Source organism: Rhinolophus ferrumequinum, chromosome 25 (assembly GCF_004115265.2).
Source record: "Rhinolophus ferrumequinum isolate MPI-CBG mRhiFer1 chromosome 25, mRhiFer1_v1.p, whole genome shotgun sequence".
NCBI lineage: Eukaryota > Metazoa > Chordata > Mammalia > Chiroptera > Rhinolophidae > Rhinolophus > Rhinolophus ferrumequinum.
Window position 1 is genome coordinate 15,129,379 of NC_046308.1, and position 566,442 is coordinate 15,695,820.

Consider the following 566,442-nt stretch of genomic DNA (forward strand, 5'->3'; position numbering starts at 1 on the left):
AGGCAGGTCCTATCACCCACCTCTGAGTTTCAGTTTTCTCATTTGCAAAGTGTGGTTAAAAAGTGGAGATCCCCTGGCTTCGGCGTGATTCAGGGACCTGGATGTGGGATTCTGACATCTTGTGGTCTTAAAAAGCCCCTGCCAAAGTGAGCCGATGACTGCAATTTACTTTGAAATGTATCAGACAAATAAGAAGGATGGATTGATGGATAGATACATGATAAAGCAAGAAAAATAAAATATTAATGGTAGAATCTTTGCTTTGGATAAAACTCTTTCAACTTTGCTGCAGTTTTGAAACTTTTCAGAATAAAATGTTGGGGAGAAAAATCCCTCATTGAGTGATTCTTTTCTGATGCAAATGGTCCCTGTCTGCTTCTTTTATGTCCCTTTGATGCCCAAAGCAAGAGAGGCAAGGCAGGAGGAGGCAGGACGGCTTATCTTTCCAGGATCCCCTATCTGGGGCATTTCAGTCTTCAATGTGCATTTTCTTTTTGTTTGGGAGTTGTCAGGATGAGAGAGCCTGTGCCCAGCAAGGTTCTCGACTGCAAAGGAATGCTGGTTTTGATAGCAAGATAGTGGGAGCAAGGCTACAGGTATCTGGGGGGAGAGAAGAGATGGATGTCACTAGTTGTAAGATGTACCTCGCGGTCACCAGATGTGACTTCTCTGTGGGGCCCACGATATTTCCCAGTACTTTGGACATCAGTTCCATTTATTACCCTTTATGCCTTTGATTCATCTTGTAGGCAGGACAAGTCAGTTTTACAGGGAAGCAAGAATTCTTTTTCTAGCCCTCTGAAGCAGCGGGTTGTTTATTCTCTCTCCCCAAAGGCTTCTGTCAGTTTGTGCTGGATCCATCCAGGTTCATCCTGAAGTGCCTCCCTCCAGCAGACAAAGCCACAGGCAGCTTGAAACCTCATTGGTAATTCACCCAGGCCCAGAGAGAGGAACACACTACAGTCAAAACAACAGGGGTCATGGTTAACTAGGTACCTTTTCACCAGAGGTTCCAGGACATGACAAGAAGACACCGGGCATCCATCTCGGGCTGAAGGGTAGAGAACCAGCATCTCTTCTGAAGTTTATTTGTTCCCTTTTGATGATACAAAAAGTAACTCCACTTCTTGGAAGCAGTTGAATGCCCAACACACCAAACCCAGCTACTGTCTTTAGCATAGAGCCTGACCCATAATAAATAGTCAAAATTTTGAATGAATAAATGAGTGGATGATATAGAAAATACATTTGCCTTCATGAATTAGTAATATAATATTGGATATCATGTATCGAATAAATTGTGTGCTGAATTATGGTAGACTGTTTGCAAAGAGCTCTAATTATTCCCCTCCCTGTATCTATACCCCTTGGCAATGTGACTTTGCATCTCCTCCTGTCAAGAGACAAGTCTATTTTCCTGCCCCTGAATCTTGATGGGCCTTGTGACTTATTTTGGTCAACAGGATACGGGAGAAGAGACAGAGTGCCAGTTCCCATCTTAAGCCCCCAAATGCCTTGTGCAGGTTCCCTCACTGTCTTGGAACCCTGTCACTACCTAGCTAGTGGATACCTAGCTAGTTCGATACCAAGCAGAGCGGGGACAAAGAGGGGCCATCCTAGATCAGCCAGCTGCCCCCAACCCAACCCAACTCAGCAAATGACTGCAGTGGCACGAAGAAGCTGTGACCAGCTGAGATTAGAACCACTGAAGTGAAGCCAGCTCCAATTTGTGAGTTCAGTGATTGTTCTAAGACACTAAGTGTTTGGCTGGTTTTTTCCCACAGGAAAAGTTGACTGATACACAAGCACTCTGTTCCGTACATATCATTTCACCCTTACAACCACCCTCCCAAGTGGGTGTGATGGATACAGTTATTTGTCATCCAGAATGTGTTCTTTCCTTATCCCAAAGCAAGAGAGTTTCAGCTAGGACATAGCCGCCTACATAAGGACTACATTTCTCAGCTCCTCTTGTAGATATGCGAGTTCCTGCCAAAAACCAAAAGAGGGAAAATGATGTCACAACTTCTGCCTCAATCGCTTAAGACAAAATCCCTAGCCTTGGAATTCTGCTGTCTCCCCCTTCCTGCTGACTCAGCTGGGATAACTAGAGTGCCTATTTGTTGGAGGTAGCAGAGCCCTTCATCCTGAATTTCTGAATGTTCCTGGGAAGACACATGCCTCAGACTGCTCAATGGGCAAGAAATAAACTTCTGGCTTCGTGGCATCCTTCTGCCATGGAGCCTGTTTGTTGACCCAACGCAATAGACATTATGATCCCATTTTACAGGGGAGAAAGTAGAGGCTCAGAGAGGTGAGTGACATGGCTGGCCTCTAAAATTGCACTATCTAGGACAGTAGCCGTTAGCCGCGTTGCTATTTAGATTTAAATGAATTAAAATGAAAATCAATCCAAATTCATGTTCCTCAGCTACACTAACCCCATCTCAAGTGACCGATAGCCACATGTGCCTGGTGGCTGCCGTGCGGACAGCACAGATAGGGAATATTCTCATCATCGCAGAATGTTCTTCCTTCTAGACCAGATGGCGCTGGTCTAGAAAGGGCAGAGCCGTGACTCTCGTGGGGTCGGGGCGGCTTCAAGGCTTTGCTTGTCTGCCTGCCTCCTGCCATGCGGAGTTCTTTTCAAGAGTCGCTCCCCTGGCGTATGTGCATGTTTGTTTACAGGTCATTATTGTCTATTTGTCAGCGACACTAGGAACGGGGAGGGAAGCGGGGACTTATAATTAAAGGATGACAGCAGCTGGCAAGAGGATCAATGAAAAAAAACAGGAAGTCATCTCTGAAATGTTCACACACAGTCATTAAGAAAATATCACTTGATTTGCCAACGCTGGACACAAAACAATAGCGATGTCTTCACCTCCACCCTAACCTTTAAAGCAGAGCGACCCACCCTGAATAAGATTAACTGCTTCTTGCCTTGCAGCTGCTCCGGGAGGGACCCATATCGATCTGTCTAGGATAGTTATGGCTGCAGAAAGCCTGGAGGCTCACAGCCGTGCAGCTGGCAGGCACTGCTGGATGTATTCACTGCCCTGGTCTGGCTGGTGAGATGGTAGAATGAGGAGGGCAGGGCGAGCAGCCAAAGAAGAGAAAACCTATGGGTGATGTCCCAACGGAGAAATTGGGCTTGGTGATATGGTTATGCAGCAACATCCCACCGTATCCAGCTGCCGGTCAGTGTATGGCGGGCTGGGCGGGGTCTTCCTTCTTTGCCCCTTACTTCATCTTAAGGATGACCAAGGTGGCAAATACAGTCACGTGCTTTATAAATACTTGTAAGTATTTACTGTGTACCAGGCAGTGTCCCGAGCGCCTTGGGGATACAGCAGTGAAAACCACCTGGTTCCTGCCCTCCGAGCTGTACAGTCTCGTTAGGAAGAAAGAGAAATATATAGAAGGACATGACAGTGGTGTGTGATCCTTTCTGAGTTAGAAGAAGGTGTGCAGGTAGGAGCTGTGGGAACAAAGACTAAGGTAACTGTTACGGGCTGAATCGAGTCTCTCTCAAAATTTGTATATTGAATTCCTAACCCCGGTACCTCAGAATGGGACTGTATGTGAAAATAGGGCCTTTAAAGAGGTGATTCAAGTCAAATGAGGTCACTAGAGTGGGCCCTAGTCCAATAGGATTGATGTCCTTCTAAGAAGAGTTTAGGACACAGATACACAGCGTGACAGGTGCCACCTTGTGAGGACACGGCAAATAGGCTGCCGCCTGCAAGTCAAGGAGGGAGGCTTCAGGAGAAAGCAGACATGCTGACACCTTGATCTTGGATTTGGAGCCTCTAGAATGATGAGAAAACCAATTTTTGTTCCTGAAGCCACCTAGCCTGTGTATTCCGTTATGGCAGCCCGAGCAGACTGGTACAGTCACCGAATTCCGTTTGGAGCGGAAGGACATATCTGGGAAGGCTTCCCGGAAGGGGTGATTATTGAGGTGCAGCATGAATAGAAGAGAGCCTGACAAAGGGGGTGGCCAAGGAAGCTGGCGATTCCAGGCACAAGGAATACCATGTGAAAGACCTTACAGTAGGTCATGGAGGATACCGTGAGTCAAATTGGAGAATCTGCTCTGTTTCCTGGAGGCAATGGGGATTAACCACTGCATGGCATGATCAGGTTTCATTCCACAAGGATTACCTGAAATGCATCCATATGATGGATTTCAGGGGCAAGACGGGAGGCTGGGTGACGGGGTGAGAGGCTGGGCAGGGGCCAGATCAGAGATGCTGGTGGCTTGGACTCAGGTGGTAGCAGCAGGGAGGAAAAGGAGAGCTCAGATGGGAGAGATATTTAAGGAGACGGGCTGAAGGTGGATGGCCATGGTGGCTGAAAGGGAGAGCAGAGAATCTTTAATTGCCCAGTAGGAGACCTTGAGACAAGGACTCTAAAGTGATATCGCATTTAGGAGTCAAGGTGGAAGAGTGGGGGAGGTGAGAGAGGAAGCGAGGACAGCCAATAAAGGATCTAATGAGCGACTACTGAGGGCAGACGGGGCTTAATCCTGATGGGGAGCAGTGGGGACGGTGCAGGACATGACCACACAGGGGTCTCCCTTGGGCAGCAAGGGAGCCAGGGTGTTTATACACCAGCTCCTGCCAGGGTTAGCGGAAGGCTATTTGGGGGAGGGGACTAGTTCCCTACCACATCTGAGCCACCATAGAGGTGACAGGAAGGGCTCTTGTGACAAGAGAAAGCCTCAGGCCACAAACTGCAGGTGCCAGCAGAGAAGTCTACTTGATGTGCCCTGAAACAGTAGGGATGAGAGGTGCATCAGGGCACAGCGTGTGCCCCAGGAATCTAGGGTGTCTCAGCATTCTGGCTTGGGGATCAGATGCAGTCCTTCATGCACTGAACTGGGGAATGGAAGAGGAGGAGGAGATCGTTTTAGACCCACTGCTGTCTATGGTGGTCCCAGTGGGCCATTGGGATGTGGGTCTGGAGATTTTGGGGACATCAGTCTGTGAAGCCACTGGAGAGGCCAGCAGTACATGGCTGGTACCTAAAGCCATAGGAGAGGACGTCATGGCCCAGAGGGAACAAGCAGCATGAAGAGGTCTGGGACGCCGGGATGGAGCCCTGCAGAGCCCCTACCCCACGTGACAACCATGTCCCGAAACTCCAGCCACAGGTCCTGTGCTGCTCAGGCTGCTGAGACCATCCATTAAATGAGCTGCAGATAAAAGTCTCAGGGCAGCACTGGGGAAAGTGATTACTAAGAAGAAGTATCTGAATTAAGGAAATAATTCTCTAGCATTTTTTAATTAAAACCTTCAACCCAACGAGCGTGTTCATTTCAGCTTCGGCAAGTGGTTCTCCCGCCACTCAGCATCCTGCTGCCTGCACACTGTCTGAAGAGGCTGCCTCTGATTTCCCTAATTTGTGAGGTGCTGGCGCTTTGGGTGGCAGGCGGGTGATTATAGCCAGATGGGAAGCCAGCCCCTCCAGAAGCGGACTCCTGTTGGATTTTTGCAGCCAGCTGGAGGCTGCAGGGAATCCTGGGGACTTTCTCATCCCCTCTCTCCACTCCTCAGATTAGATGCATTTGAAGGGCAAAAGGGAGAGAAGTCTTACTTGCAGGGTGATTGACAAAGACTATCGAAACAGGCTGGTTGAGTGTAGCCCACTGGGTGAAGAAAAGAGTAATGTTAATTCCTGATTAGTCTTATGGACAGACTAATAACAGTAGCTAATAATTACTGAGGTCTTTCCATGTGCCAAGCATTGTGCTCTTTGCCTGAATTATCTCATTTGATCCTTACAATAAGTCTGTAAGTTAGATAGTATTATTAGCCCCATTTTACAGATGATGAAACTGAGACTCAGAGAGTTGTAGTGACTTTGTTAAGTTCACACAGCCAGTGAATGACAAAGCCAGCAATCCAGGTTCTAAACAGGGAATAAAAGAAGCACTACCACTGAAAACAAACAAAAACGTTGAGTCTGGAGCTAGAGAAACTAGTTTGGCATCACTTGCCTACATATAACATGCTCCATGAATGTTAGCTATTACTATTATTATGATGGTCCCCAGACTCTAAATGGGATCGAGAAGACTGCCGTCTCAGACATGCAGACATGTGGGCCGATTCACGTTCAATGATATTTACCCCAGCATTACTTATAGAACCGTGAAAAGTTGGAGCCAATCTAGATGCCTAAAGATGGGGCTTGATGTCATAAATCACGGTGGATCCATACAGTGAAATTGCACGGACGTGTTAAAAATCCTATGTAGATAAATGGCTAATGACATGGAAAGATGTTCAGAACACATTGTTAGGTTGCGAGTTCTTTTAAAGCAAGTTACCAACAATAGAATACCTTTTGTATAAAAATTATTTGAAAAATAATGTACGTAATAATATGTACATATCCACATACATATACACATATACTCAAAAACTGAAAACAAAGGCACTCAAAGTCCCTAAGTCACGCAGACCTAGGTTCAAATCCCAAGTCCACCACTTACCAGCTGAGAGCTCAGGCAAGTGGGTCAACCTCTCGCAAGGGAAGCGTTTCCTCACTGTAAAAATGGGGATAATAATACCACCTACTTTCTAGTGTCGCTGTGAGGACAATGAGCTCATTCCTGTTAAGTATCCTTCACGATGCCTGGTAGGTGCCCCAAACCATTAACTATTTATTAGCTTGTTCACGCATACATAAGCAAATATTTGCTGACCATATACTAGATTTCAGTGCTCCAGATGCAGGGGACATAGTCAAGAACAAAAAAGTCCCTGCTCTCCCGGAGTTTCGATTCTGGAGGAGAGACAGACAGTAAACAAATCAACAAGAAATTGTATCCAGGGAGAAGTGCTCTGTGAAGAATTAATATATGACAGTGATCAGAGCTGAAAAATGGCAACCATCAGTGGGGTCAGAGAGGACTGCTCACAGAATTGAGACTGAAAAGAAAAGACAGAGCCGACAAAGGGAATGGCTGTGCAAAAGCCCTGAGGTAGGGACTCAGGGAGCCCAGGAGGGACCCGGGGACCTTTTGGCTACGGTAGCTGGAGTGGAGTGGTTAACAGGAGCGGTAGGTTAAGGTGAGGTCCAATAGGTAAGGTGGGGCCCAATATATCAGGTTTTGAGAGCCAAGGTCAGGAGATTAGATTTTATTCAAAGCCTTCAAGAAGCCTTTGTAGGATTCCCACCAGGGAGTGATGTGATGTGCCCTCCCCTAGGTTTCATCCTATTATCAAGTATTCCACTTACTGATCAACTTGCCATAGCCTCCCCTGTGTCCTGTAAACTTTGAGAGCGGAAACCATAGCTGATTCATCTTTGCAACCCCTTCCCTCCTGGTCCTAGGAAATAGCTCTGGGGCCCCGCAAATATTTGTTGAATGAATAAAGAAACAAAGAAAAGATGGATGGACCTGTTTTCTTTGCATTTGTCTTAAACCTCCTTCTGGTTCTGCAGATGTCTCCTCGGGGAAGGAGTGTCAGCCAGACTCCAGTCCTCTCATCTTTGCGAGAGAAGCCCTGGGGCTGGTGCAGGGAAATTTTTCCCTCCATAGGCAGGAGATGGATGAGCTGGCTCCGAGGCACTGCTGTGTGAGACCCTTTGTGACCGAGCGAGGGATGATTGGGAAACATGGCGGTGGGTGAAATGGCTGGCCATTCTTTACCAGCTGGCAGCTTGTTGTAAGATAAATCGGGTCCTTGGAATTCTAAATGAAACTGCCTCCCTGGATGAAACAGCCTGGGTTCAACCCCAACCCAGAGGTACGGCCCTATAAGGTGTTTCCGAGACTGCTGGTATTCAGGCTCCAGCCACTGCAGGATTCAGAGGGGAGCTCTGTGCAGGCTCAGTCCTCCCAATTCAAGACAAAAGAAACACCCAGAGAAGAAAAGTCCCATTTCCAAAGTGTCACTTTTACGCCGTGCTAAAACCTTTTCATGCTCTTGTCCCCCGTCCTTTTTAGTGCCTCCCGGCATCTGACATCTGCCTTTTATCATGTGATGTTAATGACCTAAGGCAGGGATGGCGCCTGTGTTTCATCTGCTTGCCAGTTCAGACTGATGGACAATGACTGCCTGCCTGTGTTGAGATGGCTCCTGAGGTTTCATCCGGGCTCTGATGGAAAGAAGCTGTGATTGACTAGTGATATCTGTCAGGACATATGAGGGGAGGTAAGGGCCTAGTACCACAAAGTTTCCATCCTTATTCTAAAGCCTAGAAACTGAAATATCTTGTCCCACAAAAAGAAAAAGGGGGAAAAACATGTTTTTCCCATGCATGTGATTTTGGTTTTAATTTTGCCTCAATGGAGTAATAATAATATCTGTCATAATTAAGTACTTAAAATATGCCAGACACTGAGCTAAGTGCTTTATATACATTATCTTATTTAATCTGCATTACTACCCGAAGGTAGCATCAAAACTATCTGACACATAAGGAAACTCAGGCTTAGTTAAGTGACTTGCCCAGGGTCTCACAGCCAGTAAGTGGCAGAACCAGGATTTGATCCCAGCTCTGTGAGAGTCCAGTGACATAAAGATTCCACAGCCTACTTCAGCACCCAGCATCTGCACTTACACACACACACACACACACACACACACACTCATAGTTCTCTCTTATATTTGAACTTTATCCTTCTTGCTGCAATAAAGACACAGTCCATCTGAGAATACCACGATTTAAATTCAAGGTTTGAGGGACCCATGGAGTTGTGCCACCCAATACAATGGGGCTAGTGATACTTGAAATGTGGCCAGTCCACACTGAGATGTGTTGGAAATGCAAAACGCACACATGATTTTGGAGACTCAGTAGAAAAAGAATGTAAAATAAAACACCCATGTTGTTGATTCCATGCTGAAAGTATAATACTTGTGACATACTAGACTACATAAAATATATTACTAAAATTAATTTCATCTACTTTTTCTCTCTTTTTAAATGCGGCTGTGAGAAAATACAGGGTTACAGAGATGGCGCACATCTGTGGCTCGTGAAACGTTTCTATTGGGTAGCGCTGCTCTTGACATCAGCCACTCCTTCCAATCCCATCACTTTTAACAGGAAGGAAATTGCCCTCCTGAGAGGTGAAGTGACTGGCCTAAAGTCATGTCACTTTTGGCAGCAGATAAAGGGCTCCATCTTAGTTTTCTTGTCCCCATGTCCCACGCCCTTTCTTCCTTAGTGGAATAGAAACTGGCTGCAAACCTTTTTCCTTCCTTTCAAACATACTTTCACACTGGGGAGGGAAAAAAACAAACAAAATCTAATTTAGACCAAACAGGAAAACAGCCAATTTTTCTCGCCCCCAATGTCTGATGGAATGCAAGAAACCAGTGGTGGTCACGAAGCCTCCACTGCCTTGGCCTGGAGCCTCCCAGAAACTGGGGGGCTGCCTCTGAGCCCGCCCCACATGGAAGGCAGTTCTGGTTGTGTCTCCTGCCGAGACCCCAGCAGTTGTGTTTCCAGAGACAGCAGCCTCCACAGACCCTTCTCGCGGGCCCTGGGAGTCTGGTGTCTGGGACAGACAGGACTTCGCAGTTAGCTCCACCTGTGGCTACTGCTGAGTCTCAAGCCACAGCAATTCCTGTTCCTACCACATCCTTACCTTCTGCCTTGTGACTCGCTCTGACTGTACCACACAGCAAGGAGTGTGGTTTCCCACGAACTGAGGCCCATGGACGCTTTGAGATTCGATTTGGCCTCTAGAGTTACAGTCCTGGAATCCAGATGTGACCCTGCCTGCCATCCACCTCTCGTGACGCCCCCAGATTGCCTCTCGTAGTAGACACTGTCAGTCCCCTCTCCCAGTGTCCCCCACCTCACCTTTCCAATCCAGTGTGCTTCAGACAATTTGGGATCGGCACTGTCTGCATCTCTCCATCCAAGGGCTTTCCTGATCTCCAGAAGGCTGCTCTGCCTGCTGGGGATGTAGAACCTTACAGGAGCAGCCCGGGACCAAGTGAGGGGAGTGGAGGTCAGACACCCCAGATCTTGGCTCCCGGTGGGATTACTCTCACGTGAGTGATTGACACCATTTCCCAGTGTCTCCCCTGGGATTACGCCCCAGCTGCCTTCTGCTGCTGCTGCCTTAACTATACTCTCTATTTCCTGCCCTGTTTCCGGTCTCACTTCCCCACTCTCCCTCCCTGCTTCCTGGGATCATCTCCTGAGTAAACCACTTGCACTGGAATTCTTGTCTCAGGACTGGCTTTTGGGGAAACCCAACCCAAGGCCCCTCTCAAACACAGCTTCCCCCTCTTGCCTCCTGATTTCTTCCCTTAGGGAGATCCTCCCCAATAAGTGGCAACGCCATGATGTAGCTGGGACTGACTGCACCCCAGCTTCAGGGAGTGGTTGAGCCAACCAATGAATCCCGTCTCCCTGCCTCCCCCCAGACATAGGGATTGGTTAAAAGATGGGCATGTAACAGAAGTCAGTCTAATGAGCGAGAGACAGACTGACGATGTCCGTGGATGTCTCCGAAACTCCCCTGGGTGTGAATAAGGAAACCTAGGTCTCCAGGAAAGGCTATGACAGATCTCTTGACCACAAGGGAAGGCGGTGTTCAGGTTAAGTGGATACACGGAAAGCAGAGAGAGGAGAAACGGGGAGAATAAGATCCTTGGTGATGATGCAGAGATGCTGGATCCAGCTTTGCCTGGTCCACACTCTACTTCTGGATGTTTTGGTTATAGTAGTTCATGCATTTGATTTTCTTTAGTAAATTTGCATCTGTAATGGGGTGTCACCTGCCCACTGCTCCCACTTTGAGGAACTCAGTCAAGCCCCAGATGGCTGATTGGGGAGCTCCTCTCACTATACCCATACACGCCTAGGGGTCTTCTGAGGATTAATGAGTATCCTTAGGGCAGCATTTTGACGAGGTACATGAACAGGACACAAAGAGCAGGGAGGGCCTTGATGACACTTTGCTGGTGGCAGAACAGTCAGAGGGACGGTCCGGAGGCCCAGGAATGGCTGTTTTCCTGGACATGATGGACATCCTGGCTGGATGAGCCATCCTCAGGCCACTGGGCTGGTCCCCACAGGCTGGGCTCAAATGCTGCCCTCACATTCACTAGCAGGGTCCCCTGCTGCCACTGCCCCCTGGAGTGTCTGTCTCAGGAATGCAGCATGAGCCCTGAGGCCTCAGGTACGCCACCCTGCCCGGTCCCTGGGTCCTGCCTTATCCATCTTGAAGCTCCTACTCAAAATTCATCTTTGTCACAATACTTAATGGCATATCAGAAAGTGTTGGAAAGGAACCCATGCCTTTAGCAAGCTATGACACGCCAGGGAGGGCCCAGTGACTGGAACACAAACGCCCGTCCCTGAAGGTGAGAAGGAGTATTTTTATTCCGCCTGGAAGTTCACCCTCCACCTAAAGATTATCCCAAAGCCTGGTTCTAATGCCTTTTAATGGGATGGAGGGGTCACTAGTTTTGCACGACACTCTAACTTTCAATGACAAGGTGGCCCAGCACGCTGGGACCACCCAAGGCTGCTATCCTGGTGACACACATGTATCTCGGCTTCTAGAGGACCGAGTGCTCAGCGAGGACAGGGATGGTGTATTTAGCTCTGTGTTGACCTGACACTGAGCTTCATTCACGGCTCCTATTCAACATCACCTGCACTGGACAAATGCTACACTCAGAAGGGCTCAGGCCAGAGCAGAACATTCTTTCCTACCCGCCTAGACTCAGAGGGGCTCAGGCCAGAACAGAACATTCTTTCCAACCACCCCCCCATGTTCAACACCCTCCCCCATTTAAGCCAGAGACTTTGCAATGCAAAGTTACAATATAATACCTCTCCACCTTTAGAGGAGTGAATATATTTGTATATAGTGTAAATCCTGACAGTTATTTATTTGTTTATTTTTTGTAATGCAAGTGCCCGACTTAAGCTTTGATTGCTGAGGTGGCCACTTCGAAGAGGCATCCACTTCAGTCTCTATTTGGAATAAACACATGGCCAGCCACAGGAATAAAGAGTTAGGTCACCTCCCCCCATTGAGGCTACTTTGTTTTAAAGATCTTGGTTGATTTCAATAACTGACCATTTGGGCCACTTGGTGTTTTTTCTCTTCCCGTGCTTTAAAGTTCTGCTCTCACATTTTAAATTCACCAATAAAGAGAAAGCCCGAAACCTAGACACCCCCACCCTGAACCCCAACAAAAGCAGAACCCCAGGCCTGTGTGCACTCTCTTGCTCTCTCTCGCTTTCTCTCTACCTGCGACTTCGCTGTGTGGCGACAGGTGTGCTGTATAATTTCTAGGTCCTGTAAGTAATAAACCTTTCTGTTTTTCAAAGTGTACTGATGGTTATTGCTGAGGGGCTTCTCACAAGAATAAGAAGAACCACAGTGGCCGGTCCAGCTACAACACTGGTTATTGTGAGGCTGAAACCAGTACAAAACAGTATGTCAAATCCAGAAATTCAGGGAGGCCCAGGACAAGTGGGAATTTACCAGCAATAATTATCGAGCCCTTCCATGGGCGAGGCACTGAGCTAGACGTTTCACATGGATTACATCATTTATTCCTCACAATATGCCAAGGTGGTTATGATTATACTCCCTATTTTAGAGCTGGGAAGACTGAGGAGCATAAAGGTTAGTCACATGGTCCAGGGTCATAGAGCCAGCTAACGTCACAGCCAGGGTTCAGGCCCATGGAGTCTGACTTCACAACCTTCCTTGTCAACCTGTACGCCACACTGGGCAGAGCTGAGCAGCTGCCCCCTTGGGGAGTGTGGTCTGGAGATAAACATGAGCTAAGCTCAGGAAGGCAGGAGTTTCTTTCTTTTGAAAAACTGCATTACACAATATGTTTCTTGCCTGAGCCTCCAAGAGAGAATTCAGCTGAAACTAAAAATGATTCTGGTTTCCTTCAGGGGAAGCCGAGATTTTCCATCCTATCATAAAAGATACTCAGTGGGATTCTCTGCTCTATTTTGGACTCCTTCTATTCTGGTTGCATCCTTACTACAAAAGCAAAATCTGCTCTCCCTTCTTGGCTATTTACTCCTAAGGCCCAACTCAGTTCAGCCACACCAACCATTCTGCCTCATCCACCCATTTGCAAATCATCATTGAGGACCTACTGCATGTCACGTGCTGTTTCAGGCACCGAGTCAGGCACCAGCAACACCACAGCCGATGTCTTAGTTACAGTTCTCCCCTCTGGAGCCAACAACCCAGAGGTGGCAGCTGGTATTTTCACCTCCTTTCACAAAGCATCACTTTGTCTATTTTGGGGGCTGTGCTGAGGGAAGAGAAATAAGGGGTGGGTAGGAAATACTCTCCGTGTAACCCTCTAAGTGGGGGTGGATTAACTGCAGTGGACAGAACTGCAGTAAGGTCAGCCGAGCTGCAGACGGAGGGAACACAGAGTTCTGCAGCCAGAGCTGCCCTCCCGCCTCCCCTCTCGGTGGCACCAGGGTCTGCTGCAATCTAATGACATGGTCATCAGCAACCAGGAACAGAGGCTCCTCTCTGCGCCAGGCAGTTCTCCCAGCGTTCTCAGCACTCCCCAAATGTTTTTCCTCTAGGCTCAGCAAAATGCCTCGCTGGCAGACGGCTAATGGGCCTGGCTGACTGCGGTTCTACCTTTGAGGAATTTGGAGAGGAGGAGTTCCATTTTCAGAGGCTATGGGGGCTGACTTTGGCTTCTGGGGCAGAGACGCAGCTCTTGATGGAACTGTGAATGGTCCCAAATGTAACCGCATCTTTCTAGGGCCTCCAATTGAGCTGAATCGAGTTTCCCTTGAACCCTTAGGGGTTATTCCGCTGTGAGGCTTTAAAGGACAGAGAAACAGGGCTACGATAGTGCCCTCCCCATGGAGTTGCTGTGAGCACGGGCTATGTAGAGCATTTGGCTTGAAACCTGGCAGCGAGAAGTACCTGGGGACCAGTGATCACTTAGTCAGCCCACTAGCTCTCTGAGGGAAGGGGAGGATATCACGTGACCCTGCCTTCACCCTGCTCACAGTTGATTGGACAGCGATGGGCACATGACCTACGGGCACCCAATCCCAAGGCTGTGGTAAGCAACGTGTGCGGCAGCTTCAAAAGGATGAGCGAGTCCAGTGCTTCCCGTAGGGTAGCACAGAAAATGGCCTTAGTTGGCGCATATGTGATTTTAAAAATTTTGCACATATGACTTTAAAATTTTTTAATTGCTAGACTTTTATTTTAATGTGTATAAGGAAAATGCTGGTTCCCATTTATGTACTGATGAAAAAGTCCCTTTATGATACAGAATACTAAAATTCACAAGGAATTGCTTGTTTTTAGATGTATGAAGTAAATTTTAGCCCAGCTGGTGGAAGTCTATTGCAAATAATGCAAGAGTGGAAGGTAAATGGTTGACACGCAGTCAAGTCCCAAGACTACATTCTTCCCTCAGGAATCGGAAATGAGGGAAATGAGAGGCTGAGGCAGCTGACGAGGGCCTGGCGGTGATGGGCTCGGGCAGGGTTGAGTTAGAAGCGCAGCAAACCAAACCCATGTGCAGGCTGCAGCTGTGAGGGAGAGGGAACAAGGAGGGTGGGAAACTGGCTGGCGGTGAGATCGGAGACCTGAGTAAATGTACCTGAAAGAGGAGAGAAAGAGAGAGAAACAATGGAGACCAAGGTGGAGATGGAAAGACAGAAAGACAGACATAGAGAGAAGCCCAGACAGGCAGAAAGGCCGTGAGTTACCCACTGCACACACGTCCTTACAGTGAGTCCTGCTTGTTTCCTGAGATACTTTGAGTGGGGCTCTGGTCACATCAGACAGCCTAACGTAAATGGATGGATAGGAAGCAAAGGTATTTCGTAGACTTTGGGGCACCAGCTATCACATGTAAACCTACAATGGGGAGCCACTGAGGGTTCTTGACAGAGAAACAGGGAGGGATTAGAGTGAGGCAGGTGAGGTGCCCAGGGAGAAATTTAAGGAGATACTCATTTGCAAGCTCAGATATCAAATTGCAGCAGGGGGCTGATTTCTACATCTCTTCTTGAAACTTCATGGAATAAATGTATTGCTCACAAAGAGCATCAGCAAGTATGTGAGTCCCCATTCTATCTAAACCATGGGCGCCCATCTCTAGAACTTGGCTACTCTGGAAGCAAACGGAAAGAACCAGTTGGTATATAATTTAAATTCTGCTAATGTGTACAGTATTTACTATCTGCAACCAATTGTCACCAATCAATATCACAGTTCTTACTTAATGGGTGAAAATTGCAATTCCGGTGCCCCAGATCAGCACGGGGCGGTGCGACTAATTGGAATAGAATTTACTCAGGAGCGTAATGAAAATGTAAATTCCCACACATTAATCAAACAATTATTTCTATAACTGGAAGACAGCTGATCCTAAATCAAATTAGGAAAATAAACAAAGTTAATCAGTGAGAAGACAACACTTACTAATCATATATGTGTCGCAAGGAAAGACGTATTAGTCGATTCATTAAATCATCCCAAACCTCAACCATTCTACAACCCTTAATAAGACAGCCTCCTAGCTTTGAGAAAGCAATATGTGAATTTTTATTCAAGCATTTCTTCTGCTCTAGGGTCTCGGAGGCACTAGAGAACAAAGGAATATATTACCACGTAAAATGAATAATAGCACGACGTTAAATAACAGAACCAAGAGGTGGAAATGTACTTTTGTGACATGGTGGACACTGTCTGGCTTACTTTAATGATCTTCTTCAAGTGAGAGCGAGAAGAAAAGGATGCTAATTTCAATGTCGACATACAAACTGTAAGGCGACGTGAACCAAAGCCAACTGTGTTTCTCTCTACACTGTGCATTCTTAACTTCTTGTCAAAACTGCTGCCTGGTAAAATTTTCAGCCCACACATGGATACTTCTCCTCAACTCGCCTCATCTTCTGATTGGTCCCTGGGGCTTTTATTGTCCTTCATGGCTTTGTGAGGCTCTGCCTGACTGTCACCCAGATCTGAGGATGGTGTAAACCCACCCAGAGGTTTCCAAAGAGACGTTTGCTTTCTCCTCCTGGAAGTAACAAATGCACCGAATGAAGAAATTTGGGAGGCTGCTGGCAGAGCAATACCTGACTCAAAAATTTTCTTAGGAAGAATATGGATTTGGGCAAGATCAAATTGCACAGCTGAGCACAGCAACAGCTAACACGTCCGGTGCATTGTCAGTGAGTTACGCTAGCGCGTTACACATTGCTGTGGTCTGAATGTTTGTGTCTCCCCAAACCTCGTATGTTGAAGTCCTAATCCCCAAAGGTGGTGTTAGGAGGTGGGGCCTTTGGGAGGTGATCAAGTTATTAGGCTGGAGCCCTCAGGAATGCGATTGGTGTTCTTATCCCAAAGACCCCAGAGAGCTCCCTGGCCCCGCCTACCATGGGAGGACACATTAAGAACTCTGCGCCACAGAAGAGGGCCGTCACCGGACTGTGCTGGCACCCTGACCTCGGACTTCCAGCCTCCAGAACTGTAAGCAATGAATTTCTGCTGTTTACAAGCCATCCGTCTCTTTTGTTACAGCAGCTCAAATGGACTAAGACACGTATCTTCCTACGTTTAACCTTCACAACAACCCTATGAAATAGGTACCATTATTACCAACTCCATTGGTACAAACAAGGAAACTAGGCACAGACAGTTCAAGAAACCTGGCCTATCACACAACTAAGAAATGTCTGAGCCAGCATTCACACCTACCTAGGCAGGTTCCAGAGCCCGTGGTTCACTGTTTGTGTTCACAGGCCACGTGGGGTTTTTCTAGATGTGCCATCTATGATCCCAGAGCCCTTTGCGCTTCCCCAACTGTATCATTTATCATTGATGGCACTGGGAAATTATTTTCCAATCGGTAATATTTCCTACAGTGCACATTTCAAAATATATCACAGGTTCTATGATGAATACCCCACTTGCCCCTGCTGCCCTCAGCCACCGAGTTCCCCTCCTCAGAGACTTCCAATGGTTTTACTTTCAACTGTATGCAAGCAATGGCAGTCTTAGTTTGAGTCTCCTCAAAAGCAGACCTCAAAGTAAACATTTGGGTGCACGTAGTTCATTTGGGAGATTATGCAGGCAGCATGGTGAAAGGGTGGGGAAGTGAGACAGAGAAGGGAGGGCATCCACGTGTGTGTAAAGGAGCAGGTTACCACTGTGGATAACAGGCTCACTCCAAGTCTCTCAGTTGTCTTCACCAAGAGGCAAGGGACTTGGGATATTTATCTACCAATGCCCACCCTTATTGGTTGAGGGTAACTTCATGATGTTAACTGTCTGGGAAGAGCCTCTGTGTACATTAAACAGTGTGCAAACTTTATATACACGTGTTTTTTTTCTCTTTCAGTACAAATGGTAAAAATAATACGCACGCTGTTCTATACTTTTCTTTAACTGAATGATGAATCTTGGTGCTCTTTCGATATCACTACATAAAGTCATGTGATATCCTTATGTAGATATACTGTCATTTGTCTAAATAGTCCCCTGCTTTTGGTCATTTGGGTGATTTCCAAGCTTTTGCTATTACAATGCTGAAATGAGTAATCCAGGACACGAGTCGTTTTGTACATGGATGAGTACATCTGTAGGCTAAATTTCTAGAAGTAGAACTGCTGGGTCAAAGGGAATTTGCAGTTCTAATGTTGCCAAGCTGCCCTGCCTCGGGGTGGTACCTGGTTCAATTCCACAGCAATGACCGCAAGTCTCCTGCTGTGCGATGATTAGCAACGTACTGTCTTTCTTTCCTTCTATCCTTCGGGCTTCTTGGAGTAAACCATTTGGGACAACATCTGGCAGATAGTAAGGGCTCCATAAGTATGTGAATGGGTGGAGTGGTGACTGGATGGATGGATGGATGGGTGGATAAATGGATGGGTGGATAAATGGATGGGTGGATAAATGGAATGGATGGATGGATAAGTGGATGGATGGATAGATGGATGGATGGATGGATGGATGGATGGATGGATGACTAGGTAAATGGGTGGGTAGATGGATGAATAGATGAATTACCCAATAAGTATCATTCACGAAGGGACGAAGACCCAGTGAAATGAATGAATGAATGAATGAATGAATGAGTGAATAAATAAATAACAAACTAGGAACTAGAACTTAATTCTGCAGCAGCTTTCCCTCATCGTATACTTTCACAGAACCTTTTGTGCTCTCTGGGAATGGCGGGAAGAAATTCAGCCATACCCGGCCCGAGGCAGGGTGCTCACAGTGGCCGTGTCAGCACAGGCTGCAACAGGTCACATTCCTGAAACTTACTAGGCTGGCCACTGTCAGCTGCTCTGCTGCTCGTTCATGAGAACAGAGCTGCCTGCTCACTCTGAAGTCTGCAGTGACCTTGTCAGGATTTCAGTAAGGGGGCTTCAGTTACACAGTTTTTACTTCAATTTTAAAATGATTTATCAATTCAAATAGCCAATTTTCCTAAAGATGCTTTTATCCACACTCTGCAGAAGATACAGAAAATATCCATTGTTCATATTAAAGAATAATATCATTATTTGGGATGTGGTGTGAGATGATTGGGAAGGTCAAACTGATGCCCCCCCAGCAAGCCCCCACGCTCCACACTGCCTTTGCTCAATTTTCTCTCCGCAGAGCCCCACACCTTCCCTTCTCAAAGCTTTGCATCTTTCTTCTTCCAAGGACACAACTGGCTGAGGGGTTAGATGGAGAATTTGGCTCTTCTCTCTGCTTGTTCCTGAGCAGATCTCCTTAAGGTGCAGTTTGTGTTTGTGTTCTAGAATTTTTGCCAGCCCGGCAGACCCCAGGGAAGAGCACAGGCAAGCATCACAAAGGAGCGTTGAGTCCCACGCCCAGAGTCAAAGCAGCTTCGTTGTTAAAACAGCGGGCAAAATAACATCCACTTTTCCCAGTGGAAATCTATAATTTATATTTATTATGGCAACTTCAGAAAATACCACAAAGTAAATAAATAGGAAGTCAAAGTCACGAGGCCCTCAAACAGAGATTACCACTCTTAACATTTTGGTTAATAATCTCATAGTCTTTTTTCTATGCAGGCAGTCATTTTTCATCACAAAAATAGCATCATATTGTGCAAACGTTGGTGACCTACTTTTTTTACACTTGACTTACTGTGAGAGTCTTCTTCTGGTTTTAAAAGACAGTTCCACCATTTTTAATGACTGCATAATGGTCCATTGGACGGCTACAACTTAGCTGATTTAAACACCTCTTCCTGTTGGCTATTTAAGTCTCCCCCTATTATTATTTCAAATTGAACTACTGGCAAGAATAATAGTCCTTGCAAGAGCTTTCTCTTCCCCCCAATATTTCTGAGGTCTCTCAAGGGTGATCACGCCACAGTTGATGCCTAGCACGGAAGAGGGAACACGGCCTCTCCTACCAAGGGTGACACCTGCTCTCGAGAGAACATGGGGTGCTCCTCCTTCCACACTGGGGAGGGTGGAGCCCATGTTCCGAGGAGAGGTGAGCTGGAGCTTTGCCCCTGCCCTGCTGCCTCCTGGCATTCCGGCCTTCTCCAATTCCTACCCTGACCTCCACCTTGACCTTTATTGGTCTGTCCCCATCTGGAAACAAACCCTTATTTTAACTCCCTGTGGCACAGCCAAGACTAGACCAGCAAGTTTGCTGAGAAGTTGCTGAATGTCTAGGAAGGACTTGCAAGCAAGGATGCACCTTATTTCTGCTGCTACAGGTGGCTCTCTCAGAACCCTCGGGCTCCGAGCATATCCTGTGAGCCTTTACTGGCTGCCCCTTGCCTGGCCGCTGTCCTGCCTCCAAGGACCAGGGGGGCAGCTGATCCTGCTCCACCAGAGGTACAGACCTATCCTCCTGGGTCGAGCTCCCCTGGGCTAAAATGCACCTCCACTGTCCTCCTTTCCTGCCTACAATCTGACAATAGAGATTGTGAAAATGAATGAAGACCATCCAACTGGAAACAACCAAAGACTATTTAGAGCTTGCTATCAAAGGAGTCAGCCACCGTCACTTGTGTTTGGCAGAGACTGAAAGGCAGGAAAAAGAGGGGGAAAGCTTTATAGTGGGGGGAAAAAGCGTAGGCTACAGGTGTGCCTCGATTGGAGGCTGTGGGTGTGGTGAAACTGGAGATGGAACCGAGAAGGGAGGCCTCCTACGTGATCGGTTAGGGAAGCTATTTTCCTTTCTCGGGTCCGAGCTAAGTTGGAAGTAGTAGCAAAAATTAGGGAAGTTGGCAGTTATTGATCAAATCCTTACTGTTTGAGGCTAATTGCTATCAGAAGTTGCGGTTTCGCTTCCTGGGCTGGTGGCTGCAGAGGTTGTGGGTCAGAGTTCTATTTTTATATACAGTCTCGTCATTATCCATTTGTATATTCAGCCTCAGAATTGCGAACTCCCTTTGTGAGAAGCCCCACGGGATAGCAATGGGGAGGCCTGGCCCTTTGGCTTCCACGCAAGGCAAGCACATCAGAATAAAATCACCCAGCACCAGTACCTTTTCTGAAGTCTGAGTCATTCGGTCTCCAATCGTACTGTAAAAGAACCAATTCCACTTACATCAGCACTTGCCTAGGAGATACCCAAACTAACTATTGAGTCGCATCACAAATGGTTGTAACCAGCTGAGGTTGATAAAGGACCACAAGCTCTTAGCGACCCTGAGTGCTAGCCCTCACTGGGAATAAATGAAGACTCTTTCCTGACCAATGGATCTGCAGACAGACCTACGGATCCACTTGTCCTGTCCACAGGGCTACCTTCCAACCCGTAATTAGCACTGCACCGTGAAAATCCCTTTCTACACTCAAACCTCCTGCTGTTAGCCCCTCTGGGCATGATCTGCTCAAAGAAAGTGCTCACCGGCATTCTCTTGCTTGACAAGTTAATAGACTCGGTTTGGGGCTTGTTTGGATGTTTAGCTTTTGTGGCACTTGTATATTTTTGACTTCTCCACCTATATGATCTGAACTGCAGAGGTCAGGTCGGGCTCTCATAAGCTGGACCAGTTGTTTTTGAAGCTGGACTTTCTCGTCCTTCCTGTAGCCACCAGGATTTCTGTGCCCGCTCCCCCTCAGCAACACTCATCCATGACAGGAGTGGCGCGATCCACCATTTCTGATCAATCGATTTTCCTAGTGCATTTAAAATAAGGTTTTAAACGACCTACAAAAAGCAAACGTTTTACATAATATGGGACTATGAACTCCATGAGATCAGGAGATAGATTTATTCATCTCTCATTCACAGAATAATTTCCCTAGAACCTTGATAATAATAGACATTCAATAAATATTGATTGAGTGAAGTCTATTTCTTAGGAGTGTTAGAGGTTAAGAGAAAGATTTGGGGACTAGGTACTCAAGAAGGCCTGAGGTGTGCATGGATTTGTGGAAGGAGAGAGAAAGAGAAGGAGGGCAGGTGGAAGGATGGAGGGAGGATGAGAGAGGACAGGGAGAGAGAGGGAGAGATAGATAGGTAGATAGATGAATAGAATAGGGCCTTTCCATTGCTCTGTGTCCTTAGACAAGAGACTTCACCTTTCTGATCTTGGTTTTCTCATCTGCAAAATGTGGATCACTTCACAAAGTCTTTCTGATGAGCTCCCCCAGGTAAAGCACGAATCGCAGGATTCAGTGCAGAGTAGATCTATATAAATACAAGCTGTTACAAAAAGGACAATATTTCACCACACGCAAGATACTGTTGGTTGTATGAGACACGTTATTTCATGAACCACTAGAAATGCAAAAAGGGTGCCGGTTATTACCCTAGGACAGTACTTTCACATCATTCGACGGTACGAGGCATCCTCATTTCAGAGATGTTAAAATGTGGGGGGGAACGTGCATCTCAGAATCAGTGAACTACACTGTAAAGATAAGATTCTTCTCTTTCTCAGGGACTCTCTCTGGGAGGACAGAACCTCCATAATCTCCAACAGCTCCTCCATGATCTTCACACCTCAGGGAGAGCCAAGGTCACGCAGGCCAGGTGAGGGCGGTGGCCCCTGCCTCCAGCAGGGAAAGTGAGGTGGATATACCTTCTCCTCTGGCCCAGGCTGATGTAATCCTTCAGCCCCCTAATGTGCGTGTTTACAACCTGGCTAGCTGGCTAGGCTTTTGATATTCATCCTCCCAGGTTCAAACTTGTCACAATAAGGAAAGTATCCAGCTTTACAAGATACTCAGAACCTGACTCCACTCTCTGTGATCTTTGGCACCTGCCCAGAGTCTGGATTTTAACCTCCCTGGAAAGCCATGATTCATGCCCTCTTGCTTAGCAGTTGACATCAACCTGCCCGAATCTGCTGAGGCCTCTCCAGTGGGAAATCAAAGCGTGAGGGCATTTCAGAACTGTGTCCTCCTGCTGGTCAGAAACAGGGGCTGAAAATGTAGGCCAGCCTCACCAGTAAGGAGACACGAATTGAAACATCCTAGCCCCCAAGTCTGAATGAACCATGAGTAAAATCCGAAAGTAATGGGTCTGGAGTAATGAGCTCCAACCACGAAAAAGGGTAATTATTAACTACTACTTATTGAAAATTTATTGATTATGTGCCTGATAATGTTCAACTTACTACTGAACATTCAACTTCATACTTTCCAAGCATGACCTCCTTAAAAACCCACACCCCTTTGAGACAGGTAATCATAAGGTCCATTTTATAGATGAGGAAACTGAGGCTTGAAGTCACAGCGCTAGAAAGAGTTGGAATGAGGATTTGAAGCCGGACAGCACTGACTCTTAACCAAGACCCCTGGAGAAGGGGAAGTGACAAGAGATGGGGGGTGGAGAGGTGTCTCCCAGCGTCCAGTGTGGCTATCTGGGGGACACACTTCATGCTTAGCAATAGGAATAGGTTTTGAGAGGGTTCCAAGCCTCTGTGGCCTGAAGATAGTGAAGTTCTCCGTCCACCACCTAAGTAAGCGCTTATTTCTCACTCACATGTCCGTGCGTCAGTCAGTTGGGATTTGGCTGATCTGGGCTGAGCTCCGCTGAGCTTGGCTCAGGCCAGCTTGGATCCACATCTGCTCTACGCATCCCTCATCCTTCTTGGACTAGCAGTCTATCTAACTCAGGAAGCATGTTCTACTCGTGCCAAAGGCAGGGTCAGGAGAGGGCAAACCTAACCGCACAACATCACTTCAAGTCGCTGCATCGAGTCCCCTAACGTCCTATTGGCCAAAACAAGTCACGTGGGGCGGGACACGCCGTCCGCCCTGCAGATGGGCTAGCGAGTGCATGTTTGCTGAGCAATGATCCAACACTCCACGTCCTCCCTGTGGGAGTTCCTCCTTCTGACCTTGTGATTAGCTGGCCATTTTTAGGGCAGAAACCATCTCCCGGAACAGACTAGGTCAGGGTACCCCAATTATGGGTGCATGGTTTCATTTTTCACTCATAAACTTGGTCTGCCCTGTCCAGCTATAAGCCGAGTTCCTCCTCGGAAGGCTGCCCCTCTACACCCACACATCTGACTGGGAAGCCCCTTTTCTTACTAAGGAGGCTCATTTCCGGGGAAGTAATGCTCTCGCTAGGCCTCTCACCAGGTGTGGTCACCTGAGGGTCAGGTAACAGTCACCACCCCCTGACAGGGGACCGAACAGCTTCTCACACCTGGAGCCTATTCACCAGTGACCTCCTAAGCCAGTCTCTCTCTCTGTACCTTGTGGTCTGGGACAGCCTCCAGGAGCGAGATTGACTACTCACTGGGCCTTACCTTGTTGGCTTACAAATACCCCCCTGAACTGGCTACTCCCTGCAGGTGAGCGCCGTCTCCTTGGCCTCTCTCGGGCCCTTTAACGTGCTTCTCTCTGGCTACCCCTGTGGGCTCAGGACTTTGAGCGAACTGCCCCTCTCCGCCCCCTCCTTACCTGATCTGGAAGCACGCGTGCTTTCTTCAAAGAGTTTTTCTTCATCTTTCTTTTTTCTTCTCCCCTGAGCTTAGTTCAAATAGCCAAGTCCCCGGGCCTTCACACAGCCCCTCTCTGCAATCCAGAGTGACTGTGTGAGACACTAGTGTGCCCCCCAGTTTCCCTCTCGGCGTGGCACTTCCCTAGGTGGCTCCACTGAGCAGAGCAGAGACCACGCACTATTTCCCAGCTTCCACAGGCACCACCATCTCTCCCACTGCCCCACCAGGAACCCACTGGAAGGATCTGAACTTCTCCTGTGCTGATGTTGTCCATTGGTCCAGGTTGAAGAGTAGGGTGTCACCGGCTTTCTCGCCCTTGTGGCGTACCATATCGGAGGGGTCTCAGGCCTGCTGCTTGGGCATCCAGCGTCGAGAAGCTGCTTCTTTGCTTTTCCCTATGGCACATGTCTCCGGGCAGCTGGCCTGGCTGGGGACGGATTCTTCCCACTCAGAATCCTCACGCCCCATGACAACTCAGACTTGGCTATGAGAATAATATCACCATGCCAGGCCACCTCTTCCTCCACGGTGAGTTCTCTCCCTGAGGGCCCCTGAGGGGGCCACACTCGAGGCTCAAGCCCAATCCCTCCTTGTTGATCCAACTAAAGTCCATGTTTACATGAAATCGCTTTGTTGACAGGAAAGGAAGTTACAAGCCAATCCAAAGCATAGCCAGAGGAGGGGAGGTCAGGGAACTCGACCAGGAAACAGAAACTCTTTTGCCCAAGTCAGACCCCTGGCACTGAAAAGTCAATCCTTAGATGCCTCACGATTAGATTTCCACGTGGAGTCAACGTCTTTCCAACTGCTGAGAGCTGAAAAGGCCTCTGGCCCAAGCAGCAGGAGGACAGGGCAGTCATCAGCATCATTAATACCCTGTCTGTCATTTCAAGAGAAAATGGTCAGAACCTGCGGGTGAGGAAGGAGGGACCACACAAACCAAAACCCCCACATCCTTTGCATGTGGCTGTGGCTGGCTGAGTGATGTCCCTGTTTTGAAAGTGGCCTGAGTACACCCCTCTCTAGTGCACACGATCGTCTTCCTGCCCAGGAGCCAGGGGGTGCATGAACAGGAAACCGAGGTGATTCGCACAAAATGAAATATCCCATCTGGGACAAGAGCAAACACTGCACTTCAACTCTACTTGACAGACGCCGGCCTGAGCACCACTGACCATTCAGTCGCCACTACGTCCCACCACAGGACACCCCAGCTCATCTGATCGCTGAGCCACAAATCCTATTCTCTCTCACCTGACTGGAAGTCCTAGGCAGGGCATGGGCTTCCAGGTGGGGAGCTCAGCTGATGGACAGACAGACTGTGTCCTTCTCAGGGCCCTGAAGTCGGTGACATACAAGGGAGCCACTTAGAAAAGTGCAGTGCTCACAGCTAGGTGGTTCAGGGAGGGGCCGGGCAGTAAGTAATACTGAAAGAAAGCCATTCCCTTTGGGTCTTATACAGGAGTGAGAGACTCATTCCCTTTTCAGCTCCCTTTCTTCCTTCTGATGAAGTCAAAGAGGAAGTCTCTCTTTGGTGATGACAGGTCTCTAACATGTAACACTTGCTACTCTTGTCCTGACTCAACCGAGAGCCATCAAGCTCCATGGAAGACCCTCAGGCAGGCAAGTCTCTAACAGAATTCAGTAACTCTCTTTTGTTTAAGGCTTACACCTGGAAATGGCACAGCATTACTTCTTCACACGCTTTAGGTGGAAGCAAGTCCCAGGGCCAGCTATAATGAATTGGAGGGGACGACACAAGGGTGTAAATATTGGAAGGCATGGTTCGTTGGGGCTGTGAATATCTAGAAATTCACTGGGTTCTACAGTCTGAACCACCCACTTTTCCTCATGGCTTGAACCTCCTTTGCAGCTTTTAAAAAATACATTTCATTTATTTCATATATTGCTTTAAGCAACACCCACCAGCTCAGACATCCTTTGTAGTATGCCCAGAAATGATTGAGGCACAATCTAAAAGAATTTTGTCCAGATCTGGACCCTCAGCTTACTCTTTGTCTGGACCACCTCCCGCCCCCCCCACCCCCAGGCCCAACGCTGCACCAACCAGAGGAAGGGTCAGTCAGTGTGAACAACAGAGGGAAGGAAGTTGGAAGAAGGAAGCGAGAGGGGCCGAGGCCTGGAAATGTGGGCTGGCGGCGTTCAGAGCCTGTCGAGGACAGACAGACAGTGGCAACGACAGTAACAATGGCTGTGGGTCTATAGTCTCCCGACAAGCCAGGCTCTGTCCTCAGTGTGTCACATACCTTTCCTCGTTTAGTCCTGGGAGCTAGGTATAATGAAGCACATTCTGTGGAGCAGGAAACCAGCTCAGAGAGGTGAGGTGACTTTCCTGAGGACACAGGACTACAGATCAAGTGGATCCTAACTCAAGCTTGCCTGGGTCCAAAGGCTATACCTGTAAATACTATAATATGCCGGGGGAGGGGGATTTCTCTGGCCTTCAGACCCCACCCTTCCACCCCAGCTTTCCAATTGGCTTGATTTAGTTCTCTTACTAGCCATAGCACTAGCTGTGAGAAGCATAAACACTAATGCAAAAGCCCTGTCACACGGGGTCTCTGGTCCCACTCCCCGCACAAGAATGCAGGACATGGTGAGGCCAAACAGGAACACCCACAGAGCCATGGATAGGGGAGTCACACCACTATAGTCTCGCTGGCGGCTGGGCTGGAGACACAGGAAGCAGGAGCCACATGATGCGCAATCCGCCGTTCGCTTCTCTGCCAACCAACCAAGCCCTTTGCCAGTGTAGCCACGGCAGTTATATCAGTGGCTAATGGCTAACCGGTAAGAGCTGATGGCCACCCAGCCACCGCGGATGGCCGTCTGATTACAGCTGATGGCCGTCTAATAACCGAGCCAGCACCTTTCCAGGTGAGGCTGAGAGCCTGGAAACGGCTCTCTGGGACTCTGTCCCCACAAGCCCTTCTCTGGGGCCCCATAGCCCCCTCCTGCCTCCATCCCGTACTATGGACCACGTCTACCGAGCTCATAGCTGTATCCCCATCTCCCAGCACAAGCACAGAAGGCCGTTCATTTACACCTGTTGAAGGAATGAGTGAATGCGCGTGCTCAGCTTTGCACTGGGCACCCCGGGGAATGAAAACTTCGTGTGACAGCCTTTGCCTGGCTTCAAAGAAGTTCCATGTTAGCGCAAAGCTCTAGAGTAGTAGAAATGCTAGAATCAGGGTCAGAAGATTGAATTGTGACTCCTGCCTCCAGTGCCTACAGCCGATTCCGTGAGCGGCAGGGGGCCAGTTAACAGGCCTCAACCTCGAGGTCACCATCTATAAAAGGGGAATGATGCTTTTCGGCTGGGCTCTTGTGGGATCCAATAAGGTAACATATAGCGTTTAATAACAAGTGGGTGAATAAGGGAATGTGGCAGTGAGTGAATGAACGAACATATCCAGAATCTCCTGGGTGTCAGGCATTGGGCAGAGATCAAGGGCCTGCAGAGTCGAGGGGCTGACATCTCAAACCCTGGCGTCAGACTCTATGGGTCTGAATCCCAGCTCTGCCACTCACTGGCCGCGTGACCCTCTCTAGGTCTTAATTTCCTCATCTGTAAAATGGAAACAATGAGGGCACCCTCTCGCCAGCCTGCAGTAAGCATGAGCTGTCATTAGGGATCCAGAGACCAGGAAGTTCTGCCCGGGGCAGTGATGGAGAGACAGCCTGAGCCTGTTCTCCTGCCTCCCAGGGCACCGGCCTTCAGAGGCTGTGTACGCCGGCTGTCTTGGCAGCTACTCATTCTGGACAGTCTCCAAGTAAAACTCAGACCCCGCGGAGAGAATCTACAAATGAGGCCTCCCGGAAATCACAGCTGACCACTCTCATCAGTCGCCTCGTGCCGCTTTCAGTTCCAATAAAGCCAGGCCCTGTGGCCTGAGCCATTACGCCACCCCTCGCGACCATCAGCGAGGCTGGAAGGGAGATGGCTCCGGGGCTCCTGTCTGAGACCCCTGTTGCTGCCGCCTCCGTCTGTAACTGAGTTGTGAAGAACTCACAGGTCTCCACGTGCTGTGATTCTACCCTCTGCCTCCCCTGTCCACTTAGGCCGTTCGTTTCATCTCTCCGATGTAATAAAAGCAGCGTCCTCCCAGTTCCGCCTGGAGACAGGCAGGAGCCCTCCAAGGTTTAAACCAGGCCAGCCCTTAATTCGCAGGCAACATCAACATCGCTTTTTCTGTGATTAGCATTTCAAAGTAAATTCCACATCCTGGGCTGTCAGCATCCAGGAGCCTGGCAGAAGGTGGCTGTGTGCAGCAGAAAAGAAAAATCACAGCACGGGCGCCTGGGGTTTCAGAAACTCAGCAACTTTGCAGGGGCCCCTTCCTCTCAGCTGCTGACTTCATGCCAAGGCCCCCAACTGGCTCCGTTTTCCCCACTCTGTCTCGGGGGCTGGTCTTCACCAGGGCCTGGGTCAACAAGGAGTCCGCGATACCACTGTGACTTACTTACACGCTGAGGGCCAACTCTCCCAGCAGCTGTGTCGTCTTTCTAAACAGGAAGCTGGATACAAAAATCTCCACTTCTGCCTTCTCCTGACACAACGCAAGATCTGGCCACCCCAAGCCCAGCTTTTCTCCTGTGGCAGCAGCGGTGTGAGCTGAGTAGCAGCTGCCCCTTTTAGACAGGTGTGGACTCTGGTTTGCTACAGTCCCCACTGTTCCCTACTACACCCCGCTCTCTCATTTATTATAGGTCTGGCCCCCGTGAAAACTTGAGTTTTTGTTCCCTGTTGTAGGGGCTGGATTGGAGAAGGCAGGACTACTTACAAGAGGGGTTAGAGGAAGAGGCAGGAAATTAAGCCATGGTCCACAGACCATCCAGAGGTGAGCCCAGAGAGGACGCCCTTGAGAAGAGGATGGGAAAGCAGGGGAGGAGTCAGTGGCCTCGGCCTCACGGGGTGTGAAGGGAAAGCCTGGCAGAGGACACAGGTCACACTCAAGTTGACCTCCGGCCCCACCCCACTCTGGCCTTTCTTTCCCTCATCATGAAAATCTCTGAGAGTGGGGGTGGGGTAGAATGAGCACTTGGGTGAGTGACAGGATAAATGGGTCCCTGCCTGGATCTGTCATTAACCCGATGGGTCACCACAGACCAGTTTCTCTGTGCCTTGGTTTCCCATTCTGTAAAATGAAGCTGTTGCACTGGGTTACTGACCTCTGAGTTTCCTTCCAGCTTCTTGTTACTTGTCCCAAATAACCCGAGGGTCTCTGAGCTGTGGAGACTGACAGAGTGACTCTTCCCAGTGGCTTTAGGAACGTCCCCCCCATAATCTCCATCACCTGCTTCTATTTGTTAATATCAAGGAACATTTTCTGCATCTTAGGTAAAGGGCTTTGCTGTGCAGCTTCAAGTCAAGCCCTTAGCCCATGGTTCAGGCAAACTGCACCCCTAGGCGCCTCCCAGAGAGAAATTCTGGCATTAACACAACCCCTGTTTGGACCTCTACTTTCCACTCTGCCAGTCCACCAACAATTCTTAACTTTTCACTCAACACACTTGTATTACATTTGTTTTAGCGTCTTGTGTGAGCCAGGAAGTGTGCAAGCCTCTGGGTGGTGGTGCCTAAGGGGGTGTAGAGAGAATTCCATTTCTGCCCTCATTGTTGTCTGCCCTCCCCACCCACTCACCACGCCCCCGCAGGCAGAGGAGAAGACGAAGGTAGCGCTTAGGAGGCAGCGATTATCTATGGAGCACTTGCTGAGTGCCAGATACTTGACCTGTTCACGCCTCCACTTGTCACAACAAACCTAGAGGCTATCATCAGCCCCATTTTGCAGATGAGGAAAGTAAGGCTCAGACAGGTCACCCAGCTAGAAAACCGCAGATGAATCTGTGTAGTCTCAAAGTCCTTGCTCTTGAGTACTAAACCACACCGGCTCCCATGATCGTTGAAAGAAAAGAAAAATCAGAATCATGAAGACTTCAGTCTTTCTCTCTGGTCCCACTGCACTTAGAAATAAGAACATTTATCACATTGGTCGGTGACTGTTTCTAAGTCACTTTCATCTCGTTAAGAGTACAGATGAACACTTATTCACCTCTGAATCTGTAGAACCTAGGAAAACGCCCAGTATATAATAGGCGCCCAAAACAAGTTGGATGAATTGAATTGAATCTAATTGAATAGAGTCAATGGAATCAAATGGGACGGAATGGAATGGAACTCTTGCCAGGTAGGTGGAGACTAAGATTATGGTCCAGAAGTGCCATATAAAATGCTACAATCCCTTGCATATTGGACCTATATCAGCCAGGAGTCTCTTGGGTCGCAAGGGATGGAGACCCAGTCCAAACTAGCTCAAACAAAACGTACAATATACTGGCTCATGAAATACAAAATCCCAGAGTGAGTTTGGGTTTCGCATACAGCTGGGTCCAGTAGTTCAAACTGAACTCTGCCTTTTTATGTTTCTTCTCTGTTTGGCTCTCATGATGTGACAGGAAATACAGCCTTTGGCAGCCCTGGACTCACTCTGTCCTGTGCGGCTGTCTCAGCAAGAAAAATATCTTTCCCAAGAACTCCAGAAAAATCCTAGGAAGGGCTCTGGTTTCCTGGCTTGGTTCAGGACATGTCTATAGTTCTGGTTGGCCAAAGTGGGGGTCAGCCCAACCAAGCTGCATGAAATGGGTTCCCCCAGGAAAGAAGGGTTTGGACTCTAGAAGAGGGCTGGGAAGTTTCCGGCAGAAATATAACTCTTTCAAAAGTCCACTTTTCAGACCTTCCCCAGACAGCTGTGAGTGAGTCCGCTGAACTCCCCTTTCCAGCAGTTGTTTGAAATATAAACTCCACCTTTCCTGGAGCTTGGCACATCTGACTGTCTGGCCACTTCCCTCCGTCTAGGAATGTCGATACCGTGTTCAATTGACTCTAAATAGAGACAAGAGGATGGAGCCCTCTCTCCTGAAGTAGGTGCCAAAGGAAGACGATTTGTTTTCATTCAAAATCAGGAAATGGCTTCTGATCCAGTTCTTCAGAGCAGGAAGCAGCAGCCTGAGGCGTAGTTCTTTCTGTCTCTCTGGAAGCTAGTGGCCACGGTGGGGCAACTGATTTTGGATTTTTCCAGAATTCCTTCCCTAATTCCCAAGGAACTTCCCAGAGAGGATTCCTGACACTCTCATACTTAGCTATGGGCCTGCCACGTGACACACGTTTTTATTCTTATCAGAGTTCTATCACTTCCTGATTTTTTCATCATTTACTTGGTTATTGAGTGTCTTCACTCTAGAATATCAGGTCTTCGGGAGTAGGGAACTTGTTTAGTCATATTCTCTGCCATATCCCCAGTGCCTAGCACACACCTGGCACATGACAGATGTGCCATAAATATTTGGTGAATGTATGTACAGAAAAAGAGAGACACAGACAGACAGACAGACACACATATACACACAGACAGGGGTGGATGGATGAGTGGATGGATGGATGGATGGATGGACCGATGGACGGATGGATGGATGGATGGATGGATGGATAAATGGACAGATAGTTGGAGAGAGAGACGGACTCCACAGATCAAGTTCTGAACCACCTCCCTGACCTTCATTATTTCCTTTTCGCTTGTTCTCTCATTGTCTCTGCTAGTCTATCCTCATCTCCCACCCTCCCTGTGCTCTGCAGATTGAGTGGACAGAAGAGTTTAGACCAGAGACCTGTTTTCTGCCCCTGCTCTTACTTGCTCTTTTGGGTTTGGGGTCTGGTCTTACGATCTGAGCTCATGGACCATTATATCTTGACCCCTCACTCTGTGTGTCCACCCAGGGCTACCCAGGAGCTTCTGCTGTTCTGTATCAGAGCCCACGAGTGTTAGGCCAGTGCCTCTCCCACTGAGAAGCCCACTCACCATGGAAACCTCCAGATTCAGAGATGGGAGGGGAGGGGTGTAGTGAAATTGAGGATGCTTTTGAGACCTCATCAATGGCCCAGCTGCTACTTGAGATGGCATTCTCTTCCCTCCTTTCAGGCTCCAGGCATTCCTCTAAGATTATTTGCTTTGGCGTCTGCAGGAAGCTAGCAGCATGCAAGCGGTTCAGAAGGCTGCTGGAAGGCAGGGCCAACAGGCAGCTGCTTTGCAAGTGAGCCCAGCTCCTTCCTGCCAGCCTGGAGCCTCCTGGGGGAGGGGGCTTTTCTTGCTCTGTCTCCAGGTCTGTCTCCACTCTGTTCTGCCTTTCTCATTTCTTATCTCCCACCTCTCTATTCTCTCTCCCTCACTTGTTCCCTTCCATTGGTCCATCTCTCTCTCATCTCATATTCTCTTTAGCAAGGTGGTACAATGTGACCTAACAATCTGGGAGGCCTCCAGGTCACTGAACCCGCCTCTCCCCTAGTAGCTGAAGGGTCCAATATTGCTTCACTGTGTCCTTGGAGAATCACATGGATTCAGGGATCTGGGAAACTCACCCCCTACTGTATGTGTATTTCCCTGGGGAAAGGTCCATTACATGTACCCAGTGATCAAAGGGGGCTGTGTAAGAATTCTGGAGTCAGTCAGCTTAACAAATCCTTGATGAATTTACGAATTACTTGGGATAAGTGGTCCCACCCCCAACCAAGCCTGTTTCCTCTTCTATGAAATGAACAGTAGTTACTTTCAAACTTTACTCTTTGGAGCCCCAAGGTTTGGGGATCTGCTCAGATGAGAAGGTGGTTCTAGGGTTCAAGGGCCCAGGTCCCCACCTCCACTTCTACGTCAGGCACTCTGCATCCATCTGAACCATACTCATTGGGCTGCCAGGGCAGGTTTCAGTGGCACAAATGATTCTGAAGCTTTGTAAAAATGCTGAAGTATTTAGTATGAATGTTTGCAATTTACTTTGAAATACCTCACTGATGGAGAGATGTGATAATTCAAGTACAGTAAAATATACTGGGAAATTCTCAGTAGTGGGTTTCCAGGCTGTCGTTCATGGATTTCTCTTCTCCTGCGACTCCTGACTGGAAGGATTACAGTAAGGAGAGAGAGGAATGTCTGGCTCCCACACTGTGGGATCCAGGGGGGCTGGCATGCAAACACGCACAGTAACTGAGATGGTCACCAAACACACAGGGGCTCTACCGAAACCTTTTTAGGGTCAAGAGACAGTGTGTGACAGCATTCATCCGGGACATCAGCCCCTATTGGGACCAGGCAGACAGTTCTGTGGGTCTAGAACATCCACCCATCCGTCTTGTTCTGCCTCTTGCATTTGTTCACCTGGACAAAGGACGGTGCTTCCCATGGATGGCCCCGTGCTCCTTGGCTCCCTCCACTCATGTCACCTGCACTGATGACCATATCATAATGACAATAACGAGAGTGGCTACTTGTTACAACAGTAAGGGGTGCATGTACTGGGTAACAGCCGTGCCAAACTCTCTAGAGCCACTCAACCATTTCATTTTCTGAACAGCCCATCAGCCAGATACTTGTTCAATCAAGTTCACACCATGTACTCTATCAAGTTCACACCATATACTCTCTGTGTGATTTATTTAGTTAGGTTCTCTGAGCCTCAGTTTCCCCATCTGTAAATGAGGATAATGAAGATACCTGCCTCATGAGGCTGCTGGGGGATTTTTCTGTACATGCAAACGGCTTGGCCCAAAGCCTGGTTCATAGAGATGGAAACAGACTCCTCAGAGAGGTTAAGTGGTGTGCCCAGGGACACACAGCCAGCAATCGGGTGCAGGTTTTCCTGCCCCTAAAACAAGTGCTCTCACCCACTACGCTATGCTTAAAAATCAGAGCTCTCTGCAGCTGAAAGCACCAGGAAAAAAAAATCTTCTGCCTCCCCTTAATTAGATTAAAAGATCCATCACGACCATGTAAACCAGCAAGCCATAATCCACGGATGCTGCTGCATTTTAAACAGCAATTCAGAGCAAGCAGTTCAGATGGGACTGAGCAGCTGGTGGCTGCTGATGGCACACACGGCGTCGTTACCCAGTAAATCATTCCCCCTCTATGGAGGGGCATTTGCAGTGGGGTGGGCTGGAGACCATAAGGCCCCCTCCAGGCGGGTGAGCCCCAGCTGAGGTGTGTGCAGACCACCCCTCTTGAAATTTACTCTGCCTGTGAAGGTAGGGAAGAAAGGGTGACTCTCTCAGCTCTTCGTTTTCCAAACCTGGCTGGGTATCACATCACCTGGAGACTTGACCAAAATGCCCCGTTTTGGCCTCATCACCAGACCTGGTGATTCAGACGCTTCGGCATGGGGTCTGAAGGTCTGTATTTCAATGGCATCATCACGTTTTTGAGGCAGCAGAAAAGCACTACGTCATGTCCTTGAAGCCCTACAACATTTCTGAGGGGTAGGCAATTTTAAACCTATTTTGTTAATGAGGTGACGGAGACTCAGCAAGATTAAGAAAATTTGCTCTAGGCCACACAATGAGTCTGTCAGAATTAATTCTACTCTGAGGAGAAAACTGAAAATTTAAAGGTGGCTTAGACAAGACGGTAGTTTCTTTCGCTCTCACAGAACCAAAAACCATGGTTGAGGAGTTCAGGGGCCCAGGCTCCTTACAGCCATTTGCTCTGCACATCAATACAAGGCTTCCTCCTCATGGTTCAAAGTGGATGCTTCAGCTCCGGTCATCACGCCCACCTTCTAGCTTCCAGGAAGTAGGAAAAAGAAGGTGCTTCCCAAAAGCTTTAGACACCACACTGTCTTTTGCATCTCAGTGGCCATCACTTACTCACATGGCCATGCCCAGCTGCAAGGGATATTGGGAAATACAGTCCTTATGCCCAATTTCAAAACTGAGAGCAGGAATTTAAACTACCAAGTGGCTCATGTTTTCTGTTTCTCATCCTAATCTTAGCAACACCCAAGAAGACAGAGCTACTATTAGTAACAGCAGAGCACTCAGCAGCTGAAAGCACCGAGGGAAGATCTTCACCATCCCTTAATTAGATTAAGGGGACGTAACCACTAAGCCAGGGGTCTGCTGCTATTATTATCTCTGCATTACAGATTAAGAAACTAAGACTCGGAAGAGTTAAGTAGCTTGCTCAGATTAGCTGGTTACTGCATGGCAGTGGTAGGAGTTAAACCCAGGTGGCCTTACCCTGAATTCTATGATTTTCCCTTCTCTACGTGAGGCTGTAACACCAGCAGAAGGCAGGAGGGAGAATCCTCTGTTCAACAAGCCTTCACCGTGGCAGACACCATCCACCCAGTTTGGAATCCATGCATTTGAAGAAAAAAACATCGCAGCTCTCCTATCACCCAGGCTCAGGGAGTAGAAGAGGTGGGCTGGTTCGGTAATGTGAACCAACCGACAATACTGGGCAAACGCCACAATGCCATATGTGTCCCACACACTGTTGGGACACTAGGGCCCAGTTGCTGGTGATGGAGACACCCTCCGGCTTTCTCAACCCAAGTGTCGTGTGATCTAAATGGCTGTCCCTGAAGGACCTGTGACAGCGATAATCCTGGGCCAAGGAATCAAATGCTTCTCCCTGGATATCAGTACTTTCTGGCCCCTCAAAAAGGACATTCCTGCCCTCAAACAATCCTGTTTCTTCCCTTATGAAAGACATTTTCAGAGTCCTTTTTTCTCCCCTTCTTCCGGGATCCACACAATGGACTAGATGATGCATATTCCCAGGGGACGTATGACTGTCATCTGCTCTCACAAAGGGCAAAGGGAGAGAAGAGAGGTGTCGTTGATTAGTGCAGGCTTGTGCAACCTTTATCTATAGGGGTTCAGACAGAAACCATTTCAGGTTTTCCAGACTATAAGGTTTCTGTTAGGACTACTCAACTCTGCCCAGGTAGCATGAGGCAGCCATAGACAAAAAGTCAACAAGTGGCTGTGTTCTGATAAAACTTTATTTACAAACACAGGTGAAGGCCTGATTTGCTGACCAAAGTTTGCTGACCCCTGGCCTAGTGGTTATACGCAGGCACTGGCAGCCATTGACACTTCCTGCAAATACCATCTTCTAAGTTGAATGGGAATTATCGACCTCATCTCCTTGGGTCTCAGTTTTCCCATCTCTCAAGTGGGGGTAAATACACCTAGCCCCCAGGATTATGGTAATAAAGTCTCCATTCCCCAAACAAGTTGAGTTTGCTCTGACCTCAGTGCCTTTGCACATACCTTGCTAGCCTTTCTACGCCTGAACGCCCATCCCCTAGCATGCTGGCTCCAACGTACCATTCGGTCTCTTAAGTCACCTTCTCAGAGGCTTCCCTGAAATTCCTGTCCAAGTTAGTAAACCTCTCATCCTGGCACACAGCAGATGTGGAAGCCGACTTGTTAAGAAGACATTGATTCTTTTCTAGGTGAGGAGAGAGATGATTTCTGTGGCCGAGGAACTCCCCACACTGGGAATACTGCCTTTTCCATTTTCCCAGTCTTTAGAGCCATTCACATGCAGGACCTCAAACTCATGGCGAGGAAAATCAACACACTTTGTTCTGACCCGTGCTTTGCAACCCTGGGTACCTCCTCCCTTAATCGGAGTGACAGTCTGCGTGGGCGGATAACAGAACATGAAGGAGAGACTTTCAAGGCCCTGCAGCCAAGCCAAGGGTGTGGAATTTCACTGTCTGGTGACCCATCCCCACTCTGCTGTGGGGCCTTCCATGAGTCACCCAGAATTTTCCACCTAGATTTATGAAATCCATTTTCCCTGAGACAGAGTAAGCAGTTTATAGAGAACCAATATCATTAGGTTAATGATTCCCCATAAATTATTACCCACACAGCCCAGTTAATCCCACAAATGGAGCATTAATGGTGGGGAGTCAATTGCTAGCCGTTCACAGTTCCCTGGGACGACCTTGGCTTAGGCAGATGGTGCCCCCTTAATAAGAGCTTGCTTTTCGGGGTTGAATCCCCACTCCATAATAATCCTCCATCAACCCGTTCGGGGCTTCCACTGCCGCCTGAGTGTAATGCCCCAAATGAACGTCACAGCTGGGAATGATTTTCTGTCTCATTTCACTGTTGGCCGCAACTTTTCATTTCCCATTGACGTCTGATTTATTTATCTGTTTATGAAGCAACCCGCTTGGCTTGAAGCGACAGTGATAGGCGTTTGATCAAATAGAGCCGCAAATCTCATCTTCCACCATCCTGAATTTTTATTCCACCATTACTTAACAAAATAGAATTAAGTTGGTGAGAGAGCGGGCTCTTGCATTATGTATTGGCCTCATTTCATTGGTCTTTAGGCTCACTCATAGGGTTGCAATTTTTCTATGTTACCAAGTATTCCCAGAGGCAAGCAGTTCCATCTCTACTGCCTGAGGAATTTCGTTCTCCACTCTCCTTTGCCTGGGTTCAGGAAGTTGGCAGAACTGCCCAAGGGATGTGGATTTCATGAGTATCACCTTTGTCTTTAGCCAAAGTGGTTCCCAAGGGGCAGCACTCTATAGAAGCGTTGTCCGCAGATTGGCGGAGCTCCCCAAATGCTAACCTCCTTAGAATCAGCTCCGTGTTTTCAATCTGCCCCATAAGCCCTGAGATCCCTCACGGAGTTGGCATAGAGCACAATATCAGTAGTGTCACCATGATCAAAACGATCAGAAACGAATTATCAAGATTCTTGCCAGGCCAGGCACCCTGCTACATGTTACATATTTATGCCCGTTCTGTAGATAAGAAAAGTGAGTAAAAGACAGAACTAGGAGGCAACTTTCATCTCTCTACCACAAGAGCCAGGTTCTCAACAACTGTGTGATGCTGCCTCACAAAGAACTTCTTTCTTTCTTGCCAAGGAGGAAGGAAGAGTAATTAATATCTACCGGGCACCTATGTGCTAGGAAGCTTTCCACATGATGTCATTTAATTCTTAATGTCCTCCTGTGACATATGCATTAACCCATCTTACAGGCAGGGAAGCTGGGGCTTAAAAAAATGGAGATAATCTGACTCTAAATCCAGGATAGCAACGATATCCAGCCAAATAGAAGGTCTTCAGAGGAAAGGTATCATGATGCAACTTCTAGAGCAGGGGGTCTGGGTGAAAGGTCCTGAGATGGCCTCCAGGGCTCTCAGGAATTCTTATTATGCAAAACACTATGCACATGTGCGCATGGAAATGTATTCTAAGGAAAGCCCCATAGCTCTGATAAGACACTTGAAGGGATTCTAAACCCAAAATAAATTGAGAGATAATGGTCTAGAGGACAGGAAGCCACACAGAAGCCAGATTATAAATCCTTGTTTCGACCTCAGGTGACCGGCCATCAGCCCATGTATTTTCAGTACTTACTCTGCATGGGATACTACTGTGTTTCCCCGAAAACAAGACCTAGCTGGACTATCAACTCCAATGCGTCTTTTGGAGCAAAAATTAATATAAGACCTGGTTTTATATTATATTATGTTAGATAAGACCCGTCTTATATTATAGTAAAATAAGATTGGGTCTTATATTAATTTTTGCTCCAAAAGACACATTAGAGCTGATTGTCCAGCTAGGTCTTATTTTTGGGGAAACACGGTATGAAAAATATAAATATTGACACTCCTCCATGTCTTTAAGGAGACGAGATCAGATCTTGTCATTTCCCTGCTGAAATCCCTTGCCTGGTTTTCCATCCCACTGAGAATAAAATCCAGACTTCTCACTGAGGTTCAACAAGAGCGCCCCTAGCCCAGCCAAGTCTCCACAGAGCTGGTTTCTTCTCATCCTTCAGGACTCAGAACGAAGGTCACTTCATAAAGAGCCTGCTTGAACTCACAGGATTCTAGCGTATGCTGGGTTCCCTCTTAGCTCCTGTCACGATCTGTGGTCCTTTGTGTGTGCGCTGGCTTACTCACGGTCTCCCCAGCTACAATGAAACCTCACGCGGGCTGGGCTTGTCTAGCCTGCTCCCCATTCCTAAGACCTGGCTCTGTGCCTGGCACAGAGTTGGCGCTCCGTAACAGGGAATGGATGAATGGGCATGTCACTCATCCTCCCCGAGTCTCAGTTTCCTCATCTATAAAGTAACAGCTTGGACTATGGGTGGTTTCCAAATTACGTCACCAAGCCCCAGGCGCCTCCCCAAGACCCCAGAGGGACAAAGAGGTACACAGAGTGACGTTCCCTCGTCTCCTAGCCCCAGCCCCTTGGCGGTCTCCTAGCCACTTGTAACAGGATTTTAAACATTGCCATGTGTAACCGGATTTCATTTGAATGAGAAACCGTTTTTCAGTTTAAAGGCAAAGTTTTAAACTGTTGGACTGAGCATCTTTCCAGCTCTCAAGCCTCCCACCGTAACTAAGCACAACAAGTGTACAGAGAAGCCTCCAGGGAGGGAAGGAGGGAGGGAAGGGACGCCACCCAGCTGGGCTGGTCCTGGGAGATCTAGACAGAGGGAGGACTTGATCAGGTCCCTGAAGACAAGTGAGGAAAGTACGAACAGGGAGGCATGGACTTCAAAATGCAAATTCTCAGGCTCCACTCCAGACCTACTAAGTCAGAAATTCGGGGGTGGGACCCAGAAATCTGTGCCTTCACAAGCCCGTGAGATGATTCTCTACACACTCAAGTTCTAAGGTTATCAGGGTAAGAAGGGTGACATGTCTGCCCAGATCCAACTGGAAGGCCGTCGTCACAGAATTCTGGGAGGATAACTTGTTGCATCTTAGTCGTTCTCAGTCCTGGACATGCCTTCGAATCACCAGGAGCGCTTTTCAAACTCCTAATGCCCAAGCCACATGCAGAGCATTTCAACCAGAATTGCCACGAATGGGACCAAGGATTCTTTATTTTTTTAAACCTCCCCAGGGAATTCCACTGCACAGACATGGGTGAGAAGCATGGCTTCTGTAACCTTTTGTAGAATGGGTGGTAACGGTGGCCAGGACCCAGTAGACCTGGAAATTCCACCCGCTAAGGTAGCCTGCTGGGGTTTCCCCCAAATGCTGCAGAGAGGCTGGTGGTGGCACTGGTCAGGACGGGGAATTAATGTGTGACCACGGGGAAACGCTTTGAGTTACGTACGGTAAATGTACCTCTAAGTGGGAGGGAGGGAGGGAGGCGGAGGCGGAGGCGGAGGAGAGGGATGATAATGTGGCTCTTTATCTCTTGCTGCTAGAAACAGACTGTATTAGATCAGTCGAATTCGATGAAAAACGCTTAATGACAAAAAAAGAAAAAACGAAACACCAAGGACATCTCAAGAGGAAGGTTGTAGAGCTGAGTTTGGCAGGACGCCATGCAGAAAACAAGGAAAGATCCGATCTGTGTCACAGTGGTCGGGATTATAAGATCTGGAGTTGGACTCCCTGGGTTCAAACCCCACCTCTGCCATTTCATCGCTCTGTGGCCTCAGCCTTGTTGTTCAGCCTCTCTGGATCCGTCTCTTCATTTGTCAAGTGGCGGGGGTGGATGGGTAACAAGAATTTCTATCTCACAGGGGTTTTGTGAGGATGAAATGGGTTAATCTTTGCAACGTGCTTATAGCAGTGTCTGGCATTCCAGACTGGGTCGCTGTATTCATTGTTGGTTTGTTGATAAGAGTTGTGGATGAAAAGAACTGCATTGAGCCCGCAGTCAAGGACTTCGGCATGGAGAATGCTTCTTTTCTTCCCCCAATAACATGACTGTGATTCTTGCAAACGAATCATGTGTGCGGCGATGGATGTTGTCTCAAGTGTTCTACCTGTGTTGACTTCTTAACAATTGCAGTGATTGTCGCTTCCACTGCTCTCCTGTCTCTGGCCGTCATCACAAAATGTCAAATCAGCCCTAAGGGTGCAGGAAGAGCTCAGAGGCTTCCAGCCAATATAGGAGCTGAGCTGACATCAGAGCCCTCTCAACATTCTGACCACAGAGGCATTCTGGATACAATAGAACATCAGAAGCTTCAAATATATTGCTTGGATCGAAACCAACAATAAAGGAAAAAAGAAACCCAGCTGTCAGAAACGACAAGCAAACTCAACGAGCCCAATGGTCCACGTGGGATCAGGACCGCAGACACCTAGAGAGTCATAATACCGATGCCTAGAGAGCAGAGTTTTATCCCCAGGGTGGGAGCTGGTAAAGCCCAAAGCAGGGAATCTCAGAGGGCTTTCTACTCAGGAAAGGGGCACTAGAAAGCTCCACGCACTGGCTTAAGCACATGGCATGCAAAGAAGTTGACCACCCCAGACCACAGGTGGTAAAAGATTCACTGGAAGAAATGTAAACATCAAGGCCTTGCCATTGAGCGTTCCCAATCTTTGAACGCTGGGAATTCCAAAGAAAAAATTCCCACTGTAGATGAGCTCACAGTTAAAAATTATAAAGCCCATAAAAACCCCCAGAAAGTCAGAAGATGCAATGAATGAAGAGATTCAAACCTACAAGCTGTATGTATGAGACCTGTTTATGAGTCTCTTTGAGGTTATTTGAGTATATATTTGATAAAATAAAGGAAACAAGAATTAATAGCAGCTACCGAGCATTAATCATAAGACATAAAACCTGCATCAAGTTTGTGCTGAGCATTAGATTGTTGCCTGTTGAGTTTTGCCTGCTGATTTTAAGGATGTAAGGCAGGGGAGTGAGACGGGGACACTTACAGTCTCTCTAGTTTTTCTAGAAAAGGCAAGTTACCAATATGGATCAGAAGCCTCAATTTTTTTGCACACATTTTGGAGAAAACCACTTTTAGGGATTTATTCTAAAGAAATAATGAAGGATATGAGCCAAAATTAGCTACAAGGAAATTGTTTTTCAGTGCTGAAAAACTGGAAACATCCTAAATGTCCAGCAGCAAGGAATTTGTCCAACAAATGAGAATATAGCCGGATGTTGAGGTTCTAGGCAGGCATTAAAATGGATGCTGTAGGAGAATGTTTAATGGCACGGAAAGATGTTAACGTTGTAGCTAAAAAGGCAGGCGTTTCTGATAATTGCATGGACAATACAATTCCATTTCTATAAATATAGGATAAACGCTGTGCTTTCATATTTAACTGTAGAAACTCACTCAGAAAAAATAAATATATTGGAAACAAAAGTCACAGACAGGATTATCTCTGAGTGGGAATGCACAATGCCGTTGATGGAACGATACCACGGGCCCAGTTAAAAAATGAAAATTGTCTTGAGTGGGAAAGGATATGGCAATTTTGGAGACACTCATATGAAGCAGAAAATAACACAGCCCCTCACAGACAGACGGAGGTTTCCAGCTTTCCTGAAGTACAATAGGAGGATGGCATCTATCCAGATTGTGCGGCGTGAAGGTTCTCCCCATGCATCGCTCTCCAAGCTTCTCCTCTCATCTGCCCCTTCTGAATCTTCTAGCTAACTATCTGCTTGAAATAAGGTAAAAGTCGTTGATGCAAGGCAGCCTAGGACATTGCTCGGCTCACTGCAAGACTGGGTTAAGAGGTGGAGTCTCCCAGGAGCATCCCACAGAGCGTCATGGCCTTCGGAGGGCCAACAGTGCACATGGGACTACAAGAGATTTTTTTTTCTGTCCTTCTTGGTGCTTGTTTATATTTCCCAAATACATTACTCTGTGCATTAATCACCATAAGCTGCAGGGTAACAAAAAACCCCTAAATCATTACTTTAGCACAAAAACTTCCTCCCTAAACTAAACGCCTGGTGCCATCTTACGTCTATGCCATCTAAGATGCACAGCTCTGCAGGCTGAGGCAGCAGGGAAGAGAGAACACGGAGGTGGCACACTGGCCCTTAAATACCTTCGGTCAAAAGAAACATGTACCATTTCAGCTAACACCTCATTGGCTGGAACTAGTCACATGACAAGGCACTGGAAAATGTAGTCTTCACTTGTATCAGAAAGTATACTAAAGTACATACAGAGGACACTGCTAATCCTGACCACCATCTCTAATGAATACTATTTTTAACACACTCACTAGGGTGGGAAATACTGTCCCACTCGAATTAATCTAAGAAAGCAATCTGTGCATTGCTGTACGGGAAACCCATCCACAGAAGGCTTTTGTAAAATAAGAGGATGATTTTCCAAGTCTTGGGAAGCTCTCAACAATCCCTTCACCAGCTCCCTTCCCCCCACACCTAAACCTCCCCCTTTTACGGAGAGACCAAATACAGAGCACAAATCCCGTATTCTGATGGGTGCAGGCTGGTTAGCCCAGAGGCTGCTCCTGCGTGAGACATCTTGGCCTCCCCAGAATTTCATCCAAAGGCAGGAAGAGGCATTTCTCATGGTACATTGACTTGTATCAAGAAAGGACATCTTGGGGCCGGCCCGGTGGCTCAGGCAGTTAGAGCTCCATGCTCCTAACTCCGAAGGCTGCCGGTTCGATTCCCACATGGGCCAGTGGGCTCTCAACCACAAAGTTGGCGGTTCAACTCCTCAAGTCCCATAGGGGATGGTGGGCTCCGCCCCCTGCAACTAAGATTGAACACAGCACCTTGAGCTGAGCTGCCACTGAGCTCCCGGATGGCTCAGTTGGTTGGAGAGCAGGCTCTCAACCACAAGGTTGCCGGTTCGATTCCTCGACTCCCGCAAGGGATGGTGGGCTGTGCCCCCTGCAACTAGCAACGGCAACTGGACTTGGACCTGAGCTGCGCCCTCCACAACTAAGACCGAAAGGACAACAACTTGACTTGGAAAGAAAACAAACAAAAGTCCTGGAAGTACACACTGTTCCCCAATAAAGTCCTGTTCCCTTCCCAATAAAATCTTAAAAAAAAAAAAAAGGGACATCTTCTCCCAGAATTCCCCCACTAGGCATTCTTGCCTTACAACTCATTGGCCGATTGACCGAGACTGTACACGTGCACACATCAAAATCAATCACTGGCTGGTCGGGGTGTGAAATTACCATGACCACATTGAAATAACCAACATTCGTCATCCTGGAGTTGGGAAGGGGGCCATGAGGTATATGAGTGCCCAGTATCTAGTCCAAATTAGAGTTCTGTTAGCAAGAAAGAAATGGCTATTTAATGGGAAATCAACAATCTTCTACAGATGAAATAGGCTCTGCTTGTGGTAGGTGAGGATTCATCTGTATATTCACTCAATAAATGTTTCTTTAGTGACTACTCGGTGCCAAGTGCGATGATGGGTACTATGGAATCAGAGAGAAACTAGACACAGCCCTTACCCTCACTGGATTTTCAGTCCAGTAGAACTGGTCAGGCATTCATTAAATAATCATAGCAGATTGTGATAGATGCACAGATCGATACCCAGGCTATATATGGAAGCATGGAAAAGAACATAAGAGAGAGACTTGAAGGCAATCATGGAAGGCTTTTTGGAGGAGGTACATTTAAGCTGGACCTTGAAAGCTGAGGAGGAGTTCACCAGTTAGACAATGTGGAGAGAGCAGTCCAGGGCAAAGCAGAAATGAACGAATAAATGATAGGATGCATGCACGAATGAATGAATGAATGAATGAATGAAAAAAGACATGAGAAGATACTTTAAGGAAAAACATGGCTGATAAGAGAGGGCAGGGTCAGCTGTGTGAGGCCCTAACCAGCAAGGCCTTTGAGAATGTCAAGAGGCGTCTGTGGGTTTAGTGCCTGTGATTATACGCGCCACTGACTGTAACGTCAAGGCAATTGCAGGGAGAGAAAATGAAGTGCCTTCAAGTACAGGGAGCCACCTTCAACAGAAGTAATACATCTGAAACCCCTTCCAGACACACCTTTATGGGCGGGCAGTATCTTAGGAAGGGTCAAATTCAGGTACAATAGAGCAGGGCATCTTAATGTGGTAGAACCTGTGACCCTTCCCTCCTGTCGGGGGTCTTTCCAAAGAGTTAACTCTTTGGTGGCCTGTCCTCTTTCTGGCTATGGGGGGTGGGATTTGAGAGGTTTAATCAAAGCAAATGGGAAGAGTTAGAGGGGAGAGACAGCCAATGTCTTTGGCAAGTGTCCCTACTGCTATGTCTCCCTGGGAATCTAGAAATGCGTGACCAGAGTGGACTGACTGGGGACTCTTCTGGCCTGCAATATTTTGTCTTTTTTTTTCCCGGAAAATGATCATCAACTGTTTTGGATGATTAAAATACAGACTCACTTGGAGGCAGAGGAATGGACAGCTTGAGCTCTTAAGACTTTTCGTCTGCCTTCCATTGCAGGAGACAGCATGGCAGAGGGAATATAATACAATAAGGGATAAATCTGCTTTGTTGCAGGTTCCTGGCTCGGAGCTTCAAAAACCCTTGCAATTTCCCGAGTAATAAGAGTATCTGTTTTACTCATAACGAGCCCCTTTTGGGGCAGGATAGTGGGCAGCGGGGAGGAGGGCTAGGTAGCTTCAGGATGGGGGTTGCTTGCCAGAGGAAACACCAATGTGATTAAAGGGTTGGAGCCTTCAGCCCTACACTGCACTCTGCAGAGGGGAGGGCGACTGGAGACTGAGTTCAATCACGTGGCTTAAATTCAATCGGTGATTTACTCCATCATGTCCATATAATGAAACCGCGATAGAAACTCTTAGACAGTGAGGCTTGGGGGAGCTTCCAGGTGGGTGAACACATCAATGTGCTAGGAAGGTGACAGACCCTGATCCCAGGGGAGAGCGTATGGAAGCTCCCCACCCCCCCACCACCCTCCCTGCCTTACGCATCTCTTCCATTTAGCTGTTCTTGTATCCTTTCTAATAAAACTGCAATTACAAGTATAGCGTGTTCAGTGAGTTCCATGAGTTGTTCTAGTGAGTTACCTGAAGGGAGTCATGGGAACCCCTAATTTGGTAGCAAGAGCATGGGTGGCTAGGGGATACCTGGGACTAGGGGTTGGTGTCTGAAGTAGGGGCGGTCTTGTGGGACTAAGCCCCTTAACCAATGGGATCCGTGCTAACTCTGGGTAGTGAGTGTCAGAAGTGAGCTGTAGGGCTTCCAGCTGGTGCTAGAGAATTGCTGTTGGAACTCAGAGAACGATGATGATGGCTGATAGTTATCAAGCACTTATTAAGTGCCCTGTGCATATAAAATCTTCCCTGCGCATTTTCTCAGATAAGAATCCAGATCCCACACTAGTCCCAGCATTGATGGCTGCAGAGGGGCCTCTCTTTACGCGCCATGGGTAGATTCTTCCATATGCGTGGCTTTAAATCAGGTCATGCATTTCTTAGAATGGCCTTCGACTGGCCAGAGATTCTACAACTTTTGTTCCAGGTTTCCCTCCCCATCTGCAGCCCTTCCAGCAAGCAGTTACAGATCTGTAAACACTCCAAAGATCGTCCTTAATGACAGCCATTGGTAAATCAAAGAGTGCTTCTGCAACACAAATGGATGTAATCACCCCCTAATTTGGTTTGTGGGTTTCGATTTGCTTGCTGGCTTTAGACTGTTCTGCATCCTGTTGTAGGCCGAGCTTCAACAGTCTCAGCCGTCAGTGGGCTGGCTCTGTCACGTTTTGTTTTGCGCAACACCAGGAGTGATGCCAAATGAATGATGTTAGTTCTTCCCCAGTGCTGTAACTTACACGTCCAAGGGAGCGCTATCCTTCCAAGTTCTCACCTTTGAAGGTAAATGCTTTCTCCTCCCCTCTGCCTTGAGTACCTGGAGCACCCGTCCTCCCACTCTCTTCCCTGAGAGCCTGAGGGGTCTTCCAGAGCAGGAAGCCTGTTTCCCGAAAGTAAGACCTAGCCGGACAATCAGCTCTAATGCGTCTTTGGGAGCAAAAATTAATATAAGACCCGGTCTATATTATATTATATTATATTATATTATATTATATTATATTATATATTATATCTGGTCTTATAGTAAAATAAGACCAGTCTTATATTAATTTTTGCTCCCAAAGACGCATTAGAGCTGAAGGTCCGGCGAGGTCTTATTTTCGGGGAAACATGGAATTAACTATGCCCTTTGCCTTTCTATCCAATGTTACCCATGACTGGATCCTACTCACCCCATTCTCTCCTCTATGGGTCTCCCCATTTCAGTTGATGGGCAAGAATGGAAGCAAAGAGAAGAGGGCTGCAGGGGTTCAGGTGCAAGTGATAGGGCTTGCACTAGGGTGGTGGCAGTCGGGGTTAGGAGAAGTGAGCTATTTTGGAGTCCCCCACTCACTGGAGGTATAGGGTGTGGTACTGAAGAAAAAACAGGTCACTTCTTATAACTTGTCACCCAAATTCTCAGTGACCCTTCAGAGCCCTGGTTACACTTTGTAATCAGTTATTTGTGATTGTTTTTCCTCTTAGACTGTGAGCTCCAACAGGGCAGTGGGTAGCAGAGAGCCTAGGACACAACGGGACTCAATAAATATTTGTGGAACAAATAAAGGAATGAACATCTTCCCCGATAGAAGGCCACACAGAGCTCCCGGATGGCTCAGTTGGCTGGAGTGCATCCTCTCAACCACAAGGTTGTCGGTTCGACTCCCGCAAGGGATGGTGGGCTGCGCCCCCTGCAACTAGCAACGGCAACTGGACCTGGAGCTGAGCTGTGCCCTCCACAACTAAGATCGAAAGGACAACAACTTGACTTGGGGAAAAAAAAAATTGCTTTCTAGAAGGCCACACAAACTTGTTGCCTCCAGTGGCTGAGCCCCAATTTGGCTCTGACACTTGAAAGGAGGTGGAAGCACTCACAGTGCCTCTCAGTCTCCGTCACGAGCAGTCCAAGCACAGAAACACAACTCTCACCCAGACCCAGAAGACATCAGAATCGTGGCCTGATGTATGTACACCTGCACTGAGACGTAGCAATTGTCTATTCCAGTCGTTTTCCAGCTGTGGACATTGTGGACACTTCTGGGAATCTGATGGAAGCTAAAGAGCCTCTCTGCTTCCCAAATGCGCATAGGACAGAACCTCGCACAGCATCAAGCCCTCCCTGACCCGTGGTATCATCTTCCAAGGCTTCAGCTCCTTGCCATCAACCGCAGTCCAAAAAAAATTAAGTGGAAAACTGAGAAATAAACAATTTATGCGTTTTAAATTGCACACCATTCTACTAGTGTGATGAAATCTCATGCTATGGCACGGTCCTGCCCAGAGTATGAATCACCCCTTTGTCCAGCGTCCACGCTGCATATGCCCCCCACACGTTAGTCCCTTAGTAGCCGTCTGGGTTATCAGGGCGACGGTCACGGTAATGCAGCGCTTGTGGTCAAGTCCCCCTTATTGTACTTAATAATGGCCCCAAAGCCTTTCACGTAACTTTGATTACAGTATATTGTTATAATTGTTCTATTTACTGTGATTGTTGACCTCTTAGTGTGCCTAATTTATAAATTAAACTTCATCACAGGTGTATATACATAGGAAAAAAACATAGTATGTACAGGGTTTGGTACTATCCGCGGTTTCAGGCATCCACTGGGGGGTCTTGAAATGTATCTGCCGTGGATAAGAGGGAACTACTGTATTTCAGAGACTTCACGGACCACACATGGACCATCCAGAGTTCTTGGTTAAGAATTTCTAATCTCGACTCTAGGCTCTAGCTTTACAAATGTGCCAAGGAAGGGAAAGTGACTTTCCTGAGATCACACAACTGGACAGAAAGAAGGGGGGAGGAACTCTTCTTTGAGCTGTGAGTAGTCAGATCCCCCTCGTGTTTCCAGATCCCCCATTCCCTCTGGGCAGAGACAGCCAGGACATTCATCCAGGGCTGGACTTTGCCATTTAAACTTCTTTGTTTGGAATGCATCCTTAGAAATTTCTTTTGGACCAAAATCTCCCCAGACTAGGTTTAAAGTTTTGAGGAGAGAAGAGCTACACGCTGATGTGTGTGTTACGAGAGTGGTTTCACTTATTAGTTGGGAGAAGTTATTTATTTATCTATCTATCTGCTTGTTTTTTACTGTTTTCCCATGTGTTTTCTGACTTCGAGGTGAATCGGAGCTCAGTTCTGCTCCATAAGATCAGTTAACAGTCGTGGACAGTTGCAGCATTCTCAGTGGAAGTCAGAAGCCCTGCACAACACTGAATCATTCACACCAAACAGGTTGTGTTTGCTGATGGAGCAAGCAGAATTTTGTGTGTCAAAGAAAGACTCATTCAACTGAGTATTTCAGGAAAGCAAGCAGCACTGGGGTCTAATTTATGGGTGCTGCTTGACTCTGCCTCCCCAAAGTGAGGGGAGCTGCTTCTGCCCACACAGGCAGAGTGAGCCCATTTCCGGCTGTGGCCAGAACACATGCGTCATGAGGGCTTGCCCCAAGCTCTGTCCTTCACACATGCTATCAGCATTTGGATCTTTGAGCCTGCCATGCCCCAAGCTCGGCAGAGCGCAGAAAGACAAGACTGGTCACTTTTTGGATGAGAGCTACTAATTCAATGATGCTATCTTTGTCAGGAATCATTTGGTTGCAAGGAGCTGACACCTTCCCAGATTAACTCAGGTGAAAGGAGGCTGATTGAATGGATAAAGGGGATTCTCGTGGATTTCAATGGTGAAGAAAACCAGTGTAACTTTTGAGAAACAGCAGTCACTGGATAACTATGTTTTCCATCCTTCCCTCTCTTTCCCTCTCTGTCTGGAGCCATATAACAGAATGAACGAATAAATGAATGAATGGAGCAAATGGCTATCTAGGAATCCAAGCGCATCCGTTAGGGCAGGTGGCTCCAAAACTTCTGCTTAACCATGGCCCCTGAACACCCTGATGTAGCCTAACTCGGATGCCGGGAGACAGGCAAGGATACATGTAGCTGTCCATGGTCCTAAACAACCACTGAGCACATTTCTTTCCCTGGCACTGGGACCCTGGTGACCTCATTTAAATTGGTCCAGGACATCTTAATCAGATTTTGTAGGAGGTGTGAGGCTAGAGAATGAAAAAGAAAAAGGAAGCATGAAAGAAAAAGGCCTTAGAGGCAGGCGTGCAGGGCCACAGACCCCTAGAGGTGACAGGAATTAAGCATGACCATTGGATAGGTTATACCAATGCATGCGTGGATTGTTTTGTTGTTATGGCTATTTTGCCTTCTATGCCAATGAATAAATTGGTATTTTTTCACAGTTGCAGGACAAATACAATGACCCATCCTGCTCCATTCCGATGCCATACTTAGAAGTGTCGGGAACGCACCCCTTTGTAATGTCACCTGATCCCATTGGTATAAGAATCTTGGCTTTTGAAAACATTTCTTGGGATGGACTCAATCTGCTCTCTTGTAACCATCCCCCTCTAGTCCCAGTTCTGCTGCCTCTTGCACATTACAGCCCTTCAGACAATTCAAGTCCATTCTCAGCTCCCCTCGGGTCATCTGTTCTCCAGCAGCTCGCTCAGCCTCTCCCCCATTGACCCTGGGACTCCTTCTGTCCTGCATCAGCACATTCTGACAGAGCATCAGGTGGCCCATAGAGACTGAATGAAACTGCTGAGAAGGGAGTCTGCACTAATGACAGCATCTGGAGGTTCCTTTCCAAGCAGCCCCCAGTCCTCACCAGTTAGAGTCTGCAAGCAGGTGCCCTAAATAAGCCCCAAGGGATCACATAACTCAATTAACCTGCTTGCATCCCAGTGCCATTTGCCAGCTTTTATGAATGTTCATGGGCCCGCCCTCAGCACCTGGGTCTTCAGAAGGAAGCCTGCTTGTTCACGTCAGCTTGTCTACAAGCGCAATGCTCCCACTTTCTCTGGGGCCTGCCTCCCAATTTTCAAGGAATACACTGAAAATATTTGAAATCCAGTGTGTGGATCTCGTTTTCTAACTAAGCCTTGCTACTGTCACCAGGATTGTGTGGTCCTGGTCAGCCCCTCAGGTGGGGTCTAAAAAGGGTGGTGTTCATTTGCACAGCTGCTATTCTAGAACACAGGCTTTGGATGTTGACATATCCAGGCTGAAGCCTTGCTTTTCCTGATAAACTATAGTAAATACTTTGAGGGCATTGCCCCCACCTATCACCATGCCCCTCCTCTGATAACGACAGCCGCGTCTGCGCTGTTATTCTGCACCAAGCTCCTCCCTCTGCCTCTGGTGATTGGACCAGGCATGTACACCTGGTAACAGATAAGCCAATCAGACGATCCTCCCAGAAGGCTGGTCAGTCTGTGCAGTGTGTGGCAGTGGTAAAAGCTGGGCAACCAAAGCTGCAGTGGAGAAAAGGGGTCTCTTCCTCAGGGAAGCCAGGCTGCAGACAGACTGAGAGAGAGAAGAATGAAACAGAGAACAGAGTTGGGGCCCAGGAAGCATGTGGCAGAGATAGAAACAGAGAAACAGAGAAACCCCCCTTAGTCTTGGGTAGCAGGGCCCCTGCCCGAGCCCCACACCTCAGGACAATTTGCACTTTGAAATACCTTCTTGCTTTCCTGGAAACGTTCTAAGTCCCTCTCCAAATCCTGGAATCTGCTGGGGTTGGCAGTGCCATCCAGGAAGGGCACCGTAAGACCAGACCAGCATCCATATAGACTCCAGTCTCTGCTCCTCCCCTGCAAGGATTCTTTACCCATGTGTAGGGTTGACCGGATGCCCTAATAGTGGGGTGGCCCTGGATGCTATGGCTTCCTGAGGTAACGGTTCCCACTAGCCAGTGTGATTTCTTTAATGGCACTGAATGCAATGGGGCCACAGAATGGTGTCAACACAACAATTTAGATTCACTCACACTATTTATACAGACAGGAGATCCCCAGAGAACACCTGCCCTCGGACCAACCCACCCTAGGGACAGCTCTGCATTGCAGGACCAGACTCCTTCCGTTTCTTTCTTCCAGTCCCTCTGGAGGCCCTGGGCTCTATGAGCTGTAAATTGAGCTGTTCGCTCCAGCCATCTGAAAGAACTATTTTCTACAGTCCTGGCAGCCCAATATTCCCCTGACTAACGAAGCACTATCTTGATGATGTCCACTGATTTGTGTTCCCAATTATAACATGTAGTCTTTTATCCATACAATGAACATTTCTTAAATTGTTATTGTGGGCCAGGCACAGATAATACAAAGACTCCTAACATCCTGCTCTGAAGAAGCCCATGATCTGGTGAAAGAGGCAGAAATATATCAAAACCAGATAATTACAATAGAATAGTCCTTTGAGATAAGGCCCAAGCTTGACAGAAACAAGGTCCTTAGAGGATTATGGAGAGAGAGGATGGGTGCTACTCAGCAGATAAGAAAGCCTTTGCAGAACACAGGGTATTTGGTCTGGGTCTTGAAGCATGTATAAGCATCTTCTAGGTACTAAAGGGTGAGATCAAGACTCCAGATGGTATTTGGCAGGGCTCACAGGTGTAAGAACGCATGCAATGTGTGAAGAAGGATGGACGGCCCCATGGGGCGAGAACGTAGGATTCATAGCACCATGTTAACCCACAAATAGGAGTGAACCCCCACTAAGGGGCAAGCAGTACAGATAGAGCAGCGAATATGCCAGGCCTGACATATGGCCTGCCAGGCCATAACTTCCTGGAGCCTCTCCTGCGTGAGGGAGGAATGTCAGGAGATGGTGCTCCCTAGATCCTGCCACGGAGATGCCTCCATGACACACACTGCACTCCTGGAGAACCACCCATCACTCTCTGTAGCTGTGGTCTGTTGACACGTCATGCTCTCTGATGAGACTGTGAGTTCCTTAAAGCAGAATGTTGTACTGTTCACCTCTCCTGTCTTCTCTCTGCCCAGAGCAGCTTCTGGCACATCGTGGCCACTCAACAGATACGTGATGGAAGAATAATAAATAAAAAAAGCTGGTTGGGCCAGGCCTGTTTTACCTCCTAAGCCTCTTGAGAGGGAATTGTTACTGTTGCTTGTATTCAATGCAACAAGGCAAGTTCTGTTTTGTTTTGTTTTGTTTTAAAGCAGCGATAATTGCATTCCCTAACACAGATCAAATTAAACACAGCCTTTAACACGAGTGATTGAAAATGCTTTACTTCTCCCACTGTCAGCTCATCTCCTGAGCCATTTTCTTCCTTCACTGACTTCTTATCAGGCATGTCAAGGCCATTGGCATACAAAGCACATTGCATTGGCTCTTTGCTTTCCAAACACTGCAAAAAGAAGTGATTTGACCTTTCATAAGGATTGTGGAACCCCGAGCTCCCCTACATGGCAGATGTCTGGGATTTCTTATCTCTACGTCAGGAGACCTTCTCTCCAACCTGGCGGGAGTGAAGCTGGGAGATAGATAGATGGAGGCGATCTGACACCATTCCCTCAAGAGAAAATGCTGAGGCGAAGGTTTATTAATAGTGCAGACCAGCCCGGCCACAGGCAATTGTGAGGAGACAGGAGGACGAGGGGGAAAGCACTGGCCTCTGCTGACATTTTATTTCTTTGACATCTGTGCAGAGAATCCCAGGCTCCTGTCCTGGGGGATGAAAAGGAGAGCGTGGCCACAGTCAGAAAACTAAAATGGAAAAAACGGACTGATCCCGCAGCCAAAAGGGACAGAGTAAATTCCCTCACGGGAAAGGGCAGGTCTCAGTAAGCATCCTGTTTGGCTTAGAAAGGTAAGAAATATAAATAGGTCTATTGCCATCATCTGCTCATCAGAGCTCTCTTTACATCTAGTAAGAATTAGGAGCGCCTGAGTCCTTGGTGTAGCTTGCCAAGATCACTGCCATTCTTCCTCTCGCTGGGCCACTGCCCTTTGCAGCAGGACGCCGCTCCCTTCAAGGGGTGGAGCCTATTTCTCCACTCCCGAGTCCGCACTGGACCTCGTGACTAGCTTTGGCCAATTGAACACGCGGAAGTGATATTGTGTCAGTTCTAAGCCTGGGCCGCAAGAGACTGTACACGCTCCATTAATTCTCTCCGGGAAATCTTCCTGGCTGCCACGTGAACAGCCTGGGCTAGCCTGTGGGAGGAGAGGCCAGAATCATTCCAGAACAGTTATCTCAGCCCAGGCCTCACATATGTGAGAATTCAGCCAGGATCAGTAAGGCTACCTACCCCACCTGTACCTAGTGCAGATGCAAGAAAGTGTCCAGCTAAGATCGGAAAAACCACCCAGCTGAGCCCAGCCTAAACTGCCAATGGCAGAATTTTAAGCTCAATAAATGGCTGCTGTGTTAAGCCACTCAAATGCATTTTGCTGTATAGTAAGTTAACTGAATAGATTTTTATTCTTGTTCAGGCACTCCTAGAGGATAAGAGGATTTAGCATTTAGTTGAGAAAAGACTAGAACTCTAAGACTAACAGTCCCATGAAGGCAGGAACCGTGTTTTTTTGATTCAACCCAATGGGCACGGCAAGTGACACAGAACAGATGATAAAAAAAATCTCATTGTATTGAGTTTGAAGATTGTGCAGAAAACTGGGCATCTTCAAGAGGATGTCCTCATGAGCATTGACCCAATTTGCCTCCTGAAATAATAATCACCCTGGTTCAAGCTTCAGGAAGAACGACAGGCCAGATCGAGTGAGCTACTTGCATTTCCTCTGACAAGGTGTGGGGCCGGTTAAGGAGAGCCAGCCAGGAGTTAACCATCTCTAGCACACACTCTCCCTGCCCTACCCCACTGCTCCATCTGCTGTCTGTCCAGTTACCAAAACCATGGAGTCATTCTTGATATCCCTCCCCTCCTCACCTTCACTCAGTCTCCGTGTCCTGCTGCGTATGCCCCTTAAATGTATCTCAATCGATTCACTTTTTACCACCACCCTAGTTTTGACTTGAGTGACCCCATCGGCTTTCTAAACTAGCCTCTTAACAATCTCATAACCTCTAACCGTTCTCCCCAGCGCAGCAAGCGTGATCCTTCCAAAGCACCACTCTGACCGCCCCTCCCCTGCTAGCTTCCAGTGGCTGCCCCCTGCCCTGGGAATCAGACTCCTTCCTCAGCAGGGTTTCTTAGCCTGTGTGTGCCCCCTGCTGACTTTCCTCCCTCCCTTCTCCCTTTCTCCGTTTTCACCCAAACTCAGGCTTTTCCTGCAATACTGAACAATTTGCAGTTCAGAAGGTCTAGGACCCTCTAGAGCTGGGACAGTCTCCCCACTGCCTATCCCATTGCCCAGCTATTTCCTTACTTCTTTTTTACGACTGACTTCCTTAGCTGTCATAGCCTCCCTCAGGCTGGGTAAGATGGAAGCATCTCCTCTGCAGTCCCTCAGCTTCCTGTCCATTTCCCAGATCTCACTGAGGTGCCGAGGCCTGTCTCCTGCCCCCCTCACCCCCTGCCACTAGACTATGAGTTCTGTGAGGCCTGGGCTCGTTCTTTCATCTCTGTGTCTAGCACAAACCCGGACTTACAGTAAGTGGTTGATTGAATGAATGAATGAAGCCAAAACAAGAGAGACTTTGAGCAGCCCCTCCTGAGAATGAATAAGGTGTGAGGTTCTCTTATAGAGAGAAATGGAAAAACCAGGTTCCACTTCCAGGTTATATGATCTCCTGGGAAGCGGATCAGAAGTAAGGAGGAACAGCAACCAGTGTCTGTGTCAGGCACAAACATGGAGTACATTCATGAATTGCTGGTTCTCATTAGACTTCAGTTCTCAAAGGCGACATATGTTAGGGACCCATAAATGTTGGTGTTTATCAAGGACTTGTATCACGCACCAGGCCAAGGGCTTTACAAGTCTTATCTCACTCAAGCCAACCACGAGATAAAGTAGGTTCTATCACCATCCCCCCTTTTCCAATGAGAATTCAGAAGCACAGAGAGGTTAAGTAAGTTGCCCAAGGTCACTCAGCCAGTGGGATAAGTTAATTCATTCTGCTGGGTGCAAGGCTATACAGTCTTTACCTAGCCCCTGCTATGAAATGTAGGCTACGGGAGATACACCATTTTAACATATTTTGCTGACTTATGAGTACAGATCAAGAGAAAGCTTTCCCATTTAGATGATTAGCCTAGTCAGTAGAAGAGCAAACAGGATCTCAATCAATAAACATAGTTGTTTTTCTTTCTGAGAGTATAATCTTCAGTGAATGTTTCTTGCCAAGACATAAGCATTCTATTTCCTGCCACCGGATTCCTAAGAGCGAAGAAGGGAAAATTATATGTGCATTTAATGTGGCCAATTAGCACACTGCTTCTCTATTTGTTTCTACATGTAAGATTAATGTTATTTTCCTTCATTAATTAGCCTCCACTATAAACCAGCCACTTTCCCTGCAATCCTATAAACTTCGCCACCTCCTGGGCCTTCACCCACGTGGCTTCCCTTGCCTGAAAGCCACTTCCATCTAAACCTGACATTTAAGGTCAAGTTCATGACCCACCTCCTTCTGTCTCGCCGCATCTTCCTGTTCTGAGAAACATTCTCATGTTCGTTCTCTCCATTCCATCTTGTACCTATCGAGACATCATCCGCTCCACACATGTGTTTTTGTTTGGCCTGCATGATCTGGCTGCATAGAATTTTTTTTAAAAAGTTGAATTAGTTGCCAACTTTCAAAAACCATGAAACTTCCTGTCAAGATCTAGCCTTCTGATTTTTCTTGAGAGGCCACAAGATTTGATAACTCTGTAGCCATATTCCTTCATGGCTACAATTACCCAGAACTGAGTAGCTGCCTCCTTAGACAGGGTACAGTAGATGCTGGTGTGCTTCCTGCACCTCCACACTCGCTCACCACCTACCATTTCTGTGCACCTGGCTGGCCGGCTGACTTCCAGCCATCCACTCATCGGATTCCTTGTGTGAAATGTCCCTCTATCGAGCCCACTCTCATTGCAGGACTGGAAGCGCCAGGGAATAAACACCTGCTCACCTCCCCCTAGAAGCAGCTCTCAACCAACGACTGCAAGAAATGAGTGAGCCTGCCTCATCATCTAAAAGTTTTCAAGTACTGACATCCTGGTGGTCTGTCTGTTATCTAGTGGTGCATAATCACCACCCCAAACGTATTACCTCTCACTGTCCTGTAGATTACCTGCGTGTTTCTTCTGCTTCACATGGTGTCAGCTGGTCCCTGAGTGGCTGCTCTCCTGTGAGGGCTCATTTAATGAGCTGGACTATCCAGGACGGCTGGAGTTAGTGTGGGCAAGAAATCGGTGCTGGGAGCACAGCTGGGGCTGTACTGGTCTAAGAGTGAACGTTCCAAGAGACCCAAGCAGAAACTACAGGCTTCTCACGACCTGGCCTCAGAAACCACACAGCATCCCCCTTCCACCATATTCTACGGGTCAAGCAAGTCACAGGACCAGTCCAGACTTAAGTGGAGGAGAATTAGACACCACCTCTCCATGGGAGGCATGATGAAGAGTTTGCAGCCATCTTTATTCTACCACCTGGTAGCACCGACTGCCATTTCATCACTTAAATCATTCATTCATTCTGTCATTCAACACTTATTGAACACTGGAGAAATGACGTGAGTCACACATGGTACCTGGCCTGGAGAAGTTCATTGGGTAGAACAGTTTGCGACAGTAACAAATTGAAGTCTACCATCCACATTCATCACAAATCTTATGTGGCTACACATTAGAATCATCTGGACCTTGTCAAAAAACAGGGATACTTTACTAGAGCAGTTTACCTTGGTAATCCAGGAACTCTTAGAATACTGTACAGCCTTGCATAGGAGTGGGCTTCAGTGGCACTAGGCATTAAAACCACCTTCGGTACTTGCTAGAATTCAGATTCTTGGGCTCCCTCTCCTAAAATACGTGGATTCATAGTAGCTCTAGGGTGGGACAGAGAATCTACATTTTTAGTAAGGATTTCAGGTGATTCTGGTGTGACCAGTCCATGGGCTTCATCTTGCTGTGTTTTCCTAACTCTGCATTTTAAAGGAAGTGAGTTGTTGGGTAAAGTGTGTGTGTGTGTGTGTGTGTGTGTGTGTGTGTGTGTCTGTGTGATGTGTGTGATCTGTATAAACACCTGTGATCGGCTGAATTTAATTGGACCACAGCTGGTGTTGATTGCATATTTTTAATGTAGCTTTTCAATACTCCCCTAGCACAGTCTTTACGACTGAAAATCAGTATTGAGCCCAACCTTGGCTCTCGATTTTAAGGTTTATTTAAAAACACATGACAGCCGGAGCTGTTCGTTCTTTAGCTAATGATTCTACATATGGATTTAGGAGTTTAGGTGCAGCATGTTGAAAGCAGAATTCCTACCATAATTGGGCAGCTGTTGGTTGGCTCTAAAAACTGTGAGTTGTTTGCTCTCCAACTCAGCTTGGGCAGATTATGTCATGACCCCAGTCCAGCAGAAGATTCTCTATGCTGAAAATAATTATCAAGACTGCTGTAAAGGAGACGCAAGATGGTGGAGTAGATAAACACCGTGCCTGCTTCCTTCCATGAATACATGAAAATCACAACTAAATTACAGAACAATCAACCTGAAGAACCATCTGAAGTCTGGCTGAGTTTTATAACCAGGAATATAAAGAAGCCACGTTGAGACTGGTAGGAGAGATGGAGACGCGAAATGGGCTGGCCCCAAACCTCCGTGTGGTGGTTGAGAACCAGGAGGGATATCTTAGCCACAGAGGCTCACCCCAGAGGAGTGAGAAACCCTAACCCCACACCAGCCTCTCCAGCCCAGAGTACTGGTGCTGGGAAGAGGAGCCTCCACAACAACTGGCTGTGAAAAACAGTGGGGATTCCAACCATCCAGGTGGAACAGAAGGCAGCAGGAAACCTAAGGTGACGTCGTCTTAAACGGCCTGCACACAAACTCTCACTCGCAGGCACTCACCTTGGGCTCCGGCAGAGGGACAGTAACTCAGGGGGTGTCAGAGACATATGAGGGTAGACTGAGGTGTGTGGCTTCGAAGCGAGAGCGAGGGTACAGTTGCCATTTTTCTTATGTGGGGGTCCTTCTTCCTGTGCAGCTGGCAGGCGGGTTCCATCTTTCCTATGTTGAGCCCTCCCCCTCATGGCAAATCTGAATCTGATTGGCCTGGTGAGCTCCACTCACTCTACCCGACTGACTCACTGAGACCCTGCCCTACCCAACTCGCTCAACACCAGAGGTAATTTCTCCGAGAGTAGCCAGCCCTGCCCACATTGCACTCTTTCTTAAAAATCTATCAGAGTCCGCAGGACCCAGGCAGGCAGCAGCTGGCTTCAGTGTGCTCTAAGACTTTTGCTGAGTAGCTTCATGCTCAGCACTGGCACCAAACCAGAGTCTACATTAACCTGTTGACCACAACTCTTCCCACTCTAGTGACTCCCTGAGACCCTCCCTCACCCAACTCATGTCCCTCACTAGGCTTTATCAGGGGCTGAATCTTAAGGGACCTCACAGTTGGCAGCAGGCCTCGGGGTGTCCTGGCTTTTTGCAGAGTTATCCCAGGCCTGGTACTGGTGGCAGCCATCCTCAGTTCACAGTGTGGCCTTTCCCAAGTGCCTCCAACTTTAGCACAGGCAGTGAACAACTGCAGATCACTTTGTAGCTCCTACCAGGTAGTTCCCGACCAATCACAGGCAGTGTCTGACCTGGGCCTGCACTGGAGCCCCTCACAACAGGCCCCAGAACCAACACACTTGGAGGTTGGCTTCAGACCACAGCAGAGCACCACTCAATTAGCCCAAGTAGCACACCTAAAAGGTGGTCTCAAGAGGCACCAGAGCCTACTGGGGCAAATCCCACTCAGGGGGAAGCCCCCTGCACAGCAGCCTGTAAGCTGTGGACATGGCCAAAACCCACAGCCGATCAGCCTGAGGGCCAAACCCACCCAATGATGTGTCAATAACAATCAAGGATCAACTATAACAGGAAGGCACACACAGCCCACACAAGGGACACTCCTGGAGCACCCAGAGCAGGTGGTGATCAGGAACATTGTGCCAGGGCCCCAGTAGGTTGAAGGACCTACTACATAAGGCCACCTGGTAAGATGGAGAAACAGCAGATCTACCTAAACATAGAAACCAACAGAGAGGCAATCAAAATGAGGAAACAGAGAAATACACCCCAAGTGAAAGAACAGGATAAAACTCCAGAAACAGGACTAAACAAAATGGAGGCAAGCAACCTACCAGATACAGAGTTCAGAACAATGGTTATAAGGATGCTCAAGGAACTTAGTGAGAACTTCAACAAAGATATGGGAAGCATAAAAAAGGACATACAAATTTGGAAGATAAGGTTGCAGAAACACCCAATATGAAGAGCAAAAAGAAAAAAAGAATCCAAAAAAAATGAGGATAGTTTAAGAGGCCTCTGGGGCAACACTAAGTGTACCAACATTCACCTCACAGGGGTATCAGAGGGAGAAGAGAGAGAGCAAGGGATTGAGAATCTATTGGAAGAAATAATGACTGAAAACTTTCCTAACCTGGCAAAGGAAATAGACATACAAATCCAGGAAGCACAGAGAGTCCCAAGCAAGCCCACACCAAGACACATTATAATTAGAATGGCAAAGATTAAAGACAAAGACAGAATCCAAGCAGCAAGAGAAAGGCAACTAGCAACTTATAAGGGAGCTCCCATAAGATTGTTAGCTTATTTTTCAACAGAAACTTTGCAGGCCAGAAGGGATTTGGCACAACATATTAAACGTGATGAAAAGTAAGGACATACAACCAAGATTATTCTACCCAGCAAAATTATCATTTAGAATTGAAGGACAGATAAAGAGCTTTCCAGACAAGAAAAAGCTAAAGGAGTTCATTATCACCAAACCAGTATTACGAAGAATGTTAGAGGGACATCTTTAAGATGGGAGGGGGGGAAAGATCAAAATTAGGAATAATAAAATGACAATAGCTATATATCTATCAAGAATAACTCTCGATGTAAATGGACTAAATGCTCCACTCAAAAGACATAGGGGGGCTGAATGAATAACAAAACAAAACCCTTACATATGCTGCCTACAATAGAATCACTTCAGATTGAAGAATGACACACAGAAGGACAGTAAAAGGATGGAAAAAGATATTTCATGAAAATGGCAACAACAACAACAACAAAAGCTGGGGGTAATATACCAAAATAAACTTTAAAACAAAAGCTACAGCAAGAGTGAAAGAAGGAACCAGTAATCACACTTCAGGGTATTTACCCGAAGAAACCCAAACTGCTATTTCAAGAGGACATGTGCATCCATATGTTCATTGCAGCACTGTTTAAATGGCCAAGATGTGAAGGCAGCTTGGGTGTCTGTCAATGGAAGAATGGATAAAGAGGAGGTGGTACATATATACAATGGAATATTGCTTGGCCAGGGAGGAGAATGGGTTCGTGCCATCTCTGGTGGCATGGATGGACCTGGAGCGTATCGTGCATATGTCAGACAGAGAAAGACAGATGCAATGTTATTTTGCTTATATGTGGAATCTAAAGAACAAAGTAAACAAACAAAACAGAAACAAACTCATAGATACAAAGAACATATTGATGGTTGCCAGATGGGAGGGGGTTAGGGGAGAGTGAAAAAAGGGAAGGGATTAAGAGGTACAAATTGGTTGTTATAAAGTAGTTATGGGAATGTAGGGTATAGCATAAGGAATATAGTCAATAATATTGTAATAACTATATATGGTATCAGAGGGGTACTAGATTTGTTGGGGTGATAGATGGGAAGGGTTTGGAGGGCAGGGTATAAAAGGTGAAGGAATTAAGAAGTAAAAACTGGTAGTTACGAAATAGTCATGGGGATGTACAGTAAAGCACAGGGAATATAGTCAATAATATGGTAATAACTATGTATAGTGCCAGGTGAATACTAGACAAGTCAGGGGGACCATTTCTTAAATTATGTACATGTCTAACCACTATGCTATACACCTGAAATTAATATAAAATTATATTGAATGTCCAGGTATAAAAGTCATGGGGATGTAATGTACAATGTGGGGAATATACTCAATAATACAATAATATTGTGATAGCGTGGTACAGTGTCAGATGGTTGCTGGACTTATGGCGATCACTTCTTTAGGTATGACACACAGAAGGACAGTAAAAGGATGGATAAACGTTGAATAACTATTGTGTACACCTGAAACTAATATAATATTGTTATGTTAGCTACTGTGTTTCCCCGAAAATAAGACCGGGTCTTATATTAATTTTTGCTCCAAAAGACGCATTAGGGCTTATGTTCAGGGGACGTTGTCCTTAAAAATCATGCTAGGGCTTATTTTCCGGTTAGGTCTTATTTTGGGGGAAACGCAGTATGTTTTAATAAAAACCTTTAAAAACAAACAAAAAAAGGCTCCTGTAAGCTTAGATGCGTCTCTGTATGTGAATTGGGAAAAGGTGTCTCTTCCCCTCAGGCAGAAACAGCTTTTCCTGGTTTAATGAGTGGTGTGAAGGCTGAAGAGTAAAGGGCGGAGGCTCCTTAAACCAAATAAAACACAACTGGGGTGTTATTACTGAAAAAAAAAGGTGAAAGGCTGCTGAGTGTGTTCACTGCCATTGGAAACGAGGTCTCAGTGTGCTGGCTTTATATATAATCCACTCACCCTCTCAGCAATGATCCCTTATGCACTACACAAGCCATACAAATACATGACAGCCACGTAGGCGTTAACACAAATCTCAGTCAGAGTCCAAGAGTTTGAAGCGCTCTAAACATCAAATTGGAGGCTGTGAGTGCTGATGGAAGAATAAAAACACAGCAGCAAGACTGTTAAGCCAGATGGGGAAGGCCGCTTTTGTGAAGGGTGACCACAAAGGAGCGAGACCTGTGATGGCATTTACCCCTGAGCAGCCATGTGAGTTTCTCCCCAAGGCCACAGTGGATCACGTGGGCTCCACGTGAGAGTAAACAGCCTGTGGAGGTCTGTGTCCAGCAGGCGTGGACACACTCAAGATCCCTTCACCATTTGGGGTACAGATACCCCAGTTGTCCTTTGAGGAACTGCCTCACTTTCTCTCCAGTTTTAATGAATGGGGTGCTGATGACCCACAGCGGCTCCAGAGATGAACAAATGACCCAGGCTTCATCAGTCAGGATAAATCTCCCAAGAACAACTTTGCTTTGGAATTCACAGACTGTGGAAGCAGCTGAAGGGACAGCCCATTAAGAGTGTGGCCACTGAACTGAAATTCCAACTCCACAATTAGCCGAGTGCCCTTGAGTTGTCTTAATCCTTCTGAGGCAGACGGACTCTGAGGTGGCCTGCACAATCACTACCCCTAGTCCTCATGCCTTGTGTAACCCCCTCCCTTGAGTGTGGGCAGGACCTGTGTCTAGCTTCTAACCAACAAATATGACAGAGATGATGGAATGATGCCACTTCTGTGATAATGTTACATAAGACTGTAACATCTGTCTTGCTAGAATATGCTCATTCCCTGGCTTGGAAGAACTAAGTGGCTGTGTTGACAAGGCCATGTGGCCAATAGGTAACAAGAAACTGAGGTCCTCAGTTCTGTAGCCCACTAGTAAAGGGCCACTGCCAACAACCATCTGAGCTCGAAAGCAGATCTGTCCCCAGTTGAGCCTCAGATGAGACCATCAGTCCCTGAGCAGAAGGCCCAGTTAAGCTGTGTCTAGACTCTTGACCCACAGGAATGGTGAGATAATAAATGTGAGCTGCTGTAAGCTGCTAGGTGTGTGGTCATTTGTTACGTAGCAATAGATATCTAATACACCCTCTCAGAAAGAGAACAGAAAGACAGTCATGTGGTTGAAAGCAAGGCATTCAATATGTCAAGTACTCTGTTGATTGTTGTGAGGTTTAAAATAAGATACTGTAGGGATGGGCCTGGCACACAGTAGGCACTCGATACATTTCACTTTCCTTCCTCCCCTCAGTTAGACCACTGACAGAAGTTGGTAACCTCAGAATGACATATGTATGGGAAGTGTTCAAACTGAACCTGGTGCCAGGGTCACACCAGGAAAATGCCAGCAGAAGTTAAAAAGTCAAGCTTCCTGTGTGAAAGATAAAGCCATTTGACATTGTAGAAGAGTCTGTGCACAAGGCAAAAACTGTTTCATAATCCTGTCATGCAAACCAGCTGGGATTTTCCTTCACATAAATTGGATTTTGATTTATATGTCAATAAATGCCCCCAGAAACCTCATCATTTGAAAGTTCATCAATCTCAGCTGGAACTGCAGATACAGCCCGAGAGGAACCTCCCGGGGAAGTACGGCCCTCATTTACCAGCTCCACATGCGGATGTGGGCATGACGAAGGGAGTGGGAGGCAGGAGAAACAGGGTCACCTGCAGGGACTTCGCAGTCAGGCTGAGGACTCCATTCCCCGGAAGAGTCTGAGAGAGCCTGGTGCTTGGTGGACCTGCACAAAGGTGTGGCACGACTGGAGTACACGAGGAGTGGCAGTTTGAGAACAGGGAGCTGGGGCCGGGGGAAGTTATGACCAGCATTGAATGCCAGGACACGGGGTTTGGGTTTTGGAGCAAAAGAATGACATATCAGATTTGAATCTTCAAAATAGCTTTCTCGCTGCAATATGGATTGGATGGAAAGACAAAACTGGGGGCAGGAAGTAGGATACCACTTCCTGTAGGACAAGTTTAGGATACCACTGCGGTCCTTGTATGAGCCACCCTGGTGCCTTGGACGGTGGTGACAGTGAGGACAGAAAGAAGAGGATGAATGTAAGAACTTGGTGACCTGACAGGACTGGGCGGAGAGGGCTGCTAGGATGACACCGGTTTCTGACTTCAGTAAGTGAGAGAATGGTGGTGGCACGTAGAACTGGAATTGTAGAAGAGAAGGAACATTGTCAGTGGCCACCTAGAAGTCTCAGAATAGGCCCAGAGGAGATTTTCACTAAAGAGAAAGGGAAATCTCACACCAGGAAGGCACAGCCCCTAGCTGGGAGAAAAATGCCCCAAATCAGCTACTTCATGCATTACACTGTTTGCAAAGTCCCTGCCATCGACACTTCTTAGACTGTCCTCTCTGGGGACATTATGACCCAGCTACAAATAAGTCACACCATTCCCATTAAACCTAATAAGGTTCTTTCTAGAAATCTTTTGCGGTTTGACTCTTCTGACATAAGGGATTACATTGATTTGGTTGAACGGTTTACAGAACTATGGAGGTATTTGGCTGACCAGTACAACGGACAAATACATGCTATGTGCTTGGGGGCTTGTCAATTCCATTTTCATTGTCCTCCCTTAATTGAGGCCTGTATCAAGTTTCAAAGGACTCCAGTCATTCCGCCCTTCAATCCATCCACTACACAGCCAATTATCCAATATTCTAAGCTCAAAGGGTCATTGTGAGTACTAAATGCCATGACGGGTGTAAGGGATTTAACAGAGTTTTTGGTACAAAGAAAGAACTCAATTTTTCCCATTATTGGCACCATTATTATTGTCAATAATGTCATTGTTATTATAAATATAGTATGGGGCTGATCATACCACTCCCCTCCTCAAAAGTCTTCCATGGCTCCCCAGTGCACAGAGAAGAGTCCAGACTCAGCCTGCCATGACATCATTACACCTCTGCAGGTTTAGTTTCTTCAATTCTCTACTGTCAGTCCCATATTTTAACCATACAATCCTGTAGGTATTTACAGCACTTTGCCAAACAATAGGGAAGGGAATTGGACATAAATTAGACATTCTCTGCCTTCAGGAAGCTAATGCTCTATTTGTAGATTAAGACACCCCTAGACAGAGTCCAGAGACAGTCCAACTCTAGGCAAGGGACAACTTTATAAATTCACTGGGGATTTGATTCCTTACCCAGATGGTCCCTGATAAGCAGGAGAGAAGTCTGTGGGAAAATCTCCTTTCCTAGACCCACAGCAGGGCATGATACTGGGCATTTTACATCATCATCATTCAGTCTGAGGGCCAGGCACTGGTCTAGGCGTTTGGCATATATTACCTAATTTAATGAATCACAAGTCTATGAGTTGTGTATGTTTGTCCCCATTTTACAGAAGAGGAACCTGAAGCTCAGGGAAATTAAATCACTTGCCTAAAGTTACCCAGTGACTACATGGCAATGCCAAACCAAGTCCAGATATTTTTAACAGCGAATCTCATAATCCTTTCAAGACCACTGGAGTGGCTTTCAAGTTCAGATGGTCACTGAAATTCACAAGACACCATAGGCTTACGAGGCACGAGGTTTACTTCACCGTAAGAAGGGATTCAGAACAAGGAGCAGAGCAGCACGTTGGGCTAATGGTATCATAAAGGCCTTGGACATCCAGGGCCAACATCCAACAGCCCAATGACCATCCCGGTCTTTTTTGTTTGTTTGTTTAACTTAAGGGAAACATCATTTAGTCTTCTTTTTAAAGCAATTTAATTTTAGAAAAAGCACGAAAACTTCTAATAGCGTCCGACAGTCAGTGAGACAGGAAGGAGGACACACATGACGTGCCAAGAACTTACACATCAGATCTTCTTCTCGGAAATGAGGTCGTCCCAGATTCTGGTCACTTCACCGTTTTCTTTAGTCTTCTGCCCAACGGTCTTCTCCAGCGAGTGGACATGCACCTACTCCTTCCCCGGGCTCGCCTGGAAGGCCACGGCCTTAGCCTTCTGGGGGCTGGGCGATCTCCTCCTTCGCCAGCGTGAGTTTCTCTTCGGGATGGTATCTCTGGCCTGACTACGTACTCCTCGATGCACTTCATGGATTTTTCATTGTGCGGTAGCCTTCCATCCCCTCCTTCCGCTTCCCAAACCAATGGAAGAAGTCAGAGGAAGATTTTTCCATGGAGTTCAGATCAGCTGTGAGTTGGTCTTTTTCTTCCAGAACCTTCTGGATTCTGGCTTCAGCAAGTTCCCTCTGTTTCTGGGCCTCCTTCATCACCCTGGCATACGATCCCCTCAGACCCGTCCATGATCTTTCCCATCTCCAGGTTCTCCACGTGGCGTTCCTCACATCTGCTCTTCAGCAACAGGTTCTCCTTTTGTGTCTCGTCCACCGCCACTTCCAGATCCTTCTGGCTGCACTGCAGCATGTCCACGAATCAGTCATCGGACACCTGGGGACCAACCCCCGGCGTCGGAACGCCTGACACCCTCACACGTCGAGCTCCACCAGCGACGACTCAGGCGGACTTCCGGCCTGAGCGTGCGATCTTCCGGCCTTCCGGATCGCGAGTGTGCGCATGCGCACTGCTGGTCTCAGGCCGGGGCCGCTCGCTAAGGGCTGTCCTTCAGGAGAGGGTCCAACGCGAGGTGTCCGGACTGTGCCCTCAGGGTGACTCCTCAGCCGAGGACGCCTCAACCTCTCCCAATAATCCCCTCAGCCCGTGCTTGAGCCTCAGCTGGTCTCAGGAGCGCCCCTCACTCAGGCCCGCGCAAGGCCTGGCCCCTCCGAGGCCGAGGCCGCGGTGAGGGTTCAGCGAGCCAGGCTGTGGAGGGCCCTTCCCTGCGCGGACTGCTGGTGGGTGGAGCGCTGCTGGCGCCGCACCACGGTCCCCGCCATCGTCTGCACCACGGGAGTGTCGCCGCTAAGGTCAGAAGCACTGCTGGCTGAGAGCTGAGAGGTGAGTGTTCCGCGCCGCCGCTGGCCCGGTGCTGAGCCGCAGGCCCGGGGCCTGCTGGGGGTGCTCTGGTGGCCCGCCTCCTGCCGTCTCTGAAAAGGTTGCAGTTTGGGTCATCCAGACTGTCCCACCGGGCCAGGTTGTAAGACCCCGGGGAGAGGGAACGGTCCCTTTGCCCACTTCCAGTCTCCTCGAGGGAGGTCGAGGCCAGTCTCTCCCCAAGTTTCCTGGGTGGGGCGCCTCTTACTGGCGGTTGGTCAGAGAAGTCACCTTCTAGCCTCTGGGCCACTCCTCCAAGACTTGAGACTCGTCTATGTGGCCATTGCCGCCTTCTTCCTGAGGACCGGTGGGGCGGGATGCGCAGAACCAGAGGCGTCCCCAGGGGGTCTGGGACCCCCACCGGGGAAGGTCAGTGATGGGTCTTCTCCACGGGCTACATCGGGGTGCATCCTAGGAGGCCCCGCTGAGGAAGTAGAGACCACGTGCGAGCTTCCTCCCGGGGTTCTGTGCAAGTCCTCTGTCCGGTCGGGGGTCTTCTAGGATTTCAAAGGTGGAGGTAATGCTTTTCTCTAAGGAATAAGAACAAACGTTTCCTCCAAGACTTGATCAGGGCTGCTAGACTTTCATCCTGGAAATGCCGTTTGGTTTTCAAGACTCCCTGGGGTCTGGGGAGATCTGGAGAGGTTCAGGCTGGCCAGGGAAGAGTGGGGGGGACTGGAGTGCCTTTGGTCAGACGCGGGTCTCACCTCCCCTGGTGGCAGGTCTGCTTTGGCCACTGCTTTGGCTACTCCATTGACCAATTCTATTGGTCGTTTTGATGTCCACTTCCTTGGTGAACTGGACGCTGGATAATTTGGTGAGAATTATGATAGTGTCATAATCATACTAATACATAATCATGACACTCATCTGATAGTGTCATCCAGAGCAAAACAAGCCTCACGTTTGCTGCTCACGCGAAGACTTAAAATCCTGTGCATGTGTGGGTCCCACAGAGGTATGTGAAAACTCGCCTTCATAGCTTTCACTATGTTCTTGGGTGGCACATTTTCTTTCTGCAACAGAGGAAAACCAGATGATCTGCTGGTGATTCTGGTGGTAAAAGCAGGAAGTAGCACTGTTCTGTACTTTTGTCACCAGTGACATTTTCTGTCACTGAAGATCTGCAGACTCATTCTTCTAGCCTCTGTGCAGAGCAAAGGGAGAGGGAGGTGGAGTCCCCGTTTTCGTTTTAAGGATGAGAGCTGATGTGACTATTGGTCACATCAGCATGGGGAAGCTTCAGGGGCTCAGGTCCCCCAGATTGAATACCTTGCTATGACAGAGAACTTGGAGGGTTGCATGTCACGCTCCCATCCTTCAGCAGTTGCACTCAATAAACTGCAGGTTCTGTAATAAACAAACCCGACCACCCAGTACAGTGTGCTCAGGGACATCGTGGGGTCATGGATGATCCCCAGCAAGACCATCATTTATCTCTAATGGATACATTACATTCCTTCCGTTGATAGCACAGAGTCCAACTTTCATCAAGCATCCCTGAGACTGGAAGATTTACAGTTCACCTGTTCACCTCAATCCCTTCCTTCTGATGATGATGAAAACCAACACTTATTAAAAACTCACTGTGTGCCAGCCTTGTGCTAAGCTTTAATCTCCACAAGCCAATTAAATCGGTCCAAGTATGATTAGTCCCATTCTATAGGTGAGGAAACTGAAGGATACATAGAGAGGTTCAGAACTTTCCCAAAGTCATACCTCTAGAAAGTGATGGTGCCAGGATTTAACCCTGGTGCATCTGACTCCCAAACTGATGTTCTTTTTTTTTTTTTAATTATTTTTTTTTTCAGTTACAGTTGACATTCAATATTGTTTTATATTAGCTTCAGGTGTACAGCATAGTGGTTAGACATTTCTGTAATTTATGCAGTGATCCCCTCGATTGGTCTAATACCCACCTGGTACTATACATGATTGTTGCAACATTATTGACCGTATTTTCTAAGCTGTACTTTACATCCCCATGACTATTTTGTAACTACCAATTTGTACTTCTTAATCCCTTCCCCTTTTTTACCCAGTCCCCCAAACCTCCCATCCTCTGGCAAACATTAGTTTGTTCTCTGTATCTATGAGGCTTTTTATGTTTTGTTTGTTCATTTATTTTGTGCTTAAGAATCCCAAATAAGTGCGATCATATGGTATTTGTCTTTCTCAGTCTGACTTATTTCACTTCACATAATACCCTCCACATCCATCCATGTTGTTGCAAGTGGTAAGATTTCATCCTTTTTTATGGCCGAGTAATATTCCATTGTATATATATACTCCACCTCTTCTTTATCCAATTGTCTATTGATGGGCACTTAGGTTACTTCCATATCTTGGCTACCGTAAATAATGCTTCAGTGAACATAGGGGTGCATATGAGTATATCTTTTTGAATTATTGTTTTGGATTTCTTCAGATAAATACCCAGAAGTGGGATTGCTAGGTCATAACATAGTTCTATTTTTAAGTTTTTGAGGAACCTCCATACTGTTTTCCATAGTGGCTCTACCAGTTTACAATTCCATCAACAGTGCACTAGATAGGGTTCCCTTTTCTCCACCTCCTTGCCAACACTTGTTGTTTCATGATTTATTGATGATGGTCATTCTGACAGGTGTGAAGTAATATCTCGTTGTAGTTTTAATTTGCATTTCTCTGATGATTAGTGACATTGAGCATCTTTTCATGTCTATTGTCCATCTGTATGTCCTTTTTGGAGAAATGTCTATTCAGGTCCTCCGCTCATTTTTTAATCTGATTCTTTGTTATTTTGGTGTTGAGTTGTATGAGTCCTTTAGAAATTTTGGATATTAAGCACTTATCAGATATGTCATTGGTGAATATCTTCTCTCATTCAGGAGGCTGTCTTTTCGTTTTGTTGATGTTTCCTTTGCTGCATAAAAACTTTCTAGTTTGATGTAGTCCCATTTGTTTATTTTTTTCTTTTGTTTCCCTTGCTCAAGAATATATATTAGAAAAAACATTACTAAGAGCAGTTCAGAGAGTTTACTGCCTATATTTTATTCTAGAAGTTTTATGGTTTTGGCTCTTACATTTAAGTCTTTAATATTTTTTTAGTTTATTGTGTGAGAAGGTGGTCCAGTTTCATTTTTTTGCATGTATCTGTCCAGTTTTCCCCCCACCATTTATTGAATAGACTGTCTTTACCCCATTGTATATTCTTGCCTCCTTCGTCATAGATTAAATGGCCATGTAGGTGTGGGTTTATTTCTGGGCTCTATATTCTCTTCTATTGATATATAAGGTCTGACAATTAAGTTCGCAAATTCATCCTAGAAAAAGTGCTACATACCTCATTGCCGAATATCACTACGGTCACCTTTGAAGTACTCCCCTTGGGAAGCTATGCATCCATGCCAGAGCCTAGTCCACCCTTCAAAGCAATTTTGGAACTCTTTTTCTGGAATGGCCATCAGAGCTGTTGTTGTATTACCCTTGATGTCCTGAATGTCATCCTAATGTCTTCCTTTCAATATTTCCTTTCTCTTCAGGTAAAGAAAGAAGTCATTGGGGGCCAGATCAGGTGAGTAGGGAGGGTGTTCCAATACAGTTATTTGTTTACTGGCTAAAAACTCCCTCATAGACAGTGCCGTGTGAGCTGGTGCATTGTCGTGATGCAAGAGCTGCTTCGGGACCATTTTTGCACATGCCTTTCTCATGCCAAGATTTTCAGTTAAGGTTTTCCTAACTGTTTCTCTATAGATGTTTACTTGGTCTGCTATGCTTCTCACAGTCAGCCGACGATTTTGATGCACAAGTCAATGAATTTTTGCAATGTTTTCATCGATTCTGCTCGTTACTGGCCGCCCTGACCTCTCTTTATCAGTGACACATTCTCTCCCCTCAGAAAAACGTTTAGTCCATTTGTATGCTACCGTTTTCTTCATAGCATTATCCCCATAAATTTGGACTAACGTGTCCCTGCTTTCACTTCCACTGTTGCCAAGTTTAACAAGAAATTTAATGTTTGTTCGTTGCTCTAATTCAAGCTCAGGTATTCTTGCAACGGCACACAAAAACACGCAACAACAATAATGAACGCCACTCAGCAAGACACTGCCACACGTCGACATGAACACAACTCTGAGACACTGATATACCAAGGTTATGAAACCTTACCGAGCTGTTGGTACAGTGGTGCCCATGTAAGCGCACGGTAGCAAGTTCGTGAACTTAGTTGTCAGATGTGTCTGTTTTTATGCCAGTACCATGTTGTTTTAAACACTATAGCCTTGAGGTATAGTTTGATATCAGGTAGTGTAATACTTTCAACTTGGTTCTTCTTACTCAAGATTGCTGTGGCTATTTGAGGTCTTTTGTGGTTCTGTATAAATTTTAAGATTATTCTTGTTCTGTGAAAAATGCCATTAGTATTTTGATAGGGATTGCATTGAATCTATACATTGCATTGAGTAGTATGGACATTTTAACGATGTTAATTCTTCCTATCTATGAGCACAGTGTATGCTTCCATTTATTTGTGTCTTCTTCAATTTCTTTCCTCAGTGTTGTATAGTTTTCTGAGTACAGGTCTTTTACCTCCTTGGTTCAATTTATTCCTAAATATTTTTTTTTTTGGATGCAATTGTAAATGGGATTGTTTTCTTAATTTCTCTTTCTGAGGGTTCATTATTGGTGTATAAAAATGCAACCAATTTGTAAATACTAATTTTGTATCCTGCTACTTTACTGAATTCATTTATTAGTTCTAATAGTTTTTTAGTGGAGTTTTCAGGGTTCTCTGTATAATATCATGTCATTCTGCAAATAATGAGAATTTTACTTTTTCCTTTCCAATTTGGATGCTTTTTATTTCCTTGTCTGACTGCTGTGTCTAGGACTTCCAATACTATGTTGAATAAAAGTGGTGACAGTGGGTATCTTTGTCTTGTTCCTGATCTTAAGGAGAACGCTTTTAGCTTTTCCCCATTGAGTATGATGTTAGCTGTGGCTTCCAAACTGGTGTCCTTAATCCATCTACATGACTGGGTAATGGATTCAAAACTGAATTCATCTCTTACAGTAAATTGGTTGTGTGCATGAGTTCTAAATTCAACAATAAACCAATTAAAGTAGGAAAAAAACGTTAATCGAACCAGTCAATTGTCTAATTTGGTCAGTTACTTAACTAAGTTGACAAGTCATTTCATTCAAAATAATTGAGCTAATAATCGTGTGTATCTATGATATCATGGCTTAATTACCATGATTAACAGCTTTGCTCAGTTTTATCATTTGAAAGTTGTATTTCTGAAAGCTTGCTCTAAGGAATTAGAGTTGTGCAGATGTCATGCTATGGTCCGAGACTGGGAAAGGTGGAAATGAGCCATGGTAAGGGGATCACTTTGTTTCAAGAACCGCATAGCCTTGCACAGGATCCCATACATCGTGAATCTCCCGCAGGGGTCAGAAGTGCAAAGATTCCCCCAATCCTGTCCTGTTCCCATGGACCCCTCTTTGGGTGGGAACATACAGTTCCTAGCATATGCTGAGAAATGCTGCCACATCCTTCTCATTTCCATGCTGCTCCTGGTTTCTCTCCTCCCAGAACTGAACCATTCCTTTTGCCCCCATCAGTCCACCACAAATCAGGTCTCAGCTTCCTGGAGCCCCATCTGCAGCACAGCAGATGTCAATAGTACAGTTACCCAGGGGACAGGGTAAAGCATGGGCTTTATATTATGTAGGTCCAGCCTGGCCACTGTTGAGTACATCAGCTCAAAGGAATGGTTTACAAAGGATACTAGAACAAAAGAAATGCCAGTACACACACACACACACACACACACACACACACACACACACACACGCCTATAAATGTTATTGGGTTTCATCCATCAAGATGCCTTTGAACAGATGTCATAAACATAAAAAAAATATTTACGATGGTGAACAATGCACTTTAATATCTCCTGAATAATTTGTGTTGTCAGGAGCACCCATTGCAATATTTTATTATTTTTGTCCTTTCCAGCTACTGCTGACCACTCCGAAAGCAATGAGCTTCCAACTGTATTAATAGCTTTTTCATCTTCCTGCCACTGCTCCCTCTAAATGGCTTGCTGTTATCTATTCATGAAATAAATCACTGCTGCCTTTCATGTCTCCCAAACTCTCCTTGTGCCTGGTGAGATTAGAGAAATCGAATCTCTCCAAGGACCTCTCCAAATTCCTGTGTTTCAGGAAAACTTGGTAAGCCTGGCTCTGTATGAAGCCAGTGGAAATTCTGTAAGTCTGGACATATTTTTGTCACAGGGGAGTTTCCACAGGGCCTCAGAGTAATGTGCTTCAGTTTGCAGGTGTTCACCAGTTGGGTGAAGCCTTCACTGTTTTGTTTCGTTTTTTGTTTTTAAGGAGGGCGCAGCTCACAGTGGCCCATGTGGGGATTGAAACGGCTGCCTTGGTGTTATGAGCACTACGCTCTGACCAACTGAGCTAACTGGCCATTTCCTTCACTGCGTTTTTTAATCCTTTCCATCTATTCCCTGTGTATTTTATAGGCACCCCTCTCTCTAGGAAGCCACATACGTACGTGGCAGGTAAATATTATATCCCCAGAATCTAATAGATGTGAGTTCAAATTCCAGCTCTGTGACTTACTCGCTATGTGACCTTAGGTATGTTGTTTTGTTTCTTTGAGCCTCAACCTCTGCTATTTTATATACACAACAAAGCTATAAAACTTTTTTTGTTACTTAATAATAATTTTATTATCTGCACTTCAAATTTGAGCAAATAGATCCAGAGAAGTTCAGTAGTTCGTTCACATTCACACCTGAGTGTGTGTGACAAGGGAAGGAGTTTACCCCAGTTTTGTCTGATCCCAAAATGTGTGCTCATTGCAACTAAATGGTCAGCACCCAGAGGGCCAGGAGTCTGTCTGTTTCTGCTGTAACCCTGGTAACCAGGAGAGGGTCAGGCCTATAGATGGTACCCAAGTAGAAGTCTCAATGAACTTTTGCAACGTGGTTAGCACTGTTTTAAGCACTTCCTACATATATTCTCGTTTAATCCTTACAACAACCATGTACACTTTGTACTGGTATTATCCTCATTTTAAAGACAAGAAAGTAGATGGATGGATGGATGGATGAATTCCATTATTCTGTTTTCCAGATTAGCCTGATTATAGAAATCACCTGGGTTCTTATTAAAAATTAGATTCCTAGGCTCCCCACAATTTCTTTTAACCCTGGGGATTCCATTTCAGTAGGTTTTGGTGGACTCCAACCCTGGAATACGTGTACAAAAGAGCCTATTCGTGAAGTCTGGTGAGTTATTTGAACTAAGCAAGGGTCTGGTTCTGAAACAAAAATGTGGGTCCAAGGATGATGATAATCATGAAGCGCTGCTGAGCGTGAAGCCAGGTCTTATAATTTGACATGGGCTGGGGAAGGAGAGTGCAGCTGACCTCGGTATGACTCCCCACTCGGACCTTCGTAGCTGTCTGATGGGCACCAAGTCACGTAACCTTGCCGAGTGTTAGTTTCCTCGATTGCAAAGTCTAAATAAATAATCAGTCATCCCTTCCATGAAAGGTTATGGTCAAATTTACCATCAGCATATTTATGATGCCCCCATAATGCCTAGAACACATAGGCATTTAACAAGTGATAGCTCTGATTATAAAACATTTAGGACATGGTATATAGTACAAAAAGGAAGCTTTTGAGCAAGGTGGCATTCATGCGTTTATCAGCAAATATTTCTAGAGCTCTTACTGTGTGTCAGGCACTGTGCTCAGACCAGTGAATACAGCTGTTAACAAAATAAAATCCCCTGTTCTGCAGGGCATATAGTCAAGTAGGGGTGAGACAGGCAACAAAATATATGCATACTAAATAAATAAATTACACAGTAAGATCGTGCGTTAGAAGGCAAAAAGTGCTTTGGAGAGAAGCATAAAGCAGGGTAAGGAGGAACAGGAATACTGGGAGAGGTTGAAATTTTAAAAGGGTGGTCATGTTACATCTCACTGAGATAGAGATATCTGAATAAGACTTTCAGGAAGTGAGGACTGTGCCTTCCATATCTGGCATTGCTCTTCTATTTACTTTCTGTATCATGTTGGGAAAGCCATCTTATCTCTGAGTCTCTATTTCATGATCTGTAAAATGGGAGTAGAGGCACGCGCCTCCCCGAGTTGTCAGATTTCATAACAATGTATGTTAAGTTCTTTGTGCATAAGACATTTTTAAGAAAAAGGGGCAAATAATGGCTAACATTTATTAGGCACTTCCTCTGCCTACCAGGCCGTCTCCTAGCCATTGCATATGTAGTCTCTCATTTTCGTCCTCACCCCAGCTTAGTGCGGTAGCGTTTTATAGATGAGGAGATTTAGGCTCATTGATGTGAAGTGACTTGCCTCACATCACTAAATGAGGACGTGGTACAGCCAGGACATGAACCTGTGTCTGTCTGACTCCTAAATTTATTAAACCCCCTCCCTCACTTTACTGGCTGTGTGACCTTTATCAAACCACCCCTGGAAGCTTTCATTGCTCCTTGTTTAAGAATTTGTTTTCCCATCAGATGCCTTGAGATTAGCATCTTAACTCAATCCAGTGTGGCCTGTATCTGAGGCTGCATGATAGGAAAACAGGATGCCTAAATTCAAAAAGGACATAAAACGCATCCAGACACACTTGGCAAATTGATTTTACCTCTAAATCCAATTTTGATCCCTGGCAGAGTCTGCCTGGCACCCTCTACTGGGAAGGATTTTAACATCACAACGGATCTGAGCAGGTCACAGTGCCACCATCTGTTAATGATGTCTGACATCTATTAGTGATGTCTGACGTGGATGAAGAAGTAGAAAGCAAAGGTCTGTGTGATACAAGTCACTTCTGTTGGTCCTAAATGGAAAATCCAAGTACCCTTGCAAAATTAAAACCTGTCAACTTATTTTCTTTGGTCAAGGTAGAGAGCAGTTTAACTTACTTGAAGCTAGTTACCAACTTTGATAATGGAACATGAATTTAGGAGTCATCCTCTCCATTCTCGGGACATTATCTCGTTCTTGACCTCTATCCTTTAATTCAAATGTCTTTGGCAGCATTGTAAAGAAACAAAACATTGTTTTCAACTACTTTTGAATTGAACATAGAGGGTGAAACCACAGACACTTTCTTGGTCAGAAAGGAATCTGGTTCTTTCTAGGATCACCTAATGAATGGCAGCCCCAGAAAAGCAGAGAAGAGAGTGTTTTTCAAACTGCTGACTGAGGGATGCATGTCTATCTCAACAAGTTCCAAAAGGCTCCTGATTTATAACACTGCACATTAAGGAGGCCATAAAACAATATACCAGCTAGAAAATGCATCGAGGAAAGCATCTTCGACCTTAGGAGAAGGATTTAGACAGGAACTTGCTAAAAATAACTCCCACATGTGACTGGCTGCATTGCATCAGTCACCTCTTAATTATCACAGATGGAGGCAGCCTGGGACACTGGTCAAGTGAAGTAAAGCAAAACCAGCAATCATTTCTATTTAGCCTTGGGGTTCAGTGCAAAGGCTTGAGAATTTCAGACAGACCTGGGTCCGAGTCCAATTTGGGCCACTTCCTGCTGTGTGACCTTGGGCAAGTCATTTTATCTCTCAGATACCTTATCTTGAAAGTGGAGATAGTGACCTATCTTCCCCCTAGCATTTATTGTGAGTATTAAATAAAATAAAGAACACACAGCACTTAGCAGAAGGCCTGCAACACAGTAAGCCCTCTGTCGATGTGAGTTTGCTTACTGTTTTTGAGAGAACATATTTATATTTTTTAATGTTATGTAGACTAATATTAGAGTGAGTCAAAATCCCCATATTAAATTTGAGAGATGTAGTGGGGAAAGCTGCTAGATAAAAATCTAGTCCTCATTCTGTACTCACTTGCTGTTCAGCCTTGGGAATTTTACCCCACTTCTCTGAGACTCAGTTGGCCCACTTGTCACATAGAAAAGGGTAGCATAAGGTCTAAGACGCGGACAGAAGTTTCAAGTCCCAGCTCTGCATGTTCTATGTGACTGAGCTTTGTTTCCTGGTTTGTAAAATGGGGATGATGATAACGACACCAGCTTCCCAGTGAAAATTAACAAAATAAGCACTCAAAAATGTGAGCAATACTAATTCTTAGCTTCTTTAATAATAATAATGTCATATGATCATAATTTTATATTTTAAATGAAAATAAAAAATTTGAAGTAGATTTAAAAAAATTATATCTCAGGTTTTACCTTGCTTCAAGAGGCCAGTGGCAGCAGTAGAGTGGAAGGAGACCAAATTGTGGTGGACAGTTTGCCCCTGATGTGCCACATGTAGGGAGCTGAGAATCACCTAGACATTGGCCAGCAACACCTGAAGACTCTCTCTCCCTCAGACATCCCATTCTCCTCTCCACTCCAAAAGCAACCAAGATGATTCAAAAAGTTTTAAAAATGTAAATGTCTCTTTCTCAGTGCTCTATAGTTCAAATTCTAAGAAAAAGCAAAGCTCTTATATCAGTATTAATTAAACTGCCAGCTAGTAACAGTCCCATTACTCAACCAAATAAATCTAATTTATCTGTTCAGCAGGAATCCCTGAGCCACATAAACCCAGGCTGGAGTTTTATGTAACCTTAAAGAACTCTTGATTGCTTCTGGAGTCTTTCTTCTCCCCACCCATCTTGCAGTATTGAGAAGGTCTATTCTGCGAGTTAATAGGAGGAATAGCTTCCCTCTGTACTTTCCCCATCTGTCTTAATTTTTTAAATTATACTTTTATTAAACCCTTAAGGAAAATGGACTTGCAGAGTTCTCATTAAACAAGGAACTGTGTGCTGCATAAAACAGAGAGATGAATTTTTTTTGAAAGCTACCCTCACAATTTGCCTTAATGAATTCTCCCTCTGCTGCTGTATTACAGAGTGTGCAAATAAATAGAGCACTTTGTGAGTGGTGCATGGGCAAATGGATATGTAAGTAGCTGATAATAGTTCTTGCAGCCTCCAGTTGGGATCTTTCTTGCTAGGAACTGAAAAATATTTGGTGCGTTATGGTACAGTCTTTTCTTCCTGGAGACTGACTGAATGCCAGGGTGGGAAGTCACCTCGTCCCTGGACCTGGTCATGGAGGAGAATTGCTCCCATACAACAGCCTCGGCAGGAATCTGCTCCCGAGAGAATATACAATGTTTATTGAGCACCTTCTCTGACCAGGCATGTTGCTAAGTGCTTTTCTTTGTATCATTGATTATCAGCTAGGGTAAAATGGACTGTTGTTTCCAATTATGTATCCTCCCTCAGTAGAATAATATATGCACCCTCTTTGCCTTGTCACTGGTGGGTGGAGTCTACTTCCTTGCCCCATGTGACTTGCCTTGGCCAATGAAATGTGGGAGAAAGTGATAGTGATACAGTTCTAAGCTGAGCTTCACGAGGCATCGCGTGTTTCCAATCTCTTACACGCCTGCCATCACCATAATAAGGGTATGCCCAACGAGCTGTTGGTTCCAAGATGAGACACACAACGTAGAGTCATACTCAGTTAAAATTGGCTAAACCTTAGCCCAGCTGCAGGCACAGAAGTGAGAAAAATAAATGTTTGTTATTGCAAATCCTTGAGATTTGGGAGTTATTTTTCTCATAGTATTATTGAGGCAGTGTCTGACCAATATGTCAAATGTGCATCGGAAGCACTTGGGGAACTTTTAAGTAATGCTGATGCCTAGGCCCCATCCTAGAGAATCTGATTAAGATGATCCGAGGTAACTGACCCAGGGCATCTCCCCGATGATTCTAATGTACAGTTAAGGTTGCTAGCCACTGATCTGCATTATCACATTTAAACCTCTCTACAATCCTGTGAGGTAGGGCTTCCCCACTCCACGTTACAGATGAGGAAAATGAGTGCCAAAGACAGGGAGGAGCTATCTGAAGGCTTTCCATCCAGTAAGTGTCAAAGCAGGGACTCAAGCAGATCTGTATAACTCAGAGCCTTAAATTAGCTGGGAGAATTGCTAAAAATGTGTTTGGGGTCCCACTAGGCCTACTTAATTATTTATCTGGGGTTTGGAACTATAAGTCTACTTTTTAAACTTACCTTTGTATAGGCAGAATTCTGAGATGGCCCCCAAGATCTCACCAGCTGGTAAACATACCTTGTACCCTCACCTTGAGTGTAGATGAGACTTGTGAATATTATGGATGTCACTCTTTCGATGAGTTTCCATTATATGGAAAGAGTGAAGGGATTTGTAGCTGTAATTAGGTTCCTAATTAGCTGGCTTCAAATTAATCAAAAGGGAGATTACCTGGGTGGACCTGACTTCATCAGGCAAGCCCTTTAAAAGAGGACATAAGGGTCAGAGATGGAAGAAGTTAGATGAGAATAGCAGATATATACCCTTGTTGGCATTGAAGAAGCAAACTGCCATGTTGCAAAGAGGGCCATGTGGCAGAGAAGAGCAGACAGCCGCTAGGGGCTGAGGGCCGCAGTCCTGCATCCTCAAAGAACTCAATAATGCCAACTATCAGTGAGCTTGAAAGAGAACCCCAAACTCCATCTCTGGTCAATACCTTGAGTTCAGCCTTGTGAAATTATGACCACAGGACCCAGTCACTGCATGTCCAGACTCCTGCCCCATGGAAATGGTAAGAATATACATTTGTGGGTTTTTTAAGCTAAATGTGTGGTGATTTGTTACACAGAAATAGAAACTAACACAACTCCCCAGGTAACTTGGATGAAGGCATTTGTTCTTGGGCCATACTTGGAGAAACACTGGAACTACATTTATCTAAACCTGCATAAAACTAGGGACCAATGACATTAACCATACCACAACAAAATCACTTACAACAAAGAAAAATCTTGGACTGGATGGCTTGACCAGTGAATTCTATCAAACATTTAGCATGATCCTTCTCAAATCTTCCAACAATTTGAAGAGGAAAGATCACCTCTTAACTAATTCTGTGAGGCCAGCATTACCCCGATACCAAAACCAGATAAAGACATCACAAGAAAAGAAAATTACAGACCATTATTCCCTATGAATACAGGTGTAAAAATCCTCAATAAAATATCAACAACTTGAATTCAACAGCATATCTAAAGGATTATTCACCATGACCAAATGGGATTTGTTCCAGGAATACAAGGATGGTTCGACATAAGACAAATCACAGTAATACAATGAAAGAAAAATAACTCACATGATTATTTCAATGGATATAGAAAAAGCATTCAACAAAATCCAACACCCTTTCACGATAAAACTCCTTTAAAAAAAACAAGGAATAGAGGGGAAATTCTTCAATCTGATAATATGTATTTATGAAAAACACACATATTATATGCTCAATGGTAAAAGACTGAAAACTTTACCTCTAACATTAGAAAAAAGAGTAGGATGCCCATTTTCACTGCTGACATTTAACATTGTACTAGAAGTTCTAACAAGAACTATTAGACAAAAAGAAAAAAAAGGGGGGGAAAGGTATTTAGATTGGAAAAGAAAAAACTGTCTTTATTCACAGATGATATAATTATATTATTATAGAAAATCCCAAAGAACCCACAAGATGACTTCTAGAGAACAAATTTAGCAAAGTTGCAGGGTGCAAGATTAACACACAAAAATGAGTTGTATTTCTATACATCATCATTGAACAATCTCAGAAGGAAATTAGGAAAGCAATTCTATTTAGAAAAGCACCTAAAAGAATTAAATATTTAGGAATAAATCTAACTAAGGAAGTAAAAGACTTGTATGCTGAAAACTACAAAGCATAGCTAAAAGAAATTAAAGAAGGCCTAAATAAATGGAAAAGCATCCTCTGTTCATGGGTAGGAAGACTTAATATTGTTAGGATGTCAATTCTGCACAAAGTGATCCACAGTTTTAATGCAATCCCTATTGAAATTCCAATGGCCCTTTTCAGAGTTATGGAAAAGTTGATCCTCAAATTTATGTGTAATTGCAGGGCGCCCTGAATAGCCAAAATAATCTTGGAAGAAAAAAAAACAAAATTGGAAGATGCACATTTTCTGACTTTGAAACTTACTAAAAAGCTACAGTAGTTAAAATAATACTAGTACTATTATTAGTAGTAATAATAGTACTAGCATAGAGCAGACATGTAGACCAATGAGATAGAATAGGGAGCACAAAATAAATCCTCACATATATGGTCAATTGATTTTCAACAAGGTTGCCAAGACCATTCAATAGGGAAAGACAATCTCTTCAACAAATAGTGCTGGGAAAACTGGATAGCCACATACAAAATAATGCAGTTGGACTTTCACCACACCCGCTATACAAAAATTAACTCAAAATGGATCAAAGACCTAGTCTTAAGAGCTAAAACTAAAACTCTTAGGAGAAAACTTTGAGGGAAAAGTTCATGATATTGGTTTTGGCAACAACTTAATAAATATGATACCCAAAACAGAGGCAACAAAAGAAAAAAATCATAAATTTGATTTCATCAAACTTAAGAACTTTTGTGCATCAAAGGATATTATCAAGTAAGTGAAAAGCAAATCTGCATAATGGTGGAAAATATTTGCAAATCATATACCTAAGGGATTAATACCCAGAATATATAAAGAACTGCTAAAACTCAACAACCACAAAACCCATTTCAAAAATGGGCAAAGGACTTGAATAGACATTTCTACAAGGAAAATATATAAATGGTCAATAAACATAAAAAGATGTCAGGTTTCAAAGATGTCACATCATTAGTCATTAGGAAAATGCTAATCAAAACCACTTCACACCTCCTAGAATGACCATAATTAAAAAAACAACAACAGAAAATAGCAGGTGGTGAGATGTAGAGAAATTGGAACCTTTGTGCAATGCTGATGGGAATGTAAAATGGAGCTGTTGCTGTGGAAGACGATTTGGCAGTTTCTCCAAAGGTTAAACACAGCACTACCGTATGATCCAGCAACTTCACTCCTAGGTATACATCCGAAAGAATTGTTAAGCATGGACGCAAACAGATACTTGTACAGCCATGTTCATAGCAGCATTATTCACAGTATCCTAAAGGGCAAGCAACCCAAGTGTGGGCAACAAATGAATGGATAAACGAAATGCGATGTACACATACAATGAAATGTTAGTGAGCCATAAAAGGGAAGGAATGAAGCTTTGATGTATCCATGCTGCAACATGGATGGACCTTGAAAACATTATGCTGAGTGAAACAAGCCAGACACAGAAGGACAAATGCTGTATGATTTCATTTATATTAGGTACCTAAAATAAGCAAATCATGGAGACAGAAGGAAAAATGGAGGTTACCAGGGGCTGGGGGGAAGGGGCAGGAGGGAGTTATTGTCTAAAGAGTACAGAGTTTTTGTTGGGGATAATGAAAAGTTTTGGGTATAATCGGTGGTGGTTACATAACATTATGAACCCATTTAATGCACTTTTTGTACATTTCTGAATGGTTAAATAATAAATGTTGTGTTGTGTATATTTTACCACCAAAAAAAAGTATAGGGGGAAGAAAGTAAATTTTCAGAGAGCTTTTAACACTTAGTGAAAAGCTCACAATCTAACATCAGGCGAAAAGACTATAAGAAAAAAAAACTAGGAAAAAATATTAAAAATTAGTGCTTGATCTGTTTAGAAAGAAGCTACACCAGACCTCAAACAAATTATTATTGGGTTAGGTTTGGGATTTTATCATTGTTGTCAGTGTTGTCCTGGTTTGAAATTGACTTGTTTTTGAAATGACATGCTGATGACAGGTTGTTTGCAGAAACAACCATGTCTCTACTAAGGCTTAGACCAGTGTGTCTCAAACTGTGGTGAAGGGCCAGCTTTGGTTTGTTCTGAGCCCATTGTGGACTGACATGCAGTCCTATTGTGCACGACCTGTATCAGTTTACACCACCAGCGGCACCACTGAGTTTCAGCAACATTTGGATGCATTTATACCCTGTTCAGTGAGTCAAGTGTCCTCGGCCACTGTGCGGGGCTGAATTGCTAGAAAATTTTCTAAATGCTGTTTCTGGGTGTCTGATTGATCTTGTCCTGGACTGTTAACAAACAGCTCACAGATGCACAGCTCAGAGACCACACTTTGCAAGGCCCTGTCTTACAAGCAGGCAGGACCCTTACCCATCCCAGCTCTAGTCCTGGGTCGAGTCCAAAAATGATATGGAGACACTGAACACCCCCATATCAGCTACTTCTTTCCATCCTCAGATTTCCCGAAGACTAACTGAGGCAGGGAAAGGCTTCCGATTGTCAGAGATTTAGCATATAAGGCGGGGATCCCAGAGGAGACTGGGGACTAGAGTAGATTGACAATGAAGTTCACGAAGTGTTTCAGAAAACCCCACCTGAATGCACCTCCTAAATAACTATGTCCTTTCATACCTAAGTTTTAGCAATTTTGTTTTTTTAAGTCATCCCAATTATATAAACTTCAGTCTGCCAAAACCAATCTGTTGGGGACTTGGGCCAAACTTCACCAAGCCATTTGGTCTACTAGGTGAACTTGCACATATCCTGCAATTCTGCAGGCAGTGATGCTTTACCTGTACTCCACCTGCCTTCCCAAGGAGGAAGTTTTAGGGCTGTGGTTGGAGAACCCTGGCGTGGAACCTCAGCAAGGCCATCAGCTTGCTAAACTTGGACAAGCTGCTGTACTCCTCAGAACTTTAAATTTCTCCACCTGTGCCATGGGGGCAAGACCAGCATGCATGAAAGTTTAGTGCGGACACAAATTAACGGGCTCAGTGCAGAGATGGATGTTTAACAGAGGCAGTATGTAGTGATTGAACACTTGGCCTCCGGAAGCAGAACACCCAGGTTCAAAAACTAGCCCTGTCACTGACCAGCTGCTTGATTTTGCAAGTTTCCTGACATCTCCCAGCCTCAGCTTCCTCAGCTGTGAAATAGGGCCGATATTGTAATTCCATCCTGTGGTCACTCTGAAGATTAATAAAATTATGCATAAAAAGTAGTAGCAGACTCCCTGGGATAGAAGAGTGCTTATAAATGGCAAAGCTATTATCATTTTGCAAACACAGGTGATGGCTTTCGTCTAAAGCATGTAGGGTGGATATCAGAAGGCTAAGATTAGTGCTGAAGGATCCCAGGACTCTGGAGTTGAGTTATGCCAACAAGCCACCAGGACTCAAACCCACCCACAACCTTGGATTTTGGGGTAGACAGAGCCTGCCCCCCACAAAGCCAGCCTGCCACAGGCCACCAAGCCTGTTTCCCTCTGCAAAGACCTGGCAGCCACTTGCACCAGTTCTCAATTCATTCCCGTATCATTCCCCCTAACATCTCCCTGGGGGCTGATTGATGGCGATGAGAGACAATCTATAGCTGTGTGACAGAATGTTTACTACCAGCCCTCTAGGAAATGATTACTTCGAGGTAATTTTGAACCTCCAGACTATGATGCAGTGTCTCATATATTAAACTGCAGTGAGCAGTGTATAAAAGTCTTACAAGGAGACCTTGTATTTCATAGCTTACTGGGGAAGGAGCACACAGGGGTAAATTGGTTTCAAGGGAAGGCAAGCACAGAGGATTCAAACTCTTTGCATCCAGCCTTATGGAAGAAAGAGAATTAAGCTTTGAGTCTGCATGGCCAAGGGCAATACCCATTTTATACCCCTAGATTGCTCTGGGAGAGACCCTACAGCGAATGCCACTGAGGCCCCGGACAGTGTAATTCATACTACAAAGGCTCCAAGCCCCTGCCACATCTGCCCCCAGAAGCTGGGTGGATTTCTTCTTGCCTATCCCACAATCATTGCCAAAGCTGGATTCCTTAGGGGTACCTCCTTCTTCACAAATCTCTCTTTCGTATGAAAGTTTCTTAAAGGTTAGACATATAGACCAAAATGGAACAAAAGACAGAATCTAGAAATAGACTCACGTATATAATCACCTGACTTATAACAAAGGTTCACTGGAAGCAGAGAAAAAAGGATTTGTTTTCAAATACCGGTGCTGGGTCAACTGGATTTCCATGTGAAAAAAATTCATCTTGAACCCTACCTCACACCACACACAAAAATCAGTTCCAGGTGGATTGTGCAGCTAAATGTGAATGGTAAAACAATATAATGTTTAGGTAAAAACGTGGGGAAATGTCTTCACGACCTTGGGATAGGCAAAGATTTCTTAGGTAGGTCACAAATGTATACTGATAAATTGGACTACAACTAAAACCATGTATCGTAGTGAAAAGATGCCATGAAAGGAATGAAAAGACAACCATTATCAACCAGAGTGGGAATGGTTATTTGCAAATTCAAAGAGGACTTTTATCCAAAATATAAAAAGAACTCCTACAAATTAGTAAGAAAAAGACAGAAAACACAAAAGAAAAATGTGCAAAAGACATGAACAAGAAGTTCACAAAAGACCGTATCCAACTGGCGGATAAATACATGAAAAAGTCCTTAGACATAAGGGAAATGCAAGTTAAAGCTACAGTGTAGTATCTCTCTCTTAACCATGCATAATAGGCTAAAATTAAAAAGACAGACAACACCAAGTGTTGGAGCAATTGGAATTCTCATGTATTATTGGTGGCGATGTAAATTGGTATAAACACTTTATAAACTGGTTTCCCAGTATCTGCTAAAGCCGACCGTGTCCATCATCTTTGACTCAGCAGTTCTGCTCAAAAAAGATGTATACTGGGGCGGCCGGTTAGCTCAGTTGGTTAGAGCGCCGGTGCTCTTAACAACAAGGTTGCTGGTTCGATCCCCACATGGGCCACTATGAGCTGCGCCCTCCACAACTAGATTGAAACAACTACTTGACTTGGAGCTGATGGGTCCTGGAAAAACACACTTAAGATAAATAAAAGTTTTAAAAAAAAAGATGCAGACTTATGTTCACCAATAAACAAGTACAGGAATAGTCATAGCATCCATACTTATATTCGCTACGAACTGGAAACAAGTGAAATGTTCATGTACAGTTGAATGAATAAATTAACTATGGTGTAGCCGCAAGTGGAATACGGCACTAAAATGAGAATCAGGGAACTACGACTACATGCAACAACACGGATGAATCTCACAAAATGTCGAATGAAAGAAGCCAGATGCAAACGAATACATACTTTATGTGTTCTTTATATAACTCTACTTCATTATGTTCCATTCAATTTATATTTCCATGAAAAGAAATCCCATTCATTTCCATGTATATGTATATGACTTTACATAATTCCATTTCTTTAAAGTTGAAAAATTAGCAAAACTAGCCTATGCTTGAGAAGTCGGGATACTTGGGAACAGTTGACTGGAAGGGGGCTCAGCGGGATCTTCTGGGGAGCCAGTGATGTTCTGTGTCTTGTTTTAGGCAAGGGTACAAGACTGTGTTCCGTTTGTAAATATTTAACAAGCAGCACACTTAACGCTTTGTGTGATTTTTCTATATGTATGTTAATTCTTCAATAAAAAGTTTGCAAGAAGAAAAAAATAAATTCCAAGTCTTCCAGGATTGGGCCACACGCTTACAAGTGAATTTTTGGCTTCTTCCTTGGGGAGGTAGTACTCTGAAGAAGGGAAAATACATCCATGAGGAAGAACAGTATGAGGATGTTGGCTGGCCAGAAAAGCATAAAGAAACATTTAGTAGCGCCGATGTGGGCGGAGAGCCGAGAAGAGCTTCCGTTCCAAGTGCCAAGCCCTGTGCTGAGTGGCTCTGCGCACATCTCTTCATCCAAGCCTCACCTCAGTTCACGAGTTAAATACTGTACCATCCCGTGAGGTAAGTTCTGCTGTAAGAAACTGGCGCACAGAGAAGGGCCAGAACACACACCCAGGTCTCAGTGGCTCCACACCCAGGCTCCCAGCCTCATGGTAACCCGTAGCGGCTGTCGTTCTAGGGCCCTGTGTCCCGGTGACCTCCCAGCAGAAATGTGGGGGCCAGGGCTGGCACGGGAAGGCTGGAAGGAAGGGGTGCACATACTGCCCTCGTGTTCAGCATCTGCGTCTTTCATTGGCATGACCTGCTCTCCAACAAGGGAAAAACTTACAGTGTGAACACGGCAAACTGTTAATTAAGACAGCAGTACCTTCAGAGGATTTCAGTCTGGGGTAGACACCACGCCGGATAAAGAAGACATTTGAAGCATCGGAATTGTGCAGTTTCTACACTCAACTGGCTAACGTTCAATTTTATAAAGATGACCTCTGCTTTCTTCCAAATGCCTGCAAACAAGGCCTTTGCCATCTCATAAGGGTTCAGAGTTTGCACTTGGGGATGCTAATAACTTAAGAAAGGGAGGGTATGTGAGGTGTGGCAATTAAGTTCATGCACTTGCTGCAACCATGTTGCTAACCTTTTTGGATATCAGAGGGATTATTCATGGTGAATTTGTACCAACTGGACAAACAGTTCACCAAGTTTACTATTTGGAGGTGCTGAAAAGGCTGAGTGAAAGGTTAGACGACCTCAACTTTTTGCCAACAATTCATGGCTCTTGCATCACGACAATGCACCAGCTCACACGGCACTGTCTGTGAGGAAGTTTTTAGCTAGTAAACAAATAACTGTATTGGAACACCCTCCCTACTCACCTGATCTGGCCCCCAGTGACTTCTTTCTTTACCTGAAGATAAAGGAAATATTGAAAGAAAGACATTTTGATGACATTCAGGACATCAAGGGTAATACAATGACAGCTGTGATGGCCATTTCAGAAAAAGAGTTCCAAAATTGCTGTGAAGGGTGGACTAGGCGCTGGCGTCAGTGCACAGCTTCCCAAGGGGAGTACTTCGAAGGTGACCATAGTGATATTCAGCAATGAGGTCTGCAGCACTTTTTCTACGATGAGTTCGCAAATGTAATTGTCTGACCTCGTATAAGGCAATGAAGGGGATGGTAAAGATGTAAGCTGTCCTGGTTCAAATCCTGGCTACCACTTACTAGCTGTGATAAGTTAACTCAGCCTTTCTGAGCCTCAGTTTCCTGATCTATAAAGTAATAATTGCGTTTTTGATATTATTAGAATATGTGTGTATACACACGAATGTGTATATGTATACACACACACACACACACACACACACACACACACAGACACATCTCATTTAGCGCAGTTGTGGGCATATAGCAAGTGCCCAATTATGGTTATCAGTTATTAGTGGTGTCCTGAGTTCGGCTTTGGGAAACTGATTTAGATGTTGTAAAGACCTTGACTTCAGTTTAGAGAAATTACCTCAGTTGCCTCAGACCACAGAGCTAGTAAGTTTCAGTACTTGGTCAAAGTGAGTTTGGGTACCAGCTGTATTTGACTTATAAGTCCCTCCTTTTTCACTGCACTCAATTTCAGATGCAAGCTGAGTTTAGATCTTTTAGTACCAGCCCAGAAGCCCAGATCAGAGTAATTTGCATGGAGGGCCCAGCCAGACACGGAACGAGAACCCCTGTTGTTTCAGAGCAGATCACCACACTGTTGGTCCCCCTGTCCCAGGGGGCTTTCCACTCTGGCTGCCGTTCTTGGCCAAGGATGAGATAGGTTGTGGATTTCATGGCATCTGGATGGTCCACTAAATGTTGAGACGTGAGAAGTAGTAGGAAGAAGTCGGAATTATCAGACCACCTGAAAGCAGCTGCGAAGGCTCCCTTGGGCTGCAGTCATTCCCTTCCTTTGTTCCCTATGAACGATGAGGTGACGAGAAGAGACTGGGCCAATGCCTTCTAATGGGTTCCCAAGCAAACAAGCCCGGCCCCACTGAGGTCTAGATTCCAGCTGTTTGAGGCGCATCCCTGCCCAGCCCAGCCCTGGCTTCTCTGGATGATTTGATTCCAGCCTTGGGGCTTGGAACTCAGATATGGATTCCAATTTATCTATGCCTTCTAGGGAGTCAACAAGACATGAGCTTTTATCCTCATCCCCTGCAACGTGGACCTATTTATTGCTAAATTACATGCATAGTCCTGTACTCATATGGACGTTATGGTGATGTTATAAGATGTAGAGAAAATACATAATGTGCAAAAGGAAGAAATGGAAAACAGATATAAACAGGCAGTCTGATACTTTCTTCCCACACTCTTGCACTATCGTCCACATGCTTGGAGCCTGTCCCCATTTCCTTCCAGAGAGATTGGATTAGAGGCTGGACGTGGCCACATGTGTGATTCAGGGAGAGAATTCTGTCACCCATGCAGGGCTGGAAATACAGGGAGGACAGTGAGGCACCCACCTCAGGCACGGAATTTAAGGAGAAGTGAAAAAACTCAGTGATCAAGATAAATAAAGATGGGTCAGTACTACTGATCCTTCCTTTTGCCTCGGGTTCCAATATGGCTCAGCAAAGCACAGTTCAATACATCAAATCCTGTATTTATTTAAAATGTTGATATTTCATTCACCATAGATTTGTTTGCAGTAATTAAAAAGTATGGCATTAAAATAGTCTGGATTGCTGAATTTTTTTGGTGTCCCGTTAACTTTGTGTCCTCGTCTAGGCTCTTCTCCCGTGACTTATTTATTCATATTCCAGGCAAAACTAGTCCAAGTCTCAGTTTCTACATTTGTGAAATGGGCATTATAATACCTACCACTCAGAGCTGCTCTGAATGCTAGATGAGATTCTGCAGGTACAAGCCTCGCTTTGTGAATGATGAACTGTGTGACTCTCGGAGGATGTTCTCTGTTCTCATGTAGCAAAGTCACCCCACAATGCCCTGGGCAGATCTGGGAGTCGTGGAGGATTTTCCTTCTAAGCCTCAGTGCTTGGCCACACCGTTACCCGTTCTGTTGCCTCGACCACCTTCTGACGCCACTGCCTACCTGATAAAGACAATCACAGGGTGGCTTATTCCTAAAGAGGTTCCAGGGCCAGAAAAATCCTCCAAGAATTCATTCAAAAATGGCCTGTTAGCAAAATCCATTCTGAGCCAGGCAGTTGAAAACAAACACTGCTTCTTCCCTAGTGTGGGAAAACCATACATTGTGTTTTGAGGCCTCCTGGAGAGGGCTGAAATATTCTTTTTCTCAGGGAAAATGAAACTTGGCCTCTTATGCTGCATTTGGGACTGTTTCCAACCCCAAATTCAGGACATTTGCTGTTCTGATTGTATAAGCCCGAGTCAGGTACACACGCTGGGCCTTCTGAATACATTCACAAGGAAATCAGCATAATGCACAGTTAATATTCAGAATGTGATTAATCCAGAAGCCCCACTCCATATTCCAATTACATCCACGGCTACCCTACGTGGGCCGGTTTTGCTTAAATGCATATGGAGTCAATTGGAGCACCAGATTTATGGAGGCTGCTGAAAGTCTGGCACTCCAACAGTAATAAGTTATATTCCTATTATGTGGTGGGCAATAAAAAATCTGATATGTATTCTGCTGGATTTTGAGAAACTTTTGGAAAGATGCTAGGCTGCTGGAACACAGTGACATATTTCACAAACAAATGTCCCCACTGCCGTCTGACTGTTTAGAGGATCTTGGGCTGCCTAGAAACCCTGCCCCCAAGTACATGAGGAGTCAACCAGCGTCCCCATCATGGCTGGTACTTTACCTCCAAGGCAAGTACCTGGTTCTGACCTGCTGGAAAGGCACAGGCTGTGTGACTGTGGGCAAGACCCCCGGACCTCTCTGAGCCTCTTTTCCTCTATCTGGAATATGGGAATAGCGATAACCACCTCAAAGGTTTACTGCAAGGATTAAATGAAATAATGAAGATGCATATGCCTGGCATGGTGAGCATGCAATAGATAATTTCAAAAGAGGAAATGGAATTTACAAACGAATAATGGATCAAAGTTAATGTTTTCAACTTATGAAGGCACGTATTAGAAAAATATGTCCTCCTTGAAATGTGGTAGCCATACCACTGGGGGGGTCATGTAGGGAATGACTTTTGATGGTACATGGATAACGATATTTATTTGTAAAGTTGTATACTTATTTTAATGTCTTGAAGGGAAATTAACAAACACATCAACCCCTTGATTTCATGACCAGTATTGCTTTGGCCATGGCTATAGAGGGCTGACTATTAGAACTATTAAAATAAGTTATAACTACAGATAGGGTAAAATTTTTAAAGGTGATATTAAACTAACAGGTTTGGGAAGCATTGTTCTAGGAGGGAAATGGTGACATAAAAAATCTTGGGGTTAGAAAGACCTTTCTGAACATTAAAAATAAATTCAGGAACCATGAAGGATAAGAATGAGTCATGTGGGTATTCCAGGGTTCTTCAGAATTCCCCAGCTGATACCCACAGCCCGTTCCTCCCGATTCCCCACCTACAGGAAAATGCATCTGAAAACAAGGCATTAAAAACAGCGCCATTACAGAGAGAGACTTGAATGTTCTAAAGTTTATTTTTTAAGCAAACAGTTGGCCAACTTTGGTATTTCATCAGCAGTTCAGATTATTTTCCAACATCCCTGATAACTCTGGCCATCTGACAGTAATGCAGCGCAGGAATGGAGAACTGCTGGTCTCCAGAACCATGGCATGTGGTTGAATTAACACCACCCTGGGTATCAACAAGCTGAACCCAGAGTAAAAAAAAGAAAAAAGAAAAAGAGAGAGCTGGCTCCAGCTCTTTGCACTAGCATGCCAGCAGCTAGAGCTGCTAAGGCCATTGTCATCTGCCATGCTAATTACAGAGTTCCCCACTGCCTGGAAGAGAAAACCATTTTGGGCTGGAAACTGCAGAAAGACAAGCTGCTGAAGCAGCAAGCATGGGGCGTGGTTGGCTGGGATGCATCTATTTTTACATCAATTTCTGAAGTTTTCTCGTGTACCAGCTCTTTGCCTTTGGCAAATGCTAAGGAGCTGTAGGCTTTTCAGATTCCCAATGGCTGGGGTTCTTACTCACACAGTAGGTAAGATTCAGGAGGTCTGTGGGCCCCCTGAAATGGTAGGCAAAGCAGTGCAACCTGTGTGTGTGTGTGTGTGTGTGTGTGCGCGCGCGTGCGCGCAGGCACACACGGGCACTCACGCATTTCTCTGGGAGAAAGGCCATGGTTTTCATAGACTGTCAGAGGGGCTGGTTTAGGTTCTGTCAGCTGCTGTTTGGAGCTTCAGTGATATTAAATCTTAATGCAAACGGCAGGAGGAGGGAAAGAGGTGCACGAGTTAAGAGTGGGGAGTGGTTTGGGTGAGGCTGTGACAGAAAAGGAGGTTTCAGAAATATGTCTGTGGACTGAGTCCCCTTCACTGTGCTGAGCATTGCAATAAGTGAATGTGAGTCGTTTTGAAATTATTCCTTGGGTTGTTAGGCCGTGTTCTTTTGATCTCAGTAGCTCTCTCAGACTGAGCCATATGGATCCCTGCATCATACGTGTTACAGAGACGCTTCCATCCAGGTCTCATCTCTGCCACCAGATGCTGATCGCCCAGAAGGCGGGGACTTGGGCCAATTACACATCCTATCCTCCTCCGGCTCCAGAGCTGACGTTTGGTAAATACTCGCTGAAGGAATAACTGCCTGTCTTCAGGAGTCACTGCTCAAAAGAGCATGCGCTTGACATCCAAGCAGATGTGGATTCAAATTGTTGTCACGTAGTCATCAGGTTTTCTTGGGCAAGTTACTTAACCACTCCTATCCTCAGTTTCCTATCTGAAAAATGGGGGTGAACATTCCTGGTTTATATGGTTATTGTATGATTAAAGGAGTTGGTGGATTTCATGTGCTTCACACCGTGCCCAGCACACACAAGGCATGCAGCCAGTCATGGTTACTGCTCTGAAACCCCGCTTGTTGGAAAGACTGACCCTACTTAATTGTGTAAAAATCATTTAGGGTCAGCGGCCTAAATCGCAAATGGCCACTAACTTTAATCAAATATTATTTAATCAGATAAAGATTTGCTGAGAGCCTTCTACATGCTTCCTCTGCGGGGCTGCAGTGATGCGATTCTTGCCTCCATAGGGCTCGCAGAGGAGAAGCGAGGGGCAGGTGGACTTTCCAAGCCCAGTGGGTGCTGCCAAGAGGAAAAGGTTGTTGCCATGAGCACTCACCTGGACCTGGGGTCCGAGAAGCCTTCCCAGATGAAAAGCCATGAGGATCTACAAAAAGAGTTGGAGAGTTAGAGACGGGCTGGAAGAGGATTGTAGGTGAGGGAGCCATGGCGAATCTCTGAGGCAAGAAAGAGCTTGGTGAATTCAAGGAACGGGCGAGGATCCTCGTGCAGCTGGAGTGGGATGAAACAAGAAGTCCCTCAGGACGTCCTGGGCTAGGACCACTGCAGGGTCTCCTGTCTGTTCGCCATATTATCCTTCTTAGAGCTCACTTTTCCCTTCTCCCCACAGCAATCGTTGAAAAATAGAACTTGGATCCTGCGGCTCCTTTTTATGGCTCCCTGCTGCCAGCAGGATTAAATCTAAGTTTCTTACCCTAAAATGCTCTGCTGACCCCATCTCTGACCCCGTGCCACACCGGGCTGGCCTGTGTTTCTCCACGCACTGTGCTTCAGTCTCAACTGAATCCTTTCTCTTCCTCTCCCGGGCCCTGCTCATTCCCACCCCAGGGCCTTTGCACCTGCTCTTCCGTGTGCCTGGAGGGCTCTTCCTCCAGGTCCTGGCCTGGCTGCCCCTCTCTTTCCATTCAGAGTTCAGCTCTGCTGTGATGTCTTCAGACAGGGCTTCGCTGGTTTCTCTACAAAGATCCACTGTTGTTCTGTGCCATGTCACCCTGTGCTTCCTTCACGTTACTTACTATCTTCTTGACACTGTTTTATTTATTGGTTTACTTGCTTATTTCTTTTATCTTTGTGTTACAATTAAAGCTCAATGAGAGCAGGGACTTTGTCTAATCCATCACTGAGATTCTTCCACTCACAGCAAGTCTGTCTCCTGTGGCAGAGGCTCAGGTGAGTGTCACCCCCCATGCCGTTTCCCCGCATTGCTTCTCCCAAGAAACAGCTCACTTTTATTGTCATTACTGGCTACACTGGGGGCTCACCCTGGATGTAATCACCCCTCAACGACAACGAACATGCACCTACAAATTGCTGGATCATACTGTTGAGTAACAAACATAATGAATAAAAGCACGGGCTCCAGGGGTAGTCTGTACTGGATTTCAGCCTGAGCTCTGTCTGAGCTTGGACAAATCTGTTTGCCTCTCTAAGCCTCAGTTTCTTGTTCAAGAAAATGGGGCCAGGGCCTGACTCCGTGGCTCAGGTGGTTGGAGCGCCATGCTCCTAACGCCGGGGTAGTCGGCTTGATTCCCACATGGGCCAGTGAGCTGCGCCCTCTACAGCTAAGATTGTGAACAACAGCTCTCCCTGGAGCTGGGCTGCCTTGAGCTGCCGTGGGCTGCTAAGTGCGGCGTGGGCAACCGTGTGCTGCCATGAGTGGCCGGCGGCCAGCGTGAGTGACTGGTAGCCAGCGTGAGTGGCCAGCGGCCAGCGTGAGTGACTGGCTGCCATGTGCTGCCGTGGGCTGATGTGTGCTGCTGTGGCCTACCATGTGCTGCCATGAGCGGGCCATGAGCGGCCAGTGGCCAGCGTGAGTGGCCGGTGGCCAGCGTGAGTGGATGGCAGCCGGCGAGAGCTGCCGTGAGCTGCTGTGAGCGGCCTACCAACAACCGGTGACCGACTATCACAGCCAGGGGGAGCGCAAGGCTCATAAAACCAGCACGGGCCAGGGAGCTTGTGTCCTACACAACTAGACTGAGAGACAATGGCTTGAACCAGAGTGGGGGGGAAGGCAGAGAAAGGGGGGCAAAAAAGGAAAGAAAATGGGGCCAATAATAGTCCTGCCTTACAAAGAGATGGGCAGGAAATGATGACATGGTTCAAAGTGCTCCGATGGCCAAGGATAAGGGACAACCAGGCAGGGGACACAGAGCGCCCTTGGACTAGACTGGGAATGTGGGGCCGGTTAGCTCAGCTTCACACACACTTCAGAGCTGGCAAAATTCACTCTCAGCACACAGAACACACAGAAACAAGAACACAAGTTTGAAAAACTCTGGTCACCAGCATCAACTGTGGTCTGGTGAGGATTTTCACACGGCACTGCTGCATAGCACAGAGCTCTTTGCTGGAAATGAGAGTAGCTCTGGATCCGAATGTGCTTCCCTTCAATACGCCTCCTAAGAAGTTGCAACCTGAAAGTAAAGGGAGGAAATGGCACAGAGAAGAGGAGGGAACATTTTTCTGTTTTTAAACAGAAGGAATTCTGTTTTTGTTTTGTTTTTCTATAAATTTTATTGGGGAATATTAGGGGACAGTGTGTTTCTCCAGTGCCCATCAGCTCCAAGTCGTTGTCCTAGATTATGGAGGGCGCAGCTCAGCTCCAAGTCCAGTCGCCACTTTCAATCTTTAGTTGCAGGGGGCGCAGCCCACTGTCTGTCCCATGCAGGAATTGAACCGGCAACCTTGTTGTTGAGAGCTCGTGCTCCAACCACCTGAGCCATCCGGCTGCCCCTCAGCAGCAGCTCGTTGTCTTCAATCTAGTTGTGGAGGGCACAGCTCACTGGCCCATGTGGGACTCGAACCAGCAACCCTGTCGTTCAGAGCCCACGCTCTAACCAATTGAGCCATCCGGCCACCCGAGGAGGGAAGATTTTGCCCGGTGTTTTCAAGTCGTTGATTCTGTGATGTCCCCAGGATGTGAATGAGTAGAGGTGACTGTCTCTCCATCCCTACTGTGTTTGGGTGAAGTATGTAATCCACATTCTGAGTTTGAAAAAAAGCATGTCATTTTATTAATAGAAACTTCGTTTTCCTGACCCCCAATAAACAGGTGACAAATAAATATTTAAGAACGATGATATAAAGTGTGCCTACTAGGGGTCCGCCTGGGGAAGCCACAGGTCTCAGGTAGACTCGGTGTCAGGCTCCAGAGGCCTAAATGACTGTGAGCCGCTATTGCTATTTTGGTCGTGGTGGCGGCTATTTGATTGGCAGAGCACCAGAGTCATATCTCTCTCTTTAAAAGGAATACATCATATACCCAGAGATGTAAGTCTTTCAGCCCACGGGGTCCAATGGGGAGAAACAGAGCGGAGGCATGAAGTGAGGTATCTGCTGCTCACTAAGCAATCCCAGCACATTTTCAAAACGAGAACACTTGGCTGTCTGAATCCGACCTTTTTGTAACACGTAAAGTAATAAGACTTTTTCTCCCGACTCTGTAGTCAGTGCATTTCTCCAGCTGCATCAGGGCATCCAGGGTATTTGCCCTAATTGCCATGGAAAACTTGATTTCAAATCCAGAAAATCCCTGACTAATCATAAGGTCCAGGAATGAGAGATTCTGATGAATTGAATTTTCCAGTCCGTTGAGTGTTAATCAGAAAATCATTTGCATTTTCACCCCTCTGGCTGGTTATCTTTCAGCACTCGTGGGGGTTGGTTCCTTCAGAACCCTGGCTCTATCCCTGCGGAGCTAAGTGGCCTTGGGCAAGTTGCTTAATGTCGTAGTTCTCTATGGCCACGTCACAATTGCCTCAAACTTATCAGCTTAAAATAACGCAATACCTCCCAGTGTCCGTCGGTCAGTCGTCCAGGCACAGCTCAGGGGGTCTTCCCCGTAGGGTCCCACAACGCAACGTCAGGGTGTCAGCGGGCTCTTTCGGGAGCTCAGGGTCTCCTCCTAGGTCCCCTGGGTTGTGCATAGAACTCACTTCCTTGCAGTTGTGGCTGAGGTTTCCATTGTGTTGTTCCTTGTCACTGGGTCTCCTCGCAGTTCCTGGAAGACGTCTGCAGCTCTTTGCTATGCGACCCTCTCACAGCGTGTTCACTTAACATGAACTTGTTCAGTGTTGGCCGTGATCCTCTGAAGTAGATGCTCAACAAATGAGGAAGCGGAGGCTTCATGAAGTGTTGTCGTTGGTACAAGGACAGCCATCTGGCAAGTGACAGAGCCCAAATCAAAGTCAGTTTGCTCTGGCTTCAAAGTTGACGTGCAGAACTACTACAAGATGCTGCATCCTTTAGGCCATGTCTTATTAAAAATTAGTTGCGTTTTATTTTGTCTTTTTTATTTTATAGTATATCTCTTGCACGGCACATAGAGAGGTTCTCAGGAAAAGGAGCCGTATCTTAGTTATATGTGTCCCAGGTCGATAATACAAGTCCTGGCGCATAGTGGGTAATTAATAATTATGTTTGCTAAATGGATGGATAGGGTGGCTGAATGGAGGATATCTTCATGGATGGATGGGCGGTTGGATGGATGGATAGGTTTGAAGGGGTTGGGGTGGCAGAAATGGATGGATGGAGAATGGTGGGATACGGAGTGGGTGTTGGGTGTTGGGTGTTGGGTGGAGGGATGTGTGTGGCTGGGTTGGTGGTGAATGGGGGTGGGTATGAGATAGGTAGGTAGCAACAGACAATAATTTCTCTCCCATCTGATTGTCATAGCTTCCTAGACATTCTCTACTTTTCCTCTGCATTCATTTTGTATTGTACGTATCATGTATCTATAAGATCAAGGCTGGCCTAAATTCATCATTGAATTGACACCCATAAAAGTATATTCAAATTTAAGAATTCATAAATCTCAGGCTATCACAGGGATTGGCAGATACCGATTTCTTTAGAATAGAGTGCGCTGAATGGCTGCTTAATGGGTACAAGGCAGCAGACCAGCAGGCCGATCCTGGGAGAAATGCCCTGCCCGTTGCAGCCCAGAGCCCTGGAAGGCTAAGGGTGCATCAGTTCCTACCTGCTTCAAAAGGAGAGGAATTTTGCTTTTCCAAGAGCTGGTGGAATTTCAGTGACAGAACTGTGCATAGCCCTCCTGAAACCAGGAGTGGGTAACCAGGTGCTGTGGTGTCAGAGCCTTCTGTGCCACCCCAGCCCCATTCCGGTCACAGTCTTTACCCCGACGTCGTTTAGAAAGTGTGCGGTAACATAATAGCTTACTGAGCATGAGCACAGCACTGTGCGAAGGGCATTAATGCGTGTCCCATTTAGTCCTCAAAGTGGCCCTAGGACCTGGTGCTGAATCAGGTGGAGTCATCTGCTTCAGTTACCCAGCTGCTAAGAGGGCAGGTTGGGCTTTACAACCACTTCGATCTGACTTCAAAACCCTTGCTCTGCACGCGTGTGTCAACTTCTGCCCAAGGAAGAGGAGACCCGGGGTCTCTTGAATAGCAAGAAACTGGGAGAGGAAACTTGTGAACAACACGTTGGAACACACAGTTCTGACAAAGACGTTAGGAGGCAACAGATTCAGAAAAATAGTCCCCGAATCTCCCTCTCAACCATAATCACCTTGGGAACACTTCTTGTTTGGCTGATGGATTGGGGAGAGGGAAAATCTGCAATAATTTTTGGATTGTTCATGGAGGCCCTGCTGGCTACTTCCACGGAGCTTCAGATCCCCACGAGTGTTCCCAATCACCACGCAGAACAAGAGAAAACCAGGGAGACTAAGGAAAGAGTTGGGAAGAAGATGCCCAAAGGGTTGTAGGTTGATGGGACTCCTGGTGCAAAGCCCGTAGCACAGCACCTTGTTCATTCAAGAGGACCGCATACCCGCCTTCCTTCGTAATTGTCCTGGATCATTCCCGTTTGCCGGTCCACACCCGTTCTCCACCTTCTCCACCTTCTCCACCATGCGCTGTGCCAGGGGCCTGACCCGTAGTGGCTCCATCAGTGGGTCCCTTGCTCTCCACTTCTGCTTGAATTCAGTCAGTGGGAGGCACCAGCAGGAGACAGAAGGGAGGGAAGAAGGTGTAGGTGAGCCGTCTGTTCCCCTCTACTGAGGTCACAGCTCCTGTCAGGCAACCCAGTCCAGTAACTGCACCTCCCTGGGCCCCTCCCAACCAAGAGGTGGGCATTCGTCTGTTTTACCACGTCGTAAACAACCTCAACATCTCAGCGGCTACAGGAGCAAACATTTGGTTTTCTGCTCACGGGTCTGTAGGTCAGCTTGGGCACTGCTGGCCTCAGCTGATCGTGGGCCAGGCTGCCAGTTGGGTTCAGATCTGCCTCATGAGTCTCCTCCTTCTGGGGCCATCAGATTCCTAGAGCGTGTTCTTCTCATGGCAAGTGACAACACACAAGAGGGTGAGCCAAGCCATGCAAGCACGTTTCTAGCTTCAGTTCACATCACATTCTGCTTCCTGTTCTGTTGACCTAAGCGAGTCACACGGTGGCGCCCTAATTAATGGAGCGAGGATGTTCGTTCTTCCTAAGTTACTGGAAGGCACTACGAGATCACGTCTCCAGAAGAGAAGTGCTGAAACAATCCCCTTGGCTACTCCGAGGTGGTAACGGCTCTGCACTGGCATTGCCCTGTCTCACAGCACTACCCCAAGTTGGTTTTCCAGTGTCCCGCACCCCCACTTGTAAATAGTGACCATGTATCATTTTAATGGCTATTTTATCATTTAAATATGTTTTTAGTGTCATTTATTTTTTAATTAAAGTCTCCTCAGATTTCACCCAGTTTGAGGATGTTGTCTGTTTCCTGAAGAACACATTTAACCCATCATGCACCAGAGCCAGTGTTCCCTGAGAGGCTCCTGTGTGCTCCGCTTGGAATGGGTAAGAATCAGATGGACAAAAAGAATGCCCTCTTCTTGCTGAGCTCACCCTCTGTGCATGGCACTCATTTTTCTTTATTTGCATTATCTAATGGTCACAACTGCGGTGGGCAGGGGATTCTACGGTTAGTCCAGCACAAGGAAATGAAGGCTCAATGTGGGCGAGTGACTTAGCAAAGGTGACTCAGCTCGAGGCTGAGAGAGGAGAACTCGACTCAGAGCCACCTGACTACACAACCTCTTAACTACTGAACTTGATAGCTTCGCATTACGGTAAAACCCGTGTTTTGTACATGTAGGCTCATTTCATTTACATCTGAACAATAGCTTCAGTTTATTGACCATTTTACACATGAGAAAACCTAGTGTCAAGGAGTGGAGTCCAATTCCCCGTCATACCATTGGTAGAAAATTACACAGTGGAGATACAAATCCCATTCTACCCAACTCCAAAACTTGTTCTCCTTTAACACGCCTCACTGCCAATCAAATCTACTCGCTCAACAAGACTCTGTCCTGAGCAGGTCCCCATGGGAACTCTGGCCAGCTCTGACCACAGACTCCTGGACAGAGGTTGGCTTCCTCCACCTGCTACGTCGTCTCTTCTCTAATAATAGCCTGGCCCCCTCCAGGCTCCTACAAGCTCTCCACTCCCCTGTCAACTGCTTTTGGGGGCCGCCTGTCACCCATGCTTTACAGCCCACTCGATGAAGAGCAAATCTGTATTGATTTCAGAATAACTTGACCTGTAAATTATTGGCCTGGTCAGTGATTTGCTTGGCCACCCCGAGATGAGACTGTCGACTGACTGTACCAGGGGTCTGAATCTTTAAGTATTGTCCCAGGAAATCCAGTGGCATAGTGGCCCAATGCCTGTGTAAAAAAAACCCCACTAATTAGTCCAAGTGCTACCTGCGGAAATACATATCACATAATTTAGAGCTGGCTCTGGTCTTTGACAGATCAGTCTAGCAGCTTACTTTGGCCATTGAATTAAGAGTGAGAACTGACCTCAAATCTTTCGTATTGTTAATAATAGTAATAATAATGACAACAATAACTAATACTCACTGACCACTTTGCATGCATTATTTCATTGTAAAGCCTAATAATAGCCCTCTCTGCCAATTATGAGCTGTGGGATTCTGGGCAAGTTACTTAGCTTCTCTGTGCCTCTGTTTTCGCATCTAAAAAATGAGGGATAATAGTAACACCTCCCTTATCACGACGAGGGAAAGATTAAATGCAGTAATTTATACAAATTGCTGAGATCAGAATCTGCATTTATTCTTACCCTCATTATTCACGAAGAAACAAGCCCAGCAATGTGAAGAGACTTGCCCAAGGTCACATAGCTGAAACAGGATTTTGAGTGGCCCATGGTGCACTGTTTTAAAATGCTGTTTAATTGTCAGCGTTGAAAAGCAGAGCTGATTTCTTGCTTCTCTTGAACATTGGGGGGGAAACTGGCAACACTGGGCCTGCATTTCTTTGTACCACACTTCCAAATCTATTTTCTATTATCAGGTCAGCTGAGCCCAACGGTACCAAAGCCGACCCACAGACTCGAGCCAAAACACCCAGATCCCAGGATTTGGAGGTTGTCTGTAATGCCCTGGATCGGGTGACGCTGACCAGCAGCTGTCCCTGTTATAGGGGTTGTGCTTCTGCTACACCCCAGTGCCCCCCCGACCCCGTGTGCTGCCCTGGCCTTGGCCCATTTCTCTCACTCACAGTGCCTGCCTGCCCCATGTAGGCACCTGAGACTGGGGGATAGGTTAGCACACTCACGTCCCTGAAGGGTATACTGCTACTTAGTTTACAGCTGCAGAAACAAGTTCAAGGAGACGGTGACTTGTCCAAGGTCACACACAGTCAGCAAGTGTCAGAACCAGGATTCAAAGGCGAACGTAGCTACTCCCAGAGCCAGCCTTCTTTGTCCTTTGCTAAGGTCCCTTCCCAGGCTCACAGGCGCAATGGAAGTCTGCAAGCAGAGACACGAAAGGAAAATCAATGTCAGTCTCTCACGCTGGGAAAGAAATATAAAAAGAGAGCGCTGAAGCCTGCCTTCAGATCTCACAGACTCCCCTGCAGGACTTTTCTGAGGACAGAGGGCTGTTTTCCGATGGCTAATGGCCCCGACAGTGCAGGACCCTTATCAGTGACAGCACAGAACTTCCTGTTTTGTGACCATCACAAAAAGCCTTCCACATTCAGTTTGCTGTCCCTTCTTCAGACCTCACAGGAAAGCAAGAGGCAGAGAGGGCTTTGGCTGAGAGCGACCCCACACCCAGCCCCCACCCAGTGGGTGACAGTGCCAAGGCCCCACTGTCCTGTCAGGCACAGTGAAGAGACAGCGCCTCCCACTCCAAATAAAGCAGCCCCTATGGTTGTGGGGGTGGGGGTGGGGGGCAGGGAGAAAGATTTCATTTTCGGTCCTCTTCTGGAGCTGACAGCTTGGACAGTAGCTTCTAAGGAACAAACTTTATTCTCAGAAAGATGGACAGGCCTGAGCTTTAAATGAGCCCATGAATATTTATGGCTTTTCTCCCTGCTTGGGTCTCAGCGTTGGCCGTCATACAAGGTCCCCACTCACTCGCTGCCCGTGGATGGATGCCTCGTTATTGCTGCGCAGAAGCAGCTCGTCTGTGCTCTGAGATAAGGAGCCGCTAGGTGGCGCTGTTGTCTAGTGACTGATAAAGATGCTGCATCTGCCAGTAGTGTAGGGTGTGCGGAGGGCTTTATGTAGGTTACTTCAGTTAATCCTCACAGGGATTCCGAGGGGGAGGCAGTGAGGAGCAGAGAGGCGAAGTTGCTTACCCAAGGTCACACAGCCAGGAAGTGTTGGAGGCAAGATTCAAATCCATACACCAGTGGCAGTTTTCCGCATGTCACTGGAAGGACACCAATGGTCCCTGCCTGGGCAGGACTGTGCTTAAATTCTCTTGAGTTATATCCTTCTTCTTCTTTAGGTGTTAGATAGTCTTTCTTTTATGAAGTTATAGGACAGTAGATGTGTGTATGTTGGTGTTGTTTGCCCTTACTAATCAAAATTAAACATTTTTGCTGTCATGTGTCCTTTTCCCTCCCCCACCCACACCCCTGCCAATCTCCAGACCCCCCAAATCCAAGATCTAGGACCATGTCTCCTGAAGACCAAGCTATTGTGCTGAATTCCCACTGATTCAACCAGAATTACGTTGGTGACTTTCTAGCCCTAGTAATGTTTAATTTGCCGCATTCCAAAAAAAAGAAAAAAGAAAAAGAAAAATCTCAAAATATATATTGAACAATTACTATTCATGTTTATTCCAATAACAAGTACTTATTAAGCATCTACTTTATGCTAGGGCTGGTGGTATTGCTAGAAATACAATGTCAATTGAAAGAGACATAGTCATTCTCTTAAGAAGCTTACAGTTTACAGAGGAGATGAGAATGAAACAGATGCACACGCATGCGTGTGCACACACACGTGCACGTGTCAGCTATGAAGGAGAGGTACTCAGGTGCTCTGAGGGAGGGCCGGTAAGGAGGGCTTCCCCAAGGAAACCACTCACGAGCTGAGATCGAAAGGATGAGCAGGCATCTGTTGGTAGGCTGGGGCCTGGAGAATATTCCAGGCAGAGGAAAGAGCGTGAGCAAAGGCCTGCGGCCCGAGGCAGAACAATGGGCATGAGGTCAGCGAGAAAGCCAGTGAAGCTGGAACAGAATGAGTGGGGGAAGCGTGGCATAAGGTTCAGGTGAGAAGCCGGCAGAGGCCAAGCCTTGTCTCGGGCTTCCCGGGGTTTGCCCTGCATCCCAGGCTTTATCCCTCACACTTCACATAAGGATGGAGTCTTTGCCATTGTAGACGATCCTCTTGCCAGGACCTTGAACATTGGGTTCAAATGTTGGTCCAGTCAGTGTGAACGTCTGGCTGGTGCCACCCAAGGGCCTGGGAATGGAACCCTGGGAAGTCGCTGCAGGGTTTTCAGCCCCTGTCACTGGAGGAGAGGGTCTTGACGTCATGTGTGATTTTAAAAATCCCCTGGCTGTAATGTGGGTAAGAGGCCAGAGGGGCTGCAGTGGGCTGGGGGAGACGGGAGTCCACTGAGTGGTGCCAACCAGACACATCAAGTAGGACCAACATTGGAACCAAGGGTCAAATGGTTCAGGGTCCTGACAAGAGGAAAATCGTCTGGAATGGAAGAGAATCAGTTCTCCTGTGCGGTGTCAGGTGAGCTCGCGGCAGGCTCTCCCCGAACGTCTGACCAACCTGTACCATTGGAAGTAGGAAGATCAACTCGTCCAGTTTGCCCAGGACGTTGGCACTGAAAGTCCCAAGCCAGGGGAAACTCCTCCATCCCGGGCAAACAGACTGTCGGTCATCCTAGTTTCAAGACCATCTGTCGGGGTACACCTGCACCTTGCTCTGTTTACCATTAGAATACGCCAGGCAACCCCAATGAGCTGAGCCTGAGATTTTTGTCTTCATTGGGCCCTGTAGTATTTATGAAACTGCATTCTCTGTGTAATGACTGGGGTAAGGAAGTAGTACTATGAGCAAGATGCCCCGTGATCCATAGAGTTTTCTGTAAATTGGGAGTAGCATGTTTGGATTAGCCAAATATTTTGATTAATATTTATGTCATGCTTTTAAAGGAATCCTACATGTTAAAGTATTATATTACAATAAAAATATACCTTTAAAAAAAAAAAAAGTACTTGGCAAAGCCATATGGTTACATCCTTGAGCTAGAATGCCGGATAGCCTGCGTTCAAATTCTGCCTCTGTCATTTATAAGTCCTGTGACCTTGAGCTTGTTCCTTAGCCTCTCTGTGTCTTGGTTTGCTCATATGTAAAATAGAGATAACAGTACCTACCTCTTAGGGTTATGGTGAGAGAAGGCATGTAAGGTGCTGGGCACCACGCCTGGCATATACTTCATCGTGGCCCCAAAGCTCAAGGGTAGTGATGCTGGCAATTCAGATATGCCGAAGGGAAGCCGCAAACTATCATTGGTACATACATGTGTACAGGAAAAACCATAGTACATATGGGGCTCGGTACCATCCACAGTTTCAGGCATCCACTGAGGGACTTATCCCTGTGGATAAGGGGGTACCACTGTATCTGGCAAACAGTGGTGCTCTTTGCTGTGATTTTGTGCCCTCTGTGTTTGTGAGAGCCGTCCACGTTGTTGCATGCAGATGTAGTTTGCTCATGCTCGGTGCTGTGCATTCCCCACTGTGTGAACAGCCCACGCTTTATCCAGTCTACCGTTGATGGGCGTTTGGATCGTTTCCCGTCTGGGGCTCTTAGGAGTAGAAGTGCTATGCACTTTCCAGTCTGTGCGTATTTGTGAACATGAGTCCACATTCAGGTGGGGACTATGCAGAGGGGAAACTACAGAGCCCCAGGGTGTGAATGGATGTGGGTTTAGGACATAAGAACGTGGTTTTCTAGAGTGGTGTATCAGCTCATCCAACCATCAGCACCGAGCGCAGTTCCAGTTCTTCCCTATCCTCAGCAGCACTGGACATTCCCAAGTTTTGTTTTGGACATTCCGCTGAATGTGTGGTAGTGTCACATTGTGCTGTCAAATTGCATTTCACGGAAGACAATGAGGGTGACCGCATTTTCACTTGAGTTTTAGCAATGGACATATCCTGTTTTGTGAAGTGTCTGTTCACCTCTTTTTCCCGTTTTCCCTTTCATCATCATCATCATCATTATTTTTGTAGACACAAGTCCTTTGTTGGATATGTGTATGCACAAAGCCTTTCCCTCTCTATGGCTTATCTTTTCTTTCTCTTAATAGTGCCTGTTGATGAATAGAAGGTCTTCATTTCAAAGTAGTCACTTTGTTTGCTTCGTGGTTAGCCCCTAGTGTATCCTACTTCTGTAATCTTTGCCTCCTCCCAATGTCATGAAAACATCCTCTTTTGCTTTATTCTACAAGTTTATTGTTCCACCTTACATAATTAGATCCACAGTAAATCTGGCATTGATTTTTGGATGTGAGTTTGAGATCAGGTTCTAGATTTCCATGTGGAAAATTGACCTGGCATTCCTTGCTGAAAAGGATGGCTAAATTTTTGTTTTCATTTTCAAGAAATTTTAGCTGCAGTCATCTTAAGTGCTTGTTGCGTAACCTGCAGCAGTTCATTCATTTATTGAGCCAGCGTTAAGTGGGGTTGTGCCCTGTGCCAAGCTCTGCGCTAGTGCTGGGGACACACAGGCTCTGCCCTCAAGGTTCCCAGGGAAGTGACAAACCACCCACAGAATGGGTGTGTCTTATTCATCTCTGGATTCTCCAAGCCTCATTCAGTGCCCAGCACATAGTAGGAGCTCGATGATTAGCGACTGCTATGAGCAACAGGACAATATTATGTTGCTGGCATTTGGACTTAGACAAAAATTTTATCAAATAACAGCCTGTCCACTTCTGTGCTGTGTGACGCTGGGAAGGTCACTTCATCTCTCTGAGACTCAGTTTCCTCTTGTGTAGGATGGGAACTCACATCACAGGGTGCTGTGGGATTTTTAAGAGCTAATCCAGGAAAAGAGCCTGCACATGCTAAGTGCTCGACCAGTTGTAACTGTTGGAGTTAATATTGTCACCATAATGTCAACGAGCCCTGGTAAACACTCAGGTCTCCATTCACCTTCTGGAAAACGAGGCCAACTGACCACATCACCTCTGTCTCCTCCACGCTGGGACCTGGGAAGCAGACGCGGTGGTTGTCTTAGGTGGGTGTAGAGCAGCATCTAGTGGAGGAGAAGGAAAAGTGACAGGGTCACGAGGACATTCAGAATAGCAAGTTTTAAAGGCTGGGACAAAAGTTGGCAGAGAAGCCAGGAAAGGGACCCACAGGTGCTGTTGTCCCCAGCAGGGGAGATGAGACAACGGCCCCTTCCTCTGAATTCTACCAAGTATTTAAGACAGAAATAATGCCCATCTCACACACATATTTCCAGAGAACAGAAGCAAAGGGAACACACTGCAGGGCCTTCCCCGGGTCAGGGGAATCCTGATACCACCCCAGCCCTAGATGTGACAGGAAGGAGGAAATACAGGGCAACTCTTCTGAATGTTCGTGCCAACATTTCTTACCAGTTATTAGCAATCTAGAGCCAGAGATTTTAGAGAGGAAGGAAACGGGAGTTTCATGGTGGGATTTCCATGGGTTGATATGCACAGAATCCCTTGATGTCTGGGTGCTGCCTGGGAAAGGGGTGCGAATGGATCCAGCCCTGGAGTGGGTGGAATGAACTTGGGTGCCATAGATTAGGAGGGTGTGGGCGATTCTCAAGGAGGGTCTGGGGTGGGGTCACAGGCTGTGCCTAGGGAGGGGTCCCTTTAAGAGGACTCTGTCCCCTGCAACTGCAGGGTCTGGGGTGGGTTGAGGTGGTTGTAGAGCCTGGGTTGTCGTGAGGAGGGAAGGGACACTCAGGGCCTGAGCAGCCACTGCCCGCTCTCAGCCAGGCCGAGTCCAGGCTGCACAGTGGGTCACCCACATCCATCATCAGGGAGACATCGAGGACCACAGACTTAGCTCATTGAACCGAAGCACCAGCGCAGGTGCCACTTTCCTGGTTAATTACATGAACTGCTCATCCACGGTGCTCAGGGGAAGGGAAGCTAATTCTTGGCAGAGTCGTCATGTGCTGTTGGTTGAGAATGTTCGGACTCAGCGTGGGAGGCGCACAGACCTCTGGTCACCCCGTGGTCACCTGGCTACAGGGAAGGCTCAGGGTGAAACAGCTGACAGAGTGAAGATGCTGGGGAAGGGTGGCCACAGGCGTGCACTTCCCGGCCCTTCAGAGGGGCCCTGTTTGGGGGAAACGGCATATTTTGCATTAGGGACTGAAACGTACAGAGAAAAGGCCTTGGGGTCATGATTTGGGCTCTTTTCTGAGCTCAGGCACCTCTTCCATGGCATCAGCGCTCCTGCAGAAATCTTGAGACAGGAGGATTTGAGAAATGGTGCAAGGGAGGCTTGGTTCAGGGGTCCAAGGCATGATCCAGAGGACTTGGGGGTTCAGGGATCTCTGTCCCCAGGGAACCAACTACATTCCTGTCCCAGATCCATCACTCATTAGTGACTCTAGAAAAGCCACTTAACTCTCTACCTTTCGGTGCCTCTGCTCTGTCTGTACCCCAGCTCTCACATGGGGATGGCACGAGACGATGACAGATACTTTCTATGAGCCATAAAGCATCACACCCTGTAAAGGCTGACGAGGAACCTTCCACCCTCCCCTGCCCTGCAGCCACCCAAGTCCCTTCTCTGCAGGCTGCCACTCCCACATTTCAGGAGACACTTAATAACTGAACACGTACAGAGCACTTACGAAGTAACAGTTATTTTCTTGAGGCTTTACCTGTATTTAATTATTTTTAGCCTTATACAATGATAGGTTCCATTAAGGTTGCATAGGACAGTGCAGAGAACTGAGACACAGAGGGGTTACATAACCTTCCTAGGTTTACGTGGCTTCTAGTGAGATTTGAACCCAGGTCATCGGCCACCAGCACCGAGGCTCCCAGTCACTGTGCTCTGCTGATTTTCTACGTTGTCTCATCTGAATAAGGGCATTTGCCCATGCAGTCTGTCTGTAAGTGGTTTTCTCTTCCTTTTTTAAAAAAACTTTTAAAAATTTATTTTAAGTGTGTTTTCCCAGGACCTATGAGCTCCAAGTCAAGTAGTTGTTTCAATCTAATTGTGGAGGGCGCAGCTCACACTGGCCCATGTGTGGACCGAACTGGTAACCCTGGCGTTACAAGCATCGCCCTCTAACCAACGGAGCTAAGCAGTCACCGCTGTCTTTAGGTGTTTTAAGTGCATACCCATCTGTGAGACCTTCCTAAAGCCCAACCTTGATTCAGGTGACTCTTACAGGCAGCTGGTGAATAATGAGATCCAATTTGAGCCGTGAATAAGTTATTACTGATTTCCCTGTGGTCTTCTGCCAGCAAGATGTCAGCCACTCTCTTTATTGTGAATACGTTTCCCAGGATCTTACCTGGTGGCTACAAAGAGCAAATTCGTCCCTCATTTAAGATGTATAGGCTGCCCCCCAAAATCAGGTCAGAAAAATGGGCATCCCGCCACACCCCAGGGTGCATCCTGCAAAGGAGTCAATTGTCAGTACTATGGAAATTTACCCATTAAGCAGATTTCAAGAATAATGATTGAAGTTTACCCAGTGACATAGAAGAAAACTATAAAAACACTAAGCCATGTGTGAAAGTTATTATTTATCATGCCCATCCATAGTGCTATGACCATAGAAGTAAAGACGCATTCACAACTCAAGTTTGGTTCACATTAAATAGTAAACAATGTCCCAAGCTAACGTTTGAATATTAGCCAATTGCTGAATATTAGAGGAAATAGACCTCTCCCTGAAACAGTGCTGCCAGATTATATTTTAATTAATAGACCAGTATTTAGAAGAACTTTCGATTAACATAAAAATTGAGCAGATAATAAAGTTCTCATGTACCCTCCTTAGTTTCCCCAATAATTTAACGTCTTAATGTTAGTGTGGTACATTTGTTACTATTAGTGAACCAATATTGACCCATACTTAACGTTAAGGTTCCCTTTTTGTGTCGTACATTTCTACGAGTTTTGAAAAACATATGTCTTGTGTCAACGAATGAGACTAGCTTTACTGCCCTAACAACTCCGTTTCACCTATTAATCCCGCTCCCCTTTCCCTGAAGCCCTTGACAATCACTGATATATTTACTGATCTATTTTTGCCTTTTCCAGAATGCACTGTCATTGTGATCCTAGAGTATGTAGCTTTTTAAGAGTGAATTTTTTTCAACTAGCAATATACATTTAAGGTTTCCCCCCGTTTTTCTGTGGCTTAATAGCTCAATTATTTTTATCACGGAATAATCCTCCATTTGTATGGATGTAACAGTGTTTTGGTCTGTTCACTTATTAAAGGACAATCCTAGTTGCTCCCTGTTTTGGGCAATTATGGATAAAAGTGCCATAACATTGTTTCATGTGAAACAACGTGAAAGCTTAAGGTCTTCTTGTCTTTTCTAAAGTTGTGTCTTTCCCTGGGCATGTTCAGTGACTTTCTAAATCCCCATGTATGTGTAGTTACTTTTGAATATCTTAATCATTTAAATATCTGGCTCCCAAATGGAGGGGGGGAGGGTAGGAAAAAATGAAGGAGAAAAAGGTGCTTTCCTTTTAAATCCCTAGAAGCCCCTCAGCCAGTGGGGCTTGTAACAATGGTAGCCTGCGTTAGCGCCTACCCTTCCACAACTGAAAGCAGTAATCTATAATGAGAACACAGATCCCCAGACTTTAGAGGGCAGGATTCTTATTGTGGATCCTGCAAGCCACTCTAGGCATGCCGATATAGCTTCCTGCCACAAGAGTGGGCGTCACGTGTTGGGGATGAATGAACCGGCCCATGGTGGCCTGGCTAGCGCACCAGGCAAGCATGTACAGCCACCTACCAATGAATGCATGCACGGGGTATAGAATAGGAAGACCGGTAGCAAAACCAGCATATAACAGTGGTTATTTTTAAATGGTAGGATATCCATGTTTTCAAAACTTCAATAATGGATTATATTTATGACAAAGGATTAATGAACAAATGTTATAGGACATTTTACCCACAATAGAATCTAGTCCCTTAATAAAAGTTTTTCTTTTAATCAACTGTGAAATCCTATACAACAGATGATAAATGCAGTAGCAGCGTATGTGGATCCATGGAGACCGAAATGGCCTTGGAAAAGATCGAGAAGACAGTGTCAGTTTAGCTGGACTTGAAATTGGGAAGGAGGAGGGATGGGACTCGGTCATTGAATCAGGGCGTGTACTTTAGAGCTCGAACATTTCACATTGATTTAGAGTGCCTTGAGCTGCAAAGCCGAGGACTCAGTTTCTCATTTCTCCTCTCTTCCTCTCGTTTGCCATCTTTCTTCCAGCAAGGCAGACGGCCCGACAGCAGCTCGGTTCGTGGTTGGGTTGCTCACTAACCACCTCCATAATTCTAATACTTTGCCCAAGTCAACCAAACGTCCCTGAGTAATTCCCGAGCCACACCACCAGTGACTGACAGTTAAGTTACTCTGGCCCCCTGGGTCCCCCTGACGGCTTATTGGAGGAGCTTTCTAATGACAGAGTAGAGGAAGAGGCCCCATCTAATGCCAAGGTAAGGTGACCTGTCTTTGTCTGAGGTCAATATGTTGCTTTGTTGCTTTATTTCATGTTCATGTATGAAAATCTAATGAGATACAAGTATGATTGATGGTATATAGTTTCCATTGTGGGGAGAGTGACAGTTGAGAGTATCTTACCAACCGATACCTGATCCAAGAGGGCACTGAAAAATAACAGCATCAGCTACCAACTGTGTGATAGAGAGCATTTCCCTCAGGAGCAATTTCTCCTCCTTGGAAAAAGAATTTTGTAATTGCCAAACCAATGTGGACTTGACCCATACGTCCTCCAGGGAAAGCTGGTACCTTTCGGCATGAGTATATTTGCTCCATTCTTGCTTAGGGATTCCCTTGAGTCACTATTGTGTCCCATTTGGTTTTCTACACTCACCAAGAGAACAAAAGTCTTGTGCAAGCAGGATATAGTGTGATCTGATCCTCATAGTGTTTTCTTTTCTGTAATTGCCGGTGGCCTCCAGAACCAGTGAAAAGGGTGCGTGCTGTAGAATCACCTGCTGATGAAAACTCTGGAAGAAAAGAAAGATGGGGCGTTGGTCTGTGAAGTCCTCCCGGCTCCAGCTCCCTGCTAGTAATGAGGAGTGGGGGTGTGGTGTGAAGAACTGCCTTTCCAGGTAAAGAACTGTGGCTGTGTTTCCTTTAGGTGCTGTGGGTCTGTGTGCGTGGGGCAGTAGGGGGCGTGAGCCTGTGCGGTGTGATGTGAGTAAGTGGGCAAGGAGGAAGGATCTATTTCCCACATGGATACATCCCACTTACACATCACGATTGCCAATGTCGCCTGTCTCAAAGAATCTCCCATCACCACCGCACGCTTTGCGTTCGGCCCTCACCACAGTGTCTGGGTTTGGGTTTACTGTCCCCACTCGTGAGAGAGAGAAATTGAGGTGCAGAGATGAATGCCCCACGCTCAGGAGCTCCTACGTGGAAGAGCCAACATGGGAACCCAGGCACAGGACTGCTGCTCTGGACCACGGACCTGCACTCACCCCTCCGCCGCAGATCACTCGTCACAGAGCAAGGGAGTCTCGGGCTCCATGGACGTGTCCACTGAGCCCCCGCACGCTGCCCATCGTGAGAGGGGGCCTCAGTGTCGCACAGCCCAGGGCAGCGACAGGTGCATTTCACAGCGACTTTGGCAGAGTCATTGTTGTGAAAGTTTCATGTAGGGTCCACGTGCTCCTGCTCAGCCCCCAGATTCTAAGAGGCGTGACGCCCGCACGTAGGACCATGTAGATCAGCGTGTCTCAGGCCTGTGGTCACTCTTCATACCGCGGGACAGTGACAAATAACTCAATACATGGCTGTGCCATTAGCCTGGACTCTGCCTCTCACGTCTTTCCTGCTGCTGCCCTTTGCCCTCTGTTGTCCACCAAGGAGGATGGGCCATCGTAACTCAGTCCTTGTTCCTCAGTCAGGTGCCGCCATACACTTCTGCCCCGTGTCCACATCCGGCGGAGCTGGCTCCCTGAGTGAGTCCTGAGCGCCAGCACCCACGACTGACAGTTCCTCGGTGACCCCCGGCTCCTGCTGAGGGCCTGGGGGAGGCGTTCCCCATGTCCGGGCAGAGGAAGAGGCCCAGTAAGGTCATCCTTCTTTGTGTGGCTAGAAACACTGCTTTCTCAGTATCTTTTTAAATTCAGTTGCATTCGTGCACGAAAATCTGAGCACGTGCCTTAGAGATGGTATTCACAGCTTCCTTGTGGGAAGTGTCAAGTCTCTTGCCGGTGACCCTGATTCAAGAGGCTACACCTGAGTGACAGCATCAGCGTATAGCAGAAATTTTCTCCCGTTGAATTACGAATTTCACTGTTGGCAGCCAGTACGGACTTGAGAGATACATGGTCCAGGAAAAGCTATGCCTTTCCCACCAGTGTCATCTACACTGTCTTTTGGGGCCTCTGACTAAATAGTTTCCCATCTGTTTTTTTAAAGTCATCCATTAGACAAAAGACCTGTGCAAAAATCATACCATGTAATCTGATCCGCATAGTGTTTCCTTTGCTGTAACGGCCGGTAGCCCTAGGGGTAAGTGAAAATGGCACGTACTGTGGAATGACTCACTTGCTGAGGAAAAGTGTAGATGATACGAAAGGTAGGGCTTGTGTGCTGGCTTCCGTCTGGAGAGCCACCCTGATTCTGGCCTGCTCCTGGGACTGAGGCCTGCGGGGGTGCTGAAAGGGGCGGATTTTCCAGGTCAAGAACCATGGCCATTTTTTCAACAAGCAGTTTCGTTCCTTGTAGGTGGTGTAGGTTTGTGTACCAAACAGTGGGCTGTTCTCTGAGAATCTGCGTGGTGTGATTCTGCGTGTGAGTGTGAGTGTGTGTGTTCTTAGACTGGTGTCCCCTCCAACAGCACAATTTCTAGGGTCAACTCTAAATGAAAAATCCTATCACCATTGTTCCATGCGATATTTATTTCAAAATTTATCAAATTATACATTTTAAATGTGTGCGGTTCATTGTATGCCAAGTACGCCTCAGTAAACTTGGGGAAAAAAAATTGATTTTATCAGGAATCTGACTCCAGAGATCGTGTTGTCCTGAATTCAAGAGGATGAATCAAGAAAGCAGACGCAGATGAAACAGAACCAGAAGAGGAGGTGTGAGTGTAGAGACGGTGGGAGGAGAAGAGGGCGAATGAGTACACTGTAGGAAAACCCGCACCGAGGAGAGCGCTGCGGTGGCCATTATCGTGCGTGACCATGCAGAGGAGATAAGTGACATTGAGATCAGTGCCAGCCAGCGAAGGCTATCCTGACAACAGATCCCAGGGATGGGTACCCATTCCACAGAAGTGTGCTACGCGGAGCCCTCACCGCCCCTTCGTTTAGAAGAGAGGGCCGTAGATGCCTGTAGGGCCACCATGTGCATGACTCCAGGAGGCGCAAGTCATACTGTGTCCTTTGTGCCAAGTGGAGTGGTTCAGCATCTCACTCTGCGGGACCCAAGCCTGCCCTCCCAACCCCCACGGTCATCAGGGAGCAAGCATCCCACTTAATCACTAGATGTGGTGAGACACTGGGGTAAGCCCTGACCTCCCCTGCCTCGGGCCTCCTGGAAAAGTTGAGGAGGACATAAGCGCAGGGGCTGCTTCTCATGCAAGCAGGGCAGCTCACCTGGCCCAGCAACTCTGCATCTCTGGGTGCTTACCGTGCAGCCCGAAAATAAGACATAGCCGGACAGTCAGCTCTAATGTGTCTTTTGGAGCAAAAATTAATATCAGACCCGTTCTGATTTTACTATAAGATCAGGTATAATATAAAATATAAAATTAATATAATATAATATAATATAATATAATATAATATAATATAATATAATATAATACTGGGACTTCTTTTACTATAATATAATAGCAGGTCTTATATTAATTTTTGCCCCAAAAGATGCATTAGAGCTGATTGTCTGGCTAGGTCTTATTTTCGGGGAAACACGGTAGTAGTCGCAGCATCCAGTCGGGGACACTGCGGGATCCTAACCCACCTGTGTGTTGCCCAAGCCTCGGGGACCCCTCAGCCTCTGTGGAGCCCTGTGGAGGGCCTAGGTCACTTCATGGCACCATTTCTCAGGCTGAGGTTCTATAGATTTTCATATATACATAAAAATCAAACAAAATACAAAAATTTGAAGGAAGTTTAATGCAGTGGAAACTTGGGATATGTTAAGGACTTCAAATTACAGATTACTTACATTATTTTCCAGTTTTGTAAATAAGTAAAACAAATATAACATGTATTATGTTTTTAAAAGTAGTGTCCTCTGTGACCTTTTCTTGCTAGAATATACGAAAGCCACAAAATTTATGATTTTATTATTAAAGTATAATGATTTTCTTTTAATTGAAAGACATAGGCAAAGTTTGGTGGGAGTGTTAGAAACAAAAAGCATTAGGATTATTAGGAGGAAAAGGGAGGATCTCCAGTTAACTGTCCATTTTTACTGTGCTGGTCTTATATGGGTCCTGTTGAGTGAGGGGTGGAGGGGCAGGGTCCCTTCTCCCACCTGAGTCCTCAGACCTCCTGCTCCTCACAGGCCCCAGGGGGGAGGCACTCTGCTTTTTCATCCCAGGGTCCTAGAGCCGCTTCTTTCCTCTGCATCAGGCTCACTATCCAGGGGACCTGTGACCTGAGGCTGTCCCCCCAAGTGTCCAGGTTCCTTTGCTCCTATAGGGCATTTATAGACACTCAGCAGACAGACAGCACCCTTATCCCACAGCAGCACACAGGCCCAGTTTCCTGTGGATCTGACCCCTGGGATGTCAGCGCCCAAGGTCACTTCTAGGTCCTGAAGAGCGTCCCTGCACCCCCTCACCCTCAGCCCCCCCGGGGAGCCCTCCTGCATCTGTGTCTGCCTCCACAGGGATTCTACCTCCTGTGTTTGTGTGGTAGGTCCTGGTTGACACCTGTGAAGGCCATGACCTGGCCTCAGCCGGGCCTCAGAGCGGGTCAGGCTGCCACAGTGTCCTGGTTCCAGCAGGACCCAGAACGGGAGCCGCCTGACTGCTTCCGCTCTCCCAAGGCGCCACCTGACACATAAGTTAGTTATTATTGTAGAGATCCAGTGTTTTTAGTCAAGATATTTTATATTTAATGTTGGAGTTTTTAACATTAAACACTATGTAATATAGTCTTTAAAAGACATTTTTATTTAAAAACAAAATGTGGAAAAGCACCAAAACATAGGTAGAACTTAGTAAATTATGGTAAAGGCACTCACCCTAGCGACCACCACCAAGGTCACTCCCTCTGTCCCCATTTAGACTTAGCTGTCTAAGTCACTGCACATTCAGGTCTCACGATCTGGCCTTAGTTTAATGTCTTCGTAGGCATTTCATCTTCTGAAGGTTGTTCATCCCTCTGGAAAGGATCAACGAAGTAATATTCCCTGGAGCCTCCCATGATGACTTGGCCTGTCAGGGTCTTTGTACCCGAATGTTAGTTTTCCCAAGGGCAACGTTTGTGGCTCACAGTTTCTGTCCTTGAGTAGCTTAGACATGTGCCTCAATTATTTTCGGACACAAAGTATTGCTCTCCAAAAGGTAGATGAATTCTAATTTTCTTTCCCTTTTAGGTCATTTGCACTTTTTTGTCCAGAAGCCCAAAGATTTTTCTGTTTGGTAAAGCCCTGTAATTGTACTAGAAGATGACTAACCCCTTAGCATTAGTCATTCTGAATCAACATTCGGTGTGCTTGCAGAATCTTCCAGGAAAGGGAAATTGAATTCATGGATGACATACAGATGAGGACTGGCCAAGGGTGGGCTTTTATTCCAGTTGCCTCTGTTCCATATGTAACTGTTTGCAGATTCTTCCCCTTATTGGGCCTAAACAGAACTCACGTGGTAAAACGCTTGGTCTACATCACTTTATGGATGGATGAGAAATAATTGATAGGTTTGTCCTGCGCTTGCTTTTCAAACAGTGGGAAGGCCTTGATTGCCCCAGGGAAAAACAAAACAGAGAGAATAAAAAATTCTTGCCTTTTCTGTGGAGAAAGAAAAAATATACTAGATGTGAGCAAGGTGTTACATCCATCAGTCAAAAATGTGCCCAGTGTTGTATATCCAGTGGACTGAAACTAGAAATTAATAGCAGAAGGAAAACTGGAAAATTCACGAATATATGGAAATGAAAAATATTCTTAACCAAGGACTCAAAGAAGAAATCACAAGGGACATAAGAAGACAACATCACATACCCAGCAAAATCCCCAGACAGCATAACCAGGGATTCACGCACAGCACAGTTGGAGGCACAATGCTGGCTGAGAAGGGTCTTCCTTCCTCCAACTCACAGTCCAGAATCCCGGGTCTGTACAGAGTTGAACCTGTTGTTGTCGGTGAAAAGATTCTTGGGCAACTCCCAGGTCCCATTGTGTACTTGTTCCCAAGTCTCCCTCCCGGGAATGGCCGCCAAAGGTAAAGGAAGGAGAGCCCAGGACACACCCTGCCTGCACAGTCGAAATTCTCAGCACGCTCTTTCGGCTTCTGGTTGATAAGCCCACATTGGACACACGACAGGTCATCGGAAAGGACGAGGAACTCACTGACTCTGTCAACATCCAGGGTCACATCCTCTGTGAAAAGAAAAGCAAGTACCTCCGCAAGTGGACAGAATGGAGGCCCATCCTTCACTTGTACTGCAAATTCCCAAATATCTCATTTGCTTTCAATGTTTTGGTTCTACTTTTTTGCTAAATCGGAACTTTTCATAAGGAAACTCTCTGGCCTCCTGGAGTAATTCAAATGATCATATGTATATTTTGTAGCTTCTGTGACTCATATATTGTTTTGTAGCAATATATGACTCACTCATAGCAGGAATTCTTATCTTTACTTATATAATGTGATTACTTACTTGAAGCTTTCTTTCATTTAGAGTGCGGGTGTCTGAAGGTGGATGCCGTGACCCTCCTTTTACCACATTTATGAATGAAAAAAATGATAACTGTAGTTACCAAGGGCACGATTCCAGGCTTTTGTTTTCAGTGTTTAGAAACAAATCAATTCTGTCTGTAGTCCTGACAGGAGATGGGATGTATCTGCAGATGACAATATGGTGACAGATACCATTTCTGGACATGGAAGTGCATCTGGAGACAGAAGGAGGATGCAGCACTAGATGGAAGAATATTTTCCATACTACGTGGGACAAGAAGCCCTAAGCAAAATATTGGTAAGGGGCTCACTTTTAAGAGAAGAGAGAAAAATACATCAAATGTCATTCCACTTAACTCCCATAATTGACTACTTATAGGGAACAAGGGAAGAAGATAAATTGAATGAGCATTTTAAAGCATTGGATATGTGGTTGAAACATGAAGCCCCCCCATTTTAATGGACTCAGGGTGAAAGGCGGGTGGTATGATCTGGCACGGAGCACATCTCGTGTCTGGAGCACAGTGAAAAAGAAAACACTACAGAACATCGTCTCCTTCAAATCAAAAGACGGATGTGATCGCTAGGGATTTCATAGACTAAAATAAGATTGGATCAGGTAATTGCCCTCTGGTTAATGGTCACTTAGTGGGTAAAATAAGATGAGGGAACATTTACAAGGAAGGAGGAAGATGGTGCCAAAGGTGACCGGGACGGAGTGACGCCACGCTCCCGATTTCATGGACAGGATCAGACCTTGCTGGGTAGATGTGTAGACATCACAGTGTTAGAAGACATTGAATGGAAGCCAAGAATGTCAGGGACCTCATGGAAACCCGCCGTCGTTTATGATGTTAATTCTTCGCCCAGGCTGACAATAATCTCTTCATGTGAATGTTCCTTCCCTCCGAGGTGATGGAATCTGATAGTATCTTCTTTAGCCAGAGCCACTCTTCAAGCCCGTGGTACGTGGAAGGAGACCAGGGTCTGCAACTCACATACACTCACAGGAACTACCACCACCCCCACTGAATCCCAAACTCTTCCGAGCCCTGGGGTAAAGTCGTTTAGGGTAAATGGTGCCAACCTTCCCTGCACATTAGAATTACACGGGCGATTTTAACACTGGATTTCTGGGTATCTCCGCCAGGGAGAAATTCAGATTCAGTTGCTCTGAGTTTTTGCTACTCTAAGGGTGGTCCCCCCGCCAGCAGTGTCCGCAGTCCTGAAGTCTCCCCGTTCAGCATCTGCATTCTAACGAGACCCCAACATATATTGCCTGCTCTAAGCTTTTGAGAATCACTTGTCTAAACCATGACATAGACACCAGTGTTTCTCGTGAAAGCTCACCAGGTGATTCTACCTGTTTCCAGGATGCTGAAGGAGCATAATGATTATAGGTGCCAGACATCAGGTGGTCCCCATATGGAACGGAGAGCCAGTTGCACAGGTGATTTTCCTGGTCTCTTGGTGGCAGGGGGCAGGTTGTACAGATTCCTTTCTTTGGACCTTCAGCATCCTTGGGTTCATCCATAGACTAGCTTTTAGCAGGGGTTCTAGCTCCTTGATCTTGGACACCAGCTTCCCCAGCTTCTTGGCTTGATATCCTTCTTCTAAGAGACCACAGAGCAGATGGGGCACAATAAACCTTCCCCGCCGAGCTCCGTCCGCACTGAATTGATACAGAGAAGGCAAGTGATGCATGGACACTTCAGGTACTTTGGTTTTCCAATAGAGGCCTGACAGATGGCACATCCACTCCATTGTATGACTTCAGCCATGCTCACTGCCCCGGGGAAAATGCACATGGAAACTGAATTTGCAAGTCACGTGACTGCTAGTTCCACCAAGTGATAACCTCTGAGTGATTATCCCAACTGTTGTCATCCCTAGAACAAAGCCATGAGAATGCAAATAGTAAAGCCCATATTCCCTGTCTTCAGAGATTGGAAGTTCTAGCTGGAAAGAAAGTCACACATCATTATTGTGCTTTGAGCTGGGGTGGAAGGAGGGTCCATGGTCATCGGGATTCTCCAGCTCTGCCAACAGACCCAGCCTGGATATGCCACATCGGTGTTAAAAACAGTGCAGGGGGCTTTCCGCATATCCTGAAGGAACGCAAGTAAACACGTAATCTGGGAAAATCAGAGATACGTCCTTTCTGCAGCCAGAACGTTTGCCTTTCACTCCTGGAGTGAGGGGATCCACGGTGACTGATTATCAAATAGTCAGCACTCACTCACGCAACACTTGTTGAATTGGTTAGTTACTGAGTTCCTCTCATCCTCCTACGTTGTTCTAGACATCTGAGAATTCTGAACAAAATACAGACAAGTGGACTCACCTCTTCTGGGATGGATTCTCCTCTGGGCTGCAGAGGCTTCCTCCAGTAACTCAGGTCTGGTGGGAAGTGGACACCGGGGGGCCTCTCATTGGCAGGGCCCCTGCCTCTCTCCCTGTTCACCCCCCATCACACCTCCTTAACCTAATCAGAGTCTGATTTAAATATAGCAGAGAATGAGGTTTTGCTTGGTGACATATCTCCAGTTAACAGGAGCTTAAGTAAAATCCTTCATCCTGAGAATGAATATATGTATGCTTTTTTAGTGAGAGGAAAGACAGGAGTTCACAGAAAATTGTGACTCCCTGAGAGTATATATATGTATATATGTATATGTGTGTGTGTGTGTGTATATATATACATATATATATATATATATAATATGAAAATGAGATTACATTGCTATCACTTTAAATTCAACTTTAGATTAAATTAGATTAAACTAATTTCACAAGTGTATTGTAAATATTTTTCCATCATTTGTTAGTCAGGATGGTTCTTCTGTTATACATTATATGCTTTAAGCTTCATTTGTATTACTGACATAGATTATTCAGTATGGTTGTTGTGATTTTACAAAGTAGCTATAAACTCATTTATATACATTAAAATCAAAAGTAATAGGTGTATAAATACCATGAAGAGGTTTTAAATAGTTTGTATTCACTTCCACTGGTTTACTTCTGGTTCTGAGAAATTTGATAATTCATAGGAACAACTTGCAGTCGTGACAAATGACCATTATACTCCCCGTGGGTTGAGGACACTTGACAGAGCATCAGGATGCCAGCCACAGAGTTGAAGAACAGGGAACCTTTCCTCCTGGTGCTTCTGTTCTCAAGTGGAAACCGGTAACAGTGAGGAGCTGTACTTTCTTTTGCATCAACCCTGAGTCTTTTCTTTGGGGCCCCTGCTGTGTGTTGGGATCTTAACAGCTTGATTGGAGATTTCAAATAATGTAAACGTAGTCTTACGATTTCCCCTTTCTCACAACAAATGCCCTCTTTTGCATTAATATTTTTAAAAGACCCAATTTTAGTCTCTTTATATGTGATTTCTCATGGGGTAGGCTGATAAGAAAGATCCAGCCCTTGAGCTAGAGGAATGTTCAATCCCTAAATATCATGGAAGAGACCAGGCTAACGTAAGTGATTAAATTAAATTGTACTTAATTTATGAAATGACAGCTTTGTTTCCAAATTACAAATAACTTGAACATAATCTTACTATATTCCCCCCTAAAAATGTATCATGTGTATTGTTTTTGTCTTTTGGATACCCCTGGTCGTTCTCAGAATGTGAAAGGATTCACAGCCTCAGAAAAAGTAGGCAAGCAAGAAAAGGTTTATTGAAAGCCGGGGTGAAAGTGAGGATACCCGCGCGGCAGTGTCTAGAGAAGATGGCTGCGCCCAGACAGAGGGGTAGAAGGCAGAGAGAAGCACCAGCAGGTGAGTTGCTGGGGGGAGGGCAGAGTCTCAGGCAGACAGCTGCAGTGGGTTCCTGCTTAGCTGGGGTTTTATATTTTTCTGTGCAGGATGTAGGGTGCTTATCAGCTTGCAGGAGGGCTGCTGTTACAATTGGCCTTCTCTGGGAACTGTCCCGTTCCCATCCAGGATGGATGTAGGGCGCTTGTCAGCTTGCACGGGGCTTCTTCCAGGGACCATTCTGTTCCCATCTGTGATGGGTGTTTGTTAGCTTGCAGGGGGTTGCGTTGCAGTTGGCCTCCTCTGGGCACCGTTCTGTTCCCATCTATGATGGATGCAAGGTGCTTGTCAGCTTGTAGGTGCAGTGCTAAGCAGGGGATTCAGAGCCAACGGTTAATGTTTAGCTCGTTCCTGTGAGCTCACAAGCTCGCTCCTGTTTACTCTTTGCCTGTCCCATCCCGCCAGCTCACAAGCTCTCTCCTGTTAGCTCTCCACTTGTCTCATTATCATGTATTATGTGAGTATCCTTTATATATATAAGACCTCATTTTGGACCTGTCCAATAATGATTTATCACGTGATTCGATGACTCCCAAGGACTCAGCATTTTAGCAACGGGAATAAAGTCTCAGGAGCTAGCATGTAAGACGCCAGGCTTATTCTAAGTGATTGGACTAGATGGTATTTCCTTTCTAAAGTCATCATCTGGTGTTTACTTCTTTGCTGGGTTCCTTGGTCATCATTCAAATGTAAAGACAGAGCCCAGCCCTCACGTATTACCTGATTGAGAAAAAGTCAAAAGGACATATTTCTAAAAAATGTGACTGGTGTTCTGTGAGATGGGTATTAAATTGCACATGGAAAAACAAAAGATGGCGGGAATAATGTATCTCTTCGTGTAAGGAAAAGCTCATATAACAGGAAGCAACTCTGGAGCTGGGCTTTGAGTTTTTGTGAAATTTTGTCAGCCAAACAGGCTCATTTGTGGGCTGAAAATGTACGTGTGTGTGTGTGTGTGTGTGTAGGGGGGAGGCGTGTGTATGTAGGGGCAGGCGTGTGTTACTCCTCCTCCAGTGGGAGGAGTAACAACAACGTAGGCTGTGTATTAATCTCGTACATTTAACACGTAGGGAATTGGAAAAGCCCGCTCGCCACGTTAATGGGCAAATGCACAGGATTTCCACTGGGTGCCGGGAGAAGAGCGTTCTGTAACCTGGAGCACCCCCAGAAGCTGTGCTGAGGAACATCTTGCCTCGCGGGCAGTGACGGCCGCGGGGTGAGTCCAGAATTAAGTCACAGCCTGCGGGGAAATACAGCACAAGGAGCTGAAGTCTCGAGCAGCAGTGATGGGGTAGGCCTGGTGGTTACCATGTCCTTGTACCAAATGCTCATAGGGCCCCACGCCGATGCTGAGTCCCCGGGTGAGGGGTCTGGTGAGGCAGCAGTGTAACCAAGGACAGGCTGACTCAGTGTGGAAGTCAAGGCTGGAACCTTCAGAGAATTGGGGCAGGACACATACCATGTTTCCCCGAAAATGACACCTACCCGGACCATCAGCTCTAATGCGTCTTCGGAGCAAAAATTAATATAAGACCCAGTCTTATACTATATTATGTTATATTATATTATATAAGACCCGGTCTTATACTATATTATATTATATAAGACCCGGTCTTATATTATAGTAAAATAAGACCGGGTCTTATATTATTTTTGCTCTGAAAGACGCATTAGAGCTGATGGTCCGGGTAGGTCTTATTTTGGAGGAAACATGGTAGGATTGGTGGGTGAGTGTCTGTAATTCTGTGGCCCCCAGTGGAGGGCTGATGGGATTCCTGGGATGAGGCACTGTCAGGTCTCACCTTGTCAGAGCCAGGGGTGGCCCAGGCAGTGGCTGGGCTACAAGGGGGGCATTGCGGGCAGGAGTAGGGAGGAGTACGTGTGCCAGGCTTTCAGATTTTTATTTCCCCTACACAGACAGGGTGGCAGCCTCAGAACTGCTGACACCTGAGGATGGATAATCCTTCTGTTGGTGGCGGGGGGAAGGTGTGCCCTGCGGGATCCTTAGCAGCGTCCGTGGCCCCTACGCCCAGGTCCACGTTGTGACGAATGGACTCTCCCTCCTGTGCGGAGTCGCCTGCAGTCATTCCCTGGGGTCAGGCCCTGCCTCCGAGCTCATTCCTTCAGTGAGTCCTTCCACTCCAGCCCTCAGAGGCCTTGGCGAAAGGCTGTGCTGGGAGATAGGGACCCAGAGATGTCCAGCTTCATCCTTGACCCTTTTGCCCAGGAGATGAGCTTGGACTCCAGGGAAAGGGGACACAGGTATAGACCACTGAGCTACACAGGGCACATACGATAAGCAGCCTGGCATATCAGAGAAGGCCCCGAGAGGAGATGTGACAGCCAGTGTCCAGGATGACCTCTAATGACCGCTGCCTCCGGTAGTCAGTCACCCCTTGTGTTCACCCCTCCGCCCCCACCACATTGAACAGGGCTGACCTGCATTACTGGTGGGATATTGCAGATAGAAGGGTGTGTAACCCCTGAGCCTCAACCAACCATGGGGGTGGCTGCCTCCATGTAAATCATGTAGTAAAAGCCAAGTGCCCAAGTGGTGAAAGATTTCCTGTTACTTGTGCAAACTTCACCCCGACCTTTCAGCATCACAGTGTTCTCTGGATCCAGGTCTCAGAAACTGACCCTGGCAACCTTCTGCAGATGAGCAGTGTTTGCAGGTTTGTGGGAGACCTCCAAGGATTGAAGAGTCAGGAGACGTACCCCACTTAGAAGAGGACCAGGGATTCTGGAATGAAATCTGTAGTCAGTTGGTTCAAGATAAAAGAAAATCCCAGGAGAGTGTTCTATAGCTTAGTCAGGGAAGGGCACCACCTTGATTGGCCGCCAGAACTGGCTGTGGTGGTGACGTAGTCCCCGCGGGAGGAAATCTGGCTCTTACCAGATGAAGGGGTATGGTCTCTGAACAGTCAGCTGCAACCCCTGTTCCTCTTACTTGGCCTTCCCAGAAACCTTTCCTGTTCCAGTCCTTGGGGGAGGGGCCTCCAGCAGCCCACTTCTGGGTGTTTGGATGGAGTCCCCAGAGGGCATGGAGACCAGCTGAAGGACAGTTCAGGGTGGGATTGCAGGGAAAGTAGTCCTAGCTTACCAATGATGGGGGCGGGGAGGCAGGCCCCCTCGCTCTTCTAGATCTGGGTCTTCCGCAGCTTAGCTTGGTGGCCGCTTAGTTAAGCCAGGCCCTACATTTCACTGAATTCCTTAGGTGTTTAATTATTTCATGCCTCTGGGTCTTCACTCCATTTCTTTTAAAAGAAGCAGAGAAAGGGAAAAATGAAATGTGACGTTTCTGCTTTAATCTAGTGGAAGGCTTTAAAAACCAGAGACTTTCATTCTCTCCCCAATATTCTCATTTCTTAAAATGGAGAAGATGACGTAAGGAAACTACTAGAAACAGCAGCATGCCCCAGAAGTTAGGCAATTATTTCAGGAAAGCTGCCCCTATTAGGCCTTAAAATATTGGGCACCTGGTTTCTAGCAACCCCTCCCTAAGTGAATGTAATTGAATGAGTTCATTCATTAATGACTCACTTATTCATCCCTGCTCTATGTATTTCATGTGTAGCAAATATGTCCTGAGAGCCCATAGTCCTGTGTCACAGTCTGGGCTGTGCAGCTCCCCTGGCGGGAGGTGGTATATGTGTTTCTGACCTTGGGCATCTTTGTGCCCAGGAGCTAAAGGGGATACATTCCCACCCGTGGGACTTTTCTGCTGAAGAAAGTGGGCAGCGGAGCTTCTTGGTTTTGACTCAATTTCGGGCCTGGAGAGTTGGGTTGTGGAAGGTGAGGCCTTTCTCAGGCTTGTGGGTCTACCGACCAGCAGATGGCGCCAGAGACCGCGGTCCCCTGCCTGTAGCCAGGAGCGCTTTCTGATCGTGATATAGGCAGGCTGTCGCTGGGAACTCTCAGATCTGCGCACCGGGCCTGTTTCTCAGTCTTAAACCTTGTCTCTCCCATAGGGCACACCAGTCACACACACGAGCCCCCTCACCTCTGAGCCACACTCTCTTCCACACACCGGCACTCTCCCACCTATACTTTCTCAGATACTTGCTCTAGAGTTTTTTGCTTTGACTCAAACGTGAAATCCCATACAATCAGTGATACATGCAGTAGCAGCATAATTAGATCCACAAAGGCTGAAATGGTCTTGGAAGAGGTCAAAAAGATAGTGGCAATCAAAATGAGCTTCAAACCAGGCAAGGAGACACAGTGGTCTGTGCCATTGAATTACGAGGTCTGACTGTTGGCGAACTCATCCTAGAAAAAGTGCTACATAGCTCGTTGCTGAATATCACTACCGTCACCTTCCAAGTACTCCTCTTGGGAAGCTAGGCACCAATGCCAGCACCTAGTCTACCCTTCAAAGCAATTTTGGAACTGTTTTTCTGGAATGGCCATCAGAGCTGTCATCGTATTACCCTTGATGTCCTGAATGTCATCCTAATGTCTTCCTTTCAATATTTCCTTTATCTTCGGGCAAAGAAAGAGTCATTGGGGGCCAGATCAGGTGAGTAGGGAGGGTGTACCAATACAGTTATTTGTTTACTGGCTAAAAACTCCCTCACAGACAGTGCCATGGGAGCTGGTGCATTGTCGTGATGCAAGAGCCATGAATTATTGGTGAAAAGTTCAGGTCGTCTAACTTTTTCACGCAGCCTTTTCAGCACTTCCAAGTAGTAAACTTGGTTAACTGTTTGTCCAGTTGGTACAAATTCATAATGAATAATCCCTCTGATATCAAAAAAGGTTAGCAACATCAATGCAACAAGTTCATGAACTCAATTGTCCAACCTAGTGTAGTGTGCCTTTTAGGACCCCCTGTAGACTAATTTAGGTTGCTTTAGGTTGCCCTTCATTACAAAGCAATGGACTCTGTTTCTCATTTCTTTCCTGCTGGTCTCCTTCGCCATCATTGGTCCAGCAAGGATGGCCCAACAGTAGCTCCGCCCATGGTTGTTCACCAAACACATCCACACTCTGTTATCCCACATCCACATCCGGCAGAGCTCCATGGGTGAGTCCTGAGTGGCAGGACTGACAGTTCCTCGGTGTCCCTGGAGCTCCGTGGATCATGGTGGATGCGCTTCCCCGTGAAGGGCAGAGGAAGAGTCTTCAGCTAATGCCAAGGTCAGGCCAGTTCTTTTGTCTGAGATAAATGCTGCTTTCTTATTTTCTTTCCTTTTCAATGAAATTCATATATAAAAATCAGCCCATGTCTGTTATAGATATTTACAGTTTTGTTGGTGGGGGGAATGTTGAGTGTTTCTTATTGGCTGGTACCTGACCCAAGAGGGCATTTACAAATGACGGCATCCGTTATACACCGGACGGTAGGGGTCCTTTTCCCAACAGCCATTTTCTTCTTTGGATTAAGAGTTTTATCATTGCCAGCCTAAGGGGATTCGAGACACAACCTCCAGGAAAAACTCATGCCTTTCCACAGGTGTCCCCTACATTTGCTTTTGGAGACCTTGACTTGACCCAAGGTTTGCCATCTGGTTTCCTTAAGTCACCAAGGAAAGAGAAGACCACTGCAAATGGGACACATCGTGGTCTGACCCTCCTAGTGTATTTTTCTCTGTAATCTCACGTGGGCTCAGGTTCAATGAAAGTACTACGTATATTGCAATCACTCATTTGCTGAGGAAAAAAAACACGCTGAATTTAATGTGGAGAGCTGGCCTGATTCTGGGTTCCAGCTGGGATTGGCCAGAAGATGAGTCAACAGGGACGAATGACAGGATCAGGCCAGAGACAAGGAGGTTCCCAAGCCTGTTCTACCTGGAACCAGGGGAGACCAGTTTCTATTTCTCACCTGCTGCTGGAAATCACCTGAAGACCCATCTTTGTCTGCACACCACGGGCCAAGACTTGTCTGGCCCACAAACACATTTACACTGAGATCTCCCACCATGTGGCCAGGGCAGCTGTAGAACATTCGAGCTGCAGAAGGGGTGGAAAGGGCATGGGCCCCAGTGCAGGGCGAGCTCAGCAGAGACATGGGGCTAATCACAGAGTGGTCGCGGTCCTTGCTGCTCTCCGTATGGCCTAGAGGTCAGCAGTTGGACAGTTTCTCTGAAAGCCTTGCAGTTCTCAGGCCAGACCCGGTCTCTCTCACTCACGGGGACAGGAACCCTGGCTGTGGGGACCATTGCAAGGGCGCCACCTGTGTCTTCCTCATACCCCTGACCCCAGTGCTCAGCCCTGGCAGCCCCTCTGAGGCCCCAGTAAATGTCCGATGTGCACACCCCTGGGCCAGGCTCTAGTTCAGGGTTGGAAAGGTGCCCCCTCAGCTTGTCTTGGCCCGTCGAGCCGCACGCTAAGCTGGGGGCCTGCCCAGGCTCTAGTCCAGGTCAGCAGTGAGAAGGGTGGGCCCCTGAGCACAGGGAGGTGCCCCCCCCTTCCACCCTTCTGCTCCGCTGACGTCTGGCACAGGTGTGCCGGCCTTGCTCTTTACCTGCTCACAGGGGCTCCCTGCTGGGATCCGCTAGGACCTGGCATTGCCCTTACCGTTTGAGTGTCCCCAGGACCCCATGTCATGCCTCACGTGTATGCATGTGCCCAGGATGTACCTACAGGTGAATGATCGGATCAGGCAGCAAACTACATCAGTGAGCAGGAGAGGGAGGGTACGTCTTCTTCATCTTTGCCTTCGGGGCTGCGCGAGCCAGCGTGGCAGCCACTACCCAGAGGTACCTGATTTTAATGAATTTAACTCAATCATTATTAGCTCAATGAATTAGAATAAGATAAAATAAAACATCAGATTTCTCAGTCGCACCAGCCTCCTTGCAAGGGCCCTACAGTGAGGCGCCAGTGGCCACTGTATTCAGAAACACAGAGAACGCCTCCATCCTCCCAGAACCTTCTCTCGGGCAGCTGCTCCGAGCCTGGCACCGGCTCTGTTCTCCTCCCTCCTCTAATGTAAAGCATGAGCCTCACGGTGGGGTCTCAGGTTTATCACACTGAGGCGACAGGTCCACGATCCGGTGGGATGGGGAAGGGAGGTGATGAAACAGATGCCGTCTCTCGTTTGAAGGTTACACAGGTGACCAAGGTCTGTGAGTCCACGGAGCCCAGGGAGGGTCTGAGAACCAGGAGAAAGAGCAGGGGACGCTGTGTGAGCCAGCGTGGCCTCGCGTGGAGCAGGAGGAGGGGTGAGCCCTGTCTCTAATAACCTTTATCTCATGTTTGTGTCCCTAACGATTGGGTGGAGGTGAGAATATGTGCCTGGAGCAGTGAAGATGAAGACTCGCTAGGTAAGTAAGTACCTTCCAGGTCGGATCCAACAGGAGACGGTTACCGGTACAGTCAGGTTACACCTGCTGCCTGGAGACTGAGGACGTGGGGTGTGAGATCAGAACGAAAAAGGAAATACAGTGTCTTGTTTTGCTTTCTTTTTTCTTTTTCCATATTTTAATGACATAACGGTAAGAGGTATTCTGGCTATGGGCGTTAAGTGCTCTGAGTTTGTATTGAGCTTTTCTTGCTTTGTGATTTCGGATCAATTCCGGAAGACCAGTCCGAAGCCTTTGGTTCTGTCTGGTGAGCCTGTCTAGGGAGTTGAGCGTGAGTGAGCTTGGATTGGGAGCTGTGAGGGAGGGAACCCGGTGGGACCTCACTCTGTCGGGCGCAGGAACCCGAGAGAACGTTCTCGAGTGTGAGGCAGGTGGTGGGAGGGAAGTAGAGCCTCTCCGCCTACACTTTCAGGTCTGGTAGCAGCACCTTCACGTTCTGTCTCATGTTTCCTCCCGCTGGAAAGGGCACTCCCGGGGTTGGCAACAGAGAGAGTATCTCCTGTCAGCTTCCTGCACGTGCTCACGATTCTTCTGGAGAGGCCAGTGGGAAGACATCCTGGTGCACATGTCTCGCATCCACTCGTCACCCACATCCCGAATCCTGGGACTCATGATAAAACCTGCACTTGCCTCCACCTGAGAGGAGAGAGGCCCGTGTGCAGCTGCCCCCCGAGACGCTCCCTGGCCGGCGGGAATTCTAGAAGCCTGTGTGAAGGGCCGCGGCCCACTTCCCACGCTGCTCTCTATCTCAGTTCCCTGTCCCGGTCTCCTGGGATTGACAGGCCCAGGATGGGGGCTCTGAACAGTTTGTGTGTGGGGGGACCACCGCTTCTCTCAGAACCCCCTCTCCCCACAGCCCAGTGGGTCCCACCCTGTGACCTTGTCAGGCCTGCCCAGGGGCCCGCCCTCCCAGTCCTTCCAGGACTCTGGGCGAGCCTGGAGATGCCATGTATTTCTGTGGCCACACCTGCTGCAGAGTCTCATGGCTTCACTTACAGATCTGGGGATTTGGACAAGTTATTTACCTCTCATTTCATGTTCATCCTCTCTAAGGGGCCCAGGAACTTACGAGGCTGATGTGAGGATGACATGTCTCCCAAATAATTAAGGTCACCCCAGCATAGAATAGTCACTTGTTCTCTGGAGTTGGTTGTCACTCTCTCCTGCAGAGCCCAGCACAAACCCAGGTTCGTGACAGGTACACCTTGGGTATCGATGGATTAGTTAATTGCTCCATGATTGTTTAGGGGCGGTGGCATTATAGCCGTGATCATTCTCCAACGTTCCCGTCTTGGAGAACAACATAGTAGGCAGAGGCTGACCAGGAGAAAGGAAGTGAACTCTAATTAGGAGAGAGAAGAGGAAGGGAGGGAGAAAAGGCGGTGTCATGCACAGGATGGCGTGGCCACACTGCCTGCCTTCCTAGAGGCACAAGATGACACAGGCATTACTTCTGGGTCACACTGAGACAATCTGAGGGCTGGTCCCCAGGCTGCGGATGTGAGCCCCACTCTGCCGGGCAGAGGTGAAGCGATGGAGGCCGTGGGAGAGGCGTAACGATGAAGACGGAATGGATCTTAAGGGCAGGCTTTATGTCTCCCGCCAGGAGCAGCGGGCCAGACTTGGCCCTTTGACTCTGACTCTCCCTTTTCCTTTCCCACGGCCACGCCAGTGTCGTTGCTGTTCTGGTGACTCGAAGACTGCTTTGCTTGGAGTCTCAACAGAGAGAGCAACAGTCGACGTGGCATGTATTTCCTCTTTCTTTTTTATTCTTTCTCTCATCTGTTAGCTCCTCTTTGTGACTCTTCCCCAACCCCTGCTTCTCTCTTTTTACAGTTGTCCCCCAGAAAGATCTGGTCTCATCAGGCCCTTGAGTCCTGGGGATGATCAAAGTCTATATAATACGCGCCACCCCCCTCCAGCCATTCACTGTCATCTCTCAGCATCGCCCTGTCCCCTGACCCCGTCTACACCATTCAATCCTGTTCAGCTACCCGAGAGACCTGGGCAGGGAGCGGGCTGTCACAAGGGCTGGGCCCACCCTGCTGGAGCGCCCTGTGAAGTCTGGCTCTGCCCTGGGCTCCCCACACGGGGGTTTCCTTACTAGGTGGCTCTGCGCATGCCCGATTCTTCTCTTCCTTCCCGTTTTCCAGAAATTTTTTCACATGTGCTTCAAGAGAAGCAGCAGAAGAAGCAATTCAGGAGGAACACAAAACAGAAGAACTTTGAACCTGTGATGCTTGGGATGAAAAGACAGGTAAGTGCGCATGTTCTTGGATGCCTCCTACCTTATTTATTTTGGGGGTAGGGAGAGGAGAACATTTTAGTAAAAGCAACCAAACCGAGGAGAGCTCTCTGGTGGTCTCTATTGCCTGTGGCCGTGCAGGGGAGATGAGGGGAGAGTAAAAAATCAGTGCAGGCCACTGAAGGATATCCTGAGCATGATTCTCAGGACATCCTTTCAGGACGGCCTTTCCTGAGGCCGATTCTCAGGCATCTAAGCTTCTACAGTTGCTGGGCCCGTCCCTCCTCAGCCTCCTTAACCTGGAGGAGAGGACAGTAGGTTCCTGTACGGCCACCACGTGAGTAACCTCAGGCCGTGGTGTTCACATCGTATCCTTCGTGAGAGTCCCCTGGATGTATTTACCACCTCGCCCTGCAGGAGCCACTCTGCACTACCGACCCCTTAAGATCCACAGGGAGCATCCCCAGTGGAGGTTTAACGTGGGACCCTCATCACTGGGTGTGAGGAGACAGTGTGGGGTGGCCTGGGCCTCCCCTACTAGAGGCCTCCTGGGAAAAGGGGGAGGAGAGAGGGCCTGTGGCCACTTCTCATGCAAGCAGTGGGCCAGAGGGGTCTGCATCTGGCCAAACAACAGAGGACATCTCATAAATGACCCAGTTGAAGGTACAGAACTATGTTCATTAAGCTAATTTAGTGGCTCTGGGAAAGTGTCCATCTCTGCATCTCGGTGGGTACCTAGTAGTCCTTGCATCAAGTTGGGGACACTGCAGGATCCTAAGCCACCTGGGTGTTGCCCAACCCATGGGGACCCCTCAGCCTCTGTGGAGTCCTGCGGAGGGCCTGGCTCACCTCATGGCACCATTTCTCAGGCTGAGGTTCTGTAAGTTCTTCTATTTGTAAAAATCAAACAAGCCACAAAAATATCGAAGAAAATGTAATGCTCTTTTGGGATATGGTAAGGGGATAGGAATACAAATTGCTGAGGTTTCTTTAATTTCCAAATTTGTAAATAAATAAAACAAATGTAATTGGTTTCCTTACATTTGCAGCAGCAGTGTCTTCTGTAACCTTTTCCATAGGAAAAGACATACATTGAGCCATAAAACTTATCTTTTTATTACCACTGCATGATGGTTTTAAGTCGAAAGGCACAGGCAGGTCTCGGTCCTATTTTACTGTGCAGGTGTCATGTTGGGTCGTATTGAGTGAGGGGTGGAGGGGCAGGGTCCCCTCTCCCACCTGTCCTCAGACCTCCTGCTCCTCACAGGGCCCAGTGGGGAGGGACTTGGCCTTTTCATCCTGGAGTCCTAGAGCCCCCCTCCCCCTATTTCCTGTGTATCAGTTTTACTGTCCAGGGAACCAGTCACCTAAGGCTGCCCTGCCAAATGCCCAGGTGCAGTTGCCCCTATGAGACTTTTATAGATGCTCAGCTGACAGACAACACCCTCAGGCTAGTGCAGCAAAAGCCTCCAGTTTCCTGTGGATCTGACCCCTGGGATGTCAGCGCCCAAGGTCACTTCTAGGTCCTGAGGAGCGTCCCTGCACCCCCTCACCCCCAGCCCCCCAGGAGCCCTCCTGCATCTGTGTCTGTGCCTCCCCCAGGATTCTAGCACCTGTGTTTGTGTGGCAGGTCCTGGTTGACGCCTGTGAAGGCCATGACCTGGCCTCAGCCGGGTCCTCAGAGGGGGTGGGGCTTCCACAGTGTCGGGAACCTTCCAGCAGGACCCAGAATGGGAGCCCCTTCACTGCTGCCACTCTCCCAAGGTGCTGCATTTAGATCAAGTTCATATTTTATTGTATAGATTTAGTGCTAGTTTTCCATAGATCTTTTATTTCACTTGGAACATTTTTACATTAGTATTTATCTGCTTCCACTTGCTTTTAAAATGTTTTTCTATAAAACGAAACACAAATATAGAAAAGCACCCCGAGCAAGGTAGCCATCGATTATTCTGGGCACTACACTTTGCGGAGCAGGGTTTTCCACTGTGTGAAAACCCAGATGCTTCTGAGCCGCTTCTCTGGGCGCCCTTGCCTGCCCCCACACTTCCAAAGCGAATCCCAAAGGGCCTGGGTGGGTTCCCCCAGCTTTCTGGCCAGATCCACCACCTTTCAACCGTGCTGCCACACTAACGTTGAGCTCATTAGGAGCAATGGTTGTGCTTGGACTATCCCTGGAGTAAGTGACTCCATCCTTGTGACCTGGTGACTCAGGTGTCCTTCTTCTGTCCTAGTGCAGGACGCTGCCCAGATGCTGGGGACATTGTGTGTGTGCTACTGGGTGTTGGCAGCAGATGAATTTATGTTTATAAGAAATCATACAGCTGGACGCTTAAGACTGGGGCACTTTGTGATCTGTAAAGTAAATATCAATTAAAAACAAGAAATACAAAACCTGTTTTTTCCCCAAAGAACTTTCAGGCCCAAGTGGCTTCCTCTGATTTCTACCAAATATTTCACAGGACAGATACTCTCCATGCTAGGGTTTCCAGGCAGGATTTCCCACCCATTCTCGGGAATTTTTTTCGCTTTTTTGTTCCGGAATCCCGAGAAAAGTTGGTCAGAAAATCAGCTCCTTGAACCCAGGTGGTTGGTAGTATCGGCTGTCACTTTGTGGAAACGATTCATTGTGGAGAACAGAAACCAGTTTATATCTCGGGATATGTGAAAACAATTCCTGAGAACGGCAGGAATTCCCGCCTGGAAATCTTACCCCGTGCGCTGTAAAGCATGCTTGCACCCTCCCCTGCCCTAGAGCTATTCAAATATCTCTTGGGATTCAGCCACCAAGTGTCTAGCTTATTCTGCAGGTACTCGATGATTGGACACTTCTAAGGGCAGATATGAAGCACCAGTCAATTTTTTTACATTCTTAGCCCCATCACATACTAATAAGGAGGCCATCTTCTCATTTCCGCATTTCGCAACAGGGCACTGAGGCCCAGCGTCATCTGCATAACTGTCCCAGGTACATGCAGGGCATCTAAATGGGATCAGAACCCAGGCCACCAGTGTCGAATCCTGCGCAACGAGGGTTGTGGGGAGCGAGGAGGGCGGCGCAGGGTTAAGAAAAGACAGTAGCCATGAATAGAGTGAAGCGGGGCCAAGGGACTGCAGCCTCAAGGACTGGGCCCCGAATCGGGCCAACGCATAGCTTTTATTACTTAGGTGGGGAACTAAAGGAGGTAAAGCTTGTCAATCTCAAGAGCTGTGAATCCCATACATTATAATAGGAAACTGATTCAAGCCCATCACCCTTGCCTGCAGGCAGCAGAACCCTAAATCTCAGGATGTATGTACTTCCCCACGGGACAAAACCTTTATGCGTCTGAATAGATGGAGAGCACACCATTGAATCTCTTCCCCTGCAGGTTGTGGGAAGGAATGCAGCCCCAGAGGCAGAGGCTCTCCTTAGCCAGGGGACGGTGGGGGGCTGTGCTCACCTCTGTGAACCCCGTGGGTTCTCCTGTTGGTCCCCACTCGACTGCCCCTGTCTTAGGTTGCTTTCCACGTGGAAAGTCATACTCGTCATTGGCTCACCAGCCATCTTTCTGGGGCCAAACAGGGAGACATAAGGTGCAAGCACAAAGGTGAAGCAAAGTCCCTAAAAGGATCCGTCTCACAGACTCTCCTTGCTTTAGGGGCAGGTACGAGGAGACAGACGGGTAGGCCGCTGCATGACAACACACCAGCACGGTCACTGGGCTTTGCTGCATTTCTATAATGTCTCAACTAAATAAAGGTGTTTGCCCACAAAACCTGTCTGTTGGGCGTTTTAGGTGCACAACGGGCTCCAAGAACTTCCTAGGTCCGTCTTTACTTCTGGAGGGTCATCTGGTCACCTGGTGAATAAAGGGACCAATAGTTGGAACTGGGAATAAATTATTCCCAATTTCCCAATGGTCTTCTTCCAGGAAGATGACAGGCCCTCTCTATTGTCATGCGTTTTGCAGGACGTAGCAGCCAGGATGAGGAAAGTGGTGTTGCCGTGCAATCCCGCCACACCGCAGCCTCCATGCTGTAAATGACACAGGGAAGGTGATGTGGAGTTATGCTCCTGAAGTTAATTCAAGAATAATTTCAGTGTCCCATTTTTAAGAGAAAATGATAAAAACGTGAAGGCATATTCTTTCATTTCATGTGTGCAAATTCAAATGTCCTCAATGGCTAGTGCCATCACTACAGAAGTAAAGAAAGACGCATTGACAAGTCAAAATCTCATTCACCTCGAATAGTAAACTACGTCTGTAGCTAGAGTTCTAGCTCAGACAAAGAATTGCCATGTTACCTTGGGGGTAGATGGGGCCCCTAGACAGCAGGTGATTTTTTAACATCCGCTGAATAGATCCCTCCCTGCTCCAGTGTCTGCAGATTTGTAAAGATGAATAGACGTGATTGAGAGCAGGTTTAGATAACCATAAGGGTTGTCCAGATAATACACAAAGTTCGCATATCCCACACCCCGTGTGTCCTATTGATACCATCTTACATTCGTGCGATACAATTAGAAGTGAAATATTGTGGATATTTTTACTAATGAAAGGCCATAGTTTGCATTATGATTCACTCCCTGTGCTGTGACATCTATGAGATTCGACAAGAGCATCATGTCACGTGTCACCACAGGAGTATCACACAGGTATCGGTACACCAGTGTACATCGCGTAAGTAGGGGGAAGGAGGAGTGATTTGTCAATGGGGACGGAGGTTATGTTGGATACGATGAAAAAGTTTGGGGTATAATTAGTAGCGATGGGTCCACAGCGTTGTGAATGCAGTTAATGCTACTGACCTGTATAGTCACAAATTAGGAAAAGCATTATGTATATTTCATCAGGGTGAAAACGCAAAAAATCCCGTATTATAGACGATGAAGACAGTGGCAGCGTACGTGACTGCATGGACGCTGAAATGGTCTTGGAACGTTTCAAGAAGAGGGGAAATTTGGGTGAGTAAAAATGGGTGGAGGAGCATGAAACTCTCACGGAAACACAGCATGCATTTCAGTGTTTACCCTTTTTTAGATCATTTGAAATAGGTTAGATTCTCTGCAGCGAGAATGCCAAGGGTTCTATTTCTCTTCCTTTCCCGCTCCTCATCCTCCCTTCCTTCATCCAGCACAGAGGTGGGCCTGGCAGCAGCTTAGCTGCCATTACGACATCCTCCCATCCACACACCCTCACCCACGTCCAGTGAGGGCGCGGGGCTGGCAGTCACCAGGGCTGCTGGGCCCTGTGGCGTCTGCTTCTGCCCTGGGCTCCCACGCGGGGCTTTCCCTGCAGTGGGTGGCAGAGCTCCGAGTGAGTGCTGAGCGGCAGCCCCAGGACGGACAGTTCCTCTGTGTCCCCGGAGCCCCGTGACATCGCGGAGGAGAACCTTCCCAGTGAGGGGGGCAGGGAGACGCTCCAACTATCCCCAAGGTAAGCTGGCCCTTCTTTGTCTAAGTGACAGGCCCCAGAAGGGGGCTGCATGTCTTCCTTTCCCCCCGAATTCAGAGGGAAACCTGACCATGCACATGGAGATGACATAGGCGATTTCCTTGTTGGGGGATGTCGCGTGAGTCTCTAACCGCTGATACCTCAGTCAAGACGGCATCCAACATGACGGCCTCAGCGACAGACTGTGCGGTGGCAGCACTGTCCTCAAGAGAACACTCTTCTCCTAAAAAGAGTTTTCTATTTGCCGTGCAAAGGGGCTTGACAGACCGTCCATGAAGAGCTCGAGCTTTGGCACAGGTGTTCTGAGCTTTTCTCCTGGGTCACCGACTCAACCACTTGGTGTCCGAAAGTCACCACGAGAAGAGAAGGCCTGAGCAAACAGCGTCCAGGTCACTCTGATCCTCACGGTGGGTCCTTTTCTCTTGTGGCAGGAGGATGCAGCAGCAGATGAAACATGAATGTATTCTGGAGTCACTTGCGAGGACAAATCGGAAGAAGGGGAGGCTTTCTTGCCCACTTTGGTCTGGAGAGCCCCCCAGATTCCGTGTTCCTGCTGGGAGTGAGGGTGGGGTGGAGTGTAAATAACTGAACGCCCAGGAAAGGACTCTGGCCGGTTCTACAGTCCCCGGATGTAACGACGACATGTAGGTGGTGAAGCTTGTGTGTGAGGTTTGTAGGGTGTGTGTGTGTGGTGTGGTTGTGAATGTGAGTGTGTGTGAGTGCCTGTGGTTCTTCAGGCGATTTACCCGCTTACACAACAGAATACCCGCGACTGCTTTCTAAAGCAAATCCTGTCACCGGTAGGTACTGTACATAATTGCCTCACTGTTCCCTCACCACAGCTGTGTCTGGAGGTTTGTTTCGTGTTCTGTTTCCTCACGTGGAGATCGTGCAGACATGAACGACACAAGCTCTGGGCCTCTCGTGGAGAAGCCAACATGGAAATCCAGGCATGGGTCCCAAAGTTGCTGCTCTGGACCACGGACCTGCACTCACCCCTCTGCTGTGGGATCACTCGTCACAGAGCAAGGGAGTCTCGGGCTCCGTGGACGTGTCCGCTGAGCCCCCGCACGCTGCCCATCGTGAGAGGGGGCCTCAGAGTCGCACAGCCCAGGGCAGCGACAGGTGTATTTCACAGCGACTTTGGCAGAGTCATTGGTGTGAAAGGCGCATGTGGGGTCCACGTGCTCCTGCTCAGCCCCCAGATTCTAAGAGGCGCACGTAGGACCATGTAGATCAGCGTCTCTCAGGCCTGCGGTCACTCCTCAGCCTCTGCCCCAAAGCAGTTAAGAATCAGGGAGACGAAATCACAACAAGCCTTAGAAACAGTCAAACCGTGTGAGCACGTACCCAAGGGGCAGCAGCCACGGACACCTCAAAGTGAACCCGGTGGGGAGCCCGTGCCCGTCACCTCATTGCAAATCTCCCGCCCAAGTGGGGTCGAGACCGTCAGTGCTCTCCCCAGACCCCCCTGATAAGAACTATCTCACTGTCGGTGTCCAGTGGAAGGACGGACACACCCTGACTCAGTGGACACACACGTGGTGTAGGAAGGAAGACTGGGAGGGAAGTATCACAGGAATGATAGTGGTTATTTTAAGTAATGGGATCTCTGTACTTTCAAATCTCGTGTATTTGACATTTTCTTCTGAAACAAAGTTGTGGAGAAATATGATGGCATACTTTGCCTAGAATTGAGTTCAGTTCCCCAATAAAGTTTGCTTTTCATCAAGTTCCCTGATCTTACAGAGGAGGTGACTACACTTAGGAGCGCTTGTGGATTCTGTAGGAAGGAAAGAGCTTGGACGAAGGGAGGGAGACGGGGCGATTCAGCCAGACTTGTAAACAGGCGGAGCCGTCATACGAGTGTGACCTTGGAAGGTAGCGTGCCCGTTACTGTGTCCTCTTTGTTAGACTGACTGTTCAATGGACGGGGCTCCTGTAGCTGGGAGGACAGAGGCTCTTCTTCTCACGTCTTTCCCGCCCTCTCCCGGGCCGCCCTTCATCCAGCGAGGACGAGGGGCCGGCAGCAGCTCGCCTCTTACTTATTAATCACCGCCATCCACACACTCAGGCCCCAGGTCTGTATTAAGAAAAGCTCACTGAGAAATTTATGAGCAGTGTCAGCAGTGACTGACCCACTGAGACTTTCAGATGGAAAGAGAGCACATGAGAAAGAAATGGGGGTGGGGTATTATCTGTCCTCACAGAGCCCCCTGAAGGCCTGACCAGGAGCTTCCCAGCGACAGCGCAGGTGATGTGGCCCCGTCTACCCTGGAGGTTAAGTTCGCCTTCCTTCCTCTGTGATAGGAACGGTGCTTTATTTTTCGGTAAAACTAAGACATGAAAATGAGAGTGAGCCTGAACGTTACAGACGACACAGACAATTTTCTTGGTGGAGAGAGTGTGGAGTGTAAGCCTCCTACCACCTGATTCCTGATTCGAAAGGGCATCCAAGGACAACCTCAGCTGCAGGTTGTACGGGAGTGAGCTTCAGCCTGTGGCAGGTTTTCCTCCATGGAAAAGGGTTTTGTAATCGCCAAACCGAAATGGCCGTGTGAGATACTGCCTCCAGCAACAGTTTTGAAATGAGCAGTTTTGCTCTCTTCTTGCTTTGGGTTCCCTTGACTTGCCAGAGTTCCCATCTGGTTTTCTAATGTCATGAAGTGAACCAAAGAGCTGTGCGAACACGGCCCGGCATGAGCTGCTCCTCATATATATCTGTCATTTCAGGAGGCGTCAGTGGACACTGAAGATAGGACAGTGTAAGTTTACACGTGTGCATCCATTGGATGCCAACTATACCACAATTAACGTGGAAGAACAAAACTCTCACCGCTCAGGGCAATGCTCACTGAGTTCTAAAGGGAGAAACTGTATTTCAGAACCTCTGTTTCTGCATCAATGACAACTTCCTTTAATTATTATCATTGCCTCTCAGTACGGCTCGAGGCATTTTGAATGGCCATGATGTGTCACTGCTGCCACTTCCCTCATTCTCAAGGCTTTTCTATTAAAGGCCTACGAACGACTCCTCACCCCAACTTAGCTGAGCGCTGGGCAGGGCTCCTTCCTTTTGCAGATGGGCCCTGGTGTAGCCCCACGCCTCGTCCAGTTCTGGAGTCATTTGAACCAGGAGAGACTCCAGGAAGAGGGAAATTCCCTGTGGCTTTCTCCACAGAGGTCTGTCATTTACCTTCACACACTCTTGCTAAGAACACACAATGTCATTCTCACGTGGGATGTCTGCCTCCCGTCACTCGTCCCACCTGTGGTTTTCTGTGCGGCAAGAAACACTGTGCACAGTGAAGAGAACCAAGCGGTCACGGTGAGGGCCTGAGCGTCAGGTGGCACTGGGCTCCTGTTCTAGGAGGACGAAGGGCACGCTGTGCATCGCGAGATGAGGAAAGAGCAGCTCAGCAGAGCGACAAGTGCTCTGCCCCTCATGTCCCTCTAGTAACTTCCTTTGGAAATAGGGTTATGCTTTCTTCTGAAGGGCTTTGTCAGAAATCAGGTCAAGGCAGTTGTTTAAGTCGTTATGCATATAAAATGAGACAAATTCTGCTTTGAGTGTCCTTTGTACCAGGACTCGTGTGTGAAAATGTATTTTAGTAGAATTTGTCTAGTAGATGTCAATGTTTCCCCTCCACGCAAAAAAAAAAAAAAAAAAAAAAAAGACTGCTCGCACGTAAAATGTCACTTGTTTATCCCAGAGACTGTCTACTTGAGACAAGTCTGTCCTAGAAATCCTCAATCTCTAGATCATCGTCTCCTCATGGTTCTGAAGGGAACCCAGATGTGTGCGCTGAAATGTCAAAACGAGGCTCCCAAGAGCTGGGCTCCAGGAATTGACAGAGCGCTGCCCAGTGGATTCCTGGTGCGAGAACAGCTCTGAGAGCCTTGGACCCGACTTTGTCATGACGACAATTTAGAGGAGCAGAGGAAGACGCAGGAAGGACACCCAGGCCAGGGGTGACCAAGGGGTGGTTTCAAGATCAGGAGAAGCGGTAGGACACTGTCCCCTGAGCCCAGCCTTGCCCAGACTTAAGATGCTATTTGGCTGCTTCTTGAATGGGGCTGAGAGAGGACGCAGCCATGTTGCTGGATTGCACATTGTGTAGACGTCTTCTCTTCAACCTGGAGAAAGGAGCTCTCCTCCTGTTCCACGGTTTCTTTATCTTCCTCTGTAACAACCAGACCCTTTCTCCTTTGTTCCCTCCCTCCCCCATCCTCCCTCCATTTCTCTTTCTCCTCCCCCTGCCTCCCTCTTTCCCTCCCTCCTTCCATCCCTCCTTCCTACCCTCCTTCCCTCTCTCAATACCTCTTCCCTCTCTCTGTCTGTCCCTCCCTCTCTTCTAGCCTGTCCTTTCTTTGTCCCTTCTTCTCCCTCACTCCATAGTCCACGTTTCTCTCTTTATTCCATTTTTCTTTCTTTGCTTTCTAATTTATTTCACTAATTTTTTTATTGTGGTAAAAAAACATAATCTAACTGCTAAGCGCCTTTTAAGGGTACAAATACAGTATTGTTAACTGCATGCATGTTATTACACAGCAGATCTGGAAGATTTTCAGCTCTCATGACTCCAACTCTGTACCCATTCACAGTAAATCCATATTTCTTCCCCCCCCCCCATTCTCAGCAACCACGCTTCTACTCTCTGCTTCTAAGAGGTTGACTATTTTAGATAGTCATCTAATGGAATCATACACTATTTCTTTTTTTGTGACGGACTTTTGTTCACTTAGAATAATGTCCTCCAGGTTTATTCGAGTTGCTGCAAATGGCAGGATTTCCTTCCCTTTTAAGGTGAACAACATTCCATTGAATGCATACACCACCTTTTCTTCATGCTTTCACCAGTCCATGGACACTGGGGCTGTTTCCAGATCTGGGCTGTTGTGAGCAAGCAGCAACGATCAAGGGCGTGCAGTTATCCCCTCGAGATCCCGAATTCATTCCCTTGGCATGTGACCCAAAAGTGCTATCACTGCATCTTAGGGGAGGTTCTATTTGTAATACTTTGAGGAAGCTCAATTCTGTTTTCCATAATGGCTGCACCATTTTACATTTACAGTAACAGTGTAGAAAGGATCCAATTTCTCCCATTCTTGCCCACATTTGTTATCTTTTTTTTCTTCAAATAATATACAACCTAACATGTGTACAGTGATACCTCACCGTCCTCTTCATTTGCATTTCCCTGATGGTTAATTCTGTTGACCCCTTTTCATAGGTCTGTTGGCCATTCGTATGTCTATTTTGGAGAACTTTCTGCTCAAGCCTTTGCCCAAGTTCTAGTTGGATTCTTCTTCTTTTTTTTTTTTAACCACTGAGTGTTGCAGTTTTGTGTGTATTTTGTATATTAGCCCCTTTTCAGATAGGTTTGTAAATATTTCCTCCTGTTTTGTAGGAGCCTTTTCATTCTGTTGATTGTTAAAAGACTACCCTTTCCCTATTGTTTAGTAATGACACCCTTTTCTTGAAGATCATTTGGCCATAGATGTGTGTGATTTAGCACTTTGTCTTCTGTTCCACAGGTTGATGTGTTTGCTTTTATGCCAGCCACATGCTGTTTGGATGACTGTAACTTTGTCATGTGTTTTCACACTGGGAAGAGTGGGACTTCTGTGTTTATTTTTCGTTCTCCATATAGTATTGGCTACTGGGTCCCATATGTATTTTAAGATTTTCTTATTTTTTTTCTATAAAAATGAGAGTAGGATTTTCAAGGGTGTGGCATTGGGTCTGCAGAACACTTTGGGTTGTGTGGAAATGTTAACAATATTATGTCTTCCAACCCATGAACACAGTGTGTGGTTCCAATTGTTTGTGTCTCCTTCAATTCCTTCAGCGACGTTCTGTCATTTTCCTTGTACAAGTCATTCTCCCCCTTAGGGGGTCTTTGCCACTGCCTTCCCAGGCTCTAGTGCAGAGTCAGGGGCGAGAAGGGTGGGCTCCTGAAGACAGTGAGGTGCCCCCACCACTACTCGGATTCTGTCTAGCACAGGTGTGCCAGCCATGCTGTTCTCCTTTGCTCACAGGTGGGCCCCTGGCTGGGATCCTCTAGGATCTGGTGTTGACATCATTCTTCGAGTGTCCCCAGAGCCTCCATTGCGCCTGGCACATGCATATGAGCCCTTGAACTTCCTACAAATGAATGATCAGATCAGACCCACCAACTACTCTGTGGGAACTAGCAGTGAAGGAGAGGGCACACCATCCACATCTTGAGATCTAGAGTTGGACTCTCCACTGTGGCCGCCAGAGGCCAGGTGTGGCTGTTTATAATTCATTTCACTTCATCATTAATGATCTCAGTGAATTAACATAAAGCATCCAATTGCTCAGTGACACTAGGCACACTCAAATGTGAACATACGAGCTGGAATTCCAGGTTGATAAGTTTGGAGGGGAGAGCAGTCAGTGGCCAGGGGGTAGGAGGAATTAAAAGGGGATTCGTTCAGCATCTCTCTCTGATTTAAATGTTTGCATCTGTGACCAACATCTTGTTCAAAAACTTTCATCCCATGGAGCACAGGGAAGGTCTGAGAACCTGAAGAAAGGTCAGGGTGATGCCGTGTGACTCCCCACAGTCTCACATCAACTGGGAGGAATGGGGGAGCCCTCTTTCTAGTAAGATCACTGCTCATGTCTCTGTGTCTAAAGACTGGCTGATGCAAAGCTTCTCTGACTCTAACAGTGACGATGAAGACTCTACACATAGCTAACGAGACTCAGGTCAATTCAATGGGAGAGAGTTCATGGGAACAGGTGTGTGTCGCCTGCTGCTTTGAAGGTTGAGGAAGGGGGATGTGACATCAGACAGAAAAAGGAAATATGAGCAGAAGTCTGACTTGTTGTTTCAGTGATGTCACGGACACAGAGCTCTCTGTGTCCAGGGGGTTTGAGTGGGGTGTTTCTCATCTTTTCTTGCTTTGCTCTATAAAACTCATCGTTCCTGCAAGACCAGCCCTTTCTTCCCCTTACCCCAGCCAAATCTCAGAGCTTGGCATTGGATTGGTCAGCGCTCCTGAGAATTGTGGACAAGAGACTGTGGCTTCCTTCTCGTATTGACCTACGATGGCCTAAATCTGGTGGACACAATGACTGGCTCATAGGCTCTGCAAAGTGGAGACCAGGGTCTTCTGGTTTCTGAGAAGTCAAGTCCCTCCCGCTTTACGCTCAGGACTTGTAGCAACACCTTCTGCTTCTGTCCTCATGTTTGTTCCTCATGGAAAGGGCGCTCCCAGAGCTGCATGAGTTAAAGAAGAATTCCTCTGGCATCACAGCTTTCGCTCCACTATTGTAGAGCTCACTTCCGCCTCCACAGCCCAGCCAGGGCGGATGTGTTGAATGTGCTTTCACATGAGCTAAGCCTCTGTCCAGCTGCCTCCCCTGACCCTCCAGGGCCGGCACATTCTAGGAGATACACTTGTTCTCACAGCACCGCTGACATGTCTCCTGGGATTGAGCAGGACCAGGACAGGGCCCCGGGCTCAGGACCAGGAGGCGCTGGGGAGCGAGTGTAGACGTGAGGACAGAATGGGTCCTGGGTGTGGCTCCATCCCCCAGGAGCAGCAGGACCCTGGGTTCTCACTTGGACTGTAGCTCTCCCCTTTCCTTCCCCATCGCCACACCTAAACATACCTGCCGCCTTTGTCCCACCTAAGACCGCTGTCAGGACGACGAAGCCGCCCACAGAGTGGGCCTAAGAGCACTTGTAAGTAATTATCTCCTTCATCTCTTTTTCATCTTCTCTCTTTCCTATTCATAAGCTCCTGTGTGTGACCCTTCCCCAGGTCCTCCTTCTCTTTCTATGATTCTCTTCCTGAGGGATCTGGTCTCATCCAGGTACTGGGTTCTGGGATCGTCAATGTCTATCCTCCCCTCCCAGCCCTCCACCGACACTCTCTCAGCATCGCCCTGGCGCCTGACCCCCGTCTACAGCATTCAATCCTGTTGACCAAGGTGAGTAGTCCATGCAGGGCGCTGGGCGGGGAGTCTAAGGGCTGGGCCCACCCTGCTGGAGCGCCCTGTGAAGCCTGGCTCTGCCCTGGGCTCCCCACACGGGGCTTTTCCTGCAGTGAGTGGCTCTGCACATGCTGGATTCTTCTCTTCCCTTTTTCCAGATTCCATCAGAAGTGTTTCAGGAGAAAGAGCAGACGAAGCAATTCCAGAGAAAGACGGACAAAGAAGAACAACTTTGAACCTGTGGTGCTTGGGATGAAAACGCCTATGTGCGCTGCTCTCTGTAGCTTTCTAACTTATTTATTTTTTGTCTTTTAGTAAAAGGAAACGAACTGAGGAGAGCTCTCTGGTGGCCTCTATTGCCTGTGGCCGTGCAGGGGAGACGAGGGGAGAGTAAAGAATCAGTTCAGGCCACTGAACGATGTCCTGAGCATGTCTTTCCTGAGGCCGATTCTCAGGCATCTAAGCTTCTACAGTTGCTGGGCCCGTCCCTCCTCAGCCTCCTTAACCTGGAGGAGAGGACAGTAGGTTCCTGTACGGCCACCACGTGGGTAACTTCAGGCTGTGGCGTTCACATCGTATCCTTCGTGAGAGTCCCCTGGATGTATTTACCACCTCGCCCTGCAGGAGTCACTCTGCACTACCGACCCCTTAAGATCCACAGGGAGCATCCCCAGTGGAGGTTTAACGTGGGACCCTCATCACTGGGTGTGAGGAGACAGTGTGGGGTGGCCTGGGCCTCCCCTACTAGAGGCCTCCTGGGAAAAGGGAGAGGAGAGATGTCCTGTGGCCCCTTCTCATGCAAGCAGTGGGCCAGAGGGGTCTGCATCTGGCCAAACAACAGAGGACATCTCATAAATGACCCAGTTGAAGGTACAGAACTATGTTCATTAAGCTAATTGTGTGTTGTGACCCCGGGAAAGGCTCCATCTCTGCATCTCGGTGGGTACCTAGTAGTCCTTGCATCAAATTGGGGACACTGCAGGATCCTAAGCCACCTGGGTGTTGCCCAACCCATGGGGACCCCTCAGCCTCTGTGGAGCCCTGCGGAGGGCCTGGCTAACCTCATGGCACCATTTCTCAGGCTGAGGTTCTGTAAGTTGTGTTTTTATTCATAAAAATCAAACAAGCCACAAAAATATCGAAGAAAATGTAATGCTCTTTTGGGATATGGTAAGGGGATAGGAATACAAATTGCTGAGGTTTCTTTAATTTCCAAATTTGTAAATAAATAAAACAAATGTAATTGGTTTCCTTACATTTGCAGCAGCAGTGTCTTCTGTAACCTTTTCCATAGGAAAAGACATACATTGAGCCATAAAACTTATCTTTTTATTACCACTGCATGATGGTTTTAAGTCGAAAGGCACAGGCAGGTCTCAGTCCTATTTTACTGTGCAGGTGTCATGTTCGGTCGTATTGAGTGAGGGGTGGAGGGGCAGGGTCCCCTCTCCCACCTGTCCTCAGACCTCCTGCTCCTCACAGGGCCCAGCGGGAGGGACTTGTCCTTTTCATCCTGGAGTCCTAGAGCCCCCCTCCCCCCAATTTCCTGTGTATCAGTTTTACTGTCCAGGAAACCAGTCACCTAAGGCTGCCCGGCCAAATGCCCAGGTGCAGTTGCCCCTATGAGACTTTTATAGATGCTCAGCTGACAGACAACACCCTCAGGCTAGTGCAGCAAAAGCCTCCAGTTTCCTGTGGATCTGACCCCTGGGATGTCAGCGCCCAAGGTCACTTCTAGGTCCTGAGGAGCGTCCCTGCACCCCCTCACCCCCAGCCCCCCAGGAGCCCTCCTGCATCTGTGTCTGTGCCTCTCCAGGGATTCTAGCACCTGTGTTTGTGTGGCAGGTCCTGGTTGATGCCTGTGAAGGCCATGACCTGGCCTCAGCCGGGTCCTCAGAGGGGGTGGGGCTTCCACAGTGTCGGGAACCTTCCAGCAGGACCCAGAACGGGAGCTGCCCACTGCTGCTATTCTTTCAAGGCGCCACATTTAGTACAAGGTGAGTTTTTCATTGTTCAGATTTTATTATTTACGTTTAGTTTTTTAAGTTGTGGTGCTAGTTTTAGATAGATCTTTTATTTCACATGGAGCATTTTTACATTAATATTTATCTGCTTCCAGTTGCTTTTAAAGTGTTTTTCTAACAAAAACAAAATCACTCTCACAGATCCTGTATAAAATTCATGGTCATGTTATGATCATAATACTTCACATTTATATAGTGCCTTGAACTTCCCACACAGTTATAACATATATTACCTCTTTTGGGCCTCTTAATAACCTTGTGAGGTAAGTAAGGCAGTTCTGTTAGTCTTACTTTGCAGTGGAGAAAATTTGGGATTATGCAGATAAAATGACTCAAGCTCAAACTTCAAGATCATTTGGCCTTTATCATTGTAACTTTAGTTTGGGGGCTAACATACAATGACAAAATATCTAGTGATAGCTTCTAAATTATCATAGTCTTTACAGTCTTGCTTTCTAGTTTTGATTTTATTATGCAATCTGGCGATAGAGATGTAAGGGGAACTTTTATGTTTTCAACTGTCTTGGCCAAAGTCAACCAGCATTTTGGGGCTGCTAGTTGACTTCTACATATGTTTTTGATGACACTCTCATCTCCTCTGGCTTTAAGTAGGTTACTGAGTTGACTAGCATGGGTTAAAATTTTGAATAAACATGCTGACGGTTGCTCCTGATCTTTGGTTTACTGTATTCTCTATTAATTCCTTGTAGAGATATTAAAACAATAGCACTGTTCTAGAGAATTGTGGGTTGAGCCATATGGTGCTTTTGTTATTTACAACTCAAATGGTGACCTTTTTGCAAAATAACAGCAATAAATAGAACTCTGTAGTAAATTGCTTAGCTCTGTGGATACTTTGTATGAAAATATCCTTATAAAAATATAAATTTTTATTTTGTTAAAAAAGAAATGTTTTTCTATAAAACGAAACACAAATATAGAAAAGCACCCCGAGCAAGGTAGCCATCGATTATTCTGGGCACTACACTTTGCGGAGCAGGGTTTTCCACTGTGTGAAAACCCAGATGCTTCTGAGCTGCTTCTCTGGGCGCCCTTGCCTGCCCCCACACTTCCAAAGCGAATCCCAAAGGGCCTGGGTGGGTTCCCCCAGCTTTCTGGCCAGATCCACCACCTTTCAACCGTGCTGCCACACTAACGTTGAGCTCATTAGGAGCAATGGTTGTGCTTGGACTATCCCTGGAGTAAGTGACTCCATCCTTGTGACCTGGTGACTCAGGTGTCCTTCTTCTGTCCTAGTGCAGGACTCTGCCCAGATGCTGGGGACATTGCGTGTGTGCTACTGGGTGTTGGCAGCAGATGTATTTGTTTATAAGAAACCATACAGCTGGACGCTTAAGACTGGGGCACTTTGCGATCTGTAAAGTAAATATCAATTAAAAACAAGAAATGCAAAACCTGTTTTTTTCCCCAAAGAACCTTCAGGCCTAGGTGGCTTCCTCTGATTTCTATGAAATATTTCAGAAATAATGCCAAGTCTCCTACAGCCATCCCCCACCATTCTCCCATTGAAGGTGCTGCTGAAGTAACACCAGTCAGCGGAGTCCAGAGCAGTGGCTGTAGTTTGTACACAGAGACTGGGCTGTGGGCAGGGCGGACGTGGGCAGGAAAGGGGCATTCAGAGCCAGTGTAGCCATGCCCACGCTCAGCCAAGCCAGAGTCCAGGCTGCTCAGATCTATCGTCAGTGAGACCCTGGGGGCTTGTCGACTTCAGGCTTTAAGCCCCCAAAGCACCAGCCCCGCAGACCCCTTTCCCGGGTGGTGTTAACTGCTCATCATCCGGGTGTGTTTGCTCGAAGGCAAACTGCGCAACTGTCGTGTGGGCAGTTGGTTCGGAATGTCCAGGGTTTTCCCCGTTGGGAGTTAAACAGACTACTGGTCATTCAGGGTGGTCACCTGACCACCAGGAAGTCTCCCTGCAAAGCAGCCATAGAATCAAGTGTGGGGGCGGGGGGGGGGGGCAAGTGAGAGGAGATGGACACATGTTTGCATCCGCCCAGTCCATGGTGGGGGCGGGGGGGTCTTCATTTCAGGGAAAGGCATTGTATTTCGGGTCATGGATTAAAACATAGAGCCAAGAGTTGGGTCCAGATTTGAGCCATTTTCTTGGGCCAGGCACCTCCACGGGGCACCAGTTAGCTTCAAATTTGCTGATTCTATGTTCCTCCTGCTCTGATCTGCTGTTCAGTCCTGTTGTGGGTTTGTGTCCCCCCAAATACACATTCACGCTCTAATCCTGTGAAAGTTACCCAATTTGGAGACGTGGTCTTTGTAGATGTAATCAAGTTAAGATAACGTCATACTGAATTAGGGTAGGCCCTACTCCGATGACTATTTGGACACATGGACACAGAGAGGAGAAAGCCATGTTCTGATGGAGGCATAGATTGGAGTGATGGCAGCGGCGAGCCAAGGAAAACCAGGGATTTCCAGAAAAGACCAAAAGCTAGAAGGTGGCAAGGAAGTCTAACGTGCCAGATCTTCCATAGGGAGCATAGCCCAGCCTACAGCTTGACTTTAGAATTCCAGCTTCCAGAAGTGTGAAACAATACATTTCTGCTGTTTTAATCCGCATTGGTTTTAGTACTTTGTTACAGCAGCACTAGGAAACTAGTAAAAGCTCCTCTGTTGAAATTTTCGGTTGTTACTATACTTGTCAACTTCAGAAATTCTATTTGGTTGTCGTTTATAATTTATAGTTTTTTCTTGTTGGTCTCTACTTGGAGAGACGCTAATCTCACAGTGTCATTTAGTTCTTTAAATATGATTTCCTTTAATTCTTTGAACACATTTAAAATAAGTACAAGGCTAGTAAGTCCACTGTCTGGGTACAGGTACAGTATCCATTGGTTATTTTTTGCTTGTGTAGAGGGGGTGGCTAGAGCCCCCTAGGTTCTGTGATTCTCTGTAAGGACTCACTGAACTCAGTACAGAGTCATACTGATTGCTATGATTTACTGCAGTGAAAGCGCACTAAGCAAAATAAGCAAAAGGAAAAGATGCATGAAGGAAGGTCCAGAGGAAACCAGACACAGGCTTTTCCAGAATTCTGTTCCCACAGACTCACACAGGTACATTTAATTCCTCCAGCAATAACTCATGACAACATGTGTGAATATCGTCTGCCAGGGAGATTCATTACAGCCTATGTGAGTGACCAGAGGTTTTTATTGGCTGGTCATTTAGGTACCCTCTGCCTAGCCCATACCTAAATTCAAGAATTCCAGAAGGAAAGAGCTATCCAGCCGAACCACTGTGTTTGCAAAACCAGTTCAGGCAGCACGAGGCACTCTTGTCAGGAACTCGTGGGTGTTCCCCTGATTCTGAGTGCCCAGGCTTGAACGAAGGGCCAGTCGAGCAGAAATGTCTTTCCAAGGAAAGCTGGCTCAGTCCGGCTACGTCAACTCTTGTCTGCACAGGGCCATACTTTACTTTGGCTGTCACATCTCTTACTTTTGTGCTGTTGTAAACTGGACATTGAAAATATAATGTGGCAACTCTGGAAATGAAAGTCTCACTCCTTCCCAGGATTTGTTCTTTTTGGTCTTGTCTTGTTAGTGACTTTTCTGAACTGATTCTCTCAAGTCTGTATTCTGTGTGACCACTGTGGTCCCCTCTCAGTTACTGGATGGTCAACTGTTGGTAGAGATTTCATTAACCACCTGGAACCAATAAAGCACCGGCTTTTGCCAAGGGGTTCTGGGAACACGTTGAATCACGTCTTGACCATTCATTCAGGCAGCTGGAAACCCTTGCATCCTCTCAACTTCCTACTTTTGGAGAACATCAGGGGCAGCCAGAGGAGAGAAGCTGGGGCCTAGTCAGGGCTTTCTGGAGCATGTGACAGCTGAAGATGCACACAGCCTTCCACTCGTGCACGCTATTCTCGACTCCCAGGAGTAAGACAGAGCTTTTCAAAGCTTCTGTGGACATCTTATTTCCCAGCTTTCCTTTAAAATTCTTATTAGTCTATTGTTTACTCCAACTGTCATCCACCACTTCAAGCAACTACAAGTTAAACAATTGCCTATAATTATTTTACAATTATAATTAAAATATAATTATAATTATATTTTATAATTGTTATTTTTATAATTATTTTTATAATTATGCCCTAGTCACAATAGTATTTCCATTTATCTTAGAAATTAATATAAAAATAATTTTTATAATTATTTTTATAATTGTACCTCTTTGTTCTGGGCAAGGTCCAAGTCAGATTAAGTATGACAATTGAACAGATGGAATCTTAGAGATCCACCAGACAGATCAATTACTAATTCTCTAGGAATGACAAATTGACATTATGTGCCACATTATATGATGAAAAAATACTATCACTTCTGTGTTACGCCTGCCCAAAATACAAAAACATGAATTTAATCATGAGAATTTGTCTGCTCTACGATGGCTTTAAAAAAATATATGGTTTTCTAGGAAAAGACATTTACAAAAATGTTGCCAGAAGCTTTACTAATAAAGAAAAATTGGAAATAACACAATTGCCTATATATCAATTAGAGAATGAATAAATAATAGTCTATATATACAATGGACTACTACATAGCAATAAAAAATAACCATCTACATGCACACACAACATCATAGAGAATTTCATGGAAATCATAAATAAAACAAGGGAAAGAAACCAGCCACAAAGATTGTATAACCTACTAATCCATTAATAACTGGCAAAATAATCTATGGTGATAGAAGTAGAATAATGGTTACTTCAAGGAGGAGGTATTGAATGGAAAAGGGCCAAAAGAACCTTCTCAAATGTTGGAAATAATTCTGTGACCCATGTATGGTGGCTAAATAGGTATAATTATATAAAATTTGTTCACTTGTATATGGAAGATTTATGCATATTACCACATGTATATCTCATTAAAATATTTTAAAAGCAAGGGAAAAAATACATGTTTTTTTAGCCTATCCCATACATCCTCTTTGTTACAGTGGAACAAGAGTTTCCAGCAACTTTCTAGAAACTAATCAATATTAGAGATTACCACTCTTATATTCTCTTAGGCTACTTATATGTCTCTTAGGCTACTTTATGTATTTCCCATTTTTTTTATCTCACTGCTTCCATGCTGAATAGGTTCTTCTAACCAATCTTCCATTTCATCGATTCTCTCTTAAGCTGTGTCAAGTGTGCTGCTATACACATCCTGAGTTATTTCAGATGCTGTTTTTCAGTTATAGAATTCCCAATCAGTTCTTTTCCACAATTTGCTTTTGAGATTTTTTTCTTTTTAATTTTAACCTCTTGGAATATAGGAAGCACAATTATTTTATACTTTGTGTTGATAACTCATATAATTTGAACCCCTACGGTTCTAGTTCTATTGTCTCATTTCCCTCAGCTTTGTCTTCTTCTTATACGTGGTTTTTATCTATTAAGTGCTCTACATTGTATATGATAAATCTTAGAAAGCGATTGACGTCAAAGTTGTTATCCTGCAGAGACTCCATTTGCCTCTGGCTGATGACAGTGAGGGGATTCACAATCCAGATGGGTCTCGGATCCTGGGAGGTCTGTCTACTTTCAGCTTCCCCTAGGCTGTCTCCTTCAAGGACTCAAACACACAGCTACTCTCTGTGCAGATACTAGATTCCAGCTTTTCCTCAATACAGGCCCACAAATTTGTTAGAATACATCCTCAACTTCTCACTCAGTTACCTCGTCTGGAATGTGTGGCTCCATAATCAGTCCCAAATACAAAGGTCATCTCTCTAGATTTCCTTTTGCCAGGTAATGGTGCTTTTTCTTCTGTGCCGTGCCATCGCTTCAATGTTATTCAATATTCTTTTCTAATATTTCATCCAACTTTCTGAACTGTATTCAGTGGGAGTATTGATATATATTATTTATTCACTAAGGGTCAGGAAGTTTGTTTTTCTTAGATTATAGATTGTATCACTACTTAGGTCAAATCCTGAAAGACCTTTAACTAGTCCTCCCCATACCTACTCAATAATGTGAAACTTAGGCATTATACATTATAGCAATTTTATCTATAAGCTTTTGGGGCAGTATGGCTTTCTCCTAGAAATATCCCAGCTTCTTTCACCAAATTTATAAAGTGCTAGTTGGCTAATAAAATCAGCTAGTGTCCTAGTCACAACAGTATTTCCATTTATCCTAGAAAAGCAACAATTTTCTTCTGATCAGTAGATTAAGAAGCCTAAGACCAGCATATATTTTAAAAATAACAAGACCCAAATTCAGTGATTTTAACATGCATACTTTATTGACTTTTAAATTGACAAATCTAAAGGTTATTATATAGTGTTATGAATATTTGTATTGCATTTATAGGAAACATTCAGAAACTTTTTAATAACTACTTTGAATTTGTTCCTTCCAAATTATTTTTGTAGATCTCTAGAAATATATTATCATAAATCAAATTCTGGCTTCAGAAAAGAACATTTTGCTTTAACTTGTTTCTAATTATGGGCCCATCTCTTGTATTATATGTATCATTATTGGTAGTACTGCTAGGTAGGATGTTACCTGGATTACAATGTATTTTTAAATGACTTTTGTTTTAATTTTATTTCTTATAAGACTGGTTCAAATTGCAAACCTAACTTGATTAACTTATAATCAAAGCAATTGTATTGTTTTTAAACATACCCTTTCTGGTATATTGAAGCTAATCTTCTCCTCTTCCACCACCACCTCCCCCACCAAGTGAAAGACAATAGTACTCTATTTAAAAGTATAAGAAAACAGAAAGTTTCACATATCATTTCCTGGAGTCTATTTGAAGATAGTTTTAAGTGGAGAAAAAAAAATGTGTCTGCTTTCAGGAAAAACATAACAGCTTCATTGAAACACAGCTTATTCAAGACTCTCCTCTGACTGTGGAATAACTAACACAACATCACACTTGGAATGTGTACAAGAGAATAAATTAAAGATAAATGCTAATAGAGCTCTTAATTTCCCTAATTTTGGGAAAAGTGACAAAATGCTTCAATGTTTGTTTTTTCCCCAATGTTTTTAAATTGCCAACTTTTAAATCACAAGCTCCATCAAAGCTTATTTACAGCTCCACCAAAAATACATTCAAATTCCCATCCCGGTACAAAGAAACTATACTTCATGTACACAGTCTCTTTTACATACAAAATACTAAACACAAATAAATCCCCATTTAATGTTGTTCTTTTTATGTCCTTTGAAATGAAAGTGTTTCACAGGTAAAGTAGATATTTTCTGAGTAGAATTGACCTGTTCGTAGATGTATTCTCCCTGTGACTAATGCATAACCTTTACAGTGAGCAGAGCAGCATTTCTAGGAATGCAGAGTATTTGGGCATGTTTCCTCATAAAATCATTGTTACCACATTGGAAAGGTAACATGCAAGACAACATCCTGACTATGAGTTCTCCTGTCTGGAAAAGAGAAGTCTCACGTCAAGTCAGTGGCGGCATTGAAAATGGCATATATCACTTTGAATCATGTCCATGTTCAGTCAAGAATGATGAGGAAAACCATTCAGATGGACAGCTTCAGCAGGAAAACTAAGTAAATACATAATTGTGGTTCCCCATGTCCCATCAGGCTTTCTTCTGTAGGTCAAAGGTAAAAGAGTCGGTTTGACAAGGATTGATGTGGCACTTGGTGAATACTCTGGCCCACGAGGTAAGCCAGCTTATGGGCATAGTGACATGGAGCAGGCACTCGGATGACACCCTTTAGTTTAAAGGAGAAGAACAACACATTTTTTAGAGACACAAATTCAAGGGTCAAAAAGGATAGATTCAATTTTGACCAATTTCACAGATTGGAAGGAAAATGGGTATCAAAAAATACTTACTGGTAAATTATAATACATGTGGCATAGTCTGTAAGTCAGACACTGCACTGTATCTGGGCTCAAGCGAACCGTGTCGTGGATGACATTGTAATGAGTGGGAGTGACGGTACCATCTTTCACAGACTGACTTATAATAAAAAAATCATACCTGGAAAACAGAACAGGTGGCTATTGGCTTGTTTCAGAAGAAAAAGAACGTAGCACACCAGTATCTGAAGTGACATCAATTTACAGAAATCCACTCTACAGACAGAGTCTCCTGTACACTTAAAAGGCTGGCCACCCACTGAGGAGTGATTTGAGAAAGCCAGTCTACAGAGGACAGTGGAATCATTGACACCAGTAATAACTGCCGCACGATTTGGACTTCAAAAGCATACGCACTGATGCCTCGAGGCAGAAATGTAAAATTGGCCCATTGGATGTGGCCGTGAGTAACTCCATTCCGAGAGCCAGGGATGGATACTTCCCGCCTCGCCCTGACAGTCTTACCTGAGTATGTTCAAATTCCCGAAATGATGTCACTGGAAGGTTAATCAATTTATTATAAACATGGAGTTTAGTTTTGTGTAGCATCTTTTGTTATGCTTTATGCTTATCATACTTTTGCTTTTTTCTTTACTCCTTTCTTCTACTATTGTGTTTTCCCGAAAATAAGACCTATCCGGACAACCAGCTCTAATGGGTCTTTTGGAGCAAAAATTAATATAAGACCTGGTCTTATTTTACTATAAGGTAATATAATAATAATATAATATAATAATATAATATATAATAATATAATATATTATATTATATAATAATATATAATAAAATATAATATAATATAATAATATATAATATAATACTGGGTCTTATTAATTTTTGCTCCAAAAGACGCATTAGAGCTGATTGTCCACCAGCTCTTATTTTCAGGGAAACAGGGTAGATTGATCAACGTTTCTGTCTGCCTTTAGTTTCACTTCATTTTCCCTATCTATTGGTGTGAATGGCATGTTTTACTGCGCTCTGTGGTTTTACATAATTTTTTGATTTGCATAATTGACCAGTCTAAAGTTAACCAGAAGGCCTACCATTCTCCTAACAACTGAAGAATCTTAGAATGATACGTATATTTACAGTATATTTTTAAAGTTCCATGAGAATGAAAACCCCCCCGAAAAGTATCTATAATCCAATGTCTCTATCCATATCATGTTCAACATTCCTTAGGTGAATTCTTCCTTTCTCCTGCAAAGCATGCAAACCTTAACCAATTCTGTTCCTATTTGAATGAAAGCGAATCTTTAAAATCAGTAAATAAGGGTGGCTTACCATTCCCTCCTGGTCAACACTACATCCACAACCGTTCCTGGAAGTGGATTTCGAAGTCGTCCTTGAGACTGGACAAAAAACCTGGTGTTTATTCGTTTCTTCACCACAATGAAAGTTAGTTTGAAACTTAAAAAAAAATTACGATGAGAGTGTCACTATGATTAGTCAGTGTCATCCCAGAAGCATGCAGAGTGTTGAAACACCACATACGTAGGACCCATTAAAGGGAACCTGCAGGGCGGCTCTCTACTCGTATACACCCCAGTTTTACTGTCTTAGCTCCACGTGGTTGATACATGGCCACCCACCCATGTCCGAGGGGAACGGTCCCTTCCTCACAATGCCGGCATCACTGCTACATTCTAGATCGGGCACCGGGCTTCACTGATGAACAGAGGAGACGAGCCGAGGCAGCGCGGATGCATCCCCAGCCCTGGGACCCACAGAACTCCAGGATAAAGGCTTGGGTAAGTGCAAACCATTGACAAGAAAAGAAATTCTGAGGTGTCCTAAGCAACACCAAGGTAGAGAGTGGGAGCAAGAGACAAGGGCAGTTAATCAGTTAACGGCAGACGCAGGTGGAAACCAACCAAAGACAGCCCATGCTCCTGACTGTATGTTGACACTTTGAATCAATTTCCAGGCAACTATCTCTGCAGTTACCTAAAAAGGATAGCAGACCACCAGATGCTCCCCCTTCCTGCTTATGGATGAACTTTCTGGAATGTTGCCTACAACCAATCCAGAAGCAACCAGTATTTCTTCCCATGGACTAGTCACCCATCCCAGAGCTTTCTCCGTTTCACCCTTTCCCACCCCCACTTATCTATGGCCCAGGTAAATTTTTTCAAAACAACTTACATCTTGCTTCCCCAAACTCATTGTATAAAAGAGCCCTGCCAACCTGAGCACAGCAGACGTGTTTGTCTTCTCCATGTCGCCCTGCGACTGGTGGTTTACACTGCATGGCCCAGGACCTGGTCCTACCCTGGCTATTTGGCGTATGTTTTTCATTTCAGGACAGCTTTCTGTCTCAAAGGTTTTTAACACCATTGACAGACTCTGTTCATATGACTTGGTTTTAATGACTCGGGTATGGAACACCAAGTCAGAGGTGGGAGGGCCTGTTTTTCCCCGCTTCGATCCACTGAAGCTTGCTGTTTGTATCAAGCTCTTATCATGTACACATCATAATAGTCACAGATTTTTTTCAAAGGCTAAAATGTAGAGTTTACAAAATCGGCACTTCACAAAACGTATATACCTACTTTTGTGCATTGAAAATACTCTCTAAGGAGGACACAATCTGTGGTATTTCATAGTCAATCAAAGCTTGAAGTTGACCATCTCCCACTCCATCCCGATACACAATAATAGAATATGGCAGAATTGAATTACGTTCATACCAGAGCTTCAGGGCCTCTGGAAGGAAATCAGAAACACAGGTAAATAAACCGTAACTTGGGACAAACTGGCCACTGCTTGTTTTGACAACTTTTAGGTTCATTTTTCAACACTGTAGCTTTCAGGAGTTTCACTGCTTAAGCCCTCAGTCTAGTCCATGGTTTCTCAACAACAATAGGAGAAATTCTGAGCCACATAATTCTTTGTGGTGGTGGTGGAGGGGTGGGGCATTGGTGTCTTGTGTGTGGTAAGATGTTTAGCAGCATCTCTGGCCTTCTCCCCACTAGACTACATGCGAGTAGCACCTCCATTCCTGTTGCAATAGCCAAAAGTGTGTCTAGTCATTGCTACATGTCACCTGGGGGACAATCTCTCCACTAGTGGAGACCTACTGGGGGAGAGTCAGGCGCTCCAACCTTCACAGGACACTGACCTTGCAAGCAGGCCCTCAGCCCATTCACAAGCTCCTGCCCCGATTCCTGGAAGATACACTGAGAAAACCACCTGTTTGGAGAAATAAGCCATCAGTTTGGAAAACTACATTCTTAAAATTTCATCACCTTGATTCTGAATTAATCTATAACCCTCCCCCCCAAATCACTCTTGGTAGCTGAGGATCCAATTAAGGGTCCATTCTTTCATTGCCCTGCAGAGAACAAAAGATTGGTCTCTTCTGATAGCTAAGCGTTAAAAAGTTTTGAATGCACACAAATAGTAGTACAGAATGAAGCATTCATTAACATTCTACAAAGTGTGCACACTTGCTGTGTGCCTGACTCCGTGTCGGTCTCACCTACTGGGGAACACCCTGAAATGAAAATCCTGCTGGTTCCTGCTTCTAGGCCGATCCCGCAAACAATGGGTCATCCCTAACAACCTGCTTTGAGGGAGCAGTGTGCTTTGGAAATTTACTAGCTATTATGATCGCTTCCCAACATAGCAAGTAAAGTTACGTATTTGTTCCACCTTTCTATCTCCTTAGTCCTTTTTTTATTTACTTGAGAGTATTATGAAGACCTCACATGGGGTGATGTATTTATCGGTCTGCCTATTCACTAGAATTCACACTCCATGGGACGAGATCAGGCATTTTCACTGCTGTGTTCTCGACATGTGAACAGAGCAAGCATTCAAAAATATCTGTTGAATGAATGAAAACTTATTTACCCCTATTATCGCAACATTATTTTCTAATTCCCACCCCCCCCAAAAAAAAAAGCAGAGCAAAATAATGCTACTGTATTGAAATAAAGTATGAGTGGGAAAAAAAATGTCATCTGTGAACACAGATCTTCCTTAAGGAATACTCTGGACTTATATCTAATGGGCCACAAACATCGTTAAACATAGTGGTGATTTGTGATGGTCACACATAATGTGCAAGGAACTATAAACTGAACTGCGTGCAAATCCATTGAAGGTGTGCTGTGGTTTCTACTCTATGCACCGAAAATCAAAGGGTCCATGGAGAAAAGGAGAAGCATGGGTTATAGAAATACACCTCCTTTTGCATATGCATTATATATAAACGTATGATACCAGGGGCCTATAGGTACAGGATCTGTCTTCACCCATGTATATCCTAAGTGCCTCCCCATATGTTAATAGTCACCATGCAGAGTCTCACGGATCAGAGCATGTGGTAGGCAGAATTCTACCTGCCCTAAATCCTGGAACCTGGGGATGTAGTGAAATGTCACCTCTGTGATTATATTACATGGCACAGTTGACTTTATGATAAGGAGATTTTTCCAGATGGGCCATATCTGATCTCATGAGGCCCTTAAAAAGCAGAGTTTTCTCTGGCTGATGGCAGGAGAGGAAGTTGGAGAGATTCAAAGCAGGACAAAGACTCCATGTGCCCTGGCTGGTTGGAAGATGGTGAGGGCAGGCATGCAAAAAGGAATGTGGACGAAACTCTAGAAGCTGAGTCTGGCCTGTAGCTGACAGCCAGCAAGCAACCAGGGGCCTCTGTCCTACAACCACAAGAAAATGGATTCTGCCATAACCACGTGCTCTTGGAAGAGGAGCCCAAGCCTCCTTGTGAAAATGGCTCAGCAACACTTCCCTCTCTGTCTTGTAAGGCCTGAGAGCCGTGGGGTGCCAGACATCTGACTCGCAAAACTGTTCATGGACATATGGATGCTGTCTGAGCTGTCACACTGGTCGTAAATGTTTAGGCAGCAATAGGAAATGATGTAGAGTCCTCCACGCAAAATGTTTCGGGAGCCTAACTTTGCCAGAAGATCAGGAGAGCAGGTGGCTAAGAAGTCAACAGACACGAGTCAGATCCACCTCCCCCATTTGGTCCTTAGATTGCTACCAACTGAACAATGTCGCCCAAAGCTTACTCACTCCGTTAAGTCTTCGTTGATGCTTGCCACAAATCCCGCAATTGACTTCCGTCGATTCACAATATCGTGGAAACAATCAATACCAATGAACATTGCATTCTGCAGCTTCAGTTTAAAAAAAAAAAAAAGGCAGTAAAATGAGTTAGAACAGAATACAAGTAAATTTCACAATCCAATTTAAAAACTAGTGAAATAGACTCTGAACAAATTCCACTGCACACAAATAAAGAGAAGGCCACGAAATCCACCGTACTCCTGTTTGCACCTTCCAGAGGGCTCCTCCCATCTTGCAGTTCATCTGCTGGGCAATCTTTGTAGCAATGGTCATGAGCGTCTGGGGTTTGTCTAAGGTCTGCGCCACCACACACTGGCTTGGAATTGGGCAGTTGACACACAGGTATTTTTTAATGCCATCATACATTGCTTTCCTGTCACTGGACAGCACACAAACGACCTTGGAAAAAAAGCAAACATGAACTTCTCCAAGATGCAATAACACAGTGATGTGCGAATCGGACACCACATCGAAGGAGCTAGTTAGGGGGGATACTGACAAAGTAGAGTCTCTCTATTTAGCAAATAGCTGCATGATGAGGGCGAAGGGTCCAGAATCACATGACATGAAACCATCGTGAGGGTGAGTGTGAGGAAGAAATTTGGCGATATGTATCAATTGCTTAAACTTACAAAAGCCTTTCGCCCTAGTTATTCAATTTCCAGTTTATTATGAAGTCGACAGGGTTGGGGTAAAAACGTAGAGTGAAACAGACCATAATCAGGACAGTCACCGTTTACGGGATGATCACGACGTGAGGGGCACTTGCCAAGCATTTTGCTTGCATCAGTTATTCTTTCAACAACCTGCTGAGAGCAATACTATGATCCCCATTGCACCCCTGAGCATACAAGCTTGGGAGTTAGGGAAACGGCCTGATTTACAAGCAGCAGAGGAAGGTCCCAAACATTTGTTAGGACCTTCAGTAGGACAGGGAGCAGTTGGGAAGAGAGGGTACCGCTGGGCTTATTTCTGACTGTAATAAGAAAATCACCCATATATTGTTTTTAACATAACGATGCTTGTAGGACATTTTTGGCAGACATTCGTTATCAGATTAGGGAAATTCTTTTCTCATTCTAGATTGAGTTTTTCTTTTCACGTGAAAGGATGTGGAATTTTAGCAAATGCATTATCTGCTTGGATTAAGAGAAGTATTTTTCCCGGTATTTCACCATGCTAACCAGCTAATAGTTTTTAGAAAAATGAAAACTATTTCAAATTTTCAAATTTACTGGCACGCTGTAGCTCATGGTGGTCTGCTAATCTTTCTTCCCTAAAGGAACCTCACTTACTCCTAATGTTATTCAGTTTTCCTCTGACTTTTTTCTTTGGTCTCGACAATATCAAATTTTAATATTTTCAGCTTTGTGGGTTATGTTCAGATTTGTTGGTTGCTCCCTATTTAGTTTCTGCTTTGATTTTGTTGCTTGTTTCATTCTTCTTTATTTTGCTTTACTCTGTTCTTAGTTCATTAAAATTCAGGCTTCATTCCCAATATATCCATCAAAGGTTGTAGGTCCCCTCTCATTTCCAGTTTGCTGTTTCTCACAGGTTGTGATCCATACTACTTACATGGTTTCCCAGTTATCAGTTCTTTTTTTTCAAATTTTCATTGACATTATCCTCTAGTATAGTTGTTACTTAAAAAAATAATTCTTTGGCTCTTGAGTGTATGTGGTTTAATGATTTCTAATTGTAATGTACTGTGGTCAATAGGATACTGGTCCTTCATTATTTGCTTAAGATTTCTCCCCGTCCATTGTAACCAATTAAAGACAAAACAAACTTACAGATACGCTTTTAAAAAGCACCTGGTCTTTTGGGTACAGAATACGCGCACACACACACACACACACACACACACACTCACACACGTGTATCTCGCGCTCTCTCTCTCTCTCTCTCTAGAGAGAGATTAGTAGGTTAATAGGTGGAGCTTTTAAATGAGTTAAAAATCTTCTGGATTTTAATTTTTTCTTAATGACCTCTGAGTTTCCTGAGTGTGGTCAGCTAACATTGTCTCCTAAAATGTCAGCTTCTGGAGTAGCATGAAACTGTCTCTTCCTGAGAAGAGCTATTCAAGCTGATGAAAATAGAGGGCCATGCCTGATTACAGCTCAGCCAGTGTAACAAGGCAATAAAGATATATAAGGTTAAGAGAGAAGTGGGGACCCAGAGAGGTGATCCCTGCAACTGAGCCTACATCACCCTGTGGTATCTGCTTATCCCCATAAACATGGCTGAAAAGTCTGACAACCTCATAGATGGAGGAGGACAGAAATTGAGGACCAGGTCCTGCCAAGCAAAGGAGACTTACTTGAGTTAGAATTTGCGTGTCTACCACTCCAAAACAAACTGATTAGATTTGTAACACTAAGCGTTAAGACATGAAACTACAAGAATGTGTCCACTGCTTGGTACAACTATTTTGGAAAACTGATCAGTAGCATCTAATGACATGGCAATTCCAATCCCGGCTAAATCCCCAACACTTATGTGCACAAAAGACACGTACAGAAGTATCCATAACAGTACTGTAAGGAACAGCAAAACTAGAAACATCTCAAAGGTTCATCAACAGTAGAACGGATTAAGTTAAACACATATCAAGTAAGAGAACAAAATAAGACTACAATTACACCCAACAAAGATGAACCGCAAGGTTGAGTAGAAGAAAAGACACACAAAATACTATGTAAATATACAACTCTTTTCAGGTCAAGTTTAAAAACAGGCCACACCAAGCTATGGTGATATAGAACTCAGGGTCGCAGTTGCATTTGCAGGATAGTGACTGAAAGGGACAAAGTGAGCTTCAAATAGGAATAAAAGGTTACGATCCATGAGATAATATTCTATGAGTCCATGTTTATAGAAGTAAATAAATAAATAAGTAGAAAAGTATGAAAAGCTCTTCCTTACAATAGAATACCAATAAATACAGAAGGAATGTTGAAAGCATAAAAAAAAAAAAAAATCGCCATTTTGGTGAGCACTATAGTAAGTGTTTTGGGCAAGACTCATAAATGGATGCTCAAAGTAGTGAGTGAAATTTCAATGAGAAACCGGAAAATGCAGTCTGAAAGTGTCAGCCCACAATAAATGTATCCATCAGAACGGGAAGAAATAGTAACTTCAAAATGGTGAAACCTCCAGACTTCACCTTCATCACATAATCAAAATGAAAATGACCAGTCAAATCAACATCGTGTGCTTCCTGATATCATGAATTGAGAATAACATGGAATGAACTTCTATGGTCTTCGGCAAGAATGCATGACCTGAATCAAATCATGAGGAAGTAGGCAAACCCATAGGGAGGATGATTGTTCTGTAAATTCACTGGCCAGTGCAATTCCAAAATGTCGAGGCCATAAAACCCAAAGAAAGACGGAAGACATTTTCCAAATTGAAAGGAGACTAAACAAGTATGCCAGGCAGACGCCTCAGGTGACCCCTGATGGACCAGACAAATAATTTGTTTTGCTATAAAGGAGAGGATTGGTAGAATTTGGATTAGGTATGTAGACAAATGGCTCAGTTGTAGTACACATACATACTATAACTACTGTGAATAATGACACATAAATATATATACTCATATGTGGACACACATTTATGGGGTGCCAAACTGTGTACACAAAAAATGTGTACAAGTGGACACTTTGGTCAACGTTGCTCAAGCAGCAGTTCGCCGTCATCAGAAGTGTCTGGACACTGATGGTAACCACTTTGAGCACCTCTTGTCATTGCAGAAGTCAAACGTGATTTGTAGTCATCTTTTGTTATCGGTATATATTGAGTATGACAATTTTAAGACAGTTTCCCTTAACGTGTGTACATTTTTTTTGCCTCTGTATATGTTACATATATAAGGAGAGGGAAAGAATGATTATATGTAGATGGATGGATGATAGATAGATAGATGTAGATGTAGATATAGATATAGATATAGATGGATGAGGGAGAGAGAGAATGATTATATGAATGTGGTAAAATTTAATAAAATCTGGATGATAGTTATAGAGAGATGTGTACTATCTTTGCAACTCTTCCCGTAAGTCTGAGATTACATTAAAATATACAGTTAGAAGAAAGGAAAGTTTTTAAATATTCAGGAAAACAGAAATTAGAGGTTTCAGATTGGATTAATATGTAATTGTGATTTTAAAAAGAAAAACTGTAAGAGTCTCTATTTAAAAGAATGGGGACTATGTTCCCAGTTGGCTTTTTTACTGCAAATGTCTGATTTTCAGGAACAGGTTATTAATATTATGTGTGAGATCACTCTATTTCATTTTTATTTTTTTTAGCTTTAAATTATTAACACAATACTAGATTGGCTTTCCTTCCTGTAAAAATAAAAAAATAATCCCATAGCTTGAATATACCTTTATTTCCTCTACTTTTGCCTTACTCCTCCAACTTACATGTTTGTAGGAATTTCATTCTTTAGTATTTATGGCTTGTTTAAATAGTGGTCTATAAGCTGTTGTCTTCATACCCCATAAGGAAAATGTATTGCCAAGCTACATGAGTACTTATGAATTATTGGTAGTGTTACCACCAATCCGTATCGCATATTGATGAAGTTAACGTTTTATTTTAGACTTACTATAAATACAGAAGGTGCCAAAAACTATATACACATTTTTAGAAAGAAAAAAACTTAAAATTGTCATACTCAATATATACTGATAACAAAAGATGAATACAAGTCACATTTGACTTCTGCAATGACAAGAGGTACTCAAAGTGGTTCCCATCAGCGTCCAGACAGTTCTGATGATGGCGAACTACTGCTTGAGCAACATTGACTAAAGTGTCCACTCCTATCCATTTTTATGGCACCCCCGGTGTGGTTTGAGGTCTTCTTATCCCATCCAGTGGATAATCTTACTCAGCCTGTCTCTGGCCTAATGCCCAATACCACACAGCCTTTGAAATTTGTCAGCCGCCTAGCTTCACCCCAGCTTACATGCAGGAATTCCCCTCTATTCCTGGTCTATGGAGGTTTCCATTTGTACTTAAAAGGCAATTTTGCACATAATTTCCTGTCTCTATTTTATCAGTTATTCCAAGTGCACAGAAGAAGGACTGCAGGTATCCCGTCCCCATCCCCCCCCGTCTGACACACCTGAAAATATTTAAGGGGCTGCCTTGAGCAAAAGATGATACTGCACCAAAAAGCGAAGCTAGGATAAATGAGTAAAAGTGGGACAAGTTCCCACTCAAGAGATAAAAGAAAATTTTAAAAGCAATTCCCACCATGAAGAAGGCAATCTTTAGCTTTCAGGCAGATGCTAAATGAGCAAAAGCAATTCCTTTTAGGAGAATAGGCTGGGAAGCAAACAACTACCAAGGCCCCTTCAGCTCTGGTCCTAATGTACTAAAATGTAACGTTTTGCTGATTGCCAGGGGACGCTCCCCTGATCCAGCTGAACTACACCAGCAGAGAAGACAGAGACACAGGACTCAATCACGGAACAGGAAGCAAGACACAAAATGTAAGTACCACAGGATTTCCAACGTAAGACGTTCCATTTGAGAATGAGTGTGGTTCACAGAAGGTATCCTTCCTTCAGAGTAGCCTCAAAGGCTCCTTAGTGGAAACCAAAAGGAGAGAAAAGTCTAGGCTTTATGGAGAAGACCATAGGAGAGACCTGGTTTCATGATCAAAAAACAAAGACCTTTTTGAAGATCATCTTGGAGGAAGAAGGAAGAATGTGAGATAAATTAGGGGAAAGAACCCAACGAAGGAAGGAAAAAGAAGTTGTTTTTAGTCATTCAGATACAACATAATGATACCTTGGTCAAAGACAGTGGATGGGAGAAAGGAAAGGAAAGGTCCCAAGAAAATACTGAGCGAAGGGAACAGCACGTGCTGGAAGAGAAAGATCGTAGACTTTGCAGGTTAAAGCTGGGGAGAGAAATGAACATCACGTGATGATTACCATATTACTTTATATTTGTATGGTGTTTTTCAGTTTGAGACTTAAAAAAAATAATAAGTCCAAGTCCTCCAGCCTGAAAGAATTAGCATAATATGGTGATATTAAGTAGTAGCTAAAACCCAGGAGTCTGATTCAGCTACAGTAGAGGGATAAATTTGTATTTGTTTCCTAGTTCAGTAAAACCAATGGCAACATTCCAAATTCCAAAACACATACAAATACAGCTGTAGAACCATCAGGAAAGATTGTGTAGATATCAGACACTTACCATCTGTGTATTTGATGAATCATGTTTTTCTAAGACGGTTACATAGGATTTGACTGTATCACTTACTTCAATCCTAGAAAATAAGTATACATCATCTATATTCAAAAGGTAATAATCTGTGAAACACACAAGAAACATTTTATCCAGCCAATGCAACATGATCTAAAGCAAGACAAGATACAATGCCAAGATAGGCATTTCTGTTGAAAGTTTGCTTTTAAAACAAGTTCGATTTTTGGAAACACGTTTGGGAACGAGTTCTTAATATCACCCCATCCATTCCCATCAAGTTGCTAATTGTTGTATCTTCCTCAACTTGTATCCCAACAACCACAAACCATGGATCACATGAGCCTGTTTTAGTATTTGTTGACTGGAGTAGATTAGACTATTGTGTTTACAGACTTTCAGAGTTTTGATAAAGCAATCGAGTCCTACTATTTAATATTTTCAGTTATTCCACCTTCCGATTGCTGACAACTGACTTTTACATCGGAAGTGATTTCTGTCCTCCTTACATTTTTGCATCTCGCATAGCTATGCCCATGGTGGGTGTGACTTTCCGTAGACTCTGCATTAAGGAAAAGGCTGCTCCATAATTTCTCTTTGTATAGAGGATCAGCCAATTATCCAGCGACTTCACACTGAGTAAGGGTCCACTTCTCGTTTCTCTCGACCATTCTGCAAATTGTGGATTGGAGTCAAACTGGAAGAGAATTCCGAGACATGGTATAAAACGGCATTAAAAAAAATAATAATCTAAGATCCTTTCCACTGTAAGTCTGTGCTCTTTCCTACTGAAATATTATGATTTTGAACTTTAGTCATGACCAAATTAGATATTTTTATTTAAGCTATAGGTTAGTAATACTGGGATTCTACCATGGGTTACTCTGGATTGCTTTGATTTAAGGTATCTGCCTCTTAAGGACTATTTGGAAGATCATTTATCCACAATACTAATAAAGATATAATATTAAGTTTACTATATGCCAAGCACTTTACATGCATTCATTGCTTGTTCTCTCATATAGAAAGAACAAGTAACCTAAGAATAGAGAGCAGTCCGAGTTACTGACATGACTGAGTTAGTTTCTCTTTGTGTGACTTACCGTGTTTCTCCAAAAATAAGACCGGGTCTTATAGTAATTTTTGCTCCATTAGGGCTTATTTTCAGAGGATGTCTTATTTTTTCATGTAGAACAATCTACATTTATTCAAATACAGTCATGTCATCTTCTTCTGGAACATTGTCATAACATAATAAATGCGTCCGTCTGGCTGACGATCTTAACTGGGGCTTATTTTCGGGGTAGGGCTTATTTTTGGGGAAACACGGTACCATTCATTTGATCCAACTATGACATGACCGTTTTGAAACTGTCTTACCGCCCTTTTCCCTTGGAAAATTCTCACTTCTTTCAAAATTCTTCCTGAGAAGGACAAAAATTGGGTATCAAATTGGAAATTCCAGTGTTGCAGCTCCTTTTGCACATTCTTGTCTCTGAAAGTTAAAACAGTTCCACGTGATCCAAGGAAAATAAGCCAAAGCAGCACCATTTGCAAAACACAGGGCAGTTTCCCTCTCATCTAAGGTCCCTGATTGCTTGTCCTCAGTATTGAGTTGCTGCAGGTAAACTCCTTAAAACTGAAATAGTCTCGTCCGTGCTCTCACATTTGTGCAGGCCCTTATTGTCTGGTTCATTCTTCCCCCATCCAGGTCTCCGTTAACATTGCAATGACAAAAGCAATAGGGTTGTCCCCCAAAATATCATTTTCTTCCTCACTGTCATTTTTTAATCGAAGAATCTGAGATACATGTCAAGGGACCTGCAAAGGTCTCAACTTCAGGAGAGAGAGAGGGAGAGCGAGAGGAAGAGAGAAGGAGAGAGAAAGAGAGAAAGAGAGAGAGAACTTACTGTTGCATAGTATCCATGAATTCTTTCAATTTAAGCTGCCTTTTTTCTGGATCCAACCTCATATGAGTAGCCAAGTCTCTCATCACCCTGTAGTCTTTACGCATTGTATCTGTTAGACCTTTTTAAAAAATCCAAAAGATACAGGTGAACAGGCAAGAATAGATTCTTATCAGAGGAGACTTAAGTGTGGTATCTAGAAGAGGAAGAACCAGTGGAGAGAACACAGCTCTGGGTCCCGGGGAGCACTGTGACACGCCCGTACTTCTACCTCATAACATCTGTGACTTTAAAGAGGGGTGGTCGGCTGTGGAGACAGCATAAATCCACGGTACCTGTCAGGTGGCAGAGCTCAGGAACCAGGAATATAGGCTCGTGGGGCGTATCCTGTTGGCTCTTTTTCCATTTGCCCTTGCTGATCAAAAGTGGCTGGTTTAAGACAGTGACCTGGACGTTGTACTGCTCGACAGAAGCAAGAAAGAACATTGGCAAACCCTGAGCGACCTCACACACAGTGGTATAAGAATGCATTTTTGCATCACCAGTGGAAGTCCTGCAGCGGATGTCGTTTCCCCAAGGAAAAGGGTGCCTTAAAAATACCGGTCAGAGGCTCTTAAGCTAGCTGTGCCAGGGGTCACATTTCTTTTATTTCTTATGAACACACGAGGCCGAGGAGAGCAGAACTCCCACGCCGTCATCTTGGCCATCATGCTGCTGTTTTTTAACTCTCTACAGGCAGATGGGTGAGGGACCCTGAGAGTACATTTCTCACCACAGTAACTGCCTTAAACATTCCTAAAATACATTGAGAACTTTCAAGAGGATTCCTTACTAACGGGGGACAACAAAACGTGGCCAACTTTTTAGAGTTGCAATGCCAGGTCTGTTCCCGGCATTCCTCCTGCCGCTCCATTTCCTAAACACTTAGTGCCTGTTTCCAGTCAAAAAAAAAAAAAAAAAAAAAAAAAGGGCATTTTCAAAGACATCACACACAGAAGTGTCTCCCCCGGCGCTGCAATCCTTGGACAACCAAGTGCCTTTACTCTCCCACGCAAACTGGCGGTTCCTCACAGGTCGTCCTGCGCTGCTCGTCAGCCAGCAAGGTCCTCGGCAATAAGAACTGAGCCACGTGAATGCGGACAGCGTCTGTCTTTTAAGCATCTGGGAACTTCAGAAGGAGTTCCCCACCTTAGACGAGAAGACTTGAAATCCAGCGTTCGTGGCTCTTTTCTTCTTGAGCCGGGCGACTACTTTCAACGCTCATGTATTTTCTTTCCTTGAAGTGGCCTGTAGTTATTTGAAAGGTGGCTGGTATGCACCTCAAATCCTGTCCTTCAGGTGGGAGCTGGTGTGGGTATAGACATGCGTGTAGGATCACGGCATCATTTTAAGGAAGCCTCTTATTTCTTACAGCTTCCACGAGAGGTCCTAGAAGGATCTCTTGCAGCATGTACGTCTGCCCTCTAAAAAAATAATCAGTCCCGTTGTTCCTATTTGCATTATTATTATTAAGCCTCTTCTGGAAGCCAGGATTAGCCTTCCCTTATAATGACTCCTCTATGAATTCAGTGATTTTTCTAGACCTCACCACACACTAAAACTAAATTGTTGTCTCTTAGAAGACTGACTCTCCACCAGGACAGTCCAGTGACTACCCTCACCATTCCAGATATTTCAGCCTGTCTGTCTTAACTCAAGTAAATCTGCTGAAACCATTTTCTTCTGATTTATTTACATCTCAGACTCCTACCTATGAGCACATGCCAAGAAGGTAGGTGGCTTTAACGTGTCAAATTCTCACTCTCTCAAAGGATTCCCCAGCCCACTGCTCTGTGATGCCAACATCCGTGGATTAACCACTCGACCTATATATTTGAACTCCTGTGGGCCAGTCACGGTGTAAGATGTAAGAGATACTACAAAGAGTAAAGCCAAACACCCAAATATGTAGTTACAAACTGGGATAGATGTTGTAGAATACAGTGCATCACAGAACAGGTGACCTCACGGAGGTCTTGCAGGGTGGGGGGGCAGGGGGCGACGTTGTTGGGATATCCAGGAAGGCTTAATCAGTGACCTTTGCGATGAAATTTGTAGACTTCACAGGCCAGTATAAGCTTAGGCAGTGGATTCAGCACGTGCAGATGTAGGAGAAGGGAGGGCCGTATCTCCGTCACATCCTCTCCCTCCCTTCCCCCAGCTTGCATTCCAGAGCCTGTCAAATCACTTCCTCATAACTGCCATTACTTCCTTCCCTACTCTCGGCCTTCGTCACACCCGTTGGCAAGTCTCTAACGCTGGTAAAACCCAATTTTATGTTCTGTGCATGCAACCAGCACTCAGACCCTGCTGACTGGCTCTTCAGTTAGTCTTGGAGCCTCCAAAGGGCACTCTGTGTACATTCCCTACCCATTTTTCAAACACCAACCTCTCATCCTTTCTCACCTCTTCTCAAATCTCCTATACATCCCCGTTCTCTCCTCCCCACACTAACTCAGCCAGTGATCTTGCTTCATGCTTCACTGAGAAATACGAGGCTGAGGACAGGAATCCGCTGACACTCTGCCCTCCTCTGACCTTCTTCTCTTAGACATACGCTCTGCTTGTCACCTGGATTATCATGGAGGGTGTGACCTGCTCCAGACAAAAGCCAGTCCCTCCACTTGAGCTCGGGATTCCAACCTCTTGTCTACTTCAGGGATTTTGGTATTATCCCTTATTTCTCTTACATTCGGTAGTGTCAATTTCTCCCTCTCTGTTGGATGATGTAATAAAAACATACTATTCCCTAATATAAAAAATCCTCTTCCATCTACATATTATACCTTTTTTCTTTTTTTGTAGCAAGTATTGCTACATTTTTTCTTCAGTACCTTCCACCTAGACTTCAATTTCCATTACACATTTGCTCTTGGCAATAAACTCTATGCTATGAAAACTCTATGCTATGAAAATACACTCTTTCCAGTGTGTATTTCCCACCCACCCCCAGCTTTATTGAGTACAATTAGTGTACAGAAACCTGCATATAGTTAATGTTCACAATTTGGTGAGTTTGGACATATGTATACACTCTAGTTTAAGCTCTTCTTAACATTCTACAGGCAGCGAGGAATGTCCTCCCTCTCTTTCTTGAAATACTTTGTTGTCTTGATCAGCTACATACAGAGGATGCCAAAAAAAAATGTATACACATTTTAAGAAAGGAAAACTCTAGTCAAATTGGAATACTCAATATATACCAATAACAAAAGATGAATACAGGTCACATTTGACTTCTGCAATGACAAGAGGTGCTCAAAGTGGTTCCCATCAGCATCCAGACACTTCTGATGACGGCAAACTACTGCTTGAGCCACGTTAACCAAAGTGTGCACTTGTATACATGTTTTTGGCACCCCCGGTATTCTGCCAGGGTGATGCACAGCAAAATCCAAGGACTAGAGAACAGCTAAGGACTCCCCAAAACTCAATCTCCATGCTTTCCAAACCCTGAGAACTCCAGACTCACTGAGGTGCCCAACTAGCGTGCTTTCTTTATGCCTTTGGCAGAGGAAAATGCCGTGAACTCACCATTTCACCCTGCTGTACAAAAGCGGAGAGCACTCTTCCCTGTCTTCCATTAGCTAGGTTCAGGCTACGCAACTGATGTTTGACAAACAGAAAGATGAGTGGCAGTGGCACATCAGCCTGTCACTTTCAATCTAAGGTGCCTACGAGCCAGTGTGCTTCTCCTACTTCTTTTCCTCTAGCCCAACAAGCTTGGAGTCCGCTTGTTGAGATGGGAAAGCCACAAAATGGTAACAGACTGGATCCTGGAGGCATCCCATGGAAGCCAGCTTCCCTGAGACGTGACTTTCCTTAGACTTTATTCAAGCCAGAAATAAGCCTTTGTGTTACGACGTTACTGATACCTCGGTTTGCAACTCCACCAAAGCCTGTGTCATCCCCAAACAGTTCCCACACCAGCATCTACAGACTCTCCCACTGCAGGAAATGGTGCCACCACCCACCCACTCCCTCAGATGACAGGGCAGGGTTATGTTTCAGTCTCCTCTTTCCATCGCTCACCACATTCAAGCCATCAAACAGTCCTGCCCATTTTCACCTCCTTAATCCAGACCACCGTCATCATTCATTGAAACCGCTTTCATAAGCGCCTCACTGGTCTCCCTGCCTCCATTTTCACCCCCACACAGCCCATTCTCTGTACATTAGACAAAAATATTTCAAATAAAACAATACATCACTTCATATATTTATATAATACCATTTGACAAGAAAATCGGATGCAGTTGCCCCAGTGCACAAAACTTTACATTACGCAGCACGGGCCCCTCCTCGTCCTCTGATTTCATATCCTACAACCCCTGCCCTGCCCCCACTGCAATTACTTTTCTACAGAACACACAAGCCTTGTTGGGGATCCATCACGCCCTTCCTGAAAATGGTGCCTTTGCACTACCTTTTCTCTTCTCCTGATGTGCACACAGCTCGCTCCTTCCTGACCTTCACATATCAGCGTCTCAGAGAAGCCTCCCATGACCACCCAGTCTAGGTAACCACCGAATAGTCTCCATAATACCCCCTAGTTTTAAATATCTGCACATCCCTCATAGCTATCAAAACAGTTTTCTTCTTGTATGCCAGCTATCTGCCTGCCACGAGAATGCAAGTTCTTTGAGAGCAGAGAACTCAATTGTCTTACCAGTGTAAGCAGTAGGACAATTAAGATCACAGACTCATCCTAGAAAAAGTGCTGCAGACCTCATTGCTGAATATCACTACGGTCACCTTCAAAGTACTCCCCTTGGGAAGCTATGCACCAATGCCAGCGCCTAGTCTACGCTTCAAAGCATTTTTGGAACTCTTTCTCTGGAATGGCCATCAGAGCTGTCATTGTATTACCCTTCATGTCCTGAATGTCATCCAAATGTCTTCCTTTCAATATTTCCTTTATCTTCAGGTAAAGAAAGAAGTCATTGGGGACCAGATCAGGTGAGTAGGGAGGGTGTTCCAATACAGTTATTTGTTTACTGGCTAAAAACTCCCTCACAGACAGTGCTGTGTGAGCTGGTGCATTGTCGTGATGCAAGAGCCATGAATTGTTGGTGAAAAGTTCAGGTCGTGTAGCTTTTTCACGCAGCCTTTTCAGCACTTCCAAATAATAAACTTGGTGAACTGTTTGTCCAGTTGGTACAAATTCATAATGAATAATCCTTCTGATATCAAAAAAAAAGGTTAGCAACAGTGTTGCAACAAGTTCACGAACTTCATTGTCAAACCTCGTATACCGGATATATCACTAAATACTTTCTGGATTGAATAAACAAGCACTAAGCATGGAGCACAAAAGAGGGTAATCTCATAATGGAACCATCCCCTTGAAGGGATGTCAGAGGACTACTTTGTCTCCCTGAAAATAAGACCTAGCCAGACAATCAGCTCTCATGCGTCTTTTGGAGCAAAATTTAATGTAAGACCCAGTCTTATATTATAGGAAAATAAGACCGGGTCTTATATTAATTTTTGCTCCAGAAGACGCATTAGAGCTAATTGTCTGGCTAGGTCTTATTTTCGGGGGAAACACGGTATGTACCTTACATGGTAACAAGTAGCTATGTTTTGGGTTCTGATATAAAAATACTAGTTGTTTTTTTTTTAATCATCCATTTATAAGTTCTTCCCATTTGCTACAAATATCTGCAGTTCTTTAATTATCTTTCTCTCATTTGCCAAAGCCAGAAAACCAACCTCATCAACCAATGTATCTTAGTTTACTAAGCAAAGTTTACCTTTTTTGTGTGTGTGTGAACACTCAAAGATTAAGGAATCCATGAATTATGAGACTTCGCACATATTTGGCATAATTTCAGATAGTAATTGGTCATTTTTTGTCTTCATTTTGAACCAAGTTCTACAAGACTGAAACTTTTAACATGAATAAAGTTTTCACATCTGAAGTCTTCCCACCTTCATTTTCTCAAGAGAAATACATTTAACTACCTAATGTAGGCATGAAAAAATTAAAATTTAAAATGTATTCAAATAAAATTTCATACCCTCTTATAGTATTCCACAAAGGTGATCTTAGTGCCATCTGATTTTTTAAATTCAGTTTTGGGAGTTTCCTTCCAATTAATAGCATCCACCCTGTAGGTTTTGTTGTTGAACCTGTGGAATAATCACAATATCCATGGTATTATCCCTGACTTATTCATTGCATAGAACCAGGCAAGAAATAAGGGGGTTTAAATCCTACAAGTAGTTGCAGGATATATCAATTTTATTAAGATGAATTCACATGAATTCATCATTTATGTACATAGTCCAGTGTTTTCTAGTGTATTCACAGAGTTGTGTAACCATCCACACAATTTTAGAACATTTTCATCACCCAAAGAAGAAATGACCACGACTCATAACCATAAGCCATTACTCACTGTTTCCACCCAAGTCCCCCAAGCCTTAGGCAAGTACTGCTCTACTTTCTGTCCCTATACATTTGACATTTGCCTGTTTGTCACATTCACATGAATTGAATCATACAATATGTGATGTATCCTGACTGGCTTCTTTCATAGCATAATGTTTTCGAGGTTCATCCATGCTGTAGCAATACATTGGTACTTAACTCCTTTTTATTGCCAAATAATATTCCATTATATAGATATACTACATTTGATAAACAGTTGGGTTGCTTACAGTTTGAGTTATAAATAATGTGATGGACATTAACAATTTTGGTGAATATATGTTTTCATTTTTCTTTGGTATATAACTAGAAATGTAATTGCTGGGTCATATAACATATATATATATATATATATCTCATACTTTGGAAATGCCACCTGTTTTCCAAAGAGGCCAAGTTTACATTCACACCAACACTGTTGTGAGAGTTGGTTCCAGTTTTTCAACATCCTTACGAACACGTGTTAGTATCTGCCTTTTTATCTTAGCCAGCCTAGTGGGTGTGAAGCAGTATTTCACGGTGGTTTTGACTTGCGTTTCCCTGATGGCTAATGATGTTGAGCATCTTTTCATGTGATTATTGGCTATTTGTATATTTGCTTTGGAGAAATGTCTATTTAGATCTTTCACCCAACTCTAAAAAATGGGCACTCTTTTAGTTATTTTGTTCGTGTTCTTTAGGTATCAAGGTTCAAATTATTGATGAGATAAGTGATTTTCAAATATTCCATTCTTTCAGTTGTCTTTTCCACTTTTTTGATACTGCACCTTGAAGAACAAAAGGTTTTAATTTGGTGAAGTCCAATTTATCTGTATGTTTCTTTTGTCATCACTTGTGCTTTTGGTGTCTTGTCTAATAAGGTTTTGCCTAATCCAAAGGGAAGAAGATCTCCTCCCACATTTTCTTTTAAGAATTTTATACTTTTAGCTCTTATGTTTAGGTCTTATGTTTATCTTTTGAATAATTTTTTGAGTTAAATTTCAGTTAATTTCCTGTATTGTATGAGGAAGGGAGAGGTATATACCCAGCTGTCCCGGCAATATTTGTTGAAAAGACTCTTCTTTCCCCAATTGAATTGTCTTGACAACCTTATTGAAAATCATCTTGACTGTAAACGAGAGAATTAACTTCTGGATTCTCAATTCTATTCCATTTATCTACATATTTATCCTTATTCCATATCACAGTGTCTTAATTTCTGGCTTGTAGTAAGTTTTGAAATTGAGAAGTGTGAGTCCTCTGACTTGGCTCTTTCTAAGATTATTTTTGCTAAGTAACTTTAAATCCATTTTCTTATCGATTTAAAATTTCTTGGGTAGAGAGAGATTAAAAGTTAAAACTTCCTTTACATGGAAATTTGCTAATGGTTTATAATTAAGCACCATTATTTTTAAAAAACTAGATGCAAAGAGAGAGAAAGGAAAGAAATTCAGAAGCCATACTCTATTATGGGCAAGTGAGGGTTCGGAGCAAATGACTAAATTAGTATTAGGAATCGCAAGAACAGCAAAATCGACAATTGACACATATTCTTCTCCCACTCTGTATAACCAGATGAGAAAAATGTCCAATGACGATTGCCAATGTTCATGCTATTTCTACTTCTGAACTTTAACATTTAGTGATTCGAAAACTATAGGAACATCTCACATGAAAAATACGTTATCAACGTGACAGGATAGGTTTTCAAAAAGCAGACTTACTTTGTAAAAACAATCGATCCAACTAATTCTTTAGCAACTTGTTTTTCGACATCAAGATTTTTGTTTTTGGCATCCTCACGAATACGCATTATTACATCATAAGCAGTTTCCATTCGGAGCAGTTTATGGTTCACATCAGCACAGAGAGTCACATCGTTTTCATACTGAAGAATAGAAGTAATATAACCAGGCCAGACTTCCAGTCTGCAAATAGAATAAGTTAGATGTGGGTGGCAAAGTCCAAACTCTGAACATAAAACCAAATGCTACAGTGCCTGAACTCTGTAGTTTACAGGGTCTAAAACTGATATGTAGGAGTCAGCTTTAATGTCTTATTTTTAGTAATAACTGGTCTTTTAAAAGACCTTCAAACAGATTTACTAGATGTGCCTGTTATAAGTAGTACGTCATTTACTTGTATGTTAAACCATGTTTATTATCACCCGCAGGCTTGAATTACCTTATATATTTGTATATGTGAGAACATCACATATATATGAAATATATATATATATGAAAGCTTATATAAATATGTACCAATAAGGAATATATATACATGTAGATATAATTGCTGTGACTGAAAATATTTTCAGAGAGAAATTACCCAAGTTTTGCATGATTATTTAGGTTTTCTAGTAGGTTTACACAACAACTGAATATCTTAAGGTTTCTTCTTATCATGCTAGGATTTTTAGAGGGAATCATTTCACTTCATTTTAAATTTACATTAAACTGTAACTTAGTTGTTCATCACCAGCAGGTACCATTTAAAAGAGCATCACTTATAAATCATACTGTTGCAAATGAGAGTAACTTTATCAAAAGCTTCTGTAATTATGTCTGCAGAATGTGAAACTTTCCACTTTATACAAACTTATGTTGCAAGATCTCTTCACCCTTCACGTCATCATAATAGTTGCGACCAACTTGTCTCAACTTCATGATCTTCAAAATTCTAGAAATGAAAAGAATAGGTTTTTGTTGAAAGTACAGTGACTGTTAGCAAGCACTTGGTGACTAACACATAAGGATATATTTGGGGAAAACAAATCTGTCAGTGACAGGTTATACTAACACGAAGTTCCTCATATGACATTAAATTACATGATGAAGTGGATATTAAAGGTTCCTTCAACCTCGGTTTTGTCTCCTTTTCATAATATATAATTAAACATCGTGGAAAGGTCATCAGGATAGCCTTCCTTCCCAGAAATGAATCCAAACAGCTTTTGCAGACTGAAATGTGCAGACTAAGTTATTAATTTTGAATATTTGTTCATCACAGTGAATGTAGAATAGAAAACAAGTATATTTGCTCCAGAGAGCACTGTGCATGGATGTGCATAGTGGATGTCTTGTTACTCCCCCTAGGTAGGTGCCAGACACGGGAAGTGGAGGTAGGCAGGGAGAACAGTACTGGGGACAATCCACTGACCGCGTGTGCAACCCACCTGGGGTTCAAGTGTCATTGCATCCATAAGATCCTTCCCTTTCTCAATACATGCGGACTGTCAAGAACACAAAGTGCTAGAAGCAAATGGCTGTATTCAACACCACTGACACCCACTAAAACACAGTCGAAGCTCAAGCTACCAAATCTCACCAACGTACTTTCTAAACAGGACGTTATAATAACGGAGGCGATCTGGCGAGCTGGGCGTGAGCTCGCTGGAGAACTCGATGGTGACCTTCACAAGCGCGTCATCTTTGAGCTTGCTGACCAATTCCGTTTTCTGAGATAAAGAAAAACCAAAAGGATCAGAGGGTCCTCCAAGGACATGAATCTCCATCGCATCACAAACCAGCATGTCACTTGGCTAGCCAACACACCACCGTGGCAAAGCAGTCTTTCCCACAAGGACACACACAGGTAAAAAAATGTGATTTATAAAAGTGAAGAGTCAGAATGAAATATTTAGGTCAAAACTACTTTTTATTTAAACAAGCTCCTGTAAATGATGTATTTCGTTAATTAATATAGAGATGTATAGAAAAAAAATAGTAAGTCCTCCCATTTTTTGTTTGTTTGTTTTTGCTGGAGTTTTGGAGAAACTAGAAAATAAAATATAAATTATTCAAAATTTCATTATCAGCATTTTTGAGACACATTGTGCCATGAAAAAGGTATGTATTTTAATTTACCCTTATATTAGATTCCGTTTAAGCACTAAAATAAGAAACATCAGAGAATATCAATGATAATCAAATATGGCATATGGGTTTTGTTCCAGATCCTTCAGGCAAGAGATCCTCAAGATATCTCTACACACCATTCTACAGAAATGGTAAGAGTTTTGCTAAAATAAAGTGAAAATGTAAGAGAAAGAACAATCGCAGGGAAATGTCAAATAACATTACTTAACTGGTTTAGGTAGTCTGTGAGGTAATAATAGAGAGTTTCCGTCAAATATACGACACTTTCCAAGTAATGCTTCATGTTGAGAAAGCAAACTTTCACGGACATTTCCATTCTCTATGTCTGGCGTGTAGTCTACATTGTACTTATATGCAATCCACTGGGGTTGAGAGACCACTCGGAAATGGTTTGCAAATAGCTTGACCATTCTACCTTGCGATCCTGAAACATTGAGCCACATGTCAGTGATGAAACAAAGGGGCTGATTGGACCCCCAACCGATTTGGACACTACAATATACTGACAGCCAAAGTCAGGGCAAACAAGGAGAGTAACAACAAATAACAAACATTTTTGTATACCTGCCATCCAGAATGCCTAACAATCCATTTAGGCAAAATCTGATGCAAGCACACATTTAGAAAGTTAAAATATAAGGTTAAAACATTTAACAACAATAAAGAGGTCAAAGTAAAAACAAAACCTCTGGAGCATAAGGCTTCTTAAAAGGGGGATTAGGGGTGGAAGGCACGTTGTGTAATAGTGTTTAAATCTTTTTTTAAAAATCTCGGCACAACCGAAGATGTGGGTGATTCTATCTTAGCGGCTATAAAAAGGAAAGAGACAAATGGAGAATATATCCAGTAGTCTAAAATAAGTCTTTATTTCTGCAAAAGTGAATGTTATTGACAAAAAAGTGAAAGGGTACTTCCACTTACAGGGATGGCGTGAAGCTGTATAGATTCTTAAACACCAACATGCATCTTATCAAAAGTTTAACATGAACAAGTCCATAAAATGGCATTGTTAACAGCCAGCATACCTGCTGTGGACTCTCTAACATGTTCCAAGTACTGCCGAGTGTTCACCACAAGGTCTCGAAAAACTCCCCCGCAACCCCTCCGCGGTTTTAGCGTTACCGCCTGTAATCCAGCCGAGAGCTGGAGTTCCTCTGTGTATAAATAAATGCGAAAGCCATGAATTTGTACAATAAAAAGGGAAATGCGAATAGAAAGGACAATATTAAATCCCAGCTATTACCGGTAAGTAGAACAGTCAAGGTGGTTTGAGGTAGAAAAGATGTCAAAAGGATGCAAACAGCAATATTTTAACAATGAGTCACCGGAAAAGGGATTGTTACCCAGAAGATTTTTGGACGAGTCGCCTGTCCATATCAGTGGTTGCTTTATTTCCTCGCTCTAATATTTGTCCAGTTTCACCAAGTATCTGTTCAGAGTACAAGATTCTTCAAAGCAGACACCTTGTTCCGACTCGACATCTTAACAGGCTCATCATCTGGCACCACACTGCCCTCTAGTGGGCGTCAGAAATTACTGACGGAACGATTCCATGAAACTGGCTTTTAATACAGAGCCATCATACTACATTTTTTTTACATTCTAATATTTATACAGATTTAAATTTTTTTCAAGGTCAATAACTGAATGACAGTGCAAAGGACCCCGAATAGCTAAAAACAAACAACAAAACAACAACAACAACACAGCAAACCTAAAGAACAGAGCTGGAGGTATCACATGTCCTTATTTCAAAATACATTACAAAACTGTAGTAATTAAAATAGTGTGATACTGTCTTAAAGCTACACCACTGGAGTAGAATAGAGAGCCCAGAAGAAAAAAAAATACATATAGTTAACCAATCTTCAGTAAGGCTGCCAAAGATACAGAATGGAGAAGGGATGTCTCGTCAACAAATGGTGTCAGGAAAATTGAATATCCACATGCAAAAGAATGAAATTGAACCCTTCTCTTACACCACACACAAAAATCAACTCAAAATGGATAAAGACTTAAATATAAGACCCCAAACTATAAAACTCCTAGAAGTAAACACAGGGGAAAAGCTCCATGACGTTCGTCTTGGTGATCATTTGATGGATATGATAACAAAAGCACACGCAACAAAAAGCAAAAATAGGCAAGTGGGGCTTCATCAAACTAAAAATCTGCACAGCAAGATTAATAATCAGAAATAATCAGAGTGAAAAAGCAACTTACAGAATGGGAGAGGATATTTGCAAACCATGTATCTGATAAGAGGTTAATTTCCAAAATATAGAAGGAAATCCTACAACTCAATAGCAAAAAAACTAACCCAATTTAAAAAAGGGAAGGGACCTGAATGGACGTCTCTTCAAAGAAGACATAAAAATGGCCAGCAGGTATACGAAAAGATGCTTAAGGTCACTATCATCAGGGAAATGCAAATCAAAGCACAATGAGATAGCACTTCACATCTGTAAGGATGGTTATTATTGAAAAAACAAAAACACCAAAAAACGACGGGCGTCAATGAAAATGTGGAGAAATGTAAACCCCATATATACTCTGGTGCGATTGCAACCTGGTGCAGCCGCTATGGAAAACAGTATGGAGAGTCCTCACAATAGAACTCCCTTATGATCCAGCAATCCCACATCTGGGTATCTGTCCAAAAGGAGGGATATTAGGATACCAAAGAGATATTAGCTCTTCCGTGTTCATTGCAGCGCTATTAAAAATAGCCAAACCACGGAAACGATTTAACAATCAACAGATGCACGGGTAACATTTCATGTGGCATATCCATATAATGGAATGTTATCCAGCCTTTAACAAGAAGGAAATCCTGCCGTATGCAACAACAGGAATGAACCTTGAGGACGTTATGCTGAGTGAAATAAGCCAGTCACAGGAGGACAAATACTGCATAATCCCATTTATCTGAGGAATCTAAAATAAGCAAACTCTTAGAAGCCACTCTTAGAGTGGTGGTTTTCAGGAGGTGAAGGATGGGGCACTGGGGAATTGCTAATGACCAGAGACAAAGTTTCAGTTATGCCAAAGAACTTCCAGGAGATCTGCTGTACAACCTTGCATAGTTAACAACACTGTATGGTACACTTAAAAGTATGTGAAGAGGGTAGGTCTTGCATTAAGTGTTCTTACCATAAAAAATAGAAAAAAAAAATTTCAAAGCAAATTGGAGAAACAGATCTGAAGTTTAGTTGCATTCGTGAATCCTTGGCAAATGACAACATCTGCACCTGTGCTCTCACCTGTCCAGTGATGATAACCTTTCACTTGTGAGGACAATACACCGTAGGTAAACACGGAGATGTCCAAGGAGGTGCTCAAACTTTAAGGGCAGCCATTTCCGAACCCAAGAAAAGAATGTTCCTAGGATTCCTGAGTTTACTTAGAGTTATCGTATGCAAATGCATTGTTTCAATTGGCAAAGCAATTACATTGAATTGGCGAATGAATAATGATCTCCATTTTTTTTTCCATAAGCCTTAACATATAAGAGGGTAAAATACTGGTAGCCAGATAATGGGTTGCAGGAAAGGGAGTTGTTGCAAGTTGTACGTTCTTCCCATCCTGCCAAACCTCACCGAGGCTATCTGTCTAGAATTTTATTGCTGTGGGGTTCCCTCCTGTTTTAAGCATCCCTGCCCCTCACCACATCCTTCTTCTTCCCTCTTTTTACCTGGAGGCTGAGATGGTCCTTCTGCTCCCCTGGGCTGTCCAGGCTCAGCCACGTGGCTTTCCTCTTGTAATTGCTGGAGTCGAGGCTGGATTTGACCAGGTTGCTGAGTCTGCATGTTTTTGGAGATAGAAATAAAGAGTCACATTCTCTCTCTGTTCCTTCATCATGCAGAAATCATTGTACGCCTGCCACGTGCCGGGCGCTAGCAGGGCATAAAGCAAAGGAACTTCCTTTGAAAAGCTCACGTGCAGGTAACAGACTATAACCTGTATTTAGCAGTCATATGGTAATTACTAGGGGAATGAAGAAAATAGCAAAGTAAGGAAAATGGGCAGTTATTGGGAAGACGAGGTGTGAAGGGGACCGGTTGCCTGAATCAATGGGGGACAAAGCAGAACCTCAGTGAGAAGTTGACATTGAATCACAGACTTGAAGGAGGTGAGTGAGTTCACAAGGTTACACACGCCATAGATGGAGACAAGAGAGCGCCAAGTTCCTCAGGTAGAAAGGTCCCAGGAAGAGGAAGGTGGCCTGTGCAGCTGGAGCAAGGCGCGGAACAGAGGAGCAGGACGGGAAGTCAGAGCGGTTGGAGAGGGAGGCCATCTGAAGGGATTTGCTTCTGGCTCTGAGGAAATGGGAACCCTTACGGGGACGTGGCCAGAGTTGCTCCACAAACCCATGTCTCTGGTTCTGTGTTGAGAACAAACAGGCTGAAGGTTGAGACCAGAGCAAAAGCAAGACCAGTTAGGAGGCCACTTGCAGGGTCCAGCAGGGGGTGCTGGTGGTTTGGACCAGAGGTAGGAAGAGCGGTGGCGAGAAATTGTCAGATGCTGCATCTTCTTTTGCAAGTCAGAGACAACAGTATTTCCTGGTTGTTTCTGCGACAGGTTTGAGATAAAGAGAGGAGTGGAGAATGAATCTAAAGACTGGCCTGGGCAACTGGCAGGATGGGACTTCTTCAAATTAAGTATGACATGTCTGGGAGGGCGAATCAGGAATGGGAGCCATCTGTGGGGTGTTCTGTAGGGCAGGAGACGGGTCTGGCCAGAGATATAAATATGGGGACCTGCCCACGTACCAGATAGCAGTTAAAGCCATGACACTGATGAGACGACCATGGGAGTGAGTACTTGTAGCAAAGAGAAGAGGTCCAAGGACTAGGTTTGGGGCATAGCAACAGGGCAGGGAGGAGAACCCAGCAAAGACAAGCCAGTAGCAGAGGTCAGTGAAGCAGGAGGAAGACCAAGGGTGTGTGGTGATCTGAACACCACACGGAGGGAGTTTCTCACAAAGAAAAGAGGGCTCTCTCTTCACTCCAATCAGAGTCTCCTCTCCCACCATCACTCCACTGAACCGCATAAGAGCGTAAGAGACGCATAAGAGCTGATGGTCCGGTTGGGTCTTATTTTGAGGAAACACAGTAGAAGCAAAGCTAGCACTTTAGGGTTTCAGCTGAGGGGCCGCGGCCAGGCAATGGAGATGCAGTGAAAGAAGACCTTTATGTTCTGCTCTGATGTTCGGTTTGTCTCAGTGACACAGGAGTTGATGTGAGAATTAGGACAGAGGAGGAAGGCTGAGGCGTAAGCGAAGAACAGGCGAGGGGAACAACAATCGCAGAGGAGACTGAATGTACCTGGATGGTGCCGTGTGAGTGGGAGGCCCACTGGGGGTCCTAAAAGCGAGACCCCTCACATGGCAGTGGGTTCTGCTTCAGGAATGCGCCCAGTGGATATGGGATAAGAGAAGACAGAAATGTATACAGACAGCAGGGTAACAAATTTAAACCGTGTTGAAAAGTGTGTATTAGGTTGGTGCAAAAATAATCGCGGTTTTTGCGATTGTTTTTAACCTTTTAAACCGCAGTTACTTTTGCACCAACCTCATCATTCGGGCTGTTTAAGCACTCGAACAAAGTTGCCCCTTTTGAAGTCACTCCCTATGAGGAGAAGAAATGTAGAAGCCGTCCCATCTGCTTGGGTTTAAAAGTGTTTGCATCTGTGAAACCAAGCGTGGAAGGGAAGTGGTACACAGGATCTCCAGGTGGAAGGCCAATGCCCACCATGCCAGCATCTGCAGAAACTGGCCTCTTAGGATGCTGATTCATTCTCTGTCCTCAGGAGAGCACTCTACACCTGGGCTACCCTGGCCCAACAACCAATTCTCTCTTTTCGCAGAGGCAGCATCTTTTGCACAAAGGAAACAATGAATATTACAGCGCTTACTGCCGCAGCGGCTCCAGGTGCCACAGAGGGTCCAGGTGTAGCAGGTTTGGGGGATGCCCGACTGCGTGTTCTGCCCCGGGCCCGAGTTCTGGCCCTGCCGCTCATTGCTGTCCCGGAGGCGATGGCCCTGTAGGGGAGAAGCTCTTCACAGGCACAGTTAGATTAGACGTCTCCGTGTACTTGCCTGGGCAGTTTGTTATTGTTGTTTTTAAAGTAGGACTTCAAATAAAGCATCAGGATACTAACTACACAAATCCTGCAATCACACCGACAAGACATTGCTCCTAAGTTGTCTTGTAGGAAAAGACAGGGAACCTGGTAAAATAGTCACAGAAATTCAAGAAAGTTGCTGATCGTGCTGCTTTATCCCCCACAGATGCACAAGACACCAGAGGCGGGGTGGTCACACGGCTTGCTAGTATGAACCAGTTGTGTGCTGGGTTCTTCTGTGTGTATCCCCCTAGTACAGCGAGGAGCCCATGTCCCCTGCACTCCCCCTACCCCCAGGGGACACACACACCTGAGCTACCGCCACCTGAACGGGTCCTCCGCCCTCCTGTCTCGTCTTGGTCCTCTCACTCCGCTCCCACAGCTCACCTACCTTCCTTCCTTCCACCTCCGGAATTAGGCTGATGGGTGTGTGATCGGTGTGGTCTCTCTCCTCCCAGCCCCACAGCTTTGCAGGGCTGGTGGGAGTAGGGGGGCAGCTCCCTTCCGAGAGGGTTGGCCTTTCTGGGGACACAGCCCTCTGCTTAGCAGCAGCAGTCACCAAGTAGGGGCGGGGGAGGCGGTGGAGATCAGACCAGCTTGGCAACCTTGCAGGATGCTGGACCTCCGTCCACCCCAATTTCAAGCCTGCTGGCCCAGCCTCTTCCGGCACCACCTCCATCCTGACCCAAATGAGACCGACCTTGAGCTGCACCTGACAAGATCTCAGATCCTCCCATTCTCAGTGGGATGGAGCCCGGGTGCTCTGCCCGCTCTCCTGCCCCACCTTACCTCCTCCATTAACCTGCCAGGTGACCTACCAAATGACCTGCACTCGGAACAGCAGCAGCTCATGCCCTTCCCACTTCCCACTTGAACCAAATCCCTGCGATTACCAATATAACTAAATTGTAGCTGCTGTGACAGCTTCAATTCAAACCGAGGCTCATCTGTCCTCGTCTCCTACGCAGATCCCCACAAGTGGATTCACAGTGATTTGTCAGCTTTTAAGTACGTGGGGTCAATTTTAAAAATGTGTTCGTGTGTCAGTCTTTGTGTTGATGGCTTCCAGGCTTCTGTCATTCTTTGGCCTCGCCACTTAAATTTTTTTTAAATCACCAGTTCCTGTAACGTTTTTATAATGACCTTGTTTTGCACTTAACCCTTGATGCACACACTGAATACCCATTTTAATTACGAGAAAGATAGTTATCTGATACTGTTTCTTGAGTAATCCTAAGCTTACCCCCTGCTTTGAAATTCCACCATTATCTTATAGAAACCTGGGTCTACCCTCAGCTCTAATTCTAAACTGGTGCACCAGTAACACAGTGTTTTGTTTATTGTATCTTGAAAATATTCTACAAAAGGACTACAAAAGCCTAAATCTGCCAAGCACTCAAAAATTCCTGGCTATTCTTTCAAGTGAATTTTAGGATCATTGCACTGAGTTCCAGAATATAACAAATTGTGTTGTCTGTTAACTTGGCATTATGTTGAATTTAGACATTGATTTAGCTCCTCCAAGTTGCAGAGTCTCACTAGGATTTTCCTGGAAAATCCTCGTGCTCGTAAGTGATTCCAAGGAAGATGCCTTAGGTTCCAAGGTTACTGCTCAGATTTCGCTGTAGAAACCAGCCCTGGGGGCCTTCTGGGTAGTGATCTGGTTTGTTTAATATCCTGGTCTGTCTGGTGGAGGGCAACCCAGGAGAGCGGGTGGGGGAGGAGAGAAGAGGATCAGAGGAGAAAATTCTGGAGTGTTGGACTGGATGAGACACTCTCAGACATCACCTGTGGACTCGGTGTCCTGTGTGAGTCTAGCCCAGTCCTTGGGGTAGCAGGTTTTTAGTAACTGTGTCCTGAGCCTGCATTAGTCACCCCCAGACTGCATCGTTCAGTGAGTACCGACCTCTTTATGGTCCCTGCGGCTCTTTCCAGTAGGTCTCCGTTAATACCTTTCAGAAAAGTTATACAATTCTTCTGCTCCCTGGTGTTGCAGGTCGTGTGATAAGATTTATTCCTGGGCACTGAATAGTTACTCCCATGTCTGTTTGTTGTTGGTCTTTCACTGACAGAAGGCAAGGACCATGAGGGAAGGGGCTTTGCCTGTCCTTTCCCTGCTCTTTCTCCAGTGGATACAATAGTAGCTGGCAAAGAATAGCTGGTCAATTAATATGTCAAGAGAGAATAAAGAGATGGGTGAATGATTAATTAATAATGAATCCAGTGGGAAATATGATTACCTTATAATTCTTATAAACAATCCCAAATGCCACAGAGGTCTGATTAAAATAAGTTCTGAAGGTATGATGTGCAGAAAAAAACTGCTGGTCTTTCTGGCAAAGAAAGGAGGGTGGGAAGTAGGAGGAAAAAATGGTATTTAAGCTGGAAAAAATGGGGATACACAGGTAAAAAAAGCAGTATATAACTAAATACAATTTGGATATATATATATATTTATTTACGATATGATCATAAATATATTGGCTATACAAACACATGCACACATTTATGTATTTATTTATTTATTTACACCTGCAATGAGAAAACACAATCACACACCAAACTAAACCAAGCCAACCAATGGAAACGAATGGTGACATTGAAGGTGAAAAATACATAGAACTAATAAATAAAATGAAGCAGTGGTTCTTAAAGAAACCAATATAATAGCCAAAACACCATGCAGCCAAATTAAGACAAAAAGGAGAAATCACAGAGACTCCCTGAAAAGAGAATGCATAAATAATCACAGAGAAGGGAGATGGAAAGAATTATAAGAGAATAATTAGCACACCTCTGCAAATTAATGGAACCAGGCTACAAAGAGGCCTGCCCTAACCACCCTACAGAAAATCACATTGATCGCTCTCTCCCTCCCTGATTTAAATCCTCCTTCCTCCACCCCGCCCCTGATTCGCTGCTTTATGAGTTTGAGAGTAGACTTCATGTGAAATGTTCTTAAAACACAAAAAACAAAAAAACAAAAACAAGACACTAAAGAACAGAAGAACATTTTGGAAATGATGAATATGTTTAGTACGTTGGCTGTAGTGATGGTATCACAGGTGTATACGTATGTCCAAACTCATCAAGCTGTATATACATTAAATGTGTGCAATTGTTTTTTGTGAAAGCGAGGGAGAGAAATAGAGATGATAAAGTTAATGCAGCAAATGTTAACAGGTGTAGAATCTCAGTGAAGGATATACTGGGGTGCCTTGTGCTGTGCTTATAACTTTTCCGTGTTTGGAACTGTATCAAGATGAACTTAAATAATTTTAAATGGCTTGGGAGTGGTGGGTGAAGCTTTTGTGCACTACTGGATAGCAATGCAGTATATATTATAATATGTTGAAGGAGATAATATTGACAGGCCAAAAGTGAAGCTGGGGCTTACGTCAGTGTTGTGTTCAACAGCAGCAAGGCCACAGTAAAACCCCAAGGAGGGAGGTGAGAAAGAGGGATTCGCACCGGTTCCCGAAAGTGTAAATAAAAAGCACGGGATTCATAAAGGGAGAATTTGTTATCACTAGGTCACAGCCGCGGGCTGGGCAAGCCCATCCTTTGCCCATACAAAAGGGGAGCTCTTACAACCTCCTGAACCCACCTCTGTCGTCAACAGTAAAGAGTTCTTCTGTATTCTGAGAGGACAATGGAACACCCCAGCCCCGATTCAAATGCTACAAATGTGTCTGCAACTACAACGCACACAGGCTAGCATTTCTGGCAGAATTCTATGCACCACTTACCGATGCCCGTGGGGATTTGGGACTAGAACATTGCCCGAATCCAGGGCTAGAGGCACCCTCTTAGACATGCATGCTGTCGGGATGAAGGACCTCAGATTACGTGGAGCCATAAAGAAACTGTTACGTCTTGGGTGGTATCCAAAGGCCGTTCTAAGGAAGATGGAACTCTGCAATAAAATTATAAAATGGCATATGCTCACAGTGGAGGTATTTCTGGGAGAGTGCAAGCAGGTCAAGTGTTTGCCTCTAAGAATGGGGGCAGGACAACCTGAGGAGCTGCCCATCGTAGAGATGAAAATTCTGAACCTTGTCTCCCTGCTGAATTGAAGCAAGCTGCTTAGTTCTCCCATATGGGGGAGTTTGGCCCCCATATCCAAGTTCTCTGCTATTGGCCCTGTAGGTGGTAAAACGAGTTGACGAACTAGATAAATAAGGAGCAGTATAGATGGTAGGAAAAGAAGAGCTTGGTTCCCTCTTATAAGGTAACGTCTGGCTATTCAAAGATTCCTCAGCCGTAAGTAATGGCCACACCAAATGGTGCAACGGGCTCTACATGTACAACCAAGGATACCCTCGAGTGGTGCTTGGAAGTCAATCATGAAAGGCCCGTGAGACTTCTGAGGGTCAGTGACTGTGGGCCGTGCCATTGCCCACCAAAATAATGGAACTGCTGGAGCCTGGGATGCCGGGGTGGATGCTTTTGCTGAGCCCTTGGAGGTGGCCACTCGGGTACTGGAGATCAGTAGACAGACTGCGGTCTGAGTCCCGATGAGACCTCCCGGGAGGAAGGGGTCTATCCTGAGGACCAGATCATAAGTACAGGTGAGGCTGCAGGGAAATTGGAAGGCATACGTGCTGTTATGGTGGGGGTGCGAAATGGGGCAGGGGTTACAGAAAGCAGTATGGAGACTCCTCAAGAAATTAAGAATAGAATTACCATACGTCCAGCACTCCCAAGTTTGTTTATATAATTAATATACGTTGATATCTATGTGGGCATATATCCAAAAGACTTGAAACCAATATCTCATGGTACACCCATGCTCGTTGCAGCATTATTCACAATACCCAAGAGGCGGAAGCCACCTAAATGTCCATCAATAGATGAACGGATGAAAAAAAGAAACAATACCTGGTACGTATATAACATACAGAGTGGCCATCCTAGTGGTTATGAGGGATCCTTCGTGTGATTTTGATTTGCATTTCCCCTAATTATCAGAGATGTTGATCATCTTTTCATAGGCTTATTGGCCATTTGTCTATCTTATTTGGCTCTACAAGCAGGGCCGTGGGGGGGAGGGGCTGGGTCAGAGGTTTTGACAATGAGTGATTCCCAGGACACAGGGCCCATGATCCCTGGACCTTTGTCTCTATACGTTTCCTCTCCTATCTTTTCATCAACTTAAGTGACTCAGAATGAGTGTCTTTTCTGCCCCAAGAGCCTTAACTAAGATCTGCTTCGGCAGCTCGATAAAGCAGTTCTGTCATTTCTTCAGTAAATTAACAATCCTATATACTTACATGGCGTTTACACCAAGAGTCTCTATGAATGCAATGCCATTTGATTCTTATCCTCACAGCTGCGCTGAGAGAGATGAGGTGTGATCAAAAACACGGTGAATGCCGCTGCCGAATGCCATCCCACGGAAAGGCAGGGATCTTCCATATGGGAAGTGGCACGTCGAACCTTGGTAACAGTATGTGACAAGTTTCAACTTGTTCTGTGTGGTCAGTTGGATATGAGCTATGGTGGAGAGAAGGTGTGTTTTAAAGTCTGCCCTAAATCATGGATCATGAGCAACACGTTGACATGAAATGGGTAAACGCTGTCATCCTCCATCATGATAATGCCCCGTGTAACACATTGCTCCTGGTATATGGCAATCTCTGTCAAATAAAAACATCATGGTATGTTCTCATCCACCTTATTCACCGGATCTGGCACCGTGTGACTTCTGGCTCTTCCCCAAAGTCAAAATGATCATGAAAAGTAAATATTTTGAATGGATTCAGGACATCGAGGCAGCCACGACAGTGCAACTAAAGACACTCACTAAAGAGGACTTCCAGAACTGCTTCAGAAAGTGGCAAGAACGATGGGGTAAGTGTATTCGAAGTGAGGGGGAGTATTTTGAGGGGAATTAATGACAATGTGTCTTTTACTCTGATAATTTTTTTAATTTAAACATTCACCATATTTTTTGATCATGCCTTGTAGGTATACAAGTAGAAGTCACACCTCTCCCATTTTAGAGATGAGAAAACTGAGCCTTAGAGGGTAAGGAATACTGTTCAGAGGGCAATGGTTATGGAACAGGAACCAGGACAACCTTAGCAAGAACATCCTGCAGCTCTCACAGAGCATCAAGAAAGACTTTTCTCTCCCACCTTCTCTAGGCCTCACCCACAGGCACAGATCCCAAGCTCTATACTCTTCATTTTGCTTGCCTTTCTCAGTTCCTCCAATGACAATGTTCGTACCAAATAGCTTTAGCCCTCTGGTGACAGCTGATTGGAGCAGATAGAGTCACCTGACTCAGGAGAGAATCGATTCATTGGCTGGGATAAGCCAATCAGATTTTGAAGTCTGGAAACTGGAGACTATTATTTCTTGAGCATTTTCTATGAGCCAGGAATAGCACTCAGTATCCCTTTCATTCTCATAACAAGCTTAGATTGATAATATTGCCCCCATTTTATAAATGAAGGAACTGAAGTTCTGAAGGTTAAGGGTCATCATCAAGGTTGCACAACTTGTAAGTAGCTGAGCTGAAAGTCAGTCTTCTATATGTCTGACCAGAGACTACAGTCTTTATCCCTATGTGGTGCTGCCTCCCCTAGTGTCTCCACTTCTCCCTCAGCCACCCAAATATACTACACCCCAATATTCTAGTCTTTACTGAACAACATGCAGTTCCCCAAGTGTATCATAATAGTTGTCACCTTCATGTGTTTATTCCTTCTGCCTTTCATGCCCTCCCTGGATCTGCTACTTCCCACCAGTCAGTCCCTGGACTTGTTTCTCCATCTCATTGACCTCAATTTCCTTATGTGTCTTATGTTTGTAGTGTTTACCTCACAAGCTCAAAGTCAGTGAGGATCAAGTGATAACTGGGAAAGCAGTTTATAAACTTTGGCAATACTCCCCCAAACTATCCACAGATTCAAGGCAATCCCTATGAAAATCCCAACAGCCATTTTTGCAGAAATGGAAAAGCTGATCCAGAAATTCATATAGAATATCAAGAGTCACCAAATAGCCAAAACAATCTTGAAAAACAAAGTTGGAAGATTGACACTTCTCTACAGTGATCAAAATAACTTACTGGAATAAGTATACATCTATGATCAATTGTTTTTTAAGAGGCTTCCAAGACTATTCCGTGGGGGAACAAGAGTCTCTTGAACAAATGGTCCTGGGGCAACTACAAAGGAAGTTGGACCCTTACCTCACACCATATACACAAATTAACTCAAAATGGATTGGAGACCTAAATATAAGAGAGATAACCATACAACTCTTGGAAGAAAATATAGGGGCAAATAGTCATAACCTACATATGCATATGGCACTAAATGCCAAAGCAACAACAACAAAATACATAAATTTGACTTCATACAAATTTTAAACTTTTGCACACTATCTCAATAGGCCACTATCTAAAAACTAGAAAAGACAACCCAGAATGGGAGAAAATATTTGCAAATCATATATGTCACAAGAGTCTAGTATCTAGAATACAGAAAGAATTCATACAACTCACTGACAAAAAGACTATCCAATTGAAAGATGAGCAAAGGACTGGAATAGAACTTCTTCAAAGAAGTTGTACAAATGGCTCACAAGCATATGAAAAGCTGTTCAACATTATTACTCATTAAGGAAATGCAAATCGAAATCACAGTGAGAGACCATTTCTCACCCACTTGGATAACTATAGTTTAAAAAATAATAAGTTTTGGCAAGGATGTGGAAACATTAAAATCCGCATGCACTGCGGGTAGAAATGCAACATGGCACAGCAGTATGGCAAAGAATTGAGGTCCCTCAGAATGGTAAACAGAGAGTTACTGTATGACCGGTGTCTTAGTTTGGGCTGCTATAACTAAGTACCCTAGACTGGGTGGCTTAGAGACAACAGAAATGGATTTCTCGCTGTTCTGGTGCCTGGAAGTCCCAAGATCAAGGCACGAGCATGTTCTGTGTCTGGTGAGGACCCACTTTCTATTTCATAGACAAGCCTTCTTACCGTGTCCACACATGGCAGAGGAGCAAGGGAACTTTCTGGAGTGTCTCTTTGAAGGCACTCATCCCATTCATGTGGGCCCCTCATGACCTAATCACCTCCCAAAAGCATCACCTCCAAATACCATCACATGGGGGATTAGGTGTCAAGATATGAATTTGGGGTGGGGTGGGGGACAAACATTCAGTCTGTGGCACCTAGCAATTCCAGCCCTAGATATATACCCAAGTAAAAATATGTGTCCACACAAAAACCTGTACACAAATGTGCTCAGCAGTGTAGTCACAACAGCCAGAAGGTAGAAATAATCCAAATGTCCATCAGTTGACGAATGGATAAACCAAATGTGGTCTACCCATACCGTGGAATATTAAACAGCCATAATAAGGAATGGAGTACTGATCCATGCTACTACATGGATGAATATCAAAAATATTATGGTATATGACAGAAGCCACAGTATATGTACTGTATATGACAGAAGCCACAGTATTTATTACAGTATGTGAAGGAAGACACAAAGGCTACACATTGTATCATTCATGTACATGGAATGTCCGGGATGGGCAAACTCATAGAGACAGAAAGCAGGTTAGTGGTTGCCAGGGGCTGCGGGGAGGCCAAATGGGAAATAACTACTTCATGGGTTAGGGTTTCCCTTCGAGGTGAGAAAATGTTCTAGGAGTAGATAGTGGTGATGGTTTCACATATGGTGACTGTGATGAATGCCACTGAATCGTCCGCTTTTAAATGGTGACTGTTATATGAATGCTACCATAATAAATTAAAAACCGGCTTGCTGATGGATGGAATGTGGGATGAGCGTGCAAGCGGGAAATCAAGACTCCTGGTTTCCTTTAGGGAGTAAGGGACCGGGATGAGGCAGGAAGCTTCCCGTGTTGCAGTCTCCTCTACCCCCTTTCTCCTCTTGGTCTAGGCGTGCTCATTCCCACCCCAGGGCGTTGCGCCTCCTCTGCCGTGTGCCTGGAGTGATCTTCCTCCAACTCTTGGCCTGACTGCCACCCTCTTCATGCATGTCTCAGCCATGCTGTCACCTCCCCCCTTCCGTCAGCCTGACTGGCTCTGTCTCATCTCCTTGGGGTCCCCATCCTAAGGGCATTCACCGTCACCACAACCAGTCTGCATTCTCCAAAGCATCGATCACAATCTCATATTGTATTAATTTGATCGCTTGCCTATTGTCTGTCTCCCCCTAACTCAAATGTTAACTCCATGAGAAAAATGATGTCGTGCGACTTATCACATGGCGTGCTCTCAATAAAGACTTGTTGAGCCAATGAATACATGAATGAAACTTACCTGGGAAAAATCAGGGGGAAAAAAATGTAGCCTCATTTAAGTGAAATCAAGGAAAGCAAAGATGAGATTAGCAGTGACTATCTAAATATTTATAAGAGGAAGTGAGATTTATTTTTGCCTCAATTTTAGACTTGGAAATTTATTATGGTGAGGTCTTTTCATCCATCCACCTGCTACCCACCAGGACCATCCATCAAAGGGACCTGTCAGCCTTCCTCTTAATACTCCCTGGAGCCTCCCACCTTCATGCCTTGCTCCATGGCTGCACAACCTCAGGGGCCACAGATCCTACTCCCTGCGACCCAGATGTCCCCAGGGCTCGGCAGCCAGTGAAGTGACATTCACATTATCCCACCATTAGTACTCTCCACTTCGTCTGCTCACACAGCATCTCCATCCATCCTGTGAAAAGCTCCATGCTCCAATACCTGGGTGTCCCCAAAGAGGAGACTTATAAACTTACCTGTGGCTACAGTCTATTCTCTGTCTCCCGTGTTGACTTTTGTCTGCTCTGGCGCCCTCTGCAGACCTGAGCAATGTCTGATGTCCGTAAGCCACCCCATGAGAGCCAATTTTAATGATTTAGGTGCCTGGCCTAGCACGAGGTCTCTGGATGTTCCCCAAATTTTCATTTCTGCATTTTATGCAGAGGTGACCCATCCCCACCGGCTGAACAGAAAATCATTAAATCTAATCAGTAAAATATTTTTCCCCTTTGGCAGATAAGCAATTGTCCAGCACCCCTTATAGTAAAAATGACCATGGAAAGCAGGTCGAGACTTTGTTGGAAGACGTCATCAAGAGGGTGAGGGTGTGACCACCTATGGACCCTCAAGCTGGACATGAGCTCATGCAGTCAGGCTCTTACTCAGCCGCCTTTGTTCTATTTGGGCCATCAACTGATTAGATGAGGCCCACCCACACCAGGGAGGAGAATCTGCTTTACTCAAATGTTAATCTCACCCAGATACACCCTCACAGACACACCCTCACAGAACAACGTATCACCACATATCTGGCATCCTGTGGCCCAGTCACAGTGACACACAAAATAAACCATCACGGCAATGAAAGGTTACTGCTGCACGGGCCACGCACCACACAGTTAACTAGGATTTCTCTGAATAGTAAGTTGGTTCAGAGCCTTGGTTTGAATCCAGCCTCTCTCAAGTTCTAGCTGCATGTGTTTGGTGAAGCTATTTAACTTCTGTCAGCCTCCACTACAAAATGTAAATAATTGGAGGAACCTACACGATGGGGCTGTTTGGTGAATTGAGTGAGATGATAATGTGGGAAATTGATAGCCCAGTGCCAGACATTTAAGGGCTCAACAAATTACAGCCGTCATCATCACCATTATGCTGTGAACTGTGAGGTCGTGCTTTTGTCAGTTATCAATGGACTGCCTCTCGTCTCCAAATTCAATCTCTAATGCTCGCTTGTTCTTAATGCGCTGGACTTTGTAAGCTTTTCTCATTCGTACTAGAGCACGCTGCCGAGCTTTCTCAGTTGAGTGCGCTGAAGGGACATTGCAGGAGAAAGGCTTCTCTTACCGGTTCTGGCTGCTGCTCCATTGGTCAGAGGAGTAGCCTAGGTAGTATGGATCAGATGATGGAATTGTCAGGCCCTGGGAAAGGCTTTGGGACACAGGAAAGTTTCCCTGCTTTGGCCTCAGCGCCAGACCCTCAGGGAGGGTCTAACTTCTTTCCAAGCTGATCTTAGGTGATGGTGCCCCTAGAGGTAAGTGATCCAACTACAGCAAAGGGGGCCAAACTCCAGGTTCAGAAACAGACGCCCGCCCTGGTACCATCCATGCCCACCTGACTTTTGCTATTAAACCAAACACCATCAAGTCCTTTATCTTGGAAGAAAAGCTCCAGCTTAGCAAGGAAGCACAAACACAGGTCAACTTCCCAGGCCGACCGTTGTGTTTGGCAGGGAAAGGAAAGATGTGGGTTTTGAAAAATGGCTCCCCAGAGTGAGGCTTGATCACCTTTTCTAAAGTACCCCAGTTACCTTAGGGGTGTAGTCCAGACGTAGAACCACTGGATCAATCTCTTGGGCCCTGAGGGCAGAATTCTGGCTGCTGCTCACTTGCTGCGGGAGCTTAGACAAAGCCTTCTCTGTGACAAAAAGTCCTGGGGTCAATACGATAGTGAGAGCAAAGCCCAAAGCCCTGAGTGCAGTGGCTGGCACATAGTAGGTCCTCAATATTTGGTTATAAGATACAGATATTATTATTCATATTTTTGCTACCAAGTAACTGTTCTGCATTCTCTGGGCTCCTGGGGACTCACCATACCCTCAATGAAGCTAGTGGGGAGGTGGGATTGTGATTGAGAAGCCCCTCCCCTAGCAAGGAGCAGAGGTGTGTCCCAAGCCAGACCAATTGGATGCTCTGTCCCTGCAATAGGAACCTGAAACAGGTGGTGCCCCTTTCACCTGAGTGGTGGCTCTGTAACCACGCTGTCTTTGCCAGGTGATTCCTAAGAATTCCTAAGATTCCTAAGAATCTTCCTTTCCAGCTTCCCAGAGCTGCTTTGGTTTCACCCCGTTTCCCAGTTCCCCAGGCTCCCATGGACGCTGGGAATGCCTATTAGCCTTCCAGTTTGTTCCCGTTTGTCTGAGTTAGCCAAAGTTGGCCTCTGTGGCTTATGGCCAAAGACCCTTGACACTGACAAATGGAAATAAGGGGTTCTGGATCCACTGCGGCAGGAAGAGGGCACACACTGAGCTGTCCTCAGTCCTGAAAGGAGGACCAAATACTAAGGGGAGCTTGGGGAGAGGATGGCAAATCCTTAAAGTGGACTTCAAGGTTTTACAGGACTTTAGCTGACCACTGTCCTCCTTGCTACTTTTCCGATTTACTATTTGATTTACTTATTTTGTCGTCTGTCTCCTAAGCTCCACAGGGCAGGGCTTTTTGTCCGTCTTGCTCACTTCAAGTCTCCCCAGCACAGGAATCTGGCACATAGTAGGTGCTGGATAAATATCTGTTGACCTGAGTTGCATTCTGGGTAGATGCAGTCGGAAACTTCGTGGACCAAGCCTTGGTCCCGTAGAGCCCATTCATTGCCTGCCCAGCTCTGGAGAGACCTGCTAACAGGTGTCCCCCACTGGGGACTGGCTCCTGGGAGGACCCCAGTCTCCTAATGACCGGCATGCAGGGGGATGGTGGCCACTTAAAGCCTGGCCTCTCCTGCTTCCAGAGCCAGTATATCTTGTAAGACTTCCAGCAATAACAATAACAATCAAAAAATTAAAAATAGCGGCGGTAACCTTTCATGGGTGCTGCCCTTTTCCCCCTGGGCCTGTTAAGTGTTTTCCATCCAATATCTCATTTAAACATATGTTTCCCATGAGGTAATCATATTATACTCGTTTTAAAGATGAGAAAACTGAGGCTGGGAGAGTGTGCCCCACCACCTCCCGCCACTTCCTAGAGAGCCTGGCACCAAGCAGGCATTGAGTCAATCATGCTGTCCTCCTCTGCCCCCATGAGAGGGGTGGGGCCTGCGGCGGCGGGCAGGAGAGTGGGGAGTTCCTTGGGAGGTTCGGCGCGGCAGGTGCTGGCACGAGGGTGCGTGACTGGCTGCGAGGATCTTCGTGAGGCTCCTCGCGCTGCGCGGCCTGAGAGGCCCAGCGCCCGCTTTCCGGAGGGGCGGGGCCGCGCGCGCGGCGGGTCCTGACGTCACTCGGCGCTCGGTCCCGCCCCGCCGCGGCCGCAGCCGGGGAGCCGAGCGACCCGCCACCGCCACCGCCACCGCTCAGGACTCGGAACGCCGCGCGCCCAGCCATGGCTTCGGGCCCCGGGGGTGAGGGGACGCTGGGCGCGGGGGCGGCGGGAGGGCAGCCCCGGGCCCTGGCTCTAGCTCTCGGCTAACCGGCGGCCCTCCCGTCTTGTCCCACAGAGGCGGAGACCCGGCAGAGGCTGCTGCGCACCGTCAAGAAGGAGGTAGGTGGCGGGGTGGGGGAGGGGGACGGGGCAGAGAGCGCGACCCTCAGCGGGAGGGGCAGCCGCAGCCCCCCGGGGAGAGGCTCAAAGGAGGGGTGGCCCCTGGCGGCGCGGCGGCCATCTCGGATGTGGGGCTCACCTGGGTTGGTACTTAACCTCCCGCAGGGCTGGAGGCAGGTGAGTTTGGGGGTGGGGGCCTCTGGATGTTTTTCTAATGTGTGCCTGGGCAGGTGCTGCGTGAGGGCCCTCCAGGTGTGGGGCACATCTGCATGTGTCTCGTGGAGGAGCAGGTGTGTGGGTCTCACTAAGATGAGACTGGCACCTCGGGAGCTGACAGGGCTTGGGGTGGGGGAGCTGGATGGGGCTGTAGAAGGAGGACCCGACTTCAGGAGAGGGGGAAGATTCCCTCTGGGGAGATAAAACCTACCCCCACCCCAATTCCCATTCCTGGGAGCCACCCTAGGAGCTCCCCGAGAGTCCCTGGTCAGCGGGTTACTCCATTTGTACTCCATGTGTGGGCATATGCCCCGACTCTTCTGGCACTCGGGCCCCTTGTTGTCCACCCCACCCTACTCAGCACAGGAGTGAGAGAAACAGACAGGGTTCAGCTGCCCCTCTGCCCCTTCCCTCTCCTGGGGTCCAGTGGGGAGCCGGGTCTAGCCTTCCGAGTTAATAGCCTATGATTTCCTGCAGATGGGAAGAATCCAGTGATGGGTGCCTGGGGAAGCATTTAGACGCCTGGACTGTGTGTGTGTGTGTGTGTGTGTGTGTGTGTGTGTGTGTGTGTACATGCATGAACATGCCTGGGTGGGTGAGGACATGTGGCTGTAAGTGTGTGTATCTGAGAACGTCTGTGCCTCTGTCTGGAGAGATCTGTGTATCTTTACATATAGTGTGTACATGTATCTGTGTGTCTGTATCTGTTTGTCTGATGTTTATCTGTGTGATGCAGGAACGTGTGAATGAGTGACACTGTGTGTGTGTGTGTGTCTGTGTACGTACCCGTGCATGTGACGTGAGATGCATGAGTCTGTGTGGTGATGAGGGAGGCTGGGACAGTATATAGCTTGTCCTCCTCATGTCACCCACGTCCCTCAACCTGGGACCCCGTTGCTGCCGAGCTGCTATGTTGAGTCCTCAGCCTGAGACCTGGAATGACCACACACCTCGGGGGCTGGGCTGATTCCTGGGCCTCTGTGTGTGTTTGGGGTGCCAGCATCTGGTGTCCGCGCTGAGCACCAAGAAGCCCCTCAGGGAGCGTGGGGTGTGTCTGTGTGAATGCCTCTGTGTGTGGCATGTCCCATGTTGTTTCAAGAATCAGCTCCAGGGCAGGTTGCACGTTCTGGCCTTTCTGAATAAAGAGAAATAGAGGGTACATGGACTCCTCAGAAAGCTTCAGCCCTCACAGAGATAGATCCCTGTGGGGACCTGAAGAAAGCTCTGCTTAGACCTTCTTTCTAACAAAACCTACAGACCAACAACATTCTGGTGACTGTTCAGTGGAGGGTGTATATAGACCCCCCCAGGTTAAAAACCTGCATTCTTTTTGTTCATGGTTTAACCAAACCTACATGTAATATGTGCTCTCCTGATGTTTCACCTGGAATGGTTGTATTTCTAAGGAAATGGTTGGCTGGTTCAGTTGAGGAAGTCTTGCAGGCAGAAGACCGTGTCAGTGAGGCATGTGGGGAGGGCTCCAACTAGGGCCTTGGTCCCAGCTCTGCCACCAGTTCCCTTGGTGCCCTGGACAAGTCCCTTTCCCGTTCAAGTTTCCACATCTGGAGAAGAAAGCATTGTCCTTGGAGGTCTCATCATATCAGTCTAGCTTGGGTTATTGGCCAGGCTCTGGGGGACACTTTGCCCCTGGTGGCCAGTGGTCTTCTTGCATCCTCTCTCCTGGGAACAGCAGAGTTGGGGGGCTCAGAATGAGTCCATCTCCTGCTCGGAGGGACCTCTTGGCCTCCTGCTTGCTGCCTGAGGGCGACAGGGCAGCATCTTGCAAGTTTGGACAAAGGGCCTCAAGCACCCATTGACCCTGGGTCTGTAAATCAGAAGGTAGGACTTAACAGTCGCAAGGTGGTGGCCTTTTCTAAATTCTCCGTTTCTTGGGGCGCATTATTTTAGCAATCAGAGCTTCAATTTACTGGCGGCTGGCTACTCTGTGCCCTGTGCTATGTGCACAGTAACTTTATGAGGTGAGTGAGGTTGTCCCCATTTTACAGATAAGGAAACTGAGGCTCTGAGAGAAAGCGTGAGTTGCTCAGGAGCACACAACCAAGAAGGGACAGAGCTGGGGACTTACATAAGAGCCAGGCTCTGGACCCCATATGTCACAAACGTGCCCTTCTTCTACATCTACACAGTGCTACAACCTTGGCATGTGTAGGTGGTGTAATTTCCATTGTACAGATGAGAAAACTGGCCCAGAGGGAGTTAGTGATGTTTCAAGGACGTAGACCAGTGAGGTGAACAAGTTCAAGTCTCTGTCTCCGAGTCCCCTTGTTCAGCATAGGTGCCCCTATGCTGAACATAGGGCACGGTGACAAGTCTCTGCCCCCCAAAGCAGATCTCTCTTTTCCTTCCTCTGCCCACCTCTTGGGGAGTATCTCCCCCCAATATCAGAGACCTAGCCTTCACTGGAATGGTGAAGGGGACTCTCTTTGCCTAAAAATCTGGGATCAGGTCAGGTCTTCCTTCTCCCCACCGTCTTGGTTCAGAGGAGCCCCAACCCTGCCTGTCACAGCCCTGCCCAGAGGCGCCTCCCATCCTGCTTTCTGGAAGCGGTGGCTTAACAGTCAGTTTCTGTAGATAAGCCAGGCAGGTCTGCAAGCTTTGCCGGAGCCACTGAAGCCACAAAGGCCAGTAGGCGCTGTGGGGCTGGAAGCTCTGTCCAGTGCTGACGCGGGGAGCCAATGTGACCCAGCCCCGTAAAGCTGGTGAAGAAGGAGCTTTGGGCTCACCAGAGCGGGCTGCAAGGGCCCGTGCATTTATTTAGTGAGGGGCGTCTGCGTGCCAGACATTGAGCTGGGCTCTGTGGATACAGCAGTGAACAAGCGAGGCCCTGCCCTGTTGGGGATGACATTCCAGTTCGGTAGGACAGACCCTGACAGACATTCTGAGTGTCATTGAAAAGGGAACTACAGGCCGTGCACTGAGCTCTGAAGGAGAGGCACTTGGCCCCACAAGAACACATCACAGGGAGAAGTAACCACATGCAGGTGCTCAGGTGGGCTTCCCGGAGGAAGTGATGTTTAAGAAGGTAAGTGAAGCATGAGTAAGCCTTCTCAGTGAAGAAACAGAGGAAACGCGTTCCTGGGAGAGGGAACCACATAGGCAAAGACTTTGTGCCCGGATGGAGCACCGTGAACTTGAGGAGTGGGAGGACCCAGAAGGGGCTGGAGTGCTGAGAGAAAGGAGAACAGTGGGGACAGAGCACCCAATCCTATTACAGAAGCAGGGGGAGGGAGTGGGGAGGACGTGAGGAATATGGAAAGAAGAGGGGAGAGCTGACATTGATTGCTTGTAAATACCACAGTCTTGGACAAGCACCCGTTTTTGCCTCCACAAGTGTCTGCGTTTCAGTTTATTCACAATGGGGATGAAAATTACTCAACTGTCAGGATAAACCATGTGAAAACACCCACCATGTTAGTCTGAGCTTTTGCAGGGCAGGCATCTTGTTTTTTCTGTCCCCAGTGCCACCAAGGGAAAGCTGGAAACCGGGTGGCCTCAGCGTGGTTTCCCCTAGTTAAATCCAACTGGCTCTATCCTGGCTCCTTCCTGGCTGCCTTCACCCTCCCTTCCTTTGCCCTCCCTGCCTCCACCTCTTAATTTTGTTTTGGTTCCCACAGAGAGCAGGGGACTGGCTTCCCGTTGCCATGACGACTGCCATTAAAGGAGCCAGCCACGTGACTCTGAGTTGATAACGGAAGCAAAGTGACTAACTGCCTTGTTTTCCTGCCTCCAGGCTGGGCCTGGGAGGCCTGTTAATTGGAGGGGAGGGCGGGGGGTGTGGGGGGCTTGCAGGCAGAAGGACAGACCCCAGGAAGGAGGCAGGCAGACTGACAGGAAGCTGTTTTAGCTCTAAAGACTAGAGCCAGTAGAAGGGCTGTCCTGGGGAGCCATCCTCACTCAGCAGAACGGGGCCTGTCTGGGAAGCAGAGCCTCCCAGCCCCTGGATGGCGGGTGATGGCGTGGGGGAGGTGGGTGGGACATGCTAAGAAGGTTGGCAGAAGAGCAGAGAAACAACTGACAGTACTCCTAGGACCCCGTGGTGCTTCCACGTTAACCCTGGGGTTCTTCATGAAGGTTCTTAATTTTGTCCCCCAGGTAGGGTTGCCAAATAATGTACAGGTCCCACAATTAGAATTTCAGATAATGAATCATTTTTCAGTTTAAGTGTGTGTTGCCAAATCTGGCAGCCCTACCCCAGGGGACATTTGGCAATGTCTGGAGACAGTTTGGGTTGTCACAACTGGAGTTGCTGCTGGCATCTAGTGGGAAGAGGGCAGGGATCTACTCAGCTTCCTGCAGCGCAGCCTGGCCCGCACGACAGAGAAGTCGGCAGCCTGTCATGGCGCTGCTGTTGAGGTGGGAAAGCCTCTGTGCTGGGCGCTGTCCCGAGTGCTCCCCAAGCATCTCCTACTCCACTCTTCAGGAGAACCCTAAGGGGGAGAGTCGTTACCTCCTTCCCTTGATGGATGAGGAACCAGAAGCACAGGGACCTTACGCAGCTCCCTTTAAGGTCACAGAGGCAGTCCATGGAGAAGCCGGGGTTCATATCCCCCCCTGGCGGGATCTGCAGGGTGGACTCAGGACCCAGATTCACAGAGGGCGGTGGTAGGGAGCCATGAGCTTCAGCAGAGTCCCTGGGACCATGGCTTGGGGTCAGGGGTGTGTAGGGAAGGAGATGAGGCAGGAAAATTCCATTCTAGCTCGTGCGGGGCCGTGGATGCCAGGCTGCAGTGTTCGCTCCATCAGACAGTGGGGAGCTATAGATGGTTTATGAGCAAGAGGGTCTTTGGAGTTGTACTTCAGGAACTTTCAGTTCATAGCCAGGGCCAGCATGGACTCTTTCTGCCAGTTTTTAGAAGAAAATTTCCTCCCTTCTGTTAATCCCTTCCTCCTTTCCTTTCCCTCCTCTACTCCCTTCCTGACCTCTCTCCCTCCTTCCATTCCTTCCTCTTTTCCTTCCTTCCACAAATACTTATTGAGCCTCTACTATGTGCCAGACACTGTTCCAGGAACTACAGATTGAGCAGTGAGCCAAGCAACATCCCTGCTTACGTGCTGTTGTGAAGCATGCAGTCTAGTTGGGAGACAGATAGATAAGCAATAAATGTATATTGTAAGTGACAAGTGCTCTGAGGAAAAGAGAGGAAAGGGAGTGGAGAGTGCTGGGAAGGGCTCTCCAGAGGAGGTAGTCAGGGATGGCCTCTCTGATGGGGTAACATCTGAGAAGAGACCTGATGCAAAGGAGAGAGCCACGCAAACGTCTGCAGGAAAGGTGTTCCTGACAGAGGGAACGGCAGCTGCAAAGGCCTTGAACAGGGCACAGTGGCTACCAGGAGGCCAGTGAGGCTGGAGGGAAGTGAACATGAATGGAAGAGAAGGCCGATCATCTCTCGCGAGCTTCAGGTTTTACTCTGAATGACATGGGATCTGTGGGAGAGTTTTGAGCAAGGGGGTGGGGGACAGGACATGAGCTCATCTATTTTGTGGACTGCTCAGGCTGCAGGGTGAGCAATAAATGTAGGTGACACATTAGGGGGGTTGTGTGCAAAGTCATTAGGTAAGAGAGTAAACTTCTGTCTTGTTCTCTGAGCTTTCAGTTCTTGGGCTGAAAGTCACAGCCCGCACACCCCCGCCGGACCAAGTAGGGGGTTCCAAAAATGCTTGGAGAATGAACTCAGACATACTGGGCAGGATATTTTGGGGCTCTCTCATGCTGGCAGGGTTGACTCAGACAGCTTCTTATGTGTCGTGCTTTCAGGCTTAAGACGGCAGAAATGTTCCTCATGAATAATCCAGCCATATCCGTCGCTGCGTTTTGATGCTTTTTTCAGGTTTCTGACAGTGTGACTTCCCAGGTAGTGATGGCTTGGGCTTCAGCCCCCTGGTTCCATGTGATGAGTGTGGTAGCTGGCTTTACTGCTGAGTTATGTCTCCTGTGCAGTCTGGCTGGGTCTCCCCTGCAGTAACCTCACGAGGGGCTCCGGAGAGGGTGGTGGCATTTGTTGCTGGTTGGCAGATAGAAAGGGTCTTTTTGTCACCCAGTGGGCCCACCCGGGGCTGCAGACCCCAGGATGGGACATGAGGACACCTGAGTCTTCGTCCCGTCTCTGCCCTAAGTACCCACGGCCTCCTAGCGGTGCCTTCTCCCTGTCTCATTCATTCTCCTGCTTTCTAAGTGGACGAGGTTGGACAGCTCCAGGATTCCAAGAACCTCGAGTCATCTCATTCAGATGACATCACTCTCCAAGAGCCAGATTTCCCTGATGTTTTCTCTCCTCTGAGTTTGCCAAGTCTGTTTTTAAGACTTATTAAAACTCAGTAGCTGATAAGACCTGTTGGGAGCCTTCACTCCACTCAAGGAAAACAAGGGCTTACCTAAAGCCATTCTAATGGGATAAAGTCTTGTTTTTTTGAACAGCATTTACTGAGCATTTTGTACAGGATGACCTCGTTTAATTATCTCAACCCCCCATGAAGTGGATACACACTGTCCCTTATAGCTAAGGAAAATGAGCCACAGAGATGGCAGGTAACTTGCATGAGGTCACAGAGATCATCAGAGGTACAGCTTTGGGTCATCAGCGGTACCGCTTTTCATTACTCTGGAGCCCAGATCAGTGACCCACGTGTGGTTACCAGCTATGCTGAGAGTGTGCAGTCGGGGAAAGCGCCAACCTTAGGAACTGGGCGGTTCTGAATCCATCTTGCCGTTTAGTAGCTGCGTGACCCTCTCCGGCGTGAGTCTCCTCGTGTAGCTAACAGTGCGGGCACCCTCCACCACCCAGCAGTGCTGTTATGCCATCCCTGCCGGGCAGGCCTTTAGCAGTATTTACAGAGAGACCAGGCCTTGTGCTCGGCTCACCCAGTTAGGAGCGCGATAGACTCAGTCTCAGAGGGACATGTCGCTGTCCTTTCTGGTCCCCTCTGAGCTGGTAGGTGCTCTCAGCATGGCATCTCGCTGTTCCCGGGTAAACCCTGGGCTGGGGATGCCGCGGCCACAGGAGCAGTGCTGTAGACAGGGCACGGGCATGTACGGGGTCCAGAGGGACAAGCCCTTGAGTGGGCGTCCAGAGGGCTGAGTCCTGAACTGGCGGCATGGCCCTCCTGGGTGGGAGGCTGGATCTTCCCTCGCGTCTGGCTGCCCGTTGGTATCATGGTGGTAATCTCTCAGCCTCAGGAGATCAGAAACCCTCAGGAGCCTGCTGGCCCTGCCACCTAGTCCCTAGGACCCCCTGGTGAGGCGGCTACGTGTGCTGAACTCCAGTGGGAGGCAGTGTGTTTTTCTTTCTTTCGGTAGTACCAGAAGATAGCAGATGAATCGATTTTTGTGCCTTTTCTTTGCAAAATCTTGAAAAAACTCAGATCGTGGGTGTTTATAAAGGACAGTAGCAGGTCCTTTTGTAGTAAGTCCCCATTTAAAAATCGGGTCACTGAAATCCTAAGAGTTCAAGAGATTTAGTGATACTTGGGCACTGAATGAATTCTTTAATCATTATTATTTAGTAAATTATGTTTAATTAGTAGATTAGAATTATAGCAACTATCATTTATCAAACACTGTTGTAAGTGATTTACTTTATCTCATTTAATTCACAAAGCAGTCTTCCTGTGGAGTAGGTACAAATAGCAACTCCTTTTTACTGATGAGGAAAGAAGCTCAGAGAGGTTAAGAAACTGGATCAAGTTCACACAGCTGAGCAACAGCAGAATGGGATATTTTAGCAAGCTCCATCCATTTCAAGTTGGATAATAATTTGCTCATAAAACTAGCTAGAACAATAAGTAAATCTATCAACATAAGATGAAAAGGAAATGAGAAACTGAAAAATGGGTTTATTGGTTCAATTGTTTGAGAAGTTTGGAGTGATTCCAACTTCAGGTACAGCTATATCCAGGGGTTCGAATGATGTCATTAGGACCCCATCTCTCTCCAGCTCTCTGTGCTGCCTTTCTCTGTGTTGGCTTTATGCTTTGCCTCTCTCTGTGGGGAAGTAGAGTATTGCCCAGCAGCTCTCAAGGTACAATCTGCCAGCTTGGCATCACAACAGAAAGAGAGCTTCTCCTTGCCCATGGTTCTAGCAAAATTCTTTGGATTAGGTCTCATTGGACCAGCCTAGGTCACATGCTTCTTTTGCTCCAGTCACCGTGGGACAGAGTGCTCTGATTGGTCCGGCCTGGAGGGGTGAAGTGTGGAGTTAGCCCTAAGAGAGCCAGGGAGGGGACCCAGAGTAGAGTCAAGGTGAAAGGACCAGACAGGGAGATGGAAACCAGAAAGCCAAGCCACAGATATCCATCATGAAGGAGTGAGTGTGCCTGCCTTTGGAGGTCAGCCTCTAACGTGGAAATACCCACTTTTGTGCTCTGTGCTTGCCTGTGATCCCAGGTGCTTCCTGGGACCTACTGTGGGCCAGGTGTCTGCCGGATCAGAGATTTCTACTCTGGGGGGTGTACAAAGCCCTGAAATTATACAAACACTTTGTACTTCTTATGTGGAGAATATTCTCAATTATCATCAGTACCTCTAAGTGGTCCACAACCCAAATAACCAAATATGGTGCAGAAGCACGCTGCGAGATGCTGGGATACACAGATCCACCCAGTACAGCATTGTACACAGAAGTGAAATGATGCCGCTAACGTCTCACCCAGCGAGCCCTCTAACAACAACCTCCAATAATAATCACAGCCAGCATTTATTGGGAACCTACTAGATTCCAGACCTGCGCTGTCCAATGGGAGCCGCTAGTCACATGTGACTACTTCCATTTAAATTAAGTAAAACTAAATTAAATTAAAAATACAGTTCCTCAGTTGCACTAGCCATGTATTCAAGTACTCAATAGGCACATGAGGCTAGTGATACTGTATCGGGCAAGACAGGGATAGAGAATGTCCAGAAAATTCTATCATTTTCTAGACATTGTGCTAAGTGCTTTATATCTATTATCATATTTAATCTTAAAAACAAACAAACAAACAAACAAAAAAGTCTGAGATGAGTGGGTCCTGGTTATTACCCGATTTTGCAGGTGAGTAGATGGAAGCACAGGGGAAGTGCAGTGACTTGCCCAAGGTCACACCCCTGGGAAGAGGCGGAGCCAGGATTCTAACCAGCCCTTAGACACAATATGCAACTGCTTTTCTTCCAAAGGGTGGGTAGAGGTGGTTAGTCCGTTTCTGCTTCACTCTGTGTGTGTGTTTTAAGCAACCATTTGGGAATTCCATTTCTTACTTTCCTGCAGCTGCCCAGACCCCAGAAGTCTGGGCAGCCTTCCAGGGAATCCAGCCACGCTCAAGAGTCTGTGTGCGCCTTCCTCATCTGTGAGGCCCGTGGGTCTGTGGAAGTGGGGCGAGTTGCCAGGGGAGCTGCCACACGCAGTGGGCAGTACAGCTGGGAGGAAGCTGGCCGGTGTCCACAGTGTGGGCTGGGAACGTGAAACAGGCTGTTTTCTCTGGGAATGGGGGGGTGGGCAGGGTGGTGGCTGGGGGTTGTCTTCATGGCCCCATCATCTCCAGCGGTGACTGTGCAGGGGAGGGTTGGCCAGAAGAACCTTTTGCCAAGGTGCCCCCAGGTGAATGCCCCAGAATCAGGCACTGGGGAACCTCCTTGTCGAGGGGTGTCTGAGGCACCTGTGCAGAGTGGCGACAGAAGGCCCGTTTATGGGCACCCCATTCTCAGCCCCAGAACACCCCTCCTTCCAGGTCGTGGCAGGTCAGCCGGTCCTCATACTGTTAGGGAACAATGCCTGGTACCTATTTATAGCACGCTGCCAGTAAACGATTAACTGGGGCCAGGCTGGCAGCAGCCGAGTGAGAGACATTCCCCTCTCCTGCCAGCCCAGTAGTTACGTTTAGTTCAGGTTAGAGGGAGGAGCTGGAGCCGGGATTTGCCTGACACTGAAGGTCCACAGGCCACTGCTTTATCATGCATGTCCCCTCCCCTCCCCTCTCACTCCCACCTCAGGGCTGCCCCTGCAGCAGGACACTGGGGTGGCTTTGCCTTCTTTACTACGTGTGTGTGGCTGTGCAGGGCAGGATGGAAGTGTGTGGGCGGAAGGTTGGCCAAAGCATCCCGGAGCAGCGGCGTTTGAGAGAGAGCGCAGGAGAGGAAGCTCCGGGCCTTCACCAGGGGTTGCTGAGTTCCTGCCTGCACCAGATCACGTCAGACCCCTTCTCTGTGAAGCCTGGAAGCCCCAGCAGGTCAGGACAGGCCCAGGGCACAGAACAGCCCACATCAAAGGAGGCCCTCAGCCTGTTTGCTGAAAGGTCTCCATCCTTGCTGACTTCCTCCATTAGTGGCAGAGTGAGGAAAGGACTTTAGTTTTTCTTTTTTTCTTTTTGTAATAGACTTTATTTTTTTTGGAGCAGTTTTAGCTTCCCAGTAAGAATGGAGTGGAAAGTACAGAGATTTCCCATCTATCCCCTGGCTCCCCGCACGCATAACTTCTGCCATTATCAATGTCCTGCACCAGACTGGGACATTTGTTAGGGCTGATGAACCCACATGGACACACCATTCTCACCCCAAGTCCATAGTTTTCATAGGGGCTCACTCTTGGTGGTGTCCATTCTGTGGGTTTTTACAAACGTGTAATGACATGTACTCACCACCGTCGTCACATACAGAACAGTTTTACTGCCCTAAAACTCCCTCTGTGCTCTGCCTGCTCATCCCTCCCTCCCCCTTAACCCCTGGCCACCCCTGATCTTTATGCTGTCTCCATAGTTTTGCCTTTTCCAGAATGTCATATAGTTGGAACCACACAGCCTTTTCAGACTGGTTTCTTTCACTTGGTAATAAGCCTTTCAGGTTGGATGTTTCTTTTTGTTACCATGATTCTACTTCTGGAATCAACATGTGGCAGAGAGAAGGAGCTTGGAGGTGACCGTGTGCTTGGGGAGGTGGCGGAAAGCCAATGAAAGACGGGGGCTGTGGCAGAGGTGGAGCTGGCAGGGGCTGCTGGACCCAGCTCCAGGAGTGGGCTGTGACTAGGACACTGGGACTCACCGGGCTAAGGGAGCAGGTGCATTGGCCACCTGGCTGCTGGGGTCCCCACCGTGACCTGGGGCAGTGGAGCAGGAGACCTTGATTCAAATCCCTGCCTCTTCACAGGTGCGTGATCTTTGCCCCTCCCCGATCAGCGGCCGCCACGGTGATGACACCGTATGCACGCTTGTGAATCCCTGGGCTCACGTGTGTAAAGTTCCCACTTGGCTTGTGGGAAGAATATGTAGGTATTCAGTGAATGAACAAATGAACCTACTGCGTGCCCGGCTCTGTTCAGGTTACAGTCATGGGTTTGAATCTCTGCCCTGCTGTTTACAAGCCGTGTGCTCTTGGGCAGGTCATTGAACCCCACAGAGACTCAGTTTCCTCATCAGTAAAATGAGGAGGGTGACCGTATCCACCTCCCCTAATTACCTTGAGGATTAGGGGAGTAATGGCCCTGCGCGTGGTGCCAGCACACAGTGAACACTTTATAAATGTGGAGCTTAGCTGTGCCCTCCACAACTAAGATTGAAAGGACAACAACTTGACTTGGAAAAAGTCCTGGAAGTACACACTGTTCCCCAATAAAGTGCTGTTCCCCTTCCCCAATTAAAAAAAAAAAAGAATCTAAAAAAAAACAAAAAAACTATAAATAAATACTGGTTGTCATTACATAAAACAAATGCATAGAGCGCTTGCTATGTGGCTGCTATTGTGTTCAATGCTTTTGATGTATTGTCTTAAGCCTGTGAGGCAAATACTAAAATAGAACCCATTTTACTGATGGGAATGCTGAGGCTCAGAGAAGGGGCATGATTTGCCCAAGATCATGAGTGCAAGAGCGAGGATTTGAATTCTGGAAGTTTGACCCCAGAACGGAGTACTCACAGCCGTGCAGTGCGTATTCCTGGGGGAGCTTGGGGCGGGGAGGAGGGCCGTCACATCAACTTTAGGAAGCAGTCACATCAGGAAGGAGTGAAGAGAAGAGAAGGGCGCCAGGTCCTGGAGGACTGGGTGCTTTTTCCAGAGCTGCAGATGGAGGTAGGAGTAGGTGGGGATACCAGGTGGAGGGGACTGTGCAACCAAAGGCCAGGCAGTGGGAATCACGTGGGTCACACAGCCGCAATGGCATGTGCAACCAGAGCTTGGGGTGCGGGAAGGGGAAGGAACAGGATTTGGCAGGAAAGGAAGATTGGGTCACCCCGTGAACACAGTCACAGCTTGCAGGTGGGACCATCCTCCCTCATCCGCCCCCCCCACCCTATCATGTCTGTCTGTGTCTGTGCTTTGGAGCTTCCAAAAATATTCCTGTTTCCCCCACCCCCCATCAGCCCTGTTTCAGCCCCTCCCAGCTCTCACCTCTTGCATGCCTCGCCCATAACAATTTCAAAAATAAAAAGCCGCCAGCTATTTCCATGTAGTCTTTTCCCTGCCACGTTGTGCTTCCATCTGTTCCTTCCTTTCAGCTCCTAGGCAGCTCTGAGGGGGCAGTGGCAGGGGAGAGTTTTTACCCTGTGCTTCAGAATTGGAGAAACCAAGGCCCGGAGAGCTCATTTCTACTTGTGCTTGAGCTCTTGAGCTTTACCTCCTCCAGGAAGCCCTCCTTGACCTCCCCACCCACCCGGTTTCTTTGTTATTTGTTCTCATAGAACCCAGCTCTTTCGCTGCAGAGAACTGGTCTCACTTTGTAAATATCACCCACTTGTATGATTTACTTACGGTCTTTCCATCTCGCTGGACTGTGACCTCCCTGAGGACGGGGACTCTACCTGGCTGCCACCTGGTGCCAGACATGCAGGAGGTGCTGATAAATGTCGAGTGAATCAGCAAGTTTCGGTTCACGTGATACATGCTGGGAAGGCAGGTGTTAGCAGAACATGGAAGAGGCCCACTTAGTCCCACTTGAGGACGGGAGAGTCCAGGAAGGCTCCCGGAGGAGGTGACACCTAAGCAGAAGCCTGGAGCCTGAGTTGCAGTGACCCAGCTGGGGCATGCATGGAGGGGCACCTGGCAGAATGCACCACGTGAGCAAAGGCATGGGGGTGAGCCCTTGGGGATGCCTTTTGGGGGCCCAGTGTCTGCTGGCCAGCGGTCTGAGGCTGGGCTGCAGATGCCGGCCTGCTGAGGCGTGTACACCTTATTCTCAGCTCGCCCTCAGCTCACCCCACCTGCCCCAGTGGTTGTGGGGGGGCCTTTGAGTCATCCCCCTCTTCTCCCCACTTTCCTCACATGCTGAGAGTTGTTTTTGAAGCCTCCCTGAGGCCCTCCAGGCATCCTAATTTAACCATCCTCTGCGCTGAGAGTTTCTTGGGCATGAGGAGTCAGGGTGCCTGGGGGCCTCCATCTCATAGGCCAGTGCTGGCTCAGCATTACTCACCCACCCGCGCTGCCAGGCACCGGCCCCTGAGACCGCACGTGGGGTGGGGGCGTTCTGAGTCAGGACCGAGGCAGCAGGCCTCCAAGCAGCAGGTGGCAGCTCTAGTGACGTTAGTTAGGCCCACTATGTGCCACAGACACTGTGCTGAGTGCTTTAAACCAGGGGCCCTGTGGCCAAAGCCAGCCTGTTTGTGCACCGCCAGAGCTAAGAATGGTTTTCACATTCTTAAAGAGTTGTGAAAACCAAAGAGACTACGTGACATAGGTGGTATGTGGCGTGAAAATAAGTTTGCCAGATTTAGCAACTTAAAACTTCAGAATGCCTGGTTAAATTTGAATTTCAGAAAACAACAATCTTTTCGTATTAAGTATGCTTCAGTATGCTTCATGCAATATTTAGTATGTACTTTTACTAAAACAAAAACAAAAACAAAAAAAACAACAATCCTTATATATCTGAAATTCGGGTTTCACTGGGCATCCAGTATTTTATCTGGCAGCCCTACCCCAAAGCCTGAAATAATTGCTGTTTGCCTCTTTCCAGAAAATGTTTGAGGAGCCCAGCCTTATACACATTCCAACAAGATCAGGTGTCCGAGGGGCTTCCCTGGAAACAAGCTCAGTAAGCGTGAGTGTTGTGACTGTCATCAGAGTGAGCACCAAACATTGAGTGCCCTGCACGTGCTCTGTCCTCGGGGCTTAAGATCCCCGTGGGAGAGACAGACGCAAAATGGATACACACAGATGTATAGTGAAAGGCAGGCGGTGAGACATCAGTTCTAAGGAAAAGCATAAAGCAGGGTGCTCTGTTTTAGACAGTGAGCCCTTGCCCCTTTTCTGGGCTCTGTGCATGTTTTGTTTATGGAATCCTCACAGAGCAGCCCTGAGAGCTGGTGCAGGTGTCACCCTCGTTTCACAGATGAGGAAACCGAGGCCCGAATCCTCCAGCTAATGGCAAAGCTGGAGTTTGACCTGCGGCTGGTGGCTCTCAAGCTCACGCTCTTACTCAGTTCACTAGCGCCTCCCTTTGTGTGGTGCCAGCTGTGTGCTGGGTCCCCTTTGAGGCCCTCTGCCTGTATTTTCCATAAACCTTATGACAGCCCTGACACTGGGCCATGTGTATTCCCTTTTTCGGGTTTAGAGAGCGTGAACACAGCAGTGTGGGGAGGGAGGGAGGAACAAGCATGTTGATTTGGAACCTGGCAGGGTTCAAGGTGGGCAGCACGAGGACACCTGGGTGTGGGCAGGTGGCAGGTATGAGGAGGGGAGTAGACAGGGCCGGCCTGGGAGCCCCAGGAGCCCCACTTCCGGCTTTGCTGACTGGCCCGGATTTCCCTGCCTGACTCCCTTCTGAGATTAATCCAGTTTTTATGCTATTTAAATATTTGCAGGTGGAGGGAGGAATGGCAGGAGGGTGGGGCTGGTTTCTGAAGGGTGGCAGGGTGGGGCTGGAGGTGGGGTGGGCAGGTGCTCAGAGGCCTGATGTGGAGGGGCGGGGTCAGGCCAGACCCAGAGGCCATGGGGCCCGGACTTACAGGTGGATGGGAAGCTGGGGTTGGTGGATGGAGCTGAAGGGCCCCTCACTGTTTGCCCACTCACGTAACAAGGCTCAGGAACATCCACTGTGGGCCAGGCTACTCTCTGTCAGCTCTATAGATTCACCACCATTTGTAGAATCGCTACTAGGTGCCAGGTAGTCTTCACGATCTCGTTGAAGCCTCGCATTACTCCTGTGAGGTAGGGGTGCTGTTATCATCCACCCCTTTAGGCAGGTGGGGAAACTGGTCCGGCATCATGCAGGTAGTGAGTGGCCAAGGATTTGTCTCCAGGTCAGTGACTCCATGTTCTGGGCTCGTAGCCCCTCCCAGCTGCCTCCTGTCATCCTGTCCCTAGAGCTCATCAGCTGATTCCAAAAGGAGTGAGCTCCCCGTCATGGGAGGAATGTGAACAGCTGTTGGAGGACTCCTAGGAATGGATGCTGGAGAGGGATAAAAGCTTCCTGGCCAGTTTGACCTTTGAGCTCCGCCCCCCGCCTGAAAGGCCCCCACAGGATGTGGTTGGCAGAGTGACATGGGCAGGGCTCGAGACAGAGCTGTAGGTCAGGCCACCAGACAGATCTGGATCCGAGTCCAGGCTGTGCCCCTTCCTGGCTGTGAGTCCTTTGGGCAAACTGCATAAACTCTCTGATCCTCAGTTTATCCATCTGTAAAATGGCGATAATAATGTTCTTGTGATGATTAAATATTCTATACAAAGCACTTGTTGCATACTATGTGCCCAGTAAACATTCTCTCTTACTCTAAGCTGGAGAATAGCAAAAACATTTGGTTCAAAATGGCCTACAGCTTCTGCTAGAAGACAAAGTCTTTTTTAGAACAAAGGCCCTGGGTCTGAATCCTGCATCCTCTGCATGACCTTGCATGAGTTATGCAATCTCTCTGTGCCTCAATTTCCCCATCTATAAAATGGGAATAATTGGGAACCTACCTCATTAAGGTTGTGCTTAAAAACAGTCCCTGGAACGTAGCATGTGCTCAAAAAAAAAAAAGAAAGAGCATTCGCTTTTAGCATCATGAAACTCCTCCTATGCGCTAGCCCGGCCTGGGCCTGCCCTTTCACAATAACAGTACATTTAATCCTCAACACAGCCCTGCAGCGTGATAGTGTCCACTTTACAGAAGAGGAAACTGAGGCACCAGCAGGGGCGCAACTTGGCTGAGCTCACACAGGACGTGAGTGGCGGAGCTGAGATGTAAATGCAGGTCTGTGTGGGTCCGAATCGCACCAGCCACAGCCCCCACCTCTGGTACCTCATGGGGCGTGATTCCTGGGCCAAAGCTTAGAAAGTCACACAGGTTGCAAGGAGCCAGGAGGCCACCTTGCCTCTCTGCCCCTGTCCCCAGGCCACCCCAAAGTCCCTCAAATCTGTTGGCCTCCAAAGTGGACCAAGGTCAAGCCCATGTCCGGAGGCTGACGGGTAAGGAGGTTGAGTTGAATTTCGGAGACCTGCGGCTGCCTGGCTCCCTTCCTTTGCCCAATGTCTGGCCTGTCCCCCAGGATGGGTCCCCCCACCCTGCAGGAGTGGGCAGCAGCCTTTCGTCCTGCATGGAGACAATGCCGCCTTCTGTAGACCTCTCAGGGACCTTCTGGGGGAGGCTGTCATCCTCATTGCCTTTTTAATTTCCTCTCCTGGCCTTGGGCTGTCGGCCTGTTATTAACTTCTAGGGAGAAGTTCTAGCCCACAGCTGGGAGCCAGGGAGGTGAGGAGGGGTCCTCGCTTGGTGCTGCATTCCCACCTCCACCACAGATCGGCGCACAGGACCAGAGGCCTGGAGCCAGACAGCAGCCACGGGCTCCTCCCTGGGCCAATTTACCGGCTGTGTGATTGAGAGAGGGGTTGCACTCGCTGAAATTCAGGATCCACAACTAAACAGACAACCTGCTCTGCAGAGCTTGGACTTCACACAATGCATGAGTACAGTCAGGGTGCCAATCGGAAACAGATGGTTCCACCAAACCGAGTACATTAAGGTGGATTTAATAAAGGGGCTATTGACTAAGGCAGGGAAAGGAATCTGGGAGACCACAAGGAAGCGTGCAGCACCACCCCCCTGCCCCCGTGACTGCTAACTGGGGCTGGAGGGGGACCAGGAACTGTTACCTCCCCTAGGATGACAGGGGTGGGAGGGAGAAGTTAGAAGGGGCGAGCTGTGTGGGGAGGGCCCCTGGACAGGAGCTGTGACTGCTCCATCTTTTCCTTAAGAATTTCAGGACAGCAACTTCTTTTATATCCTCCCCACGCTCTGCTCTCCTTTTCCTTCCCCTGAAATCCTCTACTGCAATCTGAGCATGCTTGAGATCACTTGGAAGCCTTGATAAACACCCCAAGTTTCTGATTCAGTAGGTCTGGGGTGAGGCCTGAGCATCGTATTTGAACCCACTCGCAGCTGGAGCTGGTGCTGCTGGACCGCGCCTGGGCCAGCTCTGCCCTGCCCGTCTCACTTCCCCGGCGCCGCTTAGCTTGTCCTGCCTTGTGGCTCCTTGGACTGGAAGCCCCTCCATGGCAGGACGGTCTGACTCCATCCGTTTCCCTCTCCACACCGTGCACGCAGTGTCTGAGGGCTAGTTAGGGAGGCCCCTGCCTCCTGCCCAGCTGAATTCAGCCCACTTGCACCATTTACAACTTCTCTCTGTTGTCTCCGGCCCAGACATGTCCTCGCTATGGCTTGGCGTCCCTGACTGGAGGCTGACGCCGAGACGGAGGTCAGCACACAGGCGGTTTATTGGGGTGTGTGCTTGGGACCAACACCAGGGGGAGCGACGTGAAGCCAGCAGGAGTGAGGAGAGGGAGGAGCTGGGCCGTGATGTGGTCTCCCTGGTCAGCCAGCACCCTCGGGAGTTCCGAGGGGATGGCCCTTCAGAGCTGTCCTGAGTTGGGGCAAAGATGCCGGATCTTTACACCCCACATGCATCAGTCACTGGATGTGGCCACCCTGGGAAGGAGTGAGTCCTTGGAGGAGGCTCTCTCTGCAGCTGAGGTGACCCTGTCCCTAAGGGACAGCAACTCTCGCAGTAGCGGTGGCCTCCAGTCCTGATGGGATCTGAGTGGCACATTACAGTATCTACCATATCATCAGAACCGGCCCAAAGAGCCGGGGGGTGGGGGTCAGAGGCCTTCTCATGGCCCCACTGCCCTGTCCCGCCCATCCCTGTGTCCTGTAGTTGCTTACCCCAAATTCCTCCTTTCCCCACCCCCAAACCATAAAGCCCTCTTTCCATCCCTCAACCCCCCAGAACCCAACAGACACCTACCTGTGGTTTTGCCAACAGCCGACCTCTGAATCTTCCTTTGGCTCGGCCAGGCCATCCTGCAAACACAAGAGAAGTGAAAGCCCCCCAGACCCATCTTGACTTGGCCTGAGAAGAGGAATAAACACATCATGTGGCATGTGCCACTTACAGTGGTTAGGGGACCCTCCAGGGCTCGGGGGAAAGAGAGGAAGAGGAAGGGATTGTTGCTTCTCTGTCACTGAGGCCAGGGGCCTCCTTAGCACATCTGACCCCTGTTTTTGTGCCGCTGGTGGGAAGAGGCTCCCTCCCCTTGGAGTCACACTGCCCTGGATGTAAACCTCAGCAGGGGGACCTTGGATTTGCTGATGACCTTGGGCAGGCAGTCATGAACATCTTTGAACTTTGCAGTTTCCTTGTCTGTAAAATGGATGATAGTCCCTCCCTGGAAGCCGCGTTGCGAGGAGTACATGGGCTTGCCATGTGCCTTAGCTCAGGCTGCCATCGCACAACACCACGGATGAGGTGGCTTCAACAGCTGACAAGTCCCGGATCAAGGTGCTGGCCCACTGGGTTCCCGGTGAGAACTCTCTACCTGGCTTGCAGACAGCTGCCTCCTCGCTGTGCTCTGGTCTCCGTTCCTCCTCGTATAAGGAGCCCCCCCCATCGTGGGGGCCCCAGCCTCCTGACTCATGGAAACCTAATTACCTCCCAAAGGGCACCCTCCAAAAGCCATCCTGTTGGGGTTAGGGCTCCAACGTGTGGATCTTTTGGGAACACAAACATTCAACCGATAACACCCTGTATGCTTAGCATAGTGCCGGACACTTGGTAAATTAGAGTAGTAGTAGTATTCTATATGACATTGATCCTATATATTGGTATATATTTTTTATAGTATAATAATTATGTTATTTCAGAGACAACCATTGGTCGAAACTTGTAGAATGGCAGTCGAGCATGAATTTAGATTCCATTTCTGCCTCCTTGACATGTTACTTAATCTCTGGTCCTCAGCCTCATCATCTGAGAAATAGGTATAAAAATAGAACATATCCTCACAGGGCTGTGGCGAGGATATAATGAGTTGTTATACAGGTACATCTCGAATCCATTCATTCATTTATTCATTCATTCACTCATTCATTCAACTGGCACATCAGAATTGCTCAGTCAATGGGATGAGGATGAGGAGGATGATGGCAGTGAAACTGAAGGCAGATGTGTCCTGTTAGTCTGCTCTGGCTGCCATAACAAGGTGTGACACACTCGGTGGCGTAAACAACAGAAATGTATTTTGTCCCAGTCGTACAGATTGGAAGTCCGAAGTCAAGCGGTCGGCAGGGTTGGTTCTTTCTGAGGGCCACGGAGCAAGGATCTGTCCCAGGCCTCCCTCCTTGGCTTGTCGGTGACCCTCTTCTCCCCGTGTCTTCACAGAGTCTTCCCTCTGTAACTACCTGTGTTCACATGTCCTCCTCTCATAAGGACACCAGTCATATCAGAGTAGGGCCCACTCTGATGATCTCATTTTAACCTAATCATCTCTATGTACAATCTCATTCTGAGGTACTAGGGATTAGGATTTCAACCTATAAATTGGGGGTTGGGGGAGACACAATTTAGCCCATAACACTGAGGGAGGTGACAGTTTGCGGGATCCAAAAGAAGAGCAGGACGAGTGACAAGGGAAAGGAATGGATGGAGGCTGGGGCATCCTAGAAAGTGGGCGAGTCTTTGAGGCCAGGAAGGTAAACTGAGACCCTGAGGGGTGGGGCCAGCCTGAGAGTACCTATTAGTTGGTACCAGAGCCAGAAATTAAGCTGGGGGATTTTCCCTGCGTCCTGAGGAAGCTCACAGCTTCCTTTCGTGGATGGGTCAGATGGGGCCTGGCAGTCTCTGTGCGCACCATGGAGAAGGTCGTGGGCAGGTGGCAGAGCCACCTCCAAGGAACAGGAGGATGTTGGCAGGAGGGCTATAGTCTGCTTAAGACAGGGGTGGCCACTGGAAGGAGCTGGCCCTGTGTGGGGTGGTCAGCCACGTTTGCACTCACCCCGAGAAGGGTCCCTGCTCTGTGACTCAGGATGAGGGCGGGGCCGGTCTGTCTGCGGGAGCTGCCAAGTGAACCAACCCCGTGGTGCCAGCCTTTCTTGTGCAGGGTCAGTGAGTTGGGACACCCCTCCTTCTGTGCGTTTCTCCTTAATTCTCACACTACTGCCACACAGTACATCTGACACCAGATGTGTAGGTTTACGACACATCAAGCAAACGTCCGACACCAGCTGGGTGTCCTACGTTTTAACTCAATGCTGACACTATCTACCTGGAGACATCTCAGATCCCACAGGTTAAGGGCTCCCGCCCCCTCCAGATGCCAATTGCAAGCCTCAGTTTGTCACCTGTACTTCTGACCAACCAGCTACAAATCAGGGTTCCCAAGACCCCCTCCTTGCAAGGTGAATTTTGTTGTTTCTTTTTACCCTGATTTGACGTGCATAAATGTGTCTGATGAGCAGGGAAGAGGGATGCACGGACTGGATGTGACTGGTTCCAGGGCAGCGGAGGTGTCTTCATCGTCATTAGTGAAATGCTATTCATTGAGCACATACTGTGTGCTTTACTTCTATTGCCTCGTTTAAACCTCACCCTAGGAGGTATGCGTTCATCCAGCAGATACTACTTGAGTACCTGCTGCGTGCCAGGTGCTCTTCTAGGTCTTGGGACTAGGGCAGTGAATGACAGACATGGAATTCCTGACCTCACAGAGCATACGGGTCCATGAAGTCAGAGATGCCAAGAACAAATAACCCACCTGCATAGCGTGTTAGAGGTGATGGTAAAGCCCTCTGGAGACAAATAAGCAGAAAAGGCGTGTGTTGAGTGTTGCATGGGGTGGGGGTTGCACTTTGAAATAGGGCGAGGAGGGAAGGTGACATTTGAGTGAAGAGTGGAACAAACCATGGAGATTTCTGGGAAAAGAGCGTTCCAGGGAAGGGAGCAGCCAGTGCAAAGGCCGTGAGGTGGGCCTGTGCTCACTGCATTGGGTACCCAGTAAGGAGAAGCGCTGTGTGGACTTGTGGAGTGAGTGGTGGGAACAGCGAGGGAGGAGGCCAGGTCAGCAGTGGTCCAGGCCGTGCAGCGCCCAGTGGGCTGTACCCCCCAGGTGAGATGGAGGCCACAGGAGGGTTCTGAGCAGAGGAGGGATGTGGTCTGACTTACCTGTTTTCCTTTTCTAACTGGAAAACATTCATGTATATATACCACATTAACACATGGCATACCCACTTTTTAAAATTGTGGTAAAATACACAGAACGTGAAATTTTCCTTCTTAGCCATTTTTAAGTTCAGTAGTGTTAAGTAAGGCGTATTGTTCAGGAGCGGATGTCCCGAACTCTTCTCGTCTTGCAAAACTGAAACTCTATATCCATTAAAAAATAATTCCATTAAATAGAATTCCCCTTTCTCCCCTGCCCCCAGCCCCTGGCAGCCACCATTCTATTCTCTCTGAATTTGACTGACGACTTTAGGGACCTCATGTACGTCTTTGTCTCTTGGTGACTGGCTCTTTCACTTAGCATGATGTGCCCAAGGTTCATCCACACGGTAGCATGGGTTATGATTTCCTTCCTTTTTAAGGCCGAGTAACATTCCATTGTATGAAAAGACCCCCATTTGTTGTTTACGTAGTCCTTCATCTATGGACACGTGTGCTGCCTCCACCTACTGGCTATTGTGAGTAGTGCTGCTGTGAACGTGGCTGTCCAAATATCTCTCAGCACTCTGCTTCCCGTTGTTGGCTAGATACCCAGAGTGGAACCGCTGGATTATATGGTAAATCTCTGTTTCATTTTTTAAGGATCTGCCATCCTCTTTTCCATAGGAGCCGAAACCATTTGACAGCCCCACTAAGCGTGCACAAAGGCTCCTCCCCATTCCACCAACACTTGTTATTTTGTTTTTTGACAATAGCTGGGTGTGAAGTGGTCCCTCATTGTGGTTTTGACTTGCATTCCCCTAATGATTAGTGATGTTAAACGTCTTCATTTGCTTGTTGGCCATTTGCCTGTCTGTTCAAGTCCTTTGCCCATTTTTTAATCAGGTTGTTTTTTGTTCTTGTTGAGTTGTAAGAATTCTTCATGTATTCTGGACATTAAACCTTATCAGGTTTGCAGATATCGTCTCCAATTCCATGAGTTGTCTTTTTCATTCTGTTCATGTGCCCTTTGATGCACAGAACTTCTTTATTTTGATGTTGTCCAATTAGTTCATCCACCAATGAATTCATCTATTTTTACTTTTGTTGCCTTTGCTGTTGGTGTCATTTCCAAGAAATCATTGTCAAATCCAACATTATGAAGTTTTTCCCCTATATTTTCTTCTAGGAGTTTTATCATTTTAAACACTCATGTAGGTCTTTGATCCATTTTGAGCTCATTCTGTATGTGGTATAAAGTAAAGGTCCAACTTCATTCTTTTGTATCTGGGTATCCAGTTTTCCCAATACTGTTTTCAGAAAACACTGTCCTTTCCTCATTGAATGGTCTTTAGAAATAACTTGATCATAAATGTGAGGGTTTATTCCCGGGTTCTCTGTTCTGTTCCATTTGTCATATATCTGTCTTTATGCCGGTGTCACATTGTTTTGATTACTGTAGTTTTGTAATAAGGGGTCTTTTTATATTTCTTTCAGCAATGTTTTATAGTTTTCAGTATACATGTCTTTCACTTCCTTGATTAATTTATTCCTAAGTATTTTACTTTTTTATGCTATTGTATATGAATTTTTAAAAACTTCCTCTTCGGGTTGTTCACTGTTAGTATTTACAAACACAACTGATTTTCATGTGTTGATTTTGTACCCTGAAACTTTACTGACTTTGCTTATTAGTTCTAACGTGTGTATGTGTGTGTGTGTGTGTGTGTGTGTGATCTTTAGAGTTTGCTACCGGGGGTGCCAAAAAAATGTATACATATTTTAAGAGATGGTCAACGTTGCTCAAGCAGTACTTTGCCATAACCAGAAGTGTCTGGACGCTGATGGGAACCACTTTGAGCACCTCTTGTAATTGCAGAAGTCAAACGTGACTTGTATTCATCTTTGTTATTGGTACATATTGAGTATGACAATTTTAATAGTTTTTTCCTTTCTTAAAATGTGTATACATTTTTTTGGCACCCTCTGTGTTTGTAAGATCATGTCATCTGCAAACAGAGATCATTTTACTTCTTCCTTTCCAATTTGCATGCCTTTTCTTTCTTTTTCTGGCCTAATTTACCTGGCTAGGACTTCCAGTGCTATGCTAAATAAAATAGGTGAGAGCAGACATCTTTGTCTTGTTCCTGAATTTAAGGGAAAGCTTTCAGTCTTTCACCTTTGAATATGATGGTACCTCTGGGTTTTTCACACATAGCCTTTGTTCCTAGTTTGGTGAATGTTTTCATGATGAAAGGATGTTGAATTTTGTCAAATCCTTTTTCTGATCAACTGAGATGATATTGCGGTATTAATATTTTTATCTTCACTATATTAGTGCAATGGATTACATTGATTTTTGTATGTTGAACCATCCTTGCATTTTAGCAATAAATCCCACTTGGTTATGGTCCTTTTAATATGCTGCTAAATATTGTTTGCTAATATTTTGTTGAGGAGTTTTGCATGAATATTCATTGTAGATATTCGTCTGTAGTTTTTTGTGTAGTGTCTTGTCTGGCTTTGGGTTCAAGGTAATGTTGAGCTCATAGAATGAGTTTGAAAGTATTCCCTCCTCTTCAATTTTTTTTTTGTTTTAAGAGTTTAGGAAGGATTGGTGTGATTCTTGATCTGTTTGGCAAAATTCACCAGTAAAGCTATCTGGTCCTGAGCTTTTCTTTAGTGGGAGGTTTTAGATTATGGATTCAGTCTCCTTGCTACTTACAAGTCTGTTCAGATTTTGTTGGATTGTGTATTTTAGAAATGTATCTATTTTATCTACTAGGTTATTTAATTAATTGGCATGCAATTTTTATAGCATTCTCTTATAATCCTTCTTATTTCTGTGTTATTGGTGGTAATGTGTCCTCTTTCAACTCTGATTTTAGTGTTTTGAGTCTTCTCTCTTTTCTTAGTCTAGCTTAAAGGTTTGTCAAGTTTATTCATCTTTTAGAAAAACCAGCTCTTGATTTTGTTCATTTTTTTCTATTGTTTTTTTTAATTTTTTATTTTGTTTATCTCTGCTCTAATGCTTATTATTTCCTTCCTTCTGCCAAGGTTTGGGTTTAGTTCTTTTTTTATAGTTCCTTAAGGCGTAAAGGTTGTTGATTTGGGATCTTCTCCTTTGAACATAAGCATTTCAAGCTATAAATTTCCTTCTTAGCACTGCTCTCATTGCATCCCCGTAGATTTTGATATGTTGTGTTTTCATTTACGTTTGTCTCATGACGTTTGCTAATTTCTCTTGTGATTTCTTGTTTGACCCATTGGTTGTTTTTAAGAGGATATGGTTTAATTTCTACTTATGCTGTTTATTACTAGTTTCATTTCATTGTGATCAGAAAAGATCTTGTATGATTTGAGTCCTTTTAAATTTGTGAAGACCTGTCTTTTGTCCTAACATGTGCTCTAGCCTAAAGAATGCCCCATGTACACTTAAGAAGAAGTGTATTCTGCTGCTGGTGGGGAGGGTTCTGTATGTCTGTTGGGTCTAATTGGTCTATAATGTATTTCAAGTCCTCGGCTTCCTTATTGATCTTCTGTCTGGTTGCTCTATTGACATATCTTTTAACCAGATCCTCTGGCTGTGTTAAGACGAGCCTCTAGGAGGTGGATGCAGGCAGACAAGTGACAGGTTGCTGTGTTGACCCTGGAGAGACGTGACTTGGACCAGAGAGACGACTTGGTGACAGATATGACTTGGACCAGGTCCCGCTTTATGCCGTGGACCTCACTGGGTTCAGAGAGGTGCCAGTGGAGAGGATGAGAAATGGTTCTACTCTGGGTGTATTTTGATGACAGAACCAACATATTTTACTGATTTTTTAGTCGTTGGTAGGTAAAGGAATTCACCCAAGGTCCTACAGCTAGTAAGTGGCTGAGTCAGGATTTGAACCAGGCCTGTCTGGCCCCAAAGTCTTAGCTCTTAATTATGCTTCTCTGAAAGTGCTCTCGACTCAGCTGCCTGGATACCACCCCCTCCCATCATATCTTCCAGACAGTCCACTACCGTCCACTACTCAGCTTGAACCCACTCTCTCCACCCCTCTGTTCTCGAAGGATGTCTGGGTCTGGATGCTTAGCCGCCCCCTTCTGGCAGGTTCTCAGACCCTGGGTTATAGGCCAGCATCACCGTGTCCTGCCTCAGGGGAGCAAAGGAAAGAGAGGGCTAGGTCCCTGGGGAGCGGAGAGGGGTGGACAAATGCTTTGAGACCATGTGGGCTCACGGCCTGTTATAGACGGAGCTCAGCCCCTGGAGTCAGGCAAACTTGGATTTAAGCCCTGACTCCACTCACTAGCTGTTTGAGCCTGGGCACGGTTACGCCATCTCTCTGTACCTCTGCTTCCTCCCCTGACAAATCAGGATAATTATGTTGCTGCTCTGTTTATCCACAGTTATGGAGACAAGAAAACATTCTTTCAGTTAAAATATTCTACCAAAGCAGAAGCTGATCGTGATCCTTTAAGCCAGGGGTGTCCAAACTGCAGCCTGCGGGCTGCGATCCATTGTTAATTGGCCCGCAGTAAATTCCAAAAATATATTTAGTTTACTTAAATAAACCAGGTGAGCAATACGTACTTCACCTCGAGTGAGTGGCCCGGCTGTTTGTGTATTTTACTGCACATGGCCCTCGGTGAAAACCGTTGAAAAAAGTTTGGACACCCCTGCTTTAAGCCATTCATTCCTCAAAAAGAACTTTATTGAGCACCTACGATGTGCCAAAACCGGAGCTATAAAGCAGGGAGACACGGAATGCTCACCTTTACGGGGCCCACAGCCCGGCAGGAAGGAGAGATGTTGACGAAAAAGAAATTACACATCTGATCGGTGTTGTAAAAGCAGACATTGTAGGAAGCCCAGCAGGGCAATTTAATCTCCCGAAACAGGTCACGTTTCAGCCGGGACCAGAATAATGGTACAGGAGTCCAGGTGCGGTTCTTGGCAGGTGAAGCACGCTTGCAGCTAATATTTATTGCAGGCACACTGTGCGCCAGGCTCTGTGCTCGGCATGTGGTGCACATGACCTTGTCCAGTCCTCCACAGCCCTCGAGGCAGGTGCTATTCCTATGAACCTTGACCCCATGAGAAGACTAAGGTTCAGAGAGGTGACGTGACTTGCCTGAGGAAACACAGCTAGTAGTTAGAGGGACCAGGATAGAGTAGCTGAAGCCAAGAAGGAAAACACTGTTATAAGTTAGAATTCCAGCTCTGCTACATCCTGGCTGTGTGGCCTTGGGTGGGCCAGTTGGCCTCCCTGCTCCTCAGTTCTTACATCTGTAAAATGGGCTAATTCCACGGGCCTGGCTGGATAGTTTTCAGGCTTATGCTGCTAGCCAAGCCCAGCTTGCAGCTGGCTGAGCTCAGGGTCAGCAGCTGTTCACAGGGAGAGTGCTGACTTGGTGTGCCAGCTCTGGGGCGGCCACGGCCATATGTTTTTCCTGAGAATGTGGCCAGGGGATGCTCTGAGGTCTGTCTTCCCCTCCAGGAAGGAGAAGGAACCAGAAGGGAGACAGGGGAATTTACAGCCTGAGGGTGCTCTCAGATGGGTACTCTGATGTGCTGGCATGGCTGTGTCTGAGTGGCCCACAGGGCAGCCCGGAAGGGAGTGGGGGCACGTTGGGGTGGGGGTGGGGATGCAGGACCTTGCTCCCTTCACAGCCCCACTGTGTGCTCACATCACAGCCCCACTGTGTGCTCCCTTCATAGCCCCACTGTGTGCTCACATCACAGCCCCACTGTGTGCTGCCTTCACAGCCGCACTGTGTGCTCACATCACAGCCCCAAGGTTGTAGAGCTGAGACCGGCCTTTGAGATCATCTATTCTGACCTCCTCAACCTCAAGTGGGGAAACTGAGTCCCAGAGAAGCCACACTTTGCTAAAGCCCCACAGTGACTCCCGGCAGAGTGAGGTCCAGAATTGAGCAGAGCACCACAGGGTCACCTCCGTGAGCAGGGTCACTGTGGCCCTTCCAGGGCTGAGTCTCCCGTGCCTAGCACATCAGAGATGCTCGAGAAATATTTGTTGAGTGTGGTAGTTGAGTATGGTAGGAAAAGCACACAGCCTGGCAGTCAGATCCGGGCTGGAATTCCATCTCCACTCTGGGCCAGCTCCACTTCTTTGGGCAAGTTGCTTCGCCTTGCTGAGCCTCTGTTTCCCAAAAGAAGATGACACATCCAGCTGGTAGGTGCCCACTCGGGGTTTGGAACCCAGGTCTGCCAGACTCTAGGGCTGATTTTTCACATGACACCCTCCTGATTCTTTTATATACCTGTTTCACTTATTCATTCATTCATGCATCCAGTCATTTAGAAAGTATTTATTGAGCACCTACTGTGCACCAGGCACTCTTCTAGGCTCCCCGATGCAGCAGTGAACGAGGCAGGCAAGGCCATGCCCTGGGGGAACGTATATTCTAGAAGAGGGAGACAGTAAACAAGCACATAGGACAGGAATAGTGTAAGTACTCCATAACAGGGGAGCTGTAGTAGGGGGTGGGGGAGGTGGGGAGAGGCCTGCCTTAGCTAATGTGGTCAGGGAAGATGACATTCTGTGTGACACCTGAGAGCCGGCCATGCAAAGAGCCTGAAAAATGTGAGTGTGGCGCTGTCCCAGGCACAGGCCTTGGACCTACAGAAGACGCAGTGAGGAGGGTGTGCAAGGAAAGTAGTTGTCAGAATGTCCCCCGAGTTGCATTGGGGTGCCCCCTCCAGCTGCCTTCCCTTCCAGGTGAAGCAGATCATGGAGGAGGCCGTCACGCGGAAATTTGTCCACGAAGACAGCAGCCACATCATCTCCTTCTGTGGTGAGTCTGTGGCCCCGGGGCCTGGAAGACTGGCTTCTTTCTCTGTGGGCTCCCTCGGGGCAGTGGGGCGTTTGTGCCGAGCTGCTCGCGTCATTTTTTTTTTTTTTTGCTTCGTAACTGAAGTTATTTTCAGATTCCAAAGGGACTTCATTAGGGACTTTGGAAATACAGAAAAGTCGAGAGAAGAAACTAAGCGTGACCTCGGTACCCCATGGAGAGGTGAACGTGGTTCACGCTGGAAGGACTGGCTCCCGTCCGTGACCCTTCCCCAGGCGACAGTGGTTTTGCCTCTGAGAAATGGGTGCCACAGCCTTTCCTCCCTCTGCCTACGGCTGTTGCCAAATAAAGGGAGAGGATAGATGGGGACTTAAAAAAAATAGGGAATTAAGATCTATCAACACATCCTGAGGGATCGCGTCCAGCTGGCTCAGCAAAGGAGGCAGGACCGGGGCTCGGAGCGTGACTCAGGCTTCTCGCCTTGAACCAGCTCTGCTCACGAAGTTCCAGAAATAACTGCGCTGCCAGGTTTTTACTGTACTTTCACAGTGGTTAGGGACATGTGTTTTCCATGGCCCTGAAGTCAGGATTCAGCTCACGGTCAGTGTGTACATATACGTGGGAGTGTTTCTATCTTTCTCCCTGAAAAGCTTTTTATGTCATGATTGGAATGTCTCATCGTGAAGGACATGCTAGAATTCCCCTCTCGCGATCTGGGCTCTGTGGAGAAGCCCACCAGCTTCCGTCCAGACGGCTGGGGACACCACGCGTGGGCCTGCAACATGCTGAGCACACGCCCTGACCTCAGTTCAACCCCTTGACAGCCAGGCTGACCTGGGTTCAAATCCCACCTCTGTCATTTTTTTGTTGGGTGACCTTGGCAAGATCTAATTTTTTAAAAAGTGAAATGTGTTTATTTAAATATATGTGAATATTTAAATGCACGTACCCAAGCTTTTCCTCCTGAACAGTTTCCTTTGCAAATAAAATAATATGCATGTCTGGTTCAGGACTTGCTGACATACCTACCAATTAAAGTCTTAGAGGAAGTGGTAAAAATCTTAGTAATTCTCTTAACTCTGATCAAGGTTTTTGGGTGAGAGAAATTTGATGGCACTAAATGGGGCCTAAAGGACCTTCTTGAGGTTTCATTTATCTGAGGTTCCTAACCATTTATCAATGGTTCCTGTGAGCCATTTTCAGAAAGAATGAAGCAACGTGTACAAAGCCTGAATGATTAACTTATTTCAACATAAACAATGGAAATACTGTGTATGTAAGCACAAATGAAGGTATTTGAGAGATCCTCAACCAGAATAATTTAAATCCATGGGCAGATTAGGCAGTATGTGGACATTCTTTCAAAACCAAGCCATTGTTAATAAAACACCAAGACATGCAGTTAAACCAGAACTTTTCAGTATCTCTTCTTGCACATAACATAACCTTGGCTGGGCTGTTGACCCTGGGAGTGCGGGCCTACTCTTCTGTGAGGTGACAATAACCAGAATGCTCACATCCTGGGTCTTGTAAGAAGAACTAGGTGAGGTCAACCTCTAACACAGGTCTGACACACCGCAAGTGCTCCAGAAGGAGTAGCTCTTACTGTAAACTCATCAACATTGACTAGGCGCCTATTGCACAGCACAGTGAGCTGCCAGGCTTCTGTGTGAGACAGGAGGTAAGAAGGTGCTTAACAGAGCGCTGTCCAAAGTACCAGAGCTGAAATAGGGGCCTTCAGAATGGCCTGCACAGGGCCTGTCTCCAGAAGGGAACACTGAGGCCCAGAGAGGGAAAGTGATTTGCCTGAAGTCACACAGCAAGTGAGTGGCAGAGCCCAGGCTACAACCCAGAGCTGGGCAGGGCCTCCAGTGGAAACACAGAAATGGGACAAGGATGACTGAATCCTCCTCCCTTCATGAGTCCTTTGTGGGGGCACAAGTGTTGTGAGCAAACCTTGGGCTCAGACCTGGGTTTGAATCCCGGCTCCGTCACTTAATGGCTGGGGGGGGGTCCCTGGATAAGTTACTTCACCTCTCCAGCCTCATGTTTCCACATCTGAAAAATGGAGATGGTTTTCCTTTCTTCCCTGACTGGTCGAGCTTGAATGAGACCCATCATGTCAGCTGGTGCTGGAATCAGAATAGTGATGAGGAGAGGCACACGTGCTTTTCCCTATGATGCTGTCACAAATTTGTGATTCCGGGGGTGTCCCCGCTCTCCAAGGCGCCGCTGCGTGACGGAAGCTCCAGCCCGGCTGGGTGCTGGGGAGCGTGGGCAGGGCGGGGCCAGCTGACGCGTGTGTCCCCACAGCGGCTGTGGAGGCCTGCGTCCTGCATGGGCTGCGGCGGCGGGCGGCCGGCTTCCTGCGCAGCAACAAGATCGCGGCTCTCTTCATGAAGGTGGGCAAGAGCTTCCCGCCGGCCGACGAGCTGAGCCGCAAGGTCCAGGACCTGGAGCAGCTGGTCGAGAGCGCGTGAGTGCAGAGCACGGCCCCTGGAGGACAGCCCCGCTCCCCGCCCCCGCGGGCTCTGCAAGAGCCCCTGCCTTCCAGAACTCGCGCCACTCTCCTTTCTGCTCCCCAGACCCGCCCGACTCTTTCCCACTGCAGGGCCTTTGCACGTGCTGTACCTTTTACCTGCTTCACACCGCTGGTCTCCATGGCTGGTTCCTCGTCATCCTGCAGGCCTTTCCCTAGCTGAGTGTAAATTTCAGCCCTCACCCCATTTCTCTTCCATGTCACTCTGTTTATTTCCCAATTGTTATCACCATCTGTCATTAGCTTTATTTATTTGCTTACTGTTTACTTGATTGTTGTGTCTCTCCCCTTCTTGACTCTGAACTCTATAAAGACAGGTGACTATATGTGTGTTATTCCCTATTAGGTCCCCAGCGTCTGAGAGAGCCCAGCACCCAGTAAATGCCAAAGAAACAGTCACCTGGATAGGTGCCTCCTATGAGCCAATCCCTGTCCTAAGTGTAGGAAGACCAAGTTTAATAGAAGCAATATGGTCTCTGTCCACATGGGCCGCCAGATACAACTCACATAGAGGCAACCACTGAAGGGGAGAGGCAGCGTCACTCGCTGGGCTTTTCGGGCAATTGTATGTGTTGCTGGTGGGCTCATGGCCTGAGTATGTGTGTACATGGGCGCCTCTCGCCAGAGCCGCTCCCAGAGTCCTGACTGCACAGCCAAACCCCCGCTCTGGAACCTGGTCGGAGATGGCAGATAGGGCTCAGCTTTAGTGGATGCTGGTGGCGGCACAGAGGACCCTGTTAAGAAACATCTGGAGCTACAACTGGGCTTCTTGGGAAAGAGCACATGGATTGATTAGCCATGTCTGTACCCGGCAAGGGTGCCCTGTGTTTGCCACCTCTGCCGTGGGTGATCACTCCACTTCCCTGGAGGAGAAACGGCCCTTTCCTTGACCTGCAGGCCCTGCCTGTGCAGCGCTGTTGGTCAGAACTGCTGGGTGGGCAAGGCTTTGGACTTGACATTGCTAATCCACATATGGTATCCGACTCCTCAGCCACCTGGCCCCCAGGTGCCTTCCAGTCCATCTGCTCAATTCCCAGGTGTTGCTGATAATGTCTGAAAGGGAGGGATTTCCACAGGCCTTCCATAATATTGGCAATGACTTGTTAATGGAGGAATTAGAGGTGCCCGGTGCCACATGGTAAGGGAAAGCCATTCATTCGTTCACGCAGTCACTCATCCATGAACATATGTGCTGAGCCGCTCTATGCCAGGCCCTTTGCTGGGCCCTGGAGATACAGACATGAAGAGTGCCCATGCTTGCCGTGTGGTAGGCCCTCAGGAAGTTATTTTATTTTAAAAAAATAGTAATTGAATCGCTTAGTCCATGCCCTCAAGATCACAGAGGGGAAAACAGAAAAGTGAGCAGGAAGTTATGCTGCAGAGTCTGAGTGGGCCACAGAAGAGGGGCTCCTTCCCAGCTCTGGCTGGTCCGCAAGGGCTTCCTGTAGGAGGGGATGCCCTTGCTGAGACCTACAAAGAAAGAAGGCCTCTGGTTGGGAATGGGATGGCAAGGGAGAGCAGGAAGCAGCAGCTCATGGAGAGTCCTCAGATGTGAGCCTAGTGGCCTCAGGGATCTGCATATGTCACCGTCTGCCTAGCTTATAGGGTCAGAAAGGAGAGTGATAAAGGGAATGGATGGAGAGGTGAAAAGGAGGAGGCTCATGGAGCATCCCTGCCTGTAGTGTTCAAAAGCTTGCTCCTGAAGGGCAGCGGGGAGCCACTGGAGAGTAATGAGAGAGAGAGAGAGAGGAGAGAGAGGAGAGAGAAGTATCAGTATGAGATGCTGGCTTGCCCCTCAACAGTGTGTGAAATTGTCTGTTTTACCACGTCTTCACGTTCACTGGGTATTGTTAGTTTTTTCAACTCTTTACCCATTTGTCAGGAGCAGTATAGTTTCTTGTTGTTTTAGTTGTCATTTCTGCATTTCCTAGGGAGGTTGAACATTTTTTCCATTTGCATATTGGTCCTGTTAGATTTTCTCTTGCGAATATCTTTTCTCCTCCTTTACTGGTCTTGAAGGCGAAACCAGATCCAGGGCCTCCAGGAGAATGTGCGGAAGCTGCCAAAGCTGCCTAACCTGTCCCCACTCGCCATCAAACACCTGTGGATCCGCACCGCCTTGTTTGAGAAGGTCCTGGACAAAATTGTTCATTACCTTGTGGAAAACAGCAGGTGAGCTGGAAAGAGCAGACCGACCCCTGGGTGCGCTCTGCCTCCACCTGCTGGCAGCCTTGGGAATTGCACCTTCTTGCACAAAGCCACTTTCTCTTTTCCCCCTCGATGTGCACTTGATTTGAAAGTGATTAAATAAAGGTCTTCTGAATATTTGAATCTGAACCAGCCTAGCTTGGAACCTTGGGAATACTCAGGTGTTTAATAGCAAAGCAGGGTCTTCACATTTAGAGTATGATATGAGGATTTTGAGATCTTGGTAATCTTCCCTGTACAGTGAATTAAGCTCACAGGCTACTCCCATGTGGCCATAGGACAATCACTTAGCTCCTCTGTGCCTCTGATTTCTCTTTTAGTAAATGGGATGGGGATTGCTGCCACTCTGGAGAAGAGATGAGAAGGGGAGTTAGCGAGTTAGTTCCAGCATTTTGGAAGTGCCTAGTGATACTCTTTACATTTTCTCTCCTAGCTCAGAATTACCTGATGTAAAGGTTTTATAGCATGAACCCTCTTGGCAATCATTCATCCATGCATTCACTCATTCATCCAGTAAGTATTTAATGAGCATCTACTATGTGCCATAACCTAGATGTTGGGGATACATTGGTCTTACCTGTCATGTTAAAGAGCTTGGATGTCACGCCAAGAGCAGTGGGGAGACACTGCAGAATCTATAATATGAGACTCCTGGCCAGCACTACTTCTGAGCCAGAGAGAGAGAGAGAGAGAGAGAGAGAGAGAGAGAAGGAAATATCTGAGAATCTCCCCATCTTTCAGTATATGAAAGGGCCTGTTTGACCACATCTTCACACACAGTGGGTATTATTATTATCTTTTATTCTTTGCCTGTTTGCTAGGAAAATATGTGTGAAAGTACAGAGCACAGTTCTTCCCCTCATGGAGCTCACGTTGGAGCAGGGAGAACAGGCACATGGTAATTGTGATAATATGCGATGAGTGTTCCGAGACAGGTGGGTCAGGAAAGTGTCCTGGGAGACGTGACAGTGAAGCTTCAATTTGAAGGGTGTGTAGGCATTTAAGCAGGTAAAGGGGGTGGGGAAGAGTGTTCTCAGCAGCAGGAACAGCAGGTGCAAAGGCCTTGAGGCGGGAGAGGAACCGAAAGAAATCCAGTTTCTGGGGCTCCAGTTAATCTTCTAACCTTCTTGTACATTGTAGCATGTCTCTGCCCCCTGCCCTGTTATGGGTCCAGGGCCTCTGACATTATTACCTTCAGTGTATGACCTGTGTAATTCTGCTGAACAAGTCAGTCAAAAGGAATTATTCATTATTTGAGCAGCAATGCCAACCTGCTGTTGCTTCATTAAACTTTTTGTTTTAAATTTTAGATTTCCACAGAAGCTGCAATGGTAGTGCAGAGAGCTCTTGCCTCCCTCATTGATAACATCCTATATAACCAGAGCACACGTCTCAAAGCAAGAAGTTGGTTCAACACTGTTAACTGCAAACTTGCTTTGGATTTCACCAGTTTTTACATACTCCTTTTTTTGCTATGTAGTTCTGTGAAATGTTGACACATACATAGTTTCATGTAACCAACACCACACTCAGGATGCAGAACTGTTCAAAGGAAATCCATCACCCTAACAAAACTCCCTCGGGTACCTTCTAACCCTCCCTGCTCTTTTTCAAGGCAGCATTTCCAAGGTTTGTGATCAGGTAACTGCTGATTTTTGGAAGGGAACCGGAATGGTGGAATGGAAAGTGTCTTGGAGTATTACCTTCAGGTCTGACACCAAAATGTGTAAACATGATGTTGAGCGCATCCAGGGCATGTCAGGTCTGCCTCAGCCAATATTCTGGTTGAGAGACGATTTCTTTGGGCTAAAATTACAACAATGTTGCTGCCATTTATTGAGAACTTCCTGGTGTCAGAGTCTGTGCTGTTGCTATACGTGCAGGTCAACATGTATTCCTCCCAACAGCCCGGGCAGATGAATTGTCATTCTTCCCATTTTGCAGTGAAGCTCAGAGAGGGTGGTCACCTGTCCTGGGGCACACAGCAAGGGAGGGAATGGCCAAGCTGGACTTAGCCTGTCTGACTCCAGATCCCGTGTCCTTCACCCCCAGCTATAGGATGGGAAAAGCTGAGCCAGCTGGGTGTAGCTCATGCCTGCATCCACCTGCTGTGTGGCCTCCAGCCAGTCACTCACCATCTCTGGGCCTGAGATCCCTTGGGAGGTCAGAACAAGGTCCTTTCCAACTCTGAAATTTTGGTAGTCTCTAGACTGGATGAAGTTTGCAAAGAATTGGAAACCACTACACAACAACTCAAACAAAAACCAAAAACGCTCAGTATGAACACTGCAGTGTTGATGGCATCACATGTTGTTTGAAGAGTCAGAAGCCAGGGCGCGGTTTTGAGTGTGCCAGGCCAGCGTTGCCCACATTAGTTATTTGGACAGGATATAGCCTGTTGGGACAACCACAGCTAAGAAGCATTTTATCGCCTCAATAATAAGGGCAGACATCATCTGTGCCTCTAAATGACTTCCTGTCTGAAATGGAAGATGCAGTAGAAGCAGATAGAACCAGCCAGGCCTCAGCCGCTTTCCACCTCATTAAGGCTTTATCATAGCCATGTATTAACCAGTTACGTGCAGAGCACCATGCTAAGCGCCTTACATCCGTTGTCTCTCTGAAAAGTCCTTCCACCAGCCCTATGAGATATATTATTATTATGCCCATTTTACAGATGGGGCAGCTGAGACTCACAGGTAAACTGGGTGACAGGAGGGAGATTGAATCCAGTCTGCTCTTAACCACAAGGCCATAGTGGCTTGTGCGCCCTCTGCTGGCCACCATCCAAGCCTGCATGTCCTTTCCTCTCTTGCCAGTAAGTACTATGAGAAGGAAGCTCTCCTCATGGACCCTGTGGATGGCCCCATTCTTGCATCCTTGTTGGGTAAGTGGTCCAGTGCTCTGAGCTTCCTCTGAATCTCTGGTCTCGGCTCATGGGGCACCTCCTAAGAGCCCCTCTCATCTCCGCCCCCAGCCTCCTCCCAGCCACCCATCAAAGCTTACCTGTTCCCTGTCTCTGGCTTCCAGGCCCTTGTGCTGGCTTCTCCTTAGCAGGACCCTGGGGCAACCTAGCTGGCTAGAGTGGAGGGGTGGTGAGATGGGTGGCCCAGCTGGTAATAGATGGGAGGGCGGTCTTTCGGGGGCTATGGAATGCCAACTCCCGTCTGCTTGGCAGTGGGGCCCTGTGCCCTGGAGTACACCAAGATGAAGACAGCAGATCACTTCTGGACCGACCCCTCGGCTGACGAGCTCGTCCAGAGGCACCGTATCCACAGCTCGCACCTGCGGCAGGACTCGCCCACCAAGCGTCCAGCCCTCTGTGTGAGTGGGGTGGACAGTGGGGCCCTGTGGGGAGTTAGGCTGTGTTTCGGATGTTGTGTGGGGGCGGGGAACGGAGTGGGGCCTTGAGGTCACTCCGGGCCTCGTCCTTTGCCTCCCCTCACACTGCCAGATCCAGAAGAGGCATTCGAGTGGCAGCATGGACGACCGGCCCTCGCTCTCTGCCCGTGACTATGTGGAGTCCCTGCACCAGAACTCCCGGGCCACCCTGCTCTATGGCAAGAACAACGTTCTTGTTCAGCCGGTGAGAGTTCATCTTGGGCCCTGATCTTCCACTGGGGGCTTAGATCCGGCTTACAAAGGAGGAGTTCCCTCTGGTTCCAGGTTGCTCATCCTTCCATCATCCAGCCATGCACCCACTCACCCATCTATTCATTCATCTGCCAAGATTCTATCCATTCATTCATCTATATGCCAGTATTTCCTTCTGTTCATTCATCCATTCATTTATCCATCCATCCATCCATCCATCCGTCCATCCATCCATATATCCATATGCCAGTGTTTCCATCCATTCATCCATCCATTTGTCCATTTATTTTCCAGTCTATCTGTCCGTCCACCTGACCACCCAGCCATCTATTCATCCGTTCTCTTGTTGCTTACTCATTCTGCAAACATTTATAGTGAACCTGCTGTGCACTAGATGCTTAGGATAGCGCGATGCACGTCTTCATGGTAAATATATAGTAAGCGCTTCCTATGTGTCAGGCCCTGTGTGAAGGGCTTTTAATGGTATCAGCTCATTTAAACCTCACAACCACCACTTGAGGCAGGAACTGCTATCACAGGTAATAACACGGAGGCCCATACAGGCAGGTAAGGGGAAGGTTTATGATTGGACTTCAGGCCGGCCAGTGCCAAAGTCTGTGCCACTTGCCAGTCACCCTCTATGCACCAGCACTGGACCAGGTCGCAGGATGGGTGGTGAGCAAGGCATGTGAAGCCCCTGCCCTCGTGGAACATTTCCTTTACTGTCCCTTCCCCGGGGCCACTTGGATAAGCGTGGTGTTTGGGCTCAGCTGGGGAGAAGCAGAGGGGAGCTATTAGCTGTTGCAGCTCTGTGGTCACAGTTTCAATCACTGGGTGACCCGGAGCGAGTCACTTCTCCCTCTAGGCCTCACCACCTGCGTCACAACGGGTACAAGATCCTATTTCCTCAGAACTAAGAAGCCATGAATTTAATAGGCATCATTTTTTAACATAACCATCAGGAAATAAAACATGCAATTAAATTAGATGCGGTGCTTTATCACTTGAAAATTTTATTTTCCACTTTTTGAAAGAACTCTTTGAGACGTATTTGGATATAGTTGTTTTTTTTTTCCAAATCATACATTACTCGTATAAGTACACACAAGGGAAAATATAATTGCAATGTATTAGTTGAGATAATCGTAAAACTTCTTCACATTTTAGGGTGCAATCTTCTGTTTCACTTTTTGACTTAAGAGTCATCGATCTCCTTATTTTTCCCACCAAATACAATTTTCTGTTCCATCAAGAAAAAGGGTCGACAAACTCTAGCCCATGGGCCAAATGCAGCCCTTCACCTGTATTCAGAAATAACATTTTACTGGAACATAGCCGTGGCCATGTGTTTACATATTGGCTGCTTTCACGCCACAACGGCAGCGTTGAGTGGTTGCAATTGAGCCTGTGAGCCTCGCAGAGCCAACAGTGTTCCCTATCTGGCCATTTACCGAAAAAGTTTCTGACCTCTGATCCAGAGCATGGGAGGCGCAGCATTTCTTGCAGCCATTGCACTTGGTTGTTGATTTGCAAGCAAATCTGGAATTGTGGACACCCCTGCAGTGGCGAACATCACATCGGTGCTCCATTGCTCGGTCCCCAGCCTTCCTACCTGCACAGGAACTTTTCCATTCAAAGCTGAATCACACACAGTCTAATCTTCCTGAAGACGTTTCAAATAGCGCCTGTATTCCACATATAACGTAACAACCACACACAGAACTTAATTGAAGTGACAATATGAACAGCTGTGACCGAGTTTGCACGAGATCAGGCAATGACAACTATGTCACGATGGTGAGCTGCTGCTGGTTGTAAGATGCATCCCCATTTCAGGTACATTAAACTGTGAAAAACAAAGTGGCATTTTAGAATCGGTGAAAGACTGCACTCGTGCTCCCTCGTGGGGTTGCAGGCTTGGGTGGTTCAGTTGAGACAATGTGTGTGGTGCTGAGCCCTGTTCGCTACAGCCTGAATGCTCAGTAAAGGTTAGTTGTCTGTCTCCACGTGTTGTTGTTGAGGTGCTAGAGGGACTGCCTCCTCTATGGGTGAGGCTTGGAGACACTCCCCTCCACCACCTCTCACTTGGGGTTAAACAGAGCAGGTGAGAAGCTCTGCAGGCAGATTTGGGAAGGCAGGGAGTCAGGCTGCTGGGCGGGAATATGGTGGGGCCTTTGGGGAAGGGGCTTCTGGGTAAGGTCCAAGAAGGGGCCGTAGATTTCAGCTGCCATGTCTTTCTGCCTTAATATTGGCCAAAAAGATGGCATATAAATGCCTTCTGTTTTGTAAAGGGTGGTGTGGAGAGGGACAGAGCCTCTTCCTGGTTTTAAATAACCCCTCCCACCCCCCACAGCCCCCACCCCCGCTTGCAGCAAGGCCCCAGGACCTCAGAAGGGAAGTCTGAGTGGGAAAGTGCTGGAGGTGGGCGGCTTTCACAGCTGGATCCGTAGAACCCTCCTGGGTGGTTGGCCGTAAATGACTTTGCTTAGCGTGACTACCTGGAAGGAGCTCAGGGTCTTTCAAATGGCTGTGGCCTTGGAGGGAATGACCCAACTTCTCGGTTCTGGTTATGTGTCCTTGAGTCACATGGCCGGGGCCCACCTCCACTGTGACCCTGGCACTACGACCAGGCCTGAGTCCTCCTCTCTCTGCAGAGGGATGACATGGAGGCTGTGCCGGGGTACCTGTCCCTGCACCAGACAGCTGACATCATGACCTTGAAGTGGACGCCCAACCAGCTGATGAACGGGTCTGTGGGCGACCTAGACTATGAGAAGAGGTAGGGCGCCGGGTCCCTCCCCTCCCACTGGCACGGGGAAATGTGTCCCCTGTCCCCGTTGCCCTGTGCCTATCTGATGCTCCCTCGGGTTGTTATGGCTGCTTGGCTCAGCTTCCCTGCGAGTCTGGCCTCATCGGTAATCCAAGGACTTGGGAGGATCCAGAAACCAACTGGAAGAATCTTAGGGTGTGGGAGTCAGGCAGAGCCCTGGCCAAGACACCACCCAGAGAGAAATCTTAACAAAGATCTCATAAGCCCACAAATGGCAAATACTCCCCCATCTGCTGCCACCTTTCCCATCACGGAGGAGAAACCTGAGGCTCCTAGAAGCCTTCAAGGCATACTGCTGGCACCTGTGAAATGAAGGCTCTGGCGTGGCGATTCTAACTCCTGCCCGAGGACACATGTTGGCCTGGAGATCGAGTCTGAGTTAGTCAAGGATCTTAGATACGGGTAATAGAAAACCAGACTCAGGCTGACTTAAGCATTTGCTCCCATGAACTGACAAATCTTGGGGCAGTGGCCTCGGGCATGACGAGATCCAGGGACTCGAATGATGGCGACCTGAAGTCTTGCCATCTCTTGGCTCTGTGTCCCTGACTGTTGACCCCATTCTCAGGCAGCCTTTCTCTTATCACGGCCCCCTGCATCTCCAGGCTTCTGTTATTCTTACCACTGTTCTCCTAGCGGAAAAGAGCATCTCAATCCCAGTAACGCTAACGTAAAGCCTATAATTGAATCTCATTGGTTCTGCTTGTGTCGTGGAACCATCCCTGAACCAATCACTGTGGCCAAAACAGTGGAATGTGCTGATTGGCCAGGCCTGGGTCAGGTGGCCATTCCTGGTCCTGAAGTGCACTGGTGTGTGGGGTCAGCCTCAGCCACGTGGTCTGGGGGTGAGCGAGGGGGATTCCTCAGAAAATTGGGGTGCTGGGACCAGAAGAAAGGGAGTTAGAGGCTGGGACGACTGATACAGATGTTGGGGACAGGGACAGGTGGGTCCTGGTGAGAAGGGTAGAGGAGCCCATGGATGTGGTCTTCTGGCCTTCTGGGCTCTTCACCACGATGAGGTGGGCAGGCATCCTGCAAACCTAACCTTCCCTCGCTTTCCAGCGTCTACTGGGACTACGCCATGACCATCCGCCTGGAGGAGATTGTCTACCTGCACTGCCACCAGCAAGGTAGGGCCTACAGGGGGAGCGCGGGGCTGGGGCGTTCCACCCGGATTCCCTGCCTGCCCCTCCCCATTATTTCCTGTGCAGCCTCAGACAGTTGACTTCATCTCTCTGAGTCTCAGTTTTCCCATCTGTAAAAACGACACCTACTCATGGGGTTGCTGAGAGAATCAAATGACGAATGCTAAGGGCTCCACATCAAAAGCATCAAACCCAGGATGTTAGTCGCTGATACTTACTGAGCGCTTATGATGTGCCAAGCATGGTTCTAAGTATTTACATGTCTGTTATTTAATCGTCACAACCACCCAGCGATAGGGGCTCCGTCATCCCAAGCTCAGAAGTGAGGAGGCAGCTTGGCACAGAGACACACAGCCTGTAAGCCCCAGAGCCTGGACTCGATCCCACATCTTAATCACTCCAAAGTCAGGGCTTTGCAGCTCTGGGGTTAATAACTAGAGTTCCTCACAAAAAGCAGAGGGCCATCCTGTTTTGGAAAGCAAGGGATCTGTGGCCCACCCAGGTACAGCACATGAACCTAGTTTGATGAGATAGACCTGGGTTCAGCTCCAGGCCCTGCCACTTACCAGCTGTGTGACCCTGGGAAAGTTACATAACCTCTCTGAGCCTCGGTTTTATCATTTGTAAAATAGGCAATAATATATATGCCTCAATTTTTGAGTACTACCATAAGATGGTGCCTTTAAGATGCCGTACTTACGTACAGCATGTGCTCATTACAGTTGAATGCTAGCCACAGTCACCTTCTGCCCTGAGGTGGTGTAGGTCTTAAAGCCTCTGTACGGACATAGGTCAGGTGCCTCCGTACGGACATAGGTCAGGTAGATTTGTAGCAGGTGCTTGGGGGCATCGTTTTCCTTGGGGGTGGGTGGCTGCAGGGAGACCAAACCACACTCTTCTTGACTGTGTCCTGCAGTTCCCACTCCACGATGATGGCAGGTGGGATGAAAGGGACTCGGGGGAGGTAAAACCTGCCCTTGGCCTTCTGCCCAGGCCTTTCCCAGAGCCCGGGAGCAGGCCCATGGGTCTGGCTCAGCATACCTGGCTGGGGGGGTGTGGGCCAGGAGGGCCCTGTCCCCGTGCCTCGTAGTGACTTCCTGCTGGGTCTTCTGTGGCCGATTGTGGTGGCAGTGGACAGCGGCGGGACGGTGGTGTTGGTCAGCCAGGACGGGATCCAGAGGCCGCCCTTCCACTTCCCCAAGGGAGGGCACCTCCTGCAGTTCCTCTCCTGCCTGGAGAACGGGTTGCTCCCTCATGGGCAGCTGGACCCACCACTCTGGTCTCAGCGGGGAAAGGTGAGTGACAGTGGGTGGGGGTCAGCGATGGTGAGTGATCACTCCTGCCCCTGGGTCCTGTGCGGCTTCCCGGGCTCAGGCACACCCCATCAGGCCCCTCGGGCTGCTCAGGTGGGGGGATGGGTGTGTCCCAGGCACCGTGCATTGGGACATGTTCTTTCAGGGCAAAGTATTTCCCAAACTGCGCAAGCGAAGCCCTCAGGGTTCCGCCGAGTCCACGTCTTCAGACAAGGAAGACGACGAGGCCACGGATTACGTGTTCCGCATCGTCTACCCGAGCCTGCAGTCTGAATTCGGTAAGCTGCCCGGTCCCGGGGCCCCTGAAAACGACCCAGGCATGTGGAACGAGAGGACAAGAGGTATAGATTGTGGGACCAGCAGGGAGACCTGAAATCAGGAAGTGTGTGTCTTGGTGGCCTCGGTTTCCCGCCAAGTGAGAATAACCACTCTCTACTTAGCTGATAACGCTGTGGCTGGCCGGGAGGTGGCATGGGGGGTGGGTAGTGGCAGTGACATGGGCTCTGGAATCCTGCTTGAATTTGGGCAAGTCACTTCAACCCTCTGTGCCTGTTTCATCACCTGTAAAATGGGGATGTTGATGACAGCTATTTCCTAGGGCTCTTGTGAGGATTATGTGAAATAAGGCATTTGGCACAGAGAGAACACACAGATGTTAGCTGCTGCTTTGTTGTTGTTATTATTGTCCTGCGAGATACTGTTGTAAGGATTCAATGACAGAGTGGAAGTGATCAGTGTAAAGCCCATAGAATAAGGCCTTGTACACAGTAGGTCCTCAATAAACGGTAGTCAGAACAGCAGAGAGGACACGAAGCACTGAGCTCTAGCACGCCCGATGACAGTAGGTGTCCAGCGATACGCCTGGTGACTGCCGGGAAACACATGCTTAGCGAACGGAGGCTGAGTGAATTCATATCTGAAAAGTTCGTGGAAGGAGGCTGCATTTATTAAGCACTGTAGGGATGTCTGTTAAATCGGTATTAAGTTACAGGTTCTTTCTATTAACCTCATTTTATTTCACCCTCTGTGGCCCCATCGATCGATCCCTTTGACAGACAATGGCTGAGCCTCTCTTTGCTTAAGTGACCTCAGCTGGGCAGCAGAGAGGTTCTTTCGAAAGCAGATGTCCTCCCAGAAAGGATGGACTAACCGTACCAAGCCACTTAAGGCTCCATCTCTCATCCATCGCTGAGTCGGATCCAGGGTGTGGGGCAGGCTTGGCAGTAAGGTCCTATGTGGCTTGAAAACACATTTAGTGTGTTTTCACCCATATGTTTCTTCATGGCCAGTTCCGGCATCATTAAGAGCCACAGAGTGTCCTGAACTATTCATTACTGCATCCGTTCCCACCCAGATCAGGGTCTGGAGCCATCCCAGCCTCAGCACCACTGCTCACACCGCCCCGCCAGACAGCTGATTCATCAGAGAGGACCAGATGCCCAGTGGCCACCTTCCAGAAAACTCTCTCCACAGGGGCTCTTCCTCCAACAAATTACTTGGAGGCTCCTGCTGGGAGCCAGGCTGAGTGCTGGATGTCCCTTATTTGAGGAATATCAATGTTAGCCTCTTCTGTCTCTCTGCATGTGCTGCCAGTGGAACAGACTCTAGCTATGCCCACCCACACCCCTCTGTGAACGCAGCCCCACTGCCAGCCTCAGGGTCTCTATGCCTGAGGGGTTTCTCCGGCCACCAGGGTCCTCCTGCCCATGGGTGGGGCAGATTAGAAGTGTCAGGAATGAATGCTCCCTGAGCAGCCCTCAGCCAGTGACTGAGAGAGGTGGTATATCAATGCCCCGGCTCCCCCACCCTGCAGCGAGACGACTGAAATGTGTTCTGCATTGCTCCGAGGTCTCCCAGGAGATGGAGCACCAGTTGCCCGCAGCCGTAACTAATGCTTCACTCTCAGCCTCCTCTTCCCGTCTCACTTCACCTCTCCCTACCCGTGCTTCTTGGGAATACCTCCTAAATAAACTACGCGCACTTGAGTCCCGACTGGATTTGCAGAAAACCTGCTAAGTTAGTTTATTTAGAATGGGCTTCCTGATCTCGGCACTACTGACCATGTAGTGGGTACATGGAACCGTTCTTTGTGGCGGGGGCTGTCCTGTGCATTGTGGGATGTTGAGCAGTGTCCATGGTCTCCCCCCACTAGATGCCAAGTAGCAAATCCACCCCCACCCCAGACATGTCTCCAGCCATTGCCAAGAGTCCTTTGGAGGCAAAATTGCCTCCAGGTTGAGAACCGCTGGTTTAGAGAAAAGAAAACATCACAGCGTTCAACTCAGCCACAGCAATATGGCCAGGTGACTTGTTCCCTCCAGCCCTCATTTCCATGTGTGTAAAATGGGGATAAGAGCACCCCCCACCCAGGATTATATTCTGAGAAGTCAGTGTGATGATACATCAAAAACACCTAACGGGACAAGTGACAAATGTTCAGTGAGCAATGGTAGATATCCTGTATTAAGTGTCACTGTGTGTCAAGCCCACCACAGCCCTCCCAGGCAGGTACCGTTGTCATCAGCATCCTCTGTTTTTCAGAGGAGGAAACTAAGGCACAGAAAGGTTAAGAAATTGGCTCAGGGTTGCACAGCTAATCCTTGGCATGGCTGGAATTTGAACCCAGAGAATGTGCTTCTCACACACCACTCCATGCAGATTGTTTGGTGAGATGAGGACATTCTGGTTTCACCCTCTTCATCTTCCAGGTCAGGTTCAGCCCATGTGGACATGGTGACCCCATTCTTGGTTGATTTTTTTCAGGGGCCTGAGTCACACAGAGTTTAAAAAAAAAAAAACTTTATGCTTTTTATCTGTTAGAGACATGAAATCCTTTCTGGAGAAGCACCTAAATCAAAACTCGGCAGACCCCTTCTTGTGGGCCAGTTTGGCCCACTGTCTTGTAAATAAAGTTTTGTTGAAATAGGGCCACACCCATTCATTTATGTATTATCTGTGGCTGCTTTCACGCCACAACAGTGTGGTGGAATCGTTGTGACAGAGACCGTATGGCCCAGAAAGCCAGAAATATTTACTATTTGATCCTTTAAGCAAAAGTGTGCAGACAGATGCCTCCCTTCAGTGATAAGAGAGAAGAGTGTCACCCTGTGGGAGGGAACGTGTGGCCACCCGTGGTTCCAAACTCCCTTTCAGTATCGTCTTACCCCTGTCTTCACCACCGGGTTCTTTGCCTGCCCCTTGTGCACAGAGGAGGCAAAGACAAGTTCTGAAACATTCAGAGTTCACCGCTGGAGAAGGGCATTTTCAGACTGCTTTGTGGCTGCGACTGCTTCTGCATGTCCGGTGTGGCGGGTGAGCGCCACGTGTGCTTCCGAAGCACCCGAAATGCAGCTAGTCCAAGGAGAGGTGTGCTGTGAGTGTGGAAGACACACCTGGGATTTTGAAGACTTGGTACAAGAAAAAGAATGTAAAATATTAATACTTTTATAGTGGCGATATGTTAAAATGGTAACATTGTGGATATATTGGGTCAAAGAGACCATGCGAGTGTATCCTTGAGATTGATTTCACCTGTTTCTTTCTACCTTTTCAGTGTGGCTACTAGGAAATTTTAAATTATGCATGTGGCTTATATTGTATTCCCACTGGACAGTGATGGCCTAGTACAGGGTTTCTCACCCTTGGCACTGTCGACATGGGGGCTGAATAATTGTTTGTGTGTGGAGGTGGGGCAGTGCCTTGTACATTATAGGATGTTGAGCAGGGTCCCTGGCCTCTACCCATTAGATGCTAGTAGCATCTGGCTCATTCCCAAGTTGGGACAACCGACAATGTCTCCAGACTTCACCAAATGTCCCTCGGGGGCCCAAAATTGCCCCCGTTGAGAGCCACTGGTCTAGGGCATGAATGGTAGGGGAGATGACAGCCAAGGGGAAAAGAGCTGAGAAAGCAAGAATAGGATCTGGGAGTCTAATCCCCTGGCTGGAATCCTGGCTCCACCACTTACTAGCTGGGCGTCTTGGGCATGCTGCTTAACCATGCCATACCTCAGTTTCCCAGTCTGTCAAAGGGGATAATGCTAGTACTTGTGCTCAGTAAGTGATAGTTGTTGTTAGTGGAGAGAGACGGGACTTCAGTGAAAAAGACCAGCTATGCCAGTTACTACACTACCTGGTGGGGCCTTGGATGATTTGAGTTGTGTCATCATTCTGAGCCTCATTTTTTCTTCTGCAAAATGGGAAAAGAAATATGTCCCTTCCAGGCTCCTATCCTCTGCCTAGCATGGCCTCCAGCACATAGTGGGCACTTTATGAATATATCAGCATTCTTTCTTCCTCTGATCAAACACTACGTGTGGGGAGGGCAGGGGAAAGGTTCAAGCCATGAGGAATTGGTTCTTCAGGCGCTTTGGTGTTTCACCTACCTCAGACCTTCCATTTCATCGTTGCTTTTTGTTTTGTGTCTCAAGTTGTTCCCGGTCCCTCGTGCAGCACTTCCCCTGTCTCCGTGGGCCCTGCCTGGATGGCGGTTCCTGTGGGCCAGTCTGTGCTGGTGGTAGCCAGGGGCAGTCGGTGGGCACAAACCAGATTGGATGCCACCTTTCCCACACCAGGCTTGAAGCAACAGCCCCCCAGTAATGTCTGGGCACCTTCCCCCACCCCTGGGGCTGGGTGCCGGCCACCTCTGCCATGTTGTCATTTGAATCTCTGTCCCAGTGGAGATGGAAGCAGAAGACAAATTGATGCCCTTATGCCGTCTAGCCTCCACCCTGCAGGACACAGGTTGGAGTGGTGTGGGTTCCGTAGCAAAGGGGTCCATTGCTGATGTCTGCAGGGTAGGAGGGGCTGGGGGCAGAGGCGTGCTTGCCACACCTGGATGCAACTGATCAGTGCTTCCCTGAGAGTGGCGAAGAACTAGGACCATTATTCTAGAACATTTTTCAGGGGCTTACGGGTCTTTCTTAGGCAGCTCATTGGTGAGTCTGCGTGGAGAGGACTAGTATAACAAGCCACTTTTGGTGACCCCTAAAACCTCATTCTTTAGGCAGCTTTCTACTCTGTCACTGGGTAGGGGCAGACCCTGTCAACTACTAAGCTCTAATGACAAGGGGGGCCAGGTTCACAACTCCCCCTGCCTTTGGAGCCTGAGGGAAGAAGCCAAGTATTATCAATCCTTGAGGACACCTGGCACATGGGGCAAATATGCACCCCCTTAACTTCCTAGAGCATGGCTTGGTGAACTATGGTGCAAAGGCCAAATCCAGCCTCATTCTGGACAGCCAAGGAGCTCAAAATGGTTTTTACATTTTTAAATAACTGAAAAAATAAAAACCAACAGAAGAAGAATATTTTGTGACAGGTGAAAATGATACGAAACTCACATCTCAGTGCCCATAGATAAAGTTTTATTAGAACACACTCATGCTCATTTGTTCTCATTTTGTTTGTGGCTACATTTGCGGCATTGAGTGGTTATAATAGCGACCAGGTGGCTTGCAAACTCAAAAATATTTTTCTACCTGGCCCTTTACAGGAAATATTTACCAAGCCCTGTCTTAGAGAAAAGAAAAATTTTGTACCTGTCTAGAATTGCCAAGAGGCCAGGAAGTTAACTTTAGAAATTGTAATGCATACGACCATGTCACTGGTCTGTTTGTTCTGCAGCATTGCAGATGCTGTGGTTTTCATGGAGCTGGGAAAGAAAACAGTAAAGGAAACTATAAGTGCTGTATCCTGGGAGCAGCTGATCAGGAATCACCAATGTCCAGGAGTTAGGAGATCAGTCGTGCCCTCTTGGTTCCCAAATGTGGCTGCTGTATCATTGTTTTTGAAATACAGACCCAAGGGCTGTATCTACAGGCAGTTTTAATTCAGTAGGTCAGGGATGGGATACAGGCTTAGATGGCTTTTTAACAGACCCCCACGTGATTCTGAGGGGTTGCCAACCTGTGTGAGACCTGGTTGGTGGAGCAGCTGCATGGCTCAGGACCATGGACAGCGCAGGCGCCCTCATTGGGTGGGGGGACAGAGACGACACTCCACTGGGTCCTCCCCCCACCCTCAACATTTGCACTGCCTCCTCGACTGACGAGTCAGGCTCCCTCGGTCTCACCGTCAGAGACTCTCTCACTCAGAGAGTCTATCGCTGGGGACTCGAGACCATTAGCCCTCCCCAGAAGCCCCCCGCAGGCTCCCCTTCCTTCCTGTCAGCGTCCCGTGAGGACAGCTGAATGACAACATGGTGAGGCTTGGCCTCCTGCTCTGGGATTGGGCCTGTTCTCTTGGCTCTGGTCTCTCTTTCTCTCTCTCACTCAGTTCTATTTCTCTCTCTTCATCTGTCTTTCAGCTCTGCCCATCTGCTGGTGGCCCCAAATCTTGGTGGTGGCTTTCATTGTGTCAGACGGGCTCAGGGACCTGGGTCAGACAATAATTGGGGTCACTGTTTCCTCCTGTGACATTCAGGGTCTTTCTCTATCCCTGTGCTGGCCTGGGAGTGGGCTGCTTGCTTTGGGGTGAGGTTTCTGGGATCACATAGGCTTAACCAGGGCTCTTCCTCTGCCCCTTCTACTCTCTGCAGTCCCCCAGGACCTGATGGATGTCTCCGTGAGCCACCTGCCATCCCTATGGCAACCCAGTCCCCGCAAATCGTCCTGTTCATCCTGTTCACAGAGTGGCTCGGCTGACGGTGGCTCCGCCAATGGCTGCCACCATGAGAGGTATGAGGGGCTTGAGCTGTGGATGGAGGGAACAGAAAGATTTTCCAAATGTTTATAGATCCCTGTTGCTTGCCCTGCACTGACTTCAGAGGAGTAAACGTAGGCTATGGAACCATCCAGGTGTAGGTTAAATCCTAGCCTTGCGAAGTCCTAGCTGTTGGAGCTTCCTTACATGTATCAGTCAGGATAAACAAGGTATGTCGCAGTAACAAACAGTCCTAAAAATTTCAGTGGCTTATTACAACAAAGGCTTATTTATCACGCATGGCGTGTATCTATCATGGGTCAGCTAGGGACTCTGCTTCTACATTAAAGAGCCCACCTGATGAAGCAGCCACCATCCTGAATATTGCCAGTCACAGTGATGGGGGAAAGGTAGTTCTGGAGGGGCTTGAACCAGCAATGAAACGCTCCTGCCCGAATGCGGCCCCTGGCATTTCCACTCACACCTTATTGGTCCCATCCACAAGGGACCAGGAAGTGCAGTCCCCAATGCTCCTGGAAGGCAGAAATCAGAAATATTACTTAATGACAACCACACGTGCCTCACTTTGCTCCTCCACCATATGGGGACACTCACGCTTACTTTACATAGCTGTTGTAAGGACAAATCAATTAAGGATCTCAAATAGCCAGCAGGTGGTACCTGGCACATGGTAATGTTCAATAAATGACACTTATTATTTTATTGTATGCAGTTAAATCCCCAGATCATCTCTTTCCTTGCCCATAGCACTTTAGTCTCTTCAGAACTGCTCAGGCCATTCATATGTATGCTCTTGTTCCCACTGACCCTGCCTGGCCTGGCCTGGGAGGATGGAACCCTTTTTTCCTTGCTGGGCCTCTGTTCCAATGGGTGGTCCAGTCTCCAGCGGTAGGAGTGTGGGGGCTGGCATCACATTTTTGAAGTTATCTAAACCCTGGATTTCGATGTGTGGTCTGTGGACCAGCAGCGTCAGCACCTGAACAGGTTCTAGTCCTTCATCCCCGACCCCCTGAAGCCGAATCTGCAGTGAACAACACCCCAACATCATGCCTGCATTTTTCAGTCTGAGAAGCACTGATGTAACCGGAGAGTCTCCCATCTTAATGTGTATCAGAGTCACCTGGGGAGGGGGTGGGGCGGGGTGTGCAGGAACACATACTGGTTCCTGGACTGCTTCCGAGAGGTCCTGATTGACCTAGGAATCCACGGGTTGGAGAAATTCCAAGTGCTGCATGGGGTGGGGTCCATGGATCATTGAAGAATGCTGTTCTAACCTACCGTGTTTCCCCGAAAATAAGACCTAACTGGAAAATACACCCTAGCATGACTTTTCAGGAGGACATCCCCTGAACATAAGCCCTCATGCGTCTTTTGGAGCAAACCTTAACGTGAGACCCGGTATTATTTATGGGGAAACACGGTAGTACCCCCTCACTGCATTTGCTCGCATACCTGGGTGGCGGGGAGCTCCCTGTCTTGCAGAGCCAAGTACAAGGTGGCCCAGCTGTCATCACGAAGCTGTTCTCATGTAACCGGAGCAAGCCTGAGCCTCCCCAACCTGAGAGCACAGAGAGGGTGGCTTCAATGTTTAATGCCTCCATGTGCACGACTGGAGGACGTCAGCCACGCCTCCTCCCCGGTCTCCCCGGGTTTTCCTGGGTGTGCCCTGGGAGGTTTTTCCTCTACTCTGTTCTTTGCAAGAATGCACTGCACTCCCTTCAGCAGTCCTTGTTTTTTTCCAACAATGCTGGGGCCTCACTCCATGCTCCTCTTTCAGTCCCCCCAAAAAGCCCCCCAGAACTCCCATGGAAGGAGAATCTCGGAGGCATCACCTACTTTTCAGTCAGCCAGACTCTGAATCCCAGTTTGGCCCATTTGGCTCAGCTGGGTTACTTTATAAGTTAGCACGCTTTCTGAAAGTGTCAGAAACCCACTTCACACTGGCTCAAGTCAAAAAGAAAATCTGTTGGGGCCGGGCCGGTGGCTCAGGTGGTTAGAACTCCATGCTCCTAACTCCGAAGGCTGCCGGTTCGATTCCCACATGGGCCAGTGGGCTCTCAAACACAAGGTTGCCAGTTCAATTCCTCGAGTCCCGCAAGGGATGGTGGGCTGCGCCCCCTGCAACTAAGATTGAACACAGCACCTTGTGGCTGAGCTGAGCTGCCTCCCGGATGGCTCAGTTGGTTGGAGCAGATCCTCTCAACCACAAGGTTGCCAGTTCGATTCCTCTGCTCCCACAAGGGATGGTGGGCAGCGCCCCTTGCAACTAGCAACGGCAACTGGACCTGGAGCTGAGCTGCACCCTCCACAACTAAGATTGAAAGGACAACAACTTGACTTGGAAAAAAGTCCTGGAAGTACACACTGTTCCCTGTCCCTAATAAAATCTTTAAAAAATAAAACAAAACAATTTGTTGACAGAACTGGGAATTCCAGACGCATGGTGGCTTCAGGCATGGCTGGATCCAGATGCTCAAAACAGGATTTCTTGCTTCAGCTCTTGCCTCTGCTTGCCACTGTGATGGTTTCATTCTCTAGCAGGCCCTTCTATGCAGTGGCCAAAATGGATCCCAACAGCCACTGCGCCATATCCCACTGGCTTAGGAACTTAGGAGAAAAGAATGTCTGTTTCCTACTTGTTCCAACAGAAGTCCCAGGGCTGACTGTCATTGGCTCAGGTTCGATCACATAACCATCTCTGACCCAATCACTGTACCTGGGTAGAATCAGCCAGGGCAGAAACATAGAAACAGGAAGATGACGGGGTGTCGGGGAGCTCCCAGCTGATAGCAGGAGGGGCAGTGAAGCCACATGGGCAGAAACAACACCCCATAGTCCCTCTGACGGGCTGCTTTATCTGCTCCTAGAGATAGCGAGTTGTGCTCCTCTCCAGGGCACCTGGGCTGTGTGTGGATCTATCTGTCCTAAGTAGCTCCCTATTTTTCCACCTACAGGGCTCCACTGAAGCTTCTCTGTGACAACATGAAGTACCAGATCCTTTCCAGAGCCTTCTACGGATGTGCGTGTTGTCCTTATTTGCCATGGTGGTCTCCAGGGAGCATTCACTGAGTGCCTAGTGCCTGCCAGCACTATTGGGGGAGGGAGCCTGGCTCTCGAGTGTGAACCTGTGCTCCCTCTTTCCTTGATGTCTATTGTGGGTGAAGTTACATTAACCTCTCTGAACCTCAATTTCCTTATCTACAGATTGGGGGTAAATTTTATCCCTTGGTCCTAAGAGAGGGTAGTGAACAGTGGGGTTCCTTGGTGGCAGAGGTTTGGTTTAATCACTGCTGTATTCCCAGTGCCCACCTTAGAAGCCTTGTTTTCAGGATTAGATGAGAAACATGCATAAAGGCCCCTACTGTATTTCCCCGAAAATAAGACCTAGCCAGACCACCAGTTCTAATGTGTCTTTTGGAGCAAAAATTAATATAAGACCCAGTATTATATTATGTTTATTATATTATATTACATACATTACATTATATTATATTATAATAAAGACCCATTTTTATATTACAATAAAATAAGACCCATCCCCAGTGCGTAATGCAGGGCTTGGCATGGAGCAGGCCTTGGGTGAGTATTTACGGAACCCAAACAGGATTGCTTCCTGGAGGAAGGGGTGGGTATTGAGATGGTGTCTTGAATGATGTCATCACACAACGTGGCTCATCCCTGATTATGGTTTAGAGCCCAGGTTCTAGAGCCAGGTAACGTGGGTTCAAATCCCAACTCCATACTTCTTAGCAAAACGACTTGGGCGAGTGACGAGACCAGTGTGTGCCTTGGTTTCCCCACGGGGATAATAAGCGTACCTGCTTCATAAGGTTGTGGTGAGAATTCAATGAGTTAAGTTGTGTGAGCTGCAGGAACAGCTCCCTGGCGCATCATGTGGGCTGTGTCAACGTTAGCCATATGTCCTCCTGTCATCAGCATCGTGATTATTCCCGTTGTTGGTGAGAGAGAGTCCTCAGGCTCTGGGAGGTCCAGGGACCGCTCTGGGAGGTAAGGATGGGGTGGCGGGGAGAGACAGAAGGAAGGGGCACAGTCCAAACCAACAGGCTGGCACTTGCTGAGTGCCTCCTGTGTGTCGGGCTCTGCACTGTGCCGCCCAGGTGCCCAGGGTGGAGCAGGTCCAGGGCGGCAGGTTGGCAGGCATTCTTTGAAGAGTGCGGGGCCATCTTTGGAAGTAAACCAGGTGGCCTCAGCATCTTCTCAGTCATAACTTGCCAGGACCTTCTTTATCCAGCTGCAATTTGAACACGAGTCTTCCATTCTCTTTCTGTCTTGGCGTGGATTGGAGGCACCCAGAGACACAGTGAAGCCACAGAGTCAGGAGCCCCTTTCTGCCTGCCCCTTCTCTGCCTCCAGCCTGTGAATTAAATGCCATGGTTCCAGCATGGGAGCTGATGTCACCCTGACCAAGGCTGAGAACGGTGATAGGACCTCCCCAGGGTCACAGAGCTGTTAAACAGTCAAGCCAGCAAGTGACCTCGCCCCTCCGAGCCAAACCTTCCTTATCTGGAAAAGGGGGGTGATGAGAATTTCCTGGGTCACGAGGGTTCACGGAGATTGGGGACAGCACTTTGGAGACTCTGTGAGACGAGGCGAGGAGGGTTGGACGCTGGATGGTGACCCTTTCCCTCCCTTCCTTCCCTGGCAGGGCTTGCCTACTGCAGACACCTGTCCACCGTGAGGACACACCTGTCAGCCCTGGTCAATCACGTGATCGTGTCTCCAGACTTGCCCTGTGATGCTGGAAGCGGGCTGACGGCTGGGATCTGGGAGCAGTACCTTCAGGACAGCACAGTAAGGCTTGGCCTGGCGTGGCCTGCAGTGGGCCAGAGACTCGGGCTGGGGGGCGTCTTGTCATCTGAGGAACAGACCCACCTGCTTGTGGGGACTTAAGGATGTCGTGACATCGTTGGGTTCTGTGCACCCAAATTGAAGGCCCCCTCCTCCTCTTGAGAGTTCCAAGACCCATAGCTCATTTCTATCCATTGGGGTGAAGACCCAGGAAGATGGGAAATACATATGCTTGCCTGGGTGGCGTAAGGGATGAATCAGTCACTAAGCATTTATTAGGCACCATTTGTATGCTCAGTCCTGCACGAGGTGCTGTGGTCCCCAGCCAGAGGGAATTTACAATCCAGTTGAAACTTCTTAGACTGATGAGAGTAGCTAAGTTAGAGGGAGGCAGCTGGACCAAGGAAACCCCCACCACTGTTCGAAACTCTTTCTCCCACTTCTGTCTTAGGGCCTATAATTATACCAGTAGGTATTTCACCAGGAATTGCTTTCTAAGATTTTATTAGAATACAAATGTCCCTGGAAGGAATATGTTTATGTTTGAAGTTTCATAGTCAAGTAGTTTGGGAAATATGATTCAACAGCTCTCTGTATCCTGCAGGACTTCTCAGAACCTTGGCCTTGCTAATAGGTTTGTCACTCTCAAACCTATTAGCACGGCCAAGGTTCTGAGAAATTTGGGGCATGTGGGAAATCAGATGGAACAGTCCCTCAAATGTATTTGGCCACAGAAACCTTTGTTTGAAAAGTACCTCCCATGGCTGGTGGAAGGCGGAATCCACTTTAAGAAACACTAGTTGAAGTGCTGCCAAGAGCAGCCATTCAGAGGAGATCCCTGTTTCCTCCTTGCCGGATGAATCTAGGGGATCAGTTAGCTGGGTGTCTTTTCACTCGGGGTCTGGGGAGACCAGGCTGATGAGCACCTGGGTCGGGCGGCCCCAGCCCCACTGGGGGAAGGTGCTATTTTGTACATCCATCTGGGAACACCAGGGTACTCAGTGAGAAGAACACACTGGTTCTCCAACCTGAACAAGCAGAAGGGTGATTTTACTTTTTGCTGAAAATAGTTGTTTTAAATTACAGGAGGAATGCGTAGTTTCTGTAACAATTCAAAGAACAAAGAATGCAGGTGTATAGAATACAAACTTTTAAAAGATTGTCTCTCTGCTACATTCTTCTACTTCTTGTCCCCTGAATTAATGTATAGTATCAGTTTGGTGTAGATCCTTTCATAAGCATTTTCTCTGCCTATACATCAATAAATACATCTATATAGATATACCTGTAACTCTTATTTTAAAAAAAAACGAGGTGACATATTTGCATTTTAAGTGACCAACTTTTATATCAAGGATATCATTCAGATCTCTAGGCGAAACATTGAATCTTAGCATCGTAGCACCTCACAGATGGGTGGACCACAATTTATTCAAATCTTCCCCTAATGCTAGATGACTGGCCTCTCCCCCTCACCTTTCAAAAATTATTTCAAGCAATGCTACAGTCGACATCTCAAAGCACATACCTTTCTGTACTAGTGCTTTTATTTCGAGGGTAGATTCCTAGAAATAAAATTGACTGATGCGCGTTTAAAATTTAAATAGATAATGGCAGCTTACTTTCTCAAAAGGTTGTGATGTTCATAATCCCAGCAATCTATGAGAATGCACAGCTCATGAAGAATTTAAAAGATTTATAGTCTTCTGGGCTCCACGCCAGCATTACAGAATTTAGCATCTCCGGAAGTGGAGCCAAGAATGTATAGTTTTTGGAAGTTCCCCAAATTCCTCTAGTGATCTCCCCCAATTTGGGAGGCACCAGTCTAAGGGGAAATGGGTTAAAAACAAACAATTAGTCAAAATGACTATTTTTCATCTAACATTTTGCAACCCTTTCGCAATCTGTTTCGCCAGTGTTGGCTTCATTGTGGTATTAGGGTACACGCTGCAGTAACAAACACTCCCCACTATCTGACAGCACAGAGGTATGCTCACCTAACAGTCCTGGGTGGGCATTCCTGCTGAGTGGGCCTCTCTCCTCCCTCCAGAAGCATCTTTCAGTTTTGTGGCCCCACCATCCTCCAGGGACTAGTGGTCATCTACCTCCAGGCAGCAAGGGGGAAATGGAGAGCAAAAGGGGAGTTCACCTGCTTCTTCAAAGCCCTGGCCTGGAAATGGCTTACATCACTTCCTGTCACATCCCATTGGTCAGAACCCAGGCACTTGGCCACACCTAACTGCAAGGGAGACTGGGAGATGGAGTCCAGCTATGGGCTCCAGAAGGGGACATGGATTTTTGGTGAAGAGTTAACAGCCTCAGCCATAAATATTAGTTCTCTGATTTTTAAACAGCTTTGACAAGGCCGTCTATGTAATATGAATAAAAATTCCTACAGGGACAAAAGAATGGCTGGTTTTGCCCTTGTGGTTGGGTATATCTAAGACTAGCATTAAGATGTGAAATATGCTTTTAATTTTGGAATGTGAAATAAAGAGGAGAGAAGAAACAGCATCCCGGTACCCTTCAGAGTTTTCCACGCAGTTTTTACACACACTTTTCACACACACACACACACACACACACACACACACAACCTTCTGGCCCCCCAGCTAATTGTAACTGCAAAGCCTCTGCCTGAAAATGAGTTTTCAAAAAGAAAGAGGACAAGTCTCCACAATAGAGCAAACAGTTGTTAAAGTTATCTGAGTGTGCACAAAAGGGATTAGTCTATGAAGGACCAGCTGCAAATGTTCATTGTAGATTAATTTGCTTTAAAACAATTTTCTTAGAGCTGAGTCAAAATTAGTAACTCCAATATGATATTCCCAAATAAGCACAGTACACAAAATTGGCTGAAAATTAAGTAGAAATGTAAGTTCATTGTATACCAGCCTTTCTCTTTTTTCTTTTCACAAAAATGGGTTCTCACCAGACATGTTCCGCATCTTGTTTTGTTTTGTTTTTTTCTCCACTTAACAACACTCACTATCTTTTTGTGTAGGTTCCCAAGGATGCACTCCCTGCCCTTGTTACTCTCTGTGCGGTATTTCCATGTAGAGGTGCACTGTTCCCCCACTGGTGGGCATCTGGGGGGTTCCCAGGGTTTTGCTGTCTTGATGCCACAATGGATATCTGGGTACAAATGGCTTTGCTCGTTAGCACCATGATCTTTGAGGGCAGGTCCGAGAAGCGGTACTGCTGGGTCACAGAGTCCACTCCTGCTTTTCTGTTGACCAAACCCTTTCCTCTCCCTCTCCCACAGAGTTACGAGAAGCAGGAGCTGCTGCGTCTCATCTACTATGGGGGTATCCAGCCGGAGATCCGCAAGGCTGTGTGGCCCTTCCTCCTGGGCCACTACCAGTTCGGGATGACGGAAGCAGAAAGGAAGGAGGTCGGTTACCCCCGATGGGCCATGGGGTCCTTGGCAACAAAAGGAGCCACGTACTATGGGGCTGGGGAGCCCTGGTCCCATGTGGGACCAAGATGGGGCAGGGAGATGTGGGGAGTCAGGCGGCTTGAGGCTGTCCAGTAGAAATACAGCACAAGCCACAGATGTCCTTTTTAAAAACGAACTTCTTATTTTGAGATAATTCTAGATTTATATACAGTTGTAAGAAAAGATGCAGAGAGATGTAGTGTATCCTTTATCCAGTTTCCCCCGACGGTAACATCTTGTAAAACTATGGTATAATATCACAACCAGGGTGTTGACATGGATGCAGTGTGTGTGTGTGTGTGTGTGTGTGTGTGTGTGTGTGTATTCTCTACGATTTTATCACACGTGTAGGTTTGTGTGTCACCACCACAGTCAACATACTAGACATGTTTAGTGTTACAAGGGTCTTCAATTTATCCTTTTGTAGCCACACCAGTTTCCCTTGCACTCACCCTTGCCCCTAACCCTTGGCCATCTATTTTCCATTCCTATAATTTTGTCGTTTCGAGAATAGTATATAAATGGAATCATACAGTATGTCACCTTTTAGGGTTGATTTTTCTCACTCAGCATAATTCTCTGGCGATCCGTCCAAGTTGTTGATTCATTTTTACGGCTGAGGAGTGTTTCATGGTATGGGTGCCCCACAGTGTGTGTTAAGTGTCTGCCTGCGGATGGACGGGTGGGTTGTTTCCAGCTTTTTGGCTGTTATAAATAAAGTGGAAAACATTCGTGTACAGGTTTTCTTATGAGCATAAATGGTCATTTCTCTGGGATAAATGCTCAAGAGTGCAATTGCTAGGTCATGCGGTTAGCTTTATAAGAAACTTACAAATGCTTAGTTTTGCATACTTAGTTTTATAAGGAACTTCCAAGTTGCAGTGGCCGTACCATTTTATATTCCCACCAACAAAATATACGAGTGATCCACACCTGTGTCTAGACTAGGCTTTAGTGCTGTCATGATTTTTTATGTTAGCCGCTCAGACGGGTGTGTAAATGCTATTTCATTGTGGGTTTAATATGCGTTTCCCAAATGGCTAGTGATATTGAACATCTCTGCAAATGCTTCCTTATCTTTGTAAAATGACAGCTAATGTCTTCTGTCCGTTTTCTAATTGAATTGTTTGGTTTTTCACTGTTGAGTTTGAGAGTTCTTTAAATACTGTAGATATTCTTTGTTAGATATGTGATTTGCCAATATTTTCTCCTAGTCCATACCTTGTCTTTTCATCTTCTGAACTGGGTCTTTGGCAGAACAAATTTTCAAATTTTTGATGAGGTTCGATTTAATCAATTTTTCCTCTCTGGATTGTGCATTTGGTATCAAGTCTAAGAACTTTTTGCCTATATCCTGAAGATTTTCTCGTATGTTTTTTTTTTTCTTAAAATGTTATAGTTTCCCTTTTTACATTTAAGTCTGTGATCCATTTTGAGTCCTTTTTTTTCTGTTTTTTGGATACAATTTTTTTGGTATACATTTTTTTCGTATACATGTGTTGTTTAGGTCAAGGTTCATTTTTTACCTGTGGATGTCCAATTGCTCCAGCACCATTTGTCAAAAAGGCTATCTTTCCTCCATTGAATTGTTTCTGCACCTTTGTTAAAAATCAGTTGAACATATTAGTTGGGTCTTCTATTTCTGGATTCTCTATTCTGTTCCATTAGCATATATACCACACTATAATTAGTCATATTCTGCTAATATCACACTGTCTTGATGACTGTAGCACATATGTAATTTTAAATGTCATAGTACTTACATTTTTAAAAGTGAAAAAAAAACAGATGCAATTAATATTTTTAAACTTTTTATTTTGAAAGAATTATAAGTTCACAAGAAGTTGCAAAAATAATACAGAGATTTTGTGTAACCATTGCCTGGCTTTCCCCAATAGAAGCATCTTATAGAACTATGGTGCATTAGCAAACCAGGATGCAAACAACAGCACAATTCCACTAGCGAAACTATACAGACCTTACTAAGATTTGCATCTGCTCATGTGCACGCATGTGTCATTTCATCAAAGGAATATTAATTTTAATAATGTATTTTACTTAATCCAGTATATCCAATATGTTATCATTTCAGCATGTATCAATATAAAAATTACCAGTGAGATATTTTACATTCTTGTATTCATACTAAATTTTCAAAATCCGGTGGTAATTACACTCCAGATCCACGTACCATCTAGGCTGTTATTAACTAAATATTTGTCTTCCCACTGACCCGCTTAAAAGTTTACATAACTTATTTAAAAAGATGTTTTATGTCCCTCCCGTCAATGGAAAACCAATATGACTTGCCATAAATAGAAGGACATTATAAAAATAAATAGAATATGACAAAATGATAGAATTCAGTTCTATCTAGAGGCGGTAGCCGACCTGAGGCCCTGCTCTCTCTTTGTTAAAAAGGGAGATTATCACAAAGTGGTAGGGACATGTTACAGACAGAGTGGCACCAGACTGGCCCGCCTCCTAACCAGAAAAGTTGAAGGAGAGTTGAAGATGGAAATTTTCTCACACTGTGGGTCCACCTGAGGAGGGCGCCTGTGCCAGCGAACTGTCTAAATCATCTTGGTACCAGCCTGAGGCCTGTGTGTGCTTCACCCCATGCCTGGTGCCTTCCTGGGCAGACAGTAACCGAGAAATCCAGTGTGTCAGGTCCTGTGCTCAGGACTGGGGACCCAGAGGTGCGTCAGATGAGGTCATTGCCTGCTGAGTGGGGCACGTGCAGTCACATGGTGGGAAGCCCAGGGGCTGTAAGATCACGCAGGAGGCACCTCTGCCAGTCAGAAGGCTACCTGAATTTTTTGAAGGAATTGCTTTTCAGGCAAGGAGGGTGAGGAAGGGACTTTAGGAAGAGGGGACAGCGAGAACAAATCCCTCGAGGAGACACTTGTGTGAGGTCGGGTGTACGTGGGGAAAGACAGACGGGTGTGGTGGGTGTGGGCAGCTGGAACGTAGAGACCAAGGGCTGTGGGGGCAGCAGTGAGAGGCGGGGCTGGAGAGGAAAGTAGGATGGTGACTCGGAGGGGCCAGGCTGTGACAAGTGGGCACCTGGAAGGAGGCTGCTACCTTGGGTCGTCCAGGTGCAGACCATGGAAGCCTAGCTTGGCATGGCAGTGGAAATGGGAAGGTGGCAGTGGATGAGTCTTCAGGAGGTTGGCGGTTGGAAGCCACTCAGGACAGGCCCTTGGGCAGAGTGGACCCAGAGCCTCTCTGGAAGCCCTGAAGAGCTAAAGGATTCCCTGCCCCTCCCAACCCTGGTACAGGGAAGGCTCCCTACCCTCTCTCTTCCCCTTCCTGCCCCTCCATACCCTTCAATCAGCTCGTCTGCCCCATCTGTGCCCAGAGGTCTGGCAGATGTAGAACCTGTTACCTGGGCTGTGTAACACAGAAACAACATAATCTCCCCTTCTCTCTGCTGAAATCCAGGGAGGTAAAAGCTTGAAATCAGTGGCACTTCTATAAGGCCACTGCTATCATAAAGGAAAGGGTCAGTTTTATCATCTTTGTATCGTCACCACCAAGCCCCACACTGGGCACCTCGGAAGCCCTTAGTAATTACATCGAGTGAGTGGATGAATGGACGAAGGGAGCATCTTGCTCCTCTTGTATCCCATATGACTAGCTTGATGCCTAGCACATAGTAGGTACTTACCAAATTAAGTGAATAAGTGAATGGATGAATGAGGAAGGAGAGAGTGAATGCAGTAAAGAAGGAAAGAAAACAGTTTTCTCTCTTCAGTATTCCCAAGGCTTAGTACACTGCCTGGCACAGTAGGGGCTCAACAAATATTCAAATGTGTATATGAATAAATGAATGAATGAATGAATATAGGAAGGAAGGAAGGAAAAAGGAAGGAAGGAAGGAAGGGGGAAAAAAGGTAGTGTTGCTCACTGCTGTGTATCCTCAGGGCCTAGCCAGTGCCTAGCACATAGTAGGTGGTCAGTGAATGTCTGTTGGATGGTACTCCATGAATGTCGGGTGAGTGTTTCCAGGGCTCAGGGTCTCGAGTCAGAGCCACCGTCTTCCTGGTGGGGCTGGCTCTCCCCAGGGGGTCCCAGCATTTCGAGTGACCTTGTATCTGCCCTGGCAGGTGGACGAGCAGATTCATGCCTGCTACACACAGACCATGGCCGAATGGCTGGGCTGCGAGGCAATCGTGCGGCAAAGGGAACGGGAGTCCCACGCGGCTGCCCTAGCCAAATGCTCATCAGGGGCCAGCCTGGACAGCCACCTGCACCGGATGATACACCGGGACTCCACCATCAGCAATGAGGTGATGGGCAGGCTCACCTCAGGGAGCCAGGGGTGGGGGTGGGAGTGCCAGGATCTGCTCCATCAGGCTGTTGTAGGATGGTGAGGGGTGGGTGCCTGGGGCCTTGGGACAGAGTCTCACCCTTAGTTTGTGGGTAGAAGGTGACTTTGGAGTCTGACAGACCTGAGTTTGAACTCCAGCCCCACCATTTTCTAGCTGTGGGGCCATCGGCAAGCACCCTTACTTCTGGGCCTCAGCTTCTTCATCTATAAAATGGGAATAATCATTTATAGGAGAGGTTTGTGTGTAGCCCAAACGAGATAGTGTGTATAAAGCACCTAGCACAGTGCTAGACTTTCATGTATTAACAAATCTTTATTGAGTACCTGCAATGTGCCAGGTACTTATCAAGAATATTCTGGAATGTCAAGAGTGCTGAAGTGACTAAGTCAGACATATCTGTCCTCATAGACATCTCCAGTGTAGCAGCCCAAAGCAGGAGCTGAGAAGCAAGTTAATTCCCTTTACTAGTGACGTATCAGCCACCAATTGCCACACTAATACTGCATAGGGAACAACCCCCAGAAGTCAGTGACTTGCAACAATACACATTTATTTGTACACGTCAGTCTGTGGCCAGCTGGGCAGTTCTATTCTGAGCAGGGCTGGGTGGGCTCAGTCTTGTACCTTCTGTCAGTAACTGGTCAACTAAAAGGTTTGGTGACCTTCCCTGCACTCTCTCACATGCCTGGGGTGACTCGGCCCTCATCCTCCCGCAGGCTAACTGGGTATGTTATCAGAGACAATGCAGGTCATAGAGAGAGATAGACACAAGCACCTTTTAAGCCTCTGCCCTGGCGATTTTGCTAACATCCCATTGACTGAAGCAGGTCACATGGCCAAGCTAGCCTCAGAACAGGCAAGACTAGAAGTTAAAGGGCAAAAAGCGTGTATACAGAGAGGGAAGTAAACAATTGGGCCATTTAGACACGGAGTTCTCTGAAATGTTAACCAGAAGTCTTACATACATGGCAGTTAAAGGTGGGGTCTTCCAGTTGCAGGGGTGGGAGGTGGAAGCCCAGCAGCTGGTGTGGCCTCTGAAGAGGCTCCAGGGAGTGGGGAGTGAGACGACCCCCACTTTCATTTTACATACAGGAAGCTGAGGCCCTGACAGGGGACTTACTTGGGTCAGGAATAAGGAGAAAACTATAGACTTCCTGACGCCCAGCCCAGCAGCCCCTCCTGAGCTCAGTGCAGGGCCTCTGAGCCGGAATGATGCAGCCTCACCCATGCTCCCTCCTGCCTCTTTTTCTCTCAGTCCTCCCAGAGCTGCAGTTCCGGCCGCCAGAACATCCGTCTGCAGAGCGACTCCAGCAGCAGCACACAGGTGACCTTCCGGACGCTCCGCCCCCTCCCCACCCGTCCCCCTCCACCCAGCCTGGGGTAATGGCATTGGCTGTCCATCATCTAAGGTCGCCTATGGTTTATTTGTTTTAGCTTTTTATACTAGCTGTAAAAGTTGAGTATCTAGTTACACGAATAATACATGAATTTATTCTCCCTGTAAAACAAAATTCAAATACTGCAGAGAAAGCTAAATTTGGCTTTGACAGTCCTTAATCCCCTCTTGCCCTCCCTAGAAATAACACTGCTATTACCAGTTTGCTGTGTATCTTCCAGACCGTTCTGTATGCCTTTACTCACACAGAAATATGTAGACAGTATGTAGACAATATTCTGCAATGTTTGGTAGTCTTAAAATTTCTACGTAAACGCCGTTATATATGTATTGCTCAACAACTTACATTTCATTTAGTGAGAAGGAATGTTAATTCAATCTTATTCACTATTAAAGAAAAAAGCAAAGTGCAAAAAATGTGCATACTATGTCACTTTTTGTGTAAAAAGCAGAAATATTAATGTGTGCATGTATTTGCCTCTCTTTTCAAAAACAATGGAAGGATAAACCGGAAACTAATCAAAATGGTAACCTGTGGAAAGTGGGGGCAGGGAAAGAAGGTACATCTCCCTTAATATAGCTAGTTTTCTAGTTTCAACTTTGGGGAGAGGTAAATTGTTTTATATAATTTAAAGCAATTAAAAAGAAATTTAAAAAGCAAAAACACTTGAAACTAACAGTAAATGAAGTTGGTGACAAGAAGTTTTCAAGTGACGTGGGCTTATACTGTTTTATACAGTCTGTCCTTGATGGGATATAGCCTAAAGTCACAAAGAACCACAAATAATCTTGGAGACGTATTCTGGAGATTTTTTTCCATAGTATTTGATGTATCGTTGACTTTTGAACAACATGGGTGTGAAATGCGCGGGTCCACTTACATGTAGATCTCTTTCAATAAACACGTACAATACTGTAAACCTATTTTCCCTTCCTTACAGTTTTCTTAACATTTTCTCTAGTTTACTTTATTGTAGGAATACAGTATATAATGCATCTAATGTACAAAATACATTAAGCAACTATTTATGTTATCGGTAAGGCTTCTAGTTAGCAGTAGGCTACTTGTAGTTACGTTTTTGAGGAGTCAGAGTTATGCGTGGATTTTTGACTACGTTGGCAGTCGGCGCCCCTAACTGCTGCATTGTTCAAGAGTCAACTGTACATCTAACTACTTTAGAAAATGGACCCATAATCATCAACCACATGGATATAATATGCTTTGTTCAACCTGTTCCTTATGTTGTTAACTAATATTTTACTTTAAAAAAATGACGTGCACAGAAGTTTTTATGATGATAGGTATTTTCCTCCAATTTCAATTCCCTAGTAATCCTTCCACAGAGTCAATGCTTCTTTGTTTCTTTCTGGATTATTCGATGCATTTCCATGCATGCAGGTCACTTTTTTGTTCTTCACAAATGGGAGCATATATGACACCTGGTTCTGCCTCGCTCTTTTTACTGACTGCATAGTATTCCACTGCGTGTGTGTTCCATATTTGAATTAATCCCGTTAGTGAATATTTAGGTTATTCCTGGAAGCCGCACCTCAGTGTCCACCCTAGTCCATCTGTCGTTGTGCACTTTGTCTTCAGGTGTTCGAGTCTGTGGACGAGGTGGAGCAGGTGGAGACAGAAGGCAGGTTGGAGGAGAAACAGCCCAAGATCCCCAATGGGAACCTGGTGAATGGCACCTGCTCCCCGGACTCCGGCCATCCTTCCTCCCACAACTTCTCCTCGGGCCTCTCGGAGCACTCGGAGCCCAGCCTGAGTACGGAGGACAGTGTCATGGACGCCCAGCGGAACGCTTCCCTGGTGCCTCGACCTGGGGACAGCAGCGTGGATGATGGGCAGAGCAGCGAGGCCACCACTTCCCGGGACGAAGCTCCCCGGGAGGAGCTGGCCGTGCAGGACAGCCTGGAGAGCGACCTCCTGGTCAACGAGAGCATGGACGAGTTCATGTCCGTCACCGGCAGCATGGACGTGGCTCTACCTGAGAAGGAGGGCTCAGTGATGGAGGGCTGGGGGGCCGGGGAGGTGGAGAAGCACAGCCGGGCGGACAGCGAGGATAACCTCTCGGAGGAGCCGGAGATGGAAAGTCTCTTCCCTGCCTTGGCGTCCCTGGCCGCAAGCACTGCCGCCAACAACGAGACGTCCCCCGTGTCTTCCAGCGGTGTCACCTACTCTGTAAGTCTGTAGGATTCTCCTCCACTCAATTTTCTATAGCTGTGGGAGGGAGGAAGTACCCCACAAACCTCAGTGATCCAGAACGACCTCTGGTTCGCTGCATTTCCCCATCACACAAAGGGTTCACTGTGGAAACCAGGTGGTGGACGCGATAATACGTGTCATACTTAAGGGACACGGACTTTGCGCTCAGTCAGAGCGTTCTGGCTTCACCTTCCAGCACAGGTGCGTCACTTTGTTTTTCTGAGCCTGTTTCCTTGTCTATCTGGTACCTTCCTTCCTGAGTTGTTTTCAGAATGAGTGAGCCCAGCCCTCCGTGCCTGGCACACACCCCGTCAGCAGCAGCAAGATGGTGAGCATCTTGGTCAACTCTCAGGTCCGACATCTTTTAAATATTCACGTTTGCTTGCTGGCCAGAAAGTCCAAGCCAGAGGACGTCAGCTGAAAGGGAGGTCTTCGGAGCCAGGCACTGTGTGTCCGTTTTCCTTTAAAGAACTTATTTCTATCAGAGATATACATGGCTGTAGTTGAAAAAGTTAAACACTCAGACAAGGCTGGACTCAAAAAGCCAGAGTTATCTGTTCCACCTGCCCCCAGTTCGCGCCCCCCAGCGCAATAGTCGTGACTTATTCTGCCCAGATTATCTGGCATTTACCCTGTCTCTGTAAATGCTGGTATTGCTACTTCTTGGTCGTTTTTTAGTTTTTCTTCAGTTGTAGGCTTTATCTGTGGACTCCCCACTAGGGAAGGAGAGGATTGGCCCCCTGCCCTCCCCACATCCTCTTCTCCTACAAGACACCTTCCCCTCTCCATCCATCCAGTATAGTTAAAATAGTATGTTTATTATACTAGTTAAATAACTGTTCAGTTGTTTACATTATTATTATAATATAATGTATACACCGTGTAGTCAGCTGTATTTATGTTTTCGCTCCTGCAAGAAAATTGTGATTTTCTTAAATGTTTTCATTTTCTAGTCTCTGCTGTCTTTTTCTTATATGTTGTTAATTCACCCACCTACCCACCCCCCGCTCCCCTACAAACTCTTTGCCAGTTTTCTAACTCTCTTCTGGAAAACATTCAGATAGATCAGGTTTTGTAGTTGTTTTGTTTGACTGAAGAATTCTAAGAGCCTCTGGCTTTCCCCAGTCTCCGTACCTGATGGATAGCTGTCATTCTAGATCCTTCTCCATCATCATTTCCAGGTTAATTTTGCTTCCCTCATATTTCCTATATCCAGTGTCTTTTTTAGTTTACTCCCTTGTTTAGGCAGAACATGTATTTCAGTAGCTTCCACATTTTTAAATTCTTCATACCTCCTTACATCTCAGGCCTCTAATCTGAGATTACTGTCTTCTTTGTGTGGAATGCATTCTTTAAAATTCCCTTTAGCAAGGTCTCTCTTATTTTGTGTCTGTCTTGAAATGCCTTCATTTTGCGTTTGTTCTTGAAAGATATTTTCACTGAATATGCATCTCTAGATTGCAGTTATTTTCTCACAGTACTTTGAAAATATTCGTCTATTGACTTCTGAATTCCACTGTTGCCGTTGAGAAGTCAGACATCTAATTATCATTCCTGTAAAGATAATCTGCTTTTCTCTCTAGGTGCTTTTAAGATTCTCCTTTTGGTATTGTGTGTCACGTGTCTACGTGTGGGTATCTTTTTCCATTTTCAAGCTAGAGGTTTGTTGGGCTTTATGTATCTGCAAATCGGTATATTTAGTCAGTTCTGCAAATTTTTCATCTGTTATTCTTTCAATTGTTGCTACTTCCCAACTTTTCTCTCCTTCTGTAGCTCTGATTAAATGTTCGTTAGACTTTCTCACACTATCCTCTATGTATAGTACTTCTCTTTCACTTTGTTATCTTTTCGTCCCTCTGTGTTGAATCCTGGATAGTTTCTTTAGGTCCCTTTTCAGTCTGTTTATTTTCTCTTCAGTGGTGTCTAATTTTCCGTCGCATGTCTCTAGTGAGTTTTCAATACGTTTCATGAAGTTTCACTTGGCTTTTCTTCAAATCTGCTATAAAACGATCTGCGTGGTTATTTCATAGTCTCTTGCTCTCTTATTAGTAATCTCTTCTTTGATCTCTTTAAAAATAGTAAATAAACTTCCTTTGTACTCGGCTCCTGAACATTCTAATACCTGAAGTCCTCATGGAACTGGTTCCGCTGTCTGGTGTCTATGCTGAGTGTCACTCACGGTGCCTTCTTCCTCTGTGTGTTTTGTGACTTGTTTTTAACAGGAGCTCATATTTCTTGGAACTTTATCTGTTGTATTATTTGAGGCCTAGGTAGAAGGTAGGTTCCTCAGGAGAGGGTTTTCTTTAGTTTCTCCCTAGTACCCAGCGACCTAACCAGTCTGAGATCACTTGAAATTAGATTCTCTGCTCTTACAGACCACCCAGGTAGTGGGAATTTAAGTTATCAACCTGTATACGTTATAAACCTGATTTGAGGCTGTTAATTATCTGGGAAGTATCTTTTACACTTCATTTGACACCTGCATTCAAGACAGGCCATTATCCTTGAGATCATACGATGTTAGTAGTTTTTTTCCAGGTTTCCCTTACTAGGGGTACGGCTCTTTGGGGTCCTGCCTTAATGCGGGAACATCTCTTAGTATGCTTAACCTTGGGGGTGGGAGGCCACAGCATCATTCAATCTAAGCTTAAGTTTTTCCCAGTTTGGTATCGTCCCTCAGGGCAGAAGCCAGCTTTGGTATTATCTTGCCTTTCTGGGTTAATTTTGGCTTTTAAACATTCTTTATTTTCTTGCCGTATCATTGAACCATTTCATCAGGATTGAAAAGAATTTTCATCATACAAAGAGAAAGGGGCTTTCTCAGAAAACAACAAAAACCAAATCAAACCCCCGGGGTTGTCCAGGTAGAGGATGTTCTTTTTGGTGGCAACAGGAGATGGTTAGGAGGAGGTGGGGGGAACCTCTGAAAAAATGCCTCCGTGAGCAGCCGGGCTATAACTGTTCTTTTCTCCGCCCCCTGGGGGCCGGCAGCCGGAGCTGCTGGACCTGTACACGGTGAACCTGCACCGCATCGAGAAGGACGTGCAGAGGTGTGACCGCAACTACTGGTACTTCACGCCCACCAACCTGGAAAAGCTGCGTAACATCATGTGCAGGTGGCTGGAGGGGCAGGGGCCAGGGAGTGGGCCTACAGGGACCAGGGGATTGGGCGGGGATGGCAGAGGTGTCGGCTGCAGGGAGCGCAGCTGGAACCGCAGCTTCTGTAGCTGGGATCGTTTCCCAGCCAACACTGACAATAATATAACAATCACAGTAATGCTAATAATAGAGGGCATTTATTAAGAAGCACCTACTGTGTGCCTGGCTGTATCCTGAGCCCTTTACTAACACCCTCTCACCTCGTCCTCACAACAAGCCTATGAGATAAGCGTTGTCCCCTTTTATAGGCAAGGGGATGGAAGCTGAGAGGGGTACCACATTGCTCCAAGTCCCCCAGCTGGGCACTGGCTGAGCGGGACTCATCCCCTCGTCTCTCGGGCCCTGGAATCTGTGCTTTATTTCATTAAGCCAAGATCTGGGCAACTTACTACTTTTTATAAAAAATTGCTACTTTTATTTCTTAAAATATGACAGTGACTCATGATTATTAAAAACCTAATTCAGCCAAGGAAATCAGAAATTTTTAAGGTTAAAGAGAAACTCCTTCCTTATCCAGTCATCAGACCACTCACCCAGAAAAAGTAACTATTGCTAATATACAGAGGGTGCTAAAAAAATGCATACACATTTTAAGAAAGGAAAAAACTGTAGTAAAATTGTAATACTCAATATATACCGACAACAAAAGATGAATACATGTCACGGGTATACATTTTTTTTTTAAAAATAGATAAAAAAGCCTTTATTTCTAAAATGATGGGTATACATTTTTTTGGCACCCCTGGTATTTGTGAATATTTCTCCAAAGCTATAGATATAGTAGATAATAGATAATATAATAGCATACATGTTATAAAGTTTACAAAATTTTTTACCTACATGGAATTATACTACAAACTCTTTTTCCACAACTTGCTTTTTACACTCAGTAACACGTCTTGGACTTCTTTCCATGCTACTCTAACTTGGGTTTGCAAACTACTACGATGGCCCATGGGCCAATTCCAGCCCATCACTTGTTCTTGTAAATAAAGTTTTATTAGAATCCAGCTATGCCCTTTTGTTTGCATATTCTCTGTGATTGCTTCTGGAGAGTTGAGTAGTTGAGACTGAGAAGATACGGCCTACAAAGCTAAAAATAATTATTATCTGGACCTCTCAAAAAAGGTTTACCAACCTCTACTCTAACTCATTCTTATTAATAAGCACCATCTCTTAACTATTCTGTCTTACAGTCTCCCAAGCAATCACTGCCTCTCAAAATTTAGTCTAGGAGATACACATATAATTAACTTTAATGTAGTATGTTACATTAAAATGAAAAAGTACTCGGGGGGAAAGAAGGATACACTGACTTTCCTAGTTATGGCTTTGGGGGAAATCATGGAAGGCTTCACAGAGGTGGTAACATTCAAGATGGACTTTGGCAAAATTAGGAGAAACTGAAGAAACCGTTTGACATACAGGTTAGGAGCACATACTCTGGGGTAGGGGTCATTTGGGTTCAAATCCTGCCTCTGTCATTTATTATTAGGTGTATGACTTTGTGCATGTCACTTATCTCTCTGTGCCTCAGTTTTCTCATCTCTGAAATGGGACAATAATAGTTTTTTTCATATGATTATTTTGAAACTTAAATGAGGCAGTACATATATAGTGGTCTGAGTGAACAGTAAGTGTTCAGTAAATATTATCTGTTATTAAGAGGTAGATGGGAATTCCAGACAGAGGGAACTGCTAGGACCAAACAGTGTGCTTTGATTGTACACATGTGGCTGGAGAGGAAGAAGTACTGGGAAGTGATGGGTGAGACTGTAAAGATGGATTGGGAGGAATCTCTGAATGCCTAGTATACCCAGTTAAGGAGTTTGGATATTGTCCCATCACGCAGTGGGAGCCTGTGAAGGTTTTTGAGCAAGCAGTGGCCTCCTTGAGCTGGACTTCAGGAAGGTCATCCTGGTGGCTGAGCATAAGATGTTTGAAGAGAGTGAGACTGGGGATGGGAATACAGGCAAGAGGTTGAGGAGTGGTCCAGGTGAGGGATGGGAGACTAAACCAGGGAGGAGAGAAAGGAAGAGTGGGTTGGAGAAGCAGGTTGTGGGTGTCATCACTGAGCCTCTGTGTCTCTCTCCTAGCTACATCTGGCAGCACATTGAGATTGGCTACGTCCAAGGCATGTGTGACCTTCTGGCTCCATTACTGGTCATTCTGGATGATGGTGAGTGTGTTCTCTCCACCCCAGGGCTGGGGGTGCAGTATCCTTCCCACTGCAGAGGAGGTGGCTTAATTTTACTCTGTGACTCCATGGAATGGGTCAGTACAGGTGCTCAGAATACCTGTCTGGTGAACACATCAAAGCCCCAGTAAAGTAAAAAGTCCTATTGTTCCACATTAGCCAACACTGATTTCCAGGTGCCCAACACCCAGTCAAGCCTTTGCTAGCCACTGATTATACAAACATGAATAAGAACAAATAAAACCCAGGCCCAGATGGCTTCACTGGTGAATTCTACCAAACGCTTAAAGAAGAATGAATACCAATTCTTCCCAAGCTCATCCAAAAAATAGACTATGAGGGAACACTTCCAAACTCATTCTATGAGGCCAGTTCTTACACGAGGACCCACTGGTACCCTGATACCAATAGCAGACAAAGATATCACAAAAAAAAGAAAACTAAAGACCAATATCTTTATGACTATAAAGGCAAAATCCTTAACAAAATACTAATAAACTGAATCTAGCAAGATTTATAAAAAAGATTACATACCATGACCAAATGGGATTTATCCCAGGAATGCAAGGCTGGTTCAACATATGAAGATCAATGAATGTAATTCACCACATTAATAGACTAACGGACAAAAACCACATGATCATCTCAATTGTCAAAGAAATGGCATTTGACAAAATGCAACACCCTTTGATGGTAAAAACACTCAAACTAGAAATAGAAGGAAACTTCCTCACCATGTTCAAAGGCATCAATGGAAAACCTACAGCTAGTTCAGACTCAGTGGTAGCAGACTGAATACTTTCCCTCTATGGTCAGGACTAAGACAGGGACGTCCACTTTTGTCACAAAAGGTTCAAGGTAAGATAATTGGGGAAGAAAAGGATATAAAGGCCTGAGACCGGAAAGGAACCAAAACCATCTCTATTTGCATATGATACAATATGGCATATAGAAAATCCTAAGGAATCAAAATTATATATTAGAACTAATAAATGAGTTCAGCAAAGTTGCAGGATACCAAATCTATGTACAAAAGTCAATTGGATTTCTATACAATTGCAATGAATAATCCAAAAATGAAATTGGGAAAGCAATTCCATTTGCAATAGTATCTAAAAGAAGAAAATAACTTATGAAAAAATTGAACTTAAGATGTGCAAGATTTGTTACTCCAAACACTACAAAACATTGTTGAAAGAAATTAAATAAATGGAAAGATCTCATGTTCGTGGATTGGAAGACCTAGTGTTGTAAAGATGGCAGTACTCTCCAAATTGATCTGGATTTCTTGTAATTTCATGATAGGTCGAAATCTAAGCCGCCTTTCTTTTTTGGGGGGGGCAAAAGTTGACAAGCTGACCCTGAAATTCATACAGGAATTCAAGGGACCAAGACTAGTGACATCAATTTTGAAAAAGAAGAAAAGATTAGATGACACATGCTTTCCAATTTCAAAAAACCACTACATAGTTAGTTACAGTCATCAAGACAGTGTGGTACTTCCATAGGATAGACACATAGATCAATGGGATAGAATGGGGACTCCAGAAATAAGCCTTTACATTTCCAATCAATTGATTTGTAACAGCGTGCCAAGACATTTCAACTCAGTGAGGAAAGAATAGTCTTCAACATACGATGCCGAAACAACTGCCTATCCACATGCAAAAGATTGAAGTTGGACTCCTGCCCCACACTATATACAAAAATACTGACTCAAAATGGATCATAAACTGAAATGTAAGAGCTAAAACTATACAATTATTAGAAGAAATCATAGGCATAAAATTATTAGAAGAAGACATAGGCGTAAATCTTTGTGAAACCTTGGATTTCTTAGATTGACACCAAAAGCATAAAGCAACAAAATGAAAAATAAAAAAAAATAGATAAGTTGGACTTCGTCAAAATTAAAAACTTCTGTGCTTCACAGGATACCATCAAAAAAATGAAGAGAACCCAGAGAATGGAAGGAAATATTTCAAATCACATATATAATATGGGACTTGTATCCAAAATACATAAAGAACTTTTACAACTCAACAATAAAACGATCAATAAGCCAATTAAAAATGGGCAAAGGATTTGAATAGACATTTCTCAATAGAATAAAAAATATGCAAGTGGACAATAAGCACATTAAAAGATGCTCAAAATCGTTACTCACCAGGGAAATACAAATCAAAACCATAATGAGATCCACTCAGATAGCTGGAATACAAACAATGGAAAATAACAAGTGTTACTGAGGATCTGCAGAAATCAGAAGCCTCATACATTGCGAGTGGGATTGTAAAATAGTTCATTCAGCCACTTAGGAAAACAGTTTGGCAGTTCCTTATAATGTTAAACATAGACTTACCCTATGACCCAGGAATCCCATTCATAGGTATATCTCCAACAAAAATGAAAACATATGTTCATACAAATACTTGTACACGAATGTGCACAGCAGGCTTATTCTTAATAGCCCAAAAGTGGAAACAACCCAAATGTTCATCAACAGATGAATGGATGAACAAATTGTGGTATAGCTGTAAAATGGAATATTATTTGGCAGAAAAGAGAATGATCTCATACGTGCTACAATGTGAACGAACCTTGAAAACACTATTCTAAGTGAAAGAAGCCAGACACAAAAGACCACATATTGTATGAAGGACGTGTGATCAAACAATACAGTTTGATGCATTGTTTGCTGCTGCCAAGTGCCATCCAGCAGAAAAGCAGGGATTTTCAATATGGGAAGCAGAGCATCGAACCTTAGTAACAGTGTGTGACAAGTGTCAACTTGTTCCGTGCAGTCAGTCGGGTGTGAGCTACGGTTACGAGAAGGTGTATTTTGAAAAGTATGACGTAAATCATGGATCACGAACAACGTATTAACATGAAATGGGCAAACGGTTTCATCCTCTATCATGACAACGCTCTGTGTCACACATCGCTTCTGGTATATGGTAGTTTCTGTCAAATAAAAACATTGTGGTGTGTCCTTATCCACCTATTCAGTGTATCTGGCACTGTGCGACCTCTGGCTCTTCCCCAAAGCCAAAATGAACATGAAAGGTAAATGTTTTGAATCGATTCAGGACATCGAGGCAGCCATGAAAGCACAACTAAAGACTCAAAAGAGGACTTGCAGAACTGTTTCAGAAAGTGGCAAGAATGACGGGCTAAGTGTGTTCGAAGCGAGAGGAAGTACTTTGAGGGGAATTAATGGCAATATGTCTTTTACTGTAATACATTCTTTTAATTTAAACATTCACCGTTTAAATGCTCACACCTCATATGATTTCATTTGCATGAAATATCCAGAATAGGGAGATCTGTGGTTGACATGCCCTGGGGGAGAGGGAAATGGGGAATGACGGCTGATGTATATAGACTGTCTTTTCTGTGAGTATACTAAAAGCACTGACTTGTACATTGAAAAGGGTGACTTGTATGATATGTGAATCTCAATCAGGCTGTTAAAAAAAAATGGGGAGCAGAACTCCCTATTCTTTAGACATAGGCTGTGCATAGTGACTTCCTTCCAAAAAGTTCAATCTAGAAGGCAGGGGAGTGAGAGAGAAACTATACAGTGGAAAAATCTGACAAGCTCTGCCTCGGGCCAGTGACCAAAATCAACATCAGCAACCATAAATCATTTGACAATATATACCCTTGACATGATGGGATTAGAGTGGCACGTGACCTGTGTGGTCTTTCTCCAGTGACCCATAATCCCAGTGTCATCATAAGAAAAACATCAGGCAAATTTCAGTAGAGAAACAGTCTATAGAATACCTGATAAACACTCTTCGGAAACCGTCAAGGTCATCAAACACAAGGAAAGCCTGAGAAACCCTCAAAGCCAGGTGGAACCTAAGGAGACATGACAACTGTATGTAATGCGTTACCTGGGATGGGTTCTTGGAACAGAAAAAGGGTTCAGTAGTTAAAAACTGTGGACTGTAAACCAATGTGCCATATTTATATAATACCTTAATAATCCAGGAAAAACTGGGTGTGGGGTATATGGAAACTACTCTCTTAATTTTTCTGTAAATCAATAAACTTTTCTTAAAAATAAAGTCTTGAAAAAAATAAATGAGATCCTACTATGCCTTGGGAAACCTCAGAGTTTTCCCCAACATTGCTAGTTGTGGAGAGAAAAAAAATGTACAGTTTTCATTTTCTAAACATTGGGTTAAACAATACGAAACAGATTACTTTATTGCAGGACTTCTCAGAGCCTTTCCTTTCTTAATATTTGTAGTAACTCTCTAAGCAGCATTTCACAAAGTTATTTGACCATTTCTTTGCATAATGCCTGTAAACACCCTTTTAATGTTGATGTTTACATTTTAATGCAGTGGTTCCCAGACTGGAGAATTTCATGAACCCCGTAGAATTTAAAAAAAAAAAAAAGTTGGGGACCAACAACCCATTGTCAACTTTTTCCTATAGCAAATAAGGATGTTTAAAACAGAGGGTTTGCTGTCACCATGCTTTCCTAAAGGGGTATTTCGCCCCCTCGAAGGGGGGAAGTAGGTAATGAATTTAAGATCAAAGAGCATGCCTTGGCGTGGGACGCACTGGCCCACTGTCCACATGTGTCTCCTTTGTCTGTGGACCCAGTGAACCAGCTCAGCGCCTCAGCCCATCACGTGGGGACCCCGGGTTCCTTGGGCAATGGCGGAGCTGACTGTGTCTCTTCTGCTCTGTCCCCAGAGGCCCTCGCCTTCAGCTGCTTCACAGAGCTCATGAAGAGAATGAACCAGAACTTTCCCCACGGAGGCGCCATGGACACACACTTCGCCAACATGAGGTCCCTCATCCAGGTATGATCCAGCCCTGCTCAGTCATGCAACTCGTTCCAGCTCAGCCCACTGACCCCCCGTCAGCTTAATAGTCCAGCCTCGTGTAACTCAACTCAGTGACTCGATCTTCCTTCATTCAGTTCAACTCAGCTCAAAACTCAATTGGACTCAATCTCTGAATTGAACTAAAAAACTCAATTCAGCTCAGCCTGACCTCAACAACACAAATCGTGTCCCCTGGACTGAGCATTTACTTGGTGCACACACTGTGGCCACAACAATGAAGGAAACATGGATGTTTGATTGTATTAGTCCTTTTCCTCAGAGCAGTGTTTGGGCATACTGCGCGTGCGCGTACACACACGCGCAGCTTTATTTAGATGTCATTCACACACCAAAAAATTCACCCTTTTAAAATGTAAATTTCAGTGGTTTTTACAGTATTCACAGTTGTGAAACCATCATCACTATCTAATTTTAGAACATTTTCATCATCCCCAAAAGAAACCCCGTACCCAGTAACGTCAGTCCCTTTCCCTAGCACCTGGCAACCACTAATCTATAATACTTTCTGTCTCTATAGATTTGCCTGTTCTGGACATTTCTTATAAATGGAATCATACAATATGTTGATTTCATGTCAGGCTTTCGTGTCAGGCTTCTTTCGCTTAGTGTAATGTTTTCACGTGCTATATAGCACGTGTCAGTACATCATTCCTTTTTATGGCCGAATAATATTCCATCATGTGGATAGACCATATTTTGTTTATCCACTCATCTGTTGATGGACATTTGGGTTGTTTCCATTTTCTGGCTATTACGAATAGTGCTGCGGTGCACATTCATGTATGAGTTTTTATGAGGACGTGTTTTCATTTCTCTTGGGGATATATCTACGAGTAGAACAGCAGCTGCACCATTTTACATTCCCTCCAGCAACATATGAGGGTTCCAGTTTCTCTACATCCTCGCTGCCAATACGTTGTCGTCTGTCATTTGTATAGCCATCCTAGTGGATGTGAAGTGGTATCTCGTTCTAGTTTTGATTTGCATCTTCCTAATGACTCATGACGTGGAGTGTTTCTCATGTAAATATTGGCCACTTGCACGTCTTTGAAGAAATGACTGGGTTACGTTGAACTAGGTTGGTCTCCGCTTCAAATCCTGGGCCCATTTTTTAACTCCACTTGGTTGTTAAGGGCTGTGTGTGGCGTCTGGTTTGGAGATGTACCATCATTTATTCAGCTGTCCCCTCTGGTCTGGCCTTTTCCCAGGAGGCTGATGTCCATGTTTCCTTCCTCTGACAGATCCTGGACTCAGAGCTCTTTGAGCTGATGCATCAAAACGGGGACTACACTCACTTCTACTTCTGCTACCGCTGGTTCCTGCTAGATTTCAAACGAGGTACAGACTTCATACTGGGGCCGCTTTCCCAGACTCTTTGTCGCAGAACCTCAGGGGAAAAGAGACCGCGGAGCAAAGCCAGTGGAAAAGAACAGCACCCATTTATTGCGTTCACCTACCTTACCTTGTGATGACATTATGCAGTAGGAATTGTTGCAGTCCCCATTTCACAGATGAGGAAACTAAGGCTGAGAAGAATTAAATTCAGAGCTAGGAAGAGTCAAGCCAGGATCCGAGCCCCACTCTGTCTGCCCCCTAAGGCCAGTTCCCTCCATTCTGTGGTGCCACCTATCAGAGATGGAGAACTCTGAAATAAATGGAACATGTTGCACATGTGATGTAGAAATCGTGCATAACACAGTACATTGCTATTGTGCAAAGTGGGGTGATGCTGAGAAGAATGATATCTAATACCTAAAGGGGTATTCATTAAGTGCCAGGTCCTGTGCTGGGCCGTTTCTATGTAGCGCCTCGTTGGACTTTTACTACTGTTGGCATCGCCCCGCTTAGAGATGAGGAAAGAGGCTCGTGGAGGGAAGGCACTAACTAACCCAAGGTCACCTTGCTAGTTAGTGATGGAGCTAGGATTCCGCCTGAGTTTAGGGGACATCGGAAGCCTTGCTCTTCACCAGGGCTCTAGTCTATCTCTCTACTAGACCCAGACGCAGCAGCCAGCTCTGCCTGTGTGCAGGGGGAAGGGGTGACACCTCCCATGGGTGCTAAAGGAGATGAAGTGCACGGGGAGAGAGGGGGACAGTGACAAAGGGCAGAGTAGGGACAGGTCAGTGTCAATCAAACCTGCACATGCTTGGTTCCTCCACTTGCAGAATGTCAGAGCTAGACACTTAATAACCCACCTGGTTTGCATACTCTGTTCTATAGATGGGGAAAACTGAGACTTGTGATGATCAAATGACAGAGTCCTGGTCTCCTGCCCCCTCCCCTGAGCTCTGTCCGCTGCACCAGGACAGAAGTGCAGAGCACAGCTGTCGGGATTTCCCCAGAGGGCGGACGGCACCGTGAGCTCTGTGGCTGACTCTCTCCCCACGCGTGTGCTTGTTATTGTCTCGGCAGAACTTGTCTATGATGATGTCTTCTCCGTCTGGGAGACCATCTGGGCAGCCAAGCACGTCTCGTCCGCCCACTATGTCCTGTTCATCGCCCTGGCTCTGGTGGAGGTCTACCGTGACATCATTTTGGAGAACAACATGGATTTCACAGACATCATCAAATTCTTTAACGGTACCCACATGATCAGGGGCTCATCTGAGGGGTGCGGGCGTCTGGGGGGACCCTTCCTGAGGCCTCAAGAGGGATGGAGCTTTACTGAAATTGACACAGTGAACAGGGTGGAGGGGGCAGGGTTCTGCCCACTTGCATCTATTTCCAAAGGGACGAACTGACATCTTGAAATGCAGAGGATGCATTTGTCTCAGGGATCTGGCAGAAGGAGCATGGGTGTCAAAATCAGGCTCCGGGCAGGGCGGGGGGGGGGAGTGGCAAAACCCTGGCTCTGCCACTAACCAGCTGTGCCCATGGACAAGTCACTTCCCCTCTGAATATCCACTTCCTCACCTGTGAAATGGGGTAACAGTGTCTACTTCCGAGGGTTGACGTATATAGGAAAAGTAGGCCCAGGAAGCCAATTGAAGTGGCATGAAAAAGGCATGGCCTTTGAAATCAGATATGGACTCTGATCTCAGCTCTGCCAAAATGGTGCCAGTATAACTATTTAAAATGTTTTCTAAAGTAAAGAAGGTTTTCGGAAAAGCAAAAGAAGAAAAGAAAGCCACCTGCTACCTCACCCTGGAAACTTTATTCGTTTATTTTTTGGTTTTTTTTTGTTTGTTTGTTTTTGTTTTAGATTTTTTGGGGGAAGGGGAATAGGACTTTATTGGGGAACAGTGTGTACTTCCAGGCCTTTTTTCCAAGTCAAGTTGTTGTCCTTTCAATCTTAGTTGTGGAGGGTGCAGCTCAGCTCCACGTCCAGTTGCCGTTGCTAGTTGCAAGGGGCGCAGCCCACCATCCCTTGCGGGAGTCAAACCGGCAACCTTGTGGTTGAGAGGACGCGCTCCAACCAACTGAGCCATCCTGGAGCTCAGCTGCAGCTCAGCTCAAGGTGCCGTGTTCAATCTTAGTTGCAGGGGGCGCTGCCCACCATCCCTTGCAGGATTCGAGGAATTGAACCGACAACCTTGTGGTTGAGAGCCCACTGGCCCATGTGGGAATCGAACCGGCAGCCTTCGGAGTTAGGAGTATGGAGCTCTAACCGCCTGAGCCACTGGGCCAGCCCCTCATTTGTTTTTTAATAAGCTTTTTATTTTAGAATAATTGTAGATTTACAGGAAAGTTGCAAAAGTAGTACCGACTTCCCGATACTTCCTGACTTCTCTTCAGCCAGCTTCTCCTAGTGTCGATATGTTACCGAGCCTAGTATATTGCCACAACGAAGAAATTGACATTGGCACATTATTATTAACTGAAGTACAGACTATTTGATTTCACCTGGTTTTTAACTCATGTCCTTTTTTGTGCTTTGGGATCCAATCCAGAAAACCACATTGCTTTTAATGGGTTCATTAAAAATATTTTTTTTCCATCTAGTCTTTTCCACAGTCATGTATATTTTTATGTTATTAACCATCACAGAATCCAGCTGTATCTAGGTGGTTTTTTTTTCTTCTACTTACTGTTTTAAAAACTGTCTTCCCTATAATCACTTTTTAAAACTACAGAATATACCTCAGGTGACTGTCCAAAACTTCCTGAACCATCCATCCCCTATTGTTAGGCATCTAAGCTAACAGTCTGAGTGTGTGATTGAGAACCCAAAGCAATCTCATCTTTGTGTAGGGGTTTCTCAAACTTTCTCCGTTCGTGGCACCCTAGGCCAAAAGTTCCACTTAGCAAGGACTTGGGTGCAAACCACTTAATAAATATTTATACCCTAACAACTTAGCAGCCATTTGAAAAAATAATACACATAAGTCAAAAGAAAACAATATTTTTATTTCATTCTGAAATACAAGTACTAAGGGGATGTGTGCGCCCGTTGGGCTTTGCACAGCTTCCCATACCTTGGAATCAGGTCGGACACCACGACCTTCATTTCCTGTTCCACAGTGATTTTCGCCTGTTACTTGCATTTTATCACAGCAACTGCTTTCTGAAAACATAGCTTTGCAAAGCTATAAAGTTGTTGCTGGGAATGTAGTACCATTTGTGAATTCACTCACACTAGCAGTTTATTGTATAGTGTCCGAGAGATGTGGAGTTCCACTGTGTTTCCCTCAAAATTTTTGTGAGTTCACAGTGGCACTCTGGGGTATCTTGGCACTCAGTTCGGGAACCATGGTCTTACTGCATTTTTTTCTTCTACTAAATGATTTCTCAATGATAAATGTCTAAGTTTAGGATTAGTCAGCTTTAACAATCTGATCATTTTGTGTAGCTCTTGATAAAATCCTTATTTTGCTTTCTCTCCTCCCCTCCCCTCTCCTTCGTTTGATTCCTTCCTTTCGTACTTTTAAGCATCGATTAAATACCCAGCATTGCTTTCTTCAGAGCTCCCAGTCATTGATTGTATGTGTAGGAAGGGGGTGGGAAGACCTAACATTTTGAAGCACACACTGAACCAACATCATCTCATTTGATCTCACAGGTACTGTTACAGTTCCCATTTTACAGATGAGGAAACTGAGGTCCACAGTAGGTACTGTTACAATCCCCATTTTACAGATGAGGAAACCGAGGTCCAGAGATACTGGCCCTCCAAGGTCTCTACTTCCAGAGCCACTCTGGGGATGACGCCAGATGATTATGATGAGGACCCCCCAAAAACCCCTGCAGGGGCTGGAAGTGTGTCCTGAGGATGGACACAGCAGGGAGCTCACGAGATATTGCCTTCTGCTCTTTCAGAAATGGCCGAGCGACACAACACCAAGCAGGTCCTGAAGCTGGCCCGGGACCTTGTGTATAAGGTGCAGACGCTGATTGAGAACAAGTGAGGGCCGCCTCCCCCAGGCAGCGTCAGCAGAGCTGCCACCTGCCTGTCCTGCCCCGTTTGCCTCCCGGCCGCCCCGGGAGCGAGGTCCTGTGTCTGTTCATGAACGTGGACTTCTGTGCTAAGAGAAACTGCCCTGACTTTGGCTGCCAGGCAGGTGGGGTTGAGGGGTTGCCCCCTGAATTCAGCCTTACGTTTTCTTGTTTGACCAAAGATTGCCCACGTCTGGGATTTCTCCCTCGCGGGAGTAGCTGATGGATGGAGAGAACATCTTTGTTCCAGGTCTCCAGAAGGGTCTCTGTCTTCTTCTCTCCCCTATCCCTCCAAACTGACTTGTTGGGTGAGACTTGGGGAGGGAAGCTTTTGGAAATTGACGTAGGAGAGGTCTATGGGGCCACCTCAGTACTCTGAAAGGGGCGTTTGGAGGTGCTGCAGAACGTGGCTGGGAGACTGGCTTGGAGCAGGCATTCTGCACCTCAGCAGGACTGACATTTGAGCGGGGTCATTGTTTTCTGATGGGAGCCGTCTTGTGCACTGCTGGGGGGTATTAAGCAGAATCCCTGGCCTCTACCTACTGGATGCCAGTAGCAGCCCTCCCACCCCAGTTGTGACAAGCCAGAATGTCTGCCGATATTGCCAAATGTCCCCATTTGGGACCCACTGGCTGAGCCAATGAATGTCCCAACCCTCTCTCTCTACCTAAGCCGCCTGTGTTCTGAGGCTGCCCCCCATTTAGAAATGGCACACGGGCGTCCCACACACCTCCCCTTGAGGTTTGGGAATCCGTTTGTTGTATTCTCTCATTTTCCTCCTCCGCCTAACCCCAGAAGAGACTTCTTTTCTTTTTTTTTTCAAGAAAGACGTCTTTCTGAGAGGGCGGTGGAATCCAGAAGTGTCTGTAGGTGTGGGATAGTCCGAGGCCCCTCAGGGTCTGGGCCAGAGCCCCTGGGCAGGGCAGACGCCACGTCCCCTTCCTGTCCCTGGGGCAGACCTCGCCTCTGTGCTCCAGGAGCTCAGAAGGTGTGTGTTGGTCAGGGACGCCAGCTTTTCCCCAAGTGGCCTTGCTCACTCGGGACAAAGGAGGCGGAAGAGGAGGACAGATTGCAGCCAGCGTTGATGTGTGTGTGTGTGTGTGTGTTTTCCTTGGGTCGCATCTGCTGGTGAACTTGCTCCCAGGTCATGGCTAGGTCTGGAAACGATCCCCTCCACGTCACATAAAGGGTCACCGATCCACAGACATCCTGAATGAGCTAGTTCACCCTGCCCACCTGTCCTCCCAGGAGAGCAGTCCTGCCAACTCCTCTGTTCTGAGGGTGCGCCAGAATTGGGAGACACAATGAGTCAGGGAGGAATGCTCTTCCCAGGATGGCGGGCAGGACTTGGGAGAGGGCAGGAAACACGTAAAGCACACTGAGGAATTCGCAGAGGGGCTGTGTTAGTCCTCCGCCCTGAGCAAACCAGGACCGGAGAACTCCCTGCCCTGCGTGCTTGGGAAGGCCCGTCCCTGCGTCACAGCGCCACCAGCTGCATCTCAGTCCCCACTTTCCCCCTAGTGGGGCCTCTTGGGCACGATGGACAAAGCCCAGGTGGCCCTGGGTTCCGAAGAGAATGCATCTTCTCACTGTAGTCCCCCAGCTTCCCGAGATGGGGAAAAAGTGTATGAAAGGCCCCTGCAGAGAAGTGTGTTTTCTCCCTCAGCTGTTCACTACAGAAGACATTACGTTAGCAAGGCCCAGCCCTAGACTTCTGATTCTCCTTTATTTTTTTGACAGACTAGTCACAGAGTACAGCACAAGATCTCTTCTCTGCCTTCTCTCGTGGTGTTCCAGAGAAACATCCTTGGTTGTGGTTTGGAATAACTCATATTTATTCAGCTTCCTATGCTTGTTCAGGTCTCTGTGTGCTGTGTGCGTCCTCATGTACTGGAATCAAATGCGTGGGAGTCGTTCTCTCTATGGAGTGCCCGCCTTTTCTCAGTGTTGCCAACATCTCTCGTAACTGTTTACTAAAGAGTTGTGTCTATATAGAGAAAATATATATAAACAGAGATATGTGTGAATCTGGATTGTTTTTGTTTCTGTGTTTGGGGGAGTTTCTTTTAATTTGAAAGAAAGACATGTTTGCTTCCTGAAGACTGTCCTTCCAAGGTCACTTCCACCACAGTGACCCATACCCAGATGGGGACAGATTCTCATGACAGCTGCCTGGTCGTTCCCCAGAAAATTCAAGGCAGGTGAATCACGTCTCACCGTTTGTATCCATTAGCTGTTACCACAAGTAATGCTGTGTAACAAACCACCCCAGATGGTTTGAAACAGACATTTATTTAGCTTGTGATTCTGTGGGTCAAAAATATGGATTTAGCTGGGAGGTTCTTCTGATCTCGGTGACCTTTTCCATGTGTCTTTGGTCAGCTGATGGCCAGCTGGGCAACTTGGCTGCTGACACGTGGCTGGCTTTGGCTAGGGCAGTGGGGGAGACGGGGCCATGTGTCTCTCAGCCTCCAAGCAGGCTAGCTCAGGCTGGTTTACATGGCCATGGTGGCACTGTCCAAGAGAGCAAACAGAAGCGTGCTTGCCTCTTGCGGCCCAGGCTGGGAATTAGCATAAAGTCATTTCTGCCACATTCTCTTGGTCAGAGTAAGTCACATGGCTGAGCTCAGATTCAGCGGATGGGGAAATAGACTCACTTGACAGGAGGCTTTGAAAAGTGACATTGAAAAGGGGTGTGGGTACAGGCAGGGAAATCTTTGAGGCCATTTTGCAAACAGTGTACCGTGTACCCCAAGGTCCATACACAAAAGGGGTCCCCAGGCGGGGACGATTTCCTGGTCGGGGTCTCAGTCTGTCTTATTTGCAGCAGGTTGGATTCCAGCAGCCCTGGCAGACAAAGGGGGAGAGGTGTGAAGAGGGTTTTCGTGGGCTCAGGATTCAGTGTGGCTGGAGGGAGAGGCGCGGGTTGGGTGGGTGACAAGAAAGAGGCTGAAGAAAGCAGCTGGGACAGGCACATGAAGTGTCCCAAGTCCCAGTGACGTTTTCCCATCAGGGGGGTTATTTGCATGGAAGGGTGAGAGAGGTCCTTAGCTCCTGTCTCCCATCCCCACCCTCACACTGGACAAACTTGTGTATAAGGAGCACTCACTACTAGATATTTGATGGGAAAATGAGTCATTCTCAAGTTCTCCAAGAGAGGAGGAGTTATAGAAAGGGAAGAAAGAGAGAACGTGCACGTGCCCATTCAAAGACGTAGTATCTGAGTGACAACCACGGACTCCGATTTACCCGAGGCGCTTTCCATGAATAGATCTCTCACCACAGTCCTGTGCGGTCAGAATTATAATAATATTAGCTAAGGTCTATCGAATACTATGTGCCTAACATTGTGCTAAATGCTTTATTTACATACATCATATCCAGTTAAATCTCGTAACAACTGTATGAGGTCGGCAGTATTTCACCCCCCATTTTACAGAAGAATACTCTGAGGTCAAGACAGGTGAAGCGACTCGCCTGAGGTCACACAGCAGGGAAGCAGCAGAGGTGGGATTTGAACTTGGGTACTTGGTGATTTCATGTAGCTGTACCACGGGCTCTTTTTGCTCCTCCTGGGAAAGTTTTATTTGCTCATTTCTGGGACGAGGATGATTTTCTCAGTGTCGCTGGAGAAGAGGACGGTCGGCCCCCGGACTTTGGTCATGCGGGGCCACCTGATGACGAGCAGGAGGCTGGCCAGGACCGCACTGAGGATGGTAGTCACATAGCCCCAGCCCAGCTGGCACTGCCCACGGCGGTACGCAGAGGAGGCTCCACAGGCTTCCTTGGCGAATGGGGAGGCCAGGCTGATGGGGAAAACCAGCAGGCCCACAATGGTGGTGGTGGCTGGAGACAGCAGGAAGAAAAAGCGATGTGTCGGTCAGGAGGCTCTGGGCTCACCTTCTGTCTTGGGACTCACCCCCCATCCACCCTCCTGTGCACCCACCCTTCCATCCACTCACCCTGCCATCTCCCCTTCTATCTATTCATTCATTCGCTTATTTGTCAGCCCATCTATCCTTGAAAAAAAAATTTTATTAAACTACAGTTGGCATACAATATTAGTTTTAGGGGTGTAACAATGATTTGACTTGTATATACCTTACGATGGCATCACAATAAGTCTAATAACCGTCTGTCACATGCTGTCATCTTTTATCCACCCGTCACTCAATTACCTTTCCACCCATCTGTCCGTCTAGTCATTCATCCATTCAACCTGATTCTAACCCACTCATTCTCTCCACCCCTCTCTCCACCTATCCATTCACTTATCTGTCCGTCTGTCCACCTGCCCACTTAACCACTGTCCCCCATCCATCCATCCATCCATCTATCCATCCATCCATCCATCCATCCGTTCATCTCCATCCTTCATCCAGCCATATTCCAATCTACCCATTTTCCTTACCCATCCGTTCATCATCCACCCATCAGTACATCCACGCACTCAGCCACCCACTCATTCATTCATTCATTCACCGACCCATCCATTCCTCACGCATTCGTTCATCAATACTGTTAGAGGTGCTGTGGTGGGCACGGGTGACACTAAGAAATGCACCGGACGCCTCACCGTCGGCGCGTCCAGTGCAGGAGGATCAGACGATCCCTCAGCCTCCCTTGCTGCCCTTCAGCCGCACTGGTGTCCTTGCCGTTCCCTGCACGCGCCTTGCCGCCTGGTGTCCATGCCTTTCCCTGGTGTCCCCACTACCTGAAATGCCGTTCTACGAGTACATTTGGCTAACTCCCACCTGTCCTTCCAGACTCAGTTCAAGTCATGCCTCCTGTAGGAAGCCTTGCTTCACACCCTACACCCTCCTGGAGTTTTTCCTTGCTCATCCCCATTGTGTCAAATGTCCACAGAGCTGTAACTGCCTGACGTACCCCATCCCCACGAGACACCGTGCCAGCCTAGGACAAGGACCATATCTCCCTCCATTGAGTCAACAGATACTTAGTGAGCATCTGTTATGTGCAAAGCACGTAGGGGCTGATGATAGCACAGCAGACAGCCCCCATGGAGCTGACCTAGTGGAGAGAGAGGACAGTAATCGGGAGAGCAGACGAGATTTCAGGCAGTAAGTGCTGTGGAAAATATAAAGCAAGGTAAGAGGAAGGAGACTCTAAGGAGAGGAAAGCTGTCTTAGCTGGAGGCCATGGAGGACCTCACGGAGGCAGGGATACTTTGAGCAGCGCCTTAATGAAGTGGGGAAGCCAGATGTGTCCAGATCTGAGAAGAGAATTCCAGGCAGAGGGAACAAGCTGGTGTACATGAGCCACAGAAAGCCAGCCAGGGTGGCTGGAGCTCGTTGAGCCTGGCAGAGGGGGCAAGAGATAAAGTCCGTGACGGAATCGGTCTTTATCGGAACGAGCCTCAGCAGCTCCAAAATTTGGATTTTTCTCTGAGTGTGACAAGAAGTCACTGGAGGATGGATAGGTCAGTCTGCGTGGCATGATCTGATTTCAGTTTTAACAGGACCCATTGGCCAGTGTGTGGCAGATTCTAAGGGACAAAGGTGGCAGCAGGGAGACCCTCTGTAATCCAGGTAAGAGGTGGTGGAGAATTCATTGGATGATGATTGCCATCAAGGCCTGTGCCACACCATCCGGAGACTGTGTGAATTAGCAAAATGCAACCCTTCTGAGCAGATGCAACCCTGCAGTTTCACAGCTTAGCACGTGGAGGAGAGGGTAGATTTCAGCATCTCTCAGCACCCTTGTGCAGTGCACAACCTGCCCAACTGTGTATAGTGTGCCAGGCAAAGATGATGCAAAGTGGATGGATAAGAGAGAAATAAAGGTGGACAGACTCTTAGCCAACGGCAGGAGAGGGTGATGTTGAGGATGCCATTCCCTCCCCTCCATGTCTGGCCTGCCAAAGGACCAGGAATAATGTATAATCCTAGAGTTTATCTCTGAGAGATTGGACCCAGGAGGCCAGAACCTTCTCACAGGTTTGTTCATTCATTCATTCCACAAACATGTCTGGAATGCTTACTCTGTGACAGTGGATTTACCTGCAGCTGCCTGCACGCTCGGCATTTTGCCACTGCCCCGCCCTGGGCACAGCCCCTTAGGAACCAGGGCCCAGGACAGGAAGAAGATTGCATTAAAGGCCAACAGGAACCAGCCTCCAAGAAGAAGTGCAGCTGACACCTGTCAGGAAGAGAGAGGAGAGAGAGTATTGACTGGGGCGGGGGCAGGAGGGTGCCCCCTCTGCTTACGGACCAGCTACTGAGTCCTGGAAGCCCCACAAGGTCTGTGCTATTTTACAGGCCTGTCCCCATTTTACACGTAAACAAACTGAGGTCCAGGGAGGGAGTCATTTGCCTCAGGGCATACAGCTAATTAAAGAGTAGCGCCACCATACCCTACAGTATTGAGTACCTGCTAGATGGCGGGATAGGCAGGACAGGCACCTTTGTAATCATCAGGTTTGAAGGATGTATCATCTTCCTTAGAGGTACTGGATTGCGAGTCCTGACCCATTGTCCCCATTGTTGAATTTGGTAGTATGCTTCATGACAGAGACTTCCAACACCTTAGCTGTGGTTTTTCAGCCTAGCAGTACTTAGAGGGTGGCCAGGTGGGTGTGTACGGGTTGTACACTGCACAACTCTAAGAGGTGCGTTGAGATCATCATAGATTTGCATATTAATTACAGTAATTTTCCAGCAGATGGCAGTATAGAGTCCCGAAGAAGGGGCACCTCTTTTTAATTTGCATAGAGGCACTAAGGTATATGGATTCACAGCTACCTTCAGAATCATCCTGGGTGTTTGCTAAAATACAGATAGCCAGAGTCCCCCCCCCCCCCGCCACACCTCCAGCGTCAGAGGCTCAGGTTGGCGTTGGGACTCAGAACTTGGCTTACTGTTTGCTCTCGTGGGTTTGACAGTGCCCCCCCCCCCCCCCGAGGCCCCAGGGAATTGATGAGCCTAGGTCTCACCTTCCAGGCGAAGTCAGGAATATCATCCAGGGACCTGAAGGTCCCACAGCTCTGGTTCCAGCGGTCACTCTGAGGCCAGGAGCAGTAGGTGAGGACACCAAAGGAGAACGTGGCAGTCTGGAACCAGGCAGGGGAGATGAGGCTGAAGGCTGAGATGCAGGTAAGGGAGAGTTCTAGAGCGGCCCACACTCTGCTCACCATCATGGAGCGTCAGTGCCCTGGGGATCAATGGGCAAGATGATCGGTGGAGACCGCCGGGCCAGGAGAGCAGCGGCGGGGAAGGTGCCCCCAGCCAGGGACCTGGTCCTGCGTTCAGACCCCAGGCCATTAGCATCCCTTCCACCTGGGGATGCAGCAGGAGATGCTAACAACTGGCATGGCAGGGGGTGGGGGTGGGGGGTACCCTAACAAGTTCTGGAAGTAGAAACCCCAAATCTTAGAAGAAATGTTAATGCTTAAGCAGACCTTTGAATACTCCCACTCTGCATAGCATATCGTTATCACTGCTCCATGCAAGGCTCCTCTCATATTTTATTTGTCATTCATTCATTCATTCATTCATGCATTCATTCATTCATTCCTTCATTCTCTCTGCCCATCAATCCTTACACTATCCAAAAGGGCTGCTTCAAACCAGAGGGGGCACCTTTTTCTGAATCACACACAGATGCTGTGTTTCTAGCAATACCATTCTGCCTATTAACTAGCTCTTCCCACTCAATGACCATTTAGATTATTTAATGCGTATCTTTTTGTCCGGAGGTAGTTTTGCAAAATGGATATTGTTTGGTACGTGTGTATTTTTCATTTGTGTTAATGGCATTATTTTCTACATTGCATTCTGCCTCCTACTACTTTGGGCATTAAGCATAATGTTTTTAGGGTCGATCCCTGTGGCGGTGTATATGTCTATTCCGTTTGTCCTATTTGAGTTCCCTAGAGGCGGGTCCTGAGTCGGGGGTTTGGTTGTCAGTAGTTTAGTTGGGAGGAGAAAGTGAGACGGGAGGAGAAGGCAGCCAGTTAAGGGTGTGTTATGAAGCCAGCTGTCCCGGGGGCACCGGGAGCTTTAAGAGATGGGGTACAACCAGCACCTCGGAGTTATCCCTCCAGAGAGCTGAAGGATCTGCAGTCTTTATACACCAACTCCTGACAGCCATTGGTTGAGCTGTCCCTGGCAGTGGCTGGTGGAAACATGTAGGTGATAAAATAGGCTCCACGGGAATAGAAAATCCACGGGCAATACAACGCAGAGCTGGCAGATGGAAGTCTACTGATGTGTAGCAACACGATAAGGATGAGGGATAATGATCAGGACCCTGACCAAATCTGCTACTGTCATTTCCAGCTGCTGTGTGGTATTCCACGGCACACACCCTCCGCATTTCAGCTCCGGAACTCGGGGCCTCCTGTTCCTTCTACCATGAGTATCTCCGCTCTGAATATCTATCTGTGTGCATGGACTGATGCAAGAATCTACTTGGGGGATACACTTAGGAACTTCTTATTGTCTCAGATGGCATGTCTCTGTCTATTCTGAGTGAGAAATCCCAGCTCCCTCTCTGGGATGGCTGCACCATTCCACATTCTCTCCCTCAGTGCTGGAAGGATCCTATGGACCTACATGCCCAAACATTAGACTCAACCTCCTCCCACTTCTCAGATGGGTAAGTCGAAGCTCAGAGAGGGCATCACACTGCCCCCCCGACCAGGAAGCCAATGTGGGTGAGTGGGTGAGGCCTTTCTATGAATAACAGCCACTGCCGCCAGACACCGTCACAGGCCAGGTGATTAATACACATCACACACAACTCATACGCGTACTGACTCCTCAGCTGCAGGCCCAGAGGACTGGAGCGCGCTCATCGTTGGTTGGAGGAGGCCACTCGGCCTGTGTGTCTGCCAGGACACAATCACCCAGCAAGGTGGGGGCTATGACTTTCTGCTTCATGAAGGAGGACACAGGCTCAGAGAGGTGTGGGTGTCTCGGCCCAAGGACACAGTCAGAAGGGGTGGGCCCGGGATTCATACTCGGCAGCTGTCCTTTCTTAAGTGCCCCAAGGTGATGGTCCTAACGGTTACTGTGCATTGTCCAACTACGGTGTCCCAGGAGTTCTAGGTGACTCCTTGGAGAAGCGAAGGGACTTGCCCAGGGTCCCACAACTAAGATGTGGGACACCAGTTCTCGAACCCAGATCTGGCGATGCTTAAACCCGTGCTCTTAGCCATGCTACTTTACTATCTCCTTCAGTTTCATTCAGCCCCGAGCCCCCGTCTTCCTACCGTGGCTCTTGGCTTTCTTCTGAGACAGGGCTGTGTTTCTGTCCCTCTCTGATCAGGGCTGGCTGCTCCCCCGTGAGGCCAAGCAGCCTCCTCTGGCCTGGCGATGCCATCGCCCTCAGATCTCACGCCAAAGAGCTTCATTTCTCTTGCCCAGAGAACAACCCCAGCCTGTCTCTGAAAGTCCCAGATACAAACCAATGTCACAACTGTTTACCGTTCAATGAGATGTTTTCACTCTGGGAAGGCATACAGGCTTCAAGACCATTGAGATTTAATTTCTGGCTCTCCTGTTGGCTGCATGACCTTGGGCAGGTCACTTACCCTCAGAGCCTCAGTTCCTTTACCTGTAAAACAAGGCTTGTACTAACTAGTACCTGTCTCATGGCTTGTTGCAAGGATTAAATGAGAAAATGTGTAGAAGGTGCTTTGTGGCGTGCCCTGCACGTTGTAGGTCCTCCGTAAATGATGACAAGGGTGATGATAGTGATGATGGTGATGATGGTGGTGATGATGGTGGTGGTGATGGTGATGATGATGATGGTGGTGATGATGGTGGTGATGCTGATGATGATGGTGATGATAGTGATGATGATGGTGGTGATATGGTGATGATGATGATGGTGGTGATGGTGATGATGGTGGTGATGGTGATGGTGGTGATGATGGTGGTGGTGATGGTGATGATGATGATGGTGGTGATGATGGTGGTGATGCTGATGATGGTGGTGATGATAGTGATGATGATGGTGGTGATGATGATGATGGTGGTGATGGTGATGATGATGGTGGTGGTGATGATGGTGATGATGATGGTGGTGATGGTGATGATGATGGTGATGATGATGGTGGTGGTGATGATGGTGGTGGTGATGATGGTGGTGGTGATGGTGATGATGGTGGTGATGGTGATGATGATGGTGGTGGTGATGATGGTGGTGATGATGGTGATGATGATGGTGGTGATGGTGGTGATGATGGTGGTGATGGTGATGATGATGGTGGTGGTGATGATGATGATGATGGTGATGATGATGATGCTAATGGTGGTGATGATGGTGGTGATGGTGATGGTGGTGATGATGATGATGATGATGACGGTGATTATTTGAAGTAGTGTTATACACACCTATTATTTTGCTTCCTTATACTAACTGGGATTAGCAGATACCCCAAACAGATGAAAACCAAATGGAGACCCAGAGAGGTTACGTGACTTGCCCAAGATCCCCTGGCAAATCAGGGAAAACTGGAATGAAAGCCCAAGACGCCTGTCCCTCAAATTGATGGGAAGAAACCCCAGCCATATCCCTACAACTCCTCTTCCCCAAGTTTCTGTCCCCTTGGCTTGCTCCTTGAGAGGGAGGGGGAGCTGAAAGGTGGGGAAGAAAGTGGGGAAGAAAGGGAAGGACTCCAGCAATGGATGGAGAGCTGAGAATGAACCAAGGGGCCAGGGAGAGTGAGCTTGTGGAGTGCAAACCTCTGCAAAGGGAAGGCGAGACCCTGCTTGACATTGACCAGCAAACACCCATTACTACCCCCTCAGAGTCCCCTCAACCCCTCCCTGAAAGGGTGGGGGTGACACCCTTCCCTCCACACATATACCCCAGTCCCCTTTCAACACGCACATCAACAAATACAAAGAGACTTTATGACACAGCCTAGCACTGTGAAGGCCTCTCAGAATAACTCCTCTAGAGTTTTCTAAATGAAGAATGTGGATGCTACGGTGCCTCAGGCCGTCCTGGAGGAGGACATTCAGGTGGCGCCTGGACCCAGCCCAAAATGTCACTAAATCATAACATTCCGGAGTCATTTAGTTATTTATTAAGAGTTTTCAATTCTCCTTCAGTCCCTTTCTTTACATCAAAGGGAAAGTCTCTGTTGGAGCTCATAGGTCTTAAACACCTCTCCAGCATTTGTCAAAAAGACAGGGAGCCTTGAGCCAAAGAGAATTAATTGACAATCTGGGGATTTTCCTTGTATGTCTTGTGGTTTTGTTTTAATTTTTGGTGTGAGACTGGTTGTCCATTTACAATGAAAATTGATTTTAATGAAAAAGTGAGTCAGTCAATCGAAAGTCAAGCCTTACCTCCGTAATAATAGAGGAAGCCAGAAGGTGGCGTGCTAATGGTCATTGCTGTCATTGACGGCCAAAAGTGAGCCCAGAAGGTTGAGCCTACCCAAGGGCACCCAAGGTCAAAAGCAGCTGAGCTGCCAGCCAAACCAAGGGCATCTACGCAGCCTTCCCAGAGCCGGCCCTCTTCAACCTTGGGTTCACTTTGGAACACTCCGCCTGGCCAGCACTTTAAATATGGCCAGAATCTGGGGATGGCTGGCCAATCACTCTACCATTTCCCAGCTGTGTGACCTGGTTACCCCATTCCTCTGGGCCTCAGTTTCTCCATCTGTGAATGCAGATTAGAAATCCCAGGGGGTAGGCGGTATTGGGTGCAATCCCTGAGCAGGGTCATGTGGTAAAAAGAAGCATAAGGACCACATCTTCTCCTTCCCGGTATTATGCCCTGAGTGGGCTTGCCTCACCTCTCTGGAAAATGGGGTTGGGGTTGTTGTGAAGGTTCAAAGGGATAAAATCATGTGTATGTTGCAGTGGGAGGGAGAGATAAACCTGGGTAGGTAGGTCAGGGTTACATTGCATAGACTTTTTATTCCCAGGATTAGAAACACCTCGTGGCTGCTAGCCAGCAAGTAAGATGTGGCCCCTGGAGGGAGGGAACATGGATTTTTTTTCATACACCCGAATCAGCCTCTCCTTGGGGGTTGGCAGGAACCCAAGGAGTGTAATTCCAGCCAGGAAGCTGGGGAGCCCAGAGCCAACCCAGGACCGTGATTTTGCCTCTTTCTGGCCGCCCCAGTGGCTCTCCTGGCGTTTCTGACCTTGAAAGGAGTTTTGTTCTCCAGATAATGTGCTCAATGTCACCTGGGAAAATCACGCCGACTGTCCAGGTGCCCAGAAAGCTAAATGAGGCATTTTAACCTGAAACCACATCCGACGAGGCTCCAATTAGCTGGAATCCAGCTAAGGGAAGCTTGCAAGGGACTGAGTATTTTATCCTCCAACTCAGCATTTAGCTGTTAATGGCGGTTGACAATTCTTGAGCGCTCATCAAGCCCCCTGCGAAACACTTGCAGTGCCTTGTTTCATTTAAGCCTCATGGCTGCTGGATGGTAAATACTGTTATCATGGTTTCCATTTTACAGATGACCAAATGAGAGCTAATTTTACACCTGCCAGAGTGGGTGGTGGACCAGGGACTTAAACTCGGGGGTCAGGCTCCTGACTCTGGGCCCTCAGCCTGAAGTGATATTAAGGGGTTAGTTTAAAAGTCAAGTACTTTTATGTGTCCAGTCCTGTGTGACCCTCACAGACACGGTGGTGAATAGAAAATAGTGCCTGTGTTCAAGCAGTTTAGAGCTCTACGGGCAAGACCAACCAACAGGATAGAACAGTATGGTCCAGCCATCCATCTAGCCATCCAACAAATATTTATTGAGTAGCTACTATGTTCCAGGAACTATTCTAGGTACTGGGAATTTAGCAGCAAGGAAAACTGGTGGAAGTGCTGTCCTCATGGACCTTACACTCTCGTGGACGAGAAAGACAGAAAGAAGATAAATAAGTCCATATATGAGATGCCAGATGTTAAGGGGCAGAGAGAAAAATGAAGCAGGGAAGGGGGGTGGGTGAGTGATTGGAAAAGCCCCAGAGGTGACCTTTGCACAAGAGCTGAGGGAGGCAGTCATGTGGACTTGTGGGGGGAGGAATATTCCAGGCAGAGGAAGGGGCAGGTGTAAGGGCCCTGAGGTGAGCGTGTATGTGGCACGTTGGAAGAAGCAAGGAGGCCCAGGTGACCGGGGGGAATGAGCAATGGGCGTGTGGAGGGCTTTGTAGGCAATGAAGGTCTCTGACTTTTGATTTGTGATTGAGATGGGGAATCTGTGGATGGTCTTGAGCAGGGCTGTGGCATGACCTGCCTTGGGTTTGAAAAAGATCACCCTGGCTGCTGGGTGGAGAACAGGTGCAAGGGAGGGCAAGGGAGAAGCAGCCAGGAGGCACCTTCAGTCGGTCAGGTGAGAGAGACAACGCTGGATGGGACGCAGGGGCAAGGAGCACACGATTCTGGAGCTATGTTGAAGGTCAAAGGTCAAGCAATCGGGTTTGCCGCTGGAGGGGCCTTGGAGTATGAGAGGAGACCACGAGGCAACGGCGCCTCCAGCGCTTTTGCCCTTGGCACCTGCACTGGCGGAACTGTCATCCCTGAGTTGGGGAAGCTGTGGGGGGGGGCAGGTTTGCTAGGAGAGGGGCAGGTCCCTGAGTGTGTTGTAGCCTGAGTGAAGTTGGAGATGTGTATTTCGCCAACCTATCAGTTCACAGGTGCGTAAAGCCACGGCTCCACACCAAGAGAAAGCCCAGAGCAACGTCTGGGACAAGTACAGAGGTGGGGCGCCCGACCCAGCCTGAGGGCCAGCTGATACCCAGGCTGAGATGTGCAGACGGGCAAGTCGGGAGCGGGGAAGACTTGGACCTTGTCTTCTTCTCCAGTAGCACAGCCGGGGAAGCTGGATTTCTGGTTCTATTCCAGGCCGTTACAAGTTGGCTTGTGAGCTGAGCCAAATTATGTACCGCAATGGCTCTGGGCTTCAGTTTCCCCATTGCAATAGAACAAATGTTTGTGTCCCCCCCAAAATTCCTATGTTGAAATCCTAACCCTCAAAGTGATGGTATTAGAAGGTGGGGCCTTTGGGAGGGGATGAGGTCATGAGGGTGGAGCCTCATGAATGGGATATCAGTGCCCTTAGGAAAGAGACCTCAAAGAGCTCCCTCACCCCTTCTGCCATGTGTGGACACAGTGAGAAAATGGCCATTTATGAACCAGGAAGTCGGCTCTCACCAGACACCAAATCTGCCTCCATTTCAATCTTAGACTCCCCCGCCTCTGGAACTGTGAAAAGTACATTTGTGTTGTTTATAAGCCACTCCGTCTATGGTACGTTGTTAATAGCAGCGTGAACAGACTAAGACACCCATCTGCAAAAGGATGGCCCTGTCTACACCCACGGGACTAACCCCTTGAAGGTGACAGAGTCCTTTGACAATGTGATTTAAAACTATGGATGCATTTCCCAATGCAGGCTTGCGTACACACACACACACACACTCATACACACACAAACGCGCACGCGTATGTAATTTCAGAGCCTCACGGACCCCTGAAGCCCATAATGGCCCCCGGTTCATACTTTCCTCTCTCCCCCCTCCTGATCTCAGATCAATCTTCCTTCCAGACTCACCACACTTCAGGTCAAGACCCTCTAACGTGGCCTCTTCTGCTCAGGCTCCGGTGTTAGACATAAATCTGTGACCTTGTAAGATGTCTCGTTCCCTTTGAAGGAAACCTTCAGGTTGGCAAACAAAGCCCAGGTGGGTGATACGCTGGTCTGAGGGTGTGTGTGTGTGTGTGTGTGTGTGTGTGTGTGTGTTGCCTTCCCAGTTTCATAAGTCAACAGCCTTTCACTGCAGGCTGTTGGGTGGGTTGGGCAAAGAGGGAAAAGCCAGCCCCAGATCAAGGTGGGGTAAGGGTGTGGTGTTCCCCGGGTGGGAGAAGACATGAATAGGGATTAACCCGGTCTACAATGAAACACCAGGTGTTGAAATTCTGGCCACTGTGCTACCTTTCTCTCTTGGTAATTCTAGTCCTGGGAACTGATTTACATAGTTGTCTGGGACCTGAAGATCTTCCCTGCAGGCTGTGAACTTGCAGAAAGTTATGGGTGCTGGATCTGAAATAAATCTTTATTCCCAGCATTCAGTATAAGACTTGGCACATAGTAGGTGCTTGTCTGGTCTTTTGCTGCGTGTGCTGGAAGTACAACTCCCACTGGCTCAAGGAGAAATGAGCAATGTATTGGCTTACATAACTGAAAATTCTGTGGTAATGCTTCAGGCACAGCTGGAGCCAGGTGAACAAGCAGTGTCTTCAGGACCAATCTCTCTCTCTATCTCTCAGCTGTTTTCTGCTGGTTTGGCTTCACTATTGGCACATTTTCTCTCACAGTGTTGCCAGTTGGTGTCTCCCAGTTGAACTTCTGGGGTTTAGCAACCCCAGAGGGGGAACAAAAAAAGCTCCTCTTTGCATATAATTGCTGCAAATGTGATGAATTCTCATTGGACAAAGTTGGGTCATGTGCCCACCCATGAGCCAATCATTGTGGCCAAGGAAATGGCATGTTCTGATTGGCCAGATTACATCCTCCGTCCTATGCCCTGGGATTGGGGGTTGAGGGTTGGAGATTGGGGGTAGGGATTGGGGGTAGGGATGTCACAAGGTTCACCCCACTGGAACTACATGGAGTGAAGGTGGGGGATGGGGTGGTTTCTAGGATGAAAACTGAGGGGCTGTTACCAGAAGATGGGAGATGGAGGCTGGGCAGGTAAGAAAAAGGGGTGTCACTATAATACTATCAATGTTGGCATGACAAATGAGCACATACAGCTGGTGCTGATGGAATCAGGAGGGTCGCTGAAACCTGGGACAGAGGCTCAAGTCTCAGCCCTGCCACCTACACTCAGTGTGACTTTGGTGAGGGCATCTCTGCCTCTTTGGGCCTCCGTTTCTCCCTCTGTAAAATGAGGGTGTCTGGAATAGATGATTGCCAGAGTTTTTTCCCCCACTCATTCAATCATTCATTTTTATCTTTCAATCAATATTTGTTGTGGGGCTTTGGAGTTCATCTGAACTGGATGAGAATCCCAGTTCTGATATTTACCAGCTTTATCAGGCTTGATTGGTGCACCTTCTCAGGTGTGCTCAGCTCCGTCCTTCTCGGCCACCCAGTGGCACTGGACGCGATCCAGCCTCTGGTCGCCTTCCCCTGCAGGCAGCCTGGGTCAGTTGCTGCAGTCACTTGGCCAGCTCAGCCTGCAGTGACATGGCCGGAGTTGTGGCCCAGTCTTCCCATATCCCCAGCTGTCGTCCAAGTCAACCTGACCTGACCCTTGGCAGGGGAGGGAAGGCCTCTGGTGCCTCCTCTTCCAGACTCAGCTGAAACTGTTTGTAGAATTGCCTTCTCTCGTAGACGCCTGGAGGCGCAGGTAACACAACCCAGAAAGTGAGCAGTTGAGCCCAATTGTGACTAACAGCAGACTGGAGGTGGATGTGCCAGCAGATGAAGTTCTTGCCCTTCGTCCCTGCAATGTTTCTTGTGGCTTTTGTGGAGACACCCTGAGTGACGGAACTCCCAGCTGTTTTTCTGAGACACCGTGGCCAACCCAGGAGGGCATGCCTTGTATTTGCTTTCCCTCCTTCCCAGCCTCCTCGTCCCTTTCCTTCACTTTGGCTGGGCTTGATGTCATCCCCAGTGAAGCATTAACATCGAAGTTTTGCCTCAGGGTCTGTTTTCTAGGGAACCCAGCCTGAGATACTAGCTGTGTGGTCTTGGGGAATTTACTTAACCTCTCTGAGCTTCAGATCCCTCATAGGTAAAGGGAGATAATAATACAGCATCTCTCATACGATTCTTGTGGCATTTAATAAGACAGCACAGGCAAAGTACTTGGCTCAATAAATGATAGCTTTTATCAGTACCATTACTGTGAACCTGGTGCTGGACTGTATCATGTGAAAACATGTATTCAACATTGAAGTCTGTGGGTATTTATTGAGTGTCAACTCTGTTTCAGCTTCTATGCTACTCTCTGCTCCCAAGGAGCTCACAGTGTAGAAAGTGAGACAGAGAAGCAGTTGGACAATTATACTACAGAGTTATCAGTGCTTTAGAGGCAGGTAGAAGATTCAGAGGCTGCGGCATGGTGGTCAGGAATGGTAGTCAGGGGTGGATTCTCAGGGGAGCTGACCTTAAAGCTAAGACCTGTAGTTGTTTCAGATGTTGGGCAGGTGGAGGGCGAACTGTTGAGACAGAGGAGTGGGCAGAGACCTGGTATTGAGCGAAAACATTTCCAAGATCATATTGGCTCTCACCATCAAGAAGCAGGTAAATTACAGAGAAACTAAATGGATAAATATGCACTGACCAAAATGCACAAGTATGGTCTTTGCCAAAGGAGCATGCAGGTTCTAGAGCTATACTGTTCAATATGGTTGCCGTAGCACATATGGCTATTTAGATTTAAATTGATTAAAATTAAATTAAATATAAAATTCAGTTCCTCAGTCATACTGGCCATATTTCAAATACTCCATAGTCATCTGTGGCTAATGTTACAGTGCAGATATAAAACATCTCCATCATTGCAGAAAGTTCTATTGGACAGAGCTGCCAGAGAGTCTGAGAACAGGCAGCCAAATCAGGACAGACTTCTTGGAGGAGGGGGCAGAAGATGGCAGAGAAGGGGTTCTGGGGAAGTCCCTGGATGGCACTGTCCTCTATCCTTACCAAGAGAAAAGCCAGGGCTAGGAGTGGGGGTGGGGTTTGGCTCTGGAAACGGTGTACAACCTGACACCTCTTTGCTCAGGGTATAATCTGGGTATGTGCTCGCTGGCAGCCTGTCACCTGGGAGGGACAACACAGGAATGCAGGGGGAATCAGCAGGGGGCTGAACCAGGAAGCTCCACCTCTTCTGGGCCCAGGAGGATTCTGGGAGTTGTAGTTTGCCCCCCCCACCTCAAAGCTTAAGCAGAGTAGAAGAGTTGAAACCGGGCCTGGGCTGGGCATCTTTGGGGGCATAGAGTTGCAGAGGTGGGGCTGGTCAGGGCTGGGGACATATCTGGGTTTAGGGTTTCTGCAGAAAATGGTAGAATGGGGCTATCTTCTCCCCTCGGATGCTTAAATTATGGGGTAGAGGAGATGCCAAGGTGAAGAACTTAAGTTGGATGTGGAGTTGAGAGATACGGGACCTTCAGTTAAACAGAACCGTCAGACCACACATATTCTGGTTGATTGAATTTTGCCCAGGAGAGACAGAAAGTTCCCATAAGGCTAGGGAGGAGAGGTAGCAGATGGTACTCCATCAGCTGTTGGTCATTCATGCATTTAACCCAATATTTTTTGAGTTCACTATTTACTGAGTGCTTACTATGTGCCAAGCCCTGCTCGAGGCACTGCGAATCCAGCAGCTCTAGAGAGGGCAGCAAACAATAAACAATGACTTTTCTTTGCTTGAGTAACATGTCTTGGAAGAGCCCAGCTTACAGGTGGCTTTTGAGAGATTCTACCTTTTCAATCCCACCATTCTCTGTCTCCTACCACACAGACTTCCTGGGAGTGGAAGTCGTATTTAAAAGCCACTGAGTTGGATGCTACTGATGAGTACGCTAAGGACATCCAGATGAGCAAGGACAGTTGCCTAGGACATAAATCCTCATGGGGCCTCAAGCTCACCATTTCTGGGTTCTCACTGTGGGCAAGTCTCCTAAGAAGACTCAGACTGCTCCTTGGTAAGGGGGTGGGGGTTGGTGATTGTAACTTCAAAAGGATTGCTGTGCAGATTGAAACAAACAATGGATACCATGTGTATATGCGTAACAGGAGTGCCCTTTACAGACACACACAAATGGAGAGAAAGACAAAGTAGGAGAGCCCCCTTGACAATTCTCCTGATGCCATACAGTGGGATGTTCTTTTTTTTCCCCCTCGCTGTATAACTTTATTGAGGTCTGACTTACAATAAATGCACATATGATTTTAGGTCCTTGTTATTTATGCTCCCTACGTTTCCTTAGGAGCACGTATCACAAATGCAATTACATTTATTCGCACGATTATTGTTTACAACGTCTAAGCTCCACAAGAGCCTGGATGTTGCCAGCTGCTCCCCCACTGTGTTCCCAGCACCTGCGTAGCATACCGCAGATGCTTAATAAAGATCTATGGACTGAAATAAGTGAAAGCTAGCAAAACAGGCATTTTTCTTGCTCAGGGGCGACTCCCTACGATTCTCTCAGTTTAAGGCCTCATCCCGCAGCCCCCACGTCAACACAATGGCAGCAGGCGTGCCGGACAGTAGGCTCCGCAGAGAGGTGAACATGATCCGGCCAGGTGCAGACTTCCCCCTCCCGCCGCGAGGAGGCGCCAGCGCTTCGCGCAGACCCGGCTCGCTCCCGGGCGGGCACCCGCAGCCTAAGCGGTTCAATGGGCGAGACTTGACCAAGCGTCTCTTGAGGTCCCGGGCTGCATTAGGCTCTCGGGGGCGCAGACCGGGCGGCGGGAAGTTGTCCGTTGCGGGGAATCCCGGCCGGGGCCTGGGGGTCGCCCCGGGAACGCGGGCGGGCTCATGAACAACTTTTCGAACCGGGCGCAGAGAGATCGGAGCTCTGGGGTTGGGGGCGCTTCCGGGAGGAATGTCCTGGGCGGCCTCGCAACCTCTGACTCGCCGCGCTGTCCCTGGCCCCTGAGCCAGCGGGCAAGCGCCGGTCCGACCGTCCGCGCTCCGCCCCGGGGCCCTCCGCGCAGGCGCCGCCGGCCGCGGTTGCCACGGCGACAGGGGCGCTTCCCCGCCCGAGGCCCCGCCCCCAGCAGGGTAGGCTGCACGGGGCCGCCGGCGGCGAGGGCAGGTGCCGCGGGCTGCGGGCAGGTGGCGGCGCGGCGCGGGCCGGCGGCGGCGGCGGCTCCAGGGTAGGTTGCGCGGCGGCCGCGGGGGGTGGGGGCCGGCCATCCGTCCCTGTCCCCGGCCCGCGAGGGGGCTGGGGAGGCAGCGACCGACGATGGCCGCCAAGTTTCTGCTCGGCTGAGGCCCCAGGAGAAAAGTTGGCAAAGTTGGCGGGGGAAGAGGCTGGGACCCAGTGGATCTCCCCGGGCTCCGGGTCTGTGGGGAGGGGAAATCTTGATTTGGAAATCGGGAGATCCCGAGACTTGGGAGTGGATCCCGCAGGAAGATCCCGCACAGGGCAGCCAATGGATCCCGCGCTTCTCGGCTGAAGACTTGGGAGTAGGTCCCAGGAGGGGATCGGGCGCCAGCGGCCTGGGGTCCCATTCGGTCCCCAACCCCGGGTGACGGTGGACGGTGATTGGAGACTGGGAGCTAGTTGATTCCTCTTCCACGACGCTGGTCCAAGCCTTGGGAGTGGATTCCAAGAGTTGATCTGGTGGCTGGGAACTGGTGGATCGCTAGAGATCCGGGGTACCCAGCCTGGAGCTGCTAGGATCTCGACGTCCGTGCGGGTTGGAGGCCCCAGAGGTGGACACTGGGAAGCGCGGGTGCCGAGCGAGGCGGAGCCCGGGTGAAGGGATCCTGCGGGCAGCGGGGGCGGTGGAGAGAGAGCAGAGCGCCGGGCCCCCGGGCGCCGGGGATCCCGATGCGCCCTCCCCGCCCGGCCTGCACTTCCCTCCGCACGCCTTCCCAGGGCAGAGGCACCCTGATAGAATTAGGGCTCAATCTCCCCTGCTCCCAGGCGGGTTCGGTTGGTCCCCACCCCGCTGGTGGCGCCGCCAGGGGCTACAGGCGTGGCACTTGGGAAGGAAAGCGGCCCATTGACCCCCACCCAAGGCTGACCTGTCCACACCCTCCTGGCACACACTCGCCTCGGAGTCGGGGCGCCGCGCCCTGAAACCCTGCTTTGAGTCCGGTAGCGGTGCTTATGACCCCTGCGCGCCTCCCAGGTTGTCACGGCTTCCTGCCGCACGACTGAACTTTCGCTAGCCCGGAGCAGCCATTACCTTTTGGAAGGGAAAAGGCTGTACCTGTTGCACAAAGAAAGAGTTTTTTCTTTGCAGCTTATTTGTAACCTTGGACAAAACACTTAACCTCTGTGAGCCCAGGTCTCCTCTCTGGGCAAAATGGGGTGAGGGTGGGGATCACAACCTTCTCTCGTCTTTGGCTGGCAAAATTAGTAGGTATGATAGGTATGAAACAGGTAAGGGCTCTGTAAATATTAGTGGGTCCCCGTTTGTGGCCCCTCCTTTCCCACATCACATCCCCTGAGCTTCCCCTACGGTATCCGAGGGAAAGTTCTAGAAACCCAACTTGCTGACTTTTTAAACTGCAGGATTAGAGAGATGTTTAAGTTGGTCTTTCTTACAAAGAGGTTAATTGCCCCTCTGATCCTCCTTGCAGAGAGAAGCTCTAGGGTTTGGCTAATCAGTAACCAGGGCGTTTGGATGAGGCTTCTTCCTTGGCCCAGCTTTTCTTTTGTTAATCCACGGAGGCCCCTGGACAAACGTGCATTCACCCCCAGACACTGGCGTGTCAGCCCTGGGATTCCCTAGGGAGCTGTGCAGACATTAGCCCTGGTCTTGGTGGTGGTTTTGGGGGGAATCCTTTTTAAAGGATTTGCGTGCTGGACAAGGGTGCTGTTACCCCAGAGAAGTGCAGGATTTCAGTATAGTACCTGGGCACATGTTTCAGCTGGGCACAGGAGCCAGCTCATTCAGTCACCCAGTGTGTGTGTTGAGCACCTACTATGTGGCAAACACTATAGAAATGGTATGGCCCATGGCGGCATAGGACCTGTCCTCCTGGCATTACATTCCAGCTCTTTAGGAATCAGCTTGCCCTACAGTCCAGTGAGGCAACTGTGCTGGTTCTTGAAGTTGGGGGTGCAGCCCTCACCCCAGATTCTGAGGCTGGAGGGGCCTCACTCCCTTTGAGATCCTGGGGGCTGGCTTTTATTCAGGACTGACCTTGGCAGGAGAATAGAGCAGCCCACTGTCTGGCCCTGAGAATTTCTCCCTGCTCAGCATCACCAGAATACACCTCGACCATAAAGAAAGCCAGAAGAATATTTTAAGTATGAATTCATTCATTCATTCATTCATTCATTCATTCATTCATTCATTCTTAAGTATTTCAAGACACTGTCAAAGAAGGAAGCTAGCAATCACACACTAAGGGAAGGGTTAGTGGAAAGAGGCAATTGTCTAAAAGGGGAGAGAGCTATGATAATGGGAGGAGAGGCGGATGTCTTCTGGCTGGTGAGGGATGGGGGTCAAGGGGTTTAGTTTCTTGGAGAGTTTGCAGTGGGAAGAGGTTGGTGTTCTGGGCCGGAAAGAGGGAACAGAAGGGCCTGGATGTACGAGGGAGCATGCGGTGTTGGCAAATGTTGACGGGGGCCAGGTCAGCCATTCTCAGAGGTTTAGACTTTATTCCAGGGCGGTGGGGTGGGTGTTGTGGAAGTTTTTCTGCGGGAGGGGGATGGGGTCAGATGTGTGTTTTGGGAAGCTTGCACTGCTCTTGTGGGGAGGCTGGATTGGAGAGGGTACGCAAGGAGGCTGTGAGGCCAGTGAGGAGACTGCTAGAGAAATCCAGGTGAGAGGTGGTGGTCAATTGGATTTGGATAGAGATGTTAGTGTTATGTTTAGAGACCCACTCAGTTGAACACCCCTTTGAGGCATAACCTTCAATCTAGAGAAGGAACCCCCCACCCCAGGGGAGATGACATAAATATTGGGTCAGTATTCCATTAGATTCAGTAAATCTTGCTGAGCACTCATTGTCTGCCTTCCCAGGGATGGTCATAAAATCCAGGTCCTCGGGGACTTCATACTTGAACCCTCACCACCTTCCTGTGTCAGGGAATGGTGCTCATTCCCATTTCACAGGTATAGGACTCAGTGGTGTGGCAAGGTCTTTGCCAGCCAGCAGCGGCAGAGCAGGGATTTGAACTTGCTTCCAACTTGCCGATGTTTGGAGTCAGTGAGGTCGAGTAGAGAAGCCACAAAAGGGGAACAGCAGGCATAAACCCAGGAGGCCTTCCAGGAAGAGGCAGAGATGGAAAGGTGGGAGCCAGCCAGAGAGACTTGGGGGCAAACCCAGGCCTTGCCCCTTCCTGGTTGTGGTCTTGGGCATGGTACTTATTTTGAGGCTCGCCTTCCTCGTCTGTAAAATGGGGTCATGATAGGCTACTCCTCTCCTTCAAAGGGTTGTTATGTGAGTTGAGTGAAGCAGTGCAGGGAAGGGGCCCAGCAAAGTATCTGCTCACTAGTGGTGGGTGTGATTATTATCATTATAGTCTGGCATCAGGATGTGTTTCAGGCAGGTGGTGCCTCTCCCAACCTGGGGTGTGTGTGTGTGTGTGTGTGTGTGTGTGTGTGTGTTGTGGGCAGGGGGGGGGTGAACACAGGTGACACTTGAGCTGAGTTTTAAAGGAGGAGGCAAGGAGAGGAGACATGCCAGGCAGAAGGAGCAGCACAGGCAGAGGCCTCGATCGTTTGGACAGTTGTGTGCTAATTGATATACTCAGAATGCAGGGTATGTTAAATGAATCAAAGTGAGACCATGGGCAACAAAAATTCTCTTTACACCTCCCTGCCCCTCCCTAAGTGCCCAAACAGAAAGACTTTGGCAGGTCTGAGATAGAGAAGATGGCAGGAGGGTCCCAGTCCAGGAGATCACATTCCTTCCCACATCACCCATCCAGATTACAGTAGTGTGACCCCCTCCCCCCACAAGCCATTTCTCTCTTGGAACCTCAGTTTCTTCATCTGTGAAATGGGAAGACTGGAGGGAATGTGGGTAAAGCACATAACACATCAGAATAGGTGCTTCTCACTGAACCCTTTCTAGGTGCCAGGCTCTGGGTCAAGCTCTTTTTAAATTTTGTTTATTAAATTTTATTGTTTTTCATTCATCACAACAAATTCAGGTGATGCCTGCTTTTGGGACTCCTGAATTTGCAGTTTATGAAACTGAGGCTTGGAGCCGTCCTCCTGCCTACTTCCACTACTCAAGCTCCTGTCATTTAAAAGGAAGCTAACAAACTTTGAATTGAGGGATACACATGCACACATATTCTTTTTCCTTCAATATGATGACTATTTTACTATGTATCTTACCTGGGCAATTCAAGAGCCCCTGTCTTCAAGAATCCTTTCCTCAGGAATCTGGTCAATTGGATGGGAGGAAGGGAGGGGAAGGCAAAGTGAGACAAGTATGCAAATGATTATGGATTGACATGTAGAGAAGTAGTTATCTCAGCTACCTTTGTTAATTGCTCAGGTAAGCGACCTTTGAAATGTTCTATGACCTCATCTTTATTTAGAATATGAAATACATCCTGAAGCGTGATCTTTGGATGTTTACATAACAGAAGTGATACACACACACACACACACACACACACACACACTATATATATATACTGAATATAATTATTATATATCTATCTATATATTTCACCCGCTGTGGAGCCAGACGGAAGGAGTTGAATCTTGGTTCTAGCCCTTATCGACTGTGTGACTTTGTGCAGGTGGCTTAACCTCTCTGAGCTCCAGTCTCCTTGTCAGTAAAGGAGTCCTACCTCTGAGGGTTGCTGTGAGGAGGAAATGAGAAGGGCTTGGCACAGGGTCAGTGCTCAGTATTTGTGGGTTGTTGTTATTTTCCTTGTGGTCACAGTGGAGTTGTTATAGTTTCCTCCTCTCCCTCTAGACTTTATGCTCCAAGAAGGCAGAAACCCTATCTGTCTATATTGCTGTTTCCTCAGTAAAGAGTCATGGAATAAACAAATTAATCAACATCTGTAGACGTAATCTTTTAATAATAATCATAAAATAGAATTTTGCACATAAGTTAAAAACAGATTTGGGTACTTGCCCATTTCAGAATGTGTTGACTTACCCCACTCCTTTAAAAAGCTGAACAATACTCCAGTGCATGAAGATGCTGTTAATTATTGAACAGATCCCAGTGAAAAGCATTGAATTATTTGGTTTTTTGCTATGACACGCAATGCTGCAATAAGCATCCCTGTTCACGCATCTTTGCCCACTCATTGTGGTTGATTGAAGGACAGACTTTAGGCTGGGGAGTTTTACCCCAGCTTGGGATGATGGCTGTTTAGAATGTTGATCTAGCCTCCAGAGAGGTTGTACCTCTCATACTCCCACCAAGGTTGTGCGACAGACAGCCTGTTTGTATATTTCAGAGAGGGAACAGTGGACGGCTCTGGCTTATCAGTGGCCATGGGATATAGCCTCTGGCGTGACAGTAGGGAAGGTGATAGTTCTTGCAGGCAGCACATTTTGTGGCCCTTGGCTTTTAATGCAGCCTGCTGGGGACTATGTCTTGGAAGGTATGTGCCCATGTACCCACAAGTCTACCTGTTTCCTTCTGGAAATATGTGGTCCTGTATTAGTTAGGTTTAGGTTTTTCTCTGATGACGCTGTGTAACAAATATCTCCCAAATCACAGTGGCCTTTAACAACAAACATTGGTTTCACGGTTGTGGGTCTGCAGATGGCTCAGCTGATCTTGGCTGGGCTCGGACGGCAGGCTGGACTCTCCAGACTTTGGGTTGGGTTCATGTCTGCCCTGTGTATCTTCATCTTGATACCCAGGCAGACAGGCAGCAGCTGGCTAGGGCACGCTCTTCTGTGGTGGACAGCAGACGCTCAGGAGCCCACTGGGAGCCTGCAGTGCTCTGAACGCCTCCCCTTGGAACTGGAAGGTGTCACTTCTGTCCTCATTCTGTCGGCCAAAGCAAGTCACATAGCCAAGCCTCACATTGATGAGGCGGAGAGGGAACAAGTATGTATTTTCTGAGCCATATTACAACCTGCCACAGCCATGTTTCTGATGGAGGAGGACGGGTCCTTGCAGGGGTGAAATGTTTGCCTAGAGGTGGCGGTGAGCACAGTGGCTCATGATTTGTGTAGGACACGTCGGAGTAGGGCGTGCTCTGGGTAAGGAGACCTGGTCTGAGTCTATAACCTGGAACAGGCACCTCGCCTCTCTGAGCCTCAGTTTCCTCACCTGGAACATGGCAATACTGCATCCTTTCTGGTAGAGCTGTTATTAAGCTCAAACATGGTATTGGGTAAGGCTTTGCACCTATGATGTGAGGTGGGAAGGTGAGGGATGGTCGTCTTGGTGATGATTTTTGCTCTGATGTGCTTTACAATTCCTCAAGCTATGGTACTTGTGGCCAGTGGAGTGGGAGAACACGGTGAGGCCAAGGGGAGGCTGTAGAGGAGACAGATCTGGGTTCAAATCCCAGGTCTGCCCTTTATGGGTCACATGGTCTTCAACCGGTCTCATAACCTCTCTCAGCCTCAGTTTGCCTATTTGTAAAATGGACACAGGGTGCTCGTGACTATTACTTAAAAGGACTTGGCACAAAGTAGATGATAAATAAATGGTGCCTGTGACTGTCGAGCAAGGGGGGTCTTGATTGGGGTGGAATGAGGAATTCTGCAAAATTGGATATTGGTTCTGCAGAATTGGTTGCAGAGTTGGATATTCCCAGTATCCCTTGGGACTATTATAGGGAATCTGGATCCAGACTGCCTAAGTTCAAATCCCAGCTCCACCACTTTCCGTCTGTGTGTCCTTGAGCTGGGCAGGTAACCTCTCCGTGACTTAGTTTCCTCATCTATAAAATGGGAGTAATAATAGTGCCTGCTTCATGAGGTTGATGCACGTCAAGTGAGTTAATACACGGTGCCCGCTAATGAATGTATGTTAGCTATCATTGCCATTATTACCAGTGCTATTATCAGTCTGTAAAGGCCCAGGGAAGTTGCTTCTGGTCCTGGGAGCCACCAGGGCCTTGGGGAAAGGAATGAGGAGGCAGATGATTTTAGAGCAGGTGCTTTTCCCCTTCTGCTGTAGCTGGAGGGCCATCTGTTAATGGGTCACTGTTTACCTCATTCTCTCCCCAGGGCAGGCCTAAGCCACAGCAGGCTTCAGGGAGCCCATGGTTATGAGTTCCACTGGAGGCCACCTGAGCGAGGTGCAAGGCTAGAGGTCATTCCCTCCCTCCTTCATTCATTTGACAAAAATTTAACTTGCATCAGTCACATGGCAAATCCTATGCTAGTTACGGGGAAAATGGGATTCTGTTGGAGGTCAGGGGTGGGTTTCTGGAGGAAGCTTGGTGGGGAGGGCCAGCGTGTAGGGTGGCACAGGCCTGGGATTCCTGTGTGGCTGTGGGCACATCGGTTCGCCTCTCTGAGCATTTCCTCATCTATGAAGTGAGTCTCAGATGGGCCAGGGTGCCCTTGGGGGTGAGAGAGGACAGCCTTGGACCTGTGTGGGGCTGGTGGTTTCTGCCTTGGCCCTGTGCCTTCAGAAGTTTGAGGGAGATGACCGAGGTGGCCTTTCCTCTATCTGCTGGGACCCGGCTTTTGAGAACACTAAATGTTCTTCACAGTAAAATAAAAATGAGTAGAGAGCATTCATTTTGTCCTAGGTACTGTGCTCATTATCGTTTTACTTGATTCTCATGTCCCCATTTTACAGATGAGAAAACCGAGGCTCCGAGGAGGGAGTCACATGCCCAGGGCCACTAACGGGAAGGGGGAATCTGGATCCTTGCAGCCTGACTGCAGCCCCTGTGCCCTGAATCTCTCTTCTTGGTGGTAAAGCAGGGCAGAGCTGGACAATCCTTGGGTTCCGCCCCATCTCCACAATGCCATTACTGCGTGACTTTGGGAAGTGACTTGCCCTCTCTGAGCCTCAGTCTGCATCTGCTAAGATTTTCCTTGTGCGGTCATTGTGGGATTAGGTGACGTAACTACATGTAAAGCCCCCTGTACATAGTAGGCACTTTAAAAATGGGAGCCCTTCCTTGTAAAAAGATCAGCTTAGGGATTTTAAAAAATGTGTGAAGTTACAGCGAGGAATTGCTCTATCAATCACAATATAAATCTTTCTTGTTTGTCCTACTAGCAGACATAGTGGCAGTCATAAAAAAACAGTTGTTCCTTATATTCCACTTCCTCTGACATGTGGGTTTGTGCATTATTTTATCAAATCCTTTTCAGGTCCTTTCTTCATCTTACAAAGAGAGGTGCCAGTGCTAGTGTTGTTCCCACTTTACAGATGAGGAAACTAAGTCTTGGAGAAGTGAAACGCTTTGTCCGGCTTACCAGCGTGGCAGGCAGGGAGCCCTGGAGCCCTTCTGCGTGAGTCCTACTTGTTGGAGACACAGCTGTATTTTCAAAGGCTGCAGGTCAGGTCCGCGGCTCCCAGCTGACTCTGTGTTGATATTTCTTTTCTTTTTTGTTTGGCTTCCTCAGTGACGAAAGCCCTTTCTGGGGACCGTCCTGTTTACTGGTGGCGTGGTGAGGCCCTGCCGGGGGAAGGAAACGCAGGGTGTGTGGGGCCTCTTGGCAGAAGGGGAGGCCAGCGGGTGCGTTGGGTACACTGAGGTCGCTCTGTGAACTCACCCCACTCCGCCTGCCTGGACACGAAGCCTGGGCCTTCAGAGGCACTGTGCCCATCAGGTCTGCCCAGTGCCCAAGGCCAGGCTGGGAAGTGACTCAATTGGGGAACTCCCAGGGCCCTTTGGCCTAGGAAGCTGGCCAGGTTTGTCTCTCCCTTTCATTTTGGGCCCTCGCACTGGAAACCTCTTATCTTTGTTTCTACAACTATTACCTATATGCCAGGGACTGTGCTTGGGGCATGAAGGCCATGGGAGAGAATGAAGGGTGTATCAGAGTGAGTTCTGGGCCAGAAGTCACGACTCCTGAGTGCTAGTACTTGCTTCTCTGCTGTGTGTCCTGGGGTAAGCCCCTTCCCCTCTCTGGGCCCTTTTCACAGAGGGAGGAGGAACTGGATGAGTAGATCCCAGAGCCTCTTATTCCTGCTACACCTTCTGGGAAGAATCAAAATCAACACTTTCAAAGATAGGGCCTAGAAAACCACCATTAGCTGAGGGCCTGCTGTGTGCCACGTCCTTTGCTAGGGAGGTAGCGCGTATGCGTCTTCTCATCAATTCTCAGTTACTCAGTTGGTGTTCCTAACCCCTTTTACAGATGAGTAAACTGAGGCTCAGAGGTATAAAGGCCTCTTCATGTCACTGAGCTTGAGGTAAGAAGGTGTGGAGGCTAGATTGAACTCAGGTCTGCCTCCTACAAACCTAGACCTCCCTATAATAACGCAACACAGTTGGTTCCCAGCTCGCCCGGAAATAGTCTCTCCCCTCGGAGCTTCTGGTGCGGTGTGTCCTTTCCTCTCTTGGGTTAGTTGATCATTTTCATTTTTGTTAATGTTTAAGTACCTACTGTGTGCCAGGGCTTGAGCCGGACCCTGGGTCTCATTGCTGCCTGGGACACAGCGCCTGCCCTCAGGGAGGAGAGAGATGCGGGGTTAGAGAGCTGCGTGCCAGCACTGTGACGAGGGGGCTGGGGGAGGGACCGTGTTCTCCTGGTCCCGCCTCCTGTCAGCCTGGAAGCAAACTGTTTCCCTTGATGCACTCAGGACTTGGATGCCACAGGCAGCTCTGGCAAACAGCAGACCACCTTCTTCTTGGGGAGGTGGGATGTGCCTCATTACTGCTGGATTTAACTCCAGAAAGGAAGTGATAATGCTTCCAAACCGGGCTTTATCCAGATGCCTAATCACAGCCCTCCTGCCTTTCCTTCTTGTCGTTCATTAAAAGGAAAAGGGGGTTTGGAGGCAGCAAAAAGCTTTGGAGGAATTTCTGGAATGTCAAGTCTGCTGGCTGACCCAGCAGAGCAAGTGTGAGCCATCTGCCCTGGCGTTAGTTGGGGTCAGCTGGCTGTCCTGCGGGGCTCTCTGGGTAGCATCCAGTTCCTGTTTAGAGTCCTGAGTCACCCCCAGGAAGGTGGCTCTTCCGCGGACTGCAGTCGCTGCCTGCCATTGAAGACACTGCCTGGGTTTAGAGCAGCACAGTCCTGGGGTCACATCCTGCCTCTTTTCTCACCCGCCATGGGAGTGGCTTCCTCTCTGCCTGGGTGTCCACACCCATGGAATGGGGGTGCCCATGCCTGCCTTTCAGCCTGGCTAGGAGCCCTCACTGAGGTCACATGGGTGAATGTTGGGGTGAGTGCTTTTCTCCTGGGCGGGGGGGGGGCAATGTTGGGTAAAATCCCCACTGTGTGCAGGCATCTCTCCGGAGCACTGTGGTGGCCTCATGTCTCATTGTTGACGCCTGGTGGGCCCTTCTAAGGCCATTCTCGGCTGTCACTCTACACCTGGCACTTAGTGACATGAGATGACTATTTGTTAAGGGAACTAACAGATGACTCATTGCATTTTCCTAGTTAATCATTTTTATTCTCTTTTTATCCTTATTGCAATACATTTACATTCTAATACATTTTTATTGTTGAAGATTTAGAAATACAGATAAACAAAAATGAGGAGCTAAAACTCTGATGTTCTCACGTTCTAAAGATTCCCAGTGCTCGTATTTTGGGGCATGATTTTTAGACCTGTCAGTCACACCATGCATATGATTGACAGATGTTAGTACTGCGTCTTGGGGTTTAGAAGGCTTTATTCTCAGGTGACTTGGATTCACATCCGGGTTCGGTCACCTCCTAGCTGTGTGACCTTGGGCAGGTCACTTCCCCTCTCTGAGCCTGTTTCTCCTCTGGAAAATGAGGTGGCTGTCAGGGTTCCGTGAGTTAATGTCTGTGAAATGCTCTGGGAGGTGCCTGGCACACAGCAGACGCTTAATTCTTACGAGTGGTTTACAGGTAGGTGTATTTTTTATTGTTTTGAGCGATGAGTCCCTTTCTAGGAATGGTGTGATCTACAACTGCTGGATTTGGACATTAGGCTGGGGGGACCTCCAGATCACCTCCCCCGGGCAGGGCCCAGAGATGCTCCGTGTCGTTTCAGATGTGGGGGCTGCTCAGCACGGGGTGGGTCAGGTGGTTTGGCCGCCACCGAGCACGGTGAGTGCTCACACGCCAGTCCTGATCCTTATCGCTCAAGGATGTTTCCTGTCCCCGCCGAGGTCTGGGAGTTGTCCAAGTTAAAGCCGCTGGACGGTCCCAGCGGGCTGGAGATGGCCTGTGTAAGATGAGCCTCTTCCTCCCCTGGCTACAGCAGTGGCTTCAGGAGGACAGGCTCAGCCACACCTGGGAAGAGGGATGGGGTCAGCCAGCCACCTCTCAGAAGGTCTGTAAACTAGAAAGTCACCTGGACACCAGTGGGGACTCAGAGGAGCAGAGAGAGGAAGGGGTTAATGGAGCCGAGTGTTCAGAAGTGAATTGGATTTGGGGACAGCCATGCGGGGAAGGGTTGCTGTCCTGTATTAGCTCTGTGACCATGGGTAAGTTATACAACCTCCTCCACCCTCAGTTTCCTCGTCTGTGAAATGGGGCTAATAGTAGGTTTCACCTTCTAAAGTTGGTACGTGGTGCCTCCTCCTCCTCCCCTCTCATTACCTTTGTACTAGTAACACTGACCCGCAGACCCTATGCCCCATGTGAGTACCTGCTGTGCGTCCTCTCATTGAACCCTCAAGATAAGTTGTAGTTACTATTATTCTATTATTAGTACTCCTGTCTTGCTGTCTGACTCCACGTTGCGAGTGTGTTGAACCCTGACTTCACACTTGAGTGTGTGATGAAACACTCGGCACACAGTAGGTGATCAAAAAGGCAGCCGTAGTGGTTACTAGTAGTAGTTTTGCTGGTGCTCCCCAGAGCGGTTTGTACGAGCAGCAGCTCAGGTCACCCAATGCCTGTTATTTGGAGCGTTATTCTTCTACGGCTGACCTAAAAAACCACTACTTGTCCATCACACCTCAGTGCGCCCCCCATTAGGGGTCCCCAGGCCCTATTCATCCATTTTAGCTGCTCTGAAGGATGCCTGCTAAATCTTGGGGTCCTCCAGATTGAATGTTGTACCCACAATGTGGTACATCCCAAATGTCTCTCCCAAAGTTCAGGGTGACCGATCTGGCTGATGTTGTAGGATGTTGCACCCAGGAACTGCATTTTCGGGCGCATGGATCATGGAGGAAGGAGTTTGGCAGAGAGCTACTGGCTTTGTCTGTGGCCTGGGTATCTCCTTGACCAGGCTGGACTCTTCACATGCCACTGTTTCTAGAGGGGTTTCTTTAACAGTGTTTCCCAAGGGAGAACCATCCTGGAGGATTTCAGCTTCCAGAGTGTGTCTCGTGTCGGGGTGGGGGTAGCATAGGCGGCTGGAACAGGCCAGGAGCCCAGCTGGTCACCAGGTTTCCCTTCTCTTTGAAATCCAAGATCATGCTAGAAAGATGCTAAGTGCAAAGGCCCTGAGGCAGGAGCAGTGGGACCGCTGGAAGGACCGAAGGAGCTGAGGGGGCGAAGGGGAGGTACAGGAGGACTGTTCGGGGCCTGCGGGCCAGGGCAGGGCACTGTGGGGTTTATGGTAATTACGGTGGCCCTTTGTGACAGAGTCGGTGTGGGTTTTAGAAAAGATCCTTCTGGTTGCTGAGCAGAGTTTGGAGTCCAGGTGAGGGGCCGGAGTAGAAGCTTGGAAGGCGAGTGAGGAGGCTGCAGGTGGGAGAGGGTGGTGGCACGGAGTGGAGGACCTTCCCCTGCCCCACTCCTGGCCCGCAGTACGTACCCCAAATAATAATCATATGATTCTGTGTTTATTTCTCCTCTCTGTGTCTCCCTGATGGGACGGTAAGCTCCAGGAGGACAGGGACTTGCTTCTGTTCACTGTTGCATTCCCAGTACGGTGCCTGGCACATAGTAGGCACACTCAATAAATGAATGAATAAAAGTCAATGGCTGGTGAGTCCCAAAGAAAATCGGGGTGGAAATAATGAGAACGAATACCAGTAAAGACCAACGGTCTTAATCGCAAGCCTGTGTTGAATGTGCCGTGGTAGACCCCTGCCAGGCCCTTCAGCCATGCTCTGCCCACCTGCACTTCCTTTGCTGGGCTGTACTGTGGGAGTTTGGGCAGCTCTGGGAGGCCTGTCACCTGGCAGGCCATCAGCAAATTCCTAGCTGGTTTTCAGGTTGTGCCCACTTTCAGTAAAGGACTTGCCAGCTGATCTTGGGTCTAGGCAGGGCAAGCCTGGGTGAGGCCTCTCCACTGGGTAGGAGGTAGGACTTCCGTGCGCTTGAAGACATGTTCTGATTTCAAGCCCTTTTCCCAGCCTGTGACCTTGGGCAGGTCTCATCCCCTCCATGAGCCTCAGTTTACTGGCAAAATGTTAATGGTGACAAGTAGCAATGCTACTGTTTTATCGACCTCCTAAGATGTGCCAGACCCTATGGTAACTTATTTAGTTCTCTTGGTGGCTTCATGAGGTAGGAACTCTTCTTGTTCCCATTTTCCAGATGAAGAAACTGAGGTCCAAAGAGGGGAAGTCACTAGGTCGTGGTCACTCAGGAAGTGGGATCTGAATCCACACAGAGCCTGTGCTTTGAGTATCTAACACATCGATTTGGTGTTTCCCAGACTCCAGTTATTCTTGTATCATCTTGAAAATTTTTCATATTCATGAACTACCTGGACTGTTATTCAGTGAACCTTTTTCTTGAACTTGACTTACTTTTTTTTTTAAATAACAGCTTTATTGAGATATAATTTACATACCATACAATCATCCATTTAAACTCTATAATTCAAATTACAATTAAAAATAAAACTATCGTAGGATCCAGCAATTCCACCTCTGGGTATTTGTCTGAAGAAAATGAAAACACTAACTTGGAAAGGTATCTGCACCCCATGTTCATTACAGCATTATTCACAACAGCCAAAATATGGAAACAACCTAAGCATCCATTGATGGATGAATATTAAAGAAATTGTGATATATATTTATCCAACATAATATTATTCAGCCATAAAAAAAATGAAATCTTGCCATTTGCGACAACATGGATGGACCTAGAGGGCATTATGCTACATGACAGGTCAGAGAAGGACAAATACCATATGATCTCACTTGTATATAGACTCTAAAAAAGAACAAAAACAAAAACACACACAGAAACCAAGCTCATAGATACAGAGAACAGATTGGTTGTTGCAAGAAGTAGGGGGTAGAGGGAGAAATGGGTGAAGAAAGTCAGAAGGTACAAACTTCCAGTTATAAAATCAGTAAGTCTTGGGGATGTAATGTACAGCATGGCGACAGTTGTTAACAGTACTCCATTGCGTATTTGAAAGTTGCTAAGACAATAAATCTTAACAGTTCTCATCACAACAAAAAAAAATGTTTTGTAACTGTAACGTGATGGATGTTACCTAGGCTTATAGCAATGATCATTTTGCAACGTATACAAAAAAAATAATATAATGTTATATGTCAATTGTACTTCAATAAAAAAATAAAAATAATTTTTTAAAAAGTGTCCAATTCAGTAGTTTTTAGTATATTCAGATTTCTGTACCCTTCACCATGATCAGCTGTAGAACGTTTTCATGACCACAAAAAGAAATTCCGTACTCATTCCCCATTTCTCTGCAATTACACCTGCCGAGGTAACCACTAATGTGATTTCTGTCTCTGGATTTGTCTGTTCTGGGCATTTCATACAAATGGAATCATACAATATGTGTTTTTTTTGTGACTGACTCTCACTTAGCATAATGTTTTCAAGCTTCACCCACGTTGTAATGTGTATCAGGACTTTGTTCCTGTTCACGGCTGAATAATATTCCATGATACAGATAGACCACATTTTGACTCACTTTTAAAAACTTAAATAAAAACCATCTTACAAGGTGTTCAGTGGGCTGGTTATGTCTGATCTAACACGCACGGAAATACAGCACTTAAAATACAGCGTATTGATCAGAGGATCACCATATTCCATCTGCACCCCGGGCTCTGGAGTACCGGGAACCTTAACCTTGTACACCCTAACGGGCTACCTGCAGGTGAGCTGCTTTGTTGTGTGGCTGTTATGTTTAGGGGTGTGTGCAACAATATGTTTTACATTTTATCCCGTGAATGAGAAACACGTTCTTCTGCTAGCACAGAGAGGAGAGTTCAATCTCCTTGGTTCTGCTCCCGCTGCCTCTTTAGAGCAGTCATTTCGCTGTTGTGCTCACATTTGACCAGCGCGTCTTGCGCTCATGCTGGATGCCGCCCCCATCCACCTGTTGGGTTGAAACATGTCAAAGTGCCGTCTTTGTAGGTCCACAATGGTGGAATATTGTAATTTCATCTGGTACAACCTTAGGATGACCCCACTGGGTAGGCACCATGGATCCCTGTTCCAGATGAGAAAGAGAGGGGGGTCAGGAAGCCTAGCCAGGACGGCCAGAGCTGGGATCCAAGGTCCCCGCTCGTTTCACCTGCCTTCTTGGCCTCCCCTGGCCTCCCAGTGGTGATGGCTCTGCTGATTCACTGGCAGGGGTTGGGAGCTCTGGCTCATTTGTCAGCAGTGAAGATGCTTCCGCTGCACCCCCACGCTCCCCTGGAGTCGCAGTGGTCTCTCTGCGTGGTGTGCCCTGTGGGAGAGAGCTGGCTGGGGCCTGAGCAAGGTCACTGATCCCTGGTCTGCAGGGCTCCCGACAGCCTGGTCCTCTCTCCCTGACCTGAGCCAGGACTTGAGGCTCTTGGCTCTGCTGCAGCTGGGGACGCTGAACAGGATGCGTGCCCCTGGGGAGGATTGCCTCACATTCGGCAGTTCCCAGTCTGTGGAGCAGGCCTGCAGAATCCCCAGGGGCGGGCATTGCATCCTGGCCCTAACAAGGCTGTCTGGATTTTTTGTGCCTTTCCTTTGGAAACTTTCCTTTCTAGGGGAGGGAACAAAAGGCTTGGAGAGGATGAGTGTTGTGTTCAAGGTCACGCAGCTAGCCTGCAGCTGAGCAGGGACAAGATGTCAGGATTCCTGCTTCTTAATTCATGCTTCTTCCCACCTGACATCCTCTCTGTGCCCCATTGTCAGTTGTCGGAGGGACCTATCCTTGCTGCCCACCTCCCCACCCGCAGCAGGTGTGAGCTAGCTCAGCGGTGCTGGAGCTCCGTAGCTGTCTGGGTGGAGTGCCCACACCCGCTGGCCCCTCGCCAGGTTTGGGCACTCCCATGGGTGATGCAGAGATCCCACAGGGCAGGTCATGACATGAAGACGCTCCAGCACGCTGCACCCTGACGGGTGGAGGAACGGGTTTGGGCCCTTTCCCTGCCCGTTCCCGAATCCTGGGTCCACCCCCACTCAGCCCATGGGCTACCTGCTTTGGCCGAACGTGAGTCTGCTGGGCTTTGCAGGAGAAATGGCACCTCGTCCTTCCCTGTTCCAGGTGGACAAATCCTTATGGGGACCCTGCAAGTCGGGGCGGGGAGGGGGAAGGCAGAGCGACAACTGGACTTTCTGGAGTAACAGCCCAGTGAGGATGACCAGGGCCCTACAAGGAGACAGACCCAAGTTCTAATGTTGCCTCTGGCCGAATCATGTCACCTCCTAGTTCAGTTTCCTTATCCGCAAAAGGGTTGTGATTGTGACGCCTGTTTCAAAGGACTGTTTAGGGTTTGGCATATAGTAGTAGGTGCTCAATAAATGGCCATGTTATGGGGGAGAGGATAGAGCCAAGCAGGTCAGGTTTACCACCCGGGAAGCCTAGGTTCAAGTTGTTGGCTTCACTATTTGCTGCTTGTGTGACTCTGGGCAAGTTCAGTCCTCAGCCTCAGTTTCACTGTCTGTATAATGGGAGTGATAGTAGAACCAGCACATAGTTGACTGTTGTGAGGACTAACTGAGATGCTGAAGTTTTTATTCAGTGGTGGGCATGTCTTTGGTTGCTGTTACTTTGATTACTATTAATGTAATAATAATAATAATAATAATATTTCCACAGTGTCAGCATCAGACACATCCATGTATGTTTAGTGGATGACGTTGCAACATTGGGGATGGGTTTCTTTAAACACTGGGAAACCAGCAGGGCGTTGGAGACTGGGGGATGGACAACGTGACCTTTTAGGGGCCCTTCCTGTCCAGGGACTCTGTAGAAAATGTTTGGTCCAAGGCCAGGGACTCTGTTCTGCCCCTCTGGGCACTTAATAAATGGAACTGGTAGCCTGGGTGAGGCCAGTGGGTGGATGATAGGCGGGTAGCACCCCCAGCTTCCTCCTGGGGCGCAGTGCCCAAGTTTGGCATCATGGAGCCTGTGGGTCAGGAGGAGAAAGCCCTAAGCGCTGGAGACCCTCTGATCCTGTGGCCACCTGGGGGCCTCTGCCTTCCCTCACCCCACCCCTGGACTTCCTGTGAGGCCCAGGGGTCTGCTGTACTGACAGGTAGGCCAAGGACTAGCTCTTTGATTTACAGGGTGGGTGGGGAGGGGAAGCAGGGGTTGCTGAAGCCCAGAGAGGGCAGGGTCTTGGCCTGCTTCAACCAGCAAGCCGAGGGCAGACGCTTTGGTCCTGGCTCTGGGCAGGGCCATCTAAGTGATGGCTGGATTGGCCTCTGTCTTCACTGAGTTACATTTCTACACTTCCCCACGCGTGGGAAAGTCTTTATTCCTTACTCATAAGTGGCACCTGGTATTAAGCAAACCACAAGGCCAAAATCCACCCCTGTGGGCCCACATATTCTCCATGTGGGTGTCCACAATCTTAGCACTCCAGCAGGGTATGGAGAAGGATGGTAATAATAACTCCAATATAATATGTTGACAAAATGAACACATACATAAGCTGGGCACTCTGCTAAGCACTTACTTCACCCTTTTAACTCATTTCATCCTCTCATGGCCCCATGAGGTGGGTGTTATTAAATTTATACCCATTTTGCAGATGAGGAAACTGAGATGCAGAGAGGCAAAGTAACTTGACCAAGGCTACCTAGCTAGCACATGATAGAATTGGGATTTGAACCCAGGCAGCTGGGTCCAAGCCCATGCCCTGGCACTAGATTTAAAATAAAAATGATTTATTTTTAAATTGTGAACGATACATAACATACATTTACCATCTTAACTACTTTTAAGTGTAAAAGTGATGTCGCATACGTTCACATTGTTGGGCTATCATCACCACCATTCACCTCCAAAATGTTTCCTCTTGCAAAATTGAAACTCTGTATCCATGAAACACTAGCTCCGCATTCTCTCTCCCCCAGCCCCTGGGAACCACCATTCTACTTTCTGTCTCTATAAATTTGACTATTTTATGTACCTCGTATAAGTGGAATCATACAGTATTTGTCCTTTTGTGACTGGCTTATTTCACTCAGCATAATGTCCTCAAAGTTCATCCATGTGGTAGCGTGTATCAATATATCCTTGCTTTTTAAAGGCTAAATATGTCATTGTATGGAGAGACCACATTTTGTTTATCCATTTGTCTGTCAATGGACACTTGACTTGCTTTCACGTTTTGGCTACTGTGAGTAATGCTGCTGCATATGGGGGTGTACAAATCTCTCTTCAAGACCCAGCTTTCAATTCTTTTGGGTAAATACCCAGAACTAGAATTGCTGGATGAAATGATAATTCATCTCATATGTTTAATTATTTGGGGAACTGCCATACTATTTTCCGCAGAAGCTGACCCTTTTTATATTCTCATTAGTAAAGCACAAGGCCTCCAGTTTTTCTACCTCCCCACCAGCACTTGTTATTTTCTGTGGTTTGTTGTTTTGTTTTTTTTGCTATCAGCCATCCTCATAGATGTGGCTGGCACGTAATTTTTGTGGGAGATTCTTAGGATCTGTGTTTGTTGGGCCTCGGTTCCTGTTAGAGCAGCTGTTGCATCACAATACGTCTTCCGGGACTATTTTGGCCTCCCCCCTCACCTCACGGTGCGACCTTTCTCAGGGTGTACCCCAAAGCCCTGCAGAGTGCTGGCCTGGGTTAGATCCTGAGGAAATACTAAAGAACCACTTCTCACCAACTCAGGGCACGCGCTGTCCTGTGTCTTTTTTGGAAGAAACAGTTAAGGCCTGGATGTAATACTTCCAGGATGCTGTCTGGACACCACAGACCTAGCTGCCTGCTCCCTGGGGAAGAAACAGCAGCTGAGTACCCCAGCCTTGGCTGCTCAGAAGAATCCCCTCTGGGAGCTTTAAAAAAAAATAAAGGTGTTGGGACCATGTGGGGACAGAGTTCCAGAGACCGGTTTCCAGGCTCTCGGCCTCACGTGGAAAGGTGCTGGCTCGGGTAGTAGATGGCCGTCAGCTGTGACTAGTTGGCCATCAGCTGTTACCAGTTAGCCATTAGCCACTGATATAACTGCCGTGGCTAAGCTAGCAAACGGGGATTGCAGTTAGCACGGCGGATTGCAGGTAGCAAGTGGGGTGGGTTGGCAGAGAAGCAGACGGCAGGCTGCGGATCGTGTGGCTCCTGCTTCCTGTGTCTCCAACCGAGCCGCCAGCGAGACTATAGTGGTATGAACCCCCCACCCATGGCTTCGTGTTGTTCGTTTTTGGCCTCGCCATATCCTGCGTTATGCGGGGAGCAGGCCCAGAGACCCCGCGTGACACCCTACATGACAGGCCACCATCGGGAGGATCAGACTCAGTGGGTCTAGAGTGGTACCTGGGCATCTGTATTAAAAAAGAAATTTCCCCAGGTGGTTCTTGTGCGAACCTGGCCAGAGAGGCATGGCCGTGGAACATTTTATTCAATTCCCGTGAAAGCTGAGGAATTTGTCACAGAGCTACCCGAGGGATCTGGTGTATGTCTACCTGTGCTAGAGTGAGCGAAGGAATGAACGGGTGAGTGAATGAGTGGGTGCGAATGAATGAATGACTGAATATGCCGATTTCCTGATTTTTGCCATGACTCTGTATCTCCTATGTTATTACTCACCTAATATTTCAATACAAATCTGTGGGTCATTACTGTAAATTGAAAAAACCAGCATCTCTGGCCATAAATAGAAGTTTACTTTAAAAATACAAACTAAGGAAACCAAGCAACGTCATCAAGTTCCAACTGAATAAATACTGCTGTCGCTGCAGGTTTTGAGCCAGAGTCCTCACTGTCACTCGGTTACACAAGGGTGATTATCAAGCGTGGCAGAAGTGTGAAGAACACGCTAGCACCCAGTGGAGACGTCCTCTTCCCTGGCACTGCTTGTCTCCCATGACTCAGTGCTATTTCACGTCCACCCCTTGGACTGTGTGCCTTTCTAAATGCAATTAGGCAATGAAGGTGTTTGAGGGAGGAGCCAGGGGTGGGGTGTGGGGGTGAGAGGAAGAGTGGGTCCCAGTGGGCGAGGCCCACTTTCTTGCATCGCCATGGCTGGAACTGCCCTGCGGGTGTCAGCGTAACCTGAGTCCAGGGCACCCCTTGCCCCACAGCGGTCCCCGAATCTCCGAGGAGTGAAGAACTCATCTATGGGTTCATTGAGCTAAGACGGGTCCCTGCCAAGGTCAGGCTCTTGGTCGGGTGTAGAGCCCAGAGGGCACCAGCATGGCAGCTGGGAGTCAGGAGGGAGAAGGAGGCTCCCCTGCAGGGCCTCCCATGCTTGTGGGGTGGGCATCAGCATCCTGGCTCCCCAGAACACCCTCATGGAGGCCAGTAGTCTGGGGGTTGGTCCCTGCCTCTTCCTGGGGTGTGACCTTGGGTGAGTCCCTCGACCTCTCTGAGCTTCCCTTGGTGCTTCTGTCAGGTTAATTCATTTAGCAAATAATACTCAATGCCTGTTCTAGGCCAGTCTCTGAGCTGATTGCTGCAGGAGCCTGGCAGCGAGACCCCTTCTCTCTTGGAGTTTATGGGCAGGGAAGGGAGAAAGACATTGCAATGAAGGGAAGAAGAGCAGGATGCTTTGAAGAAAGTCTGGGGACATAGTTTAGCTGAAAGGTCAACTCAGGCTTTTCTGAGTGTATCCCGCATCTTCTCCTTTTCTTATAAGGACACCAGTCCTTAGATTAGGGCCCATCCTAATCCAGTAGGACCTTATTGAGACCTAGTTAATTACATGTGCAAAGACCAAATTAGGTCCATTCCGAGATTCCAGATGGCCGTGAATTTTAGGGGAATACTATTCAACCCACTACACTGAAGAAGGGCCATTAACACTGATACCTACAGGGTGTGTGTGTGGGGGGTGGGGCAGGGAAGGTGGGGGAGGGTTGTTCCAGGCAGAGGGAACAGTGCGTGCAAAGGCTTTCCTGTGGGAGCGCAGCAGAGGCCAGTGTGACTGGAGCAGAGTAGGCAAGGGGGGCAGTGGGGGGGGGGCTGAGGGAGGAGAGACTGGGGCGCTGGGACACAGAACCATGGAGAGGGCATGGCTTTCATTCTAAGTGCCTCTGGGGGATTTAAGCCGGGGCAGGAGTCTCTTTGGGAAAAAGATCATTCCAACTACAAACTGTGAAGGGGCATGGCAGGGACTAACAGAGCACATGCTTTCAGGTTTACCCCCAAGCACGTTTACTTCTCTTGAGTGGTTTAATCTTCAGAACCCTGGCAGGCAGGTAAGGCAGTACTAATATCCCCTGAAGAAATGGAGGCCCAGAGAGGGTAAGCAGTTTTTCCGGGGTCACACAGCTGGGAGACGAGCACGCTTGCCGTCGTCTTCTGTCTTGTGAACACTCAACGCACCTGGAGGTGAAGGGCCTTGAAACCTTGAAGGTCTGTCTTCAAAGACAGCTGAACAGGGAGCATTGACTTTACACCTGACTTGACCCCTGTGTGGGGTTGTTTGCCCAGCCAAGGAAGGTTCAGTGGTGGGACAGGCATCCAGTAGCTTCAGCAACTCGGTGAGTGTGGAATTCATTGCCTTACATCTTCTATGTAAGATATATCTTATATGTAAGATATATGTGTGAGCTGCTGTGATCCTGCCCTTTCTGAACAGAGCTCTGGAGGAGAAAGAGCGAAAAAGAGCAGTAAACACTGACCTGTCTACCCAAGAGTGTTTTGGAGGGTTGTGATAAAACCTTGGGCCAAGACCTGGAAGAAAGGGCAAGATAATTACGCCTGTTCCAGAGCCTTTAACCTGCTGTTTCTCTGACTTTGGGGATACCTATCCACATGGAAAAGAAGTGTCTTCTTGGGAAATAAAAATACCTATCGGTTTAGATGAAACATTCCAAAGTATGAACAAATCAATGTGTTAAGTCCCTCTATTGGGACTTAGACCATAAATTAGGTGCTGTCTCCCAGGAATTGAGGACGCTAATAGCTCCTAAGAGACCGGCTTATTTGCTGGATCTGAAATTCCCAGTGTAGTGCAAGCTCCTTATTTCCTGCTCTGTCTCTTGTTTCTTTAGTTCCCTCTTTGTCTCCATGCTGAGAGAGGGAAGTGGGGAGAGAGAGAGAGAAAGGGAAAGAATGAGAGGAAGAGGGAGAGGGAGGAATTGCTCTGGAATACTGCCTTTGCGCTGAGGATTTTTCTGTGTTTTGAGAGAATTGTGGGTGCTCCTCAGGGAGAAAGCTGAGCCAGGAACTGCCTCCCCCACCCGGGCTGCTGGGCTGGACTTCTTACCCATTGAGGTGGAGAGATGCTGTGTGTGTGTGTGTGTGTGTGTGTGTGTGTGTGTGTGTGTATATTCCGTGGGGGAGGGGTATGTGTGGAGAAGAGGAGTTAAATTTGGTTCTGGATCTGAGGGCTCGTTTCCTTTCTCTTCTGGTAAAAGGTCCTGTGGAATGAATCACGTCCTCTCTTTCGAGTTCTGGGCTCACAAAATGAATGTCCGGGCCAGGCTGGTGCAGTTGGAGGGAGGCCGCTCTGTGGAGGATTCTGGAGGGATCCTAAGGGATGCCACCTGTGGCATGGCTTTGAGGTGTAGATATTCATTCATCCACTCATTCATGCGCCCTTTGCCAGCCTAGGTGATGCTCAGCCCCCTACAGGGAGGGGTCTTTGTGTTAATCATCAACCCTTTGTTATTTGATCGCCTGCCTTGGGCCTGGCCCCCTTCAGGCCCCAGGACTCACTCCTGGAAGTGACAGGACAAGGTTCTGCTCCCTAGGGCAGGGGTCGGCCACAAAGGACCCCGGAGTAAATGTTTTTGGCTTTTTGGAACATATGACACCCATCACAACTGCTGACCTCCTTTTACTACACAAATAGCCAGAGACAATCCATAACCGAGTGGATGTGGTGGTGCCCCCATCACATTTTACGTATGGACACTGATATTTGATTTTCACACAAGTGTTATGTGTCATGACACATTACTCTTTCATTTTTTTCCTCCCATTGATTTAAAAGTGCAGAAGTCATCCTTAACCCACAGGCAAGATTTGGCCCATGGCCCAAAGTTGGCCAGCCTGTGTTCCAGACAGATGATAAACTAAATAAACCAATAAAGAAGATAATTTCAGTCTGTGAAAAGGGTTGTCCAGAGGATAAAACAGGGCGGTGAGACAGGGGCGCTCCTGTTTGGTGTTCGGAGGAAGCCTCTTTGAGGAAATGACATTCAAGCAGAGAACTGAACGTAGAAGAGGCAGCAGCCCCTCTCTCCACGTAGTGGGAACAGCGTGGGCAAAAGTCCTGAGGTAGGAGGTTGCTGGCGGTGGGGGAGAGGTGGTGGCAAGTGCAAGGAACAGAAAAGTTTATTTGGCTGAAGCATAATACGCGAAGAGGAGAGAGATGGGTGGTACGGTCCCAGAGATAACATAAGCCATTCCCAATTTTTACGAAGACGTCTCCTCTCCCAGCCTCAGTTTCGCCCTCTGTAAAAGAGGATGATAATAGCACCTTCCCCCATTAAAGGCAGAAGGAGATAACACACGGACGTGTTTAAGGCAGCGTCTGACGCATGGTGGAGGTGGTGGTGATAAATGATGTGGATGATCAGATCGTGTTGATATCTTTCTCTTGTGTCACAGGCCTCTCCTCACTTTGTGCCTTCTGCATGGAACATGTCACCTGGTTGGCTGCGGGCTCCCGAACAAACTCAGAGACAATGTTTTGAGTGTAAGTAGTTCGTGTGGGAGGTGGTCCCAGGAAAGACTGCTTGGGGAGTGGACCAGTGGGATTGGGGAGAGAGGAGGCCACGGCTGGGTGTGCTCATAAACAGACTACCTCTGTGGGCAGCAGAGGCTCTGCCCCCCCGGGACCTCCGGGGATGGTGTAGAACATGCCCCGAGTTTTCTCCCTGAGAGCTGGGGGAACTGGGGTATTTGAGAAACCGTTGGAGTGTACGCAGCGGCAGATGGGGCGCCGACAGCGTCCGCTGCACGGGGAGTTTGTACTATCTTCGCTTAGCTCAGATGTCTCCCGTGCTGGAACCCTCCCCACGTTCCTCCGGGAGCCTCTGGTCCTCCTTTCTCCAGTCTCCTGCAGCCCCCAGGCCAGCCCCCATCCTAGTGCTTTCGGGCTCGATGCTGTAATTCCTCCTGGGTCTGGGTGGGGACCTTGTCTTGTTCACATCTATATCCTCGTGGCGTGACGCGTAGTGGGTGCTGGGGCAATACCTGGTGACCATGAGTTCAGTAAGGGCAATCAGGTGGGACGCTCAGAGTCCTGGGGGCGGGGCAGGCAAGTGACAGGTGGCTGCGGTTCAGGAGATGAGTGCTGGGAGGCTGTGTAAAAGTGGCTGTGCCTTCGAGCCCCTCCAGCTCCCAGACCCGTGCTTCTCACCCTGGCATGATCCCTGCCACCATTCTGGGAGCTCTAGAAAAATACCTGTGTCTGGGCTCCACCTGCATCTGGCTATAAATATTGATCCGGTCGTCCTGGCTTGGAATGGTGAAGGCCTCTGTATTCGTTTCCTGAGGCTGCTGGAGCACATTGCCACAGACCAAAGTGTTGGGTCCCTCCAGAGGCTCTAGGGAAGGACCCATGTCTTGCCTTTTCCAGCTTCTGGAGGCTGGCGCATGCCAGGCCAGGCCCCTTGCCTCCATCTTCAAAGCCAGCTTAGCGTCTTCAGGTGTCTCTCTGCTGAGTTTGTCACATTGCCTTTTTTCTTCTGTAGTCAAGTGTCCCCCTGCCTGCCTCTTACAAGGACACGTGATTGCATTTAGGGCCCAGCTGGATCATCAAGGATGATCTCCCCTTCTCAAGATCCTTAATTTAAGCACATCTGCAAAGACCCCTTTTCCATGTAAGGTAACAGGGATCTCGCTTCCAGCAATTAGGAACTGGATATTTTTGGGAGCCACTGTTCAGCGCCATGCTGTTGGCCCTGAGAACACATCTTCTGAGCCCCCAGCCTGTGCAGGCACTCCCCGACAGCTCACCTTATAGCCTCCTGCAAGGATGGGCTTGTTTTTGCTGCTTTGCAAGTGGGGAAACTGAGGCACAGGGAGGGAGAGTGATTTCTGAAGCCAGGGTTGGATTTGAGCCTCGCAGCCTCTGAACCCTGAGTTGTGTTTGCCTTCACTCCACACTGTCTGGGGAGGTGGGGACGTTCTGCAGCTCCAGGCAGGTGTCCCAGGCTCTCCCTGTCCTGCCAAGCTCCACCTGCAGCTCACAGGACTATAGCATCTCTTGTGCTGGCAGCCCCAGCCCGGGAACTGGGAGTGCGCTTGTTATTTTTAGGGTGTCTCTGTTCTGACCTCCCTCAGTGGGAAGGATTCCCATTTCTGGAAGTTAGTTCTTCTGAAATGGGCTTTGGGGTGATTTAACTCATCTGAGAATGGTCATCAAGCATCAAGCCTGAAGACAGGGAAGGAAAGAGGAAGGGAGACTCTGCACCAGGTACTGCGCTGGGGCCTTCCATGGCCATCTGGGCTGGGCAGCAGCATCCCCATTTCACAGGCGAGGAAACTGAGGCTGGGGAGGAGGATTTGCAGGACTTGTCCAAGGTCATGCAGCCAGTAAGTGGTGGAGCCGGGATTTGAACCCAGGTCTCTCTGACTGCCTGCACTTTGCACTGGTGTTGAGTTAGCAGGCCCTGCACTCTCGCCACTTCTGCGTGGTGGGTATTTGGAATTGGTTGTTTTTGGAGTCCCTTCGGTTGTCACTGGCTTCGATTTCCCCTGGCGTCATGGGGTGGAGGAGTTCTCACTTTTCTTCTTATCCTCATACTTAGTCCTTCAGCCAGTCCTGTCACCTGTGCCTAAAGCCACATGTCTCTCCTCTCCATCCTGAGTGTCACCTAACGGGTCCAGGTCATCCCTGTCTCCCACTTGGGAGGCGGCAGGGGCTTCCTCACTGGCTCTCGGCCTCCACTCTACCCTCCACAGCGTGGTCTCCAGTGAGGGCCTGGAATGAACTTCCAGACGGGTCCCAGCCCTGCTAAAGCCCTCCAGTGGGAGTGGAACCTTTCTGCAGAAGCTCTGCTCTGCCTGACACAGCTCGCACCTGCTTCTCCAAACTACCTCATCCCTTTCCCCACCTGGCTCTGCCTCCCAGGCCTTCGTTCTGGAACACTCTTTCCCTGGCCGTTTGCATGGCAGGCTCCTCGTCTTCATTTAGGTCTCAGCTCGGGTGTCACCTCCTCAGAGCACCCTTCTGGTCCTGACTCTTATTACATAACCCTGCCTCACGGCCTCCAGAGTCCTGGTTGGCTCAGAAATGATTTTGTCCATTTGGTATACTGACAGCTCTGCCTTCCAGAGAAAGAAACCCCATCAGTTTGCTTTGTGGCTGAATCCCCGATGCTTAGAGCAGTGCTGGCACATAATAGGTGCTTCATTAATGCATATTTGTTGAGTCAATGGTCCTGGTGAGGATACCCAGGTTCAACTGTGGACCTTGTCCCAGGTTCCTGGACATCCCTGGACAACTCACGTCCCCTTTAGGGGCTCAGACTCCTTGCCGATGTAACCAGGGAGCTTGGGCTACGTGGTCTTTAAGATGGAAGATTCTGGGCTTCCAGGCCCCAGGAATTCAGGGCTGGTCAGGGCTCTGGGGGGACGTTCTGGCCCAAGGCAAGAGTGTGGGAGGAGAGCAAACCCTGAGCCACAGGAAAGGGAGGGTCCCTGGGTGGGGAAGCAAGTATTTGGGATGAGTTCCCGAGGCTTAGCAAGAGTTCCAGAGCCCCCCTCCCCACGGCCCCCCGAGAAAACACTCGCTGTTGTCTTAGCTGCAGTGTTAGTGCCGGGAGGGTAGGCAGGGTGAACATCATCCCCCTACCGGGGACCCCTGCCAAGTGGGCTTTTGTTTATTTGAGATTTGAACCAAAATAAAAGCTTGTCTTCTTAAAAACACAGCTCCAGAAAACTCATTCGGGTGTGGGGATCTGGACAGAAGATGGCAGGGAACTTTTCTCACTCTTTGTTAAACATTAAAAACAAATCTTGATAGAACATTATAAATGCCACACAGCAGGAAGAAGAAATACCACCCAGGAGCCCAGCGCCATTGGACAAACGCTGTGAAAATGTTGCCAGGGGGGTTTTTGTATTTGGGGCGGGAGGCATTTGTTTTTCCTGTAGATGGATTATGCCGATTCCATTTGTTTCTTTTTATGGGGGCAAAACGCTGGATGTATGCAGCTTTTCAGTTTTTTTTGTTTTGTTTTGTTTTGTTTTCACTTCACGTCATACCATTGACAGGTTCTTCCATCGTGGGTGTTTACAAACTTCATTTGGGACAAGTGCATAAAATTGCCAGTGTAGAATACTGCGGTCTGTTTAACCAATCCCCCATTCTTGGACATTTAGATTGTTTCACATTTCTGGGTCCATCTCTCCAGCTTTGTGTCCCTGGTGTCCCTTGCCCCTGGGGTGCTGTGCGCTTTCAGCCCTTCCCCACCCCACCCCCCGCAAGGGTCTCCTTTCCTCAGGACCTTTGCATAGATTGTTCCTGCTGTATGTCCCTCTGTTGTACCTTGTTGACGTGTCCCCTTGACTCTCATCACAGTTTGTTTTGAAACCTTTCTTGGGTTTCCCTTTGAGCTCTGCCCCATCTCCTCTTGTTGCACATTGTGAGCTGCCTGAGAATAGGGTGTTACCTGCCTGCCATTCATTGCTGTAGCCCCAGGGTCCAGCACGAGGTGTCTGGAGGGGTCAGGGGCCAGTTAAGTTTCATACCTCATAGATGTTCATTCTTGAGTCATGAATATGGGGCCTCGGCTTCCTCTATGTTCTAAATGGCAGAGTAGGGAGTGAATACATTTTTTGATGGGGTGGGAAATAAATATTTATTTCAGTCCCAAAGTATGAGGAGAAGACAAAAATGACCCTCACAGACACACGCCAGTACATCCAGTTCCTCCATTGATGTATTGCACACTCACGGACCCACATAATGATGGCAGTTGCCATGGAGATCCACAAATGTTGTCATCACCATGATACTAATAAGAGCTGCTCTTTATTGAGCCCTTACTATATGCCAGGCACGGTGCTCGTGCTTTTCATGCCTTTATTCATTTAATCCTCCCAGTCAGCCCCTGAGAGATGCTGTTATGATCCCATTTTACAGATGAGAAAACAGGCCTGGACAGACTCACAGACTTTGAGTGGCTGAAGCAGGACATGAACGCAGGCAGGATGGTTCCAGAATACGAGCTCTTAACTACAGACTTGTTCCCCCACCCCCGCCCACACCTCTGTGCAAACAACCATTCAGACCCACAGCCGCACTCCTGCTGACAAGCCCCCACACGGCCCCCATCCTCCTCATGGTTACACCCCGCCTCCTTCCGCCCCCTTTCACAAGCGCCAGTACACCCAGCTCCCCACCGTCACAGGCAGAGCTGCCCAGTGAATGTTTGCACCTGTGCTTGTCCCCCGGCACCCCCCACGCACAGCTGATACCCCCAAATATACACACGCATCTTGTACCCGCCCTACCACCTGGAATCCTGTCTCCTGGTCCTGAGCATATTTGTGTACACACACCTGTGCCAACTGTGTGTGCCCCCCAGCAGCCATCCTGGGTTACAGTTTTGGGTTTGGACTGCAGAACCGCCACCTCCAACCTGGCCCCAGCGTGAACAGGCCACCTCTGGGTGTCAACAGGTGTGGCACAGCAGGCGCCGGCCTGCACCCTGGCCTTGCCCTTCCTTGACAGGTGGAGTCCTGGGGTCTGTGGTCCCCAGCCTTGAGGCTGCAGTTTCAAGATTGCTGGCCTCAGACTCCAGCGGTAGCCCGCATGCCCGGGCTTGCCTCCTCGTCTGTGGGAGGGGGTCGGGGCTGGTGGGTGGGCCAGGCACTGTGCTCAACTGGGGAAACTGAGGCTCAGGACGCCCAGCCTCCCCTTGTTTTTCTCCACCGTACCACCTTGCAGCAGGACTTGGCCCAGGCAGCACCTGTCACTCAAGCCTGCTTTGGGGACCCACCCTCCATAATTTTAGGATTGTCCCTTCTCTTCATTCCTGCGCATTGAGCAGAGTGATTCAGGCTTTTGACCTCTGGAATTTGACAAGACAAATGATCTTGGATAAGGCAGTTAATCTCCTTAAGCCTCAGTTTCCTCCTCTCTCAAAGTGGGAAAAACAATAATACCTGCGGTGACAGGGTAATTGTGAAGAATCGAGGAGATAATCTCTGTCCAGAGTTTATTGTAGAGCGTGCGACACCATTAGAAAGCTTAGTGTTTGGGGTTGTTATTTCCGCCAGTGTGGGAGGTCAGGACCTAGGTTTGCCCTGTCCACTCCTCTCTGCTCCCATTGCCACCGGTCCCCTGCTTCGCATGGCCACCTCACACCAGCATTTTCAGACGTGGGCCTGGTGGACCCCTCCCCACCCTCTACAGAATGGACAGGACGTGATTCATGCCTTTGTGCTGGTGGACTCCGCCCTGGGCATAAGTGACCACACCTAGAGCTAATCTCCCGAGAGGCTGTCTGTGGGGTTTAGGGATGCGGCCACTGGGGGTCGGGGCAGGGGCTGGGACCCTGCCGGAGCTGACAGTGTTCCCCAAAGAGCTGGATTCCTTAAGGATTCCAGGAGACAAGAGTCTTAATCTGCAGGGTTCAGTGGTGGCTATAGGCCCTGGACTTTTAGTGGGCGACAGGGTCTCAGATTGAGGCAACACACTTACTATATGCTTGTAAACTCTTGTCTTTGTGATTACTGACTTGTATATGCATCGTATGTCTTCCCTGCTACGTCCCATGCTGGCCCTGTAGGAGTCTAGTACAAATCCAGTCAATTGGTAAACAGTGCCAAGTGCTTTTACATGGACTGTGTGTTTTTAGCAAATCTCTTGGCTGTTTTTGAAAGTAGATAGGATTATTAACCCATTTAACAGGTGAGACAGTGGAGGCTGAGGAAGATTAAGGAACTTGTCTACACTGATAAAGGCAGAATTTGAATTCGAGTCTGAGCGCTGCGAGCCGCTACCCAAAGCTCTCTTCCAACTCAGATGCCCACTTGCCAGGTGCGATCTCAAAGCATCTTTTTGTGCCTCTCCTTCTATCTGCCTCGAAGCCAGCAGTTCTCACCTGGACGCACAGGATGGAGGATGCTGACATGTGAGACGCCCTCCCCTGGGACTGGGGGACTCAGTGAGGCTCCTGGCAGACGGGTGGTAACTCCACCCTCTCCCACTCAGGAAAGCAGATCATAATGCAGGGGAGGCAGGGGGAGGACGGTGATTCTGGGAGAGCCCCAAATGCACTCTCAGAGGTGGCCTCAGAGCCCCACAAGATCTGCCCGTCGCCCCCTCTCCAGACTCAGCCCATGCCACTTTCCTGCATTCCACTCCAGCCAAGCTAGCAGAAATTTCCGGTTCTTCAATGCCCTGAGCTCTTTTCTAACTCTGGACTTCATGGTCGTCCTGTCGCTGACTCCCTTTGATCCCTCAGGTCATGCAGCTGCATTTCACCTCCTTCAGGAAGCCTTCCTTGATCACCCAATCCGTGGGGCCCAGCCATGATTCACATCACAAACCAGTTCCCTTCACCTGCCTCGCCACACACCACCATCTTTGCCCCAGCATGTGGCCTGATCCATCTCTGCTTGCCTGTCTTTTCTACTCCCCGACTCTAAATTCTGTGTCAACAGGGACCCCAGCATCTGAGGTTATCAGTATCTGCCCGTCACCGACACATAGTGGGTCAATAAATCTTTTGAATAAATCGGTCAAAGAGCAACTGGAAAAAAGTCAGCCGGTGCCAACGTCGGACCCTCCCGTTGACTTGCAGTGAGTGTGTGGACCCATTTCCCAGTGGCGTGAGTCTCACCATTGTGTCGTGACACTCTAGGGGAGAACGGGTATTCTGAGCAAGTCCATCTCTTATGAGTCAGTGATTCTAGGAAGGAGGGATGTGTTAGGTGGGGCTCCCCCAGAAGCACAGCCTGAGACAGTGGTGTGAGGACAAGTGGTTTATCTGGGTGACAATGTACCCTTAGGGAATGCTGATGAGCAGGGAACCTCTGGGAGTAGCTGGGGCGTAAGTGTGCTGGGAACCTCGGGGAGACGAGAGCACGCCTCCAAATTGTCCCACGAGCAGTAGAAAGTTGTCCACCTGTGCCGAGAGGGTTTGGGTGGGGCTCTGACGGTGTCTGCTGAAACGGGGCAGGCTCTTTCTCCGGTGGCTGACAGGTGGCGAGCTCTGGGGAGGACCTGCTGCCTCCAAGAGGCAGAAGGCGATGGTGGCTCAGGTGAACTGGAGGCTCAGAGGCTGTGACCAGGGAGGGGTGACCTGTTCCTGCTTTTGCCTGGGATCTGGGGCTGTTTGCACAAAATTGCCTCCTTGGGCATAAAAGGATCTCTGAAACCAGAAAAGTTATTTTCTTGGCTGCATCTTCTGAGGAGGAATTTTGTAATAAGCAGAGCTCCTATATACTGAGTGCCTGCTGTATACACTTTCCGGGCTTCTTTGTTTCCTTGTGTTGTTTGGGATGCCAGACGTAGCCTGCCCCTCCTCCTGTTTCGTTCCTTTTTCCTGCACACGTGCAGAAGCTGACCAGTCTGACTCCACAGGCTCTCACCTCGTCCCAGTCTCTCTAAGTGATTAATAATAATACTGTGGATGAGAACAGGAATTGATGCGTGTGGCGACTTCGCATATATAATCTGTAATCCTCACAAAAGCACGTGACTACATACCCTCATAGATGAAGCCGAGGGTCAGAGAGGTGGAGTGACTTGCCTAAGGTCACACAGCTGGTAGAGGTCTAGATGGGATTGGGTGCCCTGCTGGTTGACTCTGGACATCCGTGCTCTGCAAGGTCACACAGAGGGACACAGGGCCAGGAGACAGGGGCGGGGGGTTGGGGGGGGTCCTGGCCGCCAGTCCTGCACACTATCCCCCAAACACTGCATCCTCTGAGCTCTTAATAACTGGTGATTATACTGGGCAAAATTAGGGTCTGGGAGCACTGAGAGCAGGGGGTGTTTATCTGAATTTAGGAGATTGTATAGTGTTTTCTGTAACCTGGCCGGGTAACTTGCCTTCAGGGGAGGGGCTTAAAATGACTCATGGGATCTGACCCCTGTCTGCCTCGGTGGCTATTCTGAGAGCTGATGAGTGGGCAGATGTCTCCGTGGAGGGCGGTCTCCGGTCTCAGAGGGACGTTTTAGAGCTTCAGTGCTGGTGACTGAAAAGCGAGAATGTTTTGGTGGGGTCCTTCTGTGCATCTTTCAGAGATAAAAGTAAAAGGATTTCGGAGCAGAGGGTAGACCCTTCCCTAGCCTATATAAACTTATGGACAATACCGCACCTTAGGGGTGGGCTCCTGGCATGCCCTGAGTTCATCATCATCACTGTCATTCGTTTGAGACTTACATTCCGGAGGCAGTGCCTCCCCCTCGTGTCCAGGCGAGTAGTCAAGAGCTTTGGGTTCTGTCTCAGGTTGGGTGCCCCAGAACCAGATTTTGAGTAGGCATTCTGTGGAAGTGATTGATTGGGTTATGCTCTTAGGAGTGGGGGAGTGAGGGAAGCAGGAGGAGAGAGGGGAGGGGATGTGGTCTCAGCTGAGTTTAGCTTCAGCCGGATCCCAAGGTGGGCGAGGCAGCTCTGGAGCCACAGAATAAATCCTGCCTTGCGTCAAGTGTAAACAGCCGTTTGTGTCCCATATAAGTCAGTCCTTGGTTATGGGTGCCCTGGTTTGTGGGGGGTTTGCATGGAGGGGAGGGGGTCTTGAGCTAGACTGTTGGAGGACAGCTCTCCTGGAAAAGGGTGTACCTGTGAACTGTTAGCAGACAAATGTCATAGCAGCTGGGGGAAAGGAGTCTGGGAAGGCTTCCTGGAGGAAGAGACATCTAATCATGGCACCTTTGCTGCATTAGCACACTTGGGTACCGACAGCACTCAGGAAAAAGAGAAGGCGATTGGCAGGTCTCTTTCTCATCCGAGGGTGGAATTTGTACAGATCCTGACTCCCTCCATGTTACAGCAAACTGAGATCTCCAGGATGAGGGGAGCCAGGAGAAAAGGGGGGCAGGATTTGGCAAGAGATGCGGTCCTGGGGGTGGGCAGGAGTGCATCATGGGGGGCTCTGTGAGGCTGAGGTGTGGCTTTATTTTATAACCACCTGGAGGCCCCTGGAAATTTTAGGTCTTTGTTTTCTTAGGCCTGGCTTACATATAGTTAAGTACACAAGCCTCAAGTGTAAAGTAGATCCATGTTTGCATATAAACACAGTGTGTAATCACCACCCATATCAAGATACAGAAGATGTCTAGAGCTGCGGAAAGCTTCCTTGTTGCTTTCCTAGTCAGTAATCCCCAAATTGACCTGCTCTACCTTCTATCACCATAGAGGAGTTTTGCCGGTTTCCTGAACTTTGTATAAGCGCAGTTTTACAGGACATACATGTTTGGTTCCTTCTTGTTTTGCTCACCAGTTTTGCTCACCATAATGTCTGTGATATTTATTTTAGCCATGTTTTTGTGTGTCACAGTAGTTTGGTTTTTTTGGTGTTTTTTTTCTTTGCTGTCTTATATTCCTTCGTATGAATATGCCACAATTTATCTTGTCTACTTGTTGATGGGCAGTTAGGTGGTTCCCAGGTTTTGGCCATTACGAACGAAGCTGCAATGTACACGTCTTCTGTGGATCCAAGTACTCATTTCTGTGGAGTAAATATTCAACAGTAGAATTGCTGGGTCGTGGCTTAGCTGTAAGTCAGCTTCAGTAGGTTCTGCCAAACAGCTTTCCGAAGCGTTTGTGCCAATTTAAAACTAGTTGCACTTCCGCTTCCTTGTAAGCACTTGCAAATGTCAGTCTTTATAAGTTTGGCCGTTATGGTAGATGTGGGGTAGTTATTCACTGTGATCTTGATTTGTGTTTCCCTGATGACCTGTGAAGCTGAGCATCTTTTCATGTGTTTATTGATCATCTGGAGATTTTTTTCTGTGTGTGTGTGTGTGTGTGTGTGTGTGTGTGTGTATAGTGCCAATCAAGTCTTTTGTCCTTAAAAAAAGAAAAAAAAAAAAAAACAAAACTAGAAACACCCCAAAATAATCCAGATTGTCTTTTTCTTCCTGGGTTAGAGTTCTTCATATATTCTGGATAGAGTCCTTTGTGGTGTGTGTGTGTGTATATATACGCATGTGCACATATATGTGTCTATGTAAGATTATTTTACATAATGTTATAAATTATATTTATAAACATACCAATAAAATACTATATATTATATAATTTATATACATAATATTTTATCCCAGTCCATGTATTGATTTTTCATTCTCTTCATGGTAACTTCTGATGAACAGAAGTTTTACTTCATTTTATTTAAGATCATTTTATGCCATGTTTTCTTCTAGAAGCTTTATTGTTTTACTTCACTGAAAAGTTTTTCTGTAGGGGATGAAATGTTTAGTTGGCCTTTTGGAAATGTCATGCCTGCTTCAGTGTAGGGGAGGCCAGGAAAGAGGCTGGTGAGGTCCTCTAGGCAAGAGAGGGTGGTGGTCTGGACTGGGGAGAAGAAGATGGGCCCCGGAGAGTGGATGGAGAGAAGTGGGGGCTAGGGAGAGAGATGGAAGAGGCAGATCGAACCGGGTTAGATGTGGAGCACGATCTCTTAGAATCCTTAAGGCACTCTCTATTTTACAAAGTGCTAACCCACGAGTCCCTGCACTAGACCATCTTGCCAAGCCTGTCTGGCCTTTCTCCTGAGCTGGGCAGGCACGAGTGGCTGATAGTTTTCAGATGATGTTTGCTGTGTGGTTGTGTTGGCAGCTAATACAGGATTCCTGTGGCTGGGAGAACCTGTATTTATAGAACCCTTGGGCAAAAGCAATCTTTATTTTATATAAATAAGTATATATTTATATCATATAAATAAGTATATATTATAAGTATATAAAAAGTATTATACGTTATATAAATTATATGAGTAATACATATAAATATACAAAACATATAATATATATAAATTCATATAATGCGTATCTCTCTCTCTATTTATATATATATATATATATATATATATATATATATATATATATATGTATGTATGTGTGTGTGTGTTGCATCATGAATGAGGAACTCCAGGTTCTAGCTGTAATTCTCACTGGCTTGTGTCCCACCTATGGGTTAGGAAACACGTTCTCTCTGACACAGATACACCTGGGATCTCCTCTTTCCCCGTGTCCTGCCCTAAAAACCAGCCAGGCTCATCTCATTTATGGACTCAGCGTTTGTCATGGAGGTGCCATGGTTTAATGATCTAAGAAGAAAATCACTTTGGGTTTTTTCCCAACACCTAGGGAGAGCTTGACTGTCACCGTGACCTGAGAGGGGTGGGGGCTGCTCCTGGTTACTATTGGTAACCGGTTCCTGGGAAGAGGCAGAGACACTGAGCACCCCCAGATGCTTTCAGTCAGGCTCCCTCAGAAGGGGGCCCTGAGACTAGGATGTGAGCGTAAAGGGTTCTTTGGGGAGGTGACCCCAGGAAGCATGTTGGGTGAGTGTGCAGGTAAGACGGGAAGGCAGGGAGCTAATACAGGGCGAATTATCCAGCCGGTGCAGAACGCCATCTCAGCATTTTCCCCAGAGGGAAGGAGCTGGGGTATTGATACACCTGTTCCCAGCAGTCAGTCTTTGGTGGAGAGCTGCCCTTGGGACATTGACCCGCTGGCATTTCCGGCCTGTGCGGCAGGCTGGCAGAGTGTGCTCCCCCAGCCAGAAACCAAGCCCTCAGCCGGAGAATTGCAGGTATCCTCATGAGGCAGCCTTCTGCATCTAGGGGTGAGGAATGAGGGCGCAGGGCAGGACACTGAAAGTGTGTCTGGCACCCTCCTTGAGGAAGGTTTGGATGCTATGCCACGCACATTATATTCAGAAATTCAGTCTGTTTCACTTTGTGCTTTCACTTAGCATTTTTAAACTTTTATTTATTGCAGACACATTCATTTTATTAGAAAGCAGCACTGCAAAGGCATTGAGAGGGTGGGCTTCATGATCTTGGTGTCTCTGAGCCTCAGTTTTCTCATCTGTCAAATGGGGGTAAAATACTCGCTGCCTCAGAAGTTGCTGGGAGAAATGAGTTTTTGCCTTTGAAATGTTTCACATGAAACCAGCTATACATTCAATAAATAGGAATTACTTTTGTTGTTATTGTTGTATAAAATTTAGAAATTATAACTAAGCGAAAAGATTAAAATCACCTGTAGTCTCATCTTCACATACTTAAGAGTTAACCTCTGTGAACGTTTCCTGTATATTCTTCTAATACTTTCTCTAAGTATCTGTATATTCATATTTATATACCCATCCATGTGCATCTATATAAAATAAGAAGTGGGATCTTAATGGTCCATTTTGCATCTAAATGTTTTCAATTTTAATGCTTACTTATTTATGTGTCTAGGTAATAAAATACATTCACAAGAGTCAGAATGGAAAGTTACCAAAGTGTAGACAGTGAGAAATCTCCTTCTCATCTCTGTCCCCCATCCACTCATTTCCCCCGTCCCCAATAAATGAATTTAAAACTTATTTTTAACGGTATCCTCCCCGAAACACTTTGTAACTGCCTGTAGCTAAAAGTGTAACAGATTTGATTGTACTCTTTATATATCACTGAGCGAATCCTATTAGAATTCCTTGTAAGTGGCGAAGGTTACGTTAGAAATTGAACCGTGTTGCCCTAACATAACTTATCACAGAATTCTGGCCCCGTAGATAGAGATTTTTGTCAGGTCCCTATATGCCAGTCAATAGTGACGATGGATTTGGGGGCCGAGGGGGCAAGGGTTGATGACTTGGACATGTGGCACTCCTCAGTCTAAACCACGAATTCTCTGTGCCCTGAATGTGTGGCTTCATTTCCTGGAGCCTCCTTTAAGCGGAACCTTTCATTAACCAAAGCCTCTCTTGTACCTGCCCCGTGGTTAAGGCAGAGGGACAAGGAGGTCAAAATAAACTCTTCTTAGCGGTGCTATAGGTAGGTCATGACTCCTTAACAATGATTGAGTAATTTGTGGTTAAATCAAGTTGGGTCGGCGGTCGGGCCAGCCAGCTCTGTGGCCTGTGCCTTACCATGTTGACAAAGCTGAGAATGGAGTCAGAAGATCCGGGGATCGAGTGCCACTTGCCCCTTCCCACCCATGTGACTCTGTCTCTCCGAGCCTCAGTTTACATGTCTGTATATTCAGATTGTACAGCGCTGTCCCGTAGAACTTTCTGCGCTGTCCAGTAAGGTATCTAGCCTCATGAGCCAGTTGACTCCTGAAAACGGGGCTAGTGCTACTGAGACACTGAATTTTAATTTTAATTTCATTTTAATGAATTGACATTTAGATTGTAGGAGCTACATGGGAAATGCAGTCCCAGGACCTATATTGTGGTATTTGATGCTAATATAAATGCTCAAAAGAGTGGGACAGGAGAATGGGGGATTGAGGCCTTTGGTGGCTATGGGGGGACCCCACCCAAAGAACTTCATAGAGGCCTGAGCTTTGCGGTTATTCAGGCTGCCGTTCAGCTTTGTGCTGCTTCCTTCACGAAGCCCTCCCGTTCTTTTCTCCCCAGCCAACTTGAGCTCTGTATGCGTTTCCTTTTGCTGCAGTAACAAGGGCCCACAGTTTAGTGGTGGCACCATACAAGTTTATCTCCTTACAGTTCTAGAGGTCAGAAGTCTAATAAGGGTTGTCAGGGGTGTGTTCCTTCCGGAGGCACTAGGAGAAAACCCATTTCCTGGCCTTTTCCAGCTTCTCGAGGCTGCCTGCATCCCTTGGCTGTGTCCCTGCCTCACTCAGGCTTCTGGTTGCTTTCGTCTCATTTTCTCTCTCTGACTGACCCTCTTGCTTCCCTCTTATAAAGATCCTTGTGATGATACTGGGCCCATGTGGCTAATCCAGGATAATCTTCCCATCTCAAGAGCCTGCACTCCATCACTTCTGTAAAGGCCTTTTGCTGGTAAGGTAACAGTCACAGGTGTGGGGGGTTAGGACCTGGACGTCTTTGGGGGGCATTATCCTGTCTACTATAAACTTTTTCTCCCAGGAGCCTCAGTCTCACCTCACTGCTGTGGTCACCATCTGTGGCCATGTCTGCAGCCATGTCTGCCCCTACCCCCCCACTAGACTGTGCTTCAAGAACAAGCACGTTCTGCCCTAAAACTTGCCTGAAGACCTGCTCAGAGCTTGGCTGTCCCTGTGCCAGACAGTGGGGATGAATGACAAAGTGGCAAAGCCCGTATACTCAGGAGACAGCCTGAGTGGAAGCCCAGGTCTGCTGACTTACTAAGCAATTGGCCTCAGCAAATCTCTTTGCCCTTTGAAACCTCTGTTTACCTACCTATAAAATGGGACTAATAATAGTAGTATTAATATCAACTCTAGGAGGGCATTCGTTGAACAGATTAAAAGAAATGAATTTTTATAATTTCTTTAAAAAAATTAATCTCTTCAGTGAATTAAATTACATTGATTTAATTAATTAAATGAGCCCTTGGCACAGTGCCTAGCACATGGGTAGCAGCTAATAACATAGCAACTGTTGACACTGGGAGGATGGAGAGAGAGGCCGCCTGGGTTCAAGTCCTGCCTCCACCCCTTGGGGAAATTGTCTTCATCCATCAAGGGTCTAATCCTATGACCCACCTCAGAGGGTGGATTAAATGGGGAACTGATTTGGCACAAAATCAGTGCTCAAGTAGTGATTTGATGATGGTAATTATTAGTATGAGGCTTTCCCAGGGCCCAGCACTTAATAGGTCAGAGGACAAAGCAATTGAATAAACGTGGAATGGCTCACTGGGGTCTCTTTTTGGTCGTTGGGCCAAGTATATTTCCTCAGCAGGGGCCTGTCTATCGTGCCCCGAGGCTGGCAGCGCCAGGCCCTGACAGGTTTATGGGGGTGCTAGGAAGCTGGTCCAGGAGGAACTGGTTGCCTGAAGTTGTGGAAGGCATAGTTATCCTCCTGGGAAAACCTGGAGAGGCCATGTCAGCTGTCACTGCAGGTCGATTGTCATGGACGGGGTGCAAATAAATGGGAATGGCTGGTGGGGGGGGGTGGGGTGGGTGCTGTGCTGCAGCCAGGGGTGGACCTGCGATGGTTTACATCTCTGGGACACAGGTTCAGTCTCGACCATCATCTAGGCTTTTCTTGTACCCTGGTTTGGGGGGTGCTGTTTGGTGTTGGCAGTCATTGGCACTTCCCCCCAATTTCCATCAAGGCTTAGGTAGATGACAGGCTGGGGTTGGATCTTAGGCCAGCCTTGCAAACAGTAGCCACTTAGCCAGTTGCCCTTTCTTCCTTCCCCTCTCCCCAGCTATGAAACTGGGGTACAATTTGAGAGTGGGTAAAAGTAGACGCCCTGAATCACTCTCTCTCCCGAATTCCTTCATCAGAGAGGTATTCCTTTAGGTCCCCTCCCCGCCAAATATCCCACCAACTCACAAACCCCTCCATTAGGCTTCATGTTCTTTTTATTTCTTCGCTTATTTAGCATGCATTTGCAGAAACCTACTATGTGCCAAGTCTACTGGTAGGTGTTTTACATACACCATCTCCTTTAATCCTCAGAATCCTTTGAGGTAGGTATCACTGAACTTAATTTACCCATAAAGAAACCGAACGTTCCGAGGTGAAGTGTCTTGTCAAAGGCACTATGTTCACATTATGTTTACCTAGAAGAGATTTGTCCCCTTAAGCAACTTACCCCAAACTCCCAGTGTCCAATCAGAATGCTTTTTCCTTCATGTAACAAGCCTTACCTAACAATGGCTTAAACAGTATATTATTATTTTTTTACATCACAACAACAATCCAGAGGAGAGCAGTTTAAAGTTAACGCAGTGGCTCAGCTATGTCACTGAGGTCTTTTCCATGCCACTGTCCTTAAAGTAGCCCTTGTCATCTCATGGTCCCAAGATGGTTGCCTTGGCTCCGGGCATCACATCTTTGTTCCAGGTAGGAAGAAGGGGAGGGAGCACCACACGCTGTATCTGTCTGTTTTATCAGCAAAGGAAAAGCCTGCCTAGAAGTCTTCTAGCCATTTCTCCTTCTGTCTCTGGTCAGAGCTGGATCACATGGCCCCTCCTAGCTGCAAAGGAGGCTAGGAAAGCTCATCTCTGGCTTGTTAGCCTTAAGAAGGGAAGCTGTCAGAGAGCCTGCATCAGTAGTTTTTGACTCCGATGCCATATTCTTTCACTTTACTGGTGATTTCTAAGCTCGTGGCCAAGTCCACATAACCTCTGTACTATTATTTTATATTTAAACTTCACTGTTTCGAAAGTTAAATAACTTTTTAAAATAACCTTTATGAAAATTTCTATTGTAAATAGTAAGCCAGTGTCACTTGTCTTATATTAAAAAAAAAAAAGTGAAATTAAATGGAATGAAAATTAAATTGTATTTTAAAATCTGCTATAGCTGATGGTCTGGGCTTGAGGTTGTTTCCTCGTTATTAAATTGGGAGATTAGCAGATAATGGAGATATAGGTGTTAAAGTCATAGTGGCACTAAGTAGAGACGGTCTCAGGGACTTCATGACAAGGTTCCCATGAGAATCAGAAAGGAAATAGCTTTCACAGAATATCATTCACAAGCTTCACGCTGTGCCTGGACATCAAAGCATCCTGAGTGTTACCTAAAACCATCTTGTGCCCCACACGGGCTGCCTCTCTCCTCTGGGGAATCCAGCACTCTTGCATTCTGCCTTCTCTGTGCCAGGCATCAAGTAGGTTCTGGGAAGGGGAGTCCAGACCAGAGGGGTCTGTTCCCTGGGTGGGCTGGGGAGGAAGGTTGTACATCTTGCAAGGGAGAGAACCTCAGGCTTGTCTCTGATACCAGGCATGATGATCAGGTAAATTGCCAAGGAAGGTTGGAAGTCACTTTGGCCTGGGAAATCAGCATAGGCTTCCTGGAAGAGGTGTCCCGTAATGTGGTCTAAAAGGATGGGTGGGATTTGGGCTAATGGAAATTGTGCTATGCGTAAAGGGCTCTCCACGGAGAAGGAATAAGTGCAAAAGACATTCAAATCATGGGGCGCGTTCAGTAATCTGGGAGTGTAGGCAGGGCCTGCTGTGTAGACTGAGGTTAGTGAGTTTTTGCTGGGGGGTAGAGGTGGTGGGGGAGATATTGACGTTCTCCCTGGGCAATGGACGGTGGCAACGACATGATCAGACCTTCCCAGAATTTGAGCTTTGCGTGTTAAGGCAGCTCTTGGGCCAAAATAAGCGAATTCCTACAGAAATCTATTTGTACTTGGAAGGAATGAATTTTCTTTTTTTTCCGAAACGCAATATGCACTTTGCAGTCTCCCTAAAGAGAGGGTGCGTTGTGCTGTCGTTCTTTTCTAAGTCCAGCATTGTGCTGTGTGTTGTGTTGAATTGAGCTTTGAGGTTGAGTTTCCTCTCCCGTGAACACGAGTTCCGGGGCCGGGTCTTCCTTCCTGCTCCCTTGTCCTGCGCCAGGCCGGACATGGCCTCTGGGCCTGGCTCACACTGGAGCTGTTCTAACTGCTCTTTGCCAACCTTACAGTCAAGTTGGTGATGATTCTGCCATAAACAAGAACCACTAAAGCTTCCAGTGAGGGCACGCCAGCCAGGGTCCCTGGTTTATGGCTCATTAGACATCTTTATTGGGTCTGCCCCAGGGGAGAGGTTGAGAACCCTGACCTCTGAAGCTTTGAATTAAGTCAGCAAGGGGAAGTATTTCCCTTCTGTGTCAAGGTCCATTCTGCGTATAGCAAAAGCTCTGAAAAAGGTGTATACCCTTCGAACCAGGCAGCTCACTTCTAGGCAAACTTAATCCTGGGAAAGTAATTGCATGTGGATGTTCATTACAGGTTTTGTGTTTTTTTTTTTTTTTTTTTTTAAAGATTTTATTGGGGAAGGGGAACAGGACTTTATTGGGAAACAGTGTGTATTTCCAGGACTTTTTCCAAGTCAAGTTGTTGTCCTTTCAATCTTAGTTGTGGAGGGCGCAGCTCAGCTCCAGGTCCAGTTGCTGTTGTTAGTTGCAGGGGGCGGAGCCCACCATCCCTTGTGGGAGTTGAGAAGTGGAACCGGCAACCTTGTGGTTGAGAGCCCACTGGCCCACGTGGGAATCGAACTGGCAGCCTGTGGTGTTAGAAGCATGGAACTCCAACCGCCTGAGCCACCGGCCGGCCCCTCATTATAGGTTTTAATGGTCAATGATCAGAGAGACACCTAACAATCCCGTAGTGGGAAATGGATTACCTAACGGTGAGATCGCCATGTAATGGAATATACAGAAGTATTAGAAACTCCTGTATAGGGTGTGCAGCTGTGGATGTGAAAGATGGTCATGACATATTTTGACATTAACAACAAAAAAGCCAGTTCCTACATGGCATACCTGCTCTGATTCCACTTTCATTTTGACACAAAGTTCCCATTTACATGGGAAATGTGTAGGCCAATGTACATCTGAATTCTAATAGTGGCTGTTGGCTCTGGTTATTAAAAACATTTCTGCTCAGCTGTTTTAGAATTTTTCTTTAGTTACCATGTGGAACACCTAAAGAAATCTAGTGATGGGGTGGGTGACAGCCAGAGTAGTGTAAGAGCTTTGGATATTTTAAAGAGGGGAACTTCACATCCTGGGCAGAGGCCAGTTTCTCAGGGGACTGAATTTTTTATAATCTAGAGCAGGTGTCCTCAAACTCTTTCTGTAATAGGCTGGGTAGTACATCTTTTAGTCTTTCTGGGCTATGTAGCCTCTGTGGCAACTACCTAACTCTGTCTTGATAACTTGGAAGAAGCCATAAATCATGTATGTACATAAAAGGGCATGGCTATGTTCCAATAAAACTTTATTTACAAAAACAGACAGTGGGCCGGATGTGGCCTGCAGACTATAGCTTGCCCATCTCTGCTCTAGTTAAAAATAAACAAACAAAAAACAGCAGCTTGATTAATGGCTTCAGCCAGTGCTTTAGCCAGTTCAGAAATAGCACAAATAGCAGGAAGGAACAGGCCAATGAAAATTGAAAAGGCAGATGTTTAAATAGAGGCGTAAAGATAAGTTGTTAATATTCTTTCTCCAGATCAGCAATTGCACCTGGAAGCAGTATTGGGTTGACACAGTTTGGATGATATTGTAGAATGTCTAAAATGCAAATTAGCATATTAAAGCCTCCGAAAAGTCTTGCCATGAGGACACTAGTTTATCATTGTTGAACCCAGAATTCCCCAAACTCCTTTAATAGACCCCAAAACCCTTTTGTAGGTATGAATGTGTTCTACTCACATCTAGTGGTCCAGGGAAAGTTTGGGAAAGCCCCCTCAAACTGTTCCTCTGGATTCTAGAATCTGGAATGTCAGCTGTGCTCCAGTCGAATTCATTCCAGCTCGAAATTTACACAGAAGTCAAAACTATACTAATTAAGGCAATTCTTACAGAAATCATTCACACTCAGTAGGAAGCTTAGCTGTCACTACTTTGTCAACAGGGGAGTGAGAATTTTATGGAGTTCCTCCATAATCCTTTATTGAACCCCAGTTGTTTAGAAGGAATCATGTAGAACACACACATTGCAGAATCCAGAAAGTTGGGTTCCGTGGGGAACGAGCCAAGTACAGAGAGAAGTGAACAGGATAGACCTGATGAGCCTGAGCTAAGTCGGGATCTCAGAGTCTTTAGTTATTTATTTGTTTTATTTATTTATTTATTTAGTTTATTTTTCAAAGGCAGTAAAAATTTATTGAGCACTTAATCTGTGACAGGCGTTCTTCTACGTGATAGAGGGGTGAATACAATAGACAATAAAATTAAATAAGAAAATAAACAAGATATTTTTAGATGATGACAAAGCGCTAAAGGAAGTATTTAAGGTGACTGAGTCGGGATCCCAGACTCTTTAATATCACAGGAATTTAGTGACCCCCTGTTCAACCTTGTTTCACCAGTGGGGAAACTGAGGCCCAGAACGAGGGAGGGACTTGCCCAAGCTCTCGTTGCACGTTAGTGGAGGAATTGAGACCAAAGAGAGGGTGAGGGAGATCTTGTGTGATTTCATTTTTGTGAAATACCCAGAAACAGCAAGTGTGTAGAGACCAAAAACACATTAGTGGTGGCCGGAGGCTGGAAGTTGGGGGGGGGGGGGGGGGGGGTAATGAGGAGCGACTGCTTAATGGATATGGGATATACTTTGGGGTGACAAAAATGTCCTGAAGCTAGATAATGGTGATGGTTGCACACTGTCGTTAGTTTGCTAAATGTCATTGCGTTGTATGCTTTGAAATAGTTGAAATGATGAATTTTATGTGCTGTGATTTCTACCACAATTTAAAAAAAAAGTAGGATGATGGAATAATTTATCATCCAAACCTTGGGCGTTTTTGAGAGTGAAAGGGGTCTGTCCCAGGTAAACCAGGATGTGTGGTCACCTTGACTAAAACCATGTAGGCCTGACTCTCGGACCAGTGTTTTGTGCTTTCCAGTGCAACTCTGACTCTTTAACAAAAGAGCATGATTTGTAGGAAGTTGTTCCTCCTGCACTTTTCACCAAGACAGCCCTACGTTGCCCCAAGGAGGGTAAATGAACAGGCTCACGCTGTGTGACTGTGTTTCTTCCATACCTCTGGGCCTTTGCACATGCTGTTTCCTCTGTTGGCACTGACCTCCTCCTCTGCTTGGCTGACTCCAACCAGTCTCAGTTAACATGTCATCTCTTCCAGGAAGACATCCCTGATTACCCCACGTATGGGCTTTTATAGCCCTGCTTTCCACCCCTATCAGGGACCTCTCCCCCAATTTTATGGTGTTTAATTTCCTCCACTCCTGCTAGACTGTGTCACCTATTGTGATCAGGAATGGGGTCTCCTTTGATTCCCATTGCATTCCAACGGGAGGATGGGGGCTGTAGCCTACTGGATCTTGAGGCTTTTCATGAAGATTTGCCTAAAGGACACAGGTCCGCATGAGCTGAGTCACATGGTAATTAGAGCTTAAGCATTAGGTTTCTTCTACGTTTGATTTTAGTTTCTTGCTTTTTGAAAATTGTGGTAAAATATGCAAAACAAAATTTATCATCTTAACTACTTTTAAGTGTACACAGTTCAGTGGCATTAAGTATATGTACATCGTTACTCAACCATCACCACCATTTATCTCCAGAACTTTTCATCATCTCGTACTGAAACTCTGTACTTATTAAGCATTCACTCCCATTTCCCTAGCCGCTGGCAACCACCATTCTACTTTCTGTCTCTATGGATTTGGTTATTCTAGGGACCTCATATAAGTGGAATCATACAGTATTTGTCTTTTTGTGCCTGGTTTGTTGCAGTTAGCACGTGTCCTCAAGGTTCATCTATGTTGTAGCATGTGTCAGAATTTCCTTCTTTTTTACAATATTCCGTTGTATGGATAGACCACATTTTGTTCGTCTATTCATCCACCAGTAGACATTTGGGTCTTTTGCACCTTTGGCTGTTGTGACTAGAGCTGCTACGCACATGGGTGTACAGGTATCTGTTCAAGTCCTGGCTTGCAGTTCTCCTGGGTATGTATCCAGGGGTAGGATTGCTGCGTCATATGGTAAATCTGTGTTTAATTTTTGGAGGCTCTGCCATACTTTTTTTCCACAGTGGCCGCACCATTTTACATTCCCACCCATGGTGCACAGGGGTTCCAGTTTTTCCGTATCCTGACCAATAGTTGTTTTTTTGGTAATAGCCGTCTTAATGGGTATGAAGTATCCTTTACATTTGAACATCATAAAAAAACAATGTAGTGAAGCCCATGGGAAGATTGGAAGAAATCTGACAGAGAGGGAGGGTGGAAACAAACTGGACTCCAGCTGCCAGCAGTCCGGTGGCTTCATTCCTCCAGCTTCAGTTTACTCATCTGGAAAGTGGGGTCAGAACAGGACTGACTTCTTTAGATTGTGAAGGGGGCAAAATGAGATATTTCGTGTAAAGCACTTGGCATAATGCTTAAGAAATAAATAGTTATTTTTATTCTTAGCTTTTGAAAGTTCTCAAAGTGGGCAAGAGTGAACCTTAGCACCTCTAGATTTTTTGAATCGATGGAGAGAACACAGTGCAGAGGGAAACCTCTGGTATTGAGGCTAAAGAAGGAATCTATTTGCACAAACCACGTTAATGGGGAAAAAACGGAATTTTAAAATACAAAGGAATTTAAAACTTTACTAACAATTCCACCCCAGATCCCCAACACTTTTTTTTTATTTGTCCCTTTTGTCTTCCAGACCTTGACCACTATGTAAACAATTTTTGCTATTGTCACAGCCTTGAATAAAAGAAGATATCCGGTCTGCCACTATCTCCCAACAGGATTTTCATAGGTGCTTCCCCTTTAATGGGCTGACCTCCCAACCCCCACTTTAAGAGCTGCAGAGTAACCCCTTACATGTCTCTGAGGTACTTTCACCTTTTGTGGAGGGTATGGATTATTTCTAGGTTTTTGCTACTGTAGCCATGGCAACCATCTTTTCTGATCACAAACTCAGGACATGGGGCATGATGGGATTTCTGGGTCACGTGTGGCATTCCGGGCAGACTGGGAACTGGAGATCTGGTCACTGGAAATCTGGTCTGCCTGCTGACGTTGCGGCTTCTGTGACATTTCAAATAGCTTATGAGTCCTGGGATTTTACAAATAAGGGTTATTACCCTAAAGCCCAGATGCGTTTTTGCTACACTTGGATAGATAACACTGCCGTGGACATCTTCATGTATATGACTTTGTCTTCTTTTAGATTCCTTCCACAGGATAAGTTTTTAGCAGTGAGATTCCTGAGTCAAAAATAAATGGATGTTTTTGGGGTGAGGTATATTTGGGAAAAACAATTGATTTGTAGTCAGAAGTATTCAACTCTTGCTCTACTTTTCACTAGCATATGATCTAGCTCATTTTCTGAACTATGTGTTCCTCAACTGTAGAATGGTGGTGATAATTTGAAAAACACAAGGTTGTTGAGAGTATTAAATGGGAGAAGGCAGAAGGCACAGAGTCACTTAGTATGGTTGGTGCCTGCCTGACTCTTGATGGAGTCTCAAAAAATGTTAGCTGAAAGTGGATATTGCCGAATTGCTTTTCTAACTTATATTGTCCCTGGGAGGAGATAAGCATATCAATTTTCCCACATCCATGTCTGCATTAGGATATTATTATTTTCTTCTGTCAGGGATGCTCTCCCTTCATGTATTTTTTGCACACTGACTTTATGTCTGCAGTATGGTGTCAAACCCTGCAGTATGGTTACAGCTGTGAACTGGACCCAGGACCCTTCTGGACAGAAGCTCCCATTCTAGTGGAGGAAACATAGGCAGTTACCAGGTGTGTGACCAGCGCTGGGCTGGGGCAAAGCACCAAGAGTTAGATACCAGAGCATGGAGGCGGTACCTGAACCTGCCTTGGGGCATCAGGGAAGGCTTCCCGGAGGAGGTGGCAGCTTGGAGCTGAGAACTGAGGGATGAACAGGGATCAGCCCAGGCTGTAGGAAATGGCGGTGTTGACGTGTGGAGGCAAGGAAAAGCACAGTGTGTCTTGTGGCTGGTCTGGGGTTCATTGTGATGAAGAAAGTATGTGAGTGTGTGTAAGAGACAACACAGATTGATGAGGAGGCTTCAGTCAGTAGACTGAAGATGGTGCAATGAAGAGGAGCTGGATCCTGCTGGGTCTCAGGGAAGGAGTTTGATCTTTATCCAGAGGGCAGTGGGGAGACACTCGGGGGCTTGGAGCATGGTGGGCAACATGGTGGCGTTTGCACATCAAAGAATCACTCTGGCTGCTGTTAGGAGAATAGATTGGTGGAGGCTCCAGCACAGAGGAATGTCAGCTAGGAGGCGGATTTTCTATGTCGCTGCTCAGTGAATTTTCCCCTGGCCACTCCCTCCTTGATTGTCCCTTATTGAACATTCTATATATATTGCTTATTTATGTTGTTTACTGCCAGTTCCCCTCTTCCTGAGGGTCAGCTCTGCGGGAACAGGGCTTTCTAGATGTTTTGTCCCCAGCACCTGGCCCAGAGCCTGGTACATAGTGAGTGCTCAGGCATTGCGTGTTGGGGTGAATGAATGAATCAAGGAGCTAGGGCCGCAGCCGTGGGGATGGGGCGGAGAAGATGCCCGCCTTCCAGTGACATTAGACATTGGGCCCTTTCCATCGTGGGCCTGTGGGTGGATGAACCGCACGCATTTCCTGCAGCCTGGCATGCACGGGGCCCTTCGCACAGTGCATCACACGCATTTGCAGACTTGGGAGCCCAGGTCCTGTTCCGGAAGATGCTGGAAGGTGTCAGGACTGGCTCGCGCCCCTCGCCAGATGGTGGCATTCCCAGGAAACAGCACACTGAGACGGTTGAGTGAATAACTGGTGAGCTCGCAGATCCGATTTAAGGGTGTAATTATGGAGGATCAGCAGCAGCTGATGAATCAACGCCTCCGAATCCGAGCAAAAAGCTGCCGACCTGTTTGGTTTTGAATGGAAGTGCTTCTCTTGCCTTATCCCCGTGTAGTTCTCCTGTATTCCCCGGGAGACTGTGAGCTCCATGGCCAGCATCCAGCCCCAGAGCCTGGTTTGTGGAAGGAAGGTCAGAAGGATGGACGAATGAATGAAGGCTCCCGAATGACACCTGTCTAATTTCAGCAACTACCTGTCTCGGTGACTCAATTCCCAGGAAGAACAGTTTTCCCTGCACAAAACGGGGGGAAATGGGAATTTTACACTTTGCAGATCAGCTCGGGGAGAATAAGCCTGTGGACCTGGCAGGTGTAGCAAGAGCAGAGATACACTCATTGCTACCCCCACTGATTGAGGCCAGACTGACATCCTTTGTTGTTGGTCCACGTCAGCCTCCTGACGTCCTACGTCAACCTTGCTCCCCGTCTGCTCCCTAAGCCAACCTCCACAAGGATTAATATGGATAAAACCTCAGACGCCTCACACTCGGTGCCCCTTCTTTCTTCAGGGAGCTCTGTTTATCTGGCTTTGGCCCTGGTGCTAATGCTTTTAAAAAGAGCAAGCAGGGCCATCCCCGGAATGCATAGCACCTGGCCACTGTATGAGTGGGCTTCCAAAATGTTATGGAAGAGACTGCCGTCTTTTAAATTAAGCATAACATATGTGATGCATTTAGAGTAAGGTTTTAAAGCATATGTTTCAATAGGTTTCGTTGCAGTTTACAACAGGTGACCTGAAAACCTGAGCATCACGGAATTCTCTAAGTTTGGGAAAGACTTCAACATATTATTTAGCTGTTCACTGGGGGTGGTTTAAACACATTTCCCCCCTTGTCCTTTGATTTATTAATTGATTCATGGATTCGTTCATGCAACTATATTTACATACCAGGCATCTTAAATGGAAACTTGAGAGGAAGCCCGAGATGTTAAGTAGCTGACAGATAACAGACTCTGCTCTGGGTAAGAGGGGTGCAGACCCAGAGTCTTTTCCCTTGTCTTTCCCTGCAATCTGGCTGCTGAGATGGATTTAAGGATCCCCGAATAGGGTGACCTTTGTGTACCATTGATCCTAATTCAGCAACGGTTGTTCTTGATGACTCCCTTCCGAGGAAAAGCCACACCGAGAAGCATCTGTTCCACATTGTGCAGATAAGCCGGTGACAGTGCGTGGTGAATATGGTCACAGCACGTGTCTGACAGTGGCTTGTCCTAGACATTGGATCTCCTCCCTGTGGTCCAGGGAGACGGGTGGGGCCTCTTGGTGAGGTACGCAGGTTGCGCTTCCAGCCACGCTTTTCACGGCTCTTTGGTTCTGTCGTCCTGGAGCAGTTGACCTATGGACACTCCACAGCTGGCCAGATGCTGAGAAACTCATCTTATGCCCTAGAGTGTTTACTGGTAGGAAACTCATGGCACCTACTTAGAAGAGTGGGCAGCAGGGCCAGGAGAATGTTTCTTCATTCATTTACTTGTTCACTCAATGATTACGTAGTTGGCGCTATGATATGCCAGGCCGCTATGCTGACTACTGGGGATTCAGGGTGCCGTCTAGGGTCTTACCAGTGAGTGGGAGAGACTGACGTGAAGTGAAGGATCATGCACTAGTAAATGTAACTGTGTAGTTAGGGTGAGTCCTGCCGAGGATCTGTGGGGTATCGGGGGGGCCCATGGACAGGTAAGAAGGAGATTGCACTAGGTTGGAGAGGGGCAGAAATGCCTAAGCTATGATAGTAGCTTGTCTCTGTGTGTGAGTGAGAGGAGCATCCTAGAGAGCAGACTCAGCAGCCAAGGCCCTGAGGAGGTGTTTGACCACCTCCAAATGCCAGGTCCAAGTACTGCTGAGCAGGAGATCCAAGAGAAACAGCTCCCAAATCAGCCACCTTGAGTGTTCAGAAGTCACCTCCTCTAAGCTGAGAGAGTCTTCTGGAACCATCACTCCCAATTCTAGGCAGTTAACCCTCCTATTTGCCTGCTCCCCTTTATAAACTGTGATGTTTATTGCCCAGAATTGCTTGTGTGTGTGTTTCTTACACAAAACCGTGAGTTCCCTGAATGCAGGGGGCATTTCTTCTTCATCTCTGTGCACATAGTAGGTGCTCAGTAACCATGTATCAGAGGAACAGGGGAGAGTTTTATTGAGCACCTACTGTGGACTCAGCTCTCTTGATGCACACACACACATATATATATAAGGCTGCAATATTGAAAAGCTGAAGGAGCATGAGTTTGACAAGCTGGGGGAGATGCCAGCGGATGCTATTGGCTCCAAAGCTTTTGCGCCGTCTGTGCCCATATTGCTGGAACTCTGGAACGGAGGCTGTGGTCCTGTGTCTTTCCAGACCTGCCGAAACTCAGCCTGTGGGGACGAGCCTCCCCTCCCCTGCCAGCTTCTGCCATGGGAGTGTGGGGGCAGCCCAGTCCGCGGTGAGATGTGACACAGTGGGCTTTTTCTGGCGGTCACACATCCCCAGCCAGGGCCTGCCAGCTCTGGTAAGTGGGACCGGAGTGTCCAGGGGTGGAGTGTGCCTGTGGGTTCTGCCAAGGAATTTTCTTTCTGTCCTTTGAGTCCTGTTATTGTCCTGTGTCTCATGTCCAGGCTACATATGTGTCCCAGAGCAGGGTTTCAAGAGGTCACAGGGAGTGGCTCTAAAGGGGAGCAGCCCCAATTTGGGGCAGGACCCCTGGGTGCCTTAGAACTGCGCCCGGCGTCACTGCAGAAAGAATTTTCCCATTCTCAGATTCCCCGTTTCTCCATATCTCTCTGTCTCTTCTGCCTCCAACATGTCTAGACAGTGTTCTCCGGTTTGAGAAGAAGGAATCAGTTAGCACTATCGAGCGTGTAAGGAAGAGAAAATATCAAAAGCTGCCTGCCTTTCCTGCAAGCTGCTGAGTGAGTCAGAGCCGGGGGCAGCAGTGCCAGGCTTCAGGAAGGGAAGCGGGAGGCTTACATGGAACTAAAATACCTTCTACTTTTAGTCCATCTAGATAGGGGCAGGCTGGGGGCAGTTTTGCAGGGGGAAAAGGGGTAGGGTAGGGGAGGAATCAAATGCAGTGACTTGTCTGGCACTTTTTAAGACCAGAAAGGAATCAGACAGAATATTTTTAAAAGGCAGAGTTGAATGAGTTGTGGACTCGAGGTCAAGTTTCGGCTGTGTTATGTAGGCAAGTTGGGTGACCTCTCTGGGCCCTTTCCCTTCACCTCTATAATGGAGATACCCATACTCCCTGCTTCTCAGGGTTGTTGGAGGATTAATGAGAGAGGAGGCCTCCTGCTTTGAGCGAGGAGGTCATAAGCTGGATGTACAGGGGACTTACTCCTGAGCTGCAAAACGGCGTCTGATAATAATTGTACCCATCTCGTAGGGTTGTAAGGAGGATGTGATTTATAAAACACAGGAAGCACTTGGTTTACCTTGAGGCCTCACTCCTGGTATGCCCTCATTAGCTGTTACTCTTACTGAGACAGTGAAAGCAGCAGCATAAAATAGGCGTTCACCAGAAAAGAACACAAAGGCAAATAACAACTGCAGGTGGAGTAAAAAATGCAACGGCTTTTTTTTTTTAAGGCATCTGAAAGTATGGGGGAGGGGAAAGAGAAGGGATAGTGTAGTGGGGTTGGGGGCTGAGGCTTGGGTTCCCGTACCACCAACCAACTTTGTGATCTCAAGGACTCAGCTTTGGGTAGCTGTGTGAGCTGGGGATGGTCACATACCGGCTCTGTGCTTGGCGCTTAGCACAAGGTCGTGACGAGGATCCGCTGGGATGCCTGATGTGGGCAGGCTCTGGAATAGGAAAATATAAATCCTTAGGGTGATAGGAGTGAGGGAACTCGAGGATGCGGTCACCGGGGCGTATGCTGGGAACGCGTGGTGTGAGTGTGGATTCCCACTGGGTGTGAATCCTGACTTTGCCTCTTCACTTTCTGTGTTATTCCAGCCAGTCACTTGGCCTCTCTGAGCCGACTTCCTTATCTGTACAGCAGAGATAATCACTTTTTGTTTTGCAAGTTGGCCTTGAGATTAGCTGAGTCAGGGAAAGTCCTAGAGAATGTTGGCACCTTTCCCCCACCCTTTGATCTGGAAAGAACTTAAGAAATAGCCATTTAGTTTGCTTTCCTTGCCCAGAGTTCCGAGAAGTGGAGAGGTTGGCCCAAGCATGACTGGTGAAATCAGTGGGGTGCTGCTATCCAGAACTTGGGGCTCTGGTCTGCTTTGACCCAGACATTGAGTGAATTTTAAATTTCCTTTTTTCTCTTTTTTTTGAGCAGGTTCTTCTCCGTTTTGGATGTTCTTAGTCCCCATGGATCCACACCCATAACTATGGCCACGCGGGTCGAGGTCGGCTCCATAACTTCTCTGACAGGAGTCCCTGGCCTTGGGGAGATCACCCAGGAGGAGACCCTGAAGCGGACCTACTTCCGCCAGGCTGCCGACACCTCCGGGGCCCCCTCAGCACGGCTCTTGGAAGGAAAAAGTCCCCTTAGGAGCCCGACCCGCTTACTCCCTCTGCCGAGACTCGCCCCCAAACCCTTCTTCAAGGAGAAAGCCCCGGACGTGAAATCCTCCCCTGTGTCCTTGCGGCCCAGCCCAACCAGGCCTTCTCCTTCCAGTGGGCCACCCCAGGACGTGGTGGCAAAGGATCAGGGTGACAGGATGCCCAGCTTGGTGGGGCAGGAGGCGGGGAGTGGGGAGAGCCTGAGGAGAAGCTCGTCTCTGTTCAACAAGGCCGCATTTTTGCGGCCCAGCCCCAACACCATGATTCTCTTTGAAACCACCAAAGCTGGCCCTGCTCTGGGGAAGGGAGTCAGTGAGGGGACTCAAGAGGCCAACGCAGGCGTGTCTCAGGAGTCCCCTTCGGTCTCCCGGCCTGAGGTGGCCACCAAGCCCACCCTGCCCACCCGAAAGCCTGGGGGGACCCTTCCCCGACCGGCGTCCCTAACGCAGGACAGAAGGCAAACTGCCACCCAAGAGGAGACAGGCCCCAAAGAGCTTCTCTCAAAGGCCAGCAGTGTGGAGGACACGGGGGACCCCACAGGGCAGCCTAGGCCTCGCTTAAAAAGAAGGCCTGTGTCAGCCATTTTCATAGAAGCCATTCAGCCTCAGAAGCCAGGCCCAGGTGGACCAGCTACGATGGGAAGAGCGCCCCCTACCCCTCCTGAGAAGTCGTGGGTGAGGAGGCCGCGGCCTCTGTCCATGGACCTCACGGCCCCATTTGAGAGCAGAGAGGCTCTGCTGAAGAAGGTGGCTGACGAGGCTACAGCAGGTCCCACCGCCCAGCGTCGGGGGCCCGAGAGGTCCGATCCGGAGCCCCGAGTGGATGGGGAGTGCTTGGTCAAAGCAGAGGCTCCCCTTCCTGACCCAGATTCCGACTTCCTGGAGGTGGCCAAGATGAGCCGAAAACGGAGGGAAAAGTTGCTTTCTAAGCAGGTGGAACCGGGCAGCCTCAGAACTGCTGGGGGTTCAGCCAAGGGAACCCCCACAGATGACCAGAAGCTTGGGGAAGAGAAAGCTAAGCTGGGCGGGGAGCCAGAGAAGGCACCCGAGTCCCCTTCGCCCAGGCTGGGAAAAGGCCAAGAAATTGCTGAGGTCAAGAGCCGAGCATCTAATGGGGAAATCCGGACCCGGGCAGAGTGGACATCCAGGGGCAGCGTCAAGAAGCGCCTCAGCCTGTTTGGGGAGGAGAGCACCTCGGCCTTGGGAGTGGGGTCTGAACCTCCACTGGCCACCGCTGTGCCAGAGACGGAAAAAGCAGGTGTGAGCGTCCAGGAGCGGATCAAAGGCTGGGCCACAGAGAAGCCCGAGGCCAAACCGGAGGTCAGGAGGAAGGTGGGCTCAGCGCGGCCCCTGTCAGCAGATCTGACCAAACTGTAAGTGATAAAGTCCCAGGGGCTTCACTCAGTCCCCAGGTTGCCTCAAACTGCCCACCTGAAGTCCTTCCAGGAAGGGAACCACAGGGCGCCAGGCTCCATGCTGGGTATCTTACACCTCCTGTGGGTTTACCCACAGTCCTGAGAGGAAGTGGTGGTGTCTTCCATTTCTCAAGGGAGGTGTGTGCCAGCAGTGAGGCCAAGGAACTCAGTTTCCTTGTCTCTTTTCATCTTTGTACTTTATAGGGGGTGGTATTGTGCCGATTTCACAGATGCGGATAGGAAAAGTGAAGTGCCTCGAACAAGTCGAGAGCCCTGTGTCATTCCAGCTCAGCCTGTCTCCATAGCCAAGCTTTCCTTTCCTAAAGTCTGAGGACATTTCATGTATGGCCGAAACCTCTATGGATGGCCCCCAAAATAAAATCAGATGGTTCAAGATAACTCAGGCAGGTCGCCTCCCCTCTTGAACCTCTGTGTCTTCATCTCACAATACTAAGACCTTCCTTGAAGGATTAAAGTAAAGACTCAGAGACACAGTGCTGGGAATTGCTTTGCCCGTGGGAATCCCGTAATTCATTGTAGCTCTAAATGATATTATTAATCCTGTTAGTTAATAATGATTTGCTAAGCTTGCCTGGCCTCTGACATCTCTTGCTCCTTTGTTTTCCCACAAGTGGTTTCTGGGCTACAATAGGGAGATGCCACTAGGTGTGGCCACCTGCTCAGTAATGACATGCATGCCACTGGCATACTTTGCTGAGGATGGAGTTTCCTTCCAGGGGGCAGGACCTTTGCGTCGACTGCCCTCCCAGCCCTGGGAACTAGGGCAGCAGCTGGGCCAGAATTAGACCAGTGGTTCTCAGAATTTAGAATCACCTGGAAAAAATACCAATGCCTGGGTCCCACCCCCAGTCATGCTGATTCAGTGGATCTGGGGAGGGGCTCCTAATCTTGGTAGTTTTTAAAAGCTTCCCACGTGATTCTCATGTGCAGGCCTGAGAGCCCCTGAGTTCAGATAACAGAAGAAGGGGCACCCGTGCCAGGGACCTCACATGCTTTTTCCTCCCTGCGTCCTCACAGTGCCTCGGATTATTCCCATCTGACAGATGGGGAAACTGAGGCTCCCAGTTTAGAAACAACTCATGTATGGCCTCACGCCTCCTAGGAGGCTGACCCTGGATTGCTGCGTGTGGGTCAAGTTTAAGTGGTTTGGTTTCTCTCCCCTCCCTTTTCTCTGCAAGCCCCGCCCCCCACCCTGAATTAATCTTTAGGCATCCACTGCAGGGAGCTTTTCAGAGATGGAAAAATTCAAGCCCCCAAACTACCGTTTCTCTTTCTTCCCTTTCACAGGTGGGAAAACACTGTCCCCCAGAGAGGGACAGTGACTTGGCCAAAGTCGTGGGGAGAGGCAGAGACAGGCCCGTGCCCCCCACATCCCAGGCCGCCCCCTGCCCCGGAGTCCCTTGTCTCATATGCAGTGGGCTGCTGTTGTGCGTTCAGTTGCTAACAACAGCCATTAATTACCCCTTCTGGGGCATCCTCACTCTTCCCTGAATGCCCTCATGTAGCTATTAGGGCGTTGGGTAGCCTCGGATCCGCCCTACGAAAGGCCATGGGGATATGTTCATTATCCCCGCTTTATAGATGAAGAGGCAGGGGCCCAGGTGAGGCCACAAGCTCCCGCAGGCGACAGGTGATAGAACTGGCACTAGCACCCAGGTCTCTTCACCCAAGCCTGGCGCCCCTGCCACTCTGATGATGCTGTATATAAAGTAGGCTCTCCCTACCAGGTCCTTCTCAGTGGTTTGGCGACCGGAAAAGAAATGTCTTTTCTCAAAGCAAACCAGGCAGTGCTGCTTTGATGAGCTCAATGCTGATTTCACCCCTGGATACCTGAGCTAGTTACGGGCTGTGGGCTGGAGGGGAGCCATAGCTACAGGGCCATACAAGTAATGTGGATCTCTGTACCAGGTTTTCAAGTTCAAGCAATGGAGTCAACTATGAGAAGTGTTCCGAGCTGAGTGGCGAGCCTGCTAAGGAACTGAGAGAAAAGGTAAGGAGCTGTTGTGTTTGGCACATCTTGTTTCCAATGAGTAGTCACACTTACTGGAAAAAGGGCTTTTATGGTCTGCAGGACCTAGGAAAGAATCAAAAGCCTCTCATGAACAATCAAAACAGTTTTTCCTTTAATGCTAGGACATTTAAATTTCCCTCTGGCATGATGGGTTGTGATTCCCTGTTCCTTGGTGTGAAATGCTGTTTACAAATGTAACTGCCAGGTATTGGGACATGGCTTTCCTCTGTAAGAATGCCTGCTTTATTAAGAAATTATAAAGGTTAAAAATGTTACCAGAAACCCCCTCAGTTTCCCTCATTATGGTCCCTGCTTCCTTCCCTACTCTGACTCGTCACCTAGCAAAAGGAAGGAAATTACCAGAAATTAAATTGCTCAAAAAGTATTTTTATTTAGTCCGGTTCATAAGAAAAAGGTCATAAAATAACTCCTAGGTATTACTGGTTTGTGGTTGATGCTTTCTGCAGAGTTTTAATGTTTGAAAAACGGCTTTGTTGAGGCATAATTGACATGGGGTAAACTGCACATGTTTCAAGTGTAACAAGTTGATAAGTTTGACGTATATGTGTGCACACCTGTGAAACTATCGTCACCGTCAAGATAATGAAGCTTCCAGCACATGCAAGCATCCTCTTTGCGATCCCTGCCACCCCCCTCATCTGATCTGCTTTCTGTTACTCTAAATTAGTTTGTGTTTTCTAGATTTTTCTGTAAATGGAACCAGTGCTTTTTTTTTTTGTCTTCCTTCTTTCACTCAGAATAATTATTCTGAGACGTATCAAATTGCAGTGTGTATCAATAGTTCCTTCCTTTTCATCACTGAGTAGTATTCCATTGTATGGGTAGACCACAGTTTGTTTATCCATTCACCCTTTCGTGGAATTTTGCGTTGTTTCCAGTTTTGGGGCCATTGCAAATGAAGCTGCTCCGAGCATTTGTGGCAAGGTTTTGTAGGGACATCTATTTTCTTTTATCTTGGGTTAATACCTGGGATTGGAACGACCGGATCGTATAGTAGGCATAGGTTTCGTTTTTAAAGAATCTTGGGCAGAGTTTGAAGCACCAGAGCTTGGTTCCATGCCCGTTTGTACATTCCCATGGTAAATCCTCCACAAAGGGGAGCTTGCTCTGAACAGCAATGCCCCGTGCTCTTGGGGTTGGTGATTTGTCCTGCTTTTTTTTTTATCATTGGATCTTCTGAATCATTTCTTTAAAAATGGTCATTTCTTTTTAAGTAAAGTGCTCTGTATTCACATCACAATCCTATAGTGGCAACAACAGAAAGAATAAAAAGGGCCGTGAAGCAAGTTGGCTGAAATGTTGATCGCCATTGAATCTAGGGGATGGGTTGAGGTGAATTTGTTATTTTATTTGTAATTTTGTATATGATTGAAATCTTTCAAAAACTGAAAAGTTAATCAAGAAAGCCTTGCTTTAAATGGGATGAGATTTCATCTCTATAAAAGACTTTTCTTTCAGTGATTGTTTTTTTATTGTGGTAAAATACACATAACACAGAATATACTCTTTTAACTATTTTTTAAGAATAATAAGTATATTTTTAAATTCAAAAAACTAAAACACACACACACATATATACAGACATACACACAATAATGCAAGGGGAATGTTCTAGAAAGTTCTTCCAGGATATACTGCCCATTGGTAACAGTTGTTATCCAGGAAGGGGACTGGTATTTGAATGAGGGAACTAAAGGACTTGAGCTTTGTCTATATTGTTTAGATTCCTTTACAATGAGAATAGATTCGTATATTATTTATACAACATTTATGTAATAAAATACAAACAAAAATTTTTAAATCAGTATATTTTCAAAATTCTTTAATGGCATTCTATCATCTAGAGTAGAGATTAGCAAACTGTGGTCCTGCCTGCTTTATAACTATTTAAAAGTGAACAGTTCAGTGGCATTCAGTATATTCTTAATGTTGTACAACCATCACCACTATCTAGTTCCAGAATTTTTCATCACGCCAAATGGAAACCTCTTGCCAAGTCGCTTCCCCGTCCCGATGAACTCCTGTCCCTTGGCAACCATGAATCTATTTTCTGTCTCTATACACTTGCCTATTCTGAATATCCCATATAAGTGGAATCATATAACATACAGCTTTTTGTGACTGGCTTCTTTCACTTTACATAATATTTTCAGGGTTCATCCATGCTGTAGCATGTGTCAGAACTTCAGTCTTTTTTATGGCTGAATAACGTTCCATTGCATGCATCCACCTTTTGTTTATCTGTTCATCCACTGATGGATGTTCGGGTCGTTCCACCTTTTTAATACTGTGAATAGTTCTGCTGTGGACATTTGTGTGCAAGTTTTTGTCTGAATACCTGTTTTCAATTCTTTTGGATATGTACCCAGGAATGGAATTGGTGGTTCCTATTGTTAATTCTTTAACTTGTTGAGGTAGACTTATTTTTAACAGGAAAAAAAAAATTTAATTACTAAATGATAATAATGCGCATATTATAAAAGTTGAACAGAACCGAAGTGTGTAAGATTAAAAGATGATGTTCTCATCCTCATTCCTTCTTCCTACCCTTACTCACAGCGTGATTTCCATTTTCTTTCCACTGTTCATCTACACACACACACACACACACACACACACGCACACAGACAGTTTTTAAAAATGGTATTATATTATAGACACACTGTTCTGCACATTTATATTATAAATACACTGTTCTGCAGTCGGCTTATCCCCCCCCAACCCAACAGTGTTTTGTGTGTTCGTGGATGGCACAACATTAGAACCCACCCCGTCTGTGGATCCAAGTACCCGTGTGGTATTCCGTTGTCTGGATATATCAACATTTCTTTAGCCAGGGCCCTTTCAGATGGGCGCTATCGTGGTCTGTGTTCATTTGCTTTCACAAGCAGTGCTGTGTGACCTTTCTTGTTCATGTAGACTTGGGCTCGTGGGCAAAGAGGGAATCCTGAGAGGAAACTGGCTGGATTAAAGGAAATGAGCATTTTAACATCATGACAGATATACTGAATTGTCCAAAAGTCACAACCATGTATGTTTCCTCCCACCATATCCGAGAGTGTCCATTTCCCCACCTCTTCACCCATCCTAGATGGGTCCCATCTTTACATTTCATGGTGTCTCACCGTTGAGATTTTAAAAGCAGCCATTTCAGTGACCTCACCTCTTCCTTTCCATTTCCAGTTAAATTGAATTGTTTCTTCTTTTTTATTTTTTCAGCAAAAAGAAGAGCCTGGTTTGGACGGAGGATCTGCTCCAAGAAGCCCCTGGAAGCCCGGGACACTCCGGGAGAAATGCAGGCAGACAGAGCGGAAAAACAGTTCTCACGGAGTCCCCGACAGCTGTCGCAGTGAGAGCTTGGTGGGGGCCCTGAGGTCGTCCGACAGCACTCCAGAAGACGACGGAAGCTTTCAGACTGTGAGGGCCACCGTGTTTGAGCATCACGTGGAGAGACACACTGTGGCTGACCAGTCAGGACACTGTCCCTCGGCCACATCCCCTGCTGATTTGACCCACATCTCAGAGCTCAAACCCAGGCCCGAGAGAGGCTCGAGGCTGGGGAAAGACACGCCAGAAAAGACAATCCTCAAGAAAGAGAACTCCAGGTGGTTTGAAAACCTTGACACAGAGAAATTGGGACAGACTCCCCTCTTGAATGGTGACCCCAAACAGTATCACATGCCTCTCTTGGAAAAATACCCTCTGGGTGAAAAACGCAATAAAAACCCCTTACTGAAGAGCTTGGAAAACCATCCCACGTCACAGAGGGTTGAGCCCAAGTACGACATTGTGCACACGGTGGGGGAGCGTGCACATAGTGAGGCCGTCCCCACAGTGTCTGAGGAAAAAGCTGTGACGCTCCGAAGTGGCAAGTCCCGACTCTCGCTGAAGGGGAGGCAGCTGTCCCCTGAGGTCACCCCTGCTGACCCAGAGGGTAGGCTGGACAGTCAGGCGGGGTCCGTCCAAAGGGCCAGTTTGATTTGGGAAGCTCGGGGGATGCAGCAGGTCAGTGGGTCCAAGACTGACTTCCGAGAGCCAAAGGACACATTTGGGGGCAATTGCCTGTCGCCCAAGTGGACAGGTGGGGTGTCTGGGAACTGGCATAAAGCCACTGTGGTGGTCAGTGACGAGAAAGGCTTGGAGGTGGCTTCTGAGGTCACCAGTGAGCACTCGGCCAGGCCCTGCGGCCCTGAGGTCACCTGTACGAGGACCGTCCAGGCAGCTGCCAGGGAGCCGCAGCACCAGGGGACTGAAGGGTCTGGGAAGAAGCCAGGAGGTTGCATTTCAGCGGGAGAAAGGAGTCCCCCCCAGGGCTGCCCTCGGGACCCGCCTTCCAGAACGAAGGATGAGACCTCTGACTTCCGCGCACGGCCACGTCCTGATGGGCTTGTGCAGAAAGGATCCCTTGTTGTGACAGCCAGTGAGGGCGAACTGAGGCCAGCCGAGGCCCGGGAGCCTGAAGCCAGGATGCGGAAGGTGAGTCCCACGGACCAGAGACTCGAGAAGTGGAGGCGACGGACTTTACCTCATGACGTGAAGTTTGATGAGTTCAGCTTCCTGTCTCCAGAACACTCTTCAAAGGTGGAGCAGAGATGCACGGATTATCTGAGCCCCACCACTGGTGCCTTAAGGAAACCTCAGCTATCCCATAATAGGGTAGAGGCCCAGGAGGGGCACCCAGGTGTTTCACAGGACCCAGCTCTAACAGGAGTCAAGCAAGGGTCATCTGTAGAACCCAAGGCGACATTTTTTGCAGTGACGTATCAGATTCCTGATACTCAAAAAGCAAAGAGTGTTGTTAAGTCGGGGCCCCAACACTTGACGGAGCATTCTAGAAAAAGAGCTCCACCTCCATCTCCTCATCCTTTAACATCTACCTTGATTTCTCTTAACCCTGAAGAGCTGCCGGAGACCATGGGCAATAAAATCTGGGCTCAGGGCAGAGAGCGTGACAGTACGAGCTTTTCAAAAACTCCAAAGCCATCTGATGCCCCATCACCTCTTGGGGATCGGACTCTAGATCTTTCTACTGAAAGAATCATCGATGCCGATGTTGTATGGATTCGTCGGCGACCAGAAGATGGCACTGGCTTTCAGAATGATTGGAAGGAGAGTGGGAACAAGACATCGCCCAGCAGCGCTCCCCAAATGACCCCGACTTTTAAAAGTCACCCGAAAGCCAGTGATGTGCTGGTCAGAAGGAAGACTGAGATGGTCGGCGAGACAGTCCCAGGGAAAGTCAAAGATGTCTACAGATCCAGTGTCCTTGACATTGATGCTCTTATGGCTGAGTACAAGAAGCAGGAGGCTCAGGAGCTGATGGAGGGTCCGCCGGCAGAGCCCAGCAGCTCGTCTCAGGAGAGGCCAGGCCAGCAAGGCGGGGTGGAGCGGAGGAGGAGGAGCCTGAAGGAAGGGCCTGAAGCCGAGGGTCTCCGGAAACCAGCCGGTATTGCTGAAACGAACCCCAGTTCTCGTCCTGGCTCAGGCAAGCAGCCACTAGAGACCCCGGGGGCAGCCACGAACACCAAACTCAGCCCTCCTCTGTGGGCTCTGCCACACTCGGTTCCTTCTGAAAAATATCAAGGGACCTCTTCTGGTTCTGGGGGTTCCAGGAAGAAAATCTCAGAAATCACTGAGGATGAAACAAAGGCCTTTGCTGGTAAACGTCACAGTGTAAAGGATCAGAATTACTCGACTGAGTCAAAGCCCACCACCTGGGAGGGTCCGGGCAGTGGAGCCAGCGCGTTGCCCAAATCCTCCTCAGTGGACCAGAAGAAAGGGACTCCAAGGAAATCCATCAGGAAAGAAGAAGAGGGCCGTGTGGCTCAGTGGGGTGACCACCCACGAGACTGTGGAAGGTCACCACTGGATGTCAAGAGGGCCTATTCAGAGAAGGGCCCTCCTGCCAAAATCCGAGAGGGCCTGTCCATCATGCAGGAAGCCAGAGAGAGGAGACAAGAGCAGCCCAAAGGGAGGTCCAGTCTCCCCAGGGAGAGTTCGGAGGCCGAGGAGACCAAAATGGGACCCTGTCGCCGGGAGTCAGGGACTCGAGATAGTCGGAAGGTGAGTATGAAAGCTGTATCAGTGTTGTCAAACGTTGGTTAAATATGTAGGCCAGGGGTCTCAAACTCAGAATCTACGTGGGTCAGGTGGATATGTAAATGAGTGGAGTCAGCCTGGGTGTGAGACTCTAGGGAATGGTGGGGATTGTGGCAAATGGACAGCTCATGCCTTATCTGAAGGGGGCAACTGCGGCTCAGTTCTGGCTGGTTCTTGACAAGTGGTAATGGTGGTCCTGAGATGGCAGGTCCTATTTATCAAGAGAATCTGAAAAAAAAATCCAGATTGCTAGGTGTAATCCCCCTACTGTGAAATGAGGCCAGCTTATTAAAAAATGCTGTTCACTCCCACAAAAACCATGTCTGCTGGCTCCATTTAGCCCGTGGGCTACCAGTTTGAAACCTCAGGCCTAGAATGATGATAATAGAAGGTGTCGTTGATGGAGCACCTGCTGCATTGCAGGGTGTTGTATCAAGTTCATTGCAGGGTGTTGTATCAAGTTCATTCTCGTATCCCAGTATTCAGCATCCGGCTTGACATTTTGTGAACATTCAAGAAATATTTGTTGAATGTGCGAATGAGCCATCTTATGTGAGCCTCATGACAATCCATCTTTTGTGGATTGGGTTTCCACAGAAGCAGACCCTCACAAGCAGTAGTAGTTTTAGGAGGTAATCCCGGGAGGAGTGGTTGGGGAGTGGAGATTTGAGGCAGGGAAGGGAAGGCAGGTGCCACTCTGGACAGCTGACACTCCTTCTCACTGGAGACCCGCGGGAAACAGCATAGATCACCTCTGAGCTATGCTGTCCAAGGGGCAAGGAACCTGGAGTATTTATTTTCTGGTTTGCTTCTGTCCTAGCCTGAGGCTGTTTCTGGGGCTATTAACTTTCCGACTCTTCCCTCCGCACTGGTGCCATCCTCAGTGGTGGAGAGAAATGATCACACAGCAGCACACCATCACCACTGGTGTGTACTGGAGTGTTGGGACCACAATATCTGCTGGGTTATGATCATGGTGTACAGATGGAAAAAACGGAGGCTCTGAGAGGTTAAGTAAGTTGGCCCAGGTCACACAGCACCAGGTGGCAAAGCTAGTGTTTGAACCCCAGTCTGGCCTGAGACTGACTCAAGCTTTCAAATAAGCCACTTGGTGATGGTCGAGGAACCATGAAGGTGGGGAAGAAATCTAAGGCATGAATCCCGTCTTCGGGAAGCTCTGGAGCCCAGTGGGGAGAAGGGACACAGTGATCCACGGCCAGGAAATAATATGGTGCAGAGTGTGGCACTGGAAAAGAGGCCCAGGAAGGCCTCCGAGAGGAGGTGCTGGCTTGAGCCCACCCCTGAGGGGTGGTTTGGTTGGGCTGAATAGGGGACGTGAGGACATTCTTGGCAGAACAGCACGTGCACAGGTTTGGAGGTGGGAAAAAACATGGCATGCTTCTGGGGACAGTGTGGAAACTGACTTAGTGCCACCCCCTACCCACCAGGGTCCAAATCCTTCCTCGGCCACTGAGGGACCAAGTGATTAAAGGCAAACCCTTTCACTGAGGGCCTGAGCCTCAGTCCGTCTGTAAAAAGAGAAGAGGGGGTCTGACTTGGAAAAGGATGTCGTAGAGATGAAACAGTAGGATTATGCTTAAGGTTAAGGTGGGTAAGTGGTGGAGTCTGGCTTTGAACTTACGTCTCTTCCAGTTACCACATTCAGAATTGCCTTTGAGTCTCCACTCTGCCGCTTACCAGCTGTGTGTAAGCAGTCACTTGCCCTCCCTGAGCCTCCGTTTCCCCACCGGAGTTACCAGGGATCCCTACCTCAAAGCACTGTCCTAGGCTGAATGGAGATAAAGCACACAAGTTGGGCTAGGCACCCAAGGGGTGTGGGTGCAGGGCCCGCCTGTGGCTTCTGCCCACGGGCTCCTAGAGGAGGGATCACCTCTCCCCACCTCCAGGCTGTTATTGTGGGAACGATGGGAGAGGGAAGAGGCCAAGGAAATGTGACACTTCAGCTGTTTGCCAGCGCCTCGCTCAGGGGCTCTGCTGGCAGCAGGAGAGTCTGGGCATTGTGGAGGGGGCCCCAGCCTGGCCTTGGACACCCGCCCAGGGTGCGTGGGCCCCAGGACTGCTGTTGTCAGGGGATCTGTTTCCTCACTAAGGATTGGAGGGCTTTGGACCAGCTCCCCGTTTCTGTTCTCTCCTGCCCAAAGATCTTTGGTTCATCTTAAAAAAATAAATAAATAAATAAACAAAAGCAACACAGAAGTACAACATAGTAGTTGTTGAAAATTCAAACCTTACGTGGTTGCGTAAAAAAGTGACCCCCTCCCCCCTTGAACCCCTTCCCTCTGTCATCCCCCAGATGTCACAGTTTTTGATCCTTTGGGACTCTCCTACACTACAGAGTTGCTTATCAATCATATATGTTCATTATTGCAAATGATAGTGAATGCCTGTGTAATATTTAAAATATTATAGAAACATCTGGTTTAGAAAGAAATTCTCCTCAAAATGATGCGTCTGGTCCATAAACTGGGGCACACCCTTCCAGGCCCATTAGGGCTTCTCAACCTTCGGCAGTTTGCCCCCAGAGCCCATTTGGCAAAGTTTGAAACACTGGACAAGTGTTTGCTCCTGGCATCAGTGGGTGGGGACCAGGGGTGCTACTCAACACCCTACAAAACACAGGATGTCCAGAATCTTCCAGCCCCAAAATACATGTAGCTCCAAGGCTGAGGAACCCTGGACCAGAGAGAGAGAGATAGGTAGGTGTGTACTGTTTTATGGAACGTGGCAGTATGCTACAGAAAATATCACAATTTGCTTTTTTTTAAAAAAATAGTAAACACACAGAATGTATATAAATCACCTTGTTATGTTGCATGGCTGCAAAGTTTTTTATTATGTGACCGAGCCCCAACTTTTTTATCCGGACTCTTGTTGATGGATATTTAGGTGGGTTTGAGTTTGGGGGTTGGAAGCAGGACGTCAGTGAGCAGCTTGATGTGACTCTTTGCTGCCTTGGGTGAAGATTTCTTGAGTCGCAGCCAGTTCTGCTCACGTACCCAGAATGGGGAGAGGTTGTAATTAAAGCAGTCCCTCCTCTCTCTCTCTTTCTTTCTCTTTCTTAACAAACATTTACTGAAACTTTGTCCCCGGCCCCATTATCGTATTTCATTTAATTAAATTACTTATTTTACTTTCAAAAGAGAATATTTTCGCGTGGCTCCAAAAATACTTAAAGGTATAGAGTAAAAATTCCCCCCACCTCTCATTCTCCATCCTTCCCTTCCTCCCCATCCTGTAATCACTTATAGTCTTTTTTGTCCAGATTCTTTCGAGTTTCTTTCTGAAAATACAAGCAAATATGAATGGATAGTCATGTTTTTGTCTCCCTTTTCCATAAAAGAGAGCATTCTGTACGAGTGGTTGAAACCTTGGTTGTCTGTGGCAGGAACTGTGGGAATCCTAGAAGATAGCAATGCAGGGGACTCAACCCAGAGCTGTTGGGTTGGCACCTCTGGGGTGGGGCCCACCTTTGTCAGTTTTAAAAGCTCTCGTGGAGAATCTCGAGTTGAGGGTCTCTGCCGATCCCACAGAACTGCCACCCACCTTTTTCTCGTCAATGCATCTTGAAGAGTTTTTGGATTCAGCCCACGGAGTGGCCCCGTTCCTTCAGATTGCCGCACGGCACACGTGGCTGAGAGTTCCCATCTTTTAATATTTACAAACCTTGTATGGACATACATACGTCATTTTGCACGTGCGCAGGTACAGCAGGTCATCACCTAGCATTGTTTCGTGCAACGTCGTTTGGTTATAATTGTCGATGAGAGGAAAAAAATGGCTCCCCGGTTGGGGCGACGGTCTGTGGAGTTTGCAGGTTCTCCCCATGTCTGCCTGGGTTTTCTCCCACATCCCAAAGATGTACATGTTGGGTGAACTGGTGCCTACATTGTTCCCGTCTGAGAGAGAGAGAACGCTGCCGGAAGAGGCTCTGGCCACCCACCACCCCGAATTGGAATAAGCGTGTTGGAAAATCATTATCTTACTTGTTTTGGCTCATCTTTCTTAAATGTATATATAGTTCACATTTATTTCCGTGCCCAATATCAGATGTGTTGGGGCCCTTGTTTAGAAGCCGGGAGATGTTTTGTGACTGGATATACATATGCCAGGGGAACATAACTGTTGTTTATATCAATCGGCCTGTAGTACAATGGGTTTCATTGTACCTCGTTTTACTTAAAGTCACAGTTTCCATGAGCCTACAGATGACGTTAGGTGAGGACTTACTGCCTATCCGTGGGTTCAGGATGACGATTGCCTGTCTAGGGGTGAACGCAGCTGGCATTTTGTAGGACCTTGCCAGCTCACCCTGCCTCAGAGCTGTACCAGCTTGCATCCTCATCCCCAATGACAGGCCCCATTTCTCTCAGCTTGCCAGCTAGGTGTGTCATCAGACTCTGAAGCTCATGTCCCTAATAAGTGTCCATCGTCTTGTCATGTGGATGAGGCCATTTGTATTTCCTTGTAACCCACTTGTTTATGTTCTGCCTACTTTTCTTTTGGGATGTCGGTCCTTTTCTCATTGAGTTCTTAGAGTTTTTTTTTATTAGGAAGACGAACGCTTTGTACTTTTAGGATTGGATTTCTGCCTGAAACAGCCCTGGACTGCAAATTGGGCAGACCTGGGATCAGGTCCTGGCTTTGTGACTTACAAGCTGTGTGACTCTGGGCACCATGCCAGACCTCTTTGAGCCTCGGTTTGCTCATCTTCAGAATGGGGATCCTGCCTGCTTCATGGTCTTGTTGGGGATATATCACAAAATAATGTGTGGTCAAGCCCTTGGCCCAGGGCCTGGTGTGAAGGAGGCTTGAGGACGTAAAGGGATGCGCTTCCTCTCTTCCTCCCCTCATTTACTACATTTAATAAAGCTGCTGACCCCAGGCCAGGCTCCGTTCTAGACAACAAGGCTGCAGACAGGGAGCAGCCCACTGAATCAATCAGCCACTGGCCACATGTGGTTATTTATAAATTTAAATTAGTTAAAATTCAGTAAGATTGAAAACTTCAGGACCTCAGTTACACTGGCCACATCCAAGTGCTTAAAAGCCACTGGCAGCTCATGGTGCCTGTATTGGACAGACCAGACTGAGGATTCCTCCATAATCACAGAGTGTTCCAGTGGGTGTCGCTGGTCTAGGAGGCAAACAGAGCTCAAGCGAGTGAGTGGGTGGGATTGTTTGGAGAGTGGTAAGTCCTGGGGAGACAGAAAAAAGGAGTTGATGGGGAAGTGAATTTAAAGGGGCTCGTTTCAGGGGATGACAAGTGCCGTCCGAGTGATGGAAGGGATCCAGCCAGGTCAGGATCTGCAGGGGGAGGCAGGAGCAGCAAGGGAAGATGCCCCAGCATGCCTGTGAGCTGGTCTTGCAGATGCTGGAGGGACCCCAGTGGGAACAGAGGGTGCTAGCTGGAGCTGAGAGGGAGAGGTGAGCAGGGTGTGGACTGAGCCCATGAGGGTAGAGGTAGGAAGGCCAGCGAGGAGGCTGCCGTGGTCCTCAGACCAGAGTGGTGGTGGCCGTGCAGGGGATTATAGCATTTGGGGGGTGCGGGGTTACAGCTTTATTGAGGTACAGAGTCGTCCCTTGTTTTCCGCAGGGGATTGGTTCCAGGACACCCTGCAATACCAAAATCCACGGATGCTTGAGTCCCTCATATGAAATGATGTAGTATGTGCACCTTTAGGAACTGCGAGACTGTTTTCCAAAGCAGCTGCACCATTGTACATTCCCACCAGCGGTGTATGAGGGTTCTGATTTCTCCGCATCTTCACCACCACTTGTTATCATCTGTCTTTTGGATGGTAGCCATCCTAGTAGGTGTGAAGTTGTAGCTCATTGTGGTTTTGATTTGCATTTCCTGTTGAGCATCTTTTCATGTACTTATTGGCCACTTGTATGCCTTCTTTCGAGTAATGCGTGTTCAGATCCCTTGTCCATTTTTTCCATCGGGTTATTTGTCTTTTTATTATTGAGTTGTAATTATTATATATTCTCCATACAAGTCCCTTATCAGACATGATTTTATGATTTGTAGAAATTTTCTCCCATTCTGTAGATTGTCTTTTTATTTTCTTAATGGTGCCCTCTGAAGTATAAACGTTTGTCACTTTAATGAGGTCCAATTTATTCTTTGGTTGCTTGTGCTTTTGGTGTCATATCTAAGAAACCCTTGCCCAATCCAAGGTCGGGAAGGTTTATGCCTATATTTTCTTCTAAGAGTTTTCCCGTTTCAGCTCTGACATTTAGGTCTTTGATCTATTTTGAGTTGATTTTGGTATATGACGTGAGGGTCACAGCATGTTTCAGCTTTGTGGAGGAGGTGGAGAGAAAGAGGAGAATCGAGGGCGACCCCAGGGTCATAGCCTGCTCAGCTGGGTGATAGGAGAGGTGGAGGAAGGACAATTTTGGAGCGGAGGAATCGCGAGGCCTGTTTTGGGCATGTGCAGTCTGAGATGAGCGTGAGCACTGAGTGTAGCTGTTGCGGGGGCAGTGACATCTACACATCGGGAGTCCCAACACGGAGAGACAGAGTGTGGAGTTGTCGGGGTGTAGAGGGGATTTATTTAAAGCCATGAGGCATTATGAGAGATCCCCAAGGGAGTGATGTAGCAGGAGCAGAGAAGGCTCGCTCTGTGGCCGTCCTGGGGACACGCCTACCTTCAGACATCCCTCTGAGATGCGGGGAGGCGGAGTAGGGCCGGCCAGGGAGGCAGCATGAGAACCGGAGAGTCTCATAAGGCATCAGAACAAGAGGCTGTGAGGCAAGGGATCAGGAACCCAGACCTGCTCTTCCCTGATGCTGTGTGTTCTTGTGGAGGTGCCTTCCCTCGCTGGGCCTCCCTTTCCCTGTCTGTGCGGCGAGACTGTGAGACACGTAAAATCCAACTTCTGGAGTCCCGTATTTACTGGATTGTGAATTTTTCCCCTGTGTGTAAGAGTGGGAAAGAAAGACAGGATTCGGACTAGTGTATGTAGTACGAGTATGTCCTATTCATGTACCATTTCTCGATATATCTGTGTATATGTGCATGTGCGTTTGGATGTATGGCGAGATGTCTAAAATGAGATTGCCAAAAGTTACCAGTGGCAGTAATGAGACTGGCTCACGTTTCTGGAGGGATCCCCACTTGGGTGGCGTGAAGGAGACTGTGTGAGGCCAGCCAGGTGCCCAGGACTCGTGCACGTCCGTCCCCTGGTGGCAACACTGTGTCATACACTTTCTGTGTGCGGTCCCTTATTTGGTTCTCCCGTGAACCTAGAAGCTGAGTAGTAGTATTATTGGTCTTTTTGCACATGGTCAAGGCTCAGAGAGGTTAAGGCACAGTTATTAAGTATCTGAGGCTGGGCTGCACGCAGACTTGCTGATCCTACATATTACTGCTCATCACTGAGGCCGGCCGCTGTGTGTGGCGGGGGGCAGGGGGAGGTTCTGGCCCTTTAGTTTTCTTCTTGGCCCTTTTAGGTGTAGAATGGACTCACGTGGTGTGACACATTCTTTCTGTAAATGACAAAGCCCTAGTAAAGTCCTTTTCTTGTGTTCTGTGTTTCAGGTGCTGTCCTGGGACCCGGGGAGGGAGGACGCCCTCCAGGATAATGAGCAGCCGCTCCGGCAGGTGTCACCTGTGGCCTTGGGCCCCCGGAGAAGCCACAGCTTCTGCAAGGACAAGAGGAGCGGAGCCTTTGTGGTGAGTGGTACCGGCATGGCCGGAGTGGAACTCGCCGGTGGCGCTGGTGGTGGACCACCACTGGGAATTGGCTCTATGGAGAGTCAAGGCTGGCCCGGGGGCCGGAGGTCGAGGACAGGCAGGCACCTGCGTGGCAGTCTGCTGTTGCCTGATTGGCTCTGCTGCGGTTCTTGATGTGGTGGAGAGGGCTTGGTGGCTTCGCCGAGGAAGCCTTCCTTCCTCTCAGGTTTCCGGCCCACTACAGAGAGGTAACCCCAGCTGCCTGGCATGGAGCAGTTAAGAGAACGTGTGCTGGGGTCCAAAGGGCCTGGATTCGAATCCCAGCACTGTCCTTTCTCAGCTTCTTTGAGCAATTGACTTCATTTCTCTGCACTTTAGTCTTTTTACCTGGAAAACAGGATCATGATTCCTGACTCTTTCATGCCATTGGGAGGACAGTGTAAGATCGTTTGTAGGGCCCAGCACATCATAATTTGGACAGGGATATTTCTGCTTGGTCTCATGTCTCCGAGACATGGGATCCTCCAGCATTTAAATCCTAGGTCCATTCTTTCTAGCTTTATGGCAAGAACTTCACTTCCCTGAACCTCGGTTTTCTCCTTTGTAAAATGGGGTGAAGAAGATGCCCCCGGCAGGGTCTGTGCTGGGACCTGCCAGCAGAATGGCTACAATAGAATTACAAAGCCTGACCGTAGGGCTGGGGTGACAGAGCCCGACAAGGAACTCGGACCGTGGCGAGATTTCTGCAGCCCCGGAAAGCTTTCCCAAGTGTTCAAATCTCAACCACAAATTCACACACATTTGAAATCTACCTGGTTTTTTTTTGTTAAATGTTCCCTTCCACTGATTTCTTTCTTACCCTTTTGTCCATTCACTCTCAGGTAGCACCGACTCAGCTTATCTGATTGTACTTGAACTTGTGTGTGTGTAAAGACAAAGGTTACGGAGAGAAAAGCATTTAAAACCTGTCTTTATAGTCTGCTTGCTGGCATCCTCCCTGGTCTCCTGGCTCCTCCTCTTCCTCTCTGTCATTGAGGAGCCTTTGTCCTTGGAGTCCTCGAGTGGCTTGCCTTGGCGCTCTCCTTCTGGCCCCTGAGGCCCCTGCCCCATTGCTGCCTGCTTGATTTCCTCTCCTGCAGAGGTGAATGGATGAGGCTTACCCTGGATAAGGCAGGGTGGAAGACCTCATTTCTCATGCTTGCAATTCTGGGAGTGGCCACCAGAGGGTGGTGATGTTCAGCTCACTTGATGGCACCAAAACCTACCTGGGGAGAACCTTAGCATTGGGTTCTGGAGGCTGAAAGAAAGAAGTGGGTTCACGTTCCTTGGACAAGTGACTTGATGGACCTCCTTGAACCTCCGTTTTTCATCTCTAAAATGAGGATGGTTCTATCTGGCCTCAAGAGTATTTTTGTGAGCAGTAAATGTGATCACTCAGCACTCAGAAGAGTAAATCCTCAGTGAACGCTTTGGCTGCAGTGGTTGGTTTTCCTTCTTTCTAACCCTCCCCTTTCTCTTTCCTTATCCTCTCCTCCCTTCCTTTCCCTTTCCCCTCCTCGCTCCCCCTTTTCCTCTCTTTCCCTTTTTTCTCACCTGGTCCACCTCTCTCATTATAAATGGGGAAGCAGGCCTGCAGAGAGGCCTGACTTGTAGCCCGAGTGACCCGCCAGGTGGGGACTGCCGTCCTGAGCCCTTGTCCCTGCTGGCTGCCCCGACTCCTCTGGAAGTTGGTTAGACCTGTGTTTTGTATTTTGTGAGGCGTTTGACGGGGTTCACTGATAAATATTGTCGGCTGTTATTCCCACACTGTTTTGATGAATGACTGTGCTTTTGGTTTCCAATTAAGTTCAAATTCAACCCCTTTTTGAGCCTGTGTCTCAGGCCTTGTCAACCTCCAGTCCATCTCCATGTTAGGTAGTATGAATTTTGCAGAGGAGGAAACTGGGGCTCAGAGAGGTTAAGCTGTTTGCCCAAGGCCACACAGTTAGCAAGTGGGGAGCTGGAATGGAAACTGAGCCTGTTTCACTTCCAGCCTTGGACCTGGGCCCTTTCTGCCATGGGACTGTGTTTTTGGCCTGTCACCAACCCCTGCCAGCCCCTCTCTTCCCTTGAGCCTGCAATGCTTGGTGTGCATTAGCCCACGAGGAAACAAGACACCCTGGGCCATGTGGCTGAGAATGTGATATTTTTCCAGCCCAGGGTTGGCTGCCAGCTTTTCTGCGGCAGCCATCCTCTGAAGGGCTCCTGGGACTTGCCAGGGCTGATTTGCATAGCCCCGCCCACCCCTGGCTGAACCACAAGCTGGTCAGACCCTGAGCGTGAGGTCCTATGGTTTGGCCCCGTCACTGCATAGAGGTGAACAAGTGAGTTTACCACTCAGGGCTTCTCTTTTTATGCTCTGTAAAATGTGGAATCTTAATAATAGTAATACTTGATGCAGTGCTTACTGTGTGGTGTAGGTACTGATATTATCCCCGTTTTACAGGTGGGAAAACTGAGGCTCAGAGCCATAGTGCCTCTCCCAAGATCTGAGTCTGGAGTCCTAACCATCTGCTGATCTTCTCACTACTCTACTTTGTAGGTGGGAAGATTGAGCTGAAATGAGACAATGCTTATAAAGTACTTAGTGCCTGCTGAAGAGTAACTCCCTGATAAATATAACCTGCTATTATTATACTGATAATTATTATTTGCTATCAGTGTGTTAGTCTACATTCTCTTGAAGAGCTACTGGTGGGACAGGAAGTCGTCCCCAGGCTTAGGAGTTTTGCGCAGTTGAGGAAACTGAGGCCTGGTGTGGGGAGGTGTCCTGGGAATTCTGCCTTTCTGACTCCCTGGCCAGTGCTCGCTGTTCTCCCTCCTCCCCTGTTCCTTTCAGGGGTACCCTGAGGTCCTTGGGTTTGTGTAGCAAATCTGAACCCCATGCTGGGCCTACCTTCTGCCCCCATCCACACCCTCTTTTCCCCATAAAGTGAGCCTTTGGTCTGCACTCATGCAGGGATCATAAAACACAGTGACTCAGTTGTGGACCGTGAACCTGGGTCACAGTTTGCCCCAGAGGCCCCGCCCATGACCTTGAAGGCACAGCTTTATCAGCTGTGGGGTTCCGTGCAATGGAGCAGGTAGGTGGGCCTCTGGTAACTTCGAGAATGTTCTCCCAAATCCCCAAACCCATCGGTCGGTGTTTGCTGGCTCGTGTAGTGATAAGTTCATCCCTTGTGGGCCTCCTGTGCACCAGGTCCTGAGTGAGGGGACCCTGGAGATTCTCTCACCCAGGCCCCTGGGTTCACAGTCCAGGTGTTCACAGTCCAGGGCATGCCTGAAGGTGGCCTGGGAGGGTCTAGTTAGGTGATGGAGGAGAAGAAGGGGGTGTTCAGGGAGGAGGAATAGCACATGCAAAGGTGTGGAGTGGGGTGACGCCAGAGGCGTGTTTGGGGGAGCAGTGAATAGCGCACTTAGGCTGAGATGGAGTGTTTGTGGGTTTCAGTCTTCCTTTGGACTAATATTAATATTTATCTGCATATCCTAGGTGCTGTGTCGGCATTGGGCTGCACTTATGGATAAGACATAGATAAATAAAAAGGTAGATGCGTAACTGCAGGGGGTGACAATGGCTGGGGTTCACTGAGTACTTACTGGGTGCCAGATACCATGGCACGGACTTTATCTGCATCCCTTCATTTAATTTGTTCAAGGTTCAAAGCCTCCTTGGGGCGGGGAGGGGGCATGTCTCCCGGTGAGGGATGATGGCTCACAGAGGACGGACACTTGTGGTAAGTCGTGAAGGGTGAACAGGTGTTTGCCAGGTGGGTGTGGTCTGGGAAGAAGTGGTTTGTTCCGGAGGCGGCAACAGCCTGGGCAAAGGTGTAGGGGCGTAAAGCTGTACTCTGTACATTGAATATATTCCAGAGTCCAGGAGACGGCCTGCAGTCTCTTTTAAACTTGGCTTTGATGCATTCTTCCTAGACACCCTGGGTGTGTGCTTTAATGCTGAGTTCAGACTTTTTCCCCCCTACGTTTCTTGCTGATGAAATTGGGGTCCTTGTTTCTGAGGGGAGTTGCCACCTCTGGGCAGCTCCGTGGTCGTGCTACCATCTTTGTACAAGGATCTGCCACGGCCTTCATTGGAAGTTTGAAAGCATTTGGACCTGGTGCCTTTCTTATGATTGGAGAATGGGGGAAAATATTCAGATTCTAATGACAAGACTTGTAAATTCTTGTGAATGGAATCAACCTGAGATAAGAAGGAACTCTTGAGGTCACCCCCAATGGACGATGCATCACTAGTTCTGGTTAGAGATTCTCTTTGAGTTCTGGTTGGTTGACTGGGTGTTGAAATGGGAAGGAAAACAATCAAAACGAAAGACCACACGGGAACTGCTAGAAAGAACTCATCAAAGATTGTACTTGAAAGACACGTTGTGAATTAAGATATTATGGTTTTCTTATTTGTCTAGATGTGGACCCTCCTTCCCATCTCCTAGTGGGAATGTTTGACATTACAGTGTCAGGCCTGTGTTCCTGTCACGTTGAATTGAACGTGTATGAGGAATGTGGCTCTCTGGCCTAATTGAAAGAGCTAATATGCCTCATACAGCGAGATGTCCAAAGGGGAGGCTGCTGGCTTAGCTCAGTATCTCTGAGAGTCTCTTGGACTTTCCCTCATGCTTCGTGCCTCATGGGCCCAAAGTGGCTGCCACTTGCAGGCACTAGGTTTCCTTTCAGGCAGGAGGAAGTGGGGAGCCAGAAGGGCTGCGTTAGTTGTGTCTGCCCTTTGAATCAAGAAAGCAAAATCTTTTCCCAGAGCAGCCTCCAGGAGACCTTCATGTATCTATATCATGGGAAGGGCCTGGATCCCATGGCAACTCCTAGCAGCAAGAGAGTCTGGGAAAGTGAGTGTTCAAGTCTTCTAGCCTCTCTCATGGAAGGTGGCCGAGTTGGAAGTGGCCATTGGTCATTCCACAGCCAGCAGTTGTATTACAGTCTGAAAGGAGATGGGCATTGTCGGGTCCTTCACAAGAAACCCTTGGGCCTCTAAACCAGGGTACAGGACAAGAGAGAAAATCTGCCTGGTGTCTGTACGTGTGACGTGAGCTGTGTGCTGGACACTGGGCTTCTGGGATAGGAAGACGCAATCCTCGCCATCCACGGCCTCTAGCCTTCTGGGGAGCAGGGCTCAAGAGACAGGCCCAGTGGAAGCTGGGTCAGAGGCCAGAGTGACCGTCACTCTGTCTGGACAAGTCAGGATGACGTGCTGGCCTTAGGAACATGAGTGTGGAGCTGAGTGGTGAGAAACGGGACAGTGTCCTGAGAAGGCCCTGGAATCCTCTGACAATGGCTAATTCCATTTGTTAATTGCTTCTTGTCTTTCACTGCTGGGTTGAGGGCTAAAGCACACCAAGTAACATATATTTCAGCTGATTGAAGTTCCTTTGCTGGATGAAACACCAGCCAGACCAGAAAGCTTTTATTTCCTTCATCTTAAAATGCAAATGATCCATTGTAACTGAGATTTTGTATTGGGAGGATTTTGTATTCACCCATTTACCCAGCTATCGCTCCAACCACCCACCCACCCATCCACCCACCTACCCATCCATCCTCTACCCAGTTATTAATACGTATGAAGCTCTCAGGATATAAAGATGAATAAAATTACTTTCTGTCCTCAGATTACTCACATTCATAGACTATAAACAAAGTAATTATATAGTCCACGATGATCAATATTGCTCATTCATTCATTTATTCACCCAGTCATTCAGATATTTACTGAGCACCTATTATGTGTCATGTGCTATTCTTGGCCTTTCAAGTGCAGTAATACGTATGGTTCCTGCCTTCCCGGAGCTCATACTCTAGTTTGGGGAGACAGACATTAAACAAGGAGCCAGACTCAAAAGCAAGAGACTCTCAGAGGGTCCCAAGTGCTACGTATGAAGAATACAAAATAGGGTGTTGGGAATCGAGTGACTAAGGAAGAGGGTGGTTGGGGGCTTTGTCATATGAGGGCGTCAGGGAGAGCTTCTCTGAGGAGGTGACGTTCGAGCTGAGACCTGAAGGAGGAAGATCCAGCCATGTAGAAGGATCAGAGGGAGAGCATCAGGCAGAGGGAACAGCAAGTGCTGAGATCCTGGGCTTTGTTGTGTTTAGTGGTCCTGCTACTAAGGGTAAGAATACTGATGGTGGTGCCCCTGGGGCTGGAGTGCGGGAGTTGGCAGGGTCACATTACACCAGGCTTTGCTGGCCTCTGTAAAGAGGCTGGTTTTGGGTAAGTGCAGCCTGCTTCGGTGAGTGCAGAGGAGGGAGGTATCAGAGCATCTGGAGGAATCCAGAACAGTGTCAGAAGGAAGCAGGCTCAATGGGAGAAGGGCTTTGCCAAGAAGAAGGGAATCAGGTGAGCGGAATGGCGTGTGCGTACATAAAGAGGCATAGGAGAACGTGAGTTTTTCCAGGAGCTGCGAGGAGTTACCTGGGGACTGGTGGGGATGAGGCAGAAGAAGGTTGACAAGGCCCAGGATGAGAAAGACCCTCAGGGTCAGAAAACCGGGCCTGCCAGGAACCAGGGAAAATTAAGGCCAGGGCACCCACAGCGGTAAGGCTTGGAGCGCCCTCTAGCGGACATTGCGGAAAAGGGTTGCAGAGGGTAAACCGCAAACTGGAGCCCATCCAGTTGGCAGTAATCTGGGCAAGATCATTAAAAAAAGATTATTGTCGTTAAATATACATAACATAAAATTTACCATTTTAACCATACTATTCAGTATGTTTAAAAGACATAGTCATTAAGTACATTCACAGTGGTGTGCAGCCATAATCATTCTCCAGTTCCAGAATTTTTTCATCCTCCCAGACAAACTCTGTACCACAAAACACTGACTCCTCCCCATCGCCTCCCAAAGCCCGTGGAAACCACTATTCTACTTCCTGCCTCTATGAATTTGCCTGTTCTAGGTACTTCATGTAAAGGGACTCGTACCATATTTGTCCTTTGGTGTCCAGCTTGCTTCACTTAACGTGTGTTTCAGGCTCGTCCATGTTGCAGCGTGTGTCAGTACCTCTTTCCTTTTTAAGGCTGAATAATATTCCATGGTATGCATGTCCCACATTTTGTGTATCCATCCGTCTGTGGATGGACTCTTGGGTTGTTTCCACCTTTGATTATTGTGAATAACGCTCCTAGGAACCTTGGCGTGCAAGTGTCTGAGTCTTGGCTGTGAGCTTTTTAAACTCTATATCAGGGAGTGGAATTGCTTAAAAAACATGCGGTAATTCTGTGTGTAACTTTTTGAGGAACCACCAAACTGGTTTCCACAATGGCGTCACCATTTTACATTCTCGCCAGCAGTGCAGAAAGGTTCTCATTTCTCCACACCCTGGTCAATACTTGTTATTTTCTGGGGTTTTTTGTTTGTTTGTTTGTTTGTTTTGTTTACATACATATAATAACCATCCTAATGAACATGTAATGGTATCTCATTATGGTTTTGATTTGCATTTCCCTGATGACTAATGAGGTTGAGCATCTTTTCATAAGCTTATTGGCCAGTTGTGTAGCTTCTTTGCCCATTTTTGAATCAGGTTGTTTCTTTTCCTGTTGTCGAGTTGTAGGAGTGTTATATGTATATTCTGGATACTCCTTCCTTATCAGAGATGTGATTGGCAAATATTTTCTCCCATTTTGTGAGTTTTCACTCCCTTGATAGGGTTCTTCAATGTACAACGGTTTTTAATTTTGTTGAAGACCAATTTATCTATCTCTTTTGTGGCTTGGAATTAATTTTTAAAATGGAAATGTAATATACATTCAGAAAAGAGCACACTTCTTAAGCCGGATGGCCTGGATTTGAATCCCAGTTCTGCTACTTGCCAGCTGTGTGATGGGGTGGTTTAACATCTCTGTACCCGTTTCCCCATCTCTATAACGGGAATCATAATAGAGCCTGCTAGTTAGAACTGCAGTGCAGTTCGCTGAATGAGTGTGTATGTAAGGCACTGTGAACAGTAGGTGTCACCAGTAGGTGTCACTTTATAAGTGACAAATACTTTATAAGTGTTAGCTGTTATTGCTGTGACCACATGTTATACATTGAGTTTCTGCCTGGCAGACACTGCACTAAGCACTGTACACACATTCCATCATCCCATTTTTATCCTCACAACCCCCGAGAGGGGGTGTTCATTGTCCCCATGTTATAGATGAGGAAACTGAGGCCTGGACCTTTTTGAGGCTTGTCCAGTATCATTTCCTGGCATGTGTCCCCTCCCAGGTTTCCCCGAAAATAAGACCTACCCCAAAAAGAAGCCCCGGTGAAGATCGTCAGCCAGACACACGCATTTAGTACGTTATGATGATGTTCCAGAAGAAGATGACATGATATTTGAATAAATGTAGATTGTTGTACATGAAAAAATAAGGCATTCTCTGAAGATAAGCCCTAATGCATCTTTTGGAGCAAAAATTAATATAAGACCCGGTCTTATTTTCAGGGAAACACGGTAAGTGACCTCACTATATCCTGAGGTGCTAGGAAGATGCCCATTTTAGAGATTTTGAACTTGAGGCTCAGAGAGGAAAAATGGCCCAAAGACACACAGTGAAGAAACAACACCTGGATTGAATCCTGACCTGTGGACTCATACTTACAGCTGATGAGGGGTAGGAGGTGTCTGTTGGGGCCAGGACCCCCATGTGGAAGAACGCTGTGCGCTGGCTTCTGTTTCAGTGGTGCCCCTGGAGCTCCTGGGGCCCGAGGGCCTGAGGCCAGGGAGGACCTCCCACGGGGGGCTGACTGGCCCATGGATGACACAGTCACCTGCTCCCCTTACGGGGCCCTCCTACAGGGGCGGGGTGAGGAGCCTGGTGTGAGCGCTGGGGGGTCCTCTCGCAGCTGGGAGGAGATCCTGGAGCGCCATAACCTTCTCCATGTGTAACCCCTTCAGTCTCACAAGACACTGCTGCCATTACACAGGTGAGGGAGTACAGGCCCAAAGGGGTGAAGACGACCCATTCCTTTTGTTTCTCCTCCCTGAGAAAGTATGTTGGAACGCCGCTGTATGAGAATGATCCTGATACTGGGGTCATCTTGACTTGACTAATTATTATTATTATTATTTTGTAGAAAGTAAAATTATTGACAAACGTATATGCGTTCAGCTGCTAATAGTGAAAACGGGATGGCTGTTCATCCCACCCGCCAAACCCCTGGCCACCCCTGATCTTTATGCTGTCTCCATAGTTTTGCCTTTTGCACATGTCATACAGTTGGAATCACACAGTATTTAGCCTTTTCAGATGGGCTCCTTTCACTTAGTGATATACATTTAAGGTTCCTCCATGTCTTTTCATGGCTCGATAGCACAATAGTTACTTAAGTCACCTGTCATAACTGACTGAAAGCACACAGAGGGTCTCCAGACTCTGGCAAGATTGCTGGGGTACACACACACATACACACATACCCTCAGGAACCAGGAATAACCCCCACAAGACCCAGATTCTAGTCTCTTTCAGCTGCCACTCTGGCTTTGGACACCTCCCTGAACCTCACTTTCCTCATCTGTGAAATGGGTGAGAGAAGCCTGCTCCGTTCCCCTCACAGTCTGTCGTGAGTAGATGAGAAAGACGTGGGGAAGCTGTAAAATTGCCAAGCAGGAGTTAGCAATCAAGGTCCAAGGCAGACTTTATAATTTCATTCCAGAAACATTTGTTGATACCTACTGTGCACTAGAGAAAAGTCAGATTCACATGTATTCCCGGAGGACAAAGTCCATTTGCACTCAGGGTCCAGTGCAGTGTCCACATGATGGCCTACAAGAGTGTCTGGCCGGAGCCCTGGCCACTCATGTGACCTCCTGTCCTAGCACATGTCCTGTGCTCACTCCATTCAAGCCACACTGGCCTTCAGAATGTTCCCTTAACACGCCAGGTATGTTTCTACCCCAGGGCCTTAGCACATGCTGTTTGCTCTCCTCCAGATTCCCTCTCCAGTTCCCTCTTCTCGGAGCATCTGTCAGTTCAAACGAAACCCCCCTGTGGGGTCTTCCCTGGAGCCATGTCTAAAGAAGGAGCCCCGGCCCCCACTCTTTTCTCCCAGCATGCTCATTGTCACATGCAGTGTCTTTCTCTCGCCCGGTGGAGGCTCTGAGAGGCAGGGAGCATTGAGCACAGTACCTGGCACGTAGTAGTCACGCCGCACAGATGTGTGCAATGAGTGACTGAAGTAGCACCCACCATCCTTTTTGTTAACATTTAATTTTTTTAGCGTGGTTTTGGATTTATAGCAAAATGGGGAAGAAAACACAGAGCACCCCCTTTCCAGACACACACAGCCTCCTCCCTTATCAAGATCTCTCACCAGAGGGTACATTTGTTATAATGGATGAACCCACACGGACACAGCGTTATCACCCCAAGTCCATGGTTTCAATGAGGGTTCACTCTTGGGGTTGTACAACCCCCATTCTATAGGTGACACAAATGTGTAACATTTACCCATCACCTTGGTATCATACACAGTCTCTTGATTGCCTTCTTAAAAAGTCCGTGCTCTGCCTCTCCGTCCCTCCCTCCAACACCTGGCAACCACTGATCTTTTTCCTGTCTCCAAAGCCTTTTCCAGAATGTCATATAGTTGAAATCACACAGTACGTAGCCTTCTCAGATGGGCTTCTCTCACTTAGTGATAAGCATTTAAGGTTCCTCCGTGTCTTTCCATAGCTTGAGAGCTCATTTCTTTTTAGTGCTGGATGATATTCCATTGTCTGGACGTGCCACAGTTTATCCAGTCACCTACTGAAAGCCCTCTTGGTTTCTTCCAGGTTTTGGTTATAAATAACGCTGCCGTAAACATGTGTGTGCCGGTTCTCGTGTGAATCTAAGTTCTCAGCTCCTTTGGGTAAAACACCAAGGAGCATGACGGCTAGACCGTATGGTTAGAGTATGTGTAGTTTTGTACCCTATCATTTTTTTAAGTATACAATTCAGCGGCGTTTAGTGTACGCACAGAGTTGTGTACCCATCAAACAGTCCATTTTAGAAGCTTTTCAGGCACTCCCAAATAAACCAAGTACCCCTTAGCAGCCAGCCGCCGGTCCCCTCCTCAATAACGCGACCATTTATGGACCCCCAGGATGTGCCAGGCACGCGCTGGGTTCATTCTCAGGGTGACCCTACAAGGCAGAGACTATTGTTCCCAGAGACCGTTCTTGTCATTTTCCAGATGACAAAGCTGAGGCCCAGGGAGTGAAGTCCCTTGGCCACATCGCTCAGCTGGGAGGTGGTGGACCTGGGATTTGAACCCAGTGGAACTCGTGCGCGGAGGATCTAACGCATGAACTGACGTCTCTCAAATTCCAGTCATTCTCGTATCACCTCGAGAACTTTTCATATACATAAACCTCCTGGACTTACATTTCAGCTAACCTCTTTCTTGCACTTGACTCACTTTTTAAACTATAACAGTTTTATTGAGGTGTAATTCACAGATCGTAGAATTCACTCATTTAAAGAGTGCAATTCGGTGGCTTTGTAGTGTGTTCATAGAGTTGTGTCACCACCACCACAATCACCGTTAGAATATTTTCCTCCCCAAAGGAAAGCTGTTCCCATTGGCTGCCACCCCCTAATCCTACCCCTTCCAGCCCGAGCCAAGCTCTATTCGACTTCGTGTCTCTATGAATTTGTCTAGTCGAGGTGCCTCAGATGAATGGAATCGTAATATTTGGCCTTTTGTGTCTGGCTCCTTTCATTTAGTGTAGTGTTTTCAAGGTTCCTCCATGCGGCAGAGTGTCAGTATTTCCTTCCTTTTAGTGGCTGAATAAGATTCTGTTACATGAACATTCCATATTTTGGTTATGTATTTGTTGGTTGGTAGGTTGACAGACGTCGGTTTTTCTTTCCCACTTTTTGGCTCTCGTGAACACTGCCATCATTTTTATGTCCCTTTGTACTGGTTTAATGTCTTCACTAGTCTAACCTCTGTGTGCACCACTTAGGAATTTTTTATTTTCTGATTCTTGTCTCCCTGCCCCAAACAAGAATGGCAGGATTGCTGGGTTCTGGACTCCCTTGTTTACCGCGGTGTTGTCAGTACAGAGTTGATGCTCCTTCAATGTTTGTTGAATGAGTGAGTGAGGGAGGGAGTGAGTGAGTGGGTGAGTCAACAGTCAGAAGGGCACACAGAGCGGTGCACAACTAAGTAACCTGATGAAGGAGCGAGTGAGGGGTCACCCTTGACTTGGCTGTGGGGAAGCCAGAAAGGCTCCAGGAACAAGCAGAGTTGGGTCTTGATGGGTGAGTAGAACTTGGCCAGGTAGAGAGAGGCAGGAAGGGCCACCCTGGCAGAGGGCTCAGCCTGAGCAAGGCCAGGAGGCGTGATAGCTTGTGTTGCACCAGTGATTCGTTGTCCTTGACACATAGTTCCTGGGGGGCGACCGCTGTGTTCTCCGGGTGGCCCCTTGTCACTGAGCAGAGAGGAGGGTTTAGAGGAAAATGCAGAATTTAGCCGGCGGGGTGGGGAGCGGGAGGGGAACAGAGTTCCAAGGACCAAGTTCCACCCTGTTCGCCTCCGAAATCCCCGATTTGGTGATTCCTAAATGGCTGGCCTCAGATACGTGCACCTGGGTCACCTCATGGCTTCTGAGTCCAGAGTTGCAGGTACTTTCCCTTGAGATTCTGCATCAGGAGCGACACGCAGAAGCCAGGCCAGGCAGGGACGAGGATTTTGTGACAAACGGGGAGGAAGGTGGGAGGCGCTGCTCTTGCATTCCAGCCTGTCCCTGCCCAGGGTAACTGGACCATCCCGTGTGGCAAGCAAAACCGACCATCTTGATCTCTATGTGAAATCTCACCATTTTTATATGTTGGAGCAAAAAACATTTGTTTTCAATTTAGCCACACCCAGCTGCCTTCAACTAACACATGGGGTCTTGTTTCCCACTCGTTATCTGTCTGAATCCTTGCCACCCCTTACGGGGAAACTGAGCTTAAGGAAGTGAAACGGCTTGGCCTAGGCTCGTACGGGGGGCAGGGGCCACAGGCAGGATTCTTTCGGAAGCCTCCACCTTCTGGGGGCATCAGAAATGACCTGAGGGTCCTCCAGGGAGCGGTCCAGCGTCTCCCGCCACCCCCCACCCCTCCCCACCTTCCCCCCCCCACCATCCTTCCACACCTAGGAAGGCACCAGTCTCCTTGTGCAGTGTTCAAACGTGACCACCAGGGGACACGATGGAGGCGATCTATTGTCAACGCCGCATTTGATTATTAGTTTTTAACCCCTTCTGCACGAGGGCCTTCATTCTAAACCTGAAAAAGCCACCGTTTTCCACGACCCTTTTGATTTTCTGTTAGTACATGCCATTGCTTTTTGGCCCACGTGTCACCCAACTCGTGTGTCTGTGACACATCTTGCGCCTTGTCCATTTTACAAGCCTGACATCAGAGCCTCCGGGCTGAGGTGGGGACGTTCTTCTGCAGCCTGCCACCTCCCCACGTTTGTCTTCACGGGTGTCACCCCCTCCTCTTCCAACATCCTCTTCCCTCCTCCTCTTCTTCTGTTTCCTCTTCCCCCTCCTTCTTTTCCTCTTTCTTCTTCCTTCTCCAAAAGCTTGCACATTTACAATTTACATACCATAACATTCACTCATTTTAAGGGTACAATTTCATAATGTTTCCCGTAAATTTACGCAGTTGCACAAGCGTCACCCCTGTCCGATTCCAGACCTTTCCGTCACCCCGGAAAGAAGCCTTGTACCCATTACCGTTCACTGCCCGCTACCCCCGGCCCAGCCCCCGGCAACGTCTGATCTCCTCTCGGTATGGTTTTGCCTTTTCTGGACATTTCCTATCCCTGGAATCACACAGCACGTGGTCTTCATGTCTGGCCTCGTTCCCTGAGCACAATATTTTTGGTGCAGCCACATTGAAGCATGCGTCAGTGCTTTCGTCTTCTCTACGGAACTGGCTCCTGTTCGTCCTTGGGTCACTTCCCTGCCCCCATCCACCCTGTCTGCCCCTCCACACATTTGAGAGAACCGACCGGGGCCTGAGGGGCAGCTCCTGGGTCAGGCTGGGCAGGAGGGGATGAAAAATGGTCTGCTTTTTTTTTTTTTTTCTTTTTCCCCGCCCCCAGCTGTGTGTTTTAAGTGATTGCAAACATTCTGCAGTTGGTAACACCCTGTGGGTTGGCTCTGCCCTTGTGGGATGAGCTCAGAGGTGCCTTGTTTGGGGTAGATAACCCCCGGTCCTGTGTCCTGGTAGGCTGACCCCGGCGTGGGCCTCTCTCCGTGTTACCCTGCCAGCCAGGGTGGCTGAACCAATACGATCCTGAGCAGTCATGGCCAAGATGTTTTGAGTGCTTGCCAGAGAGGTTAAAGAACCAGCCCAATATCACACAGCTAGCTAAGTGCTGGGAGGAGGATTTGATCCCAGGCAGTCTGTCTGCCTTTAGCGTCCACACCCTTCACTAGTGCCCTGGGCTGCCTCTACGAGACATGCCAAACTCTCCCTGGGTCTCAGTTTCCCCCTTCGACAGCCTTCTGCTCTGAATCCTCTGTGCCCTGAATCTGCAAGGGGTTGTCAACTGCTAGAGGACCGGGACATGTGAATGGCTTCTGTGGGCCCCTTTTGGTGGTCGATGCTCGTCTCGCTGTGCCACGCACACAGTAGGTCTGCCCTCAGTGTGTTATGGATGCACAGATCCAAATGTGGTTTCCTTGTCAGCAGGGAGAACTGAGAACTTTATGCCCTTCAGGAAACGGTTACAGGGCACCTACTAACCGCTGGGCTGCACGCCAGGCCCTGGGACCTTTGAGGTGACCCAGGCAGGCCCTGCCCATGGGGAGCTCACAGCCTTGTGGGAAAAGCAGGCCCTCATCTCACAAGCACCCTAATATACCCGAGCAGGGGCTCAGCGACTCATGCTTGTTCAGAGGGTTTCTTGGGGATGTGCTGTTTGCATTGAGCCTGAAAGATGGTTGCATTTCGTCGGATGGAAAGGGCATTCCTGGCAGAGGGCTTTGCCCGAGCAAAGGTGGGCAGTCTGAGGGTCCACGCGTGGCTGAGGAATGCGTCTGGCTGGGCAGTACGTGGAGGCCATATGGCAAAGGGCATCGAGGGCCGAGCCAAGAAGCAAGGTGCACCCTGATGGAGGACAGGCGCGTGGTGTCAAGCAGGCCCCTGCAGCGTTCCCAGGCGGGGGCCGTGTCGGCGCTTCTCTCTCCAGCGGCTGGCGCGGGGCCTGGACACAGTAGGTACACAGGGAGTGTGTGACACGCGAGCGGGCTGCCTGGGCTCCTCGGGGGTCACATGCAGAGACCTGTGCGGTCCGCCAGGGCTGTGGGGAGCGGGAGGAATGCGGCAGCTCCGCTCCCCACACAGGAATGCAGCCCGTGGGCCAGGCCAGGCCATCCCGCATTTCTAGGGAAGCCAGAAATCTGCACTGCTACCCGTAGTTCTGATGCTGAAATGTGGGCCACTGAATAGAAAAACAAAAGAGGACGCCTACCTTCTCTGCTCACCTCAACACAAAACAACACAAAAACAAAAACAACACCTAAACAAAATCCTGCCTGGGGGGGATGGCTAGTGTTCAGTCTGTTTTCCTTCCAGAGGCTGATGTCAGCACAACGTCCCATCTTTTTTATAGACAGGAGTTTCTGCTCAAAGCTAAGCACTCTGAGTTGATTCACAGAATTATTTGGACATCCAATCTTTTTGCGGAATGAATGAATGAATGACATAAGAGTTGCTGGAGGACCTGGAGGACCTTCTGTGGCCAGGTGTTATGTCAGGATGAGAACTGGGGGAGCCAGACTGACCAGAGGTGGGCCCTTGGGGAAAGGGATTGAAGGAGGAATTACAAAGAGGCAGAATGTTCCCCCAGAAGAGGTGTTATGGGACCTCAGGCTTGGAGGCTCCTGCTAGAGGAGGCGGGACGGTTTGACCGTAAGCTGGAGACCTCCCCATGAATAGGGACAGACCAGGTGAAGAGGAAAGGGGAGCGTATTGTTGTTCAGGGCTGTCATAACGAATTGCCACACACTTAAAACAACCGATGTTTATTCTCTCCCAGTTCTGGGGGCCAAGTCAGAAACGAAGGTGTCAGCAGGTCCGTGCTCCCTCCTAAGATTCCAGGGGAGGCTCCTCTCTGCCTCTTCCAGCTTCTGGTGGCTCCAGGTGTTCCTTGGCTGGTGGCTGCATCCCTCCAGGGCCGGCCACAGCTCTCACATGGCATTCTTTGTGCCTGAGTCTGCCCTCTGTCCCGTGTAAGGACACACTGCGTTTAGGGCCTCCCTGGGTAATCCAGGATGATCGCATTTCAAGATCCTTAACTTAGTTACATCTGCTAAGACCTTTTCCCAAATAAGGTCACGTTTACAGGTTCTGGGTAGACATACACTTCTGGGGGGGCCACCATTCAAGGAACAGCATGAGCAAAGGTCCTGAGGGCACATGGCTGGTGGGGAAAGGAGGTGGTGTGACGTCTGGTGGTGAAAGGTGGGCAGGGGCCTGGGGTGGGAAGGAGCAGTTTGGATTTTCTCCCAGGAGTGAAGGGGAGCCAGGTAAGGCTTTCAACGTGTGTGTGGGGTACCTTTGTCACATTTGTGCGTGCAGGTGGTTCCCATGGCCAGGTGGAGAACGGTCCCCCAGGGCACCGTAGGGCGGCTGAGCTGTCCAGAGTGAGAGAACCCAGACTAGGTAGGGGTGACTTCTGGCCTGGAATGAGGGGTGTGGCAAGGGGTGGCACTGCTTCTGGAGGCATGTCCCTGTGACTTGGACCATCTCCAGGCGGGGAGAGTAGCAGTTTGGGGGCGTCTCCATCACGGTGCCTGCCCGCCCTCACCCACCTCAGCTGGGTTCGGCCGTCTCCGTCTTGCCAGGTTGTCTATCTCCTCCCCCACCCCTCTTCCCTGCTCTCCAGCTCTCCCCCCAGCTGTGTTCTGTTCTCTTTGTCCCTGACTGCTTCTCGGCCCATCTGTTTCCTTGCTCCCTCAGACTTTCTTTGAGTTCATCCCGTTTCCCGTCTGTGTCTCTCTCTATCTTGGCTCTTTGTCACCAGGTGGGTTTCACTCTCAGTGACTCTGCACCCCTCCTCTGCTGTCCTCCTGTCTCTCTCATCCCCTCCGCCCCTTCCAGCCCTTCTCTCAGTGCTTCTCCGTGGCAGACCACTGGGAGACTGAATATTGGTCCTCAGCAGCCTCCTTGCTCACAAGGGCGGTGGGCAGTTATTTAATACGTCCGTCTGCAAGGACCACCTTTGCCGCTGTTCCGTCAGCCCCTCAGTTAGCAGGGCCCACCTCCCAGACTTTTCTGTTGTTTAGTCAATGTCTTCCCCAACCCCCATCCCACCCCCCGCACACCAGCTATACAGCCAGCCAGCAGGGATCAGCCCTTCAGCTGTACATCAGCCAGCAAGTGGGGCCCAACCCTTTGGTTGTGCTTTTAGGACCCAGCCCTCTGCCTGTTCCATCAGCCGGGACGCCCCTCTGACTGCAGTGTCAACCAGTCCGCAAGTAGGGCCTGGGCTCCCGGTTGTACCGTCAGCTAGTCAGCGAGCAGGGTACCTTCAGCTGGACCTCCAGCTGTGTCCTCAGTGGACTGTCAGTCAGGCAGTAAGTGGCTGGGCCCCATCGTCTGCCGGATGTGGGTGCTGAGAATTGAGGAAGCCACAGGCCTGCGTTTAAGAGCTTTGAAGATCACCCATGTTTTCCTTAACTGCTGAGCTCAGCTCTCACTGCTGGTGTTTCAGGGAGTTTCCTGTCAGCTGCTCTGCAGGCCCTGGGTGGTGGGGCCCCGATGGGCCCAGGGGCGCGGGGGTGGGAGCCGGCACCTCTGCTAAGTGTCTGCACCCCTCCCTGTCTTCCTCCTTGGAAGGGAGGTTCCCGTCTCTGCCTCAGTGTGATACCTCTGGTTGCGACTTGGGCTCGGGGAGGCGGTCTTGACAGGGTCTTGGAGCTGCCCCACCACTCAGCCCTCTGCCTCTCTGAGCTTCATCTTCCTCATCTGGCCAGTGGAGATGTTCACATTTCCCAATGGAAGCACTGTGGGGACTAAACTTGGTGTATTATACTACTTTATCTGATCCCTAAAACCTTGAACCCTGGGGGTACTCCATCCCATTGTACAGAAGGGGTAAGTGAGGCTCAGAGGGTGAAGTCACTTGCCAGGATCACACTTTTTTGAAGGAAACATCCAAGAAAGGCCGCCTTGGGTCAGCCTTAGTTGTGCTATAATTTGAATACTTAATCTCTGAAAATGGATGCACCCCCACCCCCGCGTCATGCAGCTGGTGACTCTGGGAGCTGGTCTCCCTTCCTCAGCACCCCCCGCCCCAATAGGAGTGGACAGAACCCAGGACTCGTGGTGGGGAGGCCTGCATTCCAGCCTTGGCTCAGTTTCCAGCTTGCCCTATAGCCTTCACCAAGTCCCTAGTTCTCTCTGGGGCCTCAGTTTTCTCCTTCTGTAAAATGGGGACAACCAAGCCCTCCTGCCAAGGCTGCTCGGAAGCTTAGCTGAGTCAGAAGGAACTTGGCTGAAGCTGGGAGGGATTGTGTGAATCAAAGAGATCCCAAGTTGATTTATTTTGTTTCCGTGTAAGAAGTCGGGAGGCCTCCTTCTCTGTGTGTGGTTTGGGGGAGGAACCACCACACTTGTACTCACACATTCACTCACTCATACCACACTTGCACACATACACACACACACACACACACACGCACACACATTCACACGCAAAAGTATAAAACACATTGATAATCACACTGTCACACGTATAGAGGTGCATGCACACACATCCCCTCCCTCTTCCTGCCACACAGCTGATCCCCCCACCACCACACACACACCCAGAGCACCCACCTCCCCACCGAGAGGCCTGAGGGTCCAGACCACTCTGGTGGCTTTGGGAGGAGCCACCCTTGGACCCGCCCTGCCGGACAGCCCAGCCACCAGAGGTGCTCCAGGCAGGGCTCACGGGACCTGAGCAGTGGCTTTGCTGCCCCAGAGGCAGCCGTGGCCATTAGCGGGGCATCCGGCTGGTCCTCTGGCTGCCAGCCGGCCTCTGAATGATTCATGCCGCCTTGAACTTGACTCCAGCGTGACAAAACCCAGCGGGAAGAGCCGCCCCCTCCAGAGGAAAACTGGAAGCTCGTGCAATGCTCGCGGCATAACTCAGGCACCAGAGATGGAGTATTATTACTGCCCCGGCTTGCTGAAGTTCTTACGGTACCTCTGGGTGAGTGGGGCCGGCCAGACTGGTGTCCTCTTTTTCTTCTCCTCCTGCCTCCTGCCAAGTTTGCTTTTCGGCTCTGCCAGACTAGCAGCGTCTCTGTTTTCTTTAAGAAATGGTGGTCGTTTTGAGGAGGAGGGTTGTTGGGGAAAGAGATGGGGGCTTGTAGAAGAGCATGGAGTCCTGACTATGTGGGGATTGGTGGGTCAAGAGTGGTCACAAGTGGCCTCAGAAAAACGAGAAAAACAAGGACAGTGTTAGTGAGTTTTCCAGAAAGCGACATTTCTTTGATTTAAAGGGCTATTCTTCATTCTGAAATTATATCCTTCTTGCCTTTGTGTGCATGTGAAAATGCCGTCTTTTATGAGATGAAAAGAATAGATTTCGCTTTTCTTTCGGTGAACTTACTAAGCAGAAGTAAAAAATTGAAACCTTTGCCTTGTGTTCTGTCTTACTATATAACAGAAAAAAAAAAAAGCCCCTGAAACTTTTTCTGGCAAAATACCAAAGTCACGGAACCCATGCGGAAGTGCTTTTTGGGTTATAAAGTGGTTTTCAAATCTTGTTTAGACTCTGAGACTGACCTGCTGTGTGTCTTTGGGCAAGTTGCTTCCCCTCTCTGAGCCTCTATTTCCTCATCGGCAGTAGGTGATGGTGGGTTATGTGACATTCATCACGACTCTGTGAATGGAGGGGCTTAGCAGGGAATCGTCACGGGTGGGTCTCGGAGTTTTCCAGAACATTTGCCACTGGGTTGAGAAGCCGAAAAGGAAAAGACTTGGGAAATATTATTTTTCCCCTGCTGAGTGTCTGCAAATGCTTTAGATGCCTTCTCACCCAGGGAATTTTCCGGAGCTCCTAAAAATACGAGTTTAGAAAACATTGTCCTTTAGCTACCTTTCCCCCAGAGTCGGCCCTCCCTCCCAAACCCTCTGGAGCAGTTGGAAAACAGAAGCCCCTTGGGGTCCATATCCTTTGATTATTGACATTTGACTATTGTCATATTATGCCTGTAAGGTGACATTTGTTGACTTATCTTAGTTTTATTTTTTATTACAAAAAAGAACGTTGTAGAAAACTTAGAAAACCCTGAAGAGCATGAGGGAAAAAATAAGTCACCCATATTCATCTGTGGTTTTGAATTCTGCGGTTCACAGGGTCCAGATGACCTTGATGTGCTCGGCTGTGTGTTAGGCTCTGGGCTCGGTGTTAGGGAGGCTGTGACATTGTGATTTATAATACCGTGTTTCCCCGAAAATAAGACCTAGCCGGCCATCAGCTCTAATGCGTCTTAATATAAGACCCGGTCTTATTTTACTAGAAGACCGGGTATAATATAATGTAGTAATAATAATAATATAATATAATGTAACAATATAATGCTGGGTATAATATAACATAACATAACATAATATAATATAATATAATATAATATAATATAATATAATATAATATAATATAATAAATACTGGGTCTTATATTAATTTTTGCTCCAAAAGACGCATTAGAGCTGATGGTCCGGCTGGGTCTTATTTTCGGGGAAACACGATAAGAAGCGCGTATTTTGTCTTTGTCCCCTCTCTCAGGCACAGAGGTCTTTGTGCCTGAAAACCCTGGGAGCCACTAAAAGCCTTGGAATTTCCTAAGTAATAAGAGCAGTAAAGATGTCTTGATATTCATAACAAACCCCTTTCAACTATTCCTGAGTTACAGCACCTGAGGATGGGAGCTGGTTGCCAGGGAAACCAACCATAGGGTTAGAGCGTAGGAACTTGCAGTTCCACCCCATTGACCTCCAGGTGTGAGAGAAGTGTTGGAAGTTGAATCAGTGGCCAGTGACTGGCCAGTCAATCAATGCCCGGTGATTCTCTCAATCATGCCTATGCAATGAGCCTCCTTAAAAACCCAAAAGGATGGGGTTCAAGGTGCTTCCGGGCTGATGAACCCCTGGAGGTTCAGGGAGAGGTACGCACTCCGAAAGCATGGAAGCCCCACCCCTTCCCACAGACCTTGCCCTCTGCATCTCTTCCATCTGGCTGTTCCTGAGTCACATCCTTTCGTTATAAATCAGTGGTCTAGTCAGTAAAATGTTTCTCTGAGCCACTCTAGCAAATTAATCGAACCCAAGGTGGGGGACCTGGGAACCTTTGATTGATTGCCAGTTGGTCAGAAGCACAGGTGCCAACCTGGACTTGCCACTGGCGTCTGAAGTATGTGTGTGTTGGGAGGCAGTGTCGCAGGACTGAGCCCTTCACCTGTGGATCCGACACGGGCCCCAGGTAGGTAGAGGTAGAATTGAGTTAAACTGCAGGACACCCCGCTGGGGTCGGACATCATGCAGAGATGACTGAGAGGCAGTCTGCCACCCCCAGGGGCTTAGAGTTCACTGTGGCCTCTGGGCACGTCACCAGATGACTGCCGTCATATAGTCATTCAACACATACTTACCAGCAGCAGTTCAGAGCTGGGGTCAGATACTCAGGACACAGGAGTGAGCAAGACAGACCTGGTCCCCGCCCTTGTGGAATTTACTGTCTGATGTCGACATGGACCCTTTACATGGACCCTTCACAAGGAAAAAAGACCACATGTGTATTAGGATGGGGTCGTGCGTGGAGCTGTGAAGACATGGTTGCATCCGGGGTTGGGGGTCCGGGAGAGCCTCCCAAGGAAGCTTAGGAGGACTGGCAGGTGATGCTACGGTAGGGCGGGGAAGGGTGTGCCAGGCAGATGGAACAGCAGGTGCTAAGGGCTGGCTGGGGTGGCTGTGAGAAAGAGCAAGCCCCATCGACATGCTTGTGGTGGGTCCCAGGAACCCTCAGCCTGACTGGCCGGTGGGAGGTGGGAGAGTGGTGGATGCTGTCAGCCTCACAGGGCAGCCTGGAGGGTGGTTAGAGGCACAGCTCCTCACCTGGCCTGCCCCCACTCCCTGTACGACGTTGGGCACGTCTGTGCTTCTCTGAGCCTCCATTTCCCCATCTGCACCATGAAGAGGTGGGGTGAGGTGGTGTAGAAGGTCTTTTTGAGGTGTCAAGCTGGGAGAGACTTCCACTCGGTCACCTGCCTCCCGTGGGTGACCAGGTCCTGGAGTGTGGAGGCGCATGCCACTGGTTTTGCAACTTACCTGCAATTTGCATTTCCTTATTCCTCCACATCACTGAAGATAACCCAGCACACGTGCGTGCGACAAGATTAGCCCCATGTCTGGAATGTTAAGCTGGCAACTCTTGCTTGTTGAGCTCCCGAGGAAGCTTGGGAATGTGGAAAATCCACAGGCTTCAGATCGTAGTGAAGCCAGGTGGCCTCGGGCAGGCCACTTCACCTCGTTGGGACTCAGCTGCTTTATCTGCAAAGTGGGGACATGCCGTCTTCCTCCTTTGCGGGTTGGGACCATTCCTGCGAAACCTGGAAGCGGCTCCCCAGCAAATTTAACTCGTCCTCCATGAGACTGAGAGTGACCAGCTGACCATGAACTAGTGCACGGGCCCAGTGGGGGGTGGCCGGCTTTCCCCACCGCGGCCGTAGCTTTGCCTGGTGTGGAACGTGCATTCACCTGTCAGTCCTTCAGCCCTGGCCCTTCCTCACTGCTCTCAGGTTTCTGCTCAATGTCACTTCTTTACTGAGGTCTTCCCTGACCCGTCTGCCTAAAACATTCACTGTCCCCTAGTTGCTTAAATAAAACCTTTTTTTTGGAATGTTTTAGATTTATCAAAAAGTTGCAAAGGCGGTAGAGGGGGTTCCTTTATACCCTTCAGCCAACTTCCCCTCGTGTTAGCATCTTATTGTAACCTCGACATTACCTTGGGTGCAATACAGTTAAGTAAACTCCAGGTTTTATTCCAGTGGTTCTCACCTAGGGGCGACCTGCAGGGGACATTTGGCAATGTCTGCTGTCCTTCTTTGATTGTCACAACCGGGGCTGGGGTATGCTGCCAGCATGTAAACAGTGGGTAGAGGCCAGGGGTGCCCCTAAACATCCTACCGTGCACAGGACGGCCCCCCACACCCCAACCACCACCCCCAAAAAATGACCTTGCCCAAAATGCCCATAGTACCGAGGTTGAGAAACACTGCTTGATCCAGATTTCACCAGATTTTCCTCTAAGGTCCTTTTCCCGGGCTGGGCTCCAACCCGGGATCCTGGGTGTATTTTGCCTCTAAGTTTCATCCCTTCGCAGGGCCTCAGTAACTGCTCACAAGTGAATCGGTGATGCCAGGTACACACCTCTCTTTGTGTGTGTCCCCTGGTCACTCCAACACTTGCCCACGTGATTTAAAAACACTTTGTAAACATGATGTTTGATGGCCGCTTCATGGTCCCACCCGTCGTCAGCCTTCATTTCTTAGCCATTGTCCTGGGGTCGGACCCTTGGGTTGGTCCCAGGCGTTCACTCTACGCCCAACTTAATGGTGATCCTTCTCAATCTTAAATCTTTATTCGCCTTTCCCATTATTCCCCAAGCCTCCTTCCTAGAAGTGGGCCTACTATGGGCTACAGCAGGTTTCTGCAAAGTTGTCGCTTGGTGGTGGGACGTTGGTGGCTTCCGGTTGGAGGCCCGCATCCACCGTGAGGCGGCAGTTCTGTTTGGGGGGGGGTGGGGAGAGGGAGGGGGAGAACCGCCTGCCCCGCCGTCAGGGCCTGTCACTGGCCCAGCATCCTCTGGGAAGTGGGGGAGGAGGATTAAGTTTCTTTTTCAAATCATTAGTAATCGTAGCTGATGGCGACCGCGGCCGTGGCTGTTTTGAGTTACTTAATCTCCTGTGTTGCTAGATAACCTAGCCAGATGGTCCCAAGGCCGGTGGCCTCGTCGGGACGTTGGCATCGAGCTGTCTGCTCGTGGTTGTCAATTATAACGGTAGTCGTGGTCATACTAAGAATTGGCCACCGTCACTACCACCATTCCTGCTGAGCACACAGGAATTCCCGGGCCTCTGCTAAGTGTCTTTCGGGGGTGTCTCACCATATCCTCACGAGAACCCTGTGGGTAGGCCTCACGACCAGCCCCATTTTGCAGTTAGGGAACTGAGGCCCAGAGAGGTGAAGCAGCTCATCTAAGGTCCTCCAGCCAGGAAGTGTCGGAGGCTGCGTTTGAGCACGGGACTCTCTCTCTGTGTCATGTTAACTACTTCGTGGAGTCGGATCTTCTGGTCCCTCATAGGAGGAAACCAAGGCCTGTGGCGTGGAGGCGACTTGCCAGCCTACAGGAAAGCTTTTTAATCATGTCACGCTTTGCAAGGCGGAGGATTCTAGAAGGATGTCGCCCTGGGCCAAGCTGGGCTCTGGAGGGAGAGAGCCCTGGCTTAGAATCCCAGCTCCGTCAAAAGCAAATCACGTCATGGCTCTGAGCCTCAGTTTCCGTCTGTCAGTGCGGGTAGTCAGCCCCTCCTTGCAGGACTGTGCTTAGATAAGGAGCATTGGTGTCCTTGACACAGGGCCAGACTTACAGTGGTCACTCAATATCTAGCTCTTTTGGGGGGTGGGGCTGGGGAGGGCTCTGATGCAATGGCAGAGACCCTTCCCCACGGCCCCACCCCAGCTCCAGCCTTTCCCAGGTCCGCTGAGCCTGGGAGGCTAACTAGTGGCTGGCCACCTCCCTCCACTCTGTCACCTACAGCTAAGGAGGTTGCCAGAGTGTCTGTCACTTCTGACAGCTTCAGGAAAATGCTATGTGCCGTGGAGACCGACAGCAAGGACGGTCCCCTGTGCTATTGGCTGCGGGTCCCTCGCCTGTTCCCTTTCAGATGCCTCCTTGCCAGGGTCTGTGGTTCAATGTCTCAGTCTCCATGGGATGATGGGAAAACCACTTTGTTTTCCAGTGTGGTTGGTAAGCTTCATCTCGCCATGCTCGACTCCATGACCAGATTGTTTTTTTGGTGGAAAAATGTCCAACTATCTAAATATGGTTAGATTGGCTGTTCTGTCCCTCAGGCTTTCTGGCTACTTGTTTGCTTAGCTATAGCCCTTGCTCAGCCTGTCATCAGCTTCAGGAATAATAATATTCGTCATGCAGTAACAACATGTACAGCGTGTCTCTTTCCTTCCAAGCACTGCCAAGTGTGGTGTCATGGTTAATCCTCACAACAGCCCCGAGAGGTGGGGGTTATTATTATTATTTTACAGGTGAGAAAACCAAAATTCCAAGAGGTTGCGTGCCCACCTGATGTTGAACAGCTGATAAGGGGCAGAGCTGGGATTCGAACTTGGGAAGTCTGGTGCCGAAGCTAATGTGCTTGGTTCTGCTTGGTTATGGCATACAGATCCCCCAGGCGGGAACGTTGTCTGCCCTGTTCACTGCCCCTGTCCTCAGCCCCTGACACAGTGCCTGGCACATAGTAGGTGCTCAGCAGATGCAGGCTGATGGACTACTGGACGGGCCCAGTGTATCAAAAGCATTGTGGGGATTAAATAGCTGTGAGCTTTAGTGTGCTGCGATTGCTACTGTTGTTGTTTTTATTTCGAGCTCCTGATTCTCAGATCTTGGCGCCTTCAGTTCGCGCAGAGGGTCTGGTTTGGTTCTGCAGTGTCTGTGGCTACAGTAGAAAAACTGGCTATTTTTGTGCTGTTTAGTTGGGCCTGAGGTTTGGGCCGTAGGACAGCTTGCATCCTGAGACGTTTGCATCTGACTCGAGCCATGGGTCGTTTAAAACCCAGTTGCAGAGTGGAGAACAGGGTCTTGGAGTCAGGCTCGGCTGGCTTCTAATCCCCACCGAGCCACTTTAGTAAAGAAGCATTGGGACTCACGCAAATCTCTTAACCTCTTAGAAAGTCAGTTTTGCCATCTGTAGAATGGGAGTAAAGATAGCATCTCCCTCGTGGGATGTCCTGAGGACTCAATGAAGCAGTGCAAACAAAGCCAGCACATAGTAGGCCCTGAATAAGTGTAGCAGTTGATGCCAGTATAGACATGTCATGGCCCCTGAATTCGGTTCAGTTAAACACATGTTCTGCCAGGCCCTGTTCTAAGTGCTTGGGACACACCAGTGAACAAGAGGGTCAAAGATTCTTGCCTCAGGGACTAACATTCTAGTGGGGGTTTAGGCAATTAGCAATGGGTGTGATACATAAGATTGTCTAGTATGTCAGGAGGTGGGGTATGCTGTGGAAGGAAGGAAGGAAACAAGCAGGTACAAAGGCTCAGGAGGACTTAGATCAGGGGTGTCCAAACTGCGGCAAGGTGACATTTGAACAGAGGCTTTGGAAAAGGGGAGGGAATAGGCCAGGGGAGCCGGGGGAAGAGGTCGCAGCCAGTGCAAAGGCCCTGAGGTCTGAGTGTGCACAGGCACCTTTGTGGAACTGGAAAGAGGCCAGGGTGGCTGCAGCAAGAGTGAGTGACGGGAGGAGAGTGGGCAGCAAAAGTACTCAGGGCCTGAGGCCACTCGAAGGACTTTGCCGTATCCTCTGAATCCGATGGAGCCATGGAGGGGTAGCGCCTTGAGTAGGAGTGACACAGTCTGACTTGAGTTTTGAACGGATCCCACTGGTTATCACGCAGGGAGCAAACTAAAGCAGGACAAAGGCAGAATCAGGGAGACCAGCGAGGAAACACTGCAGCTGTCCAGGTAGAGATTGCAGTGGCTCAGACCAGGAGCAGCAGAGTGGTGGCGAGAAGTGGGTGGATTCGGGATCTGTGCTGAAGCCTGAGCCACAGGATTTGCTGAGGGATTGGATGCGGGATGGGAGAGAGAGGACCATGAAGACACTGAGGGTTCTGGGCCTGATAGTGGGAAAGATGGAGCTGCCCCTGACTTCCGTTAGGAAAACTGTGGGTGGGGGTGTCTTGGGGGCTATCAGGATTTGGCTTTGGACTTGTCGAGTTGGAAATGTCCATCAGACACTGGACTTGTCGAGTTTGAAATGTCCATCAGACACCCGTATCATCACACATTCCTCATTCTTTCCCAGCCTCACTTACCCTGTCTGTGCAATGGGAAGATAATTCCTGCTTTGCCCAATCTAAAGGTTGAGATGCTTGGGTGGGAATTTTTAAGGACTGCCCGTGAGGACTAAAACACTCTTTACCCCCTTAGATATTTCCCAGCGTTTCTGAGCTCCCAGGAAGAGACACTCAGAGCCTTTTAAGGACAGGCTCTGCTAACTTCCTCTGTAGGGTTTCTGAGAATTCAGCTGGACCAAGGCCAGCGCCCGTTGGCATGTCCCTTAATGTGACAGTGTCTGACTCTTTGTCCACCTGTTATGGCCTCTTCCGGCAGGACCACTGCCCCCATTAGTCTGCACGATGCTTGACATAAAATGAAAAGAGAATTGTGTGATGCTGATGGCTCCTCAGGCCTGGAAAGCCACTCCCTGGTCCTCGGTAGGCCTTGGCTATTCTCCCATGCAATTGGGGATGTCATGTTGGGGCAAAAATGAACCCTGCTCTCAGACGGAGGTCTCTCAGGCTGGCAGCCCTCGCTGTCCCAAAGGAGCCCTTGCTGAGTTTCAGACATTCCAGGGCTTAAAGCAATTAGAAGGGACGTGCCAATCCTGTGACTGCCGAAAGGAATGATAAACGCAGGGTAGAAGCTCTGGAAGAGTGGGCATGTGGGCAAAACAATTCTGGGAGCCAGGAGTCTGGGGTGTAATTGCTGTATGACCCTGAGGCAGTTGCTTAGTTGCTTGCCTCAATTTCTCTATTGGTATAATAAAGTATTGGATTCTCCTTAAGGTTTTTTTTTTTCTTTTTTCTGTGTATAATCTCCCAATTCTGGAGCTCCAGTAAAGAATGGAGCTTTGGGGTCAGACAGACCTGGGCTCAAATCCAGCCTTCCCTGCTGTGTGACCTTGAACAAGTGGCTTCATGTCTCTGGGCCTGTTTTCTTATCTGGCAATGAGACAACCCTCTTTCCTTTTCCTTTTCCTTCCCCTTCTCTTTTCCTTCCCCTTCCATTCTCTTCCCCTTCCCTTCCTATCCTCGCCTACCTTCCCCTCTCCTTACCATGTCTTATGGAGACTATGTCAGCATCTCATTGTGGAGACCTGTAGAAGGGACATGGTACATGTTGACTGGCAGAGTGATTTCCAGATCCAGACGCTAGAGGGCGCTCCTGTTCTAAAAAATCGCGTCGATCTGCGGCTGCCTTTTTAAGCTGGCGCAGGCCTGTTACACCCCTTACACACCTGAGCACGTGTAACCCTCTCCAGCGACGCAGGCGCTCTCATTATCCCCATTTTACAGATGGGGACCCTGAAGGAAACCTGAATTGCCCAAAGTCACACAGCGGGTGATGTGAGAACCGGATTTCTGGGGCAGGGCTTTTTTTTTAATATGGGAGCTCATGGTCTCTTTCTGCCCCTCAGGTCCCCTGCCACCTGAGTTCTAAGGCCAGCGAAGGCTGAGGAGTCATGAAAACTGTGTCATCACCAAGTCTTGTGGGACGAGTCAGGCTAGTCCCTGGACTCCAGTCATTTCAGCTGGAAAATCCAGCATCTGTAGGGGTGTGATATTGAGTTAAGTGATGGAAGGAGTTTTGCTAATTTTTGCTAAATCCTAGGATGTTTGTGCTTGGAGAAAAGCTGCACCTGTTCTTTTGGTAGCAAATGTGGCTTCAGATCATTGGCAGTGGAGGAATGAAAAGCTTGATGCTGGCTGATGCCCGTCCTGCCACCCACTTTTGTCCCTGGTGGGCACAGGGATTTTCCAAAGCTGAACAGAGGCTTGGACTGGGGAGTTTCAGGCTGAGTGAACACTCGATTTTCATGTTTGAGGGAGAACTGATAAGGCCGCCTGGGCTAGCAGGAGAGCATCACTGAATCGGGAGCTGGGAGACTGAGACCTGGTATTGGCTGTGTGACCTTGTGCCAGTGACTGTCCGTCTCTGGACCCAACGTCTTCATCTTTGAAATGCAGTCACTGGCTTGGGCCCCGAGCTGGGTCTTAGAGACTGAGGAGGACCAGAGGGGAAGGGCATTCAGGTGGCAGGACCAGCATGGGCAAAGGACTGGCAGTCGGGGAAGAGGTGGGAGAATGGAGGGTGTCTTTGTTTGGAGCCTACAGGGCACAGTGTAAGTATTTCCTCAAGGGTGAAGTCATGAATGGATGAGAAGGTTGTCGAGGAATTTGGTCTGAATTATTAGTTTAAGAAAATTCTTTGCTGTCTTTCTAAGAAAACCTGATGTCTTATTTATGTAGAAATTCTGAGGCAGGGAGGGACGACGTGTTTGCAGTTGCATCCTATTTCATGTTATGTTAACATTTTGTGTTACACGTATTTATACTGATAAAATGTAAGCACATTCATGTTATTATATGATTTCATGGGTATAAATCTACTAATCCAGTAACTGGAGATGTTTAGTTACCTCTTCCCATGTGCCAATATAGGTATTTCCTAGAGCTGCCACAGCAAAATGCCCCAGATGGAGTAGCTGAAACAACAGAAATTAATTTTCTCACAGTTCTGGCAGCTTGAAGGCCAAGATCAAGGTGTCGTCGGGTTTGGTTTCTCCCGAGGCCTCTCTCCTTGGCTTGCAGAGGGCTGCCTTCTTGCTGTGTCCTCACATGGCCTTGCTTCTGTGCACGCACCCGGGTGTCTCTGTGTGTCCAAATTTCCTCTTCTTGTAAGGACACCAGTTAGACTGGATCAGGGCCCACCCTCATGGCCTCATTTTACCTAAATGCTCTCTTTAAAAGGCCTCTCTCCAAATACAGACTCATTCTGAGGTACTGGGATTAGGGTTCAACGTATAAATTTGGGGGGAAAACAGTTCAGCCCACGGCAGCCAGACACTAGGCAGAGCACTTTACATTGTTTCATTTTATCCTCACAACAGTCTCGGGAGGGAGATGCTATTATCACCCCCATTTTACAGATGACAAAACTGAGGCTCAGAGTTAAGTCACTTGCAGAAGGTCCCACAGCTGGTCAGCAGAGGAGCTGAGATTTGCTCCCATGCTGTCTTGCCTTGAAGCCTGCACTGTGTTAGTTTGTTTAGTTATCATTTGACTTTAATCCTAGGGATGCCTTTTTTTAAAAAACCTTTTTTTAAAACATGTTCTGTTGAGTTTACGAAATACTTCCCCATTGCCTCTCTGTACTCTGCCCTGTCCTTGTTTTAGGTGTGATTGGAAAAGACCCAGAGTGGGAGGGAAGGCCGTGGCCGGACCCCATTGCTGCCCCAGCTTGCCTGGGCCCCACCCGGCCTGTTGGCCACCTCCCCAGGGGGGCGTGGCAGAGGGCCGCCTGCTGCCCGCTCTGCCCCTGACCTCCCATGTTTGCCGAGCAGCCTGGGCCCGGTGAAAGCAGCCTTTGTCCTCCAGTTCATTCCTCCGGGAGGGATGACCTAAGTCCCTTCTTGGGAACAAAGGGGTGACCAGCCACATGAGTTAAGGTCAGCTCCAGTAGCCTGCAGTCTCCCCAGGCTAACCAGGGAGGGAGGCGGCCTTGGTGCCAGGGCCACAGCATCAGGTGGGGTCAGGAAGGCAGCAGAGCCCGCCTGCATCCTGAGGGACAATGCCAGGGGCTCCTGTGTGCACAGACTTTACTGTTTATAAAGTTGTTCCAAGCTTGCCAGGTTAGCGGATCCTCCCAGATTGTGAGCAGGTCAGAGACTCGGAGAGACAGGTATCCGTTGTTGCAAGGAACCACTCCAAAACATACGGGTGTAAACTAATCCCTTTATTGTGCTCATAATATTCGGTGGGTCAGGAAATGGAGCCGGGCTCAGTGGGGCGGCTGCTTCATGATAGTGGGGGTTTCAGCTGCGAGTCCTGAATGGTTGGGAGCTGGAATCATCCTTCACTTACCTGTCTGGTACCTGTGATGACTTCAAGGCCCAGCTTCTCTGAGGCTGACAACCAGACACCTAAATGTGCTCACTGCTGTAGCTTGAGCTTCCCCACAGCATGGCGCCTCGAGGCTCCCTGAGCGAGCATTGTGTCCGAGAAGGCAGATGCTGCATCTCCCTTTACGATGGACGCAGCCTTGGAAGTCACAGAGTGTCATTTCTGCTGTTCTCTGTTGATCGAAGCAGTCACAGCCGTCCAGATTCAAGGGGAGGGGACGTGGGCCCCACCTCTCAAGGGGAAGAGTGTCAAAGAGGGTGCAGCCATGTTGGAAAACCACTACAGCTAGACGTAAAAGAAAATGACACTGGGTAACATTTATTGAGCACCTACTGTGTGCCAGGCACTGTGCCAAGGGACTTACGCGTACATGGATGAACCTCTATAATCCTCCCCACAGCCCCAGGAGATGATGGATTCAAAGCCTGTTGTTTTCCTATGAGCGTTTGGCCCGAGAGAGAAGAGCCAAGTGAAATCAATGGGACTCTTGGCATTTTGTTGTTGAACATGCCACAGTTGGAAGTTGTGAGCTGGCTTTTTTATCCCCTTCCTCCTCTAAACTTAGAATATTCCTTGAGTTCTTGAAAATTCTCACTTAGATGTCTGATTCATCTCCTCCTCACTCACCAGTTCTTCCCTTTGGTGCTTTTGTGAGCAGTTTCTCTTCCTGTGTGCCGAGAGTCCTCCCACCCTCATAATCCCTTCTCCGCTGTGCATTTCTCTAGGAAGGGCGTGTTGCAAACTTCCCAATTGCCTGCCTCGCTCCAAGCTTTTGAGGAACCATCAGATAGGGCCTCACGGTCCTAACAGAGAACCAAGCCATTGTACACCTTGGGTGGGCTGCTTTTTCTGTTCCTCTAGAGCCAGGTCTGGGGTTCATTCCTCTACTTCCCTAGGGGCTGACATACACAAGGTGCCTCTTATATGTCTGGTGAAATGAGCCCATAAGTGATGAAGGAAGGATTTCTGTTCAAGGGCAGAGATTCTCTCTTATGCACATCTGTGTCTTTGAACATTACAAAAAATGTTCATTGTAACAAATGAATGAATGGGTGAGACTGAGAACAACTGTGCCATACATTTGTATCCCCCTGACTTAACAGTGCCTGACACCCATTCATTCTGTCCATGAATGTAAAGCTGAGTGAATGACGGAGCCACAAAAGTCAACTCCACCATATGTGTCTTATTTCACAACTGTATCCACAGTGCTTAGCCAAGGGCCAGGCACATAGCAAGTACTAATAATTATTTATAAAACTGAATGAAAGAAAGAGTGAGTGAAAAGAATAATCAAATAAATAAAACTTACCATCAGGGAACTTGTCTTGTTCATCTCGGTCTCTCTAGCTCCTAAGATAAGGTCTTACACACAGTAAGTACTCATTAAATGTTAAACTGAATGAATGAATGAACGAATGAATGAATGAGTGAGTGAATGAAGCAATCAGTGAGTGAATGAATGAATATGTGAATGGAAGGTGAAAGTTTTTGAGGATAGGGTCATTTCTTGTTTACTTGTGTCCCCATTTCCTCGAACAGCGATTGGCACACAGTAGGTGCTCAATAAATGTATGTTGAACTGAATGCATGAATGAATGAGTGAATAGATGAAACTTTTGGAGGGTAGGGCCTGTATCTTGTTCATTTCTTTCCTCCGGTCATAATACAGGGACAGGCATACAGCAGGTGCCTAACACATGCTTCCTGCACAGCCTTGGCCTTTGTAAGAGTGTTCGTCTCTGAGAATGGATTGAGAAGGGAAGCCAGGCTGGGAGGACCTCGCCCATCTTGATTTGCCCCCTGCCTCGCCTGCCGGGGCCACACTGCAGACTTTTCCTGTTGTTCCGGTCTGCACAGGTGGACAGGAAAACCCCGAAGGCCTGGTCAGAGCTCCTTCCCATATTTTTTTCATGCTGGCTGGCCTTGAGTGGAACCCAGGCGCGACGCCGAGCTGTCTGGCTGTGGAACAGTAACCCCCAGGGACCCTTTTTCCTGATCATGTTAGCAGCTCTATTTTAGAACCGGCTGAGCAGCCCACACCAGGCAAGTGAAGCTTGGGAAGATGTTCTACCCAGAGCTAGCCCCTAAAGTCACTTTGTTTTGATGCTGGCCAGGCCTGTTAACCCCCTCACAGCTAAGCAGCAGGCACAGAGTGAAGAGTCAAGGCTTTGGGGCCTGAGAGAAGAGGGTTCAAATCTCCCTCTGTGACTTTAAGTGGAGCCTCAGTTTCTCTCATCTGTAAAATGGGTGTTCATTTATCTTTCCCCCCGGGATCCTGTTTCCCAATCTTGACTACATGTCTGTTGTTTTTGCAAACGCCTCTGCTGGGGCTGCCCCCTCCCAGAGGTGTGATTGCAGTAGATTCTCAGCCAGTGTGTTTACAGAACTGTACGCCGCAGTTGACTTGAGAGGCAGCATCTCAGGCTGGGTCCCTTAGAAGCAGAGCCTCAGATAGAGATTCATGGGTACATGATTCAGTGACGGAGAACTTGAATCAGCCTGATCCCTGGAGCAGTTCAGAAGGTAAACCACAAAATAAGTCCCACCTTGGAGCAACCGGGCAGCTTTTCCTCCACTGGCCAAGGTCTGTTGTTGGAGACGAGTAGGCTTTGAGCTGTAGCAACCAGCACCCCAAAACCTAGGGGATGGGTGCCCCAGCCAGTACAGGGGACCTAGGCAGGGCACCAACAGCATCAACTATGGTCAGTCAGGCTGGAGGGTTGTTGACACAGTCCAGTGAGATGCCGGGTGTAAATTGGCTAGCATGGAGCGGTCGGTGCTTAATAGATAGGAACTTGGTATGCACCCCATGTTCACTGCAGCACTGTTTACCGTAGCAAAGATATGGAAGCAACTGAAATGCCCATCGATAGGTGACTGGGTAAAGAAGAGGTGGTACATATATACAATGGAATAGTACTGAGCCATAAAAAGGAATGAAATCTTACCATTTGCGGCAACATGGATGGACCTACAGGGTATTATGATAAGTGAAATAAGCCAGACTTAAGAAAGACAAATACCATATGATCTCATTTATATGTGAAATCCAAAGAACAAAACAAACAAACAAAAGCAGAAAAAGACTCATAGATACATAGCACAAAAAACTGATGGTTGCCAGAAGGGAGGGAGTTGGAGGACAGAGTGAGAAAAGTGAAGGGATTAAGAAGTCCAAGCTGGCAGTTACGAAACAGTCACGAGGATGTAAAGTACAGTATAGGGAATATAGTCAATAATATTGTAATAACTGTGTATAGTGACAAGTGGGTACGAGACTTATCAGGAGGATTACTTCACAAATTATATAAATGTCTAACCACCACAGTACACCTGAAACTAGTGTAAAATAATATTGAATGTCAACTATCATTGAAAATAAGAAAGTTTTTAAAAAGTAGTAACTTGGTAAAAATGGAAAGTTCTTAAAGACGGGAGTAGCCATCTGGGTGTCAATGATGTCATCTGTTTCTCTAGCACTTACTGAGTGCCCACGAGGTGCCAGGCTCTCAGAGTGGATGCAGAGATATGCCCCCCACGTTCCTGGCCTCCGTGGAGGGATTACACCCACATAAATGGGTACACGTTCAATGGTACAACACCTGCAATATCTCCGAACCCTGGAGGGGAGATTAGGTCTCCTTTTAGGAGGAAGAAATTTAACACAGGTGATGTCCAAACATTAAAAATAAGTAATTTATTTTTTTAATTGGAAAAGTAATGCACAGTCATGGTAAACATTTCCGACAATACAAAATAGTATTCTAAAAAAAAAATTAGTCTCCCTGCCACCTCCAACCTGCGATTCCTTCCCCAGAAACTGGTGACAGTTTCATGCGTTTCCTTTCAGACATAGTCTCTGCACACGTAAGACTACATCTGTGCTTCTAGCTCTGTATTCTTTCATATACACACGTATATGTTTTAACTCAAATCTGACCTTGCTCTCGTAGTGTTTGATGCCCCGATTTTTCTTTCTCTCACAATGATGAGATCTTTCCTTATCAGCAGAAGAGGTCTATCTCACTCCTTCTGATGGCTTTATATTTTTCCTTGCACTGTAATTTATTGAACCAGTCCCCTCTCGATGGACACGTAGGTTGTTTCCAGTTTTGTGCACCATAAACAACGCCGCAGTGAACATCTGTGTGCAAATGTCTTGGTGCAAATAAAATAGCGTAATGTGGCAGAGAGTGCCTGGGAGGAGATGTGGTTGGAAAGGCCCCTAAGAGGATGTGGCATGTGAGAAGATCTGAAAGGCGCCCACCACGTGGGTGGGGATCTGGGAGAAGAGTGTTTCAGACAGTGGGAACAGCACGTGCAAAGGCCCTGAGGTAGGAACCACATTGGAGGGGTTAAGGCCAATATGGCTGGCCTAGATGTGTGTTGCATCTGCAGGAGAAACATCTATCCATGACCATGGACTTGCTGGGTCGTCAGAAGGTTGTACAGGGTTTTCCAGGTGGGTTGGGGCAGGCAGGGTGGGAAAGAGCGGGTGGGGAAATGTTCCGGCATGAAGAACAGCCTGGATATACACAGGAGCTGGACACTGAGAACAGGGCCACCTGTTCTCAAGCACAAATGCAGTCTGACCCCTCATGCCTGGGCTATAGGTCTGATACTCAAACGCCATCACCTGCCAGAGTTCTACACAAGCTGTGGGAATCTAGGGGCGCAGGCAGCTCCTAAGGGGACCTCTAGGGGTGCAGGCAGCTCCCAGTGACCTCTGCCCACTCTCAGGCCTCAGGGTTTGCATCTGGGCTAGAAGGGCTCTGAGAGCCTTCAACTCCAATGCTGTCCCAATCGAGAGATCATGACTTTTCTCTTTAGTCTCTAAGGCCCAGTTCTCACCACACACGTGGCTAGTTTGGCAAGAAGCCCACAGTGGCGGGCTCTCTTAGCATGCCCTTGCTCTCAGTTTTTGGCCAGTTCAACCTCGCTCCCAACCTCTGAAACAGTCTCAGGACTCCAGCCCCAGCTGGGTTCCTGGGTAGCTGTGAAGCTAGTTAGCTAATGGCTTGGCTAAACCCTGTTTCCTCTTTTCCCCATGTTTGTTTTAAAAGTTGAAATCTTAGATGTCCCCCTAACATCTTCGGTCCTTTAGAACACAGGTTTCCTTTGGGAAAATTTCACACGCACAGAACTTTGCCAAGACCCCTGTGGGAGAGACAGCCAGGGTCTGGCTCCCTCTTTCTCTGTAAGGCAAAAGGAATTACTAGTAGTTACTGAGTGCTTGCTGTATGTCAGACACCATGCAAGTCACATTTTCTGTTATCTCACTGGGTTCACATAGCACCTTCATCAAACAGTATTGTTATCACCATTTTATCACAGGTTCAGAGAGGTACAGTGACTTTCTCAAGGTCACACAGCCAATGAATATTGGATCTGCCTGATCCCATGGGTGGGTCCTTTTTCTTCTACCCTGTTGCTCCCTGCTAATCATTGCTGGGAGTTCCTGGCTGAGGATGCTCTTCCATTGGATGTCTATCCCATTGGACCACAATCTCCACAAAGGCAGAGATCTTAATCTATCTCAACTATTGCTATGTCCCCAGAGTCCAGCACCGATCCTGGCACACAGTAGGCATTGAATGAATGTTTGCTGAGTGACTAAGTGAACTAGAAGGTAAAGTACTGGTCCCTTCTATGACCAACAAAACTTTTGTTTGCTTATAATAGTACTTGTTATCATGATGACTTGGTTCCTCCTCAGAATTAGACTCAACATTTTAAAAAATGAAACTCATCTTTCTTTGCAAACCAGTTTATCTCATAGGACTCTGACATTTTGCATGTTCTCCTCCTCTGGGAGCCAAATGAAGATGTCTATTCTGTAGAATGTCACCAGAGAAAGGAATCTGAACATTTCCTTTAGAAATTTCTGCCTCAAAAGTTAAAGCAAGACTGAACTGTACTTGAAGACTTCAGTTGCCATGGCTACCGGGTAATACAGTGAATCGTGTTCTTACATATGGTCTGCACTCTACCTTCAGCCGCCGTATCTCTGTTATAGAATGTTGGCTTCTATAATAAGTGCATTTTATGCAGTGAGGGGTCGAGAAGAGACTCCTTCTGCTGTCTCTGCTGGCTGAAGTGCTTTAACCAGCAAGTATTTGTTAAGTATCTCCTGGGCCCATGTCCATCAGGCTTCATCTTCATCACCATCCTGTGGGTGTTGCGATTGCCACCTCTATTTTAGAGATGAGCAAACTGAGCCCCATAGAGTTTGAATAGTGCACTTGTGTATTCATTCCCCTTTCCTTTATTAGTTCATTCGTTCGTTCCTTTGTGTACCCACTCTCCAAGCACTTATTGAGCCCCTTCTCTGTGCCAGATGCTGGTCTAGACACTGAGCATCCATGTGGAATAAGAAGCACTGTCCCTGCCCTGGCAGAGTGTGTGTACCAGTGGGAGAGACAGATAATATATACAGACAATCAATACTGATGAACGCATGGGGACAATAAAATAGCGTAATGTGGCAGAGAGTGCCTGGGAGGAGATGTGGTTGGAAAGGCCCCTAAGAGGATGTGGCATGTGAGAAGATCTGAAAGGCGCCCACCACGTGGGTGGGGATCTGGGAGAAGAGTGTTTCAGACAGTGGGAACAGCACGTGCAAAGGCCCTGAGGTAGGAACCACATTGGAGGGGTTAAGGCCAATATGGCTGGCCTCGCAGTGAGCAACGGCAGGGGGCAGCAGGTGGGGGCCTTCAGGGCCAGGGCAGAGCCTTTGGGGGCTCGTTCTGCTTGTAGTGGAGGGCTGAGGGAACACTTTTGGTGGAGGCTAACGTGATGGAATGGAGGATTATAGAGCTTATCTAGGCTGCTGTGGGGAGGAGGGGTGGGCTAGAGGGGCAGGAGGTAACGAGGAGAGGCCAGAGGCGATGGGCGCCTAGCTCTGGTGCCGAGGTTGGGGCTCAGTGGACGAGTGAAGGTTAAAGTTCTGGTCGCTCCCATTACACTACACTTCTGTTTGCTTATAATAGTCGGTATTATGATGATGACTTACTTAGTTCCTGTTCTCAGAATTCGACCCACATTTTTTTTAAATGGGGGAAGAAATGATCTGGCTCAGGCTATCGTTTTGGGGTGGGGGAGAGGGGAGAAGGAGAACTAAGGGAAGTTCTGGGCTTCTGGCCAGCACAGCGGGGTGGGTGGGGTGCTTGTTGCTGGAACAGAGAAGAGAGTGGAGGAAGCAGGTTTGGGGGCCAGATTTCTCATCTTTCAAGGGAGATGGGATCTCGGGGGGCTATTGGCAGAGTGTCAGGGACATGAAAGAGAAGGTGGCACCTGTCGTGTGCCTAACCCTGTGCTCGGCCCACAGAAGGTTCGTAAGTGATGACCACCCCCTCCTCTGACCTGCTTCTGCTTACTTGGTGTCCATTAAGTGACACTTTCTGGCATCTCATTACTACACACTGTTTTCACTTGCTTCGACAAGTCCTTCCTCTGAGGGATCTCGTTAAGTCCATTTGAAATGAGAATACTTGACGAGGGAAGAGAAGGCAGTTATCATAGGTATATTATTATGCTCTGAAAATGACTTGTTTCGGTAAGAACGGAGAGGTACGGGGATCCTCCCTGATTCTCTCTAGCCCCCCCCCACCCCCCACTCTCTCACTGTCCCCACTCCTTTCTCCTTCGCACAGGGACATGGGTTTGCAGGCACCTCTGCCTCACCCCCCAGTAGTTTCCGCATTGGGTCACCCCCGAGAACCCCCATTGTGGGCTTTACATCTGAACATGGTGACAGTTTCCTTGTTATACAATCTCAGTTCTATTTCTGAGGAAAGCAAGCCATCAGCTCAGCCCTCCCTGAGAAAGGAATGGCTCTGTCAACGCACATAGGACGTTTCCTGTGGCCCGGCCCTGGCGGGACAGCGGACGGAGTTGGTTAAAGAGGACTAGACGTGTTCACTGGTGAAACACAGGCGTGGCTCAATCTGCCCAGGGCCCTAAGCTTTCCGGAGGGGCCCGCAGCTGGCACATGCAGACCCCCAGGCTGGCTTTGTGGAGTCAATGACTAGTTCACTGACCGGAAGGCTTATAGATTGTCAGGAGCACCCCCTGGGTTAGGAGGACACAGGCCAGCTGCCCCCAGACCTACCCAAGGCCACGTGTCAGGTTAGTCGTTCGAGATGTCAGGTTAGTGGTGGAGCCCTACTGCCTTTAGCGCACAGGTGGTCAGTGAAAGGTGAGAATGGTCAGGACACACCTCAAGGGAGCAGTTAGAAGGAGGACCCAGTGACAGCTCATTCTAGCAACACAAGCCTCTTTCTGGAAGGACAGGGAGGTAGGGTTACAGCTCAGGGCAGTGTTATTAGAAATATGTCACGTGGCTTGAAAAAGATGACTGTGAAAATGGACACTTGAGAAGATGCCTTGACAAGTGACGTGTCCTGCATTCTGAGTTTGTGTTTTAATGACCACGGTCCGTGTCCTGCGTGGGTCTGGAAGTACCAGGAATCCAGCCCTGCCTTCCTTCTCTCCCTCCCCGCCTCCTTCAGACGCTGGCCGAGCCCTGACCAAGCATACACCTCACCCCCTGCTAGATCCACTCATTCGTTCAGCAGCTATTTGTGGTGGGTCCCAGGGGCTGGGGTACTGGGATGAGCAAGAGGGACAGCTGTGAGCATGTCAGGTGTGTGGGGTTGCTCGAGACGGCCATCAAGGCTCACTCCGGAATATGTGTACAAAGGACGTCAGCCTGCAAACCAGACAGACCCGGGTTCTAGGCCTTGCTCTGCCACTTCCTAGCTGAGTGACCTTGGGCACCACACTGAACACCGCCATACCTCAGTTTCCCCCTCTGTAATACTGTCCATCGCACGGTGTGGTTTTGGAGATTGTGTGAGGAAAGGTATGTGTGGTTCTTATGAAAGGTGGGGCTCCCTTTGGTTCAGTCTCTGCATTGAATCGCATTCCAGCATCCAGAAAACTAAAAATAAAACGTTGGAATGTTGATGTGTGTCTCTCAAAGGACATTAAAAAACAGGTCAATAAGAAGCTGCCATTAAATTGGTGACTTATAAATTGCCCTAGACTCGTCCCTGCATACCCAATCTGTAAAACCGTGTTTCCTTTTCGGGCTCTGTTCTTCCCTGGGCCTTTATGATGTAACTGTACCTACACTCTCTGGTTAGCCCTGGGCTTCCTGTCCCCTGTCTCCAGGCCTGTCTTTCTCCAGCCAGGACAGAAATCTCCTTTAAATTAAGGTGCAGCACCTGACAGAGGAAGGCCAGGTTTCTGCCGGGCCTGCTGGCAACCAGACTGTCCCTGGGATCAGATGGAGAAAGAGGATTCAAAGCTGCAGAGCCAGACGTGTTCCCTGCCTGTTGCAGATGGTAGGACTAAGCTGGGAGTTCTTCCTGTTCTTTCTGGGATGAATGAAAAAAAAAACCTCTCGCACTTCCGGGGACTTCTGGTGTGTGCTCCGGGTCTCATCAGATGAGAAGAGACCAGCTGTGGATTGCTTGGTGAACCTGGCACCCCACTCCCTGACTCCGGCTGCGTGGGCACTCGGCACAGCCCACATGGGCCATTGAGGCTGGAGTGGCAGTTAAGGCCAGTTGTCCTTGATCCTTGAGCCATCTCCAAGGGCTGCCATTGGGGGCCCCATTTACCAAGTTAAGAACTTTTCAGAGGCTCCATTTCAGTTGCCCTCAGCTACATTGTGGAGCTGGCAAAGCTGGTCTTAGCTGTCACCCAAGACGCCCAAGGTCTGGTGGGGCCTCTGGTTTCTCAGGCTTCCCCCTCCCTCCTCCACTCCCCTGCTTTTGTGCTGGTCCCATTTGGCCAAGACTTACCCACCCCATGCCTTTGACCCTCAGCCTTCTGCTCATTATAAAAGCCACCACTGTTAATTTTTTTTAACAGCTTTATTGAGGTATAATTGACCTACAATACATTGTAGACATTTGAAGTATGTAATTGGACGAGTTCTGACATCAGTGTATTCCCATGGAGCCATCACCACAGTGAAAATAATGAACATATCATCAACCCCCGAAGTTTCCACGTGCCCCTCTGCAATCTGTCTCTCCCTCCATCCCTGCCCTCAAGCAACCACGGATCTGCTCTCTGTCACTATGGGTTAGTTGGCGTTTTTTAGACTTTTATATTAATGGCATCATACACAGTGCTCTTCTTTGTCTGGTTTCTTCCACTCCACAGAATTTTGTTTTTGAGATGCATCAGGTTGTGTGGTATATATTTTTCTGGCTGAGGACTATTCCATTGCACGGGTGTACCAGTTTGCATACCCATTCACCTGTTGATAGACATTTGGGTTGATTCCAGTTTGGGGCTTTTCGGAATAAAGCTGCTGTGAACATTTCTGTGCAGGTCTCTGTATGGACACAGGCTTTAATTTCTGCTGGGTGAAACACCTAGGTGTGAAGTGGCTGGATCATACGGTCGGCATGTTCAAGTTTGTGAGAAACCACTGAACTGTTTTCCAACGTGGTGGTCCCTTTGCGTCTCATCTCCTGAGGGTTCCAGTTGTTCTACATCCTCATCAACACCCGGTACACTGCTGGCATTTTACCAGTGACGATGCTGAAAGGAACAACAAACCCCCTAAAGATGGGTCGAGCAGTAAGGACCTGTTTATCAAATGGTGGTCTACGAGCTAAGAATGTTACATTTTGTAAAGGTGGTAAAAAAAAAAAAATCCAAAAAATATGTGACAGAGACCACACGTGGCCCATAAAACCTAAAATATTTACTATCTGGCTCTTTACAAAGAGTTTGCCAAGTCCTGGGTTAGCGGGTCAACCCAGGTTCTTTCCATCTTCCCACTTTCTCCTTAGTGTCTTATCTCCTTATGGTCCCCAAATGACTGCCACCGTTCCAGCCATCCCAGGTAGACTTGACAACATCCAGCCAAGGTGGGAGAGGACTGGGAGGAAGGCTTCTCCCCAGAGTCCACCCAGCAGACTTCCCCTCAGATCTGTTGGCCAGGATTTGGTCCCATGCCGTGTCATTGCTGCAAGGGACGTTGGGTCGTGGGGGCCACCATTTTCAGGGTTTAGCCAGGAAGGAAGAATGCTGTTCATGGCTGTATTTTTCTAGGCCAGTTCTTTGATTTAGTTTCCCGGTGCCCAGTTGTTTTGAGTGAGTTTGAACTAGGTACTAAATCACCCTGTACGTCCTGTGCTTTAGTTCTTTCCACTGAGATTTGGGGAGAGTGCTGTCTCCTTTAAAGGATGATGAAGACTGAATGAGAACGTTTGTAAAGTGCCTAATGTGTGGCTCATAGTCGGTGCTCAATAAACGTTGCCCCCTTCCCGCTCCACTGTATTGCTGAACTGCCTACTGTGTGTCAGACCTCGGGATGGGCCCTAGAAATCAACACAGCCCTGACCATCACAGCGTCTGCAGCCTGTGGGCAGACAGAGAAATTGGTCCTTATAGTGTGTGGTGAAGAGAATGCTGTGACGGTGAAGCCCAGGGGTAGGGGAGCCCAGAGGAGACACTGAACTGGGGGAGGAGGATAGCAGGGAAGGCTTCCTGGTGGTGGAGGCATCATCGTGAAGTTTTAAAAGCTGGGTAGGACTTGGCCAGGGAAAGGGGAAAATAGGGGATGGGATTGCCATACAAATAGACTAGTGCTTCTTCCCTCCTCTTTTCTCTCCTCCCCTCTCTGTCTTTCCCTTCTTCGTTTCGTTGATTCATTTATCTGTTCATTCAACAAATCCTGAGAGCCTCCGTGTGCCAGGCACAGGAGTCAGAGCAGGGAATGAGACATCCAAGGTTTCTGCTCTCACGAGCCTTCCTTTGAGAGAGAGTAGTGAGTCAATGACCAGGAAGGTACCGGGGGAAGGTAAGTGTTAACGACGTGTAAGAGAAAGGGTGCCGCGGTGGAGAGGACCTGGGCTGCTCCTGCGTGTTGGTGGTCAGAGGGAGATTCTTGAGGAGCCAAGACTCAGAAACGAGAAGCGTCATGGTGTTGAGGTGCTGGCAAGTCGGTTTGGGGTTGCTGGGAAGTAACCTGTACATCAAGAAGCAGCCGCACGGAGGGAGCAAGGGGGTCTTGCCTTGATCACACTTGATGCTGGGGGCTCTGGCGGGCTTTGAGTCCAGGTCAGCCCAAGGTCCCGGACTCCAAGGCTGCTGGAATGTGCCTTGTGCCCACAAGGTGAGCTGTGGTGGGACCTATGGGGCGACACACCTTTGTGCCAAGGCTGCCTGGCCACCCCCTTCCTTGCCCAGCAGTGTGGCTCCTAGAACAGCATGGGTGTCACAGAGGAGGGCTCTCTGCATGCAAAGAAGCAAGGCACAAGAGAATAGACCTCCAGGTAGATCGAGAGAAAGCCGCTCCTGTGGGGTTGGCGACGGGACCATTACAGCAGCTTTGAGATGAGGAGACAGCTGAGGGCTGGCGAGCTGAGTGATGGGAATGACAGTGACAGGCATGGCAGGCCAGAGGCACTGACTCCCGAGTGCCCACTGTCTCCTTGCCCACCGAGCCACAGCCGCTAAGAGGGGTGTGTGTAGAGCACAGGCCTCCAAGCCCGAGTTGGCCACTAAGTTGCTCTGCACACTTCAGGCTTTACTCTCTGCCTCTGTTTCCTCATCTGTACAGTGGGAATACTGGTTCTGCTCTCATTAGATGGTCAGAGCACACATCATGTAAACTTCAGCACCACCTGGGAAGGAGGGGTCCATTTTTGTTTCTCTTTAAAGACCAGGAAGGAGAGACTCAGAGAAGGCAAGCCACTTGCTCAGGGTCACACAGTGAGGAGTTAGTTTTGGGAGCTCTGCTTTTAAATGTCTGTGTGGATGACATGAGGTGGCATAGAGCCTGGCACACGATTGGTGCTTAGGAAATATCAACGGGGTCCTAGCAGCGTTTGAATAGATGTTGATTTGACCTTTGGGAAGCCAGTTTGCTTCATAAGTTTGTTTTCAAAATACGAGCACCCCAGCCCTGGGCATCCCCTATAGGAATCTGATACTATTCTGCCTACCTTTGCTGGAGGCCTACTGTGTGCACACCGCTTGCACTTTACCTGGGAAGCAGGGGTCATGATTTCCAACTGTGAGATGAGGCAACTCAGGCAAGCGGCAGTCACATGAGTGGACAAGGACACACAGTATTTGAATCCAGCTCTGTTGTACTCTCTCCAGGCCGGGCCAGCTGGCCCCGGGGGCCTGGGATTTTGAGCTGGACTTTCCTGTGATCTTCTGGTGCAGTCTTCTTGGGGAATCAACACCCAAATAGGAGGGAAGCGTTGCCTGGGATCCCCCAGTATTTGGGGGCTGAGGCCTTCAGGTCTGTGGACCCAGAGCCCACCTACTCCACCTCTGAGGCTGCCCGGACCTGCTCGTCTCTGGCACTGCCCATGCGACCGAGCCCTTGTTGGAACTGAGGGCAGGAGGGGGTCCCCAAGGCTGAGGCTATCTCAGGGAACCTCACGTGTGTCACAGTCAGGCTTTCCGTGCAATTCTCGGCTGCTTCAAGTCTGAGGAAGTGAAATGGAGAGGAGGAAAGGGGGGCGTGGGGCAAGGCCTTTGCTCTTGGAACCGCATTTTCTGTACCCCACAATCCAGCCTCCATTTGACGTGAACAGATGCGCTCACGGGCAGAGTAGCCTGGCGGGTAAGAAAAAGCACAGGCTTTGGACTCAGCCAGACCTGGATTCGAGCCATGGCTCTGCACAAAGTAGCTGCGTGACGTGAGCTACTGACTGCCATTCCGAGTCTCCGTTTCCTGATCTGTACGACGGCGATCACAGTTTTACTAGGTGATACAGGTCCAGGAGGTGGCCGGGTGCACAGTAGGCCTTCGGCAAGCGAGAACTACTGTGATTTGTTATTGTACTTACTGCAAAGCCCAAATGAAACTGCTCCGGCAGCCAGGGATTAGCTCTTTTATTCCTAGTAGGTGGTGAATACATAGTAGGTGCTCAATCAAATGCTGTCAGAAGGAAGGGAGTGAAAGGAAGCAAGGAAAGAAAGGCCTTCTACTCATTCTTCCGATCTTTTATTATCCTCACGGAGATCGTTAAATCTTGGGGTGTTGCTTAGGCAGCAGTTCAGCCGAGTATAGCAAGCTCACAGCTCAGGAATACGTTTTTTAGGCGATGTCATGTATTCCTCGTCTCAGTTCTAATTGTTGTTCCCCCAAAACATCTCGCTCTTTCATTAATTGATCCAAAAATGTGAAAATTCAGCTGCTATGGTGGAAAGAAATGTGTTGACCAGCCCCAGGCAGGGCAATCTGACAGAGAACCCAGTGGGTGTCCCCCTCCTCCTTCCTAGGATGCCCAAGGAGAGGGGGGCAGCATCCTGGGGTCCCCTGCCCCCCAGAGCCACTGGGCAGCCCAGTGGGATGAGTGAGACAGTGCCCTCGGCCCACCCCATTTCCATTTTAGAGGAGGCCCTGGGCACCCAACTTCATTAGATGCCCAGCTCTTCCAGCAGGGGTTGAAATTACAGACTGGCCTGGCCATGCCAGGTGGGGCCACACAGCGGACTCTCCCCAGCATGGAAAATGTCACTTTCCACTTGAGCTCAGGATGGGACCTGCTGAAGAAAGCAGATGAGTTCCTGGCCGGTTCTAGAAAGATTTCCTTTCCAGATGATTTTTTTTCCCTCCCCTCCCAAGGTTAATAAAGGGCATCTTAGGTCATTAAAATGACTATTTGAATAAGAAATGTGATAAATGAACACAAGGAAATAGTCTTGGGCTTGGTTTATAAATAATCTGGGATTGACTTGTGAGAGCGAGTCATTTCTGGTTTTTTGGGTTTTTTTTCTCCATATCAGAATTCTTTTCCCTGTTGCCTTGGAAACAAGCCTAGGGAGAGGAATGTTGGGGGTTGTGTGACTCGGGTTCAAGCCTCAGTGGTTCCTTCATTGCACACGGTAGGCATGGCAAGTGCCTGCTGAGCACTGCAGGTTGAGACTCAAGGGTGAATGGGACACATTCCAGACACCCATGGGCTCAGAGTCCAGTGGGGAGATTGATGGGTAAATCAAGTCCCAGCCCAGTGTGCTAATGATACAGTGGGGGTAACACGGCAGGGTGGGAGCCCAGACGTGGCCCACATGAAGAATCAGGGCAGGCTTCTTGGAGGAGGGTATACTAAGCTGAGCTATGAAGGACAATAGATGCCGACCAAGTGAGGAAGGGGTGGAATGGTGTCCTAGCCAGAGAGAACAGCATGTGCAAAGGGCTGAACAAGAGGTAGAATGCTGCATCCCAGGATGGCAATTTGTCCAGTTTTGCTGGGGTGGAGAGAAGCTGAGGGAATAGGTGAGTCACGAGGCCAGAGACCCTGCAAAGTCCAGGTCATGAATGACTCCTGTGGGAAATCAGAGGGCTCCTGCCACAGATTTACTGTGGGGCCTGGGACAGCCTGGACCTGTTCCTTGGATGAAATGAGAAGTTTGACCTAGGTCTCTCTGTTGGCCGTTCTAGTTCTGACTGTCTAGAATCCTATGATTTGGACAATAAGATTATATGAATTAGAATAATTATCATCCCTTGTGGCTACTATTTATTGAGTATTTACTATATGCTGGGTAAGAATGAGCTCAGTTGTTTCTTTACCACCTTTTGAGGTTGGCAGGCTTTCTGATCTCCTGTTTACAATAAGAAAATGGTGACTCAGGGAATAAAGGATGCTGGCCTTAGAGGGAGACCCTGAGCCATCAGCCGGCTCTCCGAGGGGGAGAGAAAACAGATTTTAGCTGGGTCCACAGCTCTGCCCTTCCCACACATGGTCTCAGGAATTAGTCTCCAGGCCAGCTGGCAAGAAAGGAAGCTGGTTGATTTACAACCAGACAAGTCCTTCTGTAGTTATTTCCTGACCCCAGGAGGTCTGAGGACAACCCAGAGAAGTGTGTAGAATAGTCACTGTCGTCATGAATGGGGTTTCGGGCAGCGTTGACTATTCTAAGGGATCTTAGAGGTGTGGGTAGAGTCTGGCTTCTGCCCTGGAAGGGGGAGGGCTTTGGAATCAGATAGGCCTGGGTTCAAGTCTCAGAGCCCCACTTGCCAGCTCAGTGACTTTGAGCAAGTCCCTTCGGCTCTTTAAACCTCACTGGCCTCCTCTGTATAATAGATTATTGAGAGGATTAAATGAGGTGAGATGTATGGGTAACCAGTTCTTGGCACATAGTAAATCCTCAGTTAATGGTTATTATGATTTCCACTGCACCACCTTCTTCATCAGCATAATATTAGTATATTTCTATGCCCAGGAGGAACACTTCTAGAATGTCAAAACTTTTGGGAAGCAGGGTGTGAAAAGGGTCATATAAGGGAGACTTCATGGGAAGATTTAGAAAAGGCTGAAGTTGCTAAACGTAGTATTGGGGTGGGCAGAGGTCCAGTAGAAATGGGAAAATAGGGAAAGAAGTCTTAGGCAGGGTACAGCATGTGCAAAAGCTCAGAGGCAAGACTGATTATTGCCATGCCCCCTGGCCTTTGCACAGGCTGTTCTCTTTCAGCCGTCTTGAAATACTCCTAATCATCCTTCAAAACCCCAACCAGGTACTCCTCTTCCAATTGCAGATCCTCAATAAATGATCATCCTCCCTTTGCTCTTCTTTCTCAACTTGCCACTTTCTGAGTTGGGTTTCACCTCCCCCTGTTATGTTCCCGTAGCATGTAGTTCACTTGTCCATCATAACCCTTTGCACACGTAGTGCAATTGTTCTTTTTTTTCCCCTTCTGTCTTTTTCTTCCATCTGACCAGGAATTCTCTAGAGTGTGCATATTTGTATCAGATTTTTTGGAGAAAATGGTAGCCTCAGGTTTGAGGTGGTTTGTTGGGACACCTTCCCCCCCAATAGCTAAGGATTAGAGAACCACTGTGGGCTCTTCAGTCACTTACAGATGCCCTCAGGGCCAGCACGGAGCTCACACAAAGTAATGTTTGTTGAATGAATGAATGAATGACCGACGTTCAGATTTTTGTAACTGCATACACTTGTCTGGAAATGGTGTCCTCTAGGCCCTGCCTCACGTTATATATAAAATTCCCATTTATTTCCTGGATCTCAGCAGCTCCTCCAGCATTTTTTGGATTAATTATGTAAGGAGATGGCTTTCCTTCCTTTTGATACGCAGCAACATCCCAAGAGTTTCCTGGAGAGAACAGAAGAGTTTGCAGAAAAAGTCCTTTGGGAGGGAAAGTGCTTGCGCTGCCCCAGTTTTCAGGGAGCAACGCTTTTTATAGACACACTGTCAGACCACATTGTACCTAAAGAGAGCCATGAGGGAACAAGCAAGCAATCTGGCTTTTCAGCTCCCTTCTGTACCCTTCTCCCTGCTTGTGGAAGGAGCTGGAACGGTGTGATCCTGCCTGCCACGTGGTCTCCTCTGCTTTTCCAGACACTCTTCTTCCATTAAGACTGATTTGGCAAGAGCCAGGACATCCTCTAGTCCCGGGTGTGAGGCTGGGGGTAGCAAACTCCACCACTTGATAGCTGTGTGTCCTTGGGCTGGTCACTGAACTTCCCTTTGCCTCAGTGTTTTCATCTGTAAAATGGGGGTAATAATCATAGTACATACTTAATTTCATTGTTGGCAGAAACAGATGATGTAATGTTAATGTAATACAATGCCTGGCAGACAGTGTTACTGATACCATCAGCAACAATGATGAGTTTGATGATTTCATCTCTGAAAATCAGAGAGGTTAAGCAACTTCCTCAGGGTAACACAGCTAATCAAGCTAGAGGCAGGTCTCCAAACCCTGAACCACGATACTATATTGATTTAGCAAATCCAGGGCTGGCACTAGGGTGAGGTGACTGAGGCACTCACCTAAGGGTGCAAAATTTAAGGGGGCACCAAAAAAACTCAGTAATCGGATAAATAATATTGTCATGCAGTATCTTACAAAATGAAAATTAATGCAAAAATCCACGATGAACAAACTATCATCATAAAGACAGGATTGGTATTACTGATGTTTTTCATTTTGCCTCTGAGGTCACTGTGCTGAGCAATTCTCTTTTTGTTGGACAATTGGTTCTGACTAATTTTTCACGTCAGATGTCATGTATATGATCAACATCCTTGTAGCGAAATGTTTATATAGATCATTCTCATTTCCAAAGGCAGATTGCGGGATGTGGAATCGGATCATGAACTTCAGGCACATCTCCCACCCCCACCCTTTGTTACGAAAGATTTCAAAATACAGAAAAACTGTACAGGGAGCATACATATACCCACCAGCTAGATTCTATAATTGCCAACGTTTTGCTATATTTGCTTTATAAAAATCCAGCCACCCATCCATTCCTTAGTACATTTTATTTTCTTTTTCGCTTCATTTCAAAGCACGTTACAGCCATCAGTACCCTTCATCCCTATACTTCAGCATGTATGCCATGAACTGGCAGGCCATTATTTTTATGACTTTTGATCTGGGATATTAAATTCCCTTCAGGAAATATAATACCGATTTCCATTTCCATCTGCTGCGGATATGTGTGACTGTTTCACCACAGCCTGGCCAACACTAGGTAGTAGTATTTTAAAGGTGTTTTAATTACCGCTTTGATTTAACTTTTTTCCTCTTGAAGCTTCCCAGTAGATTTCTCACGTCTGTGTCCAGATGGTCTATTAAAAAGCTATGTTCCTTTCCAGCTCTTTGGTTATCTCTGATGTGGCTTTCCTGAATCCAGGCAAGAAGGACTCAGCTCTTTCTCATGTCTGCTCCTACCTGGAAGTTCCTGGCCTGCCAGGTGAATAAGCCAGGGCTATGCAGTGGCCTGCCTGCTGCAGGAGGCTGACCATGGACACTCCATGTGAGGAGTGACCTTGGAGGCCAGAAACCCTGGGACCCAGGACATGTATAGTGGTGGGTAGGGCCAGATATATGTATGCAGGTGGGACATGGGACCCTGTGTGCCTGTTTCCTCATCTCTGTGATGGGTTAATGCTTTCTAACACACAGGACCTACAGGCTGCCATGAGAGCCCCTGTCGCCACCCCCTGCTCCCCTATCCTCCATATTCTGCTCCAACCATTGCTTTCATGATGGGCCAGACACGGTCCTACCTCTGGGTATTTGTATCTCTTGTCATTTCTGTGGGTCAGGAATTTGGGAGCAATTTGGCTGGGTGGCTTTGGCTCAGAGTTTCTCAGGAGGCTGCTCTCAAGATGTCGGCCAGGGCAGTTGTCATCTGAGGTATAGACCTGGGATGCAGGATCTACTTTGAAGGTGGCTTGCTCAGGTGGCTGGCACCTTCATGCTGCCTGTTAGCTGGGGGCCTCCGACTCTCTCCATGTGGGTCTCTACATTGGGCTTTGCGAGCATCCTCACAATGTGGTGGCTGGCATCCCCAGTGTGATCTCAGAGAGCAAGGTGGAAGCTGTGATGCCTTTTATGACCTAGCGTTGGAAGGAACACTTCTACCTTCTTCTTTTGGGTGCGCAAACCAACCTTGATTCATCATGGGAGGGGCCCATACTGGGGTGTGAATAACAGGGGACAAGAATTATCGGGGGCCATCTTGGAGGCTGCCTACCACATTGGATGGCCTTGGCAGATGACTTCACCTCTCTGGGCCTCAGTCTCTTCCTCTGTCAAATGGGTTCATGCGAAAATTCATGAGTTGATTCCTGGGAGCATTTGGAATGGCATTGGGGACTTAGTTATACTCCAGTAAATACTAGCCACCACTGTAGTGTTCTGCAGGGACCATTTTTAGTCTCGGTGTCCTGTATCTGGCCCACAGTAGGCACTCTCTGAGTGTTTAAGTAACTGTGTGAAAGAATGAACGAGTGAATGAACAGCCATAAGGACTAGGAGGCTAGAGAAGAAAGACATTCATGCCATCTGCATTGCCAGAGATGCCTTCGTGAGAAACTCTCTCAAATGAGGCCCTTTGATCAGTGCCTAGGGAGCAAATATTTGTACAAAACCGAGGTGACGCGGGTGGCGGGAAAGCACTCGGGATTCAGTCAGCTCTATCTTGGACTCGGCGTTCGATCAAGGAAAATATTTACTGAGCTCCAGCTCTGGGCCAGGTGCCCTGTCAGACCCAGAAAGCAGTTGGTACGTGCCCTGGTGGTACTTTTGCTGTGTGACCTTGGGCAAGTGAACCTATGTCTCTGAGTCTGCATTTCCTGATCTGCAACATGAAGGTATGAAGGAGAAAGCAACAAGTGGGCCTCCCCTCTGGGATCCAGCTGCTGCTGAGCCTTCCTGACAACCCTCGACGAGCACCCCCTCTGATCTCAAATGCTGCTCTCTTGTCTCCCCCACCCCACCTCTCATTCCGACTCCAGCTCCACAAGGGTTAAAACCCAGGCGCTCATGTGACCCAGTGTAAACCATGAATCATTCCCATTGCTCCCTGTGCGGAGAGTCTGCCCGCCCAGGATGGGGCAGATGCTGTGCCCCAGGGTTGCCATGACAACCCTGCCTGTACTGAAATACAGCCCAGCCCAGTTCCTTCCTTGGGAAACCTCAGGGGCTGTTTCACCTGGCTCGGTGTTGGCTTCCAAGGAGGCAGGGAGAGAAGGCTGGAAAGACGAGAGCGAGACAGAGAGAGAGAGAGACTTTTAGAAACAAACAAGTAGAAATTGAGACACTGGGAGAGGAGAGAACCTGATAGAGGAACAGACCACCAGAGGGAGACAGACTGATAGTCCTCCAGAGGTCCCGAGACGCTGGCCTGTCACCCTCGAGGCAGTTTCCCAACTGTTCCAACCTTCCCGGGCTGCCAGCTCTCCGACATACATGCATACACGCACCGGAGTGTACACACGTGCAGCCGCTTCTCCCCCTGCACTGGTGGTGAGGGCACAGGGTGGGTAGGCTGCCGGGCACGTGAAGACACCATCGGCCCCGCGGCGGTGAGCGAGTTGAGACTTGGGGGAAAAAAATGGGGGCGGACGTCAGCTCCCTGGGCGGCTGCCTCCCCAAGGCCCCTCCTGCATTCCTGGGCAGTGAAGCCCCTCGCTAAGACAGGGACTGATGTCATCCGGGGCTGCTCAGCCAGGGGCCCCGGGGGCCCTGGTGGCTGCCTCCGGAAATGAGCTAGCTGCCTGCCGACAGGTTTGGAATCTCTGGCCAGAGGACAGAAAACCTGCATGGGTCAGGTGAGCGGGGCCCAGCTGTGGGCAGCTGGGCAGAGGGCAGCGGCAGGCAACAGCCTGCCCACCGGGTCCTTCCAGTGTGTGCCCGCCCGCCCGGGGCCGCCTACCTGAGGGAAAGTGAGGACGAGGGTGCCCAGGGCCAGCCACCTCCTCTTCCTCCCCCCACCTCGAGGGACTGTCACACCCTGAAGCAAGTGCCGCTGGTTTCTCCGAGCTCCTGGTCACGGCCGATTCCGTGGGGGTGATCGCTGGGGACTGGATATTGGACCTGCCAGCGTGTTGACTCCAGTGCCGGTGGGTGGACTCCCAGCCTGACCCTGAACTCTCTCCCAATTCTGAGTGAGACCCGTGGATGCAGCCGGCTGCTGGCTCAGCAATGTTGATTCACTTGTGGTTTGGCTGAAGAAGGCTGCTGGCTTTTCTCTCCAAGCAAGCCCAGAACTTCCATGAGCCGCGAGTAGAAAGAGGGGAGAGGACCCTGGCATTTCGATTGCTTTTCTCCCTCTCTCGCCTCCTTTCCCCTCTCCTCCCGGCCCCATGGATTACCTGGGAGACAAACTCACTGTGGCCCAAACCCACATGACCCAGTGGATGGGGACCGTGAGAAGGTCCTTCCAGGATGCCCTGAACTTAGTGACCACCACGGTGGGCCACGAGCGGGCCAGCGGGGAGACCACTAGCCGGACCCCCTTCAAGCGCACCTCGTCCTTCCGGCACCTCGCCTCCCGGAGTCGGGAATCTTTCCGCCGCTTCTCTGCTCGCAGCCAACAGAGGTTTTCTTCCCTAAGAAAAAGGCAGCCCGATTCGGAGCCACCTGATTTTGTAAGTTTATTATGTCTTTTTAAAATCTTAAAACAGCAGTCAAAACTCCTCCCTTCCTGCGCTCCCCGGTGGGGAAGGGTGTCCCATAGTCAAAGCAGGGAAGTTGCCTCTTCCTCTTGGGAACATTTGTCCATCGAGCCCCCACCAGTTCCTGCTCCCCACACCTGGGAAAGAGGCTTGTGGTGGAGAGCCCCCGACAGTGGAGTTACTCTCTGCCCCGAAGTGGTCGGGAAATTTATACTGGATTCAGCGTCTGTGTGGACAGGGCTGGCACGTGAGCCGGGCTAGCTCCGCCAGTTGATTTATCTTGTAAGTGCCGGCACTCCAGCCCCTGACACAAATGCTCATCCTATCCTATTTTTAGGAAGGATTAGTTGGCACCTGCTTCGTCTCCTCTCACCCTCCTAAGGTGGCCGGGTATCCATGTCATATGTATGTTGAATTATGGCTCTTATTATCTTGTTGTCAAGCAAAATTGTGAGGTTGCCTCTGATTACCCAAGGAGACCCGAGGTGGGAGGTGGTTTACCCACTGGCCTGTGAACCTGGGCCTTGGTGTGAGTGGACCAGGATGGGGGCCCCAGACTGGGTCCTGGGGCTTCCCCATCTCTCATTCAGGCAAGCTTGAGGGGGCTTGAGAGACAGGGTGGAATGATACCTAATGATTAAAAACTTGGTCTGCGTCCCACTAGGGGATGATGCAGAATCAATCTCAAGGAGCTTACTGGTGATTTGGAAAGAAGGGACCGGGCCCAGAGAGGGAAAGGCACCTGCCTGGGGTAGCACAGCAAGTGAGTGGCAAAGCCAGGACCAGAACCCCAGGTTCTGACTCCTAACTCAGGGCTCTCTCCAGCCAAGCTCTGGCATAAGGATTTCTCCAGATCTCCCTGATAACTTCAGGACAGCCCATATCAGTGATCAGAACTAAACTCAAAGAGAGGCATAAGTCTCACATTGGAGACTTATGCCACCTGACTGTATTGGCCTGGTTCGCAGGAGGCTGAAGGCGGACAAAGGGCTAAGCCAGCTCATTCCCTAGGTTCAGCCTTGCAATGAGTCCCGATGGTCATTACAGGACCCAGCATTTAGGGATGGAGCCCTAGGGTGCACCAGGCTCAGAGCCAGCCCTCTGCACAATTGAGGTTGCAAACACTCACACTGGCCTTCAAGGTGCAGAGACCTGGCGTCCCGCTGGCTGACCCAGAGAGGTGTGGTAACTCTCCTGAGGTCACACAGCAACCAGTGCAGTTAGGTGCAAACAGGTGTCTCATGAATATGACATCTTCTCTCATGGGTCGGTGCTGCTTTGTGGCCCTGGACAAACCAGTGGGTCCTGAACTTATGCAACAGATCCTCCAACCCAACCACTAGAAGATGTGACCTCGGCCCAAGAAAAGAAGGCCTCTTGTTCATTCTGTCTCTCTGTCTCTGTGAGTGTCTCTCCGCCTCTCTCTCTGTCTCTCTTTCACTCTTGGTCCCTCTCTGGCAGTGCAGGTAAGGGTGTGGGGTTGGTAGCATTCAGCTCTCCCACCCTGGGAGCCATGGAACCCTGAGCAATGGCCGGAATCCCCCAGGCCTCGTCACCCAATGTGACCCGTCAATGTTGCTCCCTGAATGAATGAAGTTAGGCCATGCAGGGCTACTGCCTTCTCTGTTCTTGCATTGCTTCCAGCAAAGGGAATGCATGCTAGATCCATCTGGGCTTTGGGTTCCTGCCCTTTTAGCATTTGGCATCTACTGAGTGGTGGGCACCAGCTGGCACTAGGTTGAGATCTTGAATCAGACTCTGCCATGTCCATGCTGAGGGGACTTGACCCGTTCTCAAGCCTCAGTTTCCTCCTCTGTTAAATGGGGGAGAACTCAGGGTTGTTATGAGGTTCAAACGAGTACCCGTCACTGTGCCTGCTGGGCACTTGTAAATGCCTTCTCTGTTAGGTGCTGCGCTGTTCTGACTCGGCGTGATGAGGGCAGAGTTGGGATGGGAACACATGCTCTGTTGTAGAGGGTCCAGGTTCAAATCCTGGCTCGTCCACTTCCTAGCTGTGCAATCTTGGGTGGACTCTGCCCCTCTCTGTGCCTCGGTTTCCTCATCTGTGAAATGGGGATTGTCATCATTTCACGTTCCCATTTCCCATTATTCTCATTTTGGGGCAGTAATGTGCCTATAACTGCAATGCATGTGGCGTAGTGTGTGGTACCTGTGCCTTAAAAGTCAGCGATTGCAACAACCAAACCTTTTCTCTCAAACTTATTTTTTTCAAAGCTTCTCAGTGAACTGGAAAATCCACACACGCCCCTTTTACCTGGGGACTTGACTTAAATATTTGTTTTATGGGAGGAAAGTTTTAAATCCACAGAGAATTACTTAAGAGTTGGGGGACCACGGCAGTACCTGGAGCTGGGGTTGGGAGGGGGGCAGGATTTCAGTCTTTACGACTTGGACTTGTACCGGATTTATCTAAATAATCCATTCAGTTCCAAATCCTGCCTGAGGCTCATATTTACTCAGAGCTGTGTAGAAAAATCTATGGCAGGCGTAAAGTAACCCTCAAAGGCCTGCCCTGAAATGTTTTCTAAAGCTGCCATGAAGTAATTTGCTAATGGCCTGCCTCCAAGAAAGAAAAAGGGGGGAACGAAGGAAAACAAACGCATTGTCTCTGAGCCACAAAGGCAGGAAGAGGCACATTTGTGCCGGCCCAGGGTGAGCCTGTGAACAAGCCCAGCAGACTAGGTGGACTCCGCATAGAAGCAGGGCAGAAAGTTCCAGAACCCAGGAACAATGGCAATGCCACAGAGACCAAGGCTGGAATAAAAATGGGAATGGGGGTCTCCAGGGATGTAGAACATCCTTCTACAAAGAGGGCTTTAGAATCGGACGGACTTGGGTTCGAGTCTCAACTTCACCATGTGCTGGCCGAGTGACCTTGGACAAGTTAAATCAGCCATTTCAGCCTCAGTGTTCTCATCTGTAAAATGGGATTCACCTGGGACTTATCTGGTGGGTAGTCCCATGGGGTGGAGTAAGGAAGAACCAGCACAGCCCTGGGACCTGTTAAACACCTGACATACAGGAAGTGCTTAACGAGTGTACATTTCACAGTCACTTTCGGGGGTTGAGTGGGATGGGGTGCCAGCTCCCTGGATGTGAGTCCCGCCTGCCTAGGAAAGAGGGTAAGAACCTGGCTGACTTTTTGTGGGCACTTCTATGTGCTGGGCCCTGCACTAAGCATGATGCGTGTATTACTTGTGTATCTTCACTCATTCGCTCACTATTTCATCCCACCAGTGTTTACTGAGCACCTACCAGGGTGCTGGCACTGGGGACATGGTTGTGAACAAAACAAACACAACCCCCGCCTTCGTCACGCTGTCTTCAAGGGGGGGCTGATAATAAAACATGGCAGCACATAACGATGTAATATGAATATAAAAATATAAATATGAAATATCAAAGGCCTGTCTATAACATCAAACCATTGCCATACATCAGTTTCTTAACCTCAACACTATTGATATCTTGGGGCAGATAATGCTTTGGAGGTGGGGGATCCTACAATCCCCAGGTAGGAGCACCCCTGGACGCTCCCTAATAGATGCCAGTAGTACCCTCAAGTCATGACAACAAAAAACGTCTGCAGACATTGCCAAGCGTCTCCTAGGGGCAAAATGACCTTCTGCCTCCCCCCAGGTGAGAACCACTGCTGTACATAATTTGGCTTGGGGGACTGTAATTGTAGCTGCAATATTTTCCCTGTGACCTGAGTTGGGGGAAGAGGGACCAGGGGTGGAGGGGAGGGGGTTTCTGCACGTGGAGTACCTACTTGCCAGGAACCGGTCTCAGCAAAATCGGTTCCGCTGCCTCCGAGGAAGATGGGGAATAGCTCCGTATTTCGTGGATGAGAAATCTAAAGCACAGAGAGGTGAAGTCGCAGGCCGGGGGTCACACAGCTGGGATCGGTGAGGCTGGGGCTCCCATACTCCAGTGTGTGTCAGCCTCGCTGGGCCCACAGCCCTCCGTGCACGGGGCATGCACTGTGTAAGCAACGGCGCCCATGCGGAGTGTTCAGCCTTCCAGCCGCAGGCCGAGTGGGAGTATTTGCTTCTGTGCTGATTATGAAGTGAAATAGATACCTAAAATATTCAGCAGGGCTCAGCACCTCCCCCTACCCCCAGACACATGCACAACACCCCCGCTTTATTTCAGCAAGTGGGAGAGAATTGAAAAAGAAACGGATGTTTATCACTCTTCATATTCAGAAGCCTCCTTTTCAGTCAATACCTCCTCCATGTTAATTTCTTAAGGCCACCACAATAAATGACCACAAACTTGGGAGCTGGAAACAATAGAAGTTTCTCTCTCCAGGTCTTCGAGGCCCGAAGTCCAATATCCAGGTGTTGTCAGGCCGCGATGCCACCCTGGGACTCTTGGGGAGGGTCCGTTTTGCTCCTTCCAGCTTCTGCCGGCTCCATGAATCCCTTGGCTTGTGGCCGCACCCCTCCAGTCTCTTTCTCTGTCTTCACCTGGCCTCTCTCTGTCTTTTTTGAGGACACTTGTCATTGAGGGCCCACCAGATCATCCAGCATGATCCCATCTTGAGATCCTTCACTTAATTACATCTGCAGAAACCCTCTTTTCCACGTAAAGTCACATTCGCAAGGGCCAGGGGTTAGGATGTGGACCTTGCTTTTCAGAGGCAACTGTTTAACTCACCACTCCCTCCTCCCTGCTTCCACTGTGGCCCCCTCCCCTCCAGCCCATTCTCCACACAGCAACCCAAGGTGGCAAGTCATTCCCCAGCCTCACCCCAGACTTAGAAAGCCCCAGTTTCTTCCTGCGGCCTGCAAGGTCCGGGGGGTCCGGCCCTGCCTCCCTCTTGACCTTAGCTCTCACCGCTGCCCTCCACACTCACTCCACTCCTGCCACTCTGACCTCCTGCTCTTTGTCAGTCGACGCAGGCTCCTTCTGGCCCAGGAGCCTTGCCCCCCCCAGTTCCGTCTGCTCCCCCAGTTCCCTCTGCCCGAAACGCTCCTCTCTGTCGCCTTCTGCCGAGTGGCTGCCGACAGCTGAGACTGGGGTGAATCCCCGCCATGTTTCCCACCACCCACCCCTGTTAATGTCTTCTGGGCACTTATCTCAGGCTGTACTTGCTTCCTTTCACTCGTTTCTTCTGTCTCCTCCACTGGAATGAAAGGCCTCAGAGGTCTGGGGATTTGGTCGGCCTGGTGTGCTTTCGTATCCCCCGTGCCTGGAATAGTGTTTGGAATGTCTAGGAGCTCATGTCACATCCGCCTTCCTGAAATCCACTCTCCTTTATTCTTGTGTCCACCTGTGACACCATCCCCATACCACAGATGGGTAAACTGAGGCTCGGACAGGGTCAGTGAGTTGGGCCTGCTACACACCTACTAAGAGTTGACACCAAGATTCCAGCCCAGGGTGACCTGGGGTTCTTTACTCGCAGAGGGCCAGATGGAAAAATCTGACATACGATGGTTGTAGAAACCATTCATTCCTTTACTGAGACTTTTCTTTTAATCAAGTACCTATTCTGTCCTAGGTGGAGGAGAAGGTCTCTGCCCTCATGGGGCTCACATGAAATGAGGACACAGGAAACAGATAAGTCAGTTCATGAACGCACAAGATATTCTCGTAATTCGTAGGGCTGTGAAGAAAAATGTCACAGGGCACAAAGTGGGAGTGTGTTTTAGGAAGAGTTGTCAGGGGTCAGCGAAGTCTTCCCAGGAGAGACCTGAATGAAGTGAGGGAATGAGCTTGGAGATGGTTTGGAGGAAGAACATCCTGGCAGTGGAAAAAGCAAGTGCAAAGGCCCTGAGGCAGGCTTTGCCTGGTGTGTGAGGAACAGCTGGGAGGCCAGCAAAGTGAGTAAGTGGGAGAGGGTAGAAGATGAGTGGGGCGGTGGACAGGGACCGGGCTGTGCAGGGCCTAGGGGTTCTGGGAAGGATGTTAGATTTTAGTGCTGGAAAGTTATGAGCAAGGAAGTGATACCAAGAGTGGAATTAACAACTGCAGCTACCACTTATTGAGCGCCTACTGTATGCCAGACACAGGTTGTCACATTTCTCCTGGAGACCTGGGCTTCAGGGCAGGAGGGTTCAGCGGCCCTCTCCTCCATCTCTTGCTGTCTGTGCCAAAAGCTGCCTGCCACTGCTTGTTCAGAGCCCTGCCAGGTGCCATGGACTCAGGCTGCCCCTCAGAGTGTGGAACTGGGGTGTTGGACTCCAAGGCAGCCCCAGAGGCTGGCGTGAAGTGACTGCACCCTCTGCAACAGTTGGGATGGGCAGGCAGGATGGGCTGCTTTCTTTTGGGGCTGGCCGCACCCAATTGCAGGTCTCCTTTTCACCTTCCAGGCATGAGAATGATGTCACCTGGAGAACAATGGACCTTTCATGAATCCAGCCGAGGCCAAAGGCTGGGGCCAAAGGCTGGGCCCAGAGTCAGTCCTCTGGGAGAGACCTAGAGTGACACACAGGGCAGGACAAAGCTTGGCCACTCTGCGGGGCTCTGCTTGTGTGACACAATGGTGATCTCGTCTCCACTCCTCTCAACTAAGAAAGTGGAGTGGGCCTGTTTCATATTTGGAACGTACAAACTGAATGAAAACAACATCCAGCTATTATTCTAACAGCGATGAAAATGACTCTTGGCATTCAAATGTGTTTCCTTCCTGTCTTTTTTTCCTCCCTCTTTTGAACAAAATCACCAACCCTCTTTTTCCATCCTTTAAAAAAAAAAAAAAAAAGTAAGTTTTATAGGTCTTTGGTCATTTTTATTGCCCGTGCCACATGCTGCTGTGTGTGTGCTCCATATCTTATTAACCCCCCTGGCTGGATATTTGGGTTCTTGGCATTTTTGGCTTTCAGGAATGCCTCTAGGGGAGGGCCTGAGTGTGCCATCCTTGTCTGGATTTCTGAGAGGTGCGTGAGGCTTAAACAAGCTCCTTTCCGGCTTTGTGACCTTGCGGCCCCTCTGTTACTCTCACGTTCTCTCCCTCTTTCAGCGTTTTCAAGTCTCAGATGTTTTGTTCCGACAAATGCCTCTTGCTTCCTCATCAGGATGTCAGAAACTTCAGGAAGGAAATCTGGATTGAGACATATCACAGGGAATGTTATATTTTGGGATTTCATGAAGAATGGGGTCGTTAGCAAGGAGTCAAGATAATTCCTTACTAGAAGAAATGATATATTGGGTCAGTTATAGCGGTCTGCAGATAAATGTTTAGCAACTGGGTCTTTGGGAGGAAAAGCCATGATTTGTAGCATTTGCCTGTTTCTTTGGTGAAAATACTCCCACCAGGGCCAAATTGCAAGCTACCAAGTAGCTATCACTGTACACCGAGCTGGGAAAAGAGGTGCAGTTTGTCATTATTAAATAGTATTTGCACCAGACAGATGCAATGTGTACGTAAATGACCAGCCAGCTGCAGCACAACGCTGTTGGTTACGGGAGTGAGGTGTGGAGTCTAAGAGCTGTGGGTTTGAATCCTGGTTCCGCCTCTCACTTGCTATGTGACTTTGGGTCTGCTACTTGGTCTCTTTCTGCTTCTATTTCTTCTGTAAAATGGGGCCAGTAATATTATACCCTCCATGGCTGTGGTAGAGATGTACGAGGTCAAACAATTAAGTTTGTGAACCCATCCTAGAAAAAGTACTACATACCTCATTGCTAAATATCACTACAGTCACCTTCAAAGGACTCCCCTTGGGAAGCTATGCACCGATGCCAGTGCCTAGTCCGCCCTTCACGGCAGTTTTGGAACTCTTTCTCTGGAATGGCCACCAGAGCTGTCGTCGTATTACCCTTGATGTCTTGAATGTCATCAAAATGTCTTCCTTTCAATATTTCCTTTATCTTCAGGTAAAGAGAGAAGTCATTGGGGGCCAGATCAGGTGAGGAGGGAGGGTGTTCCAATACAGTTATTTGTTTACTGGCTAAAAACTCCCTCACAGACAGTGCCGTGTGAGCTGGTGCATTGTCATGATGCAAGAGCCATGAATTGTTGGTGAAAAGTTCAGGTCGTCTAACTTTTTCATGCAGCCTTTTCAGCACTTCCAAATAGTAAACTTGGTTACCTGTTTGTCCAGTTGGTACAAATTCATAATGAATAAGCCCTCTGATATCAAAAAAGATTAGCAACAGCGTTGCAAAACGTTTGCAAACTCAGTCATCAGACCTCACATATTGAGGTAATGCACAGGGAACAATTGGCAAAATGCTTGGCGTAGAGTAGGATCTCAATAAATGGTTTCTATCATCATTATCATCATCGTTATTAGGTTGGCGTTTAATAGTTGGCAGGGCACCGTCAGACAGTGATAGGCAGCCTCCAGGTTGGGCTGTTTTGATATTCACACCCTTATGAAGCTACCGCCTGCACCACGTTGGTCTGTGTGACCAGCAGAATACAGCAGAAATGATGGCGTCACTTCTGAGATAAGGTTACAAAAGACACTGCGGTTTCCCTCCTGGTCACTCTTTCCCTTTCTTGGAGCATCCTGTCTGGGAGAAGCCAGCTGCCATGTCTTGAGGACACTCGAGCAGCTTGTTAGAGAGGCCCATGTGGCAAGGAACAAACGCCTCCTGTCAGCTGCCAGCCAGGAAGTGAAACCTGCCAACAGCCATGTGAGTGAGCTTGAACCGCTCAGCTAAGCCCTTCCTGGATCCCTGACTTCCAGAAACCGAGAAAGATACTACATGTTTGTTGTTTCGGGCCACTGAGGTTTGGGCCTATTTGTTAACGCAGCACTAGATAAATGATGCAAGTTTCTTCTCAATCATACGTACCACAACAGTCTGAGAATGACCAGGGTGTATTCTTCTTAAGACCTCACCTCACAGATGAGTAAATTGAGATGGGAAGAACTCAGGTGACCCGTGCAAGGTCTGTACTGTGGTAACCCTTGGTGTACTCATCGGATGCTTTTCTCGTGTCAGGGCTTCTTGCTCATAAAGGAGGCTGCTCAGCCAAGCCGGGTCTCAGGGGACCTTTGAGCAACTCACCCTTTTAGGAGTTGGCGTGACTCTCCCGGCATGGGTTGGAATCCATTACTTGGGTCCTAAGTGCTGATCACCTCATTTACCTCATCAAACATTCATCGTAAGTGTCGGGACTTAAAGAGCAGTGAAGTCCGTGCGCGGACCTGAGGGCATGGCCTGCAAGACTGGCTTTCCCCCAACGTCAATTTCCAGGCCAGAGAAACCTTTTCAGGTCGTCCCGCTCCATTAAAAGCAGGATCCTCAAACATAAGTTAGAACCAAGAATGAAACGTTGCAAAGTTGGTGAACAGTTCTTACCATTGTTTTTTAAACATAGATTTGGTATCGTTTGCTGTCCTAGCGTGACTGAGAAACAAAAGTTTGCTCTGGTTAAGAGTTCCCTTCAGACAGACCTGAGTGTTGAATCCCACCTTTGTCACTAGCTATGGGACATCAGACAAGTGACTTGACTTCCGTGAGCCTCAGTTTCCCTGTGAAGTACTTAGCGTAGTGCCTAGAGCCTAGAAGGTACAGAATAAATGTTAGCTGCTATCATTCTCCGTATAACCTTGATACATTAGTCAGATTAGGGTATGTCATGGGGCAGTAGCCAACTGCAAGTCTCAGTAGCTTAACACAAAATATTTATTTATTTTTTTCTTCCCAATCTGGATTCCCCCCCCGTTTTATTGAGATACAATTGACATATTGTATTAGTTTAAAGTATACACCGTCATGGTTTGACTTATGTATAATTTAGGAAACGATCCCTGCAATAAGTTTAGTTGCAATTCATCACCTCATGTAGTTACACATTTTTTTTTGTGATGAGAACTTTTAAGATCTACTCTTAGCAACTTTCACATATACAATATAGTATTTTTAGCTGTAGTCACCATGCTGCACATTATATCCCTAGGACTTAACTTCTCTGATAATTGGAAATTTGTACCTTTTCACTACCTTCACCCATTTACCCCACCCTCCGTCCCCCAAAATGTTTATGTCTTGCTCACGCAAAGTCCCAAAGTCCACTGCTGACTCAGTGGCTCTTTACAGCCACCACCTCTGGGCTGTTTGCAGCTTGTAGCGAAGCCGGCTGGGTAAACATGATTTCTCCATAACAGTGTCAGAGGAAAAGACCTTGAAGGCTGCACCAAAGCAGAGGCTATTGTCCCATTTCACAGGTGGGGAAATTAAGGCTTAAAGAGTAATGTCTTGAGCACTTACCATGGGCTAGCCCCTGAGCAAAGCACATTGTTTAATCGCTTCCTTGCAGAAACCCCATGAGTTATTATCTCTGTTATCCCTGTTTTACAAATGATAAAACTGAGGCCCAGGAAGAAGACGTGACTTGCTCAAAGTCTCCTCTTTCACAGCCTGTGCTCCAGCCCAAGTCTGCTGGTGCCTCGTCTCTATCCCTTCCAATCAGGGCAATGGACCGAAGGACCTGGCATGCCTTTGCCGAGAGGCAAAGGTTTCACACCACGGCAGCACTGTCACTTGGGGCCCATTCATTATTTGTTGTTATGGGGCCTGTTTTGTTCATTGTAGGATGTTGACCAGCATCCGTAGCCTCTGTTCAGCGTTTCCAGACTTTGCCAAATGTTCCTCAGTTGAACACCTCTGATGTGGTGGTAGGAGTCTCACGTGGGAGCCAAGAGGTGTGGGTGAGGTCCCTGCCCGGCCTGGGTGACCGTGTGGCCTTAGCCGACACACTGAGTGAAGCCAAAATGTTAGTATAGGGTTTTGGAATTCCCTAACATGTAGGTAGAATATCCTTTGATTCCTGGTGTAATTTTAGGCAAGTCTTTCCACGCTGATAAAACATTTGTTTTCCGGCTACAAAATGGAGCAAATGATGTCTACTGATGGAGTGACATGAGATACTTGTTAGGCGCCCTGACATGGCACTCAGCACATAGTCAGTACTTTATATTCATTCTAGTTAGGACCTGTCAGAGGGGAGGGGCAGGGGCGTCTTCCCTGGAATTTGAAGATACTTTTCATGGTCAGTTGAATTTCTCTTCCTGTCACTCACCAGCTTGATTTCTAGAAGTGGCCCTTCCCCAGACACACCTACAATTTAAAAACTGTAATTCCTCGGTTAGTAGGTACCTAGGAGTCTGTTCTTTTCTTCTTGGTAATTACCTTCTGCTCTGGGGAGGGTGAAGGCTGGGTTGAGGCAGCTGCCTCTCCCACCCCCTGCAGACATCTTGACAGGAAGTACCCAAAGGTTCTGGAACCTCTGGTGCTGGGTTTGAAGAGTAGACCAAGGTAGCCGCCCTGATGGATGATGGGTAAACAGGGCTTCTTCATTACCCGTGAAAGTTTTTGTATGAACCCTAGGTGCAAGTACAAACAGGTCGTGAGGGGCAGGACGTTGGCTTGGAGTTACTCTTCCGGAAGCTGCTCCTGAGCCTTGATTGTCAGCACATCATTCCATTCCACCCCTTTCCTATTACAGCTTGGGCTGCCAAGGCCCAGAGACGGAAAGAGACCTATACAACCTCACACAGCAAGTCAGTCACAGACCCAAGACTGGAAGTTGGGTTTCTAAATTCTAAGTTGGGACATTCAGAGGCCATGCGATTCTCAGCCCTGATATCCTTCAGTGTTGAACAGGAGACATTTATTGCGCTCCTACTGTTTGCACAACTCTGCAGTCAGTTGGGTGAAACATTTAAAGTAGTGAGATACAACTCCTGCCTTTGGGAAGTTTTAAGAAAGTGATTAGGATACACATTTCAGCTAGTTGTGCAGCTCTGAGCCAGCCTCTTCTCTATAGCTCTGGCCGTGCACCCCAGTTTCCCCATCTGGAGGTGGAGGCTCTGGTGCGACCTTTTAGCGCCTTTCCTCAGGAATCAGCCTGGATTCGAACCCCTGGTTCTCTGTCTACCAGCTGTATGACTTTCAGCAAGACTTTGAGTAAGCCTCAGTTTCCCCATCTGGAAAAATGGAATCATAAGACTTATCTCAGGGTGTTGAGAATTTCCTGTGGTAATGAGTAAAGCACTTAGAGCGCCTGGCATGTGGTGAGCACTCAGTAGCCAGTGGTTAGCAATCATAGTTGCTTCGCTCTACCTGGCCTCCCTTTCCAACCACCTGGGGCTGCTCACAGCTCTGGGATAAGAGTAGGTCCTTCCTGCCTTTGCACAAGCTTTTCCCTCCACCTGGAATGATGGAACAGTGGCCCAGGCATCCTTGGAGTTTTAAGAACCATAAGCCTCCCCTTAAAACTTTGCTGAAGCCAGAATGCCCCCCCACCACCACTACCGCCCCCACCCCCTGCTGGTATTTCAGTCGTCAGGGAAAGGGAGAAGAACAGCAGGTGGGCCTGGCCTACAATGGCAGCGCCCGAGGCTCCCTGGCCCCTCCCAGCCTCCTTGCTTCCAGTTGGGTTCCCCCGTTCTCCCTGCAGGACACCACTCTGAGCCCTCCCGCCCCCATCCCACCCCCCCAGTTGCTGCTTGACAATGAAAGCATACTGGGGTCATTAACAGCCACATCTAATTAGGAAGGAAGCGCCCGTGCAGAGTTAAACAAGAGGCATTCTGATACATGACGGAGGGCAGAACTGTGGGACAGAACAGTTGGAGATTTTTCGTAGCCTACCTTGGATGGTTTTTTCCTTTCTCATGCATAAATACAAGCCCTTCCGGGGGAGGGATGAGAAAAAGAACAGAGGCTGTGAGAGCTCTGCGTAATGAGTTTCCTAATCTTTCATATAATGTGGAGCCCCGTAGATTTTCAACAACTCAATGCCACCGGTGGAAAATGTAATCCTTCCAGGTTTCTGAGCTGAATGGTGGGAGAGAGTCTGTGCTGCTTCAGTGTCGTCTGACTGCTAAGGTGGGGGGCGGAGGAAACAACAGGAGTGGTAGATTTGGGGGTCCTGGGTTTGAGTCCTGGCTCTGCAGCTTCCTGTTTCAGGAACTTTGGCCAAAGATCTTGACCGCTTTGACCTGTCGTGTCCTTAGGTGCAAAAGGGGGCTAAATTATGAGGGTTGAACTCAAACTTTGGTGGGCATCTTGGATACTGGTTCGGGGAGCAGAGTCCCAAGTGGGGGTCTGATGGGTCTGGGGTGGGCCCCAGAATCTGCCTGTGTAGCAAGAGCCCCACATGGGCTCCAGGTGGAAACCATCATGTGGGCACCACCCTTTGAGAAACAGTTCCTGAAAGCAGTTCCCTCAGTCAGCAGACATTTAGTGAGCACCTACTGTGTGCCAGGCCCAGTTGAAGGTCCTGGGGATCCATCAGGGCACAAGACAGAGATGGTCCTAGCCCTCACGGACAGTATGTCCTTACAGAGGGCTTGCTGCAAATTTGCTCCAACGAACATCTTGTGTTTGAATAAATGAATGAATGAATGAGCAAATGAATGGCTGCATGAATTGTTAACACACCTGTTCTGCTCACAGAGATGTCTCAGCACCTTCTTCCAAATTCTTTGTACCAACTCTTGCTAGACCACAAAGCAATGTTGAGAAGTGTTCGCACTTACATGTCCTCCGAGCCCGGCCCTACGCCTGGCACATCCGTGACACTCAGTAAATACCTGATGGATGAATAAGTGATTGAATATATAGATGAATGCATGAATGGACTCTGAGTGCCTGGGTGGATGACCAGGGCTCCGTGGAGCTGGGCTTGCTTGCTGGGAGCTTGGTGTAGAGAGGCTCTAGACTGGAAATCCAGAGTTCCCTGTTCAACAGCAAACTGTCCCCTTGAGGACAGTTTGTCCTCTCTGAGGACCGCAGAGGACAAGGGGCCACTGTCGTCAAGTCTCAAAAACTTGACAGTCGCTCCTCATCTTAAGCAGCAAGAGAAAAACCAGCTTTGTTATCATTCTCGAGGCCACTTGGGTTTTCCATGTGTGCCCCCGCCGCGTCTCTACCCCCGACTAAAGCCATTTTTCTGGATCCCAAGATTCTCACAGCTCTGCTGGGCTAGGAAGTCTCTGTTTATGTGGCTGCATGGGGTCGGAGTCAGGCAGCCCTCCCAAAAGCTAATGTGGAATCCTTTCTGAACTAGTACAAGGCATTGCCAAAGGAAGGTTCCCGAAGCTTCTCAGTAGCCGGTTAGGAGTCCTCCATTCATTTTATTCAGCTGACCTGTGCAACGGGCCTGCTGAGTACCAGGCAGAGTACTGGGTGCATTCAGTTACCTGACATTACTTTACCCTCATTGACCCCTGAGGGGTTGTGAGGAGGGCGGGTGCACACTTAGTGGCCAGGGTCCTCCCCCACCGAGGCTGGGGGCTGCTCCCTGTGCCTCCTTTGCGCTTCTGCAGAGTTGTGAGGAGCTTTATAATGTCTCTCCCCCAAGAATATAAATGCTGTGAGGACAGGGACCTCTCTCTGTTTTGTGGAGAATCAGAAAAAGCTGGTTAGTGGCTAAAAGCACAGACTCTGGAACAAGATGGTGTCTGTTTGAATCCCAGCTTTGCAGCTTACTAGCTGTGTGACGTAGGCAAGTTATTTCACGTCTCTGTGCCTTGGTTTCCTCATCTCTAAAATGAGGGTCATAATAGTACTTGATAGAGTTGTGCAGAATACATCGGTTGACATACCTGAGGCACCTAGGGCAGCGCCTGGCATGGAGTTGGCTCTGAAAAATGCTTCGTATGGATATTAATATTATTACATTCACTGGTATGTTATAATAATATAAATACATACATAAAATAGTGTGAATAAATACTTTGGAGGTAGATTTGCACATAGCAAAGTGCATTTTCGAAAGCATACAGCTTGATGAGTTTTGACAAACGCAGACCCGTGTAAACCAAAGATCTCGAACATTGTCATCATCCCAGAAAATTCCTTCGTGCCTTTTCCAATCAGCCCTTCTCACCTGGTGTTTAATAAACACTTCCTGAACGAATGAATGAATGAGTGAGAGCCATTGGGTGTAATCCCAAACCTCTTTCTGCTAGCTGTGTGCTTCTAATCCCTGTTAAATAACTTGATTAGCTTTTATGTCAGTGTATGAAATAGGAGTGCAAAGAGAGAGTGGTCATACTATGAAAACTTAAACACGTTGAAAAGGTTCCATAAAGGTGAATTATTAAAACAAAGCGGAGGAGACCGGGCAAGAGTGGGGAGAGAAATCACATCTAGATGGGCTTTCCACTCCCACACTCTGGGTCTGGACCTCCACTCAGAGCTCAGGTATCACCTGTGCCCTCCCTGGCAGCTGCAGTACAGGGGACCCCTTCCTCCAAGCTGGGGAGCCCCTCTCCCCACTGCCCTCCAAACCTGTCCCTCCTGGGGAAACAGAAGCTTAGAGTCCCAGACCTGCAGAATACCAGAGGTGGTGAGGCTTCATCCCGCTAGTGGTTTTCATGGCAATGGAGGAACCAAGAGCAGAGAGATGGATTCCAGGGCCCCAGCCCTCACCCCTTACCCACCACACCCCAAATCAGGCTTGCTCCTCAATCTTTATAATATATTGGGCTACTGTGATTTTGCCTAAAGAGAGTTTTCTATAGCTAACAAAGGAAAAGGAGAGTGGGTGTGCTGGTGCCATCCATTGCCCCCCGTCAGAGACAGGGAGATGTTCAAACTAGGTGCGTGCCTTGCCAGTGACACATGGCGACACAGGGACAGGGGCTGTTTCGAATTTGGACTTCTCACTCCGAGTTCCGCGTCTTTTCCCACAGCCCCAGCCAGGTGTTCGTCCAGCCCTGGGGAGCGAGCCCAGCCCATGTCATGCCCATTTCGGGATCTTAGATGCACAGGATACCCAGCATGCACCTGGTACCTTGTCAGCCCACAGGTGGTGCCCGCTTCCTGGGCCTGGGCAGGTCCCTGCTGCTTCTAAGGGGATCTGCTGTGGTTTGGGTCTTTGGTTCAGCTTTTCTCCCTCTAGGCCCTGGCAGGGCTCCTCGGGGCCGCTCATTCCCTCTGGGGAGGTGGTGATGAAGTCACACTCCAGGCCCCTGGATTGTGTGGCTGGTCAGGTGAAGGGGCCGTTTGCACAGGTTCAGGCTGATGTCATCCCAGGAAACCAATTCAGCGCTGAGAGCTGCCTTCACCCTGGCTGCCTGCCCGCCTGTCGCCTGTGTCCTATTTTGTTTGTTATGTGGGGCGGGCTCAGAGAGGGCCCTGAGGTTCGTGGAGACAAGGTCTTCTCTCTGCCCTCTGAGAACAGCGTGACGCCATCCCGTTCCTTATGGAGGCATCTCAGGTTGTGGGGCAGACTGGTTTCGGGTTCAAATCCCGCCTTTGCCACCTTCCTGCTGGGTAGCTGTTAGCAGGTTACTTTACCTCTCTGTGCCTCAGGTTCTTCCTCTCCAAAAAAGGGTGACGGGGGCATCAGCTCCTCGGGTTTTTCTAAGGATGACTGAGGTGATGTGTGTAAAGCTCTGAGCTCAATGCCAGCCCCGGGAGCACCTGTGGCCACTGTCAGGCTTACGGTGGTGCTGATGACTGTTCTTATTATTGTATGAGAGATGGTTACGAGTGGTTTTTTTGGTATTATTCCCAGAATTGACCTAAGTCAAGCTTTAAAAAAACAAAAACAATAGATGCACTTGCTTCCTCTTGGATCCCCACTTGTTTGAAATCAATGCAATTTAACCAGACACATAGAATCTGTAAGCAAGATTTGAGTTATTTCCAAAAGCTTCACTCTGGCCAAGCTCTCAGCCTTTCAATTCACAAACCACTGTTAGAGAACGGAGGTTCTCCAAAAATGCAGGTGCCTGGGCCCCACCTCTCAAGAGCCCGACGTCATTGGTGTAGGCTGCTGTCCAGGAAGCTGGAGTGTTCAGAGCTCCCCAGGTGACTGACAGGTGCGGCCAGGCTGCGCACCACCGGGTCAGGTGGCGTAACAGAACGATCATGGCTTCCGAATAAGACAGACCCAGGATCAAAGCCCAGATCTGCCTGCCACTTAGCGCCTGGGCAACCGTGGGCAGCTTCCTGTACCTCTCAGAGCCTCAGTTTCCTCCTTTGTAAGATGTTTCCAGCAGCTGCTGGGAGGGACCTGAGGGATGTAAACGTGTGGATGAGTCAAAGCATGGACATTTCACAGATGTGTTCCCTGAGCACCAGGGTGGGGCCGGGACGTTAGACATTTGTCCAGCCAGCCATCCCCACCCTGTCTCCACTGAGGAGCCCGATTATCGGTTTCCCCCCTCATTCCTTTTCTGTTCTGGGAGTTTCCCAGAATTCTTTTTTGCTATACTTGACATGGGGATAGGGCTTCAGCAGCTAAAGAATACCGGAGACAGTACATTCAAGAATCACTTGGTTAAACAATGCTTTTAATGCAGGACTTCTCAGAGCCTCTTGTTATGCAAATATACATTAGGAGCCTCCAGAGATGGTCGTTGCCATGCTGTATGTGGAGGCCTCCATCAGGAGGAGTGTTAATAGATTTGCTCGCTGACCTGAATGAAACTGTGAATGGGGACATCTCGCTGCAAGCGCGTGCACTTGCCAGTCGTAAGATGTCCACTTTCAGAAATGTTCAACCTGGGGAGGAAATAAATGTGCCTCTAAATGGAGGAATTCAGTAGCACGTGTTGACTACAGAATTCACAAAGCGTTTCGCTTGGATTGGTATCTTGCATAACACACTTTGGGACGTGGGCCAGTCTTGTTTTATTTCTTCTTCTAGAATTATATACATGAGCTTCCATTAAAAGACTGTTCTCCAAAGTGCCTGTATAAAATCGACATTAGTGTATTCCCTCCTCTCTTTTTGTTGGGCGGAGAGGAAGATACATGTACAGATGTGTAAACCACAGCATGGATCCTGACAAGGATGGGATAGGCCTCGCGGGGCCCTGAGATTCCAGAGGAGGAACTCTCCCTCTGGTCTAGGCACCACCCTCCCACCCCCCTTCGTTCAGAGGAAGGGGCTGAGGCCCAGAAATACAAATGACTTGGCCAGGGTCCTGCGGCACCTTTGGGGTACGCCTGGAATCCAGAGCCTCACCTCATCCCTGGGGCTTTTGCTGTTGTCCACCTTGCGTGAATAAACTTGCATACTGTTTTTACAGCCTGAGCCTGGTTGGCCTTCAGTAATTATTGAAACGAGTGGAGGTTTCCGGGAACAAAGCAAATCCATAGAGTTTAATTAATGAATGCGCCAGAGGGCTTGGCAGCTGGATTCCTGTGTTTACCACAGGCTTGGCTGGCACGCAGTTAAGGAACTGCAGGGAAGGTGGGGCCCATCTCCCCACCTACCCTGCCTGCCTCCCCTCCGGTGGAGTGTGTGTGTGTGTGTGTGTGTGTGTGTGTGTGTGTGAGAGAGAGAGAGAGAGAAAGAACCTGAAATTTGATTCCCCCACCCCCTTTACAGCCGTGTGACTAAGATTTTATTATTTTTACATTTGCTAGCATTTTGTTTGTAGCATTCTTTACTTATGTGTTCAAAGGAAATCGCCCCTCAGAGGCCTTGAAAATAGAGGTGTCCCTGATACAGGCAGAGCTAGGTAGAAGCTTTCCGTGAGTTCTGTCATCCAGCGCATTCAAGCCAGTTGGGAGCCTGTGGCGGACCATAAGCTGAGGTAACCTTGACATGCGGAGCTCAGAGAGAGGCGGCCGCTGGGCACTGACTGCCCCTGAGCCCTGGCAAGTGCTGTGCAGCTTTGCCAGGCAGCGCCTCAGAAGTCAGACAGACCCGAGTTTGAATCCCACACCGGCCCCTCACCAGCTCTTTGTCCTGGGGCAAACTCCTAACTGGGTCTCTCACTCTGTTTCTTCCTGGGTGAGATGGGGATAACATACACGTATATCAAGCCACAGACTTAATGTAAAGATTAAATGACTAATACAGGTGGCGCGCTGAGCAGAATGTCTCCAGCAAACACTCTGTAAATGTTAGGAACGCTCGTAGTCGTTATATACGTTCCATTTTATAGGTGTGAGTCCTGGACACATTCATTGACTTGCCAGAGGGTGAGCATGACAGTGACCCATTAGTCAGTTGTTTGTGACCGTTGCCCCCGCCCTCACCATTCCCTTTGTACTTATACAAAGATTGGGGGACCCGGGCACTTTGGGTTCATCCCCGTGTCTGTCATGGCATGGGTTCTGTGTGCTGCTTCTCGCAGTAGTCACTGCTTGTTTTCCCTCTGCACTCACACTTTTGCAGCTTCCCTCCCACTCTTAAAGTCTAAAGAATCAAAGCCAGACGAGTAACTAATTAACGCCTCTTAAGAACGGAAATATGACCTTTCAGATGCCATTAAAATGGCAGCCACCAAAAGAAGTAGATTGTGCCCCTCCCACGGCTGTCTGGTGGGTGTCAGCTCCAGAAGTGGACAGTGAAAGCACTTCCTGCTCAGCTGTCCTCTTGGGTCCTACACATCTTCCCAGGCCCTGGGGAGAACTGCACGGCAGCCATACAGCAGTAATAGGAGCTGAGAGCTTACTATGTGCCAGGCTGTTCCAACTGCTTCTTTGCTTTGATGCTTTTAATCCTTACATACATCCTGTGGGGTAGGTGTTATTAGCCCCCTTTACAGTTTGGGAAACTGAGACTGAGGGAGGTGAAATGACCTATGCTCCGTCACATGGCTAGGAGACTATACAATGCACGTTTGACGTCGGCTCTGGACTTGAGCCCATATGCATAGCGTAATGCCACCCCAGAGCTACAAATTCTGCAGCTAACTGGAGCTCCCACTTGGAAAGTGCCCTGACTATTTAGTGGAGGAATTGGGGTGGAGGGAGCTGACAGTCTTTATGCAGCTACTCTGGACTGTATGTACCAGATGGTATGAGTCCTTTACATATATGTCCCATTTCATTCATTCTCTCTCTCTCTCTCTCTGTCTCTCTCTCTCACACACACACACACACACCATTAATATTATGATCTCTGCTTTTTGGATGAAGAAATCAAGCTTCAGAGACATCAAGGAGCTTACTGCAATCACACAGCCAGTAAACATCAGAAGTGCAACCCAGGTCTGGGTGATTCTGAGCATGCTTTCTTCCCACACTGAGCCCAGACGGTGCATTTCTGGCCCTGTCCCCACAGAGGAGAAGAGACCATGTGAATCTGGAGCTTGGCATCATGGAGACAGCCCAAGACCAGGACTCAGGAAGCCCAGGACTTAGGCCTGGTTGTCACAGGACCCTGCTGTGGGGCTAGAGAAAATCCTGTCCCTGCCTTTGCCTCCATTATTCCATTTGTACCACAGGGGTTCGTCACCCTGATTTCTGAGCCTCTTTTGCATGCCAGCATTTCACATGTATTGTGATTATAGCAAAAGATGCCTGAATGTGTGTCCTAGAGAAGAAAAAGCTCGGGGCAGACCTGCAGACCTGTGAAAGAGTGCCCTGGGGAATGAAGCACCTCTGTTCTGTGCGTCTCCCAAGACAGAACTTAGACCAGTAACGGATTTTTACTTAACAACAAATGAAAAAGTTTTCTCTAGCAGTCCGGTCACTGGGATACATTTTTGAGGTTGTAGATATTCAGGGTTATACAGCCACAGCAGACTTTACACAATGTGAAATGATGAGTCTCCCGTCTCTGGAGGAAAGCAAGCAGAAGCTGGGTGTCTAAATGCGAGGTGGAGTTAGAATGACCTCTCAGATACCTCTCAGCTCTGTAATCCCGTGATTCTGATAAAAGATAACCGGCTGGTGAGCCTACAACAGGGTAGCACATAGGTCTCCAGCTACCTGCTAACTCTAAATGATTAGCAGTGGCTGCCTGGGGTTGTCTGGACTCAGTTCTGTAATTGATTATTAATGTCTGCCATGGGCAAGCAAGGGGTGCTGTTACTGACTTACTGTATTTTGCTATTTTCTAAAGAGTAACGCTTTGTGTTTCCAACATGAAATTATTACTATTTTTTTTTTTTTAAATCTGGGGATGGGAGAGAATGGATATCAGCAACCATGGTAGCAGCAGCCACCAACTCCCACAGCCAGAGGTCTCTGTCATACATTACCAGGCCCACACAGTCTCTCTGTCTCTCTGTAAAGGTCAGAGGCTTTAGGAAAGTGTCATGGAATCGTGGAATGGTTGTTAGTCACCTTGGTTGCCCTCCGTCTGGGAGAATTTGTCAGTAGCAAGTAAATGAGGTTAACAGAAGCAGGTAATAAACAAGAACATTTGAGATTAATCTCTTCTGTTTCTTTTGGAGCACCATTGTACATTCTGCCGAATTTTCAAAGCTTATTACTGATTAATAGGTGAATTGGACATGTGCTGGGGAAAGCAAGATGAATGTAGTTTGTCAACTTCTTTAAGTCTCCTTTTCTCTTTCTGCTCAATTACGATTACGAGCCATCATGTCTTCATCAAATGATTTCCTTTCAAAGCAAAATATAAGTTGCTCATTCCTTCCTGGGAGAATTTGTCCTCCTGCCAGGACCAGCGCATAGCTGGGGAAGTTCCCAGCAAGTAAACAATTTACAGTGGGGGACACTGAGACCCAGAAAGGTTAAACCATTGATGCCTAAGGTTGCACAGCCAAAAAGCAACAGAGCTGAGTCTGTCTGCTTCAAAAGCTCCGGCTCTTAAATATGTCAAGTAAATGGCTGTCCTGAAGTAGATATTCAATACATAATGGCTCATTTTTCTTGTACTTGTCTCAAAAATTGTTTGTCTTTGTATCTGTCAGGATAGGCTAGGTTATGCTGCAGTAACAAACAACCCCCAAAACTTTAGCAGCTTAAACAGGAAAATAGGTTTATTTCTTGAGTGCTCTACATGCCCACTGATATTGGCTATGTCTGTGTTTCATGTCATTGTCAATCCGGATGGAGCAGCTTGCCTGGGACATGACCAATCACATGGCTGAGGAAAAGTGAACACGGGCAGCCATGTTCTGTTAAAATTTCTGCCTGGGAATAAATGACATCACTGCTGTTCAGATTTCATTGGCTAAGGCAAGTCACGTGACCATACCTGCATTCAAGAAGGGAATATAATCCTTCTGCAGGGAGAGGCAGCAAATATGTAAGCTTCATAATACAGTCTGCCTGCCACAGTCTCAGCGTGAACGTTATGGATTCATTTGTAGAAATGAGTTTGCGCAGGTCTGTTTTTTCCTTCTCTATAGCATGAGCCACCCTTTTGGATTAACTCTTTCCTTGGTTCTTGGATTTATCAAGAGGTCTTGAGTCCAACCCATTCCCAACTACAGGACAATTTCTGGTTCCGACATTTCCATTCATTTGTTCTGTTGGTTCATCCTAGAGATGGATTGCCAATCTGCAGTGGTGAAAAAAAACCTTCAATATACCAGCGTCCTTCAAAGGAATTCAGAGTACTTTAAAGAAATGCAGACCAGTGTCTCCCCAACCCACCGAAGTGTTGCTGAACAGACCTTGGGGCCTGGGTTACTCCAGGTGGGCAGCATTTCTCAATCACCTGCTATGAACCAGATACTTTTATCCCAGAATCAGAGTGGTCTGTGGTTACAGGCTGTCCCCAGAGGGTGCCAGAGTGCTCAGGGAGATGGATGTTTTGCCTCTAGGGGCTTGGGAAATTCACCCCCCTGCCTGTTCTTTCCTCCAAGGGAAAGGAAAATCCAACTTTCGTGCTTAAGCAGAGAGACGCCCCAGTCAGCCACACCCCCACCGCCATCCCCTGGCTGAAAAGCAGTGGAGGAACAATTAACGTGGGGTCTAGGAATAGTCTTAAGCGGTCTCCTGAGCACTTGTGCTCATCTCTTCTCAGTTGGAAATTCTGGGGATGCTGCTCCAAAGATATTTATAAAAGAAACACTCATTGTCTGGGGTGCTGAGAGAGGCAATTACATAGCAGGCCTCCCTGGTTATAGGGGAGACCCTAGGAGATGGGGGCGCTGTATGGTGTATAGATAGTGGTGTGACAGACTTGACATTGCATCCTGACTCTGCCACCTCCTTGCTGTGTGACCTTGAGTAAATCGCATTGCCTCTCTGAGCCTTAATTTCCTTTTCTCCTTAAAAATGACATTAAAACTATCCAGTTGTCAGAGGTGTTGTATGGACTTAATGAGACCATTCCTCTACTCAGCCAATACTTATTATGGGCCTCCTGTGTGCTGGGGGGACATCAGAGCAAGCCAGATCGGGTCCCTGTCCTCATGAGATTTACTTGCTAGTTGGGGTGGGGAAGGCAGGCAATAAACAAGAGCAGCAAAAGTTATCTAATATCCGGTGGTTGTAAATGCTAAGAAGAGAAATAAAACAAAGTCAGGAGGATAGAGAGGCAGGGGGTTACATGTGCACCTCACACAGTGGGTTAGGGAGCCCTCTTCCAGGAGGGGGCTCAAATATACAGGCAAAGATGTAAACAAAGGATGGAGCCATGCAGTTATCCGGGGGAAGATCGCTCCAGAAGCAGGGGCAGTAAGTGTAAAGGCCGTAAGGTGGGGGTGTACTTGACTTGCTCTGGGAACCACAGGGAGGTCTCTGTGGCTGGGGGCAGGTGAGTGGCAGGAAGAGCTGGAGACTGAGAAGTGGAGTGAGGGGAACTGGGTTAGTTACTACTGGTTACCACTGCCACGAAACAAATTACCACAGACCTAGTGGCTTGAAGGTTATTAACTATGTGTATATTAGCTCCCAGTTTTTATAGATCAGGAATCCATGCAGAACTTATCTGAGCCCTCTCCTTAGGGTGTCACAAGGCCGCGATCAGGGTGTCCACTGGGCTGCGTTCTCATCTGGTAGCATGACCGGGGAACGGTCCACTTCCAGGCCCATTCCCGTTGTTGGCAGAATTCAGGTCCTTGCGGGTAAAGGACTGTCAGCTTGAGGCTGCCCACAGTTTCTTGTCATGTGGGCTCTCTCAACGTGGCCCCTTACTTTATCAAGCCAGCAGGAGAGTCTCTAGAGTGAGTCGGCAGAGTCGTATATAATGTAATATAATCACGGGGGACCATCCCATCCCCTTTGCCTTATTCTGTTGGTAAGAAGCAAGTCACAAGTTCGGTTCACCCTCAAGGGAGGGGGTCACACAAGGTGGGGATCATGGGGGGGGCACCTTAGAGTCTGTCTACCACAGGCAGTGAGCGATGGGATGGGGGGCGTTCCATGCTGTAAGGGTGGGGAGTGAGGGAAAGTGAGTAAGGGTCTGGTAGGATACGGTGAGCATCTTGGTATTTATTCTACACGTGATGGGCAGCTGTGAGCAGGGCATCAGCGTGAGAAATTGTGCATGCTCCAAAGTAAGCATTCCACAGATAGTCATTGTTGTTATTAGCAGTCACTCCAGCTCCTGGCCAGGGCATTGGTCAAACAAACAAGGGAGGGAGAAAGTGAGGGGGAGTTGCAAAAGTATGTCTCTCAGGATTTTCCTGGGAGTTGCTGTGTGACTTTCTACAAGATCCTCACCTCTCTGAGCCTCCATTCCTCACGAGACTATAAAATAGATGAGATATGGGGTTTGGCATATAGTAGCGCCTCAGCTTACATGGGAGAATCACACATTAACAAATCATTGTACAGGCAAATCACCCTGAAAGTTTGATCCCAGCTTTGTAAAATACTGATCAGAAAACTGACAGGGAATAAATTTACCCACATTTTAACCGTGATTCTCTTCAATGGTGAGGCTGTGGGTGGTTTTTATTTTCTTATAATGTTTTATTGCTAATTTATATCTTTGTATTTAGATCTATATTTATATTTTGTAGTGAAATGTGTAACTTCTGTAATCAGAAAAAAAACAGACCGCCAGGGCTTTTTGGGTGGTATGTCCCTTTTCTAACTCCCCTCCCCACTATGCTTGGTACAGCCGATGAGGGGGCGTGATCTCCACATATTTGTTCTATTTAAAGAGACGGTCCATCAAAGTGGATTTTCGTTTTCCAACTTCCTGAAGCTGAGTTCTAGTGGTTCTGATTTAGACCATGTGTTCATGGGTCTCTCGGGCATCTTCCCAAGTCTAGAGTTGAGTAGACGTGACTTTGAACCGTGGCTCCATTATAGCCTAGCTCTGGCCTTGGGCAAGCCCCCTTCTCTCTGCAAGCCTCAGCCCCCTGGCTTTAAATGGGGATAACCTCATAGGGACAGACGAGGGGAAAATATAGTGGGGTGAATCACATCAAAACACCTCAAAATCGACGAAACACCACAAATACGGTTATCTGTTCAAGATTGCGAATCAACGAGCTGCACATTCTCTACCAAGCGTTTCTGTGGGCAGACCTTTCACATCTGCAGTACCCCGTAATCCCACACTCAAGTCCCCGGGGACAGGGGGTGGGCTGTGCACTGTAGCGGCAGCCTCTGGTTGCCTAGCAACCGGAAACCCGTAGAGGTAGATAGTCTTAATTTGTCAGAATGTTTTACCCGCTGAGATGGCGCCGATATCCAGTTACACGAGAAGGAAGAAATCAGCAGTGTGCACAACCCTGTCCACAGTTGCAGAACCCAATCCCTTCCCAGAGGCTTCTCACACCACAAGCAAGATTTTAGAGGCCACAAAAGAGTTGCTCAGCTGGTTCTTTCACCTCGGGGAGCACGTGATCCCCATGGGTTTTCAGCTCTGTCCCACTGGACCAGCTGCCATCTTGGCCTGTGGGTCTGGCTTTGACATGGTGTTCTGGCCAGAGGCTGGTGGGATATCGTTGCCGTTAGTCCTTCTGGGCTCCCTTTAAACCAGGTGGATGGAACCCAAGGTGCCCCCATGCTTTGCCTGGAAACTGAGTGGGGACCCGCCCTTTAGAGACAGAGCTGGCTGGCGCCTCCCGTTCATCAGGGCAGATGGTTTCCCAACACCAGTCCGCAGGCGGGTGAGGTCTGTGCCGGCCTTTTCACTGGTCTCGCGCCCTCCTGCCACATATTTTTCAGGCTCCTCCCCTATGCCAGGCACTGAGCAAGTTGCTGAGGAGAAAGTGGTAACTAACATAAATGCCTCCCTCGTGGAGTTTCCCCCTCGGCGGTGGGAAGCCCGCCAAGCCCCTGTGTGTTGGCAATCAATGAGAAAGAAGAAAGAAAAAAACTACATTCAGAAAGGACTGCCGTTTATTTGGAAATGATGTTTGTCGTTATTTGAGGGTGTTCAAATATTTAAAAATCCATTTTGAAATGAATTGATATAAAAGGAAAAGTTGGGTGTTTTTTTTTTTTTGGGGGGGTCTTGATTTAAAAATGCTGGCACCCCAGTGTCCATCTATCCTTCCTTTGCTCCCTTCTTTCCTTTTGATCAATTATCACGGGCTATGAAACATGAAACGCTGGTCTCTGCTCATGTGGTTCCAACTTCTCATCTGACAGATGTGATTCCTGAGCCCAGGAATGGGCCAAGCCATAGCCAGCGTCTCACACCTCTGACAGTCACCAACCCCATTTTTCTCTGCACCTCAGCCGAGGCAGATATGTGGGCTCCCATTTATCCCCCACCACCACCCCAGAAAAGCTCTGAAAACACAGGACAGCCTGGTGGTCTAGAAACTTGAATCTGGGATTAGACTGAATCAAGTTTATCTTGGTTCCACCACTTACGTACTGTGTGAACTTGGCCAAGTGAATTAACTTCTCTGAACCTCGGTTTCCTTATCTGTGAAATGAGAATGATAATGATAGTACCTACATCATAGGGTTTTTGAGGGGAGTCATTGTGAAAGTGTCTGCCTGGTGTATAAAAAACAGAACTCGTGCTCGCTCTCTTTTTTTCCCTTTTTAGTGCTATTGACTAGCTTTTTAAATGCCCCAAGTCTTTCCACCTTTACCATTTTGCTGAATGACTCTTCTCCCTGGACTGCCCTTGCCTCCACCCCCTCACCTTTACTTCTTGGCAGTGTCCCCATTCTCTGAGCCCCAGGTTACATGCCACCTCTTCCAGGTAGCTTTCCGGGCTTTGTCTTCCTCATGACAAACAAATCTGCCCTTACGACATACAACTTGGACCCTAGTAGTTGCACAGACATGTAGCAAACTACTGATGTTCCTTTGAAGGGGCTCGTGTCCTCCTAGGTAAATGTTATATGACTCTTGGCCCCCAGCTCTCCATTGGGTCCAGTTCAGCAATGACACTGCCCTACCCTCAAGGACATTGGATAAATTCATAAAACAAGTTCTAGAGTTTGACCAAACAGTGTGGACTTTGGGCTGGGACACTGTTCAGAGTCACGTGGTCTCCCATGTGCGGAGACTCAAACGTGCCAAACCTAAAACCAGTATTTGTGTGGTCTTCCCCACAGCTGAGGGGAGTACAGTTATTACCCCCATTGTACAGATGAGGAAACAGGCCCAGTGAGACAACGGGATTGCCCAGGGCCCCACTGCCAGGCAGCAGCGGAGTGAGGCTTGAAATATGGGACTGTCTATGCTTAGGGTTCCCACTCTGAACCTCCTTCTTTCCCTGGGAAGCCCCATGCAAGCCTCATGCACTGTTAACCCCGACCTTGCCAGGGTCCCCATGTAGCTAATATTAGTATCTGATCATATTTCGGTGCAAAAATGGAGAAGGAGCAAGAGGTGTGTCCCCCATGGGAGGCCTGTAACCTCCAAATGCAGGAGGAAATGCCCTTGTGTTCTCCCAGTGCTTGACTAACCTGCTTTTAATCCCTCTTGGCTGTGCACACCTTGTCCAGGTACAGCTGGGAATCCCTTCTCTTTAGAGACAGTGAGTGGATCCTGATGGTCCCCAAAGCCACCTGACAGCCGCAGGGCCCACCTGGGGCTTGGGGCTCAGTGTGGATTCCCTAATTATTGCGGGAAACCATCCCTCCCTGGTCAACATGCTGTAAATAGGGAGGGGCTGGAGAAGGAATTAAACAATGCCTCTGGCGCTGTCTGCAGTGGGTGTGGGTTGAGTTAAAAACCCATTCGACTAGTGGCATCAGGTGTTGGAAAGCGTGGGGGTGCAGGACAGCGGCAGCCCTGGACCCGGCGGGCCACACTGTGCCTTGCTTTGATTCCCATCAGCGGCACAGGTTACAGAGTGGGTTTTGAAAATGAGTCCTCCAACAGCCTGCGCCTTGGGTAGTGACAGTGCCCATGGACCCCCAAGGCCACAGTAGTATGCCCCCAGCCTGACCTCGTCTCTGCTGACATGTCCCGTGGACATGGTGTAGGACCTCTTGGGATTGGGAGGGACTGGCCCTGGCACCTCCTGACCTGTGCTTCCTCCAGGTGGAGGCGATGGAAGCAGCCTCCAGTGTCCTCTTTGAACACTGACCACTGGCTGTATCGCCTGTCCGGCCCCTCCCCCCTCTCCAGGCCTCAGGTTCCCTAAAATGAGGTCCCAGCCAACTCCAGTGCACTCAGTGGAAAACTCAGGCTGGAGAGTGGAGCCATCTTTTGCCGGTGGTGTCCGTGAGGGTACGCATGTGTGTGTGCTATTCTCTTTACAAATCGTGTATTTACAAACCCGGTGACACACTCAGAAGGTTACCTCTGCAGAAAGTCTGCTTCTCACTGGCTGGAAGATCCTTTGCGGGTAGGACTAGCTTAGTAGTGTTTGGTAGAATCTAATAATAGTATAAACAATAATGAAAACAGTTCTAGTAGCCACAATCAGGCATGGGCTCAGAGAGGTGAAGCACGCTATCCAGGGTCACACAGCTGGGGCGAGGAGACTCAAGGACCCAGGACTCAAACCCAGGTCTGCCCAACCTCACATTCACCAGGACCCTGGACTAGCGCCATCACAGAGCCCTTCCAAGATGTGTTGCTCAAACAAATCCCTTGCCTGCACTTAGGAATCACCTTATCTCTCCCAACCTTTCCCCCAGGCCTCACCAATCGATCACTGAAATGGAATTTATCATGAAAACATCTAGGGACAACAACAGTTCCCAGGGCCGGGTTTACCACTGTTTTAACACTGAGTAGAATACGTGGAGGCGAGGAAGGTGTCCTAGGAAGCAGAGTTGACTCTGGGCTGCTTGGGTTTGACTCCTTCCTGTCTGCCCCTGGGCAGGTCACTTCCCTTTACTCCTGTTTCCCCACCTGGAAAATGGGGTGCTAACAGTGGCTGAATGTGCTCTCCTCCCCTCCCCAAGGGAGAGCAGAATATTGAAGCCCCCAAATTTGGGTTTCACATTTGGAGATGAGATTTATGAATGCACCCAGAAAAGGGTCTTGCGTGTAGACAGTCACTGCCCAACCGGTGTTTAAAAATAAAACAAAAGAGAGCAAAAGGCAACAGGGGCTGTTTGGGAATCAAGGAGCTGGATGAGCTGGGCAGACCTCAGCCCTGGCTTCCAACCCCCTTCCTCTCAGCTGGAGGCCGCTTAGGCTTCTGCCTCTGCCTCTGCATGGATGAAGGAAGCACCTACCACTCTGTGGGCTTAATTTGCGTTTTATTTGGGAAGCTCGAGGTTTAAGAGTGAGCAGAGGGAATGCTAGACTTAGAATGTGATTTGGGGAAATGGGAGAGGGAGGGTGGGGTTTGATTCAGCCTACACATCGAAATCGGCACGTCCAAGGCCAAATACGCTGTCTGTAGCTATGGTGGCGTTTACACCAATAGCCAGCCTCCAGCCTTTTGCCCTGGCCTGTCCCCCTCCTGGGAGGCCCTCCTCCTGGGTATCTGCTTGGCTATTCGCCCTTATCCTCCTTCAGATCTTTGCTCAAATGTCCGAAAAGAAAGACTTCCCCTGGCCTTGATCCTATTTAAAATTGCAGCCCCTCCCCCATACTCCTCAGCCCCTGCCTTGCTTTATTTCTCCCCCTGGCATGGGCATGGATCACCTTGCAGCGTCGTTTGTAATCTACTCTGTTCTGTATTTTGTTTCCCTGCTAGAACGTCAGCTCCCCCAGGGCAAGTACTTAACCTGTGTGGCTCACAGTGTCTGCACATAGTAGGTGTTCAAATGAGCGAATGAAAGGAAGAAGGGCTTCCTGCCTGCTAGGGCCTTTGCACTTACCTGCGTGTACTTTGTAACATCCTGGAGAGGTGGGCTCTCTTGTCACCATTTCTATAGATGGGACACTGGAACTTGGCACCTTAGTAATTTAGTACCTGGGCACCTTCTTTATATCATCCACAGCCTGGGGCTTGGTCTTCCCTCCCTTCCTCTTCCTCCTTTTCTTCCTCCATCCCTTTCTTCTTCCTTCTCTCCCTTCTCTCCCTCCATCCGTCTATCCCTCATCCTTAATTCCCTCCTGCCTCAAACATTCACAGGGCTTCTGCATTGTTCTGGACTCTGGGTTTGGTCCTGGGAACAGGGAAGTGAACCCAATATGGTCCCAGCCCTCAGAGGCACTCAGTCTTAGGCTGGGGTGGTCAGAACTCTAGGGGGGTTACTAGAACTGCATGCTCCCCTGTGCGCCCCTGTGCTGCGGAGAGCTGGGTCTTGAAGGTAGGGTAGGAGTTCCCCAGCAGAAGAGGCAGGGACAGCATTCCAAGCAGGAGGTCGCAGCGGCAGGCAATGGCATTGCTTGTTGTGGAACCACATGCAGTCCAGTCTTGCTGAAGCAGGATATGTGAAAGGAGCAGGAGCCTGCTGAGAGGTGTCCTGGGGGCTGCCAGTGCCCAGCCAAGTAGCTCGGGCTTTCTCCAGCTCCCAGGAAAGACGTCAGTCAGCCCAGGACTTCCCAGCTCGCCTGGGGTGTTCGCCCCTTGGAGTCTTACAAAGGCTCGTGATGGGGGGTGGGCACGGCTGAGGTTTCTGCCCCACCCAGGATTTTCTGACCTGTCCTGTGTCTTGGTTGCGTCTCACTCCTTGAATTGCTCTGGTTTACCCTGCAGAGAACAGCGTTTATAGCTAAGGTCACTTTCCGGAAGCCAAGGGTAGTCATTGCTGCAAGAATTCTTCCAGTTCCTATAAATTCTGCCCGTTCCTCCCAGGGAGCATGGACGAGGGTGGTGGCACTTGCCGTGAACTTTACCAAGAATTTGGAGTAACACCTAATTTCTAAAAGCTTCTTGTATCATGCTGCCTCTTTGGCTCTGTGTCTCCTGCTGGTTTCAGAGCCACAGAGGTGGTTCTGACTTCCAAACATTATGATGATGGCAGTCATTCCCCGCGTACCTACCATATGCCACGCTCAGCTCTCAGCACTTTACATAGATCACTAGCCCAGGCAGTGCTGGCATCAACGCTGCACATTGGAGCAGTTCTCTGCTATCACTGAGGCTCAGAGAGGTAGAGTGACGTACCCAAGGCCACACAGCTTCTAAGCGCCAGAGAGTCAGGATGGGAGCCCGGGTCCGCCTGGCTCCAAGGCACCTGCCAACCTGGCATCTCTCTTTCTTGAATCTGTGTGACCTACATGGTCTGCAGCTAATATCCCAGCCCCTAGAGGTGAGGCACCAGCTCTCCACTTCTTCACTCCTTCAAGAATTCTCTGGAGGTACAGAGAGGGCTCAGGGAGGAGGCACGTTGCACGTTGATTTCCTGGGATGCTGGTCACCATCCCTGCTTTGAACCCTGTTGCCTCTCCCCCACCCCCGACCCGAAACTCCCCTCCTGCCCTGTCCCTCGCTCCTCCCCAGAACCCCTCATCCTCACCCCTCCCCGAGATCAGACCCTGGGGACCCTTCCCATGTTCTCCAGCCGAGTTGGTGGTGGCAGCTTCCACCCTATTGCCGAAACTAGACGTCTGGGCTCATCACGATCTCCTCCCTCACCTTGCCAGTTTTAGCTTCCTCTGTTTCTTTAAGTGCTTCTGCTTCTCCATCGCTTAACTGTGCCCTAGGTCAGGGCTCTGTGATCCACTGGCCTTGTAGAGCAGGGGATTCTATGGGGAGTAATACCAGTTGGCCCAAGAGGCTGGCTGCTCTCTGCCTGGCAGCAAAACCATAGACAACATCCTGACCCAGTGAGGCAGCCCCAGTGGTGACCCCCATTTTACAGAGGGGAAAACTGAGGCTCCAAGAAAGTGACTCAGCTGAGTCACACCGCTTATAATAAGCATGACCAGGGACCCGAGGGCTGTCTGAGCCCTGACCCCTTCTCTATGCTGAGGCAGGGAAGTGGACGTGGGTCCAGGGCAGGCTCAGCAGGACGAGGGATGGACATTCTTAGGGAGGCACTGCCTACTCTATGCTGGGCTGTTCCCCCTGCAGCTTCTCTGAGGCTCGTCGGCCTGTTCCTCCCCTGGATGTTAGTCTCCTGGCCTCTTGGTCTCATATAACATCCAGGCCTGGAGACAGAATACAGCCCCTAACGCAGTTCAGTACCCTGGTGGGAGTCAGCCTGCACCTGCAGGAGACTCAGCACCAGCTCTCACTGTGTCAGGGAGAATACAGAAAGGGGCTGAACAACATTCTGCATCCTTACCCTGGGCCAGACGACTGCAGTGCTTGCTTGCCTGGGTGTGTCCTCTTTTAAAAGAACCACACAGACAAAACATACTCACTGTATAGAAATACGATCATAGATGAGAAGGAAGAAAAGAAAAAAATGTACTCAGCGTCCCACCCCCTAGCAATAGTCCTCGTAACATGTCTATATCCTTTAAGATTTCTTTGCATATGTATGCAAAATATTTATACACATATGTGAATATATAATAAATATATACACATAAATATATGCATATTTTGCATATAAATGCAGTGTAGCACACAATATAATGCCTTATATATGCAAAATATATGTGCTATATATATATGTATTTTTGTATATGTGCAAATAGATAGATAGTATATGTGTATATGTGCACATAGATATATGTGCAAACTAGAATTATACTGCATGAACTCTTTTGTACCTAGTTTTCTTACATTTTCTCTACTGTGACTAACTTCCCATGTCAGTGACAGGGACCTGTCGCCTTATTTTCAATGGCTATACCATATGCCATTTTTCAGGTTATGCGTACTTTCTATAGTCAGGCCCCGACTGAGTTTGGACACTTAGGTTGTTTCCAATCTTTTTGCCTGATAAATAATGCTGCACTAAATATCGTTGGACATTCATCTTCATACACCCACAGAATCAGAATAACTTTTAGAAGAGGGGTAACTGGGACAGCGGCAAAGAGCCTGTGCAATTTTAAGGCTGTGCTGCTGGTTGCTAAGCAAGTTCAAGTCCATCGCTGAGTTATTTATGTTGCCTTGGAGGCCGCATGTGAGGTTATTAAATCTGTCTGGTGTCAGCTAGACCTCAACATGAGTGCGTGCACACACACACACACGTGCACATGGAAACATGTGCACAGACAGGCAAGTTGTATAATTTCTCTGAGCCTCCATTTTCTCCTGTATAAAATTGAGCACCAAATTTGCAATATATTATCCACCGTTCTGAAATCCCCAAAGCTTGAGGCAAAAACTGCCCTGTAGCAATGCGCTGATGTGGGGTTATTAATAGTATTTATTTATCCCAAATGGTGTGATTTTTCATACATGTTGCTGCAGAAATAGTAACACGTTTGTCTGTGGGTTGTTGCCCTACACCAGTGTTTATTTACTTTTCTGGTGTTTTTTTCTTTCATTAGTGTTCCCCAAAGGGCCTTCTTAAACATTTTTTCTTAATTGCCTGTCCATGACATTTTAACATCATGGCTATATCGTATATCTGTATATGTACTGTATGCATATCTGTATTTTATATATTTTAAAAAAAGGTTTTTTCACATCCCCTTCCCCCACCCTGCCAAGAACCAATTTTCATTTCCTTGGAGACAGTATCACGCCTGTGGAAAATGCATGTCCCAGGCCAGTAGTTCTCAGCCAGGGCTGCCTTTGCCCCTCAGGAGACAATTGGCAATGTCCAAAGATATTCTTGGTTGTCACGACTGTGAGGAGGGGTGTGCTACGGCATTGGTGGGTGCAGAGCAGAAATGCTGCTAAACACCCTATAGTGCGAGGACAGCCCGCTCCCCCGCCCACAACATGTCATTATGCTGAGATTGGGAAACCCTGCCCTAGACCCATTGTGTTTTTGGGGACATCTCCCAATATACAATATGCCCACCTGTTGCCTTTCTAAAATCTGATAAGTTATGGATTTGAAATGCACCTGGCCTCTGGGTTTGGGATCGAGGCTGCCAGAGCTGTGACACCAGAAGACGGCTGGTGGGAGGACCCTTTGGGGGCTGACACAGTCAAATGCATTGCTAGGTACCTGGCCATGGCCCAGGATGAACCAAAATGCCTGAGTGCCGGGTGCCTCAGTCCCTAGCACCTTGATGGTGCCCCCCCCCCCCATTGAGAACAGGGTCCTTTGGCAGCGGACTCTCCCACTGCACATTGCAGCAGCCTTTGGAAGCCTTTCACAATCACTAGTCTGACTTCCAAGTCCTGCCAAATGAATTCTGGCCTCAGGGATGCCCAGGTCTTCTCTGGCCTGCCCGAAAACCTGCGTGGTCCTCAGCTCCTTCCGTTGTTTCGCTGGTGGGCTTGACCGAGGTGCAATGTCTGCCCGAACAGGTCTCTGGGCTCTGCTCAGGCGCAAGTCTCTGCAGCCAGTTGATAAGCTGGTTTCAGGTGGTACTGGGGCTGGCCCCTGCATCCTGGAGCTCACGGCTGAGGTTTCCAGAATGCCCTCACCAACTTGTGACCCAGTGAGCCATGTGATGGGCAGGCAGGGACACTGCAGGAGGCAGGGACACTGCAGGAGGCAGTTCTGCCCCGATTTGGGTGCTGTGAAGAGTTGGCCAAAAAGATACCATCCACGTGGGCGTTTTTCCAGGGCCTCTGCTTACCGAGGGCTGGGTTGTGAGTTAGAACAAGCGGCGCTCTGGGCCCTGGGCAAAGTCTTTGAACAAAGCCATAGGCTGGGCTGGGCACCAGGAGGAAACGGAGCCCTTGGCTCTATCCCAGGTAATGGAATGTCAGCCCAACTGGTTCTCCTCCTCCTTAACAAGGGAGCCGCCGTGCCCGTTGAGGGCAGTGAGCTTCCAGGCTCAGCCCCTACCCCTGCCTGGCCCCCACTCCAGGGGAAGAGGCACCCTGTTCACGCTCAGTGCTCTGAGCTCTCCTTTCCTCATGCCCCTGCCAGGGCAGCCTAGAGGCCCCAGCTCTGCACACCAGCCTTATCTGCTCCCCTGCAGGGTGCTCTGCAGGGGGGATGGGACAGGAGCTCCCGTCCACAACATAGCAGGGTCTCAATAAAGTTAGCGTGTCACTTCCTCTCACCTTTCCCCCGGTTGTCCCCTCACCTGCATTGCCTTCTCTGTTCTCCCCCACCTGTCCCAGGCTGACCCACTTTTCAAGGCCATGTTACATGCCCTGCATGAGACCCTCTGTCACCCACCCCTCTGCACCCTCTGTGCCCGCTCCCCTCCCGCTCTGAGGCTGAGGAGGACCTTGCTTGCCTGGGATTGGAAACTTATTAACCAAGGGTCTTTCTGCCACTTGCTGTTTGTGAACTTACCCATAATGCCTTCGACATCTTTCCACATTAGCACTTAACATTCTCCTTCATTCTTTTCTTTCCCCCCCTTCTTCTGTTCCCCCCCCCCACCCCGCCACTCCGGTTCAAGCCGTTGTCTCTCAGTCTAGTTGTGTAGGACACAGCTCCCTGGCCCACGCTGGTGTGATGAGCCTTGCGCTCCCCCCCGGCTGAGGCAGTCGGTCGCGGTTGTCGGTCGGCCGCGCACAGCAGCTCCCGGCAGCTCTCGCCAGCTGCCGGCCACTCACGCTCACTCACGGCAGCACACGGTAGCCCACGGCAGCACACGGTAGCCCACGGCAGCACACGGTAGCCCACAGCAGCTCACGCCAACCGCCAACCTCCGGCTGCTCACAGCAGCCCAGCTCCAGGAGGAGCTGTTGTTCACAATCTTAGCTGTAGAGGGCGCAGCTCACTGGCCCATGTGGGAATCGAACCAGCAACCTTGGTGTTAGGAGCCCGGCACTCCTACCACCTGAGCCCCGGGCGGGCCGCCTCCTTCATTCTTGTCAATGGCAGCACCCATATTCATTTGCAGGGATAAACCAGTGTTTACACATCAGATGCCCTTTGAAAAGGCAACTGGGTGTGTTTGCTGTTACCCAAAACTGTGTTGCTGTGAACATCCCTGGGTGTGTGTTTGTGTGTGTGTATATTGTCCATATGTGTGTAGCTGTATGTGTTCTTTATTGTCTGTATGTGTTTTGTGTATATGAGTATTTGTGTGTTTGTGTATGTACGAGGTATGACAATTAAGTTCATGAACTTGTTGCAACCATGTTGCTAACCTTTTTTATTTTCAGAGGGATTGTTCATTATGAATTTGTACCAACTGGACAGTTAACCAAATTTACTATTTGGAAGTGCTGAAAAGGCTGTGTGAAAAAGTTAGACGATCTGAACTTTTCACCAACAATTCATGGCTCTTGCATCACAACAGTTCACCAGCTCACACGGCACTGTCTGTGAGGGAGTTTTTAGCCAGTAAACAAATAACTGTATTGGAACACCCTCCCTATTTACCTGATCTGGCCCCTAGTGACTTCTTTCTTTACCTGAAGATAAAGGAAATATTGAAAGGAAGACATTTTGATGATATTCAGGACATCAAGAGTAATACGACAACAGCTCTGATGGCCATTCCAGAAAAAGAGTTCCAAAATTGCTTTGAAGGGTGGACTAGGCGCTGGTGTCAGTGCATAGCTTCCCAAGGGGAGTCCTTCAAAGGTAGCCATAGTGATATTCAGCAATGAGGTAGGTAGCACTTTTTCTAGGATTAGTTCACAAATGTAATGGTCTGACCTCGTATGTATGTATGTATATTGGTGTGTATGAGTTTTGTGTCTTTGTATTTATATGTATGTCTGTGTTTTTTGTATATTTGTATTTGTGTATATATTTGTGTTTGTGTGTGTGTTTTTTGTGCATATGTATTTCTGTATATATTTGCATGTTTGTATACTCGTATTTGTGTGTGTGACACTGGAATGTTTCGCTGCCACAGATTATGGCGGAGCTGGCAGCTGTGTCCTGCCAGGGGGAGATACTAGAGGATTTGGAGTCAGTGGAGAGTCATACACAGCTTCACACTTAAGTGTCAAGGCTGCAATTTCTATCTCCTGACAAGTGGGGCCCTTGCCTGAAATAAACATAAGAGATGTTTTGATGTGTGATGTTTCGAAATAAAGAAGCTAAATTTGGCTTAGACTGTTTTAAGACTCTCTCCAAGAGGAGCCAAGTCAGGCTGGGTGGGAGCAGATTCCATGAAGAGGAGATGCTGGGAAACATCAAAGAATTATATACTCTTATAGAATTGTACGTGTTTAACATTTTTTTTAATTATTAACTGCAAATGTTACAAAATATAAAAAGAGGGAGAATAAAAAATATGTCTGCCTCTCTCCTCTTCCCCCCAGTGACTCAGTTGCTCTCCCAGAGATAAGTGTTATCACAGTTTTCCTGTGTCCTTCTCTGATTGTGCATTTTCAAGTATTTACATATATATTGTTTCCTCGCAGACAAATGGCAGCACATGCTACCTGTTTCTTCACGTCTTGCTTTATTCACTTGACAGTGTATCTTGGAGGCCATTCCATATCAGTATATACACATCTGCCTCATCCCTTTGAACAATTCTTTTTAACAATTAAATAGTATTCCGCATTATGTTTTTCTATAATTTAGGTTAAACATACTCTTGAAAAATCCCAAATTCTGTTTTCCCTTGGCTCATTTTAACCTCAGGACTGTAGACCTTTTACAAATAGGACTTTAGACTTCAAAGGAAAATCGAATTTGTTTCCATGCAAGAGGAGCTCAGTACTTCTAGAATGTTCTATGCCCCTCCCCTCCCCCTGCATGAAGGTTCCTGATGATTTGAGGGATTGTTCTTGTATCAGTCTCTTTTATTTGCACCTTAAAAAAAAAAAAAAAAAACCCGCTGTAACCAGTTCACTTTCATTGTCAGCACACAGAATGTGGTACTTTAGAAAAAAAGGTTTGTTATAAAAATCACAAAAATTAAATTTTAAGGGTATATAGAAAAACAGACGGTTCTGTGATCTATCAAGAGAGTTTGAGTAAATAGCAGTATCATTCACAGACATTAGCGAGGGGGACCATTTCTGGATTAGTCACTCATTCCTCCTTCCTTCCTCCATCTGTCCAGTCTCAGTTGCTCCCTGACCACAGGCTGTCTCTTGACTGGGCGCTGGGGTTTGAGGGTGAACAGCTCCTAGTGCCTGCCCTCAGAGAGCTCCCAGTTTGGAGGAGACAGTCAGTGAGCACAGCCCAGCACATAAGTAAGTTCTGACCACAGTGGGCTCTGGGGCCTCCCCAACAGAGACCTTGCACTGCTGCGCATGGAGGCCGTCGGGAGAGGCTTCCTGGAGGAACTGTGCTTCCCGAGCTGTGGGTTAAGGACACAGTCCAAGCCGACCTGGGACCAGCACTGGTCAGTGGCTGACGTGAGAAACTATACCAAGAAGTGTCCCGGATAGGCCGTTTCCTGGATGAAATTGCGAACTGGAGTTGTTAGAGGGGGAGGTGGTGGGTGACAGGCCATAGACTTAGAGCCTGACTACTGGGGTTCGACTCAGGCTCTTTTCACTCACTTGTGAGGCCCTTAGCAAGTCCCTTCACCTTTCTGTGCCTCAGTCTTCTCATCTGGAAAGTGGGGGGAATGACAGTAGCTGCTATTTAGGGTTGTTGGGAGGACCCGCGGTGGCAACTTTGCACACAGTGAGCGCCACGTAAGTGCCTGTTGTTGTTGTTGTTGCTGTTGAATTTCTCAGAACCTCAGCTTCCCCATCTGTGAAAAGGTGATACCAACAGTATCTACTATGGAAATTAAACTAGATGGTCCACGTGAGGGAATTGAGGTGGTGCCACGTACACAGTCGCTGCTTAAGTGTTCGTGGTTATTACTATTTTCATTGCCTCCTCCCTCACCTCTGACACCCTGAGCACAGGCCGCAGAGCCCCCCCTGGGCTTCTGGAGTCTGGGGGACCCCGCCTCTGAGGCTGACTGGAGCCTGGGCTCCCAGCCCAGCTGTCATTTCCATTTATAGCCTCTGAGGCTGTCGGGAGAGCAAGGAAGCCCCTTCTCCGGAGCCTGTGGGGCACTCCCTGCTGAAACCAGACACGCCTCCTGAGGACCAGCTGCATATGTATGTCCCTGTCACTTTGGATGACGCACTTGTCCCCATGGAGACAGCATGTCTCTGCCAGAGCCATCAGGATGGTTCAGACCTGGAGGGAGACGGGTGTGCCGGGCAGAGCTGGGGTCCGGTTCATTTTGTGACATGACCTTCCCCTGGGTGCCCTTTGGAGGGAGGGGAGCAGCTGACTGATGGCCAGGTTGAAGAAGATATTTGGGAATCGGGTTTAGGCAGCGCTTCTCTCAGGAGAACGCTGCGACTGTCTGGTCTCATTTGGGCCTGTTAGCACATTGTTCGAGTGTTAACATGATGTGTTTCATGTTAGACAGCAGCGTCATTGTCAGGTCAGCCGGCATCTACGGGGCCCTTAACCACACAGGCCGGGCATGTGCAGCTCTCGCCAGACAATTTAGAGTCCTCCCACCACCCCCAAGCAGCCTCCTCACCCCCATTTCACAAACGGGAAGATCGATGTTTAGTGAGGTCGGGTCCCAGTCAGCAGAAAAAGGCAGAGCTGGATTTTCCGCGATGGGGCGGGGGGGAGTCCAGGAACAGGTGTGTTCCTGTGGCCCCTGGGTCTGAGGCCCCTCCCTGCCCGGCTCTGTGTGTTTCTCGGTCATGGTCATATTCTCTCGGTTTCTAAATGGCTCTGTCTTTGTTCTGGCTGCTTCTCTCTGCCTCTGTTCGCCTGTCTGTCTCTCTGGCTCTCCTTGACCCTCTCTACCCTTCCCCCTTCCACCTCAGGCTTGCCACCAACCGCAGAGATGACCTCAGGACGCCCCTGCTCCGTCTTCCACTCCTGGATGCCCATGGCATGTTCTGAGTCCACGGGCGACCACTCCAGCCCGGGGGCCAGCCTAGACCCTGAGCCATGCCCCTATCTAAGCCACCGCACACAGCCGCATCCTGCCACACCTGGCCACACCTGCACTGTGGTTCTTAGATCCTTTTGAGAGGGGTCAGTGACTGGTGTCCCATCAACTTTCCCTGGGAAGCACCACCCCCCACCATTGGGCTAGGGCAGGGGCAAGGCCCGGCTTGTGCTACAGCCTGAGGTGGCAGTGTGGTGCCCAGACGCCCATCAACTGCCCTGACCCCCACCAGTTGGGACCCAGTCCACATGGAAGAGATACTGTGCGAGTGTTTGCTGGCAGCTTTGGGAGAGGGTTCTGAGGGCTCTGCCTAGCTCCAGTCCCTGTCCATGTCCATTTCCTTCTGGCCTGACTGACTCTCCTCCCCTCCCCTCCCTTCCTCTCCCCTCCCTTCCTCTCCCCTCCCTCCCCTCCTTGTCCCTCCCCTCTCCTCCTTTCCCCTTTCCTCTCCTCTCATCTCCCCTTCCTTCCCCTCCCCTCCTTTCTTCTCCTCTCCCCTCTCCCCTCCTTGTCCCTCCCCTCCTTTCTCCCCTCTCCTTTCCCCTTTTGTCCCCTCCTCTCCCCTTCCCTCCCCTCCCCGCCCTTCCCCTCCTCTCCCCTCTCCTCTCCCCTCCTCTCCTCTCCTCTCCCCTCCCCTCTCCTCCTTTTTCCTCCCCTCCGCTCCCCCTCCCTTCCGCTCGTCTCCTCTCCTTTTCCTTTTCTTTCCCTCCCTCCCTCCCTGCCTCCCTCCCTCTCTTCCTCCTTACTGAGCACTTACTAAGTGCAGGGACTATAACTAAGCACCAAGGATCCAGTGATGACAGATGCCACTCTCCCCCCTTGGAAATGATGAATACTGGAAGGGACAGGTACCCAGTGAATCCTACAGGTGATTTCGAACCAGCACCTGAGGTCAGGTTCCGAGGGAGAGGACCTTGACCCAGACTCAGAGCAGGAGCCGATGCTCACTGTGGCCTCTGAAGGATACAACACGTAGCCAGGTGGAGGGGCCTCCTGGGCAGAGGGAACAGATGACACGAGGTGGCAAGGAGAGCCAGTGCTGGAGCGCAGGGCCCTGCGGGCTGCAGCAGGACCCTCAGTGCTCTTCAGATAAGAGCCTGGGTTGGAGGGTAGAGGGTGGTTGTGAGACAGGCTGGGGGACTCTGCCTATCCTCGGCCGGTCCCCCTCCCCTTGTCCCCTTCCTGGACCCAAGACGCCACCAATGGATGTGCCTACGAATGAATTGCGGTGACCAGGCACAGGCCAGGGTGTCAGGACACTTGGATTCTAGGCCTGGTCAGGCATCCCTCCCCCTCCCTGACCCTTAGTTTTCCCATCTGTGAAATGGTCATTGAGGACCCAAGAAAGCTCTCTGTTGTCAAGCTGGAGCCAGGAGGATTCAGTGGCGTTGGAGAAGTCAGGCCTACATGTCAGGCAAAACCAGGTTCAGATACCAGCTCCACTGCTCTCTAACTATGTGCCCTTGGGGATGTCAGGTCGTCTCTCGGGGCCTCCGTCGCCTCTCCTTGTAAGATGGGTCTATGATGTTTCCGACTGCACAGGGCTTTGGGGAACCTTAGACAGCAAAGTGGATGGTGCATCGTCAGCCCGCAGTGTTAGCTTTCAATGTCATTACTTATCGCTCAGTCGTTGTGTAGGTCTGACCCCGGCACAGGACAGGAAGGTGCAACATGCCTTCGGGGGCATGGAGACGGAGCAAGTGTCCCCCACGCCAGCCTGGGCCCATGACCGGATTGGTCCCTGCACAGCTGGGAGTGTAGTTACGGAAGGGGGATGGGACACACCTCTTGAATTGCTCGGAATTGCTCTGTCAGCTGTGGGCCACCCAGCACTGCCCTGACTCAGGGTTCTTTCTTAGGCAGGTGTGTCAAACACCCCAAAATACATGCAGGCATAATAGTTTCCCTTTTCCCTGCCTGCTCGCTGACTACTTCTCTTATCTGGTTAAGAAGCTCACATGTACTCACTGCAAAAAAAGTTATTTTCAGAAACATATTCCTCCAACCAATACTTATTCAACAACTACTATAGGCCAGGCATTGTACTAAGTGCTGCGGTACTTAGAACAGTGGACGAAACAGCCGACAGTCTAAAGGCTGTAGATCAGGGATCAGCAAACTGCCTGGGGGCCAAATCCAGCCAGCAACCTGCTTGTAAATAAAGTTTTATTGGAACACAGCCATGCCCACTCACCAACATATTGTTTGTGCTACTTTCAATGTAACAATGGCAGAAGGGAGTCATTAGGACAGAGACTGTAAGGCCCCCAAAGCCCAAAATATTTCCTGTCTGGCCTTTTACAGAAAATGTTTGCTAGACTCTGATGTAGATTAGCAAATAAAGAACCCCTTTCTGATTTGTTCTTAATTCATGGTGTGTACCATATGATAGCATCGGAGGTAAGATTTAGTTAATTTTATTTAATTTTCCCATCTGATCATACTGAGATATAAAATTACAAGTGTGGATACTAAATAAAATCATCGATAATCAAAAGACAGCCTGTGACCACAGACAGCGCCGCTGGTAACAGTATGCTGTGGAACCTTCCAGAAGTTTTCCTTTGCTTATCCTCCCATACATTGATTTGTGTTTGTTGTTACAAAACTGGTGTCATAACACACATGCTGTTTTGTTACCTTTTTTCCTTTTTTTTTAACATTTGCTAGTATAAGGCAGACATCTTTCTGTGACAGTAAATGTTCTTTCTGAACATCGTGTCCTGGGGCTGTGTTTATTCCATTGTGTGGATATACCATATTGTATTTCACCAGTTCCCACCTTATTGGACTTTTAAGTCATTTCCAGCATCTTGGCACTGATAACCAATCCTGCAGGGAGCGTCCGTGTGCGGAGATGTTGGCAAGCGTGTCTGATGATTTTCTTGAGATAAATTTCTGGAAGTAAAATTGCTGAGTGGAGGATATGCATGTTTTACGTTTCGAGACATGTTACGGCTTGTTGAAACACAGCCCTGCACGGCGTCTGTTATCCTCGTCTCCAAGCCTGGGGGTTCCAAAGCTGTCCATTCTAGGTCATGAGCTGCGGCAGTCCTGGGGTCCGTGAAACAAGGACCCAGAGCTCTTCCCCCACCAGCGGTTTGGGGCTGCAATTGCTGCTAGTCTGAGCGAGTGGTTTTTAAACGTGCCAAGTTCTGGAGGCTTTTTAGGGCCTTTTAATGTTCATTTCCTCATCAGAGCCTCTTGAAGCTCCCTGAAAAAGGGGGGCAGGTGGGGGTTGGGAGGCTGGAAGCCAAGGTAGGCAAGGAGTCCAGAAAACTGGGTTCCAGTTCCACCAGTACTGCCTCTCAGTCATCGCGAGAACTAAGAACCACATAGCAATGCCTGTCTCTGCCTCAGTTTCTCGTCTGAAAAGGAAGTACTCCAGGTTCCTTGTAGATTCAGACGATAAGATTTGATGACCCTCATTTGACAAGTGACAGCTGAAATACGGACGGAGGTGTGGCTGGTATCCATCAGAGGTGCATGTCAGAAGACCAGCACATGACCCCAGGGGTGGACTTATTTGGACACGTGTGTTCCCCCAACAAACGGCTCCTTAGCTCATTGTGTGTTTGCAGACTACCTGGTAGATATCTATTTGCCTGCAGGTAGGAGAGTTTTTATAGCAGCCTGTGAGGCCAAACTGAATTGGGAGGACATCCTGCCTTAAGGCTAATAAGAAATTCTAACTTTTAGGAAGTGGTTAGAAGAGTTTGGGGCTCATTTTTTTGTGGTTGCTCTCCCAGCATTGTAGCCTTGGGAGCCAAGTTCAAGCCTTGCTGACGTGAAGTGCTGCCAGGGTCTGCCAATGTGATGTGACATGAATCATTTGCCATCTACACAAGGTTACCAGGGTATTTACTGGAAAAAGTGCTGATAAACAGCGTGCTTTCTTAAGCCTTATTCATAAGATGAATTCCCTTAAATAATCCTAACCACTGCATTACTCCAAATTTGGGGGGTCTATGAGAAAGAGTAGTAACTGCAATGGCCTTCAACCAACTATTTAACATCTGCTTTGACTAGACATTGAGGCACAGAGAAGTCAAGTCACTTGCCAAAAGTCACACAGCTACTATGGGATGGAGCCTGGATTCAAATGTAGGCATTATAGCTCCAAAGACAGTACTTGTCCCAGGGGAGAGTGAAAAAACAAACAAACAAAAACTCAGTTCCATTGTAATGCGTATGTTGTGGAAAGTTCTACGGCAGAGCTGTCCACTAGAACTTTCTGCAACTATGGTCATGTCCTGTATCCGTGTTGTTCAATATGGTGGCCACCTGTGGCTGTGGAGCCCTTGAAATGTGGCTAGTGCCACTGAAGAACTGAATTCTTAGTATTTTAAAATGTTAATTAATTTAAATTAGATGTAAATAGCCACACGTGGCTAGGGTCTAGGGTCTACTGTATTAGCACAGATATAGACTTGTGGCCTAGGGGACACCCTGAGGACGGGGTAGGTCCTGAGTCAGACTTGGTTGGGGCAGAGGTCAGGGGAGGCTTCCTGGAAGAAGCACCATCAAAGTTGAAATCTGAACCACAGCCAGGAGGTGGGCTGCTCCAGCAGCTCTGGAGGTGAGGGAGCCAGGACTGAGGGTTGTGAGGGGAGAAAAGGCTGGCGCAGCTGGTGGGAGGGCCTAGGAGGGACCCAGGACGGGGGTCCGCTGATGGAGGTCCCATAGGCCATCCTTATGAGGTATTTGGAGCTTTACCCCGAGGGCCCCTGAAGGTGCAGATTTCTGTGTGGGAAAGTATAATGGGAAGAAAATATAGGGGATGGGGCCAGAGGTGAGGGAGGCAGGGAGACCCTGGATCTGGCCGAGGCTGAACGGAATGTTCTGGAAGGAGACTTTAAAGGACTTGAGCACTGATATGGACGTGAGTGAGAGTGACAGAGGATCCCGGGATACTGTCCTCTAATCTTGAGTCTGGTGTTAGGCGGTGGAGGGAGAAGACGTCCTCGTCCTCCTTGATGGTGGGACTCCAGCTCCCTTGGCGGGACTGCCCACAGATGGGAATGGATGGAAGCCAGTGTGTTTGCTGGACACCATCGACCCAGCCATCCCCTGGGCCTCCCAAAGGAGGTCAGGAAGCAAGGCCCCTGCCCGCTGCCCCGTGCCCCGATTCCACCCTCAGCATCCTGAGGAACTGGCCATTCTGATTTCCAGAAGCCCCACCTGCGAGTCGCCCGGTGCTGAGAGATCTCCGTCTCTCAGGGTTTTGAGGACCCGAGAAGAATCACATTTCGCCAAGGGTCCATCCTCCTGCCTGACTCTGGGGAGAGTCATGAAAATAGTTCCAATCCCCGCATCTGCTGTCCTGAGCACCTGTTACGTGCCGGTCACGGAGCTTAACCCTTTGCAGAGGTTATTTCTTGAAGCCTCAAAACAACCCTTGTGTTTTGGATGGAAACTGAGGCTTGGATGGGTGGAGTCACTTGGCCAGGACACACAGCTGTAAGCTCCCCCCGCTGTAAGCTGTCCCTTGAGTGGTCACCCCTCTGCCTTCCGCTGAGTTTAGCAATACAGGGCACAGGCCTAGCATCCAGCTTGCAACCATGTGCAAACCGTCCGAGACAACGATGTCAGTTATACCGGCAGCAATCCCTAAGTCTCCAACCGCTGGCCTGTGAATCTGACTCACCCAGGGGATTAAGTTAGGCTGATTCTATCATCACATCTTCGAAAATAGTATAAGCAGCTGGGAGCGCATTCTGATGACCACTTCCATTCCCGGTCCCAGGGAGAATTCTGTCAAGGGTGGCGGGCATCTGAGAACATCAGGTGACCTTTCAAAGCAAAAATATCCAAGTTTCCCCAAGTGGGACTGACTTTATCCCTCAAGTGTGCTAACAGCCACCCTCGTGCCGCCCGTGGGTTTGGACATCGAGCAGACTATCCCAAGGCTGGCTGGCTCATCAGGCGCCAAAATAAACTTGCCCTTGACCTGGCGGTTGTATCCCCAAGGATTTCTCCTATGGGCATGATCACAGAGATGTGTCGCTTTAACCTCAACGATGCTCGTCCTATTGTCGATTACCACGGTGACAAACACTCAGAAACCTAAACGCCCTGACACTTAGTCATTGGGTAAACGAACGCTGCTGCGTCCATCCAGTGGAACAGTCTTCAGCCATGAAAAACGATGACCTAGATCAACGGACCCAGGGAAAATAGTGGATGGGACGATGTCATCGCGTGACAGATTCTCTCAAAATGCTTTTCCTGCACTTGCCTAGAATCTTTCAGTTTCACGACGCAGGTGTATTATTTTGGTAACTAGAACAAGACAAGGCTTCTACAGGCAGTGACATGAGGGTCGTTCAGAGAGTGGCTGTTATTAGGGTCTGCAAGGGAGGCCGTTTACCAGAGGTGACTGAGGGGTCCATTCTGAATTCCCATCCTTGCATCCCCTTGAACATCATGGGGTACACAAGTGTCCCCAAAAGGTGACAGAGAAAGAGAGTGGAAAGGAGGTGGACATTTATTGGGCAAGGCCCTGAACTAGGAGTTGCCACATGGGTCCTCTGACTGGCTTGCATGCCCTTAGAGTGAGTACCGTTTCTTCACGGAATCCTTATAACTTCTCTGTGCCTCAGAGAGGGAGGTGAAGGCCCTGAGGTCACACAGCAGGGCTTTCCCCCACCCACTTGCTTGTTCTACTGGACTACGCATGCTTGCTCTGCTAAGGATGGTGTCATAGCTGTGAAGAGGAGTGCTCCCCATTAACTGCTGAGGGACAGTCAGTCAGCCCACCTCCACTAAGTCCCTACTGGGTGCCAGGCAGACACTGCGTGAGGAACAGATGATGGAGCACCCCGACCTTGAAGGGTGCGTCATCTGGGTTACGGAATCTCAGAGACTTGCGTCTCTGGAGTGTGATCCCACTCCAATGCCTGGCACACAGTAGGTGCTCAGGAAATGATCGTTGAGTAAATAACTTTTCCTGGTACAAAGATGAATCCAGGGTAGGCAGGTAGGAGGAAGAGAGAACTGTGGGTTGCAATGGCTTTGGGTGGGAAGGATGGATAGGAAGAGGGAACAGCACAGGCAAAGCCAGAGGCCAGGAACGTGTGAGGTGTGGGTGGGATATGGTGAGTAGGTCAGGGACAGTAGGATGGAGGGTTGTTTGCGGGTAGGGGTGGGAGATGGGACTAGACGGGACATTTGGGGCTCAAGGAGTGTTGGATTTCAGTGGGAGGCCAGTAGGGAGCCATCAAAGGTTTTGAGCAGGACGGCAATGTTCTGAATGAAGCACGTTCCAGTGAAGCATATTCCTCCTGACTGCAAATGGGTCATAAGGAGTGACACATTCCCTGTTGGTTGCTCTCACCCCCTCGCCTCTGTCTCCTTCCATATTCCTCATCCACTGACCTCAAGCTATCAAAAGATGGTGTCTGGGAACATGCCTCAAAGCTCAGAAGCCAAGGCCATCGGCATCGTTCCGGTGCCAGTGGCCGTCCAGAGGGTTGGAGTTTGGTTTCATCTGGAGTGCTCCGTCTTCTCCCAAGTGAACAAGTGGAGAAGCCAGCAGTTCATTTATTTAATGGAGATCTATGGGCTCCTCACTGTCTGCCAGGCACTGGCTTGCCCTGTGGCCAGTTCTGTGGTAACCAGCACCCTCTCCAAGAGTCCAGGCCGAGGGCAGAGACAGGTAACTGAGCAGGCAGTGACAGAACGAAGGGACCCAGGCTGCGTGGGGCCCAGTATTACCAATTCAGTCTTGGGGCCCAAGCCCCCTGCCCGGGTTTGAGTTCCACTTTGCCACTTACTGGCTACTTGATTTAGCGCATGTCACTTCACCTCTCTAAGCCTCGATGTTCTCATCTGTAAAATGGGGAATGTAATAAGCTCCACTTCTTTGGATTGCCGGGGGACTGCAGTTCAGCGAGGTGATTTGTACATTTTAGCTTGGTGGCTGCCTGGCACAAGGTCAGTGCTCCATGGATGCTGTGCGGACTGGTACTGATAAGGGAAGCACGGTGGCAGTGGGAACCCAGGGCGGGGTGCGCATGGGGGCGTGCCCTAACCAGACTGGTAAGTTCTGGGAGCTCTGAAGGTGGAGAGAAGTTCAGCCTGGCTACAGGGTGAGGCGGAGAGAGGCGCAGAGGAGGGTGAGAGGGGGGCGCCCAGCGGGACCTTGCGTGCTGGGGAGGGCGACCTCTTCATCCCAGTTTGCCCAGCTGTAGCACTGACAGCCCTGCCTCCTGTGATATCGGGCAAACCCAGATGGTTGGTCACGCTAGTGCCCAGCCAAGACGTCTGGACCCACCTCTGAGAGCAGGAGGGAGCTTGGGGTGATGCGATGCGATTTGTGTCAGCTGGGACCAGGTTCTGAGCCTTTTCCCCTGATACTAACCTCTTGTCTGGCTTGTTCTTGCAGGACCAGCTGAAACAGTGTTTCACCAGGCGGCCCCCCGAGGCCAAGGACACCGATACCCTTGTGCAGGAAGCCGACAGCCAGTATGGGACGTGGACGGACCAGCGCCAGAGTGGGGAGAGGTAGGTAGCGTGTGCGGGGCTCTTGGCTGCATGGCAGGGCTTCTGGGGCGGGGATTCAGTGTGGCTCACCTGCCTCCTGATTTCTACTAGAACCTGTTTTGTCTGTAATTATGTGAGTAAACCAGTCTTGTAAAAAAGAAATTTAGAAAGTATAGAAAAATATTTTACAGTGATCTATGAAATATTCCGAATAGGCAAATCCAGAGACAGACAGCAGGTTAGTGGTTGCCAGGCGCCCCCTCCTGTCTTCCAGAGGCACTGCAGCGCCCCCTCTCTCACCGTCCCTGTAGCCGCTGTGCTCCCTGTCCTGGGTTGTGGCGCCATCTGCTGCCTATTTAGTGGTATTTCCCTCATTTTCTTGTGGATTTGGCTCACTCCCACCCCCTACCCGCAAATCCTTCCTATTTCAAGTAATAAAACCATCCCAGAGCTGACTAAAAGCATAGCTGTGCTCCTGAAGTAAAACACCAGTAGACCTGGGTTGAAGATTTTGCTCGGGGATGTAGCTTGGCGGGCCTTTCAGGATACACCTTCCTCTCTGGGACGTGGTATCTGGTGTGCCCGCTCCCCCTTCCTCAGGGTTGGGCTTTCCTGTGCTCATGACTTTGGTGTCTTTTTTATGGGCAGGGAGAGCCTTTTTAATTTAACGACTTGATTCATTTATAGATTTTCTATCTTATGTGGTTCCCATTATCCAGTGGTACTTGAATACATTACCATGGGAAAAAAATTCCAGAAGTAGGAGAGGGTTGAGGACAGATTCTGGAGTCAGTTCCGCCGCTTTGGGCAAGCTACTTCACATTTCTGTGCCCCAGTTTCCTCATCTCTGGCAAGGTTAATATTTAATTTCGTGAAGTTAATCCTACCTTGTAAGACTATGGAGGTTATAGGATTATAAAATAATCCTCATAGGATTATGGAGAGGATTAAAAGGCAGTTTTTAGCACAGTGCCTGGCACTAGTAAGTGCTCTATAAATCTTGATAGAATGAATGAATGGACGAATGAATGAAATATTGCAATCATTTGATCTGCATCAGTGATGTCCAACAGAAATACAGCGCAAGCTGCAAATGCGAGACATGTATGTACTTTTTATGTTCTAGTAGCCACATCAAGAGTAAAAAGAAACAGGGGAAGTTAATTTTAACAATGTGCTTTATTGAACCCACCAGACCCGGAATACACTCACTTCAACATGTCATCGATATAAAAAGTAATTAACAAGATATTTTACATTCCTTTTTTTACTCAACGTGTTGAAAATCCAGTGTGTACTTTATGCTCACGGCCCATCTCGGCTCTCACTCGCCACACTGCAAGGATCCGATAGCCACGTGTGACCAGCAGCTCCCATATGGGACAGTGCAGGGTGAGAGGGTCCCGAGTGGGATGGGACCGACTCCTCCGCACCTGCCCAGGTGTTCTAGCGGCACCGGGAGCTGTACCTGGCTGTGTCCAAAATGGTTCTCCTACTGGGATGGTTTGCTCCTGTTTCCTGGTGTACACAGCACACCTGTACCCTACTTCGTGCTACCTCCTTTACTGGCCATCCAGCTCTCCCTCCCTTCCTTTCTCTCAGCTTGGCTCCTGAGTCACCGTCCCCAGACAGCAGTGCCACATCAGCTCGGAAACAGCCCTCCAGCAGCCGCCTGTCCTCGCTGTCCTCCCAAACGGAGGCCACCTCGGCTGGGGACCAGCACGACTGCTCCAGGGACCAGCGGAGCACGAGCGTGGACCGCTCCAGCACCGATCTCGAGTCCACCGATGGGACGGAAGGGCCGCCCCCGCCGGACACCTGCTCTACAAAGAGAGTGGACGACTTCTCCTTCATCGATGTAAGTTGGTTACCGGGAGCCCGTTGGAAAGAATCGTTGCTTCTGAAAGGGATGCTCTCGCATCTCCCAGTGAACTGCCCCTTTTGGGGGGTAGAATCTGCATGCCAGGCACCCCTGTGGTGGGTGCATAAGACATAGTCTGAAGTGGAACTGATGTCTGCATGTGGCTTGGACCTGCCACACACCAGCTGTGTGTCTTGGGGCAAATGTCTTCACTTTTCTGAGCCTCGGCTTCCTTATCCACTCGTAACCAGCACAGTGGGTTCCACAGCCTCAAAAACAGTCACCTGTATTCCAATTAAAACTGACCCTAGCCTGCACCTGTTCGGTAAACAGGACGTCTGATCTCACCCCTGGGATTCTGCCCGAGGTTTCAATTCCAGGTGTGCAGAGTGGAGTTTGCTCAGACCGATTCTGCTGGATGTTCTTACCAAGTTCTTGCCTGGGGGGACGTGTCCCTGGTGCCAGGAGATCCAAGTCTCTGTAAATAGTTAGTAGTGGTTCTAGAAAGGGGAGACCCTTCAGGCAGGGGCAGCCCTCGTGGGAGTCCCCAGGAGCAGCCCTTAGAACTCAGCTCTTCCAGGTCCCAAGGAGACGCACCCTCCGAGACGCCAGCTGCCCAGCTACAACTGCCTCCTGCTCCAGCTCTTCCAGACCAGCTCGGTCTTCTTCCTCCCCTGCCCCACGAACCCCACCTACAGGAGTCAGGCGGATTTTCCTTTTCTATCCTTGAGACATGGAGTTCTCATTGTTCTTCTCTGACAAGGGGGCTGCCCTCCCACCCTCCCAAAGATGTAACATCTAAATGATGCAACATCTAAAAGGGACCCACTCTCCTGGCAGTAATGCCTCATACCCACACTCTTAGGGACCGCTACCCAGATTCTCCCCAGAGAACGAACACCACTGCTTTGGGAGGTGGGCCTTCCTCTAGGGCCTCAAAGGGGGTTCCCCCTCTTACGCAAGTATGTTCAGGGTATCTCATTGGCCCCTCTGGATAAAGGCAGAGATGGGGAAAGACACAAGTTCAGTCTCCATGGGGACAACCCGCTATATATCAATATGGACCTGGTGTGGATTGTAAGGATTTAGTTAAGTGATGTATTCAGTTATTCATTCAACAAACGTTTATGGAGCTCCTGCTACGTAAATGTCCATTGCATGCCCACCGTGTGCCAGGCACAGTGCTCGGGCACTCAAGCTTCATTTGATTCTCGTAATCAGCCTACGTGGTGTGTTTCATGGAAAGTACAGGCTTCCGGTATTAGGTTACTGTTGAAATGCAGAAATGCTGGCCCATGTGCCACCTAAATAGCACCTCGTACATCAGTGAAGCTGCATACACCTCTCTTGGGTGGTACCCTCAATTAATGGTTCCCTTGCTTTTTTCCCCTCTTCCTCCCTGTTGCTACCAAAGCAAACCTCAGTCCTCGACTCAAGTGCCCTCAAGACCCGGGTGCAGCTTAGCAAGCGAAGCCGACGCCGGGCTCCCATCTCCCACTCCCTCCGGCGGAGCCGAGTCAGTGAGTCGGACAGCAGGTCTCCTCTAGAGGAGGAGGTCGACAGCACGTGGATGTTCAAGGACTCAACAGGTATACTCTCCTCCATAGATACCACAAGGGACAACAGGAAGGACCGAAGTTAAACACTGGGAAAAACTTCCTGACTGTAAGGCTGTAGGATATTAGAACACAGGAATATCCTACACAGGAAACTGTGATTTCTCATTCTACACAGCTTATTAGAAACTAAGTAAAAAAAAAAAAATTTGTAGGGATGATATGTTAATTGGGGCTCCACAGGTTGCGAGGGACAGAGCCACCACTTAATAGGGTTTCACTCTATCTGCTTTTATCCTTATTAAATTCACCCTATACTCTTTTTAGGTTTGTTTACTTGTCTTTTTTCTAGATTCCCAGGTTGAAAGATCAATTTATTATTAGTCTTGTTTGGTTTCTAATGAATTATTTCAGGCTACACATTTTCCTCTCAGGACTTCTTTGGCTGCATTTCGTATCAAAACCTGAGCTGAATCTTAAAGAGCAGATAGGAATTAGCCAGAGACGGGTATTCAAGACAGAATATCAACAGGATCAAAGGGGCAGAGATGTGTGGCAGGGGCCTCTCTAAGTAGTTCAGTGCTACTCAAGCCAGAAACAGCAGGAGTCATGCTGGAAAAGTAAGCAGGGGCCAGCTCATAGAAAGTCATGATGTCTTGCCAAGGAGTTAGACTTTATCTGTAGATAAAGAGCCACGGAAGAGTTTTAAGAAGCAAAATCTTTTCTTGTAATAGAAACCATAGGAGGTGACCTCCCGCCTTTATACATATACAGCCTTTGGTCCCCCAAAAGCTACTATAGGGGCTTTTGTTCATTTGGGATTTGTTCGTGGCGAATAATAGGATGTTGGACCAGGCTCAGAACTGGGTGAGGGGCATAGCTTCTGACCAGATACCTTAAAAACATGCTTGGAGGGTTACCTCTCCCTCTCCCATCTCATGTCTGTTATTAGAGGAAATGTTTAAATGCCTTGAGTAAGACTTCTCCCTGCACACTCTCTTGGTTTTCTGAGCCAAATTCCATGGAGTTGCCTAGAGCAAGTAATGACCAAAGTAGGGACAAAAGCACACAAATACTCCTCAGCTGGAACACGGCAGCAGCCTCCTGGTTCCCAGCAGCCTTGAGGAACCAGCCAGGAGCTGGGGAGCGCCTGGGGATGCCTTTGCTGAACATGCCCCAGTCCCCTGGTTGGCCGGGGACCCCAGAGCCTCAGGCCTTGCCTCAGTCGTCTTGGTCCGCACGCCCCCGCCCCCACTCCTTCCTGTGCCCAAGTCTGTGTCTGAACCTCCAGGAGGTTGAAGCTCCTCACCCTCATTCCTGGAAGATTGGAGACAGACAGTCCATCACCCAATAGGCTCACCTATGAGGCTGGAGCGTGACGATGGGATTAAGTCCCAGAAAGGGGGGCTTGGGATGAAGGAAGGAAGGTGGCTTCCTGGTCCGAATCTGGGCAGCTCTTCCACAAGGTACAGGAAGCCCTCCCCGCTCTCTTCTGAGAGCATGACCTCAGTGCGTTGTTGTCTGAAAGCACTTCTTTCTCCTTTCCTGCCTCTGACAAAGAGAAATAGAAGAAATTCCATTTCCCTAAATTGGAATGAGCCAGGAGCCCAGGAGGTGGGTTTGTCTGTGCCTAGTCCCAGGAGGAAACCCATGCTGCCTTATTGTCAACAGCTTCCAGCAAGAGGTGGAGCTGTGAAAAAGTGAGATCATGAAAGCAAACCTGTGAGTTTGTCCCCATCTGTAAAATGGGCCAGTAATACCTCCTGTGCAGGGCTGTTGTGAGGATGACATGAGGGGCTATGTGCAAAGGGCCTGGCAGGTAGACCTCAATAAGTGGTGGTGCCAGTGACGTCAGTGCCCTTTTCTTTGCAACAGAAGAGAAATCCCCCAGGAGGGAAGAGTCAGATGAGGAGGAGAAGCCCTCCAGGACCGACAGGACACCTGTCAGCCACCCCCAGAGGATGCCCGTGTTTCCCGGTGTGGACCCGGCCGTGCTGAAGGTACCAAACCTCATGCCCAGAGCTGCTCTCAACCACGGCAGCAAAAAAAGCAGGCCCCGTGTTCCTTACCCTCCCTCCCTGCAACCCTTCCTTCCTCCCTCCCTCTCTCCCTCATTCCTTTTCCCTCCCTCCCTCCCTCTCTTCCTGTCTTTTCTCTCATTTTTGAAATAGTGTAAGACTCACAAGAAGGTGTAAAATAGTACAGCTTGTTCACATGTCCCCCTCAGCCAGCTTCTCACACGGATAATACCTCCCCTGACTATAGTGTGTGATCAAAACCAGGACCGTGGCTGCCACCCCACGCTATGAAGAACACTACTAACCTACGGTGGATCTCACCAGTGACCCTGTGTTTCTTCATCCCCCAAACATGCTGCTCAGTTTGCTCTCATAGCTAAGCCTCGATGTACTCATCCGTAAAGTGGGCTGACAGTCCCCCATAGGCATCAGATGTCCGGAGAACAGGAATGAGCAAACCCAGCCTGCTGCCCTTGAGAAATCCAGTGTGCTAGGGATGGTAGGCATGTGAGGTGATCATTTCGCTATCAAAGGACACGGGAAGCCAGCCCTAGACCCACATTAGGCTCTCATGAATGACACCCCAATCCCGGCTAGGTTGTGGGATCCCCAGGGCAGGGCTGGGCCGCATCCTTCCTCCCTTCCCCAACCCCATCACGCATCTCTCACAATCCTGGGAGCAACTGGACTGAATTCAGTTGAGGGAGGGGACCCTCTTGGCCCCCTCCCACCCCCCCGTTCTGGGCCAGGCACTTGCAAACTCTCTCCGTGCCCCCAGCAACACTGCACCACGTGGCTCGTTGCTCCCATTGTGTTGAAAAAAGAATGAGGGTGAAGAAGGCTGGGTTGTTTATGGAATTTCTCAAACTGGGTACCCCACGCAGCCACAAAGCCTCCTATGGGAGGGCCGTGAGTTTGCCACTGCGTCACTGGACGGCAGTGTCACTTTTCATGTCTTGTCTTGCAAGAAGGGAAAGTCAATACACGGCAGATACACACGCTTGTCCCTGTAATTGATTTTACGGCCCTTCAAAATGTGAATGTCTGGCAGCCACTGCAGTAGGCCAGAGATGTTCTAGCCTTTTTTTTTTTTTTTTTTGGCATCAGAACAAACGCTATCTTATAAGGCAGCCTAACAGGGGGCAGCGGAAGGCCCTGCTTACAGGAGGAGGCTCCCATGTGGACTCGGGCCCTGACCACAGCTCAGACCCATTGCATTCTGGGAAGATGAGTGTGCATGCGAGCTCCCTGGGCCTGGTGGCAGCCACATCTGCTCTGGCCACTCAGCCACGGGCAGCATTCGTTAACAATCGGAGGAGGTTGCCAGGCTCCTTCTGGGAAGAACCCTGAAGTTGGAGTCGGGCAGACCAGTTCTTGAAAACTGTGCAACTTTGGGCAAACTGCTTGACCTTTGACCTTCAGGCTTCTCCACCGTACAGTGGGGAAACCTAGGTCATATGACTTACGCCCGGTAGAGCCCAAACGATGGCTGCTCAGGGCACAGAGCTGTCAGGAGGACGAGGGTGATTACCACCGTTATCGGCGGGCATCCCAGCATTGTGTCAGACAAAGGTCACCTGCCACCATCACACACCACCGGGTCCCCCAAAGGAATTCTGTGCGTCTAAGTCACTCCATTCCAGACGTGCCCACCCAAAATGGGTGAAAATCCACCCTGCCTTTTTCCTGTGGGTATCTAATAGTCAGAAACTTCATTTTATTCAAATGGGTACAGGAGCAAGGAGCGTAGTAGGGCTGAGCCTCACCTGCGAGATGGACTGTTGTCTCCATCTCAGGATTCTCAGGAAGTTAAAGGAATGTTCTGTGCTGAGGACACTACAAGTGGTGGCTCGGCAGCCAAAGATCATTTGTGTGGCTTTTTGGCGGTGGTCCTTTGATCCCAGCGGCCAAGGCTGGCTGCCGGGGCTACAAGCCTGACCTCTGATTGTTCTTAGCCTCCAAAGTCAGTCAGCATCGCCCCCTGCTGTCACCATGCAGTGACAGTGCCATTGGATGGGACCCTTCCCCAAACCACAAGCAGTTACAGACTCAGCTCTCTTCTGTCCCCAGGCTCAGCTGCACAAGAGGCCAGAGGCGGACAGTCCCAGCGAGACCCCCGGCTGGGCCCCACAGCCCAAGACCCCCAAGTCCCCCTTCCAGCTGGGGAGTCGCGTGCTGCCCTCCAGTGTGGAGAAGGATGAGAGGTGAGTGTCCCTGGGGGTGAGGGCCCCCCCCCCAGACTCAGGATGCACTTCTGGGGAGGTGCTTGCCTGGGTTTTAGAGCTGAATGGGGGAGAGCTCCAACTCTCCTTTCTCTAGCAGCAGAACTTTTGTTTCCATGAACTCGGCCCTCTGATATCTACGAAACAGAGGTGGAGAAGAGGGCCAGCAGTCAGGCAACTGGTGTCACTTCCCTCCTCCCTTCACTTCCTATGCGGAAATCCAGGGCTCCGTTGGTGGAAAACGGATCTAGTCCCGCCCTCTCCAGACTGATGGGGAAATGCATTTACCCTCCAGGGAGGTGATTTGTCTCAGGAGAATAGGAGACACCTGGGAAGACAGACTGAAGGGCACGGCCATGTTAATCAAGAGAAACTTAACTCCATTCCGCCACCCTTGGTGGAGCAGCTGTCCCATTCCTAGACTAGGTCTGCTCCCCGCAGACCTGAGCGCGGCACAGCTCCTGCCCGCAGGGCCTCCAGACCCAGGCACTGCCGCAGCAGGGGGTGGAAGTTAAGAGCAAGGCTCTATGTCACACAGCTGGGGCTTCACCCCAGCTGTGCTGCTTAAGAGCTGCATGACCTGGGAAAAGCCACTGCCTCACTGTCCTCATCTGTAAAATGGGTTGACTAATCATCCTAAACTTGCAGGGTAGTCATGAGGATGAAACCAGAAGTGTATAGAAAGCCCTTGGCGCTTGAGCTGGTGTGTAGACACGCTCAATAAAGATCAGTGGAATTCTTACGAGCGCTATTAACACACGAAAGTTAGGGATTAGTCATAATGGTCGCACTGTCGTATAATAAGTGCTATGATAGAGTAGGGATTGTCAAACTATAGCCCACAGGCCAAATCCAGCCCACTGTCTTTTTTTTTAAATGAAGTGTTATTGGCACGCAGCCACACCCAGTCTTTCATGGATCGTCTGTGGCTGCTTTCCTGGTACAACTGCAGCGCTGACTACTTTGTAACAGACACCGTATGACCCACAAAGTCAAAAACACTTACTACCTGGCTCTTTATGTTACCCTCGTGACAGAGGGAGGCAGAAGAAGGGCTCAAAACCCAGACTTCAGGAAGAAAGGTGTGGGGAAAGGCTTGCGAGAGAAGGAGACGCCTGAGCCGAGTTATGATGAACACAGAGGCGGCAGTGTGGGGACATCCCAGGCTGAAGGCACAGCATGTGCAGAGGCCCAGAGGCCGGATATTGCCAGGAGCTACAGACAGCAGATGATCGGAGCACATAGTAGGTTGTGGGAAGCCGAAGGACAAGCTGAGAGACACAAGGCCGTGGCTGAGATGGAGCCTGTCTTGCTCTGGGGACGCAGATTCGCAGGTCTGGCTCTGGCTCTGGTGTCGGCATTTCGGCTGGAAAAGCCCCCAGCCAAGGGTCTCAGGGGTGCCGCTGGAGGCCTGGTCTTAATGCCTCCACCGTCAGGCAGTTTGCTCGGGGTGCCCCAGACTCCTAACTTCCCGTGGGGCATGTCTAGCCTCGAAGATCCCCACCCCACCCCCCGCCAGGTCAGCCCCTACCCGGAGCCCGCCCGGGCCGCGGGGTGTGGACCTTTCTCTGAGATCAACAAAAGGCAGGTCTTATGTGTACATGTGTTTACTTATGAAAGTAATACGTGCTCACTGGAGAAATTTTGGAAAATATGAAAAGAATATAAAGCTGAAAAGAACATCATCCATGATCTGACCGCCCTCCCCCCAAAGACCACCAGTATCAATGTGTGGCATCTCTCCTTTCTTTTTTTGTTTTTGTCTAATATAGTTAAGATTATAACTTGTATGAAGCTTCTTTTCCGGTGACATGTTTCATGTGACCATTTCCGCATGGCCATTACACAGTCTTCATAAACAGGATTTATCTTCTTGAAAAGGTTTCAAACAATGATGGCTTTATTGTTTTTGTTAAAATGGGATGTTCTCATTACAAGCAATTCTGAGAACACAGAGAAGTAAAAAGAGCCCCCAAAATGTTACCGTTTACATGGTAGTTACGCAAATGTATTCCCTTTGAGAAAATTCGTTGAGTTCTACATGTGTGGTTTGAGTACTTTTCTGTATGTGTGGTTCTTCAGGTTTAAAAAAAGGTAAAACAAATCTTACCTCCATAAAAAAAAAAAAATCGCTGGTCTTATTCAGTAAACGTAAGACATTGTTGTGTCTTAGGGGCATTGAACTAGTCAGGGTTCTCCAAAGAAACAGGACCAGTGGGGTGTGAGTGAGTGAGTGTGTGTGTTTAGATAGAGAGAGAGATATATAGATAGATAGATAGATAGATAGATAGATAGATAAGATAGAGAGAGAGAGAGACAGACAGACAGACAGACAGGCAGACAGACAGACAGATAGATGTTTATTTTAAGGAGCTGGCTCACAAGATTGTGAAGGTTGGCAAGTCATAAAGCCTGCAGAGTAGGAGGGCAGGCTGGAGACCCAGGGAAGAAGTGACGATGGAGTCGCGTCCCAAAGGCCATCTGTTGGCAGAATTCCCTCTTCAGTGGAGGGAATTTTTTTTCTTTTAAGGCCTTCGACTGATTGGATAAGGCCCACCCTTATCCATGGAGGGGAATCTGCTTGACTCAAAGCCCACTGATTTCAATATTAATCTCATCTTAAAAAATACCTTCACAGAAACATCTAGAATAATGTGTGACCATATCTCTTGAGTACTATGGCCTGGCCAAATTGACACATAAAATTAAACATCACAGGCATTTACATGGCTAGAGATAGAAAGATGAATGGATGTTTGGGTGAAAAATGGATGGATTAATAGACACAATTTTACATAAGCATGACTTTATAGTTGCAAGTGATTTCATCGAACGGATGTACTGTGATGTATTTCACATTCACATTGTGGGGTGCTTTGGTTAATTCCTGTTGCTTGCATGGGCATTTTGCCTTGGCACGGTGGATGAAAAGTTGGGTACCTCTCAGCCCTGCCTGCAAGGCACCCTCGGTCTGGCTCACACCTGACTCTCTCTGGCTTTGTGGTTTCAGATCAGAAGAGCCCTCCCCCCAGTGGCTAAAGGAACTGAAATCTAAGAAGAGGCAAAGCCTGTATGAGAATCAAGCTTGACCAGGTATGAATGGGCTTTGGTGGGGAGACCTGGACAGAGCCTGCAATCCTGGAAGTCAGGAACATGGGCGGGGAGGCAAAGGCTCAGAGATTTGGGATGTTGTACCCTGGGAAAGAGAAGGGAAAACATAGATGTGGGTGTTCTGGATGTCTGTAAAGAGGGTTTCCTCTTAGGGAGAAAAACACAGCTGGACCGCCTGGAGTGGGTGAGAAGGTCATGGGCAAAGACTTAGATAGCTGGGGTTCTGGTCAGCCCTCACTGCATCTCCATTCCCTTTTAAAAAAATGAGCGGGCGGGACATCAGAGATCAGCTTAATCTGAAAGGTTCCTCACCTCTCCATTCATATACGACCTGTATCATTAAAAATTAATTTGGGAGAAAAAAGATTAAAAAATCCAATGACTAGATATGCCCTGGTATAGGTCCCAGACGACTTAACATCTTGGACTTCGGTTTCTCCATCTGTAAAATGGGGTAACAGAGCCCATGCCCCCGACTGGTCCCAGGCTCACTGAGAATGCACCTCAAGTGCTTCCTGTAAGTCCTAGGGATGGGAGCACGCAATGCTCCCTAAAAGTGGCTCTGAGGTGAGTAGCACAGGAGACCCACTGCCCCTTGTCCACAAACCTGAAATCCAGAACATCCTGACAGCAAAGCGTTTTCATCACTCGCTTAGTGACAAAACCTGAGCTACTTGGGTATCCTTAGAGCTATTTAAACTCTGTTTCCCCCACTTTATATGAATACCCAAACGTTACACCGCAGGCATTTTATGTTTGAGTATGAGGGTGTTGCGTAATATATATGCATATATGTTACATAATATTTATAAATATGTATGTATGCATATATGTGTGTGTGTGAATATTTGTATATCATGAACTTCAAGAAAGAATCTAAATTCTGCAGCACATCTATACTCAAGGGTTTTGGATAAGGGGTTGGAGCCTGTGTTTATTTTGTGATTAGTGCTTTACATATGATATTTCAGTTAAGCCTCTAGTAATCCATTTGAGGATGCTGAGGCTGGAACCCTGACCTGACTCTAAATTTCACGTTCATTCCAGTGTATCTGGCTGCCCGCCACCTTCCTCATCCTACCCCTCAAAACAAAACAAAAAAAACCCACGTCATCTTTCCTGGCCTGTGGCTTGTGGGGATAGCTATCTTGGGGAATACCAGAAAAGGTTTTAAGGCTTGATGGTAGAGAGAAATTGGGTCACCTGTCCCCACTACTGACACCAGGACTGTCCCTTCCTCTCCACACAGGGGACACTGCCACATCTAATGAACAGAAGAAGCCTTAACTGTCAGAATCCTAAGACAAGGGCACGCTGCTGCCATTCCTTCCTGCGCAATCGTTGCCCGCCTGAGCCCTTCTGGTCGGGTGGAGAATGCTGTCCAGGGCCCCTCGTCCCCCTGCAGGCTCTCCCCGGATCGAGGCGGAAAAGCTTACCCTCCTCAAGCACTTGCACATCTCCCCAGATAGCACTTTAGGCTGGGAAAGATGCCAGGCTGCCCCGAAATGTCCATGCTGGCGGTTTTGTTTTTTTATGTAAAAATGTGCATTTCTGCCCACTGCAGATGCCTGCAGCAGCTCCAGAGACACATACGCGTGTTTGAGACTGGACCATCTCCCTAGGTTCTGGAAAACACCTGACTTGTGAAAGCACGTCTTCCCCCAACCCCTGGGCAGGTCTTTTTCAAAGGACATTTCCAAGGAAGAAGAAACCGTTCATGTCCTGCTGTAACTGTGGTCGAAGACAATACCACTGGGCTGGGGGTTTTGATGGCTTTTCTGGCGCGTTCCATCGTCCTCCCGGAAGATCAGCAGTTTCAGTTTTTAAACATAACCACCCTCGTCCTTTCACGTGTATGGGTCCTTCCAATGGGGCTATGTACATAGTGGACCTCTTTTATGGTGTGTCATTTTCGTTTGCTTTAGAAGGTGATAAAGCAATAACTCAGCCAATTTTCCTTGACATTTGATATGTATATATGTTTTTACGTTACAGAACAGGAGGAAAGAGGTGTGACTACTTTGCTTGAAGTATCTGATCATCTCAGGTTATCTTATCCCTCTCCAGGCTTTTAAAAAAAAAATTCTAAGTGTCACCCTTGTGTATAGTTTCCAGGTTCCTTTTCATCTGCGCTCTGATTTCTGTGGCGTGCTCTTTGTCCCTTGACCTCAAGGGTCCATGAACTGCAGCCCAAAGGGCAGTGCCTTTCCCACTCAAACACCAGACCCACCCTGAGAATCTTTTTCTCCAGAGTCTGTTTTGAACACCACCTGGGCTGCTGGCACGGAAGAACCACGCCTCAGAGCACACGCACGAATGAGGGATTGTTGTGTTTCTTCTCACCTCTTCCTTCTGCCAACCCTCCCCCACCCACTCCACCTGACCAAGTGCTCTTTTTAGGTCCAAATGCAGGAAGGGAGGGGCGTGCGGAAAGCCCTTCTCTGGAGGGGAGCCAGGCCAGGGAGTCTGGACAGAAGTGCTGGATGCTAGGTGACAAAGCGTAAGGTTCGCCTGGCCTCTTTGTTTTTCCTTGCAAGCTCTTAAGTTCATTCCCAGGAATCTCCAAGACCTCTGGGGGCTCCGGACACTCCGTACTCTGTTCTTCTCTTTGGAAGTCCTCACTACCAGCCACCTCCACCTGTGAAGCCCCAGCAAACATCCCAGAAATGCTTGGCTGGCCACTTTCCATGCCTGGAGTTGCCATAAACTTTGTGCCAACTTTGCCTGGGAGTTGCCCATTGGTGAGAATGATGCTTGGGCGCTTGATGGGGCAGCCTGTGGTTGCTGAGGGGCCCTGGGGCTGAGTTTCCTAATGGGTCCATACACACGGCACTGGCTCCATATGGAAGTGGTGGACACATGCACTCCCCCGCCCCCAACGTCTCCCCAAAAGAGGTGAACATCCTTCTTGATAAATCCATTCGCAAATGGTGTCTCATCTTCCCGGCTCCCCTTCAAGAGTCTCTATGTGTCTGCCCGTCATTCTCCCTCCCTTATCTCCTTTTACCACCTCTTCCCTCTCTTGGGGGTCGGGGAGCAGGTGGGGAGCAATCCTGTTTCTCCGGGTTTAGACAAATGGCTGTGCTCTGGAGAGGGGTCGTGGGTCAGCACCGTGGACAAGGGCTGGAGGGCCCCGCCCCCATCCCTCCCTGAATCCCCTTGGCTGAGCGTTGGGCCCTGTCACCCTCCCAGCCTTGTGCCTCTGGAAGTCTCCTGCATCTATGTCTGGAGGGTTGGCCTTGCTTAACAATAGTCTGCATTCTCTTCCTTCCCTGAGGAGGAAGTGGTCTGTCCGTTCTCTGTAGCCCATTTGGGGATTCAGTTCTCCGGGAACTTAACTTCTTCAGTTGACCTGTTCTTTGGTTAAGGCCCAGTTCCTATCTTATGACAATGTCAATGTAGTGCTGTCCCGATCCATCAGTCCCCTTTCGGGACAGACGCTCCTCCTGTGTTCCTGACCCTGACTTCCTGTCTGGGCTGCTTTCGTCTTTGTCTTTCTGGAGGTGGGAAGGGCCCTTTGGTACCATCTTAGGCAGTAGGACATGACCTGTTCTGTTCCTGCACATCTCTCGATTCTCAGTTAGTCATCTTTTAGCCCAAGTACACCCAAAAGGAAAGAAAACCACTTGAAAATGAGATTGACCTACCGCTCTTTTGCCTGACTTCCCACACCTGGACTGGAAATAAAAATTCAGTTAATTGCTTGGTGATTAGGACACACAGAACCTACCCCTTTAAACCGCCTTGAGCAAGCCGGGCACGTCCTCCTCCATTCCTTCTGTGGTTTGCAGTGTCATCTGTCCACCGCAGAGCAGACAACCACTGCGGGTCGGGGACAGCCCTCCTCATGCAGGCTCCCCACGACCTCTGCCTCCACTGAGATCAGAGCAGTGAGGTTAGAAGTGACCGATGCTCAGAGCCTTTGCAGACAGCGGAGCCCACGGCGTATTTCTCCTCTTTCTGAAGTGAGTGAGCTCTTGGGGGCTAAGCAAGGGGTTGTATGTTAATTTCTCAAGGGAGCCTGGAGTCGTCTTTGGAAATCTGTCTCCTTTGAAACTAACTCAATATGCCTTAATCATCTGTATGCAATCAGGTCACCTGCCCTTCTCTAACTTAGCTTCCTCCTCCGGGCCTTTGGCGCTGCTTAAATGAGAGTCTTACACAGAAAGCAAATGCCTACGGATGTACAATCTCTCCCCTACCTCTCCATCTCTCTCCCTGCCCCTCCTTTTCTCCCTCCCGCCCTCTTTCCCTCCCACCCTGTCTCTCCACACACACCCTTTGCACAACAGCATTTTGACAGATGGTCTTTGGATAAGTCTGTATATTTTCCTCCTCTAGTAGGTCCCCTTCTTATGGTCTCTTGCCTAAGGAAACAGAAGCCTTTGGCCTGTGAAATTCATGGTGAAGCCTCAAGAATCAGTGTTGTGGAGAACTCCTCAGTGCCACCAGAGAAATTCTGGTGCAGGAGGAAACTCACGGGGTTTGGGGTGTTGGGTGTGTTGAGTGGCGCTGGCCTGACAGCCTCAGGTTGTGTAGGATTGGGGGGAGAGGACAATCAGATGGGGGGGGAGGGATCTTTTCTAGGGGGACAAGCCAAGTCCTATGTTTGGACAAATGTGTTTTCTTTTGTGCATCCCGGGAAGTGAGGCCAACGGGCTTTGCTAAGGAGCGAGAATAGAAACAGGCAGAAGCCTGAGGTCCCGAGAACCTTCGAGGCTGTGCAAGGGATTTAGAAAACCCCTCGGTGTGATTGCCTGAAGGCAACCTCAGCTGCTCCCACCTGGTGCTGATAGTGTTTTGTCCATTTACGTTTGTACATTTTCCATCCCGATGCCCCAGATCACCCCAGGAGCTAGGGAAAATTGCAAAGCTAAAACTCCACAGGTGTGCGGTCGAATCACCTGCAAAACTAAGTGCTTTCTGAAAAGTGACTGGGGCCTGCATGGAAGACCACCCAAGGAGAGGGCTCTCGAGCCCGCCTCTCCCTCACCGGTTTCAGCTTCTCTCCTCAGTCCCTGAGGTCCCACCCACGCAGCCCTCTCCATCTAGGAGCCAGATGACTGTTTGTTGCCTTTGTGTAAAGGAGCATTTCGGTGTGAGCCTGAGGGGAGGTGGGGAAGCAGGAGCAAAGCTCTCTGCAGTGGGAAATACCCTTCCCCCAACTGAAGGCCAGGGCAACAAGTCACTTCAGTAACGAAACCGGCTGTAGCTTCAGATTGTGCCTTTCCTCCTTTAACACCATGTGTTAAAATGGGAAAGCAAAAGTCCCATGGCCTTGTGATGCCATGGGGTGGGAGGTACAGTATGCAGGTGGAGGGGGGCACCGGAAGGAGGCAGGACCCACTGGACACCCTGAAGGGGCCCACCTTGGTCTCCGTCCCCTTAGGGAGCGGCGCATCCAGGCTCTGTTGACGAGCTACTAGGAGTCTCCCGGTGGGAATTCTGGGCAAGCCGAGGTTCTGGGACTGTAGAGCCACGTTGAAAGCCAGGAGGAACAAGTCTCGGCCAGTCTGTATCTCCTTTTGCCCCCACCACCCCCACTTCTAGAGATTTCTTTCTTTTGTCTGGGTCGGTCCCTGCAGGGGGCGGGGCAGCAAGCCAGGTTCTGGGGAGTCAGCCTGAGGTTGCTGGCACGTGAACGCCTCAGCCTCTCTCGCTTTTCTGACAACCTCCAGTGACATTCCACCTGCTCAAACAAACCATGCCATTGTCTAAAGAAGAGCGTGAGCTTTTTAATGATCTCATTGCACACAGCCTTATCGATCCTGTACATAAGGGGCTTACGAAAGTCATATGTGATGTCAAACGGAAGGTTTTTTTGTACCGCGTTTCCTCAATCGTTCCAATATCCTAGAAGTCACGCACTTCCAAGGTGACGTTGACCCTCAAAACGCCTCAGAAGATGGTGGGGAAATATATGTAAATATATGATATATTTTCCTAACCTGTCTGCTGGGTCCCATCATCAGATCTTTGAGTCACTGTAGAGAAGGAACTCGAGTCCTGCGTGTAGGGACGTTGGGCCTCCTGCCTCCCGGTGTCCTTGCAGTTGCCTTATGAATTCACAAGCCCTAGGAGTTCTGAACAGAAGTCGGACAAGAAGCACTTTGTCCAATCCCAGGAAGGACCTCTAATCGTGTGACTGAGAATTCATCGAGAAAAACCTCTATTTTTAATGTTAAAACCATGGGGCTCCCCGGACCTCACAGAGTATTGGATGTCGACAAGTGCTTTTATATTTTGTAACGGTAAAGAGGTTTCATACGCACATGCAGAGCAGTTGGGCATCTGGTCAACTGCCTTCGAACAAGATGACCCTCGCATGTACAAAGATGTTGCATTCAGACTATGAAAATAGCAAATAAAGCTTTGATGCCAGTTGCATTGGGGGAGTTGGAGTGTCAGCGTGAATGAATGGACCCTTCCCAAGCAGCCGAGTCAGTCGCTCGTCTGTGCGGAGCTGGGGGCCCGGCGGCAGGAGCGGGTAGCTGGGGTCCTGGGAGAGGGGGGCCCGTGGACACAAAGCAGCATTTCCATTCAACCTGGGGTTGAAATCCTCATTCTGCCCCTTCCTGGCTGTGGGATGTCTTTCAGCGTCGGTTCTTCAACGTGGGGATGGTGACAGCGACCTGACTGGGTAAGAGTTGTAGGCAGTGGTTCTCGTGTGGGTGGGTCGTGCTCCCAGGAGGACATCTGACAATGACGGGAGACGTTTTTGGTTATCACAAGGAGGGGAGGGAGATGCTACTGGCATCTAGTAAGTAGAGACCAGGGTCGCTGCTCAGCATCCCACGATGCACAGGAAGTCTGATCCCACCACAGAGAATGATCCGGCCCCATATGGCAGTAGGGCCGCGGTGGAGAACTCCAGGTTAAGGAAACGTGGCACCTGAAAGTGCTGGGCGCATAGTAGGTCCCCGGGCTCCTGAAGGTCCTGATGGGAGGGAGTCATGCCTGCAGGCTGTCCCCACTTCTCTCTTTCCCTCATATCCCTAGCAGGTAGTGGCTGCATCCCAAGTTAAAGGGTCGAAACCAACTCTTTTCACAATCACCCCCCAGAAGTTCCGCTTTGGTCTGAACTGTCCTTAATGGGCAGGATCCTCGGTGAATAAAAGTAAGAAAGTGACAGACTGGAGTGCTTGGCTTTCATGAGCTCCCAGTGGCTCCCGTACAGAGAGGGTTCTCCGTTTACAGATGAGACTAGCTCTGAGACCTTCAGTAAGTCCCACGAGGTCACACAGGTCCACTTGTTTCCCAAGTCCAGCTGTCACCCTCACTGTCCTGCCAGCACCTCAGCGATGCGAGGTGACTGGGTTTTATGATGACTTGAGGATTTGGGCCAAAAACAAACAACAAAAGAAAACCCTGTTGCTTAATAATTCACTCGTTTGTCCCTCTTTTTATTCATTCGATAAATCATTATTAAACACCTACCACAGGCAAAATTATAGTTTGTTAGATACTTAAAACTGCAAGGATCTAGATTTTTGGTTACAGTGACTGTGATAGTCATCTTTATTTCTGTCAAGGCTACAAGCTGGGCCCCGGAGCAGGTCAGCCCCCCACCCCTTCTGCTGTGTGACCTGGGTAAGTGACTTAACTTCTCTGAACTCAGTTTCCAAACCATCTGTAAAATAGGGATCATAATTCCTCCCCGAAAGACAGCTAGGTGAGGAGTAAACGTAATGCTCATGAAGCTGACACAGTGCCCTGCACATGATAGGTCTTCAATAAATGGTAGCCATTGTACATAGATGCCTTTTACATGAAGAAAATCAGTCTTCGATGGGTCTGTTACAGCATCCCATGGAAATGAATGGATTCACACCGAATTTGGAGGGTGTGTTTAAGGTGATGTGACAAAATTTAGGCCACATAGCCCATAGAAAATTTGAGATTCTGGGGTCACTCACTTTAAGAACTGCAGCCTTGCCAAGGATGTCCTGCACCCCAATAGGAAGATGGTGGCACCAAGAAGTCAAAAGGCGTGGGGGTGGTCACTGGAGAACTCCCGTGCCCCTCCCCCCAGTGCTATCAGGCTTCCCACAAGGCCGATGAGGTCCATCTGTCCCCAGGAAGTCAGCAGAGGCCCTGCCTGAGGACGCCGAGGCTGAGGCTCCCTGGGCCCCGCTATTGGAGTGAAACAGCCCGGACAGAATCGGGTGGACAGACCGCTGCCTCGGCGAGCCGGGATGTGCTGGGCTGTCAGAAAGCGCGCATAAATAGGTTGCTCCTTGCAAAGGCAGACTGTCTGCAGACGGTGCTGGACCCTCTGTCCTTCCCAAGGCGACAGCAACAGGTTCATTCTGGGATGGGCTAGGCAGGGCGGGGAGGCGAGAGCTGCCCTAGTAGGCCCAGACCTTCGGTGGTCTCCATGGGACGTCCAGAGCTGACCCCTGTACAAGCTGGGGATCCACTTGAGGGTTGGAGCCGAGAGGGAGGACCCACGACAGCCACCGCGCCCAGCTGGTGTCAGAGAGCGGTGGCCAGGGTTGAGCCCCGGGGCGTGTGCTTAGGGCAGGGAACCTGCAAAGACTGAGCACAACTGAGGGAGGGGGCTGGGCAGCCCTTGCAGCCGGCTATGCACCTGGGCCGGTGTCCTGAGTGTATGGGTCATGCAACTGTGTGTGGCGGGAGTGGGAGTGCGGGAGCTGTGGGTGGGTGGCAGCTGAGTGTGGGGTGTAAATGTGGGTGCCTGTGGCCCACTGTGGAAGTCTAAGGGTGTGTGTGTGTGTGTGTGTGTGTGAGTGTGTGTGTGTGTGTGAAAGAGGCTCTTTGTGTAGTGGGTGGGACGTGACTGTGTACAGTGACCATGGGAGCTTGTGTTAGTTTTTGCATGTGCAGGTATGTGCGCGCGCTGATAAACGGAGAACAGTCCCGTGTGTGTGTGTGTGTGTGTGTGTGTGTGTGTGTGTGTGACAATCAGGAGAACCCTGCCCTGTGACTACTGCGGGGCGTGTACTGTGCGTCACGGTCCCCGTAAGGATGAAGGGGAGCTGTTTGTGCCTGTCTGTGTCTGAGTCTCTTTAAGTGGCTGGTACACAGTAAGTGCTCCATAAATGCATGTGGAATGAATATCCAAATGTATGGAAACTGGGCTCAAGCAGGTGTCCCAGGGCCTGGTCAGCACTATGCTTCCTCTGGCTATCTGTCTGTCTGTCTGTCCATCTCCCACCAGTCTGTGGTCTTCTGTTCATCCCAGTCACCCAGCACAGGCCAGGCACCGAGTAGGTGCTCGTGGAATCTTTGGAGAACAGAGTAAGGTGAACAAAGGCTGCAGCCTGGGGTGTGGAGGTGAGAGAGGTCCCTGTAGAGGAACCCCTCGGAAGCCTGCCCTCTGGCCAGGGTCCAGAGGTTATGTCTGCACAGAGCTCCGAGGACCCTGTCTTTGGGAAGCGGTTGGGTCTGGGGGAAGGGCACAGGCTTTGGAGCCAGGCCCAATCCCAGCCTCGGAGAAGTGGCCTCACCTTGCTGTGCTTCAGGGTTTCCCTCTGCAAAATGGGGATTCTGATCTCCTGACTATCCCACTCCCTATGGCTCACAGTAGGTGCTCAGTGGGTGTTTGTTGAATGACGGAAAGACTGAATGTAGGCTGTGAGTAAGGACCACGTCCATAGGCAGCAAAGTTCTGTAGCACAACTCCAATCACATCAACACCTGGTTTCGCCCTGGTGCACCTGATGACCTAGTTTCCTTTGGTTGAAGCCAGAGGTGTTCCTGGGAAGATGGCAGAACGGCACGGCGCGCCAGAGCAGGCTGTGGCTGGCAAGAGCCATGGAGGCCCTGGAGGCAACTACAAGGTACTGAGCCGGGAGGGGACCAGGGGCTCTGGGCCCAGGGCTCCTATTGGGCCTCAGGGTCAACTTCTCTCCAGAAAGGAGCCAGCCTGGGCTGGGAGGACACCTCACTCTCTGCTGTAAACTTGCTTTGTCACTTCGTTCACCTTCCCTTTTCTGCGCTCTTGTCTGCGAGATGGAACTGTTCACATATGTCCTGCCTGTCTCAGCGGGGCCCAGGGGGCCCAGGGGTTTCAGTAGATTGGCACTGACTCTCCTGCTGACCTCAGTCCAGTTCCCTCTCTGGGCCTCAACAGCCCCATCTTTAAAATGGGAATGATGCCCACACTCCTTAACCCCCAGAGCTGGTGTGAGAGCTGAATGCAAGTGCCATTGCCAAGGCCAGCTAACAGAGTTGGAATTTGTTGGCTCTGCCCTCTCTAAGGTATTCCGGAGGGCTTTAATTCAAGACAGCCCACGGAGGAGTTCACTAAGGAGATAACTGGATGGGGCATTTCTGAGGATGTGCTCGTGGTTTAACCAGAGTGGGAGAGACAGGGAGGGGAAGAGCAACAAAGAGATCTGCCTGGCTCTGCGCCTGACCCGTGGGTGCCATCGGGCCAGCCTTGCCCTGCAGACCCTCAGGTTTCAAATGGAAAGAGTACAGCATTATCTCGTGACCGCTTTGGCAAATCCCCAGAAGCAGCTGCCCACCGGAGAGGCGGGTGCCACTACTGGGCCTTCCTGTCTCCTTTTGGCATCTATGAGCCTTGCCCTGTCCGCACCAGTGAGTGGGAGAAAAGAGCCAGCTGACAACAAATCCTGGTGCCTCCACTTAACTTACTGTGCAGCCTGGGACAAGTGACTCACCCTCTCTGAGACTTCTTAAAATGGCCCAAGTAGATCTTCCCCGAGGACCTTCCAAAAACACAGTGTGTGCTTCTAGCTGTGGGCGAGGTAACACCTTTTTCTGCCTTTGCGTCCCTTTTTTTCTCTGGGCCTGGGGCAGGTGAATGTCCACCAGAGGTTGCAAAATGATGTTTCGTCTGCCCTGCACAGGGTTTTTTTTTTTTAATGGGGAAATTTCACATTAAGGTAAACATCAATTTCTAGCCTTGCTTGGAAAGTTTAGAACAGAGCCCACATTCCCTCCTGGCTGCCGTAAACGACTTCATTTCCCGGCAGTCGTCCCTCCTGTCAATCTAATTAGGCTCCAGACTGGCTCTCTAGATACGCAAGTGGAAATCCCTGGTTTGAGGTTCCTGGAGAAGTTCCCTTCTATGGCCACCAGAGGGCAGTGCAAGACTGCGGCGACGCTGGCCCCAGGCCGGCACAAGGCCGAGTTGATGGAGTGGTTGGATGGTACCTCCCTCCATTGCCCCAAGGAGGACCTCGCAGGATAGGGGCTGGAGCTGGGAGCCCCCTCCTCGGGGACACGCTCAGACACTGCCCTTCCAGGTGATCCTGTACGAAATGGAGAACTTCCAGGGCAAGCGGTGTGAGCTCTCGGCAGAGTGCCCCAACCTGACGGACAGCCTGCTGGAGAAGGTGGGCTCCATCCAAGTGGAGTCCGGGCCGTGAGTATCTGGACCCCCAGCCCCGCCTCACAGCCCTTAGACTTCTGGGAGTTGGGAGGTTCGGGTTCCAGCTCTAAGTGTCCTGTGGGGCCTTAGGCAACTCCTGTCCCCTCTCTGACTTCAGTTTTCCTAACTGTAAAATGAGGGAGCTGAACTGTGTGATTCTCTTAGAATCCTTCTAGTTCTTGATCTCTGTGGCAAATAGCAGACTGCAGTGGAAAGAGAACAGAGAAGACAGCCCAGCATCTATCTCAGTGTCTGACAAGTGGGATTTAATCATTATAATTTCAATAATATTCATCACATCTAAAACTTAACATGCATTAGATCACGAAATCCTCACAAGTGCCCTAGGAGAGATGTGCTTTCTTATCCCCATTTGACAGATGAGGAAACTGAGGCTAACGTGGTTAAGTGTCTGGTCCATGTCCACACAGCAAGCAGGTGTTCCAGGTGGGCTCTGCATTCTGGTCTTTGGATGGAAAATCCAGGCTCTAGCACTAACCACCTGGATGATTCTGGGCAAGGTGCTCACCCTCCAGGCCTCTGTTTTCTCATCTGTCAAATGGGGATAACAATGGGACATACTTCAGGGAGAGTTTCTGTGAAATGAATGGAATCATGCAAATAAATAATAATAATCTAATAATAATAAGCCATCTATGGAATACTTACTGTGTGCCAGACATTGTGCTAAGAGGTTTTCCAAGTTCCCTACACAGAGACTGCACATAAAATAGATTCTCAGAGGGCAGCCGGTTGGCTCAGCTGGTTAGAGCACGGTGCTCTTACACAAGGTTGCCAGTTCGATCCCCACATGGACCACCGTGAGCTGCGCCCTCCACAACCAGATTGAAACAGCTACTTGACTTGGAGCTGATGGGTCCTGGAAAAACACATTTAAAATAAATAAAAGTTAAAAAAAAAAACATTAAAAAAAATAGATTCTCAATACGATTCCCCAGGAAGGTTTTCCTCAGCTCCCAGTATGTCCCAGTAACTCCTTCAATAACAGGACCAGAGATCAGTAGTAGGGTTTGCAGGAGTTTGCAATGTCAGAGGTCAGCAGTTATGGGCCCTTCCGTCACTAGACTTGGGTCCTCCCTCCCCTGCAGCTGAGGTGACCTGGGCCTCTTTCCTCCTACAGGTGGCTGGCGTTCGAATGCAGAGCCTTCCGCGGGGAGCAGTTTGTCCTGGAGAAGGGGGATTACCCTCGCTGGGATGCCTGGTCCAACAGCCACCACAGTGACAGCCTCCTGTCCCTCCGGCCTCTGCGCGTCGTAAGTACAGCTCCTGCCCCCTTCAGGAAGCTTCTAGAAGCTGGACATGCTGGGAGCTGTTCAGGCCAGCTCATTTTACAAGCTCAGCCTAGGGCTTGGCCTGCATGGGCCTGTCCTGGAAAGGGCCCTCATCATTTCTGATTGTGTGGGACAAGAAGCTGCCTATCAAATGGTCACTGGGCTGGGGATGGGGACATCAGGATTCACGGTTTGAATTAGCCTGCACGGTACTGGCATTTGCCTCAGTATTCCTATTAAAATTCAGGACCATAGGTCCAGTCTCAGATCAGCACTGTGGTCGAAGAAATACAGTCTGGAAAACACTTCAGAAAGTAACCGCAGAACAGCTTGCTTTTGACAAACACCAGAAAGGGACTTGGTCCACGTGACACTTTAAAATGTCGCTCTACTCTCTCACCTACTTTACTTATACTCAGTGGCTGCTCCAGCCCCCTTTCCCCTTGTCACAATCATGGATGCCCCTTTGAGGGCAGTGGGAAGACCAAATCAGAGCCTGGTTTAGTAAAGAGGGAATGCTCCTACATTAATCATTTTGATCTCCTTCCACCCTCTCCATGCCTCAGTTTCTCTGTCTGCTAACTGATGGGGTTGAATGAGACCTGAAAGGCCCCACTTGGTTTCACGGCTCTCTGGCTCTAAGGATTCCAAGGAGGCCACCTCTGGTGGAACCGCCCGAGTCCCCATCCTTCCGGGAGTGGGTTTGGGGGCAGAGGAACCTCATGAATCCCTCCCCGCAGGCAGGGGTCACGGAGTGCATTATTTTGCAGGGTCTTGATTCGTTCCTGTACCTGGAGCCTCCCCGACCCCAGTTCTGGGCACGGGAGCAGCTGGTTCATGCCACAATCTTGCCCCCAGGACGGTCCAGATCACAAGCTTCATCTGTTTGAGAATCCGGCGTTTGGTGGCCGTAAGATGGAGATAGTGGACGACGACGTGCCCAGCCTCTGGGCTCATGGCTTCCAGGACCGTGTGGCGAGCGTCCGGGCCATCAATGGGACGTAAGGGACCCGAGCCCCACTCTTCCCCCACCCCATCCTCTGGTGGGTCACTCTCCTGGCTCCACACAGAATCTGTTTGCTGTGTTTTCTGCGCCCCCTGTCTGGAGGCCCTTCATACGAGGCCTGTTGCTCCTGTTCCATCCTTGCTCAGAGCCCCACTTGAGAGTCCCGAGTTGTTGAATGTCTAATTGCTTGCACTCTCGTACCACTGGATTTCCAACTAGCCTTGACTTATAGAAAATTTGATCATTTTTTTATTCAAGTGAAATCTGTTCCTCCCACCTGTTCCCATGAAAATAGTCACTCCTTTTCTGAACAACCCCAGGCCCTTGAACTGATTTTGTTTTTGTTTTTGTTTTTCTTTTACACAATCCTTATCCTTCTTACCCGGTGGCCCAGGATGTATGTGGTTCTCTAGGTGTGGCCTGAACAGTACATGGGCGAACAGGCTCATCACCTCCCTCCTTCTAGGCTTAAGATCTCTGTGAATGCAACCTTAGGATCACTTTTCCTTTGTCGGTGACTACAGCTCACACGGTCAGATGCTGGCTTTGAAAGCCTCGGTCTGGCTGGCGGTGGAAGACCGGAGGCAGCCCGTCCTCACCCCAACCTTGGTATCCCGGCAGGTGGGTTGGCTATGAGTTTCCTGGCTACCGAGGGCGCCAGTACGTGTTCGAGCGGGGCGAGTACCGCCACTGGAACGAGTGGGACGCCAACCAGCCGCAGCTGCAGTCCGTGCGCCGTATCCGCGACCGGAAGTGGCATAAGCGGGGCTGCTTCCTCAGCAGCTGAAGGGCGCCCAGGCCCCTGTGACCCAGGCCTGCCCTGGGGGGACGGCAAGGGCAAGAAGGAGAGGCTCCAGGACTGGGGCGAGGGCCTGCCTGTCCACCCTTCCCCAGAACCTGCTCAATAAAGCCTGGGGCCGGTCCCCCACCTGCCATGTTCCTCGGCAGTCACTTCCTGAGTGGGCCCGGCCTGGGAGGGGCAGGCTGAAGGAGGCTGGGGCTTGAGGGTTCTAAGACCCCCAAGGGAGGGCTGTGGGCTGCGCTCATACCCTCGGCTCCAGTCCTCCCAGGCGGAACCTCCTGTACATCCTGCCTTGATCTTGTGTCAGTCTGCATGTCTGTTAGTCCATCATCCTCCCTTCCATCCTTCCTTCTCCCTTCCTTCCTCCTTCCCTCCATCCTTCCCTCCTTTCCTTCCTTCTTTCCTCCCTCCATTCCTTCCTTCCTTCCTTCCTTCCTTCCTTCCTTCCTTCCTTCCTTCCTTCCTTCCTTCCTTCCTTCCATCTTTCTGTTTTCTTCTTTCCATTTATTAATCTATCCTTCCTTCTACCCACCCATATTTCTATCCATCCTTCCATCCATTCATCCATCAATTTTTCCTTCCGTCCATTCTTTCACTGATCCATTCATCCTCTCTCTTCTATCATCCATCCATCCATGTATCCTTTCTTTCTCCCATCCATCCGTCTAGCCATCATTTCCCCTTCTAGCTCTCTGTCAGTCTCTGTTTTCATTCATTTATTCCACAAAGGCCAAGCCCTGTTTAAGGCCTGAGGACACGGCTGTGAACAAAGTCTTACCCTCATGAAGCACGCCTTCTATGGGAGAGACAGAAAATAAACAAATGGATTTTGAAGACAGTGTTGGGAGGTGGTTAGGGCAAAGGACAAGCCATCAGGGTATGAGGCTGGAGGGGGGTGGGGAGGTGTGGTCAGAGAACGTTGCTCTGAGGAGGTGACATTTGAGCTCATATCTGAATGAAGCACGAGAACATTCCAGGCAGAGGGATAAGAGGCAGGAAAACCCTAGGCAGGAGTGTGGCGGCGTGATGGAGACACAGCAAGGAGGCCGGTAGGTCTGCAATGGATTAAGTGCTAGCATGGGGAGGGAGTCAGAGAGGGAGAGGGGTCCGGGCATTTAGGGGTCCACGGATTCGGGGACACAATCTTCTGTGAGGGAGGTGGGAGCCATGGAGCATTTGAGCGAGGCAAGACATATCTGCCTTGGGGTTTAGTGGGGTGGCTCAGGCTGTAGCACCCAACATAGGTCGTGGGGCCAAGGGGGACGCAGGGAGACCAGTGGGGAGGCGACTGCAGAGATCTGGGTGACTTATGGAGTCATCCCCCGACCCTCTCTCTTTCATCCATCAGGAACTCTGTCCCCCTGCCCAGAGGCCTTTGCAGCCTTGCCTGGGGCACGAAGCCCCCACCCCACCTCCCACCATTGACTGTCACTCCCCTGAGCCTCAGTGGCTTCATCCGGCCCAAGGCGGGTGCCGTGGCAGTGCCAGGCCTAAATGTGAGCCTCTGGGGCAGCTTCTGTCCAGAAAGGAGCCAGTCTGCACCAGGGGGACGTCTCACCCCTCTGGCCCCAGTGGGAGGAAAAGGGAGTGTCCAGTCTGACAGTCAGATGACAGCTGGCTTCCCCAAGGCCCGGGGACCAGACCGGTGGGGACCTAAGAAATGCATTGAAAAGAATACAGCAATTTTCACTTACTTCAGCCTGCATATTCAAAAAAAGATGCATAGTCAAGAAATCACCTTGAATTATTTTTACTTTGGTGTGTAGGGGAGTGGTGGGGTGGGACCTCAGACCCGGAGGGTGAGGGGTGAGGGGCACCCGGCAACTGGGCAGATGAAAGGCAGGGGTTGAGTCCCCCCCATGCGTGTACCCCCATTCCTCACCCCTCCCTCCCTCCAGGACCCACCTCCTCCTGCCTCTCATAAAGGGAGGCCTGTCATGCTTTATAAATCAGTGCTTCCTGAAGACCAGAGCCCATGCTGGGCTTTTTATACATCACCTTATGGAACCCTAAGAATGACCTTGGAAGGTGGGCATGGTTACTCATCGTATTCAACAGAGGAGGAAACTGAGGCCCAGAGAGGCAGTGTCACATTTGCAGGAACTCCCAGGTAGAGAACAATGGAGCTCGGGTGTATCCTACCACCTCTGCTCCTGAGCCCGCCACACTCTGATGTATCCATTAGGGGCAGGTCGGTGCTTTAGAGCTTCATCTGTAACCTACAGGCAGGTGGTAATGGTCCTCCCTTGCAGAGAGGGAAACTGAGGCCCAGAGTACTGAACCACAAGCAGACCTCATTTTATTGTGCTTCGCTTCATTGTGCTTCACAGATGTGGCATTTTTTACAAATTGAAGGCATGAGACTCCTCCAGCAAAAAGACTGGGACTCGCTGTATTGCGATAGTCACTTATTACAGTGGTTGAACCCGCAATATCTCCAAAGTATGCCTGTAAATTGTCCCAGGGGCCACAGCTCTTAAGTGGTGGGACCAGGGCTCCAGCTTATGTCCATCCCCAAAGCTCATTTCTCCCCACCCACCAGCTGGGGCTGCTGTGGTTGGCTAAACAGATGCAGGCTTTGCTGCTGCCGCTGCTGGCTGTGGGAGTGGCTACCATTTACTGAGCAGCTACTATGTTCTAGGCCTCGGGCCAGAACCTGCCCCTGTCTGGTCTCCGTGGAAACCCAGAAGGCCCAGGACTGGCTCCCAGGTAAGGGGTCAGGGGAAGGCTTGCAAGGAGGCCCACTCAGTGCTGGGTCAGGGTGCCCCTCACTCCCTGGGGCCAGACTTGGTCCCAGGGTCTCGAGTTCTCGAGTTGGGCTGAGTCTAGCGGTGGGGTTCAGCCGGACCCCTAGATCCAGAGCAGTCCCAGGAGGTCACTGATATCCAAGTGAGTCTGTGCAAAGCCCCCAAACCCATAATAACTGTTGGTATCAGGGAGCGCTTACTCTCTGCAGTTGCTGTTACGTTTTATCCCATTGAATCCTCCTAAATGGTCTCAGACAGATGACGCTCAGAGAGGGGAGACCAACTGCTGAGGCCACACAGCAGGGAACAGTGATTTGAGGCCTGTCTAACTCCAAAAGGCCGTTCTTAGCTCCAACCGAGGCTCAAATTCTGTCCAGTGCAGCACCTGAGAGAGACAGGGAAGCAGCGTATCCCTCAGTGACACAGAGTGAGGTTCAGGGACAGGAAATGACTTTACCTGCTGGATTTCGAGAGGCAGTGTTGCCTCATGGTTAGAAGCAGTGTGGTCAAGGGATCCGACATGGGCCCTTGATCCACACCACCTGGCTTCCTTTCCAGGCTCTGCCTCTTACTGTGTGCCGTTGGGCAAATCGCTTTACCTCTCTGTGCCTCGGTTTCCTCATCTGTAACACAGAGATAATAACACTCCCTATCTCAAAGGTTGTCGTGAGTAGTAACGTGAGTTGGATGTGCAGAAAGGGTTGAGAACAATGGCTAAACCAAAGTGGGTGCTGTCTAAATGTTCATCTTCCTGCTCCTCCTCCTCCTCATCAAAAGTGATGGCCCTGGGGACAGGCTGCATGGCTGTATGAAGCAGAGGGACTTCCCGGGTACTCAGTAATGGGGGACACCAGTGGAAACAAGGAAACCGGGCTCCACGGCCAGGCTTGGAGAATCTAAGCTGTGACAAGTCTTCATGGGGAGAGCAGGACCCAGGGACGAGCAGGTCTGGTGGACACAGGACTGGAGCTCGAGGACTCTCAGCAGTTGGGTGGCAGCTCACGGGCGTCTCCTAGGGTCCACTATTGTCAAGCCTCAGCGAATGCATCCCCCACTCCTGATTCTCTTGGGGGTCTCTTGCCACTTCCTGCTGTCAGACGACCCCTACCCCTCAGCCTTACCCGAGACGTCTTGTACCTGCCTCTGGATGTCCACAGATGCTGTCTGTGTTTCCCCACGTCCCTTAGAATTTACAATGTGGGTGGGTGAGGGCCACTTCCGGTTGCCAACATCTGCATGCCTGTGTTCCTGGGGCAGCTGGAATTCTGGGAGTTAACGCCTAGTAGGAGTAGCTGCCATCTGATGACTTGCCATCCGTGGATAAATATAATACTCCAGCTCCCCTTCCCTCAGGAGGGAACTTTACCACGCCTTCCTCCCCATATTGGAAAATCATGGCACCCATGGCAGTGTCGCCTGTGATGTTTGCATCACCAATAAATCACCTCTGGGCCACACGGCAGGTGTGGCTGTATTATGTTCAAGAGGGTTCTTCACAGGTGTATTAAAATGTCCAACACATATTCTGTTCATGATGAACTTCCTACCCAAACTTTCCATTGTAAGTAGCACAACTATCGAACTCTTTTGTCACATCATCTGGTAGAGCTGTCTCCAAACCTTTGTATACTGAAATGCATATAATTACACATTTCATTTTATTATTCTTTTATATTACAGTTAGGATGCTTCAATATTAATTTATCCCGAAAGCATGTATATAAATGGTTATGGTATCAATTTTACTTCAAGAAAGTAAAGCGGCTGTCACAAAATAATCGTCATGAGAAGAGTATTGGTGCTAATAGAGTTGAGAACTTCTCGACTTGATCACTGTGGCTCTTTCTAGCTCTAAATCCTTTGTGTCTAAGGATCAAATTGTGTTTGGGGGCACCCAGGCCTGTTCTCTTCATAGCAGTGAGAAGGTGAAGCAGAGAGGACTGTCCAAGCCCTCTCTCTCCATGTATCAGTCAGACTATGCTGGGTAACAAGCAGCCCCCTGAGTCTTGGTGGTTTATAACAACAAAGGCTCATTTCTCACTCATGCCACATGTCGAATGCTGGTCAGCAGGGAACTCTTCTCCACATAGTCAGTCATGGAACCAGGCTGATGGAGGCTCCACCACCTTGCAATGCTGCCATCTCAGGGCCATGGAAAAGAAAATACTGGAAAGTCTGGCACTCGCAATAAAATGATTAGACCCGGAAATTATACCTGTCACGTCGGCTTAGAACCCACATGACCTCACGTAATATCAAGAAGCACTGCTCACTGACACACCCGATATTGGCTCCCTTCCCTTCCCTGCCTCCCTGCCCCTCTCCCTGGTGATACTTCCTAGGATCGCCTCCCAAATAAACTACTTGCTCTTGAACTTAGTCTACCTGCTTATTTTAGAGTCTGCTTCTGATAAAGCCCAAACTAAGACACTTTCACACATCTCTTCACCTTTTATTCATTCATTAATTCAGATAGTTAACAAATATTTTCTGAGCACCTAGTATGTGCTGGGCCCTAGGTAGGCACTGGGGATACAAACATGAATGAGCCTTGGCCCATTTCTCATTGAGCTTATTGTCTAGATGAATGAATGGCCCAGGACACACCACAAGCAAAGCACTTTGAGATCATAAGAACCTGTCAGCTATAAGCCCTAACAGGGCAGAGACCTTGTATCACTCCTCATTGAGTCTACAGCTCACACACAGTATGTGCTCAGGATGTAGAAATGAATAAATGAATGAATGCATGAATGAATGAATACAGAGAAACAGCCAGGTTGCTCACAATCTCTGGCCTCACAGCTTTGAATGAGGGAATGAAGAAAAACATAAATATAAAAGGCTTTGAAAATATTGCTGTGGGGACAGAGTCCCAGAGAGCAGTTTCCAGGCTCTCGGCCTCACATGGAAAGGTGCTGGCTCGGGTAGTAGATGGCCATCAGCTGTGACTAGTTGGCCATCAGCTGTAACCAGTTAGCCATTAGCCACTAATATAACTGCCATAGCTAAGCTAGCAAGCGCAGATTGCAGCTAGCAAGTGCGGTTGGTTGGTTGGCAGAGAAGTGGACGGCAGGTTGCGGATCGTGTGGCTCCTGCTTCCTGAGTCTCCAACCCAGCCTCCAGAGAGACTATAGTGGTATGAACCCCCATCCATGGCTCCGTTGGTGTTCCTGTTTGGCCTCATGGTATTCTGCATTCTTATTCAGGGAGCAGGACCAGAGACCCGACATGACAATTGCAGTCCACACAGATGCACAAATAATGAACAATAGAAAAGGAGCAGTTGTTGAGCGCTTTCTATGGGTTAGAAACTGTACTGAAGGTTTCTCGGGATTGGCTCATTTTACAAAAAGTATAATCATGAATGCTACAGTGTTTAAGTCCCGGCAAGTGTGAAGGAGAAGGAAACATCAATTGCAGGTGAGAAAACTGAAGTAAGAGTAGGGAAGTAGCTAGGGTGAAGGCTCTGGAGTCTTGAGAATCCTGAATTCTGAGTTCAAATCCTGTCTCCACCACTTCCTAGTTATGTGACCTTGAACAAGTTACTTAACTTCTCTAAGCCTCAGCTTTCTTATCTGTAACAGGAGAGACTCATAATATTTACTTCAAAGATGGTAGTGAGGATTGAATTTAATGAGACAGCAGATAGAGGGTCCTTCATGAACTTTGTAGGGACTCAATGCACAAAGCCCAGCTCTACTACTTACTGGCTGTGCAAACTTAGGCAAGTTGCTTAATCTTGCTGAGCCTTAACTTTGTCTTCTGTAAAATGGAATGATTGATAAATGCAAGACTTACCTCTTAGTTTCTTGGGAGGATTGAAATAAGTGTGGACAGTGTGGGACTCAGGATGAAATATCATACTATCTAAATGTTAGTAATTCTTCTTTATTTATTGAAACTTGACCAGGTCTTGAATCCGTCCATTTGTTCAGCAACTATTAATTGACATCCGTTATGGGTTGACTTGTGTCCAAAAAATATATGTTGAAGTGCTAAGCCCCAGGACCTCAGAACATGATCTTATTTGGAAATAAGATCTTTCCAGAGGAAAGCAAGTTAAAATGAGGGCTTTTGGGTGAGCCTGAATGTAATGTGGCCGGTGTTTTTATAAACGGGAAATTTGGACACGGGCAGAGGGAAGACGATGTGAAGACACACAGGGATAAGACGGCCATGGGACTGAGTGATGTGTCTACCAGCCAAGAATTGCGGGCAAACTTCACCCCTAGAGATCTCAGGGAGAGAGCGTGGCTTGCTGACCCCTTGCTTCCAGACTGCTAGCCTCTAGAACTGTGAGGCAGTAAATTTCAGGGGGGTGGGAGTTGACATTATTTTTACTGTGGTGAAACAGTCATAACACAAAATTGACCATTTAAACCATGTTAAGTGTGCAGTTGTATGGCGTGAAGTCCATTCACCTTGTTGTGCAACCATCACTATGATCCATCTCCAGAACTTTTGTTATCGTGCAAAACTGAAACTGCACCCATTGCATTCCAGCTCCCCATTCCTCCTTCCTTCCAGCCCCTGGCACCTACTACTCTACTTTCTGTCTCTATACATCGAACTGCTCTAGGTACCTCATATAAGTGGAATTATATGGTATGTTTCCTCTTGTATCTGGCTTATTATTACACTTAGCATAATGTCTTCAAGGTTCATGCATGTTTGTAGCAGGTGTCAGAATTTCCTTCCCTTTTAAGGCTGAAGGATATTCCATCGTATGGACATGCACAATTTGTTGATCCATCTGACAGCGGACACTTGTGTTGCTTTCACCTTTTGGCTATTTGTGAATAATGCTATTTTGTGAATAATGCTGCTGTGAACACGGGTGTATAAGCATATGCTGGAGACCAGGCTTTAACTCTTTTTGCTGTATGTTCAGAAGAGGAATTGCTGGATCATATGGTAATACTGTGCTTGATTTTGTAGGGTCTGCCACGCTGTTTTCCATACAGGCTGCTCCATTTTGCATCCCACATTTCTGTTGCTTTAAGCCACTCAGTTTTGGTCCTTTGTTACAGCAGCCCTAGGAAACAAATAAAAGCACCCACTGCATGTCAGGCACTGGGCTCTGGAGATTTGGTGGTAAATCAGGCAGACGGCGCCTCCCTCATGATGCTCCTATACTAATTGGAAAGAGAGCAGGTAAGAGTAACATAATGTCAGGTGGTGAGAAGTGCTACAGAGAGAAACACCTTGGCTGGGGGACTGAGGGGTGTGTGTGTGTGTGTGTGTCTGACAGGGAAGGTGGGAGAAAGCCAGTCTCATTGCTCAAACCCAGTTTCCAATCCCCAGTGCTGTCCCCTTTCTCCTGCCTGACCTTGTATTTGGTCAAGACACAGACTGGCTTCAAGGAAGCCATGCACATTGGAGGAACATGAGTAAAAGCCAAGTGCCTACAGGGCAGCGGTGAGGCCAGCAGTAAGGATCCGAGAGGTTTCTCCAGACCGTGGGGCCTGGGGTCCTGAGAGCACCCCATTTAAGAAGAGTGGGTGCTGGGACCTCCCAGATACCTGCAAGGTGAGGTTCACTCTGCTCGCCTTGCACCATCAGGCCCCTGCCCACCTTGGCCACCTAGCCCAGGACCTGTCCCTGCTTGGAACTATCTTCCCAGCTTGGTTTCCAAGTCTGATTTCTCCCCATCCCCGAGGATTCGGTCTCTTTCTAGGAGCTGTCCTGGATGGTCCACGTTGGAGTAGGTCCCTTTCCTGACACCACCTCCTAGAGCAGAGCTTGGCACCAAGTAGATGTCTGATGGGAGGATGGATGAATGGTTGGATGGATGGATGGATGGATGGGCAGATGCTGGATGCTGGATGCTGCCAAACCACCCTCCTTTACTTGATTTGTTCCCCTCTGTCTGTCTTCCCCCAGGGCTTGACTGACCACACCAGTGAACCCGACCTGCCCCGGGTCCTGGCAGCCGGATGGCTGATGCATGCAAACAGGCATCTTCTTGTCCAGCCGCCTGACCACACTGGTGCGGCCAATTCTGACAGCTAATGACATTATTGTGCAGAGACACAATGTCTGTGGGCATTTGCTGACCCGGGCTTTGGTGCGGGCTTAATCCGGCATTCTCGCCCTGCTTTCTGTGGGGATGCAGCCGTCACTTGTTTTGACACCAGCATTCCTGGGGAAGATATAAATGCCACCTCCCATGAACCTGACTTCACAGACACTCTCAGGGGCTGGTGTCACTGGTAAGAATGCCTTTCTTGCTTCCTTTGCCTTTTCTCTCATCCTCATTCCTGATGGAAAGTGGGAGAGACCTGGGTATGAATCCAGATGCCACTGCTTTCTGACAAAGTGACCTTGGGCAAAGATTTCAATGCTCTGAGCCTCAGTTTTCTTTTCTGTTAAATGGGAGAGGGGTTTTAAAATCTCCTGTCTAGTGGGGCTTAGAGAAACCGTAGGTGAATTGTCCTGCACAGCACCTGTCACAGAGTAGGTACTTGGGCAATGCTCTTAATTATTTCAATACTAAACAGTCCATCAGCCAGCGGCTAGAAAAGAGAATCTGAGGGTTTGTAAGAAGGTATCAAACCAGTGAAGGTTCAGCATCATTTGTAGGGCGGTGAATCAGCTCTCTCCGTATCCACAATGACTCCCAGTACCACCATGTGTCCTGTCTTGGGGCGCACTAGGGAGTAGGTAGCAGTCACGGCTCTCTGGGGGCTCCCAGCAACAGGTGATTTCAAAGCCACTAGCACTCGGTGGAAATGATCCTAATTATGCCATCGTTGCTGCCATGCACTGAGCACCAAGTGTCTCTAGGGACCTCTGCCAAGTGCTTGAGTGTTCTGCCTCGTATAATTGAATTATCATACTTTGTCCATGTATAGGTGCCTTTACTATCCCCATTTTGCAGAACAGGTAATTGAGGCACAGAGAGGATGACTTCAGTGCTTGTAAGCGGCAGGGCCAACACCTGAGTTTGAGTTTAATCTTTGTTCTGAGAATGCTGAGGACTGGGGACTCTCCTGGCGGGACCTCTGGTGCTGTGACAGCCTCCGAAGGCTGGTTTCTTAAGAGAGAAGAGCAGGTTTGGCTCCCATGCTGTTTATTTGAATGTCTTGTTTCTGGGGGATGTTCTGGTGTGGACGGGGCTTCTGGAAGCTGGATGTTATCTTTGGAGGAGGTCAGGTTTCCCCTTTTCACTGGGAGAACACAGGCTGGGTTCACTGCCCTTTCCGCAGGAAGGGAGAAAAGACTGACTTTTCCAGTATTCTCACCAGCTAAGTAAGAGATGCTTCCTACGGCTGTGACAGTGCCTGAATTTCCACCATTTACGCGCATGTCTTTGCTTTCTTTAGCATGAGTGCCGTAACAGATGTGTTATGGGGGGAAGAAGACCCGGGATGGAGAGGAGCATTCTGGGTACTGGGGAAGGGGGTCAAAGAGGAAGTTGGGGATGAGAGGCAGGATCTATAGGGGACTTTGTGAGATCGCAGACTGGGGCCACAGCCAGCCAAGCATGGGCAGTACATGGGTATTATTTGCCCCACACTGCTGGCCTTTAATCAAAAAACTTCTGCACGCGATCGGTGGGTCTGTGTCCTGTGGGACCTGAGTGACCGTGACCCACATGAGACCCCACTTAAGCTCTAATTTATCGCTTTGTTTTTCAGTAGACCTCATTTTTCCCTCCGGAGCTGGTCTGGACACAAAAAGTGAAGCTAAGGTGGGACGCTCAGGCAGCTGCTTGCTGACTCCACAGCTCTAGGACAACCATGGGGTGGCCCTCAGGTGAGAAAGCCAAGGGCCCAGAGAGGTCCTCACTCCTGCTTCCCCCATGTCTTCCAGGTCATTCTTGCACAGGACAGCCCACCATGGCCTCAGACCCCCAAACCCAAGCGGGCAAGCCGCAGCCCCTCAACCCCAAGGTGGGTACCATGCAGGGGGGAGGGGGTGGGCAAGCAGAGCTCATTCCCCAGACTCAGTCTCCCTTCTGTAAAGTGGGGTTGGCATCTGCCGTCCCGAGCCTCCCTCTCTGCCCCTGGGCCTCAGTTTCCCCAACTTGCACACTGGGGGCTGATTCTGAAGGCCCTTCCCTGGCATGCCAGAACTCCCACTACCAGCTTCCTGCTTCGGAGTCTTAAGTTGCTTGGTTTTACCCCCTCCTACACACTATGGCCCATGGGGGCTTCCCAAGGTTGAGGCAGACCCTCAGTCCCTTCTAAAAGGGGTCTAGTGACTGGGAGGTGGGGTGTGAATCCTGACTCCACACCTGCTGTGTGTCCCAGGCGAGCCACTTGACCTCTCTGAGCCTCAGTTTCCTCATGCATGAAATGAAGAGAATCGAATTCACAGCATAGGGTAGTTGTGAAGAGGCAAAGAAAACAGGCTCAGCCTCACGCCTGGCCTGTGTTGTGCCCGCCTAATGCCAGCTAATAGTGCCTTCTTTGCTTTCTCATCTTCCTGCCCTCATAAAGGCAGTGGGCTCTTATCCCAAGTCAGAAGCTTGTCACCCCTATTCTGCCCCAAACCTCTACAAACAGCCTTCTACCAGGCTGCCCTCCATTTCCCTCTGCATCCGGGGCCCTGGGCAGAGAGTCTATCCGGGAACTGCCCTTTGTCTGACTTGGGGCCTCCATAGCCAGGAAAGCGTGAGCTGATGCAGCCCCTCAGCCACTCAGCCCATCCTGTCCCTTGAGGGGGTTACTTTTAGAGGAAAGACAGACAAGAAACAAACGAATAAATATATGACTTCGAGGAGTGAGAAGTATTGCAAAAAAATATAGAGTGAGTGGTTCCTGAGACTCAAGTGGATGAAGAATTGTTGTGGTAGCTCAGGTGGTCCCGAAGGACCTCCTTAGGCAATGCCTCCTGAGGTGGCACTGGAGTGGAGACCTGGGTGAAGTCGTGGAGCAGCCATGTGAAAATCAGAGAGCAGGGGCAGGGGAGAGAGTTCCAGGCAGGGGGCACAGCGAGTGCAAAGGCCCAGGGGTCAGAACGAGCTGGATGAGTGTGAGGAACAGAAAGAAGGTCAGTGTGAGGCAGTATACGGCAGCTCAGCAGACATGAAATGGGAGCCACAGAAGGAACTGAATGTTTCCTAGTAGCCACGTTCAAAAGGTAAAAAGCAACAGATGAGATAAATTTTCATACCATATTTTATTAAACCCCATATAGCCTAATGTATAGTCAATAGAAAAATGATTAGGCAGTCATTTTATATTCTTTTTTTTTCATACTAAATATTCAAAATCTAATGTGTATTATTATACTTACAGCACATTTGAACTCGGGTTAGTTGCATCTTGTTCACTTGACATATAGCTAAAGGCTGCTGTATTGGACCACACAGGATTAAGGGATTAGATACCAGGTGTAGAATTTTAGCATCTATTTGTTGATAAACAACAATACCAAGTTCTTGGGCTCTCTAAGCCTTTCAAATGCATGGCCAGGCTGCCCTCCCCCACCCACCTCAGGCTTGCAAGCCCTTGTCTCCCAGGCCACGGTAATAACGAGCTGGCCCCTAACTTCCATATGCCTTGATTCTTCTCGGTAACCCTGCGAAATAGGTGTGATCCCCATTTTACAGATGGGAGAGCCGAGGCTCAGAGCCGTCAAGTTGCTTCCTAGGATTGCACAGCTGGATGCAGCAGAGGCAAAATCAGCACCCATGTCTCCTGACCATCTGTTGTCAAGTCAGTGAGCATAAGGGCTGAATTGAGTCCATGGAATTTGTCTCTGAGCTCTGGCGGGCCTCCCTTCCCCGGCTTTATGTGGCTAATCCCCCGCCTAAGAGAGAGGGACATGTCTACCCAACCCGTGCTGACCACGTGGATTGCACAGTTGTCCCTCCCGGGAGCTGGCTGCCCTGAGCCCATCTCTTCATCCAGACGCCGCTCCTGGGGAAGTGTGGCTGGAAAACCTCTGTTCCCAAAAGCTCTCTGGAATCATGAAAAGGTGGCAGCTGGCCTCCCAGTTAACACTTGGCTGTGAGGCTTTGGGTGGCCTCTTGCCTTTGCAGATCTTCTGTTGCCCTGGTGGGGATGCTGCTGGCCCCCTTCTCTGGGCTGATGAGAGGACCAGGTGAGGCAAGGAGAGTAAAGTCCCCTTAAGAAGTGTCCCCGGGGGACAGTCAGAGGAGACTGCAAAGCCTGAGGGGGCTTAAGGCGAGGGCACAGGTATGTGTAGGGTTACGGGTGAAATGGGCGAGGGGTACAGATGGCAGCACCGGGCCAGCTCTAATGCGAGCAGAAGTTCAAGCAAGAGAGCCTCTGGCTGCACAGACCCGTGGTGGCGGCCTCACCTGGGAGCTCGTTGGAAATGCGGAACCCAGGGCTCCATCCCAGACCTGCTGGCTCGGAAACTGCATTTTACCAAGATCCCACGTGCTTTGTTATTAGAGTTATTAGAGTTTTCAAAATGCTGCTTTCATGGAATCAGACGAGCTTGGGCTCCAATTTCGGCTCTGCCACTTACCTACTGGGATGTCTTATTTAAGCCTCCCACACAGAGCCAGTACTGTGTGCTAACATGATGCTTCTCTGAATCCTTCCGACAACCCCAGGAAGTAGGTTCTGTCTTTATTTCCCATTTCACAGATGGGGAAAGTGAGGCTCAGAGAGGTGAAGTACTGGCTCCAGGTCTCACAGCTGGTAACCCACACAGCCAGGACTGTCTGACTTTATGTTTAGTTTGTGAGTCCCTTGGGTGGAATGCTTCAGCGTGCTTCCAGGCTCCCCGAGTCCCCTCCCCACCCCCACTGCCCTGCTGTCCTCCCTCCCCACCATGACGGGCTCTAACTCTCTCCTCCTGTTACAGATCATCATCTTTGAGCAGGAGAACTTCCAAGGCCACTCGCATGAGCTCAACGGGCCCTGCCCTAACCTGAAAGAGACCGGCGTGGAGAAGGCAGGCTCTGTCCTGGTACAGGCTGGACCGTATGTACCGGGGTGGCCTCACCTGGTCAGGGGGGCTGCCAGGGTGAGGCAACTGGGCTGTGGAGCTGGAAAGAGCTGCCCTCACTGTGCTCCTAGACTATGCAATTGGAGAACCAGGATTTGGGGCCTGGCAGCCTATCGTGAGGATATATGCCTCAGAGTCAGATAGAGCAGGGTTCAAATCCCAGCTCCCCCACTGCTGGACTGTGTGACTTCCCTCTGTGGGCCTCAGTTTTCTCCTCTGCAGGATGAGGACAGCCATGTCCCCCTGAGGCTGAAGGGACAGAGCTCAGGTGAAAAGCCTGACACCCAGATCAGCCACTTTGTCAAGGCAGGGAAATGCTCATGGTAACTCTCACAGGCCTTTTCAGAACAGCCAATCTCTGGCTCCGGGAGTGTCTTTTCTCCTGGGGGGTTGAAAACTGGATGGCCCACCCCTCCCTTCTCAGATTCTGATTATACTGGGTGTCAGCAGAGTCACCGATGCACTTGGGGGTCAGCAGGCCTGGAGCCCCTAACCCAAGAGAGAAGAGGATGTGATTGGTAGGATGTGATTCTGTCCTGCTCACGTCATGAATCTGAGCACCGCCTGTGGGGGCTTCTCTTTGTGGTTCTCTGAGCACTTCTTCTCTGGAAGAGCCTCAGGAATCAGGCGGTTACCGGTGACCCCCTCTCAACAGGGTCAGGGAGTCCGGTGTGTTTGGGAGTCCTGGGTCACCTGCACGACACCTCAAGGTTCTCAGGGAATTTTGCAGAGTTCAATGTCCCTCCTCGAATCAGAATCTGCTGAGGGGGAGAACACAGCCTAGGAAAGGCCCTGCCGAGCCTCGCTCACCTGACGCGCTCAGAGCCTCTGCGGGCCTGAGAGCAAACCTTCCTAGACAGCTGACGTTTTGACCATTTAAGTACCGCGTCGGATTTAAAAAGTTGTCCTGTTTTAGTATCTGGATGGAAGAATTTCTCAAATGGAGTTTACATTCCTCTGCTTTCTTTTTAAAAACATAACTTCCGATAATTTTTTATTAATTATCGTTTCAAATGAAGAAGCAATAGTTTAGAGCAAAAAAGTACAACTTATAACTCAGAAGTAACCATTGCTAAGATTTTGATAGAAATCTAGGTTTCTCTCTCTCTGTATATGTATATATGTATATATACTATATATAATGATCTGATTTGGATTAAGTATGTATTTACTATATTATATACATTTAATATATATTTAACATATTTAATCAAAATCAGATCATGCTATACATACTGTTTTGTAATTCCTTTTGAAAGCTACAAGATATCGCAAATTCTCTGCGTGTCATTAGACAGTATTTTATGTCAGTGTTTTCCAGAGAGTTTTTTTGAGGTAAATCTGCATCAGAGTCCCAGAAGGCAGATTCTTGGGCCCCTTCTTGGTCCAATTAGATCCAGCTCTTGGTTCTGGAGCCCAGGAATCTGCATTTCATAAACTCATCTGGTGGTAGTTCTGCCCAGTTAGGTTTGAGAACCTGTGTCCTACTCACTATTTTCCGTGGCTTTGTAACATTCCATCATGGGATATGCCCTAATGTACTTAAACAAGCCCTGACTGTTGGATGCTGAAGTCCTTTCAATTATTTGGTATTTTAAATAACACCATGATGAATATCCTTATTCAGGGAGCAGTGAGCTCTTGCCAAGGGTTTTCTAAGGACACGTGGCCTAAAGCAGAATTGCCGGATCAAGAGTCCATCCTCATCTAAAAGCAGCAAGAAACACGATCTCCCCTTCGATCAAAGCCTTAGAATATTGTTCTGAGCAGCCGTGTGGCACCAGGCTGCAATGTTTGCCCGGCAATGAGTGGCCCCCAAATGCCAGACATTTTGAAGTTTGTGCCTTCCTTTTCCTGTTTTCCCCTTTCCTTTATTAGCCATGCCGTCTCTCCCCACCCCTGCCAGAAGGTTTTCCTTCCCTTTAAGGCATTATTTCTCTTCTCCTGTGAATCTAAGAGACTATTAGAGTTTTGTGTAAAATATGAGTCAAGAGACAACCGTCCAGAACAAAAGAATTAGATCTAAAGAGAAGGGTTGGTATGAATAAGGACCTTTTAGATGTGGTGGTGTCCTGGGCACCAGTTCTCAGGGGTGGAGGCTGATTGGATACAACCCTTTCCAACTCCACATTCAGTGATGTCACACTGATAGCTCGAAATCGGCCACGTGGGAGCATTTACACCATGGAAATCGGCACACGCTACAGTCAGGTTTTTGTTTTTGCTTTTGAGAGCTGGCTGTTAATTCCAGCATACCACTGGCCGTGGTGCATGGGCTCTATTTATCCGTATCGTTGCCGGGCCATCTTTTGGGCTTCCTTCTTAATTCCTGATTGTGTTCCAGATGGTTGAAGTCAGCATCTAGATAATTGAAGTGTGACTCTGCTCTTGGAGTCTGTGCTGGAATTTAGATGGGGCCACTACTCCTTGATGAGCTGGGCAAGTGTAACTCTCTCTCTCTCTCTCTCTCTCTCTCTCTCTCTCTCTGTCTGTCTCTTTCTCTCTTTCTCCCTTCCCCCACACACCCCACTGCAGCTGGGTGGGCTACGAACAAGCCAACTGCAAGGGTGAGCAGTTTGTGTTTGAGAAGGGTGAGTACCCACGCTGGGACTCGTGGACCAGCAGTCGGAGGACGGACTCCCTCAGCTCCCTGAGGCCTATCAAACTGGTGAGCTCCGTGGCCATCACGCTTCTGCCTGTCTTTGCCACCTTGGAGGTAGGGTCTAGGGGCCAGAAGAAGCCTCACCTCCAGCAGTGAGCCCTTTGGGATCCACGGGGAATATCTACTCTCCTGAGATGCCATTCTGCTTCGCCTGAGAGCTGCCACATTGTACAACCCCAGGGGGCTCCATTCACAAGACTTTGAAAAGCTCCAGGGGGCACTGTTCACATTTTATTCCATGTGGACGGTGCTTTCCAGGGTTGCACAACTCCTATTACAGAGCAATTGCTCGGTAAATGGTAAATGATAGCCATCGAACATATTAAAAGAAATTCTGGACCTGGGTGTAGAGGAAAAGGCAGTTTAGCTCTTGTTTATAATTCAAGCCAGTGTGACCTTTCAGTGCTTCTCCGATCCCGATTCTTATGAGCGTGTGAACTCTCGGGGTATGCAAAGAGCCCAGCAATGCTCAGTCACACCCCCAAACCTTCCCAGACCAGTCTAGTTCTTCCAAAGCTTGATGGGAGATTGGAGAACATTGGACTTAGCCTTCCACAGTCCTGGGTTCCTACATTGGCTCTGGTACCCCCAGCTCTGTGACCTTGAGCAAGTCATTTTACCTCTCTGAGCCTCAGTTTCCTCATCTGCCAAATGGCATAAGAGTAGTTTAAAGGATTAAAGGAGATAACTAAGAAAAATGTAACAGGAACAGGAGGATGGGGAAAGACATAGAGATGAAGGAAAGCCAAAACATCTCAAGTGTCTATTGGAGGCACTGTAATCCTGTACAGGTATGTGTGTGTGTGTGTGTGTGTGGATCATGGCCACCATTTATTTATAAAGGGGAATTGAGGCTGTGGGAGGGAAAATGACATTTCAGAATCAAATATTTCCCAAAATGTAGACTCTGGGGTATCTATTACATGAAAATAGCCCAATAGGATCTCACCAAATGGCTGCTGTTCGATGGCAGTTATAGACACTCACGTGGTGGCGGTATTGGGCAGAGGGCTGTAGGTGGAGCTGCTGACCCCAACTCCCGGGTATGAGGATGGCGAGAAGGCACCTTAGGCTCCTTCTCCCTTACTGACGTCCCCTCATTCCTTGTCCACAGGACAGCCAAGAGCACAAGATCATCCTCTATGAGAACCCCAACTTCACGGGGAAGAAGATGGAGGTCATAGACGACGACGTGCCCAGCTTCCACGCCCATGGCTACCAGGAGAAGGTGTCATCCGTGCGGGTGCAGAGTGGCACGTGAGTGCAGATGCAGCCCTGGCTCGCCCTGGGGTCCTAAGTCCTGTTTTGCTCTGAAGCCTGGTGATCCTGACCTCAGTCTTCTCATTGGAAAATGGGTGTGGAAGTCGTCAGCCCATGTGTGGTGACTCTCAGCCCCGGAAGTTCCGTCCAGACCTTCCTTTTGGGTAACACCCTACCTTTGGAGGCGAGGGACCTTGGCCTTAACCTCGGCCACAAAGAGCAGGACAGGAGATGTTGGTGAGGCAGAGAAGGGAGTAGCAGAAGGGTGTAACAGTCTAGTAGGGAACAACTGTTAATACTTTAAGAATCACACAAATCTAGACTCCTTCCCCGAGGAAGAGACTCTTGAGTGAGATCTCAAAAAAGAGCAGGAATTGCAGGGGCCAAGAGGAGAAGGAAGGGCTTGGTGAGTGTGAGAGACTCTGCACAAGCCCAAGGAGTGAGAGCGTGAGACGTGGGGTCTCGAGACTGAGCAGCAGAGCTGAGGTGTCCTTGGGGGGCTGGCCATGCACGTCCCTGTGGGCCAGGGCTATGTGGCGTTATCTGGGGAGAAGATTGTGACTTTCATCAGGTACTCAAAAGAGTGAGTGCTGATGACTTCAAATGGTGAAGGAAGTACAGAGGGCTCCTGGGACCTCACCCACTCTCCTTCAGCCCTGCAGCTGGGCTTGGGGTTGGGATAAGAGGCTTGTCTTGTTCTAATCTTCAGTGCGCACCCTTTCTCCTGATCCTAGTATCAGGTCTCCAGTCAAAAGTTTTCGGGAGGTAGTGAGCTCCCCATCAAGAGAAGGAAGAAAGCAGAGCTGTATGCTGGGAGGGTGATACTGTTCCTGCTCACCATTCAGGAAGTGTGAAATGATTGGGAGGCTCCACCCCTCTTCATGGTTTAAGGATCCTCTCTCTCTCTCTCTCTCTCTCTCTCTCTCTCTCTCTCTCTCTCCCCCTCTTTCTCTCTCCCTCTCTCCCTCCCTCCCTTCCTCTTTTTATCTGTTTCTCCTGTCTCCCCATGTCCTCTCTTCCCACCTCTGGCCCTGCAGGTGGGTTGGCTACCAGTATCCTGGCTACCGTGGGCTGCAGTACCTGCTGGAGAAGGGAGATTACAAGGACAGCAGTGACTTTGGGGCCCCCCACCCCCAGGTGCAGTCTGTGCGCCGCATCCGTGACATGCAGTGGCACCAACGGGGAGCCTTCCACCCCTCCAACTAGTGCCCCCCATTTCCTCCTTCCCAGGGGCCTGGTCTGCTGCCCAGAATCCCCCCGGTCCTCTTGGTGAGTGAATAAAGTGTGACTTGCAACTAGTCTGCGGCAGCATATTTTATCCCCAGTGAGAGCTGCGTGCTACATGTGCGTTGTGTTTGTATGTGTGTGTGTGTGTGTGTGAGAGAGAGAGAGAGAGAGAGCAACAGAAAGTGTCTGGGTGAGGCATAGGACAGCAGGGCCCTCACTGGGTCTTCTGGCTCTGTAGCTACTTAGCTGTGTGACCTTGGGCATATAGTCCAACCTCTCTGAGCCTCTGTTTCTTTGCCTAACTCACAACTCCTATGTCATCTAAGTGGCTTGGCCTGGGCTCCCTCTTACGTGGCTGCTGAGCACAGTTACTCTCAGGGGCATGTGATGGATACCCCCGCCTTTACAGACGTATGCACTGCCTGCCGTTCCCTCATAATTGAGTTATCACCTTGTACCTGGGAGTTTCTTTAGATCTCCCAGGAGGAGCGAACAACCCTGCAATCCCCATCCCATCCCAGAAATAGGGACACCAAGGGAAGGCAGGGGTTACTGCCTGGGGCGTTAGTACATTTTCCAAAGACGTGGAGAGGTTGAAAGAAAAGTTGGCATTTTCCAGGTGAATCTTGGGGCGGAACAATCTTGGCAAAGGGAAGAGTGTGCAAAGTTAGGGAACAAGACAGAGCATGGTACGTTCCAGTGTTCCAGGTACAGTGAGTACTTCGGGGCATGGAAACTTAAGAGAGTTGGTTAAGCACAAGGTCCTGAGACACTAGGTCCCCCCACCTCCCCTCACTTTCCTCCTCGCAGCGTGGACAGCTTCTCTGGCTCTCAGGTCTCAGCAGGACTGCTCTGACCCTCTTTCCCTCCCACCGGGAGCCACTTCCTGCTTCAGCCACTAGGTGTCAGCAAAGAGTCTTCCTCAGGGATCCCGGGCCAAGGGCGGGGGTCTGTGTGGGTGTGTAGGTGGGGAGGCGGGAGGGCGTGGGGGGGCGGGGGGACGGCGGCGGCGGCGGCGGCGGCGGAGGTGGCGGTGGCGGTGGCGGTGGCGGTGGCGGTGGCGGTGGCGGTGGTGGTGGTGGTGGTGGTGGCGCTCCTTGGGTCCTGATTGGAGCTGAGCCCTATCAGTCACAGCGGCGCAGTCAGAGCTGGGCGGGATCTCAGAGCCTCTGCTCCCGCCCCAGTGAACCGAGGCTTAGAGTCGGGGGGCTCAGACAGCGATCTCACCGAACCACTAACAGAGGAGGGGGCAAGTCTGGAGGATCCCCTCTCTTTCTACAGCTCTCCTTCCCACAGCTTGCTGGGAGCGAAAACAAACCAACCAACCTAGCAATGATTCTTTGAAGGAGGAAATCACTTTCTCACCCACTGTCACTGGAAGCAACTAGCAAAACCTCGTCCTGCCACCCAACCTTATGACTTAGAGTAGCCGCTCCGTGCCTCAGTTTCCTCGGAAATGGGGGAAATACTAGTGCCTGCTCAGAAGGTTGCATTGAATGTGTGAAGTTTTTAGGGCAGTGTCAGACGCACAGCAGAGACTCAAATGAACGTAATGTGACAAGGCATCAGGGGAGCCTGTGAGATTGTGAGGTGGGGTCAGGGAAGGCTCCTGGGGCTTTTAAGCTGGGGTTTTGTAGGAGGAGTAGGAGTTTGCCAGGTACACAAGGGCAGAAGTGCTTTCCTCACATTCATTCACTAATTCTCACCCACTCCTATCTTCTTCCTCCCGCCTCTCTGTTCTCTTCCCCCTGTGCTTTTCTCTTCCTCTCCTTCCTCTCCCTTTCTCTGTTCTTCCTCCTCGTGCTCCGACTTCTCTGCTCCACCTTTTCTTCACCCCACACCTTCTCCTCTTGCTCTGCCTTCTTTCCTTCCTCTTCCTCTCCTCCCTGTCGTGTCCCAGATGATGCAACTCAGCCCTGCCCCAGCCCCAGCCCCACCCCCTTGCACTCCCTGCAGCCTCATTGGGGATGGGAGGCCCAGCTGGAACAGGTGGGCTCTTTGAGGGGTCCAGACCACTGTCTCCACTCCCAGGTTCATTGCAGCATTATTTACAATGTAGGAAAGATAGGGAAATGACCTAACGGCCCCTTCACAAATGAATGGATAAAGAAAATGCGGTCTATCCATGCAATGACATATTACTCAGCTTTAAGAGAGACACCCTACCATTTGCTACACCACGGATAAACGTGGAAGACATTATGCTAAAGAAATAAACTTAGCTCCTCTTTTGAGAATACGGAGACTCTGTGGGAGCAGGTCTAGATATTAATAAATCCCCAAGATACGTCTGGTTGCCCTGGGGTCGTGGTCCCCAACCAGCAACAGCACCGTCCCCTGGGAACTTGTGCGAAATGCATATTATCAGGCCCCACTGCCGACCTGCTGAATCAGGATCAGCTTGTTGAAACTCGTCCTGCCCTGCAACCTTATGACTTAGAGTAGCCTCTCTGTGCTCTCGTGGACTTGATCACAGTGCAGGCCGGACCATAACTTCATTGATTCCATGTCCTCAGTGCCCCGTGCACACAGACCCACAGCTTGTGCAGATTCCTCCATCTTCTGAAATCAACTCACTGTTCAGGCGCCCGCAGAAATGCTTCCTCCTCCTAAAATGGGTGACCATCCCCATTGTTCCCTTCCAGAGCAGAGAGTCCAGAATCTGTCACTGGGTGAGATGTAAATGCTGACTCTTCATAGTTGGATGCCTTTAACCAACTGAAAACAGGCTCATGGGGCTTATTCAGCGGGAGACTGGCCTGCAAAGTGATGGGTCCAGAGCCAGGTACTTAGCAGCTGCAGAACAAACCTCTCTTTTAAACTTTCAGTGCTCCCTCCTACCTCGGGGCTACCAGGGTCCAGACGTCTCAGCCAAGAGTGTGTAAAGAAAAGTATGTAATAAACACCGTCACTCTAGGGCAGGGCTTCTTACCCTCTGCACTCTTGATAGGTCTTCCCGGGTAGTGCTGTGCATTGCAGGGTGTTGAGCTGCACCACTGGCTTCTGTCCACTAGATGTCAGTAGCAACCTCAGTTGTGACAATCAACCGAGTCTCCAAACACAGTCCAATATCTCCTGGAGGCAAAATACCCTCAGCTTGAGAACCACCGCTGTAGGGCACTGGGGATACTCATACTGGGGGTAAGTATATTTTTAAAGAGGATAGTGGATGGGGTCACAAATGGTGGGACTTCAGGCAGGGTTGCAGATGCGGAGGGGAAGTGTTAGAACAAATTGCACAAGGTGGGCATTGGTCCCTACCCTCTACATGATACAGACTCAGATAAATTCTCATCTCACAAACAGGGAAACTGAGGTCTGGAGGCAAGCCGTGAGACTTGGGTGCCTAAAACACACACACAATATATATACACATTTAATATGTACATATATATTAGATATATATATATATATTTGACATATATATATAATAACTCTATTAAAAATGGATATGGAGCCACAAATAGGAAAAAAAATTAGATTATTTTTCTCTGTGCACCCATCTCTCTCTCTCTCTCTCTCTCTCTCTCTCTTTTGCTCTCTCTCTCTCTCAAACAAAGCCCAATATTCTTTCTTGCTTCCTTCCCTTCTAAAGTAGAAGGGTACATTTGCTTCCTGAGGTCTTTTGGTCTTAAAGTTATAGTGGGAGGAGAAGGAGAAGACGTGGGCAGTGCAGGAAGTGCAGATGGAACAGGTATCCCTTTGCTTAGACAGAGGGACACCTGTGGGCCACATGAGAGGACAGTGTCCTTTTGTTTTATTAAATTGTTTTGGTATTAATTTGGTTTTGAATGAAAAGAACTGAATTTCATCCTTGATTTTAAATGCAAGTTAACAAGGAAACACATAAACCAATGACTACAGGAAATGATAAAGGGGAAGTGGGAAATCACCCCTCTCCAACCTGTTGTCACGGCTGGCTGGCCCTTGAAACTTTTCCCAGAAGGCTTTGTGGTGAGGGGCTTGGTGTCAGGCATCAGACAGGCAAGGCTGGGGAGCGGGGTTTTCCAGAACAAGGTGGTCACGTGTGCAAAATTAGCAAGGTGAGAAAAACTATATCAGGTGAGAGGAAATGTTCTGCAGGTGTGAACTGTGGCTTCTGCTGGGTGGAGGAAGAAGCATGGCGTGCGGTGAGGCTGGCCAGGTAGCAAGGCCCAGGATGTGAAGGTAAATACCACAGAGAAGAGTTGGGGCTTGATCTTGAGGGCACTGGGGAGGCATGGGAGGGTTCAGAGCAAGGGAGTGACACGGTCTGGTCCAATGGGCCCCGGGGAACACTCCTCTGGCTAGTGTGTGGAACTGGGGAAAGCGGGGAGAAACCTGAAGCTGCTTTCTTTGACTGAGTAAGAGAGGCCAACAGCCTGACTATTGGCGTAGGGGGTATATTAAGGCATGGGGTGGGACTTCTCCAGTGTACCCACTCTTTATAAGGGGCACCTGGGAGCTTTGTGTCCACTTGCCGTGCTCAATACGGTCCAGTTGTTCATATGTTTTTTCGATGTAAGAAACGTCCAAACCTGTAGAGACTTTGTATGAGTTTGAGCCAAACTGACAACATATTCTAGGGAGATCACAAATGCCCCAGAGAATAGAAGTTTTGCGGTTTCTTTTATGCATTTAGAATCAAAGAACATGTAAGGAAAATGCATGAAGCCCATTGGTGGTAGAGTATGGGGGACGGGAGAAACCTCTGGGATTGGATAAAAAGCCAAATGGAGAAACATACTTCTTGCACATTAGTGGGTAGAAGATAATTAATAATTATCATTTGCAGCACATAGAGATGGCGTGGGGGGAACAAGGTAACAATGAGGGGTTCTGTGGTCTCGTGCTCTGGGGTCTTATGCTCTGGTGCCTGCGGTTGTGCCTTGTAGGGGTAGGAAGAGAAAATTACCCTGACATTTCAAAGGTGTGTTATCCTAGATGCAAGAGAACAACGAACGGGACTCACCTAAGGTAAAGACTGACGTTTGCTAAGGAAGCGATAGGCCTGTGACGTGACTACCTGCCCAGTCAGGAATCTGTGATCAGACCATCCTGTGTGGTGACTTTTGGTCACTGAGCTTGTCAGGCCTGCCATGTGCCCCCCCGCACCCCAGCTTGTCAGTTTTATTACGTAGCCCCCTGTTCACTCACATTTCAAAGCATATTTATTCTGTTACAAAAAAAAAATCAAAAACTTAAACCAAGTAAATTTGAAGATCTTATAGGCTTTATTAAGCGATTCATGAATCGGGCAGCATCCCATATGCAACCAGGAGGGCTCTCCAAAGGGGTGTACAAAATGGAAGGCTTTTACAGGAAGAAGGGTGGCGCAAGGGAGCTATTAACAAAAGTAAAGATTCCTTTGGGGCTGGGACATCTTTTAGGGAAAGGGTTTCATCATATAGATGACTTCTTTCTCCGGTGATGGAGAGAGGATAGAGAGGGCCCATGTGATAGATTACCTCAGTGGTGTTGATCAGAAAATTCCAAACTGTGTGAGTAAGATTGTGTTTCTGGGAGAGGCAGCAACCGCCATTAGATCAGGTATTAAGCCTAGGTTTGGAATCATGAGCTTTTAGCACAAGTGACGCCATTTTGGACCTGCAGGTTTTTTTCCCTTTAACAGTTCGTTTCTTGCTTCAGACATTTCTTTTAAGAAATAAAATGTTACAGATACAGGACTGTGTACTATGTGCCCCCCGCCCCGCAACCATTCCCTTTCCTTCCCCTGCCTTAGGGTACCACTTGTGTCTTTATTTTTCCTTTGACTGCATTTGTGAATATCCACAAACAACATACAGCACTTGCTCTTGTCTCTCAGCATTATATTTCCAAGACTTATTCATGTGGTAACATGTAGTGGATTTAAATCATTCATCTTAATTGGTGTGGAGGGGTTCATTGTTTAAACATAACGCAAGTTATTAATCCAGGCCCATATTGATGGACATTTATGTTGCTTTTGATTGTGTGTTGCTATAAACGATGCTACAATGGACACCCCACACGTTTGCCTCATACTTTCTCTAATGTCTCCTCCAGTGCTGACAGTAAGAACTCTGCACTTGGGCTGACTGGGTTCAAATGTCAGCTCTAGAACCCACCGGCTGGGAAACTGAGCAAGTTACCTAAGGAAGCCTCATTCATAATTTCTCATTCATAAAAATAGGGACAATAGTAGTACCTACTTCATAGGGTTGTTGTAAGGACTCATATGTTAACATGGGTGGGGCACTTAGAACAGGACCGTGCAATACAAGTGTTTGATGTATACGTATAACGCTGTTATAAATGGAACAGGAGAAGCATAATAAATGGCATTAGGAGAAGGTATGAATGGAGTTAGACAACAGCCTCCTCTTGTAAGCTGTGACTTTGGACAACTCACTGCACTTCTCTGGGTCTCACCTTCCACATCTGTAAAATGGGGCATTGCCAAGAGTACAGGAGATGATGGGTGCTGATTAGTAGACACTCAGCAAGGGTGCATTTTTCTTGTCTCCCTTCCGTCTCCTCACACTTGTGAGGGCTGTTTGGGCATGTATTGTCCTCTTGGCCAGGTAAGAAGACTGAGGCTCAGAGAGGTGGAGAAACTTTCTGCAGCTCACACAGCCTGTTGGGGTGCATGAACTTTTTCCAGGCAATGTCCCTGGGTTGGGTCCCTGTGGCCACTGTTGCAGATCTCTAGGACCAGCCCAGTCCCTCCTGCAGACCACCCTGGCCCAGACCTGAAGCTTGACCGCCTGCTGAGCTCTTGCCAGGTGGTAGCACTAAAGCAAACACTACTCCACGTGCCTCTCAGAAACAGCCACCAAATGCTCCCGTATCATGGCAACTGCAGAATCAAAACAAGCTCTTAATAAAAGATCAAAAAGGAGGGAGAGGGAGAAAGCCCACCCCCCAAACCAGCCGCCCCTCTGATGATTCCTGCCTCTGAGTTTTCAGTGTATGGAGGTGATTGGGTTGGCGCTGACTCTTCATATTTAAAGGAGGTGGTTTTTTTTCCTCCCCCCTGAGTTGTTTTCCTCTAGCAGCCTGCGGCTGGGAGCCAAGAAGCGGGTTTAAAATATACAAAGGGAAACAGAGCATGGCGAGGACTGGAGGAGAAGAACCATTACAGCGTGGGTGATCTGGGGGTGGCAGAGCAGAGCGGGCACTGTGCCATGTCTGGAGCTGCAGAGTGGCTTTGCCATGGCTCTCGAAGTCACTGGGGGTCTGGATGGCATCACCATGGCCCCTTGTGCCCACTGCTCAGCCTTTCGTCAGCTCTTGGCGATGAAATCTCAAAACATAAAGGCCCTGGAAGACCATCGCCTCCAATGGTCTCCATTTTTTTTCTTCTTTTTTTTCAGGCAAGGAAGCTGTTTTCTGGATAATCTAGCTTAAGGAACCCCAATATGCAAAGCAGATAAAAGAGCGATGGAGTGTAAGTGGGGGCGCTGGAATCCTGCCAGCGGGGTGGGGGGTTCTCCACTTTATCCCCCCACCCATGGGCGCTCTTTAGTATCTGCGTCCACTGTCAGTGCCCTAAGGAACTACAGGACAAATCCATCCTGTCATTCACAGATGGAGAAACTATTACGATGAGTAGTAATGTTAGCGAACTACTATTATTTATACGTTAAACGTGCCCAGTGTAGGCATATAACTTGACATGTCTGATGGCATCAAATTCCCCAGTCCACCTGACAAGGCAAGTATCCTAGTGATCCCCACTTTGCCAATGAGGAAATGGAAGCACAGAGAGGTGTAGACACTTCCCCAAATCACCCAACTGGTAAGGAGTGAGACCAGAATTAAAAGCCCAAAGTAGTTGATTCTAGAGCCTGTGTCATTAACCCCCATGTGGCCCAGGGAGCTCAAGGACTATGTCACGGTCACACGGGAGCTGAGTCAGCACAAAGAGGTGGCCTGGTGTGGAGGGAATCTCACGAGAAGTGCAGGGCTGGAGCTCTGGATCCAAGATGTGTTCTCGTCCTGGCTGTTTGGTCAGAGACTGAGAGTGAGTGGCCACTGAGTGAGGGAGGAGGAGGAAAGAAGCCTTGAGATCACACTGGGGAACTTGGAACTATGGAGCTACAGCAGATGCTCGAGCAAAAGAGTCACATTTTACCCTTGTCTGGACATCAGTGTTGGGACAACAGGCCCAGAGTATTTTGTTAATAATAATCACAACAGTGCCAGCTGCTGCTCTAAGCGCGTTATAGGCATGGTACCAATTATCACAAAAATACCAGGAGAAAGGTGACACCACGTTTCCCCGAAAAGAAGACCTAACTGGAAAATAAGCCCTAGCATGATTTTTCAGGATGACATCTCCTGAACATAAGCCCTAATACGTCATTTGGAGCAAACTTTAGTATAAGACCTGGTCTTATTTTTGGGGAAACATAGTACTATCATCCCATTTTACAGATGAGATCATTGAGGCTCAGAGAAGGGAAGTGATTTGCCCAGGGCACACACCTGGGGAGTGGAGAGCTGACATTGGGACCCAAGCCCACATACCTGTATCAGTTAGGTATGGCCACTGTAATACTGCATAACAAATAGTCACAAAACCTTGGTGCCATAGAACAAGAAGTGTTTATCTAGGTCACGTGTGTAATGCATGTTGGCTGAGCCAAGCTGGGCTCAGCCGGGCAGCTCTGTTCTGCCCCCTGTGTCTCTCATTCTCTCTGGGCTCGGTGGGCTGCCTTGGACATGGATGGCAGAAGTGCAAGAAGATAAGCAGAAACATGCAAAGCCTTTCGGGTGTGGGCTCAGATCCTGCCTCATTCTGTTGACTCAAGTAAGTCACAGGACCAAATTCAACATCAAAGGGTGGAGAACTGTATCCACTCCTTTAACAGGAGGAACTATAAGGTCACTTGGTCAGAGTGGGAATACATGGACGAGAAAAGGATTGGGACCAATGCAGTGCTGTGCAGTAGGCCTATGCTGATGAGAACTACGAGGTCAGGCAATTAAGTTGGCGAACTCATCCTAGAAAAGTGCTACATACCTCATTGCTGAATATCACTACGGTCACCTTCCAAGTACTGCCCTTGGGAAGCTATGCACTGATGCCAGTGCCTCGTCCACCCTTCACAGCAGTTTTGGAACTCTTTTTCTGGAATGGCCATCAGAGCTGTCATCGTATTACCCTTGATGTCCTGAAGGTCATCAAAATGTCTTCCTTTCAATATTTCCTTTATCTTCTGGTAAAGAAAGAAGTCACTGGGGGCCAGATCAGGTGAGTAGGGAGAGTTATTTGTTTACTGGCTAAAAACTCCCTCACAGACAGTGCCGTGTGAGCTGGTGCATTGTTGTGATGCAAAAGCCATGAATTGTTGGTGAAAAGTTCAGGTCGTTTTCGTCTAACTTTTTCACGAAGCCTTTTCAGCACTCCCAAATAGTAAACTCGGTTAACTGTTTGTCCAGTTGGCACAAATTCATAATGAATAATCCCTCTGATATCAAAAAAGGTTAGCAAATAGCATTGCAACAAGTTCACGAACTTAATTGTCAGACCTCGTATGGCCACGCACTCTGATACTCCTTTCAAAGGGTGGAGCCCTCGAGCGTGGGTTGGGCTTCTTGACCTCCTTCTAAAGAACAGAACAAGATGGAAGTGGTACTATGTAACTTCCAAGGCTAGGACACTGGGGCTCCCTCCTTGCTGCTCCCTTAAAAATCATCACTCTGGGGAAGGTAGCTGCCATGTTGTCAGGACACTCAAGCAGCCTTCTGGAGAGTGCCACATGGTGAGGACAGGGGACGCCAGCCAGCTGCTGTGTGAAGGAGCCTTCTTGGAAGCAGGTCCTCCAGCCTCGGTGAAGCCTTCAGATGACTGCTGCCTGCTGCCATCCTGATGGCAACTTCACGAGAGACCCTGCGTTAGAACCACCCAGCTAAAGTGCCCCTGAATTCCCGACCCCACAGAAACTGTGAAGAAAACAAATGTTTTCTCATTTTAAACCGCCAAGTTCTGGGGCAATCTGCTTTGCAGTGATAGGGAATTAATGTCTAATCATTGTGCCAGCCCACTGCTGCCATTTCTGAGACGTGGATGGAAGATGTTTTGGCTGCTCCCTGGAGAACCAACAAATTCCTAAGACCTGAAGGACCACCAAGACCAGAAGACCAGAAATACTCGTGATGATCTCTGGTGATTAAGAAACATCCATTCTTGAGCTGCCCAAATTGGGCAGTTCTCACAGGGGATGAAAATGCATCAGAGGATGGGGACGGTTGTGTGAGGACTGATGCCAACCCCCTGGCCAACTCAGCTTGTCACTAGGGTCCCTCCTTGTAGCTGAGGTGGGGAGAAGCATCTGAACTAAGGCCTGATGAGGTATACTGAAATGAGCTCCCTGTAGCAAAGCACTGGGGCTTATAGCAGCAAGGGAAGTACTCACCATACCCTGCTGCATGCCAGGTACCAGCTGGCCACTTAAAACCCTGCATATGCAGAGTGTTGTTGGAAGACTTTGGCTTTACGAGATCAAACGGGTAAGAGGCAAAATGGACTAGTGGTTAAGGGCCCATGCACAGATCTGGCTTTGAATCCTGGCAATGATACCTGCTAGCTCTGAGGCTTGTAAGTGGCCAGTCACTTCTAAACTCTGAGCCAGTTCCCTCAGGTGTAACGTGGACAGAGGAACAGTACTTACCTGATCTGTAGTCTGCCCAACCCTGCTTTGCGCCCCAAATGCAGACTCTGGAGTCAGAAGACTAGGACGTGAGCCCCAAACCCTGACTGTCGAAGCCTTAGCTTCCTTCTCTGTGAACCATACATAAAAGTACCTGCCTCCTCGAGCAATAAGGGGATAAAATAAGATCATGGCTGTTGAATGTATAACTGCTCGCCTGGCCCAAGGAAGTCCCCCTTCAGCAGGCGCTGTCTAGCTCCGATCTTTAAGGATCCCAGCCTGCGGCTCCGTCTCCTGCCTGACCCAGTTTTTCATCCAAATTTGGCCACCAGCCCAGGCCCTGGCCTATTTTAGGTACATCTCTTTTTGTTGCAGGAAAAAGAGACCCACGCAAGTTACCTTAACACAGGGGGTTTATTGTGGGGAACGAATGGGCCCAGGAATGTGGAGAGGGTGGAGACAGGAAAACCCTGGGGACTGGAACTATGTTGATGTGGAATCTCTTTTCTTTGCTCCTTTAAAAGGAATCATTCTGCCTGTCATTGCAGGAAGGACTCCTTCCCCGGCCTGGAGTATGAACAAACCTGGGAAAATATGGTAGCTATCGTTGTGGAAAGCCGAGACTTGTGGGGAAGGAAAGGATTTTTTTGGCTGCTGATAATTTGGATTCAGGTTATAAGAGTCCTCAGGGCCATCAGAACTATTGTGAAAAAGAAAGTGGGCAGGGGTTTCAGAATGGAGGAATATACAAGATCTGAAAATTAAGTTCGCGAACTTGTTGCAACACTGTGGCTAACCTTTTTTTTGATATCAGGGGGATTATTTATTATGAATTTGTACCAACTGGACAAACAGTTAATCAAGTTTACTATTCGGAAGTGCTGAAAAAGCTGCGTGAAAAAGTTAGACGACCTGAACTTTTCGCCAACAATTCATGGCTCTTGCATCATGACAATGCACCAGCTCACACGGCACTGTCTGTGAGGGAGTTTTTAGCCAGTAAACAAACAACTGTGTTGGAACACCCTCCCTACTCACCTGATCTGGCCTCAATGACTTCTTTCTTTACCCGAAGATAAAGGAAATATTGAAAGGAAGTCATTTTGATGACATTCAGGACATCAAGGGTAATACGACGACAGCTCTGATGGCCATTCCAGAAAAAGAGTTCCAAAATTGCTTTGAAGGGTGGACTAGGCACTGGCGTCGGTGCATAGCTTCCCAAGGGAAGCACTTGGAAGGTGACTGTAGTGATATTCAGCGATGAGGTATGTACTCTGTTTCCCCCCAAAATAACACCTAGCCGGGCCATCAGCTCTAATGCATCTTTTGGAGCAAAAATTAAAATAAGACTAGGTTTTATATTAATTTTTGCTCCAAAAGACGCATTAGAGTTGATGGTCCTGCTAGGTCTTATTTTCAGGGGAACACGGTAGCACTTTTTCTAGAATGAGTTCGTGAACTTATTGTCAGACCTCGTACACAGTGGCCCTAATCCACTCCAGGATACTTTGAGAATGAAAGGGGCACCATGAGTAATTGCACAGGGACCATAAACACACACCAAGACCGTGCAGGCAAGCCTATAGTCACTCTAAGAGCACAGAGGTGTCTGGGAAGGACAGGGATGAGGAAAGCAGGTGCCCAGATTGGAAAGTTGTCATAGCTATGTGCTCAGACCTCAGTACATGCCAGGGCTTCCCCCCATTTCCTCCAGCTCTTCCATTTCTGGTGCCTGCGTCTCTCCCTGGCTCTTCCCCTGTTTACCTGACGGACTCCTACCACTGACCCTTGGAAATGATATCGCCCCTTGTCTCAAATCTTAGCAACCTTGAAATAATTATTTTCCACTCCAAAGGAAGGCTCCAGAAAGACCTCACCTTAGGAAGATTGGGGGCCCCTCTATGGGGTGAACGTAATGGTTCTTCTCATCCAGCTTATTACCTACCCCCCCTTCTTTTATGTAGCAACGGTGCCCCAGTTTTGCTAGGGTGGGACCCCCACCCCCATTGTGTCATTCTCTGGGCTTTCAAGGAAGCTGACGCCACCTCTTGGAGGGGGTGGAGAGTGGAACATATAACCTAAGCTAAGCCACTTAGCACATCCCATCTCCCTGGCCACTGATTAGTCTAGATGGGCCCAATCAGAATTTGTTATACAGCTTGAGGTCCTGAGAAGAGCCTGGAGCCTCTTTTCTGATGCTTTGGGAGGGATGAAGAATGGGCTGCAGAGCTGCCAGCTCTGTTTTTTGGGGGAAGGATCTACACATGGAGCCAACCCCAAAGAATTAGAGCTGAGAAGTGGAGAGAAAACACTGGATCCTCGTGATATCATTTGAGCCCCTGGATCAAGCCACACCTGAAGGTCTGCCTCTGGGCCCTCCAAACGCAGGAGCCAATAAGTGCCTGTTTTCTCAAGTCACCTTCTCTGTTCCCTGCAATCGACAGAACTCTAACTACAGGTTAGGTCCCAGGGCTAAGAGGACGTGCTTAAACCAATGGTTGAGGGTAAATGAATGACGCCGTTGTTCATACAAGCTCTGAGCCCTGACCTCACGTAGTGAGAATTTCCAGGCTCCAGTTAAAGCAATTTGTCCCTGCCTTCCTAGTCACTGATCTATGCTGTCTTATAGAATCCACTCCTGGAAACATTGTGAAGTAGGTCAAGATTGTTTCTGAAGTCCCAGTGTTCCACCTAACCTCCTCTATGGCTCTACAGAGACCGTCTCATGAATTTGTGGGCCCCCCAAAACTCATTGGTCCTCCCTCTCCCTCTGTCCAAGACTCCCAATCCTGGTGTCATCTCCAAGGCTCTGCACGATCGGGCCCCCAGCATCTCTGTGCTTTTCCTGCACTGTCCTCCCCTCACCCTGGCATACAACCATTCTGGTAGCTTCCCAGGTCTGTGAGGCCACCCCAGGAACTTTGCAGATACTGATTCCTCCGCCTAGAATTCCCTTCTCTGTTTCTTTCCCTAGTTATCTTCTATGTATCCTTTAAGTCTCAGCGGAAATGTCACTTCCCCAGGGAGTCCTCTGCGGCCTTTCACCTAGCTCAAGCTAGTCCATTTTATATCCCAAAGGGCACCTGGTGCTTTTTCTCTTGTCACTGTAACTCCCTGCTTTGTCACTCCCCGGGGCCTATCATGAAACCTGGTACATGGTGGGTTTTCAACAACATCTGGATGAATGAGTTCATCTGGAACTGAGCCCATCAGCGGTGGGAAGAAGAGGTCCAGAGAGAGGTAGAACTTGCCCAAGGTCACAGAGTAAGCCTGTGACTGTGAGGACATTTAAAGCCGGACAGTTGTCTCATGCTCTTCGGGAGCCCCAGTCGGGGCCACTCCTCCCTTTGTCTGCTAATGCCGTCTATGTTTATGTCCTCAAAGACCTTTTCAGAGACTCTGTGGCTGCCAGCCCTGTGCTGATGGCCCTGGAAGGCCCAAGCTGGTGGCTGGTGATTCCCTGGGAGGCAGGATATGAGCCCGGCAGGAGTGGCTGTCCCCGAGCCTGGCAGAGACAAGCTGGGTCAATGTTTGTCTCATTCCCTGAGACTTGAGTCGTCAGACCAAGAGCCTTACAAGGAGGCTGACTGTGGGAGGACCTGATGTGGCTGCAGGGCCCAGAACAGAGGCAGAAGTCCCTGGAAGTGATGATTTCTCCTTCAATGTGCTGCCATGACCAGTGGACAGACACATTAGGGTTCCAATCTGAGCTCTGTCACTTGCCAGCTATGACCGTGGGCAAATCACCTCACCGCTCTTAGTCTCTACTTGCCATTCTGTGAAACAGGAATATGAATATTAGTAACCTTATAAAGTAGTAATGAGAATTAAATTAGAAAATAATCCTGTGCTTACAGCAATGCCTGACCCAGAAGAGGCACTCGAATTGCATCCCCTGGGCAGTGGCTTAATATGCTTACCCAAAAAGCAATTCTAATTTCTGCTTACCCAAAAAGCAATTCATTGCTTTGTTTACTTGTCTGAATCCCCCTCTGGACTCTGAGCTCCATGAGGGCAGGTTCTTAATGGGTCTTGTTCACCAGTGAATTCTTGGCATGGTGCTGGGCACATAGAAGGCACTGGATAAATATTGACTGGATGGACGGATGGGTAGATGGATGAATGGGTGAATGGAAGGGTAGACACGTGGATGGATGGATGGATGGATGGATTGATGGATGGATGGATGGATAGATGGATGGGGTGGGATGGTATAAATGGATGGGATCCTAGAAAGAATGGTAAGCTTTGGTTTCTGAAGACATATGACCCTTCCACTCCTGTCCCGAGGTCTCTTCCCTCCCTCATCTCCGTGTCCATGGCACAGGTTGCTGTGAGCGTTACAAACAATAGGATAAGCACACAGCACTTTCCCTATGGGTATTATTTTTGGTTTCCATGCTGCAGAGGAGGTCAGAGTATCGAACAACAAAGAGAAGCCTTTTCTCTCTCAAGGAAAGAATGGGTCACATCTGCGTGGGCGGTGGTGGAGGTTGGGGTTTGTTTGGTTTAACAGGTCTTTGCTTCAGACCTCCTGCCAGCAGGAGCAGGTGACCTTTCCTCTGAGCTGCAGGCCCTGAGCCAAGCTGGGGAGGGCAGTTCCCTTTGCTCACAGTCCTGTCAATGCAGCGATGTCCTGCTGAGAGTCAGCTCCCACTGACTTCCCTGTTGCTGCTGAATGTGTGCCTTTGAGAGCTCTGCAGAAATGAGCGATACGTGGGGGCTGGGACGAGAACAGACGTGGGGAGGCGAAAAATACCGGCCATACACATCATGTCACGTTAACTCCTGAGGTCGACCGAGATAACAATGATCCCTCCACAATCCCCGTCACTCTGGGTCCACACTTCTTTGCAAATGTGTTTTTGTTGCTCTTCCCAACAAGATGTGGCGTCTGTTTCTCCATGCACTTGAATCTGTGACTTGCTTTGATGAACAGGATGTGGCACAAGTGACACTGTGTGCCTTGCAGGTTAGGTCTTAGGAGGCAGTGCAGTTTTTCTCGCCCTCTTAGAATTCTGGGACCCCTAGGCTGTGCAGAAGCCCAGTCTTGCCTAATGACGAGAGGCCACATGGAGGACATCAGAGGTGGCCCATTAGACAGACAGCGTCCACTGCCAGACAGTGGCTGGGCCATCTCAGACCCTCCAGCCCAGCCAAACCCCTTGCCCAAATGCAGTTATGTGAATAAGCCCAGGCAAAACCAGCAGAGGAAATACAGAAGAAATCCTTAGAATCACAAGACGTAAGATGCTGTTTTAAGCTGCATTTGGGGCATAGTTTCGCATGCAGCAAAGGCTAATGAAAAGCTGCGGTAACAAACAGCGCCAAACATTATTGGCTCAAACTATGCAGATTTATTTCTCACGCCCACCCCAGTCTGCTTTGGGTGGGGGGGGGCTTCTGTTCCTTGCAGTCATTCAGAAACCTGGACCTCTTCTCCACTTTCACTCCACCACCGTATTCTAAGGTACCTCCACTGAATTGCTGCTGGCCAATGAGGAAAGAGAGAGCGTGAAGGGTGGCCCGACAGGTTTAGAGGCCAGGCAGGCCTGGACGTGGCTCAGGTCACCCCTGCCCCTATTTCATTGGCCAGAATTCAGTCTCTCGGCCATGGCAATGGCGGGAACAGGGAAATGGTATAGCAAACACGAGGCAGTCCCAGCCCCTCTGGGCCAGGCTCTGGGCTCACTGCTTTGTACTCAGCATCTCATTAAAGGCTCACAGTCCCCCTTTGGCCGGGGCGGGGGCCGGGGGGGTGGAGTGGCTACTCCACACTCACCTACAGTTCTGTATGGCTCTCCAACTTGAGCCAGTGACGAATAAGACAGATATAGTTTCTGCTGTCATGGAACTTCCAGGCTGGTGGGGGAGGCCAGTCTGCAAATAAGGAAACGAATAAACACGGAAACTATTAATAATACGTTCTCTGAAATATGTATCAGAGTGGAGGTTTAGAGTGAGAGGTGCTATTTGGGATAGGGCGGGGCTGGGAGCCCTCTCTGAGGAGGTGGGTAAACTAGGACCTTGCAGGGGAGGCTATTTATTTGCCTGTTATCCACATTCTACAGCAGCAGACAATTTCCTGTCCGTATGAGTGTGTTTCCTAGCCTTCCTTGCATATCAGAGTGTATAATGATGGAAGTGAAAGCTGTTAGATGGCGCTTCCAGGAAAGTTCCTTCAAAGAAGCCAACATGATGAGCTGGGAGAGTAGTTTCGCCACTTCCTCCCCTTTCTCTGACCTGTGATGTCCAATGTGACATCTGGCGCTACAGCAACTATTATGGACAATGGGATCAAGTGTTAAGGGTGACAGAACAGAAAGACATCAGGAGCCTGGGTCTTGTGTGAAGGAGCTTTATCAGCTACGAAAAGTTTACTCACAGACAAAGGGGATCCTAAAAAGAGCTCAAGAATCCACGATCAAAGGCTAGCTTTTGTCTCTTCTTCTCTTCCTCTTTCTCTCTTTCTTTCCTCCCTCCCTCCCTTTCTTCCTTCCTCCCTCCATGCATCTTTCTGTCTTTATGATCTTGGTCTAGGTTCTGTGATCCTAACTGCTCTCAGCCCCATCTTCTTTCACTGCATCTTCCCATTCCTGTCTTACCCTCCTACAAGACCCTCCCTATAGCAGGACTTGGGGACCTGTCCTCCCTGGACCCTCGCAAGGGACGTCTAAACTAGTGTGAGCTCAGCCCCTTACAACTAGTGCCAGGTTGATGCAGGTTAAAAACAAACGCGAGGCGATTCTAGTCAATCATACTGTATGACATACTTGAAAGTTGCTAAGAGAGTGGATCGTAAATGTTCTCATCACCAAAAAGAAATGGTAACTCTGTGACCTGATGGAGGTGTTAGCAGCCATCATTTTGCAATGCGTAAGTGTCTCACACCGTGTTAGGTGTCAATTAGATCTCAGTAAAGCTGGGAGAGGAAAAAAAAAATGCAAGCTCTCCTTAAGGGAAAAAGATCTTCTCACTGGTGGCCAAGATGATATAGAAGCCAAGAGAGGCTATTGCCGCCGGCAATCAGGCTGGGCTTCGTGGAGGTGGGGCGGGGGCGTTATATGCGTATATGCCCGCGCCTGGATTTGTCATTCAATTGCCTCTGCCCCTATAGGGTGTTGCCACTCTGAACTGCTCCATTCAACTCCTTCGGCCGTGATCCCCATGCTTCTCCCACATTGTGGGGCCTGCAGGGATCACCCCAGTTTGCCCAACCCAAGGAATTTTCCTCTGAGCCGACAATGAACCCCTAGATGGAGTAACCACAGATGACACATCTCAGGATGAAACTCATCGTAGGTCAGCAGAGGAGTATTTGTGCCGCTCGCATAAGATACTTAATTCCTCTAAAGCCTGCGAGACACGCAATGGATCCCGAGGTCCACTCACCTCCAGATTTTTGCCTGTGCTGGTCCCTCAGCCAAGAATCATCTTCCCCCAGCTTTTTGCATGACTGGCTTCTTCTTACCCTTCGGATCGCAGGTTAAATGTCACCTCTTCAAGAAATGAAAACACGTCCACACAAAAACCAGTACAGGACGGTTCTTAGCAACATTATTCATAATAACCCCAAAGTGGAAACAACCCAAATGTCCATCAACTGATGAATGGATAAATAAAATGAAACGTGCTATAGCCGTGCAATGGAATATTATTTGGCAATAAAAAAGAGGGACATGCTGATACATGCTACAACGTGGATTAACCTTGAAAACACGATGCGGAGTGAAAGAAGCCATTCACAGAAGGCTACGTAGTGTATGATTCTCTTCATAATAAATGTCCAGCATCGGCAACTCCGTAGAGACAGAAAGTAGATTCGTGGAAAGGAGGAAAGGGAGAATGGGGAGTGACTACTAAGAGGTACAAGATTTATTTTTGTGGTGATAAAAAATGTTCCCAAGTTTGATTGTGCTGATGATTGCACAACCTTGCAAATATATTAAAAACCACTAAATTATACAGTTTAGAAGGGTGAATGCTACGGTACGTGAATTGTATCTCTATAAACCTGTTTAACAGAAAGTCAAAGAGGTCTTCTATGATTCCTCTCTTTGAAGGTGGTGCCCCTGATGTGTTTTGTTTGTTTTAACTCTGCCCCTGCTTGATTCACTCCCTCATGCCATTGGCCACCACTTGTGATTATTTGGTCTGTTTACATGTATATTGCATGTGGGTAAGCATGCATGTTTCGGTTCACCTTCTCTAGGAGCAGGGTCTTGTATGAAGAAGCTATATAAGCTCCATGGGAGCGGGGGCTACGTCTGCCTCATCAGAGCTGTGTCCCCCACACTTAGCACAGGGCCGGTTGTTGATTGAATATTTGTTAGTTAATCAAAGGAATCTTGGCACATGTAGGCTGGAAGGGACCTGAGTGCTCATCCAATCCTGCTTCTTTACAGATGTGAAGGCTAAACATTGGGCGAGGGGCTCCCTCAACACCCAGCTTTCCTTGGCTATGTTTAATTTCCCTCCCTCAGCTATCTTTCAAAGACTTGAAAGTCCAACAAGCTACAGCCCAAGTGGAATAGACAGACTCTTCTTGACTTAGTGGTTAAATGGCAAAGACAAACGATGCCGGGGGTCCCGGTTGAGTTAATAGACACACGATCCCTTCTATGGCAATAGGTGGTGTGTGTCCTTATTGTTTGGAAATGTCACCCATGTCACCACAAGTGTCCTGCTGCTGCCAAGCTGCTGTCAGATGCTGCAACAGGGGACGGGGGCTTTGGCCAACTCAGGCCCTGCTGTGGGAGCTGGGTGACAGGGTACAGTAGCCAGGCCATGCCCCATCACGGCCAATTGCTCCTCGATGAGCCAGCTGGCTCCGAGCCTGAGGAACAGTGGGGTCCTTTATGCCTTGAAGTAATTAATTATGCCATATGGCAAGGAAACACAACAAGATTTATAGCAGAGTCAGCGACAGATGGCCCTGAGAGAAAAACACAGCTCTGTGCAGAGATGTCGAAACGCCTGCATCCCAGACTGTGTGATGGCGTGTGTTTGTGTGTGTGTGTGCACGCACCAGGGGAACGAGGAGAGAAAGGATACTTGGCTGGGATCTGAGGACCTGCCACTTTCTAGAGACCGTCCACCAGAAAGCAAACACTGTTTTTCCCCCATGAAATGTTTTTACTGTGTTTCCCCGAAAATAAGACCTAGCTGGACAATCAGTTTTAATGCGTCTTTTGGAGCAAAAATTAATATAAGACCTGGTATATTATATTATAGTGTATTGTATTGTATTATATTATATTATACCTGGTCTTATATTTTAGTAAAATAAGACCAGATCATATATTAATTTTTGCTCCAAAAGACACATTAGAGCGGATTGTCCGGCTAGGTCTTATTTTCGGGGAAACATGGTATTTACCCCTCCTCCCAGTGTGGGGGAAGAATTGGGCTCTGGCTTCCAGGATGGCTGTGTGGGAAGACAGAGAAATGTCAATCGAGAGATACAGAAAAGAGGGAGGAAATCCTGGAAAGGAAGGGATTGCTCTTGTACAGGCCCCCTTCCAGCTTCAGCACCCCGTCTCCATCTGCGTTTTAATCTGACTAGTGATCCACCCCCACCCCAGGCCCCATCAGCATCTTAAATGCAACATACCCAAAACAGAACTCATCCTCTCTACCCCACCCTGCATCCCAAGTCCTTCTGGAATGCAAATCTGACCAGGTCACCCCCACCCCTACTCGATAACCTTCCCCAGCTTTATCCCAGGCCCCCACCCCCATCCAGGATAAAGTTGAACTTCTCTACAGGTCCCCCAAGTCCCTGTACAATCTCTAGCTCCTAGGTTCATTTCCCACCATTCCTGGCTCCCGCCTCCACCATACCTGCTGCTTTCTGTACTCAGCATCGTATTTCAAGTCTCCATACCTTTGTAGATGCTATTCCCTCTCCCTGGAATGTCTTTCCTCGCTTTGCTTGCCCAGAAAAACATCTCATTCATCCTAACTCACACGCCTCTTCTTCTGTGGCCCCTTCTCTGATGGACTCGAACAGAGTTAATCACATTCTCCTTTGAGCTGCCACCAAATTTTTAGCATTGCTCATTCATGGTGCTCCTTCCTTGGTTTTTACCTGTGTGACTCTTCTGCTAGACTTGAGGGTGGGGACTGCTTATTTCTCCTTATCTCTGAGTAATACATGCCTGGTGTGCAGTAGGTACCCGCAGGCATCTCCCCAATTTTGGGTCCTGCATAATCAATATGTATACACTAGAAAGATAAAAGAGTAGATAAGGTTCTAACTCTATGGCCAGAGATGGCAGTCAAAGGTAGAACTTAATAGAATTTCTTCCCTGATGTTGGTTATGGATTGATTATATCAATGACCCAATTCATGGCATCCCTGTACCCACACCCTTTGTAATGAGACTTTGAAGCCCCTCCCATCAAGAGGTGGAGTCTATTTTCCCATTCCTTGAAGCTGGACTGCCCTTGTAACTTGCTTTGACCAGTAGAATGTGGCAGAAGTGATGGTATACAAGTTCCAACCCCAGGCCTGGAGACACCTATCAGGCTTCCTCTCATTCTCCTGGAATCCTGACTAGCTGCCATGTGCTAAGTGGCAAGCCCTAGCTAAGCGGCTGGGTAATGAGAGACATATGGAGCAAAGATGCCCTGTCCCTGTACCATTCCAGACCAGCCAAATTTAGCCAATCCGTTACCCAAGTTTAGCCAATCACAGATACAAACCACAGCGCAGGCCAACAGACTTGTGAGCTGAGTAAATCCTTGTTGTTCTGAGACAGTGATTTTTTTCGAGACGTTTTGTTACGCAGCCATAACTAACTAATACATTTGCCAACATGGGTGGAGACACATCACATTGTTCTTAGTGAACTGTGAAGCTTGCTTGGGAAGAAGCTCAGAATGGCACAGTAGGGCTAAGGATTTTAATTTCCTTGCTGGTAAAACCAGGAAGAGGGAGAGAGAGAACAAGAAAGAGAGTGCGCGGCCCTTATTGATCTTGCCCATCCAAACAAGTGAAGGGAGTGTGGGTTACCTGGAATTCTAAACACCAAGTTGTCCCGTTTCGCCAAGTGTGTTTCATAGGACATTAGTCCTAAGGGATGTCGGTAGATGTTACTAGGAGAAAAAAAAAAGATGTTTTGGTCCAGTAAGTTTGAAAAACACTGGCTTAATGACGCTACTCAGGCTCCTTGGTTGCATACTTTGTTGGTATTTTTTAATATGCTCATTGCATGTTGTAAGTGTGGGAAGGAGGACTTCAGTGTCTGGTGTGTCCCAAGCAGTTGGACCTCTTTTTCACTAGAGTTATACAGAGCATATTTTGAGAAAAGCTGAACTGGTGAGCTATTCTTGAAAGGCATTTTTGAAAAGTGATCAGTCAGCCTTGCGCCAAAGCTAAGATTTGTCTATTTAGACTACTGCTAGGACCTTCCTTCTTGTAGTGACAGCTGAATTTCCTAAGCGTATCCTCTTTGGCCCTACAGAACATTTCTCATCTCTGTTTGTAAGTGTCAGGTCTTCTAAGAACTGCAGTAACAGTCGTCTCTCCCTTCCCTTCAGGCTCCTAGCTTTTCACCTTTAAACAAAACATTCCATGTTTCTTCAACCACATTTCACAAGGCTGGATTCAAACTCCCTTCATCTCCCTGGACACTCTCTTGGACTGTCCTTTATCATTTGAGGTGAATTTGAACAGAATTTAGTGTTCTGAGTATGGATCATCACCCCCCTCATTTAGACCTAATACTTCAGTGAATGTAGCCTTAAAAAAGCTTTCACTTTTACGTCCTTGACAATGTACTCTTGACTTGCATTGTGTTCGGTCTGAAAAACAACCCATATATTTCACTCATAGGAGCTTTTGCAAAATCTATCTTGGACTTCTGCAATTTTTAAGACCTAAGTATAAAGCTTTATGTTTACCCCTTATAAATGTTATCTTTTAAGATTTGCCTCCTAATTGCTGTTTGGATCCTCATTCTGAAATCTTTCATATTTTCAGACTCTTGTAGCACTCTGCCTCCAGCACATGGTTTAGCATATGACCCTTGTAAATGGCTCTGTGAGATTCTTGTTACCCATCAACGGTTCTAGTAACAGCCCCATGGTTTTCATCGTGGAGGTCTCCTTCCTCACTCCTCAGACAAGAACTTCAGGTGGAGTTGACGTCAGTCACCTCCATCCAGGATGAGCATATGACTAAGGTCTGGCCAATCAGAGTGTGGTAGTACCTCTCCCCCTCACTGATTGGTTAATGGATGGACACATGATGAACATCAGTGAACGCTCATTCCTCAGTCTAGACTGGAGGGACTGGAAAAGGGGAGAGAAATGCCTCATTTTCCACCAGCTGCTGACAGCTGTCTGGCTATCACATGGGGACCTAACTGAAGGTAAAGCCAACACAGGTTGGAAGAGAGACAAAAATAGGGAGCGAGTCAAGACATCATGACATCCTCGGACCAGTGAATGCTCAGAGTGGACAGTACCACCCCTTAGGGGGAGTTTGGAAAGTTGTTCAATATTGTTGGTTGTCTCAAGGATGTGGACCAACTAGAACTCTTTGGAAAGTAGTCTGTAACATTCATTTAAGGCTGAACACATACACCTTACCCTATGATCCAGCAATTCCATTCCAACGCATATATGCAACAAAAATGCCTGGATAAGAGGTCTGACAATTAAGCTCACGAACTCATCCTAGAAAAAGTGCTACATACCTCATTTCTGAATATCACTACGGTCATCTTCTAAGTACCAACCCCAGCGCCTAGTCCACCCTTCAAAGCTATTTTGGAACTCTTTTTCTGGAATGGCCATCGGAACTTTTGTTGTATTACTGTTGATGTCCTGAATGTCGTCAAAATGTCTTCTTTTCTATATTTCCTTTATCTTTGGTAAAGAAAGGAGTCATTGGGGGCCAGATCAGGTGAGTAGGGAGGGTGTTCCAATACAGTTGTTTGTTTACTGGCTAAAAACTCCCTCACAGACAGTGCCGTGTGAGCTGGTGCATTGTCGTGATGCAAGAGCACATGAATTGTTGGCAAAAAGTTCAGATCGTTTTTGTCTTTTTCACTCAGCCTTTTCAGCACTTTCAAATAGTAAACTTGGTTAACTGTTTGTGGCAACAAGTTCACGAACTTCATTGTCCAACCTCATATGTTCCCCAAAGACATGTACAAAAATGTTCATAGCAGCTCTATTCTCTTATAGCCAAAAAATAGAAACAAATCACACACGTCTCTTGGTAGTAGAACGGGTCATAAAATTGTGGTCTTGTCTTACATGGAATACTACACAAACGTACAAATGAACAAATCACTGCTTCAGCATGTACAACATACATGAATCTCTCAAATATTTTCTCTGGCTGCTTTCAAGTTTCTTTCTCTGCATTTAGTTTTCAGAAATTTAATTATAATGTGTCTAATTTGCTCAGCTTCTTGAATGTGTGTGTTTATGGGTTCTGACACATTTGGGAGGTTTTCAGCCATTATTTCTTTGAGTATGTTTTCAATTTGGCCCTATTTCTCCTCTACTTCAGGATCCTGATGACCTAAATATTAGATATTTTGTTATAGTCCCATAGGTCCCAGAGTCTCTGTTTTTTGTTGTTGTTTTTTTTTTGTGTGTGTGTTTTTGTCTATTGTCTCTCTGTTGTTCAGATTGAGTCCTTTCCATTGTGCTATATTTCAGTTCACCAATCCTTTCCTCTGTCCCCTCCACTGTGCTGTTAATCCACTGAGCTTTTTATTTCGTTTATGATATTTTTTAATTCTAAAATTTCCATCTGTTTCTTCTTTATATCTTCCATTTCTTTGCTGAGCTGTCCTATTGCTTTGCTAAGCATGTCTATTTTTTTCAGTTGGTTCAAGCATGTTCATAATTGCTCATTGAAGCATTTTCATCATGGTTTCTTTAAAATCATTGTGAGATCATTCTAATATCTGTGTTATCTTGGTGTTGACACCTATTAATTGCCTTTTTTTTCATTCAGTTTGAGATCTTTCTGGCTCTTGTTAGGACAAGTGATTTTTGTATTGAAACCTGGACAGTTTTGTGTCATGGGATGAAACTCTGAATCATATTTAAGCCTTTGGCTGTAGCTGGCTTTTCCTGACACAGCTCTGGCAAGGCAAGTGGTAGAAAGGCTACCTCGTCACTGCTTAGAAGGAGGTAGAAGTCAGATTTCCCACCATCGACACCCAAAGGGGTGGGGTTCTTATTACTCCTGGGTAGGCGATTCCCGCTCCCCACATGGTCTCCACTGACACTGAGGCGAGGTGGCCTCCTCACCAACAGGCAATGGTGAAATTCCCAATTCGTCATTGGCTGCCTCTGACATCATTCCAGTGGGGGAGTAGGAAGGACTTTGCACTGCTGTCAACTGAAAGTCCAGGAGGGGCTCATTATGCATTGGTGGGGATAAACGTCCTGGCTCCTTGCTTGGACCTCCCTGACACCATCCCAGTCAGAGTATTGGGGCACCTCGTTATGAAGGCAGAAGTCTAGGCTTCCCCCTCTGTTTTGGCTGGTGTGGGTGTGGGTGGGGCCACTGATTTGTCTGTGTTTGGATGCAGCAGAGCTGTTATTGTACAGAAGTCTTCTGTCCTGCAAGGCGGCCTCTTTCCTGGTCCTTTGCCTAGAAAAAGCAGGCTTTGGTGGTGGTTGTTTTTTACTTTTTATCTGCACCTGTTGGTGTTTCTGGGTTGCCAGCTTCACAGTTCCAACTCTGGGATGTAGGAGGCCAGAGAAATCTCAGACTACTCACTAATGTGTTCTTTCCTAAGTTCTGAGGTCCCTATTCAGTCTTCCTTCTTCTCTCTACCTTTCGAAGTCATCCATGTTTAAAACATCGGGGTTTCTAGCTGTACTTGGTGGGAGGAATAGGAAAAAATACATCCCAGAAGCGGAAGTCTTAGTTTGCATTATTTTAAAATAGGAAAATGACAATGCCTTCTAATGCATTAGATGTCCGCCCGAAGTCCCCAACCAATTTCCTGAAATGGAACTGGAATTGCTATCGACAACTCTCGTTTAGGATATAAAATGGCTACATCATCATCACACAATCAGTGTCGTTGTAATAAACAGTTGCTTTGGTTCAGTGACTGCCTGGGGCTGAAAGTGGAGGAAGGAATGGATTGCAGAGGAAATTCAGAGAGTGATGGATATGTTCTTTATTTTGATTGTGACAGTGGTTTTCCAGGTGTATACCTCTGCCAAAAATCATTGAAATCCCACCTTCAAATGGATGCGGGCTGTGGTATATAAATTATATTTCATAAGCGTGCTAGGAAAAAAATAGTGACTTTGTTCACAGTGACATGGCCTCTCTTAGCACTTGTGACACAGACTCACATACATTTTGAGGACGTTGAGTGCTTTTCAAACTGATCCACCCATTGTATTTAGAGTGCAGCTTCAGAAGTGTTCTGTACAGCATTTTGTTTAAAATACTGCATTTAATTTTGGAGACATCAATACAATGTTTTCGTATATAAACATCAAAGTACATGGTTGAGATACATACTTTCCATGAAGTTGGGAAATGATCATGAGGAACTTTCTGTGGGAGATGCTTGTATGTATGAGTGAACCTAAGTAGCTTTATTCTCGAATCATATGTTAACTCTAAAGTAAATCCTCCTGGGCACTATAATATGCACTAAATAGCGATCTTTAAGCAGATGTTGTTTCCTGGTTTTTAGTGTTTGGTGTTTTTCTCAGATTTTCCTTAGGTTGTTACAATCCAATACTAAGATGCAGTTCTAGAATAGCCCAGCAGAGATCATGAGGGAGAAAAGATTCTTGTCCCTGAGGGGGACAGGACATGGCTCTGATCCACCAGCCACTTGACTCCACTCTGGCTTGATTCTGGTGGTCACAGACCACAGTGGCTGCTGTACCTGCTTCCAACCTGGGTTTGAATCCCGACTCGTCCACTGGCTAACTGGGGGAGCTTGGCCAACTGACTGCCTCCTTGAGCCTCAGTGTCCCTGTAAAATGAGCGTCCTAATTGGGTTCCTCTGAAGTTCATATTGCCTAATGGAAGGGATGTGCCAATCAACGGGAAATGTGAGCTGGCAAGAGGTAGGGGAATTCTTACCCTCGTGAGAGTGGGGTAGCAAAGGCAGATAAAGAGATGGGCTGCTCTCTGAAACCACGCTTAACTCTGTGCCCAGGTGCCACTCTCACTTGATACAGCCCCTCCCCCGTTCCCTCAGTCCTTGCCGACCCCTGCAGCTTCCTCACCTTTCAGATGCCAACCAGAACCTCAGCAGATGACATTCCCGGGCATGTACTACCCTGTGTTCTGTGGAGGGTCAGTGTATTTCTCCCAGGGGTTTTGTAAATTTCCGGAAGCATCCAGAGGGACACGTCTCCTGGCTCTGGATCACTCCCTGCCTTGCATGCCACAGATGCTCAATAAATGTCATTTCTCAGGGGACTTGTCAGACAGTGCGATGAGTTCTAAGAATGTTAAGCGTTGGCCATTCCAATAACGATCTGATGATAGCTAGTTACTAAGCACCAGGTGCTGTATTAGGCTCTGGCCGTAGCAGTTGAGCTGGGGTGGGAACCATCCTCATAAATTCCATCTAGCAAAAGAAGAAACTGAACTCGAGAGAACTCATACAGCTAATGAATTTGGAATTTGATCAAGTTCTCAACCATGGTACGGGCCTGAGCCTCTGGGACTGGCCAATCAAAAATGAAGGGAAATAGAATTCTGACTGCAAAGCCAATACATTTTCACGAAAACATTGAAAAATCACAAAGAGAAGAACAACCCTTTCAAATCCCCCCACCTGGAGATAACTACTGCTAACACGTGGAAACTGATATATACTGGATAATCAGAACAATTCAACATAGTATTTACATATGTATGTATCATGCATATACGTATATCCTAAGTCAGAATAAAAACAGCATCTTGGGGTCGGCCCGGTGGCTCAGGCGGTTGGAGCTCCATGCTCCTAACTCCGAAGGCTGCCGGTTCGATTCCCGCATGGGCCAGTGGGCTCTCCACCACAAGGTTGCCAGTTCAATTCCTTGAGTCCTGCAAGGGATGGTGGGCAGTGCCCCCTGCAACTAAGATTGAACACAGCACCTTGAGCTGAGCTGCCGCTGAGCTCCTGGATGGCTCAGTTGGTTGGAGCGTGTCCTCTCAACCACAAGGTTGCCCGTTCGACTCTCGCAAGAGATGGTGGGCTGTGCCCCCTGCAACTAGCAATGGCAACTGGACCTGGAGCTGAGCTGCGCCCTCCACAACTAAGATCGAAAGGACAACAACTTGACTTGGAAAAAAAGTCCTGGAAGTACACACTGTTCCCCAATAAAGTCCTGTAAAAACAAAACAAAACAAAAAAAACACACACAGCATCTTTCAGTGCTCTCCTTCAAGCTAGAGAAGCTGTTCTCCTCACTGTCTTCCCCTGCCCTGCCCCACCCCCCATACCTCTCTCTTCACTTTTCTCAATGCCTGCACCATCCTGCCCACCCCTCTGCTCCATCCTCTAGAAACGTCCAGCTTAAGGCTGTTAAGTGAGACCCACCTGAAGAAAGTCTCACTGGCTTGCTAAAGGTGAGCCTGCAGGCAGATGAATAGAGTCGGTCCATGTGCAGCACACGAGTTTAACACAAGGAGGTGAGTGTAACAAGAGCCAAAGTCTAAGAAAGACTGGAGAGCCCAGGGCCAGGCTACATCATCTCTGCTTGGATGAGTCAGAGAAGGTTTTGCAGAAGAAACAGCATGAGGGCTGGGGCATGGGAGGTGAGCAGATATTCCCCAAATGGACAGAATGAGGGTGGTCTTTCCAGGCAGAAGGAACAGCATGTGCAAAGTCACAGAGGCTTGAAATGTCATCTTCTGGGTTTTAGTGTACAAGCCCACAGAATGACAAAGTTTTAAAGGGGCAGTTCAGAGACCATTCAGTCCAATCCCTCCATGTTATAGATGCAGAAACTGAGGCTCAGAGAAGGGGGAAGTCAGTTATCTAAAGGTGCGCAGAAGTTTCTCATAGCGATGACCTCCTTGCAGAATCACCCGGGAGCTTATTAGTAACTCCTAAGGTCCTAGGCATAGGCCCAGTAGTGTTGACTGTATTAAATCATCAGGACAGGACTCCAAGGTAAAAACTATTATCATGTTCATTTCACATATGAGTAAACCCAAGTACAGCAAGGTTAAGTAACTTGCCCTAGGCTGCACAGCAAGTGGTTGGTAGAGCTGAGATTCAAACCCAGCCAGGAGGTCCTAAGCCCATATTCTTAACCATCACACTGAGTTGCCCATCTTACTAGCTCATTTAACTTTCAAGCCATGTTGTCCTTATAATGCAATCAGATTACAGAAGCACAGAGAGATTAAGTAATGCCCTAATAATGCACAGCAAAGAACCTTTGCGTCTGGGATCCAAACCTAGGCTGGATCCCAGACATTAACAAATAAAAGATGCATCAGAATGTGAAAGGACGGAGAACATGGCCATTATTTGGGGGGCAGAGGGGACTAGAAGCCCTTCGAATTCCCCCTAAGAAATCCGTCCTGGGGTCCTGGTGTAGCCCTGGGTTCTGGCATGCAAATGCATGTGTTCTTTCTCACTGTCCTCCCAATGACTTCACTAATCACCATTTGAATTCTGCTCTCCTTGAAAGCAGCAGGTCATCCTGGCAATCAGAAATCCTGCCAGCTGGACTCCATTCAAGTTCCCTGACCAGGCAGAACCCATCCATCCGTGTTGAAATACTCCACTGATAACAGCCGAGGGGTTGAGGCCAGCACAGGAAAATGGATTGCTAACAGATTGCCTTACTTGTCCTCCAACTTGGATAATATATGAGCAATGACGTAAAACAAATGAAACCTTGGCTGGGTCATTTCACATTCTCCTGGGGGCCTTCCCCTTTCTGTCAAGGGTCCTTGGGGGCTGTTACTGCACAATCTGTAGGAAAACAAACAAACAACCCACATAAATTGTGTATTCACCAATTCCTAGAACTCGTATTGCCCAATGGTCTTGAAAAAAAAAATGTCCTGTGGGATGTTAACATAATTTTCATAATTAAGGTGTTGTATATGGGTTCTGTACATATAGGAGCCAACCCAGCCAAATTTTAATTTTTCATGTTGTTTGCAAAACATTGACTGAATTGTTTATATTTATTTCAGAGGCAGAAATAAATTTCCTTCCACTGGAGAGATAAACGGGCAAGTTATAAAGTATAAAAGGAGGAAAATCTTATAAAATGATTCCCTGTATTTTAATAATGTCTCTTCCTATTTCTTTTCCTTCCCTCTTTTCTCTCTCTCTCTCTCTCTCTCTCTCTCTCTCTCTCTCTCTTTTGTATCTCGTGATAATTTTAAGAGTTCAGGGATTTGAAGACGTGTCTTAAGACTGTCACGCAGAACTATTCTCAGAATTCCTGTAGCATATTGTGTGTGGACCTTTAAAGTTGCAGGCTGAAATAAACATTTGCATTTTAGGAGGGAGGGAGAGGCATTGAAAACTCATTCAGCTCAAGTTCTCAGGTTTCACTGAGAATGGGGAGGATTTCAAAGTAGGTCTATGGCTCTTAATGCTTTTGGGGGTCCCTGGTCTCTTGAGAATTTGCTGAAAGGTACATGTACCCTCTCTTCAGAAAAGTGGGCCCACAATATAAGAATAGACACACACCATATAAGATATACTATATTTTAGGTATAAGAGTCAGCTATAGCTGAAATTATGCTGTGTAACAAATCATTCCTCAACTTAATGGCTGACAACAGAAAGCCCATGTGTATATGGTTGGTTCCGATGTTTCCATTTCAGATTACAGGTTGGCTGTGCTTGGCTCTAGATTTTGGGACAGTTCAGCTCTGCTCCATGTGTCTGATCATAGAGCTCAGGCTAGCGTGACAACTGCTTTTTTCTTTTTGTGGTGATGGCAGGAGCTTGAGAGACAAGGCACAGTATATAAACATGGTTTCAGGTTCTATCACATCCTATCTGCCCACTTTCCATTGGCCAAAGTAAATCAAATGGTCTAGTTCAAAGTCAGTGGGGCAGAAAAGTATACGCTGCTCCAAAGGGGAGAGGAAAGGGATTGCACATGTGCACAATTTAAGAACTGTACCGGTATCTGAGTCTTGTATAGTCATTCACAAACCTCAGCAAACGTAGAAATCACCTGGGGGAATCTGGGTAAAAAATGCAGATCTGAGGCTATCTTCCTCCAGAGATTCACATTCAGTCCATCCCAGTGGGGCCCAGGGATCTGCATTTTCAATGGCTAGTCCCTGGGGTGATTCTGATGCTGATGGTGCAGGGTCCCTACTTAGAGAACCACTGAGTATGCACTTGCAGCTCAGAGAGGTGGGTTCAAATCCCAGCTCCACCCTCGCTTTGACCTTGAGTGAGTGACTTCGCTTTTCAGAGCCTCAGTTTTCTTTTCTGAGAAATGGAGAGTGATACCAGAGGAGAGTTTTGGGGAGGGTTGTTGTGGGGGTTCAGAAATGAGGTGGATATAACAACTAGTAACTAATATAGTGCCTGGAGTATATTAAACCAATAAGTGTGAGTTTGCGGCTCTATCATCTTCATCTTCCTCATCATCGTTTGGTTTCTCCTAGCTCTATGATTCCACAGCATTTTTACACTGTTTACACTTTGACGATAAGTCTCATCTCCTCAGACTATTAAGCTCCTTTCATTCTTTGCCTGAATATTTATGTTGGGAAACTGTCTGCTTATGAGCTAGTACTATGTCCAAGTTTAATTTTAGCCACCACATCAGGCAACGTGTTGGACTCCCAATGGCAAATCAGAGATTGATTTCCCCCATTTAGGACCAAGTAGACCATAGCCTCTGAATGCTTAAAGATTTAGAGTGGCTTAAGATCTGTGAACAATGCCTGACCAACATTGCGAAGGGAAACCGTGAAAGGTAATTATTTACTATGAAGCTTATAACTTCCATGTATCTTTCTCATTTCCTGACATTCTCTCTTATCCTTCTTTCCTCTCTGTTTTTTTTTTCCTTTGCCTGTGCTTGTGTGTCTCTCTTTCTCGTTTCCTTTTCTCCCTTCTCTATATCTTTCTCACGTTTCCACATGCTCTGCTCTCCTTAAGGGTCTGGCTCCCACCCCCTTCCCCCTTCAGTGGTTTGTCTGATGCTTGATACATTGTGGATGTTTGATAAATGTTTGAGGGAAGGAATGAGTGAAGGAAAGAAAAGCCTTCCCCATCTGAAATCCAGCTTCCCTTCCTTGAACTCCAGCATGTCCCATTGCTGGGCTTCTTCACCTGGTGAATCAAGCATTGATTAGCTGAGTGAATAGCAACAACATCCACTTTAAAATCGGCTCAGGATCTGATCCAATCCCTTGCCTTTTAGAAATGCCATCTATGGCCCAGAATAACTGCTCACAGCTTGCTTTACCTCACTTCTGAAATGTTCTTGCTGAAGTTAAGTCTTTGTCCAAATTTTGAACCCCTTTTCTTTTATCGACCCATCTACTAAAAATGCCATTGCTGGTCTCCCCGGCCCTGCTAAAACCTGCATGTTGCACATGCCTTGCTCTCTCCAGTACGTCCTACTGGGTCTACCTGCTTTCCTGTCCTTTGCATTTCTAGTCCAGGGCTCAGCAAGCTTTTTCTGTAAGGGGCCAGATAGTAAATAGTTCAGGCTCTGCAGACCATCCATCTCTAACTACTCAATTCTGCCAAGGTGGCATGAAAACAGCCATAAACAATAAGTAAATGACGAGCATGGCTCTGTTCCCACAAAACCTTATTTCCCAAAACAGGAGGTGGCAAAAACAAGTGTGCCAACTCGTGCTTCAGTCTGTAATGCATTTAGGAGCTAACTCCTAGCTCTGCCACTTTCTAGCTCTGCGAATTTGGCCTGGTCCATCATATATTGAATCTCAGTTAATTTGCAAAATGAGTTTGGGCAGATACATGGCTGAATACCTGTAGGTGCTTAACATGGGATTTGGCAAATAACTACACAATAAATACTATTTGTACCTAAAATATGACTCCTAGATTTTGAGTAGACCAACCTTTACTGAGCAACTACTATGTGCAGACTCCACTTTCCATCGAGATTTAGATTGTTACAATTGGGAAGGTTTTAGAGATCACCTAGTCCAGATGTTGAAAACTGGCAATGTGTTCCCAGCTCTTATCCACAGAGGATTCGTTTTCATTTATTAGCTGTGTAACTCTGGGCAAATTATTAAACACCTCTGTACCTCAGCTTTTTCATTTGTAAAGTGGAGACGGAACCTACCTCGCAGGAGGGTTATGAGAAATACATGAGTTAATACACGTACAGTGTCCAGGCATTAGCCTGGAACGTTACGTGTGCCATCCTGTTAGCTGGTATCACTAGTATTTGCATTATCGTCGATATTGTTGCTGGTTTTCTTTTAGGTGTGGCATGATCGCTCTGCTTTCCCTAAGTTCTCAGTCCCACTCTCTGAACTCATGGACTTTGCCTGCCTCACCTCTGAAAAGCACTTGATTTTTTCCACCCCTGGTTAAGCCCATCCCCCATATTTCACAGGAAATTTGAGGTCGGGATCACAAGGGGAGTGACATGGCTAAATTCCCACAGCAAATCAAAGACAGAACTCATTTAGATTCCTAGGATTTACTCCCTAACCGTAAGGTGTACACAAATCTGCTTAGCCACAAGCCACACATCTCTCAAGCTGAAATCCTCCTCCTTGAATGTTTCCATGCTGGTTACCAAGGAGCCAGAGACTGCTTCGGTCTAAAACACTCTGACCCAAAGGCTGAACACTGCAAATGAATCTTCCAGCTGCGTTGGCTGGGAGAGAATCTAGGTAATGTGGATGTCTACCCACATGTACTTAGTTGGGGCTCTCTGAGCTTAATGGAATATAATTTAAGGGGTGGAGAGTCAGGCCACAAGGAAAATTCATGTTGCTCAATTGTATTACCAGTAAGGGTCCAGAGACACCCTTCCAGGCTTATTACTGAGCTACTTCCGCCAGAAAGTCCCTGAACGTCTGCTGTCGATTTATAGTCAATCGTGTCCTTTTGGTCGCAGGAAAACCAATCAGCTCAGCTTGGTTCAGTCTTGAATAAGTGGCAGAGGCATGGGTTGCCTTCACATTACAGGGACCATTAAAAAAAAAAAAAGAAGAATCACTGTTCTGGGCACTCCGTATATCTCAATAAGGGCATGTTGCTTTTATTCAAAACATTTTTCATAATGGACCTTATCATTTGTGTCTGCTGGGTTGCTTTCCCAGACCCAGGGGAGAGCTATTTCCTCTTGGTGAGGGAGAAAGCAGGAAAGTAAACCATTAATGAACTGAGGAGGTGGTGTGCTTGCAGGAAACTGCGTAGGTGCCCCCTGGATTAGCTTATGTGGCACCTTCCATCAACAGCAATGTCCATGATAGAAACACAGGGTTTACCAATGGTCAAACGGCATGGAGAGGTCCCCTCATGGGCTCATGATATGTGCCTGCAGCAACTTAGCACAGTAGTAAATGTATGACGATATTGACCTACAGCATCCAAAGCCACCCGTACATTGACATGGGGCAAAGGTGCCAAATAATGTGGCAGTAAGTAAGTTCATGTAATGCGAAGCCACCGGGAGAGCGGAATAGAAAAAGTGGAGTTCAGGCCACTGTTTTATTGACAGTGTGAGCTGAACCGTCTTAAGGGGGAATTGAGACTATCATAGGATTTTTTGTTGAGAAAAAAGAAGAACTAGCATTTCTACTCTCCAGCATCCCTCCACTTCCAGGGTACCTTTCAGGGCTGTGATCCAGGTATATTGGTCGTTTCTTACCATACTGGGCTTTCCCAGTGCAGACAGGCAAGTGTGGTGGTAGGAAAAGATCATGGAGTTTGGATTCAGTCAGTCCTGGCTTTGAATATCAGCTCCACCTCCTAGCTGCTGGGTGACACTGGGTAAGTTACCAGTGAATGTCTTTGAGCCTCACAAATTTTGTCTCATGGTCATGGAAGCTAGAAGAGAGGGAGAGATATTCTACATGAAGTGCCCAGCATACAGTGGGTGCTCAGTAAATGCTGGACCCCCTTCCAGTGATCAGAATCTAATAGGTCAGCCTTGTTTTGGGTTACATGTTGGGTCGATCATACTGAAGAACTCCTATCCGCTTGGAATATATTGATAAGGAGACCATTCCATTTTCTAGCCTGGGTACACACACATCCCTCTCCCTCTCTCCCCCCGCCCCATCCCCCCCCATTGCCTGCCTTACTTGTCATCACAAAATGAAGCTTCTAAGTTCTGATGTCCTCTGGGCTCTGGTCCCGGAAGATGAACAAGCTTCCATTGGTCTGTCATGGAAATCGGCCTGGGGAAGAGGGTATAAGCCACATCGAGCGCCCTCAGCAAGGAAGCCATGAGACCTCACTTAGTGTTGATCCTGCGTGGCCTTTTGATCCCATTCAGACGGTGTTATTAGAGGTGCTTCTAAGATCAGATACAAGGTCTTAGGAGCAAGACCATCATTTAAAAAATCCTTTGCTTACACATCTAACACCACAGTTTACTGTAATCCAGTAACTGTACATATAATATTTACTATGTACACAGCTCTGGATAGATTTCTGAGCTTCAGAAAGAGTATAAGATATGGTTTCTGCCCTGCCACAATTTTCACCAAGACTAGCTACCTATATCTCTATCTATCTCTCTATCTATCTATCTATCTATCTATCTATCTATCTATCTATCTATCTATCTCATTTGCTAGCTAGCTAATCATCCTTTTGTATTTCTTCATTTAATCAACCAAGCATTCATTTGGCACATTCTATGTGCTGGGAGGAATTGTGTCACAGGTTTTGGATTCAAAGATAGATGGTAACTGTCTTTAGGGAACATGTTTGAAAGAGAAGGAAAAGTGAGCTTAATCGTTAGAGAGACTCAGGTTCAAATCCCAGTTCTGCTACCTACTTGCTGAGTGTCCTTGGGCAAATTGGTAGATTTCTCCAGGCCTCTGTTTCCTCGACCCTGTACGACTGGGCATACCAATGGTAGAAGATTCGATGGCATACTAAATGGAGTGTGCCTGATGCATAGTATGTGTACAGTAAGTCTCAGCTTTGATTGACTGATCAATTGATTTTTGCCTGCTCTGCTCTAAGTTTGTGTCGGGGACTGAAAATACAAATACGAACAATGCACACTGGACCCCTGCTCCCAGAGCACACCAGCTTCTAGGAAAAGCAATTGTGTTAGATAATCAAGAGTGTTCTAGGGAGATATTTGTAAGCATGTAGGGGACTAGGGCACTGGACTAAATCAATCTAAAACGTAAGAGGTTCACTTGTGCATGTCCAAGTGCATTCTCTCATTGGATGCCCTGGAGAACCCTGAGAGGGGGAAGTATTGCCCCATTTCACAGATGCAGTAACAAGAGGTTCAGAGAAGTCAAGATGCCCCTCCCCACCAGGAAGGTATCGGACACAAACAAGGCATCTATGTGAGTATAGTTCTCATGGTCGAGGCCTTACTCACGCCCACTGCAGAGGTCCAGACACTTCCAGGCAGGTCTGATAAACAGTGAGGTGGCCTCCAGATCCTTCCAGGAGTCTCTGGGCACAAGGGCCAGAGGGCCAGAAATCCAGCAAGACAAGCTTGGCTCGAATGCTAGGGGACATGTCTCTGAGCTAGGGGACAGAAGTGATTCCTAAGGGAGTGTGACGACCAGCTCTGGTCTCTGACTTCAGCCCAGTACACGGACTAGTACCTGGGCCCAGAGAAGAGAGGGAAGCAAGTAAACACTGACGGGGGCTCCACCCAGACCTCTGTGACACGCTGGGGCCAGAGCAGCACTGCCACAGGACCCGCCAACCACCAGGAGGAAGAGGAGGGGTTTGTGTCCCCAACAACACTGCCACTGTGAGAGATCCAGGATCTCCATGGAGACCCAAAGATGGAGACTGCAGGATCCCATCCAACATGGAACTTGGTAAAAACATCAACACACACCAGTGCCCAGGGAACACACTAGCCATTTGGTAAGCCCGCCTCTGAGACAGCCACGAACACTTAACTGCAGAGAACACTATAAGAGCTGAAGTCCTAGGAAGCCAAGGGAGAAAGAGGCAGCAAACTGTGGGATTTATTTATTTATTCCCATGAATGGGTTCCCACTGATACCCACAGACTGCTGAGGGCTGGGTAAAGCGAGTGCAACAGTTTGATGAGAAAAGAGAACAGCCAACCATGTGCTTTGAAAATCCAACAAACATTTATTGAGCACCAACTATATACTAGGCAATGGGGTTATAGAGAAGAATAATATAATCACCATTTATTGGAAGCCAGTGAAAAAAACCAAGCTTGCAGTTCAGTGCTAGAAGAGCTTTGATAGTAACAGTTGTGATAATCCCTGAACTCATAGGTATGGCCAGCAGTGGGCATGAGATCTCAGTTTCTCCAATCAGAGTGACTCTCAGAGCTCCTTGCTGCAACAAGAGCCTGTTTTCTCTTTCTCTGGATGATGGAGTGTGGATTCTGGGGCCATGTTCCTGCCAGGTAGGAAGCTGTTCTAAGACAGAGAAAACCAACAGAGGAAGGCAGAACTGCAGGAGGAGGGAAATGGAGCTGTGCCCTGGTGATAGAGGGAACCCCTGGATCAAACTGTACCTGAAGACCACATTCCTGCTTGACTCTCCATTTATATAAACCAACACTCTTTCTTTAGTGCTTAGGGCAGTTTGAGTTGGGTTTGCTATCACTCGCAATTGAGAACATCTTTTAACACAGTCAAGAGATAGTGGGAGAGTCGGGGTCCTTGAGGGCTCTGAAATGCCTTGGGTACTAAGTTAATGAATTATAACTTGCTTCAAAGTCGTGGAGAGTTTTCAAAGTGGGGGTGGATGTTTAGATTCTTATATCTTAAATGTCTTGCTGGCGCCAGAGTGGAGGCTGGATTGAAGTAAGGCAATTGTGAAAGCAGGAGACAATACAGTGACAGATTGGAAGTTGTTAAATTATCCGGGTGGTACATGGTGACAGCTGACACAGGATATGAATTTTGAGGGGACAGAAACATTCAGTCCACAACACATACCCTGCGGGATACTCCCACAAAATAAATACACTGAGGGTCTGCTGCCTGTGCCTTCAAATGTAGACTTCCTCTGAGCTTCCAGACCAGGTCTTTGAATGAGCCATGCCATCCATCCCTCTCTGCTTCAGTGTTGTCCAAGAAACCATTGGAAAATGCAGACTCCCAGGCCTCACCCCAGACAGTCCAAGTTAGGATCTCTGGGCTTGGGCCTGAAAATCTGCATTTTTCACCTGTTCTTCTCTCCTCCACCTGCCTGTCCAGAGGATTCTAGCAGCTTCCAAATCTTGAGAATCGCTGTGCTAAGCTTCTGCATCCTCTGGAGGTTGTGGGAACCCGATTTACCTCCTTAAAGCTGATGTTTCTCTAATGACATGAAAACTGAAGCTGTGTGATATAGCAAAGGCGGAGTAGGGTGTGGGATGTGCCATCTTTTTTTTTCCCTCCCAGCTTTATTGAGGTATAATTGACAAGTAAAATTGTAAGATATTTAAAGTGTACATCATGTTGATTTGACATACGTATACATCGTGAAAGATTCCTCCCACCTAGTAAATGAACACATCCATCACCGCACACATATCTATATAGATATATATATGAATATATATTGTGAGAACATTGAAATTCTCTTAGCAAATGTCAATTACACAATACTGTGTTATCAACTATAGTCACCATGTTATACATTAGATCCTCAGACCTATTCATCTCGTAGCTGAAAATTTGTAACCTTTTACCAACTTTGCCCTATTTCCCCCACTATCCCCAGCTCCTGGCAATTACTTTTCCACTCTCTGTTTCTATGAATTTGACTTTTTTAAGATTCCACATCTAAGTGATACCGTGAGGTACTTCTCTGTCTCTGTCTGACTCGTTTCACTCAGCATAATGTCGTCAGGGTCCATCCACATTGTTGCAAATGGCAGGATTCCTTCCTTCTTATGGCTGAATAATTCCACGATGAACCGCATCTTCTTGGTCCGTTCATCCGCTGGGATGCTTAGGTTGTTTCCATATCTGGGCTATTGCGAATCATGTCGCAATGGGAGTATACACATCTCTTCATGATCCTATTTTCATTTCTGGAATGTGCCTTCTGACAGCAGTAGTATTTGGAGCATGGATTTAATGAGCTACTCTAATACTTCAGTGAGTAGAGGAAGGAAGAGAAAAGGGGAATATAATCCAGGTAGACCAGGATTTTTAAAAAATTGTGTTTCTGTTTGAAAAGCAAGGGAGGGAGACATTGCTTCACTGAAAACTAGACACCATTTTAAGTCAAATACACGACTCCTAGTGTCTTCATGTTTGGTGACCACTTACCAATAATTCAATGCTATAATCCCTTTTCATCTATTTGGCCCCAGTTTTCCTTTTAAAAATTTCTCTTTACAATAACAGTGTTATGGGAAAGCCAACTTCAGATTTTAGCATCCCTTGGACATAAATGTTTGTGGTTCTGTAAATTCTTGCCAAAGAGCAGATATGTAGGATACACAGCTTTTAGATTTTGTTATTTGAACTACGGAAAATGTCCCATCCTGTGGTGTCAGACTCCATTCAGCTGGGAAGGACCAAGCAGGAGCCAAGGCCAATTTCTTACCATCACCACATCATCATCATCAGCCCACTTCTGGAGCATTTACTACGTCTGTGCCAGACACTGAACCAAGCATTGCATATCATCCCAACCTTTGGTCCTCACAGACGCTCTGTGGCATGTGTGCTCCTATTATCCCCATCTTGCAAATAACGGAACCAAGGCTCAGAAAGATTAAGTTACCCGAGGTCCACAGATAGTATATGGCAGAAGCAGTGTGCAAACCCAGGCAATCCAACTCCAGAGGCCGAATCCCTATCCATGGTGCTATCCTGCCTGCCCAAAGGAGCGGAAGTAACAAGGTGGATAGATGTATATTGCTAAGCAGGTGCACAAGACCGAGGCTGTTTGTTTCTAAATAAGGTTCAGATCCATGAACAGCTTCTTGGTAGTGTTTGAAGCCCCTGATAAAATATATCCAACAAAGACAAGGTGTGAACACATCCGTGCTCACTTGGAGAAGTCGCAGAGTAGTGCACTTTAGTGCTAGAGGGTCCAAGGCCAAAGGGAAAGGTACTTTTTAAATCCCAAAGGAAAATCCTACTCAGGGGGACACCATCGATCTCTTAGCAGCATCCGTGCATCTGCTCCCTGAAGGCGTGGGGTGATGTGTCCTTTAAGGATATTGGCTCCTTCCCCAATACCTGGTAGTCATGTAATAGACTAGGGGATAGCGACTCTATTCCTAGCTCCAGAGTATAAGCCCCGCCCCATAACTAGCCTAACCCAATCAGAAAGTCCCATTCTGTAAAATGGTGGTTGCCAGGGAGAGAGAGGACAGGGGAAATGGGAGGTGTTGGTCAAAGCGTACAAACTTTCAGTTATAAGGTGACCAAGTTCTGGGGATCTCGGGCACAGCACGGTGACTAGAGTTAACAATACTGTATTTTATAGGAGTAGAGTTCTAATGTTCTTCTCGTCATAGCAACACAACAAAATGGTAATCACATGAGGTGAAGGAGATATTAACTAATCGTATTGTGGTAAACAGGTCACAAGTATATAGGTGTATCAAGTCGTCACATCATACACCTTAAAGGTACACGATGTGTATGTCAATTATATCTCCATTAAGCTGGAAAAAAAAGAAAGAAAACAAAAAAAAAGTCCTACTCTTGCACACGATTGTTTCAGAGATGGGCACACACCATGTTAAGCCAGTGAGAACATGGCACCTCTCTTGGCCATGGTGATTGGTTCAGAGGTGGGCGTGGGACCCAAGTCGTTCAATTATAGTGAAACCCAGAATTTTGTTTGGTGGTTGAGATAAAGAAACCCTCTCTTTTCTTCAGGAAGATGTGCTGTATAGAACTGTTTCAGCCATTTTGTCAGTGTGATACAAATGAGTCTGAAAACTAAGCCATTATGTGGAAGAAGGCAGAATCAAGACAATTGCAGAGATATGGAGTCAGCAACCCTGATCAAGCTGTTCCTGAAACTGGTTTTGACTAATTTTCATTCATATGAATCAACAAATTCCTCTTATACGTCACATCATTTAAAGTGGAGGCTCTGTTCCTTGCAACTAAAAGCATTCTAGCTGGTCCATCGAGCTTTATGCTTACAGCTGAAATAGGAGCAGGTCCTAATGGGGAACCTCTGCTCTCTTTATGAACTCACCTTAAAGCCAACTCGGTATTTAGGTTCAATCTTAAAGAACAACCAACCAACCAAGATCTAACTGCACACTGTGTTGATGAGAAATAGGTATTTTACTCAAATTGTTGGGGGAACCCTGGCGAGGGAATCTACGTGGCATATCAAAAAGCAAAAACTTAAGATTCTCCTTCACTCATTCTCATAGGACCTCAGTGCTGACACTCATCTTATCTTTGCTCTTCTTCCTCTCCCTACAACTGCTAACATCTCCTTGGCAACTCTACTCTCATCCTACATTGATGTTGTGCAGTCTGCAAAAAAACAAACAAATAAAACAACAAAAATAAAAACCATCTGTCCCTCCATTCATTCCCTGTCCCGGCCCAAGGAACTCATTGAAGTATCTGCCTGACAAAACCAAGGTTCTTCCTAGAGAGTTGTTCACCTGTTGAGAAACTGTACTTCCTCCATATTGTTAACCTACCGTGTTCTAGAAACACACAAGGAATGCTCTTGCGCGGTCCTCTCATCTTTGCAGCTTCTCCTGCAAGGAAGAGGACAAATCTTACCTCCTTAAGTGAAACTTGAGCTATGCTAAGCTCCAATTTCTTCCTTGGGGGAGTTTGGAGGAGAGAAATCACAGCGATGTCTGACTTACCTTCTGAGGGATGTATGAATAAGGTTCAAGTGGTGATGCTTTTGAAAACTGTTTCTCTAAGACCCCAGCTAGGGGGGAAAATGAATCTTGCATTCCACAACCTGATGTCAGAGTTCCAAAAATGTCATTTGTGTATATAAATCTCTGGACATGAGTATTGCTATATTTCTGATGAAATCCTGATACATTTATGATCAGGCTGCCAATGAAACTCTACTGTGCTTTTTTCCTACTAGGGGCTGGAGAGAAGATGAAAATAGTCTTGACAAAACCAGAAATCATAGTATATAACAGAGATAAATATTACAGCAGGGCGAGATGTAGAAAGCATGTTTTACAGCCAAGGACCATTCTAACTTTCTGGAAAAGAATCACAAAGAGCTAAAATTCTTGCTTGAAAAGTGGTGGCAGGTATTACAGGGTTAAATTGTAATGACAATGTTCAGTAAGAATTCTGGGTAATTAATACAGGAGTTTTATAGCCACAATGGCAAAGTAGGAAATCATCTTTGCTTCTACCCAGCTTCTCGTCCCTGTCCCCTAAAAGATCTTCCCCAATTGATTTCCACAACCATTTCAAACTATCTCAGAATTCAAACTCTTTGAAATTAAACACGCTCCTCCAGTTCATGTTTATCCTTTACATGGTTCGTGAAAAAAGACATTTCTATTGATTCTCACTGTGTGCCAGGCATTGTGATAGATGCTGAGGGAATAAAGGTGGGCGAGATACAGTTACTCATCCTATTATGAGAAGTTGGTATATATCAATTCTTCTTTACATGTTTGTAGAATTCACCATTGAAGTCATCTGGTCCCTGGCTTCTCTTTGTTGAGAGGTTGTTCACTACTGATTCCATCTCTTACCTTGTTATAGGTCTATTCAGATATTCTATTTCTTCTTGAGTCAGTTCTGGTAGTCCATGTGTTAAGAATTTATCCATTTCATGTAGGTTAACTAATTCGTTGGGTTACAATTGTTCATAGTAAAAGGTAGCTATATAAACCCTTTCCTGCTATGAAAGATAAATAATAAAATAAAGCCTACAAATAGTATAACAGAAGCATGGAGGAGGGAAGGGTTATTCTGGGTTTAAAGGTAGGGAGATGAAATTCACAAGAGAGGTGACTCTTTCACTGGGTTCTGTAGGGTGAGTAGGAGTTGGTTAGGTGGAGATGTGTAGGAAGGACTTTCTAGGTAGGGACACAATATGAGCAAATGCAGAGAGGGATAAAAACGCATGTCATGCTCTGAGAATATGAAAGGGAAAGAACAGAGAGGGAGTGCTGTGGACCAGCAAGATGTGAGGTTGGGATGAGATCATGAAAGGTGCCAATACCGTGCTAAGGATTTGAGATTTGGTTCCTTGATTGATGGGAAGCCATCAACAATTTTTAAGCAGGAGTTTAAGACTAGCGTGTTTGTGAATTTCTAGAAAGATTGTTTTGGTGGCTGTATCGGAGGGGAAGGCCTGGTGGCAGGGCAAATAGGCTGCTGCTGTCATCTGTCACGAAAGATGCTACCAGAGGAGTGGGGCAAGTAGAAAGGAGAGGGAGGCTGGATCCCTGAGACCCTATGTGGTGGAATCAATAGGGCAGAGAGACAACTAGTGATGAGGGAAGAGAGAGGGAGAGCACTCCACGATGTGGTTATAACTTCAAGCTGGGATTATGCCAGGCCTCTGGGACAATGAGCAAGTTCACTCTTGGACGCTTGGTATATTTGATTTGTATATCTGTGGAAGGAAGTTACAGATATGGCTGAGTTTGTGTTGTCACATTAATTATAAAAGCTTCAAGGGGAAAAAAAATCCCAAAGAGAATAAAGATGTTCTGCAAAGCATTCTTGTCTCAAGGAAGCTGCATGCAAATGGAAAAACCTTGACATGTAATTGATTTCAGTAATCGTGATGACAGTGTTTTCATTCAGGCTGTGCAGCGGGGCTTTGAAACTGTGGGAAATTGACAGACAGGCCCTTGTTAGGGGAAATAAAAAATGGTTCCAAGTTACAGGGTTGAATATTTTTATTTTTACTTTTCATAGGAAAAAGAAATACCCCATCATTTACAATAGTCTGAATGGCACTTAGCTTTATTTCCTTCCGTTAGTAGACGTACTCTAAGATTTTCCAGATAATAAAAAGCAGTATGAGAAGAGTGGATGACACATTTCAAAATACTAATATCTGAAACATCTTGTTTTATAGATTTAACGTGGCAACATGTGAATTTCTTTTATAATCATAAAAAGTCAAAATGAAAATGAAAAGTCTTTTTTTAAAACGAAACAGTGAACCTAAGTATGCGTTGGCTTGGTGGTTTAACCACATACAAGTGACTTTAAAATTCAGCAATTTAGAGAGAAATACCTCAAAGACAAAAAAGAACTAAAACATAAGAAACAAACAAACAAACAAAACCCAGAAACACTTAAACATTCTCATTAATCATACTATTAGTAATAATACCACTGGTATTGTTATTTCAAAACTATTTTATGTACATTTTTATATTAACATATTCTTTTATTAATGTATAAAGTAAATAGATTCTTATATCAATGTTGTTAAGAACTAAGACTTTTTTCAGCCAAAGAGAAAAGATATAAAAATACAAAATCAACCAAGGTGAACATGGCCTCGTAATCCTAAATTTGAACTGGAAGAAATAGAAACTCATGACGTATTTTCTCTTTAAAATGTGTTGTACTTCCCAGCTTTGGTCACTATAAATACCTAGAAACAATGACCAACCCAGGAGTAATGACCCAGACTGTGGTCTCTAAGAACCAGGTCCTGGCAAAAGGAACCAGAGGTTCTCAGAGAAAAGGCTGATTCCAGGACTGGGGCAGGAAATGTATAAGATGATTGTGAGACATCTTGTTAAATTAGAAAGCAAGAAAACCCATCAGAGACCATGAGGTTGTATCAAAAGGACTCAAGAACCAACCTGCTGGCTCCCACTGGATAATGACGGGACTCCTTGAGAATCAAAAAGAATAATAATCGCAAGGCATTGATATACCAAACATAGTCATGTCCATAAGTTCATGATGGTACTAAAAACAATACGAAACAAATGAACCCCCAAAACCTCACTGGCTCCCTTTAGAGGATGTTAAAGAACCAAATCCTCATTCTGAAAATTGGTAAATAAAAGAATTAAGTAGTCTTCTTCCCTTTCCTCTAGAAACTGTCTCTTAGTGTAATCAAGTAGCCAATGAAAAAAAGCCTTTTCTATAAAAGCAGTCCTAATAAATGAGAAGGAGTAATAGAATGGCACCACTTTGCAAATGCCCAAGTTAATAAATGGACCTACGTCATGTTCATCATTGGCTGTAATATTCCCCCCAACCCCAAAGAACACCAGACACTGTGTACCTTCTGATGGAATAACTCAACTACCTAGGAAATATTCTTGCCAAAAGCTCTAACCTGAATCAGATCAAAATTCTAAATCTAATGACCAATTTACAAAGGATAGAGGAATATATTAAAAGACACCATGTGGATACAATCAACAAAATCTAGACTGTGATAAGCTCTACAGAGCTAATGACCCAGTTTTTCCAATAAACAGACTGCAAGGAAAATAAAGCAACAAGAGAGAAACTACAGATAAAGGAAACTAAAGGGACACATCCACCAAATGCAAATGTGGGGACCTCTTTAAATCCTAACTCAATCACATCAGCTGTACCAAAAATTTGGAGGTTAGAGAGGCAGCCAGGGAGAGCTGAACACTGACTGGGTTTTTGATAATATTAATGAATTATTGTTGAGTTTTTAGGAGTAATGATATTGTGGTTATTTATTTATTTTTTTTTAAGAGAGAATCCTCATGTGTTAGAGATGTATACTGGAACGTATGTAGATGGAATGATATAATGACGCCTGGACCTTGCTCCGAATAATCCAATTTGGGGGAGGGGACTGGGTAGGTAGCGAGGAAATAATAATGACCATGAATGATGGTTGTTGGCTCTCCATGATGGGAGTATGGAGATATTATTTTTTCTGCTTTTGTATATATTTGAACTTTTCCATAATTAAACACTTAGGAATAAGAAGCACCAACATGGTGGTTCTCATTTAGTGATGTGTCCTAGGGCAAGACATATCAGGATTCTTCCCTAAACTTTAGACACCAAAGCTGCATGGTTATTTCAAACTCATCAGTGGTGAACTTCCCCTAAGAAATCAAAACTTGAATGTAGACCTGATCTGAATGGAGCTGATCTTATTTGAATAGAAGCAGATATTTGCACTTGAAACCTATATGTCCAATTGCTTCTAGACCTCCCTTCTTGAATGTCTCACAGGCATCTACCTATAGCTCAACCTGTCTAAAACTGAGTTCACCATCTCCCTCTCAAATCAACAGAGACATCAATTCCTCCCCCTAAGCAAAAGTCACCACCAGTCACCCAGTTGCCCAAGCAGAAATCTGGAGTCAATTTTATCATCTTCTTTTTCTTAGCCTCTCCACCCTGCCTACCCCCGCCTCCACCCCCATTACCCAGCTCTGTTGATTTTGCCTCCCAAGTTTCTTTTAAACCACTTTCACTCCATCCAGGTCACCACCATATTTTTCCTGGACTCCTGCAATAGCTTTCTTACTGGTCCTTCATGGCTTAAAATTTTCCGGATCCCTATGACTTCAGAACAAAACTCAAACTCCTCACCATAGGATGCTTCGCATCTCCGACACATGACACAGCTGGCATGTAATAGCTTCTCAATAAACAGTGGCTTTTAGATTAGGTGAAGATGTCTGAGAAGTCTTCTTATCTAAAAGGATCTCTCCTACAAAGCTGCCAGTGTCTCTAAACCCAACATTAGCTATTCATTTCTGATCCAAGCCCTTAATTCCAGGTGCCCACTTTTAAAATAGTTGTAATCCAGAAAAAAAGAAAAAAGGACCATGGAAACCCAAGACTATATGCGAGAGTCTGAGGGCTGCTACCTACCAGCTGTGTGACTCAGTTAGGCTCTTTGTTGTCCCCTTTGTAAATTGGGGACGATAAAACTAATTTTATAAGGGGGTTGTAAGATGTGGGAACTATTTTTGTGTCTGCTCTGTTTATCACATAATAGCTACTCTATGAATAGCTATAGTTTAGATGGTTAATAATGATAAAGAAAAATAATTATAATTTATTTAATTATAAATATATAATTATAATTAAATAAATTATAAGTATTATTTAATTATAATTAAATAATAAGTTATAATTAAATAATTATAATTTATGATTATAAATTATAAATTACAATTTATAATTATAAATTTATAATTTATAATTTGAAAGTGAAAAGTGAATTAAAAAAGGAAAATTGAGCCAACAAAAAATCAAGTCATACAAAAAAAAGTTCATTTAAAAAAATAGTAGAACCGGGGTCATCCCTTGAGAATAAAGGAGGAAGTTTAAGCATGGATTTTCGTCACATTGCCTCACATTTATTAGTTTTGTGACCCTGGGGAAGTCACTTAACTTCCCAACATTTCAACTTCCTCATCTCTGAAATGTGATTACCGTGGTTTCTCACAGAATGGGGTGGGGAGGGGGGAAATGTAAAGGAGGTCCCATACCCAAGCCGTGAGACATACAGCAAACACTCAATTATGGCGACTGTCATCATTATTTATTAAATGATTTATTTATCCAATTGAATGGATTCAGCATTATCACTTTCATCATCAAATAAAAAATGAATCAGAAAATGTAACATAGTAAATGATGTTAAAATAAATGATCTTCAGGCACTACTTGTAGTTCTAAAATTTAGAGTATTTGAGGCCCAGTGTGAATTCCTAATGTTAAAGTATGTACAGTAATCTATATAGAGAAACGTCTGTGTATCTCTCTTAACCAAAGAGAGTGTCATTATTTGGAGACTTCAAGCAAAAACATGATGAATGCTCCTTTAAAGAAATACAGATCTTCCCACACATGAGCAAAAACTTCCGTGGGAACCTATTGCTCTTAACAGTTTCTATGAGACCCTATATGACCTGATCCCCTGCCCACCTCTCTGACCTTATTAGCTGTACTCCCACTCATCCCCCTCAGTTCACTGAACTTTAAAATCTCAGGGCTTGTTCCAGCCCCAGGACCTTTGCACTTGCTATTCCCTTTGCCTAGAGTGCTCTTCCCCTTCTGGCATCTATACAGATCTCAACTCCTCTTCAGAGAGACCTTCCCTGACCACCCAGGTAAGGGAGTCTCCCTCTCTGGCACTCTTTCCAAACCACCATTTAGTTCCTTCACAGCACTATTTACAATCTAACAGTATCTTGTTCCTTGCTATCTCTGTCTCCTGTTAGCATAAGTGTTCTTTGAGGGCAGGGCCCTTGCCCACCCTGGTGTCCCAATGTCTCCAGCACCTGGCATGGTGCCTGACACAGGCTGGCAAAATAGTCAGAACCTTAGGAGCCAAATGGAAGCAGCGGTGTCCTTTGGAGAGGGGGGTGGGGAATGGAAGGGATTCCTGAAGTTGTCATGGTGGGGGGGTTGGGAGTTTACAGAAGAGAGGGCAACGTGAAAGGGAGAGCAGGGGCAGGCTGCTGCTTGGGAATCGTGCCTGAGTTTATTCATAGAGTCTTTCTAAAAGGCATGATGGGGGTGGGGGAGAGAGAGAGGGTGAGGGAAAGAGAGAGAGAGAGAGAGAGAGAAGAGAGGGAGAGAGGGAGGGAGAAACGGAGAGACAGAGAGAAAAAAATAATGAAGTAGAGATGGAAGCTTCATCAAACATATGGCTTATTTTCTGCCTGGTATTTCGGGGTCTGTGCTCTTTCAGAGCCCTTATTACCGACAGGCTCCTCCAAGTTGCAATCTGAGAGGATCCACTTGGGGGAACACAGAGACACTTGGACCATTGCAGTTTAGCATTATTGTTTCTTTCCACTTCCTCGTTATGAGCTGGGAATAAAGATAGTTCCCTTAATTTCAGAAGAAATGAAAATGATTTTTCTTTGGGCTGTTGGGTAACTTCCCTCCCCTTCTCACTGCTCAGATCCACATGCCCCAATTTTTGACTTTCGGGAGACCCTTCTCAATCAAAATGTTGTTCCTGCATGTAAATCTCAAAACAGAAATTCAAAAAAAAAAAGGATGCTCAAGGCAGCTGCATCTTTTTCTTTTTTTAACTGCAACCAGAATATACAGTCACAATCCACCTTTCTCTTCCTCATTTTTCTCTTTTCCTTGCAGAGAAGAAAAAAATGGAAGTGCTTCTTTTAGGGCTTAATTCTCAGGAAGATAATGTCATGTTGAGGTGTGTAGCCTCAGAAAACTACTCTGGAAATTAGTGTGTATACAGCCTGTTCTGGAAGTGAGAATGTTGAAATGAAGTTGAAATGGCAAGGGAGGCCAGACTTTTTCTTTCCTTTTTTGAACATGTTTCTATTATGGCTAATGAACCAGCCTCTGCAGACTGGGCTCCTGGTGCTGCCATGTGGCTGTTGTTTAAAGTGTCCCCTCTTGTCTGTCATCTCAGGGCCACTCATCCATCTCTTCTGGTTCGTTTTGTTGACTTGGTCCATGTTGTCACTATTTCAGGGAGTTTCTAAGTTCTGGATCCTGGATGAATCCAGATTTCACTGAGGAGCCATGGCCCAGAAATAGTACATATTTGCTTGACAAGTTGATTTATTACCTTTCATGCCATGATTAAAGGTTAACTTTCATTGAACAACTGTTCCCTCTAAAGAGATAAATAAACACTTGGGGACATGTGTGAAGGTCCTCTCACTGGCCTCCCCACATTCTCTCTGGCTCCCCACTCATCTACTCTCTCCATAGCATTTTGGTTTGAAAGCATAAAAATAGTCCTGCCACGTGCTTGCATAACACACTCAGTGGCTTCCTAGTGCCCTGAGGACTCAGCCCACGCGCGCTATCCAAGCACCAAGGTCCAGCAGGGTCTGGCTGTTTATTGACATCTCTAGCTGCCGGTCACACCTGCTGTCTTTGGGGCCGGGGGACCCAGAGCCTGGATGTGTCACCGTGGGGCTGGCTAGTTGTAGAAGCCGAACCGAACAGGATTGTGGACTAAAGACTATGTTATGCAAATCAGAGCACACACGTTTGTGGAAGAAGCAGGAGGAGATAGGTTCCTACAGGGAAGCTGAGGAGGAAAATAATTCACTCGCGGGCGCCGCGTTAGTCAATGAGCTGGAACTTGTAGGAAAATCTGGAAGCTTGGTGCGCCCCGTTGATGCGGGGGCCCGCGAAAGGGAACTGATGTAGAAGTTCATGGCTGTCGCGTGCGTGAATTCACAGCTAAGCATTCAGCTTTGGGCTTGGCGTCACTGCTGGCCAGTAGGACCAGGGAGAGGTACAGACGGTGCAGTGAAGAATGAGGACAAACCAGGAGCTGCCGGCAGCTCTATGTCTGTCTGCCTCTCCCCACTCCTCATGATGACCTGTCCAGTGCAATGGCTGCTGCTACACGAGGGTCTCCGTGGGCCCATACCACTTCGCTTTTGGGTGACTCGAACTCAGAACCATACAGAGGAAGGCAGTCTGGGAAACCTGGTCCCCAGCGTCATCAAGTTGCCAACAGAATAATTCAGCAGAGTGGGACGGGGTGAAGAATAAGAAAGATATGGTCCCTGTACTCAAGGAGAAAGAGCAGAGATATCCCAGGAGGGTATTTGGGAAGTTTGGCTAGTAGGTGATGTGTGATGTAATTGTCGCCTCCATATCTCTACCATATCTCCAGTAAAATCCACACCCCTTGGCTACGCGTTCCAGTTGACTTTGCTTCTTTCCTTTTCCCTCCCTCCTTCCTTTTCTTCCCTTCTTCCTTATAGATGCTTTGAGTCTGGACGGAAGTTGGCCTGGAAACAGCAAAGCCTGCAAAGGTGGCCCAAACACATACTGTTTCCATTTTATTCAAAGGGGACATAGATTTTCAATGTTGAGTAATCCAATCCTCTCCTTGTAGGTTAACTTTCAATCTTGTATTTTAAAGTTACAAAAGCAATACCTCTTTATTGAAAATCAAGAAACACAGAGTGTAATAAAGAGAACAAGTGAAGCTTATGTCTCCCCTGCTCCCTCCCTGCCCCGTTTGCTCCTTGTTTCATCATCAAAAATGCGGAAGCCCAGAGAGGTTAAGTGCTTTGCCCCAAATCACACAGCACTCATTTTGGCCTTATAAAGGAGCTTCTTATGAGTGACCCATCTCTTAAAAGACCCACGCTTTCAATGCCTGCTCTCTTAAGTGCTGATCGTCCACCCAAGAGGACTGAGAGCCTCTTCACCTAAAACAATTTGCATTGATCATTATGGTTGCAATTTTCCGTTTCTACATTCAAGTGGGTAGAGGGAGGGTGATTCTCAGGCACCATAGGGAGCGTTTCCTTTGGGGTGGTTGTATCCTGATGGGAGCAACTACGGTCGGGGATGGGCCTCTGTTTTAGAGATTCAATTTTCGAGTTCACTTGCAAACAGTCAACTTATTCCTTTATCTTGGCAGTGGCCAGAATGCTTGTGGAGACGTCATCTGGTTCAGGAACTTTCAAAGTCTTTGCTCATGGCCCACACAGGAAGAAGTACATGTTATAAAAAAGCCCAGAAGACACACACACACACACACACACACACACACACACACATACACACACACTCGCACCTCTGAAACAAACCTTTCACAAAACAGGGCTTAAAACTAACTGATTTTTATTCCAGTCCATTTTACTTCACTACTTGAAAATGCTGCTTGCATCCATCTAAATGTGTTTCGTGACCTACCCATTGGCCTTGAGTGGCAGCTTTAAAAATGCTGATCTAGGGAATTTCTTCTTGCCATCAAGGAATCTCGAAAGGTCGCTAAATTCATCATCAGAAAGTCCCTCTACCTTGAATCAGAGTCGAGAGCATCTGTGCGTTTTGAGGCCAAGTTCAGGAACTGCCATAGATCTGCATGGGTGACCTCTACTCCACTGTGGGGCTCACTTCTCCGTGGGGTTCGCTTACGTGCTCGTGTTTGCCAAAGAGTGATAATCGTTCCCATTCGCTGAGTGCTTACAGTGTGCTAAGTGATGGAGAGTAAAAAAAATAAATATAAGTGGTCTAATCATATGGTAGAAATGATTAGACAGATGTAAGGGACAGAAAGCAGCCCTCTGCCAAAGGTTCTGCCCAGAGACAAGAATAATGGAAACCGAGTTGTTTTAACACCTGCTGGCATCCGTGGGACGTGGAAGGGAGAACATCTGCCACTGACATCATTGTGGTCACAGAGCATGACACAGTTTGCACACCCTTGGAAGAAAAATAGCAGTAGGGCTATTATTAGGGAGGGCTGCTCAGGTTCAAAATTTGGGGGCTCAGGGCACCAAATCTCCCGTGTTATTGCCACAAGGTAAGGAGAAGAAGCAGACACGCAGACCTCAGAGGGTCCCAAGTGGGGTGTTGTGGGCAGGATCCTCCACAGCAGGAAGAGTCAGAGCTGGGGAAGGAGAGGCTTTTATGTTTTGCACTTGAGAACTCCAGGCAGCAAGTGGGCTGCACATTTTCATCTGCCTTTGATCAAGTTCATGTAGACAGTAAATCACATAGTTGCACGCCCAGGTTACTTCACTGGTCAACATCAGTGTGTGGAAGAAAACTTGGGCTGGGAAAAGACAGATGCCCTCTCTCTCCTCATGCTTAGGATGGGGCAACAAGGCATCCCATTCTTTAGCCAAGAGGGTTAGGGATTCAAACCAAGGATCAACACCAAATACTTTGTGTTTATTGAGATCAAGTAAATAACAACTAAGTCAAGATGTAAAACATTTTCAGGCCCCAGGGGGGCTCTCTCCTCCCTCTTCCACTTCACCTCCACCAAAGGTACCCACAATTCTGACGGCTATCAGCATAGTTTTGCCTGTTTTTCAATTGCATATAAGTGGTCTCATACCACACGTATTGTTTTGCGTGTGTGTCTGGCTTCTGTAACTCAGTGGCATATTTATATGAAATACCCATGTTGCTGCTTGCCACAGTGCTTTGTGCTTTTCCATTGCGGTGTAGTTGACCATGCGACTTTTTATCCATTCAATAGTTGATGGATATCTGGGTGGTTTCTCTTTGGCTGTGAATAAAGTTGCTGTGAACATTTGGTACAGGTTTTCTAGGTATACATAAATACTCAATTATACATAAATACTCATTTCTATAGGATATATAGAAATATATATATATACTGTATGTACATATATATGTATATACAGAGGGTGCCAAAAAATATGACACATTTTAAGAAAGGCAAAAACTATTAAAACTGTAATACTCAGTATATACTGATAGCAAAAGGTGAATACAAGTCACGTTTGACTTCTGCAATGACAAGAGGTGCTCAAAGTGGTTCCCATCAGCGTCCAGACACTTCTGATTACCGCTAACTACTGCTTGAGCAACGTTGACCAAAGTGTCCACTTGTAAACATTTTTTGGCACCCCCGGTGTGTGTGTGTGTGTGTGTGTGTGTGTGTGTGTGTATAAAATCTTGGACTAAAATTCCTTGGTCATGTATTAAACATATATTTGGCCTTAGAGGATACTGCCAAACAATTTTCCAAAATTGTCACACCAATTTACACTCACACCAATGTGTGTAAGAGCTCAACTTGCTCCACATCGTCAACATTTGGTTTTGTTTGTTTTAGCCATTCTGACATAGAATACTGTTCTCTGCATCATTATGTGTTATATTATATGGATGATCTCAAATCCTCATGACAAGCCTATTATTGTCCCCACTTCCTGAGTAAATAACCAGACGCCTTGGGAGGTCAAGCCACTTGCTTAAGGTCCCTTGGCCAGTGTATACCAAAGCTGAGATTCAAACTGTACACCTAACGTTCTGGGTTCCTAGTCCCCACTGGATATGCTGTACCGTGACCAATTCTCATTGTCACCTACCAGGTCAGTGTTTAGGGACACAGTCACCATGGACTTCATCCACATGTGTGATTGTATTATTTCATCAAGTATCACTTCTGGGTCTGGGCGTGTATCCTCACTCAGTCCTATACGTCCCTGTATTGTTAGAACTAGTTCTGTTGCATTATTCAAAGTATAAATTGCAGCTAAATCATACAATTTTTTTTTTTTTAACAGATAGCAGGCTACTTGAACCAGTGACCAAGGATTTCATTCTCCTCAATGGGGGAAAGTTTTCCAAAGATGCAATGGACAGACTCT

At 47.8% G+C, this 566,442-nt stretch overlaps 6 protein-coding genes across 9 annotated transcripts; 4 read left to right on the top strand and 2 right to left on the bottom strand.

Moving 5' to 3' along the window:
* Positions 1-153,648: 153,648 nt before the first annotated feature.
* Positions 153,649-196,732, bottom strand: PIWIL3 (piwi like RNA-mediated gene silencing 3). The gene is made up of 20 exons (XM_033098414.1): positions 196,511-196,732; positions 183,406-183,532; positions 178,515-178,643; positions 177,699-177,913; positions 176,947-177,068; positions 176,210-176,290; positions 175,336-175,539; positions 173,220-173,331; positions 167,493-167,619; positions 167,161-167,278; positions 166,631-166,745; positions 165,760-165,947; positions 165,242-165,314; positions 159,215-159,415; positions 158,963-159,066; positions 157,041-157,111; positions 156,472-156,625; positions 155,204-155,329; positions 153,890-154,037; positions 153,649-153,765 (listed from the first exon to the last, which is right to left on the bottom strand). Exons 1-20 carry the CDS (start codon positions 196,730-196,732, stop codon positions 153,649-153,651), a joined length of 2,754 nt encoding a protein of 917 aa, XP_032954305.1.
* Positions 196,677-279,371, top strand: SGSM1 (small G protein signaling modulator 1). Of its 3 annotated transcripts, XM_033098037.1 has the most exons (26): positions 196,703-196,749; positions 196,846-196,889; positions 215,689-215,857; positions 225,198-225,273; positions 227,584-227,746; positions 229,829-229,981; positions 232,837-232,904; positions 233,196-233,341; positions 233,472-233,603; positions 236,266-236,390; positions 237,504-237,571; positions 238,718-238,881; positions 239,045-239,177; positions 245,437-245,575; positions 248,516-248,580; positions 250,228-250,373; positions 253,636-253,764; positions 257,919-258,101; positions 259,399-259,467; positions 261,137-261,727; positions 264,743-264,867; positions 267,007-267,089; positions 271,824-271,933; positions 273,220-273,316; positions 274,391-274,558; positions 277,235-279,371. In XM_033098037.1, exons 3-26 carry the CDS (start codon positions 215,705-215,707, stop codon positions 277,321-277,323), a joined length of 3,375 nt encoding a protein of 1,124 aa, XP_032953928.1. In that variant the 5' UTR covers positions 196,703-196,749; positions 196,846-196,889; positions 215,689-215,704; the 3' UTR covers positions 277,324-279,371. The 3 variants fall into 3 exon arrangements, with proteins under 3 accessions (XP_032953929.1, XP_032953928.1, XP_032953930.1); XM_033098038.1 differs by lacking the exon at positions 215,689-215,857 and having other exon boundaries at positions 196,677-196,749; XM_033098039.1 differs by lacking the exons at positions 196,703-196,749; positions 196,846-196,889; positions 215,689-215,857 and adding an exon at positions 213,231-213,251.
* A 1,563-nt stretch (positions 279,372-280,934) lies between these two features.
* LHFPL7 (LHFPL tetraspan subfamily member 7) lies at positions 280,935-291,976 on the bottom strand. Its single transcript, XM_033097255.1, has 4 exons — positions 291,894-291,976; positions 284,304-284,521; positions 283,372-283,510; positions 280,935-281,197 (listed from the first exon to the last, which is right to left on the bottom strand). Exons 2-4 carry the CDS (start codon positions 284,505-284,507, stop codon positions 280,935-280,937), a joined length of 606 nt encoding a protein of 201 aa, XP_032953146.1. The 5' UTR covers positions 284,508-284,521; positions 291,894-291,976.
* A 5,138-nt stretch (positions 291,977-297,114) lies between these two features.
* On the top strand, positions 297,115-485,786 carry KIAA1671 (KIAA1671 ortholog). Its single transcript, XM_033098322.1, has 13 exons — positions 297,115-297,173; positions 320,929-321,016; positions 350,007-351,605; positions 353,577-353,658; positions 356,920-359,763; positions 367,368-367,502; positions 468,534-468,652; positions 470,234-470,489; positions 471,907-472,081; positions 473,924-474,048; positions 476,137-476,270; positions 479,299-479,381; positions 480,649-485,786. The coding sequence occupies exons 3-12, from the start codon at positions 350,059-350,061 to the stop codon at positions 479,375-479,377; spliced, it is 5,496 nt and encodes a 1,831-aa protein (XP_032954213.1). The 5' UTR covers positions 297,115-297,173; positions 320,929-321,016; positions 350,007-350,058; the 3' UTR covers positions 479,378-479,381; positions 480,649-485,786.
* A 4,739-nt stretch (positions 485,787-490,525) lies between these two features.
* On the top strand, positions 490,526-493,926 carry CRYBB3 (crystallin beta B3). The gene is made up of 4 exons (XM_033098227.1): positions 490,526-490,755; positions 491,903-492,035; positions 492,912-493,054; positions 493,681-493,926. Exons 1-4 carry the CDS (start codon positions 490,538-490,540, stop codon positions 493,844-493,846), a joined length of 660 nt encoding a protein of 219 aa, XP_032954118.1. The 5' UTR covers positions 490,526-490,537; the 3' UTR covers positions 493,847-493,926.
* An 8,771-nt stretch (positions 493,927-502,697) lies between these two features.
* Positions 502,698-512,762, top strand: CRYBB2 (crystallin beta B2). 2 transcript variants are annotated; one of them, XM_033098136.1, is made up of 7 exons: positions 502,698-502,823; positions 504,252-504,304; positions 504,427-504,506; positions 507,400-507,518; positions 510,079-510,211; positions 511,320-511,462; positions 512,503-512,755. In XM_033098136.1, the coding sequence occupies exons 3-7, from the start codon at positions 504,453-504,455 to the stop codon at positions 512,669-512,671; spliced, it is 618 nt and encodes a 205-aa protein (XP_032954027.1). In that variant the 5' UTR covers positions 502,698-502,823; positions 504,252-504,304; positions 504,427-504,452; the 3' UTR covers positions 512,672-512,755. The 2 variants fall into 2 exon arrangements, with proteins under 2 accessions (XP_032954027.1, XP_032954026.1); XM_033098135.1 differs by lacking the exon at positions 504,252-504,304 and having other exon boundaries at positions 512,503-512,762.
* Positions 512,763-566,442: the final 53,680 nt, after the last annotated feature.

Bases quoted from the DNA above. Each gene is read 5' to 3' on its own strand.
- SGSM1 (XM_033098037.1), top strand. From the start codon at position 215,705: ATGGATGATAGTCCCTCCCTGGAAGCCGCGTTGCGAGGAGTACATGGG. The intron at 233,604-236,265 runs GTGAGAGTTCAT...CTCTCTCTGCAG, and splicing joins ACAACGTTCTTGTTCAGCCG to AGGGATGACATGGAGGCTGT. The intron at 261,728-264,742 runs GTAAGTCTGTAG...GGGGGCCGGCAG, and splicing joins CCAGCGGTGTCACCTACTCT to CCGGAGCTGCTGGACCTGTA.
- LHFPL7 (XM_033097255.1), bottom strand. From the start codon at position 284,507: ATGATGGTGAGCAGAGTGTGGGCCGCTCTAGAACTCTCCCTTACCTGC. The intron at 283,511-284,303 runs GTGAGACCTAGG...TCTTCCTGACAG, and splicing joins TTCCTGACTTCGCCTGGAAG to GTGTCAGCTGCACTTCTTCT. The intron at 281,198-283,371 runs GTAAATCCACTG...TGCTGTCTCCAG, and splicing joins GAGCGTGCAGGCAGCTGCAG to CCACCACCACCATTGTGGGC.
- CRYBB3 (XM_033098227.1), top strand. From the start codon at position 490,538: ATGGTACCTCCCTCCATTGCCCCAAGGAGGACCTCGCAGGATAGGGGC. The intron at 490,756-491,902 runs GTGAGTATCTGG...TTCCTCCTACAG, and splicing joins ATCCAAGTGGAGTCCGGGCC to GTGGCTGGCGTTCGAATGCA. The intron at 493,055-493,680 runs GTAAGGGACCCG...GTATCCCGGCAG, and splicing joins GTCCGGGCCATCAATGGGAC to GTGGGTTGGCTATGAGTTTC.
- CRYBB2 (XM_033098135.1), top strand. From the start codon at position 502,769: ATGCCACCTCCCATGAACCTGACTTCACAGACACTCTCAGGGGCTGGT. The intron at 502,824-504,426 runs GTAAGAATGCCT...CATGTCTTCCAG, and splicing joins CTCAGGGGCTGGTGTCACTG to GTCATTCTTGCACAGGACAG. The intron at 504,507-507,399 runs GTGGGTACCATG...CTCCTGTTACAG, and splicing joins CGCAGCCCCTCAACCCCAAG to ATCATCATCTTTGAGCAGGA.
- KIAA1671 (XM_033098322.1), top strand. From the start codon at position 350,059: ATGGCCACGCGGGTCGAGGTCGGCTCCATAACTTCTCTGACAGGAGTC. The intron at 351,606-353,576 runs GTAAGTGATAAA...TCTCTGTACCAG, and splicing joins TCAGCAGATCTGACCAAACT to GTTTTCAAGTTCAAGCAATG. The intron at 367,503-468,533 runs GTGAGTGGTACC...TTGTTCTTGCAG, and splicing joins AGAGGAGCGGAGCCTTTGTG to GACCAGCTGAAACAGTGTTT.
- PIWIL3 (XM_033098414.1), bottom strand. From the start codon at position 196,732: ATGGCTGGGCGCGCGGCGTTCCGAGTCCTGAGCGGTGGCGGTGGCGGT. The intron at 173,332-175,335 runs GTAAGTCTGCTT...ATTATTCCACAG, and splicing joins GGATCGATTGTTTTTACAAA to GTTCAACAACAAAACCTACA. The intron at 165,315-165,759 runs GTAAGGAGGACA...CTTATTTTCTAG, and splicing joins GCTATGCGAGATGCAAAAAT to GATTGAAGTAAGTGATACAG.